The 487,587-nt window shown below is 52.9% G+C and overlaps 1 protein-coding gene and 3 long non-coding RNA genes across 6 annotated transcripts; 3 read left to right on the top strand and 1 right to left on the bottom strand.

Annotated features, from left to right (window-relative positions):
• Nucleotides 1-13,301: 13,301 nt before the first annotated feature.
• LOC144323516 (uncharacterized) lies at nt 13,302-14,721 on the bottom strand. Its single transcript, XR_013388925.1, has 2 exons — nt 14,639-14,721; nt 13,302-14,378 (listed from the first exon to the last, which is right to left on the bottom strand). It is a non-coding gene; the product is annotated as an uncharacterized LOC144323516 (long non-coding RNA).
• A 7-nt stretch (nt 14,722-14,728) lies between these two features.
• On the top strand, nt 14,729-349,200 carry TBC1D22A (TBC1 domain family member 22A). Of its 3 annotated transcripts, XM_077914074.1 has the most exons (13): nt 14,729-14,958; nt 38,290-38,346; nt 39,373-39,713; nt 44,360-44,536; nt 105,559-105,629; nt 117,290-117,418; nt 120,877-120,939; nt 139,710-139,824; nt 191,970-192,079; nt 211,587-211,662; nt 252,705-252,832; nt 313,334-313,429; nt 348,627-349,200. In XM_077914074.1, the coding sequence occupies exons 1-13, from the start codon at nt 14,897-14,899 to the stop codon at nt 348,753-348,755; spliced, it is 1,554 nt and encodes a 517-aa protein (XP_077770200.1). In that variant the 5' UTR covers nt 14,729-14,896; the 3' UTR covers nt 348,756-349,200. The 3 variants fall into 3 exon arrangements, with proteins under 3 accessions (XP_077770200.1, XP_077770203.1, XP_077770201.1); XM_077914077.1 differs by lacking the exon at nt 252,705-252,832; XM_077914075.1 differs by lacking the exon at nt 313,334-313,429.
• A 95,095-nt stretch (nt 349,201-444,295) lies between these two features.
• On the top strand, nt 444,296-454,668 carry LOC144322993 (uncharacterized). Its single transcript, XR_013388548.1, has 3 exons — nt 444,296-444,890; nt 445,041-445,118; nt 454,588-454,668. It is a non-coding gene; the product is annotated as an uncharacterized LOC144322993 (long non-coding RNA).
• An 831-nt stretch (nt 454,669-455,499) lies between these two features.
• LOC144322991 (uncharacterized) lies at nt 455,500-470,366 on the top strand. The gene is made up of 3 exons (XR_013388547.1): nt 455,500-456,864; nt 457,962-458,088; nt 470,002-470,366. It is a non-coding gene; the product is annotated as an uncharacterized LOC144322991 (long non-coding RNA).
• Nucleotides 470,367-487,587: the final 17,221 nt, after the last annotated feature.

Raw genomic sequence — 487,587 nt, 5'->3', positions numbered from 1 at the left:
GGTGGTCCTCACCCTGCCCAGCAAGGCATGGTGGGGTGCGGCCTTGCCCTGTCCCACCCATGGTCAGGAGCCCAGGCCCTGAACCTGCTCCGTGTCTGGGCCTGGCGCAGCCCTAGCCCTAGAGGCCAGCTGGCACCCAGCTGCTGGCACAGGCCCTGGCATAGAGGCTGGCACCGTGTTGCTGCTGCCGTGAGCCACTGTGTCTTTCTGAGCCAGAATTCTAGCCTCTTGGATGCATAGGCAGCTGGTGTGAGGAGAGTCCTGGCTGGGTGCTGAGGGACATCTCCGGGTCCAGGGCTGCTCTGATGGCCAGGTGGGTGACTGTGGGCCATTCCCCTTGCCTTGCTGGGCCCCTCTTCCCTTGAAAGCACAGATGGGGGAATCCCTGGGTGGTTCAGTGGTTTAGCGCCTGCCTTCGGCCCTGGGTGTGATCCTGGAGTCCCGGGATCGAGACCCGCATCAGGCTCCTTGCATGGGGCCTGCATCTCCCTCTGCCTGTGTCTCTGCCTCTCTCTCTCTCTCTCTCTCTCTCTCTCTCTCTCTCTCTGTGTGTGTGTGTCTCTCATGAATAAATGAATAAAATCTTTAGAAAAAAGAAAGCACAGATGGTGCAAGAGATGGTCTCTCAGGGTCTTTCCCGCTGACACTGGGGTCCCGAATGGGCTTCTCTATCCCAAAGCCCCCCTCCCCCCCATTCAAAGAGCAGCATGGGTCTCAGTGGTCAGGGCCCAGGCAGCTGCGCTTCCCTTTGGGCAACTGCTTAGGGCGGTCAGGATGCAGAGAGGTCTTTCCTGCGATTGCTTGGGAGTCAGGGATGCTGGGGCTCAGTCCAGCTCAGCTTTCAAATTATTGCTGGCATCTGGGCCTCAGCTCGCCCTCCTGCAAGGATAGGGGTGCAGGAGAGATCGCCTAGGACACTGCTGGCTCTGATACCTGCAAGGCTCCCGGCCTTCGCCTGCTGTTTTCTCTGCACACCTTGTGACTTCCCTGGAAGCAGTAAGCAAGCAGGAAGGGCAAAGTCTCCAGGTACACAGAGCTTGCTTTGTCTCCTGCTTAAACTCCTACAGAAAAAAAAATTACCTTTTCATTGCCCTGTTCTTCCAATAAGGAGATGGCCTGAAGCCAGTGTGACTGTGAGTCATCGTGTGAATCCAGATCCCCGGGAAGACATGTAAAGGATGCTCCTTTGCCCAGCTGCCACCCCCCGCCCCGCCAGCCCACAGGCTCCGTGTCGGGGCCTGTGGGGCCTGCTGACGGCCAGCGGCCGGGGCAGGAATCCTGCAGGGAAAGTGGGTCTGTGCTGCGTGTTGTAGTTGGGAACTGGGAGGAGTCCGAACTTCAGAAGCACCTCGGGAGGTCCGTGAGATAGAGGTTTACCCCCCTTCACAGATGTGGAAGGTGAGGCCCAGAGAGAGGCTGGCTGTGCCCAGGTCACAGGGAGGTAGGGCCGCCTGACCCCAGCCAGCTTTCTGGCTGCACCCGGCGTCATTCCCAGGTTACAGTGAGTGATGCTGCCACGCCTGTGATGCAGGAGGATGCTCTGGGGAGGAGGGGATGTGGGGCCTGGGCATCCAGCAGGTGCTGCGGGAGGCTGACACTGCCACCCTGGGTGGCTAGCACAAGGGAAGCCCAGACACCGTCCGGCCCCTCTTCCCGATTTCCCCGAAACCTCCAGTCCCTGACCCTCCCCAACCCCTTGTCCCTGTGAGTGTGATGACTCAGGCCCGACTGTCAGCTCCCCGTAGCCCCCGCTGGGCCTCAGGCAGGACGCCAGGCCACCCAGACGCCAGGTGTGGCCGAGGCGGGCAGCCGTGGAGGAGCATCTGGGGTCAGCAGCTGGCAGGAGTGACCGAGGAAACAAGGAAGCCGGCAGGGCAGGGAGGGCGAGGCTGCCGCTTGGCCCGGAGCCCAGGAGCCGCCGCTGCCGCCGCTGGACGTAGGGGCGCAGCTGGGCTCCGACAGCTCCCAGGAGTGACCCCTGGGCCAAGAGCCTGGGAGGACAGCAGTCACCAGTCATGCATCAGCAGCGTCCCGTGGGCTTGGAATGAGAGAAGGTGCCCTTCTGTCTCCTGCCTCCGTCCTCCTGTCCTCTCCCCTCCTCCCCACTCCTGTCCAGCTCCTTCCTTTCTCCCTTGATCTCTCTGAGGACCCGTGAGGCATGAAGGAGCGGATTAGGACCCCATTTTACAGACTCGCAAGGTGAGGTCTGGAGAGGGGCTGGGACTCACCCCAGACACTTTGTCCATCCCCCTTCCCTCCCTGCAGCAGGGATAACACGCCCGGGCCTCAGGCCTCCCCAGGGGGGCTGCTTCTCCCATGCTGGTCGCTGATGTCCATGAGTTGCAGCTGGGGAGCCCGAGCTCTCCCTGGGATCCTGAGTCCGGCTGCAGCCAGTTGCTGCCCAGTGAGGGAGCTGGGACAGAGCTCCAGGAAGGGGTGAAAGGGTTGCAGGCCTGCGGGGCCGGACAGGGTGGCCCTGGCTCTCTGCGACTCCATTTCCTTCTGGTCACTTCTATCTAGTTCACTTGGCGAGCACGTCCTGAATTCCTGACCAGGTGGCCCAGACACAGACAGCTCATGTGTTGCCTACCGGAAACCCCAGTGGCCAGATCCCTGGGGACGGGCTGAGTGCTGTGGGGCGCCCGGGGAGTGTGGCCAGCCCTGCCAGTTGGGAGGGTGCCTGGCATCACAGGCACCTGACCTGGGCTTCCACCTCTGCTGCCCAGCACCTTCTGCACACTGTTTGATGTCAAGGCCTGGGGGACTGGTGGGGGGGTCCCAGTCTTGGGCCCCCTGGGTACCCCGAGCCGGGGGTACAGCGCAGGCTACTGGGGCCAAGAAGACCTGGAGGCTCTGGGCACAGATGTCCCTAGGCCGGGCTTCCTCAGGCTCCTGGAACCCTGTCCGGGCCTCTCATTTCAAGTGTGATGTGTTCCCCTTGACCAGGCACCGCCCCAAGCAAGTCTAACCCAGGCTTCAGTTTTGGCCCCTGCTCCTTCCTGGCCGGAGGGCCGCCCAGGTCTTTGCTCCACCCTGTGCCATCTAGAAATGGCTGGGAATGCGCCTCCCTGCAGAGCCTCGGGGCTCCCCTGCACCCCACCCCCAGGGACTGGGAGGATCCCAGCCGGGAAGGTCCAGGTGGGAGCACGGGGCTGGGCACAGGGCTGACGGTGTGAAGGGACAGGGGCGTGGGCATCAGGAGAGAGCCTGAGGAGCCGAGTGTCCCATCGGAGGTGGACGGGAATCCCGTGGGGGGCCGCCCAGTTGCTGCCCGGCGCTGTCCCCCGACGTCTTGCCCACGCCCTGCCCTGGGACACGCAGTGCTGGGGGGGGGGGGGCTGAAGTGTGACAGAGGTCCCTGGGATGGGGCCATGGGGTCACTTCTCAGCAGCTCTGCCCTGGAGCTTGGTCCCTTGAGCAGGGGCTGCCTTCAGATCCATTACTGGGGAGGCTGACCTCCCCAGAAGGGCTGTCCCTGTCCCCCTGCCGTGTCCCAGGGGATCTGGTGGTGCAGCCACCATCCTCCTTTGGAGGAACCAGCCATCTCTGCGGGTCATCCAGGAAGTAGGAGGATAACCAGGAGGCGCCAGTGCAGCCCCACGGCGCACCTGTGCACCTTGCGGCTTGTTGTTATCGTCACACATCCACATGGGTGGAGGAAGACCCGGTTTCAGAATTTAATTTGTGTTCAGCTCACTGAGCACCTGGGCTGTAAAGAACTAACTTGAGTTCTGTGGAGCACTAGGGTGACCCGTGGCTGGTGCGTCTCCTTGCTCTCTGGTGGCCACAGTCCTTGTCCTTCCGATGGCTTTTCTTCTCTGAGCACCTGAACCCATTGAAGTTTCTGGACTGCAATATTCACCCCAACCTTGGAACCAGGAGGAAACATTTATTAGCCCATGGGATCTGCATCTTAGGGGAAGAAGCATGGGCAGGATGTCAGCTTCTGCAAATGGTACTTTCTGCATTGAAAACTTTGTAACTGGGGGTCCCTGGGTGGCTCAGCGGTTGGGTGCCTGCCTTCGGCCCAGGGCATGATCCTGGAGACCTGGGATCGAGTCCCACGTCAGACTCCCCTCATGGAGCCTGCTTCTCCCTCTGCCTGTGTCTCTGCCTCTCTCTCTCTCTCTCTCTCTCTCTCTCTGTCTCTCATGAATAAATAAATAAAATATTAAAAAAAAGAAAACTTTGTAACTTTAAATTCAATCCATCAAGCCGAGGCTGGGTGCAGACTGTGTTTGGGGAATGGCGAGCCAGACCACACCTTTTTCAGAGAGACACTGAATGAGTGTAGGTGCCACAGGTGGCCGTTCCCATTTGCTGGAGAACCTGGTTTGAGTGGAGCAGGCCCATAGACCAGGCAGGAGGGTGGAGGAGGCATTTTGCATTTTAGAAGAAAGGAGGTGGTGTTTACTTATTGGCAATAAAACACCACATTGAAATAAAGAGCAGTTTATGCCAGAAGTTTTCTAAGTTTATTTTCCATGTTTATCAGTGAAAAAATATTTTGAACACAAATCCCATTATTTGTTTTATGAATTATGTTCATGTACCTCTATCAATTCATATACTAAAGTTAGTAAATTTAATTTTTCTTTTAAGATTTCATTTATTTATTCATAAGACACACACAGAAAGAGGCAGAGACACAGGCAGAGGGAGAAGCAGGCTCCTTGCAGAGAGTCTGACGTGGGACTCGATCCCGGGACTGAGGGGTCACGCCCTGAGCTGAAGGCAGATGCTCAACCACTGAGCCACCCAGGTGCCCCCAGCAAATTTAATTTCTTTCCTTCTTTACCTGGAAGGTAGATAGAAAGGGAAGCTTGGGTCTTCACCCCCCCCCACCCCCAATGCCTCAGCTGCAGCCAGTGGTTTGCGGAGTGAGTCTGACATGCCCAGGCCTCGGAGCCAAACCCGGCTGAGGCTGTCCAGGGTTGGCCTCGTGCTCTCTGACTGGCGGGCTGCCACAGTTCCCGGGGTGGCCACCGCAGGAGTGGTGGACCTCTGTGCAGGTAGGTGACAGCTGGTGCTCCCGAACAAGCAGATCCTGCCTGTTCCCCAGTCTCTCGTCTGCTGCCCCTTCCTCCACACATAGGGGACATGGCCCCCAAGCTTCCCCAGTTCGTATTATGCAGCTTCTTGTGTGGGAATGGAGCCTATTGCTGCCCTGCCACACACCCACTGCTGCAAGATGACTCTGGTCCTGGGGTAGGGTGTCCAGAGGACAATCTAGGGAGATTCCTGCTTGGGGATGAGTCGCCAGGCAGGTGGTCTCCGGGGGTTCCCGCAGCCAGAGTATCCTTTGTGAGCACACGCGGCCTCATGTCTCTCATCCCTGAAGTCTAACAGTGAATCCCACACCATAGTTCATCAGGCAAGGTCTCCCTCTGTAATCTCAGCCTTCCTGCTTTTCTTGATGATTAAAAAATGTTAACTTATTTTATAAGTTAAAAAAAAAGACAAACCATTAGAATTAAGAAGAGATGATCTCACAGGGCGAGGGCTGGATAGAAGGCCAAAATACTCAAGCCCACCAATAGAAAACACATAGGAGGGCAGCCTGGGTAGCTCAGCAGTTTGGAGCCACTTTCGGCCCAGGGTGTGATCCTAGAAACCTGGGATCGAGTCCCACATTGGGCTCCCTGCAGGGAGCCTGCTTCTCCCTCTGCCTGTGTCTCTGCCTCTCTCTCTCTCTCTCTCTGTGTCTCTCATGAATAAATAAATATTTTTTTATAAAAGAAAACACATAGAAAACTCAGCAAGGAATGTCTGAAGAAGCAATAGACCTTTAACCAAAGTTCATAAAAGGAATGACTGGAATCAATCAGAGGAATTTATTGGGATGATGTGGGTCATGTAATTTGTGTGAAAGATAAGCCTTGAAAGATATTTGTATGTAAGTTTCTTTCTTTTTTATTTTGAAAAAAATCTAAAAATTCTAAAACTGAAGGGCTCTGAATTGATAACACTGCCCTGATGTGCATCTCCGGCGGGCTCAAGCTGTGCCAAAGCCTTTCTCCTACCCGGACTCATCCAGCACTTGCTATTGAAATCAGCTGAATTATGTTCTCTTTATCTGGGAGCAGCGTAACTGATGTGATGCCCTCCTACAAATTTTCTTCCAGGTCTGCATGTAAAGCTTTTACTTTTTCTTTTTCTTTTTCTTTTTTTTTTGTAAAGCTTTTTCTAACAAAGTTTGTAACCTGCCTTTTCCACTTAGCCATCCACTTTCCTCATAAAAAGAGAGTGAAGACCAATGCCTTCATTTTCAAAGCCTGTGTCGTGTTACAGCGGTGGTCTCATGCTTCACTTCGGGGTTTCCTTCACAGTCAGACGCTTTTTTATTTTTGTTTCTGTTTTTTAAGATTTTATTTATTTAATCATGAGAGAGACGGAGAAGGAGAGAGAGAGGCAGGGACACAGGCAGAGGGAGAAGCAGGCTCCATGAAGGGAGCCCGATGTGGGACTAAATCCCAGGACCCTGGGATCATGACCTAAGCTGAAGGCAGACGCTCACTCGCTGAGCCACCCAGGTGTCCCACAGTCAGACATTTAGATATCTTCCAGACTTCTACTGTTTGCAGTGATGTTGAGAGCCCTGTGGGCAGGTGACTTGGTTCACTTGCCGGACTGGTTCTTAGGATGATTTCTAGAAGGGCAATGGCAGGGTTGAAGCGCATGTGTGTTCAGGGCTTCGGATGTGTCTTGTCACACAGAGCTGCACAGATGCTATGTGGGTTTTTGCTCCCACCTGCAGCGTGTCCGCCTCCTGCACCACTACCCACACCATCTGTTTTCGTCTTTGCCAGTCTGTCCATAAATGGTGTTTCATTGATTTTTTTATTTGTAAAAGTTGCTAGAAGTCCCATTTTTATTTTTGTTTACCATTTGCCTTGCTTCTTTAATAATATGTCCTGTGATTGATTTCCTCAAACATGTAAAAAATACACTTGATTTTTAAAATTGGACTGTTTCCTATTGCGGTCTTTCTTTTCTTTTCTCTTCTTTTCTTTTCTTTCTTTCTTTCTTTCTTTCTTTCTTTCTTTCTTTCTTTCTTTCTTTCTTTCTTTCTCATTTCTTCATTTCTTTATTTCTTTCTCTTTCTTTCTATTTTGAGTAGACACCACAACCACCATGGAGTCCCATGCAGGGCTTGAACTCACAGCCCTGAGTTGAGATCAAGAGTTTGATGCCCAACCAACTGAGCCACCCTGGCATCCCTTTTACTCCCATATTTTATAATATTTCCATATGTTCACACCATGTTCAGCATCGTACATACATTTTCCCAATTAAAACACGTTGGCAAATAAGTCAATATGTTTAGGTCATCAAATCACATAGTCTGTCAACATGGCTTGTGCCTTGGTGGTACAGCAAACATTGGGGTTCCCTCCCAGCATCCATGCCACCCCTTCCTTGTTGGGTAGCAGCCATAATATTTGGAAGGATGGACTCCCATCACCCCTTTGGTGTGGAGCATGCCAGGGTGGCATATCCTGGCCATAGTGATTGGTTCAGGGGTAGGCATATGGTATAACTGGGCCAACAGAGACATCCCATGACCCTAAAGGGCCATCATCCTGTTGTTCCAACCCTTCTCCAAACTTCATTCACCTCTGGGTTTGTTCAGCTGCATAAATCAAGAACTTTCCTTTACAGCGTAAGCCTGTTTGAGCTGGATTTTCTCTTTCCTGCAACTGCCAACACCCTAACTCCTGCAGACTTTGGTACTAGGAAGTGGGGTTGCTAGGGGCAGACCCTAAACTCCAGAAATGGCCAAATTGAATGAGGGAGGGAACAGGAAGGAGGACCTTATCTCTCATGGGGGAAAATTGGGAACTTTTGCTAGATGTCATGAAATATCATGGTCGGCTGACTAGACCCCTGAAGATCTTTGCACCCTACCCCCCAGAACCTGTGAATGTTACTTCTTACGGCAAAAGGGAGCTTGCAGGCGTGATTAAGTTGAGGGCCCTGAGATGGAGCAGTGGTGCTGGATGATCTGAGCAGGTCCTTGTGAGAAGGGTCTGGGAGGAATCAGCGAGGACAGACAGAGGCCACAAGCCATGGACAGTGGGTGGCCGCCGGGAGCAAGGCAAGAAAGCAGGTCCCCTGGGGGCCTCTAGAACAAACGCATTCCCACTCCTACCTTGAACTTCAGCTCTTTTGTGGACCTGTGTTTGGACTTCTGAGCAGAGAACTGTGTTTTTGTTGTTTCCAGCACTTTGTTGGGGGTCATTTGCCACGCAGCCCTGGGAGACCAGTACACAGATGACCATCTTCTCTTTCCCCAGGGGTGCGGGCTCTGTCTCTGCCAAGGTGACAGCACCCAGGGAGTCAGCGGAGCCCTCACATTGTGTAGGCTGGGTGGCTCACTCAGCAAGCTCCTGAGAGATGTCTCGAGGCATGGAGAGGCTGAAGCTGGCCCATCCAAGCGCAGAGAAGCTCGAAAATACGACTTGGCTAAGAGAGATGCTTTGTGCCCCTCCAGGTGGTGGGAGGTCGAGAAAACCAAGACTTCACTCTGAGCCAAGCTAGTGAGAGCTGAGCAGGCAGGCTGGGGAGTTAGCAGGGGAATCCTGGGGCTGGAGCTGAGGGGACTCCCAGCCCGGCCCGGGCCTGTCGCAGGCACCCCCACCCCCCAAGCATGTCTCTGGCCAAGAGGACGAGCCCTCTTTTTGTGGGTTGCAGCTGAAACCTATGTAGCCGGCAGCGGGGCTCACGTACCGGGCACTGTGCCAGGGGCCCCATAGTGGAGACAGGAGGGCTGACTGGTAGCAGGCCCTAGTGCCAGGGGACAGACATTTCTGGTTTAAATGCTCCGCATTAGTAGGATGTTTGGATCCCAGCCCTTGGAACTGACCCGAGGCAGATTGATGGAGGTTTACGAGGATTTGGGGGTGCCTGCGTTGCTGGGGGTCATGCTGGGGTTTGTTTCCTTTTTCCCTCTTCAAGGCGGGAGTTGTTAGTGCTCAGCGGATAACTCAGTCTGAGGTCACTCGGCCAGGAGAGGCCACCTCTGACCCCAGCAGAGAGAGCAGCACAGCACCCAGATGTCCAGGCCTCACTCAGCATCTGCAGGCTCCCTGTGGGGACAGGCACGCCCTGCGGGCTGAAGGTCAAGGGCAGAGGTGTAGGTGGGGGCGGCAGGCAGGCCGCCGAGGACTCGGCGACCCGAGGGGTGACCGCAGCGCCTGTGGGCTGGACGTGCCCCCCTTCCCTCTGTCAGGGTTCTCATTCTGCTTCCTGTCTCTGCAGCACAGAGGCTGCTGGCGGCCTTCCCCCAGGTGAGGGTGGCCCGGGTGGGGGTGCTGCAGGTGTGCAGAGCTGCGGGCGGGAGGTGGGAGTGGGAGGAGTCAGGCTGGCAGCCTCCCGGGGCCCCTGCCCCGGGCCTCGCCCCGTGGGGCCACCTCCACCAACACGAGGCTTCTCTGGCCAGTCTGCCCTCCTCCCTGAGGCGGCCTGAGCTCGGAGCGGGCCGAGACCTAGTGCTTGGATGGGAAGTGACTTGTCCTCTGACCCGAGGGGAAGTTCTCATGCGTCCAAGCCCGAGCCATTGGTCCCTCCTTGGGTGTCTGACTTAGCTCTGGCTCCTAAGGAAGCCACCTGGGGGCCTGCCCTTCCTGGATAAAACAGAAAACAGAACTTCTGGAGAGGTTTTTTTTTTTTTTTTTTTTTTTTTCATTTTTCCTTCGGCCTCCTTCCCTCCCTGTCTGGCGGGACACTGGCAGGAGCACGTGATGGATGGAGCTACAACACCATCTTGTGACCATGAGGCAGCACGCCTGAGCTTGTTGCCTTTGTCAGGTCTGAGCCTCTGGAGCTGAGGAAACGTCCCCAGGCCGTCTATTGGGTGGTGGGTAATTTCACGTGTCCGGCCAGACCACGGCGTGCCAAGAGTAAACACTGTTCTGGGTGTTTGTGCAATGTGTTTTCGGGTGAAATTTGAATTGAGTTGGTAGACTCAGAAAAGTAAGTGGCCCTCCCCCCAGGGCAGGGGCCTCAGGGGACTCCTGCGACTCCTGCGGGGGAGGAGGAGGGGAAGGAGTGGGACTTTTCTTTGCCTGGCTGCTTGGGCTGGGACTTCTCTCATCTCCCTCTGCCCCCAGACTGGGGTTACGACCACCTGCTCTCCTGCTTCCCAGCTTGCAGGTGCTGGGCTGTAGGGCTTCTCAGCCTCCATAATTGTGTGAGTCAATTCCTTTTTTTTTTTTTGACTTTTATTTATTTATTCCTGAGACCCAGAGAGAGAGGCAGAGACGCAGGCAGGGGGAGAAGCAGGTTCCCTGCGGGGAACCCGATGGGGGACTCGATCCCAGGACCCCAGGATCATGCCCTGGGCTGCAGGCAGTGCTAAACTGCTGAGCCACCCGGGGTCCTGAGGACTCAGGAGGTTTGGGTGGGAATGGATGCCTGGCCAGACCACATGCCCTGGCATCCCCTGTGCGGAGGGTGGTCGCAGGGCATGTGAGTGGAGGCCAGAGGACCCACATTCATGGACAGGTGTCCTGCGAGTGGGTTTCAGGGAGTCTGACCCATCAACAGGAGCCTCTGTGCCACCTTGCATTGGTCCAGGGGACCCATTTACAGCAAAGGCAGCTGCAGGCACCCCTGCTCAGGGCGGCGGCCGTGCGATGGCTGGCTTGTGCGCGGGGCAGACGCTCCACCCAGACCTCCACTCAGGACATCTCTGCAGGCCCGTCGGCCCCTCACTGTTCAACCTCCCCTCCAAGAAGCCGCCTGCATGTAACCATCTGCCTCTTGGGGAATCCGACCTACATCACCTGCAGCCTGCAGAAGACACCTGCTACCCAGCACCCCAGTCTTCTTTTGTCTCCCTGCTGCAGTGGTGACCCGCTCCCTCTACCTGGAACCACTCCTTGCATTTTGTTCCATCTCCCCCCACCCCCCCCACCTTAAACAACAGCCACAGATCTTGATTATCCTGACCCCACCCCCCCAGCCTCCGTGATCACTGCTTGTTCATTGTTGCATCCTTTTCCAAGAGTGTGCTCACAGACACAGCAGTAGGAACTCCATAATCGTCATGTGCTTGCTGGCAAATATTTTATACATGAGAGAAGTCATAAATAATAGAACAGCTGAATACACTCCCTCTGCCATCACAAATAAAGCATCATTATAAAATTGAAGCCCCTGAAGTCCTTACTGATCAGTCCCCACCAATACCCAGAGGAAATCACTCTCCTGAATATAGCATGTAGCAGTTTTTTTACTCTAAAAAAAAAAATTAGGATTAATGGACACGTGGGTGGCTCAGTGGTTGAGCATCTGCTTTCAGCTCAGGGTGTGATCCCGGGATTTGGAATCCAGGATCGAATCCCACAATAGGTTCCCTGCGGGGAGCCTGCTTCTCCCTCTGCCTGTCTCTCATGAATAAATATAAATCTTAAAAAAAATAGGATTAAATAGCATATGCATCCATACTCAAAGTTTTTTTCATTTAATATTGTGAAATTCATTTGTGTTGATATATGTAACTAATTTATTCATTACCACATAGCATCCTATTGGATAGCTATGTATCCTTTATCAATTTTCCTGTAGATGATTGTGTGACCTTCTCCCCACCAGCAGTAGCAGCCTGTTGCAATGAATGTTCTTGTTTTTGCACACGTGAAGAGTTGCTCTAGAACACCAGCAGTGGAATTGCTGGGTTGTCTGATATGTGCATCAACTGCTTGAAATTGCTAGATGGCTGTCAAGGGTTGCTGAATCAATTCATACTCCCACCAGCAGTTAATCCATTCATTCTGCACTGCTCACAAATCCACAGCCTCATCAATGTTGGCATCAACAGATTTTTAAGTTTCTGCCCATCTCTTATGTGTGAAATGGCATGTCCTTGGACTTGATTTCCATTAGCCTAAATTGTAGTGAAAGTAAGCTTCTTGTGTTGGCTGCTCAAAAATTATTTGTTGGGGTGCCTGAGTGGCTCAGTTAAATGTCTGGTTTGTGTTCAGGTCATGATCCTGGGGTCCTGGAATCAAGCCCCGAGTCGGGATCCCAGCTCATTGGGGGAGTCTGCTTTTCCCTCCCCATCCCCCACTTGTGCTCTCTCAAGTGCACATGCTCTCTTTTATTTTTTTAAAGATTTATTTATTGAGAGACACACACAGAGAGATAAAGAGAGAGAGAGAGAGAGAGGCAGAGACACAGGCAGAGGGAGAAGCAGGCTCCATGCACCGGGAGCCCGACGTGGGACTTGATCCTGGGTCTCCAGGATCACGCCCTGGGCCAAAGGCAGGTGCTAAACCGCTGAGCCACTCAGGGATCCCCCACATGCTCTCTTTTAAATAAATAAATTAAAAAAATTATTTGTTGCACAGGGGCACCTGGGCAGTTTAGTCTGTTGAGTGTCTGACTCTTGATTTTGGTTCAGATCTCGGGGTCATGGGATTGAGCCCTGTTGGGTTCTGCACTTAGCGAGGGAGTCTGCTCATCGCTCTCCCCCCCACCTGCCCCCACCCCACATGCTTTCTATCTCAATCTTTAAAAAAATTTTTTTTAATTTTTATTTATTTATGATAGTCACAGAGAGAGAGAGAGAGAGGCAGAGACACAGGCAGAGGGAGAAGCAGGCTCCATGCACCGGGAGCCTGACGTGGGATTCGATCCCGCGTCTCCAGGATCGCGCCCTGGGCCAAAGGCAGGCGCCAAACCACTGCGCCACCCAGGGATCCCTATCTCAATCTTTAAAACAATTATTTGTTGCACAAATGAATGCAAAAGGCCCCACTCATTCATTCTGTTCATTCATGTCCTGTTTGATGCCTGCAGAGATCCCATTTCTAGACTCTATAGCTACCGTATTTTATACACTTGGACTTTTACCAGATGCTCTTTCTTCCACACCGTATCTCTACCACACCCTTTGGCCAAAACCCATTTCTGGAGATTATCTTGGCCTTGTGTTTTGATCATGTTGCTCATGATGCTGCCCTATTATTCCTGTGACTTTGCCCTGGCTGGTCCTCCCATTCCCTCATCTGGAGGCTAATCTGTCCTCTAACCTCATGCATGGGTGAGGCCTTAAAGCTGTGACCTCAACCCAATTCATCCTAAACCCATCATAAACATAGGCTACCAGCAGGCTGACCCCTTGCTCTCCTGTTTCTGTCATTGGCACTACCAACCCTTCGCTCAGCGGGTCCTGAAGCCTTCGTCAATCTTGGTGTCATCTTGCTCCTTCCCCTAGGAGATGAGGCAGGGAAGCATCCTCAAGCTCTAGGGACAACTGATCTAAGCTGCTATAATCTCATCTAGCCAATCAGTACTACTGTCCATTTTCGCTCCGTCAACTGTGCTTCCATCTTCATCCTGCTGTCATCTGATTCTTTTTTTTTTTTAATTTTATTTTATTTTATTTATTTATGATAGTCAGAGAGAGAGAGAGAGAGAGAGGCAGAGACACAGGCAGAGGGAGAAGCAGGCTCCATGCACCAGGAGCCCGACGTGGGATTTGATCCCGGGTCTCCAGGATCGCGCCCTGGGCCAAAGGCAGGCGCCAAACCGCTGCGCCACCCAGGGAGGGATCCCCATCTCACTGATTCTTGCAATGAGCCTGAAGAGCTGCCGAGAACCCCTAAGATCCCCGGTGATGTCTGCCGGGGATCCCGGATGCTGTGAGGCACCAGTCTGAGGCCTCGGGGCTATACCTGGGGAAGAGACCCCTAGGGCCTCCCTGGGCTCCCCTAGGAGACAATCCCAGGAGGCTGCCTGAGGCTGTGTAGGGAAGGAGTCCCCAAGGATCCACCGAAACTTTATCAGCACATCTCTGGAGGTTCCCTGAGCTCATGTAAGGGCAGGATCCGGGACAGTTCATCAGGCTGTGCAGCAAAGGAGCCCTGAAACCCTCCTGAGGCCGTGTCACCTGCGGGTCACCGAGGATCCACGGAGAAGATTCCTGGGGTTTCTATGGTGACACGAGGGGATCCCTGGAGAGTCCCCGTTGGCTTCCCTCCAACAAACATTTACAGAGGCGGAAGACCTAGGGCTGAGCCAGCAGCGTCTCCCAAGCCGCGTGCGGGGTCAGATACAACCCAAACAGGCCAAGGCTCAGGGGGAGCACAAGCAGCTGTGGAAAGGGCGCGAGCTCAGGTCCGGGAGGGGCGGCCCGTGCTGGGCGCGGCTGCACACGCAGCCCCTCGAGCGGCCAGGGCTGCAGCGAGGCCATCGGCAGGTGGGCGGCAGGTGAGAACTGGCCCAGGCGTGTCTCGGGCTCCCAAGGTCACAGCGCACCGCGGGCCTGTCGCCCGCAGAGGTGCCAGCCCCGACGTCCCGGCCCCGGCTCTGCGGCCGACACCGAGGGCAAGCCACCCACGTAACTCGCATGTTCCGGGCGCTACGTTAAACTGGAAAAAAAAAAAAAAAAAAAAAAGGAAACAAAAAAGAAGAAACGTGAAGATAAGTTCAGCGGCGTATTTTTCTGAGCCCGACACACCCCGTTATTTCACCACGTCCCCCGCACAGGCTAATTCCGTCCTCCCCGCCGCCCCCGCTCCCCCGCGGGGTCCCCCCGCCCGCCGCTGGGCCGGGCAGCAGAGCACAGAGCCGGCCTCGGGGCCCGGTGAGCCGCCCTGACACAGGTCCCCGCCCCGCAGGCCGCAGCCACCTCACTTCCTCCTCGCCGTCGTCGCGCCTTAATGCCGTCAGCGCCCGCGCCGTGCGTCAGGAGAGCGCCTGGGCGCAGGCGGGACTTCCGGGCGCGGCAGCACAACTTCCGGAGGGAGGCGGAAGAGCCTCTCGGCTCCAGGCTCCGGCGTCCCGGGACGGCGGACGGGCCCCCCCCGGGGTACAGGAAGGGGCCGCCGAGGCCGACCGTTCGCTCTCGGGGTGTCGGGACCGCGGGTCTGAGGGATGAGGAGGGGCCATGGCCAGCGACGGGGCCAGAAAGCAGTTCTGGAAGCGCAGCAACAGCAAAGTCCCGGGCAGGTGGGTGTGACGGGGAGGCCGGGTCGGGGTCAGGGGTCGGAGGTCAAATGGGCGCGTAGGCCCGCCGGGCAGTGGGGTGGAGTTGGGGGCCTGGGGCAGGGCGACCTGCGCTGTGGGGGCGCCGCTGGCGACCTGAGGGGCGTGGGGGGACCTGGGGGGGTGTCAAGCGCTGGGTCTGCGAGGTGACCGTGGCCGCAGGGAGCATGGGGGGGGAGGGGAAGGGAGGGGGGAGGGGAGGGGAGGGAGAGGGAAGGAGGGAGAAGGGGGAGGGGAGGGAGGGGAGGAGGGGGAGGGGCAGTCAATTGGCCTCCTGCTCTGTCCTGCCCACCTAGGGCTACTTTTGCCTTTATTGAGAATTTGTTCAAGCCGATTCCTGACTCCCTGTGAATCTCTTCGTATCCCACTTTTCTGGCCTCAAAACCAGCTCCTTCCTCCAGGCAGCAGCGGGAGGCAAACTAAGAAAAAAACAAATTAAACAAGAAATGAAGTGCTTGCAACGACAGCTCCGGGGTCCTGGTTGGCGTGTCCCTGAGCCCTGGCCGGGGCCTCGGGAATGTGAAGACAGTAGTGGACCGTGCCTAGGAGATCAGCTGCTGGTGGAAGCAGATTAGAGAGAAACCAGTGTCAGGATTTCTTTCTTTCTTTTTTTAAAGATTTTATTTATTTATTCATGAGAGACACACACACAGAGGCAGAGACACAGGCAGAGGGAGAAGCAGGCTCCATGCAGGGAGCCCGACGCGGGACTCGATCCTGGGACCCCGGGGTCACAGCCTGAGCCACCCAGGTGTCCCAGATTTCAAGATTTTACAACGCGGACTATTCTGTTTGGAAGTTGATGTCTGACGTGCTGATAATTAGGAATTGTGGTATTAAAACCACTCCACGTGGAATCATATCCAAGCACAGCTTATTTGTAAGTGCTGCATAATTAACACCGTCAGTTGAGTGAAAGAATGGCAAACTTTGGAATTCACTGTGTTCGGCCAGAAAGGTTTAATTTTCAGAGTGGTTCCTCACCGCTCAGACATGGTGACTTGGGACAGGATCACCAGAGGCAGCCAGAGGTCCCGTTTTACTCCACAGCGTCGTGTGTGACTGAAGAATAAGAGAGCTTTCATCGCAACCAAAGTCAGGGTCCAAGGTGATGTGAGGATTCCAGAATGGTAGGGAATAGGGGGTCCCAGTGGTTGCAGATGCAGATGCCCCAGAACGTAGACTCCAGGGAAAACTAACCACATGGCAGTGGAACTTTTGTGTGTTGCTTTTAGGTCCTGGTTCTTGCTCAGTCTAAATAAACCCCAACTCTTTTTTTTTTTTTTTTTTTAAACCCCAACTCTTAAGCACCAGCTGAGCTGTAAGAATAGTGGAGCTGCGGTATGTAGTTACGATGGCGAATAAACATTTGGACTGAGGACTGTATCTGTTGGTAATTTGTCCTTGTATTGGGTTCAGTAGCGTCCCCCCCCCCACTCCCCTTCCACCCCAGCACCTGATTCATTTTGTAACCTGTGGATGTGACCTTATTGGGAAATAGCATCTTTGCAGATGTAATCAAGTTAGAATGAGGTTATACTGGAAAGTCATACCTAGGCTCATAGAATGAGCCTTAGTCCAGTGATTGGTATCTTTAGAAGGACAGGGAAATTTAGACACAGGCACAGAGAAGATGGCAGGTGAAGACGGAGACAGAGGTTGTGGCCATGTGTGTGCAAGCCCAGGAATGCCAAGGATTCCAGGCAATCAGTAGAAGCTAGAAGAGGAAGGAGGGATCCTGTGAAGGCCCTGCCAACACTGTGATTTTGGACTTCCGAGCCTGAAGAGCTGCGAGAGGATCAATTTCTCTTGTGTTACGACAGCCCTGGGACGCTACTGTGGTCCTCAGCTTTCCTCTGTGAGGTTCTGTGTCACCAAAGACAGACCTTTGTGGCCCTCTGATTTCAACGCTGCGCGTGTCTTAGGCATTTTTGAGAGCAGCTCCCTTGTCGGAGTTATGGAGTTGGAGTGGAGTCTTGGAGAACTGCCGGAGGCTGTCATTGCAGAGGGCGGGGCACAGAGGTGAGGGCAGGCCCACTAGAAAGGCCTGCCCAGCCCCCTGTGCCCCTCGCCTGCCACGGCCTTGCTCTGGCGATGCTTCTGTTTCGGGCACCAGGAGTTGGCGGAGGTATGCCCTTTTGCCAGTGAGTAGCTCACTGTCATATGTGATCACCTGCCACGTGCTTAGTCCTTACCTGCGCGAGCACTGTGCTGTCAGAGGTCGTGGCCGGATTCCTGCATCTCTGCCAGCCCTTTCAGTGGTTCCCAGGATTGTCTGACTCCTTGAGCGTGGACATTAGCTTAGGGAAATGCAGAGGAGGAAGGATGGATTTAACCACAGACTACTGAACTGTTAAGAGGTTATTATTATTTTTTAAACTTTATTTATTCATGAGAGACAGAGAGAGAGAGGCAGAGACACAGGCAGAGGGAGAAGCAGGCTCCATGCAGGGAGCCAGACGTGGGACTCGATCCTGGATCTCCAGGATCACGCCCTGGGCTGAAGGCAGCTCTAAACCGCTGAGACCCCCGGGCTACCCTAAGGGGTTATTTATATAGCACAGTCTTTCACAATTTTGATAATCATTCTGTCATTGCCCATCAGTAAGACAGTTATAGCTGGTACTCAGGGAGAGTATTTGCCATCATTGATTGGTATCTCCCAAACTTTCTGTTGGCCAGGCACAATTCTTGGTCCCTACAGTGCTGCATCTCGCTAGTGTTTTAGCGTCACAAAGCAATGTGCTGTCTGAGGTCGGCTGTGGTGAAGGCCTTGCTTGTTTCGCCTGAAATGCCCTGTGGAGAAGCACAGTAAGGCACTGCCCAATTCTTGAGCCACATCTCCCATCCCCCCTTGCTTTGAACTTTGCCCTCAGTGGTGCCGATGGGCTTGCAGGTTCCTTGATGTCCATGCTGCGTGATGTCTCTGTCTGCTTCATGCTCAGAGCTGACCACAATGTTCTTAGCCTCCCTTTCCCCCCCCTTTGCTTGGCTTATTTTTTGATTTTCAGAGTTCACCTACTCGTAAAGCCTTGCTTGCAGTTTGGATAGAGTACCATTTTATGCATCAAACTTAGCATTGCTGCTACGTGCTCGTTTTCTCCTCCAGACTGTGAGCTCTGCGAGGGTCGGGAGCCTGTCTTCCTCCCCGTTGCATTGCTAGTGCTGATAAATGGTGATTTATTTAGACTACCTTCCAGATTATCCCAGAGGGAGTAAGTGATTTGGCCAGGGTCTCACCCTACATGAGAGGCAGTCTTGCCAGTGGACCCCCTGACCTCCGCACACCCTGGTCCTTGGGTTGTCTATTTGGCCAGTGCTTTCTTAGAAATTTCTCTTCTGAGTGAGGCAGGATGTGTGATATGTTAGAAGGACGTCTGACTTGGTTCTGTGGTGTTTCAGCCTTTTTTTTCCTATTAATCTCTGTGTGACTTTCACCAGGTCGTGTCACCCTTGGGGCCATCGGTTTCTGCAAGTATAACCTGTGAAGCTGGATTAGACCTAAGTGGCTGGGACCTGCAGGCACATATTTGTTTAGTCAAGTCTGATTCTTTTTATTTTATTTTATTTTATTTTATTTTTTATTTTTATTTTTATTTTTTTTTTCAAGTCTGATTCTTTTTGATGAGCATGAGAGAAGGCCTCTTGGACCAGCTTTGAGAATTTGAAAACTTAATTCACTCAGTAGATATTCGTTTAACCAGCACTCTGTGCCAATCACAGTTCCAGGGGCTAGAGATACACCAGTGAACAAAACACGTCGGAACCAGTGCTATCACAGAGCTTACAGTGGAGCAGGAAGGGCAGAGAATAAAGACCACAGCTAAGTTAAGAGTGTTACCCGTGAGAAGGTGGCAACTGGAATCCTGTTATCAAAATATAAAGCAGAGAATTGGGGTAGACAGTTTGGAGGCACATGGAGTGGAGAGGGTTTCCTGGTGATAAGGTGGCCAGAGCAGCCCTCACAGAGGAGGTAACATTTGAGCAAGATTTGCAGGGGGTGAGCAAACAGGCCCCTTGGGTGGCTGGGAAGACAGTGGTCCAGGCAGAGGGCCAGTGAGCGCAAAGGCCCTGGTCGGGAGGGACGCCAGCGTGCTTGGGCAGAGCAGGAACCCTCGATGATAGTGGCCGAGGGAGGAGGGGGAGAGTCCCAGGCACGAGGTCTGGAAGGCGGTGGAGGCTGGCCTCGTGGTCACAGTGTAAAGATGTGGGTGTTCAGTTTCTTACTGTGACGGGGGAACGCTTTGGAGGGTCTTGGCACAGGGGTGGCTTGAGCCGCCCCTGGCGTGACAGGATCACCTTGGGCTCTGGGTGGATGGTAGGTTGGGGGCTGCGAGTGCAGGGACAGAAGCAGGGAGAGCAGTTAGGCTGTGGCGAACATCCAGGTGAGAGATGATGGTGGCGCCGTAAGAGTCAAGAGAATGGATGGTGGGAATCATGAAAGGTTCGGTCTGACTCTCTGGGGCCGGTTCTTTCTCAGGCCATTGACTCGCTTGGCTCCTGAGGGCGGCTGCTTTCTGCAGTTGTGGGGGCACTCTTGCCACACTTAACTGTAGGTGACAAGATGAAGTCTAGCACGCAGGCACAGGCAGCCTTTCAGTGTGGGTCCAGTGCTTGCTCTTGTAGCATGACTCTGCCAACAGGAGGGTATGCAGGTGACTGGGGCCTGGGAAGGGTGACACCATGAGTGGGATGGCGGCAAGAAGGGCCCAGATTGAAGATGGCGAGGCTGTGGGTGCTCGGGGTAGAGCTGGAGCAGAAGATAGCTCACGGGGTTGTGACTGACAGCTTTCAGCTTCCAGCTGTCACAGCCCGAGGAGTCTCTGAGCCAGTGAGATGTCAGTTCCGTGGTCATCTTAACAGGCTGCCATCACTCATCAGCTGTGGGGAGGGATTGTTGGGACAGTTTATTTGTTCAGAACGTACTTCGTACTTCATGTGCCAGGTGCTGTGCTGCGTGCTGACCCAGGAGATGTGGCTTTCAGGCCACTGGGGTGAGGGAGATACTGTCTGTGTCGAGGGCCACCATCCAGGGCTGTTGGCAGAAGCACAGGACCCTGCATCACTGGAAGGCCGTGCCCTTCTAGAAGAGGTCATGGAGATGGAGGGGGAGCCAGTCCTCTGAGATGCAGAGATGCGGGGATGCGGGGATGTGGGGTGGGCAGCAGAGTGTGCCTGGTAGGGGAGGCGTGGTGCAGGGACACCCATCCTGAGGAGGATACCAGGAGGGGAGCCGTGTGGGAGGAGGGGTGGGAAGCATGCAGGGATTGGAAGTCCATGGAAGAACTGTGAGAAAGCACCGAAGGGTGTGCTGCAGTCCTGTTCATCCTCCTTGAGGAGAGGGTGAGGACGAGAGAGTGCGTGAGCACAGGTTCTCTCCTCGGGCTGCAAGCAGGGCAGGCAACATTCATGGATGGGCTTGCTGTTGGGGGTTGAGGTGATCACCAGGGTCCTGGCCAGAGGATGGGGTGTGGTTGGCAGAATAATGACCCTCAAAGATGTCCACGTCCTTACCCCTGGAACCTGGGAGCAGGTGTCATGGCACAGGAGAGTGAGGGGCGCCGATGGAATGAAGGGTGCAGATCCGCTGACCCTGAGATGGTGCCTTGTCCTGGATGACCTGGTGGGTCCACTGGAATGAAGTGAGTACTTAAGAGTGGTCAGAGTCCACTGGAGACAATCTCTGGTCTGCCGTCGCGGGCTCTGAGAATGGAGGAAGGGGCCGCGAGCCGGAGGGTGTGGTGGCCTCTAGAAGCTGGAGTGGACTTCTGCTGACAGCCAGTAGGAACCTCAGTCCTACAACCACGAGGAACTGAATTCTGCCAACAACTCAAATGAGCAGGAAGTAGTCTCTCCTCAGAGCAACCAGAAATGAATATAGGCCAACACCTAGACTTTAGCCCCGTGAGATCCGCCTCGGACTTTTGACCTCCAGACTTTAAGATTAACGAACGTGTATGTTTTGAGCCACTGTTTGTGGCAGTTTGTTACAGCAGCTACAGAAAAAAACCCTAAGGGGAAAGAGGAAGGCCGGTCGGAGAAATGTGCTGGAAGGATGTTGGCTGGGAAAAGGGTCGTGGGTGGCCCTCCACACCTGCCCCTGCAGAGTCCTGCCCTTGGACGTGGACAGGGTACCTGCATCCATCTTCCTGGGTGGGCTGGCCCCTCACCAGCAACCTCTGCAAAGTGCATTGAATCCCGAAGGACAGGAACAAAGCCAGGAGGACTCTTCCTGCATCTCTGCATCTTGTGCCCTGTTGGGTCCAAGAACCAGGGGAGGCCCTGCCTCTTTTCTCAGAAGCTCTGAGCTGCTGCCCTGACTGGCTCCCTGTTGTGTCTTTAGAAACCTGTTTGTTTCCTTGCTGGTGTTTTTGAAGTGGCTGTTTGGACTGAGTGCCTGTTTACTCTTTTTTTGTGCAAGGAGCCCGGGAGTCTGGTCTGGTGGTGACTTTGTGTCCTGTGGTCTCCATCCGTGAGTGGAGATGGTCTTATTGTGTTGGTCCCTTGGAAGCATCGGTGGGTGGGTTTTGCTCTGTACATTGTTGCTTTTGCTTGTTTGTTCCTTGGTCGTTCTGTTTCACGTTATTAAATGCCTTTTAGTTTGGGAACATTTTGAAAAATAAACTTAATGCTAATCATGTTTTTCCTCTCTTCCGTATGTGTCTAATGTCATAAGTCTAGATCCTTGGGTTAATTTTAAGTGAGGGTAGAAGTGATTAAAAAAAATAAATGCCTGACGATTGTGATTAAAACAAATTCTTTTTTGAAAATGAGAGCGGGAGGAAATATTCTGTTTCCCGAGTGCTGAAGGCATGATCGGAGGTCATGGGTGGGAATATGCCGTGAGAGCCCACATCTGCTTTTCTGCTCCCCAGCCTTTAGCGTGGAGGAGCTCTGCTCGCATGTAGCGTGGAGGACAGCGGCACTGTGACCCTGGGCACGGACACACCTGCCCCTCCCTGTCCTCTCCAGCAGCTCTGTCTTAACCCTGCTTCTCTGCTTCCTCATGCCGCAGACACGCAACATGGCGTCTGGCCTGCAGGCCCTTTAGGGTGCAGCCTGGCCTCGCACATGGGATCCTGCAGACAGGCGGGCGTGGGGGTGCCCCTGGGCCCGACCCTGGGGGCACGGACATTGCCGAGCGCCACTGTGGATGAAGGTCCCAGGGCAGGGTTTTGTGCTACACCCTTGGACGAGGTAGCGTGGCCCTTGTGACCCTGCAGGATAGCAGCTGCTCCTCTCGTGCCGGCTCCTGACACACGGCATGCCATCGCCCTCCCAGCAGCCAGGGGTTTACAGCTGGGGAAGTTGGGCTCCCGTCTAGGTTGCAGAGCTGGTCCCCCGGGAACTGGCTCCCACTGCTGCCCCCTGGGTTCCGCCCTTGCCTGGCTCCCTGGGCCTGGGGGTCTGGGACCTGGTTCCCAGGAACTCAGATTGGCACAGTGCAGGGGTTCTTCAGGAGGAGAGGAGCAGCTTCTTTTAGCTTCACCCCGATGTTCCCTCTGTGGACCAGAGGCAGAGGGGTCGGGAGGCCCAGAGGGAACAGGGCAGCCTGAGTTCTTCCCATTTATGGGGCCGTGGGCTGGGGGGACTTTCATTCTGAATGTCCCCAGTCTTTCTGTTTCCCCATTCTGAAATGCTGTTTCCTCTTCTCGGGGTTAATGTGGAAATTCCAGCCCGGGTGCTGAGGGTCACCGGGGTACCCGTAGCTGTCAGAGTGCAGCCGGTTAGAGCTGCGTGGGCAGCCTGTCTGCAGTGGTGTGAGATCAGGGTTGCAGATGTCGCTGCTGCGGCTTGCACAGCCAGCCGGGGAGCTTGCATGCCGGGCACTGTGGCAGCCCTGCCCGCACGCCTCTCTCTCCACGCGGTTAGGGTAGCGCTGCCAAGCTCGTGTCTGCCCCAGGCCCTTGGCTCCTAGACGAGCCAGCCAGCTTTGAGGCCAGGCACGCCAGTTCAGGGCAGAGCCGTGTGTGTTTCTGGGCTCCCGACAGCGTTAGCTCTCTTCCCCGGGGGCCCCTTCTGGGTGTCCTTGCCTGTCCTGGGGTCTGTCCTCCGAGGGTCTGGAGTTTGCTGGCACCGCGGAGGCGCCGTCCTGTCCCTGGTGGGGCCCCCTGCCCTGGCTGGCGTGCCTGTCACCTGCCGTCTCCCTTCCCACCCAGCCTGCGCCCCTGAGCTTGGCCAGGCTGCTGGTGGCCAGCCCCCCTTGATCCAGTTCTCAAACATGCTGCGTGGCAGCTCTCCACTTGTTCCCGCATATGCCTTGCTCCGGTTTTGAAAGGACCCTTCTTTGAGTCAACATCTGCTAAACTCAAAAACAGAATAAGGCTGCTGGCTCCAAGGCCTGTGCCCAGAGACAAACAGCATTTAACCCTGTCTTCTGGATGGGCTCCTGATCCGTGGCAGGAAGCCCTCAGCAGGGCGACAGGGATTGTCCCAGGGCCTTGGGTGTGCCCTGTGTGGAGCGACAGGGCAGAGGACAGGGTCTCCCAAAGGGGATGGGTCCCTCGGCGCCACCGTGGGCACCTGAGGTGGGGCAGCCCGTTCCCAGGTGCGGATGCACCTACTTCTCTCATTTTCCCTTGAGGCAGTCTACAGGTGCTGAGGCCAGCCAGTTGGTGGGACTCTGCATTGTGCTAGAAGGGGCATCTGGCCATGCGTCTTTCAGAAATTAGGCTGCAGGAGGGAAGTGGGGGATGTTAGGTTTGATCCGGCTGGTAGTGAAATGAAATAGAGAGGCCAGGCAAAGGTGGGTCGAGGCAGGCTTTTATTGGAAGCGCTCTCGGGCAAGGTTCCACAGCCCCACAAGGGAGTGAAGCTGGGCAAGTCTCGGCCGGGGAAGTGGTGCCCAGGGGAGTACATGTGAGTTTTTAAGGGGGTGGGGTAAGGGGTTGTGTCTGTACTGGGGTGATAGGTATTAGGGCATATTACTGGTGGAGTCGGTATGGGGCAAGAACTGCTTATGGCCTTATATGGGGTTTGGGTAAGGGGCGGTTCAGGTTTCCTGCATAGGTCCTGTCTTCCCCAATGACATGTCCTTGGGCGATCTGCTGGTGGCGGGAAAGTTCGAGGTGAGGGTGACAAGATGGAGGGTCCGCGCCACTTTGTTGGTGCCTCCCGATCCCCCTTGATCTCCCCGGCCCAACATTCTGATCCTTTTGTTGTTATAGGGCGTCCGTTCAGATCTGGCTACTTCCTGCTGAGTAAGGGGTGTTGTGGGGTCCCTCGGAAGTGAGCAAGCGGGAGTAGGGGTGTAGGAGGAGTTGGTTGACAGATACTAGAGACATTCTGCAAACTCATTCTTGGATGAATTGAAGAGCGCAAGGGGCCACCATTAATAGTATGCCGATGATTAGGAGTGGACCTAGAAGGGGGAGGAGCCGTGTGGCCAGTGGGGGCTGCCACCATCAGGGTGTCGTTGGGCTGCTGGCGTGGTATTGGGCCTCCAGAGACTCACGAAGTTTGGCGAGGGTGTGGAGATTGGGCTCCAGTGCACCTGTTTCACTGACGTAGTAACAGCATCCTTCGCTGAGAAACGTGCAGGCTCCGCCCTTGTCTGCGGTGAGGAGGCCAGAGGCGCGTGGGTTCTGGAGGGCCGGCCGGGCCACTGAGGTTACCTGGCGTTGCAGGGAGGCCTCGATGGCCACTTGAAGCCTTTCAGGTCCCTGGTGGAATCTACAGAGTAGATTAAGGCCCCGTCCCCAATCCCGTGGCCACCAGGGTGGAGGCCAGGGAGACCCCGATAACTAGTGGGAGAAAGACCGACCACTTGTTTCTGCTTTTCTGAGGGGCTGGCGAGGAGGGCTACTTCTGCCTGACTATAGATCATTAATCGTGGAGCCAGGGAGACCGGCAGACAGATGAGGGAGACAGAGGTACTGAGAGATTTAGAAATGGTGCCGTTGCACCAAAAGAAACCACCGATAGGGGCGTGATGAGACATAACACTTGACAAGGTGATGTTGCAGAGGGGGAAGAGTTAGGGGTGGAATAGCAGAAAGGGAATTGGCGGTTGAGGGGGTCGGTGAGTAAGGGAATGTTACAGGGAGAGGGAGAAGGTCCCGGAGGTGTGGGTGTGGGGTTGATGCAGTTAAATCGTTTGGGGAGGAGAACGGCCACCCTAAGGGGGGCCTTGCCCAAGGCTGCACAGATAAAGCAGTGGGACAAATTAATAGGTTTAAGATCCTGTCAGTGAGTTTCTGAAATTGGAAATTGGGGTCGAGAAGGAAAGAAGGTTTGATCTTTTAACTGGATTTTTACTGGGGGGTGGTGAGTGGGCACAATTAGTTTAGAGGTGTCCCAGACTTGGGGAGATAAGTAAAGGGAGAATGGGGTGGTGGGGAGGATCAGGGGAAATTAAGGGTAAGATGAGGTGAGCAGAGACTGTGGGTGAGGGAGAAAGACGGATGGTGGCCTTGAGTTTGTGTAGGATATCCCGGCCGAGGAGAGGAGCTGGGCGGGAAGGAATGATAAGGAAGGAGTGTGAAAAGGGGAACCCATCCAGGCTGCGAGAGAGGAGCGGGGTGGTCCGTGGAATAGAGGAGGTGCCATCACTTCCCTCCACTGCTACCGGAGAGGGGAAACTGGCCTCTGAGTAGGAAGGCCGAACAGAGTAGGTCGCCCCTGTGTCCAACAGGAAGGATATGGACTTACCCGCTACCAGGGTCTGGGCTCGGGGGTGGGAGGGCTCCGAGTCTGGGCCCCGTCAGTCATTGTCCAATCCGAGTAGTTGGAAGGCTGGGTTTCCTCCATGTGGAGACACCGAGGATCCTCGGAGGCTGGGGCAGGCGGATTTCCAGTGGCCCCTCATTCGACATAGAGGGCATGGCTGCGTTGGCTCCTTGGGATTGGGACATTGACGGGCCCAGCGTCCCTCGGTTCTGCATCTGAAGCAAGCCCCAGGCGGGGCGGTTGGTTCCCCCTGTCTGTGGGCTCCCGGAGCCCGCCGACCGCAGGGCTGCCACCAAGGCTGGGGTCTGAAGTTGTACCTTCAGCTAGAGCCCGGCCTGCCTCTTAAATTCAGCCGCTTCCTCTCAGGTGTTAAAGATGGTAAATGCCATTTTCACCAGGTTGGGAATGGGAATTTGAGGACCCTCCCCGGCTTTCTTTAATTTTTTACAGATACTGGGGGAGGACTGAGAGATAAAATGGGTCGAGTAGCCCAGGCTGGGGAGACAGGGTCCAGGCGGGTGTACTGGGTTAAAGCTTCAGTGAGCCTATTAAAGAAAACTGCAGGGTTTTCATCCGGGTTCTGAACGACTTCTCGGAGTTTGTCATAATTGACGGCCTTGTTGGAGGCCCCCCACGTGCCAGCGATGAGACAGTGGAAGTGCGGTCGTGGCGGTGCTGGCGGCCCTCCTGGCCAGCCTGATAATCCCGTCCGGGACCCACGGCGGGAACTGCCCAAGCACCAACCGGCAGAGCGGCATCCGTTGAGTGGACCTGGCCAGTGTGTTCTCGGGCAGCAGCCTGGATGCGGCCCCTCTCTGCTGTGTAAGGGTGGCGGTCTGGACAACATGCAAATCATGCCAAATCAGGTCATATGCCTGGACCAAATATTGAAATTCCTTGACACAGTTGTCTGGGCTGGGTCAATAGGAGCCCAGTCGTTTCTCGATTTGGGAAAGATCTTGGAGTGAAGATGGGACGTGAACGCGTATAACGCCCTCTGCACCCACCACCTCTTGTAAGGGACAGAGTAGGTCAGGGGAGGAAGAGACCCTGTGAGACCTTGTGTGGGTAGAGATCGGACGAGAGGCAAGAGGTGAAGGTGGTCAGGGATAGGTAAGGGTGTTTGGGATGCAGAGGGAGAGGGAGGGGGGCAGGAGATTTGGGTAGGGAGAAGGAGGGCTAGGGGTTCCCCTGACTGGGGGACAAGTGAGACCCTCAGGAGGTTCTGAGAGGGGGGAAGGAGGATAGGAATCAGAGGCTTTTGTTTTTGGGACAAAAGGGGGTGGCGCCTGTGCCAGAAGGACTTGAGCCGTGGAACATTGGGAACAGAGGGAGGGACAAGAGCGGAGGTTCCAAAAAGCCTGAATGTAAGGGACCTCAGACCGTTTACCCTGGCGTTGACAGAGGTAGTTCAGGTCCGCAAGGATCTGGTAGTGAAGAGTCCCCTTGGGGCCATTGGGACTGGTTGTCTCGGTGGTATTGAGGCCAGGCCACTGTACAATAATGGATAAGACAGCGTTTTCTGAGATCCTGTGAGAACCCCAGAGTTTCGAAGTTGGCCAGTAGACAACCCAAGGGAGTTTTGGGGTCAAATTTGGATTGGGCAGTTCCCACGATTCCCGCTGGGTAACCCAGAGACTGAAAACAGGTGTCCCCGTTTGCAGCTCAGGGTCACGGACAGAAACAGAGGTCACTGTGAGGATGAGGACGTCTCCTGTTCCCAGGGACCAATAGAGAGCCACCCGGTGGCTCAGTGGAGTTGTCCTGGTGCGACCGCGGCTTCAGGCAGGACTACCTGGACAGGGGCACGGAATCGGGGGAACTTACCTGGCCTCTCAAGGCATTGGGTTCAGTTGAGGTCCTGGTGATGAGAGGAGAGAGGCTTCCCACCAGCGTGGGGCCTCGATCTCCCGGGTTTCAGCACCAAATGTCAAGTTTGATATGGTTGGTAGTGAAACAAAATAGGCCAGGCAAAGGTGGGTCGGCCAGGCAAAGGTGGGTTGGCTAGGCAAAGATGGGTTGGCCAGGCAAAGGTGGGTGGAGGCAGGCTTTTAATGAAAGCACTCTTGGGCAAGGTTCCATGGCCCCGCAAGGGAGTGAAGCTGGAGATGTCCCGGGGCCGGGGAAGTGGTGCCCAGGGGAGTACATGTGAACTTTTTAAGGGGAGAGGTAAGGGGTTGTGTCTGTACGGGGTGATAGGTATTAGGGCATATGGTATGGGGCGAGAACTGCTCATGGCCTTATATGGGGTTTGGGTAAGGTGCGGTTCAGGTTTCCTGCATAGGTCCTGTCTCCCCCGATGATGTGTCCTTGGGAGGTCTGCTGGTGGCGGGAAAGTTCCGAGGCGAGGGTGACAAGATGGAGGGTCCGCGCCACTTTGTTGGTGCCTCCTAATCCCCCTTGATCCTGCCGGCCTAACAGGGGAGATGGTTCATCACAGCTTCAAGTATTGGTGATGTTATTTTCTTCCTCCTTGGGCGGGGGGGGGCAGGCACGTAAGGCCACCTCTTGTGATTGGAGGATACATCTGCCTCTGCTGGTGGCAGCTGTCCGGCCAGGAGAGCTGCTAGTGCCCCTGGGCATTCTTGGACACTGGCTGCTGTGGTACGGGTTGGCCTGTGAGGACGTGGTGGCTCTGGGCCCCGTTTTGTTTTCTTGGAATTGTGCTCTCCTCTCGGATTAGTTTTCTGTTCCCAAACCAGTCACTAGAGCCATCTTGGCATTTCATGTCTCAATCAGATCTGGCTGCGTGGACTGGTGTGATTTCCAGTGCTCTGACGGGCTGGGTCAGGCAAGGGCAGTGTAGGAGCTGATGGGAGGGAGGGCTCTCCTTCCATCCAGTTCTGAGAGAACGTGCTCCTGTGGATCCGGATTCCTTTATGGTGAAGATGCTTCGTCATTCAAATATTTGTGTAGCAAAGAAGCGTTAAATGTCTCAAGCATTTATTGGATGCCTTCTGTGTGCACACCAGGCCCTACAGCTGGTGCTGGCCTGGACCCCCGCAGTGAAGCCTGGGGGGCACCCTGCAGTTCCTGGGGTGGCCTGGGCGAGGGGAGGGAGATGCTGGCAGAGGGTGGAGGTGGCCTCAGCCTGGACCTCGAAGGACCGTCAGTTCCTATAGGTACGGACTTGGTTGTGGGGGTGTTCTGCAGACAGGGCCCGGCGCTGGCCTTGGCAGCCAGGTGGCTGGATGAGGGCCCCGCTGAGGGAAAGGTGAACAGGACACAGGAGTGCCGCCAGCAGGGACCTGACCTCAGGGGATGGGTCATCAGATGGGGTGTGCTGGGGGCCAGTGCTGTGCTGGGAGTCAGCGCGCCCCAAGCTGGGGTGGTTGTGTGGGGAGGGGCGGGAGAGGCACAGGGAAGGTTCCAGGTGTTCCCTGTGGCTGACTCTGAGCTGGGGAGTGAAGCTGCCCCCGCCTGGCAGAACCAGAGGCAGCGGGGCGGCTGCTGCAGCTCTGTCTTGGGACACTGGCAGGGGGGAGGGTGTAGCTGTGGGAAAGGCTTCAGGGTTTAGGAGGACGTGGAGACTGGCTGAATGGGGCGGCATGCTTCAGGGAGGAGGTGAGGGTGGCCCTTGGGGTCTTGGGTTGCTGTTCGTGGAGATGAAGTCATAGAAGGAGTTGGTGGCCTGGTCAGGAGAAGAAGGAACCGAGCCCTGATCCAGGGTGGTGGGGGCAGCAGATGGATTCTAGATGGCACCGACGCGGGCCGCCCCAGCAGGCCCAGGAGCTGCTGGTGGAAGAGGCTGGGAGGGTGCAGGAGGCAGGGTCGCCTGTTGGTCTTCCTGCCCGATTGGCATGGTGGTTGTCCCAGGACTGGACGCTGAGAAGTGGGCGTGAGGGGTGGCCCCTGGGGCAAAGCAGACTGTGACGGACCCCTTAGTGCGAGGTGGGGAGTGAGTGGCCGACCTGGCAGCGGCACCCGGGGCAGCCGTCTGAGAAGCTTTTACCTGGAGGCATCGGTCAGTAGCATCAGGATTCCCGTAAAGTGGGAGGAGGCGGGGAGAGGCTGAGGAGCCTCTGCGTGGGCAGCGGGAATGGGGTTGGGGGGGGTGGGGGGGGCGCAGAGAAAGGTAGAAGGGGCTGGACGCATGAGCCTGGAGGCCAGAGGAGGGAGAGGCCTGCGGCAGAGGAGCAGGAGTGGAGCCTGCGGGGTGGTGGGGCTCGGGAGTGGCTGCCCCCGATTTCAGCAGATTTCGGCAGATTCCGAAAGCTTGTCTTTACTTATATTTTGTTTTCTATAATAAAGACTCATGGCTTTCGTTTGGGTTGAGGTCTGTTGACACAACACTGTGTTCAGTGACGTGTGCGTATGATATGACGATCTGATTTGAGGCGTCACACGGCCCGGTTGTTTGTCTTCCGGTGGGAACTGTGAAGATCTGTCCTCTTAGCAGCTTTGCAGTGTGCAGCGCGCTGTTAGCCGCGGTCGCCGTGCTGCCCGTCCCTTCCCAGGACTCGCCGAGGCTGTGCCTCCTGCCCACCTTCCCCACATTGCCTACCCCCCGCCCCACACAACCACCAGTCTGAGTCCACACGTTGCTTTTCTCAGGTGAAGGAAAACCGGATCGTAAACAAGCTCATTTCCAAGACCTATTTCAAGAGATGTCCCCGGAGCAACTTCCCAATTGGCTCAGTAGTTGCCCAAGTGTCCGCTGGGATTTGGGGGCCGCGAGGAGCGGGACGGGGGACCCTGTGGGGGCCCAGATGGCGGAGAGCATGTGGGCCAGGCGAGGTGACACTGTCGGGGGGCTGCTGTGGTTCCCAGCGCCGGGACAGCCTGAGGGACCTCTGACCTGGGGCCGCGGGGCCAGGAGCCGGGCGTGTGGTGGGCAGAGGGACCGTGCAGTTGTTTGCTCGGTGATGGCGTGTCATACATTTTCCTCTGAAGCCCTTTCAAGTTAATTTCCTTGGAAAACTTACTTCTTTTGAATATTTTATAAACCTGGGGAACATCACCATGTGCTAGAATGAACCTAATGGTAAATCAGGCGCTAATTGAGTTCATATTTCAACAAACTGCTGTGGAGCGTGGGGGCCCGGAGGCGGGGGCTCCAGACCCGCCACGAGCCGTGGGCAGCAGTTCGTCCTAGGTGACGGATGTCACAGCGTTCTTCGCTTACCTTTTGATGCTTAGGACATTTCATTTCCGCACGATTCTTTCCGTGGTCTCACGCAGGGCTGCTTCCCCTGCTGCTGTTCTAGCCTTTCACTGAGGGAAACAGAAGGCCAGCCTGGGCCCCGTTCGGTCCCCCTTCCGTCTGTCCATCCGTCTTGTCTCAAAACCAGGGCCTTGGTGTTGGGGCGTCCAAGTCAAACCAGGAAAACCTTTGCTGGAAAGCACATGAGAGAATCACCTTATTGTCAAGCCCGAGCCGGAGGCCTTGCAGCATCACGGCTTCCCTCTGGCCTTGGTCCTCCTGCCCCTGTGCTTACCTGTGTTCTCGTGACCGTCCACCACTGAGGGAGTCTTAGTTTGGGGGGTGGTACCACGTGTGTCATTTTTACTTGAAGCTCCTGAGATGTTTTGTTCTGTGCTGTAGCGTTACAGACTTTTGTTCGGGGCTGCAGAAGTGGACTCGGATCTGTTTAACGGGCTGTCGAGTGACGTTGGTCAGCCGGGTGGTTGATGCGGAAAGGCTTCCTTGCTTAAGCCTTCGACCCCCGAGGCACAGCCGCCTTCCTGGACTCCTGGTCAGGGAGGAGATCCTTCTGCTTCTTCCCCTCTCCCCTCCTTCCCTCTCCATCCATCCATCCATCCATCCCTCTCTCCCTCCCTCCCTTGTCCCTTCCTCTCCATCCCCCTCTCTTTCCCTCCCTCCCCCAATCTCTTTCCCTCTCTTCTTTCTCGAGCTGTCATTTACATATCCTCTATTTCACCCACTTAAAGTATTTTCCGTCTATTCACGGAGTTGGACAGTCATCACCACAGTCAGTTTTAGAACACTTGCCTCACCACCAGGGCGGTGCTCGCCAAGCTCGCAGGCAGTGACTCCCGGTTCCCTCCTCCCCAGCCCCTGGCTGCTGCTCATCTACTTTTTGTTTCTGTAGATTTGCTTATTCTAGACATTTGCTTATTCCTGTGTGTGGAATCACATAGCCTCTGGTCTTTGTGACTGGTTTCTGTCACTGCACGTGGTATTTTCAGGTTTCATCCACAGGGGGGGTGGGGGCATGGATGTCAGCACTTCCTTCCTTGTTGTAACCTGACAATGGGCATAGGTGATGGACCTTGCGACTGCACACTTTGGCTATTATAAGTGACACAGTATATTTTTTTGTGTTGATGTTTGTTTTCATTTCTCTTGGGTGTGGACCCTGGAAGTGGAAATACAGGGTCATGTGGTAAGTATCTGATCTTTGAGGACCTGCCAGCCTGTCTTCCAAAGCAGCTGCACCGTTTTTATATCCCCATCGATAGGATGTAAGATTTGAATTTCTTTCCATTCTCACCAACGCTTGTAATTACCCTTTTAATTTTTACCATCCTTCTGGGTGTGAAGTAGTATCCTATTGTGGGTTTAATTTGCATTTCTCTGATGATGGAAGATTTTGGGCTTGCTTTCTGCAAGGTTTCAGTGTCCAGTGTAACCAGGACAGGGGTGGGCTGGGGGTCCGAGTCAGCAGGTAGTATCCTGGAGGGGCACTCTATTTTCTGGCCCCTTGGGTGGCTGAGCCCTCCTCTGGCAGCCACACAGGGAACATGCATGGTCCTCCATCCAGCATGAGGGATAAGCTGGCACACATACACAGTTTAAGCTGTTGCATTCTTTTCCTGGGCCAGCTTCCCCGCCTCCCCCCACCCCTCCACCCCCATCATTATTCTGAATTTGTTTTCACTGCTATCATGCACTAGGAGTTTTAGCCACTTGTGTATGTATCCGAAATGATAGATAGTGTCATTTTCTAAGCTTTCTTAAATGATGTCATGCTGTGTATATTCAAGGTACCCTTCATTGGTACATTTATAAATTTACCGATCTTGATTCTCGTAGTTCCTTTGTGTTTACTATGGTTAGTATTCTGTTATATGTGTATGTTCCAGTTTGTTTATTCGTTATTCAGTTGATAATGGATATCTAGGGTTTTCTGGAAATTTTTTTTCTTTTTAGTATTAGCGACGTTGCCGAACCTGTCTCCTGTGTCCTTAGGCAAGGGTTTTCCACAGCGTGTACCTAGAAGTGACATTATGTCATGCCTGTCTGCTTTTCGTAAGGAATCACTAGGGTCCTCTTCAAAACAGTGAATTACTGTAGTGTTTTAAAGCAGTACGATTTATTAAAAAGTTTATTGGTTAACATATTTTTTAAAGAACGATTTCATTATGTGGAATGAGGTAGGAATGTTAGTTGATACTTACTCTTTTAAAATGGCTTTAGCCGAAGCTTGTTTTTCTGTTTAGCTATGCAAGACCAGATAAAAGTGCAGTTTTAATAAGATAAAATGAGATGCCTTTTAGTCTAAGCTTGAACTTTGCTGGAACATTTTCTGCTCAATAAACACAAGTAGTGTGCCCATGAAGAATTAATGTGTTTGTGCTGTCCTGGGAGGGAAGGAGCCTGCAGCTTGGGCTAATGCTTCAAGACTTGTAGAAATGACTTGTGTGTGGTGGGCAGAGAGGCCCCACTGCCCGTTGGTCTTGAGCCGTATTTGTGTATTGAGACAGGAGGGCAGGGTGCAAGTGAACAAGGTAGATGGGTAATATTGGTGAGTGCTATCTGTAGGTCCCTTGGCGGTAGTCAAGCTGCTGCCAGTTATGGCTGTCTCATTTCTTCCTTGTTCTTATTCCCACTCTGGGACAAGGAAGCTAAAGCCTAGAGCAATTATACAGGCCCTTTGATTCTTAAAACTGGAAACTTTCTTTTTTTTTTTCCCAAAGATTTTATTCATTCATTCATTCATTCATTCATGAAAGACACACAGAGAAAGAGAGAGAGGCAGAGACACAGGCAGAGGGAGAAGCAGGCTCCATGCAGGGAGCCCAACCTGGGACTCAATCTCGGGTCTCCAGGATCACACCCTGGGCTGAAGGCGGCGCTAAACCGCTGAGCCACCGGGGCTGCCCCAAAACTGGAAACTTTCTTTCAAGGTCAGGGAATCCTCCAAGAGATTTTAGGGATTCAGACTGGTCACAGGGGATGGCTTTCCCATGGTGTCACTGGGAAAGTTCAGAGGCTGGATGGAAATCAGAAGGCTGGTCACACACACACATCGAGGTTGATGCGGCCGTCAGCTGGGACGTAATCTGAAGCTGTTGCCTCTAGTGCTTCCAGGTGAGCTCTCCATGCGGCTAGCTTGGGCTTCTTCAAAGCCTGGTGTCTGGGTTCCAGGAGAGAACCCAAGAGAACTAGGTGGAAGCTGTGCTGCCTTTTAAAAATTTAACATCTTCATTGAGATTCACGTATAATATTTAAATTTAAATATTTAACATTTAAATTCGCATACACCATTCCTTCGTTCACGGGGTGAAAATCAGTGGCATTCATTCTGAGAAATGAATTCAATTCTTTCATTCTCAGAGAGAAGCTCTGTAGTCTCTCGCTGTTATGCTGGCCTCCTATCCTCCCCCCCAAGCAACCACTTGTCTACCTCTGTCTCTATAGATTTCTGTTCTAGACATTTTTGTGTCAATGGGATTGTGTAATAGGTGTTTCTTTATGACCAGCTTCGCACACTTAGTGTGCTGTTTTCAGGGCTCTTCCTCAGAGCATGTGCCAATGCAACACTTTATAGCTGAGTACTGTTCTGGGGAATAATGTTCCACTTTACCGGGTTTTTGTTCTCGTAGAACATTACATATGCCAATTCATTGTTTTGTTTTTATAAGCAAACGTTAAGGTTCTTACGAGTTTGGAGTCCAGTGTGCTTGTCTTTGCCTGCCTGGTACTCCTCATGATGCCTGTCACAAAGCAGGGGCTATCAGATGCCCATTCAATTTTGCTGAAAAATTTTAGAATATAAAAGAACATTTTCTGTAATTAAAATGTGCCACAGGCACAGGAATGTAGGAACTAATGGAAAACTGAAAAAATGCCCCAATATAGAAGAATCTTCTGCATATTGAAGATAATCAGTAGTGAAAAGGGTAGGTTTTTAACAAATAGGCATTGGAGCAGTGGATTATTATTTTTTTTTACAGTTTTATTTTACAGTATGTAGCAAAAATAAAATAAATTCTAGGTGACACAAAACTCAAGGTAGAAAATAAAAGCACAGAAGTGTGGAACAAGAACACTGTTGGATATTTACACCATCTCAGTAAGTCTGCTGAGCTGAATGTTTGTGTGCTCCCAAAACTCGCATGAAGCCTTAACACCCAGAGTGAGGGTGTAAGGAGGGTGGGGTCTTTGGGGGATGAGGAGGTCCTGAGGCTGGAGCCCTGGACCAGGTGGGATTAGGTCCTTTATAAAAGAGGCCCCATAGCGCCTCCCTGCCCTTTCCACTGGGTGAGGACACAGCAAGCAGGTACCAGCTGAGGCCCTTGCCAGAACCTTGGTCTTGGACTTCCAGCCTCTAGAAACGTGAGGAACAAACGCCCTTGTTTATAAGTTGCCCTGTGCGTGGTATTTTTGTTATAGCAGCTGGAACAGACTAAGACAGGTAGGGGTGAGCTTTTTTAAGTAGAGTCCTCAGAGGAGAGCCCTGGGTAAACGCATACAAGTGAGGTTGGCTTAACCACAGAGACCTTTAAGCTTCCATCAGCCAGGAAGACGGATTTGTCACCTGGCACTATTCTGTTCCATTCTGGTTTTCTGTTGCTGCTGTAACAAATCAACACAAACCTATAGGCTGATAGTGCACATTTATCTTCTAGTTCTGGAGGTCACAGGTCGGACATGGGTCTTGCTGGGCTAAAATGAAGGTGTCGGCAGGGCTTTCTGGAGGTCGTAGGAGAAGGCTTTTCCTTAGCCTCTCCAGCTTCTCTGGGCTTCCCACAGTTCTTGGCTCGTGGCCCCCTGTGTCCATCTTCACAGCCAGGAGTGTAGCCTTGACCAGAGCATTCTTCATACCCTCAGAGGGAGGGAGAACTTCTAAGGACTCAGGGTTAGATTGGGCCCACTCGGCTAATCCGGGGTGCTCTCCTAGGGCTTAGATCTTCTGTTGCATCTGCAAAGCCCCCTTTGCCGTGGGAGGTGACACACACACGTTCTGGGATTGGGATATGATGTCTTTAGCCATTATTCTGCCAACCACGCTGCCTGAATGACAGCAGGTTTTTACTAAGCAGTGAGAAGAGGGTGAACACCCCTTAGAAAGATGGGCAGAGGGTCTGAATAGGCAGTTGACAGAAGTAGCACAAGTGCACAAAAATATTGAGAAATTGCTTAACCTCAAAAATAATTGAGACACATGACCAGCATCGAGGCCATTTTTCTCCCATTAAATTAGCAGTGATTTGTGGTCTGTCCACATGGCTGTGGGGCACGTGGACGGACCACCTGTGGCAGTGTGCATCACAAGCCACATTGGTTAAATGAGTTATGGTGTAGTTATGTGGTGGGACCTTCCAGGGAGATGGCACCGGCCACCAGTGAGTTCACTGCTGCTCATTCTATTCTATGACTTTTATTTTAAAATTATTTTTTCTATTATGATTTTTAAAAAACATTTATTTGAGAGAGAGAGAGTGAAAGAGATCACAAGCAGAGGGAGCGGTAGGGGGAGAGGGAAAAGCAGGCTTCCTGCTGAGCAGGGAGGTTTTGTAACCTCCTGCTTGTTGCTCCCAATGCTGGGTTGGATCCCAGGACCCCAGGATGATGACCTGAACCACGACTTAACCCACAGAGCCAGCTAGGCGCCTCCTTTGATTATGACTTTTAAAAACTTTAAACAATTGGAAATAATTAGAGGTTTATAAGGGGCTGCAGAGAAGTGTGTGGCGAAATCTTGTGTGCCTTCTCATTGTTATGTTTTTACTTTTTAATTATTTATTATTATTTATTCATGAGAGAGAGAGAGGCAGAGACACTGGTTGAGGGAGAAGCAGTCTCCCTGTGGGGAGCCCAGTGTGGAATTTGATCCCTGGGATCATGACCTGAGCTGAGCCAAAGGCACTCAACCATTGAACCACCCCAGCACCCCCATTGTTGTTTTTATTTTTTTTAATTTTTTAATTTTTTAAATATTTTATTTATTTATTCATGAGAAACACAGAGAGAGGGAGGCAGAGACACAGGCAGAGGGAGAAGTGGGCTTCATGCAGGAGCCTGACATGGGACTCGATCCCGGGTCTCCAGGATCACGCCCTGGGCTGAAGGTGGTGCTAAACTGCTGAGCCACCTGGGCTACCCCCATTGTTGTTTATAAATTTAATATGTAGCATACTTTTTTTTGTACTTGCCAATACATGTAAATAAATGCATTTAAGTAAGTTGGATGGTAACAATATAGGGAAACCGTCATGATGTGTTACTTAGTGAAAAGTAGGATTTCATTCTATTTTTAAAAATTAAAACATTTCTGGGTGCACGAAAGGCCTCTGTGTCTGCATTAGCGTTAGCCTGCACACCCCTGTCACGAGGTCCCCCAAGCGTTGCACGGGGACCATAACGGGCCGTGTCACCGCTAGTGGCTGAGCCGAACCGAACGCTGCTAGCGGCCTGCTTATCCCGTGTCCTGGGGAGGGGGCGGCTGCAGTGGGCACCCTGCAAGGCCATCCAAGAGCCGAGCTCTTGCTCATCTTCCCGCTGTGCCCGCGTCCTTGGGTGGTTTTATAACCTCCTGCTCATTGCTCCCCGGGGTGTGAAGGCTGAGGAGCCCTGGGCCTCACATCCGTCCGTGTTCCCGGCAGGAAGAACAGGGGAGCCGGGGGAGCCAGGGGAGCCAGGGCCCGAGGGTGTGCCTGCTCGGCTTGGCTCCTCCAGGCAGACAAGGAAGGGTCTGTACTACTTGTGACTGACCTGCCCTGGGTCACGGTCCCCCCTTGCCCCGGGTGGACGTCTCCCGCGGAGGAAAGGGTGTGGCTGGGGTCACTCAGCTGACCACCCCAGCTTTCTGCCGTGGGCTTTATTTTGTTTCCATCTGTCTTCCAAGTTTACTCTGATGAGCAGAAGACTTTATTTTTAATTTTATTTTTTAGAAAATACTTAGAGAAAGCGAGTGCCGTAGTGGCAGGGGAGCGGCAGCAGAGGGAGAAGCGGGGAGCCTGTTGCGGGACTCGATCCCACGACCCCGGGATCACTCCCTGAGCCGAAGGCAGACACAACCACTGAGCCCCCCAGGGGCCCCCAGAAGACTTTTATAATAAAACCATTGTGTCTTAAAAAAAATACATTTAACTTCTTTTTGCGATTCTGCATTTTGTGTTTGGACACAATGGCCCCAGAGGAGAACTCCCAGGCGAGCATGTCAGCATTCATTCTGGGTACTGCCGGTGGCACTCGGTCCAGGGTGGGTGCCCGAGGCCCTGGTGATGCGGTCTGAGGCCCGTTGGCAGGGCGCGCTGAATGCCCCGTTGTGTGTGTGGTGAGGGCTTGTATGGTGCCATTCATCCCTCCCAGACGGGCCCTCGGGACCCGTGGCTGCTGAGGGAGGGTTGCTGGGACCTGGTCCTTCCCTGGGCCGGGGGTGGGCTCATGGGGAGGCCGCAGAGAGGCTAATTGGTTTTCCCTGTCTTTTTAAACAGCATCCAGCACGTGTATGGTGCCCAGCACCCCCCTTTCGACCCACTGCTACATGGCACGTAAGTGGGGTCTGCGCTCGGGCTGCATCACATGTGCTCCTGGGAGCCCCTGGTCCCCTGCCCGCTCCCCGGGAGTCCCGAGGGGAGGAAGGCGGTCTTCCCTCCAGCAGATGTGTTGAGACCCGGCGTGGCTTGTCCTCTGGAGGAGGGTAGACGGGGAAGCCCAGCCCGAAGTGGAGGGGCCCGTGCAGGAGAACACGTAGCTGGCACCCCCTTAGCAGGGGAGGGGGCCTGGCTCCTGTTCACCGTGGTTAACTCGCCCCTTGCCCTCCACTGCCCTCTCTGCCCAGCGGCCTGGGGTTCGCCCTGCCCGTGGGTGCGCTCCTCCACCCGAGGCACATGGGGTGGTGTGTCCCGCAGGAGCACACCGGCAGGTGTTACAGGACACACCATGGGGCTCTTGCTTGAGCTGTGCTGTGTCCAAGTCCATACACCTGAGGCCTGGGTTGTGGGAACGGCCACTCCTGTGGCCTCCACCTGCCTTAGCAGGTTTGCGGGTACCTGCTGACGTGAGGTCTGGGGATTTGGTTTGAAGGCCATGACTGCTGTCCTGGGCTTCCTCCTAAATGGCTTTTGTCACTGAGCAGAGACTGCTCAGTGGGACTCCCCCTCGAGAGCCTCTCCCTCTTGCCACTGAATCCTAGGAGTCCTCCTTGGTGGTTCTTGTTGTTTTTAAAAGATTATTTATATACCTATGAGAGAGAGAACACGAGCACAAGCACAAGCACGAGTGGGGAGGTGGGGTGGAGGGAGAGGGAGAAGCAGGCTCCTGGTTTAGTAAGGAACCTGATACAGGACTTGATTCCAGTACCCTGAGATCATGACCTAGGCCGAAGGCAGATGCTCAACCACTGAGCCCCCCCCAGGTGCCCCAGGAGTCCTCTTTAGGATGCCTCTTTGGGTTGCTCAGTTGAAGCTGAAAGTTTGAATGTACACTTTTCGTCTGGAGGCTTCTTTCTGCCTGGTTTTAGGGTGAGTGCTCTCTAGCCTCCGGGAGGACAAGTCAAGTCTGCCTTTCCTTTGCAGCTTGCTCAAGGCCACGCCCAAGGCACCCAGCACCCCCATGAAGGCCAAGAGAATCAGCACTTTCCAGGAGTTTGAGAGCAACACCAGCGATGCCTGGGATGCCGGTGAGGACGAGGATGGGCTCCTGGCCATGGCGGCAGAGAGCCTGAGCAGCGATGTGGTCATGGAGACGGCCAACCGCGTCCTGCGCAACCACAGCCAGCGGCAGGAGCGCCACAAGCTGCAGGAGGCTCCGGGCCCTGAGCAGAAGCCAAAGCCTGTGGCCGAGCCCCCTTTGGTCCCAAGCGGTGACATCCGGCTGGTGAAGTCCATCAGCGAGAGCCACACATCCTGTCCTGCAGGTGGGCCGGGGGCATGAGGACACACAGTGTGAGAGGGAAAGAGGCTCGAGTCCTTTCTCTGCGGGACATTACAGGGGTTCTGTTCTACATGTGGTGGGAGCTCATGCCCTTGAAAGACTTTGAGGTTGTTACCTGTGTGCCTGCAGGCCTTCCTGAAGCTGTGGACTTTATTTTGTGTTCCCAGCAGAGGACGTGGTGTGTGGCTTTCATGGGCAGGGTGTGAGGGGCCCACAGTGGGCACGAGGCCCCGGGGGACCCTGACTCCCATGGCTGTGTGCCATGGTTGTTCCAGGGGTGACATTTCCAGCTGTGGGGCCAGGCCAGCTGCACATTCAGAGGCTGTACCTCCTTTGGCCGCTTCCCAGGATCCCCCCAGGGATACTACATGTGGGCTCAGGGTCTGTAGGGGAGGGTCTGGGGTTCAGAATTGCCCCATTTGGGTTATAAACTTATATCCCTGTGCCTGGTGCTCAGTGGCCTTCCTGGAGCTCATTACTTTTGCTCCTTTGGTTTTGGGGGGCCTGTGATGTAAAACAACATACTTATTTGAAGAGCCTCTGTGACGGGTCAGGCCCTGCTCTCAGGGCTTGGGACGCCCCAAGGAAGTACCTGCCCTGGAGCACACGTTCTGGCGAGGGAGACAGACGCTGACCTATGCGTGATCAGTAAGGAGGCCTGGAGTGTGCAGGGAGGTGACACGTGCCATGGGTCGCAACAGAGGTGGGACGTGGTCACAGAGCAGGCCAGACCTGGGGTGTAATCTTAAATCAGACTGCCAGGTCACCCTTCTGAGAACGTGACGCATGAGCATCAATGAGGTGAAGGGGTGAGGCATGGGGCTGGTGGCAGAGGGGCCAGCCCTTGCAGCCAGAGGCTCACCGACTCCCTCCCCCAGGGTCTCCGAGGGTCAGGGGGCTTGCCCTGAGGACAGAAGAGGGAGTCTTCTGAAGAGCAGCCTCAGCTTGTCCTCCTGGGACACACGGAGCTGGCGTTTATCCCTCGTCTAGTTTTCAGAAACACTTCCCGGGAGCTGACTAACATTTAGAGCATCACACGTCTCCGTAGGCGAGAACGCTGTGAATTAGCTCCTTCGACCAGTTTTCATATTGGGATCTAAACTATTTTTCTCTAAAATAGGCCCAACTTCAAAGTATTTGAGCTTAAAAATGAAAATCCAGTTAGGGCTCCTGGGAGTGCTCAGGGATCCCTGGGACTGACACAGTGCTCGCCGAGCACCCCGGCCCAGCAGTGCCGTCAACCTGTGTGCCTCTTTAGGCCAGCAGGCGTCCCGAGTTCCTCTGCCCTTCGCTGTGCCCCCACCTCCGGGGCCTGGGTGGAGCCTCTGTCACTCCTGCCATCGGAGCAGTTGCTGGGAGGGCCTCAGCTCCCCTGGAGGTGGGGGCCCGTCCCTGCTGAGTGGGCTGGGTATCCACTCGGGCCGCAGGGCCGCCCTGGCAAGAGTACCACAGGCCCATGGTGTAGGCTCAGCAGAAGGCTCTGTCTCAGTCCTGGAGGCTGTAGCCGCCCCTGACAACGAACAGACCCCTCAGCTTCGCAGCCACTTTAGTAGGAGAAAGCTTATGGGGGAGGCATGGGGGCCATGCTGAGTGGTGGGGCAGGGTTTCAAGTCCAGGGCCCCTGACTCCAGGGCCTGCTGCTAGCCACTGGCCTCGCTGCAGAGAACAGGGCTTCTCCCCAGTCATTTGACCCCCGGGGCACACGAGGTCATGTTTTAGGACCTTTTCGGTGGTTACATCTGGGGTGGGGAGTGTGTGCTCATGGTGTGAAGTGGGCGGGGACCACGGGTGCCTGGCTCCCAGGAACTCTCTAGCCCGACTGCACAGTGCCAAGGGGGAGAGGGCTGCTCTCGAGCCCGAGGTGGCCTCTCAGGGAGCCGACGCCACAGGGGGCTGGCAGTGGTGGGCAGGACTCGTAAGCCTGTGTTCAGTCCCCTTGGTGGCCTGTTAATACTGGGGATGGCTTACTCGGTGTCGCAGCTAAGACGACCGTGTCAGTTCTTGTTCTTGCTGGGCTGGGCCCGGTGCAGACATGTTGGCTGGCAGTCAAGTGGGGAGACCCGGGGACGAGTCTTTCACCTCTGTGAGCGGGTGGGAGCCTTGGAGTGGTGGATAGGACCCAGAAGCACCCGGGGTAGAAGGCCCAGTTTTGTTGAGGAGGGCCAGGGGCATGTCAGGGAGGCTTCAGAGAGGAGGTGAAGTCTGTAGGGTTGCCAGGAGGGTGAGGTTCCGGGCTCAGGAGGTGAGGGCATCCTGGCCGAGGGGAGGTGCCGGTGGGCTGGGCTGGCTGACTGCATGCTTCGTCTGCATGGTTTGCACCTTCTCCGAAGGTGGGGACCATGTCCCATTTTCTTTGTTTCTCTTTGGTTTCCTGTGTCATTACATAAATGTCAGTGAGGAAAAGCGAGCGGTCTTCAGGGCCTGATGACCGTGGGCTCCCCCCTCCTCCACGCCCTGTCCCACCCTCGTCCCTGCAAGGGCCACATGGCCGTGGGCCAGGCCAGGCATCCATTCAGGTGAGGGACCTGTGGGTTCCATTTCCCGTGATTGCTCGAAGGAGCAGCCTTGTGTCATTTGGAAAATCCTGGACACTATGTTTTATGGTCTGGTTGGCACGCTGCTTGCCCTTGCCACTGCCAGCGTTTATGTCGGATGCCTGTCCTTTTACAGTGCGGCTCTGTGGGGAGCCCACGTCACCCCACGCAGAGTCCACAGGGCCTGTCGGCTGCCCTCAGCTGTGGCCTTCAGTGCTGGATTGATGGCGGTTCAAAGTTCAGGGACGGCGCAGCAGGGGGGCCCAGGCTGGCCTTCCCCATGCTGCTTCTTTACTTTTGATCGTCTGATTTTCTTCATCAAGTCTGAGAAGCCTGTGCCTTTGTACCTGAAGTCAGATGTCCTTTGCTTGACTCGGTGCCCCTGGCTGAAGGGCGAAGCCCGCCTTTGGCCGTGGAGGGCTCAGTGGACATGGCCGGGAGAGGACCATCTCCTTGGCTGACTGTGACCGAGCTGGACACTGACGGTGCACGTGAGACCCACTCCAGGGGCCCCGGAGGGGTCGCTGGCTGTCAATCTTCCTGCTTCCTCAGGGGGCAGGTGGGGGCATCACTGTGCTCTGCCCAGGAGGAAGTGGTACTTATGTGTCTGCATAAATGACACCGGTCTCTCTAAGATGGTAGATGAGTAAACCCAGCATGTTTAGTCCTGCGGGAGAACGTGGAACTGTCCCTCCGGTCGATCATCTTTCCTAGAGAATCACGACTCTCGGTGGAGTAGGAGATCCCGAGGGCGGGGAGGGGGGTCTGAGCACCGCCACCCTGGGCTCCCCAAGGCAGGCCCATGGGGAGGTCTGCAGGGAGGGGTCAGCCCTGAGGAGGGCCTGCAGGAGCTCTCTCTTCCACGCCCACTTCGGCAGGCGTTTCTGGAAGCTTAACTGGGCCAGACTCTGCCCGGAGGCCATGGGCCGTCTTGCTTCTCTGTGGCCCAAGGGTTTCTGCGTGAAGCCTTTCGCCTGTTTTCAGGCTCACGAGTCTGCTCTGCCAGCAGGAGAGAGCTGGTGGGAGTCTGGAGGTGGTGGCCAGGAGCCCACATGTTTGCTTCACACTGTTTCTTGTCCCCTTTCCTGGAATTTATTTTTTCCACTGGTTTATTATTTTTTTATTATTTTTATTATTTTTAATTTTTTAAGATTTTATTTATTCATAGAGACACAGAGAGAGAGAGGCAGAGACCCAGGCAGAGGGACAAGCAGGCTCCATGCAGAGAGCCCAACGTGGGACTCGATCCAGGGTCTCCAGGATCACTCCCTGGGCTGCAGGTGGTGCCAAACCGCTGCGCCACCGGGGCTGCCCCTCTCCACTGGTTTAAATTCCAGTTTTGGAAGATGTGGTTGGTCCTGGCAGCTCCTTCTGAGTGACCTGTTGGGCCTCGGGCTCTCTCCTGTGGCTCTTCCCTGTCTTGGGTTGCTGGATTTAGTGCACTGTGTCCCCTCGGCACTGTGTGTCCCTGTCGTAGGGTCGGTGGGCCGTCAGGCGTGGTGGTGGGTGGCACCCTGGGTTGGGGTTAGATGGGCCTGCAGCCCGTGGGCCCCCCCCCCCCAGCTTTCAGTGGGCTCTAGCTTCCTGTGCTTTGTCTTGGTGATGGCCCCTGCCCTGCCTCCTTCCTGGGGCCTGGGGAGATCTGAGGGCTGCAAAGAGTCTTCAGTGCCACCGTGTGTGCCTTGGTGGCTTCCTTCTATGCTCAGGCCCAGGTGACGCCTGCGGGCACGCTCATCCCAGCTCTACATCAACAGACCCTGGGATCGTGTCACCTGGGTCTGCTTTGGGGGCGCCCTGACCGTTGGTGCACCCTGAGATGGTCTTGGGTTTTCTGTGTGTCATCCTGCTTTTGCGTGGGCCCCTACCTACTTTCCTCGGGAATAATTCTGTACCGGGAAGCCAGTGGCTTCATGAGCGCTCACTGATCTCACTCCATGCTGAGTAGCAGTAGTAGGTCTGCACTGCCCAGTGGTGGAGGAAGGGACAACTGTGACACGGTGGCATTCACAGAGGGCAGGTGGGAGCCTTCCAACTGGGAACATGGTTGGGGGGGGTCCAGGAAGCCATCCTCACCGTGTGCTCTCTCTCTCCGCAGAAAGCGCCAGCGACACTGTCCCCCTGCAGCGGTCCCAGTCTCTCCCACACTCGGTGACTGTCGCACTGGGTGGGACGTCTGACCCCAGTGCCCTCAGCAGCTCAGCGTTAAGTGAAAGAGAGGCCTCTCGGCTCGACAAGTTCAAGCAGCTTCTTGCTGGCCCCCATACAGACCTCGGTGAGTCCCCCGCTAGGGGAGGGCACATGTGCCTTGTCCTCTTGGTGCTTCGTGCCCAGGCTCCCATGTGTGGTTTACTTTGTTGGAGCGTGGTCTGTGTTGTGCCAGGAAGTCACGAAGATGGGAGTTGTTTGTCCTCGAAGGTTACTCTAGAGTGTTTTGGTAATGGACTTCCAAAGCAGTTGATCTGGCATTTTTCTGTTCTTTTTTTCTTAACGCCCCTATTGAACTCCTTTGGCTTCTCGGAGCTGTAGGGCCAGCCAGGCTGCCATGCCTGCTCTTCAGAGTGTTCCGGGGGGACAATGCTGGTGACTGGTGTCCTGATCGCTGCTGACTTCACCTTCCTTTGGGGGCTTAGCGTCGGTGTAGCATGTGACAGGCCGTGAGCACCCCGGGGAGCCAGGGCAGGGCTTGGGTGGGCAGGCCAGCAGGAGACGATCCAGCCACCACTCTGCTTCTTGGGGGTCACGATAGCCATGCGGCCGCGCTGCAACCAGGCTCTGAGGTGTGTGCCTGCTGTCAGGTCCACCTGCTGGAGTTCCGCTTGCTTTGTCGTTCTTGCCTCTACACGTCTCCTCTCTGTGGAGCACCGCTCTGCCTCGGGCACCTTGCTGGATGCTGGAGCTCTCCTGAACGTGGGATGTGGCGTGGTCCTGAGCTCCTCGAGGGGCTGGAGCCTGGGTGGCCGGAGGGTGGTGTGCCCGGTGGGCAGTGCCCCACTCGGCCAGCAGGTGGCGCATGAGGCCCGCAGATGAGGCACCCAGCCGGCGGGGAGGCGGAGCCTGCAGAAGCTGAGGGGCGGGCCTGGCGCCTGGGTGCTGCTCCCAATGGTGTGAAGGGGTCCTTCCCCCAAGTTTCTTCCTTTACGTTTCCCTATTGTTGTGCTCATGCCGTGTAACACAGTCACTGGGCACCGGAGGATGTGCCGTAAAGATGTGGCACTCCTTCCCCCAACCCTGCTTGCCCTCCTTTCGTGGTTCTGGGCGTCTTATTCCACAGACAGTTGATGCACAAGACATTTTAAACTTTCTATTTTGATGTAATTTCAAGTTTACAAAAAAGCTGCAAGAACAGAAGTGACTCCTCTATTCACCATTTGTTTGCACTTTGCCCCATTTTCATTGTGCTTGAGCGTGTGCATGTATCCCTGAACCGTGTGAGTCCGTGGAGAGAGTGTGTCCCGGGCTCCTGAGAGTGAGACGCTTGGTCTGCGTGGTCCCAAGATTGTCATCGGTCAGGACATTTCACAGTGATGCGGTGCTCCTCGCTCCTCCTTGCGAGGTCGTCCACACTCACGCTGTGCCAGTCGTCCCAGGAATGTCCACTGGGTGCTTTTCCCGGTGGGTCCTCCCGGTCAGCCTGGAGGGGGTCCCGGCGTGCACAGTGTCTCCGGGCAGGCCAGCTCTTCTGCGACGCCCCTCGCCCCTCTGCGCGGGTTGTCTCGTGTTCCTCCTGATGAGATTTGGGCCTGTCGTTGTGGCAGGGACGTCCCTGTGGCAGGAGCCCACAGGGCTGGTTCGTCTTACTGTTGAAGAGTCCGCTCCAATGGCTGGTGAACACGATGCCCGTCAGTTCCTGCCCTGGGAGGGGCCTCTCTTCCTGTGGCGATTCAGAAGTCGCTTGGGGAGAGACGCTTTGGAGTCTGCACGTTTATATACTTGCTTTCTTTCTCCACACACGGTAATGCTGCTCTGCCCCCCTCTTTATTTTATTTATTTATTTATTTATTTATTTATTTATTTATTTATTTACAGTTTTGTACCTTTATTTGACAATCAGCGATTAGTTCTCATCCACATTAACTTAAGTCTGTAGATTTTTGAAAGTGGTGACAGGTACGTAGATAACCAGCGTGTAGAGCTTGTTTGGTGAATCTTCATCCTCGTTACGTTTTCTGGACAACCGCACACAGATACGGTATGGAACATTCCTTATTCCTTTGGCCCAGACAGCTTTGTTGAGTCTGGTGTCAATGCGCACATCTGGAGTTCCCATCTCCTTCATGGCAAATTTCTGGATCTCTTTGAGTGCCCGAAGGGCACGCTTCTTGAAACCCACTCCATGGATACGTTTGTGAATGTTGATGGTGTATTCTCTGGTCACTACCTCGTTGATGGCAGAACGGCCCTTCTTCTCGCCACCCTTCTTTGTGCTGGGCCCTAGTTGGAAAGGAACTATTTATTTATTTTTAAAGATTTTATTTATTTGAGAGAGAGCGAGTGAGCGAGAGACAGAGAGAGAGAGAGAGAGAGAGCATGAGTGCACAAGCAGGGGGAGCGGCAGGCAGAGGAAGAAGTAGCCTCCCCGCTGAGCAGGGAGCCTCACGTGGGACTCGATCCCAGGACCCTGAGACCATGACCTGAGTCAAAGGCAGACTTAACCCTCTGAGCCACCCAGGCGCCCCATGCCCCCCACTTTAAGCTTCATAGCGTATTTCCCGGGATAGCGCTAGGGAACCACCTGGCCTGTACGTGCCGTGTAGCGCACTGCTCCGTGGTGCCCAGGACTCATTTACTGCCCCTCCTGATGGGCACTTAGCTTATTCCCAGCTTCCTGTCATTATGACAGGCTTGGGAACTGTCCTTCAGACCAGTGATCCCCACCCTGTGTTGGTGACTAGTGGTGGTCATCGAGCATCCTGAAATGTGCGTCGGGGAGAAGAGGAGCTTGCGAACTTGGTGGGTGGAAGTCTCACCCACGACACTGGGAAGTCGGGTGGGTTGGGCATGGAATCGTGGAATCTAGTTGGGGGTTTGAGCTTGTACCGTGGCCACTTGCCTTTCCGGCTGACCAAAACACCTGTACCCCTGAGGCAGGTCCCAGGGTTGCAGGGAGGGCGGAGGTTCTGAGGACGACTGCTGGGAGTCGGGAGTGTGGGTTCAGTGCTCTCAGCCCCGAGACAGAAGCGAGCCTGGTAGTGCTCCTGGGGCCCTTGTTCGCCCACCCAGCGGCGCTAGCTGCACGCAGTGGGCAGACCCAGGGAGGGGTGCGTGTAGATTGCTTAGGACCATGCCCAGCACACGGTAAACACTCAGCAGTGCTAGTTGTCTACCTTCTTCACTTGTGTTGGGCTCCTTACCCTTTACCTGGATTTTCAGAGCCCTGCTGCACATGGTCACCATGTGGTCACCGCCAGTCAGGGCAGTTTGCACAGATCCTCTTGGCTGAGTTAAGTGGTTTCTGACGGTAGGGGGCAGGGAGGTACTTAACGAAGACAGGATACACCGATAGGAATTGCAGTTCCGGGTCGGGAGCTGAGCCCCCATTGGTCTCTCCGTGGGCTTCGTCAGGGGGATAACTTGTGGCAATTCCAGTCCTTCGCACAACAGAGCTTTCAGGACTCGTGGGAAAGAGGCTGTGTGCCGGCAGGAGGGAAGGTTAATACGTAAAAATAAGATTCTTTTGTTGGGTTGGTGGCATTATGAGTGTTTTCTGTCTTCAGCATTCTGTTTAAGTATCAAATCTCACACCAAAAAGCTTTCAAAGTTAAACAATTACTGGATTTGTATTTAGTGGCAGGAGAAAACACAGCCAGTAAATTGCCTGTTTTTATAAGGCATTTAAGATAGCCTTGGAAGACAGTGGAATATATTATCTTCCACATTACATAAAAGACATAAGTGGCAAATATTTGCCAATGTTGGAGAAGCAAATCACTGATGTGAGAAGTGCCCACAGAAATGATTGTACCTGCTGAATGTCATCTCGTCGGCGGAGAGCTGTGTTTCTTTGTTTAGCTTGTGCTCTGTTATGAGCCTGGGGATGAAAGTAGCAAATAGAACTTAACAGCTCATTCTGCTCTTAGCATTGACTCAATATTTACTCGTGCAAAAGGCTGCTGCTTTGAAGCCCAAGAAAATGACACTTGGAGGCGTTCATTTTTACTGCGTGCGTCTGTGCGTGGGAGCAGGATGGGGCCGAGGGCAGAATGTGCCGTCCAGAGGCCCCTTGGAGCCGCCGTGTCTCAGTGCTGGGGCCTCCAGGTCACGGGGGCTCCGAGCCTTCCTCTGCGACCACAGAGGGAGAGAGGCTGGATGCACGGCCTCCTGCCAGCTCCCCCTCCCGAGCACGCAGTCTGGCTGGAGGGCGGAGGGTGTCCCTGTACGTGGAGGTAGGGAGGAGACATGTTTTCTAGGGGGAAGGGCTCAGTGGAGCTGAGTTAGCTGTTCCCTTAGGGCCCGTGGCTAGGGGATGGCCTTGTGGGGCCCAGGTGACAGGAGGAGGCAGTCTGGCCTTGGTGCCAGGCCTGGCTCTGCGCCATCCACGCTCAGCAGGTGACTGGGGAAGTTGGGCCCACCCTGCAGGGTCCTGTGACCGGAAGGTCATCTACGGAAAGCACCCACATGGTCCACTCATTCAGCCAGGCTTCGCCGAGCACTTGCTGTCGGTGTAGGCCCCGGAGAGAAACAGGGAACCAGATCCCCCAGGCCGTGCTCTCCGGGAGCTGACATTCTGGTTGAGACAGGCACGCACACGTACACAGTACTGCATAAACTTCAGAAACTGCGGGAAGGTGCTACATGCACGTGGAGAACAAAACTGCCGAGGTAAAGCCTGGGTGCTGCTGTAGAGGAGCCGTCGGCCAAGACCTTTGGGAATAGGCCTCTGGGATGGAGTTGGAGGTGGGGAGGAGCCTCCCGGGGCGGCCGGTGCTGCAGCAGGCTCCCAGGCTTGGGGACTGGAAGCAGCTGCTGAGCCCCGGCCTGGTGGGGGAGGGTGGGGAGGGGCAGAGGCCAGCAAGCAGGGAGGGGCAGGTCCTGAGCGCTCCAAGGGCCAGAAGGAGCTTGGCATGGCGGCATGACGCCTCTGGAAGGTGCCGGGGAAGCGAAGCTTGGCACAGGACACCCGAAAGTGGTTGCTCCTCTGTGGAAGGAAGAGCCATGGAAGACTTCTGGGCAGGGTGCCTCCAGCGGCCTTGGGCAGCCACTCAGGAGCGCGTAGGCAGAGGGATGGAGGGACAGGGAAGAAATTAGGCTGGTAGCCTGGGGAAGGGGCCCAGGGTGTGGGCTGGGGCTGGGTGACGGTCGCTTTCTCGGGTGCTGCAGGGCAGGCTGGGGGGACCTGGCACCTGGTTGGACGTGGAGCCGGGTAGACTGGGGAGCACAGTGGGAGCCTTGGGGCTGTAAGGAGGGGGCCTCTGGTGCACACAGAGGTGTGTCGTTTCACTGGGGACACAGAATCCAGTGCTTAGGACACAGAGCCGGGGAATCCACAAGGTCCAAGTAATTGCACACTTGCTGTCATCTTGGGCCTTCACTCCGTGCTGGCTGTGGTGCTTTATATGTGTGTGTGTGTGTGTATGTATGTATATATATATATATATATATTTTTTTTTTATTTTTTTTATTTTTTTTAAGATTTTATTTATTCATGAGAGAGGAAGGCAGAGACCCAGGCAGGCGGAGAAGTGGGCTCCACGCAGGGAGCCCAACGTGGGACTCTAGGATCATGTCCTGGGTCAAAGGCGGCGCTAAACCGCTGAGCCACCCAGGGATCCCCAACTTTATGTATGTATTTGTATACGCAGATGGTTCCCGACTTAGGAGGGTCCAACTTCCTGGTTTTTGGCTTTATGACCATATGAAAGTCATACACATTCGCTAGAGATTATGCTTGTTATCTTGAGTGTGGATCTTTTCCTGGGCGGGTGATCCGTGGCCCGCTCCTCTCCTGTGATGCGGGCCTCTGGCCACAGCTTCGGGTCGGCATCGAGATCACAAGGGTCAACAGCCGTGCACTGGCACCTGTGCTTTTCTCACTTTCTGTACGATGTTCAGTAGATTCCACGAGATACTCAGCCCTTTACTGCAGACCAGACTTTGTGTTAGCTGATGCGCGGGCACGTTTAAGGTCGGCTGGGCTAAGCCCTGATGCTTGGTAGGTGAGATCTTTAAACGCCTAAGGCGCGTCCGATTGTGTGCACTGTGTCCCCGAGCCCCACAGCCGGCCCTCTGCTGCGGGAGGGAGTCTGGGCCTGGTTTGCAGCTGAGGAGGTGGAGTGTTAGGTGCAGCAGGCCGGCCCTGTGGCCCCACAGTGAGGGCCACGCCGGCGGGGAGCTGGCCCAGACGCAGGAACACCTGCAGCCCTTTCTGGTTAGTGTGGCTGTGGCCTGCTCCCTGCTCTTTGGGCGCCTAAGGGATGAGGGGCCCTTTTTGTTCTCAAGGGCCTTGTCAGAGTGCCTGGAGCAGAGGCCTTGTCTTGGGCATCGTGGCAGCCTCTGAAGGTGGCATCTGAAGGCGCCTTGGCCTGAGGGCACCCCCTCCCTGGGGTCCTGGAGGTGGGCCGGCTGCGCCCAGCGTCGCCCTCTAGTGTCCAGGTGCAAGCTCTGCCGCCCCAGCTGCATGGTGACCTCCAGGCCCTGGTGGCTGAGTGTGCACCTGCCCTTGTTGGGGGAGGGTGGGGGCTGGAGCGTGGGAGCTCCAGCTAACACCTCTGTCCCTGAAGTCTCCCTGGGGGGCACTCCGAGGGTAATCCCGGGAGCCACTTGGAACTACCTGAGAGCAGAGACCCTGGGGAGAGGAACCCAAGAACCACCTAGCCTTTGTGCTGCATATGCAGCTGCCGCTGTGCTCTCTGCGCGCTCAGTGCTCTGACCACACTAGCCACTCGCTGGTCTCTTCTCCCCCCCCTCCCCTCTTCTTCCCTCCTGCTCTCCCTCTGTCCCCCCCAGCCCCTCCCCTCCTCCTGCTCCTACCACCCCTACCCCCACCTTGGCCTCTGCTCCTGTCTCCTCCTCCCCAGCCCTGCTCCTCTCTCTCACTGTCCCTCCTCTCCCTCCACTTGCTTCCTCTGCCTCCTCCCACTCCTCTCCCCTACTGCCCTCTTCACTCTCTCCTGCTCCTCTGCCTTCTTCCTGTTCTCTCCATCTGCTCAGGTCCCACCCTGTCTCCTGGGCTGGATGCATTTTGACTCCCTGGCTCAGTTGGCCTGTTGCGTCCCCTCTGCATCAGAGGCGTGGACAGTGTGGTTCTTCATCTGTGGCTCCAGTGGGGCTTTTGGGAAGGAACTAGGAGCATAGAGAGGGGGACATCGTGATTGTCCCACTCAGGCTGTCGGGGAGCCTGGGCAGGTGCCTTTGGAAGGCCTGGTTTTACCTCATCTGGGGTTTGAGGAAGAGGTACTGTCAGTGAAACAAGGTTTGCAGAGAGAGCTGCTGAAGGTCTGAGACTGCCCGAGTTGTGAGGCCTGCCTGTGGCTCAGGAGTGGGGACAGACCCAGGTGGCCACACAGGGCTCTGCTGCTGCTGGTCTCGTGGCTCCTGCCTCTTGAGGTCCCAGATGGCCACATGCTAGACTGCGCCTTGCACGAGAAGCCCCCGTATTGCCACTTATGACCCTGTGAACGTGGGGTCCCCGTCCTTCTCCATGACATGGGGCATGGCTGGCTGGCCAGGGCCCGTGAGTCTGGGCTCCTTCCTCGGTGTTCTCCAGGTCTGTCCCTATGCGTACCTTTCACCTGGCCCTCCTGCAGCGCCTCCGTGTTTGATTCTCCCTGTAGCATCTCTCTGTAGTCTGCAGGGACATGGGCAAGGACCTTTGTTCAGGAACATTCCTGAGGGGAGCTTGTTCTTAAGCAGGTCATCTATTTTTACAGGTGGTTTCTGGGTTAAAGGTGTTGCCTGAGTTGAATTCCCAAGGCCTCAGTTTCTCCCCCTGACTCTGCATCCTGCTGCTCACTCCCTCATCTCTGCACACGGTGGCTCCCCCTTCCCATCGCTCTCTCCTGTCTCCGCACGCCCCCCCACCAGCGGTCAGTGCATCTCCTTGGTGTTGTGTGCACAGCCCCTCTGCCCCACGCCCTGCTCCAAGCTACCACCTGTCTCCTGCTGGTGACTGTGGCCTCCTCACCGGGCCCCCTGCAAACCCCAGTGCCCAGGGCTGTGCTGCACATGGTGTCCATGATCCTCTGAAAATAAGATCCAGAGCAGCTACTTTGCAGAGCCATCCGGGGCTCCCACGGCCCTCAGAGGGACGGCCCTAGGCTGCTGGCAGCCTCTGTGCCCGGCAGGACCTGTCTTGTCCCTCTCTGGCCTCCTGTCCCTGCTCCTCCCTTGCTGTGTTGAGTCATTTCCGGAGCACAGCAGCATGGCCATACCCAGGGCCTCTGCACCGCCGTCCTGCCCTGGATTTCTGTGTGACTTACTCCCTCCAGGTCTCTGCACGCATGTCCCCTCACCGTGTGGCTCTCCTGACTGAGCTGCGGGCAGCCGTGCCCACCCCGGAACGCCTCACCTTCTTCATTCCCTCCTCCGCCAGCTTTGTCTTTCTGCAGAGCACCCTTCACCCTCTGCCCACTTGTCCCTTTGCTTGTTCTTGTGGCCCTGTCCCTCTAGGGAGCAGGGCACCGCTGGCTCCTCAGTGCCTGGCACAGGGAGTGTCCCGTAGGAGACACTTGTCCTTGGTGTTGCCGAGCAACTGTCAGACGCTGCTCCCCTTCCTCTGGGCACAGAGTCCTCCGTCTCTGCCTTTGTTTCTTTAAAATCAGTTACGCAGTGAGTGTTCTGCACGTCCAGATGATGGCTCAGCGGCAGTGCTGTGCTTCCTTCCATGGTGGGCAGTGTTCACGCTCTGCGCCCTCTCTGCTCCGTGCCTGGCCACCTCCTGCCGGCCCCCAGCCACCTCCTGCCACCCGGCCCCCACTGCCCCCGGCCACCTCCTGCCACCTGCCTCCCCGGCCACCTCCAGAACCTTTGGCCATGTGGGCCCCGCTCTCACCCCTCTGCTGTGCACACTGCTTCCTCCACCTCGTTTTCCCACCTTGGTGCTTCTGTGAGTGTTGAGTGTTGTTAATACCATGATGTTGGGACTCTGAGAAATGGGAAAGAGGATAAAAACCAACAAACCAAAATTGCCATCGTGTGCACGTGCTGATGTGCCACGATCTGTGTCCTGCCAGCCCTTGGAGCTCTGGCGGGAGGTGCTCTCCGTGTCACGTCACCCGGCCCGTGGCGGCCTCCTGGGCTTGGGACAGGAGCAGGAGGGCCCTGGGGCCACACCGCCCCAGCGCCAGGGTGCCACCAGAACTAGTCCTTTCTGCACGGGTTCACCACTGGCTGCAGTGTTGGAGCGGCTGGTGGGAGCACTCAGCTTGCAGCACACCAAATTGAGTGTGATTCAGTGAAAAGGAGTATTTCCTTGGGTATCTGGAGCAGAGTAAACCCTCAGTTTGATAGGAGACCTTTCAGGGCTCGTCAGGGAACTCTATTGAGTGATGGTTTTCTGCGCGTAATCTTAAAAGCAAATGTTAAAAAAATGTTTGTGAGTCTCCTTTACAGTTTTAAAGTAGCGGTCTTAAAAATCAATCTTTGACGTGTTTGTCTTTTCTCTCCCATACTTTCTTTGGTAGATTGGATGCTGGGTGAGACTGTGGAGCCTCTTTCCTGTGCAAGGGGGAGAGGAGGGAAGCGGGGAGTACGGGGGTGAACTGCTCCTTGCTCTCCGCAGGGCTCTGCGTACTTTCTGCCTCTCACGGGGGGCTAGTTCCGCCCGTCATCCCGCTGGACGGTGAGGCACCTGCCCTTGTCTCCCAGGGTCTTGGGAAGCAGGGCTGGAGGGCATCCCCGGGGGGTGATCCGCATCTCTGGTTCACTGGCTGGCATGGCAGCCTTGTGTTGAGGGGGATCGGGGAGCATTTGTGTTGGCTGCAGGTAACAGAGAATCAGACTCCGGGACTTTGAAAAGAAATAGGGGTTTATTTTTCTCTGCAAGATGCTGCACGTCATCAAGGATCTAAGCTTGTGGCCACAAGATGGTGGTCATCGTCTTGTGTGAGGTGAAGGGCAGTCACCACAGCGTCTGTGTTCTTATCAGCAGAGAGCTTGGCCAGCCTGGGCTGCGGGGATCCCAACCAGTAAGTATCTCAGGTGGGCTCAGCCATCGGCACTTGGTAATTGGGCTTCTGATAGCAGGGAAGGGGGCGGGGTGGATCTTGGGTAAATAGCCACCATGTTTGCTCCTGATATTTGGGGGCATGTGTCACCTCAGTGGATTTCCAGTCCCTTGAGGTCAGGGACTGTCCCTTCTATGCTATTTACTGTGTGCTGGGGTCTAACCCTGGGTCTGACGCAGAGTAAAGGCCTGGAAAATTTGGAATTCCTTGCACCATGTGCGGGATCTGGGTGGGGAGGGAGTGGAAGGGCATACTCTGAAGCTCACAGGAAGACACCGCATTTAGAATGAGCTCTCCTCGGCGTCCGGTCTGTTCCCAGGAACGGAGCTGAGCCTCCGAGGCGCCACAGACAATTGCATGCCAAGGGTCTAGCTCTGGGAACTGCAAAGAAAATGATATTTTTGTTTTAAGATGGTTTATGTTTCTTGGAATCTATCATGAAAGTAAAGGATGACCCCCGATGCTAAGAACTGCTACGTGGAGCCGAGCAGAAAGGCAGGCTCAGGGTGGCTGGAAACACGTTAACTTAGGAAAATGTGATGATGCGCTTTGAGTGTAATGGTGAGCTGCTCCCCTGAGCCCCAAGACAGAGAGGGCACAGAGCCCGGATGGGGGGAGGTGGTGTCTGTGGCAGGTGGGTCCCACCGGGGTCTGGGGTGCGTTGGGGATCGTGGACCTGTGAGCCTTTGCCGAGGGCACGTGTTGTGGACATGTGTCGCACACAGCTCTGGGCTGCAGGTGCTGCTTGGCTCTGAGCGGTTTCCGAGGTGCGGTGGCTTTCTGGGTTTTGGAAGGAAGAGGTACCGCTCTCATGTGGATGTGATAATGCCGTTACCTGCGTCCGTTCCGGCTGCTGTAACAGAAGGCCACAGACTGGGGGTTTCTAGTAACAGGCACCTATTTCTCCTAGTTCTGGAGTCTGAAGTCTAAAGGCCAGGTGCTGGCGGATTCCATGTCTGCAGACCCGCCTCCTGGTTCACCGATGGCTCCTTCTCGCTGTGTCCTCACGTGGCAGGAGGGCGACAGAGCTCCTCGGGGTCTCTTTTATGGGGGCACTGATCCCATTCATGGGGCTCCACCCTCAGGACCTGCTCACCTCCTAAAGGCTCCTCCCAAACACCATCCCACCGGGAGTCAGCGTTTAACACATGAATTTCGGGGGCCACAGGCTTGGTCTGAGGCAGCCGTTTGCTTGACGAGACATGGCACTCCTTGGGCACTGCAGGACGATGGCCTGTTTGTAAAGCTCCTTGCCTTGAAAATACCTCACTGGTTTGGTGTTGACCCTAAGTGACAGATGGAGCTAGTGGCCTCCCCATTATCCTGGTTTTGCAGATGAGGACACAGATGCAGTGAAGGAGAAGGAGGTGCCTGAGGTCAGAGTCAGCAGCACCCACAGTCCTTGGACTGCTCACCCGGCGTCCTTTGTCCTGCACACTGTGTAGCTCCCCACGCGCACCAGGACCCCAGAACTCCCTGTGAGAGATTTGATACAGGATTAAATCATCCGTGGCTGAAGGAAGAAAAGAGGAAGAAGTATCTAATGAGTAGAAATGTAAGGCTTGGGAGATGAAAAATAATCCGGTTTGGCATTACAGCTGGATTTAACACAGGGACGAAGTGAAACTTTAAGTCAGTTAGCAAGAATAAAGAACATGCTGGGCTTTGTGGAGGGAGGGGAGAGAAATCATCTTTATCCTGAATTTATTGTGAAGAGTGACACGTTTTTAGGTAAGGCTTAGGTTTGGTCTTTAGCCAGCTCTTGAGATTAATAAAATGGGAAGCTTTCTGGTAAAATCTGAGACTATGTTCAAATTGGTCCTAAAGGGAAAAAGTTCAACTTTCCTTAAAATGCTTAAAAAAAAAAAACTTATGTCATTTTCTTGGGATAAGTTATTCTAAGAAAATTAGATAAGAGGGATCCCTGGGTGGCGCAGCGGTTTGGTGCCTGCCTTTGGCCCAGGGCGCGATTCTGGAGACCCGGGATCGAGTCCCACGTCAGGCTCCCGGTGCATGCATGGAGCCTGCTTCTCCCTCTGCCTTTGTCTCTGCCTCTCTCTCTGTGTGTGTGACTATCATAAATAAATAAAAAAAAAAGAAAAAAAAAAAAAGAAAATTAGATAATATCTTTTTAAACCCACTTTTAAACCCATGATGTAACCTGTGTATCTATCTGGGGTTCTGGAAGGAAGAGTCCACACGTTACAGAAGGTGAAGAGCTACACGGGCAGCCCGCTGGCCGCCTCTGACCCTCAGCGCCCCAGGGACCATGAGCGAGGGAAATGGGAGCACCCCGCCCCCATGTGGTCCTGGTTGCACTTTGCTATTTATTAGTAGAGTGGCTGCAGTAGGTTTTTTTTTTAATTATTTTATTTTTTTTTAAAGATTTTATTTATCCATTCATAGAGACACAGAGAGAGAGGCAGAGACCCAGGCAGAGGGATAAGCAGGCTCCACACAGGGAGCCCAACGTGGGACTCGATCCCGGGACTCCAGGATCATACCCCAGGCCGCAGGTGGCACTAAACCGCTGCGCCACCAGAGCTGCCCTTTTTTTTTGTTTTTTTATTTTATTTTTTTTAAATTTAAAATTTTTTTTATTTTAAATTTTTTAAATCTTTATTTATTTATAATAGTCACAGAGAGAGAGAGAGGCAGAGACACAGGCAGAGGGAGAAGCAGGCTCCATGCACCAGGAGCCCAACGTGGGACTCGATCCCGGGTCTCCAGGATCGCGCCCTGGGCCAAAGGCAGGCGCCAAACCGCTGCGCCACCCAGGGATCCCGAGTTTTTTTAAAGCTTCTTTAAGCTTTACCCTCTTTTTCTTTCTTAAATATTTTATTTATTTACTAGAGAGAGAGAGAGAGAGAGAAAGGTGGGGGGAGGGAGGGAGGCAGACTCCCCACTGAGCAGGGATCCTGACATGGGGCTTGATCCCAGGCCCCTGAGATCATGACCTGAGCCCAAGGCAGACACTTAACCCACTGAGCCACACAGGCACCCCCCCCCCTTTTTTTTTGAACTTTACTCTCTTCATCTTTAAAATGGGTATAATGAGGGACACCTGGGTGGCTCAGCGGTTGGGCGTCTGCCTTTGGCCCAGGGTGTGATTCTGGAGTCCTGGGATCGAGTCCCACGTCGGGCTCCCTGCATGGAGCCTGCTTCTCCCTCTGCCTGTGTCTCTGCCTCTCTCTCTCTCTGTCTCTCATGAATAAATAAATAAAATTAAAAAAAAATAAAATGGGTATAATGATGCGTCCACATGGCCTTGGAGGCTTGATGAGCTAATCACAAGAAGTGGTTAGTGTAACGCCTGGCCCGCGGTGGGCCTGCCCTCCTGACTTGTGTCATCTTTTCTCTCTCCCTCCTTCCCCCACCTTTTTCTTTCCCACAGAGGCAGTGAGAATAGGGATAGATGCGTTATCCTTTTTTTCCTCCAGTAATATTATGCTGTAAGCCTCTGCTGTGTTGCTACAATCTTCATAACCATCATTTTTAATGGCTGTATAATGTTTTGAAGATGATCTTTACTTAAAATTTTTATTAAAATTGCATATCTGTCTAAATCATTTAATTTGTGCATCTGATCAAAATCTAGGCATTTGATATAAGTATCCAAAATACATAATAAATTTATGCTAACAGAAACATTCCTTGATGTTCTGGAGGAGGAGAGGGGTAAGAATACACAAAGGTTTGTCGCTTAAAGTTTGGGAACTGGTAATATTTATTTTTATTTCTTGTTTACTAGTTTTTTTTTTTAATTGATAAAGCTACATTATGCACTGTTGAAATGGCCAGTGGTCCCTCAGGGCTTATGTGATGACAGCTCAATCTCCTTTCCTTGCAGGCCTGCAGCCCCCTCCTCCTCCTCTGCTCTCAGAAGTGTTCCGTGCGTTCAGGTAGCCGCGCCAGGGTGTGTGTAGACAGGTTCCTCCCCCAGTTCTTTTTTAAAACACAAACAGAAGCGTACTCACTCATCTCCTGTGCTCTTGTTCTCACTTTGGGTGTATCAGGGCTCCTGAGAGCAGATGGTGTTTAGTATATACGCACAGCCATCTTTTTATTCACAAATGTCAGATGGCATAAAGATCATTCCATTTGCAAGGAAAATAGTCTTTTTTTTTTTAAAGATTTTATTTATTTATTTGTGAGACACACACACAGAGAGAGAGAGAGAGAGAGAGAGAGAGAGGCAGGGTCACAGGCAGAGGGAGAAGCAGGCTCCATGCAGGGAGCCTGACGCAGGACTCAATCTCGGGATCAGGCCCTGGGCTGAAGGTGGTGCAGAAGAGCGACCAGAAATTTAGTCATCAGAACTTTTTTTTGTATAACAGCAGTTACAAAATTGGGTTTTTTATTCTTCTATCACCTGACGAGATAGCTCTTACCATGACCCGTGTCCAGGAGTGCCCTGTGGTTAGGTGGTACCCCATTCAGTGTTGAATTACCTCTGGGAAAAAGGGAGACAAAGCCAGCCTGTGACTTTGAGCTCACATGTGGGTACTTGGGGCCACTAAGATGCGCCCGCTTTGTACCTGACATCAGGATCACACCAGAGGCTCAGACCTGTGTGTGAGCAGCACAGGGGGAGGCCGTGGAAACCGTGTGGTCTGGCGGGGTTGGGGGGAGGCTGTTCCTTCCTGGATAGTGGTTGACTGAGTGCCTCGAGAGCTGGCCCCACCAGCTGTATGCCACCCAGAGCCCTGTCAGTGCGGATTCTTGGTGTGTGGAGCTCCTCACAGCTGGCCAAGGTCCTCCCATCTTAGAGCAAGTCCCCTGGAGAGAGAATGGCTGAGTTGGTGTTAAACCCTTGTCTCCGACTCCAGAGCCCGTGCACCTGCAACTCTGTCGAGCTGCCTCTTGTGGGGGCCTTGGTCTTCCTTGGTATAGGGAGCCAGTGTGCTGGGACAATTCGAGAGATAGAATGCTCGCTTGTTTTTCTGCTGTCCGGGGTCCTTGTGGTGCATGTGAAACAACCAGACGAGAGTAGCCTTGGACGAGTCTTCAGGTGGCATCTAGAACGGGAGAGGTAAAGCTAGTGCTCCTCACAGGGCTGCAGGGCTCCTGCTGTGTGTGTGGGGAGCTGCCCGGGGTCTCCTCTGTCCTGCATGCCCCACGTCCTGTGTGGACGGTGCTCTGACGGCGAGGCAGAGGCCTCTCTGTGTTGCGTTGGACCCTCACGGGCTATGATGACGTGATTCATGGTGTGACTGCATGTTTATGGTCTTTCTCCATCCCAGAATATTTCAGTCCTAAGTGATTACTCTGGGAAAGAGGTCTTTTGTGCAGTACTGATAAAACCCTTCATTTTTGTTGTCCTCCCTACAATACCTTGGTTGTTCTAGAGGTTTATGATGTGGAGGAAGAGGAATTCCGAATCAGAAACAGGTGTGGGGATCCCCCTCCCCCCCCAGCACAATTTGTCCTGCCCTTTGTGCACCTGTCACCTTTCCTGATGATGTGAGTGCCTTGGTTGTGATCTTGTCACTTCTTCTTTGAGGCTTACACCCTTTGTCCTTGTATTTTATTCAGGTTAATGCCATTTGTATAAGATTTGGCATGTTGAGTATGCTCAGCAGATACTTGTCGGATGTGGTTCTCATGCCAGTTTGGTGATTTGAACTTGATTTATGTGTGTTCCAGGCAACTGGGCACACCTGGGCTCCTCATTCACTACTCGGCCTTGGGTGGCCTTGGGTGTCTGCCTTCATAGCTGGGCTTCCTGGTGCTTCCTGGTTGGCCTGTGGAGGGGAGAGTTGACTTGAAGGAGGGGAGATTTTTATCCCTTACCTGTTGTCGAGGAGGTGGGGCACGCCTGCTGCCATCCCCAGGCTCCGGTGTGACCTGCAACCAGCCTTGGAGGCTTTTGGCCTCCGGAGAGCGTGTCCATGGTAGGTTGTGTATCAGGGTCTGGCCACTGGGCTGCAGTCCAGGATAGGACTCTGGGTGTAAGCAGGTCAGTGAGCTGACCTCAGGTTCTTGTGGATGGTTGACAGTGGGTGTCCAGATATACAATGAGCTTATTTGGGCCACATGCGGGCACTCGGTGGTCACCGAGGCCACGATGGAAAGGTGCCTGTCACTGGGCTGGAAAGCGGTGATGGGGGGACACACTCTGTGGTCGGGCAGCAGAGGGGCTGTAGGTGAAAGAAAGCAAGGTTCAGTAATCCTGCCATTCATCCATCAGATATTGAGTAGATGGTTGGCAAGTACTGGGTCCCATGTTGGAAGGTGTTGTGTCCTTGACGTGCTGTAGGCTGCTGAGAGCCAGAGTTTGTGGGTGGGTCTTTTCTTGCGGGTGTGATCTCAGCTGCCAGAGATGGGGTGTCCAGGCGGATGGATGAGTGCAGGCATGACGTCGAGGGAGGAGGCATGGAGGTGGAGTCTGAGTGGGGGTGCCTGCGTGTCCACAGAGGCCACATGGCCAGGACTGAAGGAGCTGTGTGCGAGCCCAGCACCTGTCCTTCCTAGAGACAGTGGGGGTGACATCAGTGTTTTGGGGCCAGCCAGGGGTGGCTCGAGGCCAGGCGTGTCCGAGGGAGGCTGTGTTCGGCCTGCTGCCCCGCAGGGTTGGTGGATCTTTGAAGAATGCAATGGTAGGAAAAGCCGGCAGTGCTGGTGGGGCCAGATCCTGGAACAGAGGCAAGTGGCTGTGAGGTAGCCCTGGTGCCATGGAAAGAGTGTGGGTCGTGGTGAGGAGATGCTGGGATCTTGGTTCAAATCCTGCCTCTGCCACCCTCAAACCTTCTAGTTACTCGATCCATCCTTGGCCTCAGTTTCCTTATCAGTAAAAGCAAGGAATCGGATGCAGCAGATATTCTTGGGTAACTGGGAGCCATGGAAAGTGTTTGGGTAGGGGAGTAGACTGATTAGAACCGTGCTTTGGGGAGGTTAATCTGGCTTCTGTTCCTTTGTGATAATTCTGCTGTAGGGCTGCAAGTGACAATGTATGGGTGACACTCTGAGATTCAGCAGCGAGTGAATTAGCCGTGCTTTGAACTGTAGCTGTGTGGAACTCCCCTGTGCCGCTTGCGGGTCTGATGGAAGCTTCGGCTCCCCTGCTCTCCTCCTCCTCCCGCTTTCTCCGGGCACCAGCCCTTTCTTCTCTGCACACCCCGTGGTCACAGCAGGCTCAAATATAATGAGGCTGTTTGGAGCCGGCCTGTAGTGGGGGATCGACATGGGAACATGGGAATGTTCAGGAACCTGGAGGATCACAGATGGCTCCTGTGAAGCTGGCCTTGGAGACACATAGGCTGTGTGGCTCACTTGTGTCTGTCACTTTGCCTCGGATCCTTCTAGGCCACTGTGGCCCGGTGGGCCGGCCCGCCCCTGCCCGGGACCCAGCGTGCCCTGAGCTGCAGGCTCGCTGCCCTTCTGGTGGCCCCGCACCCCGCCTGCCTTTGGACTGGCTCGCTGGGGCCGAAACCGAACAGGGTTTCAGTGAACGTTGGTGGGGAATCGGCAGAAGGCACACCGTGTTTTCACTTTAAAGAGGCAGCCGGGTGACTCAGTACTTTGGAATGCGTTTCTTGATCTTTCCTTCGTTGCAGTACTGTTGTCAAATTTAGGAACTACCATCAGCTTCCATGGAAATGTTTCCTAATCCTTGTAAACATACATTTGCCTGTTTTGACTTACTCTTAGCATCGGGCTTTTTCTTGCTTTGGTTCTTTGTAAGTCATTTTACACTATTTTTGTGGCGCTCACGATGTTGCACGTCCACGGCCCATCCTCCTGGCGTGGGCGCCTGGAGCTGTCGCTCGGGGCCGCGTGGGACCCGTGCTGCCTGTGGCTCCTCTGTTCCTCTCTCGCGCAGCCCGGAGCTCTTTCTGTATGCAGGTCACTGGGTTTCATTTGCTTGTCCCTTTACTTTAATGACCTTCTAGATCAAACTATTAAATACTTCAGTAAAGTACACTCTTTTCTTCCATTTATTCATGGTTATTTCCTCAATAAAATATATATTGAATTAGTAAGACACGAATTTTCTTATGTGTGCAATTCTATCAGAAGTCATTAAAACTTTCTAGATTTGGGCCTTTTGTGCTTGAAAATTCTATCCCCATTACCTAAACCAAATAGTAAAGTATGAAATCTATTTCGCAGAGTCATTTTTTGATCTTTAGTATGTAGCATTTAATTTACTGTTATTTTCAATGAGATTTTAAATTTGCTTTGGCCAGTGTGGCTGATTTTGTGTGTGTGTGTGTGTGTGCAAGAGAGAAAAATCCCATTTTCATTTTAACTTTTTACTGTCTCCTCCATCTTCCTTGGGTGGAAGAACCACCCTTTGATTACTAGAAAAAATTATTTTTGATTATTTTATTCCAGTAAAGTACATAGTGAGTTTCTCCCAGGCCAGGTATATGGAGTCCAGAGGCTCCTGCATCAAGGGGAGACAGATGGGTTGCAGATAATCACTGTGGAGCGTGGGAAGGATTAGGGCTCATACATGTGAATTCTGTGCAATGTCAGGATCTCCCCCTGGGGTTGCGGCTGGGGGGTGGGAGCAGTGGGTCCTCAAGTACCTGGGTAGCTGCAGAGGAGACGTACTGTCTGGCTAGGCCTGTGGGATGAACCACTACCTCGGTGGGCCCGGGAAGGAGGGGCACCTTCCAGGCCAGGACTGAGATCCGAATGCCGAGGAAGTATCTGGGAAGGTGCACGGTGGAGACGCAGAAGGTACTGCAGAGCAAGGCCCAGGGGCCTTGGAGAGGGGAGCCGGTGGGGAGCCAGAGGCTGGGGCTGGTTTCTGGGCCCTTTGCATGTTCGGGCTGCCCCTGGTCCTCTTTCAGCAGGTATTCAAGTAGCATGAACAGAGCCTCCTTCTCTTGTGGAGTTTTAAATGTGTTTATCTTTGATGTTAAATATAATTTAAAATTATAAATGTTCAATGTTTATTTAAAGTTCGGTACTTGCCACGAATAATAGAGAAATAGTAGCATCAGATGTATTAAAAGCCCCCCGTGTGGCAGATGTGACCCTAAGTTCTCTCTGGGCATTTTCCTGACCACTGCTCATGGCCACCCTGTGGGTGGACACTGCTGTTGCCCCGGTTCTGTGGGGGAGGAGCTCGTATCGCCACGTGGGATCTGACAGAGGTGTGTCTGTGTGCGCTGGGGACGGAGCTTCGTGTCTTGCTAGGAGAGCCTGTATGACGTGTGTGTCTTCCTGTTTGTGGACTTGGGACCACAGAGCGCTGCTGACTCTGCACCTCCCTATTTTTCCTTTCTGTAAATGCTGTCTCTTCCCTCCACACCAGTGTTCTTGACACTCGGCTGTGGGATGTCCCTTACGTGTGGCCCGTCCTTCCACTGGCTCATGGGTGGGGTGTTTCTGAGGCCGTTTCCCTATTATTTGGCCATTTCAGATGTTTGCAGTTGGGGTTCTGTTACTTACATCTGTGACTAACCCTGTGGGGGCTTGCCTGAGTCACAGCTCTGAGCGCCTTGTGTGTCTCTGCAGCAGAAGTCCCCGGCCCACTAATGAGCGGTGTCCTAGGTCACCGTGTCGCCCTGCACGGCCTTCTGTTCCTGGATGGTCCCGGGCGGTGTGGCTGGATGACTCTGTGTCCCTCCGTCTGGTCCCTGTCAGTGTGTCTGAATCCTGGGGCCTGGTGCCGTTTGACTCCGAGCCCGCAGCCCCGCCTTCCCTCCGTGTGCTTGGCTCAGGGTGTCCTGCGTGGTCTGTGGGCAGCTTCAACCAGGTTGTAACTCTTCCTAATTCCACCTGTCCACTCCCTCTTTCCCCAGCTCATTCAGCCCTTCGCTCACCAGTGCGCTCACCTTCATGTATTTGGAGGACGCTTCCCAAAGCACTGCTCCCAGCCCATGGGCAGGCCCGGCTAACATGGTAGACGGGCTGGCTTGTGCAGGGAGGCTGGTGACCCCGGGGAGGTGGAGATGGAGGGCGAGGGGAGAGGGGTCCTATGGATGTGGATGGGGGCCACGCTGGGAGAGGCACGGCTGGGCCTGTGGGTGGGTCACAGCTGGACAGCCGGGCCTGCCAGCGCTTGGAGGGGCGGCTCTGCAGCAGTGAGTGGTTGGATTTTGTCTTGAAGCTGGCATCCTTCCCCTTCTCTTGGTTCTTTAAGAATGTCTCCCTTACCTTTAGGGTAAAGTCCAAGTTCTCTGGTTGATCCTTCCTCTCTTGTGCCTCCCAGCTTTCCATGTGCCTCCTCTGTGGTCCTGATCAGGAGCCTGCTGGTTCCGGCTCTCTGTCTATCTCACCCCCCAGGCCGGCTGCCCCTCCTTGGACACTGTCTTCCTGAGGACCCTCTGCCCGGGTCCCACACACCAGTTTGAGAGGGTCCCCAGCCCAGGGCCAAGCTCTCTGCTTTTGGTAAACTGCAGATGGAGCTCTGCTTTGTGTCCTGCTGGTTACTCACCTTCCTGCATCTCAGACTCGCCCCCGCTGTCAAAGCACCAAGCAAAGCTGCTAGCCTCCAGCCTGGTGGGGCGGGGTCTGTGGAGGATTCGGGGGACAGTCCATCCCACGATCACAGCGTCCTCAGCAGGCCTGGATTTTCAGGAGGGCCTGTTGCGTGCTGGGCTTGGTGTGATGGGCAGCCGGCAAGGAGGAGTGCAGTTGGTGCCTGGCCTCAAGGGGCCGGCAGGTGAAGCTGCCGGGGGGCAGGTGGTGGGTGGCCACCGAGGGTCTCCACGGTGGTTCGGCCGGCACTGGCTGCACACGTGTTGAGGCAGAAGATGAGCGTGTCGGGCTGGCTGGCAGAGGACAAGGGGCTTGTCCTTGTAGGACGGATGGTGGCTCAGAGCTGCATCAGCCCGGGCCTGTGCTCCCGCTGCTGCCACCTGGGGAGCTTAAAATACCATAGAGCAGAACCAGGCCCTGGCCTCTCCGCGGGGCAGCGGCCTCAGAGCCCTGGCTCATCACCACTGTTCTGGAGTGAGGGTATCAGGAAAGTCGGTGCCGGGAGTATTCACACTGTACCTGGAACCTTTGTGGCTGGAGCCATGTGGATCCGGGAGGTGGTAAGGCAACACCAAACCTCAGTTACCCACCATGAGGCATCAGCAGACACTGTTGGTCAGGGGTATGGTAGAGGATAGAGACCTTGCAGTCAGGGAAACAAGACATGTCATAATGGGGAGCTACAGAGAGCACTTTCTCACTGCCAAGAGATCGTCACCTGGGTTTAGGTCACCACCTGAATTGGGGTCCCTTCTCCTCCCTCGTGTGGTCGGCGTTTCCGTAGCTCCCTGTGCCTGAGCTCACCTGTGAAAGGTGGGTCCTCTCTGTAAGGTCCAGGGCCCTGCGCTGAGTTCTTGGCACATGTGGGAGGTCGTCCAGCAGGATCCCTGGGTGTCTCCGTGCTGCTTGAGGTGCAGACTGCAGCCGGACAGCGTGGCTTGAATCCTGTTCCCACCACGAGGATTAAGTGAGTTCCCTAACTCGGAGCTCTTAGAACGCTGCCTGGCATGGGGACAGGACTCAGTAGATGTCACCTCTGATAGTTCTTCTTGTCCTCATGGTCACTCTGGCTCTGCGCTCTTGCTTCTCCCTGCATCCTTCATTTCATTTAATCCGCTAACTGCACTTGTGCCCCGAGTACCTGCACGTGCCAGATGCTTTCTGGGAGCTGGGAATGCAGCGGTGACCAGGACCAAGAGGTGCTCCTAAAGCCACCCACGTGCCAGGGAGTGGGCCGTGGTGCTGTGGCTCAGGTGACACAGGCAGGGACGGCAGCACCGCCCGAGGGAAAGATGCCGTGAGCCATGTACATGATGTCACATGTTCTCAAACCCTTATTGACGAGGTGCAGAGGAACAGGTGAAATTCGTTCTAATGATGTATTTTATTTATTGATTTCACATATATATTGTCTTGACACATTACACATTTAACATATAATCAATAGGAAAGCTGTGAATGAGATAACGTACCCTCAGTTTTTGGTGTTGTTTGAAATCTGGGGTGATGGTCACACTGAGAGCACATCTGAGGTGCCCAGTGGCTCCACCCTGATAGCACAGGCTAGAGCGGGTGGAAACGGGGTGCTGCCTGGGTCAGTGGTCAGGGTGTCCCTTCTGATGAAGTGACATGGGAGCTTAGATGGGAAGGTGGCTCACCGCTCACTGGCGGGGTGATTTGGGGGCAGGGCCCTCTAAGGGGCAGGGGCTGCTGGAATGGGCGGCCTTTGAGAGAAGCCCGGGTGGGCAGGCGGGCAGGGGGCTCCTGGAGAGGCGTTTAGGCCGGAGCCCGCAGACCTCCTGGCAGCTGTGCAGAGGCTGCCCGCAGGTTTCACCCCAGGCTTGTCTGCTTTGGGCTCTTCTGTGGAGGTGGGAAGACTCGGGGGGCCTGGTCATGGTCCCTGGAAGGCTTGGCAGTGTAGAGCGGGGAAGGCAGAGGAGGTGGTGGGAAGTGTGGGGCTCCTTTGGGGTAGCTTGTAAGGCTGCGTAGATGAACCTGCTGACGGGCTGGAGGCGATGGGTTGAGGAAGGGCCTTTGGGAGTGGCGGTTGGGTGTGCTGGCACTGGGGCGGGGGACTGTTCACGGAGCTGGGCACCCTGTGGAAAGAAGACAGGGTTTGGTGTGGGGCCTGTGCAGCCTGTGCCCTGCCGCCCCCCCCGCCCCCTCTGTGTGTTGCAGCATGGGGAACACCCTTCTTTGTCTTAAGTTTTCTCCTAAAATAGGCATTTGTGTGTGTGGCAGGCCTCATTGAAGTTTTAGAGTCCCCAAGGAGGTTCATGTAAAAGCCATGTAAATAATCAAATCTCCTACTAAACATCCATGCTCCCCACCCATCTCCCCAACCCTGAGGCCCCCTAATCCCTTGTACCATCGGGATGCTCTTGCCTCGCTGGGGGTCCGATTTTCTGTTCTGTCCCACTCTTGGTGGCTGTGGGCCTGCTTCAGCTCCCTGGGGAGCCTGATTCCTGTGGGCTAATTGTCTAGAGCGAGTCCCCCTGCCCCCGCTGCACCCCAGGCTCTGATGCGGCCCAGGAGGACCAGTGGTGGGCCTTCTATCTGTGTCTTGTCTCTTCTCCAGCAGATGTTAGAAGCAAAACGGAGACGTGGAGACATTTGTTTTCTCCACTGATATGAATTATGTAACACCTCCTTGCTAGAAAAGATTATGAGTTGTTTTAAATAAAAATTGCCCTTACATATTAAACATGTGATATGAAAAAGCATTTTTAAAAGAAAACTTCATCCAGGCTGTGAGACATCAGTGTTCTTTCTTTATTCAGCAATAAGTCACGGGCCTCTTCCTTTGCCTCTCATTCTTTTCTATGCTTAAATATTCGTCCACAAGCAAACCTTTAATAACCACAACAGAGTCCCATCATTTGGATGTACCATGATTTACTGGGCCACCCCCTATTGTTACAGATTTGCTTTTTCCAAGTTTTCCCCACTAAATGTTGCCTTAAATATCCCTGTGCTCACATCTTTGCTCTCATCTCTGGTTATTTTCTTGGGATAATTACTGGATGTAAAATTATTGCTTCAAAAGGATATGCCTATTTTTAAAACTTGATCAAGTTTATTATTTTCACATATTATAGGCCATCTGTGTTTCTGCTGTCAGTCTCCTGAGTGATCTTCCAATGATGGTTTTGGAGAGGGCTTTTCATGTTAGGGTCATCAGCCCTTGGTCGTGCCGGTAGGTGGGACACGGGTAACACATAGCGCCTGGGAACCCTGGGGAGCGTTAGGGGGCATTTATTTCTTATAGTGGTCCTGCGAAGTAGATGTCCCCATGCCCTTTCACAGTTCAGATGGTGAGGTTTTCAGAGTTTTCTTGCTCAGGGTCACACAGCCAGTGCTCGGTGGAGTCAGGATGCTGCCCCCGGCAGTCTGGCTCTGGGACCCGTGCTCTCAACCTCAACACAGATTCTGCTTCAAAGGAAGGATGACGACCCGAGTCATCACAATGCTTTTAGAGAATTGCACAACTTTTCTCGTTTATTCTGTGGTTAACGTTTCTCCATGTTCCTTCTACTTTGTGTTGAAGAAGAGGCAGTAGCAATTTTGTACTGCTTTTTCCCATCTTTTTGGACATCGAGTCTGTGGTTTTGTAAAGGTTCTGGGCCCCACAGACCTGCTTTCAGCTGGTACATTTCGAAGGAGACAGCTGAAGGTCACACCTGTGCACCTGGGCTGGGTGCATCCCTGGTGCCCATCAGCCTTCCTGCCTGGAGCAAGTCCAGCTGTGCTCATCCGGCGTTTTCTTCCTGCAGGTCGCCCTTCTGCACAGGGGCTGGACGGGGGCTGGGGGCACAGCTTGTGGGGTGCTGGGGAGCTGGAGGGAGAGAAATGCTGCATTTCCTTGATTCTAGAGGCTGGGAGCCCATGGCACTGGCCTGTGAAGCCTTCTCATTCATCCTAATGTGCATACCTGTGTTTGAACACTTAAGGTGGTGACCAGTGTCATTTCAGAAGGAAAGAAATAGGATCAGCACCCACGATGATGGACTCGTAGGGAGGTCTCAGCCCAGGCTCCCTTGGTGGGCCTGGTTTCTCTAGCCTGCTGGATGCTAAGTAGATATATTCAAAGACACCAGACCACCCTGAGTCCTAGTCCTTTCTAAGTTGGAGTGTCTGTTCCAAGGAGTTTCCTTAAATCCCTTGATGTGTGAACGAGCCCACTGGGTGGGTCTGCCTGCTTTTCGTCTCCCGTCTGAGTGTTGAGCAGTTTCTAAATCGGGAGGCTTCTGTCTTCAAGGCTCATCCGCTCCCCCTGCTCAGCGACGCGCAGCGCTCCCTGGGTGTGGACTGATCCGGGACGTTTTTATGTGAGAATCGCAGTTAAAGGAGCTTCAAGCTGTTGGTTTCTTACCACCCTGATCTTGTCGAGTTAACGCCAAAGCTGGGTTTATCGAGAGCCTGTGTTGGGCCTGTCGTCTGTAGTCACACATGGCATCCTTAGGGTTACCCTTCCCGATCTGCAGAGAGGCAGCCCCCGCCAGGTGAGCGGGCCACATAGCTGGGAGGAGGGGAGCCGGCGTTTGTCTGATTCCAAGTAGAAGTTGAGGCCCTGGCATCTGGGCTGGCTCCTGGTTCACAGGTAGCGCTCAAATGGTTGTTGAATGAATAAATGAAAACGCAAACCCAGTTTCAGCTTTCCTTTTTTTTTGAAAGACAGATTAGCTCACTGTAAAATCTGTTTTTCTTCCTTTGCCAAAAAGCCGTCAACAGAGACTCTTTCCTCTGTCGTGTTGTAGAGTTGATTGACATGGTTCTTTGTGCCTGGAAAGCAAATTATGTTAAAATGTTCTTCGCGATCTATTTATAAGTTGCACGGTTCAACAGCACTATGTGGTTATAATCTGTGTCCTGAGATGTACTTAACGCATGACCTCTGCTGCCAGGTGAGTGAGGGCTGCTGGCTCCGGCGGCCTGTCCCTGCCTTCTGGGCTGTGGACCTCAGGGAGGCGGAGGGTTGGGTCTTGTTCCTTCTCCCCGGGCGCTCTTCATCGTCTGGCATACACCAGCCTTGTGTCATCACCCAGGGACCAGCTGAGTCCTTGTGTGCTGGGCTCGCATGCAGGCTGTCAGTAGGCTCAGGGGAAAAGGAAGCCATCACTCTGCTTCCTAGTGATGCTGAGGGCTTTTTCACTCCTGCTGCATATTGGACCTCTATGATGTGACTGTCCTGTCCCACATTGCCATCCCCGAGAGACTTCGACCACCCACGACCCCTTTAAAACCTCCTGTTCTTCTTTCTCAGGGAGCCCCACTTGAACATGTGTATCGGGTGTAATTTTGTAAGCGGCAGCCTTCTTAAGTCAGAGAGAGACCTGGCTGCCAACAGAACACTGGAGGCAGCTGGCCCGCCCAGGTGGAGTCACCATCATTTCAGGCCAAAGACACTTGTCAAGCGTGGTCAGCCTATGGTCAGCCCCTGCAGCCTAGTGGTACCTGGGTGGGGGTCAGCGGTCACTGCTTGAAGCATGATGGCATGACTTCCACACGGAGCCCCAGGGCTCCGAGGGAGCTTGGATGAAGTGCCTTGGTCTGCAGGACGGCAGGCCACTTGCTGCTGGGGAATCCGTGAAGCTTCGCCAGGATTTGGCTGTCTTATCTTTATAGTCTTGGATCAGACCATGTGAGCAGAGTTAAAATTGCTCTGCTGTTCTTCCTGCACATTGGGTGGTGGAGTCTTGCTCCCTCCCCCATGCCTCCCCTCTTCCTGGACAACCCCAGTCAGTCCTTAGGCTGGCCGGGCTGTGCTGTAACTTTCACAGCTGAGGCCACTGTGCCTTTTACTAAGGGTGGGGCTGCTCGATGCTCTTTGTGACTCCAACAGTGTGGGTTCTACGACTAGTATTCTGTGTATATTTTCCTTGTTTATTTGTTTTTTATTTTATTTATTTTAATTAATTAACTTTTAAAGACTTCTTTATTCATGAGAGACCGAGGGGTGGGGGCAGAGACACAGGCAGAGGGAAAAGCAAGCTCCCCGCAGGGAGCTGGATGTGGGGCTCAGTCCTGGATCCTGGGATCACACCCTGAGCCAAAGGCAGACACTCAACCACTGAGCCACCCAGGTGTCCCTATTTTATTTTTTAAAATATATTTTATTTACTTATTCATGAAAGACACATAGAGAGAGGCAGAGACACAGGCAGAGGGAGAAGCAGGCTCCCTGTGGGGAGTCGCTGCGGGACTTGATCCCACAACCCCGGGATTATGACCTGAGCTCAAGGAAGACGCTCAACTGCTGAGCCACCCAGGCGTCCCTGTTTGTTTTTTAAAGATTTTATTTTTAAGGGGCAGCCCCGGTGGACCAGCGGTTTAACGCCGTCTTCAGCCCGGGGTGTGATTCTGGAGACCCGGGATCGAGTTCCATGTTTGGTGGTTCCCTGCATGGAGCCTGCTCCTCCCTCTGCCTGTCTCTTTCTCTCTCTCTCTCTCTCTCTCTCTGTCTCTCTCTCTCTGTGTGTGTCTGTCATGAGTAAATAAATAAAATCTTAAAAAAAAAGATTTTATTTTTAAGTAATCTCTACACCCACCATGAGGCTCGAATCCATGATCCCAAGATCAAGAGCTGCACGCTCCGCTGACTGAGCCAGCCAGGTACCTCTTTCCTTGTCTCTCTAAGATAATGTGTGGAGATGAGAGAGAAAGTATCGAAGGAGGAAGCAGGCCAGAAGACTTCCCCATGGCCTGCTGTCATCTTGGTTGTTCATGGCCTAGTTTTAATTACAGTGTTTTCCAAACTCCGCCCTGGTCCCTGTAAAGCCGCTGATCTCCTGTGTGGTCAGGTCCTTGCTGACTCTGGCCTGGATGTTTTGGGAGTCTCACAGCTGGCCTTCCTGTATGGTCCTCCTCCCTCTCTGGTCTGTGCCCACCTGCTTGCCTTGTTATGGGCTGTTTTCTGCCACTCGCTGTACTTCCAGCCACCTAGGTTCGTCTCTGCTGTCTGCATGTGCCCCGCAACACACACATGTGCGCACGCCCAAACCCTAACACTGAGTGCACACGTCCTACCTGCTAGATACTATTCTGAGTGCTTCACATACCTTAACTTATGCTGTGCTCAGAACAACCCGTGTGTTAAGCGCTGGTTATCCCCATTTCGGGTGAGCAGCCCAAGGTGCTGGGGTAAGTGAAGTCCCCACGGTCACGCACTCACCAGGATTCCTGACCGGGATCAGAGCTAGGATGGTCTCCTGGGCTTGTGTTCCCCTTGCCCCCTCCCAGCCTCCTGGCTCCGCTCATGCGGTCGAGGACCTCTGCCTCCCTCCCGTGGCCTGCCTGTGCCCTGTCCAGGTCCCAGACACGGTGGCAGCCCTGGCCCTCCATCCGGGCAGGATCACTGTGCAGTCAGCTCACAGATGGCCTCATGCCTCCCGTGGGCCCGTGCGCTTTCAGACCGCACCGTCCACATGGTGACTAGGTACTTAGTAAGCTCAGGGGACATTTTGAGTTGGTTAAAATATGTGCTTCAGAGTTCACCGTCCTTGCCGGCCTGGCGAGAGCGGGGATCTCATGAAGAACATCCTGTTGCAGCTTCTCCTCCTGAGCTCTGTGACTTTCATGAAGTCACCTTTGCTTTTGCTGCTGATTAGAGACAAAACTCGTACAACTGACTTACTAGCATGGAGAGAATACATCTACTTAACATTGCTGCCAAATTAATACTGCGTCTGGAAGGCCAGGGAAGAGCCAAGTTAAGAGAATCTTCCTGCATAATTTATGAAAGACTGAGTCATAAAATAAGCATTTACAGTGGCCTGTTTGCCCGAGGTAGGGAGCGCTAGTGCGGCTATCATTCACCGCGCTGGGGACTAGGGTGTTTCTGCGCCTCCAAAGGTCTGCTGGCTCTTGTACTCCTCACAGATTTCTGAGGTCATCTGTAGCCTCTCTCTCCGAAATTGGCTCTCTTCCTTTTTGGGGACCAAAGCTTTGAAGTTCAGTATTATGTGCTCAGGTGGAAAGGATTTGAGGAAAACCGAATGTGTCAGTATTTCTAGACAGTGAAGCATTAAAAAAATCCCCTCACAAATGAACAGATTCAGCACCAGCTCCGCTGGGCACCATGAAAGAGTGGGGGGGGTACAGTGAGATGGGTCCCTTCCCGGGGAGCTGCTGGTTGCTGGGAGGACAGGTTGTGTACCTGTCCATATGAGTGCAGCGCCCTGGGTGAGGAAGGGGTCCAGCGGGGAGACGCTGCCACGGCCTGAGTCGGTGTGGGCCAAAGGTGTGGCGGGCGATGACACCAAGACAGGAGCTGGTTGGATGTCAGGCTGGTGGTGGCTCCGGTTCACAAAGATCCTCAGTGTCCAGCTCTAAGTGTCTGCCACACTGCTGCTCACGTGCGACTCCTCATCTGCCCATACTGCCTTCCGGTGCCCCACGAACCCCCAGAGGGAGGTTGGGTAGTCACAGGGCTGCATGCTCTGTGCGGGGTGCCGGGGAGCTGTGGCTCTGCTCCCGGCCCTCTGTGTGTCCTCAGCCCAGGCCCTGGCGCAAAAGTGCCGTTTCCATCTGGGACTGTTGTCATGGCAGAGGGCAGAAGGGAGGGGCTGGCGGAAGCTCCCAGTGCCTCTGAAAGCTTTTGTCTGGGAGCAGTGTGTCCTATCCACTCACATTCCATTGGCCAGAGGGTGGCATGTGGCCAAAGCCAGCCTCACCCTTGAATATATGTTTCTCACCCAGGAATATATAATCCTTCATAGGGAAGTGAGTCCTTGGGAACTGTGAGGCAGCCTACCAGCCAGCCTGTTTATAAATTTTAGGAAGCAGTGTGGAAGGTGGCCTGCGAGGTGAGGCTGGATTCAGAGTGAGTCTAGACGGGGAGTGGCGAGGGTCACGCTGTCCTTGTGGGGTGGTGAAGAAAGAAAAGACTTGAAGAAGTATCGCAGAGGGAGGTGGTGTCACCCGAATGTGGGGACCGATGGGGTAAAGGGCTGCAGGGGAGTGGCACGGTGGTGTTGCTGGGCTTTGGTACTGGGTAGCTGGTCACCGTGTGAGGAGTGAGCTGGTGGTGGATGAGATGACCCAGCCACACCGGCAGGGGTGAGGCAGAGAGGGCTGACAGCCGTGTGTTGATGGGGGGATGGACCCCGACCTTGAGGGTCTGCTGTGTGCGGGACGTTGTACTGGGAGTCCTGCAGGGGGCTCTCGCTTGGTTTCCAGCAAACTCTGCAGACCAGATTCTCTTGGCTATCGTTTTGTTTAATAGTTGAGGGAACGGAGGCTCACAGAGGTCGAAGAACATGCCCCAAGGTCATCCCTCGAGCGAAGCTGAATCTACAGTAAGCTTCGTGCTTGGGGGACAGAGCACACTGCCCCTGCAGCAGGCCACGGTCCTTTTCAAGTCAGACACTCCTTGTGTCCTCTGGTTCAAGATCAGATCTAGTATATAATGAAATTTTGTTTTGTGCAGTTTTTCAAGTGAGTTCACACCCATGGTCTGATTGGAAAAGTAATTAGTATTCATATTAGAGCTTACCAAACAATTCCCTGATATTTGAGCATCGGCAGAGGAAGAAAGCAGCTCTGTGTTGTGATCTTTGATTTATAGCTGCCCGGGCCCAACAGGCTCTGGGCAGAAGGCTATAAATAAAATTAAAATAAATGGAAACAATACACCTATAAATTGTGTTGCAGGAACCTCCAATTGCCTTTTAGAGGAAATCCCCAATAAAATGTTGTTTGGCAATCCATTTGGAAGAGGAGGGGCAGTAGATCATTGTGGCAGAGTCAGTAAAGTGAAGGACAGGCTACGGAGTGAGAATATTTTAAATATGAAAATTAGCTGACCACTGAAACTCGCCATTTGGTGGTAACTGTGTTGGAAAGTCTTGGCTAATCAGTTGAAAGTGCAGGATGTCGAGAGGGAGTCAGTTTTTTTGTCACGCCTTTTTTTTTCAAGTCCACCTCTTGTCTTGTGTCCTGGAGGACAGTGGAGGCCCAGAGAGAGGCTGAGCTGGGCAGCGTCGGGGGGGAAGGCCACGCTGTGGGCTGGGGGCCCGGGGGCTTGAGGGCAGGTGCAGAGGAGGAGCTGCGGCTCTGGGCCCAGAGAAGTCCCTTTTCTCTCTTTGGAAATTTTGCTGTGCTCTGCTTAATGGAGAATCAGAATGGTATAAATCTATGGAAAGGGTAAATTCTTTTTAAGACTAGGTTGTTTGTTTTAATGAAATATTTTAACAAAAGAACTTATTTTAAAAGTTGTCTTTATGCATCATTACATAGTCGTGTAAATAAGTGTTATCAGTGAATTATAACTGTATTGTGAATTTCTAGATACCAGGTGCTGACGAGCTACCAAGCTCGTCACTAGGGGACTGGAAAGCACCTAGCTCACCTGACAGATGTCCTCAGGTGGGCATTTCAATGCTACACTGTCCCTCTGGGTTTCTGCTGGGCTCTCTGGAGAGCGAGGGAGAAGGGGAGAGCGTGGCGGGAGGGCACCTGGCATCTGCCTCCCACTGGGCTGCGTGGTGGGGGTTCTCTTGTTGGGTGAGCAGGAGTGTGAACAGCAGCCTGCCCGCAGAGAAAGGAGCAACACAGGCGGTGTGGGACCCTGTCTGAGTGAGAAGGGGTCCCCGGGGCTGGGCCAGGCTGGAAGATAGAGCATCAGATGTCTGGGGAGGCCGTGATTTGAATCTGACAGGTTCATGGAGAGATACACTTGGGTCAGAGTCACGCGAGGCTCCGTCTCTCCACGTGCTGGCTCATCGGTGTGTAAAGCCCTGTTTTCTGTGTCTTGTACCTCAGCTGCCACTGCTTGTTGCTGGGGGGCATAGGGGTGCTGGGATGTTTGGACCTGATGGTCCCAGCTTGAGCTCTATGGAATGAAGTCAATCAGTTTGGTGCAGTGTAGCTGACACACAGTACCGTGTTGGTTCGGGTGTACTCACACGGATCCGATGCGTCGGTGCATTATGGGATGATCCCAGTCTGGTTGCCATCTACCACCATGCAAAGTTATCATAGCGTTATTGTCTGCGTTCCCTGTGCTGTACTTTATATCCCTGTAACTGCTGGAAGTTTCTGTCAGGCCCATTGTAAGTATCCTTGAGTCGCAGGTGGAGAACTCGCAGTTGGAGCAGCTTGGGGGGCCCTGGGTGCAGTCACAGCAACTGCCAGTCCCTGTGCGCCCCGAGGCCCTTTAAGATGGGCAGGCAGGGGTCGCCTCGGTGGCTCGGCGGTTTAGCGCTGCCTTCAGTCCATGGTCTGATCCTGGAGATTGGGGATCGAGTCCTACGTCGGGCTCCCTGTGTGGAGCCTACTTCTCCCTCTGCCTGTGTCTCTGCCTCTCTCTCTCTCTCTCTCTCTGTGTCTCTCATGAATAAATAAATAAAATCTTAAAAAAAAAAAAAAAAAAGATGGGCAGGCACAGGGAGTGGCCGGCTCCTCCCTCATTCCATTTCACCAAGTCCCATGGGTCTTCATAGGCTGGGCCAGTGCTGCCCGGCCCCAGAGCTGTCTGTCCCTGTCCTTGGGGACTCCCGTGGGAAAGGCGGAGTGTTCAGAGAAGGGAGGAGCAGTTAGGCTGAGGTGAGGTGGTCAGGAGACCGTTTCAAGGAGGTGACAAGTGAGCAGAGGGGTTTGGGCTCCTGTAGGTGGAGACGAGTGGTGTTTCGGAAGCAGCAGTGGCTCTAGAGCCCGTGAGTGGCCTGGTTTCCCTGGAGCCTGGTTTGGGGGACACGGCAAGCAGCAGGCTGACCAGACACAAACCTCCCTCCTTCGGGCAGACTTGGCCCTGCAGCAAGGAGCTGCCGTACGGGGAGTTGGGGCCCAGTCCCCACCACTGCCTCTGCCAGGCGCCTTCAGACTGCACAGCTGTTTTGGCAGTATGTTATCTGAATTGCCTTTAGGTATTCCTGGGGCCCTAGAGACAGGTCCCAATAGGTTATAGTTTGGCCCATCGACATGAAACAAGCACAGACAGATTTGTAAGTTAAAGGTATAGATATTTTCACTGCAACTTTTCAGATTTTTCCTTGATTTAAAGCACGTACCATTGGGGATCCCTGGCTGGCTCAGTGGTTTAGTGCCACCTTTTGCTCAGGGTGTGATCCTGGAGTCCTGGGATCGAGTCCCACGTCGGGCTCCCAGCATGGAGCCTGCTTCTTCCACTGCCTGTGTCTCTGCCTCTCTCTCTCTCTCTCTCTCTCTCTGTCTCTGTCTCTCATGAATAAATAAATAAAATCTTAAAAAAAAAAAAAAGCACGCACCATCAATTTTGCATTCTCTGGCAAAGTTGTGAACAACCTAGAGCTGAAATACCAGGCTTCATTCTTTTGGGTCACTTGAGAGAGAGGACCACTCACATGTGGAATATTATTTGGCTAAAATGCAAATGCGCTGACCAGTCATTGGGTTTGGGCCTCTTTGGAATCCAAGACCAGTAATTTATTTTTAACACTTTATTGTGAAGCATTCAAATGTGAGAGCTTGGAAGACTTGCTGCTGATCACCATGTAAGCCACCATCTGGAGCACGTTCTATCTCTCTCCATCTGTCCATCCATTAATCCATCTTTTAAATGAACGAATTTCAAAGTAAGATGCAGAGATCAGTTTGCCCCTAAATAGTTAAGCATGTGTGCCACTAACTAGGCTGATTGATTTATTTTTGGAGATAAAATTTACATTGTGAAATGCACAAATCTCATGCACAAAAGTCAATGTGATCAGATTGTAGAACTTCACTCTTATAAAGTTCTCTGGGCGCCTTTTTGCAGTGCCCTGACTGTACACAGTGGGCAGTCTTGGTAAGTGAGTGTGGAGAGGAAGACCATGGTGCCCTGAAAGGTTTGTGTGCAGGAAGGCTCTCTGGAGCTGAAGGGCCACATGAATGATTACCTGGGTGAGGTTGCAGGTGAGCTGAGAGGTAACTGGAGGAGAAGGGGATTGAGCGAGGTGGGCAGCACGTGCTGGTGAGAAGGCAGGAGGAGAGTGCAGCATGGGGAGCTGAGTCTGGTCCTCCTTGAGCATCCCTATGGCCTAGTGGGAAATGCATTCAGTCCCACCTCGTCAGTGGGATGACTGGATTTCTAGGGCACCTCCTCCCATCCTTGTTCTGCAACTTTGAGCAAGTTCTTGATGTCTTCAAGCATTCGTGTCCCTACTTGTGAGATGGTCCATGGGGTGCAGGCTGGGCCAGTCCTGCTACTTTCTAGCAGAGTGGGTGGAATAAAATCCTTCACTTCTGTGTGCCTGCCTTAGTGTCCTCACCTGTCAAGTGGGTGTCATGATGATCCCTACTTCCTGGGCTTGTTCTGAGCATCTAGTGCACCATTGCATACGCAGGTTATTAGAGCAACTCCTGCAAAGAGCTGTGCTCGTGTTAGCTGCTATCATTCTTGTGATCATTACATGCATTTTTATAATAATAGTGCTAGCTGCCCTGCAGAGGTAGAGGCGACGATGGGTATGAAGTGACTGGCACAGATGGTGCTCTGTTAGCTGTTCATCCGGGGATGCCACATGATTGAGAGGCTCTCGGCTCTGGTGTAAAGCTGTCTTGCATGCTAACCATGCCCTATTAGTAAGCTACAGAAAGGTACCCCTTGTTATCTGCGCACAAAGGAGCACACAGTGTGGCCATAGCACGTTGTGAGTGAGGCCTTTGCCCCCAATCAGAAGTGATTTGGAGTTGGAGGGGGTCGTTTATTACATGGTTGGCTCCAAGAGACTTCTGGAGAGTTGTCTTAGTGGGACTGTTTGTCATCTGTGCATCTGTTTTGAAGGTAAAGGGATTACTGTTAACAGCTAATGAAGGACCAATGGGGAGTCACCTGGGCAAACTGGGATGTAGGGCAGCCTAGTGCTCTGGGACAAAGAAGGTCAAGCTCCTTTGTGTTTATAGAAGTAAATTGCATCTTGTTGCAAGAAGATTGACCTGTGAGAACAGATGCAGCAGCTTGGTGAGCAGCACCTGACACCACCCTGGGTTCTCAGGACGGCCACCTCCCACATTACTGAGGACAGCTGTTTTCCACCCCTCATGCAGACAGATGTACCTGCAGGCTGTGTTGTGCCCAGCAAGTATTTGGGGGTGCGTCACATGCCACTGGCCAGAGGTTGGTGGGCTGTCCAGTCCTGAAAGGTTGTGCGGTCTCTGCCTGGCTGGCTGTCATTTGTGAGAGCGTAGGGATGAGTGGAGCCAGCCTCACTGCGGTGTGTGCCTGTGAGTATGTGTGGGGACATACTGGGGACGTGCTGGGTTCTGTGCCATTCTCAAAAGGCTGCTCGACGTGCTCGCCAGGAGTGCTGCTGGGGAGGGCCTCCTCCACCCCACTGTTCCAGGCCAGCCGTGGGCAGTGAGTGGGTCCTCTGTTCTCGGTTCCTTCACTTTTCTCCCCTCTTCTGAGAAGCTTATAAGCTCAGTGTGACAACAAAATGCATACTTGTAAGGCCCTTGGGCATCCCTGTTTCTACCTCCAGGCATCATTAAGTGCCACCAGTGCCAGGCATTGTAGCCATAGTCACAGAGATAGTGCATAAGCCTTGTGATCAGGACTGCAGTGGGTCATCAGGTAGGCACTGGGAGGTGAGCCTGGAGGGGGGACAGGGTGGGTGGGGGTACTGGTAGAGCTGGTGGGCACAGACAGTATGCCAGTCCAGTGGAGCCAGAATGGGCCAGGTGGAGGCTGGGCTAGATGGTTCCACCTGGTTCCTGAGGGCCCTGTTGCTAAGTAAGACCTTACCTGGTCACAGGCATGAGGAAGCCTTTGCATCCACTTGTCAGCATTGGAGCAGCCCATGGCTGAGCACAGTGAGTCAGGACTGCAAATCTGAGCCATGTCGAAGGCCCGTAGCCCTAGGTGGCTCCACACTGGGGAGCTGTAGGAGAGCCCTGGCTGGGAATAGCAGGTTCTGGGCTGTCCTGGAGGTGCAGCAACCTTATGTGGCAGAGCGGCTGCTGCAGAGGTAGCTTTGAAGGTTACTTCCCAGAGTCAGACCCTGATTCCCGAGCACTTCTGCTCTGGAGCCCTCTGGAGCCCAGGGGCCCTGCGTTCCTGGCCTGGGATTTCTGCTTCACCTTCAGATGGCTTCCTGGGATCAGGAGGTAGCCAGGTTGGTGAGGTGAGCACACTCTTCAGTTTGTCGAGTGAGGGAGAAAAGAGTGAGATGGTGGGATATACAGAGTTTTAATTAATTATTTTAGGAAAACTCCCCAACTTTCTCACTGCAGCTGCTTAGGTGCCATCTTTCTCTTTGCTTCAGACTTAAGGACGTCTGTGCTCATGCACGGTCGTGTCTGACGTTATTTAGTCTTCTGCATGTATTCTGAGTAAGCCTTTTGTTCCATTGAGAAGATTAAGGGCAGTATTTGGTTGAAAAAATTTTAATGAAGCACCTAACAGAGCTATTATTCATTTTTGAAACAAGTTGCTGTGGTTACCATAGTAATATTAAGCCTTTTATTAAATATTTTTCTCTCCCGTCTGTAGTCACTTTTTGTTAAATGCTGATGGGGGAGCTACAGATCCATGAACCTGACATCTGGAAAGAATTTTCTAGCTCTGTTGAGTTAAATCATTCAAGGAATTTATGTTATAGGAACATAAAGCTTATAAATCTAGTTTATCATATCTATCATTTAATTGTTCATGCAAGCCAGCTCTTCATGTAGCGATTTACAGTAATCTCAGTGAAATAACAGTTTTGTGTCACAAAATGAATAATGCATGCAAAGAGATTGTTGAGCTCCTTAAAATCATTATGCTCAAAATATTAGGCTCTTTTATGTGAAAGTGATAGAATGATGATCATGGACTGGTTGTAGGCTGGGGGCTTCAGAGGCTGTCGTTCTTGAGTGTGCTGGTCGCCAGCTCTTGGGAAGGGGAGTTGGCGATGAAGAATCTCCAGGAGGAGATGCACCTTGCTGCAGTTCATCTGCAGGCAGCAGCCCTCCGGAGAAGGGGCAGAGAGCGGGCAACACGAGCAGGGGCGCTGGGCAGGTGGGTTGGTTTAGAGAAACAGCTATGTTTAAAAGAGAAGATGCTTCTTAGGCCTCCTTCTGCCTTGGACAAGAAATGGGCATCTTGCAAGGCAGGAGCCACGGCGCATGTGTGGACAGCAGAGCGGGCCCAGTGCTCTTCCCCTTCTCAGCAACACGCTGGACTCTGATGTGGCATTGGGGGGGTTTAAGTGGTGAGGCTGACAAACGCTAGCAGCCGTGCTCCTCCAGCCAGGAGGACCAGTGGGCTAGGGCCGTCGTGGGCAGCAGTCCCTCTCGCACGCGTGTTACCCGCGGGGCATGGTGACGTGGCCTCCTTGCCTGCGCCACAGCCCTCGGAGCAGATACACTGCATGAGCTGTGGGGGCCCCGGGGGCGGCTGTGGGGCCTGTGGTGGGGGGGCGGGTTCTGCTCCTCCCGAAATAGGCGCACTTGTCCAAAGTGGGAGCGTGGTCAATCATTGTCAGAAGGTCTGCGCCACCTTTACCTTCTCTCATGCTTTAAAACAATTGTGTTATGAGACATTCAAACATACGCAGAGGTCGGGACAATAGCACAGGACATGTATCTGCCACTTTCCGTGTTCCTGAGATGCTGCCATGGGGCCTCATCTGGCTCCTTTTTCTTTTCCTCTTTCTTTACTGTACTATTTCAAAGCAGGTTCCAGACATCACGGCATTTCACCTCTGTGCTTCAGTATGTGGTCAAAAAAAACCAAAAAAACAAAAAACCCAACAAAAAAACCTCCTGCTCTTTTAAGACAGTAGCGTGGTGGAGACGCCCTGTGGGCAGGTGCGGCCTCCTCAAATTCTGTGTGGGCCCAGGGCTGGGTGGTGCGGATGCCAGCCCGCCTCGGGGGGCCATGAGTCCCATGATATGGGGCTGATTGGGGGTTGGGGGAAGGCTTCACAGTTTGGAGAGCCAGTTCTGTTGTGACCCCTCCCTTATTTTTAGAGACCCTGGCTTGGGTAGGCCTGGCCTGGAGGTGCTTGTTATGTTTTATGGCTCTAGTTTTGATGTTTGTATTTCCAGGTTTGAGGAATGTGGGGGAAGATGTTGTCCCTCTGGGGGACCTGGCAGGCCGTCACGGATTGTGGGCTGCCCTGTGCAGGTCTGAAAATCTGAGTACTCACTGGAGGGGGTGTGCCCGTCTGCACTGTCTACCATGGGCCAGTTCCCGGGTACCGGGATTGGCTTGGTTTATAGTGTCTGTCATGTTCCCCATTCCTGTTGTTTGAAGGTTTCTTTCCGACATTGGGATTCATGAGCGGTGGCATTCTGCTGCTTTGTCTTTTCACGATAAGCTTTTTCTCCTCCTGATCTCCCCTCCCCGTGCCCCGTGCTTACGTGAACATAGGGAAATGCTGTGGTGTGCTGGATTTCTTCTGTTGATCTTAACTCATGCCTGCCAGGTCTGCTGATGGTGTAGTGTTGTCCAGGTAGGACTTTTGAGTCCTTTATCATAAGACATACAGGATGATCCTGTACTAGAGGTGACCAAGCTTGGTGGTGCCCCATGTTTGTAGAGAGGAGCCCCACTCATTTCAAGGAGGGGAGATGGGTTTGAAATGAAAAATGTTTTAGTTCCAAGTGGACATTTATAGATAAAACATTAAAAAATATGTAGAAGGCTGTTCTGATGTCACCTAGGGAAGTAGTCAGAAATGAGCAGTGTCGAGGGGCCTCTCCAGTGAATGCCCATGGGGGGCCTCAAACACCCCCGCAATGCGAGTTCCTTCTGGGTTTCAGTCCCATTGTAGAACAAATGTGATGGGAAACTAGCTGGGAGCGTGAATTTGATCTAAGTTACTTGGAAAAGGGGCTTTGCTGATTAAGAGTGGCTTTGAAACATTTCATTGGCCTTTAGGTCTGTGGCTCTTACACACCTGCCCCCTGGAGCCCCGTGTGGGGAAGGGGCTCAGAAGAGTATTCCAGGGGAACTTAGAGCCCTCCTCCTCCCCTGACCCTTGAGTGCAAATCTCAGGGTAGCAGCCTTCTATTGGCCAGGAGAACAGGAAGGCGGTGGGCTGGGCGCAGGAGGGCAATGAGCGGAGAGCTAGCTGCTGTTGACTCTGGGCCCATAACGTGGTGTGACACTGCCTATGACGAGTCCAGGCAGGGTGTGTGTGCCCGCCGTGCTACCCCGCTGAGCAGTGGGGGCCCTGTCCTGCTTGTGCGGTGGCTGTGGGTCCCAGGGGCACAGCAGGGGGAGGGCCAGCGGTTTGCAGCCTCTGCCTTGGCAGCTCAAAGCCAGCCACACGCCCTGGCACAAGTGGCACGAGTGTTGGCCCTTCCTCAGTAGCCAGGGCTTCCGGCTGGCATGGCTGCAGCTGTGTGATGGGGTTTATGCTGTTGCTGTGTCTTACTTTTTTTATTGCATACTATTTCTGTTTGTTGCAAATAGCCGTAAATATTGTTACAGTTTTGACTGTATCATGATGCGTTTCCCTAAGTTGTCTCACACACACTTGGGTTGCAGGGCGTGGGAGGGGGGTGAGCCGTTTGTGTTTCCTCTGGTGTTTCCCTCTGAGGGTGTTTCAGCCTATGGTACTGGGATCTCTTCACTCCCGTCTACACCAGCAGAACTTCATGACGTGGTTCCTGAACTCTGAAAGCGTTTTGTTGTTGTTCAGGACCTCGTGGGGACCTTACAGTGCACCCCCTCTGCCGCCCCTGCTGGGCAGGTTTCTTAGCCTCTTCTGCAAGGTGAGGGGTGACTCCTTCATAAGGTGGTCGTGAGGATCACACATGAGAGGCAGGGGGGTGGTGTGACTGTTACTCCAACAGTAAGACGTTCTTTCCTCCAGGAGACAAGCTCTGTCTGCAAGTTCTCCCCGTGGGTCTGGCTCTGGCTGCCTCAGTGGAGGCCTCTGCCCACGTGACGAGGAGGGTGCTGCCGTGGCTCCATGGCCCCCTTCTCAGGCAGCATCTGGGCTGTGACAGAGGCCCTCTGCTTGCCTGGCTTTCTCCCCTGGGTCCAGTCCTGTCAGCCTTTGTTTCTTTGGAATTCTGAACTGACCTGTGGGGGCAAGTGGGCCTGTCTCCCCTCTTCTCGTGGCCTGTGGCCTCAGATCCCCTTACCTCCTGGCACGGCCGCCAAGTGCTGTTGGCCCTCTGTCATCTTGGGTAGGGAGCGGCTCTGTCAGGTGCCTGTGCTGGTCTGTGGGGCCGATCCAGATTCGCCTGCCTGCTTCCCGCACCAGCCTTGATGGACGTTTGGGCAGTGGGCAGCAGTGATAACCAGAACCAGGGGCCTTTTGTGATCTCTGCCCCTCTCCCACGGAGACCTCTTCGATTGGTCCTGCGACTTCTGGGCTTCAGCTTCCTCCTGAAAGACTTGCAGAGACAAGAAGGGGTGCTGGATGCAGATGCAGACTGCTCCACACTGTAACTACCATTTGGAACCGTGGCTTTGCTCCCTGGGTGGTTTGTGCTCGCTCTGCCCTGGGTGGCCAGATGGATTGCAGAGCATGCTCTCTTTGTCTTCATTTAAGTTATTCTTGTTAATCATGTGTCCAGCCGTGTGAGTTTGGATGAGCTCAGGTAAGTGACAGTGATGGTGATTCTTGAGCTTGACTGTGGTTGCTCTTTGGGGGATGTCTGGAGAAGTTAGCCAGCCTTGGCACAGCTGCTGCGTCGGGGGGCCGTGGGGCTTCCATCCTGTGCACTCATTCATGAAGCAGCTCCTCTGGCTGCGTGCCTGCTGTGTGGCACGTGTCGTGCTCAGTGTGTGTGTGGGGGTTAGAGCCCCTGACATCTGGAGCTTGTAGTCAGGGGGATAAGAGAAAAGCATCGATGGCGGTGGGTAGGTGTGTCTATGTGTTTGCACCCATGTGTGCGTGTGATGGTGGTGAGGAAAGCCCAGGAGTCTCTTCTCATCATCTTGGGAGGTAGGGCCAAGCAGGAGCTACCACTGTGGTTGCCTTTGGGGAACACTGGTAAGTGTTTTGTGCACTAGCAATGTCATGGACTTGGCGTGTCCGGGCTGGTGTCATTGTGCTGAATGTGTGCACGCGTGTGTATGCATGGGAAACTCATGTGGAAATAAGGTGTGCAGAACCCTTTCAGGGAGGCATCCAAGTTTTGGGAAATAACCATTGTCCCATTCAAACAATATGCGGGTCACACCCCTAGGATGACTGTAATGAAAAATGACGAAAGTGTTGGCAGGGATGTGGAGACGTTGGAACTTCCTACATGACTGGTGGGATTTGAGGTGGTGCAGCCCCTGTGGACAATCTGACAGCTCCTCAAACAGTTGAACTTGGAGCCACCATGTGGCCCAATGGTCCCCTTCAGGAGAATGAAAACATGAATCCACTTAATAACTTGGGCCTGAGTGTTCACAGCGATTATTCATAATAACCCCAAAGTGGAAACAACCCTGAATGTGCATTGTGTGGTGAATGGATAAACAGAACCCAGTCTCTCCACTGAGAAGGAGTAGAGTGTCACTCAGCCACAGAAAGGAATAAAGCACTGACATGTGCCATGACCCAGATGAACCTTGAAAACACTGTGTTTGGTGTGAGGAGCCAGTGACACTGGCCGTGTGGTGTGTGATTCATTGATATGAGGTGTCCAGAACGTCCCTGTGAGACAAGCCTGCTTTGGGGCTTTGGAGGCCCCAGGCTCCTGCTGACCTCAAAGTCTGTTTGCCTGGGCACCAGAGCCCCAGGGCCGCTCCTGTGGGGGGTTCTGCTTCCTTGGCAGCCCTACCTGGCCGTGGGCAAACACTTTGAAGGGGCTTTAGGACCTAGAGCTCAGCAGGTAAACGTCTGTGGAAGGCTGGAGGCTTCGGAGGAGGACTTGCCCATGATGAGCATCCGTTCATGCTTCTGGACCTTGCCTCCCTTCTGCCTTCATCCTCATCCCTGCATCCCTCTTGGTCTTTCATGCTCCACCTGTGCTCCCCGCCCTGGCCCTGGTCACCTTCCAACCTGCTGCAGGGGTGCAGGGATGATGAAGGTGTGCTGTAGGCTCAATTTGTGTCCCCCCAAATTCTCATGTTGAAGCTTAGTTCCCAGGGCGATGGTGTTAGAAGGTGGGGCCCCCAAGAGGTGATTAGGTGGGGCCCCCATGGACCGGAGCAGTACCCCAGAGAGTACCCTGGGCCCACCTGCCACGGGAGGGTGCGGCAAGCAGGCACCGTCCGTGAACCAGGAAGAGCCTCCCCTGATGTTGGGCTCTGGCCTCCAGAACTACAGGCAATACCTGTTGTTTATAAACAACGGTTGCGAATAAGCCACTCGGGCTCTGATAGAGCATCCCGAGCATGGTGGACGGGGTCAGTCCAGGGCGAGGCAGAGTCTTGGCCGTGCTGATGGTGAGGGAGGCACCTGCTGCTGGAATGTGCCCATTGCCTCACTGGGGAAGTGTGGGCAGAAGTTCTGAACACCTGGAAGATGTCAGTTCAGTTGCATCGGGGCTCTTTGTGCCCTGGTCTGGTGACTGTACCTGCGTGGCCGGCTTTGACCTCCGCTAGGACTTTTCCCCTGGCTGACGAGTGTCGGCGGGCCACACGTCATTTGGGGGTTTGGGGTTCAACTTGCAGCTGCTTCCAGGTATGGTCGGAGATACGGAAGCGTTCTCCAAGTGCCCTGTTCCTGAAATCTACATTTTACTCCCCACTTGGCTGAAGCTCACCTGTCTGGAGGTCATCAAAGGTGTGATGTTGGCCCAGCAATGTCTGAGAACTGAATGGGAGCTGAGAAGTGGGTTGGTTCGGTTTCCTGTTCTGTAGCTGGAGGCATGGAGCCTGCAGAGTCCGTGTTTGAGCACATGCGTTTGAGCACTCATGGGGGCCTGCACTTTGCTGCCTAGGCCACAAGGCTCAGCCCTGAGTGGAGTGGAGGCACCTGCTCAGAGTGGCCGGGTGCAGTGCCTGGGCCAGGGCAGTTCTGGAAAGCAAGCACCGTTCTTCTTCCGCCTGTGGGAGGCTTTCACCATCTTTGCTTTGACCTGAAGCATTTTGCAGCCGCGAGCGCTTCTTGCAGTTTTCCTCCCTGGATTTCTTTGACCCCCACCGTCTCTGAGGTTCCCCTGTGACTCCTTTGTCCTTCTCCACCTCCAGCCCCATGTGTTTGCCAGTGTGTACTTGTCAGCCTGTGTCCTGTCATCCTCTCCCGTGATTCGGGGTCCGACATACTCCTGAGCTGTCGTCCACAGCCTGCTGTCTTCTGGAGGTGCCCCTTGTCATATCCTTGGATGTTCTCCATCTATAACGTGTAAAGTGTAGTAGAAAGATCGTGGACTTTGGTTTTGAGTCTGGCAGCTGAGCCTCGTTCCCCCTTTGTAAAACAGGGCCGAGAAGCTGTCCCGTGGAGATGCGTGCCTGGCACAGCCCTGCTCCCTAGCTGCCACCAGTGATGACTGCTCTCCGCCCGCCCCCATTGCTCTGATCTTCCTCCTCTGGACTAGCTGGCCCTCCCCATTGTGGTTTAACGTGGAGCTGTTGCCAGTCTCTTTTATCCAGGGTAAAATTTGGGAGTCATCATCAAACCTTTGTGCTGCTGCCTCTGCATATCTAGTTATGCGGAAGCCTCCCTGTTCTCATTCTTTTTTTTTTCCTGTTCTCATTCTTTTGAAATATTCTTGCGTTCTTTCTTTCCATCTTTCTTCTGTCTTTGATGGGCTTGCCCTGGTTCAGACCTGTATTATCTCTGCTGCTTCAGACCTGTATTATCTCTGCCGCCTTGTCTCCCTTTTTCCTGTGACATATTCCGTGTACTGGCAGGAGGTGCATCAAATTGAAACATGGCTCTCCCTCCACTGGAACAGCTCCCTGCTGCTTCCAGGATGGAGGTGAGACTCCTGGTATTTAATGCCCTTCGTAATCGGACTCCTAATTACTCGTTCATCCTTTTGCTCTCTCCAGACATAGGAGCATATCGATCCTGGGCTGTTGATTGGTAATCTCTGCCGAATACTTAGTAATAGGAACTATTACAACGTATGCCAAAACATGAAATTTTCTGATGATTCTACAGCGATAAAAAGCAACTAGTACAGAAGTTAAGTAATAACACTTAACAGTAGATCACATTCTCTCCTGAAATGTGTCTTGCCTCCCATTTTCATTTTCTTTGATCTTTGTACCCTGGGCAGCCTTCCCATCCTGTGCTACCCAGATGGACTGAGTCAGTGCCCTGTTTATAGGTTGATCACAGGCCTGAGATGTCGGCAGTGTGGGTTTATCCCTGTTGTCGTAGCATAATTATTAATACTTGATTATTATTACTAATTATTATTATGCCCTCTAGTGTGGATTTTAAACAGTATATCGTATGGTCACCCTGCCTCTTTGTAACGAAGAGTATTTCTTTGCTCTGTGCTCCCTTTTTGGCCCTGTGTTTGAATGCATGTATTGTGACAGAGCAGCAGCTCCAGAGACTGACCTAGAGCCCTTATTTCTTGCCCATCTCACTTGGCAGGGGTAGGTTTTTGTATTGTTCGTTAGGTTTTTAGCACCTTGTCTGTGCAGCCATAATGGAAGGAGTTAGTACGGGGATATGTAAGATACAGCTCCTGTCCCTGGGGAACCTGAGGTCAGGGTGCCGACAGACTGGGACCAGATACGGCTCCTGCTGGCATGGATGGAAGTGTGCACCCAGAAGAGTAGGGGGATTCCATCACTTTGGTGTGGTGGAAGTGGCCTGGGGGCAGGCTGGGAGCTAGGGCAGGATCCCTGGAATCAGTTTCATGGATTAGCAGTGACCTGCTGATAGACACCAAGGATGGACTGTGTTCTAGGTGAAAGCACCCTATCGGTACCAGGCGTAGGCCCCAGCACGATGAAGCAGGCCTGACTGCCTTGCAGGCCAGCGGGCGGGGTTCACGATCAGTTCTTGACTGTCCCCAGGTCTTTCTCTCATTGCCATCTGAGCCTTCCTTCTGTGCATTTACATGTGAAATTATATGCAGGGGACTATGGGATTATGTTGGTTTGCCTTTGTAATTACATTGCATACTTATCTAAAATTAATTGAGCTTATCACTGACAAGACTGTCTTCAGCCTTTCTGTGGGGTGTATCCAGCTCCCCTTCTGGTGGATTCCTCAGTCGTGTGGGACGTTTATGAGTATGCCTGCTGACCTTCAGAGCCACAGAGAGAGAGACTGGGCAGAGGGGTCACCTGGGGAGAGCTGGGGGACAGCACAGCTCTCCTGCCTTTTCCTGAAGGTGTTTGGTCTAGGGGCCTTCTGCAGAGTGCTGGGTGCCCAGCCACAGTGAGCAGGTGCAGGAGGGATGGCGAACTGGAGGAGGTCATGATAATCTCAGGGTCCGAACCAAAGGCGTCCATGTGGCCAGAAGCTCTCTCTCTCAGGGGCCTGTGTGTGGCTGCCCTGTTGACATGAAGGCTCTCAGCATCAGAATGACTATCCTTGCTGATCCCAGTCCTGTTACTGACCATGCTTGTAAAGAAAGGGACTGACCTGCTACCAGTGCTATTGTTGGCAAACAGTGCTGACCCAGAAGGGGATGGAGCTAATTCCTGGTGTGTGTGTGTGTGTGTGTGTGTGTGTGTGTGTGTGTGTGTATATGTGTGTATAACATATATTTTAGTGCAGGAATTCTAGGAGGCTGAGGGTGTGTCTTCAGTAGGTCCACTGGAAAGCAGAGAAGCAAACCCCCAGCTTCTAATTTGCTTGAAAGGATTTGGATTTTTTATATGAAACAGCAGTAGCCTTCCCTTTAATGAAATGCCACGCGACACTGGCTGTGGGATCGATGGTATTGAAGGGAGAACGGGTCTTGTGAGTCCTTGCAGAGTGATAGCGAGTGACTGGGTAAGCTTTCTGTCTGGGGGGTGGGCGAGGAGGCTGGTGGATGGGGGGGTGGGGTTCATGGGTGGGGTGGCTGCAGGATGTGCACATGAGTTGCATTTTGCTTCTCTTTGCTGTAGACCTCGAGACATGAGTTGCCCCATAACCATTTTGGGTGTGTTTCTTGATTTCCTGCTAGTGACTGATGGCTGTAACTCTAATTTCATCAGTTCTCTACCATTAGACATTTAGATCATATTTTTTAAAATTTAGAAATAGTGCTGCAGTGACCATCTTGATGCATAAATATTTATTTGCATTTTGGATGATTTCTTTGGGATAGATTCCCAGAAATGAAATGAAATTACTGGCTAAGAGGATGTGGGCATTTTCAGTAGGCTGGGATGTGCCCTGGTGGCATCTCTCCCCCTGGCAGCTAATCATAGAATTGCCTTCAAACCTACTTAGTGAAGGCTAAAGCACGTCCTGAGTTGCTGTGGATGCCTGGAGCCCTCACACACAGGGCTCCGTGGGAATCACTAGTGATTCCCAGGCTAGTGATCCATGACACGCTCTTCTGTGATATGGGCCAGTGGCCACAGCTCCAGGTCAGCCTCACGATCATGAGGGTCAACAAACCATATACTGGCACCTGTGTTGTTCCTCCCTGTTCTGTACAGTGTTCATTAGATTCCACGAGATACTCAGTCCTTTATTGCAGATTAGGCTTTGTGTTAGCTGATTTGATCCTCGTAGCCTCGCGTGAGCATGTGGGCACGTTTAAGGTCAGCTGGGCTAAGCCGTGATGCTCGGTAAGTTAGGTGTATTAAGTGCATTTTCAAACCTAGGATATTTTCCAGTGATGATAGGTTCACTGGGACGTAGCCCCATCCATCATAAGTTGAGTGGAATCACGTAATGTGTGGCCTTTTGAGGATGGCTTCTTTCACTTACTGTAATGTTCTCAAGGTTCATCTGTGTTATAGCAGGTGTCCTTCAGGTTTTTAAAATTAATTTTTTTTTTTTTGTAGAATAATATTCCATTGCCTAGACAAGCTACATTTTATTCATCCTTTCATCGCCTGACGGATGTTAGGAGTATTTTCACGTTTCAGCTGTTACAAGTGCTGCTACCATGAATGTTCCTGTACATATTTCTGGGTGGACGTGTTCTCATTCCTCTTGGGGACACACCTGGAGGGGGACTGCCGGGTCCTGTGCTCAGTTTGCATTGGAGGAGTTCCAGTCTTCTCATATTGTTTATTACAGCCACCTGAGTAGGTGTGGTGTGTGGCATCTTACAATGGTTTTGACTTCCCTGATGGCTAATGATTTTGAGCACCTTTTCTTTCTTTTTTTTTCCTTAAAATTTTATTTAAATTCTAGTTGGCTAACATACAGTGTAATATTGGTTTCTGGAGTAGAATTCAGTGATTCATCACTTACATATAACACTCAGAACTCATCACAAGTGTCCTCCTTCATTCCCATCCCCCATCTAGTCCATCTCCTACCCACCTTCCTCCATCAACTCTGTTTGTTCTCTATCGTTAAAAGTCTTTTATGGTTACTTCCCTCTCTTTTATTTTCCTTTCCCCATGTTCATCTGTTCTCTTTGTTAAATTCCACATATGAGTGAAATCAAATGATAATTGCCTTTCTATGACTTATTTCGCTTCGCATAATATACTCTAGCTCCATCTACATTGTTGCAAATGGCAAGATTTCATTCTTTTTGATGGCTAAATATTATTTTTGTGTGTGTGTGTGTGTATACATACACATACCACATTTTCTTTATCCATTCATCTGTCGATGGACATTGGGCTCTTTACATAGTTTGAGTGTTGATAATGCTGCTATAAACATTGGGGTGCAGGTGCCCCTTGAATCAGCATTTTTGTATCCTTCGGGTAAATACCTAGTAGTGTAATTGTTGGGTTGTAGGGTAGCTCTATTTTTAACTTTCTAGGGAACTTCCGTACTGTTCTCTGGCTCTACCAGTTTGTATTCCCACCAACAGTCCATGAGGATTCCCATTTCTCCACATCCTTACCAATATCTGTTGTTTCTTGTGTTGTTGATTTTAACTATGCTAACCAGGGTGACGTTATATCTCATTGTAGTTTAACTTGTATTTCCTTGATAATGAGTGATACTGAGCATCTTTTCCTTGTTAGCTGTCTGGATGTTTTCTTTGGAAAAATGTCTATTCATGTCTTCTGCCCATCTCTAAACTGGATTCTTTGGTTTTTTTTTTTTTTTTTTTTGAGTGCTGAGTTTGAAAAGTTCTTTATAGATTTTGGGCACTAACTCTTTATCAGATAGGTTTTTGCAAATATCTTCTCTCCCATGCCATAGGATGACTTTTAGTTTGTTGATTGTTTCCTTCCCTGTGCAGAAGCTTTTTATCTTGATGAAATCCCAGTAGTTCATTTTTGCTTTTATTTCTTTTGCCTCCAGTGATTGATTGTCTGCTAAGAAGTTGCTGTAGCCAAAGTCAGAGAGGTTGCTGCTGTGTCTCCTCTAGGAATCTGATGGATTCCTGTCTCACATTTAGGTCTTTCATCTCTTTTGATTTTTTTTTTTTTTTTTTTGTGTGTGTGTATGGAATAAGAAAGTGGTCTGGTTTTATTCTTCTGCATGTGGCTCTCCAGTTTTTCCCACAGCATTTGTTGAAGAGACTTTTCTATTGGATAGTGTTTCCTACTTTGTCCAAGATTAGTTGACATCTAATGGGTCCATTTCTAGGTTTCTTATTCTGTTCAGTTGATCTACATGTCTGTTTTAGGGTCAGTACTATACTGTCTTTATGTTTACAGCTTAAAAATATAGTTTGAAGTGTAGAATCGTGATGCCTTCAGCTTTACTTTTCTTTTTCAGGTGCTTTTGTTATTTGGGATCTTTTGTGGTTCCATACAAATTTTAGTAATGTTTGTTCTAGCTCTGAAAAATGCTGGTGGTGTTTTGATAGAGATTGCATTAAATGTGTAGATTGCTTTGGGTAGAATAGACATTTTAAGAATATTTGTTCTCCTGATCCATGAACATGGAATGTTTTTCCATTTTTTTGTGACCTCTTCAGTTTCTTTCATAACTGTCCTATAGTTTTCAGAGTATAGATCTTTTAACCTCTTTGGTTAGGTTAGTTCCTAACTATCTTATGGTTTTTGGTGCAATTGTAAACAGGATCGATTCCTTGATTTCTCTTTCTGCTGGTTCATTATTGGTACATAGAAACGCAACAGATTTCTACACATTGATTTTATATCTTGAAACTTTGCTGAATTCATGTATCAGTTCTAAGAATTTTTTGGTGTAGTCTTTCAGATTTTCTGCATAGAGTATAATGTCATCTGTGAATAGTGTAAGTTTAACTCCTTCCTTGTCAATATGGATGCCTTTTATTTCTTTTTGTTGTCTAATCGCTGATGCCAGGACTTCTAGTACTCTGTTAAATAGTAATGGTGAAAATGGACATCCCTGTCTGGTTCCTGACCACTGTGGAAAAATCTCAGTTTTTCCCCATTGAGGGTGCTATTAGCTGTGGGTCTTTTGTATATGGCCTTTATGGTGTTGAGGTATGTTCTCTCTACACCTACTTTGTTGAGGATTTTTAACAAGAAAGGATACTGTATTTGGCCAAATGTGGAGCACCTTTTCATATTCACATTAGCTGGTAGTATATATTCTTTAATGAAATATCTATTAAATATTTTGGCCTGTTTTTAATTGGGTTATAGGTCTTTTTGTTGGTATCCAAGACTCTTGACACTGAACATCCATTTCTTCTCGTTGGTTGTCATGAGGATCAGGCTCGAGGTAGGAGACTGCAGGGAAGCTGGCCGTGGGCTAGCAGGCTGTTCTGTGGCAGCCCTGTGCATCTCTGGTTTAGCCCCTCTGGGCCTGAGTCCCGTATTACACATTTGTGGTGAAGCAGTCAGGGGCAAGCACATTATTGGTGTCCTTGTAGGAATGCCTCAAGCCATCCCAGATGCTTCCCCTGCTGATTTGCAGGGAAGAGAAATCTCTTGTGCAGGAGAGCAGTTGATAGTGAGGACATGCTGAGTTGTAGAGTGGATCTGCCTTCAAGGGCAGGCCTGGCTGGGCAGGTGGCCTCGAACTTTGCAGATGGGAGGGCCAAGGAGAAGCAGGACACATACCATAGAGGAGGGGAAAGTTATTTTCCTGGCACTGCTGACAGTGACTTCTGTCTTGGTAGGATTTGTTTTCCCCACTGCAAATAAATTGGGTGTGTTCACTGAGGTAAATTATAAAAATGAGAGAAAGTAAAAGAAACGAAAAGAATTCTAGTTGTTATACATACAGTTACATTAAAACTAGCAAGACCAAGGGCACCATAAGCAAATGACAGGAAAATAAGTGAGATTACCAGAATCCTTTTTGATGTAAATACACACAATACTATTCCTTTCTGGTTCTGACATGACTAATGTCTTCTAGTGAATAAAATGCTTCCTGGAATTGGTTTTGAAATCATGCGAGGGAGGAATCCTGTTTTGCCAAGGGACTGTGCTGGGGCCCCTGTGATGGGAGATGCATTATTTGTCTATTTTATAAATTGTAGGAGTGTCATATGTGGCAGTAAATGGGGGTGCAGAGCATGGTACTGACAGGGAAGGTGGATGTAGGTTTGTGGCTCCTTTGTGGGAGGCGTCGCTGGTCCGAGCAGCTCTGTCTTGTGAAGGGATATTTGAAAGCAAGTAATATGCTTAATTTTTAGAAATGTGTTTTATCTCATTTAAATGAACTTAACTGTTAAGCCTAGTGCAGTTTCTAGAATAAAAAGAGTCTCTGTTTTAGTTTTTCAGTCCTTTTAAAGCATTTCTCTTTGGGGGGTTTTGAAATGTAGCAGCGCAGCTGAGTCTAGAACGCAGCTGGCTTGGCCATGTGTTTTCTCGCTGGTAGCTTGCAGGTCCTTAAGTCTGTGAGCAAAGGAAATGGCAGGAGACCCCAGGGGCCCCTCTCCCTATCTTTTTCAGAGCTCTCAGGATTGCAGGTATACTTTACCTCTTGATGAAAGAAAGTGCCAGAAGGGTACTTTCTAAATGCTGTGCAGATTCTGCAGATTCTTACAGTCGAGCCATAGATGTTACTTTTCTGCTCTGGAAGCACAGGGTTGTGGCCTCTTCTCCTTCCCTCTCTCCCCCGGTTCTTAACCTCCATTTCTGGGATGTTGGCATTCATTGTTCTTTGACTCAGGTTCTCGACTGAGCCTGAGCCGTGAGGACTCCTGGTAAGTTCTCTTTTTTCCCAAGGTCATTAATCTGGGGGGGGGGGGGAGGCAGGGGCTCCTGCCTGGGTGGGGGCTCTTACTGCCTTCTGATCCCCAGGTAGCAGCTCCTCCCCCTTCAGCTGCCACCCAGCTCTTTCTGGGGATCCCGGGCCCTGGTTGGCTACCCCCCATTCTGCTGGGCCTCCCTCCACAGGCGGTGGGTGGGCTCAGCTGTCCCTGCTCTGGGGAGCTCCCCCCTTGGCTCCTTTCCATCCATCTTTCCAAGTTGCCACTTCTCTGTCTGCTGTGTCTCCTCCTTCGTGCCCTTGTCCTTGTTAATGACCTTGTTCCTTTACCACCATGTCGGTGAGGTCTAGGGTGCGGGCAGAGAGAAATCTCTCTGGGTTTTAACTAGGCTTCAGAGTGCCTCTTAAGCAGCGGCTCCCTGGGAATCTTCCAGGACATCTCCCTTCCGAGGGGAGGTCACCTCTGCTTTGATGTCCCATGTCACCTGTGCAGCTTTATCATGCAGTCCCCCTTCATGCTTGCGTTTTTGGCTTCTTTCTCTCTACCCACCCATGGGGCCCCTGGATGGTAGGAATGGGTCTGATTGTACCCTTCAAGGTTCACTCAGCTCCCGGTTGGTGTAAGTGTTGGTCGATGTTCCCTGGGTAAATGAATGTGTATGACAGACTCTAAGTAGGGCCAGTATTTAAGTGGCTTTGGCCCCTGGGGCATCTTACACAAAGTGGGTGCTCGATAAATGTTGGTCAAGTGGACTGATTTATGAGCCTCTCCTGGACTGTGGCTTTTAGGAGCAAGAAATGTGCTTGCTTTGCAGACCCTTTTGCTGGTGAGTGCTCAGCTTTTAGATTAGATTCACATTTAAGCCTAAGTGATTGCAATGTACATGCATTTCTTATTTTTATTCAGTGTTTCTTCCAGATTTTATTGCTATAAAAGATTTTTAAAAATCGGAATTAAAACCGACTAAAAAGAGATGAGTGTTAGGAAAAAATAGCGTAAATTAGGAGTTGATTTTTCTGTTATTCCTGGCTTTTCTGAAAACGGTGCTTACAATTATGAGTTCTTTGCATATACCATTTTGTGACAGATTTCTGGTTCGGTCTCAAATGTGGTATTTTACATCCAATTAGGACGAATGAGTCCCGATTGCTTCATGGTTTGGGTTCACGCAGTGTGCTGAATAATTACATCAGTAAGCATAGCAGAATCATCTTCTTGCATTTGTGGAGTGTGTCACAGCTCACAAATGCTCTCTCATGTATTGTCTCTGTGCCTGGTGAAAATTCTGTGACTCTCTGAGGCTGGTATTTTTAATTTATTCCATGTTTCAGAGGAAGAGATTGGAGCTCAAGAGATTAAGGGGACTGTCTGAAGCCACACACATTCTCGTTGGCTGTGCTGGCCCCTGAACCCAGGTCCATTGAGTCTACAACGAGTATTTGTTCTTCTGTACTTCTCTCCTACCTCCCTGCTTCTTTTGGTCCTGGGGGGTCTGCTATGGGAGTTTTTCAACTGGGAATTATATTGAGAAGTAAAGCCTTAAAGAATAGATGACCATGGAATGATATTGGTGTTTTCATGAAAACATTACACAATTTTAATTTTCAGAAAACATTCATTGTTGGAGAAGGCAGATACGCTCTTTATTTCTCATTCACTTTCTACTTATTAAAGTTTTTCTTGCATTTCTAGTGATTTTACAGCCTGGATTCCAAGAAATACAGGGATGGAAAGCTAAAAGGAAAGCCAAACACAAGCTTTAAACAAGAAGATTCAGGCAGTTGAAATAAAAGGGTGGAAAAAGATATTCCATGCAAGTACTAATCATAAGAAAACTAGTTTGCTTATAATATAAGGAAAAGCAAACATCTAGAAAGAGAGTTTTATTAGAGATAGAGATGTTTCGTAATGATAAAAGATTTAGCTCACTAAAGATGTATCTATCCTAAATGTATGTGTACTTCATAATTCATGAAGCAAAAATTGAGAGCAATAGACAAATTCACTATCACAGGCAGAAATTTTAGTACCTCTCCCTGAGTAGTTGATAGAATAGGTAAATTAAAACATCAGCAAAGATGTGGAAGATACGAATCAATAAAGATGTGAAAGGTATCACTGTCAACCAACTGGATCTTGTTGATTTATCTACCACATGTGGATGACCGAAGAAAGTATATTCTTTTCAGGGACATGTGACACATTCATCGGATAGATCATATGCTTTGCCAAAACAAATCATAATAAATATTGAAGGATTGAAACAACACCAAGTTCATCTGACCAAATGCTTTAATTTAGAAATCAGTCTTGCAATTAGATGCCCAGGAAATTCTTGAATATTTAGAAATTTGTCAGCATACTTAGAAATAACTCATGGATCAAAGAAATCACAAGGAAAATGAGAATCTGTTTTGACTTAAATGATAATGACAAAACATATGAAAATCTGTGTGCTGCTGGTGAAACAGTGCTTTGAAGGAAGTTTATGTCTTTAAATGTGTATCTTAGAAAGGAATAAAGGCTTCAAATCAATGATCAAAGCTTCCACTTTAAGAAGCTAGGAAAAGAGGAGGAAATTAAATGAAACCAAGTAAAGAGAAATAAAACAAGTGTGGAAATTAATAAATTGGAAAATGGATAAATAGGAGGAAGAATCAACAGAATCTGAAGTTAATTTTTTGCGAAGATCAGTAAACACTTCTAGTTAGATTTGATCATTGGAAAAAAAAGAGAAGACACAAATTGCAGTATCAGAAATGAAAAACACCACTACAGACCTAGAGATATTAAGAAGATAATAAGGGCATATTGTGGGATGCTTGGGTGCCTCATTGGTTGAGCGTCTGCCTTCGGTCAGGATGTGACCCCGGGGTCCTGGGATCAAGTCCTGCATCGGGCTCCTTGCATGGAGCCTGCTTCTCCCTCTGCCTGTGTCTCTGCCTCTCTCTGTGTCTCTCATGAATAAATATAATAAAATCATTAAAAAAAAGTAAGGACATATTATTTGCAACTTTATGCCAATAAATTGAAGAACTGACATGAAATGGTCATATTCCTTGAAACATGTGACCTAGTAAAATGGATGCCAAAGAAAGCGAAAACCTTAATATCCCTATGCCAATTAAAAAACTTTATAAGATTGATTTATTTTTTGGATAGAGACAGTGTGTGCATGTGCATAAATCAGAGTAGGGGGAGGGGCAGAGGGAGAGAATCGGAAGCAGATTCCCTGCTGAGTGTGGAGCCAAATGTGGGGCTTGATCTCAGACCCTGAGATCATTACTTGGGTGGAAATCACAAGTCCAAGTGCCCCCTAAAAAACATTTGTAATAAAAAAACCTCCAAGGGCGCCAGGGTAGGTCAGTTGGTCAAGCATCTGATTCCTGATTTTGGCTCAGGTCATGATCTCTGGGTTCTGAGATTGAGCCCTGCATCGGGCTCTGTGCTCAGTGAGGGCTCTGCTTAAGGATTTCTTTCCCTCTCCCTCTGTTCCTGTTCTCTCTCTCTCTCTCAAATATATATATATATATATATTTTTTTTTTTTTAAAGCCTGCACACCAGAAAAATATCAGGGTCAGATGGTTTCCTAGCAAATTCCGTTACATATTTAAAGAAGAAATAATACCAGTTCTTCAAAAGATGTCTCGGGAAAGAAAGGAGGAGAAAACCTCAGCTCATTTTATGCAGGCCCCATAACCGTAATACCAAAACCTTACAAAGACATTGGCAAGGAAAAGAAGCTAGAGACCAATATCCCTGATGAGTATAGATAAAAACAGTTCTTTAAAAATATGTTAGTTGATTTTGGCTTTAACCATGAAAGATTAGCTGCCAAAGGACTTGCTCTCCTGTTTGTAAACAGAAACTTGGATCATGTATGTGAAACAACTGTTTCTAGGCCTTGTGTCACTGGCGGTGCAGAATTGTGGTCCCTGGGAGAAGGGAAATGTGCAAGGTGAACTCATTTACTTCTGTTTACTCTTGAAAGTTGTTTTCAGGCTGCTGCACAGAAAGGGAACAGAAACTGAACCTGGTGAATCTGAGACAGAGCGTATGGAGCACAGTGCTGGAGAGCAGAGTGTTCCACAGAGATAGAGCCCGCATACCTGCAGAGGGTCCCCATTGAGGCCTTGGCAGAGCGCTGGCCTATTCATGAGTGGGTGAAAGATTCTGGAGCAGGGGAAAGCATCCCCAGGAAGCAATAAGTTGAATCATCCCTGGAGCTCACAGAGGCATGGCTGCCGGGTATTGTTGACCATCACCTGCTGTAGGAACTGGGAACTGAAAATTGGCTCTCTCTTGAGTCCCACATCAGGGTAATGTGGGAACTGAATGTGGGCAAAAGCCTGGGTGCTCAGGACCTGAGGACTCTGCAGGGACCCAATGCAGGAGAAGCATGTTCTGAAGAAGATCCAGCACCTACACTCGCTGTGGGAACTGTGTGCCAGAAGCTGGTGAACGAGGCATAGGAGAAGTTGGGGGAGGAGACCCCTTTCTTCTTTAATGTCCCTCCTTCACTCTGGGCTGAGAAAGATGACATCATGCCAGCCAGCCAAGAAGTATTTACAAGACTCAGTTCCATTATCACAGAGGCCGTAAATTGATAACTGGCACATCTGGCATTCAATTAAAAAAAAAAAAAAAATCACAGGCATGCAATGAAACAGGAAATATGACCTAGAATTGGGAGAAAAATCTATCATTAGAAGCAGATCCGATTATGAACAACTCAATAAAGAGATGGGTAAAAGATTTCAAGATAAGTATCATAGAAGGTATAGAAATGGCCAGTAAGCACATGAAAATCTGATTACACTCAATATCATTAGTCATCACAGAATTGCTAATTAAAATTGTAAAGAGATACCTTTGACACTTGCTAGAATGGCTAAAATAAAAGACTAACAGCACTGAATTTTGACCAGGATGTGAGGCACTTGAAGCTTTTATACATTGCTGGTGGGAAGTGTAAAATGATACAACCGTTTTGAAGGACCATGTGGCAGTTGGTAAATACGTATCTGTCATACAACCCAGCAATTCTACTCCTTCAGGTTTGCCTGATAGAAATGAAAACATAGATTCACAAAACATAAGATCATAAGAATGGTCATAGCTGCTTTTCAATCATGAAATCTTGTGAATAACCTAGCTACCTGTGACTGTGTAAGCATATTGTGATGTATTCATAGCTTAGATTAGTATTTCTGCTTGTGAAGAATAAACCACTGTACATGCAACATTATGACTCTGACATATTATGAGCAAAGGAAGCAGAATACAAGCAAGTACAATCTATATGTACTATTTATATGGATTTTAACATCAGGCAGGGATAATCTATGGTGATAGATATCAGAAGGAGTTAACTTGGAGTGAGGGTGAAGAATTACAGAAAAGGGTGATAGAAATGTTCTACATCTTGTTGTGGGGGGGGGGGAGGTGGCTACATTCATTCTTTCACTGCCTACAAATTGTATGTCAGTTAAAAAATATGACGCTCCATCCCTGCCTCTCCCCCAAAAGACACCACATCTAGGAGTAGAGGAAAGAACTGGATGTTCTTTTCTTCAGCATTTACTGCCAGGCTATTGCAAGGCTCTGCCTCAGGATGCAAAGGAACAGAATCATGGCATCCGATCTGCAGGAGCTCATAAGCCACTTCTGGGAGGTGAGATTGATGCTCAGACACAGCACTGTAGAGTGGGCATTTAGGTGAGCTGGCCCCAGGTGTTCTGGCACTCACAGAGGAGGGAATTGGGTGAGGCCTGGAGTTGTCAGGAAGGCTTCATAGATTTGGCAGAGGTTGAGCTGGGCCTGGAAGATTGGGTGGATTTTGAAAAATTGGAGGTAAAGTTGGAGATGCCACAGGAATTTGTAGCTCTGTAGGAACATAATGAGGTACACAACGAAAGGTACTTCTTCCATTGCCCTTGAGCCATTCTCTGGATCCCTCCCCCAAGGCTGACTATGTTTCCAGGTTCCAGTGTACACTTACAGAAATACTCAGTGTGGGACATCTGGGTGGTTTAGTTGGTTGAGCATTTGACCCTTGATTTTGGCTCAAGTCATGATCTCAGGGTCCTGAAATTGAGCCCCAAGTCAAGCTCAGTGGTCAGCATGGAGTCTACTTGTCCCTCTCCCTTTGCTCTGTCCCCTCCCTGCTATCTCTCTGTTATAAATAAAATCTTAAAAAAAAAAAAAAAAGAAATAGTGCATCTGTACTCTCCTTGCTCTTGTTCTGTCTTCACAGACTTATTCCATACCCACCCAGAAAGGCATCCATTCTTTTCCATGGTGGTGTTATAGTCCAATGTGTGGATGTAATGGTGTTTTAATCATCTCTCTATTAATGGACGCTCTGATTGTTTCTAGTTTTTCTTATGACAAGGCTCAAATGAATACCCTATGAATAACCCCTTACAAATGTCCCTGTGGAACAGATTTCTTCAAGTGAAGTTGCCTCTCAAATGTTATATATCTTTACAATTTGACCAACAAAGGGGCACCTGGGTGGCTCAATTGGTTAAGCATCCAATTCTTGGTTTTAACTCAGGTCTTGATCTCAGGGTCATGAGTTCGAGCCCTGCATTAGGCTCCAGGCTGGGTGTGGAGCCTACTTAAAAAAAAAGAAAAAAGAAACAATTTGACCAAGAAAAAGTTTGTTCATATGCACTCAGACCAGACTTGTAAGAGAGTGGCTCTTCACCCACAGTTTCATCAATACTGGGTATTATTCATTTAAAATTTTATTCAATATGTGACAAATTTCTTGTTCTACTGATGTAGTTATTTAATCACCTTTGAGAGTATGTGTGTGTCTATTTTTTGTGCATTTGTTAGCTATTTCTAGTTCCTCTTTGAATTTTCCATTTTTGTATAGGTTGGTCATTCTTTTGTACGTGTTCTTTATGTATTAGTGATGTTAGTCTTTTTGTATTGTATGTTAACACATTTTTCAAGTCTCTCATTTTTTTTTTAAAGATTTTATTATTTGAGAGAGATGGAGAGAGAGAGAGAGAGCGCACAAGTCGGGGTGAGGGGCAGAACGAGAAGGAGAGGGAGAAGCAGACTCCCTGCTGAGTGGGGAGCCAGATGCAGGGCTCAGTCTCAGAACCCAGGGATCATGACCTGAGCCAAAGGCAGATGCTTTACTGACTGAGCCACCCAAGCACCCCATATCCGTCATTTTTTTTTCTTTAACATTATAGTGGTTTTCGCCAGAGTCCTTTCAAACTTTTTATATAATTAGTTTGTTAACCTTATTTATAGTTCTGAGGTTTGTGACTTGCCTGAAGGCCTTTCTCCCATCTGAAAATAACATAATATTCCTCTGTATTTTCTTATAGTATTTTTTATCTTTCCTTTACACATGCATGCATACACACATGCACATACATGTACACATACTCCATTTAGGTCTTTGGAGCTTTAATCATTTGGAAATAGGTTTTCATGGTAAGATACATGGTCTGATTTCCTTTTCTGAAAAATAGGTGCCGTATCGTTTGGACACCATTGGCTGATGGCCCCTTGATTTGAAATGCTGTTGTAATCATAACTATGTGCAGGGTTGATGTGAGCCATTCATCTGTTACATTCATCTTTCTGCATAGTCTCACTGCTAGAACCCTGGGGTCTTAAGTACCGTAGATCTCTTACATATTTGCTTATCTGGTAGTGCAAGTCCTCTCACACTATTCTTTTTGGAAATTTTATTGGCTGTTTTTATGCATTTGCTCTTTCAGGTGAGCTTAGTGTCAACTTATCAGGTTTCAGAACATGCATGGTATATCCCACTGGGATTTTATTGGCTTTACGTTGAACTCAAAGAATTTTTAAGTGGCAGTTGACAGCATTGTAGTGTTGAGGCTAGATCCAGTGGTACATGCTTGCTTACTGCTCTTCTTTCTCGTCGAGCCACCATCACCTCTGCACTGGGCTGCAGAAGCAGCCCATCAAGTGTCTCGTTGGGACCACTGGCCCCTCTGATCCCTTTTCTCACTGAGACCAGGGCTTTGCCTTAGCAGTTCACAGGGCTGAGAATATCCCCCTCCAGCCCCTCTTCCCGCAGATTTCTCCTCATCTGTGGGTCTTTTCTCAGTTATCATTTCCTCAAGAAAACCTTCCCTGCTAGGTAAACATTCTTTCCCCCATTGCATTTCCCAGCCTTACTTCTTCTGAGTCCAGTTGTAATTTTACATTTGCTTTGGGTTCTCTGAGCACAGGGCTGGGTGTGCTGTTCCCTCATGTCATGCCCTCTGCCTGCCCAGCACCCAGCCTGGAGGCGGTGTTCCTGAATACCAGCTCTTGTCAGTGAGCTTGGGGTTTTCCTCTGTGTCTTCATGTCTCTAAGCAAAACCTTCACAGTATTCCTCATATGGTAGTGGCCAATTTTTGTTAAGCTTATGCCTGTAACCTTTTCTGTTTATTTGGCTGCTGGTGGGAGAAGCTCTTGGTTTCGGGATGTTCTTGTATCTTCCTGCTGAACTCAGGCCTCATTGCTGCACCTCCTTGTTGGCTTCCTCCTCAGGCTGGTTGGTGCCGGATAGTGCAGCAGCCCCAGCCTCCTCTCCGACCCTACAGCCTGCAGAGGAGGCATAGAGGGTGTGTCCCCAGAAGATTTCTGAAGAGCAAGGAGGGGCTTTCTTCTCAGCAGCCCCCAGCTAATTTGCTGTCTTCTTTGCAGCTCGGATGGGGTCCCAGGCCCGTTGTGGAGTCCCTCCCAGGTGAGGGCAAGCTTTAGCTCTGCAACAATCAGTCAGTTCCAACTTCAGAGTGGTGGGTTCAGCTTCCCCCCAGGCTGACTCCTCTTGTTACCAGGGCTGCCAGGGTGGGGGTGGGTGGGTTGTCACTTTATACAACCCGGATTCTGCTAGAAAGGTGGAGGGACAAACAGGCCCTGGACATCTATCAGAATGATCCTGTGACTTTCCCATCAATCCAGTTTAACACGTTGATAAAGCTACAAGATTTCCTGGCGCAGAGCCATTCTTCTGTTCCTGGAGTAAACTGTACATACTATTCTTTGAACATCGGGTTGTGTTTTGATCTGTGTGGATTTTGTTTTGGATCTTTTGTCCATATTCATGAGTGAGATTGGTCTGTGTCACATGAAGCCTTTTTACTAATGGAAGTTAATAGAGTGGAGAGATTCTGGGATGTGAAGGTCATTCAGTTCCTGGGCCACTGTGGCTGCGTCACTAAGCTCTCTGAGCCTGCTCCTCATTCACACGGTGGGGACAGCCCTGATGAGCTCAGGCTGCCATGCGGAGCGAATAGTGTCCGTGAAGGTGCCTGGTTAATGCTAAAGCTGGCACACTCAGAACTTCGGACACACACCTCCGGCACCATGTTTGTGAGTTTCCTCCATGAGGAGACAGGTTCGGAAAACACAACGGAGATTTCTCTCGGCTTTCTTCATATAAACCATAATCAGAAAACCAGCCTTGTGCGGGAGGAGAGGCCCTGGGAACATGATGGTAAACATTACATTATTGGTGTTCAGATATTAGGTTCCTGCTTTTCATAATATCCTCAGGGTGCAGGGGAAGATTCGATATTTTCTGAGATTCTGCTGTAAAGCGCAAGTTATTGCCGGTACCATCGCCCAATTATTCTGTACTTATTTTACTTAGACTGTAGTAATTGGAAAAAGATTAGATGTCAGGACTTTGTATTTTGTTGATTATATTACCAAAGTCTCTTTAATCGTTTCTTTTATTCCTAGTATTAATCATGAGCTCCTAGCTGTTAGGAGAAGAGCCTAATGGTGGATTCCTAACTTAAAGGAAAGAAATAATTACTTCAGTTTCAGTGGGATTGACTGAGCGTTGATATACTTGTAAATTGAAATGTGTTCTCTAGCCATTCGGGGCACGTGGCTGAGACATCGGGGAGACACAGAAGGTCCTACGGAATTCAGAGGCCCATCTCCTCACCCCCCAGCCCCTGCTGTGCCCTCTACTGCCCTCGGGAGGCTCTGCACCGGGCTCCTGGCTCCTCTGCTCCTGGCTCCTCTGCTCCTGGCCGGCCCTAGTCCTCTGTGACCTTCCCACCTGTAGGTCTTTGTGAAGGCAGCAGTGACTTGTACTAGTCCACCTTGAAGACCGTGTTGTCCTTGATGTGTATAAGTAACCTGGCTACACCCTTGATCAGTGCTGTGTGAGCACACACTTATCTCCATTAAATAATCTCTTTCAAAAGCAGTCCTGAGCAGAGCTCCTCCTATTCATAGGCAATGAATGGGGAGAGTGAGGCAGGATGCAGGAAAGAAGGGAGCCCTGGGAGGGCGGTGGAGGTGGGGACAGGTGGTGGTGGTGGTGGTGGCAGAGGGAGAGAAATAGTGAGAGGGAACAAGGGAGGGGGTGTGTGGAGGGGAGCCCCCGCTTTGGGCTGCACTGCTTCCTGGAGGGAGGTGTGTGGCACCTCACCTGTCTCAGGGTGGCTCTGGGGACACTTGTCATGCATTTAGCAGAGGTGCACTCTGTATGGCTTAAATGTAGGCAGGTGACAAAGTGGAGGTAACTCCTTGTCTCGTATGTTGTGAACAATCAGTATCAGAAATCTTTATCACTTAGGTTCATTCTGGTTTCACTCCTGGGGCCCCCTCCTGCCAGGAACACTGATGAGATATGTCAAAGCCCCATGGGGAGTCTGCTAACCGTTTGTAAACCCTGTTTTCTTTGTCTTCTTTGTTGCCAACAGAGGAATTACGCAAGTTGAGCTGGTCCGGAATTCCTAAGCCTGTTCGTCCCATCACCTGGAAGCTTCTCTCAGTAAGTCTCTGCGGGCCTGCTCATCAGCTTGGCTTGGCCTGGAGTGTGGCCCGTCAGCCGTGGCCCAGGCAGGCACCCGGTTTTTGCGGCAGTGAGCAGGGCCTTTGCCTGAGCTAAGGTGACATTTTCCATCCTTTGCTTAATTTCAAGCTTGGTTTGACAAGGCTGGCAGAGAATGAGGAGAAGTAATTATTTATGACAGCTGTATTCTTTTTCTCTGATTTTATTATTCTAAAAATCTTTGTAATATTTTCAAACCTGTGATAAAGTATCCAGCATAGACTATTTCAGTGCTTAAGAATCCATCACAGCAAAATATGTTTGACCAATTTCTTTCTTTTTTTTTTAATGTACTTTAGTAGCCATGTTAGGGGGAGAAGTTGGTGCTAAAAGTATCTGTGATTCTGTGATGGAGGCTGCGGTTCTGGGTTCCTCCTCCCTAAACTGCCCACTGCGGAGACTCCTGGAGGGGGTCGGGTGGGCAGGTGGGGCGGCTGTAGCACACTCCCTGGTACTTCCCTCGGGTTGGTATCAGAAGTGAGTTTGGTCCTGCTCAAAACTTTGGGGTAGTTTGTAGACCGTCTTCTCCTTTATCCCTTTTTAAATTATTTTTGTTGCTAAATCAGTAAAGAACTTTAAGTGTTCACTCTAAATTGAGTCTGACTTTCAGTATTTAAAAGACTGTTTCTTACTAATGAGTCTTAATAAATTTGTAGCTTAGTACCTCGTAATCCTAAATGCAGATGCCGTTCTCAACAGTGAATATTTATAGATTAAATATTCTCTTGCAATTAAAATTAGACCTGCTACAATTGCTTATATTTCTGTTTGGTGTCTGTTATTTTAAGCATTTGTATCTACATTTCCAAATGTCCTCTAGGATAGGTTACAAGCTTTTTAGATGGAACCGTAGGACGTTCTGACGTAAATACGTTTAAGACCTTCTAGTGCAGTTTTGTATTTGTTAAGGCTGTGCTGCCTCTGGGTGGAGAGCCCTCCTGAGTTGTTTCACCCTGTTCCTTTCCTTTGGTTCTTGGTCTGTGTCCGTCGTAGCTGAGCTACCCTGTGTGTGCTGCACAGGGCCCGGCTTGGCAGGCATGTGACCTGGGCTTCAGTGGGCAGAGGAGTAGAACGGGGAGGAGGCAGGGGCTCCACTTTGTTGGTTTGAATGGGAAGGAGGGTGTAGGTGGGTAGAGTCTGTAACCAGGAATGTTGGGGATGCGAAGGAAAGATCATCCAGGCTTCTCAGGTACACGTACTTGCGTGACCCGTTAACTGACCACAGGGACTCCTTGCCCAGACACAGAGATGAATGAGGTCCTTGCCCTCCCCATCAGGAGGAACTGGGTCAGGTCATCCTGCTCAGTGGGATGCATGGGGTGCAGGGGAGGGCAGGGCAGCAGCAGAGCAGCGGCGTGCGATGCCGAGGACGGACAGCCCCTTCCCAGGGTTGGCAGGTGCTACAGGTAGGAGGCTGGGGACTGGGAAGGTCAGAGGTGAACTTGGTGGTTCTGGACCCCTTTAGTATAGGAGTGGATTGATAGATGAGTTAAAAAAAAGTGTTGGCATCAGTGAGCAAAGCCTGTCTGTCTAGAGTGGGGGAGAACACTTAGGAGGGGAGGGGTGGTTTCAGGGCAGGGTGCCTACCCCTGTGGATGGCAGGCCAGGCTCCTTGGTGAAGGTGGGATGCTTCTGGAGCATCTTGAAGGGTGTGTCAGTGTCCTCAGGTCGGGGAGATGGGGAGGGTGTATGGCCTGGGGGATGCAACTGGGGTTGGAGGGAGAGCTGGTTCCCCAGGAATGGCAGGTGGACTGCTTGGATTAGGGAGGGGTGGGGAGCCAGGGGTAGCTGGGGACCAGGAGCAGGCCAGCACCTGCAGGAGTTGAGTGAGGTGTGTAGGGGGATGGGGATGGGATGGCTGTTTCTGGAGCAGGAAGGCCGGAGTCTCTTGACAGGTCTCTTGGCTAGTGCCTTTATTCATTTGATCAGTATTTCTTGAGCAATTTTCTGTGTCTCTGGCACTGTGTCTGGTGCTGGGAGATAAGAAGGGAAGTGGATCAAGTCCCTGTCCCTCATGGGGCCTGCAGAAAACAGAGGGGGTCCCTGCCTTCCTTGGTCTCCCCCAGGACAGACTGGGATTTCATCCATTCTCTCAGGAGTCAAGATCCCCAGGGAACTGCTCACCTTGTGTCTCTTCCTGTCCTTTTTTGCTCGTTTCACAGTATCTGTTGAGTGCTTGCTGTGTGCCGGGCTGTGCACGTGAGAGAGATCCCTGCAGAAGTGGTGGTCTCTGGCTGCCGAGCTGCAGGAGCAATTAGGTCGGTATCACAACCAGGGCCTGGCAGGAGGTGGAAGAGTGTGCCTGTTGAAAGGAGGGGGTGCACAGCCAGGACAGAAAACTGGGCAGGGGAGGAGGGGCTAGAGGCTGCAGGAGCGGGGGTGGGTGGGACTCGGCCTGCTGTAGTGGGACACTGGTTGGTTCTTTGGGGCTGGACTCCCCATTCAGGGGACACATGCTCCTCGTTTCTTCACCATGCTCTGGGCTGGAGTAGTAGTCTTACCCCAGCCTTCAGGTGCCCCCAGACAGCCTGGAGAGACAGGCTTGTGCACATTCTGCACGGTGCTCTATGCCCTGGAGGTAAGATGGGCTCTGGGCATCCAGGGGAAGGGAACCACCAGGTTGAGGGGTACTAGTCAAACATGGGCATGGCCGGTGGGGGGTGGGGGAGGGAAAGGAGGTCAGAATTGAGGGGCCATCATCTCCTATCCCCTAAACATTGACCCAGGAGCTGCCTTGTGAGCCTCACCTTGCCTCCTGGTTACTCCCAAGGAGACAGCTGAAGCATGTTTTCTGTAGCGGAAGAGTTGGCGAGCACCGTGAAGGATGCTAATCATTTATTTCTGGCTCAGCGAGTGTTTCCCTTGCATCTGCCCTCGGCCACCAGGCCCTTTGCGAGTGCTGGGTCACAGAGGAGTCTTGGAACCTGGTGGGGAGAAAACCCAGCAGGCATGTCAGGGCCATGGGGGTGTGGAGAAGGGTCCCCCAAGTGAAGGCCACCTCCCTGAATCCCAGGCTTCACATTCCACTCTCCTGGGAAGCTTTTGCAGATCCTGGGGTCTGGGCCCACAGAGCAGATTGGAGCCTTGGGGTGGACTGAGGCATCGGGGTTTGTACCAATTCCAGCCAACGCTAGGCTGAGAAAGGGTGATGGTAGCAAGGACGTGATGGCTTTGGGCTTTGGGCTGCCTCTTGACCTGTGTTTTTTTCATCTTGGGTGCACGTTAGTGGTGCCTGGGAAACTAGGTGTCTGGAGTCCACAGGGATTCTCACATGTGGCCAGGTTGAGTTCCACGTGGGACAGCAGGGCATGCACGGACCAGCCGGGAGACAGGACCCACTGGAAGCAGCATGCCTGGGCTGAGGTGCCTGGGCTTGACCGAGAGGGTAGTGCCCCGGAGGCTCAATGGCATGGGTGAGGCTGACTCCGGCCCTGCCTGTCGCTTCCGGGACCCTGAACCCAGGGACCGAGGAGAATCTGTCATTTGTCCTGTTGAAGAAGACAACTAAAGCTGCACTTGAATATGAATCTACTTCAAGACCTGGCAAACTAATGACTTCTTCCCCCAGTATGTTAACGATTTGTCATTAACGTGATCCTGGTGGTCTGTTGAAGAGCCCTATTCTTAATGGATGAGTAAGAAATGCTCCTTTAATGAAGAAAGATGGGAAACTTGGCTCCTGTCATTTACGGAGGACTAACATATACTCTAGTCTAGGACATATCGTTAAACCACCATTAATGCTGTTTAACATTTAAATTCCATGCAAGCATGGCAGTAATTTTTAAAAAATTAGCACTGTAGAAAATCGTATTTTTGGCCCACTTAGTAATAACTATTTCAGAAACATTGAACAAAAACTAATTAAACATTGAACATTTATGCTACTGAGCAGAATGGTTACAAGTGATAAGTGAGGTGCTGGCGTCACCCTGTCTTCTTGAGGTGTGTCAAGGTAGGTTCGCACGTAAACCCGCGGGAGGGAGCCACTTGATGCGTGTGTCACTGGGACAATTTTATATAAGTATATGCAGGTATTATTGTTTTACATTTATGATTAGTGTTTTTATAGCATGCTAATACGGCAATTAAGTTTTCTGTAGTTCTGTCATTTAAAATTCATTGCATACTTGAATATATTTCGTTTGCATAATTTCCAGTCTGGCTTAATTATCTGAAGGCCCCAACTTGCATATGTGTGTTTTCCTTTAGGAATGGGAGTGTCAGGAGTGTGTTGGGAGGGGGGGAGGCTTTTTATTGCCTGGTTCCCATTATGGCGTGCTGCCTTTTAGAATTTCTCTTTTAAGAAGTGAAGTTAAAATCTGGGAGTAGGGGAATGTGTGAATCCTCGTTCACGGTCAGTAAGAGCCCTTCAGTGGCTTGGGGTGGGATTGATGGACGGCAGTCCATGAGGCTCCCTGGTTGCCCCACTGGGCCGGATCGACGGTGGGCCCCGGGCTGGCACACGGGGCCTCCCTGTTGGCTGCTGCACATGTCCACGCTCCTCACCGCATGTGCTCTGGCCTCGCCGAGGTAGCCTGGACACGCTGCCTGGTGCACTCGATGTAGTTGGGTGACTTTTCTTAGGGCGTCTGCCCTGTTTCTCTTCCCCACCTTGTTCTCCAACACTGGTGCCCACCCCAAACCAGTCCTAACCAAGCCCAGAACCGGATGCTTACCGGTGCTTACTTGTCACGCGGCAGCGCAGACCCCCAGGGCCGTGGCCCTCCTCGGGGTATGGTAGTATCGCTGCACGTCCCGTTGGCACATTCATTGTGCAGCAGGTCTGCGTCGGGTGTCTGTGGTGTGCCCGCAGCACTCTGGGAGAGGAGCAGCTGTGAGCATAGCGTGGGGACGCCCGCCCTGTGGAGCTTGCGGTCCTGGTCCTGGGGTCGCCTAGAGCAGGTGCCTGGGTGGCAGGAGTGCAGGGGCCTGGGGGAGGCGCGCTGCCAGCTGCTGCACCCCTGGAGGAGACGTGCGCCGAGGGCAGCGCGTGTGCCCGTGCCTTGCGCTGCAGGTTGTTGAGTGCCAGCCACGAAGCGCACGAGCCCTGGCACAGGCAGTGGGCAGGCCTGATGCTGCGGGGGCAGACGCTCAGGAGACAGCATGGTGCTGAGGACACTGCCGCAGGCCCTCGAGCACAGACCCGAAGAGCTTGGGGGCCGGCCCCACTGCTGGGGTCAGGCGCTGGCCCCGCTGCCCCGCTGCTCCGCTCCTGCATCTGGCCTGGGGCGGTGTTTGCTGAGCCTGTGTGGAGGCCAGAGCCTCAGGCCCAGGGAGTTTGCAGAGGCCCTGAACCTGAGAGCCAGGGGCCGGCAGCCGTGCGGGGAGGGTGTCCGCCTCTGTGCAGGGGCGTGATAGAAGCCTTGGCAGCTGCTGGAGCTCAGTGCGGGGCTGCGCTCAGCATCTCTACCTCCCGGTGTTGAGCCCAGGGTCTGAGCGTCTAAGGGTCCGATGGCCCAGGACATGCGTGGAGCTCAGGGAACAGTGTGTGTGGTGTAGTGTGGTGTAGTGTGGTGTAGTGTGGTGTGGTGTGTAGATGACTCCACAGGGCAGGGTCATGTTGCCTAAGTGTCTGTGACTTGAGCAGGTGCCTCTGCAGAGGGCGGGGAGGCAGCGGGCCTGAGCTCTGGCTGCAGCGTGCCCTCAGGCCCTGTAACCCTGGGCACCTTAACGAAACTCCTGAGCCTTTTCCTCTTCTGTGAACAGAATGACGTCAGCTTGTCCACAAAGCACGGTTGGAGGTGCTGCTGTCCGTAGCTCATGCCTGGTGAGCAGCCGGCCCTTCACCTACTCAGCCTGTGGCCATAGCCGCGTCAGGACAAGTGTTTTTTTTCTCTGGAGATGTTGGGGTCTGGAGGTAGCAGTAAAGTCAGAGGCACTGGTGGATCCTCCTGGTCCCTGGGTGGGTTGTCTCCGAAGCTGTCACTGTCGTGATGAGACCAGGTCCTCCGTCAGGTGTGACCAGCGCCTGGAGTGGTAGCCCCCCAGCAGGGACAGGGCCGGGTTCCTCACAGGGAGGGCGCCCCGCCCCGTGTTGGGTGCTGCACCGGATATTCCGGGTGGTGCTGGCTGCAGAGGCCTGCTGGTGGATGTGCTTGGGCGGGGGACTCATGGAGACCGCACAGCAGGCGGAAGGCACTCGGACACGTACACTCGGAGGGCTGGTTCTTGTTTTTGTCGCTGTTGTAATTAATGAGAATCGATCTGCCCTTCAGGAGATTAGCAATCTCTCATCTGATCAGAAGATAGAGGCGAATTCCCAGTGGTAGGAGCTCCAACTGGCTGAGCTGTGAGTGTGAGTCAGCTGGACCCTCCAATGCGTGTGTCCCTTTCTCACCTCTTCTGATGAACTGAACACGTGTCAGGGCAGGTGCTCCTCAGGGGGGCCTGTCCTCAGTGCTGGTGACACCCGTGACCCGGGTTGGCCCCTTCCTGGCGGGGATGCTTGGGAATAAGGCATCAGGAGCCTTCACTATATCTAGTTTCTCCTTGAATGAATAGTTGACTTGTGGGGATTTTACGTCAGGAAGGAATCAGTTGTGGCTCACTGCCATGCACCTTAGCATGCTGGACCATGAGAAAGAGAGTCCCAGCCTTCAGAGATAGGGGGAAGGTAGGTATAAATACACGCATGTATGGACACACATGATGGGAGACCTTCAGGATCAGTGTTGAAGAGCCTGGTTGGCAAACTTTCTGGAAAGAACTAGCTAGCAGGGTCTCAGTGGGTCACACGGTGTGCTTTGTGCCTGCTCAGCTGTGCCCAGTGGAACAGAAGCAGCCCCACGCAGTTAGCACACGAGTCGGCATGGCCAAGGTGTAGCCAAGTGTTACTCCCAGCGATGTGTGGCAGGCTGGCGTGTGCTGGGCTAACCACAGCTGGGGTCCAGGCATGGTTTTAAGGTGAAATGCGTGGGCACGGAATGTTGGATAAAGGACATTTTCTTACAAAGGATACGAGAAGGACTAATCATAAAAGATTAATTAAAGACGCTCCATTAAAGTTAGGAACTTGTCTTCATCAAAAGACATCATTAATGGGGAGAAAAGGCAAGGCAAGCGGGGAAGAGGAGATGCTCACAGAGGACTCAGATGCAGATGAGCCGGGGAGAGGGAGGTGACCTCAGGGAAAACGGGGCTACACTTGTACACACATTAGGCACTGGCATGCACTTCTGTGGGAGGGTCATCACTTTGGAAAATTCTGCAGCAGGGCCTGTGAAAGGGAAGCGCGGCCAGGGGTCCTCCTTCTTGGTACATATCTAACAAGATGCGTATATGTGCCACGATGGACAGGAACAGGAGTGTTTATAACAGAGAGCGGGAGCAGCCCAAATGTCAACAGTAGAATGGATTTTGTACATGGGAACAGGCAGCAGTGAAAATCGGCTACTCTTAACATGTTACAGAATTGAATGAATTTTTCAAATGTCATGTTGAGTTTAAGCAGCCAGACAGAAAAGATGATTCCCTTTATACAAAATTCAGAACTAGACAAAATTTACCCCAGTGTTAGCAGTCAGGGACTTAGGTGCAGGGAGGAGGTGAAGGACAGTGATTGGGGGGCTCCTAGGGGGCCTCAACTGGGTCAGTTTGTGATAATATCTCACACTTTATTTATTTATTTATTTATTTATTTATTTATTTATTTATCTCACACTTTTTAGATGAGCGTGTGCACATATATCATATACATTCTGTTTCAATATTTATTAAGAAGCTTAACTGGTATGACCCCAGTTTGTTAAAGCAAATGTATGCGAGAGTGTAATCGATAATAGAATAGATGTTCATAGAAATGCCTCAAGGAAGATAAAGAACAGATGTGCTCATACATCTGGAAAGATGTGGCTGGGTTCAGACCCATCTCATCGTCAAGGCTGGCTGCTCTCTGAACTCAGCGCTCCATCAACTCAGATCTTCACGGTGGATCTGCAGCCCACGGTTCTCCACGTGATCAGGGTGGCTGACACAGCTCCAGTCTCTGCATATTCTCTTTTATTATTATTATTATTGTTAAAATATTTATTATTTGAGAGAGAGAGAGAGAGAGAATGGGTACGTGAGCTGGTGGGAGGGCAGAGGGAGAGGGAGAGAGAGAATCTTAAGGAGGCTCTCTGCTGAGTGCAGAGCCCGACCTGGGGCTCAATCCCAGGACCCTGAGATCATGACCTGAGCCTAAATCAAGAGTCAGACGCCTAACCAACTGAGCCACCCAGGTGCACTTCTGGACATTCTCTTTGATTCACAGGCAGCTGCAAAGAAAAGTGGTGGGCCTGGCTTTTGTGCCAGCATTGGGTCTCCTCTCTACCTCTGAGCCTGTCAGTCCCTGTGGCCAAGGAGATGGCCCATCAAGAACTGTCCTGAAGGAAGGGGATTATGGGTTGAGAACAGGGACACGTGGTTCCCAGAGGATCTTCAAGGCTCCGTTTGAACAAGGGAGCCATAGGTGTTTAGCAGCAAACACAGTGATGCTACTACAGAGGTGGGAGCATTTTATTTTATTTAAGATTTTATTTATTTATTTATTTGAGAGAGAGAGAAGCAGAGGGAGAGGGACAAGCACACTCTGTGCTGAGCATGGAGCCCGATATGGGGTTTGATCCCAGGACCCTGAGATCATGACCTGAGCTGAAATCAAGGATCGGATGCTTAACCAACTGAGCCACCCAGGCGCCCCAGACGCGAGAGCATTTTAAAAGGCAGAAAGTACCATATAGGATATATTTGTTCATCCATTCACATGCTTCATCATACATGGATTCACTTAATAAAAATTTGGCTGCCATGTGGCTGGCCCAGTGAGGGGCTGGCCCCGAGGAAGTCACGTGCCAGGTGCTACTGGGGCTCTGAGTGACCAGCCCCACCTTGGGTGTACTGCAGTTCAAGCCTCCTGATGAAGTACCATGGAAGAGATGCTTGAGCGATGAGCAGGAGGTAGCCAGGTAAAGCTTTAAAACATTAAGGGAAGAAGCAAGGAGAAAATCTTTCTTATATAGAAGAAGCACTAAATGTAAAAGAAAAAGTTTACAAGTTTGGAGATCATAGAAATTTTAAACTTCTGCTCTTTGAGACAAAAAGGCAGACCACAGATTAGGAAAATATAATTGTAATATGTAAATTGTGTCTAGAATACAGAACCTTAAAACTCACTGGAAACACAAACAACCTGATTTAAAAAAAAAAGGGCAAAAAATTTGAACAGACACTTCACCAAAGAAGAGAAGCAGTGGCGGATTGGTACATGGAAAGATGTTCAACGTCATTAATTGGTAAGGACATGCAGTGAAAACTGTTTAATAGAATGGCTAATATTTTTTTTAAAGAATTTTTAAAGAGATCTTTTTATTTATTTTATTTTATTTTTATTTTTTTAAAGATTGTATTTATTTGTTCATGAGAGACACAGAGAGAGGCAGAGACACAGGCAGAGGGAGAAGCAGGCTCCCTGCAGGGAGCCCTGTGTGGGACTTGATCCCATGACCCTGGGATCCTGTCCTGAGCCAAAGGCGGATGCTCAACCACTGAGCCACCCACCAGTCCCTTAAGAGATCTTTTAAAAAGATCTCTTTAAGATCACTTTAAAATCTTTAAAAAAGATTTTATTAGAAATTTTTTTTTGTAAGGGAGTCTTTATTATTTTTCTCCAAATTTTTAAATTCCAGTTAATTAACATATAGTGCAATATTTTAGGAGTAGAATTTCGTGTTTCATCCGTTACATACAATACCTTATAGTGCTCATCATGACAAATGCCCTTCTTCGTGCTCGACACCCATCTAGCCCGCCCCTTCAACCCTCAATTTGTTCTCTATTATTATGAGTCTGTCTCTTTTTAAAATGATTTTATTTATTAGAGAGAGAGAGACGGAGAGCACAAGCAGGGGGAGGGACAGGTAGAGGGAAGGGAGAAGCAGACTTCCCGTTGAGCAGGAAGCCCAACGTGGGGTTCTATCCCAGGACCCTGAGATCTTGACCTGAGCTGAAGGCAGACACTTCACCGACTGAGCCCCCAAGGCACTCCTGTTAAGCATCTCTAATGGTTTGCTTCCCTTTCTCTCTTTGTTTTTTTCTCCTTCCCATGTATTCATCTATTTGGTTTCCTAAATTCCACATGTAAGTGAAATCACATGGTAGTTGTCTAAAGATTTTATTTTATTTTTTAAAGTAATCTTTATACGCAGCATGGGGCTTGAACTTGCAACCCCGAGATCAAGAGTTGTGTGTTCCACTGGCTGAGCCAGCCTTGAAGCCCCAGACTGGCTCATGATTTAAACACGGCCAATACTAAGCATCAGGGAGGGTGTGGAGCATTTGGGATTCTCATACACTGTTAGTTGGAATGTGAAACCATATGCTCACTTTGTAGAAGGTCTGGCAGTTTTGTAGGAGGCTAAACACGCAACTGCACGGTGCCCCAGTAAGTCCCCTCCTAGGTGTTTAACTGGGAGGAATCAAAGTGCATAGCCATAAAAACCTTGTACGAGAATATTTATAACAAGCTTTATTCATAATAGCCCCAAAGTAGCAACAACCCAGATGTTCAGCAACCAGGTCATGACCCGACAAACTGCTACGTCTGAACCATGGGATACTACTCAGTAAGCAAAGGAAGTAACTGCTGGTTCACACTTCAGTCTGCACAGATCACAAAGACAGTAGGCCAAGTAAAAACCACACGTGGGTCCCCAAATGATTCCGTGTGCATGATGTTCTAGGCCAGGCCTCAGTGTGCTCCCTGGTGAGGGGCCCAGCAGCTCCCTGGGCTCTCGAGGTTCAGAGCGTGGAGATGGCCTGCCCTGGGCCCAGGGTGGGTTTGGGGGTGATAGGAGTGCTCTGTGGCTTCACTGGGGGGTGGGTGTAGGTAACAGCTGTGTACCCTTGTCCAGTGTCACGGAACTGTTTACTTAAAAGAGGTATATTTTATGTGTGATATGTCAATAATGTTGATTTAAAAAGTAGAAACAAAAATAAAAAAGCATCCAAAACACCAAGCAGCGTGGCCCTGGAGTCTGGGCTCTTCAAGACCACCTGCACCTGCCCGCCTTTCTGGATTTGAGTTCACTTTATGTCCTGGGGCTGCAGCTGCCATGTGCCCAGCAGTGTTCAGAGAGAGGAGAACATTTGCATAAGTGACTATATGTATGTGGGTGCATGTATATTGTGTGTGTGCGTGTGCATACACGTATGTGCACACACCTCTGTATATGTTGTGTGTATGTGCAAACACACACGTATGTTCTGTTGTCATAAGAGCATGCAGACTTCTGAATTCTTGAGGCACGTGAGGCATTTAGAGTGAGGGCTGATCTCAGCCCTGCTCTGGGAGAGCATGAGGTACCAGCCTGCCGGGGAGCTCCGTTCTGACTCCCAGTGGATGGCCCCAAGGTGTGGCTGGCTCAGCGAAGGCCACGTGTGTCTGAGCACGAGCCCCTGTTTGGTGCCCCAGAGGCCAGCTAGCTGATTTTCTTGATCTCTGTTTCTCTTTCCACAACTCATTGAGGCTCCCCCGTGTCCAGTTTCAGAATGCCATTCCAGACTTGGGGAATCAGCATTGACCATATACACTTTGTGTTTTTGTTCTTTTTCTCCCCCAGGGTTACCTTCCTGCCAATGTGGACCGAAGACCAGCCACTCTCCAGAGAAAACAGAAAGAATATTTTGCTTTTATTGAGCACTATTACGACTCTCGGAATGATGACGTTCACCAGGACACCTACAGACAGGTTGGCTCTCTTCCTTGTTTCATGTTATGTGAAGAACTTTAACTTGGTGATGATAGGTAGGAGGAAGTGTTTTCTCTAGCATGTCCTTAATTGGGTCACACATTAGTGTTTTCTAATAAAAAATGAGAATAAAAATGGTGTGCTTCTAATAGTAGTAGTTTGCTTATCTCTGGTTCTTTCTACAAGAGTGAAAGGGTGTTTTTAATTGGAGTTGCAAAATGGATGCCCATGATCCCTTGCCAGCACCCTGAGACCTGGCTGAGGAGCGGGGGGCGCCTCTTGTCTCAGTGAGCTGCTGTTTGGCCTGCAGGCTCAGGAGCAGGCACTTGGCTAGGTCGATCCGAGGAGAGTCCCTGTGGCCTTTGTGGGCACTGGACCCCCTGCAGCCCTGGGGGACGGGGTTTAGATGGAAGAGAGCTGTGCTGGTTTGTTGGACTTGGGGGCATGCAGTTTGGTCCATAGCAACACGTGTGGCCACTTTATTGTTTCTGCTGTTTAGTTTAATACAAAATGGGTATAATTATGGCTTCTTGAATAGTCCATTGACAGACGGTGTGTATAATGGGGAAAGTACTTAAAATTGATTTACAGTTCACAGTACATTCAGAATTTTCTGTTAGAATAGCTCTTTGAGAGCTTTGTGATTCTGTCTTTGTTATATGTGAGAATTCAGAATGGTTGGTGATGCACACATTCATTCATTGATTTATTGTGCTGCATTTAAACAGAAAGGTAGTTCTCAGCTGGTAGCCCTGCCTTCTGTTTCTGAAATCAACCTCTGACTTTCCTGAGACATGTCAGTACCAAATACTTCCTTTTGGAAATCCCTCTTCTGGGTGAAGGAGCCTTGCTGAATTTTTCTGACTCAGATGTGGGCTAGCCGTGTCTCTGTCATTCTGGTATAGATCTGTTAGAGAGGACTGAAGACAGGCCTTCCCTCTGATTGATAACCAGAGGTCCTTTAAAGTTCATGGATTCTGGGAGAATGTCTTCTTCGTGGATGGGGTGCGGGAGCTTGGGAGGAGGACTGTCCTGCTTTAGAGTGAGGCCCAGGAAAGGGCAGGAACCCGCCTCTGTTGCCTCCTGCGGCGGGGCCCCTCTGCCTCTGGCTCATCCTCAGCCTCGCCTCGGTGGCTCCTAGGGCATGAGAAACTGATTTGAGAGGGATTGCACTTGGATTTGGGTGGGGAAATATCAGCTTACCTGATTTATTTTTCCACCTCACTAATTTTAGGGAATGGGCCAATTTGGTATTGGTTTGACTGTGTTTCTCATGAATTTTCATTCAATGAAAAGACTTCCAGAGGATGACACTAGCATCTATCTATAAGATTTACCAAACTGTATTCTATTATGAATTTCATAAGGGAAAGTTAATTAAAAACGGGTTACATGCATCTTTATTCAGTTACTATGATAGGTAATAAAAAGTCTCCATATTATTACGAATTCCCAGAATGTTTCTACATTAACAGAGCTGAGACAAGCGTAGCCCACGGCAGTTCTGTTGGCCCGCTTGCTTTGCTGCCAGCAGACCCGCCTCCTGGAGGTGCACCCCGTGCTGTCTAGCTGCCACGCTTTCAGACACGCTGCCCTGTCCAGGCAGAGTCTGGTCTGGTGTGGGGCTCGGGCACTCTGGTGTCTCCCTGCTTGCCCACCCTGGGCGGCTGCCCCGCTGTCACACACCACCAGGAGGCCGCAGGAGTGCAGGCCTGCGCTCATGCCCTCATGTCCTCTGGCATCTGCTTAAGTGTCTGGTGGAAGACGTCATGCCCGGAGCACACAGAGTTGGTCTGATGAAAGATTCATCCAGTGTGTCCTCCCTCCTCTGGGAGTTGTGGTCTCCTCTGCATGCTAGTCCTGTACATGGGGAGCAGGCGGCCTAGAGGGGCACACACAGCCGTCTGGGTCAGCCTTGTGCAGCACCCCCTCTCAGGTTGGACCTCATCCTCCCGTTGGCACAGACGATGGCAGGTATTAGTTATGGTGCCTGTTGTCCCATCCACCCAGCAGACACACGACAGGCAGCTCTTCTGTAAGAGGGGACAGATGTGTGCCTGCCAGAGTGTGATGGCAGGGGAGCAGTGTTCTGGGGACAGCCTGGTGCAGGAGGTGAGATCAGGCTGGGGGCCTCTGGCCCCCAGTGTGGACTGTGCGCCCCTCCCTTCCAGCACTGCTGTGCGCAGACCTCCTTCACACACTGGGCCGCAGGCACATCTCCCTCGGTTCCTCCCTGTGTTACTCGCAGGGCTTGGGGCTGATTATTTCCCATGCTGCTCTCCTCCGGCTCCTTCCCTCTCATTCTCCTTCCCACTATCCTTCTCTGCTGCCCACAGTCCGTGCTCCCCGAGTGCTGAGTCCACCGGCCCCCGGCTCCCTCCTGGTTCTCTCGCCAGGCTGGGTGCCGCTCATCCTAGTTTCTGGGTTGTCGCCTGACAGAAGAGCCCCAGGCAGGAGCCCATTAGTGGGGAAGCAGCCCCAACTCCTTGGAATGGTGCGGTTGGCGGGGCTTCTCAGGCTGTGTATCCTCCTGTGCGCTCTTCACCAGTAACCCTTGGAGGGAGGTGGCAGGCACCTTCTAGACAAGGACGCTGGCCCCAGGGCCTTAGTGATGTCACCAAGGCTGTAGTGCTGGTGAGGCAGGGGAAGGACATTGTCCTGGGCTTGTGGACAGTAGGATCCTCGTGGTCATGTGCAGAGACGGGGGAATGAACCTGAATTGTAGACTCCCACTTGGCATTAAGGTGTGCACGTCTTCCTTCAGCCTTCTTGGGCCTTTTCCTGGGTGATGGGGTGGCCAGTGGGGGTGTTCATGTGGGATGTTGGGAGCCAGCCTATGATGCCAGCTCAAGCCCTGAATGCTCTTGCTTGGCCGCGGCTTGAACCTTCGGGGTGTGCGTTCGTCTGCAGCATGGGGACTTCATGATGACTCTCCCATCAGGCGGTGGCCAAGCTGGGCTCAGCCGACACCAGCAGAGGTGTTTAAGTGCTTCCTTTGAGAAGTGCCCTGGATTCCCATGGGCTCTGTGAAGCGGAGAAGAAAGTGGCCTGGGCACCCAGAAGAAGCTGTCACAGCCGAGGACTTGTACACTATCGATGCACCTGAATTGCTTCCCCGTGTCGGAGGCTGGAAATCAATGTTTACTAATTGCTATGGATTATGTTGCTAAATAGCTGAGGGCTGCTCTCTTCCTCATCGCTCGGCAGCAGCTGCTAGGTTGGGAGGTGCCAGGCAAGCCTCCACGCTGGGACTGGGGGAGGCCCACTCAGGTGGAACCTGCCGCCTCCTCTGGAGCCGAACTCAGCGACATAAGGAATTTGTGTTTTCAGCCAGAGCAGGAGCAGGTTAAAGTCCAGAGCGGATTCATCGCTGTTACTAAGTATTGCTGTTTTAATCACATGCTTATGATGACATTTGCCATCTTGTAAAATAATACATCTTTCTCCTGCGTCTCCAGATCCACATCGACATCCCTCGAATGAGTCCAGAAGCATTGATACTTCAGCCCAAAGTGACAGAGGTAAGAGCTGGGATCTGGAAATTCCTGTTGAGGTTGTTTCCCTCTGTTGGAGTGGTGGGTTTCCGCGGGACTAGTGAGATGGTTGGTGCAGTCGGGGTGCTTTACCCACAGCAGGTTTGGGGGTAACTTATTCTTAAAATATTTTGTGTGTCATATGGATGCATATAGAAGGTACAGGTGTGTGTCCTTAGAGCATATGCTTGTGTCCACCCCCACCTGAGGACTGAGAACTCCACTCACATTGGACCCATGGTGCTGGGGCTGCTCACGGTTCTTACCCTGTTCTCGGAGGGCCCCCAGAACCTGACCAGCCTCCTGGCTCTGTGATTCCTCATGCCCTCGGCATGTGTTGTGTGGTGTTGTGGCAAGTTCAGATCAAGGCAGCAGTCGGGCCACATCCTTCCCTGGTACCCTCATCCCTCTGCAGCTTGTGTTTTTCCTCCACTTTATTTTTTAAGCTTCACCTAATCTGTGTGTCCGGTTGTCTAATATCCCCTCGTTTAAATATGGCACATTTTCTGCAGCCTTTCTCCTGTTGTTGGCATTTGGGTCGTGTCTCACATTTTGCAATAAGGACCTTCAGGGACATTCACGCAGGTGCCCACAGACAAAGGTTTCTCCTAGGCACTGCCGAAGGAGTGAAGCGGTTGTGTGGTGGGGTGTGAGCCTGTTGAGCCTACAAGATGGTGTCAGCATGCTCCCACGCGGGCTATGCCTGTGGAGTGTTGGAGTCCTGTGCTCCGTGTCCCCGCCAGTTCCTGTGGTCCCTGGACTTTCCACTTCTTGTCCGTCTGGTGGACTTTCCTGTCATGGCCATCATTTCTCTGGTTACTGGTGGCGATGAGCATCTTTACCTTTATTTATGGGCTCCTGTGTTCCCTCTCCAAGGAGATGCTTGCTTCCATCTTTTGCCCATTTTTCTTTTGGTTTGTTGATCTAATTTTTTATTGGCTGCCAATCTTCATGTGTTAGGGTTTCTAAATCTTTGTCAGTTTGCCTGTCACACGTGTCCTCTTCCATGCTGTGGCCGCTGCTGACTCCCTGCTTGGTGGAGGTTGATACCAGAAGGTCTTCGTTTCAGCGTGGTTGAACTTCTCCTGTCTCTTAAGAACTCTCCTACACATACTTCACGCAGCTCTTCTCCCGTATTCTCTTCTGAAAGTTTTAACCTTTGCCCTCCACCCTGGTGTGTGCCATCCATCTGTCCCTGCCAGCCGCTCACCATGTGAGGGAGGAATCTGGTGAACTTGCCCGTGCAGTGACCTGCTGGTCCGGCCTCATGTCTGCCTAGGCGTCCCTTCTGGCGTTTGTCCTTCTCATGCTCAGACACGTTTCCAGGTTCTCTGTCTTGTCCCTCAGTTCAGGGTGTCTTCCCTCAACACCACAACTGCCAGTGAATTTGGCACCCTGAGTGTCCCTGTGCGGGTGGGGGCCTCAGGCCCGTGCGCTCCCACCTGGTCCTCATGGGCAGACGACCCTGTATTTGTGTTCACTGTCTGCTGGCTTTGTGCTGGGAGCTGCACCGCATCTGGAGACCAGTTTGGGAGGATGGACACATTCATGAAACCCAGTCTCCGTTGTCGCGAACACGTGGGTCCTCCATATCCTAGGCCGTTTGTCGTGCCTTTCAGTGTAGTTTTAAAATGTGCTCCATAAAAAAAAAATATGTCCCTTATTAGATTTATTCTTAGTTATCATATTTTGTTGTTATTGTAAGCAATATCTCTTTAAAATTGAATTTTTTTTTTACTGTTTGAAATACTTGTTTTGCATCTTGAGTGCTCCTGTAAATGCACTTTTAAACTTCACTATGTCTTGTACATTTAGTAAGTTTGTTGAACAAATTTCCTGGATTGTGAAAGCAAAAGCACTTCTAGATTGTAGAACACAAAAGGAGAAAATTAGTTTTCCACAGAAGTAGTCATTTTGAGACACTTCTGTTTGATTGTCTTTTTTAATAGTTGTATTTACTGTATCTGGAAAACAAAGAGATAATATATTGTTAACCTCTTTTTCACTTTTTTTAAAAATAGAAGATAGAGTCAGCCACAGACCTTTGTTTTATTTCTTTTTTATATTTTTCCTGCCACTTGACACATCTTTTGTAGAGCCGAGCTTGCAGGCTCTGAGTTTCAGAGCAGGGATGCAGTCCCTGCCAGTGGGTATTGATTGGTCTGCTTGTGTGTGATGCCCTGGGATCCTGGTCCCATTGGTTTGAGGCGCCTCTTCCCTGCTGGTCTCTCTGCTGAACAAATTCTCACTCTGCTCTCCTGTGCTTCCCTGGGAGCTGCAGACCCTGCCCAGGCCCCCGCTTAGCAGGGCAGCACGTGCTGAGGGGCTGCTGGGCTCCCAGGAAGGACGTGAGGCTCGTGTGGGCTGCCGTGTGACTGAGAGCACCATTTGGGCACAGCTCTGGGTGTGTGGGGTGAGAAGTGACAAGCAGGAGACTCTAGGAAATGTATGGTCTTATGATTGTCAGTAGGTAAACCAGGTTCTAGCTCCTGGTACCGTGGAGGCTCGGCTCAGGGCTCTCTGCAACAGGCAGTACATTGCCTGACCGGGTGGAAGTTTGTCCCTGTCCCAGGCATGAGCTCGCTGGCAGTGAGGCGGTCACTCCTCTCTTCTCGGCTTCCCCATAGTGGCCCCAGTGGACCTGCTCCAGCTCTCGGCATCACACTTGTATTTGACCAGCAGGAAGGAGAAGACACACACAGAAGGATGTGCCCGTCCGTCTCCAGCTGTTTTGTAGAAGTTGCTTGCAGCACTTCGCATATTCCGCAGTTCAGAACTTTGTCGAGTGAAGTGGGAAAATGTAATTCTGATTGTAGTTGGTCTGTGTGCATCCCTGAAGCCTGGGACTTCTGATGACTGCTTGGGAGGAAGGGTTTTAGCATGTCCCCGCGTCTGTCCACATGTTCCTTTATTCATTCAGCAGTGTTGCCCGGTTCTGCTCTGTCTGCTCGTCCCCTTGCTCCCTGTCTCTCCCTCCTGGGGCTTCGTTGAGGTCTAGTGGATTACAATAAAGTTCACCCATTCTCAGCATACAGTTAGGTTAGTTTGATACCTGTGTGTAGGAATGTGACAACCACTTGAATTGTGATGTAGAACATTCCATTACCCTGGGAAGTTCCCTTGCTGTCAGCCTCCCATCCCTACCCTGTGCCCTGTTAACTACTGATCCACTTTCTGTCTTTAGAGTTTTGCTTTTTAAGAATTTCATACTGATGGAATCACACGAATTTCAGACTTTTGGGGCTGGCTTCCCTTGGGGCTCAGACACCCGTCCACATTGTCACGTTGTTGCTAAGTAGGACTCTGCTGTCTGGTGTATACCTCAGTGGGCTTACCCATTCGCCAGTTGAATCCTGGGCTCTTTCCAAGTAAGTGTGGGTCATCACAAAACTGATTCATGTAGAGCTCTAATGAAGGCACCTGTTTACCCCTCTCTGCCGAGTACCTAGGAGTAAGGAGGCTCTACACTAAGTGTATGTTTATATACGTTATGAGGAACCGACAAACTGATTTCCAAAGCAGCTGTTCCAGTCCGCACTCCCGCCAGCAGGGCATGGGGGTTCTTGCTCCACATCCTTGTCAGTACTTGGTATTGCCAGTCTTCTTAATTTTAGCTATTTGTAGTGAGTGTGTGATGGTATCTTACAGAGTTGCAGTTTGCAGTCCCATGATGACTAACGATGGTGAGCTTTACAGATGCTGATTTGCCATGTGTAGATCTTGTTTGATCAAGTGTGTGTTCCATTTTTGCTCACTCTTTAATTGCTTTTGGAACCTTTAGCTTGCTTGTTCCCTGGCTAGCTGAGCCTGAAAATTCTTTTTTTATGGAAGCCCAGCTAGATTTGGAGGCCTCAGGACTTGTTTAACTGCTGATAGGAAGATTTTGAAACGAGTAGGGTGGAGGGAGTAGTAGGGCCTGACGGCCAGTGCCCATCCACTCACAGCCAGAAAGCAGAGGCACAGCTAGAGCCAGTGACCTTTGTCAGGAGGACACCGCCTCCGCCCCTCCCCGAGACCCAATGGACCCCAGGAGTACAGCAGACCTTCTAGCTCCAGTGCCTCAGGCAGCGTGTGACACAGAGTGGCTGCCTGCCAGGCCTTGTCGACTGAACAGCGCACAGGATTCCTCTTTCTCTTACCTGTGACTTCTGAGTGTCTGGTTCCCTTTGGGGCTTTGGGTTTTACCGGGAAGGTGCCGTGTCAGAGGTGCAGTCCTCGACGATGCTCTCCCATTCCGTGCACCCTTTGCTTGTTTCATGGCTCTTCCTCTTGGATTGTGTTGACTTCTTGAGTGTAACGTGACTCACTCTACCTGTTTGCTCCCCGAGAGCAAGCTGGGGCCCTGTCTGTGTCCTGGGTAGGTGCCTAGAGCATCTCCTAGAACCTCATGGGATTTAGGAGAGTTTGTTGAAATTGGTAATTAATATTTTTATCCAACTTCGTTGTTTGAAAGTAAAATTCCTAACTTTTTGGCTCTTTGGCTTTTGATTGTTGTTTTAATCTCCTGTCCATTATTGAACAAACTCGATCTAATACTTTTAAAAATACAAAATCTGACCTGTGGCCCTATGACTACTCTGGTGGGTGCAGTGGGTTTATTAGAAAAACCATATTCAAATATAGCTGTTGGGGCTTTTCTGCTGAGAAAGTCATCATCTACCGAGTGACTTTGCCTCCGTGGTTATTACATTATCTGCCCTCTGGTTATCTGCTCCTTAGAGCAGTTTCACATATTAGGGAAATAAGATGCTTTTTCCAATTAGCCATGCAGAAGTGATGTCTCATTACATTTAAACAGATACAGAGGATAATGAAACATGCAGGCTTTTTAAGCCACATTGTTTATGTGCAGTTTCTAGAATTAGTGTGATGGGTTTTCGGTGGCCTTGAAGGATGGACATTTGCTAGGAGGCAGAGAGCGGCAGAGCACAGGGCACGCTCAGAGTGGGCCCTTGCCCGAGACTCTGCTCTTCCTTTAGACTGATTTTCTCACCAGAGCTTTTGTGCAGAGACGCGTGGGCAGCCTGAACCGCCAGGTCGGCCCCACATGTTCCTGCCATGGCGGCCGGGGCAGCACCCTGTGTTTCCTGCTCTAGCCCATTCAGAGTCTCTGTCCCATTGGACCACCCTTGGAGGGGCAGCGGCCTTCATGCTGTTGTCTTCCACCCCTGCTGCCAGGCAGGGGTCTGTGGGGTCGAATCAGCGAGTCTGTGGATTGTGAACCATCTGCCAGGCTTCTGGCCCTGGCCGAGGGCCTGGCTCTGTCTTGTCAGACTCTGCGAGGGCCGGGCCTGGGCCTCCCGCGGTCCCACAGTGGTGCCTGACAGGTGGCACGGGGCCCGAATGGGTGACACTCCTCCCGTGTCCTTTCGCGTGAGCCATGGCACTGGAGGGTCCTCGCAGCCTGGAGCGTTGGTCGTGCTTGTGTTCCACCTGTCTGCCACTTCTTAGTCTTTGTCTCTTTGTTTGGGCTCATAATCAAACCTGTCCCTCCCCAGAGGTGGGGATGCATTTGTGAGAGCCTAGGAAGCATTTTGATAGATAATCAGTTCACTAAACTCTGCTGGTATGTATTTCTGGGAGTCCCATGCATAGATCTTTCCTTTTCTGTCTCTGTTTTTATGATAAAATATATCAGCGCAGAAGGATTTCTGTACCATAGATGTCCAAATTCAAAGAGACAACTAAAAATGAGTGTACAGATGCCCACTGTTAGCTGAAGAGAGAGCAGAGGCTAGAGTCTGTGAAGGTCCCTCCCCAAACACCTCCCTGTCTCCCAGCAAGTGACCATTCACAAGTGACCGTTCTCTTGTATTTTGGTTGACTATTTTCTTGCTTTTCTGGATCGTTTTACCATGTGTTTATATGGGTAATATGTGTTTTGCTTTTTTTTTTAGTTTTTATTTTTATTTTTTAATGGGATTATTCTAAATCTACTTGTGGTTGCTCTTTATCTCTTTATGTTACAGTGTTTGGCTTTAAGGGTTACACATTGATGGCCTGAGGTGGGAGTTCATTTTTCTGTGCCGTGTAGCATTCCACTGCTTGGTCTGTGTGTTGATCCCTCCAGTCCCATGTCGCTTGAGCTTTCAGGCCGTTTTCTCAGGATGTCTCTGTGCACATTCCTGTGTGAGCCCAGTGTGCGTGTAGAGAGTCTCCTCAGGGCGTGTGTGGGGCTTGGCCCCGGGGCCTGGCGCAGGGTGACACTTGGGTGGTGGTACTGGGGAGCATGCTCAGTGCTGGGATTGTCAGGCTGAGGACCTCCCCCGGCACTGGGTGGGGACATGAAGTGGTGTCCCCTGGGGCTGCTAACTTTCATTTCCTTGAGTGCAGATAAAGTGAAGTATTTCTTCATAGGTTTCTTGGCCATTTGTGTTTCTTGTGAAATGCTTTTGCTCCATATTTCTCTGTTGTGGTTGTTAGTTTCACCTGTTGGTTTAAAGGAGTTCTCTGTTCTGGGTATGTATGGATATTTGCGTCTCCCTTCAAGTGGTGGGTTGCTTTTCGCTCTGTTGGAGAAGAGATCTTCTTCTTTCTTCTTTCTTCTTCTTCATTTAAATCCAGTTTGCCGCCATATAGTAGAACATCCAGCGCTCATCCCATCATGATGTGCCCCTCACTCAGTCACCTCATCCTCCCACCTCCCCTTCCACAACCCTTTGTGTGTTTCCCAGAGTTAGGGGTTGCTCATGGTTTGTCTCCCTCTCTAATTTTTCCCACTCAGTTTCTGTCTTTTCCCTTATAATCCTTTTCACTGTTTCTTATATTCCACATATGAGTGAGACCATATGATGATTGTCCTTCTCCGATGGACTTACTTCACTCAGCATAACACCCTCCATGTCCCTCCACGTCAAAGCAAATGGTGGGTATTTGTCCTTTCTGATGGCTAATATTCCATTGTATATGTAGACCACGTCTTCTGTATCCATTCATCTGTCGAAGGACATCATGGCTCCTTCCACAGTTTGGCTATTGTGGACATTGCTGCTGTGAACATTGGGGTGCAGGTGTCCCGGTGTTTCACTACATCTGTGTCTTTGGGGTAAATACCTAGAAGTGCGATTGCTGGGTCGTAGGGCAGATCTATTTTAACTTCTTGAGGAACCTCCACACAGTTTTCCAGAGTGACTACACCAGTTCACATTCCCACCAACAGTGCAAGAGGGTTCCCCTTTCTCCACATCCTCTCCAGCATTTGTTGTTTCTGATCTTGTTAATTTTCCCCATTCTCACTGGTGTGAGGTGGGGTCTCATTGTGGTTTGGATTTGTATTTGAGAGGAGACCTTAATTTACCCTGGCCAGTTGCACAATCTTCTCCTTTATGATTATGCCTTTTTTCCTATTTTTTTGTTTGCAAGATTTATTTATTTGGTGGGGGGGAGAGAGAGAGACAGAACATGTGTGTGTAGTGGGGGAGGAGCAGAGGGAGAGAAAAACTCAAGCAAACTCTTTGCTAAGTTTGGAGCCCAACACAGGGCTTGATCTCCCCACCCTCTCAGGGCTTGAGCCTAAACTGAGAGTTAGCCACTTAACTGACTGAGCCACCATGGCGCCCTACCTTTTTGCATCTTAAGACATTCTTTTCAATCTCATGATTTCAAAAAAGACTTCATCTTTTTTCCAAGAGTTTTAAAGTTTTGCTTCTTGCATTTAGGGCCATAATCTGTTTGGAATTGACTTCAGGTGTGTGGAGTTTGGTGTGGATTCTGAACATGATCCTCATGTGGGTTAGCGGTTGTGTCCCTACCCATAGGATTCCATACGTGTCTGGGCTCTCATCCATTCCACCGGTTGGTCTGTCTATTTGTCTCCATGCTGGCTTCCTCTTTCTGGTTCCATGGTCTTGCTGTCCTGCAGGCCAGGCTGCCTTTGCCTGGTTCTTGTTTTCAGGCCATTCATATAAGTAAAATTAGCTCGTTAGTATCATAAAAATCCCAGAAATCACATTGAATCTGCCCATTAGTTGGAGAGAATTCACATGTTTGTTTTTGCATTTCTTTAGTTCTCTGGATCTTTTATTTTTAAACAGTTTTCTTTCTTCTCTTGTATTGATAGTTTTTAGAAAGGCTGTTGACTTCTGTGAGTGCATTTTACTAACCTCTTTCATCATTTCTCATATTTTGTGTAGATATGGTTGAGGTTTTAAGGAAGGTAATCATGTTACTTGTGAATAATAGGAGGGTTTTTTTTTTTTTTCGTATTTTAATACTTTTTTTTTTTTTAATTTGCTTTGTTTTGCTGGCTAAGACTTCTTCCACAGCCCTGAGTACAGCAGGGAGGCAGGCATCCCGGTGTCATTTCTGATCATAACAGAGGCCTGTTCATGTTGCGCTCACTCAGGATACTGACTGTTAGCATCATGGATGCTGTCTTCATGTGAGGGGATGGTCCCTTGCTCGTGCTGTTAGAGTCGTAAATGGTTGTTGAGGTTTATCAAGTCGTCTCCCCCATCATCTGATACGAGAATATGGTTTTGCCTTCTTATTCTCTTAATGTGGTGGATTTTATTTGTCAAACTCCTGGTATTAAGGGACTGTGTCTCAAGGAAACTGAGTCGTTGAGGGTGGCTTCTTCCAGGGCCTGGCAGGAGCAGGCCAGTGGCCGTCTCTTGGATGGCACTGCCAGAAGGGAGGTCTGGTTGCTCCTGAATTTGACAAATGCTTCTTTCTGACTGGCCCCTGGATGCTTCACGATGCTTTGACGTGTAGTGTGTCTGTTGGGTTGGATATTTGGTCTGGTAGTAGTGACACTGTGATGTTTGGTTTGAAAGTGTTGGTTCTTTTCCATCCTTCAGTTTTGAGTGTCGTGAGACATCTGTGCCTTTGCTAACCTATCAAACCCTGCCTTGAGCACAGAAATTGGGGCATAAATCGTCTCATTTGCAGGAGGTGAATGGCAAGTAATTCACACACTACACACGGCCTCCTTGCTTACTTGAAGGGAGCTCTACATTATTAATTAGTGTTGTGACAAATCATCAGTGGCCGTCTTGGCTTGCCCAGTGTATGTTCTGTGTGATCAGTGGCCGCTTTTTAATGCACCTTTTGGATTTGTGAGGGGCTCTTCCTTGGCGTCACTGATCAGGTGTTAGAATTCACATGGGGCCAGTGTTCCTTGGGTCACATTGCAAACGCTTGTGCCTTGAAGACTTTTTTCTGGCCACGTTCTCCTGGGTTTCCAGGGTTGTGAGCCCCACTGTCCTCTCGGCAGAATGGTGAATGTTGTTGCTCCTCCAACATAAATGATCTCCATGGTGCTTTGTGTGCTGTGAAGTCGTGTGGCTAGAACATTTTCAGATTTCTGAAATCAGATTTTTCTAAGTCCTCATGAGCACTGCCACATTTTTGTTTTCTTAAAATGCAGAGTGGCTCAGCTCCCGGAGCACCCGTGTGGCTGGCAGGGTTCTGTCCTGGAGGCCCGGGGAGGGTGCGGCAGGTGTGCAGAGTGAAGACGGGGCCCTCTCCAGTCCTTCCCGGGGCCCTTCTGTGCAGGAATGTCTTTTGAGTATTTTAGGAGAAACCTTCCTTGGTGCTCAGGTGTCTGAGGTTTGACAGGAGAACCGAGAATGCCTGTCACGTTTGCATTTTTTCAGCCCTGGTGGTAACAGATAGTAGCAACTGTTTTATTACTGTTGCTGAGTATAAATTGATCTGTTGAAAAGATACTTTGGGAAGAGTTTAAAGTTTGAACTACTTTTAATGAATCCAACTCTAACAAAGACAAGCATATCAGGAAAGTTAACAGAACTTTAATAGCTAATAAGATCCAGTGCATATTCAGCGTGAGAGCCGTTTCAGAGCGTTCCGTGTTTTCTGAATGTACCCACACGCAGGGGGCATCCTGCCTTTATTGTCCTTTGGCAGATGATATCCACGCACACTGACGGCCCTGTATTTAATCTTGAGTTAATGTGCTGTGACAGATCTCTCCCCGCCGTGTCTGCTCCTTCCGCACCGTGTTGCTCCCGCTGGTCGCCCTCTGCAAATGACTGTCTGGTTTCCGCCTTTCCTGCCACGGCTGTTAGTAAAGCACCTGGCAGACAGTTGTGGGGGCTGTGACCCCCTGAAGAGGTGCCTGTGGACGCCCAAGGCCCCAGGGTGGTCTCTGTCCTTGGCACTGTGCCGTCGAAGGGCGGGTGTAGACACGCGTGCACGAAGCAGTAGTGATCCTATCACGTCGAGAAAATCCATGTGCGGTGCCGGCCTTGTTCTGGCCATGCACGGGGTCAGAGCAGACAGTCACGGGGCAGGGTGCTCTGGGGACACTTGACTTTGGAGGGTAACACTGAATTGCTGACGTCCTCCGTGTCACAGTCCTGGGGAGCTTCTGTCTCCTGACCCAGCCCTTCAGAAACCTCGTAGGAAGAACGTCCTGACTCCCGGGCTGGGCAGCCCCGCCTCCCTGGTGCGCCCACCTTGCACCCCGCAGGCAGGCAGCGCAGGCCTAGAGTGTCCTGCTGGGCCTGTGGCGCAGGCAGCGGTGTAGATGCTGGAGGGTGGCTTCCAGCCTCAAGCTCAGCTTCCTTTGGCAGGTGGCAGGAAGCTCCAGCGGCACTGCCCTGTGGCCTCCCTGCCCTGGCCTTGGGGGAAAGGGCTGGGCAGGTGCTGGCACAGGGCCACATACACCCTTAGGCCACTGGCTGGCCGGCTGAGTCTTCTGATTCCTGGCTTGGCCCCTTCTGGCTCTTGACCCTTGATTTTGGTGACCTGCTGGCTCTTCCTGCTTTGCCTTGGGGGACTCCCCACCAGCTCTGGCCTCTGTTACTTTTCTGAGCCCGGGCCCCAAGTAGCTCTGGTGAATAGGGCCTGGTCAGTGACAGGTCTGGCGGTGGCCAGAGCAACCTGTTCTGGTGCCTTCCTTGGTGGGGTGTGTGCAGACGTGCAGGAGGCATATTCCCTTGGGATTGTACTGTTGCTGTGGGCTGATTTTGGTGAGGTGCTTGAGACGTGAGGTCCTTTAGAAGATTCCTCTTGGAATTTGTTTTTAGTTGAGACTGTGTCAGGCGGGCACTGGGCGTGGAGAAGGCAGTAGGGGCAAGTGCTTGCTCCCAGCTTGCCCCCAGGCTGGGTGTCAAGTCAGATGAACTGGTGCCTAACTCGTACCCTCTTAGGGGGCCACATTGTTAGCTTTGAAAACACCTGCTTGGAAAAGGTGATAGGAAAGCCATTAGTGGTGATGTCTCTTAGCAGCCTGAGAGCAGAAGCTTGGAGATGGCTCCGTGCAGCTTTGAGCAATCACCACAGGCATCCGATGCAGGTTAGGAGCCCTGCAGCACGCATCCTACTGTGTTGGGAACGGGATCCCTTTCCCCTTGACTTGTCCTCGGCGATGTCTCATCAGCCGAGTGCTCATTACAATGGCAGTCAAGTGGAAAAATATTTTCGGAGTCACCCTCAGAGGTCCCGTCCTGATGTGCCCACGGTCACGGTGCTTCCCTGGTCTGTGTGGCGAGGATGGGATCTGGGTGGGGGGCGTTGTAGCTCAGGTCTTCATAGACCTTGTTATGAACAGGGGTGAGGGTGCTTGAGACAGGAGCTTTCTGAGGGAGGCAGTGGGCCCCTGGGGCCCCTGGGACAATCTCAGGTGACTTGCAGAGGGAGTGCTGAATGATGCCGAGTGCCTCGCACTCGAACCATGCTAGCTGTTGTGATTTCAAAGAGAAACAAAGCAAACTCAGATGACGTGATTTCAGACGAAAGGTACAGGATAAACACAGTCAGTGAAGAGAAAAAAATGAAGAAAAAGTGGCCCTCCGCCTAACAACTGCATGTGTAATTTCTGATGAAGGCCTTGTCCTGCCAGTCACAGCCTGGCCTGTGGTCCGTCCCTGGGCAGCCTTTAGTAGACGAGGTGGTTACGCTGCCGATAGAGTTAGGTCTGTGCCGGGTGGCCTGCAGCTGCCTGTCTCCTGGGGCCACGGGGCCTCTGTCCTGTTCCAGCCCCTGCCTCCCCCGTAAGGGACCAGGGATGGGAGCGGGGCAGGGGGCACTAGCAACTGGAGCTGAGGGAGCCTCGTCCGTGTGGCCCGGGGCATGAGTGAACCTTGGGGCCCACAGGAGGGCTGCCGGGATGCTCACTGCCCTGCAGTTCCTGCCGGCCCCCTCCACCCCGAGGTGCCCCTCCACGTGACACCCTCCTCAGCTTGCTGGCAGCTCAGGACTCCATCGTCCTCCGTGTTCTGGATTTATGAGCTCCCAGTGTCACCAGGCATTCTCTCTACATGGATATCTTTTCTACATTATTGCAATTAATGGAAAGTTTTTTCCTCTAGGGAGTCTAGACAAGGCTGAACTATCTGTCACCTCATAAAAGATTGGCTTCTGCCCACCACCGTGGGTAGATGGCTGCCGCCGTGTGTTCAAGGGTGGCGTCTGGCTGCGCTCCTGGGCCGAATCGCGCGTGTAGGGCAGGGGCTGCCTGCCAGGGCAGGTGCCCAGGCCTGGGGCCTGTGGGTGCTTTGGCAGGGGCTGGGGCCCCCGTGGCTTCCTGGTGTGCCCCTGGCGTGGCAGGACAGTCTGACAGCACGAAGAGAGGCTGAAGGCCAGTTAGGCCAGTTACTTACCTTCTGTTCCTCCTTTCCTGCCAAAGAGACATAAATCCTGGGTTTTTGTCTTCTAAATTAATGGCTATTGTTGTAGGGGAATAATATGCAAGAAGGTGAGTGGCTCTGGGTGCAGTTCTGTAATGACAGCAAGAACTGAGCTTGCTCTCCCAGAACAGATGTCAGGGTAAAGGGCACATGACCTCAGAGTGACTAGCGGAAGTGATTCAGTTGGCATAGACCTTGGCGTGCGCCCAGAAGTGCAGAAGTGGCTGGGTGCTGCCCTCAGGAGTTGGGACAGATGGGCCCAGGGGGAGACTTCAGGCGGCACGTTCCCAAATAAGATGCTCGGACACTTCTGTGGAAGACGGACTGGTGCTGATGGGGTGGATGTGGGCACTCTGCCTTGCACTCACTTGGCTTATTCTCCCCGTAGCCACACCTTGTGGCCTGGAGGTAGGAGAGTCTTTCGGTGGTGAACATGGACTGTCTGTTATCACGTGAAGAGTGATGGTTCTGACTCAGCCCTGGGGCTCCCGAGCCCTGTGCTGTCCCCCCTGCCCCCCAGCCGAGTCCCGCTCAGCCGTCTGCTCCTCCTGCTTCCTGAAAACCTCCGCGTCAGCCATCACAATGCTGTTTGCCTGTCGCCCCTGTTTGAAGTCCCCGTACCACCCACTCCCCCACTGCTGCCCCTCCGTGGAGTGGATTCTCCTTGACCCTCGATGTGTTTCGCCTCCTCTCTGACAAGTGGGGGCCCCTGAAGTCCCGACTTCTTGACATCTGAGGAGCTGGGTCTGGAACGCCACTCGATGGAGAAACTGATGGGAAGAGCTGGTCAGAATCCTGGGTGTTGTTTGGGATGTCACTGGAATGGGGAGGTCCAGGTGCTCACCCGCGGCATGGGGGACCAGCCCCGAGGTGACAGCCACGAGCTGTGGCTGTGGAGCCGAGAGTAGGGCTGGAGTTGGCTGTTTTGGAGGCTGCTATGGTGGTGAAGACACGAGGGAGCCCCTGCTCTCTGTTGCTGGACCTCCGGGGGGTGATGACCTGCAGGCATGTGTCTCTTTAGCGCAGGGCCAGGGTTTGTAGCCATTGTCACAAACCTCCACGGCTGGCTCTGCTCTTTCGGCACTTTAGCCTGCCTGTCTTGTTAAAAGCCATTTTTGTTTATGTTTGAACCACTTGTCCCTTTATTTACATGTTACTGGGATTAAAGCCTTAAAAGTATAATTTTCAGGTTATCAAGAGAGATCAAGTAGAGTTAAATCTAAATAATTTGAACTAACTGACTGATAGCTTTCCTTAATTAATGGGAAATCTTAATTCTAAAAATGTTCCCAAAGTAATACAGATACAGTTCACTCCTCACATGTGTGAGCATGTGGGTGGCTCATGCTTCTGGAAGCCCCGCATGGTGGCCCTGATGAAGGGGTCAGTAGGTAATTGCTGGGTCGTTGGCTTCTGTGCAGAGGGCGCTTTGCAAGCACGTGAGCTGTCTGTTCGTGACTGAGAAGGCTCAGCTCAGCTGCCTCCTCTTGCCGCCTTGCTCAGCTTTGCTCACCAGTCACCTTTGCCCCTGAGTACTGCCTCAGTTTCCCTAGGTAATGGCCAGTGGAGCCTAGGCTGTCTCAGGACAACTTGTTCTGGACTCTCCACAAGGGAAGCTTTGGGGCTGCGTCGGGGAAGCCCAGGCTGGCAGGTGTCCTCCTGCAGCTTTCTCAGGCCTTCTGTGGAATCACAGGCAGGCTGCCCCAGTTGCCTGCAGGGGTGCAAGTTGCAGGGAGAAGACTCCTGTCCCCTCCACATTCCCTGCTGGGCAGAGCTGGCTCAGTGCCTGGGTTGCCAAGGGAAAACATGCATTCATGCTTGTGAATGGAGTTAGTGTGTGTGTGTGTGTGTGAGAGAGAGAGAGAGAGAGAGAGAGAGAGAGAGGGAGAGAGAGGGAGAGATGCACACACACACATATATACACACAGCCAAGCTCTCTGGAAGTATGGGGCTTAGTTAAAGGGTGGGAGGGCTCCATTGCTGACATTACCACCCCCTAGGGTAGTGAGATGCAAAGTAGGAAAGGAGATTTCTGTGCCCTGAGCTCTGGCTTTTCCTCCAGTGCACACATGCACACATGTGCATCACACATCTGCACACATGCATGCATGCATGTGCTCTACCCACCTGTGCACCCATGCACCGCATACCTCCCCATACACATACCACATATATGTGCACACACATGTGTGCACACCAGACCCCTTGGATGACCAGGTCCTTGCTGGGCCTTGGACAGATGGAAGCCAGTTAGATGCAGTTTGCTCACCAGGAGCTCATTGACTTTGCTATTTCTTACTATATAATTTTAATTTTTTGATGTTCTCTCCTTTTTGATTTACATATGAAAACAATTCTTTTGGGATGCTTGGGTGGCTCAAACAGTTTAGCCTCTGCTTTTGGCTCAGATCATGACCTCGGGGTCCTGGGATCAAGCCCTGCATTAGACTCCCTGCTTGGTGGAGAATCTGCTTCTCCCTCTCCCTCTCCCCTTCCCCACCCTGCTCATGCTCACTCTCAATCTCTCTCAAATAAATAAAATTAAGAAAAAAAAAACCTCTTTTGTAGTAAAGCGTACTGGTGATGGCATTTTGTAAGCCTTATAAGACCCTTGTTAGTCCAGCTACTAGCACGCACACCTGGCTCTGCCGCTCTGGGTAAATTGCTTACCCTTTGTGTGCCTGAGTTACCTGTTTCTGCATAATAACATCACCACAAACCTAGCATTTAAAATGAAAACCATTTATTAATATTTGTTGTCTCACAGTTTCTGTGGGTCAGGAGTCTGGGCATGTCTTCCCTCAGGATCTCCCCAGGTGGCAGTCAGGGGTGGTCTGGGCTGCAGACTTATCTGAGGCTTGCCTGGGGAAGAACTTACTTCCAGACTCACGTGGTTGCTGGTAGGATTTGGTGGCTTGTAGGCTGTAGAGTTGGGGCCTGGGTTTCTTGCTGCTTCTTGTCTGCTTTCAGGTCCTTGACACATGGCCCTTTCCATATGCAGCTCATAGTGTGGTAGCCTGTTTCCTTGATGCCATCAGGGAGAAGATCTCCTGGCAGGATGGGTTGGGAATCTCATGTGACATGATTGTACATATCCCATCCCCTGTGCAAATCAGATTGCAGGGCCTGCCCACATCCAAGGGAAGGGCCCACACCAGGGCGTGTACACCAGGAGGTGGGGCACAGGGCCATCCTGGGGTAGCAGTCATACCTGCCTCAAAGTTTAGGGGAGGATGAGCTTACTGAAGGTGGTAAGGACAGTATTATTTAATAAATGTCAGCAACTGTTGCATGGTCTCATCGGCGTGGTCATTAGTGGTGGCATGGAGCCCACGTCCTGCACGGTGGCATTCTGGGCTGTCCCCAGTGACTCCTCCCTGCCCTCGAGCCACCCTCCATCTCTCCTCTGACCTCAGTGGCCTCTGGAATGTGGTATTTCTGCTCTGTCTCTGCAGACTGTTCCACGGTGGTGCCATGTCCACGTGTTTGTGGGACTGCTGCTTCTCTGTCCCCAGCTCTCCTCAGGCCTGGCTGTTATGTGGCAACCCCAGATGTCTTTGCTCCCTGCTCTACGTCTCTGACCCGGGGGGCGCTGAGGACAGTGCCCCTTGCACAGTGTGGGTGGCTGTTATGGTGCCTTACCCCCTAGCCAGCCTGGGAGCTTCTTGCAGAGCAAGCTGACCCAATCTCTGGGTGCCCTGCTGCCGTGTCTTGAGGATGCTCTGTGCAGGCGACAAGGGCCATGTGAGGAATGGTGGAGGGAGTGGCCTGAGCCCCAACCGGGCGTGCCCTTGGGGCCCTCTGAGCCTCACTCTGTGCAGGGGGTGTTGAGGGCCATGCCAGGAATTGAAGGAGCCAGACTCCACCAGGGAGGCATGGGCCAGAGCAAGGACATTCACCTCTCTTGGCCCTATTGCCTTCCCTGTGTTCTCAGGTTGGGGCCCTGCCCGGTCAGCTGACGGTGGGAATGTGCCTCCAGTGTCAGGCTTTGCTGCTCCTGGCCATGTTATGACTGAGCGTGCGTGCAAGTGAATTCCCCACCTTGCTGGTTATCTTTGCTAGAACTTTCCAGTGTGGGATAGAAATCTGCCAGTGAGTGGTACGCAGAGTTTGGGGGCTTGTTAGTGAGGAGTTGCTTAGTTGACTTTCACGGCTTTGTACCGCTCTCAGTGGTAAATTGTCACAAGTTTGTCCTGCCTGGCACTGTTCCTGTTCATCCTCATGCAGCCTTGTCCTGCTGTCTCTCTGCCTGCCCTGCCAGCTCCAGGCCCCTAGGGAGGTTCCCACCCAGCGGTTCTCCTGCCGGTGCCATGTCTGCGCTGCCTGTGCCCTAGCTGTCCCCACCCTGTCCATGCACAGTTGGGATGCTGTCTCAACCTCCTTGTGCCCATTGGCTGGGTGGGGCCCTGACTGTGGTGTTGCTGCCCGGGGGCTGAGGGGTGCCAGGGTCTGTGAGAGGGGTCCTTTCCCGCACGGACCCCACTTCCCCAGCTGACCTCTGTGCCATTGCACTGACGAGTCGAGCACTGCTTACAGTGTCACCAGGGCGATGGTGCCCAATGTGGCAGCACAGTGTCAACCATGTAGCATTTGCCCAAGAGAAATGTCAGATGGTGGCATGTGTTGAGTGGTTTTGGTCTTTTGCTCTTGTTTGAATATTCTCGCTAGTTCTCGCCAGAAAGCTGTTGCTGTAGACTGAGAAACGTCTGAGTGTCTACGAGTGAACGCATTACTCATCCAGCAGGTACTTGTCAGCTGCCCTGCTGGGATGGGCTCTGTGCCGAGGTGCCCTGCTTAAGTGGTGGTTACTGTGTTGTTTGTTTGGAGCAAGCATAGTGGATGGTGAACTAGGGTGGGTACCAGACGGGGGTCTGGATTCTAGGGCTGGTTGTGCCGCTCCTTGACCATGGGCTCTGTGTTGAGAGACTTCCCCACCTTGTCCCCAGGGCCCCTGCTGTGGAGCGAGGTTGGTGCTGATTTGGGGTTGCAGACCACAAGCTCGGTGGTTTGTGGGAGTGCGGGCAGTGCAGGAAGGGCTTGATGGCCTCAGGTACAAGCACAGCTAGCTCTGCAGGCTTGACTTGTTTGATGATATAATTCATGTTCTGTTTGGGCATTTGCTCATCGAGCTGGCCCCATGTGCCTTCTTAGCATGAGGCCCAGATCAGCAGCGAGAGTCTCTTAAGGAGAGATTGGAGGCTAAGCTATTCCTGGGTCCTCGGCCTGGGTGTGAACGTATGTGATGGGAAGTGCTGGGGTAGGTCCTCTTGGATGGTGATAACTGTGCAGTAGTTAAAGAAAAAAATCTATTGAAAAAAACCAAACCAACACATAGAACACATTTGTGGCTGAGAGAGGTGGGGGTGGTTGTGGGTGAAATGGGTAGAGAGGGTCAAAATAAAAGAAGTCGGGGTGTAATGTACGGTGTGGTAACTGTAGTTAATAATACTGTATTGCATATCTCAGAGTTGCTAAGAGATCTTAAAAGTCCTCATCACAAGAAAAGAACTTTGTAACAGGTGTGAGATTTATATATATTAAAAAACATCATTTTGTAATATATGCCAGCATTGAGTCACTGTTCAAATCTTGTGTACCTGAAACTAATATAATGTCATATGTCAATACTGTATCATTGAAAACAACATGTTTACCATATGAGGGAAATTCAGAGTGTCTTTCTATGCACCCCCTTCCCTGACCGTAGCCTCCTGTCATGTTCCTTCCCTCTCTCCGTTCACCCCTCCATCCAGGTGTACACCTGCCCACTCCTCTGCTCTCCCATCCCTCCATGCGGAGGAAGTACTCACCCATAGGCCAGGTGCTGCTGCACTTCCTGACCGAGTCCTGGGCAGCCATGAGCAGTCTGTGCCCGCGGGGGACTTGGGGGAGCAGAGAGTGTCTTCCGTGGGAGGCAGCTTGAGTGGTCAAGCTGAGCCCGGGGGTCAGTGAGATGCTGCAATGGCTTGTGAATCAGTCAGGAAGTAGGACAATGGGAATTTTATGAAAAAATTAAGTAGCAATTAATACTTATTTATAATTTTACTTTTAGTATTAGAGACAGAAGTATCAATCAATATATGTATTTTGAGTGAAAGAATGCATATGTTTTAAAGTTTTTGATGTGTTTACTTTTGCTTCACCACCTGTTCAATTCTCTTGCAGATTTTTGAAAGGATATTGTTTATATGGGCGATACGTCACCCTGCCAGTGGATATGTTCAGGGGATTAATGACCTTGTCACTCCTTTCTTTGTAGTCTTCATGTGCGAACACATAGGTAAGACCATATCATGATGTTTGTTCTTGCAGACATTAAATGTGAACTTCGGTGGCCTTTGTTGCACCACTGTTGAGAGGCGCCTTTAGGTTTAATGTACTGACAACTAAAAGTAGAGAATAATAGTTTTCTCATTGGTGCCAGCTTTAAAAAATGCCTGTAAATCCACGTGTTTAACTACTGAAGACTTTAAGATGCAGTTTTTATTCTTACTGTCTTCTTTTTAATAATACACGAGGAGCGGTTTTGTTCTGATGGTGTCAGAGCGCTGGCTTTCATCGTGGGGATTTGAATGGATTGGGCCAAGGTGATAGAACGTTTGTCGAATGTTCTGCTTACAAGCTAAAACCTGAACCCTCTTTAATTACATTCTGCAGCAAGTTGTCTCCTTTCTACTTTTGATATACTAGTAGTGGTTCATTTTATGGGGATGTTAATTACATGTAAAATAATTGGTTTAACAGAGATTTAGGTTGGGCTCTGCGGTCTCTTTGAGGACTGTGTATTTTTTCCCATTTATGTTATAGCAGTCAACTGTAATATGACTTTACCTGTTATAAACATATGTTAATTTTTTAAAAAAATTCTGAAAATATAAGTATGGGATCTCTTTTTAATTTATCTGTGACTAAAAAAATGAATAACCAAAGGAGGGATTTGCTGTTTGGTTGTAGCATTTTTATTAAAAACCGATTTTAATTTGTCTTTGTGGGAACCTTCCCGACTTGATATTTCTTTGTTTTTATGAGATTATGTTTCTCACCACTTCAGTTTCCAGCCCGCTTCAGATTCTCATCATTGTTGTAATCTGAGGGAGGAGGTTTGGCCGGTCAGATTATCCTCTGAGGATGAGAACATGCCCATTCAGTGCATTTCATTGCCACCTCTCACACTTTGTTTGCGTTGCTGATTTCATAGGAGGTCTTTCATTGCTAAGCAACTAATGAGGACCACCACTGCTCCCTCCCTAATCGGCTCTTAAGTAGGGGAGAGGCCGATGCCTGAGCCGCTTGCCTGTCTGTTTCTTACTCCTGCGCTTGACAGATAATGAAAATGTTCTTAATGATCCTAGAACAGTAGGACCTGTCAGTAGACTTCGGGGTTGTTAATTGAAAGAAGTTCAGCTGAGATGTGATTAGAGAATTGATATTCCATGTTAAATAGACCATTTAATTAATGTGGTGAGTAAGCTTGTCTTAACTACTTTACCACCAACTCATGTTGTAAGACCCAAGTGATCCTTACCGAGTTTGCCTGAATCATCAGCGAGATGGGGTGAAGGAGCAGGACCATGGTGGTCGTTGTCCACAAGAGAGGAGAACTGCAGGAAGTAGAATTTGTGTTCTACAAGTAGTGTCTTCCATAGAGCTCAGAGAGACTGTCCCTGCCTTGTTGTGATGCCCCCCCGCCATGTGCACACGCACAAGGATGCACACATGCATCGAGAAGGTGGACAGGGTGCTTTGGGGATGTTCATATGAAATGTATCATTTGTTTCTGGTGGTTGGCTGTGTCATTAAGTGGACATATTTTACTTTTCTGCTCTGGTTTTCAGATACAGTTGGTGGACGTGAGATCTTTTAGCTCCTGCCCCCTGGGCTTGAGAGTATTCACTGTGTTGGTCCAAATCTACCTCTCCTTACTTTAGAAAGCCTCATGTCTGTTTAAGTGGCCTGGAGCCCTACCCTCTAGCCTCCTAGGTGGAAGAGTGGACCTTCACGCAGACCTTCGTGTGTGTGCTGGGGTGCTGGTCTTGGGCAGAGGACCGGGTGTGGAGACCATATCAGTTCAAGTCACCCCATGTTGAGCGTGCATCTCCCAGCCCTCTACAGGGCTTGTAGAGATGCAGGTGAGCAAGGCAAGTATGGTTCCTGCCCCTTGGAGCTTGTGGTTACATTACAGCAAGAAGACAGGTTTTAAACAAGTAATGAGGAAGTTTAATGAAAACGGACATTCGTGTTATGTAGAGGTGTATGGGGTGCAGGAAAGCACACCCAGGCTACGGGGTCGGAGGAACCTGGATTCTGTGACGCTCCAGCTGTGCCTTGTGGGATGAGCAGGTGCACCCTGTGGAGAGAGCGGCAGGAGTGCAGTTGAGAAGCTGGAAGAAGTGCTGTGATGCTGGGGACAGTGATGAGGGAGGACAGGGGAGATCTGGTTCTTCTGGGGATGAGAGGAGGAGTCCATGGTCCAGTCCTGACATCATGGGGGCTGCAGATGGTGGGTGGAGTTGTGCGGCTCTGTGTGGCGGCGGCACTGGGGGAACGCGGGCAGGCCAGACTGAGTCCCTGTGGGAACTTTGGGCCAAGTCTCCTGGGTGCAGGAAAGCCTGGGGGTGTGCAGCTGAAGCATGGCCTGCTCAGTTTTTGTCTGGTGACATCTGCCTTGGCTGCAGAGATGGGAGGTGCTCTGGAGAAGCTCACAGGCAGGGGCACACGTGCTGGCAGCCACGGGGCTGAGGGTGTTTCAGTTTGCTGGCTTTTTTCAGCAGAAACCTTAGATGCTTTGCTTATTGAAGATCTTAAAAATACCTTTATTTCCTTCAGAGGGTAAAACTTGGTAATAGGGTTCTGTGGTTTGGATAGCTGAGCACCCTGGGAGGACTTTGGGGTCAGCATTCTGTGCTCACGTGACCCCTCAGGCTCTCGAAAGGCCAGGAGCGCGGGGATTAGCTTGCATGGGCACTCCCTGCCGAAAGCTGCATGTGACTCCGTTCTCAGGGCAAGCCTGTGCTGTGTTGGTTTTCCTTTCTTCTCAGCTGAACTCTGGGAACCAGTCCCCATTAATGAAGAGAATAAGAAGCTCTCGGGTGTGAGATCCCTCTAGGGGCCCGCAGGCTGTGGTGGGCAGAGCTGCCAGGCCTGATCGAGAGCCGGGCTCTTCCCGTGGGGTGTGTGCTGTGGGGCCCCAGCTCCAGGCTCACTGTGTCCCTGCTGGTTCACGAGGGAGGTGGGGAACCTGGCATTGGCTCCAGGGACTGTGACTTCTGAGCAGCAGGGGTGCACATAGCAGCCCCTTCATGCCATGTTGTTTGACTTGAGAAAAAAGGATATGGGAAGGGAACGATGGCTGACATATCTGGGGTGACAAACGGGCTCTGATTTAGAGGACTTAGGCTCATCAAGTAGATTACTTCCTGGAAAGGGGGTGTTCTTTGCAGAGTTGGTTCATTTTTGTAGAGAGGCTGGCCGGGAGCATGATTGGTAGAAGCGACTTGCAGGGTGGAAAGAAATGCTTAGAGAATGCTGGGAAACCAGAAGCAAGGAGAGAGCAGGAGTAGCCTGGCAAGGGAGCGCCGTGCAGCTGGTCCAGTAACCCTGACGGTCTCTCAGGGCCGCCAGTGCAGCACTGGGATGGGTCAGAGATGAATGCCACCTGCTCAGGTCTCCTCGCCGAGTACCTCACACCGCTGAGGAAAAGCAGCTTGGTCCCACTGTCACAGGTCACAGCATCCCCAGCTGCAGGTTTATTAGCACATGAGTATAACGCATGCTGTCACAGGCACTCATGAGACATGTAGGCACCTGTACACACAACAGGTGCCAGCCACAAACTCTCCAAGGAAATGGGGCACAAACTCTTGGCTACCCTTTGAATGGGCCCGTGGTCCTGGAGGTGCCGTCGTCCTCAGGAAGGGTGGTTGGGAAGGAGGTCAGGAGACTTCTTAGGATCTCAGAGGTAGAGTAGCAGCGTGCAGAGCCCGTCCAGATGTGGAGGCTGCTAAATACAGTCATTTAGGGGGAGCTGAGCCTGGGGAATTCCTGTGAGTGGAGTGTTGCAACGGTGGTGTGTAGTATGCTCAGAAGATTCCACCATGGAAGAGTGCCCTGTGCCGGGAAGGTTTAGGAACTTAAGAGGCCGAAGCCTTAGGGATAAGAAGCTTTCAGTGCTAAACACCAGGTTTGCTGAAGTGTCAACATGCCTGGTTAGATCCGAGCCTCGCCTGGGTGCTGGCTCATGCAGATCACATCCTTGACCCAGGGGCGAGGCAGAGTGTGCAGGACTCTCAGCCCGCACACGTGGCAGAGACGTCCCCTCCTCCTGAAACAGGCATGTGCTATGTTCGTGAACTTTACCTTTTGGAAGTTGGAGAAAGCAGCAAGGTAGCTACTACTTTGCACTTAATTCAGGCCCCTGAGGAAGGCGGGTCTAGGCTAAGGCTGGCAGTTTCTGGGTACAGCACGATGATTTGGCATTTGTATCCCCTGCAGAGCGGTCACCACTGTGGTCTACTTAATACCTATCACCACAGACAGTCACAGAATTTTTTTTCTTTGGATGAGAGCTTTCAGGATCTATTCTCATGGCAACTTTCAGATACGGACATCGTGTCATTAACTGTAGTCACCATGCTGCACTTCCCGTCCCTGTGACTTGGTTACTTCCCTAACGGAAGTTTGTGTCCTTGACCCCCTTCACCCATTGAGCCCCCACCCCACCTCAACGTTATTTTAGAGAACCTTTCATCATGGAAGGTTTTCATGTATGAGGCCAGCAGAATGGTGGCTTGATGAAGCTCCCTGGGCCATCCCACCGTGTCGAGGGTCGTCAGCGAGTTCAGGATACTTTCACCATCCTAAAAAGCGATCCTGTGCCTACAGTGGCCCCTGTGCATCTCCTCCTCCGCCAGCCCTGCGCCAGAACCCAGCTGCTTTCTGTCTCCACACGTCGTCTCTTTGGGATGTTTCATGTAAATGCAGTCCATGATGGGGGTCTCTTGAGGCTGGCTTCTCTCACTTCACATGTTCAAGGCACATACAGGTAGCAGGTGTCGGTACTTATGGTCCACTAACCTCCCCTTATGTGGATACAGCACGTTTTATTCATCCACGTACTCACTGATGGACATTTGAGTTCTTTCTACTTTCTGGTTATGATGAATAATGCTGCGGTGGGCCGTGTGTGCAAGGTTTGGTGCACACATGCGTTCCTCTCTCCTAGTGTCTGTGTGCCCAGTGTTTGTGCGGCAGTGGCTGTACTGTTTGACATTCCCGCCAGCGATGTGGGGGCTCCTGTGTGCCCACATCCTTGCCAACACTTACTATAATTTTGTGTTTTTCAAGTGAGGTAGAAGTTATAGCTGTCCCTTCGGCCCCTGAATCCCGTGCGTTGGCTTTGCCTCGTCCCCTTGGCGCTGCCGTGTGGTGTTCCCTCCTCTCTCTGCAGCCCCGTCATCGATCACAGCTCCTTGAGGCGGGGCTGGGGTCTGATGTGCGCATCATGTGCTTGGCACACAGTGGAAGCTCAGCACGCCCTGAATTGAACCAGATCCCTGCAGAGTTTTTGTGTGGGTTGTGCTGTTAGAAAACATGCTTTTCAGTGCGTGAGTAGAAGTACCTGCTCACCATGGGGAAGCTGGAAGCGGAGGCCACATGGCAGAGAGTCAGTCCTTGACCTTGACAGCCCCACCATTGACGAGGGGAACCTGTGTTTATGTCTCTTTGCAGTCACTCGGGGAGGGCTGGGCAAGGGGCTCCCGCATCTCCATCCCTGCACTCACCCTTCCCGCCTGAGGGGTCGTTGCCCAGCTCCAGGGGAGTCTTGCATCTGCCCGCCCCATACCTCCGGGCGGAGTCGCGGTGTCACCTGTTCCAGGGCCTTCCTCCTCCCTGCCTCCCACTACCCACAGCCAGCTTCTTCTCTGGGCTGCTGGCTAGGAAGCAGACTCAGCCCCACGTTCTTCCTTTCCAGGCTAAGGTCAGCACGTGGGTCCCAGCATCTAGGGTCTGCACTGTCTCATCTAGCCTGGAGCCTGAGCTGCGTTTTTCCACCTGTCTTCTGGGTCAAGGGCCCTGACGGTTGCCTGTTGCTAATCGCTGTGGTTGCTGTGCTTGTGTGTGTCCCCAGCAGGCCGGCGCAAGGTGGGGCCAGCCCCGTGTTGGCCCTCCAGGGGACCACCTGTCTGGGTATACTTCCTCTGTCTTTTCTCTGTGCATTGTGATTACTAAGTCGAGGTTATATTATGTATAAGATTCTGTTTTGTGCTTTTCCCCCCATTTAACCTTATATCAGGCTTTCCCCTGTATCATTAAGAAATCTTTGTAAAGATCGTTTTTACCTCCTGCACATAATATTCTGTTGAGATAATGCAGCATAATACATGAAACCCTTCTACTGTTGGATTTTTTTAAAGGCTTTTTCCCTCCAGGCATGGTGTAATTTTAAAGTAAAGACTGTATTTTTCAAGCAGCAACTATCATATTCCTTTTAACAATGTTACATTTGATTTAAAATTAAGAATCATTCCCTCACCTTGCATTGCACAGTTTAATCAGAGGATTATACTTTAAGTATCTTCAGCAGAGTGAACAACAAAGCAGCATCCTTTACCCCCCATCAGCTGTGCTATTAAATTTAGAAACCGTTCCGGTGGAGCACTTCGGATAGACACCTCGGGCTGATTACACGTGGACTGGGCCTGTGGGAAGGGTGGCCGGGGTGGCGAGGGGCGTTTGTCTGTTTGTTCTCATTATCAGAATGTGTAAACTCTGATCAACTTCATTTTGTGAGGAATCCCTGGATGGCTCAGCAGTTTAGAACCTGCCTTTGGCCCAGGGCATGATCCTGGAGTCCCGGGATTGAGTCCCACATCGGGCTCCCTGCATGGAGCCTGCTTCTCCCTCTGCCTGCCTCTCTCTGTTTTTCATGAATAAATAAACAAAATCTTAAAAAAATAAAAAAAAGCAACAACTTCATTTTGTGTGTCATTTTCTCTTAAATTACTCTTGACTGCAAATATGGAAAGGAACTGAAATAGTGTGTTTACTTAAGAAAATTAAGAACGCATATTTTTATGTTCTTGTATGGAAGTCAGAGTCTCAGAAGTATGGATTGATTTTTAGCCCATTGGTTTTGCCCAGAGAAGATGTGCAGCATACGCTTCATGCAGACCCAGGGGCATGGAGCTGTACTTAGTGCACCATTGGCAAAGGAAGTGCATTTCCACAACCAGTCAGGACTCGTGGGGGAAATCATGTGGGGGATTTGTGATTCACCGCACGTGAGCCGTGTGGTCATTCTTTTGCCTGTTTCTGCCCTTGGAGTATAAATCGGGCTTCTGTAACAATGAGAGAAAGAAGAACTGTTGCTGCTGATGAACCAGTTTCAGAAATTGTTGCTTTAACTTTCCTTAGTTGCATTTGAGTCTTGTCTCATCGTGCTTTCTTTTTAACATGTGTCTCCTGAGCAGCGCTACTGCTAGGTGCATCCTCTGCATGGCTTCCTTATGTGTTCAACATGGCCCAGGTAGTGTGGTCCTCCCTTATCTCCAGAGATGTCTGAGAACAGGGAGTTTCCTGTGGAAGCTCTGGTTCCATGGGGGGAACGCAGAGGGCAGGGGTCCCTGGGAATCGGTGTCAGAGCCAGAGAGGGGAGGGCCGTTGAATGTGTGGCCCCTGCAGTGACTGTAAGGTGCCACGTCCTTGCAGAGCTTGTGACTCATATGGAGTCATATTTTCTATTTAAAAACATGCTGATAATCAAAGTAATGGACTTCTTGTTATAAGTTAGAAAACCCAGTAACAGCGTGGGTCCATATCCCAGAAACTGTCACTGAGATGCTTTGTTAATTTCCTTCTGGCCTTTGTGTCAATGTACTTTCTTTACCTGGTAGCAGTTATATTATGCATGCACATTTTACCATTGCTTTTTGCTTAGTATCTAAGCATTTTCCAAATCATTAAACATTTTTTGAAATGTCTTTTTATTTTTATTTATTTATTTTATTTTTTTTAAAAAATATTTTATTTATTTATTCCTAGAGATGCAGAGAGAGAGAGAGAGGCAGAGACACAGGCAGAGGAGAAGCAGGCTCCATGCAGGGAGCCCGATGTGGGACTCATCCCGGGTCTGCAGGATCACGCCCCGGGCTGCAGGCGGCGATAAACTGCTGTACCACCGGGGCTGCCCTGAAATGTCTTTTTTTAAATTTATTTTTATTTTTGTATTTTTAAAAGATTTTATTTATTCATGAGTAACACACACACAGAGAAAGAGAGAGAGAGAGAGGCAGAGACACAGGCAGAGGGAGAAGCAGGTTCCATGCAGGGAGCCTGACGTGGGACTTGATCCTGGGTCCCCAGGATCACACCCTGGGCTGTAGGTGGCGCTAAACCACTGGGCCACCAGGGCTGCCCCCTGAAATGTCTTTTTTTTTTTTTTTTAAATTTTTATTTATTTATGATAGTCACAGAGAGAGAGAGAGAGAGAGAGGCAGAGACACAGGCAGAGGGAGAAGCAGGCTCCATGCACCGGGAGCCTGATGTGGGATTCGATCCTGGGTCTCCAGGATCGCACCCTGGGCCAAAGGCAGGCGCCAAACTGCTGCGCCACCCAGGGATCCCCTGAAATGTCTTTTTAATGGATAGTGACACACAACTTTTGGTAGTGGGTGGGAAACTGGACAGAAGATCAGCAAGCAACTAGAAAGAAGACTAGAGATCTGAATACTAGTTAGAGCTAACAGAGCTAACGGAGTGCTGCACCCAACAGCAATAGGACACATATTCTTCTCACGCACATGCGGGACAGTGTCCAGGGTAGACCATATGCCGGGCCAGAAAGTGAGCCTCAGTACATTGGGAAGGATGGGGGTGATACAGAGTGCTCTCTGACCTCAAGGACATTTCGTTAGGTATCAGTAATAGCAGGAAATGTGAAGAAATTGACAAATATATAGAGAAGAGCAATATGTCAGAGAAGAAATCATAAGGAAAATTAGATGTTACTTTGAGATGAATGAAAATGAAAACATACCAAAACTTATGGGATACAGCTACAGCGGTACTCCAAGAGAATCTGTAGTCGTAAATGACTGTATTGGAAGGAACATCTCAAAACATTGACTTCTTCAATTTTAGAAGCCACAAAAAGAAGAGCAAACTGAAATCAAAACAAACAAGGAAGGAAATAAAGATTAGAACAGAAACCAGTGAAACACAGTATATAAAAACAATAGGGAGAACGAACACAACCAAAGCTGGTGGTTCAGAAACATCAACAATGTAGGCAAGCTGTAGTCTAGCCTGACCTTGAAGAAGAGAATGCTGGCATCACTGAAATCATGAGGGGGTTCAGAAGTAAACAGCATTAGGTGATACTATGAGCAGCTCTCTAAATGATGTAATACAGATAATTGAGATATTCCATCTGTAAACTGACTATGGTGGTTAACTTTGTACCAACCTGACTAGGCTGTGGTGCCTACTCATTTGGTTAAATACTGATGTAGACACTACTGTGAAGGTATATTTTAGATGTGATTAACATTTAAGTTAGTAGTCTTTGAATAAAGCAAATTATCTTGCTTGGTGTGGATAGGCCTTAACCAGTCAGTTGAAGGGCTAAGAGCAAAGGCTGAGATTTCCTGAAGAAGAAGAAATTCTCCTTAAGACACAGAATGTGCCTGAGTTTCCAGCCCGCTGGTCTGTCCTGCAAATGTCAGACATGCCAGTCTCTGTAATTATGTGAGACCTATTCCCTCAAATAAATCTCTCTCTCTCTCTCTCTCTCTCTCTCTGTGTGTGTGTGAGAGAGAGAGAGAGAGACCATGTTTATCAGTGTTAGTATCCGTGTATAAGAGCAATTTATATGAGGCTGAATTGGTAATTCATACCACAAAAGACCAGATGACTTCAGTGGTGAATTCCACCAAATATTTAACAAAGAATTAATACCACCCTTTCACAGACTCTCCAATAGAAGAGAAGGAACACTTTTCAGTTCATTCCCTGAGGCTCATATTATCCTGCTATCACAATGAGACAAAGACAACACACGGGAAGAAAATGACAGACCAGTATGCCTTATAAATATGGATGTAACAGTCCTCAGTAAAACACTGACAAATGGAATGTACCAACATAGTAAAAGGATTATGCATCATGACAGATGGGATTTATCCCAGGAATGCAAGGTTGGTCTAACGTATAAAAACCAATCAGTGTAATACACCTACTAACCGAGTAAGGGACAAAACCCACATAATCATCTCACTTGAGACAGAAAAAGCATTTGACAAAATTTTGCACCTTTTCATGATGAAAACACTCAACATATTAAGAACAGAAGAACTTCCTGATAAAGAGCATCCATGAAAAATGCACAGTTCACACCATAGTTGCTGGGAAAGACAGAGCTGTCTCCCTACAACCAGGGGCAGGATGAGGATCTGCACTTTCTACTTCTCTTCAGCACTGCTTCTAGCCAGGGCAAGTAAGCAAGAAGATGAAGCCAAAGGCAACCAGAATGGAAATGAAGTAAAAACTACCTCTCTTTGCAGATGAGAGATCTTGTGTATAGAAAGTCCACAGGAACCCACTAAAAAACTATGAAAGCTAATAAATGAATTCAGCAAGGTTGTAGTACTAAGATCAAGATATAAAAATCAGTTATAAGGCGCCTGGGTGGCTAAGTCAGTTAAGTGACTCTTGATTTCGGCTAGGTCATGATCTCAGGATCCTTTTTCTCTCTCTCAAATAAATGAAATCTTAAAAAAAAAAAATCAGTTATATGTGTATACACTTGTGATATAAAATCCAAAACGGAAAATATGAAAATAATTTCATTTATATTAACATTCAAATTGAATAAAATAGATATGAACTTGTAAAGAAAAGTATAAGATTTATACTTTGAAAATTGTAAAACATTAAAGATATTAAAGATTTAAGTAAATGGGCAAACATCTCATGTTCATGGATTGGAACACTTTGTAGTGTTAAGATGACAGTCCTTCCCAAATTGATGTAAAGATTCAGTGCAACCCTGTCAAAGCCATTGACTTTTTAGCATAAAATGACAAGTTTATCTTTAACGTCATATGGAAATGTAAGAGACCCAAATTAACCAAAACAATCTTATAAAAGAACCAATTTGTAGGACTCAAACTTACTAATATCAGAACTTACTACAAAACTCAATAATCACGTAAGTGTCATCCTGGCATATGGATAGACATGTAGATTAATGGAAAAGAATTGAGAGTCTAGAAATAAATCTTCAGGTTTATGGTCAGTTGATTTTTGACAAGGATATCAAGACAATTAAATTGGAGAAATGGTGTTTTTCAATAAATAGGGCTGGGACAACTAGGTCTTGATTTGCAAGAAAAAATGAAATTCCATCCCTGCCTCTCGCCATACACAAAAATAAAGTGAATCATAGACCTAAATGGAAGAGCTAATGCTATGAGAAGACATAGGAGTAGATCTTCATGACCTTGGGCCATGCCATGGCTTCTTAGGTATGACCCCAGAAGTGAAGGTGATCAAAGAGGAATGCAGGTAATTTGGACAATATCAAAATTAAAACTTTTGTGCTGTAAATGATAGTCTCAAAGGAAGTGGAAAGACATCTTCAGAATGGGAGAAAATATTAGCAAATTGTATATCTGATAAGAGGCTTAAACCCGTAATAACATAAGGAACTCTTATAACTTAGTAAGAAGACAATCTAATTAAAACGTGAGCAAAGAATTAGGATGGATATTTCTCCAGAGAAGATGTATGAATGGCTAGTAAGTGCATGAAGGAATGGTTGATGTCATTAATCTTTAGGGAATGGAAATCACACCACAGTGAGATACGCCATTTCATACCCACCAGGGTAGCTGGAATCAAAAAGAGGAACAACAGCAAATGTTGGCGAGGATGCAGAGAAATTTGCAGTCTCTTGTGCTGTTGAGGGGAATGTGACACTGGTGTAGCTACTCTGGCAGACAATTGGGCATTTCATCGAAGAGTTAAACACAGTTACTGTGTGAGTGTTTGTAGGAGTGCTGTTCATTACAGCCAACAAAAACTAAAGCCAACCCAGATGTTCATCAGCTGATGTACACGTTAGTGAAGGGCGGTACACCCTGATGGTGCAACATCACCGAGCAAGAGACACTGACATGCTTTAACTCGGGTGAGCCCAAGGACAGCATCTGCACAGTGCAGGATCCCACTGGTATAAAACGTCTGGAACAGGCAAATATATAGAGACAGAGTGCAGATCAGTGGTCGCTTGTGTCTTAGGTACAGAATGGGGGCGATGGGGATTGACTCTTAATGGGCACCTGGTGGAAACTGTCCTAGAATTGGATGTGGTGGTGGTTGTGCAATTTAGTGACTAGACCATAAACCACTTTAAGTGGCTGTGTTGTGTGGTATGTAAGTTGATTCTCAGGAAAGCTCTTTAAAAAGAAAGCAGAGGCCGTATCCTAGTCTGTCTGGGCTGCAGCGACAAAAGAGCAGAGTGGGTCACTGCCAGCAACAGAAACTTAGCTCTCATAGTTGTGGAGGCTGGACGCGTAGGGTCAGAGCGCCAGCCTAGGCTAACGGTTGTGAGTCTTCGCTCCTTGCTGTGTCCTCACGTGGTGGAAGAGCGAGGGAACTCTGTGGGGCCCTTATAAAACACTGACCCCACTCGTGGGTGCTCCTTCCTCATGACCTAAGCACCTCGCAGGGCCCTAGCCCCCAACACCATCATCTCTGGGGGTTGGAATTCAGTGTGTGTATTTTTAGGGGGATGGAGACATTCAGACCGCAGAGGGCCCTTGTTCTAGTGAGAGGAGAAAGCATAGCTTGGTAGTTTTCTGTGGATGAACATCTGTGTGGTTTCAACTTTTTCAGTGTGATTGATAATACACGTGGTATCTGTAAATAAGTTCCTGATTGCATTTGGGATTACTTTCTTGTCGTGCATTGTTAGAAGAGGCGTTTCTGCATCATGGTTGTATCTCTGAGTCTTGATGACGTTTGTGGGGGTATTTACGTGGAAGGTGCTTGAGGGCCCACACCCACCAGCCACCCAAGAGATTGCTCTCACTCTGGCTCTGGTGTGTTCTGAACATTAAGTACTAATGGGTCCTTGATCTGCTAGCTTGAGACAGGCCTTACGTCGTGTCTGTGCACTTACATATGCACTGCCTTCACTGGTAGATACTTCAGTATTTACGCGTGAGCGTGTTCGACATGGGCCAGAGCTCAAAGATGTTAAGTGACTTGGTGAATTAATTGAAGAGCCAGGAGCAATTAATACACTCTACAGTATTGACATTTGAGTTTTCAGCCTGCAAGAATCTTATTTAGTGGGTCTAATTAGGAACTCAGGAAAGACCAGAGTGTGTGTGTGTGCGCGCCTGTGTGCGTGCGTGTGAATGCATGCATGCGTGCTCATGTTGCAGAAGCTCATGTTTGACCGACAGCCCCTTCCAGGTGACTGGGTCCCACTTGGAGGATGGTGGTGGAGGAGTCCGCTGGTGCGGTTTTGCTGGAATGTGGTATCAGCCAGGTTTCTGATTTGCTTGCACGTAGGGGAGATGGTGGTATTCCTGGTGAACAGTGACGTGAGGTCCATACTGGCATTAGGGCCCCTGCCAAGAGAGAACCAGCCCTTTCTTTGGCGTTTGGGCCTGTTTCTGGGACCCTGCTTTACATTATCCCATTCTTGCTCCCCAGTCCGCCTCCCTCCCCAGGCTGACCGCACTTCGCCTTTCCTCCATCACCAGAAGCGACGACTTGGGTGCAGCCGTTTGTGTGTTAGGTGGTGGATCCCGATGCTCCTGCAGCACCAACTCTGGGCTGCGTGTTGTCCATACGCGGTGGTGGGCTAGGTTTGCAAGTCGAGACTGCCCTCAAAGTCTCTCAAGTCCCTCGGACTAGGGGCCTCCAGATCCAGGAGTGAACTGTCTTGTTTCTCCCTGCAGTGACATGATGGCCTCCCCACTGTGCGCACAGCCACCGTGTTGGTTGAGTGGTGTAGGGTCACGGGTTGAGAAGGGGCTCTCCCTCCCTCACCCTCCTGCTGCCACTAATTCCCTCGATCTAAATTTGTGGTTTAATTAACTTCACGGGGTGTCTCTCTCAGTTCCCGCGACAGCTGTCCAGGGCAGGCATTACTGCCTTTAGTGCAGGGACAGGCGGGGGGAGCCCCTGCCTCCCAGCAGCCGGGCTGGCGGCCCCCGGCCCAGCACAGCCTCCCAGGTTTGGGGCAGCCCAGGTCTTGTCAGAGCCAGGAAGGCTCTGGATCACGCGAGTGTTGTGCGAGCCGCTGGCTCTTCCATGGCCTGTCTCCCCCCTTACTGCTGTTCTCGATAGGCTGCCTGAATCCTTCCTCACTGTCGGGCCTGGTCTCAAGCCTCAGGTGCGGGGACTTTATCCTGTTGGTTGGGGCTCTTTGTACAGACTTGTAAAAACCCTTTCTTCAGGGAGCAGGTTCTGCTTCCTTCCCACTGAAACACATTCTCACTTTTTTTTAGGTGAGTTTCTCTTCATTTCCTGTTTTTAAATTGCAATCTGTGCTGAAGTGGTCCTGCCTCTGGCCAAGAAGAAACCAACAGAACTGTCCCCTACTTTTTACCCATGTGATATAAGCCTGTGCACCCTAATATCCAGAAACTTCAGTCATCTAGCCCAGGGCCTTTGGAGACTTTGAAGGGTGACCTCATCCACTTTGCACTAAGCCCAGGATGGGCGCTGAGCCTCGTGCTCGGGGCTGGCGGTGTCACCGGTTGCACTGTGGACCGTGGCGTAGCTCTGTGTCCTCTCCCTCAGGGACAGCTGGCCCCACGCGCTGCACATGGGCCCTGTCTCCTGGGCCTGGGTCAGGAGTCCCTGCGAGCATCGAGGCCTTGCAGGGCCGCGTGGGCTCAGGGGAGGCTTTGCCACTTTCATTTGGAGAACCTTGTCCATCCTCCCATGGACTATAGCTCTCCTTGGATTTTTATATTCTCCTCTGTTAGAGTTGGGGGTTCACAGAATGGTTTTTGTGTGCTGCACATTAGTTAGTGTGGCCTTTGCTTTCCAGCACCCTTGTGTGTTTCCCTTTTATCCTAGGTGATCGTGAAAGTCCCAAGGCCACTTGCAGACCAAGTTATGTTTTATTAATACCGGTTTGCCAAGCCCATTCACGAGTGCATACTTGCACTCAGGCTGTGTGCTGCTTCTTCCTCTCAGAGTGTCACAAGAGTTGTTGGTGAGATGTGACAGCCTTGCCCAGATGGGCACTGTCCTGGGTCCCGTGCAACCCCGGAGGGTGACCAGCACTGGTGAGAGCATCCTGTGCGGTGTGCCGGCCGGGGCAGGCCGTGAAGGGGACAGTCTGTGGACAAGGCCTGAGCTCCACAGGGCGGCCCCTGGACATGACAGACCACCCCCCCCCCCCCACCGGGAGGGGGCGCCATCACCAGTACTCAGTTTGGAGGTGCGCTGTGACCTCTTCCTGGTGATTGCATGTCACATGTTATTTTTATTTTACCCATAAATGTCATTGGAATTTTTTTAATTGATGGCATTTAGTTATGAATCCTTATGGTATGTTCTACGATCTGTTGTTTTCTTTGTATTTCCAGTTCCATGCTACAACTTGGGGAAAAATATCCCTGCTTACAGATTGATTTATTGTGAAGGAATACTTTATTCTGATATTATGAGGTTTCTTTTCTTTTTCTTTTTTTTTTTTTAGAGATTATTTATTTATTCATGAGAGACACACTGAGAGAGGCAGAGACACAGGCAGAGGGAGAAGCAGGCTCCCTGCAGGGAGCCTGATGGGGGACTCGATCCCAGGACTCCAGGATCACACCTTGAGCCAAGGGCAGCTGCTTGACCACTGAGCCACCCAGGCGCCCTGTGAGTTTTCTTTTCTGACTCGTGTGCACCGTGTGTGAGCTTACAGGTGGCCACATGCTCTGAGGCCAGAGTGAGGCTTGATTCATGGGAAGAAGTGTGCCGTCAATGAGCTCACTGCATCAGAGCCATCACCACGGGCCATCCCTGCAGGTCCCATGTCACTGCGGGCACAGGGGGCTCTGCATGGAGATGGGGCTGCCCGAGGCCACCCATCAGGTGCCCCATGTCACCAGGGTTGCCACCCGAAACTCATGCTTTCAGGCAGTTGGCCGCCTGTCAGAGCAAAGCCAGAGGTGGCCGGGTGAGGACTGTGGTTTGACATCGGATTCCATCTGCCCACTTCTTTATGCTGTTACCCTGGGTGGCCCCTCAGGTTCAGGGGCACATGGTGGTTGCTAGTGTGAGGAGTGTCCACAGCGTGGGGGCGGGGGGCTTGCTGAGATATGGTGCATCTGCCCCATGGACTGTTCTTTTGAGGGCGGGCATTCTCCATTTCCAAGCTCTGAGGCTGTGGTTTTAGTGTAGTTTTGTTTTCTCCTTCGTGTTCGGTGTTGTTTTAAGAGGGAACACTGGGAGATGGGTGGTTTGGCGACTGCCACCCTCCTTTGCTTCTCGAATTTGCTCCTTCTGACATTTTTATGTTTTGCTGGAGGCCCGCCAACCACCCATTCCTGTCTTGGAGCTGTTAGCGTCCAGTACCAGGCCTACCACAATGGTGCTCTCTCCAGGGTCATTTCTCCAAAGAAACCAGGGTCAGGCATGATTGTAGTCACAGCGACCCGCTGAGCAGTGGGCAGAGGTCGAGTGGGCGAGAGTTAGTTCCTGGACGTCAGGTAGGCGTGCCTGCCAGATGGGCATGGGAGGTGCAGGTGAGGGGCAGTGTGCCTTCTCTTCTGGGCACCCTGCACGGCCTCCCTGGCCGGACGCTCGCAGGGGTTCAGGAGTCCTCCAGAAACAACTCTGATATGCCGGCAGTGCGAGCACCTCCCCCCAGCCTGGGCCCCGGGTGGCTTTCAGGCCTCCTTTGATGACCTCCATCAACGAGCCAAGGTCTGAGGACCAGCGGACAAGCAGAGCGTGAGACAGGCTCGAGGTAATTATGGATCTTCCTGTCGGATTCTGGACAAGGGCTGTCAGGTAGTCGCTCAGGCTCTGCGATGGATCCCTGAATAAAGAACAGAACGTGCGGAGGGGCCTTGTTCACGGAGCTCTCTCGTGCGTGGACACACAGGCCGATGGAGCAGAAAGTCAGTCCCGAGGGCTTACCGAACTTACCAGAGAATGTCTCACCCACTCAGCTCCTCACTAACTAGGCTCGACTTAGGGACTACTGAAAGTTTTGTCAATGGGGTGCCTGGGTGGCTTGGTGGGTTAAGTTTCTGCCTTTAGCTCAGGTCATGATTCCAGGGTCCTGGGATCGAGCCTTGGGTCAGGCTTCCCACTCAGTGGGGGGGAGTCTGCTTCTCCCTCTGCCCTTCTTCCTGCTGTGTGTGTGCGCATGCTCGCTCACTGTCTCTCTTTCTCTCAAATGAATAAATGAATCTTAAAAAAAACTTTTGTCAGGGATCCCTGGGTGGCGCAGCGGTTTGGCGCCTGCCTTTGGTCCAGGGCACGATACTGGAGACCCGGGATCGATTCCCACGTCGGGCTCCCGGTGCATGGAGCCTGCTTCTCCCTCTGCCTGTGTCTCTGCCTCTCTCTCTCTCTGTGACTATCATAAATAAATAAAAATTAAAAAAAAAATTAAAAAAAAAACTTTTGTCAGATTTATAAGTGTGTGATCATTCTTAAGATTCACAATTATACCTCACAAACATAATCTTAAGTATTTTGAGGGAGGAGAGCAAGTAGTGTTCTCCAGTGGACCCGTGATTGGGGCTGAGACTACAGACATGTTCTTTAGTTTTGAAGAAGGGTATTGACCTCTTGTAGACTCTCAGGGTCCACTTGAACCCTTTCGGTTTTGAGTTTACTCTTTGAACATTTCAGACTATTTGTAAGGCTTGGCATTTGATGACTTTTATTCTATTCTTTAGGGAGAAAATCTTATTTTTGAAAAATAGAGTAAAATCCATTCTTATAGCTATCATATACCTTTTTGTAAATTGAAGATACAGTGTCAGATCTTAATGATCTTAATTTTTTTTGTGTATCTTAAAGTATTTTGCTAGTTTATCATTCTAGGTATTATTTTATCATTTCTAGTGAAATAAACCATCCCTTTTGTATGATCCTTCAGTTTTCTTATTGTGTTTCCCAGACGATTACATTGTCTTTCAAAAATGTGTGAAAGAAGTCTGGAGGCATTTTTGTCATTTTTTTTTAAGCTTTTATTGAACACAGAGCATTTGGAATTTTTTATATTCCACCCATAATGATGAAGAGAAGAATGGCAGAAGATGGCCCTTGCCCACTGTTGGGTGAATTGGAAGTTGGGTGCAGAGAGGTGGAGAACAGCTATCTAGATGTCCTGCTGACGTTCACTGAGGGTGTCTTGGGCGCAGGCATCAGTGAGTGAATGCAAGAATTCTCAGCACGTGAAGGAAAGCTGCTTTCTCGTCCAGTTAGTCATTCAACAGTAAGGACTTCATCACATAATACTTTGTGGCAACTATGAGGACTGTCCTCTCTTGCTAGAAAGATCTGTATTCTCTAATTTTCTATGACTGACGTTTGTGGGTCAAACTTGGATACAGATGACAAAAGCTGAAAGCACTGTGTGCTCAAGAGGTGACTGGAGGGGGTGAAGAGGAAGTCGTATAAATGAAGGAAAGCACTGGCCGATCATTCTAACTGGCATCCATAAATCAAAAAGTGAAAATTCTTTGTGTTTCTACAGCAGAGAAGTTGGCTATCCTCTCTTCAACAGAATTGTAAGCCACAACAGCTGCAAAAGTATTGAATTTTGGGGGTGCCTGGATGGCTCAGTTGGTTGGGTGACTGACTCTTGGTTTTAGCTCAAGTTGTGATCTTGGGATCATGGGACCCAACCCCATGTTGGGCTCCATGCTTAGCAGAGTGTGCTTCGGACTCTCTTCCTCTCCCTCAGTTCCTCTCTCTGTTCCCGGCCCCTCAAATAAATAAATTAATCTTTAAAAAAAAAAAAAAAGTTGAGGGCAGCTCCCGTGGCGCAGTGGTTTAGTGCTGCCTGCAGCCCGGGGTGTGATCCTGGAGACCTGGGATCGAGTCCCACGTCGGGCTCCCTGCATGGAGCCTGCTTCTCCTTCTGCCTGTGTCTCTGCCTCTCTGTCTCTCTATGAATCAATCAATCTTTAAAAGAAAAAAAAGTTGAATTTTAAAAACAGCAAGGAAAACTACAAGTAACAATCAACTGAAACCTTTTGGAGATGAATATGAAATCTAGGAATTTCATTGAATTTGGAAAGTAAAAGAACCAGAAGTCATGACAAGTTAGGACATGTGAGAGAAGGATATGAAACCTGGAACCTAGATTGCATTTCAACAGTGTAAGTACAGGAAGAGCCACAGCCCTGACGAGTGAGCCACACTGCTGGATGTGAGTCCGCAAGTTGTCACCGGTGTTTATGATACGAGTATGGTCTGGCCTCGGTCATGACAGGGGTGATCACTGATTTGCTTGCAAGAGATGTTGCCTATATCCAGCATTTTGTACCTTCACAACCAGAAAAGTATAGGGAAAAAATTGTACTATGCTTAAAATCCTGTTAAAATTTCTAACAAAGTTTTTAAATTTTTTTAAAATCTTCCCTTTTAGTTTTCTAAATTATTTGTAAAATGACTTAAAAATACATAAAAATAAGAAATGTGTATTGGACTCAGGTGACAAACAGTGGCGGTTTTTCTTGATATGCTGTGGGTTGCTGAGGTGTCCCATGAGTAGTCTGCAGGTTGTTCTCTGTGGTGTCTAAGAAACTTCTGGAAATGTGGATTTAGAGTCACTGCAGGTCAGCGTCAGGTAGACTTGAGCGGGTACCTCTACACTGCCTCTGGTGGGGCTCCTGACGGCAGTGAGGACTCCTGGTTCTTGTTTCTAAGACAGTGACTGGCAGGGAGGGCTCGTGTCACCCTCCTGAGCTCGGGGCAGAGCTGGTGACCCTGGTAGCTTTGGAACACCTGGGTAGTTTTGGCCATTGGCTGGAGCCAGGCTCTCTAGATGGGTCACTTGCTCTGTAGGGTTGGGGCATGTGTGTGCTTTGCAGGTAGCCAGCTGATTCTTTAAATTTAAGAATTTGTGTTGTGGTGAGTTAACTTACAAAGCCTGGACCTGGATGGTCGGCCCTTTCTCTTTTTTTCTTCCCACTCACTCCCTGCAAGAAAAATGAGGCCTTGGAATTGCTTCAGCAGGAATACCCACTCCTGGTGTGTCAGGCACTGTGCCCAATGTTCTGGGTGCATTCAGGCTTGAAAAGGATTCCATATTCCAGCCGGGAGCGCCAGGCTCATTCAGTGGAGAAACCTGGTCAAGGTCATAGGCCTTTCAGCAGGTTGGACTGCAGGCCTGTGAGAAGTGAGTGGTGCCAGAGTTCTTTTGTTCTTTCCTTTTTCACTTGGAAATCAGGCTGCTCTGTATGCTGTCCACATTAGCTATCGGTAATAGAGCCATCTTTGGTTTGTTTTAACTTTGTTCTGAGGTGTTTTTTCCCCTCATTCTTCATAAAGACATCTTACTGGCTTCTGAGGGCCCCACACATCCCCACTGCTGTTTGTTCCCTCGGGGAGTTTCAGGGACTCTCTCGTGGGTGATTAGAAATGGCCACTCAGCCCACACTCCTTCGGCTGTTAGCTGTGCCATTCATGTTAGGCGTCTACGTTTTTGCTTCAATAATAAGAATTGAATAGTATTCGAGAAGGATTCAAACTGCATTAATATTTAAGAGCCATTTCGGATCCAGCAAGCGCCCGTGAAACCCTCCTGGATATAATATATACGGCACATGTCAATTAGGAAGAAGGATGGGGTGCGCTTGGCTCCCCGTCCGCGGAGGCTCCTGCGAGCCTGTCTCCTGGAGACTGCGCTCCTCCCGCACGGCCGCCGGCCTCCCAGAGGCGTCCTAGCTGACAAGTCCTGCTTTCTCTTCCTTTGCGGGTCTAAATAGATCTGTGTCCCGAGCAGAAAGGAAAATCAATTTAATTACTTATGAAACTTTTCCTTAAGGGCGATTGAATTATGAGGAAGAAATGAAGTATCTGTCATTGCTCAGTTTATTTCAGGGCTGCACACAAGAGGAACTCGTTTCGTTATGAGGACTGGGTGGCCATTGGTGGAAGTAGACCCAGGGTGCCCACGGAGACACGCTCACCCAGAACCGGGGCTGGAGCCGCGTCGTGCCTCTGGGAGCCGGGGAAGGCGCGCGGGAGTCTGATGCCTGCGGGAGGCCGGGCTTGAACACAAGCCAGGGGACTTCTGGAAGCAGGTGTCAGAGCAAAGGAATTGTGAAGGAGGAGAGAGCTAATTGCAGTTAATGTAATTACGAGGAGAGAGATGTGCTCCGGGGGGAGCTGCCTGCCTCACTTCTGGCGAGAGCTGGCCTCCCTGCCTCCCCGCGGCCCCCGTCCCTGTGCCCGACGGGTGCCGGTGCTGGTGGGCGGCCTGGCATCGGGCCCGGAGCCAGGAGCCAGGGACAGGGCTGCTTTGTGGTTTCTTTTCCCCTGTGACACAACTCTGAACAGAAACTAGCTCGGAGAATGAAGTCGTCTTCCAGCTGAGGCCTTAGATGCTCCTCTGTCAGGGGCGGCAGGATGGAACAGTGGAGTGTGCCGCTGGATGGCCGGACCCGGCTGGGCTGTGGCTGTAGGGGGACAGGAAAGCAGCTCTCCTTGCCCAGGCTGGATATTCTTTCTGGCGGAGCCATCGACGGACCAGTCTGTCCGCCTCCTCTTCTGCTGCCTGCAGGTGCCTGTGGCTGCTCTGAGTGGATAATTCAGTGGCTTGAAGTGAATTCACAGAGATGTGTGACCCTGGCCACTCATTCCAGCACCTTTCCACCTCTCAGACGAAACCCTTGTGCCCGCTCGTGGTCACGCCCCCCAGCCCCTGGCAGTTATTGTCTACTTTCCATCTCTGTGGATTTGTCTATTCTGGACATTTCGTTCAGTGTCTGGAATCGTACAGCATGTGGCCTTTCGTGGGGGACTTCCTTCAGTGAACATAATGTTTCTGAGGTTCCTCTGTGTTGTAGCATGTGTCGGGATGCTGGTCCTTCTCCAGGCTGAAGATTCGTTGTATAGTAGACCACATTTTGTCCACTCATTGACTGGTGGGCATTCAGATGGTTTTCACATTTTTGGCTGTTGTGAGTGATGGGGTCTTGACTGTTTATGTGGACACGTGTGTTTGTTTCTCTTGGGTGTACACCTTGGGGTGCGGTTGTGGGGTCACGTGGTGGCTCTGGGTTTAACTGTTGGAGTTGCTGCGGGACTGGTTTCCAGAGGGGCTGCAGCATCTCACGCTCCCCCGGCTGCACAGGAGGGTTCTGGTCTCCTGCATCCTCACCCTCACGTGGTGCTCACGTGGTGGTGGCTGTCTTTCTATTACCGTCGTGTTAGTGGGTGCACAGCATAGCTTGTATTTGTATTTCCCTGATGGCTAGTGCTGCAGAACAGAGCGCCTTTGCATGTGCTATTTGATGCTGATTGGATTCACTTAAAAATCTTTTAACATCTGACTTCTTTTGCTGGTATTAAAGTCTGTACATTCTATGCTTTATTTGGGTTTAAATAAACTTTTTTCATTCCTTGCTTTTTATTTTATTTTTTAAAGATTTTATTTATTTGAGAGAGAGAGAGAACAAGTTGGGGGAGGAGACAGAGGGAGAAGCAAACTCCCCGCTGCGGCTGAGCAGGGAACCCGATGTGGGGCTTGATCCCAGGACACGGGATCATGACCTGAACTGAAGGCAGATGCCCAACCGACTGAGCCCTTCTCCTCCAGACTCCCTACATACCGTGCTTACTAATCTTACAACCTCCTGGAATTGGTTTTAGATTTTGTGAAATTAAGGTACTTTTTCATCATCTTTTTTTTTTTTTTTAAGGAAAACATATCCTTAGATGGGTGCAAATATTTGATTTATTTTTTGGGTCCCCCAAACTGAAAGTAGAGTTTGATTTTTAAGACAGAAATTTAGGTTTGTGTGAGAATATTTCTGTCACCTTGTGCTGGAGAGAGGCCACAGGACGGCTTGGGAGGGAGAACCACCTGTCCAACTTTATAGCTTCACGTTTCCAGCGGCTGAGCCACCTCAGAATCTGTGGGCTGGTTATGACTTTAGTTTTTAAAGTCCAAATAGAGTCCCTGTGTACTGGTCTCCTTGCAGTTCCAGTCAGTTCCATAGACTTCTGTAAAATCTCTCCTGGTGGTCAGTGTTGCAATACCAAGATGTGTGAGCTGTGGGCTCTGCTCTTAGATAGCTACATTTTGGGTCGATCAGTGGTGATTTATTGTATTCAGTCGTTCAGTTTTTGGGAGGTGCTAGAGAAACAGAGATGGCACCAGTTATGATAGTGGTGGGGGTGGCAGTATCATCACTCAGCGATGTGACCGTTCCACCCTTTTCCTCTATGGGCTCTAGGGGTTCCCTCTGTCAATGCCAATTCTGTACGGATGATGGCCTGACTCTGGCTCTGACTTGTGGGGGGTGGGGGGCAGGTGCTTACTGCCTTCCTGGTGGGCTCTGGGGTCATGTCCTTGTAGAGGAAGGATGGAAACACCAAGGAGATAAATGACTTGTTCACACTTACACCGTTCAGACATCATGAGCTTCCTTTTCCAGAATTTGCTTTTCTGCTGCGTATGACCAAGTACTTGAGAATAATTTGTATCCGGGATCGAAGCAATACCATTGTCCTGTGCAGCTCCAGCTCTGGTTAGAAGGGCAGCATCATAGCTCCCTGCACAGTAATGACCTTGCATTCTCAGTCTCCCCATAGACGTGTGGACACAGCTTCTGAAAACGAGGCAGTGGCATGTGTTTGTTGACTCTCCCAGCCCGCTCTGTTGAGGTTCATGTCCTCTGCCAGACAGGCCAACATCGTTGGGTGCACCGTGGAAGCTGCCCTCTTGGTCCTGCCTATGTGGTGGGCACCTGCTTGGGCCGCCCGTGGACATGCTTTGCCCCACACATGCCCATCCGGGTGTGCAAAGAGCGGACCTGTGGAAGAGAGAGCGGCCAGGACATACTGATGTTTCTCCTACAGGACGGAGGGTGGTCAGTGGCTGCGAGGGGCTGGGGATGTGTCCCCGACACCTGGGGCCTGGGTGTCTCCCTCCCTGTCTATGGTTCAGCCAGGCCTTCGGGTCTCAGAGGCTCCTCTGCCTTCTTGTCTGAAGGGCAGCGTTGGGACGAGGAGCACGTGGGAGCTTTGCAATCAAAACGTGTGCTGGAGAGCAGATGATAGTGTCGGGATGCCAAGGGAAAGGTGCTGCCTCACAATGCTGTCCCGCAGAGCCTTCAGTGGGTGTGCACGAAGGGCCTGCTTGTGGATGGTGAGCTCGTGCCTGCTGCAGTGTAGGATTTCACGGGTGATTTTCGTTTGGGCTGAGGGTGTTTCATTCATGCAGTTCGCGCCTTGCTCGCTTTATCCCCAGGAGCACAGCGGGGAGAACAAGCCCTGGGTCTCATCCTCCAGCCCTGTCTTCACATCAGCATGTATGGCTGGGTCAGGAGGAGCATGTGCGGCGCAGCCCTGAGGCTCTCCTGCAGTGTGATCACTGCCCTGCTCTTAAGTTGGCGTGTGATGTGCCCATGTGGTCTGGGAGAGCCGGGCTGCTCCCTGCTGAGTTGTGTTTGGTGCTGCCCAGGTGTGCGTCCTGTCCTGGGCTCTGCATGGAGCAGTGGCCTTCCCCAGGAGGAGAGAGCCTTCATTGGGGCACTTTGCTTCAGGCCCAAGGTCTCTGGGGACCATGTAGACAATGTGGTGGGAGCCCTGCGAGGTCAAGGACTTGCCAAGTTAGGGGTGCAGCTGAGCGATGGGTCACACTATGGGCCCTTCTGGGTGTCTGTCCAGGGATTGTCTTTCTGTAGGGGGTGCTGAGAAGCACCCAGTTTAAGAGGGGTGTGCCCACCATATCAGCTGGTTGTCCCCAGACCATTCATTCATCCAGGGCCGCCGTGTTGTGTGGATGTGGTCTGTGGACCCTCTTAAGTTCCCCTGGGTTTAGGCGTGTGAGTTTGGTCGATGAATGCTGGCTGAGATTGTGGTCCTCTACATCCTGTAGCTCCCACAGCCACGGTCCTCACTTCAGAAGCTGTGTACAGGCCTGGGGGGCGATGGGGTCTCCGATGGTTCGCTCCTCTGCCCTCACCGTGCAGGTGGGGAAGAAGGGCAGGAGTGGGCACAGTTACCCAGGTTGTCACAGCAGCAGACAGGCAGCCCTCAGGGCCGGGCCTGCACTGCTGCATCTGGGCCACGGCGTCTCTGTTGCAACGATTGAGTGTTAGCGTATTTCAAGGCCTGTGGAAGCCGTGTGTGCTGTTCACCATTTGTCCGCCTGTCTGTCGGTTGTGTTGCATGTCCTGGTTTTCTTTAGATGTTGACTCCACCTCTGGTGGTGCAGTGTCTCCCTTCCCCTGCCCCTCTTGCTCCATGTCTCTACGCATCTACATCTGAGGCACATGGATTTGTCTGTATCAGGCTTAGGGGTGGGCTGGGCCTCCTGCCCAGGGACACAGCCCCCGGTCATGACAGCAGTGTGGCCTCGGCATTCTTAGCCGGTTCAGCCTCTCGGCTCCCTGGTGGTGATTCTGCTGCTGTTCTTCCATTCTGTTGCTCACTTGGGGGACCTGGTGGTTTAGCTCTTTCTTCACGAGACACAGAAAAATTACCAGGGCGTTTAGAGTCCTGCTCTCACCTGATAAACTCGCCCTTTAACGCCGACTGTGAGTAGAGAGGGATGCTCTTTGTACCCTGCCCAGGCGAGGTGCTCAGAGCCAAGGCGTGTTGTCTAGGAAACCTGCCTGGGGAGGCGGCAGGGGCGAGGGGCTGGAGCATCAGCAAGATTGAGAGAGATTGCTGAAGCCATGCAAATGACAATAACGAAGAGCTTATCTTCAAGTAAAACGTTTTAGGTGAAAGAGAACAAGAAATCAAAGCTTTTTCAGCAGAAGAGATTCTCATTATTATTTTAACCCTGGAATTGACGAGGCTGATGCCATCTTTACGTTGCTTCCCGTTGGTTAGTCCCAGGGCAAGACTTGTATAAAGAAGCAGGAGCAGGTTCTCAAGGACTCTGAGAACCGGTACGCGACCATGGCTGCAGGAGGCCCCCCGGGGCCTGCCCCTCACCGAGCTCGGCTCTTGCGGGGCCTGGGGCGGGCCCCTTGCTCCATGTCTGCCTCCTGCCGTGTTGGCTCTGGGGCTGGTGGCCGCTCCCTTTGGGACTCCTTTGATGGCACACCAAGGGCGTCTCTGCTCCATGGCTTGTGTCCTCGAAGGGCTTTTCAGGAAGAAAGGAAGAACAGTCATTTAAACTGAGCCCATCCCTGCCACTTAGAGACCCTGTGAGACAAGTAACTACTTTCTCCACAGAGGAGTTTTGTCTTGCAGACACTGCCGACCAAAGGCATACAGATGGGCTACAGAAGACAGAGCTGGGAGAAGCACGTGACAGGTGTGTTTCCCTCATCTCGAGTCCACCCTGTGTACTGAGCCGACAGACGGACAGTCACAAACGCTACGCTGCCAGATGAGACTGTCTAGATAGAGTGAGCGATTTGCCCATGGTCCACTGCGGGAGCAGGTGGCTGGTGGGGAGCCTGAGCCAGGAGCCGTGACTCTGAAGTTCTCTTACCTGGTCCACCTGTAGCCCTCAGTGGGAGGGAGGGATAGGTCTCCATCATGCATGGCCTCTGGGCGAGAGTCAGTCACTACATCTGATGTTCTGAGCGAGGACAGAGATTCCTAAGTGGTCCGGCCAGCCTGAGGGCCTGTGCAGAGGCTCGGGTGGCCAGAGAAGTGGTTTTCCAGCTGTGGTGGCCCAGATCTTGTGGGATATGTAAGCATTTGGAACAACTTCGGGTTTTGATCTGGAAGAGGGAAGGTTCCAGAGGGTTAATGTAGCTTCACTTGTAATAGAGCATTTGGAGAACAAGCTAAGAGCCAGTTGAAGAGAGAAGCTGGGTGGATTCGGGGAGAGCAGCGAGCTCATTGAGCTCATCCAGGTGTTGGAGCATAGTGGTAGCAACTGGTTGGATTTGACTGGTTTGAAGGTAAACCTGCAAGATTTGCGTAGGTAGATTAAGGTGGGAGAGGCACACGGTGCTGAGCCCCAGGCTTCCCCATACTCATAGGAAGGATGGAATCACCCCTTCCAGAGAAGGCCAACGGGGAGAGGCACTGGCTTTGGAGGGACGTCAGTAGCCCTATCCTGGCTGCGTACCTTGTGTGTCCACCTGAAATGTGTCTTTTAGAGCTGACGTGTGCGTGTGTGAAAGGCACAGAACAACAACCCCCGCTATGCTCAATCGCCTTGCTTCTCTATCTGGTTTATAGCAGAATTTTGATATTTCTGCTCGCTCATGTTCCCTATGAACATCCAGGTTAGGTGTATGTGTGTGTGTGTGTGTGTGTGTGTGAGCAAGCACACATGCATATTTGTGGGCTGAAGTAAGCTAGCAGTGTTCCTGCTCCCATCATTCCTGCGCATAGCCTTGGGCCTGCCTGCCATTTGCTTCCCTGCCGTAGACTGGCCGTCTGCAAAATAGAGACAATGGTTTCAGCTTTTCTTCTCGCTGGGAGGCTAATGATTGAGTATAGTACAGTGCTGTGAAGTCTTTGAAATAAAATCACAAAGTACATGTGCATTATTATTATAGCTCTAATGGTATTTATATTTAAATCATTATTATTGCAATAATAATACACCATTTTGCCAATAAAACACGAAACCACTTCAGAAGAACATTCTAACGTGATAGCATTTTCTGGGGCTGGGCAGCAGTGTCTAATTTGGGGCCTCCACAGTTGGCTTTGTGATTCATGTATTATGTATTTGCAGAGAATAATCAAGGCTCTGCAGCCCTGCCCAGGGCAGGGGGTGTGGGAATATACAGTTGGCGTGATTGTACTAAGAGCAAGGGGATGTCTGCGTTGACACAGTTGTATTTCACTCGGGGTAGGGGCTGTCACCAGCCTTTGATGCTGCTTTTGAACCCGTGGAGCTTGACTCTGTGATAATGTGTCATGAGGGCCGAGCGCCTTTTGTCAGCTGTCCAGTTACAGCGGGGAGGTGGGGTGGGCCAGCGTCTAAGTGGTGACTGATGGGTTTTCTTTCAGATCCATACAAAATTCATAAACCTGATTTATAACCGATGGAATCTGTGCTGCTCGAAGCAGAGGCTGGAGTGCAGAGCTTTATTTAGCAGGAAGCGCTCGAGGGCCCGTGGATGTGTGGGTGAGGAGGCCGGAGGCAGGCTGTCCCCTTCCTCTCCTGTCCCTGGGAATTGTGTTGGGCTTATCAGAGTCAGACCAGTTATTGCATTTAGATGGAACCTCCAAGGAGACAGAGAGGAGAGGACAGACACTAACCATTTAGTGTTAGTTTTGGAAACTGAACCCAGAGCTTGTGGACGGATGTCCAGTGGGGCAGTTGCCAGCAGAGGCTTGGTGAGCGCCCTCTCTCTGACATCACTGGTGACCACCCCTCCTGTGCTCTGCAGCTGTCGTGTCCCCCTGCAGCTTGTCCCTGTGATGGCCACACCTTCCTTGGGGCTTTCTCCTTGGCCAGCTCCAGGAGGCCACCCCCCCGCCCCATCCTGGTTGCCTCAGTTCAGGCTGTCAGTCCCCTCTCCTTCTCCACTTGGGTGGCCTCTTGCATGTTGGGGGCTTCACCACTCCATGTTCTTGGATGTCCAGTGGTGGTTTGAGCAGGTTTAGGGGCCTCCTGAAACTATGCCGGCTATGCCACGTGGGCATGTTTTCCTGGGGAAAGGAGTCACTGTTTCACCGGCCTTGGATGGATGAGGGCTGACCTGTGAGGTGGGGATGTAGTGCTCTTGGCTGTCAGATTTCTTGCCCAGATCTACCCCGAGCTCTGCTCCTGCCTGTCCTCCTGCCTTCTTGGCACCTGCTAGAAGGTGCAGGAACCGCAGCATGCTGTTGGGGCAGATGCCACACGCTGTCCCACACCCTCTGCCTCGTGGGATTCTTTGGCTCGGGCTCCATGCCTCTGCCCTTTGTCCCGAGGTGGAAACGTGAGTGCCCTGCGGCTCTCTTTCTCTTGCTCTTCACACTGTCAGCCTCCGGGTCTTGCCCATCCCACCTCCTCAAAGCCTGTCCTTTCCAGCCCCGCCCATCCTGATCTCCTGGGGGTCAGGATGAGCTCCTCATCTGTTGCTCAGCCTGTGGCCTTGGTCCTCAGCAGAAGCCCCTGGCCTGGGTTTCTGGGACTGGCTTTCATTCTGTCTGACGGGACACATCCTCCCTCTGCTCTCAGCACCCAGGCCTCCCAGGCCTCCAGGGTCCTCCCTGTGGCTGTCACTCTGGCCCCTCCCCAGCTTCCTGGCCTGGCTGTGCCAGTGCTCATTTGCTGGGTGCTCAGGGACTCAGGTGGTGACAGTGCCGGCCCTGGAGTGACACTTGTGGCCAAGCTTCCTCTCCACCCACCCCTCTTCTCCACAGTGGTGGGGTCCTTGGGGTGCTGCCCGAGACTGCAGGTGTCAGAGGCTGGTGTTGCTGTTCAGCCGGGACCTCAGCCCTGGGGGGTGAGGGAAGGTCATGGTGGCAGTCACGCAGCCAGAGGGAGGACCAGATTCAGTGGGCTGGCCCGGCTGCCCCAGAGTTCCTCTCGTGTGCCTTCCTTTAGATTAATTGAGTTCTTTTTACGATTCCGTTTTATCTTCTATGTTGGCTCTTTAGTTACATGTCTTTTTTTATTTTTTAGAGATTGTTCTAGAGTTCACAGTATGCATTTTTAACCTATCACAGCCTACCTTCCAATAATATTTTACTGCTTTACATATGGTGTAAAACCTTATAGCACTGTGCTCCTGCTTCCTGTCTCCTGCCGTGTGTCACATGTATATGTGTGTGTGGTGTTTTATTGTACGTTTGGCTTTTGGGACTTATCTTGTTGTTTTTTACATAGACTTCAAATTTTAGAACAGCCTTGGAGTTCTAGAAGAGTTGTAAAAATGGGATGTGGGTTCCCATCTGCCCTCTGCCCGTTTGCCCTGCTGTTAATGTTGTATGTGAGAATGTTTGCCTCAACGAGGGAATCAATATTTAAACTTATTATGACCTATATTCAGATTTCCTTGGTTTTTACTAATGTGGTTTTTCTGTTCCAGGATCCCATCCAGGAAACGACATGACACTGAATTGTTAGGTCTCCTTAGGCTTCTCTAGACTGTGACAGTTTTTAGATTTTTTTTTTTTTTTTTGGTTTTTAATGACCTTGACAGTTTGAGTATTTGCCAAGTATTGTGTAGAATGTTCCTAAATTTGGGCTTACCTGATGTTTTTCTTGTAATTAGACTAGCATTATGGGTTTTTGGATGGAATGACAAAGAAGCACAGTGCTCTTCTTATCACATCTGGTCGTGGGCACGTGCTGTCAACATGATTTACGCTCTTGGTGCTGACCTTGTGTGCCTGGCTGGGGTACGTCTGTCCAGTTTCTCCATGGAAAAGTCCCTCTTTCTCTCCCCTTTCCCTCCTGTCCCCTCTGAAAGGGAGTCACGGTACACCCGCGCATATGGGGAGGTAAGTCATCCTCCACTTCCTTGAGGTCAGAGTATCTACATAAATCATTTCAAATTCTTCTGCACAAGAGATTTGTCTGTTTCCCAATCTGTTAATTTATTAAGCCATATACATCGGTGTGAACCCATAGCTACTTGTTTTACATTTTGGGGTGCAGTCTGGTATTTCATTATCTGTTTTTTTGCTCACATTATTTCAGGTTTGGCGACTGAGCACTCTTTCCATTGGCGCCTGGGCTCCTGAGACAGCAGCCACTGCTGTGAGTGTGCAGTTGTCCCTCCTTGGGTCCCGGCCCTCTGGTTGGAGAACAGCATCCCAAGCCAAGGTCTGCGCGGCCAGCACACTGGATGTCAGCTCTCTCCCAAGTGAATCCTAAGGACAGACAAACACCTTTCACGTACCCTCATCTTTACTGTTACCTGTCTTCATCTTCTTTGTGTCTTTATGTAGATCTGTGTTTCTCCCTGGTGGCACGTTTTTCTGCCAGAAGAACTTTCTTGAGCATTTTTTGTACTGTAGCTTCTGTTTGTGTAAAGAGGTGTTACCTCCTTTGTGACCAGTGTTCTCACCAGCAGTACCCTGGCTGGATAGTTGGGTTCTTTCCATTCCTTAATGCTGCCATTCCATTGCCCTTTGTCCTGCATAGTTTCTGTGGGAAATCTACCGTGTTACCATTTTTGTTCCACTTGTTAATTTGGTCGAATTCCCTGGAGGTTAACCAGTGCTAATGTTAACATTAGTTGAGTGATTACTTAGGTCAGTTGGTTTATCGTGGCGCTGTATGCACGTATCTTCCCAACCACCTCAAGAGGAGGGTGTTGTTGATGCTAGTAGAGCTTATGGGAAAGAAGCTGAGGGTCGTGGAGATGAACTGGTTTGCCCATGGCCACTTCCATGAGATGCAGAGCCCTGACTGCCCAACTCCAGAGCCCGAATTCTAAGTTCAGACTCTCCAGAAGCTCAAGGAGTGGGTTGAGCTCATCTGAGTGTGCTTAACATGCTGTCTCCTGCTACGACCTATAGAACATTACCGTCTAATAGGTGGGCCTACGCTCTTCCCTTCTCAGCTCACAGACTGTGTGACTTTGCATGTGTCCTGTGGCCTTGTTGGGTTTGCTTTTCCACCTCTGCAATAGGCAAGAGTTGCTGCCTGCTGTTGGCTCTGGGTTAGGATTAAGTAGTGTGGCATATGGCACATCAGCTGCGTAGCACCAGGCACTACAGTCGGCCTGTGGAGGGGCTCTTTGTTGGGTTTTGGTTGGTTTACATTAGTTGAATCAGTGAATTGAAGTTTTGCTCAGAGTAGAAATCACATCAGTTTCCCCTTCATGGCTAAGAGTTACAGCTTATGGTGTACACCCTACTGTCCTGCCTCACATAATAGCCTCTGATTGGCTCCCCCAGCTGGGCTTACCTTTTCTAAGAATGGCCCTGGCAGTGTCATTTCATAACACACTAAGTGGCTCCCTGTAACTTCCTTTTTCTGATACAGAGTGCTACCCCAGAGCCCTGACCACTCGTCCCCCCGACCTTTCTCCTACCTCTTACCTTCTTTCTGCCCGTGGTTCTGAGAACCTGCTTCATAATCATTCCAACCTCTAGGCTTCTGTTCAGCATACTCTTGATTAAAACCCCATTTCCTAGAATCATCTGTATTAAAAAATAACAACAAAACCCCAAAGACCTCATTTAACATAAAGTACTTTATAAACCATAAAGCCCTGGGTAAGCACTTCTTCTTCTTTCTTCTTTTTTCTTTCTTCTTTCTTCTTTCTTTTCTTCTTCCTTCTTCCTTCTTCTTCTTCCTTCTTTCTTCTTTCTTCTTCTTCTTTCTTCCTTCTTCTTTCTTCTTCTTCTTCTTCTTCTTTCTTCTTTCTTCTTCTTCTTCTTCCTTCTTCCTTCTTCCTTCTTCTTTCTTCTTCTTCTTCTTTCTTCTTCTTCTTCTTCTTCTTCTTCTTCTTCTTCTTCTTCTTCTTCTTCTTCTTCTTCTTCTTCCTTCTTCTTCTTCCTTCTTCCTTCTTCTTCCTTCTTCCTTCTTCTTCTTCCTTCTTTTCTTCTTCCTTCTTCTTTTCTTTTTTTATCTGTGCCTATGTACCTGCCTGTTCCGCATGCATTTTTAAGTGCTTTCCCTGAGCACCACACTAGGCCCTGGGCCCTGGTTCTTGGAGAACTCCCAGAACCCCAGTATCTGGGAGCAGGTTACATGGTTATCCTTCACTATGAGAGACACAGTGTGTTTGCTCTGAGGCTGTGAGTCATGGGCAGGGCAGCCAGCCTGAGGAGGACCTCAGAGGAGGAGGGGACAGACATGTGAGGCAGACACAGGGCACATGGTGAGACCTGGCAGTGCAAGGTCTCAGGACCTCGCAGTGAGCATGAAGGGGATCCTGCTGGTGACTGGTGATACTGGCCAGTGGGCTTGGATTTTATTGTGGGATGTCAGGATGTTCCAGAACAGTAATTGTACTCAGGAGAGTCAGGTATTGGATGCATGTAGCTGGTCTATTTAAAAGATCTATTTATTTGAGAGAGAGCATGTGTCTGTGAGCAATGAGGAGGGGCAGAGAGAGAGAAAAAGGGTGGATGTGCACATGAGCAGGGGAGCGGGGAGAGGGAGAGAGAAAGAGAATCCTCAGGCCCTACTGAGTGCAGAGCCCAATGCGGGACTCAGTCCTAGGACCCTGAGGTCATGACCTGAGCCGAAACCAAGTCGGATGCTCAACTGACTGAGCCACCCAGGTGCCCCTGAATGCACAGATCTTAAACTCTTGCTTGTTTATCATTTGAGGCCTGAATCCGTGGACCGCCTTCTCCATGAAACCTTCCTAAACCTTCCTCCTCCAAGCAGGATGGGCTTTCCCCCTTCTCGGAGGCTAGTGTGCTGTATGCCCCCCTCTCCATCCAGCCTGCAGCCAGACATGTCTTGGGCACCCAATAGGTGACTTGGTGCACGCTGTCCCTCCCAGGTCTTTGGAGTTTGTACTTTATCAGGCGAGACCTACGCTAACACAGTTAGCTACATAGCTACTAGATTACAACAGTGATGGGGATTTTACAAAGGAGAAGAAAAGGCTGTGTGAATGTGTTTTAATAGATAGTGGGCCCACCCTCAGTGCTCAGTGAGCACCCCCAGGCTTGCTGAGTCCCATCCCCCCACTGCTGAATGTCACTAACACCAGGCAGGCATGCTTGTTGAAGATGGATGATGTGCCGGTCCCATGCAGCCTGGCGTGTGGCATCTGGGTCATGATTGATGAAGGGAAAATACTGTGGTCAGTAGTTAAGTCTTCCATTTGTTGTAGTCATCTCTCACTTTCAAGACCCTTGAAGAGAAGCTGCTGTCTCTGCACCTGCTGTAGCCCCAGGCTTGAGGTGGAGAGCAGGAGTGTGGGGCACTCAGCCATTGGGTTGGAGGAGGGGACAAGTCACAGCAGCTGACAGGGTTGGGCACTGCTGTCTGCGTTCTGCGGACTAGACAGGAGTGAGATGGGTCATTCACCCTTTAGGGATCTAACAGAAAATAATACTGTGCAGTTTAATACAGCAACTTCTTCACATTTCCTTTTTTGCACAAATTAGAAAAATGTTTCAGAATATTCTATCCAATGGAAATGGAAATGGCCAAACCCCACTGAAGGGTGCATAGATCGTTCTGGAATATCCAAGGCAGGGTTTTGGAGCAGCTTTGGGAGCGAAGGGGTTATACTTGTAGTATTTTATTGAACCACAAAATGTTATTTATAACCCATGTCAGGGGCAATTAAACTGATTGATGATTAAGAAAGTTTAATAGTTGAATAATAAGATGCAGTTCTTGACAGCTATTTTTTCTCGTTTTGGAAGCATATTTTATGAGTCTAATAAGAGTGTGGAGGATGCGCTGTGGAGTGTGTGGTGGTGTAATTATGTGGTGGTGATATCATATTCAGTCTAGTGTTATGTGGTATGTTACTTATAAAAATTAAAATACCAATTATGGTTTTCTGATTTATTATTGAAGTGGTTTGTTAATTTTGACTTATCCCAAGCAGGGTTAATTAGTACGTATTGATATATTTGATTAAAAGTACCCTAATGTTGAATAAGAAAGGTCAAACAAAATAACTTATTCTACAGCCACGCCAGGAGGGTGCCAGGATTCCAGTTATTTTCTGCATTTACGAGAAAGGTTTGCTTGTCCTGGCAGCTCCCTCCACACTCCGTGCCGCCAGGGCTGTGCCCCGTGTGTAAAGCAGCCCGTGCCTCTCTCCTTGTTGCGGGTGTGTGTGGGGTTTTGTGGTGGTATTTGTCTCTAAGAACTACTTATATTTGTGAAAAGCAGACATATAGCTAAAAAATGTTTTTCAGTAAAGTCGGAAACACAATTGACTAATAAACTCAAAATGAAAGTGCAGCTTTGTAAGTAATGAAAATGCAAATTGAACCAGTAATGCAGTTCTATTTTTGTCTATCAAATTAGCAAAGATTAAAAAAGATAATACTCGGTGCTTTTTAGGTGAGGTGAGATTGACACCCTGTAATCTTTCTGTGAAACCTTTCTGGGAAGCACTTCGATGCTTATTAAAAGGCTCGGTGCTTCCTTGTCTTGAGGAAGTAGAAGGAGATGCCCTGAAGGGTGAGGTATGGGGATTCACGGCTCAGTGTTTGATCTAGAAGGAGCTCCAAACCAACCCAGAGGCCCAGGCATCAGGGAAGTTTAAACCAGTTGTGGTTCAGTGATGTCCATGCAGGCTTAAACTTGATTTCATAAGAAATGCTTTTTTTAATATGTGACAAAAGACCAGGGTATAAGTAAAAACAATAGGGCATAAAACTTCCTATGTAGTGTCAATTCTAGTTTATTAAAAAATGTGTGTACATATGAATGTTATGGACTAAATTGTTTCCTTCCCCAAACTCCTCAGGTGGACTTCTAACCCCCGGGAGCCTCCGGATGTGGCTAAATTTGGAAAGAGTGTCTTTGTAGAGCAGGTTAAGATTCAGTGAAGTCATTCGAATGGCCTGAATCCAGTAAAAATTGTCCCTATAACGGGAAGATATTAGGACGCAGATACCACAGGGATGACCATGTGAGGACACCGGGGAGGACAGCCGTCAGCAAGCCCGGGAGGGACCAGCCCTGGCCACCCCTGACCTTGGACCTCTGGGACCGTGTGACAGTCAGTGTTGTGTAAGCCGAGCAGTCTGTGAGCCTTTGTACGGTGATCCTAGCAAACGGATATACTGACGTTTGCCAGGGCGCTCCTGGGCCTGCATGCTGTGTTGATAGATGCTTAGCTTTTCTTTTGCATACTTTTCAGTATTCTCCAAATTATTTACGAGAATCACATATTGTAATAAAAGCATTGTTGGAAAGGTTGCTTCCATGTCCATATGGAGAGCTGGAGTAAGCAGACGGCCGAAGACCCGTTCCTCTGTGGATGTTAGCCTGGTCACCCGGATGCGGAGGGACGTGCCCTGGGGTATACTGGATGGCTCCTCCAGCCCTTAAAGTGGTCTCCAGGGTGTGGCGTCGGGAAAGCAAGCAGAGGCTGATGGCCTTGGACCAGGCAGGTGCTCTGTATGTCGAGGTAGTGGCTGGTGAGCGCAGTCCAGTGGTGTGAGGGAGGGATCTGCGGGGCTTTGGCTGAGGTGTCTCCTCCCCCTGCCTTTCACGTGAGGGCCTAGTGGGAGACCACCGTGTGCCCCTTGAGCTCTGGCTCTCTGGGATCTGAGATTTACACCCTCTCTCTTGCCAGGCCTGGAGCAGGATCCAGCCTGAACCGGGTCCCAGGAGGAGGCCTGTGAGTTAGCTGGGTGGCGATGAAGAGAACCTGAGAGGACAGGGCCGCAGGAATGCGGCCTGGGCGGTGGGGGGCTCCCTCTGACATCCCCAGGGAACCAACACTCTGGAGGCTGGAGTTGCTCCGTGAGAGCTGGCAGCCAGGCTGCAGGGTGGGGCGTGGGAGAGGCTGCGGGGGGAGGGCGGCACTCCCTTTGCCCAGAGACCAGCTTGCCTCCCTCGGGAGAGGGACAGCGGGTGGCCAGCGAGGCCCGGGGAAGCGTCCCTGATGGGTGCCGCGGGTGGGCTCTCTGTACAGGGAGCTCTCTGCCTGCGTGGAGGCAGGACCCCCAGGACCTCCTCGTCTCCCCCGGTTGTGAAAGACTCCCCAGAGGGCACCCCGTGTCCCCTGCATTCTGGGTGGGAGGCAGTGTGGTGACGTGGCAGGGCTGTGACTGCCAGGGCAGGCCAGGAGAGCGGGCCCCAGAGGAAGGGGACAGTTTGGGACGGGAGCCCTGGAGGTGGCGGCTCGGGTCAGCGGGTCCTGACGGCCCAGCCCAAAAGCCTTGCAAGTCCTTCACTTGTCATACATGCCACCCTCCCTCGGTGCTCGTGGTCTCCAGGGGTGGCATTTAAAACCACATCAGGTGTTTCTGGTTCCTCTTGTGCCTGCAAGCTGAGTGCTGGCTGCCCAGTTCCTGGGGCTGTGCGAGCTTGCCAGCCCAGCACGTCCACAGCACCTCCCTGGGCCGGTGGTCCCACTGCTTCCACTGGGGCCAGTGTCTTAACCCTGTTCCCTGTGTGGCTGCTTAGTGCCCGTCCTGATGCTGGGGGAGGGTGTCAAGGGCTGTTGGGGCAGGGTCCCGGCCTTGGGCACCTGGGCGGCACTCATGCCGTCGGAGAGCTGTGGTTTCTGGGCGGTCGGGACGGTTCAGATGCGTTCATTCAGCAGGAATCCTTCTTCTCCCAGCAAGCATGTCCCTGCGGGGCCCCGGGGATGAGCTTCTCCCGTGTCAACGCTGGGCGGCCGGGCACTCTGCCCCTCGCTGGCGGAGCTCTTCCCCCGGGTTCCCGAGGGGACCGTGGACTTCGCGGCTCCCCAGGAGTTTCTCTTCGACCTTGCCTCACCTGTGGACATGCCCAGTCTGAGCGGAGTGAGCACTTCTAGCGACAGGAACGCTCCCTCCCTTTGCCCAGACGGCACTTCTGCTTCGGCTCCTGCGGGCACCTCCTCTGGGGCTGCAGGTTTTCTGAGTGTTGGAGCGCTTTCATGATATCCATGGAGGAAGAATATGGTTTCCTCTGGGTACCACACCGGGGTCCTTCTTTCCATCTGACTGAAGTGTGAAGCTTTTCTTTTAATTAAGTGTGAAATGAGAGAAGTACTGGCTGTGGCTCAGTGAGGCTTCCTGGACGAGCACTTGTCCCCGACTGTCCGCCCCCAACCCCCAGGAGCATTTTTTGTTGCTTCTTGCACCGCGAGGCCTTGGGGTCATGGCTTGTACTTTCCATTTCACATGGTGAAAAGCAAAAAGAGAGTGACCCTGAAACTATGTGAGTGATGAATGGGGCATTTGCTGGAACTCCCCATGTGTCATTTTTGTCACTGCCTCTGTCCGTGATCACCCTGCCAAACGGGAGGAGACAGCTGGATGTGTGTGGGGACGGAGACAAGCTGGGCCAGCGTGCGCTGCTGCAGGGGGCGGGGCGCACAGGAGGGCCTTGCTTGGGCTCAGCCACCTACTGGACATGCACTGCCCTGGAGGGTGGATGTACGCCCGCATAGGCCTCCCTCCCCAGTGGGCCTCCCTCCCTGGTGTGCAAGGAAGGGAAAGGCCCGTCTCTTCACTCCCCTGTCCTTGTGCTCCCTCACACTAGTGCTCACCCCTGGGCTCATTTACCCTTTGCTTCTGCACCTATCAGAGTCCACCAAGGCCCTCCTTGCCCCCACACCCCCCCTTTGAGCATCCTGGCACCAGTCAGTGTGCTCTCGCTTGCACATTTGTTCTTTGGTTTGTATTATAGGTTATTTTATTTTTCGGGCATATTTTGTATTTTATGTTCTTTGGAGTCAGTGTAGACTTGGCTTTTTCAGATTCCTTCCTTCTATTGACCTGTGGTCCGTGTTTGCCTTTTGCTTTCTGTTGGCCCCTGGGTCCTTTGAGCAAACTTACATTATGTCGCCTCTGGCTCTGCCCCGGAGTACTTCTGAACACCTCTGTTTTGTCAACAGGCTCCTTGTGAATTTTTCTGCCCAAACACAGACCAGCTACTCTCAGGGTACCATGGAAGGTGGTGTCAGAGACTAAGATCGGAGTTTCTCTCTAGTGCCTGGGGATGGGGAGTCACACGGTGGCGACTGGCTGCTGGTGACCGAACACAAGGCAGATCAGCGATCTCTGCTGCTACTTGCCCTTGAACCAGTCTAGCCCAGCTAATAGGAGAGCCTTCCCACTTGTTGGCGGCATATATTGCCATGACAAAGATTAGGTGAGGTTCGGTGTTGGACCAGATTTAGAGATCTGTTTTCTCTTGGCATCTTTGTGATACTTACTCAAGGACCCTCCCACTGAGCTGAAGTATGCAGGTGCAGGCACACCCCTGCCCCCCCCCCCCCCCCCCCCCCCCCCGCAGAGAACAGCATGTGATCCTCTCCACCTGAGAAAAGACATTTCCTCAAAACAACAAGAAACCCATGCCTGGGACTTCTAGCATGAGGAGATTCCCAAGAGGTCAGTGGGAAATGAGAAGAAAATGATTAACCACAGGTACAGGCTCTGAGGCTTTGCTGGGAGTCCTCACCCCTTCGTTGCATGGTAAGCAGTGCTAGTTAGCGTTAGCTCATCTGTTACCCACGTAGCTTTTCAGTCCTCATCTCTGAGCTGCCCTTGAATGAACACACATACTTATACTGGGGCGTGAAAGCAGTCTCACTTAGGAAACCAGGTAAGGGCTTCAGAAAACATCAGGCAGCGTGTGAGTGATGCCGACTGTCCTCTGGCTCCCACGTGGCGCCCCATAGCGCTCCCCTGCAGACCCCAGTGTGTTTCCATGCCATCGCACATTGACCTGGCACTTGGCATTGTGAGCTGAACCGCAGAGCTCATGCCCACGTGTCACAAATGCAGCGATTTCCTACGTCAGCGTCAGAAGTTACCAGATTGCCGCGTGGTTTACCACCTGGGGCCTGCGCCATCAGTTGGCATTGTGTAGTCCAGGTACGGACAGGACAGAAGCAGCCCAGAAGCCACGTCTTCAGGTAGTGTGGACGGCTGAGACCGGAAGACTGTTACCCACCCAGCCCCTCAGCCAGTGACCATTTGCCCTGCAGGCCGCTGGGGCCCAGGGCTCCGTCAGTGCTCAGCCCGCGGAGGGGCGGGATAGTGCGGGGAGGCTGTGGATGGGCCGATGTCCCTCAGTGACGGTGGGGGGACAGGTACACGCCCTGCAGAGTTTGCTGGTAGCCGGGGTGAGCGTGTGTGCGTGTGCACCGTGACAGCTTACCCTGGGCTGTTGTCATGGGGGTGGCTGAGTCTCTCGCGTGTTTCCCACCGGTTCCGGAGGCTGCCCCTGGGCCTGGCGGGGGCCAGGGCGACGTGGCCTGTGGCCCGGTTCTGCTCTTAAGGATGCACTTTCCCGTGGGAGCTGGGGATGCCTGAAACCCCGACCCGGGGAGGGCCCACTCCACGCAGGGAGAGCCGCCTCCTCTTTGCTCTCCTCCCACTCTACGTGGCTGCCACTGGGAGCCAATTGAATCGAAGATGGCTTTAAGGGACAGTCGGGGAAACAGTTGTGGAAGAGTCACACTTCACCAGAAAATACAGAAACATGTGGTAAGCCTCATTTTCCTGAACTGTGTGTACCTTCCCAGCTGGCAGAAGCAGAAGAGCCCCCGGGGAGAGAGTGATGGGGCCGGTGGTCCTGGAAGAGGTAGCTGTAGTGTAAATCACAAACCCTCCTTGAAGATATTTCCCCCGTATTTGTCAGGAGCCCTAAAATGTCCTTACTCTTTACCTGCCGATTTCATTTGAGATGCTGATCTTGGGAGCCTGGGTGGCTCACTGGTTGAGCGTCTGCCTTTGGCTCAGGGCATGACCCTGGGGTCCTGGGATCGAGCCCTGCATTGGGCTCCCCGTAGGGAGCCTGCTTCTCCCTCTGTGTCTCTCATGAATAAATACATAAAATCTTTAAAAAAAAAAATGCTAATCTTGAGGAATTGATTCTCAGTGTGGATCAAATCCCTTATGCGTTCAAGACGCTCATGGGGACATTCCTTGTCATAGGAAGTGTTTATATGATTTCAGTAAGCATCCCAGGGTAGGGATGTGGCCAGCTAACTGGGTTGTAACCTCTTCTGTACCATTCTAAAGCATGGCTTCAAGTAGTGCCTATAAAATAGAAAAATCTCATTATAAATGTGAGATTTCCACAGGATACAAATTTATCTTTATGATGCAACTGTATTCCTAGAAAAGCTGAGCAAAAAGCACATGCAGAAAAATTGGAATGTAATTATACTCAGGTATCCTGGTTGTGCTTTAGGTGGCACAATGTGGCAGATTTCTCCTCTTATTTAAAATAGAGTTCCTCAAATTTTCTGTGACTGTGATTTCAAATAGCCAGTGCCTGCTCATCACACTCCAGTGGGATCCGGACGTGCCCTGGTGCCTCTTCTCGGGGACACGTTGCCTCCTCATCCTGTGCCTGCCCTGAGCCCCGCAGTTCCTGAGACCTGGACGCACTCGTGCTTGTGGCCGGGTGTCTGGCCGAGTTTGTTGGCCTGAATGGAACGACCACTGATTCCTCTCCTCTGCCTTCCCCAGTTCCCAGCTCGCTCTCTACTTACTGTTCTGGGAAATAAAAACCTCCCCGGATGAAATGTGCTCTGGTCTCGGGTCCAGCAGGAGGGGCCATGGAACCCATTGTGATGCCAGAGCTTCAGGCCTGGACTGTGGGCGACGGTTGCTGTCATTTGGGGAGGGGCGCCCGCCCCCTCCTGGCTGTCAGCTGTCGATTTTCTGGCAGGTGCAGAGTAGTTGGCTGAGCTGTGGGTTGGAGCCCTGGTTTGTTGCCACCTGTGCAGGAAGGCTGGGCAGCCTGCGACCCGCATTCTTTATCTGAAGGCTTCTAGGACAGGGATGGGGAGTGGACAGCGCTGTTTGCAAATCAGATGTCTGTCACTTTGTTAGAGGTTTATATATTGGAATTTTCCATAGTCCTGCCTTTTGAGTAGCTTCTTGGCATGTGGCGCCTGCACTGGCCTCCTAACTCCAGGTGACCTGTGGCATTTGTAGCAGCCGGGAGCTGGGATGCCTGACCAGCGGGAAGGGAAGGGCCCCCGTGTGTTCTTTTCTGGGGAACAGATTTCTTTTTATTGACAAATCAAAGAGCCACACAGCCAATTCAGTTATTTTGAGCAGGAGTGTGTTTCAGAAAAGGAAAGAGAGCAGTCCCGTTTTGCTTTGACCTTGTGGCAGGGTCCAGACCACGCGTCTGGGTTCTGCTTGTGGTTGCCGCATACCCTGCCTGGGATTATGTTCCATCCAGTTGGGATAGTTACAGCGTAAGCAGTTTTTTAAGCCCTGTTTATGGTTCATTTGCTGGCTGTAACAGAGAGGGAAGAGTGTGCTGAAATGTATTAATTCCTGATTGATGGGCTGTCAGGCCTTGGCCCGGCCTGCTGAAACCTAGCTGCGGGGTTGGTTTGCCAGCCTGGTTCCTGGCAAGGCCCTGCCTGGGGAGTGACCACAGACGGCCTTTCAAAGGGACGTGTTGGAATCCGCGCGGAGGCAATGACCGTAAACCTCATTTTAGTCTTTGTGCATGACACCCAGAAGCGGGGCACCTGGGAATGCCACACCCTCGTCTAGCTGTGAGCTGGATCACAGGAATCCCAACCAGGGTGTGAGATAGCCGGAATATCTGAGCAGAATTTGGGAGTTGATGTGTCTGCGTGATTTATTGAGGACCAGAAATGGACAGTGAAAGCAGCTTAGTCTTCTGTAAATGGCCCCAGCCGGAATTACCTTGTCGGAGCTGTCCGTGAAAGCTGGGTTGTGCATCCGTTAAAGCAGCAAAGTCTTCCAATTAACCAGTACTTGAGGATCCTACATCATCTCAGCAACAAACGAACTTGCAGTATGACTTCCTGTAAATGAATTTCTTGGCTTTTTTGCTGAGCTATTACTAGCAAAGTGTGATGGCATCTTAGGCATACAACCTCCCATTTCACTGTCCAACTGGTGGGGTGCAGGGGCCTCCCACAGGTTCTCATTTGGCATGGGACTCGCCCTGAGGCCCAGCTCCAGGCCAGACCGTGAGCTGTGTGAGGACCAGGCCATATTCTTCTGGGGTCCCACAAGTCCCCATTACACGCCTGGCATACCATCTGGGCTCAGCAGAGCTCTGTGGCTTCTAAAGGGCTCTGGCATCTTCCATCAGGCTGTTTTTCAAACCTATGTATCCTGTCCTTAGCTGAGCTTCTGTGTTTTGGGGTGCCCCTTGTGGTTCAGATGGTCTGGGTCCCATTGCTGGCAGCATGGTGGGTATTTTAAACTCTGACAGTTGACCAGTTTTGTAGGTGAACTGGTATCCCTCATTGTATGTGTTTGTATTTGTTTATAACTGGTGCTTTTGTTGACTATTCTCTGTTTTGAACTTTCTTTTATAAATAACTTTTTTTCAGGTATTTTTCATGGGCTTACTGATGTATTTTTCTCATTGCATATATTTTCTTTGTAGAGTTTTTGATATTAATCCTTGGCCTGTAACATGTTGCAAATGTTTTACTGTTTGCAATCTGTTTTACTTTCTAATTTTTTTCACTTAAAACCATTAGAGATTTGTGTGTGGTGATGTGGACCAGCTTTTCCTTCCATGCTGGGCTTTCTCCTGGTGGTGGTGGTGGGGCACTTTGTGACCTGCACACACTAGCAGAGTCCAGCTATCCCTGGGGTTGTACTGCGGTCAGGCTGTCGTCATTGCCCCGGGTGGAATGTCTGCTGACACGATTGGGTGGCATTTCTGCACGGGGAGCACTCCACATGCACCCCGCGACCCCCTGCTCGAGGTCGTGCACCAAGGTTTCAGGAACGTGCTGTCTTGTATTGGTCAATCTTTCTTTCCATTTGGCTGCATTATTAATGGTTTGAGTGAGGAAGCGTTTTGCTGATTGATTTAAAGACCCATTCATCCTTCGAGGAATTATTTTTGACTTAATTAGGTAAAGGGAGTAAATCAGTTTAATGGATTGATTTATGATCAGTTTGCACGTTCAGATGATCATGACTCACGCAGGCTTACTCAGTATGAGTGCCTGCCGCCTGCCTTCTGGAGAACCAGGGCCTCTGCAGACTCTCCTGCCTGGCAACACAGCTCAGAAGCAAGGTCGTAGACGCACGTCTTGTACTCGTGCCTCGGGAACAAATAACGAGCGGCCTGCACCTTTCAGTGCAGTGCCTACAGAAGGGAGGCTCTCGTCCTGTGCCCTGACAAGAGGTTCCCAGTGCCACTGTGTCTCCAGTGGCCACCACAGGCTCCAGTGCGTGTGTGCCTCGTGAGGGCCCGCAGAGTGACAGAGAGCTCCTGGGGACGCTGGCGAGTGACGTTGGGCTCGCTTCTGCACCCTCTGGTCCTGAGACAAGGCGTCTGTCTCTCTCAGAGGCAAGCTCCGCAGCTGTCAGAGCTTTTCGGGGGGTGAGAGGGTGTCTCACTTTGGAAAAGACTTTTGCCTTTTTAGAGAACTCTGAGCTTTGGAAGGACGGGGTGCAGAGCCTGTTGGTCGTGTCTGATGCTGTTTGCAAGACCGCTTCCTTCAGTTTGGATGAGCTCTTGTTTGTTTGTTTGTTTGTTTATTTATTTATAGATTTTATTTATTTACTCATGACACACACACACGCAGAGAGAGAGAGAGAGAGAGAGAGAGAGAGAGAGAGAGAGAGGCAGAGGTGCAGGCAGAGGGAGAAGCAGGCTCCATGCAGGGAGCCTGACGTGGGACTCGATCCGGGGTCTCCAGGATCAGGCCCTGGACTGAAGGCGGCGCTAAACCGCTGAGCCACCTGGGCTGCCCGCTCCTGTTGATTTAAGCATTGTTTGCATCGTCATCAGTAGAAGCAAGGTAGACTTGATTTATTGTCTTAACGTTTAGCAATAATTTGGCTATTTCTCTTAACTGGAGAGATTGGGATTAAAGTCTTTCCATTCTTCACAGATCATCTTGGCATAATGTTCACCATATTCTCGTTGGAACTGTTTACATAATTGTTTCTCCTTCCTCGACTGTGAACTCTTGCCGGTAGTTCACACGCTCCTGGGCACATGTTCACCGAGTCCCTGCTGTGTGCTGTGCCCTCGCAGACGTGCAGGGATTTGGATAGTGTGGTGGGTGCGGTCCTGCTCTCCAGGAGCTCTTCCTGGGTCACGCAGGGATATGCAGACATGAAGACGCAGTACGCAGATAGGGAGGAAGGCAGCCGCCGACCCTGTCGTGCAGGAGATGCTGCGAGTGGGCAGTGCCATATGTGCTTGTGCGCCACCTCCTGTCCCCTGCAGGGAGTGGCCCAGTGCCTGGCATTTCACGGTGTGGCCCTGTGTGTGCTTTGGCCGGCTTTCCTCATTGGAGGGGCGTCCGTGGCGGGCTTGGACTCTCCCTTGGGCCTCGCTGGTGGGTTTGTGGGCTCTGCTCGGGAACATCTCCACTGCCTCTGGCCTCTTTTCCTTTTCTGGCAGTCTCCAGATGGGATCCCTTCCCTGCTTGTACCCCTGCTGGCAAACACCAGTGTGAGGAGTTACCCTGATACGCACACATCTCCAGGGGCTCCCCCTTCCCTCCAGAAGGAAGTCCAGCTCTGGAGCCTATGCCCAGGGCTGCGGTACCATGGTTCTGCAGAGCTGTCCCCTGCCTAGGTCATGCGGATGACCCGCAGGCTTTCTGGCTTCTGGTTTTGCAGCCTCCCCCCTCCCTTCTCTGTGCTTGCTTCGCCGTCTTCCAAGGCTTAGCCCCCAGGCCTCCCAAGGCCACCTTCTCCAGGGGCGAGGACTCGGCTCCTCCGAACCTGCCATGCCTCCCCCCATCCCTTGTCACACCACTCACTTGCCATGTGGTCAGCTCTTTACGTACATCTTTCTGTAAATAAGTCTGGTCAACAAGTGCTATGAGTAAGGCAGCCAGCCAACGGGGAGTGAGTGAGCCAGGTGAGAACGTGAATGAACGTGTGCAGTGCGGCCTCTTCTCTTGGCTTCATGGTGGCTGCTCCATCTCTGCCTTCCCCGCAGCTGGTTTCTTGCATATGAGAGTACACGTTAATAGAATCCATCAGTATTTCAACCAATAGCATTTCTATTAACAAAAACTCCTACTCACAAGCATTATTACAAAATCAAAGATTCAGTCAAGCCAAAAGAATGTTGTGAAATTAAGATTCTTTCTTTTACAAAAATGACATTATAGAAACAAGGATCATTAAGGAAATAGACTTTCCCTCCCCCCTCTCCCTCAGTCCCACACCGCTGTTGTTGCTCCCCAGGGGCTGCTGGGAGCTCTCTTCGGTGTGGTGTCAGGTAGCAGGGAGCTCCTCCAGAGAGGAACAGCCACACCACCCAGCGCTGGCCCCGGCCTGCAGTTTGCACAAGGCTGGGGACCCCTGATTGGGGGTGCGCTTGGGGTGGAGGTGGACGAGGAGCAGAGTGGTGCTGCTTGTGACAGGAGGTTGGTTCTTGTCGTTTGTGGCCCGCTGCGGGCCAGGAGACGGATAGTTGGATGTGGCCACATTGTGCCATCTTGCCTGGCCTGTATCAAGTGCATCGTCCTTGGTTTGTCCTTGATTTGTGACCATTGTCTGCCGGTGTCCCATCGTCCACTGACCGTTTGTCCGTGTCTGTGTGCTATTGGTTTGCAGCCACGTAACAGAATTGGGAACTCTGACGGTGGTTTAGTTTGTAACCTTGAGTTGGACATTATTTATATTAACATTAAACATTCGTACACTAAACCAACTTGATCATAACCTTAGCTGTTCTTGCTGAGCCATGGAGTTTTGTGAATTTATGGTCTTGGGTGGCAGCACCTCTCTTACCAAAGCGGGACTTTTCCCTCTGCCTTGGAACCCAAATCTATGTAATTAAGTGCTAAAACCTCCATCACCGAAGTGTCAGGGTTTCAAATTTAAAACTCCCAAGTTGGGTAAAGCATAAGATTAGACCATGGAGTGATTCCAGCTAGCTTATGAAGAAGAGAATATTTTTGATTACCAGTTAAGCTCCTAATTACCTGAAGAGGTTTATTGCAGGGTTTGTGTGATGCGGGTGATTAACGCAGTCGTAGCAGCCCTGGCGTGCTCCCCTCCCTAACCTGCGCTGTGCTTGGTGAGGCTGGCATCTGCACTTAGTGGTGATCCCATGGCAGAGGCTGTGTTGAAATTTGAGGTGATTCTCCCTTTCTGATTGCTAAGACGCCCCATTTGGTTTCCTGCAAGGGAGAGCCTGGCCATGTGGCAGGCCTTTTTACTTTCTAGTACACGCTGGTCCTTACAGGATCCTGGCCTGTGCTGGCCTGGCCACTTCCGGGGCCTGTGCAGCCGTTTCGTGGAGGCAGGCAGGTGTCGTCCTGGAGGGGAGCCCCCCCCGCCCCCCAAGGAGCGAGCCCCCAGGAGACCCAGAGCTCCAGAGAGCTTGTGGTGCTGACGGGCTCTTTTGCCCACGATGTGTTTTATGACCTAGGGAGTGTTGTTTCACTTGTGAGGTGGTTCTGTTCTAGCCTTGTAGCAGCTCTCCCTCCTGTCCCTGCTGAGCCGGGGGCCTCTATGCTGCTCTGGCTCAGCGGGACCGAGAGGCTGACCGTTGTCAGCCGGACTTCGCTCGCCGCCGGGCTTGGCTGCTTCCTGGCACGCTACCCTCCTGCAGGCCCCTTGCTCGTCAGCTGGTCGTGCTTACCTCCGTGGGCTGCTTCAGATGCAGCGGGCCCTGGCGCATGGGGACGCGCTCTGCAGACTCGGAAGATGCACACTATCCATTGGTAGTGGCGAGTGCCCTTGCTGTCCGGTGAGCAGCCTCGACGCCACATGGGCTTTGAGCCCATCAGCCTGCCTCTTCCTTCCCCACTGATCCTGCTTGGTTCCTTCCTTACCAGGCCGAATGTCCTCCATTGTTGTATTAGTTTCTTATATTTACCTGTCCTTCTGCTAAGCCCTGATCCACCCACCCACCCACCTACCCCGTGGGTGGACTAGTCACGAATCACTCTGGATGTGCTGATTGTGCAGTGCTGTTCATGCTGTAGGGTGGGGAGTGCTGGCCCCACCATCGAATGCCAGTGGGCCCCCTACCCTAATTGTTCTGACCCCCAAGGGCCCCCGCAAGCTTCTGAGAGCAGTGAGAAGGGCGGTACACCCACCACCCTCAGGAACTTTTTCTCTGGGGTTTTCTGTGGAAAAGTAGACCTTAGTGAAACTATGTCAGCAGCTTAAACAGTGTGTTTTTCCCTATTGCAAAAGTCCTAAGTGTTAAAATTGTGAAAATTTGCATTCTCTTTTTACTCTCTACCCTTCTGCAGGAAGTAAAGGGTGGTATTTACCACTCCCCCACCCCGCTCTTTCCCAGGGGCCCCACGGCCCTGCTTCTGGCATCTTTCTGAGCACTGTTCTCTGCGTGCTTGTGCACACAGGCTGCGAGGGCTGGAGTCTCTGATATAAAAGGTGTCGTTGATAAAGATGGGATTAGTTTTCTTTTTAAACAATATGGCAGGGTAGCATTTTCAAAGAATTTATTTAAATCATCTCCTAAAGCCTTTTTATGATTTGAGAAGGCAAGTGACATATTTTGTAAATTAAATGTCTGTTTTTACACCTTGTGACTTCATGTGCCGTTGTGGCCTGTCTGAGCGGTGGGCTGTGTGTCCCGGGCGGGGCAGTGTCTTGTCTGCCTCCCCAGGTGCCACTGGGCTTAGCCTGTGCATGTGTCGGTCTCCCTGAGCCCTGAAGGGTGGCAGCGTGGGCAGTGTGGGGAGGAGGTCCTGGGTGCAGCTCTCTGACCGGAGTGCAGGTGCAGTGCCGGTGTTTGTGCTGACAGGGTAGAGTGGGACATGGAGTCCAGTCCAGTTTCAGATGAAACAGGTCAGCTTAAGTTCCATCATTTGTAATCCTGTATTTGGTATAAATGCCACCTTCCAGGGTCCATGTACCTTCCCTGTGCTGGCTTCCAGGGCCTGTCCGTCCTGCCTGGCTGGGAGAAGGCCATGTATGGGCCATCCAGGGCCACAGTCCAGGGGGCCCTGTGTGGCACCCACTTCCTTGAGCGGCTGGTGCAGCATCTGTGCAGCCTGGGTCAGTATTAGCCAAGCCCAGATCCTGTGGCCCAGAGGGACCAGGACCCAGGGGCCCCTGCTCCAGCTGCGGCCCCACCTCCGTCTTTGACAGGCTTGTTCTTCCTGTTTTCTTTTTCCCTGGGAATTTACCATTTTCCTGTTTGAATTGCGTTTCTTCTTTTGCACCCTGGGTTTGCCTGGAATCCCTCCCCTGCTGTGGTTTCCCCTCATTCATGTTCTCAGCCAGAGCAGTTTTCTTTGTCTCCGTGGCATTTAGTGTGGCTCATGTTTAGGGGCAGAGTCCTACGTGACGCCGGCTCCGTGACTGCTGGTATGAGGGCTCCTTAGGTCCAAGGCTTCCCTGGTGGCTTCCCTGGTGGTTCCCCTGGAACCCCCCCCCCCCCCTTCAGGCTCCTGCCCCACCTGGTCCCTCCCCTTGCCCCAGGGTTGTGGAGGCAGCATGTCCTGGTTGGGGGCCTGGACCTTTGGAGTTGGTGAGTTATAACCTGTCATGACCATTGGCCATTTTGGGGTCTTGACTCTGAGGACCCCTTCCCACTCCACAGCGTCGAGTCTCCCAGGTTTCATGGCAGATGGTGCAGTAAGTCAGCATCTACCTGAAGGACCTGTGCTGAACATGCTCATGTCGCTCTGGGTTGGCTCCTGGCTGTGTCCCCAGGAACCACTAGAGCCCTGTCTCCTGTGAGGAGCCCCCAGGAGGACCCCCTCCCAGCTGCACCAGCCTCAGGGTGTTCTTTTCTTGGTTCTGACCCTGTGTGGGCCTTCCGGAGTGTTCTGTGCTGCCCTCTACGCCTTCTCCTGTGTCGGCAGTTGTTTTCTCCAAGAGGATGGATATTTATCTCATTCTGACAATAAGGGTCATTCTGATTCTCTCGGCCTTTTTGAAGACAAATTGGCATAGAGATTCTCTGATTTAAATGCCCTTTTTTCAGGACATTGAAGAGTGACAAATGGCCTATGGTGAGGGGTGACACCTGAAAGAGGTTGCCGACCTTTCCTGGGATAAGGCAGTAAGCCAGCTAAACCGACCGAGAAACATTTCCAAGGCCTGCATCCTACGCTTCTTCCCTGGGCAGGGTGGGGGGGACCCCCTGTGAGCTGGGGGCGGGGGCGGTGGCACTGGAGGCCTGGGGAGGCTGGTTCCCTGTTGCCCTGTTGTGACAGCTGAGGAGATATCTCGGTGCTTTGAAGGCCCTGGAAAGAGAAGGCATCCATGGAAAACTCAAGGGGAGTCCTGTGATGGTTGTTGCTGCGGCAGTTCCTCAAGGTGGAAGATCACATCAGGCCGGCTCTAGGGTGGTGGCAGCTGAACCGAGTCTGCCGAAGCCAGAGGAGGTCTCTTATACCTGTGTCCGCCAGCTTGCTCTTCAGCAGGAGGGCATCATGATGGGTGGCCCTTGTGTGCTCACTAGTGAGCCCTGGGAGACCTCGTTTCCTCCTCTGTAGATGGGCAGAGCTGATGCCTCCCGTCTGGGCTGCCTGGACACTTCCAGAGCCAGCATTTTCTGGTAGAGTCATGGTAGGGCTTCATCGGAGGGCATGCTCAGGCCAGACGTGGGCCTCCCGGGACTGCTGAGTTCAGAGGCCAGGAGCCTCGCTGGGCCATGGCTGGGGGGCAGAGTGTGCCTGGCTGTGGGAGGGAGAGCCCACAGCCCACGGGGCAGCTGGGACAGGGTACAGGTCCCAAGTGCGCTCTGCTGAGAGGAGGAGCTCAGAGCCGGCTGGGCCAGACTGGGGACACTCTTCATCCCAGTCCTGTATCAGAGGGTAGGGGCTCTGAGCTTCTGGAGGGTGTCACCTCTGACTCATCTCTGTGCCTAAGGGCCTGGAGTGTAGGGACAGAGCCACCACATGGGGAGCACCTGCTGCGTGTTGTCACATTGCCCCAGCAAGGGGACAGCCCAGTGTCCCAGAGGGGACATGTGATAGGCAGTGTGGCCCATCCATACACTGGAATGTTTTTCTACTACGGAAAGGACCAAAGTGCTGGCACAGGCTGTGCCCTGGTGACCCCGGGAGCACGGTGCCAAGTGAAGGGAGCCAGACATGGAAGGCGCCGTACTGTGCAATCCCGTTATGTGGAATGTCCAGAACGGCCAAATCCACAGAGGCCGAGCACAGAGGGGTGGTTGCCAGGAGCTGGGGAATGGGAGTGCCTGCTGATGTGTTTGCATGGGGTGCTGAGAATGTTCTGGAATTACATGGTGGCGATGGCTGTCCCACTCTGTGAATATACTAAAACCCACTGAATTGTATGCTTTAAAAAGGGGAATTTTATGGCATATGAATGCGTGTCAATAAAATAAACCCCCAAACCAAACCAAACCAAACCACATAAGTGTTGAGTATGTGGGGGAGTGAAGGAATAAGCGGGGATGGATTGACTTTCCCGGCCACAATCCCTATAGGTGTGCTCCCAGGTGCCCCAGGGATGCTCGGTGACAGGCCTGAGAGCAGAGCTGGCTGGGACAGGTCCTCGAAGCTGTACACAGCTGGGCTGGATGCATGTCCAGGGCCAGGCCTGCCTGTGTAGACCTGCGTGACCCAGTTGGAGGGCCTGGCCGGGCTTGGCCTGACTCATCCTGGCCTGTTGTTACCGTTGTGGTCTGTGTCACCAACAGAGTCTGAGTAGAAGGTGGTTCACTGTGGCTCTTGTAGCCACGAGCTCTGGTGTGAGGCGGGTGCCAGAGCATCGCGCCGTCGTGCTGGGGAGTCTCGGCCACAGGCTCTGGGCTGCATGGTGCGCCTTGTTCTGATCCACCACCACCGGCTGCCCTGGGGTCATGTTTCTCTGCACCCCATCTCCAAGGGGTGCCTCGGTGGTGACCGCAGATGTGTGACAAAGGTTAATGAGTGAGGACGTTCGATCAATGGAAAGGAACACCTGGCACCTCATAGCTGCTCAACAAGTGTCAGCAATTATTACTCTTAAAAAAATTATTGTCATTTCTACCCACTTAAAACTTTCCAAATATATTCTTGGCAGAAATGTTTCTTTTCTTTAAGAACATTTTCTTTGCAAAGATGCTGTGCATGTTTGCAAAATAAAACAAAAGTAAATAAAATGAAAAAAATGGAACACACAATTTTTAAAACATTTATGAGTGTTGTGCTGGGTGATAGCAGCTTTTGTAAGGATCTAAAATTAGTTTGTTTAAATGTCTGAGAAGCCATTTCAATTAAGCGTCTGTTCTGCATTTTAAAACTTTTCAGTTCTGTTCCCTTAGTGGGCTTTTTTTATATTCGAGGAAAGAGATTGTTCGGAGCACTGGTGCCTGTTCTGTCTCTTCTTGGGTGTTCGCCTGCAGCGGACAGGTCTTTGCCCAGTGGGGTTTTGGAAACGCCAACCTTGGGAACAAGTTTTTAGAGAAATTATTGTCCAATGAAAATGTGACCCTATTAGAAGCAGAATTCATGAAATTTTATGAAAACACTTTCAGATCTGTGTTAGGAATAAACAGTCTTTTCGGCCCTCTCTTATTGGGATGTGAAATGCCTGAGAAGCAATAATTCATAATATGTTAATTATGTTAATTAATTGGAGAGGACTCAGAATATTAATTATCTGCAACTAATTAGGTATTAAAATTGAGAGCCATTAAGTGATGAGGTGGAAGCCTACGAGTCATCTAGTTAGAGCAAGAAAAATGAGCCCCAGCATGACCTTGCCGGTGGCGCAGGTCTCGGCCCGCCCTGCCCCCGCCCCCGCCCCGTCGTGTTTCCTGTGGGTTAACCGCTTGCTGTCTTTTCCATGCTTCCTGGCACACAGAGGAGGAAGACGTGGATGCTGCCGACATCTCCCGCGTGCCTGCAGAAGTGCTGCGCAACGTCGAGGCCGACACATACTGGTGCATGAGCAAACTGCTGGACGGTATTCAGGTGAGCCCCTGGCGGCCCGGACCCCAGGCAGGCGCCGCTCCATATGGGAAGCCAGTGTTGCGGGGAGCACTGGGCCCGACGTGCAGGCTTGCCTCTGTGGCCGCGTGCTGCCTTCTGAAGCCTCCCTTTCTATACCTGCACTAGTGCCGCCTCCCCGGGGTTGCAGGTGTGAGAAATCCTATGTGCTCGGAGCAGGGTGCAGAGCAGGACTCCGAGGGAGTAGGCTCTCCCCCCCTCTGCAGAGTCTGATCTCCACACATTCTAAGCTCCCCGGCTCTGCTGACCGTGATGCCAGGTGGTACCAGCACCGAATATGGGTTGTTGATAAGCCGTTCCATTGTCCATGCCTGGTGAGCTGTATTCAGGGCAGCCCACCCCTTACGGGGCCTCTGACGTAGGACCTCAGCTCCTAGTCTGTCACCCTGGGCCTATGAGCAGCCGGTCCTACAGAGCCCCTGTGGGCCCCAGGCTGGGAGTCTGATTGCTTGACCCGTAACTGTGCCCAGGCCTGGAGGGAAACACAAGCTGCTGGAGGCCTTGTCCCCATGGCTGGGGCTCTGCTTCACTTGGTATCAGTTGGGACAGATAGTGGAGATTTTTGCAGAAAGGCCGCAGGTCTCCCAGCGCCAGGGGTGACTTTATGGAAGTAGTTTGAACCCTACACAGAGTAGGAACGAGGACTGGAGCCTCTTGCTGTAGCACAAGTGGCCGAGGTAGAAGGAGGTCCTCCAATGGGCTGCGGGCCTTTTTCAGCTCCTTCTGTGCCGACATGCCTTTCTTAGGTGCCGCATGCTGCTGCGGGGAAGAAGAGTGTTGGGCACGTGCCTCTTAGGAGCTTGGGGTGGGACACAGGGTAGACCTGGTGAGGGCAGAAGATATGTGCTCCCGAGAACTTGATTTGGGAGTGCGGTGAGACTTGGTGGAGGGGCGGCCATGGGGGTAGAGTCCCGGAGCAGGGTTTGGTTGACGGAGTTTCCCGAGGGACCTCCGTGGGCTGGCTTTATCCCAAAGGTGGCTGCCCCGGGCTGGAGGCTGTGCTGGGACCCCTCTCGTTGCAAGTGAGGGGGGCACTTCCGCCTCAAGAGACAAGTTGAGGTAGTGCACTTGTCGCCTGTGTTTCCCGTCAGGCTGGCTTTCCTGAGCTGTTGTCACTGTCCTGTTTCTGGCCCTGCTGCCTGGAGGGGCCTCAGCTCAGCTGCTGGGGCCGAGGGGGTCCAAGGAAGGCTTTTACACAGTGTAGACTCCAGATCTGGATCCTGAGGTGTAATTTGAATAAATTAGGCAGAATGATTGTGCTGGAGAGAATGGTGTGGGCTCCCCTTACTTTTGATAACTGAGGAGTGAGAAAGAACAAGTGGAAACCCTTTCTGTAACTGAAGAACACGAACCTTGTTTGCATCTTACAACGAAAAATACGCCTGCTCGATTTTGGCCCAAGCATCGATTGATCATTCCCCTGCACGTTAATGTTTTTGTCTTTCTCCCAAAACTTAAGACTTTTTTCCCCCTCTTTAGAAAAGGGATTGAATCATAATGTGACACATTATAAATTTCAAATGTCACTTCTCTGATCATGAGTGATGGAATTCCTGCAATTTAAATGTACGATTATCCCCCTTCTGTTTGTGAATAAAATCAGCTCTGTGCTGGAAGTGATGCTGGCTTTTCATCTTTCACCTGAGGTTTGCTGTCTGATGGGATGGCTCTTTGACAAGGGCGGTGCTCCTGGTATGCATGTTCACCACCCTGGGCAGGCTGTCGGGGGCCAGGCGGCTCTCGCCTGAGCAGGGTTGAGGGGTGCCAGCCAGATACCAGCATCATTGGGGCTTGGGGAGATCTGTCGTTCTCTGAGACGAGGCGAGCTCCTCCGGGGACGGTTTGGTGTGTGTGGTGCCCCTGCTGCTTTGTTTGGACAAGTGTGAGGGTCTTAAGAGACATAGAAGCAAGAGGAAAGATGGACTGGGTGTCAGTGCCCTGCGGTGCTGGAAGCTTCTGTTGCCACACTCACTGTCTTGCTCCTGGACTCGCCCTGTCCTCTCCACTCTCCTGATGACAGGAGAGCCATCATCCCTGAGCACTTCATCACATCACTGCCCTGGTTGAAAGCCACTGAGAACTATGTTTGGCTTTGTTAAGTGGCGCCTCTCAGCCTGGCCTTCACCAGTTCCCTGCATTTTAGGAAGTTCAGGCCTATCTATTGCGTTTCGCTAAATCCACATGCCAGAGAGACCACAGGGAGTCAGTTGCTGGGCCAGGCCTGTGCAGCGGCTCTCCTCACCAGCTGTGATCCATTGGCAGTCACAGTGGGGCATCGGGAGGCAGTGACAGCTAACATGTACCAAGTGGCTCTTAGCTTCACAGCAGAGCAGACGTCACACCCTGCACATAGAGGGATCCGTGGCCTGGGGTCAGAGTACGTGTTGGGACCCACATTTGAGCCCCAAGGCCTGTGGTTTTCTGCTCTGCTTTGTAATCATGTCCAGCTAAAATCAGTGGAAGTAACTGCTGTTTTGCTGGGTAAGTTCTAGAGGGCAAAAAACCACATCTGCTCATTTTCCTGGAGAGGTTACTACGTTTTCAGCTCACCTTGGAGCCTCAGGCTAAGACTCTGTGTTCTGCATTTGGCCAGCGTGTGGTGAGCACCTGCTGCGTACAGTTGCTGCTCATGGTCACCAACCAGTGTCCCTGCAGAATGTGTATCCTGGTAGCTCAGGGTGCAGGGAGGGGACTGCTAGCACAGGGCAGAATTCTGGAGGTTCTGGGGGTGGGGGACTCTGGTCCCAGGAGGATGAAAGACTAGGCATGAGAAGAAGCTGCTCCCTCCCTGCATATGCCTGGAGGCATTGGGTGATGTTGAGCAAGAATTGTCTAAAATGCATAGCTGGACTGCTTACCTACGGGAGGGGTGTCCTCTAGAAATGAGGAGTGATGACCGCACTAGTGGACACTAGTAAGTTTGAAGGGAATAAGCTGACATAGTAATGTATAACAGTTGAGGTTTTACTGTCCTATCAAGGGGTAAAAAATAGGAAAGCCGGTCCTGCATAGGGAAATCCAGGTGCTACTCAAACAAAAGTATAATGGCTCTCTCATTGAGGCTCTCCAACTTCATGTCTCAGGGCTGCTTTATAGTCTCAGAAAGTCTTGAGGAACTCAAAGAGCTTTTACTCATGTGGGTTAATCCTACCCGTATTTACTGTGTTGGAGACTCAAACGGAGATAATTTAAAAATATTTAGTAATTTATCTTAAAATAACAATGATATGAACTCTTTGTATGCTATTATAAGTAATAAATCTGGTGATAAATTAATATTTTCTGAAACATAGCTATTTAGTGAGAAGAAAGGCACTGTGTTCCTCTGTGGTAAGGCTCTTTAAGGTCCGACTTGATAGAAGACACCCGAATTCTCACCTGTGCTTCTATATTCAGTCTGTGGTGATGTGCTGGTTCTGACTGGAGTGTGTGAAAATAGTCCAGCCCCACACAGGCAGGCCGTTGGGAGAGGGAGAATTTTCATGGTGCTCTCTGATGACTGTGGATATTTTCTTGTTAATCTAGAATGTAGCTTACCCACGTGGTGGTTCCCGGAAGGTCACCTGCAGTGTGACACCTGAAGCCATGCCAGCCAACATTTCGTACTCAGCTTGAAATCCATTGGGCCATCTTGCACGTTGAGCAGGTGTTCTGCTCACCCATGGTCCTTTAATGTCGAATGCTGGCCACTTGGGGAATATTGGATGGTCAAGGTGTGCAGGTCTTCTGGATGCTGACACACTCCGTCCTCTGGTATCTCTTCTGCTAGTGTTACCACCATCTTGGAAGAAAAAGCTGTTTAGCCCAGAGAGTGGGTAAAAGTTCTTCAATATTCAGATTTAGGCTTAAAAGCTCAAATATTCTTATTGGAAACACATAGTGTCAATTGTTTTCCTTGAAATGACAGTCTTTGTTCATTTTTGAGAAAATGTCTGCCAAAGACCCAAGCTTGAATAACCAGTTTGCCGTTAGTCATTTTTTCTAGTAAAAATGATGTTTCTTAAAAAATGTATCTGATTCAGCTCACAGCTCAAACAGTTGAGCAGGGGCTATTTTAGGAAGAATCACTGTTCTCTGGTGCACATCTCAAGTGCTCTCTGTGTTCTTCTCATGTTGCCATGCAGAACATTCAAAAGATGTTTGAGGGTCGGGGTGTGACGCAGTATTAATCATAACATTAGGAACTTCATCAAGGATGTTCTTAAGCAAAATTGTCTTTTATTTACCTTTTTCACTAAGCGTGGGTGGCACTGCCTCGCCTCGGGCCAGCATGTCTACCCTTTACTCATATTTTGTGCCAATAGCTCGGGTGTCAGCATGGTGACAAAGGTAGATTATGTTGCTATTATTAGAAACGTGGTTTTGAATTCTGGGATCCCCAGAAAGGGTGTCCTGGTGGCAGCAGTGGGCTGACCACCCCTGAGAACTGCTGCCTTGGGGGGTGCCCTCCCCACACAGGCCCATGGTTTTCCCATAAAAGAGTCCCCTGAGGATGAGCTGATGCTGGAGAAAGTACGAGACAGAGGAAGCGTGTGCCAGGAGTCAACATCAACTGGCGCTTTGATGAGGAAGGATCTCCCCCAGGGACCTGACCTCCTACAACAGTGATATGAGCAGGACCGAGAAAACATGGAGGTTTCAAACAATGAAGGATACAAAAAGGGTTTAGCAGGAAGAACAAGACTGAAAAAAAAATTCACAGATTTTTAAATAGTGCCCAATAGAACGTCTAGCAACCGAACTCATGGTTGTTGCAATTTAAAATTCATTAGACACAGCAGAAGAAGGAGTTAGTTAAAGTAGAATGAGAGAGTTACTGGGTGGCCAGCACTGAGGGAGGGAATGGATTTGGAAGAGAGGTTAGGGCAGGAGAGAGTGAACACCAGACCCGGGATGGAGCCCTGTGCATGTGGGTGGTGGCCGGGACGTTCCAGCCCCCGTGAAAGAGCCAGCACTTATGTTCACTAAACAAACAAGTCTCGAGGAAGGAGAGTTAAAATATCACACCTGGAGAAACAGGGTGAAGTCGCTAAATAGGGGATGGGAGGTCAGAGAACCTCCCAGTGGCCAGTGATGGACAGATGTGTGGTTTGGGTGGACGGTTCGATGGGAAACAGGCCACAGCAGGAGCAGCAGAGGCTCGATGAGACAGGATGCATTTGGTTCTGGAGAAGGTAACTGTTAGGCCAGATTGGATTTACAAACAGGATCCAGCTGTGTGCTACTTAGAAGACACTCACCGAAAACATAAGATTATAGAACAGCATGAAGGAAGGGGTTGGGAGAAATGCAGCAGATCAACTGAAATAATAGCTAGGCAGCAGCGTGGCTCTTATGCGTTATTAGATGAAATAGAGTTTAAGGCGGAAAGCATTAGTCGGGATAAAGAGTATCATTGCTGAGGTACAAGTGGATAAATGTGCCAGCGAAGACACAATCCCGAATGTCTGCTATGACAACACTGCATGTGCATGTGCTTAAGGGTATCTTGTGAGAGTGTGTGTAGGAGGCAGGCGGGGAGGAGGAGAGACAGAAATTTGGCAGAAGGGCTAGGAGACCACTGTCGATGGCAGATGCTGTTCTAAGTTCTGTGCATTTGTGAACCGTTGCTATGACCTGTGTCCCCGCAACAGGACGGTAAGGTGTTTCCCGCTGTGGGACTGCTAAGTTGCAGAGTTGGGATTCCGACTCATGGGATCTGGCCCCAGCTTTCCTGCCCCTCAGGAATTAGCAGATCAAGCAGACCAGAACTTGTGGGATCAAGTTTGTGCCGCAGACTTGCTAAGGTTGAGCTGCCGGCCCTCCCTGGAACCCCTCGGCCAGCACACAGTATGCACGGGACATCATAGCAACGGCTGCGCCGTGGTTACCACAGGGCCATGCAGACCAGGGTCGGGGGTTGACCCTCCCTCTGGGCCGTGGCTCTGGGATGTGGACTCACCCAGATTCCCTGGGGAGGGGGAGAGTAGGCTGCAGTGCAAGGCTGGCCCCACAGTGAGGACGCCCTACAGTGAGGACGCCCCACAGTTCAGCCCTCCCCAGGTTTCGGGCCTGCTCACACACTTCTGATGGGTGGTATCTTCACACCATGTGTTTGTTTAGGGGACGTTCTTTTTACTGAGGGATATTGGTGCTGGGGGAACGGAGAAGCAGCGGCATTTCCAGGTGAAATAGTCTCGGGGGGGGGGGGGGACTCGGTTTGCCGATGGTGCTCCAGAACTACTGCTGGCTCTGCGAGCATGAAGGGGGTCCATCGGTGTGGCCCTCGGGGATGGCATATTGGGCTAGGGAGGGGCCACCCGTTCCCATACCAGAGCCTCAGCAGGTGCTAGTGGGGCAGGCAGGGAGGGCCAGCGGAGGGGACAGAGCACCGGGCAGACTACAGGCCGCCTCCTCTGTGGTGCTGCCGTGAGTACCCATGTTGGGGCTACATACTGCCTCCCTTGGTTTGCCGGGGGGTGTCTGGGTGTTTTGGGGTTTGCTTGGCTAGGGAGTACCACAGGCAACTAGTGGATGGGGATCAGGGTGCTAAATGTCCAGCAGTGCACGGACAGCCCTGCCCGGGGAAGAGTCTCACCAGTACCTCATTAGGAGGTCTGGCCGGCAGATCTGGGTGGAAGTCGTCCACCGATGTGACCCTGCTAATTATTCTGATCGGATGGTTTTGTCTTGATAAGTGGACGTGGTCATGAGAAAATCCTTTATTTTGTGGTGAAAGGGGCCGCGTGGATCTGCCGGGTGGAGGGTGCAGCAGGAGATTCACACGGCACAGGGATTGGCTGGGGCTGGCTGGGCCCAGACGGGGCAGCCAGTACGGGGTAGGGGGGGGCACTCAGGGTGGAAGCTGTGGCCATGGGCTTAAGTTCTGTGTCTGCTAGGCTTCAGGGGGAGTGTCCTCAGTGCTGGGGAGTTGCTGAAGGGTCCTCCTCTACCAGCTTCCAGTGTGAATGCCTTTTAAAGTTCAGATGTTTAATTTAGGTGAATGTTTCATTTCATTTCCCTCCTCCTGTTTCTCCTCCTTCCCACCCGGGCTCCCTGCCCACTGCCTGAGTTCGCCCTTGGTGTGCCTTGCTCTCTGGGCACATCGGGGGCCCGGCCAGAGATTTAAGTTTTAAAAATAATTTGGGGGGGCTCCAGCGAGGGTGCTTCTGGTATTTGGGATTGGGGACCTGCTGTGGGAGACGTTGGGGTATGGGTCTTCTCTGGAGCCCCCTCTGTACATGGGGGACTGCCCGCCATCGGGATGCAATACCAACACCCATAGGGAAGGTTCTGGACGCGGCCCTGTGCTGGGGGATGCTGCCGGTAGTGCAGTGCGGGAGGCCTTCCAGGCTCTTGGGGGGCTTCTTCCTGGGCTTTCACCCATCTTTTCACGTCACTAGCAGCACCAGCACCAGGGCTGTTGGCCAGCTAGTACTTGCTGAATTACAGCTTCCCTGTTTGCCTCCCCTGCAGTCATACTATTACTCTTGGATTCATTACGTAATAGGACAGCCTCTTTGAGTGGAAGAGAGCCGTTGCCTTTTATAATTAGTCTTCTACGTTTTCTTTCCTTGGGGAAGCATGATTCAGTTCTGAGTACTGGCCAGTGGCCTGAGAGTGACAGGGGTATTGGGGGAAGGGGCTGTGTTATCCTGGAACTTGTCAGAGAGAAGGCTGGGAGTGTGATGGCGTGGTGACTCGCTTAGAGCATGTCTGGACCACTGCCGGCCCTGTCCCCAGAGTAGGGGGCTGCAGGCTGTCCCTCAGATGCAGCCGCTGTGTGTCAGCTGTTGAAGATAAGGCCAGTGAAGAGAGAAGGGACAGACGTATCACGGGAAACCAGAGCGGGTGCGGGGAGCCCTTGGAGAGGTTTACGCTCCAAGAAGGAGAGGGGCCCAGGGCTTGCTTGGACGGTGGCCCGAGATCCTTAGAAATGAGCTTAGACAGCCAGAACCTGGGGCGTCCAGAGGCCTGGGGACATTGTTCTCTCCTAGCTAAGCTCAGCTGGGAAACAGAAGAGGCGAGGGCCTGGTCTGTTGCTTGGAAAGGTGGCTGAGAGGAAGGAAGCTCACTCACTTGGCCCTGATTTGGCTCTGTCCACACATGGAAGGAGCAGCAGAGCCATCGTGGGGAGGGACAGAAAGCCAGGCCTCGTGCCCAGCCCCGTGGATGGAAAAATGAAGAAGGAGGCACCCCGTCCCCGCAGATGTGTTCCTATCTCAAGCACTAGATGAATCATGCTCTGTGTGGGGAAGGATCTTTAGAGATGTGATTTTAGAGACCTCATCGATAAAATTGAGAATTCTTGGCAATATTTTAGAAAGGTTTATTAAACAGATAAGAGTGTGGTGGTTACTGGGCTGCAGCAGAAGATTCATTAAGAATGAGTCATTGAGCAGCAAACAATTTAAAAATGAAAATTAAAAAAATTCAATTCACAATAGCATTGAAAAATGTAAAATCCATGTCGTTGCCGGAATGAATAGTTCATTCCTTTTAATTACCACGTAGTATTTCACTGTGTGAATATATCACAGCCTGTTTATCCGTCCATCTTTCAGCAGAAGCCAAGGCTGTTTCTGGCCTTCGGTTGCTAGGAATAAATTCTGGTGAGTGTTCAGGCACATGTCTTCTTGTTGACGTGAGCTTTGTTTCTCTTGCTCTGTGCCTAGCCTTGCTGGGTCATGCTGGGGGAGTGTAGGTGGTTTTTGTGCAAAACAGCCCAGCATCTCCCCCGGATGGGCCATACTGTTTTACATACCCAGCAGCCACACATGCAAGGTCGGGCTGCACCCTCTCTCACCAGCACTGCCCTCCCTACTTCTCCATGTGTGTTGGGTGGCAGGCTTTTGCTAGGGTGCGTGTGTGTGTGTGTTTGTGTGTGTGTGAGTGTGTAGAGGGTGAGGGGAGCACGAGAATGCTTTCCTCATGTCTGTGGTATGTCACTCCAGTTTTTGAAAACCATATCTTCTCATGAGTGGAAAATTTTAATTTAGATGAAATCTAATTTAGCTAAAAAATCTGACTTAAAATTTAAAACCTTATTTAAGTAAAAGTCTTTCACATACCCATAGGATGCCAGGGCATTCTCCTTTGCTTTTCTTCCAGAAGCTTTATAATTTTTGTTTTGACTTTTAACTTGACTTAATTTTTCTGTGTGGTGTGAGGAAGGCATAGTGGCTCATTTTTAGAATATAGGTATCCTAGTTAACATAGCATCATTTGTTGAAAACAGTTTTTTTCCCCCAGACGTTGCTTTGGCCCCTTCTCTGAAAATCAAATGAGTGTATAAATGTGTGTCTATTTCTGGAAACTCTGTTCTGTTCCATTGATCTGTTAATGCATCTTTATGCCAGTACATACTGTCTTAATTACTGTAGCTTTTCTCAGAGTCCAGTAGAGAAAGTCCTCCAACTTTTTTTAAAAAAATTTTTATTTATTTATGATAGTCACAGAGAGAGAGAGAGAGAGAGAGGCAGAGACACAGGCAGAGGGAGAAGCAGGCTCCATGCACCGGGAGCCCGATGTGGGATTCGATCCCGGGTCTCCAGGATCGCGCCCGGGCCAAAGGCAGGCGCCAAACCGCTGCGCCACCCAGGGATCCCCAACTTTTTTTTTTAAATAAATTGTCACGAGTATTTTTGGTTCCTTACATTTTTATATAAGGTTTATCATTAGCCATTTCCTACCAGAAAAGCCTTAGAAAAAGTAATGGGAGTTGGGGTTTGAATGGGATTATGTTGAATCTATATGTCAATTTCCCCAGAATTAACAGTATTAACAATGCTGAGCTTTCAAATTTAGATATTTTAAAATTTATCCTCACAAACATTTTGTAGTTTTCAGAGTATGAGTTTTGCTCATATGTTGTTACATCTATTTCTAAATAGTTTGGGTTTTTTTGATGCTACTTTAAATGGTACAACTTTGTAAATTTTGTTTTTCAAATTTTACTGTTGGGATATACAAATATAGTTGATTTTGTAAACGGAAACATCTTTTTCCAGCCAGTATTGCTGTATAACAAATTGCTCCCAATTTCCTGACTTAAAGGAACTCTTTTATAATGCTCACAGATTCTTTCAGTCAGGATTTCAGTTAGGACATGGCATGTATTGTTTATCCATGTCTGGAGCCTCAGGTGGGGAGGCCTAAAGGTGGTACAAGTTGATGCCTAGGGGCTGGATTCATCTGAAATGTCACTCATATATGTGTGAGCTTCTGGTTCCTGGACTTGGGAGGGGAGGTGGGGAGCTCTGAGACTAGGACTGCAGAGTGACTGCTATTTCATGGCCTCCCCCTGTGACTCCCTAGCCTCATAGCATGGTGGCCTTAGGATAGTCAGACCTCTTACATCATGGTGCAGGGTTCCCAGTAAGATTTCCAGCAGACAAGATGTAAGGTGCATTTTTCATGACTGAGCCTCTGAAATCACATAGTATCACTTCTGTACTCTTGGTTGAAACAGTTTCAAGTCTTCCCAGATTCAAAGAGAGGGAAATTGGACTCCATCTCTTGATACAGGAGTGGCATGGTCATATAATAAAAGAGCATGTGGGATAGGAGATACTGTGGTGGTCACTTTTGGAAAATGTAATGTGCTTTACCTTTCTGGTGATCTTTCTAAATTCACTCACTAGTTCTAGGAGCTTTTTGGTAGATGCCTTAGGAGTATCTGTGTACACAGTCATGTCATCTACAAATAAAGATAGTCTTACTTCTTTCTATATAATCACATGGCTTTTAGTTCCTTTTCTTGACTTACTGCATTGTCAAGGTCCTCAAGTGATATGAGCAGATATTTTTACCTCCTTCCATATACTGGTGTTGGGGGGGTGGTGTGAATCATTCAGGCTCTCAACATTAAGTATGATGGTAGCTGTTGGCTTCTTGTAGATGCCCTTTTTCAGGGTGGTTGCTGACAGTGAAAATTCCATGGTCGAGGAGTCTATATTTTTAATAAACACCCTGGTTTATTTTGATAGGTCTTTACATTTGAACAATACTGGTATACAATGCCATAAAGAGGTTGAGGATTGAATTCTTAAGGCCTGGTGGAAGAAGACCAGGATGACAGATTATAGTTTGCTTTGTTGATTCTTCTAAAAAAATGATAAGTTGGTGTTTTGTCAAATGCTTTTTCTTCTGTTGAAATGATCATGTGACTTTTCTTACTTATCCTGTTAATGTAGTGAAAGATCTTTATTAACTTTGTTAATTTCTGAGACAAATCCCATTTGCATTTCTGAGACAAATCCCATTTTGTTGTGAAATACTAGATTTTTGTATATCTCTAGATTTTTCACTTCTGTGTTCATAAGGTATATCATGTTCCACTTTCTTTTCTTCTAAAGTCTTTTCTTTTTTAGCACTAGGGAAGTAATAGCCTATAATTTCTGAAAGAGTTTATGTAAAATTCATATTATTTCTTCCTTAAATATTTGATAGAGTTCAACAGTGAAACCATCTTGCCCTGGAACTTTGTGGGAAATTTTTAACCTAAATTCAATTTCTGCTCTAGGTAGGGCTTCAGATCTTCTATTTCTTCTTTTGTCAGTTTTCAAAAAACTTTTTTTAAAACAATTTTATTTATTTATTTGAGAGAGAAAGGGAGAGAGAGCATAAACGAGGGTGGGGCACGGCTGAGCGGGGAACCCAACATCAGACTTGATCCCAGGACCCTGAGATCATGACTATGCTAAGCTAAAGGCAGATGCTTGACTGACTGGGTCACCTAAGTGCCCCTCTTGTCAGTTTTAATACTTTGTGTCATTTAAGGAATTTGGTCATTTTAAACAAGTTGTCTAATTTAATGACATATTGTTTATAATACACCTTAATTCTTTTAATATCTGTAGGAACTATAGTGATGTCTTTACTTTCTAACATTGGTAATTAAATTTACTGACACTTGTTCTGAGATCTGTCATGTGGTCTGTCTTGGTAAATGTCTCATGTGTCCTTGGAAAGAATGTATGTTCTGCTTTGTTGGGGGAGGTTTCCATAAATGTCAGTCAGGTCAGGTTGGTTGATAGTGCTAGTCCAGTCTTTTCTGCTTTTACTGATTTTCTGTCTCCTTTTTCTTTCAGCTACTGAGTGAAGACTTTTCAAATTTCCAATTATAACGGTTGATTTGTCTCTTTTAGTTTTGTCAGGTTTTGCTTCGCATAATTTAAATCTCATTTATTAGATACACACACGTAGGATGAGCTTTTAGGTTTTCTTAATTAATTTATATGTTGATTATTTTAGTTTATTGTTATGAAATCCTCATTATTTCTGCTGTTTTCCCTGTTCTGGAGTCCAGCTCATTGGATATTAATATAGCTGTTCCATCTTCCTTGGGCAGTCTTGATGCATCTTTTTCTCTCCCTTTGCTTCTAATCTGTGAGTGTCTTCTTGTCTAAAGTGCATTTCTTATAGATAGCTTATACTTGGATTTTGCTATATCTTTTTAAGTGTGTTTAGTTGATACACATTCATATGTTTCCAGTATAATTATTTGTATGGCTGGGGCTTAGGCTGCCACATTGCTATTTATTTTCTATTCCTTTTATCTTTTCTTTTCTTTTTTTTTTTTCCTCTTATCTTTTCTTATTTCCTCTTTTTTTCTTATGTTCTTTTGGATGAATTGACTATTTTACAAAATGAATGGACTTCATTTTTTACAGCAGTTTTAGGTATATAGAAATACTAAGCAGAAAATATGATTCCCATGTACCCCCTCACCATGTTCTGATAGACACAGCTTCTGTTATTAACATCTTGCATGAGTGTGGTGCATTTGGTACAACTGATGAGCCAACACTGATCTGTTACTACTAGCCAGAGTCCAGAGTAGAAATTAGGGTTCTGTCTTGGTGTTGCACATTCTCTGGGTTTGAACAAATACATACTGATATGTGTCCACCATTACAGCAGCACAGGGTGATTTTAGGGCCTTAAAAAATCCCCTGTGCTCCATCCATTCATCCTGTCTTCCCCTCAGACCCTTGACAACCTTGGTTTTTCTACTGTCTCCACAATTTGCCAAAATGGAGGTCAGTGGCTGGTAACAGGCATTTAGCATCGTCCCCATTTTTGGAGTGGCTGACAGTGAGAGCGCTGGGTACTGTGTCAGGCTGAGCAGGAGCCTCCATCTCCACCGCTGTCCTGTGCCTGGTGTCACCGTGGAAGGTGAGTGCTGAGAGGGACAGTCCAGGTTCTTTAGGTCTAGCGACTCATTTAACACCCACTAGTGCCTTGTGAAGTGGCCATTTCTGTCTCACTTACAGATGAGAAGACAGGAGAGCAGAGAAATTAAGTTCGAGCTAAGAAAGTGAGGAGTTGGCTTGATATATTGTTACGACCCTCTTCCACCTGAGTGTGGGTCTCTGAGAAACGTGCTGTGGTGCTCTGTCCTTGCCCTTGTCCTTCCCCCTCTTCTCTGAGACTCTAATGAAGACATTGAGGTGTAAGTTTAACCAGTGCCTCTAAGCTTGGAGGGACAGCTAATGTGATAGATGACATAATCAAGATTCAGAATGAGTTCAGCTGCCTGGAATGCCACCCGAGAACCAATCAAGTGAACAAGCTAATAGGAATAAATGAAAAGCCCTATGTTCAAGTTCAAAAACCCAACCACTAATACAGGTCGTTGAAAGCAGTTTGGATGATTTGGGCCACCTGCGTCTTCAGTGAGAGGCTCTCCAGTGAGAGGCTCTCCTTGTCATTCGGCCTAGATCAGGGCATTGGTCTGGCACCTAACACCCCTGCATCCTCTTTGCCCCTCTATTACTCCATGCCTTGTGGCCAGAGCCATCTTCTCAAAATGCAGATCTTATAAGTGTGGTAGCTCCCCATGTCCATGTCAGTAACTTCATTCCATGGTTTTGCTCTGGTCTTACTCTTTGCTCCCAGATGGTCTCCCAGCCTCAGAATGGTCTTCTCCTGCCTTCCCACAGCTTCCTTGTTGCCTTTCCAGCTGTCCTGGCCCTCATTCCCCTCCTGGGAGGTGCCCTGTTCTGGGCTGCTGCCAGGGTGTGTCCTGCACACTGCTCTACTCTTTCTGTGCTTTGCTCAGGCTTCACATCCTCAGCATGACACGTAAATGGTGGGGCTCCCTGTTCTGTTCTGTGATGGCAGGCAGGGCTCCCTAGATCACAGTGATCCCTTCACATGCACTTATGTGGCCTGGGTGATGAACATTTGCTTACCTGGTCTCTGTGAACACAAGGGCCCTGTTTGTTTTTCTCCCCAACTATGTCAGGGTACCCAAAGGCCACCCCAAGGCTCAGTGCCTCCCAGGAATCAGTGTATAGTTGTACTCATGCCCGTGATTCATTCCAGTACAAGCGCACAAAGCAGAACCAGCCACGTGGGGAGGCCCAGAGGAAACCGGGGTAAGCCTTCTCCAGTCCTGTCCTGGTGGAGATGCACAGGACACACTTAATACCCCCAGCGGCTAGTCACGACAGCAGGTGTGAAGTGTCCACCTGGGAGCTCGTTAGACACTCTGTGCCTGGGTTCTATTGAGAGCTCATCACCAGGAATTCCAGGAATCAGCCTGGAATTCCAAAATTCCAGACTCCCAGAAGGAAAGCAGTTCAGCATAAGCTATGCTGTTGGGTGAGGCCCAGTGAACCATTCTTATTTGTTAGGGAATAATGGGACACTCCTGAAATCTTGGGGGTCAGCCATCAGCCAAAAGGAGGGCTGGCCTTGCACCCAAGCCCGTCTGAGGACGGCGGTCCCAGACCTGCTCTTGTAATGCCACCTCTGCCGGGACACCTCATGTCGCCTGGCCATTGGGAAGATGAAGTAAGTGGTTCTCGGGGAGATGAAGGAGAGTGCACGGTCCGACCATTCTGCCCCGAACTAGACGGCTGCGTTACTTGTAGCAGCTGGAGTGACATCTGATAGGTGAATGCTGAGTACTGCTGCGGCAGCAGTTTGCTCTCTGACCTCTGTGCTGCTGGACCTGGGTGGTGGGCCACTTTGTCTGGGGCTGTGCCACATGGCCTGGGGGCACCTGTAAGAGATGGCAGACACAGAAGTCTTTCAGGCTATTGTTTGAGAAAAGAATTTGCTGGGCTGTTCCAGAGGCAAGTCCCCCAGGGCGGAGGGGCGGGCTGCTTGTGATTTGAACACAGGAAAGAAGCCGTGTTCCAGGGATGAGGCGGGGAAGCAGCCCCTCATCGCAGGTGTTAAGAAGGGACTCCTGCTGCTCCCCTGGCTGCACGCTCTAGCAGGTGGGGGCCGTAGGGATGCCAGCTAAGCCCATGGGAATTTAATTTTCAGCTCATCTCTGCAGTGCTCCTTTAGAAAACATTATTCTGCTTTTCTCCTGAAGAGCACAGAAAATGCTCTTTCTTTTTGCCACAGTGTGGGTGGAATGGCCACAGATGTAAGGCAGGCCGCGTCTGTGCTTTGTTTTCTGCGAATACAGACTTTACGTTCTAGAAAACATTCCCAAAAGGTCACTGTATTCCTCAGACTTGTAAGTTTGGTATATTACATTCATTTATTTATTTATTTTTAATTAAAAATTTTTTTAAAGATTTTTAAAATTTATTTCAGAGAGCGAGCACGAGCAGGGGACAGAGGCAGAGAGAGAGAGAGGGAGAGGTAGGCTCACTTCTGATCAGGGAGCCGGATGTGGGGCTCGATCCCAGGACTCCAAAATCATGACCTGTGCTGAAGGCAGATGCTTTACCTACAGCACCCAGGCTCCCCTATGGTATTCTTTTTTAAAGACATAAAATCAGATCTCATAAAGGACGTGAATGTTAAGTGTTTGTGAAGGGAGTGATCTCATTACTGTTAATATTTCTGTAAATATATAGTATCCTAAAAATATATATATATATATATATATAGTATCCTGTGTGTGCCTTTGCCTTCACGGCTTCATGTAGCGGGTGTTTTCTCTGCCAGGTGTGTGTGCAGGTACATTTGTGGACGAGGCACCGGGGATGATGTCCCAGAGGTACATCTGGTGTCCAGGTCTTGAGCAGACAAAACCTGCACGCTCAGGAGGTGGGAGGTGCTACACTGGTGGGGTCTTGCTGGGAAGTAGGCACCCGCCAGGAGGGCTGGCCCGTGTACCACATATCTCCCAGAGGGGCTGTTGCTGGGGCCACAGAATGTTTTTTTCCCTTACATCTTCTCACTCGGTGTTCTGGCTCTGGAATGTCCTTGGTGTGCCCTTCAAAGGCATCCTGGCCACTGTGCAGGGTCACCCACAGCCTGGGCTCCCTGAGCTGGCCGCTGTGCCCTACCTCGCTGGGTGCTGCCCTCTGAGCCCCATCTTGTCACCTGGGTGGGAGCCTGTCTGAAGGCCAGCCAGTCTTCCCTGCCTGGGACCCAAATCCAGAATGCCAAGGCCACAGCCCATCAATCTCTTCTGTTCCTTTCTAAATACAGAGTTTTTTGTTTTAAAAATTTTAAAGGCCCTCAGGTGTTACTCTTTTCTCATTGTTTGGATTTCCAAGAAACCCTATCTTCCCTACCTGGGTTTTGAAGAAATTGAGAAATAAAACAAAATAGTGGCAGATGGACACCGAAGAATAACTTTTATTTCTTCTAAATGAGAATCTTGAAATCCTATCTTGGTGTGAGAGCCAAATAAAGCGGCTGACCGAATCCCAGGATTACTCGGGCTTACCCACCCACCCAGCCAGTGCCGGGGCAGGGCGGGCCCCCTCACGTGCAGCAGAGCCTTCAAGGGGGAGCAGCCTGTCTGGTGGCTTAGCCGGCTCGGAAAAGTGGAAGGAGGGCTGAACCCATCGGCTCTCTGTCCTGCCAGGTTTAGCAATTGATAAGTTGCCTTCTTGCGGTGTGTATTCTGGGGATAGAGAAAGTCCAGGAGTGGTGCCAGCTGAATCCCCTCGGAGAGGGAGAGGAGGACATCCACAGCCCATCAGGATGGGCCAGCTCCAGCCAAGACCCCACACCTTTGTTCATCTGGGACCACCAGGGGAGGGTAATAGAATGCACCCTGATGGCTCTGGAATTTGTTGGAACTGAACATTAGCTACATAATCTGCAAGACCTCTGCCCAGGGCTGTAGAATCAGTCTGCAGTTTATTTCCCATCCTGAATTATATCCAGGGATATTGTTCAACCTGGCTCATCAGAAATTCTGCTGTGAGGTTAAGTGATAGTGTATAAACAAGGCAGTGTACTCCAGATTTGAATATAAATCTCCTCTGTTATCCAATTTCCAGGGAGGAATTAAGTCTCAAAGGCTAAACCCTGGCAAGCTCACATCCAGACCCCAGATTTCTTTGTCCCTGCGAGTACTGATGAGTTTACAGTGTGTCCTCACCGTGTGCTGTTCTGTTGGATGCCCATGCCGTCAGGCCCAGAGCCCCCCAGTCCACGTGAGACGCGATCCCTGACCATCCTCCCTCTGTGGAGCTCAGGGTTAGCGGGACCCCGGGTGGCCACCCGATGGAGAGGCGGTCACGCCAGGCCCCGCGGTGCCACCCCGGGAGCGGCCTTCATGCTAGGCGCAGCTCTGGGACGTGCGCTGGCCGGCACCCCGGGTGGAGCCCAGAGCCTGTCACTCGAAATCCATGTGGGGAGGTCTCCCCGCGAGAGGGCAGATCTGACTCCTGAACATTTCCCACAGACGGGGAAGATGCCCCGTGGGTGATCCTTGTTCTGTCGCTGCTGCCCCAGGCGGAAGTGCCCTGTGGCCCTGGGGGGCCGTGTGTGCGGGTGCGCGGTGACCTTGGGGGGGGGGGCCCACCGTGCGGCAGGGGGGCGGGGGTGGCGAAGGTCCCCGCCTCTGAGCCTGGGCTCCCGCACTGCTCCAGGCCGACCTCGGCCCTGAAACCTCCCCGCAGGTTCTGAGGCAGGTGGCGGTGGGTGCTGCCGGCTTGTCCCCAGGGCCCCCCCGAGGCTGTGCCGCCAGCGGCCTGGGCGCCTCCAGGTGGAGATGTGGGGGGCCGCCCGGGAGCTGTCCCCGCCCCTGCCTCCATGCCCTGCACCCTGCCCAGGTCACCCACACCCCACTGAGGACAGGGGGCTCGCTGCCCTTGGCGGGGCTTGTGTGGCCTGCATGGTGCTGCTCCTGAGGACACACCGTTCCTGCCCGGCACTGGCCGCACTGGACCCCGTGTGAGCGGCTGGGCCGAGGCCTGTGCTCACATGAGTCCAGGATCCGCAGGGATGCTCTGGGGTCTCCGTTGCTCCAGGTTCTCTTCTTGTCCTTTTATATTAGTGGCCGCAGAGGCCCTGGGACAGAACACCCCCGATCTACTGTATTCATTTCCTGCGGCTGCAAACAACACAGATGATTTATTGTCTCGTAGCTTGGGAGGCCCAGCTTCCGACGTGTGCCTAGTTGGGCTAACTCAGGGTGTGGGCGGGAGGCTCCAGGGAGGCCTCCCAAGCTGACCTGGCTCCAGCAGCATCTTTTGGCTCGCGGCCTCTGCCTCTGTGTTTAGTGTTGCTGCAGCAGCTGGAGTCTTTCTCATGTTCGTTTGGACTCTTGTCCCCCATCCCCCTTCTACTTGTGAGGCTCCCGGGTCTGCGGTGAGCCCTCCGCTGGTCCAGATAACTCCTTTTGGTCAGAGGATTGGCACCTTTGCGCCCTTTGGGAGGCTCTGCGCTTCGGCCGTAGGCCTCTCTGGGGCTGTCTCTGCCTTGCATGTGTGTCCCTGCGTGGACGCCTGTGCCTTTGGGGCCCAGGGGCCCTTCTGAAGGTGATGGGAGGCTGGCTTAGTCCCACCCTCATTCCTTGGTGCCCCTGCTTGTCTTGGGCCCTCCAGCACGGTCCCTGACCTGGTTTCCTAGACACCTTAGAGCAGGCCTACAAGGCAGCGTTATTCTCTTGGTGTGGACGACCGGGTGGAGCCAGAGACGTGATGTTGCTTGTGAGGCTGCACAACTCCTGAACAGTAGAGCAGGGCTCCTTTTGTGGGTCTGTTTGACCGAGGACTTGTCCTGCTCAAAGCCTACACTGGTTTACTTTAGTTTATTGACTCCTTCACCTGAGTTCACTGACAGTGGTCACATGTTGACACTTCCCTTGTGGAGCGGCCATGTCGTTGGCCCTGGGACTGAGGGCGTGATGCCAGCACCGTCAGCATCGGGCCTGGTCACTGTTCCGTATCCAGTCTTCTGGCACTGCCGAGTGGCCTGCTGCCCATGCTCTGGCCAGGCAGCAGCTTCCAGCACACTTGTCAATGGGCTGTATGTGCCCACGCCCATTTGTTTGATGTAAATGTAAGTATCTGTATTTACATAAAGAGATGCTCCAGTAAATACTCCCTGAGACAGGTGTGCTCGCCCTCTGACGTCAAGAGGGGCTGGACCTGACCCCAGACCAGATTACGCTGTGCCTAGGCCCTATGATGAGGCCCGATGTGGCATGCATAGATCAGTTGGTGAATTTGTTCTGCTGTGAAGCTGCTCACTTTTGTTCCAACTGCCTATTTCCCTTTGGGAGGGTGTGTTTTGTCTTCTGTGCATATGATATTTGTTGTTATTTTTCCCTTAGGACAACTATACCTTTGCCCAGCCTGGGATTCAGATGAAGGTGAAAATGTTGGAAGAGCTCGTGAGCCGGATTGATGGTAAGTCTGCTTCCTGAGCACCTGTCTCCGCATGGGGTGGGCAGGAGACAGTGGGAGGAGGTGGTAGGAGGTTCCGGACTCAGTCCCTGGCCCTCACCCTGGCAAGATGCTGTCCTCACTCAGCCTGTGGTCCTTGGCTCCCGCAGGGCAGGGCTGTGCGTTCTTCTGAGTAGGCTGCTGGAGCAGGAGCCTCTCCTTTTCTTTTTTTATTAAGGTGACATAATCAGAATTCAGTGCAGGCACTTCGCAGGGAGTAATGAGTGCGGACCAGAAGTGGGCAGCTCTCACTCCTTATTAAGCCCGATGATTGTCATAATCTGGGCGACAGCATGGTTGTTTATGGCTGTCCTTTGGCACTGTGTTCCCTGCCTTTGTGCATCATTTTGTTATCAAGGATGCTGGCATAATTTCTCCATGGAATCCAATTAATTACCAAGTCTGGAAATAACATCTTTAGTATTATAGAAAAATTATAGTGTGTGCTCGGCCGTTTTAGATTATGCTTTCATATTTAAGTGAGGGCTTTGAAATACTTTTTACCTTCATTCTTAAAATAATTTCCCCTATGATGTGCTGACTGTCATATTGCAATAGCAGAGTTTAATTAAATGAAAGTTGAGAGATAATGCCTGCCCATTCCGAGCATATTCTCCTGATAGTTTGTTACATTAATGAACAGAGCATTAACAAAGTGATACCAAGCAGAACCAGGCGTAGATTTGTGGCACCAGCCGGTCAGTAGTGAGGTACAGAGAAGTGAAAGGTTCTTTCATAAAGAGCCTCTTGTGAGCTCAGCAGGTGATTTCACTGAATGTACAGAGAAACTCTAGTTTGCTTGAAATGTAGAGGTGGTGGTGTGTATTCTGGCGCAGCCTCTGTGTCCCTGCACATAACTGTGCTTCTTCCCTTCCTGTGCTGTTAGCAGTAGCAAACTCTTAACAGTTATAAACTCCCCCCAGAAAGGTGCTTGGTTTGGGGAACTATCGAATGATGTTATAAAATGGAGTCATACAAATTATAAACTCCATTTTGTTCCTTGATTGAATCTGATTTTCGACTATGTATCTAATGGTTATTACCTGATTTCCATACGGTGAAGTTTTTCACGGTTCTCCCAATAATACTTAATTTGATTCAGTATATTTAGCTGCTTTCCAACGTGTCTACTCAAAATGCCATTTCCTGCTTGTGTAACTGCGTTGATCTTAACCTCACAGCGAGATCTCTGAGTTTTCCCCACTAGCAGGTTCACAACTGTCCTCAGTCTCAGTTCTTTAAAATCTGATTTGCAGTAGATGTGAATTACACTTCCCGAGCAGGCTCTTCACTTCCTCTCGTGTCCCTTCGAAGGCATATTTTATATTTTCGTGGATGTTAGAAAGTGGTGGTTAGTGCTTGTTTGTTCCAGGGCTGTAGTTTGGGGAAATGCTTGAATTGATTTTCTCTGGTGCTGTGGCTTAGAAAGAAACACATTGCAGATTTGCTGAATGATGGTTTAAAAGAGCAGCAACAATGACCAAAGGAATTCCAACTGAAGCTGTACCTTTTCATAAATCCCATTTTTTTCAGGGCAATTTCTGAGGGAAGGTACTTTTGTCCTGCAGTGTTTTTTTTGTTTTGTTTTGTTTTGTTTTGTTTTGCTTAAAGGATCAGTTTTTCATGGCAGAGAAGCTTCTTTTACATAATAGATAAATCTGTGTAGCTTATTTGTAACTGTTCTCCAAAGGAAATTTTAAATACCCAGGCTTTCCAAAAAGAAGTGCACACAGTGGACAGAGCTTGGGCTCTGGCTGGTGGGTGCCCATGTTACTCAGCAGCCCCTTGGGAGAAGCACCTATAGGCCTCAGCCAGGGGGAGTTCACCCTCCCCCACATTTTATCACTCACCTCTCGGAGAGAGAAATTGTAGACTAGGAACTTTTGTAGGGACTATGAAGATTTTATTAAGGGCAGGATTTGTTAGGAAGAAAAATTGCTCTAAAAAATCCTACTGCATCCTTTTTACATTTTAGGGGAAGGATAGCATTTATTTCAGAGATTTTTGGCACTTTGGTGAAGGCACACACTTTCATGGGCTTGTTGATTAAGAAAGGTGAAGTTAATGAATAAAACTGGAAAATTCACAAATCTGAGAAGATTAGACAACTGCTGAACAACCAATCAAAAGAGACATTAGTAAATACCTTGAGACAAACGAAAATGGGAAAGTGACATACCAAAATTCATTGGATGTGGCAAAAGCCGTTCTAAGAGGGAAGTTCATACAATAAATGCCTATCTCAAGAAATGAGAAACATCCTAAATCAACAATCTAACTTTACATATTGAGGAACTAGAAAAAGAAGAGCAAATGAAGGTCAAAGCTAGTAGAAGGAAGGAGGTAACAGATCGGAGCAGAAATAAATGATGTGGGCACTAAAAAGATATTAGAAAAGATCAGTGAAACAAAGAGCTGGTTCTTTGGAAAGTAAACAGAGTTGACACACCTTCAGGTAGACTTACCAGAAAAGAGAGAAGGGACTCAGATAAATCCGAAATGCAAAAGGAGATGTACAGCTAATAGCACAGAGGTGCAAAGGATCATAAAAAACAACTACGAACAATTATCTGCCAATAAATCAGACAACTTGGTTTGATTAGCCACCAACCAAGACTGAGTCAAGGAGGAAGTAGAAAATCTGAATATTAGACCCTTACTAGCAAGGAGACTGAGTCAGTAATCAGAAGTCTCCCAACAAACAAAAGTCTAGGACCAGACAGTTTCACTGGTGAATTCTACCAAATATTCAAGGAAAGATTGATACTAATCCTTCTCAAACCCTTTCAGAAAACAGAAGAAGGGGGAACTCTTCTGAACACATTATGCAAAGCCAATATTACCCTGATACCAAGACCAGACAAGGATGCCATGCAAAAACAAAATTACAGGCCAGTATCCTTGATGAACATTGGTGCAAAAATCCTCAACAAAATATTATAAAGTTGAATTCAACAATATATTAAAAAGATCACACATTGTGACCAAGGCCAGGGGTGCTAATATAGTTTTCAGATATGACAAAGCAGTCAGTGTGGTCCACCATGTTAACAAAATGAAGGATAAAAGTTATAGGATCATCACAGTAGATGTAGAAAAAGCATTTGGGGCAGCCTGGTGGCTCAGCGGTTTAGTGCCGCCTTTGGCTGGGGGCCTGATCCCAGAGACCCAGGATTGAGTCCCACGTCAGGCTCCCAGCATGGAGCCTGCTCTCCCTCTGCCTGTGTCTCTGCCTCTCTGCCTCTCTGCCTCTCTCCCTCTCTCCCTCTCTCTCTCTCTCTCTCTCTCTGTGTGTTTCTCATGAATAAATAAATAAAATATTAAAAAATAGAAAAAGCATTTGATAAAATTCAACATTCATTTATGATAAAAGCTCTTAACAAAAGGTAAGTCTAGAAGGAATATACCTCAGCACAATAAAGGCCCTGTATGACAAGCCCACAGCTCATAGCTGTGAAAAGCTGAAAGCTTTTCCTTTAAGATCAGGAAAAGACAAGGATGTCTCCTCTCATCACTTTTTTTAAACATAGTATTGAAAATCCTAGTCAGAGCAATTAGGCAAGAAAAAGAAAGGACATCCAAACTGGAAAAGAAGAAGTAAAATTGTCTCTATTTGCGGATGAGATGGTATTATGTTAGAAAACCCCTGACTCCATCGAAAAATCTGTTAGAATTAATAAATGAATTTATTAGTAAAGTTGCAGGACACAAAATCAGTGCAGCAAATCTGTTGTGTTTTTTATTTTTTATTTTTGGAGTTCAATTTGCCAACATATAGCATAACACCCAATGTTCATCCCACCAAGTGCCCCCCTCAGTGCCCATTACCCAGTCACCCCAACCCCCCCCCCCACCTCCCCTTACATTACACCTTGTTCATTTCCCAGAGTTAGGTGTCTCTCATGTTTTGTCACCCTCACTGACATTTTCACTCATTTCCCTTTATTCCCTTTCACTAATTTTTATATTCCCCAAATGAATGAGACCATATAATGTTTGTCCTTTTCTGATTGACTTATTTCACTTAGCATAATACCCTCCAGGTCCCTCCATGTTGAAGCAAATGGTGGGTATTTGTCCTTTCTGATGGCTGAGGAATATTCCATTGTATACATAGACCACATCTTTTTTATCCATTCATCTGTTGATGGACACCGAGGCTCCTTCCACAGTTTGGCTATTGTGGACATTGCTGCTAGAGACATTGGGATGCAGGTGTCACCCCGTTTCACTGCATCTGTATCTTTGGGGTAAATCCCCAGCAGTGCAATTGCTGGGTCGTAGGGCAGGTCTATTTTTAACTCTTTGAGGAACCTCCACGCAGTTTTCCAGAGTGGCTGCACCAGTTCACATTCCCACCAATAGTGCAAGAGGGGTCCCCTTTCTCCGCATCCTCTCCAACAGTTGTGGTTTCCCACCTTGTTAATTTTCCCCATTCTCACTGGTGTGAGGTGGTCTCTCATTGTGTTTTGATTTGTATTTCCCTGATGGCCAGTGATGTGGAGCATTCTCTCATGTGCTTGTTGGCCACGGCTATGTCTTCCTCTGTGAGATTTCTGTTCATGTCTTCTGCCCATTTCATGATTGGATTGTTTGTTTCTTTGCTGTTGAGTTTATTTATTTTTTTTATTTTTTTATTTTATTTTTTTTAATAATTTTACTTTTTAATGCTCTTTTATGCTTTTTTATTTTTTTATTATTATTATTTTTTTAATTTTTTATTGGTGTTCAATTTACTAACATACAGAATAACCCCCAGTGCCTGTCACCCATTCACTCCCACCCCCCGCCCTCCTCCCCTTCTACCACCCCTAGTTCGTTTCCCAGAGTTAGCAGTCTTTACGTTCTGTCTCCCTTTCTGATATTTCCCACACATTTCTTCTCCCTTCCCCTATATTCCCTTTCACTATTATTTATATTCCCCAAATGAATGAGAACATATAATGTTTGTCCTTCTCCGACTGACTTACTTCACTCAGCATAATACCCTCCAGTTCCATCCACGTTGAAGCAAATGGTGGGTATTTGTTATTTCTAATAGCTGAGTAATATTCCATTGTATACATAAACCACATCTTCTTTATCCATTCATCTTTCGTTGGACACCGAGGCTCCTTCCACAGTTTGGCTATCGTGGCCATTGCTGCTATAAACATCGGGGTGCAGGTGTCCCGGCGTTTCACTGCATCTGTATCTTTGGGGTAAATCCCCAATAGTGCAATTGCTGGGTCGTAGGGCAGGTCTATTTTTAACTCTTTGAGGAACCTCCACACAGTTTTCCAGAGTGGCTGCACCAGTTCACATTCCCACCAACAGTGTAGAGGGTTCCCTTTTCTCTGCATCCTCTCCAACATTTGTTGTTTCCTGCCTTGTTAATTTGCCCCATTCTCACCGGTGTGAGGTGGTATCTCATTGTGGTTTTGATTTGTATTTCCCTGATGGCAAGTGATGCAGAGCATTTTCTCATATGCATGTTGGCCATGTCTATGTCTTCCTCTGTGAGATTTCTCTTCATGTCTTTTCCCCATTTCATGATTGGATTGTTTGTTTCTTTGGTGTTGAGTTTAATAAGTTCTTTATAGATCTTGGAAACTAGCCCTTTATCTGATATGTCATTTGCAAATATCTTCTCCCATTCTGTAGGTTGTCTTTGAGTTTTGTTGACTGTATCCTTTGCTGTGCAAAAGCTTCTTATCTTGATGAAGTCCCAATAGTTCATTTTTGCTTTTGTTTCTTTTGCCTTCGTGGATGTATCTTGCAAGAAGTTACTGTGGCCGAGTTCAAAAAGGGTGTTGCCTGTGTTCTCCTCTAGGATTTTGATGGACTCTTGTCTCACATTTAGATCTTTCATCCATTTTGAGTTTATCTTTGTGTATGGTGAAAGAGAGTGGTCTAGTTTCATTCTTCTGCATGTGGATGTCCAATTTTCCCAGCACCATTTATTGAAGAGACTGTCTTTCTTCCAATGGATAGTCTTTCCTCCTTTATCGAATATTAGTTGACCATAAAGTTCAGGGTCCACTTCTGGGTTCTCTATTCTTTTCCACTGATCTATGTGTCTGTTTTTGTGCCAGGACCACACTGTCTTGATTACCACAGCTTTGTAGTACAACCTGAAATCTGGCATTGTGATGCCCCCAGATATGGTTTTCTTTTTTAAAATTCCCCTGGCTATTCGGGGTCTTTTCTGATTCCACACAAATCTTAAAATAATTTGTTCTAACTCTCTGAAGAAAGTCCATGGTATTTTGATAGGGATTGCATTAAACGTGTATATTGCCCTGGGTAACATTGACATTTTCACAATATTAATTCTGCCAATCCATGAGCATGGAATATTTTTCCATCTCTTTGTGTCTTCCTCAATTTCTTTCAGAAGTGTTCTATAGTTTTGAGGGTATAGATCCTTTACCTCTTTGGTTAGGTTTATTCCTAGGTATCTTATGCTTTTGGGTGCAATTGTAAATGGGATTGACTCCTTAATTTCTCTTTCTTCAGTCTCATTGTTAGTGTATAGAAATGCCATTGATTTCTGGGCATTGATTTTGTATCCTGCCACGCTACCGAATTGCTGTATGAGTTCTAGCAATCTTGGGGTGGAGACTTTTGGGTTTTCTATGTAGAGTATCATGTCATCGGCGAAGAGGGAGAGTTTGACCTCTTCTTTGTCAATTTGAATGCCTTTAATGTCTTTTTGTTGTCTGATTGCTGAGGCTAGGACTTCCAGTACCATGTTGAACAGCAGTGGTGAGAGTGGACATCCCTGTCTTGTTCCTGATCTTAGGGGAAAGGCTCCCAGTGCTTCCCCATTGAGAATGATATTTGCTGTGGGCTTTTCATAGATGGCTTTTAAGATGTCGAGGAATGTTCCCTCTATCCCTACACTCTGAAGAGTTTTGATCAGGAATGGATGCTGTATTTTGTCAAATGCTTTCTCTGCATCTAATGAGAGGATCATATGGTTCTTGGTTTTTCTCTTGCTGATATGATGAATCACATTGATTGTTTTACGGGTGTTGAACCAGCCTTGTGTCCCAGGGATAAATCCTACTTGGTCATGGTGAATAATTTTCTTAATGTACTGTTGGATCCTATTGGCTAGTATCTTGTTGAGAATTTTTGCCATCCATGTTCATCAGGGATATTGGTCTGTAATTCTCCTTTTTGGTGGGGTCTTTGTCTGGTTTTGGAATTAAGGTGATGCTGGCCTCATAGAACAAATTTGGAAGTACTCCATCTCTTTCTATCTTTCCAAACAGCTTTAGGAGAATAAGTATGGTTTCTTCTTTAAACGTTTGATAAAATTCCCCTGGGTGCTGTTGAGTTTAATAAGTTCTTTATAGATCTTGGATACTGGCCCTTTATCTGATAGGTCATTTGCAAATATCTTCTCCCATTCTGTAGGTTGTCTTTGAGTTTTGTTGACTGTTTCTTTTGCTGTGCAGAAGCTTCTTATCTTGATGAACTCCCAATAATTCATTTTTGCTTTTGTTTCTCTTGCCTTCATGGATGTATCTTGCAAGAAGTTGCTGTGGCCAAGTTCAAAAAGGGTGTTGCGTGTAGGATTTTGATGGATTCTTGTCTCACATTTAGATCTTTCACCCATTTTGAGGTTTTTTTTTTTTTTTTTTTTTTTTTCCATTTGAGTTTATCTTTGTGTCTGGTGTAAGAGAATGGTCTAGTTTCATTCTTCTGCACGTGGCTGTCCAATGTTCCCAGCACCGTTTATTGAAGAGATTGTCCTTTTTCCAGTGGATAGTCTTTCCTGCTTTGTCAAATACTAGTGGACCATAGAGTTGAGGGTCCACTTCTGGATTCTCTATTCTGTTCCATTGATCTATTTGTCTGTTTTTGTGCCAGTACCACACTGTCTTGATGACCACAGCTTTGTAATACAACCTGAAATCTGGCATTGTGATGCCCCCAGCTCTGGTTTTCTTTATTAAAATTCCCCTGGCTATTCGGGGTCTTTTCTGATTCCACACAAATCTTAAGATGATTTGTTCCAACTCTCTGAAGAAAGTCCATGGTATTTTGATAGGGATTGCATTGAATGTGTAAATTGCCCTGGGTAACATTGACATTTTCATAATATTAATTCTTCCAATCCATGAGCATGGAATATTTTTCCATCTTTTTGTGTCTTCCTGAATTTCTTTCTGAAGTGTTCTGTAGTTTTGAGGGTATAGATCCTTTACCTCTTTGGTTGTTAGGTTTTTTCCTAGGTATCTTATGCTTTTGGGTGCAATTGTAAATGGAATTGACTCCTTAATTTCTCTTTCTTCAGTCTCGTTGTTAGTGTATAGAAATGCCACTGATTTCTGTGCATTGATTTTTGTATCCTCTGTTGTGTTTCTTTACACTAATAATAAATCATCAGAAAGAGAAGTTAAAAAAAATAAGCCCATTTATAATTGCAACAAAAAGAATAAAATACCTAAGAATAAATTTAACTAAGGCGGTGAAAGACCTGTATATTGAGAACTACAAGACATTAATGAAAGAAGTTAAGAAGATACAAATAAAGGGAAAGGTATTTGCTGTTAATAGATAGGAAGAGTTACATTGTTAAAATATCCATGTTATCCACAGTAATCTACAGATTCAGTGCAATCCCTATCAAAATTCTAATGGTGTTTGCCAGAGAAATAGAACAAAGATTTCTAAAATATTTATGGAAGCACAAAAGATCCCAAATAGAGAATGCAATTATGGGAAAGAAGAATAAAGCTGGAGGCATCATGTGTCTCAATTTCAAACTATATTACAAAAGGTATAGTAATTAAAATAGTATGGTATTTGCATAAAATCAGACACATGGATTATTATTTTTTTAATGATTTTTAAAAATTTATTTATTCATGAGAGACACAGAGAAGCAGAGACATAGGCAGAGGGAGAAGCAGGCTCTCTGTGGGGAGCCCGATATGGGACTTGATCCCTGGACCGGGGATCATGCCCTGAGCTGAAGGCAGATGCTCAACTGCTGAGCCACCCAGGCATCTGAAGACACCTAGATTATTGAAATTAGATAGAACCCCACACATATATGGTTAATTAATTTACAACAAACTAGCCAAGGATATACAATGAGGAAAGAATGGTCTCTCCAATAAATGGTTTGAGAAAATTTATACAAAAGAATGAAAACATTATCTTACAGCATACAGAGAATTAACTCAAAATGGATTAAAGACTTGAATGTAAAACCTGAAACATAAAATTTGTACAAGAAAACACAGGCTCATTGACATAGGTACTGGCTATGACTTTTTTTTTTTTTTTTTTTTTTTGCATCTGATGCCAAAAGCAAAAGCAACAAAAACAAGAATAAATGATTGGGATTATAACATACTAGAAAGCTTCTGCACAGCCAAGGAATCCGTGAACAAAATGAAAAGGCAACCTACTAAATGTGAGAAGATGATCATAAATCACATATCTGATAAGGGGCTAATATCCAAAATATATTAAAAAAACTCATATAACTCAATACCAAAAAAAAAAAAATCTGATTAAAAATGGGCAGAAGATCTGAATAGACATTTTTCCAAGGAAAATATCGTCTAGGTCTTTTTTTCCAATGAAGACCTGCAGATGGCTAACAGGCACATGTCTCTATATCATTAATTTTTGGGGAAATGCAAATCAAAATGATAATGAGATAATACATCTTACCTGTTATTAGAATGGCTGTTCTAGAAAAGGGAACCCCTGTGCACTGTGGGTGGGAATGCAAAGTGGTAAGGCCACTAACAGAATGGAGGTTTCTCAAAAAATTAAAAATAGAATCACCATATGATTTAGCAATTTCACTTCAGTGTATTTATCTGAACAAAATGAAAATGCTAATTTGAAAAAAATTCCCACACCTTCATGGTAAGTGCTGCATTATTTACAATAGCCGAGATATGGAAACAGCCTAAGTGCCCATTAATAGGTGAATGGATGATGAAATTTTAGTACACACACACACGCAGGAATGTTCCTCAGCCCTAAGAAAGCAAATCCTCCCGTTGGAGGACTGTTGAGAAATGGATGGACCTTGAGAGCATTATGCTAAGGGAAGTAAGTCAGAGAGAAATAAGCCAGACAAATTCTGCATGATCTCTTGTATGTGCAGTCTTAAAAAAAAACCCAAACACTGAAAAACAAGTTCCTAGATGCAAGGAATGGATTGGTGGTTGCAAGAGGTGGGGGCTATGGGCTGGGGTGGGGGTGGGAGAAATGGGTAAACTTTTTTTAAGAGTTTAAAATTTTTTATTTTTGAAGATTTTATATATTTATTCATGAGAGACATGGAGAGAGAGGCAGAGACATAGGCAGAGGGAGAAGCAGGCTCCCTGCAGGGAGCCTTATGTATAACTGGATCCCAGGACCCTAGGATTATGACCTGAGCTGAAGGCAGATGCTCAACCACAGATCCAGTGAGGCGACCCTAAGGCTGTGGGACTGAGTGGCTGGGACCACTGAGTCACCCAGGAGTCTACCCCCTGCCTTTTCTTTTGTTTTTTAACTTTAAATACATTGATAAAAGTTAAAAGGAGAAAGTTGATATTTTGTATGCATTCCAGAAAGGAATAGCTTAGAAAAGAGCTGAATTACTTTGTAAAGTAAAAATAAAGGAATCCTGGAGCTCCAGTCATTGTGTTGTGAAGAAAAGGATGGAGAGATGGAGAAGGACATGGTCTTGGGGACACAGAAGGAAGCACAGTGAAGAGGTGAGGAGAAAACCCAAAGACAGCATCACTGTCTTATTTTGTCGTGAGGAGGGTTGACTAAAGAATTTCTCAGAAGCATTTCTAAGTGGTTTTCTATTTTGAGTAGTGTTGTACCCCTTCTCTACTACCCTTAAACTCTTAGTGAAGGTGTGTTTGGTAAACAGGAAGGTGCCCTGCATGAGGAGAGACAGGCATGTCTGTAGCAGAGCCAAGCGGAGTGGAAGATGGGCCACAGCCGGAGGCTGTGTGCTGGATGGGTTAATGATGTGTCTCTGGAGAGCTAAGGTGGCTAATGAGAGCCCAGGGGACTCCCCTGTGGTGTGTGGGGCACAAATGGTAGGACTTCTTTCAGAAGGAGAGGTGGAGATCGGAGCCACTTAACTCAGAATGGAGGACAAAGGTGAGAGTAGATGAGTTTCCCTTCCAGTGGTGATGGGCCTGATGATTCCAACCATGCTGCCCACTGTACACACCTTAAAAACTGGAGAAGATTGATTTTAAAGCTAGTAAAAAACAGGGGGATAAAAAGAGTAGAAGGAAGAAATAAGAGAAAGAAAAAGGAAACAAATTTCTCAAAAGCATTGAATTGCCAGCAAGACAATGAAACTCTCTGGCTACATTCTAGGGGAATCATGGGGCTCGGAGAGAGGAACCCAGTACTAAAGGCTGCTGTTGTTCTGAGGGCATCTGCTCATCCAAGAAAAGGAATCCCAACCTGAGTTGTTGTCTTGACAGTCTTCTGGAGTGAATGGGTCTAAGCTACTCAAGACAGAGAATGTGGGAAATGCCCATAACCTTCCTGGGACTGAGCAGAGTGACCATCAGGGAAAAACTGGAATGAAACAGCCCTCATACAGTCTTGTAATCTCAGTTTATGTCACCTGGGAGGACCAGGGTTGTTTGAACCTCAATTATGGTATTTCTCTGGTGGAGCACTCACAGAGCTTTGGAGAAGCCAAGCAAAATCTTTTCTGGAGGAAGTCACCAGAACTGAAATTGTTTCTACAAATATATACATTTTTCAAATTGAATTTTTCAAATAAAATGAAATGATTCACCTACAGTCAAAGTTTATCACCCATTTGAAACTCCTTAAGGAGACCAAATAGAAACAACAGATAATAGAAACTGTTATCTGTAATTCTTAGGCATACACCGTGAAACCATTATCCTTAACTCTGATGAAGAAATAAAACCAGGTAATCCTTAAGATATCTGCACGTAAAGAGGAAACTGTATAATTTCACGGAAGAGGTTTGAAAAAAATGACCAAATAGGATTTCTGGAATTGAAAAATATGTTAGCCAAATTAAGAATGCAGTGGTTAGTTAGACACAGCTAAAGAGAAAATGAGTGACCTGAAAGACCTTGGAAGGAAATAGCCATTATGAAACACAGAGAGTGAGAACATGGAAAACATGTAAGGTAGGAGATCTGGAGGGTGTGGGCAGGAAGCCTGATGGGCATTTGTTTAGAGTCACAGGAGTGAGGGGGGAGAATGAGTGAGAATTTGGAGAGATGATGCTGGAGATGTTTCCCCAAAGTCCCAAAGTGCACCAACTCACAGATTCAAGAGACCTTGGGTTCAGAAGAAAATTAGTAATGGGAAAACTATGCAAGCATGTCCTATGATGTTTATTTACACTACAGACAAAGGCTTAAAGCACCTGAAGGAAAAAATTATTTTCTAAGAAGGGCTATTTGAGAACTGACTTCTCAACAAAAATGTGAGAAAGTGTCTTCAACCTGCTGCAAGAATATAACTCACTTTAGGGTTGACATCCAGCAGGAATGCCTGTCTGGAATGAACTCGGAATTCCATGAGTCTACCTAAATCTGCATTGTTTTGTATTCCCTGTAAGAAACCATGCAAATAAAAACACATACAACCTACTCTTGCAGTGTATGTAGGGGCAGTAATTTTTATGAAACCAAATCCCCTCTAAATAGGCAAATCAACATCTATCCCCAGCCCATGGGAGAGGTGGATTGTCCATGTAAAATGTCTGTGGGGAGAGGAAGAGGGTATATGGGTATCTAAGGAGGAATAGAACCAGATGGAACCATCCCAAGAATTTGAAATCCTGCCAAGAATGGGGAGACTGACAGCAGGTCTGTGGTCTGGAGGATCATAGCACTGGCTCCTCGGAACTGAGAAAGGATTTGGGATTTCCTGGATGAGTGGCCTCTAAGACCTTAGCGGACACCCATTTCTGACAGTTATGTGCTATTGGAGCTAAATTCTTGGGTCACATTTTCTTGGGAGTGTGTGTTCCCTTAGGGACAGGGACTTCTTCCTGTTTTTAATTTTGGCCCTGGAGTAGAGTAAGCAGCTTCCTGAGCAAATGAGTTCCTGCCATGGCAAGTTAGCCTCCAGCGGCACCCTCCCCACCAAGGGACGGGGGTGTTTCCTTGGAGCATCTGGGTGCAAGTGGGATGGCAGACTGGAGGATTGATTCTGGGCACCAGCAGACTTGGGGGCAGGTGCTGTGTGATCCAGGGGAGAGCTGATTGGCAGGGGATGGTGGCCGTGCACTTGGGGGGTAGATCTCAAGCATAAGTTTGGAGACTGTCATTTATTCAAAAAGCAACCTCAGGCTTTTAAATTTTTCTCATACATTTATTTGATTTCTTAATCTGCTACCAGATGCCATTTCTTCTCTCTTGGGGAGAAATAGATCGCCCCCAGTGTTTGGTGTGGCTCACAGTCCTCTAGCCCACCGGGGCTGCCTCTTGAATTCTTGTCCCTTGCACAGTGGTCAGACTCTTTCTGGGAGGGGTTGTGCACAGAGCCAGTGTTCACAGAAATTCACAGCAGCATCACTTGAATTTCCTGAAACCCCCCATCATCACTGTAATTGTGGGGACATGTGACAGGCATCTATGTAAAATAGACAGTCACTGCCTGAAAACCCTCTGCCATCTTTGCCACACACCTCCGATTGTGCTTGCGCACATTAGGAGCAACGGTGGGCCTATAGGCACTGCTGTTGTGCTGGCCCTTGGCACTCCTGTGGAGCCTGGATTATTCTCTGTGTCTGCAGAACTTGGAGGACCCATGAGCACAGGTGTTTGCATGCACAGAGGTATGGGTGTACAGGTGTGCTGTGCAGGTGTGCTGGGTGAGCAGGTGTGTGTGTATTGGTGTGTGGGTGCTCAGGTGGGTTGGTGCACAGGTTTGTGGGTGTGCAGGTGTGCTGGGTGACCAGGTGCGTGGTGCACAGGTGTATGCTGGGTGAGCAGGTGAGTGGCTACATAGGTACGTGCTGGGTGAGCAGGTGTGTGCGCACAGGTGTGCTGGGTGAGCAGGTGTGTGGGTGTGCAGGTGTGCTGGGTGCACAGGTGTGTGGGTGCACAGGTGTGTGTACACAGGTGTGCTGGGTGCACAGGTATGCTGGGTGAGCAGGTGTATGTGCATGCACAGAGGTGTGTGGGTGCACAGGTGTGCTGGAAGAGCAAGTGTATGTGCACATACACAGACAGTACAGGCTGATGATTGGGGATGATTTCGCATTGGCTGCCGTGTTGGATTTCCCAGAGTCCTTTTACCCTAATAGTGCCCAATCACTGCAGGTGCCCCTTTGACCCCCACCCCCAGGACTGGCGGTACCTCCCCTTCTTCTGCTTTTCCTTTCCCTTTAGCTGCAGCTCCTTCCCCTCTGTTGGCCACCATCCATTCTTGCCAGACTCTGGCACACATTGTCATGTCCTCTGCTTCTTCAGGACTGGTTAGATCTGAACTCTCGGGCACAGTGTACAAGCACGTAGCAGGGCACCAGGGTGCATTGAACATATACATTGACCAAACCCCAAATGGCTGAGTGTAAAACTCCATGTGGGGTAGAAGCAGAATGTCACTGCTATGGTCACAGTGGGCTCGCAGGGGCTGTGAGTCTCAGCAGCTTAAACAGCAGGTGTGTCCTTTGTAGCTCTGCTGGGGACTCTGTTCTGTGGGTTCTGTGACGGAAGGAAAGGGATTTAGGGAAATCCTCACTGGCTCATAACACTTCTGACAGAAAGCGGTTCCTAAAACTCTGCTGCCCTTTGTTGGCCAGACCAAGTCACGTGCTGTGGTACAAATCAGAGCAAAGGGAAGGGTCCCCCTGCCTGGGCTCGCGGAGACATGGTGCTTTGGTGGACAGCGCTGAGCGCACTGATCATAGCAGAGAGACGAGGTCACAGGTAAGAGCATGTGCTCTCAGGATTTCTGGTCGTTGTCAGTCTGTTCCCTGCTTGTTGAATGATTTTTGTACGTAAAAATCCTAAGTTCCCACCAATGATTTAGTAATTCACTGCTGTGGTAACAAGCAGAGAGTAACCCACTCAGACTGGGAAGATGTCCCCTCTAAAGCACCTACGGGGGTGTTTGCTCCACATCACACGTGTAACACTTAAGTATCTTGGAAAGAAATGTACATTTTTGCAGTACAGCCAAACAGTACCCCTCATACGTTTATTGCCGTTACGTCTGCTGCATCTGACAGTAGCCTGGAGAGCCCGTGAGCCCCCCATGACCCGGACGTTCAACCTCAGGCCCTCCCAGCAGCCGTATGCAGTCAGAGCCCCTGTGACAGAGCCTGGGCAGCCCCATCGTGGGCTCTCTCGTCACACAACTTTGGGGACTAGGAGGATTTGAAAGGAACACTTGCCACATCTTTTGTTTAAAAACAAAATGAGATCCTCTTTCAGCATTAAAAGGAGTATTTGAAGATGCACAGCCTTAGTAGGTAGATAAATGTGATTATGTCTGTGCTTGTTTTTTTCAGAAAGCTTAAAGTCAGATCGTAAAGCATTGCTTCATAGATTAGCATCCCATGGGGGGTAAAATGGGCACAAGAAGGGCGGCCAGGAGATTGTTCCTAGGGATGGGGCGGCTTCAGGACAGAGACAGGCCTGTCACCCACTCCCCACCCCACCCCTGGTCCCCAAACTGCTTGCTGTCCCCTGGGCCCTGGGTCTGCTTGGCTCTGCTCTAAAGTTGTTCCCAGAGACTATAAACCAGAGAGGCCCTAGTGGTCCAGGAGGAGGTGAGAAACCTGCTCATTAATCAGCCAGGCGGAGCCGAGATTTTCTGTGGATGTTGGCCCAAGGATTTCCGTTTTCGGCATGGAGCCCATCTCCAGGCTCCTTGGCAAGGCCAGAGCCAAGCCCCAGAAGTGTCCGCTGTTGGAGTTCTAATCCAGCCCTCGCCGCCTTTTCTTCAGGGGAGATGGGGATAAATCCTTCTTCCTGCCTAATCTCAGCAGGGCCAGATTTAGCAAGTGAACTTGAGGAGCACCCAGTTAAACTTGAATTTCACATAATAATTTTTAGCGTTAAGTGTGACACATACTGAAATGCAGATTCCACTGGGCCTCTGGCATTTCATCTGGCAGGTCTACACCAGCTGAGCTCAGTGTGGGGCCAGTGCTCCCGGGGTCACAGGTGGTGGTGAAAATCTGCCGACGTGTAATGGGCTCTTTGGAATGTAAGAATATATGTGTACACACGCGCACACTCCACACACTCTCCTCCACCCCACATGTTAGATGGGCTTCCTTCTCTTGGAGTGGTTTGGTTACTGTGTCTGAAGCCAGTTACTTTTCCATTTTCCTTTGGAGCCTAGTGACGCTCATCACACATTCCTCTTGCCCGAGGTGTCAGAGAAGGGGCCGCCTGTGTCCTCCGGGGGAATTCTTGTTCGTGGCCAAGGGCTTCAGTTGAGCTGTCCGCCCGCTGAGCTCCTTTGACTTCATAGTGGAGACGGGGTGGTGGGACTGGTCACCGAGCGAGTTTTCAAGTGAACTCACTCTTCTTCATTAGGTTTGATCAGTCTCTGAATGACTTCCTAATTATGATTCTCTGAAAGGCTGATCTGGGAGCCCTTGACCGCGCTGGTGAATGCATTCACGGGCGTGCAGAGCCTGACTGCCCTGCAGGTGCTTGGGTTTTTCTTTGCAGTGGCTGTGGACAGGACCTTCGGAGATCTGCGCTGTGTGGGTCAGGCTCATGGGCTCGTGATGGCCAGCCCACGGCGGTGCAGGACAGGTGCCTTGCTGACCTGTGCTGGGCAAATGCAGGCAGGCCCAGAGGAGGCTCTTCCTGGCTGCCTTCAGTGGCTTAGTCGGATTCATATCTTCTTCTCTGGTGTGTCGTCCACGTCCGGCTGCGATGTGCTGCTGGGACAGCAGCTGGACCTCTAGGTCCTTCTCAGTTTGAACCAGCCCTCCTCCCCCGCCAGCAGCTCTAGGCTGGCGCACCCTGACTGGTCACTTTCCCTCCAGCAGGACATGGGCTCCCAGCTTCTGCTCTGGTCCTTGTTCTTGTTGTTTTCTTTGCCTGAAAAGCTTTTTACCTCCTGCAGCTTCCTTCCCTGTCACTGCGAGTGCAGACGTGCTCACGGGAGGTAGGGAGAGTTTGCTGCATCCAGGGGAGGGCAGCCAGTGTGGAGTGAGTGGCAGAGGGACTTTGCCTCCAGGGAGCTGATGGTTGGGGAGGTAATCAGCATACGGGGAGCAGGAGATAGTGAAATGCACCCTGGGAAGCGCTTTGTGAATTGTGTGCTCCGTGGCCCTGTGTGCCCACCATGAAGGGGAGTCTACAGGAGGCCCTGCTTTGGGCCCAGAGCCGAGAACATGCTGTTGACGGTCCCAGGAAGATGTCACACTGACCTAGGCCCAGGGCAGGCCCGAAGGTTCTGGGTCCCACAGAGTTTTCTTCCGTGAGGCCTTTAGGTTGTGGTCTGTCACTGAGTACTCCGGAAGTGTGTTGGAGGTGTGCCACCACCAGTCTGCTGTGCACACGGCACTGCTCGGGGCAGGGAACACGTGTCCAGGACTCTCTGCCAGGTGTCTCTGGTGTGATGGCAGGGGGATTGCATACAAATGAGAAGGGGACTAGTCCCGGTGGCAGTGACCAAATGTCACAGAAGGACAGGCATGTTGTATGAGCACGAGGGAGAGGCAGCAGGTCTTTATCTCTCCCCATTCAGACCCAGAGGTGCCCCAGAGGGACCCCAGGCAGATGGCCAGTGGGGCCTGCTTTGGTTCCTCCCCAGGTGGCTCCCTCATAAAGTTGGCCTGAGGACCTGCCCGAGGCCTGAGCCAGGATGGGTCTCCTCACCTCTCCCTTGGATCCACCTCTTGTGGCTGGTCAGTGTGGGGGCTGGGTATATAGCAGACTCCGTGCCCTATTCACCCACCCACTGCCACGTGGAGGACCTCCCCACCTCACCTGGTCGGGAGCTGCAGCAGGAGAGGGCAAGGGTGGGCTGCGGGCTTGGATCTAGAAGGCAGCGTGTCCCCTGCCTGGAGGCGAGCCCTGGCTCTCCGAGTGCTGCATGGCGGGAGGGACAGGCCCCATCCCTGCTGTGAGCATGCGGAAGCCCTTCCTTCTGGGGTGCAGATTTGGGGCTTGAAGAAGAATGAGTAAGCTGCGGCATGTAAACAGGTACAGACCCGAGGGACAGGTTGACCTCCGACTGGAGGGTTAGAAGGACATTAGGTTCCAAAATTTTGGTCCCCAAGTGAGGGGAGGATGCTGACCCATGTGCTGGTTAAAGACAGACCTGTGGGTTAGAGGAGAGAAGACGGGGGAGCCCTGCCCGGCCCCTGAGGAGGAATGCCTGACCACCTCGGCTCTCTTAACCGCTGGTTAGCGCAGTGTGTGCCCTCAGAGGCTGGCTGGCTTGGGTCCTGGCTGCCCCTCATCCCCCATGAGCCCTCGTGTGCCCGGACATGAGGGCCGTGGCAGGCAGCACGTGCCTATGTGCTGGGAGCCTCCTCGTTCGCCATCGGTGCCCCCCACTCTCACCGCCATCTGTGTTCCCGCCTCGCAGGTAGTGAGGGGCGGATGGGCTAACACTTCTTGTGGGGCTGGGGAGTGTGGTCTGGGGGGTCCACTTGGCCACGGTCACCTTGCTGGGTGGCCAAGTGCCCTGTGCGCACTGGCTCCCTGCGCAGCCCCTTGCCTCATCCCCGGGGAGCCCGTTAGCGCAACCACTCTGCCCGAACCCAGGACACCGAGGGTGGCCGTGAGTGTTTTTAAAACTGTGCTCTTCCAGCCCCAGGGAACAAGATGCCAGAGTGCGTTCCCAGGGAACAGCACTCTCCGTGTGCACGGCTTCATCCGCTTGTACGTTTCCCTCTCCTCTGTGTTTTAATTTAGGGTAAATGTGATTTTAATGAAATTTCTCTGAAAGCTGTCTTGACTGCATTGTAAGTTTCAAATTGACTTATTCTTTCAAGATAGAATTCAGTTACATCTAGTAAACTAGATTCAGCTTTATTACCATCCAAGTGAAAATATTTTTATTACTGCTACAAGGTAAGCAGTCGGAGAGCAGAGAATAAATCAGCATCGTGGCTCCAGCCGTGGAGCATTCAGTGTGCGACAGTGAAAAATAACAAGCTCCTGCTCCCCCCTTGTGTCCTCATTAGGCCCTGGGATGGCTGATGTGAACATTTGGAATGATAGCGATATTTCACTGGGGACACATGAACCTGGGGACTGGTGGAGCACGCGTACGGGCAGGGACGTCGGCGGCGTGGAGGCATGGAGCTGCATGGCCAGGTGCAGCGTGCTTGGGTCCCTGGTCTCGGCTCGGGCTTTGTCCCCGCACCTGGTGCCCAGAGCCTTCCCAGTGGGACCATGGTCCTGCGGCTGGGGACAGTGCATGTCGGGCCCCCCCATGCAGAGCCACCCAGGCACCGGGGACGTCAGGGGCTCCTTCAGCCAGGCTGATTTAATGTGCTTGCATGTGGAAACCAGTGTGGATGTTTTGTCGCATTCTGGGGAAGAAGGATGCCTTACCAGGTACAGAAGATCAGAGGAATAGAGGAAGTTGTATGGGCCCGAGGTGATCTGTTAGGAACACGTGCCTGGGTTCTGGGTCGGCCCGTCGCAGACCCGAGGTGGGCGCTGCTGCCCTTGCCAGTAGCAGCCAGAGTCTGGCACCTGCCTGCCGTGTGCCAGGCACGCTGTCGGGTCTTCACCTCAGTGACTGGGTTGACTTTCCACAGCGGTGCTGCAAGGTGTGGTGTATCAGCCTCCCCGCTGTAGGGGCCAGGTCCTCCTCTGGTCTCCCTCTCCCCACAGGCTGGGCGAGCCCCATGTCGCCTCCAGCTCTGCCATCCTGGCTTGTGACTGAACACAGAGAGCCGTCCCCGCTCTCTGCCACGTGGGGGCCCAGCAGTGTCCTGTGGGCTCAGAGTTCTGCCTGTCCCCGCCTGCACCCCAGGATTGCCTCGGGGAGCCGCAGCCTGCAGCTGTGCCATGGTGATGCCCACCCTTGGATCCCTGTCCCCAACCTTCACGTGGTTCCTCTTGGGACACCTGGCCAGCATCCTGTGCGTCCTGGTGCCCCACCTCCCTGTCATTCTGTGAGGACACAGGAGGTCAGAAACTCTAAAGTGCCATCTTTAAATAAAAAGCGGGTCCCTCCTCCTGGTTTGAGCCTGTGCCTGGGTTGTCATCCAGAATTCCTAGTAGCCAGCACGATGCCCAGCATGCAGATTGTGCCCATTCCCCATTGGTGTGTTGGTGGATTGATGGGTAAAGTGTTTACTGTGGTGTCCTCCACACGAGGGCTCCCATGGTATTTAAGGCTTTGAACTGCTTCACTCTGGTCTGAAGATGAAGCTCTCCATTAGAGAGAGCATCAGGGGCAGCGGGTTCAAGCAGTCCCTGAGTGGGTTATCCCAGTCTCTAGGCGTTTATTTACCCTGCTGCTCTCCTCCGTGGCTTCTGTTCTGCCTGAGGCTCTCCAGGCCTCATCCTTCTGCCCTTTAATCCCTGGAAGGGGTGATCTGGTGTGTGGACAGCCTCCATAATTTGTGCCCGCTCGACCCCTACTAACTGCTGTGTAATTGGTAGAAGTGACAGGAAAACACCGGGCGTGCAGTGCTAATGACTGGGTAGGTGTTGACTGCCGCGTGGCTGTCCCCCCAGCTGACTGAGCTGGGCCATTTACACACTGTGACCTGCTGGTCCCTGGGATTTATTGGTTTCTCCCACTAACTGACCATCCCGCTGGCTGCAGGGACAGTGCTTTCTCCTTGGAGGAGCCTCAGTCTGGAGTGACAGTCTTTGGATATACTTCCCACCATTCCCAAAGGAGGTGGCACCTACCAGAGCTCTGAAATACCGAGCTCCACCGTGACACAAGGGAGCTGAGTGCCCCAGTGACTCAGGGGTCCCGGAGCTCCTCAGCCCTGCGGCTGTTGTAGCCTGAGGCTGACACGGTGCTGGACGTCTTCTGCTCTGCTGTTGCCCGCACCAACCAGCCACTACCCTGGAAGCCAGGAACGAGGTCCCAGGGCCCTCCCACTGTCACCTCGGGGCCTTGGGGTCAGGCCCGTAGCCCTTCCTGCCACCTCCCAGGCCAGAGCAATGTGTCAGGAGAGTGGGGCTGTAGCCTTATCACTTGGGGACCTTCCGTGACCCCCTCTGGCTTCCTGCTCTGTCTCTAGGCCTTGCTGCCTCCCTGACCCTCTGTGTTTTCCTCCTAATTTAAGCTTATTTTCAGGTGGTCCCCCCAAATAGGTAGAGAGGGATTTATTTTTTTACAAACAAGCAACATCTCTCCTCCCACATTTGGACTGCGGGATCCCAAGAGGCTGTTGGAGCTACTGGCCTGCGGGTGGAGCCACACCTAAATCCCCTGCAGGACAGAGGGGTCAGCTGAGTTTTTAAGACTTTACTTGATGTGTGTGGATGGGTTTTGACCGCTGAGGACGTTCTGTCCTATATCAGTAGACAGGACAGTAACAGTTGCTCTGGGAGTTCTTTCTTCCAGGCCTGCACTTAGCATGGAGTCATGCGAGACTCTATTTGGAGGATGGAGGGGGGAGGCCCTCTGAGGTCATCTGGCCACCACTGCCCAGCCCACTTTACAGCCTCTGGAGGCTGTTGCTCTCGTGTTGGCCGGGCTACGGCAGGGTGGGCCAGGGAGGCCCCTACAACTGTGCTTTCAGCTCACAGGGCAGCCCTGGCCGGGCGGATGTGCCAGCATCAGGGATGCTGTCTGCCTGTGACTCCCCCAGAACCAGTCGGAGATGCTAGAGCTGGAGCCCCCACACCGTGATTAGCAGTGATTCAGCTGCTCAAGTGGGCAGCGTGTTTACACTGGGAAGTGGTGATGGCCATCTAGTGTGTCATGAAACGCAAGCACGTGAGGCCTTCTGAGCCCGTGATTTAGATGTTTTTCTCCTTAATGATGGTATCTTTGTGACCCTGCATCCTGAGATTGATGATCAGGGTTATTGCCAAACTGAGACTAGTTAATTACATTGTAAGTAGAAACTTCCAAATAAAGTGATTCTCCTTGACCTTAAGAAGAAAAACTGGTCTTGGCTTTGAATGTAGGCCATCAAATCTGGTGTTGAAATGATTCCCCAAAGTCATTTTCTTTCGTGGCTACAGGTTGCTGGAGAATGTGAGTGGTTTTATCTCCCTCACCATCAAGCACCAGCGTCCCTCTTAAAACCAGGACAGAGGCAGCCTTGCAGCTAGACATGTCCATGCCGGGCTGGCTGGAAGGGGACAGTTTATATCAGCGGAGGTCACCTTCCCTGCCAGTAAGCCCTTGGCTCTCATGAAAGACAGTGGAGCACTTCTCGTCTTTACTGTTGGCGGCCTGCCGTGTCCTCCATGCCCCAGCCTCTGGGCCCCGGGTGGGCACCCCTGCATGGCACCATGCTTCCCCATGCTTTGCTCCCTCTCAGCCTCCACCCTGTCACCGCACAGGGGACAGGGCAGGCGGAGGGTGGGCCCGCAGCTCTTCTCTAAGATTAGACCTCCTGCCCTTTGCTGGGTCCCTCCGTCTGACCCCTGCTTTCACATCTGTGCAGGTAAATGTCCTGTGTCCGGGTTCTAGGGCAGGATGGGGAGGGGCAGGGGCATGCAGGCATGGGACCGTCCCGCTGCTTCTTGAAGACTCTGTGGGGAGCCCACCTCTCCAGACGTCCACGGAGCTGCCGTTTCTGGGTTGAAGGCTTGTTGGGTGCAGAATTCCTTCCTGGCTTTATGCCGTGCGGGCGTGGGCTTGAGCTTTTCAGCTCCTCTGGGGAGACACCACTTGTCTGTTTTTGTCTAGTTTCTCAGATTTTTCTTGTCCCTTCTCTTGTACTTGCGTTTTGCCCAGTTCGGTCACTCTGTGAGGCATTGAGGAGGGGAGAGGGCAGGTGCTGGAAATACCTCTGATGGTCTCTTAGCCATCCTGCCCTAGGATGGAGTCCCCGAGGCAGCAGTGCCCATGCTCTCTAGGGACATGGCCTGTGAATGTGCTCGTACAGCTGACCCCAGGTCCAGCCCGGGTGTGTGCCCTCCGAGGGCTCGCTGTGCCCTCAGCTCTTCCTGGCTCCCCAGACTGCTGAGCAGCACACGCTCCATAGGCCCTGTATTCCTATGGCGGTCCTGGTGTCTGCACTTGACCATCAGGGAAGCAGGCTGAGAGCATCGAGTCTGGGTCACAGCGATGGTGGGGAACCCTTTTGTGCTGCCCCGAGGCCAGGGCTTATCGACACCCTGTGCATGCGTGCACATGTGTGTGACCACTCCAGGCTCTGGTTGCTGTGGTGTGAGGTGTCCCCCCCACCTCCCCTCCACGGAGGCTAAGGGTCAGATATGAGGCTAAGGGTGAGAGCCTGTGCAAAGGGTGTGGGCAGCTGGCTCCCCGGGTGCTCAGGACCTGCCCCATGGTCATATGCTGGCACAGAGCATATGAGCCCGTAGGTTCTCCCCCGTAACTTGATGGTGCCACGTCTGCAGGAACACTGGGGATGCAGCAGGTTGTCGTGTGGCCGAGGCGGGACATGGGGTGGGAGCTGCTGTCACACAGTCTGTCCTCTGTACCCAGTGACACCATGTGACTAGACACAGGGCTGAGGGTGCTGAGGGAGCCCAGAGGCGGTTCCCCCACGGCCGGCTCTGAGTGTCCGCCCCCCACGCCTGGCTCTTCATCTGGTCTGCATTTCCAGAACAGTTAATGCTTGGTGTTTCTGTTTCGATGAGTGAATTATAGAGGTGTGAGAATCCAGGGCCCGCCCCCTTATGCACTTGGATGCCTCCCTCCTAATTGCAAGGAAACCCGCGATTCAGCTTGAATCTGTAATTTCCCACTTGATCTTCCTGGAGGTCTTTCTGCTTCTCCCCTGTGTGCAGAAACAGCTTCAGCAGGAGGTGTCTCTTGTCTCACGGCTGCCCTGGTACAGTCATTCCGGTTAAGCAAAGCTTTCTGTGCACTGCCGACGAGGGCCTTTCTGCCATCTGCTTCCTGAGGACGGCAGCCAGAGAGATCTGCTGGGATGGGGAGGTGGCAGCCGGGCAGGACAAGAGGCCTTGTTCCTCAGGGCGGCCTGGCCCCGGAGCACGCCGGGTGTGTGGCTGTAACCCTCGTCTGTGTAGCTGGGTGGCCAGGCCAGCCACTGAGGACTGTCCTCTTCCTCCTCCCATCTTTTTGTGGAGGGCAGCCTCTGCTTACCTGCCCCGCAGGTGCCTGCAGCCCCCTGCCTGGCCTCCCAAGCCTCTGGCGGGCCCTCCACACTTCGGGAGCCCCCAGGTGGACGGAGCAGCGACGGGCCGAGTGAAGGCGCCTGCCACATTCTCCCTGCTTCTGCCCTGCCTGCCTCCCGTGAGCCCACCACCTCCAGGTAGCACTAGGCTTCTCTAGCTCGTTAAAATTGTGTGAGTTGGCGCCCCTGTGCTCTGGTCCCGGGAGCCTCGAGGGGAAGCCCCGGGCACTTGCTGGCCCATCAGCCAGCCTGGTCTGAGCAGCCTGGACTCTGGTGTGGGTGCTGGCATCCTGGCGGCAGATGCCTGCTGTTTAACCACCCAGGTCCCCGACCTCGCTGTGGTCACCCTGTGGCTGGCCAGCTCACACCTGAGGCGCCCTTGGGTGGATGCTTGAGGAAGCTGCCTTCACCATACCTGCCGTTGAGTATTTGGATGTCCTTGCCTTAGTTTACCCATGTGTTCCCTGAGAGAACGGGCGTCACCGTGTGCTTATCCTGAGGGCCAGGCCAGGAGAGGCTGTACCTGCAGAGAGCACCTGTTGCCCAGACTGCAAGTGTCCATGGAAGGTTCCAGAACTCTGTTGCCCCATCCTCTAGATGTCTTCAGGAGCACAGTGCAGCACTGCCCTTGCATTTATGAAGCAGGTACCCCCTGAGCTTGTCCTTTGCCCATTGCCTTGGCTCCATTCAGCTGCACCCTGAGGCCCTCTGATGAGGAGCTGGCTCTGCCCCAGTTACAGCTGGCTCTGTTTCCTGCTCACTGTTTCCTTGCTGGGGAGCCTGGGGCCGAGGCCTCCAGGCGTCAGGCCATAGCTCCATGGTGGCCCTGGGCTGTGCTCAGCAGTGCCGGCCCTGGGTGGGCCTCTGCCTCACTCCTGCCCTGTGTCCCCAGCATTTCTCTTGGACCCCTGCTTCCATATCCCTGCACCTGAGTGAGTGGCAGGCATCCTGAGGCCCAGGCTTCTTCTCAGAGGCAGGGACCTTAAGGACACACAGCAGTGGCAGGCTTTGAGCTGACACTGTCCTCTAGAAAAAACAGACCAGCAAGAACCCTGGGAAATGATTTCAAGAAGGAGGAGGTTTTCTTTTTCTGTTGTTTGTGCTCCAAGAAATGGATGAGGAGCACTTGGGAAGGCTTGTGCCCAGAAAAACAGGGTGGGGTAGGAAGTCACCTCTTGTGCAACGTGGTATGCAGACGCCGTTGCACAGACCCTGTATGCAGACCTGGCATGCAGACCCCCTGACCCTGGCGTGCCGACCCTGGTGTGCAGATCCTGTATGCAGACCTGGCGTGCAGACCCCCCCCCCCCCCCGACCCTGGCGTGCAGACTCTGGCGCGCAGACCCTGTATGTAGACCTGGTATGCAGGCCTGGTATGCAGGCCCCTTGACCCTGGCATGCCAACCCCAGCGTGCAGACCCCCCGACCCCAGCATGCCAACCCTGGTGTGCAGAACCCCTGCCCCTGGTGCACAGACCCTGTATGCAGACCCCAGCATGCAGACCCCCTGACCCTGGTGTGCAGACCCTGGTGTGCAGATCCCCCGACCCCGACGTGCAGACCCTGGTTTGCAGACCCTGTATGCAGACCTGGCGTGCAGACTGGCGTGCAGACCCCCCAACCCTGGCGTGCAGATCCCGGCGTGCAGACTCTGGCGCGCAGACCCCGTATGCAGGCCTGGCATGCAGGCCCCCTGACCCCGGCGTGCCAAGCCCAGCGTGCAAACCCCCCAACCCCAGCATGCCAACCCTGGCATGCAGACCCTCCGACCCCAGCATGCCAACCCCAGCGTGCAGACCCTGTATACAAACCCTGGCATGCAGGCCCGGCGTGCAGACCCCCGACCCTGGCGTGCCAATCCCGGTGTGCAGACCCTGTATGCAGACCTTGGCATGCAGACCTGGTGTGCAGACCTTCCGACCCTGGCGTGCTGACCCCGGCATGATGACCCCGGCATGATGACCCCGGCATGCAGACTCTGGCATGCAGACACTATATGCAGACCAGACCCTAGTGTGCAGACCCCAGTGTGCAGACTCTGGGGTGCCGCTGCATCTCAGCTCAGGGGGTGCTGGGTGCTATGGGTCCTCCTGGGGTACGAAGAGAGTGTGCAGGGTGGGGCCTGGAGGGTGATGGAAGGACAGCAGGGTTTTACTCCTGGATCCTTCAGTATATTTCCCCTAAATAGGAGCCTTCTCTCCTCTCCTCTCCTCTCCTCTCCTCTCCTCTCCTCTCCTCTCCACTCCACTCCACTCCACTATAGCGCTCCCACCAAAGCCAGGAAACTGACCTTGATGGAAGTATTGGCATCTCGCCTGCGGACCCTGTCCAGGTGTCACTGCTCATCCCCAATCCTGTGCTGCCTTCACTTATCTTTTCTCTCCTGGGACAGACTTGGCCTTGCTTTGTGTTTTATGACTTCACTGTTTTTGAAGTGTGTACATTCAGGTTTTATTGTTGTTTTGTTTTCTTGCCAGAATGTCTGTTAATTTGGGCTTATCTGTTGCTTCCTGGTGCTGAGATTCAGATTTTGGCAGGAATCCACAGACCTGTGTCTGTGTCCTCCTCAAGGATCTGCTGGGGACATGCAGAGCAGGCTGCCTTGTTGCTGGTCCACTTTGATTGTGGGCTGAGGAGTGTCTGGCAGGCTTCTGTGCTGCGAGCCAGTACTTTTGTTCGTGTTGAGAAGTGTCCTGTGAGGAGACCCAGATGGAGAGCTGTCCTGCCACGCTCAGGCCTCTCATGCTGCTTTGGGCACCTGCGGGTCACCACGTTGTCGGGGGCAGTCGCTCCTGGGGTTTGTTAACGCACCCACTTTCCTGCATTTGTTGGTCACTTTCCTGCTGGAGGTAAAAGTTTTCCCCTTTCTCCTGTGTATTTGTGTCTGAGCTTGGGGAGTCCTGTGTTTTTCACAAGGTTACAAATCTTTCCTAAAATTAATCATTCTTATGCTCAGTTTCTCAGCTTGGTACAGGAGGTCCTTGTGGGAACGTTCCCCCGAAAAGAAGGGGACAGTGGAGTGGCTCTGGAGTGGGACACCACATTTTGTGTAAGAGCCCCGTGAGCGTGTCTGCAGATCATGGGGGGCGGTCCTGGGGCACCCTGGGTGCTCCCCAAGAGCCTGGACGGACGGGGTCTGTGGTCGGCTTCCTCGGCGTAGCCGCGTCTCCTGAGAGGCAGGTAGGGGTGGGCTGTGGGCACCCCCCTCTGCCCATAGCTGCTTTTCTGGGGCAGGGGGTGTTGGTGCACAGAGAATGAGGCAAGTGACCGTTCACGCTCTGGGTTACAGATAAGAAAGCAAAGGGTAAATTGCATTAAGTTGAGGCAGTTACGGGAAGCGAGCGGTTCTCCATTATCTGGGGTGGGTTTTCAGTGCCAGAAGCAGGAACAGATTCCTTCCATCAGGGAGGGGGAAAGGACCTTCCGTATGATGATGATGGATGATAGACCCTCCCTGGAAACTCATCATTTTAAACTGTGTTCTGGTTATTTTTTAAAAAACGGTATGGAAGCAAAGTGCTTGGTGAACTTTGGTCTGCTTGTTGTACATCCGCTAACGTTCTTTTCACAAGTTCACGGCATGATACCTTGGCAGCCGTGGGGTTGCTCGTAAATACTCAAACAGAACAGAACAGGAGCAGCCCGTGAGGCACTGGCGTATCCAGGCGGAAAATCAGCCCCCGACGCCAGAATCAGACTGTTGTCCACACGTCCCTGCTTCCCACAGACTGCCGGGTGCTGGGCTGGGAGTGGGCAGCAAGCTGTGTCCAGCGCCCTTGCTGGGAGGCTCCGGTGCTGGGCAGGCCTGACGGGGCGCACCCCGGGGGCCTGTGCTGTCTGCTCCCAGGCACAGTGACGAGAGCCGGGCAGGGGCCGCTGTGGCTGGTGGTCCCACCCGTGTGGCTCGTGCAGCTCCCGGCTTCCCTGCCCTGGTATCCTGGCTGCAGTCACAGGCTCCTCCCATCGGTGGAGGAGGGTGGTTTGGGCAAGTGGCCTCATCCCAGGCCAGGCCGGGGAGTGCTGCTCATGTCACCTCCCAGCAGCTGTCACGCCTTGGTTCCAGTTCTGGCCTTCATTCAGTGATCTCCATGAATGTGTGAAGACTCTGGGTCTGCTGTTGTGATGGAAGATTGGGACACGTAGTGAGCGTCCACTTCATGAGGCGCTGAGCACCCTATGAGGTATGGCAGAGATTAGGCCCCGGTCCTAGACGTGCCTGAACTAGGACACAGATGGGTGCAGCTTGGCAGCATGCCTCCGTGTCTCCTGCGTGTGGGCTCTCATGGCCACAGACGGCTCTGGTGGTGGGCTGTGGAGAGGGAGGTGAGAGTCCTGTGGCTCTCGGGCCCCGCTCGCTCCCTTGACTTGTGCACGTGGCACACTCAGGTATGTCTCCTCTGTCCCCTCCCTTCTCCTCCGGGCTGTACCTCTTCCCTGCCAGCAAGACCAGTCTGGGTGCTCTGCTAGTGTCCCAGGCCGAGGCAGAGGGGCCCAGGCGGAGCAGGACTTGTGACAGTCCCGTTGACTGCCCTCATTGGCCTGGTCTGTGCCCTGCTCTCCTGGCACGTCCTTTCTAATGCGGGGAGGGAGCCCTGTGGCTGCGTTAGCCCTCAGAGTGGCTGCCCAGTGAGCTGCGTGCCTGGGCCACGGTCCCTCATCTTCCCCGAGTTCTGGGGGACCCGCTGTTCCTGCAGCCCGATCTTAGACTGAGGGGCCTCTGGTTTGGGCCATGGACTTCACACAATTCAGCAGGTGTCTGCTCCGTATGCAAGGTCCTGGGTGTATGGGAATGAATTAGAGCCCTTTGTTGGGGAGCTCTTATCCAATGAGACAGCAGACTGAGGGGATGACAGTGCAGCCAGCTTCTCTGGTTCGCCCCACGGAGTCAGAGGTGACAGTCGGGGAAGGCTTTGCAGAAGACCGACAGTGGCTCTGAGTCTCGTGTGGGTGTTTGCTGTGGTGACTGAGGGAATGGTGGTGTGAAGTGGCAGGACCATTTTGGGACCTGTGGGTGGTTGTGTGAGCAGCGGGGGCAGTGTGGGGGGCCGTGGGGGAGATGGTGGGGATGGGTGTGCTGGGGCAGGCTGGTGTGGGCCTGGGGTGTAAATGGGGTGGGGTGTGCTGGGACAGGCTGGCCAGGCCTGGAGAGCCGGGGGAGATGGTGAGGACGGGGTGCGCTGGGGCAGGCTGGCAGGGCCTGGGGTGTAGACGGGGTGGGGTGTGCTGGGGCAGGCTGGCAAGGGCCTGGAGACCCCATCTGTGCATTTCCCCCCAGCCCAGTACTCAGAGACATGACATCAGGACGCAGCCATGGTCAGAGAATTTGGGCCCTAGAAATCCTTGTTCCCAGGGAGCCTGTTCCTCGATGTTGAGTGTACCACTGATGTGGGAGGAGAAGGAAGGGGCCTGGTCAGGACCCTGGCACCTTCATGAGAGCTGTTGACAGGTTTTAGGTGGTAGAGAATGTCATTAGGACCTGTCAGGATGTGTGGGAATGCCGGGCGTTGATTGAGTTAATATGACCTGTTACGCTGTCCTCCCAGTATGTGCTCGATTGCGTCCTGTTCCCTTCAAATGTATACTACAGATTATAAACTAGTAATTTTTAAAGTTTTTGAGTGAGACTACATGTACTCTACAATTTTTTTTCTAGGTAAGAGTGCAAGCCAGAATAAAGATGTGCTCATATGTGTGGTTCAGTTTTATTATCTTTATTACGTACTCGTGTCTGTGTCCAAAGGTGTAGAAAGAAATGCCTTCTTTCCCTCAAAAACAAGTCAATTGCCTCAACTAGATTCTGCTCTTTGGTAATGGTTTATGATGAGGAGAATATCAGAGTCCTAGAACTTGATTTGGAAAGATGCTTTTCATCCATCCCATCCATCTTTCTCTTCTTTTTCTTTTCTTTTTAAAGATTTTGTTTATTTATTCATGTGAGATACACAGAGGCATAGATGGAGGGAGAAGCAGGCTCCCTGTGGGGAGCCTGATGAGGGACTCGACCCCAGGACCCCAGGATCACGCCCTGAGCTCAATCACTGAGCTCCCCATGTGTCTCTCCCTTTACTTCTTGATTAGCCTCCTGCAGTTCATTCTGTCTCCCCCGATCCATCTGCTCACCCAGCCTTCAACCATCCATCCATCCATCCATCCATCCATCCATCCCTCATTTGTCTGTCCACCCATCAAGGTATCCATTGATCAGTGCATCTGTCCATCTATCCATGCATCCATCCTTTCCACTTTCATGGAAAACTTATTGTCTTGCCCTTTCAGTCCTGGGTGTTGAAAAAAATCGAAGGAACCCAGTCAATAATGATCTCACAGTTTAATGGGCGAGATGGCTGTGCTGACCATCAAGGCCACGAATGTGCCGTCCATCTTCTCCCGGAAGTCTGCAGGCAGCTCGGTGGGCTCAGCTTCTGGTGGAGGTCAGCAAGGCTTCAGGAGGGCAGTGGTGCTTGCACTGAGTCTCGACCGTGGGCAGGCACAGACCTGCTTGCCAGCCCAGGCGTGGGAATCGCAGGTCGTGGTCTGAACTCAGATGGGTATTTTCGTGCAGTGTTCTCAGTTTTAAAATATGCCATGGTGGAAGGAACACTTCTGGGGAAGCTCCTCATCTTCAACTTCCTTGCAGATTTGGGTCGCGTTAGGGCTCTCTTCTTGCTGATGAGACAACCTGCAAACTGTGTATCTGAGCCATGTGCTTGTTTAGCTCAGAGTTTATTTTTTCTCTGCTTTCTGTCTCATTTGAAAAAGGGCATTGCCTCTTGGTTTGGTGGTGTAGGTCTAGCAGAGCCTTCCTTAGCTCTCCTGGCTCCCGGCCACGGCTGGAGTTCCGGGCAGCCCAGGCCTTTCTCTTCCCCACCCGCTGGAAAGGGGAGCACAGGGGCTGGCGTGTCATAGGCTCACATGGTTTGCTCCTGCCAAAGCAGGTGCTGGGAGTGAACATGCAGGATGGGCCCTCTGGTGACTCCCAGTCTCTCCTGCTGGTATCCACTCTGCTGCTGGGTTTGGGTGAGTCCTTGGCTCCATGGAGATGGGGTGACGGGCTATCTGTCCCGTGATTATATTACAGCATCTGAGACTCCATTTTAGCAGAAGACCTAGAGATTCCGACTATTTCTGGAGCAGGCTGCCATGCCGGAGGAGCTCACGTGGCCAGGACATGGGGGTGGCCTCCAGCTGATGGCCAGCAGAGGGCTGGGGCCCTCGGACATTCACCGGCAGGGGACTGAGTTCTTTCAACACCCTGAATTAACTTGGAGGTGAGCGCTTCTCAGTCCAGCCTCTGGAGGAGAGTGCAGCCTTGACTGCAGCTTTGCAAAGCCCCGAGCGGTGGACCCAGCAAGGTCCTGTCTGGACTCAGAGCCACGGGGGAAATAACAGATTCATGATGGTCATTTGTTATATGGAATCAGAAAATGAATCCAGTGGACGAAGGACAGCTGATGCCCGAGAGCCCCCCTCTTTTCCCCACCTCACTGGGAATGAGAGCCCATCTCCCTCACTCCAGCAGGGCTCTGCTGGCCACCATCACAGGTACAGTTCCTGTTGCACCCCTGTCGGTGGGCTCGGCGAGCCCCGAGAGACCCCCGCCCGCATCCCCGGGGGCTTACTGCTGCCTCAGCTGCAGACCAGGCCAGGCCCACCCCGCCAGCCCATCAGATCTCAGGACTTCAGTTAGGACCCCTCATCAGTGTCCTCACCATGTCCCCATCTAGACGCTTGTATGGGTGTTGGGTGGGATGGAGCCAGAAGCCAGGCCACCTCTGGCTCCCATCCACCTGGTCGGCGTCCAGCCACCTTTTCTGGTTCCTGGGCCGCTGCTGCTGAGCTCGTGCGCATGGCAGGCTGTCCGTGCCTCTGCGCTCTGGGTGCCCGGGGAAGTCGCTCTGTCATCTGCGTTCTTTTCTAATAAATCAGGTTGGTTGTTGCTTCCTGATACGAACACAGGCGTTTGTTGAGAAGCTCATGAGCACATCTGCGAAGTGAGAATGATTTAACGCCTCGTCGCTCCAATTCTGGGTAGCTCTAGAAGAGCTTGTATTTTAGATAATGTTACTGTCAAAAAAATATGCCTTAATACCTCTCTAAAGATGGGAAGATAGTGTGTTGTGGTGTCAGATACACACTGTTTTCTCACATCCTGTCGGGAGCCCTAACCTCACTCCCCGCCTGTGTGCAGGCTGGGTCCCCAGGGTGCGGGTGGCGTCTGTGCCCCAGGGCCCTGGAGGGACTGCACTCGGACCGCTCCCTGACACTGTGCAGTGACCGTGTTAGGCTCTCCTGCTCAGGATCGGTTAGCAGCCTTGTGGGGTGACCCACCTTCACCCGTGCCCTTGTGCAGCATCTAAGAAGAGAGCAGTCCCATGGCATGACCTTGATGTTAAAGGCAGCCTTGGAGCAGTTATTTTGGGAGAATATATTTGCAGTTTAGCCTCTGCCCTGATGTCTTTCTCGATCACAGCCTCAGGGCCATTTGATGGTGGCAGGAGTATTCTGTTTGTACCCCAAGTGGGTATGTAGTTCTGCCGCTCACCCCTCGGAGGTGATGTCACACCCCACAGGTTAAGGGCTGGCTCAGTTCTCCACCAGACTGCCCCACTTCAGACGGCAGCTGTCCCTCCATGGTCCCCAGGCTGCTGGCACTTCTGACCCAGTAGCCATAAATTCAGCAGTTCCCGTGGCTTCCTTAGGTTCAGCAATCGGCTAGAAGGGCTCACAGAGCTCTGGAAAGCATTATGCTGTGATTGTGGTTTTATTGTGAAAGGTACAGATAAGGAAGACCCAGCAAAAGAAGAGAGGCGTAGGATGAGATTGGGTGGGGTCTGGGCATTTGCCACCCCCCCCATGGAGTCAGGCCATGTTGCCCCACCCACCCACCCATCCAAGTGTTCACCACCAGCTGGGAAGGTCTCCCGGGTCTGTGTGTCCAGAGTGTGTTGGCTTTCTTCATGTGGGCGCCATTGGGTCGTGGGGCCCATGTTGGTCTCAGTCTCCAGCTCCTCTCTTCTCCCTGACAGCTGGCAGCCGAGGGTCCCACCTAGTCTCCATCCCGACCCTGCTGAGGGGTGCACTCACCAGAACCTCTCTTGTTAGCATCACAGGGACAGTCTGCCCTGGGGGATGTCTGAGGACTTAGAGCTTCCCTCCCAGGAAGGGGGCAAGGCCAGCCCCCCGAGGGAACCAGGAGGCCCCTCTGACCAGGCACATGGTCCAGAGTCTGCAAAATGGTGCATCTGCAGTGTTTGACGTTACAGAGGTACTTCTCGGAAGCTGGCTTTGTTGGTTCTCACTGACCTTCTGTGTGCTGCTCCTGGCTCGTGAAGCAGGAGGAAGGTGTGGAATGTCCCCCTGTGGGGCCCGCGTGGTGCCCTGGGTTCTTGGCATAGGATGGAGGTGAGGGGTTGGAATTTGTCTCTTTATGCCGTCAGCACATTCCTAAAATGGTGTTAAATTGTCTCAATAAATCTCACTTCCTATTGATTTCCATTACAATTTCCACGGCAAAAAAAATTTTTTTTTGAAGACATTGTAGTGATCGTTATTGAAATGCAACAAGGTTGCATTGATGGTTTCCTGATGAAGCACATGGTGTAGCAATATTGATCAGCTGCCATTGATAGTACACCTACCGTGGGACAGATTGCCCTCACCAAGTCCCCCTTGTGCACCTGTGCTGTGGGGCTGGCCCCGGGAGGCCCTTCCTGGCATCCTCTGTGCCCTCTGGCCACACACAGGGCCGTGGCTCTCCCCTCTTGTTGGCTGCTGCTATGCCAGGAACTTTGCAGAGAGTGTTATGAGGCAGCAGGCTTCTCAGGGGAGGGCCTCAGGGCACTGGGAGCCTCCAAGAACTTTCCAGAAGCAGACCTGGGATTTGAACCCAGGCTCTCCTGATTCTACACCTGAGGTCTTAGCACTCTTCCTTAGGGTCTGGCCCAGGCTCCCCTGCTGCCCAAGGGAGAAGACAGGCCAGCAGCCCAGATTCAGGCCACTGCCTCCTCCCTGCCCCTGGTGTGGGGCTGGCAAGACCGTTTGTCTGCAGGGATTTGTCGGGAGTGTCCTGTGCTTCGAGGGTGGAATCACAGGTGCTGGTTTCTGCTCTGTCTCCTTACTTCCCCTGTGTATCCACCCCCGTCCCCTTCCAGCTCAGACCCTCCATCCCTGTGGGGGCCTCTGTGGGGTCTGTAATGGGGAGCCCTAGGCCTCCCTGTCATGGAGCTGGCTGGGACAGGCCCACTCCTGCCGCTCTCCGACTCGGCCCCTTCCTCCTGGCCGTGCCCCTGTGCCCCCGACACAGCGAGGGTCCTCGGGCCCGTGGATGCATGTGGGCCCTGCCTCCCTATGGGGCCTGCCTTTTCCAGCCGCAGTGTTAACATACACCAGGCTTGCAAACCCTGAGCGTGGGTGGGCCCAGACACAGGGCTTCTCAGCTGCAGAGAGGCCCACGTTCACTGTCAGGTGGCCCTTGTTTTGTTCCTTTTTTATCTCCTTGCCTGATAGAGAATTGAAATCTTCCTTCCAAATCAAAGCCTATTCATACCGTGCCCGGCAGAGGTGTGGTGTATTCATGTCTGTTCTCAGCTTTGTGGAGGGGCTCTGCACGGCGCTCTTTGTCAGGTACCTAAGTGTGAGCACTTACCTTACTCTTTGGGCAAATAAATCTAAGTAGTGTCTGCAGGGCAGACAGTGTGTGTTTTTTTATGCCAAGTCAATGGGATCCTTGTTTTTGTCCTCTTTAGCATAAATCCTGGACACAGTGTGTTTGCATAATGTATTTTTATTTTTAATCAAGAAGACAAGATGTTTCAGCAGAATTTTCAATCTGTAGATCTGCTGTTTAAAGTACTGAGAAAAGTGTCCGGCAAATATTTTGGCGGCCTCTGTGCATGCCAGCATGACGGCCACCTTCTGGGGACACCGTGACGATGGCAGTGCCCTGGCTTGCCATGGAGGGTTTTGTGAAAAAAAAAAAAAAAAAAAAAAAAATCTTTTCAACGTGAAAGATGACAATACTTACATCTGCCCACTCATTCGTACGTACACTCTTATTTCCAGGGAAACAGGAAATTCCAAATTCAGAATTATTGCTAACCAAATTACCTTCATCAGCGAAAGAGCATCTGCTCACAATTACTTATCAAATAGGAAAAATGAAGCTTTTCAGCGTATATGTTTGCAGCCCTGACGTCTATAAATTGAAAGTAATGTGCCGAGTTTAGTCCATTTTTCTACGCGTTCCAGACAGGATGCAGCCCTGCCAGGAGTCCCACCCAACCAGGAGGAGGGTTGGGAGGGCGGGCAGTGGGTCCACTTTGTCACTCTCCACCACTTCCTCCCAGAGAAGCCACCTTGGCAGGAGCGATGCTGTGCTGGTGGTGGGACCGTGGCTCCTGCGGGTCTGAGCCATCGGGGGTGGCTGGGGGCGGGGGCGGCCTCGGGGTGCCTCCTCTCAGCTCATGCCTGGGGCTTAGAGCCCCGCCACAGGGGCAGGGAGGGGACTGGCCTTCTCAGTGCTGCCCAGGGCCTCCGAGGCCCACACCTGGCAGAGAGAAGGCTGGGCGTGCAGGGCTGCTTATTCTGATGAAGCAGATAAATGTGAGACTCGAGGTTGAATTTTCTCTCCTCTCGGCTGCTGAGCTATTGGAGGGCAGGCCGCAGGCCTCATTTGCCTGGTAGTGTCCTCTCCCAGGCAGCCAGGTATGTGGGGGTGGGAGGAGGCTGGTAAATCCTCCCGGGAAGAGCGATAGATGAGGAGCCTTTGCTCTGGAAGGACATTGCCTGTGTCCTTGTGGGATCAGCAGGGCGTCGGGTTTCTGGTCATTCTTGATGTCTCTGCCTCCCCACACGGGCAGTGGGCAGTCGCTGTGCCCTGGAGCTGGTACCCAGAGACACAGGGCAAGGCCGCGCACCCACCTGGCAGTGCAGGCCTCACTTTAGGACACGGGGAGGGGCAGCCCTGAGTCCCGCATCCAGTCCACTGCCGCCTGGCCTGCATCGGGACATTTGACCCAGCCTGCCTCACTGCACAGGCACAGGGTGGGCGTGCCCCCGGGTCAGGGTCCTGCAGGCCTCACCCCTTCAGGAAGGGTGCGGGTCATCACGCTTGGCTAGGATGGGTCCCCCTGGCCAGGCCTAGGACAGGGGCTGCCTCTGTCTGCATCCCAGGGGAGAGGCGGGAACTTGCCTGGTACCCCTGCTCCTGTGACTTCACGTGGAACTCACTGTAGAAGAGAAAGGGTTAATCTTTATGGTTTCTTGGGTCACTTCAGTGGTAGATGTTCCAGAAATATGTGTTTAATTTTTCAAATCTGTGCGCTTGCCAGTTTACATTAGAAAGGTGACTCATGCCTCCCAGGCACGTTTTCAGAGCTGTTTCCCCAGTTTGTAAACTGGTGACCTTGTCCTACACGGGCTGGAAGCGCTACAGCCGCGCGTGGGCCTGCTTGGGGAGGCAGAGGCCGTTCTGTCCTTAAGTCCTGTGGGCAGCTCGTCTCCCAGCTTTCTGTCCTGCCACGTCCTGAGAACCTCCAGTTCTGGCCATCGTCTCCCTCAGCGTGGTGCCCAGCACTGCCTGCACGCCAGGCAATGGAGTCCCCGGCCCGCAGGAGGCCAGGGTCCGGGGGAAGACCCACTGCTGGTACCCCAGGGAGAGCCTGGGTGACGGCCTCCCTCAGTGGCCTGATGCTCCCTCAGCAAATAGCCCGTGGTGTCCCGCGCAGGAGCAGAGGGTGTGGAGCAGTGTGCAGCGGCCCCTGAAAACATAACGTGAATCCACGTCGCTAAACTCAGAGTTAGCGTTTCCTTCCCAACCGTTAACCCCGTGACCGACCCACTGCTGTCTCTGATGGCGTCGGGGTGGTGCCGTGGCCACAAGGATGACTTGACTGGGATAGGTGGGCCGGCCGCTGTGCCTCAGGAGGCCCCGGGTTGCTGACCTGCTGTAGCGCTGGGGCCTGTCCTGCTCTGGTGGACGAGCCGCTGGCATGGCCCAGCTGTCTCTGTAGAGCAGCAGGCCGGGGTGACTGGCGGGGCCAGGAGCCACCAGCGGGGACCAGGAGCTAGTGGGGCCAGGAGCCACCAGTGGGGCCAGAAGCCGCCAGTGAGGGCCAGGAGCCACCAGCGGGGCCAGGAGCCGCCGGCAGGGACCAGGAGCCACCAGCAGGGACCAGGAGCTGGTGGGGCCAGGAGCCACCGGTGGGGCCAGGAGCCACCGGCAGGACCAACCTGTCCCGGGAGCTGCCCATCCTGGGAGCCACCCTGTGTCGGCCTCCCTTCTTCCCGGGCCGTTGTCGGGCGGTGGTCCCGTCTGCCCAGTGTCGACCCTCTTCCTGCTGGTCTTCTCCATGCTGCCAACTGTATACTTTTTCTATGTGAAGGAGGCTTCTTCAGTAAAATCAGAAATTCTCTAAACTGCTGTTTTCTAGGGTTCTCATATTTGAATTTCAGGCTAACTGGAGCGCCTGAGTCCGTGCCCTGGGCGGTGGTGGAGGCTGGCCGTCAGCCGGTGGGGCTTCTGCCCTTGGCAGCAGTCAGGCCTGGATGGAAGGGCCACTCAGGGCCCTTGGAGCTCTCACGAGCTTTGGTTTCAGAGCTGAGGATAATTGCAGGCTAGAAATCATTCTTCAGTTCTTTACAAAGAACACAGTGTCCCGCCGCGTTGCTGAGAACGCTCCTTGGTGTTGACTGCGGGAGCAGAGGCGGAGGGGAGGCTGGGTGGTTGGGGCTGTATCCGTGCCCGGTGTGGTCACAGGGTCCTCCGTGCAGTTGCACGCTCCTGCCCCCCTCCTGCCCTCGCTCAGGCGCCTCGCAGACCCTTGCCAGGCGCCTGGTGTGTGCCGGGGCAGGGGGCACAGAGGTGACTGGCCCCCAGTACCTGCCCCGGGCCGGGCATGCACCCTCAGCCGTGAAGGCCAGGTGCCACGGGAGATGCTTTTCTCCGGGTGTTCGTAGCAGCAAGGAGAGGGACAGGCTGACCGCACGGGCAGCTTCAGAGATCTCCCCCAGTGTTTGGCCGTGAGTGGCGCTGCGCCGGAACGGCCGAGGAGGCCCAGGGGAGGGCCCGGTGGTTGGTTGGGCATTGAAGGGGTGTCGTCAGCCACCTGAGGGAAACTCCCTGTGGGGCGTGTTGGGAGTCTGGGGGCTGAGGACGAGGTGCATTCTGAGGCTTTCCAGTTGTATCTGTGGACCAGTGTTTCTCAAACCGTGGGCCATTGATGGGACCCTCAGGACATCTGGAGAGAAACCCCCTCGTGGCTTTAAGCGCTCCCGAGCTGACGGCTAGGGACACGGGGAGAGGATTGCCCTCTCCTGTCTGGGGGCTCTTGTCCATGAAAAGCTGTGACTCATTTCTGCTGGGGAGGCCCTGCCTAGTGCCACGCCGTTGACTGCTGGCCACTTTATCCTCCGCTCGAGTGAGTGGAAACTTCTCTTTGGTGGTGAAATTAAGTTTTTAAAAAATTAATTGTATTTAATAAAATATAAGCTGATGAGAAGAACATGGTTAAAAAGACCAGTGAGGCACCACCTGTGGGTTGTGCCTGCCCTGTCCTATGCACAGAACTTCTAGAACAGAGACCCCATGTGTGAGGGTAGAGTCCTGGTGTCTGTCCTCTGTCCCCTGGGGTGCCTGCGAAGGTTCCCAGTACATCAGAATCTTCTGGAGACCTGACTGAACACAGACTCAGACCCCCCGCCCCCGAAAGACTGTGATCAGGAAAGTTGAGATGAGCCTCAGAACCTATGTTCTCAGCCCCTGAGATGCGGGTGCTGCGCAGCTTGGTGTGGGGACCACCGAAGTCAGCCCCTGTGGCCCCGCTCGTCAGGCCAGCCCACCCCTGAGCTGGCCTTGTGCTCCCCGGGTCCCAGAGGTCGCTCAGACCTGAACTCCTTGAGGGCCTCCAGCCTGCGCTCACCTGGGCCCTGGGCCCCCAGGGCAGGGGGCCAGGCCCTTGTCTGCGGGCCGAGGACTCAGGATGGAGCTCAGAGGGGCCCAGGATGAAGAGGACTTTCCGTTGAAAGCTTAGGTTCTATCTTAAAAGCCAACGATGACGATTGACTTCATTTCATACTGCATATTTATTTGCTTTACTGTAAGAATGGCTTTGAGATTTCTCAGGGTGACCTGTTCTTACTGCCCTAGTGTGGCCCCATGCGCTTCCCGCTGACGCCAGCCCTGATAGCGCCTGGCTCCCCAGTTCACACGCCATCCCAGCCCCTTGTCCACAGAAATGTTCCGGGGGAGGACAAGTGGGATTGGTAATGCAGAAACGCAGGGGTCTTCCTTCGAACCTGCATGGGCTTGGTCAATGCCCCCTCCCAGCATGTGAATCGCCCCTCCTGGGAGAGGGGCCCCTGCCCTTAGGAGCTGAATACTGGGGTGAGCAAACCCCAGCCGGAGGAGCCTCCCTCTCTGCCTGCTTCCTGGCCTCCGCACCCTGGGCCCAGCCTGCCCTGTGCTGCGCCTGGAGCCCTCGGACCCAGATTTGTCCCGGAAGAGGCAGCATGTAGCCAGGGCCTCTGGGGTCTTCCACAGCCTAGTCCTGCCAGCCCCTCCCTGGCACCTTGCTCCCAGCTGGCTGCAAGGGCTCAACCATCAGCCTGTGCGGTTCTTCTCACCCCTGAGTAGTCACTCACTGTCTTGTTGGGATTGTTCTTCAGGGTGTTGCTGGGTCTGCTGTACTGCGTGGCTCAGCTGTTCCCCCACACCCAGCCCGCATGTGTCCTGCCCCGCCGGCCACACGAGGGTGCCCAGGCGTGTTTGTTGCACAGCCAGGGACAGCAGTGGCTTGGGGTGGGATGTCGTAGCAGAGCCAGTGAAGGAACTGGCTCCACGTGCGAGAACCAGAGCCGTCCAGAACTTTTCTGTGGCCAGCCTCCCCCTCCTGTAGGCAAGAGCTCCTCCCAGCCAAGAACTCATGCTTCAGCCACAGTGCCTGTCTGCAAGGTGCAGAGGGTCTCAGGACAGGGTCCTCCCACCCCTCGTACCCCCACCCCATACTTAGTGCTTAGGAAAGCCTTGTTGCTGCAGTGCTGCAAGTTACCAGGAACACGAGTGAAAACAAACCAGTAAGCAGCAAAACACTAACACTTGTTTATTTGTTAGTTCTAGAACTTTTTTGGGGAGAGCTGGAAAATGTATGAACTTTTTTCAGGGTCACTTCTCAGGGCTGGTTACAGGGGAAGGTAATAAGCCCCAGAGAGAAGGAAAACGTATGCGGAAAAAGTGCTTTTAGCAGCTCTTGGTGGGCCCTGATTGAGGAGTCTGCATGGAGGGTTCCAGTTCCCAGGCAGGACCCGTTTGGCAATATTTGCTTGTCCTGTGAAATCGCACGGGTGCTTCCCAGGCCACTTGGAGCAGATCTTTATGGGGCAGAATGTTGGGAAGTCACAGGGCCACCATGAGCCCCAGAATCTTTGCTCCCTGCAGTGGCACCTCCAGGGTCCACAGACTGTGCAGCTTCATGGAGCTCTGGAGCCTCCCTGCAGAGAGGCCTGGGTGGGGAGCACGAGGTCCAAGCTGCGGAGTTGCTGCTTGTCACAACGGGGTGGGGAGGCATCCTTGGGGTCACATGCACATGACCCGGGAGCCACCCTTGCCGCTGTGACTGTCACGGCACCCCCGCTGCTCACTTTCCCCGAGGAAGAGTCTATCTGCACTCTTCTAATAAGGATGACTTCTCCGGCCCCTTGGGGACGTTGCTTGGGCATCAGGCGGTTGGAGTGGGTGGTTCCAGGGCGGCCCCTGGGGGCTCTCCCTCACAGCCTGGGGGTCTCTGTTTGTCTCATGCAGAGCAAGTTCACCGGCACCTGGACCAGCACGAGGTGAGGTACCTGCAGTTCGCCTTCCGCTGGATGAACAACCTGCTGATGCGGGAAGTGCCCCTCCACTGCACCATCCGCCTGTGGGACACCTACCAGGTGAGCTGCCCGCACCTCGCCCTGCCCCCGCTCGCTGCCTCCTGCCACCGGCCTCTTCCCGCTTGGCGTCTGCTCGGGCACAGGTGGTTGTTCCGAAGTCCTTTTCTGGTGTCCTTGTCCCGAGTAGACAGAACCGTGAGGAAGACCCTCCTGTAATTGTGTTTGTAGCTGTGTTTTGTTCCGATGGTGCCGAGACAGCATCCTTGCCAGGGTCCCGGGGTGCAGTGGGGAGGCTTGTAAGTCGGCTTACGTCTGTGCTGCGGCTGCCACAAACATTCACACTCAGGACTCACACGTTGTCTGTTTTGAGTCACTTATAATAAAGATTTTTTTTTTAAGTCACTGACAGATTCAGTGCGATATGAAATTTTCTCTCCACCAATTTTGGTGAAATTCATTTCTTCAGGAGATTGAGTTTTCTGGAACAAACCACCTTTGTTCCCTCGAGTGTCCCATTGCTATTCTAGCACCTTTTCATTTTGCTGGAGATGTTTGCTGAAGCTGAGGCCGCCCTGCGGGGCTTACACGCCTGCTTTTCATCGTCACTCACAGAGAGCAGGAGCCTCCGTGGGACCTGGAGTGGAGTCCAGGGGAGGCTGGTTCTTGGCTCTGAGAGGCAGGTTTTTACTCCACCGAGCGCTGGCCCCTCATGGGCCCTGGACCAGGAAAGGGGGTGCACAGCAGCTGCCGAGTAGGGAGGCGGGAGGCCCTGTAGAGCGGGTCCTACTTATCCCTCTCCTTCCCTCCATGGAAGGAGCCTTGGTTTGCATCCTGCCGGTGGGATAGGAGTTCCAGCTGATCTCTGGAGCTCCAGCTGTTCCTGGCCCGGCGGCCGCTGCGTCTGACTCTGTGCTTAGCGTCACGGTAGTCTGCTAGAGCAGCACCCCAGAGTTCTGATCCTGCGGGAGGGAGGTCCTTGTGTCCCGCATGGACTCGGGGTGCTTCGTGCTTCTGACGTCCAGTGCTCTGACTTGGCTTTCTGTTTTTGTGGCTTGCTTATTCTGATAATGCTCACTGCAGAAATTTTGACGACTCATGTTGCTTGCATCCAGATCCCCCACTTTGTTTTGCTTCTTTGGGTACTTGGCAGTTACAGAATTTCTGGCCACTGACGTTTGCTGGGACATAAAGCCTTCCCTGGGCTGTTTGGTGAATGTGGCCGTCAGCCTGGTGCTATTAACCGGGTCTCAGTAGCATTGTAGGAAACAGACTTAATATCCCGTGACATGGGAACGCTCTCCATTTGTGATGGGTTCGGCCGTTGAAGACCCTGGCCCCCTCGTTAAATACACAGCTCCTTGTAATGCTGTCCCCATTACAGATAAATTAGGTATGAAGTCAATTGCATCGTGAGGAGCTAGGAAATGGATCTGTGCGTCTGTGGTCCTGCACCACTTCGCTAAAACTCCTAATAGGTATTAAAACTTTTAAGTACAGTTGTGGCATCTTTATTGCATTAATTTTCCTGAAATTAAATTTTGTCATGAATTGACTCATTTGTACCACGGGCTCATTCTTGAACTGACGGTACCCGCTCATAAACCTTTTCATATCTTAAAAATTGGGGGTATTTCTATTTTACAGGCCCAAGTAACCATGAAATTGTATTACATCTTTTGGCAATGAAAATACATAGTAATCAGAGGATGGCATTCGGGTGATTACTCTCCCCTAAAGTGGGGTGTTTACCAGCTGGGCCACGGTAGGTTTAGTAGCTCTTTAACCCCTCATGGGGGCTTGAAGTCCTCTGGGGGCATGTGTCCTCGGAGGGTTTCGAGAGCACCTGCTCCGTCCCAGGCTCCTGACGAGGGAGTGGCGTGGAGATGAATGAGGTGCATCCTCACAGGCATGGAGACGGGCATTTAAGAGCACAAACGATGGAGAAGCAGCCCATGCTTCAGGGAGGTGGCCCCTGCTCCTGGGCATAGTGCGCCCACTGTCAGAGCGGTTCAGCTGTTGCGGGCTGGCCCCTCCCGGAGAGCCTCGGCCATGGGACTTGGCCGCCAGCTCTGCCCTTGGCTCCCCGTCCTTGCACCGCGGAAAGGGTGGGTCCCACCCTTCACCCGGCATGTGGATGCCGATCACCTGGGATGAGAGAGACCCCTGGGCCTGTTTCCTTCACCCCCGGCCTGCGGCTAGGGGTGAGGCCCTCAGGGGCCCTCGGTCAGCCAGGCCATGCTCTGGTTTCATTGCTGTTTCTCCCTGACCCTCCCTTCTCTTCTCCAAGCGAGCCCCTGCATCCATGTCAGTGAGAAGGTGCGCGGGCTTTGCTCTCAGGTGAGCGAGGACAGACCCCATGTTGGCAGGCAGGGGGTCAGGGGCGGGGTTCCCAGCCTGGCAGTGCCCGCGCTGCACTGCCGTGACTGGACAGTGACGTTGTGAGCTCTGAGGAGGCTGGCCCGGGGCTTGCAGTCTCTTGGCCCTGAGGGACCCTGCTGTCCTGTGCTGGTGGCAGATTCGGGGGGCATGGGCAGCCCTGCTGAGGATCCCTTGGGAGGCACGTCCCCACAGTTTCCCCTCTGCCCTCAGCACGGTCCCAGCACGGAGCTGTGACTGGAGTGGCTCCCGGCAGGATGATGGTGGAGGGAGGGTGGTAACATGCCGGCCCTTGGCCTCCAGCTGAGCAGAAGTTCCTTCCTGGGTGCTGTCGTTCACTGATGCTCACGGGCACCTGGACAGAAGGCCCCTGCAGCCCCTCAGCCATGCGAGCGTGTGGGTACTCCCCCGTACGGACCCCCTAAGGGCTCCTCTGAGACCACCCCGAGGTGGGCCCGTGGATGCCTCCCACAGGTTCTTGTGAGAGTCACTTGGAGGGAGCAGGCCTGAGTGGCAGTGTCGTGTGAAAGGGAATGCTCAAGAGCAGGGCTGCCCCGTAAGCACGTGTCCTGCCCGCAATACAGCGGCAGCTGGGTTCGCCATCGCTGTGGACGGAGAGCTGGAGTGTGAGCGGTACCTGACATGACTCTCGTGTTCCAGGGAAAGGTAGGGCATGAAGCAGCGGGGGTCCCTGAGCATGGGGTGTGGCCTGGCTTCGCAGTCACCCCTGCAGGCCGGGTGCTAGACGGTGGGTGGCTCTTGGCCTCCTGTCAGCCTCCTGCTCCCACCTGTGCAGATGCTGCTTTCAGGAACACGTGTCAGGTGCCTGCGTGTACCAGGTGCCATGCTGGGCCTTGGGCAGACATAAGAAGCCCCTCGTGGCACTGATGTCCCAGTGGGACAGATGCAGGAGCGTCCAGAAATGAGCCCTTGGTGAACGCGGCTCACATTACATCGTGATTCTTGCTGTGAAGAGGATAGTGAGGCGCAGGGAGCTGCGTGTGAGGGAGAGTGAGGGGAAGTGGCCCGTGCAGATTGTCCTGCCTGATTGAGGGGAACAGCCTAGATCCCGGAGCTGGCCGGACCTGCAGTCCTCCTGGTGCCGGGGGAGCTGAGGCGGTGACGTCAGCGCAGGCTGTGACCGTGGGAGCCCTTGTGAAGGAGCCAGGGCGTTGGGAGCTGCCCCTCTCCCTGTGGGTTTGGGGACGGCCACTTCGTGCAGGGCTGAGCTGGGACCTGAGTGAAGGGTGGAATGAGTCCTGTGAGCATCCAGGGAGAGGTTTTGGACAGGGAGCAGTGCTTCGGGAGCAAGCTTTGTCACTCCCGGGGACAGGTGACCCCTGATACAGGTACACGAGGTCACGTGGAAATATTTATAGACGTGTGCTTACACGCACGGGTTAGTCTCCACACATGACCTCCCAGTGCTCCAGAGGGAGCGGGGGCCCCTGAGGGAGTGGCAGGCCGCGGGGCTGGGGCAGGACGTGTGCAGGTGGGCCCAGAGCCGCCCACGGGGCCGGGGCACAGGCCATGCTCACACCACCCAGGACAGAGCCATGCTGGGGCCAGAGCTCCAACGAGGCAAATAACTCAGAACGCAGAGTTCGGCGGGGGTCCTGCTGATGGAGGAAGACCCCACAGGTTAGTCTCCCGCCCAGAGGAGTTCCAAATAAAGGACGAAGCGAGCCCGCCCTGGAGGAGCTGGGGCACAACCCCCCCAGCGGGGCCGGGCACACGGACCCCCTTCCAGAGGGCAGTGTGGATGGGGAGCCCGATGGATGGACGCCGCGGCCCCGAGACCGAGGTCACGTGGCAGGGTCAGCCTGGTGCCCAGAGTGGCAGGACGAGGAGAGCGCCCCACCTGCGGCCTTCCTCCCAGACCCGCGGCCCCAGACCGCCCCCCCAGAGGAACATCAGATGCGTCCCCAGTTACGTTCTACAACGTCCTGCCCCGTGCTCCTCAGAACTGTCGGGGTCGTCAGAGCAAAGCTACATCTGAGGACCTGTCCTGACCCGGAGAACCCCAAGAAGACGGGATCACTGGATGTCGTATCCTGGACGGCGCCCTCGGGCGGCAGACAGCCTGAGGCAAATAAGGAGAACTGAGTGAAGTGTGGACACTACTCAGCAGCCGTGCATCAGTATTGGCTCATTGTCCATATTGTCCATGCTTAGCAGCGCCCTCCCCAGGCACGTCCCCCACTTCCTGGGGCTCCCGAGGTCCTGCCCATCTTGCTCCATGTGATGAGAACACCCCCAGGGTCACACCCTCCAAAGGAGGATGAGTCAGGTGCTGCCGTAGCTCACGCCACCACCAACCACCACGGCAGGCAGGTGTTTGCTCGCAGTCTGAGGACAGACGTCTGAGGTCAGGGTGTCTGCACAGTTGATTCCTGGTAGAGCTGTGCCCCTGGCTGGCGGACGGCTGCCCCCTCCCCGGTCCTCACGCGTCCTTTCCCCTGTGTTCACGTGGAGCAGGCGCTGTCTGACGCATCTTCCTCCTCCCATGGGGGCACCAGGTTTATCAGATCAGGGCGCTGCCCTTATGACCCCCTATAATTAGCTATGTGGAGGGCCTATGTCCAGGTACCATCCCACTGGGGTCTGGGCACTTCCCTGGGTTAAACCTTTGGGGTGGAGGGCGAGATCATGGCAGGAAGGGGGCTCAGCCGCACTTCCCAGGGCCCGGCTGGTACATCCTGCTGGTGCCTGGGCATCGAGTGAGGCTGCAGGTCCCCAACCCCACTTGTTCCCATCTTCCTCGAGCTGCTTCAGGCAGGACACCAGCAGGATTTGGCCTCAGCGGCCCCTCCCTCACCATCCTCGCATTTCATGCACATTCTGTGCAGTTGCTTATCTGTGACAAAATGGCACAAATGTGGCCTCTGTTCGTTGTGACCCTGGCAGGCCCAGGACTGTGTTTATGGCTTGGGACCCCACGGGCTCTGCCTTCTGAGGCCCAGGCCTTGCTCCTAGGGCCTCTGCCTGCAGCCGCAGGGTCCAGGGAGGGCACAGAGGTAGATCGTTACCTGCCCTCCCTCCCCGTGTCCCCAGCTGCCTTTATGTCCAGAAGTCTGGGGACAGAAGCTGCCATCGTGTCTGAGCCTGGCTGCTGGACCCCCCCAAGATCACGCAGAGGATGTGCCTCGTGCTCTGCTGACGAGGGCTCCCTGACCAAGATGTGGTCTGGGGTGAGCTGCAGTCACGCACCTGCTATGCTTCTGCTCTGCCTCCTCGTGGGGTGTCCACCAGAGAGGACCGTGCCAGGGAGGAGACTGGCCCACAGGGGTCGCAAATGTGGGTTTCCCCAAGGCCAGAGACTGGGGTGAAGTTTCTGGACTGCGCTTCTTTTGTGCTAAATGGCATTAGAATATCAGCCAGCTCAGGATTGCTGTAGCTGCTCGGGGTCTGCTGTGGTTCCATATGAATTTAGGTTTGTTTTTCTATTTCTGTGAAAAGTGTCATTGGAATTTTGATGGGGATTGCGGTGAGTCTGCAGCTGGCTTTGGGGGTTGTGGGCCTTTCACCCTATTAATTCATCGGGTCCACGAGCACAGGCTGTCTTTCCATCTGTTTCATCCTCAGTTCTGTTCGTCAGTGTTCAGTTTCTAGTGTGCAGTCCTGTCACTTCTGTGGTTGGATTCACTAAGTATTTTATTTTATTCAAGGCACTTGTCCGTGGGGTAGTTCCTGATAGCTCATCATCGGGGTAGAGAAACGCAGCTGATTTTTGTATATTGATGTTCAATGTGCAACTTGACTATTTGTTTATGCCAAGGAAACGAGGTCAGCATCTCGTGAGGCATATGCACCCCCGTGTTCATTGTTCACAATAGCCAGGACACGGGAGTGACGTGTGGGTTTGCAGGCACGTGACAGTGCGAGGGGGCCTGGCTGGGGTGCCAGTGGGGTGGGGTGGGGTGAGGGAGCCCAGTGGGGAGGAAGCCTAGGCATGCACAGAGCCAGTGGGAGGGATTCTGGAGCAAGGCATCCAGTGGAAGGTTCTAGGGTAATGGAAGTGTCCGGTGGGGTAGCCTGTGGGCACAGTGGCTTATTCAACATGGAAAAATGTGACCGAGGAACTGAATTTTTAATTATAATTTATTCAAATTTAAATTGAACAGCCCATTCAGTGAGTGGCTGCCTTACGTGGGGTGCCGCCCTGGGAAGGGGGTGGTGGGGTCAGTAGGTCGGGGTGAGGAGAAGGTGGCTCCACCTGGAAGGCCCGTGGGCCCCGCATAGCAGTGCCTTGGCTGCTGATGGCTGTAGACAGGTTCACTCTGGGTGGGCTGGGCTGACCTGAGCTTGTGTTGAGGTGACCCCCGTTGTCTGAGTGGTGTGGCGGTGAGTGGGGAGGCACACGGGACGGGAAGGGGACGGAGGGCTGGTTACATGGTGGGCAGTCCAGAGCGTTTCCTAGCTCACAGAGATTGCCATTGGTGCAGTGAGGGAAGCTGGCTGGGTGGTGGGGACGTTGCCCCGGGCCAGGGTCCCTTCCACCCCAGGGTCCTGCGAGGCAGATTCGGAAGTGAGTGTGCCGCCGGGCACCTCCTGAAGTGAAGGACACCAATGGCTTTCCCGAGGGAAATGGGAGAGCTGGGTCCTAGGGGACAGTCGCCGCTCCGGCTGGGGTCTGGTACTGGGGGCGTGAGCCGCTGCGGGACCGGGCCCTTGAGCGGGAGTGTGTCCCTGTGAATGCCACCTTCCACCTGCCTTCTCCAGCACCGCCCAGCCCCTGGGCGCGTGGGCTCCCCTCCTCCTTTCTGAGCCAAGGACCGCTCTGGTAAACGAGGGTGGTGCTGATGGGGCCTTGGAGGCTTAACGCTTCCTACAACCCGGGGATTTCGTTTTAAGAAAAAAAAATGTTCTTCTGCCAGGTATTGCAAGATGACTTCATTTGGCTTAAAGCATCTATTAAATTCTTTCCTCGTGTTATCCAAAGGCCACCTGAATTCTAATTAGGATACTTCCACTGTCCATACCCTGAAGAGTGGCTTCAGTCATGCTCTTCAAGAGGCTGGCAGTAAATCACAGGCGATGAACTGCGGAGCTCTTCTTCGGATCTGGTCATCTGCATGCCGTCTGTCTTAGGTCGCGACCTCTAGAGGCAGAGCCACTGCGCATGGGCTCAGGGCAGGCTCTGCTGGTGGGCGAGGTGGGCGGCCCCAGGCCCCTCATGCACACACATCGGGGGAGTGGCATGAGGGCCATCCGTCTCTGGGGTTTGTTGTACCAGTAAAGCGCTGAATAAAGCGCTGGTCTACAGGCAGCCAAATGGAACTGGGTCCTTCCAGAAGGGGATCTGTGTGGACGTGCTGTGCAGGCCCCAGTGACGAAGACACAGTGGCCTCTGCCCCAGCTCACTCTAGGCAGCGTGGCCAGAGCAGCGGCCAGCAGCTGGGACCACGGCTGTGAGTGTCCGTCTCTGTGGCCCTGACTGGAGGCCCTGCAGCGTGCTATAGCGGCAGGGCCCGTGTGGCAATGGGGCTGTGGTCTGTGGAGAGCCGGCACTGCTCAGCCCACCGTGCCACAGAGTCGGAGGGGTGAATGAAGGGAAGCCGGTCTCAGTCGTGCTGTTCTCAAACCCTGGCAGCCGAGGAGCAGCCGTGGGCTTCTGTGGGCTGGCTGTGCCCTTTCTGAGACACGGCTCCAAGTTCCCCAGCACCTGGTGGTGCCCAACGGGGCAGCAGGGTAGGGGGTCAGGGCCCCTCCGTGTGCCCACTGCTGAGAGGGGCTGCCACAGACCCCTGGATGCTCCAAGATGCATCTCCTGATGTTGCTCTGATCGGGAAACAGCCAGGTTTGCTGCTGGGAACACATCCTTATGGCACCTGGTCCTTGTGCACCATTTTCAGTGAAATCTCTCCAGTTTTTTCATTTTTGTGCTACTTGGCCTATGCACTCTTTGCTTTTCTGGGAGAAGGTGCGTCAGAGATCGTGAGAGGTGGGGCCTCGCGGCGCTTCAGAGGATGTGTCCACACCTGTGGGGAAGAGCTTGATTGTTGCACCTTGTGGGGTGCCCCTGGAGTCATTCGGTTCGGGCGTGTTTGCTGAGCGTCTACTCTGGGCCTCGCCCTGCTCTCAGGCCTGGGGACACAGTGATGGACCTCAGAGAGCCCACACCCAGCAGGAGAGCCTGGCCACCAGCTGTGAGACAGTCGCTCATGTACGTCTCTGCTGAGAAAGGGGCACCAGGATGCCTGGTCCCCAGGGTTGTGCAGCCAGTATATAGGGAGGCGTCGTGGGCCCCGGAGTGAGACTGCCTGGTGACGAAGGCTTCCAGCAGAAGGTCTTAGGGCAGGAGTCCTGAGATCCCCGGCCAGGATGGAACGAACAAAGAGTGTGTGGGAGGAAGGCCACCAGGAACGAGGGCAGGTGGGTGCGGATGTGCAGCACACAGGGTGTGGAGGAAGGGCCCAGAGGCTGCTGGCACGCTCCAGGCAGGGGACAGAGTGGTCGTGGGAGCTGGCGAGAAGATGCTGGATTGGCAATAACCGGGCACTGTGTGTGATTGTACCTGATGCCAGGGACGTGTATCTGTGGATGATCTTTATCCATCTGTCCTCCTGTCTGCCCACCGGTCAGTTCTTCTAGTCGTCCACCCTCTGCAGCGTGAACCCTGGTCTGTGTGGGGCACCATGTGGGCCCTGGGTCTCTCGAGATGTCTGAGGCGGCCTTCCTGCTCTGAGGGGTCCACTGCCTGGTGTGGGAGGTGGACACGTGGCAGTTACAGGATGTGCTGTGCCAGAGGTGACGAGGTAGGGCACCCAGGGCACCTCACTCTGCCCAGGGGTGTTGAGGAGGCTTCCCAGGGGACACTTCAGCAGGACCTTGAGCCGAGGACATGCCGGGCCCAGAGCCAGGTGCCAGGAAGTGCTTGCCAGGAAAGGAGCGTGGTTTGGCTTGAAGGGGGAGCAAGTGTGGAGGCTGAAGAGGCAGGTATTCACAGCCTGCTGTGTGGGAGGTGTGGTGGGCGTGGCTGCATCCGGATATTTGGGTGCTGGGCAGATGGAGGCCAATGAACTCTGGGGGCCACGGGCACTGGGTGGCCTGGATGGGGGTGGGAGGGCAGGTTCAGGTCCATGGTCTCGTCCACCAGGCTCAGTGCTCTCAGCAATGTTCCCAGAGGGTGACTTAGCTTCTGTAGGTTTGGGTTTCTGCCTGTACGAGAGCTTGATGCTGGTTCCTGTGGCTGTTCCTCCACCCCGGGATGAGGACCTGATGCTGTGGCTGCTCCTCCACCCCGTGATGAGGGCCTGGTGCTGTGGCTGCTCCTCCACCCCATGGTGAGGGCCTGGTGCTGTGGCTGCTCCTCCACCCCGTGATGAGGGCCTGGTGCTGTGGATGCTCCTCCACCCCCGGGATGAGGGCCTGGTGCTGTGGCTGCTCCTCCACCCCATGGTGAGGGCCTGGTGCTGTGGCTGCTCCACCCCGGGATGAGGGCCTGGTGCTGTGGATGCTCCTCCACCCCCGGGATGAGGGCCTGGTGCTGTGGATGCTCCTCCACCCCGTGATGAGGACCTGGTGCTGTGGCTGCTCCTCCACCCTGTGATGAGGGCCTGGTGCTGTGGCTGCTCCTCCACCCCCGGGATGAGGGCCTGGTGCTGTGGCTGCTCCTCCACCCCGTGATGAGGGCCTGGTGCTGTGGACACTCCTCCACCCCGTGATGAGGGCCTGGTGCTGTGGATGCTCCTCCACCCCTGGGATGAGGGCCTGGTGCTGTGGCTGCTCCTCCACCCCGTGATGAGGGCCTGGTGCTGTGGCTGCTCCTCCACCCCGTGATGAGGACCTGGTGCTGTGGCTGCTCCTCCACCCTGTGATGAGGGCATGGTGCTGTGGCTGCTCCTCCACCCCCGGGTTGAGGGCCTGGTGCTGTGGCTGCTCCTCCACCCCGTGGTGAGGGCCTGGTGCTGTGGCTGCTCCTCCACCCCGTGATGAGGGCCTGGTGCTGTGGCTGCTCCTCCACCCCGTGATGAGGGTCTGGTGCTGTGGCTGCTCCTCCACCCCGGGATGAGGGCCTGGTGCTGTGGCTGCTCCTCCACCCCGTGATGAGGGCCTGGTGCTGTGGCTGCTCCTCCACCCTGGGATGAGGGCCTGGTGCTGTGGCTGCTCCTCCACCCCGGGATGAGGGCCTGGTGCTGTGGACGCTTCTCCACCCCCGGGATGAGGGCCTGGTGCTGTGGCTGCTCCTCCACCCCGTGATGAGGGTCTGGTGCTGTGGCTGCTCCTCCACCCCGGGATGAGGGCCTGGTGCTGTGGCTGCTCCTCCACCCCCGGGATGAGGGCCTGGTGCTGTGGCTGCTCCTCCACCCCAGGATGAGGGCCTGGTGCTGTGGCTGCTCCTCCACCCCAGGATGAGGGTCTGGTGCTGTGGCTGCTCCTCCACCCCAGGATGAGGGCCTGGTGCTATGGCTGCTCCTCCACCCCGTGATGAGGGCCTGGTGCTGTGGATGCTCCTCCACTCCCAGGATGAGGGCCTGGTGCTGTGGATGCTTCTCCACCCCCGGGATGAGGACCTGGTACTGTGGGTGCTCCTCCACCCCGGGATGAGAGCCTGGTGCTGTGGACGCTCCTCCACCCCAGGATGAGGGCCTGGTGCTGTGGCTGGACCTCCAGCAGGCCCACCAGCCCCCCTGCAGGAAGTGCTGAGTTGAGGGTGCTGGGGCCTGGCACACAGTCCTTGTCAGTTGTCCTTGTCAGGCGGGGTTTGGGTGGTGGAGGGGCCCTGTGTGTGAGGCCTAGGGCCGGCTCTGCACTCAGGTGGCGTTCTAGGCAGGTTGTGCCTGCCTTAGTGATTGGTGCCGAATTTAAATCATGCCCAGGGTTGCCCCACGGCTTCCCCTGTGTCCCAGGGGTCCCAGCTCTCAGAGGCTACCTGGGGCCTCTCCGCTGCGCTGTACCTGCAGGAGGTCACTGGCCACCCCTGGGCGTGGAGGAGAGCACCCTCTGAGTGTAGCCCCCATGGGAGCTCTGCCCAGGGAGCCAGGTGACAGTCGTGTGGCGCTCCTGAACCTTCAGGCTGCTGTGGCGCTGGTTCGCAGGCGTTGAAGCTGATGGATTGGGTTAATCTAATAAACTGGAGAAGCAGGTCTCCTTACAACATACTTTTTCATAAGCCCATTAAGATTTGAGGTCGTAAGCTTTTCATGTCTGCCCTCCTACGGGAGCAGGCATAGATCACTGTCAGCTGGGCAAGGATTTAGAAATGAGAATATTCAGCAAGACGGTGCTCACTGCTGATAACTTTGCAGGAAGGAGCTGGGAGAGGGTGTCTCCACTCTTTCAGAGTGCCAATAAAGTCAGTGTCCTGGGGATTTAGAAGTAGTATTTAAAGAAGTATCTGGAATGTCCTTAGTGACTCTAAGACTTTCATTCATATTTCAATCAGGTTGGGTTTTATCAGAGCTCGTTCAGGGTTTGGGCTCTAAGGAGAAGACACCTTTCCGCTGCAGGCCTGGTTTGCTCTAGCACAGTCGGCCAGGTCTAGGGGGCCCAAGTCTGGTCCAGGTGCTTCCTGGGAACGAGGGACTTTCTGGGTGGGGGCTTGGGGCATCTGTCAGCTTCCACGCAGTCGCTGATGTGGGTGGTCATCTCCTGCTTCTGTGTAGGTGAACTTCCAATTTGTCCTTGGAGTGAGAAGAAAAGGTTGCTCGACATTTTAGTCTCTGAATTCTAAACTTGTAACAGGTAAAATCTTTATTTCTGGGACGTTATGTGAGGAGTGATTGTCAGGTGCCCCTGCCCAGCACCAGGCCAGACAGGGCAGCTCCTTGTTGACAGCCACTCGCTCACTGCAGGAAAGCACTATTGCAAAGTGACAGTCACTCCTGGAGCTGGGATGAGGGACCGTTCCTGGTGAGAACTAGCTCACCATGGCTGAGTGCCTGCTAGCGGCTGGGAGAGCCCGGACCTGTGAGTTTGAGAAAGAACCAGGGGCTTTGCGTGATCTCTTGGAAGTCAGCGGTGTGTCCTGTCTGCCATCCTGTCCAGAGCCCCCAGGCCTCACCAGATTCTCTGGCCCCTTAGAGTCTCCAGCTCCTTCGGACCGAGCCCTGTGCTGCTCCATCTTTGCCCAAGGTCTGCATGTCCTGCCACTTCTTTCGGGGACCATGGACCACTGGGTCCTGGCAGGCTGCAGCATTGTTGGGATAGGCCCCTTAGTTCCTGAGTGACTGGTTGGGATGCACATGGGAGGACCAAGAATGCCTGTTGAGTGAATGGGTAACACAGACCAGCAGGGAGGGTGCCCCCACCTCCTGTAAAAGGGGGGGAGGTGTGGCTGGGAGAGACACCTGGAGACACAGGTGTCACCTGTGTCCAAGGGCTGGCCTGGGCCCTGGCATGGGACTTGGTCTTGGTGGCTCTGGAGGAGGAACTGGAATCTGTAAGTAGAAGGGACAGGGCCTAGTAACCAGAACGTCTTCGTCCTGGAGGTGAGGCCGTAACAGGTGTGGGGCCCTGGCGTTGCCCAGGTTTTAGTTCATGAGGAGTCAGAGCCAGAGAGCTATGGCCAGCACCCCGAGCCCTGAGCCGGGATCTGCACATCCCCAGTACAGGGCTGCTGGAGCCCCTGGCTGGGAGTGTGAGGTGAGAAAGCTGGGGGCTTCACGTAAGGTCACACTGTGGGTAATGGCTCGTCACGGTTTTACTGAGCTCTCAGGTGATATATTCATGAATATTTTATCTTCAGTGTGACCTTAAGCAGCCTGTCTAACATCTTTAGGCTTTTGGACAGAAGGTTCAAGAAAACCAGGGGCTGTTAGGGGAAGCCCACGGAAGGGCTGGCTTCACCTGCTTCGTCAAGGAGGGTGTGTATCCTCCTGGGGGGCCGGCCCGAGTAAGGAGTGGGCAGGTGGGGGGCCAGGCCTGCAAGCCCTGGGCAGCGGCGGGGGGTGCTGCTCCATGTGCAGGAGGCCACCCCTGCCCCTGCCCAGTGCACAGCTCCAGGCTCTGCCATGATTGAGAGGGAGTGACTGTGACCCAGTAGGTACCAGTAATACATGTGCAGGGAAATGACCGAAGTGTGTCTTCGTTACCAGTGACGTAAATCGTGGTCCTGCAGGGCTGCCTCCGTCACTTGCCCAGGGCATGTGCTCAGAACACCTCCAGGGGCCCCATGGGCGCTGGGCCACCCAGACCCTCAGCCACTCCTGCGGCCAGGGTCGCAGAGGGTGGAAAGCCCCAGGCCGGGCAGGGACCGAGGTGAGCAGCCACTGGTGTAAGGAGATGCAGTGCCAATGGCTTGGGGCAAATGCTCAGGAGGCCCGTTCGTGGAGCCGGTCATCACATGGCGTTACCGTCTCCCTCAGCGTCGAGGCTCTAGAAGGGTGTGTGGCGAGGGGGCGGTCCCTGCACCGGTCATCAGCTCCACGGTGCCTGGGTGGGTTCCCCTGGCCATGCCGTGCTTCAGCTCCGCCCACCTTTTGGTGCAAACTCTGCAGGTTCCCTTTGCTCACTAACCCCGGGCGGATCTCTGTTCCAAACGCCGGGCTTTGTTGCAGCCTCGTGGCCACGGTGGGGCTGACCCAGCATTGCGGAGACCTGTCTGCTATCCTAGTGGGTTGAGGGCAGAAGGGAGGGCTTGTTCACCTGGCCCTTCTATGAAAGATGAAAGATGGTTGTCAGCCCAGTGGAAGAAAGAGTAAGAAAACTGTGAGAGGGGTCCCAGCTGAGTCTTCCCTGAGCCGTCCTGACAGGAATGGCCCGTCTGGGAGCCATCTCCCTGAGGGTAGGCACAAGGGGAAGCCTGGTTTATTGGTGAGCACTTCCTGAGGTCAGCCGAGACCCAAGCAGCGGTGGCCCTGGGCCAGGACAGACGTCCTCACTATCAGGAGAAGAGGTGGTGGTGCTGGCTCTCTGCTGGCCGTCAGTTACGGCACGGATGAGGGCATGGCCCCTCTGTGCCCCTGGGGTGGGTGTTCCTCAGTGGGACCAGCGAGGGGCCCGGGGCCTGGAATTGTTCTCATGCACATCTGGTTACTCTGCTCTTGCTGAGATGGTGCCTCAGTGGCCATGTCCTCGGTTACAGAGCCCTCCTTACCAGGCAGAGGGTGGAGGGAGAGGACAGGTAGACTTGGCATTGGGGGCATTCGTGATGGGGGCAGAGGCACTGGGATGCCTCCCTCTGCCCCTGCCCCTCCCGGCTTGTGACCCGACTCTCCTGATTCCGGCTCATGGCCTCACAGCATCCTCATGTGCACGGAGATGTGGTGCCCCCACCCACCGCCCCATCTCCTCAACCTAGGAGCACCCTGGATGGGGTGGGATGGGGGCAGCGTATTGCCCCCCAGCATGAGGGGGGCACCTGCTGCTCCTCAGTACAGCAGTTGGCGGTAGGGATGCCCCGTGCTGGGGTGCAGAGAGCTCTGCCGTCAGTGCTGTCCGTGCAGTGGTGACCTTGTCTACGTGTGTTCTGGATTTATGGACTCTTCTTTTGAGGTCCAGCATCCCCAGTAATTGCCTTCCCTTTTGTGTGCCCTGGAAGAAATTCAAAAAGTTAAAGTTAGGCTAAGAATTGCTTTCAGGAGCTTGGCCTGGTGTCTCCCAAGCGTGGGACATATTCTCAAGGTTTCCCGTCCAATTTTCTGTGACCTTTTGTTAATGACCACGAGGAGAGAAGGCAGCCATCTGCCCGGGTCCCTGTAGCGAGCCCTCAGAGCTTGGCTCCGAGGTTCGACTCCCTCCTGGCTCCTTCGGGACCAGGCTTGGTGCCACCAGGACCACGTCCTGGACCGGCCACGGGCTTCCTCTCACCGTGTGAGGACTGAGGTCTCCAGATGTGACCCTCCCAGCTCCTTGGCAGACCTGAAGTGCAGGCCGTGCGTGGGCCAGGCTTGCTGCACGGCAGCGTGGCCTTGGCAGGTGCTGAGGGCAGGGTGAGGTTAGGGTCCCGGCGGCCCCTTAACTGCATGCTTCACAAGTGCCATACTCTCAGTTTCCTGGGAGAGGATGTCATGGAACCTTTAGAGGAGAGGCGAGCCCTCCCCCAGACCGTCTCCAGCCCGGCACGAGTGGCCCCCGTGCGAGAGGGTTAGTCTGCTCCTGTTCCACTTTGTCTACAGTGCCTTAAGCATGATAACCCGGCAGCACATTGCGTGTTTACCCCCTGCGTTCGTCACGCTATCCCATCGTGTTGTTTCACCATCTTTGTGGCCACCTGCTAAGTGGTTGCGTGGTGTCCTGCCCTGTGGCTACGTGACAGTCTGCCTCACGGTGGTGGGCGGGCTTTCTCTGTGATTATCGCTGCGGTGGGATCACGGGGCGCCGAAAGCTGCTTCTGTATCCGTGGTACAGGAGAACAGATTTGCAGGAGTGGCGTTATGGGGTGAAGGGGTACCTCTGTTTCCAAGGTACTGTGTATATATCGGGACCAGCCAGAGTGAGAGGGATATTTTCTTCACCCTTGTCATCACCAAGCATTTTAATTAGCATTGTTTTTCTTGATTCAACTGAGCAATAGATGGTAAGATCTTGATTCTATATTTAATTCTGTGGTTACTGTTAAATTTCTAAAGTTTTGCGCATATTCAGTAGCAGGCTGTGCAACGTTTTAAGATAACCTTTTACTTTGTCCATCCATAGTTTCTCCGAACATTTTTAAGCTGTCGAGGTCGGGTGAGCGTACTGATGGCTGCCGCCAGCGTTAGTCTAGAACCTCAGCTGTGACCTGCAGGCTTCCAGCTGGTGAGCGGTTCCCAGGGAAGGCTGCATTCCTCTCTCTCTGGGTGCTCGTGGTCTTTCCGAAATACACAGTGGCCCTGGGAGACAGTTACTAAGGGTAGGGAGAGATGCATGGGGGTGTGGGGTGGGAAGAGGCTCTGGGGAGGGGCTCAGGATGCAACAAGAAGAGCCGGCTGGTTCGATGGGGTGAAGTGAAGGGTAACCCTTGGAGGCGAGAGGAGGTGAGGGGTGGCGAGGAGGCAAGGACAGCCAGGGCAAGTGTGTGTCCCACCGCAGCCCTCACCTGTGCTGTGGTCAGGTACAAGGTGTGTGGGGAGGCTGGGGTCTGTGCGGAGGCCTCTCCTCCTGCCGGAGCTGTGGCTTGTTGCACAAGAGTCGGGGTGAGGGGAGCAGAGAGGAGCTCCATCTTGGCAGGAAATCCCAGTGATCCTGCTTAACACTAAATCTATAAGCTTGCGTCTTCCAGACTAGAGCAGAGTCCCGTAGAATTATATTTTATCATGGAAGGTGCTAGGTTATTGTGCAATTTGAGATGATTCCATTTTTATATCTTTGTCAGATTTTTCATATTCCCAGATGCACACCTTTGGAAAATATTCTCTTTCAGGCCTTGCAAGCCATCTTGGTTTTAGAGACTGTGGTCCTTAGCTTTCACCACCGTCTGCCTGGACCTCCCGTCAGTGCTGACCGGGCTCAGTGTTCCCCACCCAGAGCCGCCCTCCCTCCAGGTGTGCTTGAGTGGAGCTGGGACCCAGAACATTATGTCCTCTTTTACCTGAGAGGCTCACCTTTCCGTGCAGGTGTGAGGCTCACCTGGCATGTTCGGGTTCTCGTTCCAGGGTCCCGGCGCTGCGCTCAGCTCTGGGGGGCAGATCCTGCGCATCATGATGGAGCTAGCAAGCCCAGCTGGGGAGTCTCTTCTAACATAGGGCTGAAGGCCATGGGGGTGGGGATTTACGCACGTCCTCATCAAGGGAACTGTGGACCTTTAAATTTCTCAGCCAGCTGCGGGCTCTAGGCCTGGACTTTGCCTTCGGTATGGCCGCCGGATCATCCACGTTCTCCCCTCCAGTGCAGCCAGTCCAGTTTAACGGGCGTCAGCCCCTCGTTTGCATATCGACCCCACTCATCTCCGGGACCCTAGTTTCAGTCCCTGTTTTGTGTGGACGTAAAGGGGTGCCGTGACCCCTGGCCTTTATGAGCCCGCACCCTCATCTTCCTCGGGGTGCTGTCTCCTGAAGTTCTGATTTCCCAAATAAGTGCCTGCTGGCTTGAATTTTCTATGACTTCTTAATTGGTCGACCCCCGCCCCCCATGCAGGAGGTGCCTGGTGAGCACAGGGCGGTGACACTAGATGGCCTCTAGCCAACAGAGGAGGTGGTACAGGCGATTTCATGGTCCCTATCCATCCTGCCTTTCTTCCTAACCCCATCCTTCTCTGCTTTGTGTTCGGGGACAAGTGGAGGCGTGTCCTTCCCGACTGTGTTCCAGAATTAGGCTTGTTTCCATGCTGCCGTCCTGGCTGTTGAGGTGTGGCCGCCGCAGGCAGAGCTGTTCTGAGGACCAGCACGCAGCACAGGGCGCTTAGTTCCGTGGCTTTGCTGAGCATGACCTGGAAACACAGGGGGCCAAAGCCCTCCACAGGGCAGCAATGGGCTCTCCTCAGCACCCTCTGGGTCCCCTTGACCTCTGAATGGTGTCTCAGCAGGCCCTGCCACTTGATTATCATGAGCCTTTGCAAGCACGCTCTGAATCTTCATTTAGAGTCTCAAATGCCCTGGGGGAGCCAAATCTGGAGTTAGAGTGGGATGCTTTTAATGTGGTAACTTGTTTTTATGAACATTTATTTCAAGCAGTTTGCATTCATTTTGAATACTTGGGTCCATTAGGTAATATTAAATCGTTTATGAGTCCAGAGGTGAGGCCAGGGATTCCACCGTGCACCTGCTGCCTCGGCGAGGAGTGCCCTCTGTGTGCCCGTGTGACCCATATGCCTCTTAGTGATGCCTTGGTAGAGGATGGGCGTACTGGATGACCATGGGAGGGCCCTGGGACCCTCAAGATTGGGGTGGGAGGGGGTGCAGGAAGGGTTGGCTTGACCCCATTACATTGAGAAGAGTGCCTCACCCCTTGGGAGGTGGCCCTCTCTGCTGGAGGCTATGCCTTCCCTTGGTCAGTGGGTGGGCTGCTGGTGGGTTGGGCCTCCAGAGGGGCCTGGGGGCAGCATCCAGTGCCTTCTCTCTGCCTGCTGGGGACCAGGAGAGCAGAGAGCCATCAAGAGACCCCAGTGCGGGCAGACACCTCTGTGCAAAGGGACGGCTGGAAGGTTGGTTTGGGGTAAATCCATGATGTCGCTCCAAGCTAGTCCCTGGTGGAGGAACACCACGTGCATTCTGCTAAATCAGCTGACTGTGGCATTTGCTGGCGTTTCCTGAGCTGTCCGTGCTCCAGGCACGTGGCTTTTCTTTACATCACCCCTGTGCTTGCCCATGTGCTAGTGCATTTATCTCCCAGGGACCCCCAGATGGAAGGGTGAGCCGAGCCCCACACACCTGGGACACAGGCTCTCGATAGGCGGCAGGTGTTCCTGCGGGGCGGCCGTCCTGCCAAACCGAGGCTCACAGAGGCCCTGACCTGTCCTTGGTTGTCTGGCTCGGGGGTGAGAAGGCTGGTGCATGCACCAAGGCTCCCGGGCGGCGGCATCTGTGCCCAGGAGCTCTGAGCTGTGCCCGGTTCCCAGGCTGCGGGCCTGGCTGCCTGAGCCCCGAGCCTGAGCAGCCTAGGGTGGGCGGGGGGCCTCGGGCAGGAGTGGGGCAGCAACACGCCGCGGAGGCAAGGGGGCCTCGGCGAAGTCTTGCCTTGTCGCGAAGCAACAGGTGCATCTGCAGGGTCTCCCGTGAGGAGAGCTGATGGGCGACGAGAGCCACCTCAGACTCGCCGCCCGATCGCAAGGTGCCTGCGTCCTCCGCGGCCTTGGCCGCGCACCCGGCTCCCCCCGCTGCCCCTCGCCGCGCTGTTTGTGCTCCACAGATCTGCCTTGGGCCTGTGCCCTGGGGGTTCGCTCGCAGCCCCGGCCTGTGCGGCGCCCGCGGGGCTGGGAGGCCTTCCCGGAGGAGGTGGCCGGAGTGCGCCTGTGGCTACTCAGCGTGCACCCCGCTTCTCTGAAGGCCGTGGAATCGGGCCTCTGTCTCCCTCGCTGGCGCGGTAACTGCAAAGCTGTCCTGCCCAGGCTGCCGATGAGCGGCCTCCGTGGGGAGGCTGGCCCGGGTGGCGCGCACAGCGCCCGAGTGTGGGCAGGTCCAGGGCGCTGCTGTGGCCAGGCTTCCTCCCAGTCAGTCCTCACCTCTGGAGGAAGGGGAAACCCGACCCCACGTTGGGCCCCGGCCACTCTTCTCTTCTCCTGGGAGAGGTCTGGGCCAGAGTCCTGAGCCTCGTCCTCCTCATTGTGAACCTCGCCGGGCAGTGGGCCTCCGGGGGTGGTGGCAGGTGAGTGTGGGGCTGTGTGCAGAGTGCGCAGTGGCAGCAGGCGGAGGCTGGGCTGGGTGCGCTCTGCTCTCCTCTTCACCTAGTCCTTTTCTCCGTCTGCACAGCGAGATCCCCGGAGGGGGCAGGGGTGAGGTAGGCCCATGAGCCCTGGCGGCACCGCCTGGGATTGATGCTCAGTGGGTCATCACACCAGCACCCCCCTGGCGGTCACGGTGCTGCCATGGACGGGGAGAGCGATAGATAAAATCGATCCCAACAGTCACTATGGCAATGTTGCTGTTCCTTTCCTTTCTCCAGTAAGATAGTAAGAACTTCAGTCAGGCACTGCTCCTGGGGTATTTTATATTCATTTTATATTTGGCAAAGATCTGTCCTATAAGAACTTGGAACCTGACCTTGTTCTAATGCAGGGGTCATAGTGAGGGGGGCCATGCTGCCCCTGCGCTGGAGGCTCTCATCGCCAGGAGGTATGGGGGTGCAGAGAGAGGCCCCCCTTGCAAAGGAGAGACCAGGGAGAGGGAGCAGGTACGCAGGTGCTGCAGGATGCTGGAGGAGAATTGTCCAGCCAAGTTGGGGGGGCTCTCTTGAAGGAGGCAGCCCTTGGTATAGATGTCCGCCCCGACCCACACTACGTGGTGGGGGCCATCCAGCGGGGGGCCTTGCCATTGAGCTGATGAGAAGGAGGGCACCGTCCAGAGTGACGGGACTCCTGTCATGGGGTGGGGGCTCCCTTTCTTTGTGAGGTGGGCAGGGTTCCCTGGCACAGGGGCTTCTCGCCTTGCTTGCTGGTGCATTCTGTTTCCTTGTGTGCATACGTGACTGTTATCAGATCTGTTGGAGTGGATTGCTCTCGTAGCAGTGGCCTGAGAGAGGCTGCCTGTGGAACACAGGGTCGTGGGGCTGGGGTAGGTGATGGTCTGCACTGCCCACGCCGACAGTGGTGTGGCCTGATCCCTTCCCTCTATGTTCCTGGTGCCCACAGGGCTTGAGCTCACCCTTTAAGGACTCTTTCCTGCTGGGTGCTCTCAGTAGTGGAGAGTGTGGTTAAGTGTAAGCCGGCTTTGAAGGCACAGGGCTGCCTGTGAGCCGACAGTGGACTCCCCGTGGAGCCTGGAGCCGCGTCCTTCAGAATGAGCCCGCCCCCCTTCCTGATGTGGAAGCTGGAAGTAGGAGCATCCGTTTCCTGCCCCGTATTCTCCCTCACCAAGCCCTCTCTCCAAAGCCCACCTCCCATCCAGCCACCACAGTGGTTCCCAGTTGGACGTCTTGCTGCCCTCCTGGCTGTCAGCCACTGGCTCCCAAGGACACCACTCTGGCCTGTCCCCGGGGACAGCAGCCTCAGGGTGTTTCCCTGCTAGCCCGCTTCTTCTCTCATGCCCCTTGCTCCTGGCCTGTGGGCGCCCTGCCCAACCCGGGCTCTTTTGATGGTTTCAGTTCAGTCATTTGAGAGTCTGCAGGGAGTTCCAGCTCAGAGCGTCTGCTTGGTATAGACTCTGTCAGAGGAGGGAGGGGCTTTGGCCCCATGTTCTCCAGCCCCTCCCTCCCAGTTCTGATTCCATCAGCCAGCAGGGAGGGCCATTGGCCTTGTCTCCGGGCACCTGAGCGCCTTCAGGCCAGCACCCTATGTTCCCCTTCCTTTTCTGTCCCAGCTTCTAGAAGGTTCTAGAAGGTTTCCAGGTGCCTCTGCAGGTATAGGGATCCAGGGCAGTTTTGGACACAGATAGACGTGGGTTCACGTCCAGTGCCGGGAGACGTGGGCGGGCACAGTCCCTTACCCGCTGGGTCTGAGCTTCCTTACTTGTTGTGTGGAGATGGGAACACCTGCCCAGGTAGGTGCAGCCATACTTATAAAGGGCAGGTGAGCAGTGAAGACCATGAGCTTTGCAGTCAGGTGGGCCCAGTGGGTGCCCTAGCTCTGCCATCGCTCCCGTGTGGTGCTGGCCTGTTGGGCTGCCCTGAGGGCCATGGAGGACTGCAGGCCTAGAGGCCAGGCCAGGCGAACCTGTCACTGACTCTGAGCTCGTACCCCACCCTCCCTTCTCCTGTCTGCTCATGACTGTGACCACCTAGTCCAGCCAGGCTCCACCCCAGAGCCTCCCTCCTCTTAGCTCCTGCTGCCTCTCCCTCATCCTTGTACTTCCTGCCACCTCTGCCTCCTGGTCCACCTGCTGCCAGAGCGCCACAACATCATATAAAGGTGCTTCAGGGCTGGGACAGCTTCCTTTGTAGAGTGGAGACGAGGCTTGAGGGAGGCCATCCTAGAAGACAGGCCGCGCCCTGGACACAGGGCCACGTGCTCTCCAGCCAGGCTCCCAAAGGGCTGGCCATGGTTGGATTGGTCTCTAGGGCCCCGTGCCCAGAGCAGCGTCTGACACAGGCATGTTACTCTGTCACTGGTGCTTAAATGAGTGGCTTAAAAGAAATCACATGGAAGAACTGATGTGTGGCTGGAGGTGGTGAACGAAGTAGCTTAGGTGGTGGTGCGGCTGGGGCAGGTGGAGGCAGGTCAGAGGGAGGTGGGACCCCTGGGTAGCCTTTCTCCGCCACCTTCCCCACTGCAGCATCATGAGGGAGGGCTGTCACGCCAGAGCTGGGGCAGCGTCAGGCCTGTGCTGGGCATCCACACACCTCCCTCGTGTCCTCCCCTTAAAAGCCGGATGCAGTAGGCCTGGTTAAGGCCATCCTGTAGATGAGAAAACTGAGACTTGGGTTAGTTAGTGCCCTGTCCAGAGCTACCCGGCTGGCAGGGAGCAAAGCCAGGAGGCAGGCCTTCCCTATGAGTACCTGTGCCACCTGAGGTTGCTGCTTCAAGTCCTGACACATGTCCATGAGCCCACCGACCCAGGCGCGCATCTGGTTGATACATGGAACCCGTTCTGCTCAGGAGGAGCAGTGGGTAGAGAGTGTAAGATGCAGGTGAAGAAAGCAGAGAATTTCATGAGTGGATCCCCCCACTCTTACACACTGACTCACACTCAGCTTTTGAGTGTGTGTCTCTTTGCTGTTGAGACTGTTGGCGCTGCGTATGGAACAGATGCTTACGTGAATACCGAGTCTCTAGTGTGTCCTCGCTCCAGCACCTGTAGCAAGCCTGTGCCCCTCACCTGGAGAGCTCTGCTCGCTGCACAGATTGAACAGTAACAGAGGTTGTTCAAGACCCTAAAGAATCTCAGATTTCCTAAAAGGGGTTTATTCCCCTTGCTGCCTGGGTGGGGGAAGCGGATCCCTTTCCCTCTGTCACAAGCTGACGGGAGTGACACGCAGGGGTCGTTCATGCCCGGGCCATGGTGGCACCCTGCACACTCAGGCCAGCATGGTTCCTGGCATTTAGACTTTGCAGCAACAGGAGGGTCCTAATGTTATTGTAAGAGCCATGTTTGATGAGAACCAACTACGTGTGTGCAGTGAGCGTGTGGCTGTTTTGTGTTCTGTTCGTGCTGAGCTCCGAGGAAGCATCTGCTCCCACGTGCCACGCTCCGGGGCCGTCGTGAGCTGCCTGACTTCCAGGGACCTGGGGAGAAATGGCATCTGCATCCCTGAGTGGGAGCCTGGGGGTTTGGGGCTTGTGGGAAAAGGTGCTCACGTGGACAGGACCGTGGCAGTGAGCCTGATTGTTGGGCACATTCTGTGCACTTGTCAGATCTGCTCACCATCAAAACAGAGATGCCAGGGGCCGGTCCCCGAGTTTCCGGCAAGTGCAGCGGGGCTTCCTTAAGCTTTGCCGCTGTTGCCCAAGGTTTCCAACTCTGTTTTCAGGAAAAGTTGCTGATAGCTCGGCAGGCAAATAATTGCCAAATTACATAGCAGGGAAATGCTATCGGGCAGACGATTTAGTTACAAAACGGCTCAGCAGCCTGTGCTTTTTGGCGGCTTTGTGTTGTGAGTCACGCCTCTGTCTTCCTTGGCATGGCAGCGTGTTGCAGATCCCGTGTTCAAGGCCACGTGGAAGGCAGGTTGTGGTCAACACTTTACTGTTCGGGGCCTTGTCTTTGCTCACTTGAAATATATTTGCAGCCCCCAGAGTGACGCTCAGGTCCTTCAGGGTGACTGTCGGGATCTCTGGAGTGTGAGTTCTGGAAGCATGCCTTCGCGTTGGTCTCAGTTTTCTGACCTCCACGTGGGGGCCGCCAGTGGGGGTGGGGTGGGGCACAGCCCTCTGTCCATAAGCACTGTCCTCTCCAAAGGGCCTTAGGGGACGCAACCTTCAGGATGCTCGGGTGCAAGGCCTGTGCGCTAGCTCTCAGCAGTTCCGGGCGAGCGGGGCCTCTCCTCGTCCCCCCATAGCTCCTTCCTCTGTCCTGGGGGGCATGTCCCACTCTGCTCCGTCCCGCCACGCCACCTCCCACCACCCGCACAGGCCTCAGGACAGACTGTCTGCAGGATTTCACTGCGTCTTCTAGAATTTCACACAGACGGAGCTGTTGCGGCAGGTGCTCTGTCTGGCCTCTTTCACTCTTCTAATTATTTTGAGATTTGCCCATAGCTTCACATTATAAATAAGTTGGTGCCTTTTTATTGCTGAGTAATCCTTCACTGTGAAGGAGCCTCTCCTAGAATCAGGTTATTTCCTTCCCGCCCCCAAGGTTAGAAGTGTGAGTGGCACGTGCTGCACCCCTCCCATGGCCGTCACAGTTTGCGGTGCGGTGACAGTGCTTCTCAGCCTTGTGTTGCAGCACCAGCCCAGCGGCCCGGACCTGCCGAGGACAATCGTGGGCCCCCTGCATCATCAAGCCTCCAGAGGTGGGGGGATCCTGGTGCCCCCAGGCCGGAAGCCACTGCTCAGTGGGCCAGCAGGGAGGGGGAGATGAGGGTCCTGGCAGAGTGGCGGCTCACAGGAAGCGCGTTGCCCTGCTTCCTTCAGCTTGACCGGCTGCACCGTGTTCTTTTGCTCTGGGTCCCTGGAGATTCCTGTTGCTTCCAAGATGCAAAACATTGTGACAGGTGGACAGCATGACACTAACGTGGAGGACGGTGCGAAAATGACCGCAGTCTCTTGGCGTCCTTGTGCAATGGGCTAAGGTGGGGAGGGGGGGCTCCTGAGTCCTGACTCCCACCCGGGGCCCTCGGCACCCCGCCGCCCCACCACACAGCGGCCCCATGCCCTGCGGAGCAGCCTATCTGGGTATCGGGGCAGCAGCGGCCCTCACCCTACGTGGGTGAATCCAGATCTGCCGAGGGGCGCCCTGTCCCACACTCCCTGTCCCACACTCTGCCCCTGCACCCGAGTGCCGCCCCCCGGCATCTGGGCTAACCCTGCCAGCTCCTCCATTTACCCCTCTGGCACCCTGGCCTCCCCCACCCCCTGCACCCTGGCCACCCCCCGGCCCCTGCTGTGCTACACGGCATCCTTCCAGGTTTGTGCTGGCTCTGCTGTGCCCCCTGCCCGTCCTGGGGCCCACGCAGCTCCTCCTGTGCCCAAGCAGCTCCTTGGCCACTGCCTGCCTCGCCTGGATGCCTCAGCTTGGGTGGCCCGCAGCTCCCTGTGTCGCTGGCACGCGAGCCGCTGCGAACCCGAGCCTCAGGGCAGAGAGCACGATGCCCGCTCTGCCTGTAGAAGCACAGCGGACCCAGGGCCTGGCAGGGCGGCTCTGCTGGGCGGCCTGACGAGGCTGGAGAGCCGCTCTGACGACGGCCTGCCCACCGACTGGTTCGTGCTGGTGCCGCATGAGGCTCAGCAGGCCTGTGGCACTCAGGCCTCCTCCCAGCACGGTGGCCACACTCAAGCATGAGGTGGAAACCAGCCGGGGAAGGCACTTGCACAAAGGTCACCTTAGGGGAGGGATGGAGACTCTCCTGCCGGAGTGGTGGCAGCTTTGGGAAGAGCAGGTGGCCAGGAAGAGAGCTTCTGGATGGCGGCACCAGGGGCTCCTGTCCGTGGGATCCGCCTGCTTTCTCATCTCTTTCTACTGGGACAGCCCTGGTGCCCATCTCTACGGGCTGCATGGGAGCAGGGACTGTGTGCTGGGTCACGGGTGCTGGGACTCGGTGTGACTTTGCACTTATGCTCCCCTGGGGCAGCGTGGGGGCAGCCTCCTTTGGGTGCTCTGCTCTCTGGCATCGTGGGTCCTGGATGGGCCAGCTGCTGGCCCCCCAGAGGAGGTGGCCCTTCATGTGCCATGGGGGGTGAGGTCCCAGAGCCTCCTGTCTGGGGCCCTGCGGGTGTGTGCACTGGCCCTGCCATCACCAGAGGGAGGGTGCAGGAAGACAGAGCCAGCAGTTTCTCTCAGAACGATTTTTCGGTTGGATTATCAGTGAGATCAAGCAAACTTGAGTTTGCCCCTTTAGTTTATGGGTGTGCCTCATTGTATGTGACCTGTCGGGCTCAGCACCGCCACACCCCTGCTTCACCAGGCATCACTGGCCCTGTGGAACCTGGACAGCCTCTGGTCCCATTGGCTGCGTGGAACAGCCCGTCGAGCCGACCAACGAGTGCTGGGTAACCTGCAGGGGGAGCAGGAACCTGCCTTTCAAGGGGGTCTGTGTGCTCCAGGAGAGCCAGCAAAGCAGCAGCCGCACCAAAAAATACCTAAGTATGCACGAAGTATTGTGAGGTAGCAAGGAAGGATTGCAAGTTCTCATTCTTGAATATTAAAACGCAGGAGCACACACAGATGGAGTGTAATCATTCCATCCCATTGTTGGCGCATCCAGCTGCCCAGGGCTCCGTGGTGATGGGCTTCCTCCAGGGAGGGGGACACTGGAGCTGCAGCCAGGCCTCCCTGTCCTTCCAGTGACCTCAGAGCTGTGCTTTGTTTCTTGGCTGAAGGAGAGGGACTTTGATGGCCGGCAGTTTCTAACCGCTCAGCTTCCCTGTCTCTGTCCCTCACAGGCCACGTGATAAATCCTTGATGTTTCATCACATTGGCTGTTAGAGGCACGCAAAGCAAAGATGCTGACGGGCTTGCCTTCTCCAGGGCTGGGCTCAGATCCTGACTCCTGTGGCTCAGGGTCCTGGGCAGAGTGTGGGCTATGGATTCCTCTCTAGGAGGTGATGCATGCGGTCCAGAGGTGGACTTGTGGTGGCCCTCTTCCCAGGTTTAGGGACTGGACTGATGAGTTACTCTTTCTGACCCTCAGGGTCCTCAGCGGTAAAAGAGCGCTCATCACAGCACCTGCTCGTGGGGCCAGCGACGGTCCCCCTCTGCGCTCTTCACACTGGGGTCTGCGTCTGTCCTCTGGCATCCTAGTGCATCCAGTTGGTGACACCTGTTCTCTCGGCTCTTGGCTGGACCTGCATGTGGAGCCGTTTCTGTCTCCTGCTCTGACAGGTCGGCCTGCTCTGGCTGGCAAGGCCTCTGAAATGCCCTTCGGGGGCTTGGGGAGACGTAGGACAGACTCCTCCATGACCACGGTGCCCTATGGGGATGAAGGGTGCACATGTGCAATCTCCCCCTTACAAGGACACCACCCTCGTCCAGTCTGACGACATCTCAAATACATCTGCAAAGACCTTGTTCCCCACGTTAGGACTTGGCAGTGTCTTTTGGGGGAACATGACCGCCCAGCCGATGGGCTCTCGTGGCGAGTTGCCTGGCCCTCCTCCCCTGGCCGCTGTGCAGTACAGACCAGGGCCCTGCTCATCCCCGGGCAGCTGTGTGGACGGTCTTGTTGCTCTGCGCTGGGCAGCTTTGTCCACGGGAGGCCACTTGTGCTTTAGTAAACACAGGATCAGGAAAATTGAAATCCCTGTTGAATGTCTGTGCAGATTGAGCTATTTGGCTCAATATGGTTAATGTCAGCAAGGATTAAATGGTTCAGTCTGATCCATTTCACCTGATGGCATTTTATTTTAAGTACAGCAATGGTAGTATATTTTTAGAAAAAAAGAAATTCCTCTTTTTATTGCTGTCATTAATGGCTGTGGGGACCAGTCCGGACCTGGGCTTGCCCAGCAGTGGGGCAGAACTGGGCCCCCTTTGTACCGTCACTGTCCCCATAAAGCAGAATCCTGAGAGTGGTGGGCATTCCTAAACTCTGAGATAGTCACCGCAAGGGTCTTTTCTCTTCCTTTATACTCAGGGTCTCTGGCGTGTTGAGGTCATGTCAGGAATGAGCTTCTTTTAATTAAATTCCACAAAGAATAAACGTTAACTCTAGAAGCATCTAATTTCTTTTCTGCAGCCGACAGTGTCTTTTGAAAAGTGTACTGTACACTTTGATATCTGTCATTACAGAGAAACAATTCTAAAGGTTGTATCGATGTTTTCTTAAATGAGAGGAATCTCCGTTATAAATTAGAGTTATTTTTATTTTTTAGTCCACTTTTGATCCTCACTAACATTAGTGAGCGTTAGTCAGAGTCCCCACTCCAGCTTCAGAGTTGTGCCAGCACAGACACGGTTTCCACCTGGGGGACGGCCCTTCTCCGACAGAGCAGGTGAGCTGGGGTCTGCGGGGGCTTCTGTCCACCTGGCTGAGCGCTCGGGAACCTGCTTCCAATGGGATGGTGTGAGCAGTCGGCCTTGTTGAAGGCTGCTTCTCCGTGGGGACCCAGCAAGGTCTTTCAGGGGGAAGGGCTGACCTGATGGAATGGATTCCTCTTGTGTTGGGGCTGAGACAATTAAAAGGTCCTTGTAGCCTCTTTCTCTGTCTCTCAGTCCAGAGGAGCAGAGGGGAGGGAGGAAGAGCTCAGGGCTGCTTGGAGCCCTCCCCACGCCCCTGTCCTTGGGCGCAGGCTTCCCGACTCGCCCTCTGGTTCCCTGGTGCTCAGAGGAGAGCTGGGTTTTAGTGGCTGTCTCATCTTAAGTGTACGTCCTCATTTGGGCACAGAGACTCAGGGACTCCTTCCCACTTTTGGAATCCCACTCGGAGCCTCTTGGCCACTGTCCTGGCCTGGCTGTGAAGTTGGGCTGGTCGGTGGAGGGCTCTGGAGGAGTGCTGGGCCCCACTTTGCACCTGCGGAGTTGCAGAACCTGGCACACATCCCGGGAACCATACCCAGTGGATTACTAGACACGGGGGCCTGGGAAAAGCCGGGAAAGGAGGACCCTGCTTCATGGACCACGTAGTGCTGTTGGTTTTAAGGAAAGGTTTTTATTGAGGACAGTTGGGGAAGGCAATTGACTTCATCAAAAGATTTGTCACTGTGATGTGCCAAGCACGTTTTGGGAACCAAGCCACTGGCATTGAAATAAACCGAGGCAGACGTGTGAAGCACACCGTCACTCTCAAAGTGTTGGTGGTTTTATTGAAAAGAGAAAAGCTCCCCGAGATACAGGCGAGCAACTGCAAGGCCACCTTGCGCTCAGTGCGGGCATGTGTGCTGTTCCTAAATCCTGGGTGGGCAGGCAGCAGCCGGAGGGGGGACTGGGACTCCCGGCCAGCTTGTGGGGGTGCCAGCCCAGCCGCGTCAGGGAGATTGGGCAGGGTGGACCTGCTTCTCCCCAAAGGGTCCCGGCTCACTGTGAAGAGGAAAAGCTCACCCAGGGTGGCCTAGTCCCTTCTGTTCGCACTGCTGTGGAGAGGGGCTGGCTCCAACGGGGCCGCAGAGTGCCGTGCAGCCCCGCGCCTGTGCTCGTGGAAGGCAGAGTGAATGGTCTCCTCTGTCACATGGACTCCTGCACGTTGGCACCCAGAATCTCAGGGGACTGAGCTTGCCTGGGGCACCTGGCTTCTTTGTAGCTCGCCCACCTGGGAAGCTTGCCACGGAGCAGGCGTCTCCTCGGGGAGATGGCCCTGCTCGACCTCAGAGGACACCTGTGTCTCTTTTCTCACTCCCCACTTCCTCACCGGGGTGTCTTGTATGTGGGCAGGTGATCGCAAGGCTTTTTTGAGCTGGAGCAGCACTGTTAATAAAAAGTGGATTCTTGTGGCTCCCCGTTTGTGTCCATGTACCTGGTTTGTCTCGTCTGAACCAGTCATCTTAAAGGACTCGTGCTAACCACTCCATCCCTCTCCTGGTACTTTAGAGGCCACAGAAAACCATTGTACTGTGAATTCTAGCGCCGGCTCTTTCAGGCATTGTCTTTAGATTAATAAATCCTGCCTCTTCCTCTATTCATCCTGTAATGAAGAGGCGACACGGAACTCGGGAGGGAGCAGGGCGTGCATAGACAGGCATTGATACACAAAAGGACGGACGAGCCCCTCTGTCCTTCTGAATGACTTCCCTTTGTGTGAGCACAGTGAGCTCTCAACAGTGGCCGCTCCGCGGGTGGCAGAGCCAGCTGACCCGACGCCAGGTCCTCGGAGGATGGTGGTCCCACACAGGATGGTGGGAGGAGGTTTGCGAGTGTGCTGGGGGATCGGGCCGAGATGCTCGGGCCTGGAGCCAGAGCCCTGGGCAAGAACCACAGCCATTTACTTAATAACTTGAAAGAGACAGGTTATGACCACACATACCTAGCTGTGCTTTCCTCAGCATCTGACCAACTGAGTAGGCCTCTCAGGCTCTTCTGGATCTGCCTACGATCGCAGAGTCACGCCTACCAGTCCTGTCTCTCTGGAGCGTGCTCGGCCATCTGTCCGTCTGCCTAGCCATGTATGGATGACACTTTGAACACCTATTTGAATATTTGGACCAGCCCCAGTGCTACATACTAGATGTTAACAGGCAGATGACAACTGCCCACTGCCTGGAGCCGCCGTCAGCTGAGTGGGAGACAGAGGTTAGTAACAAGTGCCAGGCAGGGATGTCCAGGGAGGGTGGCTTAGCTGTCTGGTACCAGGCAGGCTCTGGTGTCCTGGCATTTTCTCGGCAGTGGGGCACCTCATGGGCTGAAGACTGGGTGCATGCTCCAGCAAGACACCTGCCATGTGACCCCATTGGCCCTGAGCTAGGTGGCCCCGGTGTGTGGCCCGTCACTGGGGAGAGGACCAGCTCCCCGGCGCCTTTCCTTGCCCCCTGCCAGCATCTCTGGGGGTAAAGTGGATGTCCGTTATGGTGGGCAGGCGGTTATGGTGGGCTGGAGATTTCCTGAGGTTATTGATATTAAATTTGAACTCCATTCTGGAAGTCAGTCTCCCAAACTATTAGATAAAAGTATAAAAACTATAATAAAACAAGGAAATGAACCACACTGATGAAGCCCCTCATGTGCCCGTCACCGGCAGGTAAAGTGGATGTCCGTTATGGTGGGCAGGCTCAGCCAGCCTCGTCTGAGCTTCTTCTTTGAAGTCTGTGCAGCAGGCAGCTGGGACACAGGACGTGTGCAGATGAAGGGGCTCTTCCAACGTGTGCCTCCGTGCTGCTGCCTTTCATGTAGGATCTTTCCTGGGCCCGAATAATCCCGAATCATTTCATCAAGTGGAATCTGCAGTGGAGTATTGAAATACTTGTCATATCTCTCACACCCTAGGGCCAGAAACTCCAGTGGTTGCTCTATTCATGGACTCATGTTGCAGTAAAATGTGATAATTGATGAATATCTGTGGGAATGGATATGATTGTGTCCTCTTTAATGAGCTAACAATTTCATGCCGAAATCTCAGCAGTGCTATTGTTTAGAATAAAGGAGACATGCAAATGAGGCCAGGGCTCAGATTGTGGTAGAACAATGCTGGCAGCCTCTTTATTGGACCCATTAATTAATTCCCCATCAGCCAGTTTCCCTGGGAATGAACTGGAAAAATAATTAAAATGATACATGAGGTAAGGAGTTTAGAAATTCAAAAGGTGAAGGCGAGAATTAGTTTAATACATAATTAGACATATTATTTGTGACTGTACATTTTTTTAAACGTGGTTCATTGAAGCAATAGGGTCCTATTTTTAGTCCTGGATAGCTAATAAATACCATTTGGGGCTGTTTTTCAACTCATAAAGGCTCATAAATTTTCTTAATGACATTAAATGCCTAATTATATTGTACATTGTTAAAATAACTACTATTGCAAAATCTAATAATACAACAAAAGTTGCAAAAGCAAGTTTTTAAAGGAGTTAATTTGACTGAATTGCCAAACGAAATTCTGGGTATTTGAACCAAATTGAAAGAGTTTCAGCAAAAACTCTGCAGGTTCACATTATTTTTGTGGTGCATTTGCTCAGAGGGTGAACCTTGAGCCGCAGTTCTCCTGCTGGGGAAAGTGGTCCGGGCGGGAGGCCGCCCCTCTGGAGCGCAGGCTGAGCGCCGAGCTGGTGAATCTAAGGGAGCATCGTTCCCACGGTGATGGCTGGTGTGCATCAGGCTCCCTGGATAGCTGCTGGATTCGGCTTACTGTGGTGCAGACGACGCATTTGAACTCTATAGGCCTGAACTCAGGTTAGCATTGTCCCCCCGGGTTAAATCCTAGTGTGTGGAGGGACCAGAGTTGCCCCAGCTGAACCGGTACTGAACATCTACCTGCCCGCTTATTCTGAGGATGGTCAGTCTGGCGGCTCTGTTTCTGGGAATCGCAGGGGCTGGAGATTTCCTGAGGTTATTGATATTAAATTTGAACTCCATTCTGGAAGTCAGTCTCCCAAACTATTAGATAAAAGTATAAAAACTATAATAAAACAAGGAAATGAACCACACTGATGAAGCCCCTCATGTGCCCGTCACCGTCATAAATACTTAGTGCATGTTGGCATGCGTCGCTGGGCGATAGCTGACCAGGAGCAAGGCTCTGTTTGCCTCTCGGTGCACCTGAGGCTCTGAGGAGATGTTTGTGGATGCAAGGTCTCCCCACCAGGAAGCCCTGGCTGCAGGTCCACGTTTAGAACCCCGGTCTTCCCATGGCCCCTGCGAGGCTGGCACTGTGCGTGTGACCCTCAGCTGCCTGTCTCCCCTCAGTCCCTTTCTGGTGACAATGCAGACCCCCTCTCCCTGCCCCGGTTGCTGGATGCTCGTCGTCTCCCCTAGGCCCACGCCACTCAGAGGTCAGCTGCACCCCATGTTTACACTTTGTGTTTACAGGCAGAACCCCTGGGCTCAGAGACAGAGGGAAACCCTGCCATCTCCATCCAAGCCTTTTAAGTGAAACTGTCCATCCATCACCCCGTGATTTGATCCACCAACCCAGAAACACTTGCTTATGCTTCATGGCTGTGGTTGGTGGAAGCTCTGGGAAAAAGGAAAACAAACAAGCCAGTCCTAGTAAATAAAAGTTATTTCCTCATTTGAATTTCTGAGTCCAGGGAGTCAATATGATGCAAACATCAATCTTTCTGTTCTTGAAGGAGGGGGGGAAGATTTCTCCCTGTGCATCATGCTGGGCTGGGATGAGAAGTGCATGGCGTGCCTGGCTGGGCTCAGTCCTCCTCCCCTGGGACTGCCTGTCTTTTAGTATTGCAATTATGCACAACCCTGTGTTCCCTTGGTCTTTAAGAGTATCGTTGTATAAAACTTTGCATTTCTGGGTGGGTAAGTGTGTTGTGGATATCTAGAGACTCATTTTTCTCTCTCAGCCCTCTGAGTGTGCTCAAGAAAGATGTGCTCGTGGAGGGTCCACAGAGGCAGAGGCCTGGTGGGGAGGCAGTGAGGAGGGAAGGGGGAGCAGCAGGGCCTGGGCTTGGTCTCAGCTTCCCAGCACTAGGCAACTGATGAAAATAAGCCCATTAAGCTTTTTATCACAGTGTTCTTGGCTTTTAGCAGTGCAGCGCCTCGGCCCACATTTGGCGGAAAGTGCCATACCAGGTCGGGTTAGCAGAGTGGCCTTTCATGCAGGCAGAGGCAGGGTTTCCTTTTCTGTGCACGTACAGCACTTTGCTGGACCCTGTTAGCGTGCTGGCTGTGTCATAGCCCCACTGTGTTCATACCTATCGCACATCCTAGGCCAGGAATCTTTGAGGGTAGGGACTGTGACTCAGCTCTGTGTCCCGGGCACCTTGCACAGGACCTGGTGTGCTGGCGTCTGCACATGGGCTACATAGGTGGATGGCGAGGTGTCCTGCTTCCCTGATCTGTTTTACCTGGTGTCCTGTGGGACGCACTTGTAAACACCTGCCAGATGTTGTTTAGGTGGAGGATAATTTGGCCCCATCCTCCAGCCATCATCGTTGGGCCTCTGGCATTGTACATCATGAGTCTGCTTCAACAGACCAAGTTCTGCCCTGGCAGCTGGGGCCAGTGGGGAGCCATCCTCTGTTTGCAGATTCTCACCCCACACTCCTGCATAAAGGACAGACAGCTCCAGGCAGCTTTTTGGTCCTAGGGTCAGATTTGAATGTAAAACTGAGAAGTCCTAAATTTATTAAAGGCTTTCTTTTGGGGTTGGAAATACGCAGTAGATTTTCTATCCCTCTCAATTCTCTCTTAAAATTTAATGCTGCCATAAAAATGATGGATAACAAATTATTCCAGGAAAAAAGATACTGAAAGACTCTTCTAACTGTTCGAGCAGAAGTATAGACTTGGTGCAGAAATATATGTGACCCAGAAAACTCACAAGGAAATAGGAAATCATGTACGTTATGGAAAGCACAACCACATGATGTTGTTCCAGGCTGTAGAAAACAACAATTTTTATTCAAGATATTGAAGGACTGAATCTATTTTGTGCTGTTGGCACCTTTATTAACATAGTAACACCATGCCTTTCTAGAATTCATTATGCAGCCTTCCCTGCTTGGAGCACTGCAGGATTGTAGTAAAGAAGCCAGGAAGTCCAAACCCTGTAATGGATGGCAGAAAGGTCCCATACGATAAGCTGTGTCCATTAGTCATGCAAGTGTTTCTTGGCTCTCTTGGTGCATCTTTCCACAGAGTTCCACCAGGGCGGTTTTTGAACTATCTGGGGCTGTGGTTAAAACCACGGATGGCTGGGCCTAGGTCCCCCTCCCCGCAAAAAGGAAAAGAAACCCAGGGGTGCTAGTGCCATGGAGAACTGACAACCAGACCACAGGCTGTAACAGTAGAGAGGGGAAGAGATGTGAAGAAATCAGACTTAGGCTCTCAAGTCCCACAGCAGCAGGCTGAGGTAGGTTAGTGCAGGCCAGACTGTCCTTTATTCCTTGGTAGGCCTTGGATTGTCATTGTAATAAAACATAATATTAAAAGAAAATGGAGACACCTGGGTGGCTCAGCAGTTGAGGGTCTACCTTCAGCTCAGGTTGTAGTCCTGGGGTCCTGGGATTGAGTCCCCCATCGGGCTCCCCACAGGGAGCCTGCTTCTCCCTCTGCCTGTGTCTCTGCCTCTCTCTGTGTGTCTCTCATAAATAAATAAAACCTTAAAGAAAAGAAAAGAAAATGATTCAGATTTGACATCCTATTGTTTTTACTCCACAGCAGTGGAAGTGATGGTGCGATGGTGCCAGTGCCCCAGTCCCTTGTCCCTTCAACTGGTCACCCAGGCCAGGTCATGGCCTTGGTGGAGACCCTGGTGGCAGCTAGAGGTGATGGCCTGTTTATTCCATTCCCCCCGATGGGTATCACCTCATCTTTTAGGAGAACTTGGGAGAAAGGATGGGCTGTATCAATGACTTCCAGCTAGAAGAGTCACCATGACAACTCAGGAGGTTTTGGAAGCAGGCACTTTGCTTAATTTCAAATCTTAACCCTTCTCAGGCAACTCTGAAATCTTTTGTCCAGAGAGAAATGAAATGTGTCTCTTATTGTTCCTAAGCTACATCCATTCAAGTGAATAATTCACTTTTTTTGTGTGGGTTTAGAGAAACAGATGCACACAATCTATCTAATTTCCTTTCTTTAAGCATTTTAAAGAAAATATTGTTTGGAGTCTCCTTGATAGCCAGCTTCTTGGAAAAGAGGCAGTGCTGCATAAACAGTGCTGCCTGCATTCTGTGGTTCTCTTTGTCCCCTAAGGCACAGAAGCTCCATGCCACCCAGGCAGCTGCCTTGCCCTCCTGCCTAATTGCCTTTGCTGGCACCTCTTTTGTCCATCAGGTAAAGCCCAGACAGCTCAGGCCTACTGTTAGGGATCTTTACCATCCAACCCCATCCTAAACTTCTAGCCCCATTCATCAGGAGACTCATGAGCACAAGGTAGAGCCAGGCCAGCAAGGAAGAGAGCACAGAGGCAAGTAAGATGTGGTCCAGGAGGCTACTCCGCCTGCTAGAAATTAGACTGAACAGAGAGGAACTGTCAAGGGCTAAGTGCTAACCCCAGAGGTGGAGGGGGATTCTCAGATCCCTATGTCATTTCCTGTGTGGGTCAGTGACAGCTTTTTAAAGCATGCTGAGCTTTAAAAATAAATAAATAAATAAATAAATAAATAAATAAAGAAAGAAAGAAAGAAAGAAAGAAAGAAAGCATGCTGAGCTTTGAATATGGCATATTACATAATCCTCAGTATAGCCAAACACTGATAGACTATCAAAACCACAAGAACTTGTGGTCACCAGAAGGCTAAGTAAAAATTGGCAGTGGTGGTTGGAGGGGGCGCTGATGGTCTCTAGGCTTGGCTTTGAACATACACTTGAGACAGGATATAAATATTATACTCCTTACAGGTAGGGAATGCGGAGCTAAGGCACATAGGTCAAGCCAGAGCACTGGAAGGCTATATTCTTGGACAAAGGGTGAACTAGAAAGAAATCCATTTGCTAGCTCTGGGAGACAACTGGACAGACAGACAACCTCTGTCTCAAGCCTGGTCTCTCAGGTCGGGATGGGGCAAGAGATGTTCTTTCCTGTTAACTTTTTACCATTGTTTAGCATTTGAATTTATAAAATCAGTAATTTGGGAACCCACAAACAGAACAATTAACATAAAAAGATAATCAGGACTGTTAATATTACTGAATATCTAGCACAAGTGTAGCCAGAAGTTTTAATTTTTTTTGTCTCAGCAGTTGATGAAATGAATTGACCAAAAATCAGTGAAGATGCAGGAGATGTAAAAATATCATCAAGCAGTTTGCTTGGTCTTGTTAACAATCCAGCAACTAGAGATACCCAGCAGCCCTTCTTGTTGAGTATGCAATGACTAGTAACCAAGACACTTTACCTTCTGGAACATAAAGCAAGTGTGAAAATTTAAAAAGATTGAAATCATACAGAATATGTTATCTAACCGTAATAGAATTAAATTAGAGATCAATGAGAATGATGCCTAAAAAAAATCTCTGAATTTTTGTGAAGTAAGCAGCACACCTCTAAAGAACCCTTGAATCAAAGAAGTCAAAGGGAAATCACAGTATTCTGAACTGAATGAATAATAAATACATAAAATATCTGAATTTGTGGGATACAGTTAAAGCACTGCTGAGAGAGCTAATATACTCCTATAAATGCATACATCGAAAAGAAGAGGTTTAAAATAAATAATTTTAGTTTCCCGCTTCAGAGGAAAAGAAGAATCCCCAAGTAAGCAGAAGGAAGGACAAAAATGAAAAGGACAAAAATCAGTGAAATCGAAAATGGGCAAGCTTTAGCTAAAGAAACAAGCCAAAAGTTGGTTTATTGAAAAGATCCATAGCACTGAAAAAGCTCTAGCTAGGCTAATCAAAAAAAAAAAAAAAAAGGAAAGAAAGAAAGAAAGGAAAGAGACAGCATGAGTTAAGGGAGACATCACTATAGATCCTACAGATATTTAAAATATAATGGAATTATTTAGTTATTAAAGTTATTAACTTTATATCAAGAAGTTAACAACCTAGATGAAATGGAAAAATTCCTTGAAGGATACAAATGATCAAACTTTGCACAAGAAGAAATAAGAAGCCAGAAAAGCCCTGTATCCATTAAGGAAATGGCATTTGTAATTAAGAACTTTCTTACAAAGATGACTACAGGCCCAGATGACCTCTCTGGTGAATGTTCAGACATTTAAGGAAGAAGTGATAACTAAATCTTATACAGATTCTTCAGAGAATAATGGAGGAGTGGACACATCTCAGCTCTTTTTGTTAACATAACTGAGATACCAAAGTGAGACAAGGGCATTATAAGAAAAGAAAATTATAAACCAATATCCTTCACTAATATAGATGCAAAAATGCTTGACAGAACATTAGCAAATTGAATCAAGTAATATATAAAAATTGACAGTACATTGTGACTAAGTGGGATTTATCATAGGCATGCACAGTCAGTTAAACATTCAAAAATCAATCAATGTCATTGATCTCATTAACAATAAAGGAGAAAACCATATGATTGTGTCAAAAGATGCAGAAAAAAACATTTGATGAAATTTAGTACCCACTCATGAAAAGAACTCCCAGTAGACTGGAAATGGAAGGGGGAGCTCTCTCACTGATGAAGGACATCTCTGTGACCCTGTGACCTTACATCATATTTAATGGTGAGGTTGGCAAATACTTTCCCCTTATGTTGAGAACAAGGCAAGAATATTTGCTTTCACCACTTCTGTTCCATATTGTACTTGAAGGCCTGACTAGGAAATCAGGATTGAAAATAAAATAAAATAGTATAACAATTGAAAAGGGAAAAGTTAAACTGTCTTTATTGATTGCATATATAGAGAATACCAAAGAGTTATTAAAACGATGGTAATGAAGATCCTCTCTATGAGCTTAATAGCCAAACATCCACTGAATTTGTATATTTTAGCCTTGAACGGTTGGAAGATGAAATCTGGAGACCAATACCATTTATAATAGCATGAACTCATAAGAATACTCTGGGATAAATTTAGCTGAAAATACTTACCTTTACACTAAAAATCACAAAACATTGCTGAGAGAAATGAAAGAGATATGTGGTAAGATATACCATGTTTACGAATTGAAGGACTCTTGCTATTAAGAATTCTACCAAATTGCTCTTAGGAATTAGTGCAGCCCCCAATCAAATTCCTACCAAGATTTTTTTTGGTAGAAAATATCAAGCTTATTCTGAAATTTATATGGAAATGCAAAGGACCTAAGATAGCAAAACTTAGTAAAAGAAGAACTAAGTTGGGGAATTTAAGCTCTTGACTTCAAGATATACTATAAAACTACAGTAACCAAGACATTGTAGAGAGACAATAAGAATAACAGAACCAAGTAGAGTCCAGAATAATTAAGAGACAGACAGGGAGGACATGTTTATAATACGTATACCTGATGGAGGACTCCTCTCCACGATGTATACAGCTCCTGTAGCTCCATATCACAAAGACAAAAAGCCCAATTTTAAAAATGGACAAAAGGTTCAGACATTTTACAAAAAAAGATGGCAAATGGCCAATGAACACTTGAAAAAGTACTCAACTGGGAAATGCAAATTAAACACAGTGAGGTACCATTATGCCGTAAGCACCAGAATCACTAAAATGAACAGAATGGACAATGTTAAGTGAACATTGACACGCATGTGCAAAGCTCTTATGCAGGGTTGGTGGAAATGCTAAATGATACCATTGCTTTGGAAAACCCACAGTTTCCCATGATACGACCATGCATCTACCCTCTGATTTAACAACTTCATTCCTAGATATTTACACAGAAAAAACGAACATTTACACACACACACACAGGTGCGCACACAAATGCTTGTGCAATAATGTTCATAGCAGGGATCCCTGTGTGGCGCAGCGGTTTAGCGCCTGCCTTTGGCCCAGGGCGCGATCCTGGAGACCCAGGATCAAATCCCACATCAGGCTCCCGGTGCATGGAGCCTGCTTCTCCCTCTGCCTGTGTCTCTGCCTCTCTCTCTCTCACTGTGTGCCTATCATAAATAAATAAAAATTAAAAAAAAAATTAAAAAAAAAATGTTCATAGCAGCTTTATTCACAAGGCCAAACTAGAAACAACTCAAGTATCCTTCGGCAGCAGAATGGATACGCACATGCATACAGTGGAATGCCATTCAATGACCATGTGGCTACATCTTAGAAACATTATGTTAGCCGACAAGAGCAAAATACAAAGAGAACATAATGCATGAGTTCATTTATGTGAAGTTTTAGAACAGACAAAATCAATCAGTAGTGATAAAAGTCGCAACAATAGTTTGCTCTTGCAGCGCAGGGTTCCTGGGGGAAGGGCATGCTCCTTAGGGGTGTCGATCCCACTGGTGAATTCATTTGTCAAAACTCATTAAAGGGTATGATTCGATCTCTGTAGCTTACCTTGTAGAAATTATACGTCAAAAAAGTTAATAAAAATTTTTTAAAAATACTGTCTAAAAATACTTGAAACAGAAGGTGGAACACTGGAGTCCCCCTTTTTCAAATCTGTTTGACTTGATCTTCAACTTTGGAGGCTTCACGAAGCAGTTGGGGCAGAGTGGTGATGAGGCTGCGGGGAGAGCCATCTGGATAAAGCCCTCACAGAGGGCTCTGTGCTCGGGGTCAGCCTGGTGAGCCACTTGTGCCCTGCCCCAGGGGCCTTGAACTGAGCTGCGTGTGTGTGTGTGTGTGTGTTACCTGTTTCAGGGAGGGCTTGGGAACCCTCTGCTTAAGTGTGAAAGATCAGTTAACACGTTTTAGGGAGGAGCACTGCGAACTGCTAAACACTGGTAGGAGTGTAAACTAGTAAAAACCACTTAAAAAATAATTTGGCTTTGCCTGGGAAAGTTGAGGAGGTGCGTTCCCTATGATGCAGGTGTTCCGCTCCTGGGTCCGACATACTCAGAGCTGCGCTGTCCGGCACAATGGCCTCTAGCCACACGTGGCTACTTAAATCCGTGTTTACTGGATTATAGGCATCGAAGCACTCAGCTCCGTGATCGCACCGACCACATGCTCAAGACGCCCCTGTGGCTGGCGGCTGGCAGGTGGACAGTACAGACACAAGACGTTGCAGTGATCCTGTGATTTCATTGCGAGGTGCTGCCGTAGAACAGTGGTTCTCCACGTGTGGCCTTAGGCCTGGCAGCATTGGCGCCACCCGTGAACTTGTTAGAAATGCAGATCTTGGGGCCCGATTCCTCATGACGTACTGAATCAGAAATGCTGGGGAGGGCCCTCCGGGTGATTCTGGAGCATACACAGGTTGAGAGCCACCACTCGAGAAGAACCCTCAAAACACACAAGGATTACATCAGTATGGGTCATAACAGCAGAAAGTGGGCAGAGCCTAAATATCCATTAGCAGAGTATGGACAAGGAAGCTGTGGCGTGGGGAAGGAGGGGTAGTCTACAGGTGATTGACAGCCACAGGAGGCGTTTCAGGGACATAACGTGGAATGAAGAGTACGTCCTTGATTCCTTCATGCCTTTTGGTACACTATTTGAAATGAAGATCCAGAAGGAAGCCAGTGTGGTGCAAAGGTAAAGAGAAATCAAGAAAAATCCAGAGAAATAACCATTTTAGGACAACATTACCTCCAGAGCTCTGGGGTCTCATGGGCAGGACTGGCTTGGCCAGAGCTACCCAAGGAGATGTTTGTTTTCCTCTCCTTAAACCCAAGAGTTCTTGTTTTCTTGACATTCTTTTACTTTCGTAAGTTAAGAAATTGTTTTTGTATTTACTCAATATTTAGTTAAGCATTTTAAAAATAGTTTAGTATCAGAGTGTTTGGTTGGTCATGAATTAAGTTTTCCCGAAAAGCACCAAAACACATTACTTTAAATGCCCACAGATTAGATGGGTATTTATTTCCTTCATGTCCTCTTAAAGCATGTTTGTCAGATTTTGCCAGAAGTTTCCATCTTAGCAGCTATTCTTCCTTTGGGGACGTGGAAGGATTAGAAAGAAAATTTTGAGCATACTGACCCCAATCAGACCCCAGGAAGCAAACTAGGAGTGATAAGATCAAGATGAAGAAAGACCAAGGAAAAGTGTATTACGTTCCTTATAGACCGCCGTTCTGTGGTAGCACACCAGTAGTAAACATCTATGTCCTAAGTCATGGAGGTAAGAAAACGTAAAGCTGTATGATGATTACAGCTGCAATGGAGAACTTTTATTTTCTTAACAACGGATGAATTACCAAAGAGAAAAACAAAGAATCTGAACAATATACTTTTTATGGTTGGAATTAACATTTATTTACCAGGAACTCAGAGATGAGAGAATAGCTAAACTTTGTTTGGAAGAAATCACACCGACGCCCACATGCATGCACACAGATACACGTGCATCCCACATCCACACCCACGGGCACTGAGGAATGCACAGTGCTAACCAAGTGACATTTTTATTTAAACAGTGAAGTTAAAATCATGTGCCCACATTAAAAGTTTTTAGCACATCCGTGTGCACTGGGAGAAACGTGCCTTGACTTAGCAGCGTGTGTCAGACACCTGGCTGTGCCGCCCCATGCCCCTCTGTAGGTCCCATGAAGATTGGAGATACAGGCCGCAGAACTGGTCACTGTCCCTTGCCTGTAGATTAGAAAGGTAGCCCTGTCTGGGGGAAGGTACGTGGGGTCACTCTGCACTGTTTCTTAGAGCTGAATGTGAGACTGCAGTTCTCTTAAAGTAAAAAGCTTAAAAAAAGAAAACCAGCATAGCCCCTCATTCCTGTATATGCAGTGTATATGCAGTTGTGTTTGTGCAGGAGTGACATCCTCTAATGACCACGAAAGGCGAGCCAGAGGCCCGTAATGACCACCCTGTATACGGACAAGAAGGGTGTGCAGATGGCAGTGAGGTAGGAGTGCTCCAGCAGGTCGAGGGCAGGGACCCAGTGCACAGAACGCAGGAGTGTTTGGTGCCCTCGGGCAGCTGACACCTGCTTTGCCCTGGTGACCCTGGAGCCATCCAGATGGCACATCGGAGAAAATAGGAAATGCTGTACCCACAGGCCTGTTAGCTGTAATGCATGCGGGGTGAGGAGGGGTGCAGGTGTTCTCTGTGTGTGCCCCGTTCCCTGGAGGACAGCCTGTGTGTGTGCTGTTTCATCACTGACCTGTCGGTTGGTTGCTTCACACACATACACACGCACATGCATACACGTACCTGTTTCCCTGAATGCACGCACATGCGTTTGCTTCTATTACAAACAGAAGTGTCAACACAAGGCTAAAGCAGAACCAGGGGAGCAGATCTGGGCTCCGAGGGGGCGGGACCCGGTGGAGGGCAGGGAGGCAGCTTGGCCCCCCAGATGCAGCCTGCTTCAGGTCCTCCCTTGCACTGACGTATTGCTTTACATAATTGTGAAACCCAGCTAAACCCAAATAAGAAAGCTGTCCTCAAAAAGCAAGAACAAAATTAAAACTTAAAAAATGAACCTAACTAGATCTCGAGTTGGTGGCTTAATCACATGGAGAAAGATTACTTCAGAGAGGCTTTCAAACAATTTGAATGGGCGGCCCTAGCAGGACGCATCTGAGGAACAAAAAGAATTGAGGAAAACATTTGAAACGCTATTTGGTAATCAGATTGTTAGTAATCATATTAGTGCTGTCCTGAAACTCGTATTTATATACACACGTATTGAAATACATATATTACTCATAAATACATATATTAGGATAGAGCAAGCAAGTAATTATGATAATGTTATGGGAACTAAGATTTTTAACACAAGAGAGAATCAAGCATAGAATCAAAGAAGTAAAAACCCTATAATCTTAAATATGAATGAAGACTCAGTGTGAACCCATGCTTTATTCTTCTCTTTAAAAGAAATAAAATCGTATCTTCTAGACCTCGTCACTGTAAATTACTGGCCCGGCTACGAGCCCGGCGGAAATAAGCACCCCATGGAGTCTCACACCGTTCCCATTAGGAGGAGCCGGGGGCCCCCAGGAAAACCTGACGCCAGGTCTGGGCGAGGAGTGTTCACAATGCGTCTGGAACACGTCGTTGTCAGGAAAGCAGGGGGTCTCAGGAAGAGGAGCCCGGCTTCAAGGGGCTCCTGCTGGCCAGACGTGGGAAGATTGTCGGGAAGAATTAGGATGGCAGAGGCTTGAAGCACATCAAATATGTTAAAGTCTATGAATTGATAATGACCCCTAAGTAAGATTTGAGCAAGGGCTGTGCTTCTCTGGTGATCACACCATTCCTCAGGGCAGGGGTCCCCGGTGCCCCCACGTGGAATGAGGCACATGGTCTAGAGATGACGGGGCTGAATCGCTCCTCCCTCCGTCTTAGGTTCTCGGCGGGAGGCCCAGTGCAAGGCCAGAGCAGCAGGAGGGGGGCACCCAGGTTGATTTAAGCTTTCTGTGGCATGGCTGCTGTCACAAGGAAATGAGGGCTGGAGAAACACTGCGTCCCGAGTGTCTGCACAGTTTGATGAGGGTGGGACGTCCTGGAGGGGTGCCACAGGGCAGAGGGTGGGGGCCCGCTCACCCAGGTCCCCATCCCTTGTCCACAGAGATGCGGATGCTCCTTTCCTCCAGGTGGACGGAGGGGACTGCGCACGTGCATGACTCCAGCCCTGCTTCAGGGGGAGGGTCCGACAGTCCCTGCAGCACCTGCTGTTTATCACACTCCTGCAGCTCAAAATACATGCTCTGCCAGGAGCCCTATCTTGGGGTGACGTGTCCTGAACCCCCTCAGAGACGTGCTCCTGTCGCCGTAAGCAATTACCATTTTCAGATATGATAATGGTCTTGTGCTGAGGCTTCTAGAAATAGCCCTTCTCTAGAAAAGAAACTATTTGTGGGTGAAATGTGATGTCTGGGATTTTCTTTAGATTTTCCCAGCAGCATGTGGGCAGACTGGGGGGTCAGCGGATGAAACAGACTTGGCCACGTGGGATCATGGTGGATCCTGAGGATTGGGGACCTGGGGTTCTTTATTCTGTGCTTTCTACTTTGGGGGATTTTTGAAAAGTCTTATTTTGAAATTTTTAAAAAAATCACATGCATACATTGTGTGTGTGTGTGTGTGTGTGTGAGAGAGAGAGAGAGAGAGAGAGAGAGAGAGAATGAGAGAGAAGGCCTCCACCGGGGAAGGAGTTTGGAGCAGCAAGGCCTGGAGGGTGCGAAGCATCATTCAGAGTCGTCACGGGGCTTGGATAGCTGCACCGACTTCTCAGTGTGCCACGGGGCTTGTATAATTTTCCTTATTTTATCTCATAAATTCTTTTTGCTGTTCTATTTTCTGCTAAATCTGGGGATTCCCTAGAGAATGGCTAGTACGTGAGTGTGGATTCTTTTTGTTCAGATCCATTGCAGAGTGCTGAGAGTCTCGTCTGCAGCCTCATTTACAGAGGGGCAGCTCTAAGTATCAGCCCAGGGTTGGCAGCCTGAGGCCCTTTTAAATGTTTGGTCACAGTGGTGAGCAGGGGTCAGAGGGGCCCGCTGGGAGGCTGTCAGTTGAGCCAATTCCTTGCATCTTGAGCACAGCACTCATCCCCCGCCTTGGTACTCATCATTTTCTGTGTAGCCGCTGTGTGTGGACACACTGGGCTGGCTGCTGGGGATGTCCAGGTGAAGGGACGCTGGGTCCTCCTGCCCAGAAGCTCACAGCTCAGCACAGTGGTTCTTGGACTTGCTCTGCATGACTGTCATCTCAGGAGCTTGTTACAAATGAAGAGTCCCGGGCTTGCCACTGGGAGATCTGCTTCTGCTCCATGCTGAGAACAGCGGCTGGTCCATCTGAGCGTCGTCCGCCCAGCGGTGCCCAGCTCGGAGCTGGCACAGGACCCAGGGGACGTGCGGCCCTGCCACCAGGAGCTCCGTGTCAGCGGTGGTGAGGGTGCGTTGTGGAGGCTGGCCCGGCCCACACCCTGCCTCCGTCTCACCCAAGGTCCTGGGGTGGGGGTCGCGGCCCTAGTTTCGCTCCTCCCATGGGTTTGGGCAGCTGAGTTACTGGGGAATCCCTGTCACAGATACTGAAAACCTAACAGTTGGGACCAGGCGCAGGTCCTTGATTGCTCCATGGTAGGAACAGAGTGAGTCTGTCCCCTGTCCGGGTAGACGGGGTCCTAAGGCCCTCACCCAGATCTGGCAGGTGTCGGCCGGGGTTTCCCCTGCTCTGTCAGCTTGTCCCACGTCGTGTACGACAGGGACATGTCCTGAGGAAGCTGCTGGTCACCAGGGAGGTGGAACCAGAAGTGGCCTCTGGGAAGTGGGCCTGTGGCTTGGCCCATGTGGCACGCTGCCCCCCACAAGCCTAGCCTGGCAGTGCATAGTGGGGTCCTGGCTGTGGACCCCGGGCCCACCCTTGCCAGCCGAGGAGATGGAGGCTGCGTCTTCTTAAGGAAGCAGAAAAGGTGCTCTTGGGCCTTGTCATTCTCTGGCCCGCGGACACTGGTGCTGCTGACTCTGGGGCGACCTGGGCGGTGGTGGCTGGAGGGCTTGGGAGAGCCACAGGTAGGGACAGGCCCCGGGGCCCGCACGGGGTGGGGGGCACGCTGCCACCGGGAGGGAGCCTGACAGGGTGGGCTCCCCATCCCCCGCGTGTCCGGCTGCCCGGGGCGTCAGCGTGCCGGGTGGGGACCCAGTGCTGGTTCCCTCCGCAGAGCCACACTTGCTGGCTCTGACCGTAATGCTCTTTGGGCCAAGTTCTGTCTACAGAGAGGATCGGGGTTTTGAGTTATTAACTGCTGTGATGTCATTTCTTGCTTCAAAGAAAAAATAATCAGGACCCACAGCAGGATATCTTTCCTTTTAATTTGCCAGGAACGTCCTTGACCAAATTTAAAAAATGGTAGAGTTTATCAGGTTGGACAGGGCAGTGAAGATGCCCCTGGAGTGGGGCTCACAGACCAGACAGTGATCCATGGCCTCACAGAATGCCAGGTCATCAGGTGTGCAGTGTTTAAATTTGGGACATGGAGAGGCCGTGGCAAGGGCAGCTGCGGTTGGTGACAGAGTTAATCCCTCTCACAATTTAGCGCTGGCGCCCACAGTCCTTCAGAGCTTGTATAATTCATGAAGTTTTGACAGAGCAGTGTTAAAAGGATGTCTTTGATTCCATCCGTAAAGGAGACAGGACTTTGTGGGCAGCTTGATCCTTGTGATGTGAACTTGTGATGTGTGGGCCCCTTCCTCCTCTGGTGGTGGTGACAGGCGCCCCTGCCTGTCGTGAGACCCTCCAGCATAGTTAAATCAAGGCCGTTGTTGCTTTGACTCTTCACTGGTCTTTGCTGGTGTGCCCGTTGTGCATTTAGGGGTCAGCCCCTCCCTTCATGGCCAGAGGCTGAGGTGGGTTGTAGGCAGCAGGTGTTGAAGACAGGCAGAGAGCTGCCCCAGCCTCTTCCCATTCCAGAGCTCTCTCCAAACACCCCTGGAGATGCTTATCTATGAGCCCTTAGCAGTTTGCAGCTCCTTCGGGAATGTTGATGATTTTGCTTGTTAACCAAAAATTCATACCAGTTGTTTGGCATCTGAAAAGACCTTGGAACAGCAGCCCTGCCCTGAAGGGTGTCTTTTGAAGTTGAAGACAGACTTCGGTCTGGGTGGTCATGAGCTGCGATGGTTGATTTTGTTTGTCAGTCTGGCTGGGCCGCGGTACCCCAGACGTTTGGTCCAGTATTGTTCCAGATGTTTCTGTGGAGGTGTCCTTGGCTGGTGGACCTTGAATAAAGCAGGTCACCCTCCACAATGTGGGTGAGCCCCTGCCCGGTGAGTTATAGGCCTGAATACAACGAAGGCTGTCCTCGAGCCTGAAGGAGTGCTGCCTTCTGCCCGCAGCTGCACCGTTAGCTCTTCTGGGGCCTCTGCTCCATCAGCTTTCGGACTCTCCAGGCCTCTAGAAGCATGTGGGCCAGCTCCTTAAAATCAGCCAATCGATTACCATCTCCTCCATGTGTGTGTACACAGATCCTGTTGGTGCTGTTTCTCTAGAGAACTCTGACTAATAATACATCAACGTAGGAATAAACACTCATTAGGAACTGTAGAAATATTCTGGTACTTTTTACTGTTTTATGGGCTTCCTTTCTTTTTTTTTTTTCTACATAGCTTTAAAATGTTCATTTCAGTTAGGAATTGCGGATACGCTAGAGCAACAGCCCACAACCCAGGACTGGGAGCAGACTGGGAGCCACCCCCCGCCCCCCCTTTCCCAGATCAGCCCTCTGGAGGCTGTGCAGGTCGGCATCCATCTGATGACACACAGAATGAGTTTGATTGGCTGTGACCTTTGTCATTTAACCATTTGGAATGTTCTCTGACGTGGACAGACACATGCCAATAAGTATCTGGTGAAGGATAATAGAGATTGGCATGGAGATAATAGATCAGTCACTTGGAGGCCGGCCGGATGAGCACCAGGCTCATTTATGCCTCAGGATTTGGCTGCATAACGTAGCGTGATCTACAGTTCCATTACTAGCCCATGCCCCAAACCCGGGGATGTGGGTGCGAATTTTAAAATGGCCATGCTCTGCATTCCTGGTAGGTAATTGTGTAGTGCAGTGGCCTGGAGATGAATATTTCAAAGGAAATCATAGCAGAGATTTTGCTTGCACAGCTGAAGCTGGTGCACTTGAATCTGAACAAAGAATGCGAAACAATTCCTGTCATTTGAATGGCCTCAAAAATACATCTACATAAATACGTGTACATAGGAAAATCTCCTGGCACCAGAAGGCTATTCGTTTTTATTTCAGTGCCAAAAATTATAAGGAAGGCTTAATGATGCAATTAAAGGTGAAAAATTGTTCCTTTTATCACAGTTTCTCTGTTATAAAAAGTAAAAGGGAACCTGTTTCTTTGCCTTATTTCCTACATTTTAGAATGTGTGTGTCACGTGTAAGTAATCTGCATTTAGCTAATCGTGCAGTCATTTCAAACCAGCATTCAGTCATCTCATGAGCAAAACCAGGCCTGCTAAGGAACTGGAAATGCCCTTTTAAGAAACTCCATCATGTGAGGGGCATCTGGGTTTATCTCTGGCCTTCAACCAGTACCTGAAGGGGGGTGGGCGGCCCGGCATCACCGCTGTGCTGCGTTGCTCATCCTTTGAGCTTCTTGCACTCATCCGGGTCGCTTTGTGTGAGGGACCTGGCTCTGGGAAGGCCGGAAGGCAGAGCCTCTGAGCGAAGGTCACAGGGAAGACGGGGCAGCGAGGGGCTGCCTCGTGTCTCAGCCTGCGGACCTGGGAGGGGACTCACGGTCAGGATCTGGGGACGGGCTGCATCTGTGGCCACAGAGTCTGGATGGCAGCCGGGGGCTGGGGCCAGATGGAGCCCCTTGCGGGGCTGAGCCACGGAGTCCGTGGGCCCTCCACATAGACCTCTTGGCACCTCTAGAGTTAAGACCATCTCCAGTAGTCCTCGGTCTTTTTCTCTAATTACAGAAAATCTTAAATATGCAGAAAAGTGTAGATAATCTAATGAATGCCTCTGTATCTACTGCCCAGCTTGGTCAAATCTATCATTTTTAAAAATGATTTTTGTTTCAGAACTTTTATATCTTATTTAGAAATCAAATTTAACCTATACCATGGAAACTTCCTCCCTTCCTCTCCAGAAGTAACCACTACGTTGAATTTGGTTTTTATCATTTCTAAGCATTCTTTAGTATTTTTGGTACATGTACATGTATCCATAAATACTACCTAGTATCGTAGTGAGTATCCTGAAACTTTCATAAAAGGCATCGGACATAACAATTCTTTTGCAGTATGCTTGTTTTGTTCTACTTTCTGTTTTAATATTTATTCATGTTGGTGGATGTAGCTGTTGTGTCCTACTTGTTTTCATCCTTTGGAGTTTTCTGTTGTACAAATGTACTATAATTTATCTATTCTTCTGTTGAAAGACATTTGAGTTGCTAGCAAGTTTTTCAATTACAAACTGTGCACAATCCAACATTTTTTAATGCATCTCCTTACACCTGCCTGTAGGAGATGCTTTGTTTAAGAAATTTCTGGATTACAGGGTGTGAACATCGATCGAGATGTTACCAAGTTGCCCTCCAAAGTGGCTACACATCCTCCACCCTATGCAGGATTTTTTTCGGCTCATCATTTCTCCCATACTTTACATTCCTCAAAATTTCTAGTTTTTGCGCAGAAACATGAACTACTGACCTCTCATTTTTCTCATTTTGCTCTGCATGTCCCTAAAAACCAGTGAGCATGAGTCACGCCTGTTTCTACTGACCACTGTTCATATCCTTGACCCATTTTATCCCCCATAGGTAGTTTGTACTTTTCTTATTGATTCTTAGGGAGATACTTAAGTATATACATATTCGGGATGTTAATCATACCAAAGTCATGTATGCACTATGAATATTCTCTGCTAGTCTGTGACTCACTTATTTTCCTTAATTATAAAGCCTTTGTCACATACCAGTTTGAAATTTTTGTGTTGTAAATATATTGATTTAAAGAATTTACGTTTGTAAGGTTTTGCTTTTTTTTTTTTTACATGTTGCTTGTAATCCACTTTGAACTGGCTTTGCGTATGGCATGAGGTAGGAATCTAATGTTTGTTTTTTCCATATATATAGCCAGGTGTCTCAGTTCCATGCAATAGTCCACCCTTTCTTGTTGATCTGTAGCACCCATCCTCTGTAGACCTAACACCCACATCAGCACAGTCATATGTCTGAGCTCTACTCCACTGGCCCATCTGTCCATCCTCTGCCCAGGACACATGGTCTTTATTGGCCTCACAGAGTGCCTCAATATGAGATGTAAATCTTCATCCTATTTTTTCATCTTGGGGTTGTCTTCCTATTCTTGGTCCTTTGCTCTTCAGTGTCAGCTTCAGAATAAGCTTCATCGGTACGAAATGTCCCAAGTTTTTATTAGAGACACATTGAATTTGTACATTAAAATGGAAGGCAATTGACCTCTTTTCAGTATTGAATCTTTTTCCCATTAATTTGGTATAACTCCCATTTAGTTAGGTTTTCCCTTCCGTCTTTCGGAGAATCTGTGTCTTTTCCATAAACGTCTTGCACTTATTTGGTGTGATGCATTCTTGAGTGCTCCCATCCTTCTCCCCAGTGAAAATTCTGCAAGGCGGTGGGCTCCACACTCCCAAGGGCTGCTGCCCGCCCATGGTTTGGGCCTGTCTTAATGTCTTTTCATCATCACCTCTGCCTGGTATATGTGTGGGGATGGGGCGCTGGGTGCTAGGGGTCCCCCGGGAGTGACATAGGTGTCCCTCACTGTGCAGCTTTCTTTTGGAGCAGGTTCTGTGGCATGCTGCCCAGTTTATTAGGTACAGTTTACTGGAGGCAGTAAAGCCTTAGGACCTGGAGATTGTAGCTGTCTGATCCAATTGCAGTGGGCTGGGGGCTCTTTTATGGTCATTTCCAAGTGCAACTGGGCACTTATATGGATTGTCTCTTCCTCAGCTAGAGAGATTTAGGATTTTTAAAATGTTATTAGTTATAGGAACACAGTTTCTCCTTGACCTCCATAATTCCCTGTCCTCAGAATCCTGACTTTATTCTGAGTGAGCATTTTAAGAGACTTGTTTTCCAAAGAAGTAGCGGGCCAGTGTGAAGCCTGTCCAAACACAGCCCTGAGCTCGCTGTTCTGTTGGTACCAGGCTGCATGTACACTGCAGGGCTGGATGGTGCAGGGACTGGACACGTTACCCAGGGCTAGTGCAGCGGAAGCCCGACCTGCTTCACCCCTGCAGGTATATCATGCCTCTTAGATGCCACTCGGTGGTGGCCTGGCGGTCCTGGGGGATTCCTCCCTGTGGCCCATCACCTTATGATAATGGACAGTCCTCACTTGTTGGGGTAAAAATGGTCCCCAGGGAGTCATACAGCTCTGGGTGACATGTCATCTGTGCCAACTGCTGTGTCCTGTGCTCAGGCTAGGACTTCCTGTGAGGACAGGGCGGATGGTTCTGCGAATACCGGGGTGAGCATTTCTCTCACCCCAGGCAGGGAGAAGCCCATGACCACAAGGATGGTCAGGGGCTGGCCCATGACTTGTCGGGTCTGCGTCGAGGGACTAGACCCTGTGCTGGAGGCTTCCTGGAGGTGAACATCTTCAGTCCCTGTTCTCGCAGCGTAGCGCTCCGGGGCAAAGCCCTTGCTTACCCGGCCGGTCACGGGGCAGCGTTGCCAGGGCCCCTGCAGAGGTGGGAGTTCTGCTTTGAGAAACCAGGAGTCCTGCCGCAGACTCTGTGCTGTGCTGTGCAGGGTGTCAAGACAGTAAAACGTGTGCCCTGTCGCTGAGAGCTTCGAAGGCTGCTGGGAGGAAAAGCCACAGGAAGAGAGGCCGGCCGGTCACGGTCCCATGTGAGCTCATTTCCAGATGGGAGGGAAGTGTTGGAGAGGGTGGGAAGGTGTGTGGGGTGTGCAGAAAGAGTGGGGTCAGGTGGTGGAGCGCCTGGTGGCTGGTGGACCATGTGAGCCCGGCGGGAGGGCGCCACCCAGCACCACCCCTGCCAACCGAAACAAGAGCTGATGTCATGAGGGCAGGATGGTTCCCAATGGTGACCCCTGTTGTCAGGGGTGCTGCTCGCAGGCGGCTCACCATCTGCAGTCCTGCATGATGACCTGGGCAAGTTGCTCGAGGTCCCTGTGTGTCTTCCCATCTGTAGGAGGGGAGCCATGAGCTGAGCTCCCAGGCTCTGCCGCGGCAGGCTGGGCCCTGGGCTGGGAGGTGTGGCAGGGCAGGCAGGAGCACGGGCCCCAGAGGAGGTGGGACAGGAGCTGGTGCAGGCTGACATGGCAGTAGAGAGGGGCTGTGACCCCGCAGGTGGCCTGTCCCCACTCACCTAGTTCCCCCAGGGCACCGGGGGGGACACCTTCCCAGCCCCCAGTGGTGTGCTTCCCTGTGGATGGCACCCTGGTCACCTAGCCCCCCACCTGCCACATGCACCAGGGGTGCCGTCAAAGTCACCTCCTCTTCCCTCCAGAGCTCTGTTTCTCCTTTGGAAATGCCTGTCAACCTGGCTGACTTTGCACCAGTCAGGAAGGGCCTGTTTGGCTGTACCAGACCCCGAAGATGGAAGATGGTGGGCGTCCCTTGGTCCCTCCATGCTGAGTGGGGCCGGCGGGGGCCGGGGTGAGCAGTGGGCCACCGCCTCTGAGACCCAGCCTCTTGACGATGCCCCGTGTGGCTGCTGGTACTTACTGTCCGAGTTAAGCTTCATTAAAGCAGAAGCCTTTTTTCTTTTTTTTTTTTTCTTTTTTCCCTTTTTTCCATTATGATATGAATTTTTTTATTTATTAACTTGCTGTTTTACGATAATTTACCAAGTCATCAAAGACAAATAATCCATTTAAGTGACATTGTAAAACCCCGTTTTCCCCTAGTGGTGTGTGCCTTCGGAAGTGTGGCTCATTCAGCATCCTGCTCACCCCCAGGGGTGTCTCGTGGGGCAGTGGCTCACCCGGCCAGCCAGCCTGTGAGTCCCAGCGAGGGCTGGCACCAGGGCAGGCCTAGGGCAGGGCTCAGGCTGACTGAGGCATGCCCTTCAATCAAAGGCCCCTAATCAAATTAAAAGTGTAAACAGGGTTCCTTAGAGAAGTCATCGTTCGGGAACATCCCTAAATACTCCTGGAGACTTTCTTTCCTCAGCCTTTGCAATACTAATCAGCAGTCTTGAGCCGCCAGGGCTGCTTCCCCAAAGGCCTTAGGGCCCTGTTTTCTGCTTGGTCACCTTCAGTCTCTGCAAAGAGAAAGGCACGTGTCTTTACATTTGTTCTCAGAGTCACGCCTGCCCATTTCCCTTGTGCACCCAGGTGAGTAGGCTTGGGTGTGTGTGACTTCAGTCTTTGCTCCTGCTGTGGGGCTTGGGACAGGGCTGGGGAAGGATAGGCGGTCAGGAAAGGAGAGGCTCCCAGGGTGGTGGGAGAAAGGACAGGTGAGCCTCGAGGGTCGCAGCGTGGCAGGCGCCGCAGCAGACAGCTGGCCGGGCTCCTGGGAGGCACAGGAAAGACCTTGAGGGATGAATACTGTTTCTGTGGCTGAGAAACTCAGGAAGTATTAGCTGCGGGGGGAGTGGCAGCGGGGAAAAAAGCGGAGGTGAGGCTAGAAGGGTCTGGCGTTTTAGAGGAGATTGAGAGGGTCTAATGTCAGGTGGGAAGTGGGGGTAGGGCCCCTGATGTCAGAGGATTGTGTCACGTTAAGTAGTTTGGATGTTCTCCTAAAGGCAGTGGACATTTAGGAATAATACCATGATGAGCCAAGAGTCCATGGAGAGGGCATCCTGGTTATAGGGTGCAGGTGGCTGCAGGGACCCAACTGCGAACCGAGAGGTCAGTGCTGTGGGTGTTACAGGCCCCCTTGCAGCGTTTTACCAAGTTGGAAGTGTTAGTTGGCTTCAGTTCTAACACAGAAGTTTTAAATGCTAATAGTCCCTTTGATTTGAAGAAAACCAATAGGGCAGAGCCGCTCATTCTGGCAGCGTGGTGAACTTGGTGTCCCAGAATACACTGAAGGACGCCTGTGTGCTCTTTAGAGACATAAGCACAAAGGAAAGGATACTGTCATTGGTCAGGAATCATAAGAAAATGTAAGTCTAGAGAGAGAAGGGGGGGCAACATCAAAGCAGGTGCCCACCGGGAATCAGCCAATTAATTTTTAGGGTCTATAACTATGTTGGAGCGAGCCACGGGTGGGAGACAAACCCTGGGGACCGTCCAGACACCAAGCGGGTGCTGGTGTTTGCCTTTCTTGGCTTTGGCCCTGGAAGTTAAAGGAAAAGGAATGAAAATGCTTCCCCTTAGAGATGCTACCACAGTCCTGGATTCATATGGGTTTGGAACCCTAATGTACATGACCTACTTATCCTAAAAAATTTCAAGCTGAAAATTTAGTTGAAAGTAGTCTTTGGCTAATAGTGTGCTTAGATTCAGGTAGAAGTAAATACAGTTTTTTCCCCTGAAGAAAATCATGTTTGATGCAAGCTTCAAAGAATTCCAGCAGTTGAAAGTTCCAAGGAACATAAGGTCCAGAGGGGGAATCCCACTAAAGAACAAGGAAGCAGGCCACAGGGAGCAAGAATCCGCAGAGAAAACAAACTACAGAGAGACCTCACGGACTGTAGGGTTATCGGAGATGAGCCAGACAATAAGCTCACTGGGCTTAAGATCAAGGAGAGGAGCATACTAAACACAAGCACAACGGAAAGGAAATGATCACAATTTCTGGGGCAGGTGTGAGAAAAGAGACTGGTTTCAAATTTATTGGATGTGATGCCCAGGAATTGTGATACATCGGAGAGCTGACTAATGAGCTAGAAGAGGGACGCCTAGAAAGTACCTCTCCCAGGAGACAGAACTTTGGCGAAATAGAGACTAGAGAAAAGGCCTCAACTCTACCCAATCCAGGCTCTGAGGAATGAAAGAGAATGCGGAGGGATGAGTGATGATGTCTCCCAGATTGATGGAAGCGCCCTCCTCTGAGAACTCAGGGTGCCCGAGAGATCCCTGGTGGGACAGACAGTGTATGGAAATGACAGAGCACCCAACACCGAGTACCTGCAAGGCAGGTGGAGGAAAAGTTAGGTGTCTTGTGCAGGGAGGACGGCAGATGGAGCGTTAAACAGTGGAGGCCAGAAGATGGTGCCATAACCTCTTTAAAAATGAGAGCCATGGGATCCCTGGGTGGCGCAGCGGTTTGGCGCCTGCCTTTGGCCCAGGGCGCGATCCTGGAGACCCGGGATCGAATCCCACATCGGGCTCCCGGTGCATGGAGCCTGCTTCTCCCTCTGCCTGTGTCTCTGCCTCTCTCTCTCTCTGTGTAACTATCATAAATAAATTAAAAAAAAAAAATAAAAAAAAAATGAGAGCCAATGTGGCCTCGTGTATCCAGCAAAACTACCTTCCAGGAGAGAGAAGGACATAAAGACACTTTTTAGACAGGAATACTGAGAGGGTCTGCTGCCCAAAGACCCTCTCACTGAAGGAGCTGCTAAAGGTTCCATTTCTGATTTCAGAAGAAAGGTCTAGGAAAGGAATCATCAGGAAAAGGTGAAGTTGTGAGTAGCTCTAAGCACTGATGTATGAAACAACGATAAGAAGAGTGTCTGATTAAAAAAAAAAAAAAAGTGTCTGATGAGCACCTGGGTCTCAGTTGGTGAAGCATCTGCCTTTGGCTCAGGTCGTGATCCCAGTTCCTGGGACGAGTCCCGCTTTGGGCTCCCTGCTCAGTGGGGAGGCTGCTTCTCCCTCTGCCTCTGTCACTGCCCCCTGCTCATGCCCCCCCCCCCAAATAAAGAAATAAAAATCTTAAAAAAAAAAAAAGAGAGTATCCGAATTTGTAATGTTAAAAAACAAAGATAGAACTAAGATCTTGGCCAATATTAGCATCTCACTAGGGAACATAAGATCTGTGTGCATCTTTGGTATGCCTGGAATGAAGATACTCCTCACCTCTGTGTTGTTTGGGAAGGTAATAAAGATGATTAATCTTAGACCCTAAGTTAAACATGCATGTTAACATTTATAGAATAACTAAATAATAGAAACAATTCAGTAACTTCCAGAATAGTTAGTGTAGGGCTTTAGGATAAGGGGGAAAAGTAAATCAGGATAAGGGGGAAAAGTAAATCAGTCTAGTTATAAACAAGAAAGGAAAATAATACAAAAAGTGAAATAATTATAAATTTGAAAGTAAAAGAATGAGAATTACTCTGAATATATCAGGAATCACAGTCAGCAGGAACTCAACTCCATAGGGACCATGTCTGGATTTTTAAAAATCCAATATTGTAGTAGTTATAAGAGAAATTTCATGACACAGGAAGAGTACAATTAAAGGATGAAGAAAATGCTCCAGGCAAATTCTATCTCAGCAACTAGCAACAAACAATCAGAAATTAAAGTTTTTAAAGTTACCATTTTTATTTTAAAATTTAACTTAGTATTTTTTAAACTTCAAGTACAATTAACAGTGTTTTTGGTGTTGAGTTGTGTAAGTTCTTTATATAATTTGGATGTTAACCTCTTATCAGATGTGTCATTTGCAAATATCTTCTTCCATTCAGTAGGCTGCCTTTTTGTTTTGTGAATGGTTTCCTTTGCTGTGCAGAAGCTTTTTATTTTGGTGTAGTCTCAATAGTTTAATTTTGCTTTTGTTTCCCTTGCCAGAGGAGACATGTCCAGAAAAAATGTTTTTATGGCTGGTGTCAAAGAGATTACTGCGTATGTTTTTTTCTAGGAATTTTATGGTTTTAGCTGTCACATTGAAGTCTTTAATCAACTTTATTTTTGTTCAAAACACTAGTTTAATTGTGTCAAAATATAAGCTGCTTTGAGAAGATCTAACAAAAGATGCAACCGACTTGTACCCTGAAAACTATAAAACATTGCTGCAAATAATTAAAGAAGACCTAAGTCAGTGGTAAGCTATACCATGTTCATGAGTCAGGGCACTCAATGCTGTTAAGATACGATTCCCCCAAATTGATCTATACATTCAGTGCAACTCCAGTAAAATCCCAGCAAGCTTTTTGGAGAAATTGACAGACTGGCTTTAAAATTTTTATGGACGTGCAAAACACTTAGAATAGACAAATCAACTTTGACAAAGAACAAAACTAGAAGACTAGCACTACCTGGTTGTTAACTCAGCAGAGAAAGGATAGTCTTCAACAAATCCTGGAGCAGTTGGATATCCGTGTGTTTAGAAATGAACTTCAACCGCTACCATACACCATATACAAAATGTATAACATTTTTATAACATTTTTTTTCGTATAACATAATTCAAAATGTATCACAGAACTAAATGTAAAGCTTAAAACTATTTCAGGAGAAAACCTTTACGCCCTTAGGTTAGGTAGAGATTTCTTAGAAATGACACCAAAAGCAATATCCATAAAAGAACAAAGCGATAGATTGAACGTCATCAAACTTTAAAATTCATGCTCTTCAAGAGTCATTGTCAAGAGGATAAAAGATACGTTATAGGCAGAGAGAAGTGTTTGTAAAGCACGTTGCTGATCAAAGACTTGTATTTAGAGTATCCAGAAAGTTGCTCAAATCTCAACAATAGAAACAAACGACCCAGGGAAAAAAGCTGAACAGACACTCCATCAAGAATGTCTGTAAGTACATTCAAGATGTTGAAAATCATTAGTCATTAGAGGAATATAAATATGTAAATTAACACCACAGTGAGATCCTACCACTTGCCCACGAGAGTGGCTAATATTAAAAACACTGACCGTTTCATCTATTGGCCATGGAGTGATAACAGGAACTCCCTCTGCTGCTGGTGGAAATGTCCAGTGGTGCAGTTACCTTGCGGATAGTTGGGCAGGGTCTTCGAAGTTGAAGTACTGCTACCATGTGATGAGCTTTCTGCTCCTCGGTATTTATCCCACAAAAGTAAGGGCATATAACCATACAAAGACTGATACACAGACATTCACAGCAGCTGAATTTGTCGTGGCCCCAAACCCAAAACAACTCCGTGTCTGTCAACAGGCAAGCAGCTCTGGTGAACAAGCACTCACAGGTAGCAATGAAATATTACTGAGCAGTCACAGGCGGTGGCCATGCAGCAACACGGCTGAGTCGCAAAGTAATAATGCTCAGTGAAGGTAGCTGGACAAAAGCACACGTCATAGGTCCTCTCTGTACAGAAGTAGAGGAAGTGTTCCGCAGGTGTAGACATATATCAAAACCTAGGCAATTATATACTTTCAATATGTAAATTTATTGTATGTCAGTTGTATCTCAAAAAGAGCTGCTTAAGATAAACGAACCCAACAAAAGTTGAAAGTAGTTATGGTTATATCATATCCTTGGCCCCCCCTTCCAAAAGTCTTTAAGGCAAAATCATTACTTGAGATAAAGGAGATCATGTATATTCATGATGTTCACTACACCAGGAAGATAAAATAATTTAAAATTTGTATGCATGTAATAACATAGTTTCCAAATATATAAACCAAAGATCGGCAGAACTGTAAGGAGAAATCAAATGCACTGTTGTAATGGGATTTTTTAACACACTTCTCTTGTTAATAGCTCACAAAGAGACAGAGTCTATAAGGATTTATAGGAGATCTGAGCAACACTATTGATTAAATATACCTAATGGACACATATAGGATATTGTATCCAAGGACTCCAGAATATATACTGTTTTAACACACACCTGGTGACAATAGCTGCCATTTGCATACTATTTACTGTGTTCCAGGCATTATCCTACGTACTTTACATTGTTTAATTTACTTAATCTTCGTAATATTTCACAGATGGGGAAACTGAGGCACGAGGAGGCCAGATACTTTGTCTTGATCACATAGCTAATAAGTGGCAGAACCAGGGCTCAAACCTAGGCACTCTCTGGCTCCAGGGTGCGTTTGATCTCTAACTGTGCTACCTAATGGGGCATTTGTGGAAGCTAATTGTCTTCTACTCCAAAAAGTCTAAACAAACAAAAGAATCAGCATCATCTAAATCACATTCTCTTTGTAAAGATTTATTTATTTATTTGAAAGAGAGTGACAGCGCTAGTGAGGGAGCGCACTGGGTTGGTGGGGAGCAGAGGGAGAGAGAGAATCTTAAACAGACTCAGGCTCCATCCCATGACCCTGAGCCCATACCGAGAGTCAGATGCTTAACTGACTGAGCCCCCCAGGCGCCCCCTAAATCACATTCTCTTACCACACAAGACGTGGAGGTCCCCGGCAGGCAGGAGGGCTGAGTGTGGAGTGCTAGGGAGGAGGGAAGGAGAGACACTGGAGCTGGAGTCTGACTTCACTGCATTCCGAGAAGTGCTGACGGTGTAGGCACGACCCTCCCACACAGCCTTACCTAGCAGGGACCCCTGCTTTGCACACTTCAGCCCCGATAATGAAGCCCGCTTTCCCCTAAGTCTTTTGGGTAAATAATAACACAGAGCAGGTTAGAGCACTTGCCCTAATTCACTAGAGTCCTTGCTGTGGGTATTTATGGAACTTCGTCAGATGCTTATCACTGGTGGAGGTGATAAGATCGTTTCCGTTTCATCTGTTCATGGGATGAGTGACATCTGTATACTCAGGTCCTTATGCCTTGTCAACCTTGCGTTCCCAGATAACCTCAATCTGGTCACAGTGTATTATGTTTTTTCATTGCAGTTAGGTCCCGTTCGCTCATCTTTCATTTAGAGCATTTCCACATCCATGTTGTTGAGACTGGCCTCTCGTCCTTTCTTGAACTGCCCCTGTGTCCAGGTTAAGCAGGAAGTCTGTGCCTGCCTCTTTCTCCCTGTTTCCACGCTCAGACTCCTATCAGACTAGGACATCTGCCCCCCTTGGCACACTTGCTTGGCATCCCCTGGAAAACAGCCTGGGCCTGCTGTTTTCCTTGTGGGAATATGTGGATTCCTGATTCAGATTTTAAACTCCTCAGACTTTTTCACAATTTTTGAAAATTTTTATTTTTTTTCTTTTTTAAGATTTTATTTATTTATTCATGAGAGAGAGAGGCAGAGACACAGGCAGAGGGAGAAGCAGGCTCCATGCAGGGAGCCGGATGTGGGACTAGATCCTGAGACTCTAGGATCACACCCTAGGCTGAAGGCAGGCACTAAACCACTGAGCCACCCAGGCATCCCCGAAAATTTTTCTTTCTCTAAGAATTTGTCATCTGAGTTTTCAAACGCGTTCATACTGCCCCAGCTTTCTTTGAATCCCTGCTGCCCTTGTGGCTGGATCCTACTGGAGACTAATACCATATTTATATTTCATTTTCAACACAAGCAAGCATTTGAAGCTGTGGACTTTCTTCTGTGAGCCCTACTGTAGCTGCGTTTTGCAGCTGAATAATCTCTTCACTCTCTGTGAATTCTAAGAATTTTCTGCCTCATTTTATGATTTACTTGTCTGAACCGTAGCTTACTTATTAGCATGTTTTTAAAATCTATAAACATATGTGGTTCATTTTAAATTTGTTTGGGACTTTTTAGCTTTCTTTGGTTACTGATTTGTAACCCAATTCTGTTGTATGAGGATGGGAAAAGCCAGGTTTCAGGAGTTGGTGATATGCGCCTGAACTAAGGCCAGGCATGGGAGGCGGGGGGCCCTGAAGAGGGGGTGAGCTGAACCCCCGGTGGGAAGGGGGCGTTGGCCTGCTGAGGAGCGGTGGGGTAGGAGCAGGTGCATGGAGCCCCCCTACACTACGCCAGCCCACCACTTCCGTTGGCTTCACTTCCCTGGGGGCGCCCTCGGGGGAGCAAGGACCACAGTTTGGCCCCGGCCAGTGACCCGGCCTCTGTGGGCAGGTGTCCACCCCGGGTCGTGGCACAGAAGGTGCGCTCACGGGTCTGCCCTCATTACTGCTGGCTGTCACCCGTGCAGGAGACGCAGAGGAACAGCCTGCTCACATCCTCTTCAATCAGAAGCCTGGATTTATGTTAAGGGGGCAAGAACAAGTCACGCATGCTTGGGCTGTCTGCGCCCTCCTGGGGCTCTGACCGCTGGTGGCCGCGCAGTCCTGCAGGCGTGCTCACGGCCCCTGTGTTCTCTCCTGCAGTCGGAACCCGAGGGCTTCTCTCACTTCCACTTGTACGTCTGCGCTGCTTTCCTGGTGAGATGGAGGAAGGAAATTCTGGAAGAAAAGGATTTCCAGGTAAGTAAATGCCTCCTCAGAAGGGTCTGTGCTTCATTTTCTCCGCTGTCATCCAGGGCTTCCGAGCCCGGGCTGGGAGCCTTATCTCCTGGAACCTCGGCAAACCCAGGAACGCGCAGGCCATGCTCGCCAGGTGTGAGCTGTGCCACCGGGGGTGGCTGCGGGGCTGTGATGCGCCAGGGGAGGTGCTGGCCCATGAGCCGACGGCCAGGGCGCCTGGCCACCTGACAGCTGTGTGACTCAGGTGGGTCGCTTAGCCTTTCTGGGCCACTTGCCTCCACGACTTAGTGGAGAGCCACACTGGCACCCACTCATCAGCTCAGTGCTCGACTGGGGCTCTGTGGGGCGGAGTGCCAGCCTGTCCCGTCCCTACCCCAAGTGGGCCTCCACGTGGTGGCCCGAGAACCAGGGGCGGTGTTGACCCCTCCACTGGGTGCTAGCCACTGTGGCCCCAGGTGCCTGGGGCCTTCTGCCCAGTGACCTGGGAAGCTGAGGCCTCCCAGCTACACTGAAGAGAACACCAGCGTGGGGACCAGGGACCAGGCTCTGCCCCACCTGGCCGGGGGTCACTCTGGCTACTTCATTCTGTGGCTTTTAAGTGAGGGACCCGATGGCCCTGGGTCACAGCAGTCTGCTCAGCCTTGTGGCTCCCTGGCTCCGTATGGGAGGTTTGGGAGGACACTGCTGGCTGAGCCAGACACGGGCCCAGGACAGCTGGCTGTTTATTTGAGGGAGAAGGGCCCAGCTTCCCTGGGGCACCGTGGCTAGCCATGGTGTGACCTTGGCCTGCACATGCCCCTGTGCTTAGGCTGACTCCCCAGGTTCTCCAGGTGAGAGCAGATGACCAGGATCCTCACTGGCTCCCTCCTGGCTCCACCTGGTGTGATGGAACTCGGGGGCGATGGGAGGTTGTGACTGTGGGGTGCTGCACATGAGGCTCCTCACTGCCCCAGAAACCACTCTTGCCCCCCAGCCCTGGGTGGCCCTGAGCCACACGTGCCTGAGGGTGGGCACCTCAGGTCTGCTCGGGGGAGAGACCTTGCATGAGGGGCTTGGCCACTCTGCCCTCTGTGTCTTCCCTCTCCCCAGAGAGGGACAGTGCCCCCAGGACCCTCTTCCCAGGGGGTGACTCAGGTCATGGGAAATGTGCCAGGCACCACGAAGGGGCTGACACAGGGCTGTGATCCCCCCCTGGTCTGGGGGTGCCCGGCCGGCCTTGCCCCTGGCCCTTCTGGGCTGCCCGTCTTCCCACTCCTCACACAGAGCCCACGTGAGGGGACCGTGTGGCAGGTGACCCCAGGCAGCGGCGATCCTGGCGGCTTGGGAGTTGTGATGCCAAGTCCCACTGTTCATTAGCCACCACATTTTACCACTGTTTCTAGAAGCCTGTGTGTTTGCTCTTTGGCTGGAGACAATGCCTGGTGCTGGTCAGAAGATAGGCCTGGGCAGCTGCCTAAAGTGGGTTGCCAGCCTTCCCAGAGTCCTGCTCAGGAGCTTGAGATTAGCGTGGGGAGCAGGGGAGGAGCCGGGGCTTCAGGGGCAGGGGGTTGGATGGCGCGCATGGTACAAACACGGCAGGGTGTTGTGGAGGCCTGAACCAAATGGGAGAGGAAATAGGAGAACAGGAGTGAAACAAAGAGCCCCCGGGGCCCTGGTGAGTGTGGGGGGAAATGGAGGTTGCAATGGTGACATTTTAGGACAGTGAGTGCATCCAGGGCAGATGGCCAGAGTGACCCAGACCAAGAGCCCAAGTCTCCAGCAGAGAACGTTCCAGGGAAAAGGCTAAAAGCCCTCGTTCTCACTCTGTGCCGACCTGTCACTTGCCCCTTGGGAGATGAGCATTGCTGTAAGTCATTTCCATAGGAACAGAATCCTTCCCGAGGACGAAGGCTTCCCAGGAGCTAGGAGACACTTTGGTGTCCACCAGGCCCCCTGCTGCGGGTGCCGGGGAGGGGGTGATGGGCTTTGCCGCCTTGGTTCAGTTCCCTGGAGACTTGCCTAGGCCGGAGGTCTGGTTGTGTCCGCTCTGTGAACGTCCTCAGGACCTCCTGGGGCCGTGGGGGCGCTGGGCCCTGTGGACCGAGGGAGGCCCCTTCTGGAGTGTGCGTTCACTCCTGCCCTGAGCCCTAGTGCCCAGGAGCTTTGTACTGGTCTGGGAGGACCAGCCATCCTGCTCACCCCAACCCTGCAGATGACTCAGTTTCCCTGCCCACCTGCGGGCGCCAGAGCATGGCTCTCCCACTGACTGCCTACGCCCATCTCCGCCAGGCCCAGCTGTCTGAGCCTCAGTGCTCACAGCCCAGATTCTCTCCCCCTTCTGCCTTTTCCTAACGAGGGTTTGTTGGGTCTTTGGATGGAAGGCCCTTCCCTGGGGGTGCACCTGGCAGGCTCTGCCTCTTCCCGGGCCTCTGGGGGGCAGAGTGTTTCCCAGCAAGAGAGCTCCTGGCACAGAGGGTGGGTGAGGGAACCTCTGTGCCTCTGCACCCCGCGTCAGGCACATGTGTCCTATAAGCCATGAAGGACTGGCCCCAGGGCATCCGGTGGCCGGAGACCTGGTGTGGCTCCTGTTGCCAGGGCTCCCACCCTGCTCCAGGGCTGCAGACTTGTCTGTGACGCTTTTCGTGCTCCCTCTGAGGTGCTCCTCTCACTGATGGGAGGTGTGGTAAAGCTTCGGGTGTTGGCTTCGCGGGCATCTTGGGCTGGTTGATACATAGAGCACACGAAATAGTTGAAAGTCAGCCACTCTAAAACTGTATCTGCTTTATCCCCTAAAGTCTAAGCTGCTTCGTTTGGTACCCCAGGATCCTGGGGTCCGAGGGCAGCCCTGAGCAGCCCCCGCCTGCTGGTCCTCCGTCACAGCCAGCCTTCCCTGCCTCTGGGGCCTGGCAAGCCCATCCTGGTGCTTGGCGGAGAGGGTGGCACCCAGCTGGGCTGTTCCTGTCCTGCCAGCCTCCTGGAACTGCGGCCTGGAAGCAGCGTGCACACTGAGGTGCTCTGTGAGACCGGGAAATTCTCCCCATGCAGGAATTGGCATCGTTTTGATTTTGAAGAGAGCGAGTCCCTTAGACACTCAGAAGAGGTGGCAGTGTTGGTGCCTTGTGTTTCAGAGTAAGGAAAGTAAAGAAGTTCTGGGGAGCAGAGTGTGGAATTTCCGGTGGAGCCCTGGGCCTTCCGTGGGATCCTTGGGAGTGCAGAGGTCTGGAAGTGGGAGCCCGAGAGCACAGGGCAGGACCAGCTGGGGCGGCCGTCGCCTGAAGCCCTGCATGCAGAGAGAGGTGCTCAGTGTGAGCTGGCCTGGCTCTGTGCCCCACGTTGTGGCAAGAGCTCCCACCTGCTTCCTAGGTGGCACGAGAAGGCCCTTGGGGTGCTGGCCTGACGCCTGGCACCTTGGTGCCTGTGGGTGGTGGGTGGCTGATTGGGACCAGCAGGACCAGGGGGAATGCAGCACCCATTGGCAGGGCCTCTGCTCTGATACTCCTGGTCCTATGAGACGGCCACTCGGTGGTGCAATGGAGGCCCTTGGAGCCCTCCCTCTGGGCCGGGCCCTGTGCTGTCTGTTCCCAGACTCAGTTTCCCCAATGTGTGTGGGGTGGCTGAGGGTGACAGATGAGCAGAGGGGCTGCTGACAGCTCAGTGCAGGGCTTGGGACGGGGGCCATGGGGCCCGAGCTGGAGCCTGTCACAGCGGCCTAGAGCCTGGCAGGGAACTCAGGAGAGGCCCCTCCCTACCCACCCTATGCTGTACAATCTGCCCTACAACAGGCAGTAAGTCAGTGAAGCTGGTGCTGAGTGTGCGGGGTGGAGGGGAGCTGGGGTGGGGCGCCGAGGGTTGGATGGCCGTTGGGAGACAGCCTGAGAAGCACAGAGCCAGGAGTCCTCCTGGGCTTTCCCAGCACCCAACAGGGGCCCTGTCTGAGGGCCAGGCACTTGGGGAAGAGGACCGGGATGGACTTGGGGCAAGGAGCCAGGAGGGAGAGGTGCGGGAGCAGACTCAGGATGGCAGCCAGGACCTAAGGGCCGTCGACATGCAGGCGAAGGGGCGGCCACAGGCAGGTGGCTCAGAAGGAAGCCGGGCTGGCCGTGTCCCCATCAGGTCGTAGGAGGAGCCATTCAACAAAGTAGAGGGAGTGATGTCAGACGGTGGCCCGAGTGGCGCCTCTGCACTTACACATCGTGGGGCACAAACTTCTGGGAGCGTGCCACAGTGCCCCTTCACGAGGTCTTGGTGTGTGCGCTCTTCCGTCTGTACGTTAAACTTGCATTTAAGACTTTCTAAAAGAGACAGACTCAGATGAAGCAAGCGTAGTAGGAGACGTGGCGGACCTGATCAGGATGAAAGGTTACTGTGAACCCGGGTGCAGAAATCAGGGGTGGCCTGAGAGCTCTGGGCGGAGTTTTAGCTGTTCAAATCGCGAGTTTCTGTGGAACATTAACAAAGTGAATCATCTGACCTCAGCCTACATGTCAAAGTGTGAGAAGCTAGAATAATGTGGGGTGTGTTCGCTGAGCATCATCGTTTACAGCGAGATCCTAACAGAGTTAAAACTGAATAATCAGGCATTTAGAAATTAAGGAGGCTGCTCAGGAAGAAAGTGGTCCTATAAATATAGAATGGCTTTTAAGAACGTGTGGCATGGGTCTCCTGGGGGGCTCAGTTGGTCAAGCATCCGACTCTTGGTTTCAGCTCAGGTCCTGATCACAGGGTCGTGGGATTGAGTCCTGCATCGGGCTCTGCGCTCAATGGGAGTCTGCTGGCGATTCTCTCTCTCCCTCTGCCCCCTGCCCTGCTCATCCTTGTGTGCGTGCTCTCTCTCAAATAACAAATAAATCTTAAAAAAAAAAAAAGAACATGTGGGACATGACCCTTGTTAGGTTTGAACACAGATTCTCAGTCAGCATACTTTTGTTATGTAAAAACATTTAAAAAATACGAATCTTTTAACTCAAGAAGTTAGATATGGAAAAATGAAGTCAACATATGATAAAGGTGGTAAAGGAATTAGTGAGTAAACACAAAAGAAGGGGTCAGAAAATGGACTCATGAGTAAAGAACATCTCACTTAGAAGGTGTTTACAAACGGCAGGGAAGCAGGCCGGCCTTCATGCGGACCCAGCTACACGGGCGGAAACAGGCACCCTCCTGCGTTTTGGGAATGGAGACTGCAGAGATTTAGGGAGAATATAAAGTGCCAGCATTTCCATAAGATGAAATTAAAACAAAACAAACAACAACCTTTAAACAGACCCATAATTTTGGGTTAAGTTCCAATATTTTCAAAAATCTTACTTTTTTTTTTTTTTTAAGATTTTATTTATTCATGAGAGACAGAGAGAGGCAGAAACAGGCAGGGGGAGAAGCAGGCTCCCTGCAGGGACCTGACGTGGGACTTGATCTCGGGTCTCCAGGATCACGCCCTGGGCTGAAGGTGGCGCTAAACCACTGAGCCACCCAGGCTGCCCCCAAAATCTTACTTTTAATACAGTTCTGAGGTCAGAAACCGTCTTTCCAGTGAGTTCTTTCAAACTTTCAAAGAATCCGTCGCCATGTGACCTGTGATGTAGAGAAGAGCAGACTTGCCTGTGTTTCTCAGAGCTGCACCCGCAGGCACTTACTTCACGTCGGCCCATCTCACTCTGGATTATTATTGACTTGAGTCTGTTCCCTGCGTGTCTGTCTGTACACGGAGCTGACCGTGGAAAATGCCGTGCGGTCGGACCAGTCTCAGCCCTGCTCACTGGCCTCCCTCAGCCCTGGCCCAGCTCCTGACCCGGGATGGCATTAATGAATATTAATAAAAACATAGGTTTTTATTAATATGAATGACAGCACCTATAAACATAAAGTTAGAATTTAGTTTCACTTGTGGTAGAAATACAAATATCCTTAATAAAGTACCTGCAGATATAACCCATTAATAAATTAAATAAAAATAGTCCATAAAACAATTTTTCCCCAGGAATTCTGAAGTGGCTTACTATTGATAAATCTGTTTGTGTCGGGGTCCCACTTGTGCAGGGCTTCCCTCGAAGGGCTCACGAGCCTCAGCATATGGTCCTGCTCATGGCTAAGATTTGTCACGACCACAGAGATGCGCAGCTGGGTCCGTGGGGGGATGGTGCCCAGGGGCAGTGTAAGGGAAGCCGCGTGCAAGCTCCTCACACCCTCCCCACAGAGTCTACACAGAGCGGTGCCTCGTCTCTGTCCAGGGAAGCCTTGTAGACACCCAGAGCCCAGGGTTTTACTGGGACAGGTCACCAAGATTCCAGATCCCAAAAGGAAAGCTGGTGTTTACTGCGAACATTGTAGGAACAGTGTCTGCGGGCTGGCGTGGAGCCCCAGCTTTACCCAGTGGGGTTATCTCCAGAGTCATGTTCTAGATGCCAGCCAGGGCTCAACTGTGCAGCCAGGCCCCTTGAGAACCGGGTCTGCTGTGCTAACTCTTCTCACTGCTGACGTGATGTCCTAGTGATAAGCCGGTGGCGTTAAATCACATGACCTCTTAAGAACTATAGTAGCTTTTCCTGCATTTAATAGGAAAAGAACAACTCTACCCTTACTAAAATAGAAATAAAAGAATACTACTTAACTCACTGAAGACGAGCTGTGGTCAGTAGGCAGCAGTATGTGGGTGATGCTGGGGACAGTCCGCTCTCAATCCGGAGCACACTTCGGTTTCTGTGTTAGGATGGATACAGGGTGAGCAAAGTCCCCCTGCTCCTGCCCCATACAGTGCACACATGCGCACACACACATGGTAGGGACAGTAAAAACAGGTTTTCTAGGTGCATGGATTCTTCAGGGATGAGCTAGCACCAGTGCTGGTGTTTGCTGGCAAGGGCCGTGCCCCTTCCTGCTGGGTGGAGAGGAAAGGTGTCTGAGCAGGTGGGGGTGAATCAGAAACCCTTTGCCGACATGAGGAACCCCGAACCCTCGCAAATGAACCAGAACAGATAGAGCTGGGTGCGTGGCCCCTGCTGGCCTGAGACTGGCTCTCAGTGGAGCAGGAATGAGAGAAAGGTGTTCCGGATCCGGGCTCCACTGCCGCTCCTACTACCTTGTCGGAGAACACCTCACATGAAAACATTAATTTACAGTGGCCAGCGAGCATCCCAGGTGCCTAACCCGAGAAAATGCCAGCTCTTTGAGTGACCCATTGTAGACTCCACCTTGCAGCCGTAAACATCTGTGTGTCTCAAACACCAGCAGCAGTTAGCAGCAGGTGGATGCGGGAGAGGCCTCCCAGCATCCAGGTGTAGCCCACGTTGGTAGTGGCAGAGCTGCGGCGAATCCCTGGTGGAGGGAGGTGAGCAGCCAGTCTGCGGAAGACTCGTGCAGCTGTCTGGTGAGCGTGAACGTTTCGGCCAGTCCTGAATCAAGAATTGGAAAGTGAAACAGAAGCTACCTGCTCAATTAGCAGCGCTCTTTAACACCATCGGTTCTTTAACACTGATGAAGCCGGCATGTGCAGGTGTGTTCCCTCCTCCTGTGGGGTGTTGAGCTGTTCGTAACTTACGTCAGAAGCCCTACCTGGACACAGTCACTCCCCTGGTTTAGAATTTTGTGAAAACTGTCCATACCCTGAATATCCAGTGTTAGGAGGACAGTTGTCTAGGTTATAGGACTTGCTGGTTAGAATATTCCATAACTGCCCCAAATTCTGTCTTCAGAGAATAGTTACTGATGTGGGAAATGCTCCCAGCTGATTGCCGTGTGAGGGAAAAGCAAGATCTGGAATTACACACATCTCACGCTCACATATGTACATACGTCTATGTGTGTGGATGTGTGTTTCATCTACATGCATGTGTGGGATGCGCACATGGGCGTGCACAGTGCTCGCACAGCTACATGTGCACACGTATGCACACACACACGTGGTCTCCATATGCAGGCACATACAAGATACACACAAATACACAACCACATATAAATGTGTGTGTGTAGAGTCTACATCTGCGTGCTATGTATGTAACAACATATCTACCGCTGTACACATATGTGAAATATGTGTATTTGTATGCACATTTACATATAAAAATGATCCTGATTTTGTTTGTGTCATATGCACAGAGGAAACACTGAACAGAAGCAAATGACACTGTTAGCATCACTTAGTTTTTAGTCAGTGGAATTATAGATATTTTAATTTTCTTATATGAACTTTTAAAAAATTTTCCACATCCTCTCAGTATGTGGTCAACTTGGCTTTTTCCCTTGGGTTAATTCCCAGGTTGAGGAGGTGAGACCGCTCAGTGAGGTGTCCGGCTGCGAGCCAGTGCTCTGGGACGCTGGCCTCCGTGATCCGGGACCTTCCTTGATGCCGCAGCAGGTGTCCTTCTGTAGTGGGATCCCCTGTGCTCCCACATGTCCCTCTCAGCTCACACACACGCACAACCGTGTCCTGCCCTCTGAGGACCCTCAGTGCCCATAGGCTCCTGTGTGCATTGAGAGGGGGATGAGTTCTTGCTAAAAGGAGAACCGAGGGGAGGAGGTGAAAGGTCAGAAGGTGGCATGAAGAGGAAGGTGCGTGGACTCTGGAGCCACCTCCTCCCCCCCCCCAACAGTGGCACAGGCTGCACACGGGCTGTTGGGACCGTCCCTTCCCTGTGGCCAAGCTGCTGGGGGTTTCTTGAACTGCTCTGTGCAGCCAGCCGGTAGGTTACTCTCAGAATCTGTATTTGTTCATTGGTCAGAGCTTTATGCCCCTTCATCTGTCCCCTTCCGTGGAAGCGGCTCGGATGAGGTCATCTCTAGTAACCGTGCAGGGTCTGCATGCAGGCTGGGCCCAATTCCAGCGCATGACCTCCAAGCCCCGAAGGGTACAGCCCTGCACTCTGCAGGCCTCCCTACAGGCGCCTCTGCACACTTCAGAGATCTGTGGTCAGGAAACAGCTGGGAAAGACATTAAAAGTGTGTATGTGTGTGTGTGTGTGTGTGTGTGTGTGTTGGGGGGGCATCTCCGACTTAAAAAGATGGAAACGCAGCAGCAGCCAGAGCCCGAGCGTCGTGGAGACTGTGCAGGGCCTGTGGGTGGGAGCGTGGGGAGGTGACCTCGCCACCGGCCTGTCCTCCAGCCTCAGACGTGGGTGCCCGTGTGCTCCCCTCTGCCGCAGCTTCGAGAGGTCTCAAAGCAAATGCCTCTTAGCTCAGGCCTTGTCTGTGTGGACTCCGGCCTCTGACGGTCACCTGCGGCTTTTGCATTTCGTGTGGGAGCAGGTGGAGGGAAGCCGCGCTCACTCGCCTGGGAGGGGCTGTCGTGTCCAGTACTCGCGCCCCGGGAGGGCCGTGCAGCGATTACCGCGAGGCCCTAGCCCCTCCAGGAGCCCGAGGAGTGTCCCCTGGGGGCCTGCCTTCTGGGAGGACTGGACAGCACCTCCGCTTAGCTTTGCTATGGGCCGCCCCGGCTCTCCGCTTTGCCCCGAAGCCAGAGGGGTCAGAGTCAGTGCGGATGTTCTGGCTGCCTTTCCTCCCCACGAGGGCCGCCGCCTTCTGCCCAGCGTGCAGCGCGTGGTACAGACGGAAGGAGCGTTTGCCTTCTGACAGGGAGAAACTCGAGCATGGCTCTGCACACCTTCATGTGGCATTCCAGTGTCCCCTCGGACGAGACCATCACTGTCCTGCTGCACTGGTGCACTCACTGCTGACAGCTGGTTCGTTCGCGGGGCAGCGTCCTGCCCAGGCCATCCCAGCAATGGCCCCCTGGGCAGGGTGTCGCGTCTTTGTCAAACCGGACTAGTCTTGCAGGGCCGAGTGCCCTTCGGTGGGTTAATGGTTCTATGTGGTTTGTATTTCATCCAGTGTTCGTTTGAAGCAGCAAATGTCACGAAATGCCAAAGTAAAGATCAATTCTCTCCTTCTTTATCATTTCAAGACATTTTAAAGACAAAATTAGGTCAATTGAAAACTAATCTTTAAGTGGATTATTGTGCCGTCAGGTGCTCCCGCGGGTTGCTGTGTTTAACTGTGGGGTTTGCGTGGCTGTGTACAGAGTGGTGTGGGGTGTGTGTGGCTGGTGCAGTGTGGCCTGGTGTGAGGGTTGTGCTGTTGTGTGGGTTTGCCTAGATTTGTGTGGTGTAGGGTTTGTGTGGCCACATACAGCAGGGTGTGTGGCTGTGTGTAGTGTAGGGTTTGTGTTTGCGTCTGTGCGGGGTTTGTGTGGCCGTGTGTGCTGTGGAGCCATGCCCAGGCAGCCATCCCCACCCAGAAGGGGAGGCAGAACAGCGAAGGGATGGTTTTGAGCATCGGGCCTCAGCTTCCTCGGTAGGGGGAGATGGGAGCACTCCGCCATCTGAGCTCCCTGGTTGCTGGAGAGGTCATGGACATAGGGGGGCTTGGAGCGGCTTTGCACACGCACATGCTTGCATGCACACACACACACTCACACACTCCCAGAATCTCTTACAAAACCAAGCGGGGGAAAGAACTGCTTCTGTTTTGACCTCTGAACACCCGGCCCTTTTCTCATTGCACACAGGGACTTTTGCTTAAATGGTTGTGAGGAAAACTCTCCTTTGCCATCCATGGAATTTGTTTGGATTTCTCTCCACAGGAAGACCCCTTGTGCTTTCACTGTTGCAGAGGAAAGCCCTGTTTGTGTGGCATTTGGCTGTCCCCTGGGGCTGAGCCACACCCTCACCATCGGGAGGGCAGGTGGCACTGCTGGTGTCAGAAAGCTGGCATGCGGTCCTCCACTGGGACGGTCGAGTGATGGGGCCTTGAGGGACGTGCCTGGTGGGTGTTCTCCCCGGGGCAGGTGGGCTTCCCGGCCCTCCCACCCCGTGCTGTGCAGGCTAGACTCGGGTCCTGAGTAAGGGGCTCAGGCCTCCCCTTGCCTGCCCACCCACCTGCCCATCCTGCTGCCTCGCCGTCCACCCCATGGCTCCCCACTCCTCCTTCTGGAGGGAGCCCCGCAGGGGTGGTGGCCAGCTTGGCAAGACTGAGGGAGGGGGAGCTGGGGTCCTGTGCCATCCCGTCCTGTCCCCTGTCGCTGTCGCTGGGTCCTGCCTGCCATCATCCAGCCCCTGACCATGGCCTGCTCACCGTGATCAGAATTCACCAGGTGTTTTTTGAGGGAAATGGGAGTCTGCACAAGACTAGAGAAAATCGATTTTGTCCCATGACTGTCCTCAGACATATCTCTATTTTTATTAAATCATCTCTCTCTGCGGTGAGTTTCGCTTTCCTCGTGGGGATGAGCTGCTGGCACCTGAGCCTGCGAGACCCCGGACCGCTCCCAGCCCCCACCCTGGCTCCTGGAGAGAAAGCATGAGCCCAGCCAGCACGTTCCTCCGCGTTCTGGGCACTTGGGCGGCAGTGGCGGGTGGTTAGCATGAGCCTGACGCCCCACGGTAAGATGGAGTTGACTTTTTAGTTACATGACCCTCCCTGCCGTCAGTGGAGACCCCGAGAGCCCGAGGATTATGGCATCTTGCTCCAGCAATTTCCCTTCATGACATGGAATTTCCATCAATTCAGAGTAATGAGCTCGGCAGAGAGGCTTCTGGAAGGGAGAGGAGACGCGTGGGGTGGGACCGTTCCCGAGTATTCTTGCTCTGAGCACATCCTTTAACGGTGGTTTTTATTAAAGCCATTCATGTGCATGATTTTTACTCTACTTTACTTTTACTTTTATTTTTTATTTTATTTCATTTTAAGTAGGCTCCATGTCCACTGCACAGCCCAACGCAGGGCTTGATCTCACAACCTCCAGATCAACACCTGAGTGAGATCAAGAGTCCAATGCTTAACCAACTGAGCCACCAGGTGCCTCATGTGTTTGTTTTTTAAAGACAGAAAGTTCTAAGAGGCCTTTTACCGAATGCCCTTCTCCCTACCTCCTCCCAGCTCAGAAGGCGGCCACTGTCAGCCTCTTTTAAGTAGTGTGTTTATCTCTGCCAATCTAACTAGCTGTGTCTTGATTTTTTAACTTTAAAGACTTTCTGCAGCAGAAAGACCTGCTTTCCTACCGTCTGCTGCCCGCCCATCCTCATTGGGGCTGTGTAGGTGTCACTCACGTGGAGTCCCTTAACGCACGGCTGTGGCCGCAGCTCCACCCCACGCCCCCTCTGTCAGCCTCCCGGTTAACAGGCATCCTAGTTCCTGTGAGAACCGTTCACTGACTCATCCCAGTAGCTCCCGTGAAGGGCCGTCTCCCGGGAAGTGGGCAGCACTTACCTGCCTGTGTTGAAGATCTTGCTGTGCCCTCGTACCTCCCCATCTGGGGTGCCCCATCAGGCACAGCAGGGCTGCCTCCTGTGCTGGAGGAGGCCAGGGCTTGGCCCTCCCTGTGCAACTGCCCTGCCAGTCACAGCACCTGCTAGAGCCTGGTTGGTGAGGCCTGGGATGCTCCCCACCCCAACCAGGGAGTCCTCAAGGCTGTCAGGTGAGCCACACCACCGCCCTGCAGGCTCGGCAGCAGCCAGCTCTCTCTGGCTCCATGAAGCCCACAGAATATGGCTCTGCCCTAAGGCCTCCCATGATCTGGCCTGGGCGTGTGCAGCCTCCTGGCCTGTGGCTCCTGCTTCACCCACCTGAGTGGCCGTCCTTCCTCTGTGCCTCATCCCATGACTAGGGTCTCAGGCCTCCCTGGGAGGCCTGCCCGACTCCTGGCTGTCCTGGTCGCCTATGGCTCTTGTCCTGCACTCTGTGAGAGGGGTTGCTCCCTTCCTTGACAGCCTAGTCGGGGGCCATCAATGGTCCATCAATGGGCCATCAATGTCGGCCATGGATGGAGGCATGGTGCCGTATGTCAGGTGTGCAGGAGAATATTCGGCATTTGCAGAAATGCCACGTTCCCTAAGTGACACATATTCAGATAACCACATGGTTGTGTTTCAGTTTGAACCAAGCCCTTGACCTCCCTGGGATGGACGCTGAGTTCACCTGGAGATTTGGCCTCGTTCAGGGCCCAGTTTGTTTGTGAGCTTGGGGCTGGGCGGCTGCCACGGTCTCGGGAAGCTGTGTGTACTCTTGGGACGTGAAAAAACTGGGCTCCAGAAAGTGGCGTGAGCACGTGTTGAGGTGCTGTCTGTAGCAGGTAACATCCTGTGCACCGCCCTAACCGTTCGGCCTCGCGATCATGCAGACCTGCTGCCGCTTGAGCCCGGACTGTGGATTAGAATCCGTTTCTTCACGACCCACCCTGGGCGTGCACGGGACTTCTTGGAAACCACAGCCGGTTTCCCCTGAAGCCACTGGCAGCGAAATAATTCCAAAGCAGAATCACAAAAATCCTTCTGTGTTTTTATTTAAAAACTATGTTTGATGTGGATGATGGCTGCACATATGCTTGTGAGGGGTGCGGCCTCTGCAGGTCCTTGGGACAAGTCCTAGGGCAGCTGTCCCAGGGCCCCCAGCCTGCATGTGTGACACCAGGGTCCGGCCACCTAAGTCTAGGTTTTGGTGTCACCACAGGCTGCCTCGGAAGGCCGGGGAGTTCCAGCTGGGCCTGGGTTGGGAGGTGCTGGGCCAGTGCCTGGCTCTGCAGGCGGCTTTCAGGACACTCTGCACGGAGGTGGCGGCTTCCCTGGGCCCCGCCTGGAGGCCCCTCCCCCTGCTGGCAGGAACCCCGAGGGCAGCCAGCCTCCGCGCCCACACCTGTGCCCCCCCCGGGGCCCTCTCCCTGACCAGGCAGCAGCTCTGGCCGGCTGCATGGCACTGGCACCCTGGGCCCGGTCATAAACACTTGGGTCGTCAACCCCCCCGGGAATGTGGGCCGTGTTCCCTCCTCCCCCTTTCACAAAGGAATCTCGTGTCTAGGGGAGCATCTCCCCCACTCCCCCCGGCCTGGGACGCCACCTGTGCCCAGCCCAGCTGTCTCTGCAAAGCCTCCGCCAGAATAGCTGCCTGCAGGTGCGGTGGACTGCGGCCGACCGTGGGTTTGCCAGTGACTCTCTCCCTGCTCGTTCCTGCCTGTGAATCAGTCTTGCCATTAAGGAACAAATTACACCCACCATTCAAATCATTAATTGAAAGGCCCTTATTATCTCATTAATGGTGTTTGATATCTGAGGCAGATAAACTTGGAGCAGCTCATCTGTTCAGTCCCTGAAGAAATGTAATTACTTCTTGGGCCTCATTGAAATGTCTTGCTGTCAGCTGTCACGTGCTCCCTGCTGCAGCCGTGCTCGCGGACCCCAGGAGGATCGGGTGTGGGGGCACCCTAACCCCGGCCAGGTGGGCAGCCCGGGTGCCGTGCATTTGGCCGGCAGTCTCAGGAAGGCATGCCGGCCGCGGTGGGTGGTCTCCCTCGGGATTAGCCCTGGCGGGGTTGTGGAGACAGGCTGGGAAGGGGGACGGGTTGGCCCCAAGGCTGGTGACGCTTGCACGGGGAACGCCTGAGACTTCGTACTTTAACCTGGGGTTAAGGAATCAAGTGGGAGCCGTGTCCCCGAGGCTGTGTCCTCGCTCCAGACCTGGGGTTCGCTGGGTCAGCTGCTGAGCTCTGGACCTTGTGGAAAGAGCCCCTTATGCCCCATGGCGGTTCTGTCCAGTCCCCCTTGTCTCTTCCCACTTAGACACATCCTGCGTTTCCCATGAGACCACCGTGCACCCCTGAGCCTCCCGGGCTCTCTGCTCACTAGGGGCACGTGCACCCAGGGAGGCCGCGGTCTGTGTATCGCCCAGCCTGTGCTCTGCCAGCACCGTCTAGCCTGCGGGGTCTGGCCAGGAAGACCTGTCTGGGGGGCAGCCTGGCATCTGGGACTGGGCCGTGGGAAAGGAAAGAACGGGCGACCTCAAGGTTCTGAGATCCCCACTTCCAGTGGAAGTGAAAGGACCATGAGCTGTGGATGGCAGCTGGGGTCCCACAGGGCTGGCGCTCTGGTCTCCCTTGGCCTCCCCCTGCCCCCTCCAGCTCCACCCCTGCCCCAGTCCCCTCGGCCACACCCTAGGCCCACAGCCATGCCCTAGGTCCCCAGGGCCATACTCAGGTCCTTCATGGGGGAAGGCCCATTTCAGCTGGCTGGGGACCTCTTTGGGTCAGGCTGTAACGTGCCTCCTGGAACCCAGAGCCTTGGGCCACAGGCACAGAAAGCCCAGGGCACCTGGAGGCCTGGGCTGGGCCCTCCCAGCCACCAGCCTGTGTGAGACCACAGGCGTCACTTAGCTTCTCCGTGGGTGACTGGCGCTGGCGAGTTGCTCAGATGGTGTCGGTGAGTGGGAATCCTGCCGGCGTCCTGACAAAGCAACAGCAGATGGCCCATTGGCCCCCTCCCGCCAGACCCCCTGACCTGAGCCCCCACCCCCATCAGGGAGCCCCAAGGGCCCGGTGTCACCACAGGTCACCTGTCAGAGCGGCCTGTGCCCCTGCGGGTCCCGCACAAAGTCCATGCCCAGCCGCGGGGTCCTGGCTCAGGAGGTCCAGCAAAGGGAGACCAAGACAAGCTGGACGGGCTGCCTTGCAACCCACGGCCAGTCCGGAAGGCCCTCTGACTGCACGGGAGGCTCATTCTCTCACCCTAATTAGTTTGAGGTTTTTCAGGGCAAACGGAAAGGATTTCTCAATTCAGTTTTGAGGTGTTTGTTTTTTGTGACAGAGCCCATGAAGACAGGGCATCGATCTTTAATTCCTCACGCTAAGAGGATGTATTTGCTCCTGCCTTACTTGCCACGTCTGATTCTCAGCTGGGCTGGCGGGGGGTGGGTAGTGGGGTCCAGCCGAGACCTAGGGCTCCATGGATGCCTGGCCGGGACCTGGGGCGCTGTGGACGCCCGGCCGGGGCCTGGGACTCCATGGATGCCCAGCCTGGATGGGACCTGGGGCTCTGTGGATGCCTGGCCGGGGCTGGGGTGCCGTGGACGCCCAGCCTGGATGGGACCTGGGGCTCCGTGGACACCCAGCCGGGATCTGGGGTGCCTGGACGCCTGGCCAGGACAGGCTGCTGCTGAGCCCCGGTGCCTGTGGTTGCCATGCTGCCACTCACGGCCCCCGGTGGGACACTTGTCCGCCCCTATCAGGGAGCTGATGTCCCCCACTGTGCCCCCATCTTTCCTTCTGCTCAGTCTGACCTTGGAGCCAGGTGCCTCTGCCCCAGGCTGCACACGCTGTGCCCTAGAGACCCTCCTAGCTGACAGCAGATTGCTTCCTGGCTGGGGCTCGGTGTATCCACCATCAGAGGGTACCAGCCCCCTCTCAGGGGTGCTGTGAATGCAGGGGTCGGGGATGCTCTGCGGCACATCATGGTCACCTAATAGGATTCCTAATCCTCCGTAACCCGGGGGCTCGGGGTCCCCAGACAGAGAGCAGTGAAGAAACCATGCCGGGAGCCTGTCAGGGTCACTCCCAGCCCCTCGCTTACTAAGAAGGAATGGCCCAGAATCCCAGCATAAGAAAGTGGCTGTGAACTGACCCGGCCCACTGCCCGCTGTGAGCTCTGTGTGGTCTGGGTAAGGGCTCCGGCTCCTGTCCCTGGACGTGCTCCCCTCGGGGACGGGCCAGGCAGTGGACGCTGCTTAACCTGCAGCTGGGCACCATCTGTCTGCCTGGCATGCTGTCCTTCTGGGGGGACTCTTCTCCCACTGACCTGATTGGCATATCCTTGAAGAGCCTCCCTGGGGAGCCTTCAGGGTTTTGGGGGGCAGCTCTGTCCTTCAGCTGCCTTGTTTAGCGGAAGCCCAGGACACACACATGGCTGGCTCCGTCTGCCTGTCCCACCTGGTGGCCCTGCCTGGATTTGGGCCCTTTGACGTAGCCAAGGCTGGGTAGGCCCTGGATACACGGGGCTCAGGGCCCGTGAGCTGCCCTGCAGGAGTCCAGTCCAGCTCCTGTGTTCCCTGCCAATGGGGCCACTGCCCTCGCCCTCTGCAGGTAGCGGCAAGGCCCGTACTCTCACAAGGTCCCCGTGGGAGGCTTCGCAGAGAGTGACACCGCCTTTCCCGGGGGTGTCAGGGTGGTGAGCCTGCACCGTGACACCTGCTTCTCTGGCCACTGTGGCCGGCGCCAGCTGCGGTGCGCCCACTGCGAGGCTGCCTCCACCAGGATGCGCATTTGTATTCAGGTGTTGCTGCGGGAGAAGCTCCACTCTCAGTGCCGTGTTTTATGTCTCAAAATAATCCCATTGTAATAAACCTAATTCCTGCCCGAACATGCATACCAGCCTGTGCACCTGTCACAAAGTCAAATAATGTGACATCTCCTATTACATTATCACTCTTGATTAGAATCTCACTCCTAAATACCAGCCTGTGAGTCTGTCTGCACTCCCTGCCACATTAATATCTTTTTATAATCATTATCAGATGACACCTCTGTCACTCTGGAGATGAGTAGCTGGGAGCAGCAATGACACCCCAAATGAAGCCCAGCAATTTGTAACACAGTCTCCTCTCCTTGGGAGCAGTGGACATAATTTTGAGCAGAAACCGAGCTGTATGTATTTAGAAATCAATTGAAAAAATCAAATTGCTCAGGCTCCAAGTGGCACGTGCTGGATTGTCTCTTCTTTTCTACGCTCCGCTTCCCAGTTGGCTGCACTTATTTAAAGATGGATCTCCTCAGTCATGGGGAGTGCTACCCAGTGGGGCGGTTTCGGGGAGTGGGCTGCCTACCAGGGAGCTGCCCCTGCTTGGCAGCCAGCCAGGCCTGGGGGCCGGCGCTCCTGCAGCCCCAGCAGCCCCGGGGAGCGGTGCCGGGGTCTCCATGGCTCTGGTCCAGGCCCGGTGGCGGGCCAGTTGCCGTGTGGCTCTCTGCTCTGGGGTGCCTGGTCAGTGCAGTGAAAACTTGGCCTCCCTGGGGAATATGCCTCCTCCTGCCTGCCCACAGGCAGCCTGAACAGGTGCTGATCTAGCGGGGCCTGGGGTGCAGGCCTGTGGGGTGGGCTTAGGGCCAGCTCTGTCGCTCAGCAGCCCCGGCCTTCATCACACTGCCTTGTTCTAGCTGCCCCGGTCTGCAGAGTGAGAGGCTCCGATGACAGTCGTCCTAGGAGCTGTCCCCTGCTTCCGCTGGCTTCTATGGAGCTCACTGTGCTCTTCACGTGCATAGTTCTAACCCTTGCAGCAGCCCCACCAGAGGGCTGTTGTCCTCATAGCTGGAGTTCAACGGGATTGACCTGGCGAGTGTCACACAGCTGATCCTGACCCCAGGGTAGTCCCGCTTCACACCTGGGCCCTCCCGCCCTCCACCATGGGCTCAGGAAGCCTCTCCCAGCCTCCCCAGTCAGAAGGGGGCCCCAGGATTCTGCAAGAAGTGGGACCAGAGGGGATTTTACCAAATGTGGTTTTCAAGGAACTTAACTTTTCCTTTGTTGCTCGTGTCTAGTGGGGATTTCTTTAAAAAGTGGGATTGTTTGTGGTGTTTTCTGAAGTGGAGGGAGGAAAAAAAATGGGCTGATGCTGTAAAGACGACAGTTTTATGTGTCAGAGTCCAGTTCTTCCCGTGTAGAACTCAGGTGGTAATACTCTGGATGGGACTGGAATGTCTGTTGCACACAATGGTTACTGGCATGTAACGTGTTCATTTTTATGCATTAGTTTTATCAGTAACGGTTCTAACTGAACATAAGCCACGTCGGCTTCCTGTGTGCTAGGCTGTCTGCTAGGCCCCGGGAGTGCGTACCTGAGTCCAGCACAGCTGTGGCCCATTGGTGGCTCACGGAAGGAGCTAGTAGCCTCCAGATTCTGAAGGTGGGAAGAATAGAGCTGTGGGGCCTACCTTCAGGCCTGTCTCAGAAGTTATATGTTCCCACCTGTCCACCACCTGCCACCCACCCATCTGCCTATCTGTCTGTTCACCCACGTCTTCACCCATCCACACCTCCATTTACCCACCCATTCACTCTCCACCCATCATCCTTCTACTCACCTGTCCATCCACTCATCCACCCACCCCTCCACTCATCGACTTATCCATGCACCCACTCATCCATCTGCCCTTCCACCCATCTGCTCGTCCACCCTTTCCTCCATCCATCCACTCATCCATCCACCTTTCCATCCACTCGCACACCTGTCCATCCACTCATCCACCCATCCACCTGGCCCTCTGTCCAACTACCCACCCACCTACCCTTCCACTCATCTTTCACCCACCCACCCATCCCTCCACCCATCCAGAACTCAGCATTTAATTGGACACATGCCCTGCTGCTCTCAGTTGAGCGCTGTAAAGTTTGAGCCCTGTGGGGCCTAGGCTGTCTGAGTCTTTGCTCTCAAGGATCTCAGTGAGGTGCTAAGGCCCATGGAGGAATCCTCTGTAGATGCTGAGGGCGGGTGCCCCGTGGAGATGGTGTGAGGAACCACACAGCTCCCCAGAAGAAAGTGCTGGGGGAACAGAGTCCTCTGACTTAAGCCTTGATCTCCGATCAAGAAAAGGAGGCTCTCTTTTCCTGGAAACTCTTGGCTCTGCGCCCCCCCACCCCCCAGGAGGGACACTGTGCAGGTGGTCACAACCAGGAGTCACCTGTCCCCACCCCCGCCTACCCTCCCCGGCCAGCTTGAGCTGGGCAGTGTCCCCTGTGTCACTGAGGACCTCAGCAGAGCAGATGGGGGGCAGTGAGAATCTACTCTGTAAACACCTCCGTGGATTGATGAAGACCCCCCAGGTCTGAGTACTTGGCAGTGACCCTTTAACATTTCTGAAAAGAACAATGTCCTAATGGCAGACAGCATGCAGCCAGGGTTCCTGACTGCAGGAGGTACGAACCCCGCCGTGCAGGCTAGGTGGTTTTGAACTGCTTTTAGGAGTAAGCTTGCATTTTAAATATTGCCATCAGTGTGCTTGTCCCATAGCTTTAGCAGGATGACACTGAACCCGGGATGGTGGTGACACAGCGCTTACTGTATGGAAAGCAAGGGATTTGAATAACAACGGGGCCCGGTACATGGGGTCCCTTCCTGGCCGTGCTGCCTTCTTGTCCGCTGTCCCCTCAGTATGCTGGACTCTCCGACAGGCGCCCGTGGGCCTAAACAGCCTAGCTGCTGGAACACGAAAGGCCGTGCCAGAGGAACCTGCCCAGGGCAGGAGACCAGGGAGGAAGCATGAGGGCCTGCAGCCTCCTGGATGCATGGGGAGGGCGTCCTTCACTCGGTGCCCTGCTCCACACTCTCCTTCTGGCCTCATGCAAGTCAGGCCTTTGGTGAGAGACTTCCCGAAGGCCCCCGGCCTGCCCCTCATTCCTGGTGGGGCCAGAGGGCCCTGGCCAGTGGTGTCAGGCACTGCGTGCTTGCAGACAGACACAGATCCTTCCCGTACACCCGGGTTAAGGATGTTAGACACCAGAGCTGCCTTTGGCTTCTTCTGTAGGAAGAGCCTGACCCCTGCTCACCTCGCTCACCCCCTTCACCCCCTTCACTCCCTTCACCCCCGCCTCCAGGCTTCCTGAGCTGGGCCTCTCATCTCGGGGCCTTCTAGCTGTCAGAGTGGCGAGCTGGGGCCTGAGGCCTTCAGTGGAGCAGGAGGTGAAGTGGGCTGTGACGGGGCATTTGCATTCCGAAAGCTCCTCTCTCTGAATGTGTCCATTCATCCCAGAAGGTTCTTTGTGTTTGGGCTGGGCCCTCGGGGCGCTTCTCCAGAGGCACGAGGGCCTTTTTCTGACACAGGCTTTGCATAAACACAAAGAAGGAGGGTAGAGGCATCTCCCCTGCACCAGCGCCCACCAGTCCCACCTCCCAGGCCGTACTGAGGGCTCAGGAACTGATGCCAGCCCGGAGCCCCAGAAAGGTTGCCATGGGGACCAGGTGTGGTCTCTGTAGTCTTCCCCGAAGGCATGCTGTTCCAGGAGGAGGAGAAATGTTACACAGCCGCAGCCGAAACTTAAGGGCTGGGCTAGGTAATTAACAAAAGTCTAATTTTCCTATAAATTGTTGATGTTTATGCTGTTGGCCAGGTTTGAAAATATACTAACTAGTTCTGATTTTTTTTTCCTATGTCACCATCTACTTTTACTCCTAAATTTGTATATTTACCTTCACTCTTTCTTAAGTGCGCCCCCCCCCCCACTTCCCCATTGTAACCTTTACGGCTTAACCAGGTTTCCAGGTCAGCCCACGTAATGCCCTCTGAGCCAGAGGCAGGAAGAACTTTCTAGCAGAGGCCCGGGAGCTCTCTGGTCGACTCCTGTGTGGCACCTTTTGTCCAAGAGCCGCGGGTTCCTGTGCGTGGCTGCCGGGACACCCCCGGCCGGTGGGGAGCCGTGGAAAGAGCCGTGCGCCCTGCGTCTCCAGCTCAGACCCTGGCAGTCAAGCCACAGCCATTCGGGTCCGGTTGCTGGGCGGAGGTGATCCAGGCCGCAGCTGAAGTGACGTTAGGGGACTCTGTAAGGTCCGTTCCTGGAGGTGGAGAGCTGGGGCCCGGCCCAGACAAGGCTGCTGCCCTCTGTGTCGGCCCGTCAGCGTGGGCAGCTCACCCCCGGCTGCCTGTCAGAGATGACGCAGCAGATGGCGTGCTGGACGGGACTGCGAGCCCGCTCTGGGACCCTGGCCAGAAGTCCCCACCCCTGCAGCGGCTCCTGCCTTGGGGGCCGCCTGGGAAGGGGCATGGAGGGGCCTCCCCGCAGCCTTCCAGGGGCGCCCACCCCTCAGGCCCTCACTCACCCTCAAATACCACCGACCACCAGTACTCCCAAGAGAGCGGCACCTACCCCCACATCTCCAGGCTGTCCCCAAACTAGACAGATGGGCATCGGCCCGAGATGAGGTTCAGAGGGGCGGGAAAAGCCAACCAGTTCTGAGAGACGAGCATGGAACGAGGTAGAAGCAGGTGACATGGGCAGGTGGGGAGGACGGAGGCGCGGAGGGGCCATGAAGACTGCCGGGCCTGGAAACCCAGGGAGGGCTGGGAAGTCCTAGTGAAACCAGGCCAGCGTCCCCTGCGTTCACCAGAACCAGAAGCGGCCAACCATAAACAGAGATAAAAGTATCTCCCCCATAATAATTACTTTGTTCTTCTAAAAACTTTCTGTGGCTGCTCTTACTTTACAGCGTATTTGTAAGCTTCAAATGAGCACATTTTATTGTTCTCTAATAGGTATTGCCTTCTAGCTGGCACGCAGCCTCTGGAGGTCTAGTCCCAGAGCATGTGTCCCGCGCACACTGCACCCTGGCGCCGTCGTCAGGGCCCGGGGGCTGATAGGTGGTGCACTCAGAGAGGTGGGCGACGTGCGGTCACCGTGTGTCCCATTCAGGCTGCACCTGGCATCCTGGCATCTGCGGCAGACACTCTCTGGTGTTGTCTATTCTTAGCAACTATAATATGGTGGCACGAGGCTGGCCGTGGCACAATTGTGCCCCTCTGCAGGTCATCTGCCACCTGTCCATAACTGGCAGGAGTGGACTGAGCTCCAAACAGAAAGCCTGGCTGGCACGGTAACTCCTCCAGCTCTAACCAGCTCACTGTGCCCGCAAAGGTAGAGCAGCCCCGAGCCAGCGTGGTGAGTGAGACCTGGAGTCTGTGGCCCAGGTGGATAGAAGACCTGGAGGCAGGTCTGAGGCCCGCCCTGGGACCCGAGAGAAGCCCGAGGCCTCTGAGGGGGTGGCATGAAGCCGGGGCCTGGCCAGCGCCCCCACTCTGCCCAGTGGGCTGGCGCCATGGCCCACAGCTTCCTTTGTCCGGGCCATGTTGGAGAAGAGGCTGTCCTGGGGACCCGGCTTGCCAGAGAGCCCTGGGGATGTGCAAAGGCTGCATCCGAAGCCCAAGAACAAAAGCTGGCTCCCATTGCTGGAAACTCTCAGATGCCTAAAGTGAGACACAGACCAAAACTGACCTGAAGTGTCTCCCCACCTTGGACAGTGGTTCCCACAGGAAACACCTCCTGAAGGGAGCGCAGGGCCTGCCACACCACTCCAGCTGCTGAACACCTGCTGCCTAGAGAGGCCCCATCCGTAATGTGGGGACCCCAGCTGCTGCCCACCAAGTCCTAGAATGATCCAACGAGCACGTGCAAGAAGAACCGTGTGATACACCCAGAAAGGAATTAAAATGGGATGAAATCACTTGGTTCCCGTGGGTGCGCCCCTGCTGGCTGCGAGCTGTGAGCAGGTCTCACAGACCTGGCAGGACCGTAGACCTCTGTCTCCGAGTGGGGGGTCTCTCCCAGGGTGCCCGCGCTCCCAGTGAATACTCTTATTCCATGCCTTCCTTGGCGGCCTGACTCGATGTTGCTGCCCTGGCCCAGCCGAGGCTTCCCTGGGCTCTTAGGGACCAAGCAGGCAGGGGGCAGGGAGGGCAGGTGACAGAGCAGGTGAATGGCCAGATGGTTGGACGTCTCACCTGTCTCCAGCCACCAGTGATTAGTGTCTCTTGTCCTGTCACCTGTGGAGGGGGGGAGTGTCATGCAGCACCAGGGCCCCCGCGCAGAGGCTGTGGGACTGCTGATGATAATGGATGTGTCCGGGGGCGTCACACTAACAACACACCTGTGTCCTCATGGGAACAGCCTCCAACTGGCTTCCATGACACGAAGCCTGGAGAGTCTGAGAGCCCGCGAGGGGCATTACAGACCTTACTGCACCTGCTTCATGGCACTGTGGGCAGCTCCACTTACCTCTCTCAGATGCTTTTCAGAAAGTTCTAAAAGTAAGAACTTAACGATAATTAGACTTTAGCAAAATGCCAGAGCATTTATTCCTGTGCTTGGCCACAGTGTTAGTTCTTCAGAAGGAGGGGCTGTGCCGCATACACAGGGCATTCTGTGCAGGTGCCCAAGCCTGCTGCTGCCCGAGGCCTTCTGCAGATGGGCAGGGCTGGGGACAGAACGTTGGGTTGGGGGCTGCCCTGCCGCCTGGGGAGAAGCTTGCATTGGCCGGTTCCTAGGGGGCTCGTTCAGCCATGGGCAGGGGAGGGGTGTAGCCTTGCCTCCGGGGGGGCTCACAGGCATCATGGGAGCCCCCTGCAGACGAGAGCGCTTCCGTGTGCCCAGTGTGGAGTCAAGGAGGGTCCCAAGAGGAATGACCCTGGAGCCGAGAAGCTCTGTGGGCTCAGGACACTCGGCCTTTTGGACATTGATTTTCCTGAGAATTTGATGACTCCCCTGGGAGCTTCCAGGAGTTTGGTGATGCTTGTAATGTGGAGCCTGGGTGATGACAGTCTCTAAGTTCAAGGACATGTGAACCTTTGGCCCTGCCCCTTCCCCACCCACTCTGCTGTGCAGAGCTCCTGACTGACCTCAGAAGAACCCCTTGGGAGGCATCTCCCTGGGGCTGCACACAGCAGACCCCCTACATGTGTCCTGGTCCTGTTTCCATGCTCTGCCTCCTTCCTAGAGGCAGCGAGGGTAGGTCTGTGCTCAAGAGCAGAGAGAAGGGCCACCTCTGGCCCGCTGGGCACTGAGCCCAGGGCTGCTGCCACCCGCACCCACCGGCACCACCCGTCATGCCCTTGGCACAGCATGGACACAGCCATGTGGACCCAGCCCACTACCGACCCTGAGTGGGCACCGTGGCACCTGAGAGAGCGTGGCCTGGTCCTGCTGACTTTGTGGGGAGCTTAGTCTGCTGGCTTTGTCATCTGCTGCCTCTAGCATGACTGTGAAAAGCCACTTTACCTCTCTGTTCTTAGGATTCTCGCCTGTGAAGTGGATATAATATGTTTCTCTGAGCTTGTTAGATTGAGAAAGAGGTGGGGGGCACGGAGCCGGCACCCTGTAAACACCCCAAGATCAGCATCGGCAGAGGTGGCTTCACTGGTGTGTGGTCATCTCCCGGTCCATGAGCGGGACATGGAAGGACTGGAAGGGAGGCATCTAGGCCCCTCTTGGTGATCCTCATGGGTCCCTGTGACCCAGGGCTAGGAACAGGGCCTCCCACTCAGCTGAAGATGGCAGAGGAGCAGCAAGCGGTCACAACAGTTGGGAGCTCTGCCTCCAGGGCTCTGTGAGCTCTGTGAGCTCCTTCTCATAATCCTAAAAGTCGATAAACATCCCAGCAAGTTATTTTATGGATATCCGCAATCCGATTGTAGAATGCATATGGAGCACGAGCCCCAGAACAGCCAACCGCAGTGGGAGGACGGACACTGCCTGTCAGCAAGACCTCACACAAGACTGTGCTGTTGCCAGAAGAAGCATAGACGAATAGATCAGCAGAACAGACGTGAGAGCTCGGAAACAGACCCATGAATATAGTCGCTGATCTTAACAAAGGAGCAGAGACAACACGTCGGAGCAAGGACCGGCTCTTCCGCAAATGGTGCTGGAACACCAGGCATGGCAGCAGAGCAGCGAATCTAGACACAGACCTTATGGTCTTCACGAGAATTGGCTCAAAATGGGTCAGAGAGCTCCATGTAAAATGCAAAACTTTATATAAAACTCCTGAAGTAGATCAAAACCTAGATGGCCTTGGGTTTGGTGGTGACATTTTAGACACAATGCCAAAGGCATATGGTCTGTGAGGGAAATAAATGGATAATGACCTTGTAATTATAATTACATTACAATTAGAAACTTCTCTGTGGAAGGCACCATCAGGAGAGTGAGAAGACAAGCCGCAGACGGGGAGAAAACCATCGCGAACATAGCTGATGAAGGACCCCTGTCCTGTGTATACAAGAACTCTCAAAACTCCAGGAGAAGAAAGCAAACAACCTAATTAAAAATGGGCAAAAGATCTATACAGACACCTTATTGGAGAAGATGTACACGTGGCACAAAAACCATATGACAATGCTCCATGTCCTGTGTCGTCAGGGAGATGCAGGTGGAAACAGTGAGATGCACACCTGCTGGAGTGGCTCACATCTGGAGCACTGACCGAGCCCAGTGGAGGGGAGGACGTGGCGCAGCAGGTGTGCGCATTCGTGGAGGATGGCTTGGTGGCTTCTTCCCAAGGTAGCCGTGCCCTAAACCGTGGGACCCAACTGTTGCTGTCCGTGGTATTTACCCAAAGGAGTGGAAAATTTATGTCCACACGGAAACCTGAAGGTGAATGCTCATTTATAATTTTCCAAACTTGGAGCCCACCAAGATGTCCTTCAGGAGGCGAATGGATAAACAGTGGAGTTTTATTCAGCGCTAGAAAGTAGGGTGCTCCTGAGCCATGAGGAGACACGGAGGAACCATAAATGCGCGTCAGTAAGTGAGAGAGGCTGGTCTGAAGGACACATGCTGGACGATGCCAGCTCTGTGACATCTGGAAGAGACAAACCGTGGAGACGGGAAAAGGACCGGTGGTGGGCAGGGGTGACGAGGAGGGAAGGACCACAGGGGGAGCCCAGAGGGTTCTCAGGGCAGTGAAACTTCCCTGCCTCGTGCTAAGTGATGGCCACGGGTCATTACACATCTGTCCAACCCACAGGATATACGGCGCCCAGAGAGGGCCCTGATGTAGGACCACGGACTCCGGGTGTTGTCATGTGTCAAGGTAGCTTCACCAGTTAGAACAAATGCACCGTCTGGTGGGAGCTGTTGATAGTGGAGGAGGCTGGGGGGGCGAGCAGGTATGTGGGAACTCTACTTTCTGCTCAGTTTTACTGTGTACCCACAAGGGCTCTAAAAGTATTTTTTTTTTAAGTAGGCAAACGTGGCCCAGGATTCACCCAGCACTGTGATCTCTGGTCCGTGAGCATATCCAGGTTCTTCCAGCTTGTCCCGTGGGCATTGGAGCCTTCTCTGTCCAGGTCTGTTGAGGCGCAGGTCTCTTGCCAGGGTTCCCTGTGCCTTGGCCCTCTGTACCTGCTGTATTGGCACCTCCTTGCTTCTGGGCCTGCCCGTCTCTGGGTCCCATATGTATTCAGCAGGCACGAGAGCCAGCCCCATGCTGAGCACTGGGCACACGTGAGCAAGCGGTGGCGCTGACCTCTCCAGGTCCCTAGTCCAGCGCTCCAGCCTCCACCAGCCTCGTGGCCTCTTCTGTCCTAGGTCACGGAATCACCCCCCAAACAGCTTAGCATTCCATGTGCCCTCTGCACAGTCCCTGAACCCACATGGGACCAGGACATAGGAGACCCTTTGGTAGGAGGACTTCTGTGACAGCCAGTGACATCCATCAGGGAATACACGGTCATTTACAGAGCCCCTCCCCTTCCGTCGTCTTGTGTTAGACCTTGCGATGCCCGGTGAGGCAGAAAGCTTGTCCTCTCCAATTTCATGCTGCGGGAAATGGGGCCCAGGATGCAGGACCCCCCCACCAGGGTCACACGGCGTAGAGAGGTGACCCCCCAGGGCTGAGCCAGGACGGGCTTGCCTGGTGCACACTGTGGGTGTTGGGCTCCTCCACGGCCTGTCGGGAGCAGCATGGTCGGCTGGAGGATGCCGGTTTCCTTTACCCAGATGCCTCCTCAGGAGCCAGTTTTGAGGACCTGCAACCTCACGAGGCTATCACTCTGAACCCACTCTCAGCTGCTTTGAGGCCATCCTGTGACGGGTGCTGTGCTCCTGTGGAGCCTCCGGGCTCCCCAGCCTGGCAGGTCAGCAGCCCCCAGCATGCAGCAGGGCACAGCTGGCCTTGGCAGGCCTGAGCCACCACATCTTTCCTCCTGGCCTCCCGGCAGGAGGAAAATCAGTGTGAGAACACACCCCTGAACAGGTTGGGGAATCTAACAGTTTTTATGGTGTGCATCACAAGGAAAATACCATTTCGTTAGCTAGCCTATGAAATCAGCTCTGCCAAAAGTCAGTATCACCACCTGTTGAGACGTAGCCTTTGAAAGAGTGGTGCGTCGTTGTGGAGCGGGCTGGTGCCTGGCTTCTGGCTGCGGCCCTCCTCCCCAGGGGGCGGCGGGGGGAGCCTGTGTCTCGGCTGTGGCCTGGGGCTGGGGGGGTAGCGTGGGCGCCACAGCATAGTTCCCAGTTCAGCTCCGGGTGGGTGGGGGGATGGCGGGGAGAGCAGACCAGCGCGGTGGGGCCACGCTCAGTTTCAGATGCCTTTAGACCCTCCGTGGAGGCCACAGGTGGCAGGTGTGCAGGCAGCCCTCTGACACTTGGTCCTGGAGTTCAGGGTGGGGGGTCATGGCCCCACAGGGCACCCCCGAGGAAGGCTGCAGGGGTGGAGAGGGCCTTGCAGAAAGAAGCGTCACCAAGAGACTGCAAGGGTGCCCAGGCAACCGGAGGGGGGCCTCTAGGAAGTGGGGGGACTGGCTTTGGGAAACCACTGGAGATGGTGGGTGGGACCAGTGTGGGAGCCCTGGAGGGCCTTTGTCGCCTCGGCTGGGGGAGCTGTGCTGGCTGTCTGGACAGCACCCCCAGGGCAGCGGGGCGGGTTCAGCCTGCAGCCCTCTGGCCGGGAGTGGACACTGCCGCTCAGACCCCGGTCCCCCGTGTCCGGCCTGCCAGGCCCACAGCCCGCAGCGGCTCGCACCCTCCCTCCCCGCTCCCCTGCCCTCCCTCCAGAGATTTCTCCCAGGTAGCACTTGCACTGCCTCCAGGCTCCCACCCCTTAGCAAAGGCGCCCTCTCTGCCACTCTGTACATGGGCGTGTGGGGCAGGCGGGCCCCCCTCCTGTATGTGGGCATCCTTCCGACCAGCCCTTCCTGAGGAGGCCTCAGTGGACAGCATCTTGCCATGCCCTGTGACCGGCTGCCCGCCCCGCATCCCATAGAAGATCCCTAGAGGAAGGTCTTCCCGGGAGGAAGCTGACGATCACCAAACCAGGCTTTAAAATACTCCGTGTGCTGACGAGACGTCCCTCGGTGTGTGCAAAGACGTGAAGCAGGAAGGCTGGCCGATTGGGGCCCCCACGCCCCGCTCCTGTTTCCAGGACCCAAAGGTGTTTTTCTGTTTAGCATTCCTCTTTGGGAAAAGAAATAGGAAACTAATTACAAGGACAGGGAGCCTCGCTGAGCCGTCAGAGGCCCTCAGATGACTCCGTCACAGTGTCACCTTCTACTCTCCACCTTCCGAGCGCTGTCACCAGTGGGCTGGCTGGCCTGGCAGCTGGCCGTCTGTCCCAGCCGGCTGTCACCAGCCTTCTATTTTTAGTCTTGGTTTGGTCCAGAACTTGACAAGATTTTCAAACTAATAACTGGAATGTCAAAGAAATCAGCTGTCGTCGGGTGGTCTGGGAGGGAGAACGTGGGCGGGGGAGGGGGGAGCAGCTGCGGAGATAGCCGGACACCCGGGGGCCGCGTCAGGCAGGTGGGAGCTGCCTGGCCACTCCCCGCTCCTGGAGGGCATCGGGGCCAGCAGGCCGCCCTGTGACCCTGAGGACATCACAGCATAGCTGCCGCCCTTGAGGGAGCAGGGAGTCTCCCTTCTTGGGCCGGGTCAGCATCTGCTGGGGACCTCAGGAGTGGACTTGGTGGCTCAGCTGCCATCCCCGGGGGGTGTTCCCTGGACCAGGCAGGCCAGTCGCTGCCTGAGGCGTTCCAACGGGAGCAGACACCAATTCCAGAAAGAATGGCCCAACACATCCCAGCTTCCGAGCTCACCTGCCGTGCCTCCCCGTCCTTCCCCCACCCCAGGGGTCCCGGTGAGGCCCGGCCAGGAGCTCCTGAAATCCCTTACACGTCCCCTCGTGTCTGCACTGCTTGCAGACGCCTCAGACCCAGTGGTGTAATTTAATCTTGGCTACGTTTTTATCTTCCACTTACACATGTACTTACCAAGAACAGGTGTTTTATGTTGAATGTGGATTCAGGCCCCAGCATCTCTTGCACAGGCAGGAATACAGATGACCTGTCCCTCTGCAGACTGTCGGGGGTCATGGCTTGGGGCTGGGACCGTGACCCTTGACCCCTGCCCCGCATGGTCCCTGGAGACTGGCCCAGGGGTACAGATGGCCCACTGGTGAGGAGCTGCCAGGGGCCAGCTACAGTGGCCCGACCAGCACCTCTGCTTACAGAGGGTGCACGTCAGCGCGCAGGAACACACAGGTCCTGTTCCGGCTCCAGCTGGGGCCAGGACGGTGGCCAGGCAGGTGGCCAGGTGTCATGCCACGCATGTGTGCCGTGTCCTCCAACCTCAGCATGGCTCCTGTCGCCTCAGAGGGGTGTCGGTAGTGCCCTGGGGCCCCAGGTGTGGATGAGATGATGGTGAAGCCACGGGCACCTTCCCGCAGTGCCTGCCCGGCACCAGCTCCGCTCTAAGCACTGCCGCCCGCCCTCCCAGCCCCGAGCTGGCCCGTCATGGTCCCCAGCGCACAGGTGAGGGACTCCGCTCACAGGGTTGCTGGCCGCCTGTGCTCTGGCCTCACCCCCCAGGTCCTGGCGCCAGGAGCCCCTGTGCCCCCAGGCTCCTGGGCGGCACCTCGGCCTCGCGCCTGAGCTGTTAGGTTTTCTAGCCAAGCTGCACAAATCGAACGTCAGAATGCGGACGGAAAAGTGAATTAAACCAATTAGCCCTGCTACCTGACTTGTGTGTCAGCGAGTGACTCGTTTCTTCCTTCTCGGTTAAGGGGAGGAAATAATAAGAGTTGGCAAATGGCCCCTTTTAGCCCCGTCATGATTAATTTATTCATCTCTGAGAGTTGGCAATTTGTAAACCCCTGACTAGAGCCGACCTCTGCGCTCTGTGCCACGCGGAGGAGCAGGTGCTGGCGTGTGCTCCGCCCTTCCCGCCACCCCTGGGAGCCTTCCGGGAGGTTCTCTCTGCTGAGGGCCCCGAGGAGGGAGGCGCTGGTGCGCACCGTCTGCCAGCCGGGCACCCAGGTGGGAGGCGGTGTGTGTCCCTCAGAGCAGTGTGATCCCTGCCACGTGGGAAATCTGAAATTTCCTGGAGCTGCGTGGAAGACATCCAGGTGAATTCACTAGTATTTTATTTATCCCAGAAATCCAGAATACTGCCTTTCAGCCTGTAATCCCCATAAAAGCTATGAAGAAGCATTTGTACAGCTTTCGTGCAGACTGACCAGAAGCCTGGGGTGTGCTCTCCGTGACACGTCCCCGCGGGCGCTCAGTGGGGACCGGGCCAGTGGGGGACCCAGCCACGACTCGGCTGAGGCCCACGTGCCATCTGCTTCGTGGTCACTTAGCTGTCCGTCACCTGATACCCACCTCTGCTGATGCTGGCACAGGTGCACCTGCAGGCGGTGCCCCCGGGGGCGGAGCTGCTGGCATCCCCTGCGCGGTGCCCACAGTATGTGACTGTGCCTGGAACACAGTCCCAGCTCGGGGTGCGGTCACGAGCCAGCAGACAGACGGATGCCTGAGGTCAGGAACGTCTGCCCTTCCTGGGTTCTCTGCCGTGCCTTTCTCTCCTGCTCACACCACCGCTGCCGGGTGCTGGCCCCACCACCTCCTCGCTGCCGAAGACCGACCGACGCCCCATCGCTCAGGGGAGGGTCAGACACCTTCACTGGGACAGAGGTGTCCTTGGGCCTGGAGCCCAGAGCCCCATGGCCTGGGCGGGCCGGCGGCCTCCCTCTGCGCACCCCCGGTCGGCCCGCTGCACGGTGAGGGGGGCTGTTGCACAGTTGGGGGAGGCCGCGCGACCTGCAGGGCACCCCGGGGTCAGCCGTGAGATGCCGCTTGGTGACGGACGGTCCTGGCACAGAGACCGATGATGGCTGGGCCTTTACTCCGATGCTCCTCACAGCTCAGGCATGGGCAGACTTCTGGGAGAATTTTGAGTTAAATACGGTTCGTCTAGTATCTGACATTAGAAGTTGAAGATCCGGGCCGAAGAGGCTAAACAGTGTCCCCTCGGGTTTGCCAGCAGCCTCTTGACTGAGCAGCCCCGGCGCCCCTGCAGGGCCTCGGGCGCCCGCTGGGTGGGGGCCCCGTCCCCGCTGCAGGTAGCACCCCGTCCCCCTGTGTGCCCTCATGCCCCCAGGCGGACCGTCCACCAGGAGTTCCGCTCCATATTCAACTTGTCTGCTCATCTCTTGGTTTCCACAACTGATCATTTATTTATCAGAAATGCTGCTCCTGCCGCTGTGACAGTTGCTTTGGCCTGTGACAGTAATTACAACGATCATGACTGAACCTAGTGATGACTGTGTAGTAGTGACTGGGGACGAGCAGCAGCGGGGCCACGTGCCGGCCCCGTCATGGGCTCTTTGCATGTGGTGACAGCTCAGGGATGGAGGGACATGACTGTCCCCATTTACAGATGAGGAAACTGAGGTACAGCGTTAGGAGGCTTGCCCAGGGTCACGTGACCCGTTGAGGCAGGACTGGGATTTGAACTCTAGTGGATTAGCATCACTTAAAAGCGTGCAGACTTTTCGCTGACTTGCCGGGCTGCCAAGCAAACTCCTCATTGACCGCTCCCACGTACTGTGCGTTTGGTTTCAGGGATGCAGGGACGTGCAGACCCATAGATGTCACAGAGGAGACAGAGCAGCTCATGACAGAGGTCCATGGGGCCATGGTGGCAGCGGGGTCCTCTGACAGCTGCGAGGTGGCCACTGGCCCCCCCTCACTGCTGCCCACACTCCCGGGAGCCTCTGTGAGGGGCCAGCGAAAAGACAACTCTGGGGTCGGGTGCAGCAGTGTCTGCGGGGGCAGCTGCTGGAACAGGCAGCCCAGGGCTGTGGGCCTTCCTGCCACAGCCCCCTCCCCAGGGCGTTCAGTGTCACCCTGGCCTGCCTGGGGGCCATGTGAGTCCGCTCGCCTGCTGCCAGGCTGGCGCTGGGGAGCCTCCCTGGGGACGGCCTCCACACGCTCAGGATGGCCCGTCGGTGTCCAGAGCACAGTCCAAGCCGCTTATCATACCGAGAGGCGGGACAGCGTGTCCAGGCCTGTCCCCGGGATGCTGGGCTGCCGCCCTCTGGTTTCCAGAGCTCCCCAGATGAAGGTGACATGTGACAGGACTCAGACCTGCAGACCCCCGGGCGGGCAGTTGGGGCGGGTTCCACTGCTCACCCTGTCAGGATGTGTCGCTGTGGAGCCATGTGGAAAGCCAGGGGTGAGCAGCAGGTGCGGGAATCCGAGCACCTGTGCTGTGGCTGTGTTCACATGGTGGCGTCTCGCAGGCCAGGACCGGAGGAGAGTTACAGGGACCCGACACGTCTGACTTCTCAGGGCGTCAGCATCCTGGGCAAACCTTCCTCCACCTCTCGTGTCTGCTGACGGGGCCGAGCGCTGTAACCCTCCAGGTTTGTGGGACTGGGCTGGCGATGGGGCCCCGGCTCGGCCCTCTGTGCTACCACTGCTCCTCCGCCAGAGGAGGGTCTGTCCCTGGGAGGGCCGGACCCTGTGACGTGATCGGGGACAGCTTCAGAGCAGTGGCCCTTGGCCTGGACCATGTGCTGATGCAAAACCCCTCACGGCTAATCGCTGTCCGCGATTCCCGCCTCGGGGACGTCTCTGCCCAGTGCATAAATAAGACAGGCCTTTTTAAAAAAGAAATCTGTATTTAAGGACGTGTCTGGCTGTGTTCTTTGCCTCCCGTAAAGGTCACCCGGATAGATTTTTCCTTCTTTAGCATTGCAGGCTGCGGAGCGCCGGGCATTTCTATTCCCCCTCCGTCCAGTGAACCTGGGGACTAAATTAGATTCTGAAATTGAGTGTGCAGGGGAGTCGGTGAGCTCCCGTAATGGGAGGGTATTGCTTCTCACCTTGCAAGTAGCGAGGTCATGATAATATGAAGCGAAGTGGATTAAAAATAAAACCAAAGGTATTTATTTACGACCTGCTCAGAATTGGATTGGCGTCCGTGTAAGTTGCATCTAATGGTGAGAGACAGCAGATTGATGTTGATCTGTCCCAGGGGACACTCTGCCAGTGAAATTTACTCTGTGAATTCAATTTAAAGGTCCCCAGAAAGTATCCAAAATGCAAAAGGAAATGGGGCTGAGGGAGGGGAGGAAGCCGCAGCGGTGAGCCGGCGTGGACAACCGTCTGGATGTGCGTCCCGGGTGGGGGCGGGCTGCGCGCAGCGCGTGGACCCGGTGGACCCGAGACGCCGCGGCAGCCCCGGTGGGACCTGGGGCCCATCCTGCAGGTCAGGCGCCTGAGGCTGCCGGGATCTGAGCCTAGACGGGCTGCGCAGCCCGCGGCCTGAGTGCTCACGGTGCCGCTCTGCAGGATGGACGGCGCGGCCCTCCCCGACCTCCAGTAAAGGGGGGGCTCAGAGAGGAGGGGCGCCCGCCCACCTGCCTCGGCACCCCACCTCGTGCCCCCATCCCAGCCTTGTAGGAACAGGGGCCTCAGTGGATGGCGCCTGTGAGTCTCCCCGAGCTGCTCCTTTCAGGGCAGGCAGGGTGGGGCAGCCCGATCTGATCTCCGCCCCCCGCCCCGTCACCTGTCCCCTGCTGGGACCCTCGGAGAGGGGCCAGCCACCCATCAGGCTCACTCAGGTGTGGTTTCTGTGTGGGCTGGTTCTCCAGGACCGGAGCCAACAGGGTTGGCCCACTTCCTGAGGAGTCTGGCCTCAGGCCTTGCCCTGACCTGATGCCCCGTCCCCCACTTCTCCTCCTCTGAGACCCAAGCCCGGGAAGCCATCCGGGGCACACAGCCCTCCCCCCATCCCCCAACTGCTCTGGGTACCAGGGCCTTTGCTCCCCCAAAACCCTCCCTGCCCTTGGGGTGTCACTGGGTGCCCTGGACGAGGACTGTGGTCCATCAGAAGAGCTGATTAGTGTGCAGGGCTGGGTCCTAGCATCACTGTGGTCCTGGTCATGTTTGTCCTTTCCAGCACATTCTTCAGTATTCCTGTCTGTGGTTTCTAAACTGCGAGCTCTTGAGACAGTTCCTGTGTCCTGTGGGGGGTGAGCTCAGTGCCCAGCCCGGCCAGCTGAGACACGGCCCGCTGGGGGGCTGGATGGGCTGCGGGCAGCCGAGGGTCTGCAGCCTGGTCCTCCCTGGAAACACTGAGTATCCAGTGAATGACAGTGACAAGGGCTGCTCCTGTGTCCCCGCCCAGCCAGCTTGTGCCCGCCGGGAGTGCACACACAGCACCCGCAGTGTCCCCGCTTAAGGAGCTGGTGCCGGGAGGGATGTCATAGATGCACAGAAGTCTCTGTGTGAAGTCAGCCTGGGCCCGGTGGGGTGCTGGCACTTTCCTCCTGGGTCCTGCAGGGCCTTGGAGTGAGTGGGAGGCTCGCGGGCCGAGGAGGCACATCGGCAGCCAGGCCCCACCGGACCAGCGCTGGACCTTGGAGCCCGGGGTAGCCAGTCTCGGGAGGCGGGGGGGTCACAGCTGCCCCCAGCATCCCAGCAGCATCGCCGGAAAGTGTGCAGAGCCATGCGAGGCTTCCTCCTGGCTGTGGGGTTGGGGTCTCTCGGGGTCCAGAGGGGAGGGGGCACATGGTGGGATCTGGGAAGCCGCCCAGGCCGCTCTGGCTCACCGCCACCGCTGGCCAGTCCCCAGCGAGGGGAGCCCCGGGGTTGCAGCCCCTGCCCGCTGTGCTCCGCTGCTCTGACTCGGGCTTGTCTCTCTCCCCCTAGGAGCTGTTGCTCTTCCTTCAGAACCTGCCGACAGCCCACTGGGGCGATGAGGACATCAGCCTGCTGCTGGCTGAGGCCTACCGCCTGAAGTTTGCCTTCGCGGATGCCCCCAATCACTACAAGAAATGAGCCGGGGCCAGCGCAGCAGGCCTCACCCCGCCCTAGGGCAGCGCGCCGAATGTCGCCGGTGGCCACAGGCCCATGGTCAAGGAGAGGCCTTGCTGGAGCAGCCCTGCCCTCCCCGGAGCTGGCCAGGACTGGGCGTCAGACGGGGGCCAGGGCCTGGCTGGGGCGGCCTCTGTTTCCTAGGATACCAAAGAGAGCCGGGGAGGGTTTTGGCCCTTTGGGAGCCCGGAGGTGGGTGGGCGTCTCCCTCCCTGTCCCTGGAGCGTCCTTGCCAAATGACCGCCTCTTGGAGCCCCCGCTGCGCTGCAGCCTGAGAGCCAGACCCTCTGGGAGAGGCCTGCTGTCCGGTGCCCGGGGCAGGAGGAGGTGGTCGTCATCTCATACCTGCTTTGAAATGCAAAACTCCTATTCTGTTGAGTGAAAGAGAATAAAACAGACAAAACAGCAAGTGGGATGTTGCCCAACCTGTGATGTCTCTGTCCCCGCAGGGCTCCTCGGAGTTGGCCTTATCCCTGTAGCTGCCCGTCACTCTGGCTTCGGCGCGTGCCTTCTTTCTTGGCCTAGGCTGCCCTGGGTCGGTCGAGCGGCTGCGGAGCTCTGGCTGCAGCGGGCGGGGCGCAGGGTGAGGAGCGGAGCAGGGTCCTGCTCATATCTCTGGCTCTTGAGTGGGAGAACTCGCCGGCCCGTGGGCTCTTCTGCTGGGAGGTGAGGCGCTCGGGGCCCTGCTGCCCTGGGGACAGCCACGCAGGCCTCCGGCCGAGGACATTGGTCTCTGAGTTGGGCCATCAGGGCAGGTGGGCTCAGCTGCTGTCATCAGAGTCCTCAGAGCACTCGTCCGCAGCCTCGCCCCACCGTCCAGATCTCAGGCCGGTTACGGACACAGTTGCTTCCCGCTGTTTGGGGCCAGGGGTGCAGAGAGCCCAAGCGCAGAAGGTCCTGGCCCGGCCTGCCTGGGGCTCTGCGGGGGCCAGATGTGCGTCCCACACACTCCCCACCCACCCCCGTGTGAAGGAGCACCTGCCCCAGGCGTGGGGCTGGCAGGGACGTGCACACTCCATGGCTCCATGGGCCCATTCTGCCCCCCGAGCCTGGACAGACTCCCGGCCCCCTCTGCTGGCAGGCATCTCTTCCTGCTGCGAGCCGCTCCTGGGGCAGCCACACCAGGGCGCGCCGTCCTTGCTCGGCTCGGCGCGAGGACGCGCGGGGAGGCTGCAGATGGGGTGGAAAACGTACACGCGTGTCGTGTGTGTCCTTTGTTTTGTTATAACGATTCTCAGCTCATTACATGTGGCGTGGAAGTCAGCCCAAGGTACCGTGCAAACGTGAGGGGCTCCCACATCCGCGGAGGTATCTGCCTCAGACCAGCCAGCACAGCCCCCAGCCCCGGGGTCGGGGATTCCTCTCCACCCAGCGCCCCGTGGTTCCCCGGCCACTGCTCCTTCTCCATCAAGGGCACCCGGTTCTAGGGCTACCCCCCCGGGCTGTCTGCTGGCAGCCCCATCCTGCTTGGCCGCGTGCCCCCTGCTGTCACAGCTCAGAGCGCTCTGCGTGGCCAGGGTGTTGGGCACACGAAACCTCTGCCTCTTGAGGCAGTTAATTTTTCCGATAGGAGGATCTGCGAAGTTAAACGAGGCTCCACCTGTATTTTCCCGTGTCTGTGAAGCTGGAATTGAACGTTGGCGAGCATCCCAGGAGCCTGGCAGGTGCATCTGAAACGATCGGAGGCTGTTCTGTCTGCATATGATGTGCTGAACCGGGAATAAGGATGCAGCGAACCCCCAGCCTTGGCCCGATTCAAGGACTGTCCTAAGAGAACGGGACTGCCCCGCAACCCAGCGTCTTTGGTCCTCGGGGACCGGGTGACAGCCGAGCGCGGGGCAGTGGCCGAGTCCTGGCCTTTCCATTCAGGCCTGACAGTGGGCACAGCACCCACAGTCTTGCTGAAAGCCCAGGAGTACCTGTTGGGGAGAAGGTGGGCTGGGGCAGTGCAGGGGTCACACTCGGGCTGCACCCTGAACCCTGACTCTGCACGACTCAGGGTCAGACCCAGGCCGGCCCCTTGTTTGACCACCTGCCAGGCCCGGGATGGAAAGGGCCTCCACACCTGGCCACTCCCTGGGCTCCCAGCCTCCCACCCTCATGGGTCATTGAAACAAGGCCCCGTGGGCCCCAGCTCCTCGGGGCTACCTGGATGGCGCCCCACATCTGCACGTCCCCCCATAGTGGGGCTCCCCAGGCCAGCCTGTGGCTCTCTACTCTCTTGTGGGTCGGCTGGTGGGGTGGGGTGGGCAGGAGACCCCAAGGGGGGTGGAGCACGCACCTCTCTTCCCTGTGACTGGCCTTGTTGCTGGCTTGCACTTGCAGGGTGGGGACGCACCTCCCTTCCCTCACTTGGAAATGGGGGGATTGGGTGCCAGGTCAGAGCCTGGGTGACCCGTCGGCAGCCACGGTCTATGGGCACCTGTGGCCTGGCTCTCATCCTCAGGTGCACGTCGGGGTCTTACAGACCCCCAGGGGCTCAAACCCCAGGGCTCCTGAGACAAGCCCCGAGCACCTGTCCCCACAGGGCTCCGTCTGCCAGGCTGCCTGGAGGGGCTCTGCCTGTTGGCACTGCTGCCAGACGGAAAGTGCCAGAGACAAGTTCACAGGGCAGCCAGGCCCCAGCAAGTCAGGGCTTCTGTGCTGCCGTGCCCCATGTATCCCCCTGGAAGGGGACAAACCAACCCCGTCCCGTGTCTGAACGGACCGATCACACCTCTGACACCAGGATGTTGGGGCCACACGAGGCCTTGAGCTCAGGCCTCTCGCTGGACCGCAGCCGGTGTGTGTGCCGTGGAGCCGCTGTTCAGTGAGGCTCAGGACGCAGGCCGCCCCTGCCCCCAGGCCAGGCAGTGGGGGCCTCCCTGAGCCTCCCCGATCCTGTCCCCCAGCTCACCCTGCTCCCTGCCCCCTCCCCTCCCCTAGTGCTGCTCAAGCCCCGGGGCCACGGCTGCTCCGGGGTCTGCCCCCACTTGGCTCCGAGGCTGGCCACCCTCCTCCTCTAGCCTGGTAGACCTGCGAAGGATGGCCAGGGGATGCTCGCAGCCCGTGTGACCTTGCACCAAGGAGCTCACCCGCCAGCCCATTTCGCTGACAATCAGGCTGATGACTTAAAAAAATATGCGTTATCCAAATACTTTCCAGATAATGGATTTAAACATTAAAAATTCCCCAAATGCTCAAAACAGAAATAGACCTCTTTTATAACAGGGAGTGGCAAAAGGCGTTTTGAGCGTGACTCCCGGGACCGGCCCGGAGAAAGGCCGAGGCGCCGTGTGCACCGTGGAGCCCACTGCTCTGTCGGGAGTTGGAGAAGTGGAATCGCAGGGCCGCACGGTGCTTCCCCCCCAGGAGATGATGGCGGACTGTTTGCCGACGCACATTTCCACCTCGTTCCCTGACATCCTCAGCCACGGAATGGCCGTCAGGGCGTCGCATGCCTTCTTCCCCCCACCCCGGCCTCCCTCACGTCTCCCCAGGCAAGGCAGCGTCCGTTTCCTTCCTGCCACGGACAGAAAGAGACCTGCATAGGGCATCTTGTACTAATATCCTAAGTGCTTTCTTATATCATTAAAATTCTTCAAAAACATGATTTTTATGACCACACGATATTCTGTTGTGTGGATTAACACAACTCGTTTATTCCCTTGCCGTACATCAACTTGTTTCCGTTTCTTTCCCGTTGCAAATGATGCTGTGAACACCATCGCTGTTCCTGGACGCTTTTCCATCCTTTCTAGGAGAGGCGTCCCCTGCCTTTCAAAAGTTTGTGTTACCGCAGCACACTTCTACGAAGAACACACACTATCTGTTTTCACGAACTGAAAGAAATCTTAGGATTTTCACTTTAATGAAAAATGGTGTTGAGCGTTGGTTCCACGGCGACCTGGTTTGGACGCAGCGAGCATGGCGTCACCCCACCCGTCCTTCCCCAGGACCCCACTCAGCATCCCGGCACCTGCCGCACAGCTCTGAACCATCTGTGAGCATCAGTACTTTATGTCGCTTTATCTTTTGCATCTATTAGTGAGATGGGTCTGTCCTCAGGGATCAGAAAAGCCTAAGAGGTGATTTTTCCTGGGGTCTGGGAACACTCACACATCTATTCATGTAAATGAATGGCAGTTGCCTCTTTGCTTTAATGCCATTTTGGCTTAGGGAAGGTTTTAGGAATGTTCCACTTCCAGAGACTGGGAGAACCCTGTACTGGGATTCCCCAGTCGTTATTGTGGATCGGGGAAGTTGGCAGGATGACCACAGCCCCCCATCTTCAGTGACCTGAAGCAGGTGGCCACAGGTCCACCCATCTGGCTTACTGGGGAACGTCTTTGTGCAAGTTTAAGAAACCTTTTTTTTTTTTTTTAAGATTTTATTTATTTATTCATGAGAGACACAGAGAGAGAGAGGCAGAGAGAGACACAGGCAGAAGAAGCAGGCCCCATGCAGGGAGCCCAATGTAGGACTCGATCCCGGGACTCCAGGATCGCGCCCTGGGCGGAAGGCAGGCGCTCAACCGCTGAGCCACCCAGGCATCCCTAAGAAACCATTTAAAATTTAAGGGTAACTTTAAAGACTAGGAATAGTGTATAACTTCCAAAACGGGAAAAGAAAGTGAATGAATAAAGCTGATCCAGTCAAGAGAAACCAGGAAAGAGGATGGGGAAAAAAGCAAATAGGAGCAGGGCCCACATAGGTCCAGACAAGCAAGCGATCGTGGTAACTTAAACGCACCTATTTGGAGAGATTCACATTATGCTTTTTAAAACCCCATCAAATCCAATAACATACCATTTACAAGAGATAGACTGACACCAAAATGGCACGAGGTTTGAAATAAAAGGATAAAAAAAGGGAGCACCTGGGTGGCTCAGTGGTTGAGCATCTGCCTTCGGCCCAGGGCGTGATCCCGGGGTCCTGGGATCAAGTCCCACATCAAGCTCCCTGCATGGAGCCTGCTTCTCCCTCTGCCTGTGTCTCTGCCTCTCTCTCTGTGTCTCTCATGAATAAATAAATAAAATATTTAAAAAATATATGGAAGGAACCCTTATAACTCAACAGTTTGAACACACATAACCTGATTAAAATATGTGCCGGTGGCCTTCCTAATAGACGTCTCCCCGAAGGAAGTGGTCAGGTGGCAGGTAAGTATATTAAAAGACGCTGAACCACGTGTCGTCAGGGAAGTGCAGAGTCACACAAGACGCCCCTACGCACCACCCATGAGAATGGCGCACACCCACAGCCTGGCCACACCCGGTGCCGGCGAGGACGGGTAGCAACAGGAACGCCTGTTGGCGGCTGGCGGGCACGCAGAGGGCACGGCCACTCTGGGGAACAGCCCGGTGGTCTCTTCCAAAGCTGCACATACTCTTACCATGTGACCATGTGACCCAGCCACTGCTCCCCTTGGTATTGACCCAAGGGGGTACGACTGTGTGCACACAAAACCCTGCGGATGGATGTTTGTTCGTAATTGGATGCCGCCAAGATGTCCTTCAGTGGGTGAGTAGAGAAGAACTGTGGTCCATGCGGACAGTTATTTAGCGCCAAAAAGAATGAGTTAGGAAGCCAGAAAAAGACACTTCGAGGGGGGACCCTAAATGCTGTGAAATGAAAGAGGCCGGTCTGAGAAGGCCACGTGCTGTGTGATTCTGGCTCTGGGACCTTCTGGAAAAGCAAACCCATGGGGATGCTAACGGGATCAGTGGTTCCCAGGGGCTGGGGCAGGGGTGATGGCGAGCGGGAGGATGTTAGGGCGGGGGCGGGGGGACTCCTCTGTGCGGTTCTGTGATGGTGCATCCAGGGCACCCATCGTCCGGTCCCACCGACGACACCCGAGCCCTAATGGGAACCGTGGACTCGGGGGTGCTGAAGCCGCATCGGTGTCCCCTCTGGCGGGGGGCCGTTGGGTTGGCCGAGGAGGCCGTGCACATGCGGGGGTCACAGATGTGCCCTTTCCAGCGGCCCAGATGGCATTGCCGCACGTGTTGCCTGACGCCAGCGATCAGAAGTGGAGGGCGGGGGATCCCTGGGTGGCGCAGCGGTTTAGCGCCTGCCTTTGGCCCAGGGCGCGATCCTGGAGACCCGGGATTGAATCCCATATCGGGCTCCTGGTGCATGGAGCCTGCTTCTCCCTCTGCCTATGTCTCCGCCTCTCTCTCTCTCTCTCTCTCTCTCTCTCTGTGTGTGTGACTATCATAAATAAAAAAAATAAAAAATAAAATAAAATAAAAAAAAGAAGTGGAGGGCGGCATAGTGCCTGAGGTGGGGGCTTCCGGGCCGGCGGCCCAAGTGGGGGCTGGAGCCCGGGCCGGGCCTCCCCTGGACACGGAGCCACTCCCTACAGTGGCGTCTTTGCCATTTAACCTCCGTGGCCTGGGCGGGGCTCTGGGTCCCTGAGCCCCTGGAAGGCTAGCTGTGGGGGTGTCACCGAGGACGGCCCGGGGTCTGCGCACGTGGGGTCGGGCCGCAGCTCGACCGAGGCCCACACCCAGCAGCCTGGGGAGGCTGAGTCCAGAATGCGGCCACAAGGGAGGGTTACTTGCTGCTTTTGTAGATTTGTTCATCTGTCCTCTGAGGTCCGCAGGCTGAGGTCACGGCCCCCGCCCCGCCCCTGTTTTGGGGCTAATCATGCAGCTTTTACCTACAACCCCTTCGGGCCAGGCTGCCCCATGCTCCTGTTACGCGGTTTCAAACTGGGTTTAGGACCCACGGAGGAGCTTATGGAGGGACCGACGTCAGCCTCAAGTTGTTCTGGTCAACCAGTCGTTCAGCCACCCAAACTGGGGGCAGATTGTGTTTAAAGACCAAATGGGGGATCCCTGGGTGGCGCAGCGGTTTGGCGCCTGCCTTTGGCCCAGGGCGCGATCCTGGAGACCCGGGATCGAATCCCACATCGGGCTCCCTGCATGGAGCCTGCTTCTCCCTCTGCCTGTGTCTCTGCCTCTCTCTCTCTCTGTGTGACTATCATAAATAAATAAATAAATAAATAAATAAATAAATAAATAAATAAATACCAAATGGGGATACTGACAAGAGAATATGGCATCTCCTCGGGTGGAGGCGCCCCCAGAACTGCCGCCAGCAACCAGGAGGCCACGAGCTGGCTCAGGGGGCGGGCACTGGGCGGGAAGAGGGAAGGAGGGGGAGGCAAGAAGGGAGAGGGCGGGCTGAGCAGAGAAGGGAGGTCTCCGTGGGGCCTGCTATAGTCTGGAGGCAGTGGACAAGCACCTCGACTGCACATCCGAGAAGAGGGCCAGGTCAGGGCCTGGGGCTAACGGGGAGGGGGCTGGGGTCAGGGCCTGGGGCTAACGGAGTGGGGGCCGGGGTCAGGGCCTAACAGGGTGGGGGCCATGGTTAGGGCCTAACGGGGTGGGGCCTGGGGTCAGGGCCTGGGGTTAATGGAGTGGGGGCCTGGGTTAGGGCCTAACAGGGAGGGGGCCGGGGTCAGAGCCCAACAGGGTCAGGGCCTGGGGCTAATGGGGGGGAGCTGGCATCAGGGCCTAACGGGGAGGGGGCTGGGGTCAGGGCCTAACAGGGAGGGGGCCACTCAGGGCCTAACGGGGAGGGGGGATGGTCAGGGCCTAATGAGGAGGGGGCTGGGGTCAGGGCCTGGGGCTAATGGGGGGGCTCGGGTCAGGGCCTAACGAGGAGGGGGCCGGTCAGGGCCTTGAACTAATGGGGGGGCTGGGGTCAGGGCCTAATGGGGAGGGGGCCGGTCAGGGCCGGGCACTCACTGGGGGCAGGTCTGGGAGAGCGGCCCCCCGCCGCTGAGGGCCTGAGAACGCTGGTCCGTGTCTCAGGACTCAGAACATGAGTCGAGGCGGCCGCCGTGGAACAGCTGGGGTCCTCCCGGGAAAGCAGAGGTGGGCGGGGAAGGGCGACATTGGTCCTCAGAGACTGTCGCCCGGCGCCCTTGCTCGGCTCCCGCCCCCACCCCGTTTGTTTTCTCCAGAGCCCGGACAGCCACCTCCGTGGCCAAAAGTTCATGAGCTGGGGGTCGCCTCCCCCTGGGGAATCCCTGAGGCCTCCTAGAGAGGCCGAGACACGTGGCTAGTGGGCCCTGGGCTGGCCTGGACCCTGGGTCCACCCCACAGGACTCCGGGGCCCCCGCAGGAGCAAGTGGCACGAGGAGGTGGCCGGCCACGTGCGGGCTGAGGGGGTGGGCCTTCCACTCGGTGAGCATTTGCGGGTCACCTGCTGTGGGGCCCTGATGGCCCCGCGGGCGGGTGTTGGGAGTTCACTCTCGGTGTCCACATCATGGGGCCAGAGGGCAGAAGGGACATTCAGGGTCACCCCAGGATGTGACGATGGTGTCTGAGGCCGGGGAGCCCAGCAGCCTGCGTCTCCCCAGCAGACCCTTGGTCATGGCCGTGGACTCGAGGGACGGGCCGACCGTGTCTCCCAGGTGGCAGGTGGCGGGAAGCGCGTCCCTGCTCCCCACCTGGGCTGTTACTGTCGTAACAACCCTCCGTGACCACTGTCCTCTCGAGGCTGCTGCCTGGGGAGCCAACGGGGGACGGGACCCAGGGGCACCTCCTGACCTGGCTATTAAAAATAATTGGCTGCCCACAATGTGGGGAAAACTGTTCTCCTTCAGTGTGGCCAGGAAACGTGAATTATTCTCTTGTTGCCATAGAAACCAAGATAAGTTCCCCGCATCTTTTAGATATTTAATTTTGTGAGCCCAGTGATGACCCTGTGATCTGTGCAGAGAAGCAGGAGCCTGAGGGAGGCGGGGGTGGGGGACCGGGTCAGGGGGACAGCCGTGTGTGCACGCATATGTGCATGTGCGCGCGTGTTCGTGCGTGCTCGGGGCTGGTGCATCGGAGCCCCTGGCCCTGGGGTGACCGCGGGGCAGGGGCCACAGGCGGCTTGAGTTCTGGGATGGAGGCTGGGCTCCGGGGCCTCCTGGAGTCCTGGGGGGTGGCTGCGGGCCGGGCTGGCGGGGACACTGACTCAGGCCCGGCTCTGCCTCCCTGGGGACACCTGCGGCCAGGTGTGGGCCCCGGCGCCCCCCCGCCCTCCCAGCCTCGCCCCGGCCCTGCGCTCCTCTCCTCCATCCTCTCCACCAGAGAGCGTCCTTCTCCGTCCTGTCTGTCTGCCCCCTGCTGGAAGGTCTCCACGCGGTGGCTCCGTGGGGACAGATGCGGATGGGGTGCGGCACCCAGCACCGGCCCCCGCACTTGCCGTGGGTGATGGGAAAGGGCCCACCACCCGCGCCCCTCCTCCCGGCCCCGACCGGCTTCAGCCTGGGCCTCCCCGAGCCCACACCCCTGGCCCAGGGGCCCTCCTGCCTCCCGTATGTCCGTGTCGGTGTGTCACCGGCCTTGCCCCTCCACGGGCGCCGTGCAGTCGTGAAGGAGCCTGACCGCAGAGGACGAGGGGGGAAGCGCATGTCCCCACGAGCCCGGGGCGGGGGCCGTCTCCCCGGGTCTCCCTGGACGTCACCCCTTCAGCCCCACCGACCCTCCCCCCTGGTTCTGTCTGCTGGCCCAGCGGGAGGTCCCCTGGGGGGGCGCAGCCTCCCCCTCCTTGTCCCCGGGGCCCGGGTGGCGTGGACTAGCTGCCCCTCTAATGCCAGCCCCCTGCCGGGCGTGGCACCCCCGTGTCCTGTAGATGAGGGGGAGCCCGGGAGGTCGGCCGCTGGCCTGCGCTCACCCCTTCCCTCCTCGTGTCATCCCTGCAGCAGCAGGACGGTGGCCACGGGGACTGTGCCCCGGGGTCCAGGGACCTCCTCAAGGTCACACACTCCAGCGCCGGCCGAGAGGTCACCCAGGGCAGGGGCGGGGAGGGCACATGGCCCAAATGTGCACCGAGCCCTGCCAGGGTGTCCGTCCCCGCACCCAGGCTGCAGCCTCCGTCCTGCATGTCACCAGGGCTGCGGAGGGGGGACAGGCCCGGAACCTGCTCCCTGCTGTGACTGAGCGTGGTCAGCGCCGCATCCCGGGAGCCGCGGTGAAGCGTCAGCAGGAGGGAGGGCGCGACCGCATGAGCAGGTGTCCTTGATGTCGTCATTGGGCTATTATGACAAGGTCCACTCGTCAGCTGAAGAGGCGGTCATGTAAGGGGGTGGCCTGGGGGGCTGCGTGGGGGAGCAGGGGCCATCGCGGCCCCCAGTACGCCCAGCGCTCGAGGGAGGGAGGCGTGCAGGGCTGCGGCACCCCCCCCACCCCCTGACCTGGGTCAGGCCTCCCCCCCCATCCCCGCCCCTGCACACCCAGCGCTGACCTGGGCCCCCGGGGTATGTGTGACATGCACCGAGGGGCCTCGGGGACGAGCCTGGAGCCCCAGAACAGCTGTGGGAGCTGCGACCATGGCCAGGACCACCCCCCCGGCCCCCCATCCAGGAGTGGCCCTGCCAGGAGTCCCTGCACATGGGGACTTGTGCTCACACAGGCCCCGTGGCCGGCCCCAGGCCAGAGCCGGCCCCGCATCTCCGGACTCAGGCCCCACGCGCTCCTTCTGCACACCCGTGCCCAGAGGGCCGGGCCCACAGAGGGGAACTTGCTTGGGGTTACGCCGCACGGTCCAGGAGGAGTCTGGGCAGCTGGACGGGGTGCCCAGGGCTCCTCTCGCAGGGCGCAGGGGCAGGCAGGGGAGCACAGGGGCACCTGGTGTACACGAGGGCGTTCTGCTGACTTGTGGGATTATGACAGGGATGGAGCGATGCTGCTCTGACCCCCCGACCCCGAGGTCACTCTTTATAGGACCCTGTGGCTTCGCCCAGGCCCACCTGCTGCAGGAACATCACAGACCGTGACTGTCTGTGGCGGGAAGGCGGGGCCTCCACCTGCCTTCCTGGGGCGGCAGGGGGTGCAGGGGCAGTGGGGCCACAAGGGCAGTGGGGGCACAGGGGCGGCAGGGGTCACGGGCACAGGAGCATGGGGGGCATGAGGGGCACAGGGGGCATAGGGGGCACGGGGCACAGGGGCAGCAGGGGGCAGTGGGGCCAATGAGGATGGCAGGAGGCCATGGGGCGGTGGGGCCATGGGGGGCACGTTGCTGAACAACAGCCCTCAGAGCCAGAGCTCCAGTTCCCCCCGCCGTCTGTCCTGTAGGGCTGGGGTTGTCTCTGCACCCCAGGCTCCCCCTGGCACCCTGGCCCGGGGGACACAAGAGCCTGGCTCTGTGAGTCCAGAGCCCATGGTCGGCCCCGTGCTCCCAGCTGGTGGGCCAGGCCCTGCATCACAGGGGTCGACCCCCGGGGCCCCCACGTGTCCCAGGTCCAGGGCCCAACCCTCCTGGGAGCCACCAGTGGCACCGAGGCTCTGCCCAGGTCAGGCCGTGGCCCGGGTCCGGCAGCAGGACCGAGGTGTGTTTGCTGCGAGCTCCTCCCGCTGCGCCTGCGGCCCGGGGGCCACGCTCCTTGGGGGATCACGCTCCTCGGCCCTGGTCTCCTTTCCCGGAGGGGGCGTCCCAGCCTCGCTGACCCCGGCTGGCGGGTGGGCGGCCCCCGGGACTGAGCCAGGCGCTGGTGTGGAGGCCGTCCCCCATCCCCTGCAGGCCCCCCCCCGCAGCCCCCCCCCCCCCCCCCCCCGCATCAGGGAGGACTGGGCAGGCCTGCGGCTCCCGACCCCGGGGAGGAGGCCCCGTACTGTCAGAGGCCAAGGGCGCCGCGGGCAGGCGTGTGGTGGGTGGCGGCGGCCGCCGGCTCCGAGGGTCCAGCACTCTGGCCCGAGGCCGCGGGCCGCCTCCTAAGCCCCCGGCACGTGTGGTCATTGTCGCCGTCCGGCCCCGGGGCGTGCAGGCCCCCACCTCCCCGCGGGCCCCCACCTCCCCGCGGGCCTGGCTCCCCGCGTGGTGCTGCAGGTGGTAAGATCTCGGTCCTCCTCGGGGCGAGTAATACTCGGCGGCGCACACACCCCGCCGTTTCCTCCCGATCACGCGGCCCTGTATTTGGCTGCCGTGGACATTGCTGCTGTGACCCTCGGGGCGCACGGGTCCCTCTGACTTGTGTCCTGAGGGCAAAGACCCCATCGTGAGATTGCTGGACGGTGGGCGAGTTCCGTGGTACTGTCTGGAGGAGCCTCCGTCCCGAGCTCCGCAGTTTGCACCCCGAGGCCCGCGGGCAGTGCGTCCCGCCCACGCCTGCAGCTCCCCGTGCTGTGGGTTTCAGCCTCCCGCCCTGTGCGACGCGGGGGCCCCTCGTGGTTCCAGCGGCGCCTGGCTCCTCTCCGCGTCTGTCGGCCGCCCCGATGGCCTCCTTGGGGAGATGCCTGTTCACGTCTCCTGCCCATTTTTGGGTTTAGTGCCTTCTCGTGGGGCGCTGACCGCGCGGTGCTACCGGTCTCACTGCAGCCTGCAATCAGACACGTCCTTGGCAAACCTGCCCCCGTCCCGCCGGCCTCCGGCTCTGCCGACTGTCGCCTTCGCCATGTAGACGCTGTGTCTCTCGCTCGGGTCCCAGCCGTTCATGTTGCCTTTTCTTTCCTTCGCCTCCGAGACGTGCCTGGGGAATGTCGCTGTGGCTCACGACAGACCCCTCGCCACCTGGTCTTCCCCCTTCCGTGCTTCGTAGGGTTTCTGGTCTCCCAGCTGCGTCTTTAATCCACTTTGACTTTTCCTGTGTATGAAGAGAGTGGCCGGCTGCCCTGTTCCGCGTGTGGCCGTCCAGCTTTCCAGACCCCTCTGTGGGGGGGACGGTCTTCTCCCCGCTCGATGTTTCCCCTTGCGTGTTTTTACCCCCTTTGTTGTAGGTTAAGTGACCGTGTAAGCGTGGGCTCCTTGCTCGGCTCTCTCTTCTGTTCCACTGATGCTCTTAGGTTAAAAAGAAACAACCAGGGATCCCCGGGTGGCTCAGCGGTGGAGAGTCTGCCTTTGGCCCAGGGTGTGACCCTGGGGTCCCGGGTTCGAGTCCCACATCGGGCTCCCTGCATGGAGCCTGCTTCTCCCTCTGCCTGTGTCTCTGCCTCTCTCTCTCTCTGTCTCTCATGAATAAATAAATAAATCTCTAAAAAAAAAAAGAACTGCGGCAAGAGCCAGTCCGCCCTGGGACTGTGGCTGGAGCGTCACCCCTGGTCCCAGGCCCACGAGGGTCTAGACCCCGTCTCACCTCACATCACCTCCAGGCAGTGGAGCCAAGGCCCGCAGAGGCAGAGGGCCCCGCGGCGACTGCGTGGCGAAGCCCCGGCTGGCTTGGGTCACGCGGCCCCGGGGAGCAGGGGCCTCTGCTGCCAGGCGGGAGGCTCCCAAGGTCTAGAACGGGGTCCCCCTCCCAGCGAAAGCAGAGTTTGAGCCAATACGCCAGTATGAGTGTGTTTATCCCCTTGCACGCAGCACACGCGCAAGCGTATTAGGAAATACTTCTAATGGGATGAGAGACGCCAAGACAAAGATGAAGTCGGAGATGAAGCGACTCTAAAAGCATCTCCATGGGCCGCTAAAGCCCTTTTGCTTTCACTAAAATATTCCGCTTAGACACATCCCCCCAATGAGTGCGATCCGATTGTCCGCGCTCTGCTGTTTTGGGGACTCGGCTGCGAGCTTCGTGCTGCTGCGATTCGAAGGCCTGCTTCTAAGTCTTGTTATTTGCGTCCTTGGCTTTAACGTGCACCGGTGATGAGGAAGCTTCTCGGCAGAGGCCGCGGGACCAGCGGTGCCGGAGCTCTGGGCCGGGCCCCCCAACACCCGACTCCCCTTCGCACTGTTGCCTGTGCTGCAGGGCCGTGGGGGGCCGCAGGGGGGGCCGTGGGGAGCCGCGGGGTGTCTCTGGGCCCCTCCTGGGCCAGGCCGGGCCTCTCGGGGGCCTGCAGGGTCAGCGCGGGGACCGTGGGCGTCTGACTCGGGGAGCAGTGCGGCTCCTGGGTGTGTGCTGCCCCCGGGGACCTGGTAGCTCACCTGCTCCCTGGGCCCCCGCTGCGAGGACCCCACCACTGCCGCTGTGACCTCCGTGCTCTTGAGCTTCTGCCCCTGGCACCCGGGGGCCCTTGGGGGATGCTGCTGGGCTGCTTCCCCGATGCCCCACGACCCTTGTTTCTGGGGGGCCGGCGACACAGCCGAGGGGAGCCACCCAGGGGGCAGAGCGCGGAATCTGGCCGGGGCCGCGGAACCGGGGCCCCTGGGACAGTGCCCGGCAGCAATGGGGCTCATCCGGATCCCCGAGGCTCACTTAGCCCTGAAGGATTTTGACCCCCGACAAGGTTTGGGGCAGCTGCTGGGCAGCGCGGGCGGGGGCGGGAGGCCTTGGGTGGCTCCTCGGTGACCGGACGCCGCTTCCTCCACCCTGGCCCTGGCGCCACTGCCTTGGAGGCCGATCCCCCGCCCCAGGGGGGCCCTCAGGTCACGGCTGCGCTGCCCTGACCTGTGACCCCCAGATGCCGAGACAGGAGCCCTCTCTGCGGGGCTCTTAAGCCACCAAGGTGGGGATGGTTTGTCACCGGCAGGAGGGGACGGCCACTGGGGCCAGGAGCCGGAGCTGCCCGCGGCCAGGCTGCACGCCCACCCACAGCGGCCCATCAGGGTGCCGATGCCTGCACGCCCGTCTTTTTTTTTTTTTTAAAGATTTTATTTATTTATTCCTGAGACCCAGAGAGAGGCAGAGACCCAGGCAGAGGGAGAAGCAGGCTCCATGCAGGGAACCCGACGCGGGACTCGATCCCAGGTCTCCAGGATCACGCCCTGGGCCAGAGGCAGGCACTAAACCGCTGAGCCCCCGGGCGCCCCTCTCCCGTCTTTTCAAGGTGACACAGGTGAGGCCCAGGAAGGCCGGAAGCCTCCACGGTTACGTGGCAGCGAGGCCGGCGTGGGAACCGGGCGCCCGACGCCAGTGCCTTGTCTGAGAGCAGCGCACACGCTGGCCCCGTGCTCCCCTGCCCCGCCCGCGGCCTTCCTTCCTGGCCCCCAGGGTCCCCCCCCCCCCCCGCTGGGAGCACCCGCTGGCCTCCTGAGGCCTCACGAGGGAAACGCTTCCTGAGTCTGCAGCCGCTCGTTCCCTCACCCACCTGTGCCCGGCCTCAGTTTACCCTCTCTAGGTGGGAACGGTAGTGAGGGGGGATCTTCTCCACGGGGCGGCTCTGGAGACAAGAGGGGCTGGCGAGGGCTCACTGGCCGGGGCGCCGCCACAGAGCGGCCTCCACGGGGTCTGAGGGCCGGGCCGCCCTCCCTGTAGAGCCCGGCCCCGAGGGACACGGACACGGACACCGTACGGCCGCGTCACGCAGAACCGGCAGGTTGCCCCCCAAACAAAAGGCCCTGCGGGGCCCGACCCCAGGGCCGTGGGGAGCGCGCAGGCTGCTCCAGGTCGGGCCACTCCGCGTCCGGGTTTCGGAGCCCACGAGTGTAGCAGCTGCTTCCCTTGCTCTGCGAGATTGAAGGTGTTGACCTCGGAGCCTCTCCGCGGCTCCTTGCCCGCCCCGCGCCGGCCGCCCGGGGTCCCCGACGTGCTCCTCATCCAGCCCTCCCGCCGGCCGCTGCCTGCGTTGCTCATCGAGCACGGCGTCCCCCCCACGCAGCCCCCACGGGTTCCGTTCAGGAGGGCCGACGTGGGGACTGCGGGGGACCCGGGGTCGTGGAGGCCAGGCCGTCGGGGGTGCCCGTGATGCCGCAGCTCCGGGGGCACGGCCACGTCCTCCTGCCTGTGCTGGGCCCGTGGAGCCGAGAGGAGTGTCGGGGACACAGGAGAGCGAGTGTGGGAGGGGGGTCCCATCACGCTGCCTGGGGCCTTGGGGTCCGTCTTGCACCGACAACCACCCGGGCGCCACGGCCTTGCCATCCTTGCCTCAGCCCCTTGGTCTGAGCGGGGCTGTCGAGGACCCCTCGGCGACACGTGTCCTGGCAGCGACCCCTTGGCGATGTGTGGGTGTCTGCGATCACTTCGTAGCCGCCAGGGGGAGATGCCCCCGCACATGGAGCCGGGGAGCCTGGCTGATCAGTTCGCTCCGCTGTGACCTCCGTGGCCCCCCCTTGGTTCTCTCTGTTTTCCTGGGTGGGGAGGAGCCCGAGGCGCGGCCTCTCCCTTTCCTCTCCCGGCTCGCTCCTGCCTCATACTCGCTCCTGCCTCACACTCAGTCCCGGCTTCCACGCCTGCTGCCTCGGCTTGGGGTGTGGTCCCGGGGTCCTGGATCGAGTCCCGCGTCGGGGTCTGGGATCGAGTCCCGAGTCGGGGTCCTGGGATCGAGTCCTGCGTCGGGCTCCCCACGCAGCGGAGGGTCTGCTGCTCCCTCTGCTTGGTGCGCGCTCTCTTTGTGTCTCAAAAAAGTAAATAAAATAAAAATACAAAAGAACCTTTGTGAGAGGCTTGAGGCAGGGATTTGCACGTTTCCTGGGGCGTCCGGGCCGCGTGGACCTCACAGCCAGGTTCCGCAGAGAGAAGGACGCAGGCGGGCGGAGGTGAGACGCCGGGAGGGACGGATGCGGGCCGCGCCAGCCTCTGAGCCGGGCCCCGCGTGTCCCGAGCCCCCACCGCCTCTGCTCCTCGGGTCCAACGGGACACTCAGGGTCCCTGCAGAACGCTCACAGGTTTTTTTTTTTTTTTTTTTAAGATTTTATTTATTTGTCAGAGACTGAGCGAGAGAGAGTGGAGAGCGAGAGCACAAGCAGGGGGCGCTGCAGAGGCAGAGGGGGAAGCGGGCTCCCCGCTGAGCAGCGACGCGGGACTCGATCCCAGGCCCCCGGACCACGCCCTGAGCCCAAGGCAGCCGCTCCAGCACGGAGCCCCTGGGCGCCCCGAGGCTCACACCCCCGAGCCTGGGCTGAGTCGCGCTTCTGTTCCGTGCAACCCAGAGAGTCCCGATCGATAAAATATTAAAACGCATATTTCTATCAACTCTAAGAATTCGTCGGTGCCCATAAATTACCGTTTGAGTATGACAAGACATTTGGCGTGATTTTATTGCGATCATTCAGAATTTCAGCTCCAGAATGCTATTAATTTTCTGTCACATTATGTCAATTACTTTAGGAACGTTCCGTCCTGCCTGTTTGGGGAATTATTCTCCGACAACTGCATCAAACCTCATTTTCTCAGTAATTGTTTGGACATAACTGTAAATTTTAATTATCTGTGTGCTCACGATTGTTCCTCCTGCCCAATGCCTTCTTGTCCTTCTGTTTCTTTGGTTCTGCTGAACCGCACCCCACACTGATGTCCCGCCGGGAAGGACAGGCCCTCGCGGCCTCCGAGTCCCTGGGAACCCAGCGTGTTGTCTCTCACGGCGCAGCTGCGTGCTGCCCGGGTGTGGAATTCAGGTTCTGCAGCTCCGGGTGCTCGGAGCCCTGTAGCCGCTGCAGCGGCATCGCTTCCAGAGTTTCCGTCTTGCAGAGGGAATGACCCGCGCCGAGCGGAACTTTCTTCTTTTTGCTGTCAATCTATTATTTTTTATTATTATTATTATTATTGTCATTATTATTATAGCATCATCATCATCATCATCATTATTTTTACTCTGCAAACCTGAGGTCTTGCCGACCCCTCGACTCATGCCTCGCACCAGGACACGTCTTCCCATCGCTCCTCCCCGGACGCCCAGCCCGAGCCCTTCTGATGTCAGAGGAAACGGTCTTCCCTTTGCGCTGTGGTGGCCTCCCCTCCGCGCCCCCCAGGGACCCCCTGGAATGACCGGGCGCCCACACCCCAGCCTCCTTCCTTCCAGGGTCACCGGCCCCCCCTTGGTCCTAACGTGCAGAGAGACTTGCCCGGCTTTGCCTCTCATTCCCCCATGAGGGTCTCAGCCCTGTGACCACCCCCACCGCCCTGCTCCTCTTGAGTTGTACTATTTTAGTAATCATGTTTTTTTTTTTTTTTTAAATTTTCAAAGACCCCTTTTCCGGTCCCCTAATCCCCCATTTAAACAACTGTGGCTAGTTCTTATTTCCCGGACGCGGTACCCTTTTGAGTCTCTCTGTGGATGCTAATTAGAAATTTAAAATTCCCTTCTGTTTCCTGCATTAATCCTGTTTCATCACGGATTAGTCGAGCACAGGGTCATTTTTGAGATGTGATTTAAAGGATTTAACTGCCCCGAGGAACCACTTTTTCTGTAGAGAAGTCTATTTTTGCCCGTGTCTGATGAAGTGGCCTGAAGTGGCCCTGGTGCAGCCACCGCAGCGGGAGAGCAGCGCGGACAGGGGCCGGGGGTGTGGGAGACTCGCTGGACCTGTCGTGGGCCCCCAGCCCCTGCAGGGAGACTCCGTGGGCGCCCCGGGTCACTGGGGTGGGTGGTTGTCTACACCTGCTGTGCATAGGGTGTGCGAGGGGCCACCCCGGCCGCTGTCTCTGTCCCTCGGGGCTTCCTACCCAACCAGGTGCTGGGGCTCTGGGATCCCGGGGGGCCTGCTGGGGAGCCCGTGCCCTCACTTCACCTCATCCATACGCGGTTCAGAGTTTCCTCAGAATGTCTGGTTCTGCTTCCTGGCGCTGCTCTTGACTTCTGTACCTTTTATGTTTTAAAGACTTTATTTATTTTATTCATGAGGGACACACAGAGAGAGACAGAGACAGAGAGACAGAGACGCAGGCAGAGGGAGAAGCAGGCTCCACGCAGGGAGCCCAGGACTCCAGGATCATGCCCTGGGTTGAAGGCGGCGCTAAACCGCTGAGCCCCCTGGGGATCCCCGCCTTCTGTATTTCTTAAATCCTTTATGTGGCATTTGGGGAGAAAAAAGAGCTCAGCCTGTGGGCTCAGACCCTCCATCCTGAGCAGGACGTGTCCTGGAACACTTTTTTTTTTTCACTTAAACAATAGCTCAGTTGGGCACCTGAGTGGCTCAGCGGTGGAGCGTCTGCCTTCAGCTCAGGGTGTGACCCCGGGGTCCTGGGATCGAGTCCTGTGCTGGGCCCCTGCAGGGAGCCTGCTTCTCCCTCTGCCTGCGTCTCTGCCTCTCTTCAGGTCTCTCATGAATAAATAAATAAACTCTTTTAAAAATAGCTTAATTGAGACATATTTTGCACGTCCTGCAACTCCCCCGTCTGCGAGGGTACCAGGCAGTGGTTCCGGTTGTTTTACCGAGTTGTGTCATTGTCGCCACAAATCAGTCTTAGGGCCTTTCCGTGAACGTCTGAGAGTTTTGGGGGATCGGGCGTGTTTACAGCCTGAGGCCCCCGTCGGGGCGCGCAGCCTTCCGCGTCCTTACATATTTTTCCCGGCGGAGTTTATAGTTTCCTCTTCACACAGGTACTGAAGGCTTTTTGTTGCAGCTATTTCTAGGTGTTACATTAAAAAAAAAAAATCCATTGCTCTTTTGAGTGGAATCCTTTCCCCCCATTATAGGTGCTCCCGGTCCCCGCGACCCTGTAGGAACACGATGGATTTTAAAATACTCATTTAGATTCTGAGCCGTCGGCACCGGTGGGTCATTTTTGCTCTTCTGTTAACGTTCCCTCTCCTGGGTCTCCTGGGTGTTAATCTGCGCGTCCTTGGTGACGAGAGGCTGTTCCGGCCCTTTTGGTCCTTACAGCTGTCCGGCCTGCGTCGGCTCTGACGCGTCGTTGGCTAAAACTTCAGGAAACGGCACCACAACCGCGGGCGAGCGGCTGGCCGGGCCGCACCTGCCGTCAGGCCTCAGGCCCTCGAGTGACAGCCGCCGGGCATCTGCGGCGACGCGCAGGCCCCTGCACGGGACTGGGGGCTGCATCCCGACGGGGGTCCTGTCCTGAGATGACGGGACACCAGCCCTTGCAACAGGAGGGTCCCCTCCGGTCCACCGGCCGGGGACTTTGGTCGGCCGTTCTCTCCCTCGAATCTTCGGCCTCCACAGAAGCCCCTGTGACCTCGGGTCTCCAGAGCCCGGGGCACCCCGAGGCCTCCTCTTACTCGGGATGTCCCATGGGGCCGGATAGTGGGGCCGCCTCCACGGTCTTGGGACCCTTTTTCCTTGTCCTGCCCTGCGTCTCCCTGCCAGTTCCTGGGCAGCCCGAGCGTGACCTCTGTGCCGGCTCCCTCCTCCCACCCGGACCCCCATGACCCCCGCCCCCTTCCCAGTCGTCCCCTCTGCTCCCGTCCCACCGATGCCCGTGGCGGCAGGCCCGGCCCTGTGCACGTGGTGGGGGGCCCCGGGGAACCCGCCCCACCCCTCTCTGAGACTCTGTCCCGGGTCTGCCCCTGCCCAGCAGCCCCTCCACCCGGAACCCCAAAGGCTGCCCAAGACCCACGGCGTCCGAGGATTGCTACCCCTGCGGCCCCTCCACCCGCCTGAGCACGGTCCTTCCAGGAAAGTCTCCCCGTGACCCCGTGTTCGCGACCCCACGTTTAGCCCACACCCCGGTCTCCTGCCTCAGCCTCACTCGTGCTGGCCACACCGCGCCCCCCGTCCCAGACACCCCCGTGTTCTGGTGCCAGGACCACCCTGGCCATCAGCCCCTGTGAGGTGGAGGTCGGCCTCCCATCCGCACGTGCACACAGGTGCACACGCCCCTGCAGGCGCCGCACGGGCGTGCCCTCTAACCACGCAGGTGCGCATACCTAGACTCCCTCGAGAGCCACGGGCTTTCCTCCCCCTGGTGCCCCTGGAATGGGGGGACTGTGCCCCCGACAGGACACATTCGGGTCCTGACCCTGGTTCCTGTGAGTGTGACCTCACATGGAAACTGGGTCATTGCAGAAGTGATCAGATCAAGGCGGGGTCGCTCCGGGCAGATTCTGATCTGAAGACTGGTGTCCGGGAAGGCGTGGGGATGTGGGGACGGCGAGCGCCTCAGGGACAGCCGGGCCATGTGGAGGCAGAGACCAGAGCGCCCCCCAGCAGGGCACCCCAACGACTGCAGACAGGGGCGGAGCCTCCCTGGGCCCCCGGGCCTCAGCCTGCACGGTGCCCCCAGGTCCTGGGACTCTGACGGGGGCCCCAGAGCCCCGGGCACCTGCGCCCACTCGCTCCCCACGCCCCCCACCCTCCTGCCGCACCTGCTCAGGTGCCCGGTCGGCGCCCAGGCCTCACACCCTGATGCCCCCTCAGTGCAGCGCCCCCTCGGTGCGCCCCCTCGGTGCAGCGCCGCCTGCTTCGTGTGACAGTGCGCTCCCCGTGGGCCCGGCAGGTGGCAGGCTCACCCTTTGGGCAGGACAGCGACCTGGCTCAGCTCGCAGTGACTGAGCCCGGCCTGTGGCTTCCGTCTCGTCTCTGCCCCCATGGGGTGGTGGCTGCTTAAATGTCTTGACACAAGTCGGGGGCCCTGGTTTTTTTTTTTTTTTTAAGAATTTATTTATTTATTCATGAGTGACACAGAGAGGCAGAGACACAGGCCGAGGGAGAAGCAGGCTCCCTGCGGGGACCCCGAACTGGGACTTGATCCCGGGACCCAGGGTCACGTCCTGGGCCCCAGGCAGACGCTCCACCGCTGAGCCGCCCAGGCGCCCCCGGGGCCCTGTTTTTAAGGGTCTGCTTCTCTGGCCCCAAGGGACGAGCTCCCTGAAAGCATCTAAGCCGAAAACAATTCAGAGGTTTTTCTGTTGTTTAACATTCCCTCGCTGTATTATTCTTCACGGAGACATTCTAGAACTTGTACAATTTATATTTCCTTAGGAAAAACACGCCCATTTTGTGGAGCGTTCAAACTACAGTGACATAAAAGTGGACGTAGCATCCTTATAATTTACGCACTTCTGTTTGTCTTCTTTCCTACTCTTTGCATTATGTTTTCCAGGTGTTTATCAATTTTCTCCTAAAAAAACAAAACCAGCGAAAGTCATCGCATGAATGGACGGGTGCTCCTTCCTGCTCTTCCGACGCAGCGATCCCTCCGGCTCCCGTCCCTGGTCCTTCCCGGGCCGGTCTTGTTTGGTCTCTGATTCCCGTGACGTGGGCGGCCGGCAATTTGCTCACCGTCCTGAGCGAGGCCCCCAAAGGGCGCTGGACTGAACATGCTTTCCACGCGCGGGCACGTCTGTGGTCAAAGTGCTGTTGAGATGCTGACTCAAAGCAGCCCGTTTCACAGAGGAGAAGATTGAGGCTCGGGAGGGTAAGCCATGCTCTCCAGTTGGTTAAGCCGTGAAACTGGAAGCCAGACCTGAGGCACCGGCCCCGGAGTTTGCGCTCTTATCTATCCCCCAAGCCACCTGCTTTCTCACGCCCTTACTGTCGTGCAGGTGACCAATGTTTTCATCTTCGCAAATCCAGTAGGTAAAAACAAAAACAAAAACAAAAACAAAACTCGTCTTTGCTTTTATGTGCATTGTCGTTACTCTGAGTAAGGCTGAGCATTTCTTCAAATGTCTAAGAGACATGTTGTTCCCTTTCTGTGACCTGTTTATTCATTTTGGCTGTTGACCTTCTTATTGGTTGATAGAAACTCTTTACCTGTTAAAGTAACACATTCCTTTTGTGATGTGAAATGCATTTATCTTTCAGGCTTTCACACGTCTTTCAACTTTCTTGATATTGTTTTTGTGGCACATCATTTAAAAACGTTTAAGTCCACAACATTTTCAAGTTTGTGTGTGTGTGTGTGTGTGTGTGTGTGTGCAAATGCACTTGTTTTAACATACTCAGGAAGGCATGGCCATCTTCAGATTTAAATAATCCTCATATTTTCTTCTAGTACATTTATGGTTCCATTTTTTCACATTAAATCTTTGATACATCTGGAAATCATTTTTCTGTAAGATGTAAGGTCGACATTAAACTTTTTTCAGATGCCATTTGCTGTGTGATTCATCTTGTTTTTAAATTAGGGGATTTCCCACCTTTATCATATAGTAAATTCCCATATACTTTTGAGATTTTCTTTATCCCCCTGTTGATCTGTGTTTGGATGCATCTGTACCAGTATTTAAAAATTATTATAATTTTAACATATTTTACTATCTAGTCAGGCTAATGACCCGTTCCTCTTCTTCATGAGAACTTGGCATCAGCTTATCTGGTTTTTCAGAACATTCCATCAATATTCCTCGTGAAGATAATAAACATCTTGTTGTCTGACTTTCCTGCCCCCAAATACGGTTATGTATATATGTATGCTTGTCATCTTTTATGTTCATTTTTATTTTACATTTTTATTTTTTAAAATAGTGCTTATATATTTCTTAGGTTTATTTGTAGGTATTTCAGTTTTTTCATTGTCGCTTCCAGTGAATTTTGTTTAACACCTAAAAGCTACTGATTTCCATATACCAGTTTTATGTCAATACCTTTGATGAATTCTTTCTTTCTTTGTAATTTTTTTCAGTTCATTTTCTTGGTATTTCCAGACATACAATCCTATCATCTGCAGACAGTAATAATTTCATCTCTCCCTAATCTTTGTATACTTTCTTTCTTTCTTTTGTTTAATTGTGTTGGTATCTCCAGGACGATACTCAGTACTAGTGGCAGTAGTAGATATTTTTATCTTGTCTTCAGGGGAGGATGTTTGTAAGTATTTTCCTGCTAAACATAACGTTGACCTTTGAGATGAGATAAATACATTTTTATCACATTTAAGTATCAACCCCATCATTACTGAGAGGTTTTAAAAATAAAATGCGGATGTTGTGTTTTATTAATGCTTTCCAGCGTAAGTAGAGATGATCATATGATTTGTTTCCTGATCTAGTAATATGTTGAATTATATTAATAAATGTCCAAATATTGAAACATGCATGCAGTTCTGGACCGAGATGAATTGTGTTCCTCTCTATTTTCCTTGCATTTCCTAAAGATTTTGCTTTCTGAATGCTATTGCTTTTTGGCTGGTGTGAAGGTATGTGTAGATGCGAGGCCTTCTTTGTGGGTAGCTTCCTTTATCACCATGGGCCGTGTTTCTCCCTTTAATGCTTTTTGTCTTGAAATCAATCTCATCTGATATTAAGGTTTTAAGATTGAGCCCCCTGTTTTATTTTAATTTTTACCCCTTTCTGAATCACTGTGTGTTTCTTATAGGTAGCATAGATACGGGTTTTCTTTTGTAATCTAATCTTAGAATCATTTTGTTTTCTTTTTACGAATGAAAACCATACTCTTTGAGACAGGTGAACAGTGCCATTGCAACCCCTCATCACTGTTTGGTGTGGGCTGACCCCATGGGGCTGACTGCACACCGAGTTTCTAACCAATTTTTTTTAGTCATTTTCTTTTCATGTGTAAGTTTAGCTGATACAAGTATCAATATACAGATATATTAATAAGATAGTTTGATTTTAATTGTCCTGATTTTTTTAGTATATGCCTTCCGTTCAAACCTTATGTGTCTTTTTAGTAACCAGTCCGGTTTTTGTTTCATTTTGTTTTATGTGTCCCTATTACTTTTGATAATTTAAAATGCATGTTTTATTTGAATGGTCATCTTTCTTTTTCATGGAGGTAAAACTTACTTAACATAAAGTTAATCATTAACCATTTTAAAGTGTGTAAGTCAGTGGTGGTTGCAATTTTTAGTTGTGCATTTATAGATTACTCATAATCATCCTCTGTTTAGACCAGCAATTCTCAAGTTTTGGGGCCCCTTTTCACTCTTCAAAACCATGGAAGATCCCAAAGAGCTTTTGTTTGTGTGGTAAATTGTTAGCTATTGTTTCTTACTGTGTTGGAACAAAAACTGAGAAATTTTGAAAATGTGAATTATTTCATTTAAAATCATAGTAAAAAATAAATAAATAAATAAAAATAAAAATAAAAAAATAAAAAAATAAAATCATAGTAGTAAACCCATGACATGTGAACATAAATAACACATTTTAATGAAATATAACATATTTATAAAACAAAACAAAACAAAAACTTAGTTAAGAAGAATGGCCTTGCCGTATGTGTTTGCAAATCTTTTTAATGTTTGACTTAAGAAGACAGGTGGATTCTCATATCTGTTTCTGCGCCCAATCCATTGTAATATACTGTTTGTTTTGAATTTTGAAGAAAACCGGGTTTACCACAGATAGGTAACTGGAAAAAGGAAGAGTATTTTAATACTCTTTTCAGACAGTTGGAGGTATTTTTCTTTAGCAAGTGTTTTTTTTTTTTTTTTTAAGGTTGTCTGCATTTGGAATCAAACCATATCAATGACTTTTTTTGTACTCTGTCACCTTAAATTCTATTCTTTTATTTTGTATTTGGATTGAACCATTTACCTCTTCATGATTTTGTGACACTATGCATCGGTCATTTGGAAAAGGGCCCTGAGTGATGCAGAAATCCCACATGTGGCACATTACACTACACCTTATCAAACATCACATTTGTTAACTAACCAAGCAGATGAAAGTCCCACACACTGAAGACTATAAAACACTGCTGGAAGAAGTTAAAGAAGACACAAATAATTAAAAAGACATCCCATGTTCATGGATGGGAAGACTTAATAGTGTTAAGATGTCAATATTATCCAAAGTGATCTACAGGCTCACAATGGCATTTTTTTTTTCAGAAATAGAAAAACTCATCTTAAAATTCATATGGAACCTAAGAGACCCCCAAATAAACAAAACTAATTTTGAAAAAGAAGAACAAAGTTGGAGGACTCAAACTTCCTATTTTCAAAACATATTATAAAGCTACAATAATCAAAAGAGTGTGGTCCTGGCATAAAGACAGGCAAATAGACCAATGTAATAGAATAGGGAGCCCAGGAATCAGCTCTTGTGTGTATGGTCAAGTGGTCTTCAATAAGGGAGCCAGGACCACTCAATGGGGAAAAGAAAATCTATTTAACAAATGGTTTAGGAAAACTAGATGTCTGCGTGAAAAGAATGAAGCTAGATCCTTATCTCACACCAGACACAAAAATTAACTCTGGAAAGGATTAAAGACCTAAGCATAACACTTAAAACTTCAAAAATCCTAGAAGAAAACATAGGAGAAAAACTTTATGACACTGGACTTGGCAATGGTTTCTTGGATATGACACCAAAAGCACAGTTGAAAGAAGCAAAAAATAGGCAGAGGGAACTATATCAAGCTTAAGAAGCTTTGTGCATCCAAGGACACGAGCAACAGAGTCAAAATGCAACCTATGGAATGGGAGCAAATACTTGCAAATCATGTATCTGAAAAGGGGTTAATATCCAGAATAATAAACAACACCTATAACTCAACAACAACAACAAAAATCAAATAACCCAATTAAAAATGGGCAAAGGACTTGAATAGACATTTCTCCGAAGATGATACACAAAAGCCAACAGGTAGATGAAAAGATGCTCGACATTAATCATCAGAGAAATGCAAAGCAAAACCACAGTGAGTTATCAACTCACACCCATTAGGATGGTGACTAGTTAAAGAAAAAGAACAACAACAGAAAAAAAAAACCCCACAAATTATGGCGAGGAGATAGAGAAATTAAAACCCTGTGTACTTTTGATGGGGTCATAAAATGGTGCCACCTCTATATAGAAAACAGGATGGCAGCTCCTCAAAAAAAAAAAAAAATAGAAAAGAGAACTAGACTATGATCCCGCAACACCACTTCTGGGTGTATTTCCAGAATAACTGAAAGCAGGGATTTGAAGAATGATGCTACACCCATGTCAATAGCAGCAGTATTCACAGTGGCCAAGAGCTGAAAACACCCGGATTTCCACCAGCGGATGGATGGATAAACGAAACGTGGACCGTACGTGCAGTGGACTATTTTCAGCGTGAAGAAGGAAGGAAATGCCGTCACACACATGGGGGGACCTTGAAGACATCATCCGAAGACATCATGTGATGTAAACCAGGCACAAAACCACAAATACCGTGTTTGTCTTCCACTAATATGCAGTCCCTAGCATAGTCAGACTCAGACACAGAAAACAGAGTGGTGGTCCCCAGGGACTCCAGGAGGAGGAGGAATACCTAATGGGTATGGATGTCTCACATTTGCGAGACATAAACGTTCCAGAATCTGTTTCATGACACCGTGAATGTGCTCCTCGCCCCTGAGGTGGACATTTAAAGTTGGTCGAGGTGGTGAATTTTATGTCATTTTTTATGTCATTTTTTTAAACCTCAATACAAATAATCAAACTTGTTATCGTCATCACTGATCTCATCAGAAAAATCACTGCTGAGAAGCAGCTCATCACAGTGCTAGCGACAAGTTCTCTAAAATTCAGATTTTCACATAAAACTCAGATGTTATTGGCAATGGCTGTTTCCTTGAATGATAGGCTTACCCTGTTCACGTCTGGATGAACGAAATATCTGCCGAACACCCGTATCTGGATAACCACCTTTTGTCAATGGTCCTGTTAAGTAAAAATCGCGTTCCACAGAAAAGGAGCTAGTTCAGCTCATAACTCAAATATTGTCTGAACGATTTCCCCGAAGACGAGGGGAGCACTCGGCACGTGACAGAGTTGTTCTCAGCACTTGCCATTTGTTACCTGGAGTCTCAATTGGTTCCTGTCCCCAGACCAGGTGGCTTGTAAGCAGTAGGGATTTCTGGAGGCTGGAGGTCTGAGATCTGGGGGCCACTGCCACGGTGTTCTCTGGTGGGAGCCTCGCTCCTGGCCCACCGCCGGCATCTTCTCGCTGCGCCGTCACACGGTGGGAGGGCTAGGGAGCCCTGTGGGGTCCCTTTCATAAGGGCACTAACCCCATTCACGAGGGCTCCACCCTCATGACCTCAGCGCCCCCAGAGCTCCCAGCTCCTCCCAATGCTATCACTTTGGGGGTAGGATCTCCCCATTTGCAAATCGGGGGACATCAACTATTCAGACTGTAACACACAGAATGTTAAAACGGTGTGTGGTCATCAGAACTTGATAATATTAACGATTTGTGCTGCTTGTCAAGGACATGCTGTTTTTTCTTGTCTTGCCCACAAGCGTGTGGGCAAGGGGTGCCCTGGTGGCTGGTGTGCCTCGGTGGCATGGCTTCCACCGCACCCAGCACTGCACCAGTTCTGCCAGTGCGTCACTGCGAATGTCCCCACAGTGGTCCCGGAGCCAATGACAGGACTCACGAAGGAGGTCTGCAGCCTGAATAGTTCAGTGCACGTGCGCTTGCTGTCAAGACATCACGTCAGTAGGGCGCCTGGACGGCTCCGCGGTTGAGCATCTGCCTTTGGCCCAGGTGTGATCCTGGGTCCTGGGATCGAGTCCTGAGTCGGGCTCCTGCATGGAGCCTGCTTCTCCCTCTGCCTGTGTCTCTGCCTCTCTCTCTCTCTGTCTCTCATGAATAAATAAATAAATTAAAAAAAAAAAGACAGATGTCACCTAAGTGAAGACCTTCGGCGCTGAGCAGTGCTCATAGGGGACGTCTGCACACCAACCGCAAGCCCAGCCATGCCTGTAGGTTCCTCTAGAAGCAGGGCAAAAGGGCCATGCTGCCACCAACTATTAACTCAATATTCATGTTTGTGGTTGGATATTTATAGGATGACTTGCCGATCGTTGGAAGGCGGCTCTGCTGCGATGTCCCTCGCGGACTCTCTCTCGGCCCGGCCTGCCTGCCGTTCTGGGCCAAGTGGCCTCCGGGCCCTGGTGTGGCCACTGCCTCTGCCCGCGTGTGAGCGAGGGCCGCTCTGGAAGGCACGCCAGTGGCTTTAGCATTTCTACTTTGAAAAACTGTTAACAAGCAAATTCTGGCTTCTCAGCCTCTCACGTCTATGCTTAAAGCCCTCCGTTCTTTTTCCTTTAAATGGGATGGTTGGTCTCGAGAGTCTGTAGGCTAACCCACAGGTCCTGCTGCACGAGCCGCGGTGGAGGAAACCGGCATTTATAAGCCCAGAAAATAGCTCTCGTATCTTTGCTTCTTACTGACACTTTCACCCTGTTTCCCCAGAGTGCATTCCTTGCGTCTCTTCACCATTTTCAGTGTTTTCACGCATTGACCGAGCAGATGGGGGCTGAGAATGTGAATCTCCCGGTCTTCCTTATTAAGTCAACAACCCGTCATTAAATATAGGACAAATACTTTATAAATAAGTTTTTAAAAAAGATTTTATTTATTTATTCATGAGAGACATAGAGAGAGAGAGGGAGAAGCAGGTTCCCTGGGGGGAGCCTAATGCAGGACTTGATCCCAGGACCCCGGGATCACGCCCTGGGCCAAAGGCAGACGCTCAACCCCTGAGCCATCCGGGCATCCCTATAAATAAGTTTTGATTCTGAAATAGAATATTATTGGGACACCTGAGTGGCTCAGCGGTTGAGTGTCTGCCTTCAGCCCAGGGTGTGATCCTGGGGTCCTGGGATCGAGTCCCGTGTCGGGCTCCCTGCATGGAGCCTGCTTCTCCCTCTGCCTGGGTCTCTGCCTCTCTCTCTGTGTCTCTCATGAATAAATAAATAAAATCTTTTAAAAAATGAAATAAAATATTATTTTAAAAAGATTTAGTTATTTATTTGAGAGAGAGAGCACATGGGCAGGGGGAGGGGGAGAGGGAGTAGGAGCATCTCAAACAGACTCCTCACAGAATGTGGAGCCTGACTCGGGGCTTGATCCCACAACCAACCCCCTACCCCGAGATCATGACCTGAGCTGAAATCAAGAGTCAGACACTCAACCAAATGAGCCACCCAGGTGCCCTGAAATAGAATATTACTGAATTCTAAGAGAATACGTTTTTGATAAAATTTGGAGAAATCCCCAAGAAATCAAAATAATATTGCAAAACAAACCAACCAAGAGAAACAGATCGGACTTCAGGAAAAAAAGGAGAATCCTTCTGAGAACTGATTGGAGCTGTCCAACAAGAGGCAAGGAGGAGTGAACTGCCCATCGTCAGAGGTAACCAAGCTGGACAACCATAGGCTGGGTACCATGGAGACTCATCCTCCAGGGGGGAACGAGGCTCAGTGACCTGGAAGCTTCCCCAGCCCTGGGGGTCTACTTTCTGGGGCCGCTCTTCACCCCCCAGGCCTCCTCTCCCCCACAGGCTGGAGGCCTTCCTCAAGCTGGGCCCGAGGCCTTCTCCTCCTTGTCCCACTCACCTCTGGGATCTCAGCGTCCTTCTACCTGGTGCCTCCCAAGTGGCTGCAGAAGGAGAGGTCAGGTCTTCACCCCCAGGGACTGAGGCCCAGCCGGGAATGGAAGCAGCTTGTGATGGGGAGGGAGGCCCTCGCCGGCACCACTTCCTGCAGAGGGGGCAGGCTGTGATAACCGCGCCACTGCCCAGCAGCTGCGCCACATGGCGCCATCACTGTGCACAGCCCAGGGCTCGCCTCACGTCTCAACCCTCTCGCTGCCCCGGGAGGTCAGTGCTCCATTGTCTTTGCAGAGCTAAGGCCTAGAGGTTCCCGGGATTGGAGACTTTGCTCCTGACCCCCAGCCGGAGGGGACAAAGCCGGGACTCCACACAGGCCGTCTCTCTCAGGGCCTGCACATTGACCCTCTGTGCATCTAAGCCCAGGCGGAGCTGGAGAACATTCCAGGCCCAGGGAAGACCTCGTGGCAAGTGGCAGAGGGACAAAGGAGGGACAGGCCTGGAGCGCCCGAAGGAGCAGGGGCTGCGAGCCACACCGTGGGGCTGGGAATCCCATCCTGCTGGTTAGTGGCTGTTGATTTGGGGTGAATGACATCTTGTCCCCTGGCGCTCACCGGTGAAATGGAGGCTCAGAGGGTTGCTGTGAGGATGAAATGTTACCAAAAAGGTCAGGACACAGCCCAGGGCTTGGGAGGGCAGGCATGCAGCCCAGGGCCGCCCACCCACCTCCTGCCTTGGAAATGTTTTCCTCTAGAACACGCTCTTCCTTTGCAGGACCTGAGCACCCTGCATATAAGTGACAGCGAACATGGGATTTCTCTTGCTTTAGCGATGAGAAAAATCGCCTTCCTCACTCTGCGTACATTTCCATTCAAAATGCATAGTTGCTATAGCAAAGTTCAGCGACCCAGAACTGGGGGACACGTGCTGGATGTCAGGCTCTCCCAGGACATGATGACAGCCCTGCTGGTGAAGGCCCCACTGGGGGTTGCTTGGAGCCAGGGCCAGAGCTGACCCAAGAGGCTCCACCAGGGGGAAGGGGGGCACTGGGTGAATGAGGAAGTGGGCTCGCAGCTCTGGGGCCACCTTGATCCCTCTTCCCAGCCGCCTCCTGGGACTCTTGGAATTGAGTCTTCCCCGATGTTTCCACTGGCTCCGCAGTGGCCTGAAGACAGTGCATTCAATACTTTTTCTAAAAAGGAAGGAGTCAGAAGATAAAGATTCATTCTTGTCTTTGACCTACAGAGACTTGGAGAATAAAGGATACTATCACCAACATAAAGGCAAGCTCTTGCAGAATTGAAAACAGGATTGAGACTTTCAGAATCAGTAGTTAAGAATGAAAGCCTAACATCACTATATTAATGTGTACAAAACATTTTTAAGGAAAGAAAGAACACAAGAAATAAGCACAAAACCCCAAGCACAAACGAAGATAGAGCAGATCAAGTATATCCATTTGGGTTCTAAATAGCTACACTTAATGTCTTTGCTAGAGAAAAAAACGCTCTCAAATTGGGTTTGAAGACTTTCACCTGCATATCTCCCCACTTACCCACCCAACCACTGATGTGTCCATTCATCAACCCATCTATCCTGGAACCTACCCAAGTACTTACCCATCCATCTATCCCTCCATCCACCCACCCACCTGCTACCCAACCATCCCTCCATCCACCCATCCATCCACTCACCACCCATCTATCCCTCCATCCACCCATCTATCCATCCACCCATCTACCCACCCACCTGCTACTCAACCATCCCTCCATCCACCCATCCACCCACCCATCATCCATCCACCCATGGGTCCCAAAGCAGGTCCTGAAGCAGCACTGTGACCCAGCTCTAGCCCCACTCTACTGTGGCCCAAGGCAGTCATGATGTCCCAGGAACATGAATCCATCCATCTGTGAATGGATCTATCCATCTATCATGCATCATCTATCCAACACCTTCTGAGCATCCCGCTGTGCCGGTGCCCAGGATCCAGAGATGGTTCGACTGTGCTTCTCGCCCTTGATTCTGTCAGCATGCACATGGTGAAGAGCAATCTGGAAACAGACATATTAACAAGATGCAGCTGGTGTGGTGGGGGGGTCCAACATTGGCATGTCTGCAGGGGATGCAGGGGCGCTTCCCAGGAGAGGTGTACTGTGAGCTGGAACTAAAGAGATGACCTTATGCTGGTTTGTAAGCAGAGGCACTGGGGAAGAGAGCCTCCCCATCAGAGGGAACAGAATGCCTACATCCTGTGGGCAGGGGCTGTGGAAGGAACCTGATATGGGCAGGGAATAACCGAAGACAAGGCAGAGAAAGTTGTAGTTGAGGGACAGATCCTAGGGGTCACTTGGTTCCAGGCTGAGTATTTTGAATTTTATCTTGGGGGCATTGGGAGCTCTGAGGTTGTTAAACATGCAGTGACCTGATCATGTTTGTCTTTTATAAATGTTGCTGGGACCGTGGTGGTGGAGGATGGGCTGGAGGAGGCAAGTCTGGAGTTAGGAGGTCGAGAGGAGGGGATTGCCGTGGCCCAGGTGAGAGATGGTGGGGCCTGGGTCATGGCATGGCAGTGACGGTCCCATATCCCCTAGCAAAGCCTATGAACATATGGGTTGGGTGGTTGCTATGGAAACATCAGATATTTCCCTTCCTGCCTGAACAGGGTGGACTTGGAGTAGATGTTGGGCTTTATAGACGTGAAGGTGGACCTGGGCTGCCCTAAATGAATATTGCCAATGAGATGTGTGTTCCCGCCCTCCTCTGAGTGACACTTCACCCAGAGGAGGCCATTGCGTCAGGGATGAGCAGAGATGGAGCAGCCCTTTCTATCCCGAGGGCGGGATGGAAGGCATTGAGTTCATTAAGGCTGCTTAGGTCAATTACAGCAGTAGGATGAGTGACCTCACATAAGTCTGCAATGCAGCTGTCACTTGGCAGCAGAAACGTGTGACCGAGCAAGAGCTGAAGAGACTCTCAATTCCAGTGCAGGAGTGTCCCTTTCAGAGCACTTACTGCAGCCTTGTCTGCTGGGTGGGGGGAATGCTAACAGCAGGAAAGTAATGGTAACATGGTGCTGACGGTGCTGATGGTGGTGATGGTGGTGGCGCTGATGGTGGTGATGGTGGTGATGGTGGTGATGGTGGTGGCGCTGATGGCGCTGATGGTGTTGATGGTGGTGATGGTGCTGATGGTGGTGATGGTGGTGGCGCTGATGGTGGTGATGGTGCTGATGGTGGTGATGGTGGTGGCGCTGATGGTGATGGTGCTGATGGTGGTGATGGTGCTGATGGTGGTGATGGTGGTGGTGCTGATGGCGCTGATGGCGCTGATGGCGGTGATGGTGGTGATGGTGCTGATGGTGGTGATGGTGGTGGTGCTGATGGCGCTGATGGTGTTGATGGTGGTGATGGTGCTGATGGTGGTGATGGTGGTGATGGTGGTGGCGCTGAGGGTGGTGATGGTGCTGATGGTGCTGATGGTGGTGGTGGTGGTGATGGTGGTGGCGCTGATGGCGGTGATGGCGGTGATGGTGGTGATGGTGCTGATGGTGGTGATGGTGGTGGCACTGATGGTGGTGATGGTGGTAGCACTGATGGTGGTGATGGTGCTGATGGTGCTGATGGTGGTGGTGGTGGTGATGGTGGTGGCGCTGATGGCGCTGATGGCGGTGATGGTGGTGATGGTGCTGATGGCGCTGATGGTGGTGATGGTGCTGATGGTGGTGATGGTGGTGGCGCTGAGGGTGGTGATGGTGGCGCTGATGGTGGTGATGGTGGTGGCACTGATGGTGGTGATGGTGCTGATGGTGCTGATGGTGGTGGTGGTGGTGATGGTGGTGGCGCTGATGGCGCTGATGGTGGTGATCGTGGTGATGGTGCTGATGGCGTTGATGGCGCTGATGGTGGTGATGGTGCTGATGGTGGTGATGGTGGTGGCGCTGATGGCAGTGATGGTGGTGATGGTGGTGGTGCTGATGGTGGTGATGGTGGTGGCGCTGAGGGTGGTGATGGTGGTGGCGCTGAGGGTGGTGATGGTGGTGGCGCTGATGGTGGTGATGGTGCTGATGGTGGTGATGGTGGTGGCGCTGATGGCACTAATGGTGGTGATGGTGATGGTGCTGATGGTGGTGATGGTGGTGGTGCTGATGGCGTTGATGGTGTTGATGGTGGTGATGGTGCTGATGGTGGTGATGGTGGCGCTGATGGCGCTGATGGCGTTGATGGTGGTGATGGTGGTGATGGTGGTGATGGTGTTGATGGCGTTGATGGTGGTGATGGTGCTGATGGCGTTGATGGCAGTGATGGTGGTGATGGTGGTGATGGTGGTGATGGTAGTGATGGTGGTGATGATGGTGGTAATGGTGATGGTGATGATTATAGTGGTGATGGTGATGGTGATGGTAGTGATGGTGCTGATGGTGGTGATCGTGATGGTGGCAGGGATGTTGATGGTGGTGAAGATGATGGTGAGGACTACTAACTTTATGTTGTGCCTATTGCTAGTCTCTATTCTAAACACTGTACCTAAATCAACCCCTCTAAGTCCCACAGAAGCCCTGTGAGGAGGCATTCTCATCCCTACTCTACCGGTGGGGAATCCGTGGCACTGGAGAAGTTAACGTGACTTGCCCAATGTTGAGTAGAGCAAGGGTTGGACACCATCAAGCTTTCTTGTGACCCAGTAGTTGATGCAGAAAGCAGGAAACGTTTTGGAAAAAAGTGTTAGCCCTCAGGAGAGGATAGGAAGTGGGCTGGCTCTAAGTGACTGGGACTCCATCTTTGCTGTGTGCCTAGGCTGGAATGGGAGAGGGAGGGGGAGGCAGTGAGGACACAAAGGCTCAGGGGGAGCTGCCCCAAGCCACACACTTCCTGAGTGGTTCCAGGGCAAGAGACGGAGCTCAAGGCTCGATATGAAGAAAAATTCTTGTCCCTGAAGACCTAGGGGTATAGTGAGCACCCAACCTGGGAAGGGGTGTAAGTAGAGCGTAATGGTCGTGGTCTAAGGGACTGGACTTAGGCGACTTCTGTGGCCTCTTTCGACTTTGGGATTCTATTGTCTCCATGACACAGACGGGGAAGCTGAGGCACAGTGAGGCGACTTGTCCATGGATGCAGAGACAGTGGGCAGTGGGTGCCCGGGCTGTTTCCATTCAGCCACCGCTCAGAGCCAGAGCAGGGGACCATGTCTTTCCCAACCCCAACCCCACGTTTCCCTGCGGAGGAACAGCTTTTGGGGGACACCCCTGGGCCTGGCTGGGGAAGAGACTGGTTGTCCTGCAAACTGAACCACCAGGCCGGAGGCGCCTGCCCCACGCCTGTGATCTCAGGGCCCAAGCGGCTCATCAGCAAGGGCAGCCAGGCAGGCCCCAGGGTGGGAAGAGGCACACGGCGTGGGGCCTCGGGGAGACCAGGTGCCGTGCCCGGCCCGGGTTTCTCTCCCGGGGGCAGCGCCGTCATGACGTCAAGGCACAGGCTGTGAGGCTTGCAGAGCATCGGTCGGACCACTAGGCCATGGCTAGGGACATGTCTACACGGCCTGGCTCTGGTCGGGGGTTTCCCCAAGGGCTTCCTGCTCAGGGGAGACCCCCGAGGGCACCACAGGTGGGGGGCTGTGCTCCCTCCGGGGCCCCCCCACCCCAGGGCCTCTGCTCACCCGCCGCACCCCCTGCTGGCCGGGGCCACCCCTCCTGTGTCCGGCTCCTCTGCTCATCTAAACAGCTGCTGCTATTCGTTCTGGGTGATTTCCCTTATTTATTGCCACATTTTCGGGAGGCACATAACTCTGTCTTCCAACCATTTTACTGCAGCCTCTTGAAATTGAAACAATTGATCAGGCCTCGCTCTCCCCCCTTTGTCCCAGCCCCGCCCCCCAGCAGCCCCCCCACCCCTTCTCGTTCAAGCCGCAATTAGATTTTCATCCATTTTCTCTGAAGAAAAAAATTCATTTCCATCTCGGGCCCAGGAGCACCCCCAGAGTCGGGGGGATGTTGCTGGGCGGGGGCCAGAGGAGGGCGGCTGCCTCTGCCCTTCTGGGGTCGGGCGGCCTTGCTGCTGGCACCTGATGGGGGAGCTGCTGAGGTGGGGCCGGGGCACAGCAGGATGCGCAGGTTGTGCACTGGCCTTTAGAGATGAGGTCGGCGAGGTAATGGGCCTGGCAAGTGTCGGGCTCCAGCGTGAAAACTCCCCTGGGTGTCCGAGCGTCAGACAAGGCGCTGACAGGGGGACGGACGCGTCCTTGCCACCAAGATGGTGACAGTCTTGTCCCTGCTCGTCTTCCCTCTGCGGGCTACAAGGACACCAAGGACCAAGCTTACAGTTGAAATTCGAGAACTGCCGTGGGCTGAGCTGCGGCCAACCTCCTAGAGAGGGCCAGGTGCTGCCGGGGACCCCAGCTCCCTCGCAATGAGGATGCTGACTGTTTGCTCAATACCCCAAAGTGGTGGCGCCTCCTCTCGCCCGCCCCAAGGCCCCGTCAGCTGAAGCCCCCCTTGCTGGCGTGTCTATAGGGGAAGCAGCGACGAGGCTGGGGAGCGTCAGCCCTGCCTGGGGCTCTACCAGTGGGGTGGCCGGGGAGACAGGGCCACTGACAAGGGACAGGGGCCCTAAGGAACAGGCTCCCAGCAGGTGAGGATCCCAGCCTGGGTTGTGCCCACCCGCCTGCCTCTGTGTGAGGCCGGGGAAGGAGTCCAGCACCGCGGGGCAGGTGCTGGCTTCCAGGCTCTTCCAGGCTCTTCCAGGCTCTTCTCAAGTGCCCATCCCAGGGGTGCTGGGGGGTGGCACTGGCTCCCGTGGACAGGCAGGAACTGCAGCATCTGACAAGACCAGAGATGCTCCATCCCTTGCCGAACAGAGGCCGGGGGAGGAGCTCCTTGCGGGGACTTGGAGCAGAGGCCACCTGCAGAGCCTGCGCACAGAGAGGCCCTCCCCTTGCTGCCCCCCACTGCGTGCTCCCTACAGCGACCCAGCGCCCCCCTTCCTTCACTGCCCACAGAGGCAACTGCAAAGAGAGGCAGGTTCTGGAGGGTTAGCACAGGGCGCAGGGGTCAGCTGCCTGGCCCCATTTTAGAGCCGGGGAACCCGAAGCCCACAGAGTTTCAGGAATGCACTCGAGGACACGGAACCCGAAGTGCCCAAAGCAGCTCCTCTGGCATGAGGCATGGCCTCGTGTCACCCCCACCCTGCAAGGCCTGGGTGACATGGGAGCAGCTCTTGAGAAATAGCGGAGAACAGCGCTGGCTAGACTTGGGTTCCAGCCACGTGGCGGGCTGTCTGCTCCAAAGGGCCCCTTCTCGGCCATTCCCTGCCCCCCGCCGCCGATCTGACACTCCCACCATAGCTTAGTTCCGGGCCCTGAACTGTGCGGGTGGAAGGATGCCCTGTGCGTTCCCACATGTCACACCCTCTGTGAGATGCACCGTGTGTTTGTGCGAACCTGAGGTCTGCTCCTTTCACTGCGCAGCGTACTCCACTCCGTGCGTGTGTGACCACTTATTCATCTCCCATTGAACACCATTGGGGTTATTTCCAGTTTCTAGCTAATAGCATGACTTCTTCCTTCCGCGGCCATACACGTCCTCTTCGGTACATCCCCAGGCGTGGAATGGCTGGGTTGGTGGTTAATGTACACCTAATTTCCGAATACACTGCCACAAGGTTTTGCAAAGTGGTTTTGCCATTTACGCCTTACCCACCTCAGGGTATGAGAGCGCCTGTGCTTCCACATCACGCATGCATGTCACAGTGGACCTTTCCACTCTTAACCCTTCTGGTGAGTGTGAGATGGTGTCTTGTGGTTTTAATGTTCACTTCCCTGATGACTAATGAGTCTGAGAACTGGGTGTTTCCTAATTGGCCCAGACTATATCCATTTTTGTGAGTTGCCTATTCACATCTTTTGCCCATTTTTAATCAGATTGACTCTTTATTATTGATTTTTGCTTTTCATTTAGTGGTACCTTTGAGTTTTAAATCTTTGTGAAATTACATTTTTTTTTCTTCACGATTACTTCTTTTTGTCCTCTCTAAAAATATCTGCCGACCCCTAAATAGTGAAGATATTTTTTCTTCTAGAAAAAATGTGCTGGTCGGTCAGGTGGGTGCTCCAGGAAGAGGGGGCTGGGCCCTGCTGCCTTTGGGAGCCGCGATCCTGGGAGTGCGATTCCAGCAGCACAAGCCCCGGATATCAGGGCACTGGGGGACATAGCCCATGATCCTGTGGTCCCCATGGGACAGGGGGAGGCAGGGAGGGCACAGGACAGCAAGGACCCTCCTGCTGCTGAGCACCCCCAAGCTGTGCAGGTCAGCACCCTCCACTGCTCCGGGAGCACCTAGACCAGTGTGGACTGGGAGCTGCGGGTAGTTACTGGGGGAGCTGACTCCAGAGCTGGAGAGCTGGCTGCCACCAGTGTTGTTGTTTCTCCTGGTGTCACTCTGTGCCTGGGAAGGAGCGGGACCGCCAGGGAACAGGGCCCTCACGGGGTCAACAGCTCCCACTGAGCTGAAAGGGGTGGGGCATCTTCCCCAGGTGCACACACCTGAGAATCAGCACAGCAGCCCCTCCCCCAGAGGCCAGCTGAGAGGACCAGGGAAGAGCAAGTTCTTGACCGAGCAGCACTGGAAAGCTCTAGGGGAAGTCAAGGGATTTACAGTATATAGAACTAGAGGGTACTCCTCCTAGTTTTTTCTTCCTTTTCTGGTACAACTCGTTTTTATATCAGACTGTAAATTTCCATTTTTTCTCTTTTTCCACTTTAACTACAATATTTTACCACCTCTTCATTTTTAAGATTCTTCCTTTTTGACTTTCATATTTCTACAATTACAGGTCCTAGATATATTTTCCACTTCAAGATTACCTTCAACACAGTCAACTTAATTTTGGGAAATATACAAGATATGTTTTTGTTTGTTTGTTTTGTGTTTTTTGTTTTCTCTGCCTCATTTTGTTCTACAATGGCGGAAGTTAATACCTTCTAAAACATGACTAGCATGCACCCAGAACCAAGGGGTATACTGGCTGGTTTATACTGTGAGATTCCTCATTCCCATTCTGCCCCCCTCTTTTTTAAAAATAAACTTATTTTTTATTGTTGTTCAATTTGCCAACATGTAGAATAACACCCAGTGCTCATCCCATCAAGTGCCCCCCTCAGTGCCCGTCACCCAGTCACCCCCACCCTCCACCCACCTCCCTTTCCATCATCCCTAGTTCGTTTCCCAGAGTTAGGAGTCTCTCATGTTCTGTCTCCCTTTCTGATATTTCCCACTCATCTTTTTCTCCTTTCCCCTTCATTCTCTTTCACTATTTTTTAAATTCCCCAAATGAATGAGACCATATAATGTTTGTCCTTCTCCAATTGACTTATTTCACTCAGCATAATACCCTCCAGTTCCACCCACGTCGAAGCAAATGGTGGGTATTTGTCGTTTCTAATGGCTGAGGAATATTCCATTGTATACATAGACCACATATTCTTTATCCATCATATTTTGATGGACACTGAGGCTCCTTCCACAGTTTGGCTATTGTATACTTTGCTACTATAATCATCAGAGTGCAGGTGTCCCGGCATTTCACAGCATCTGTATCTTTGGGGTAAATCTCCTGCAGTGCAATTGCTGGGTCATAGGGCAGATCTATTTTTAACTCTTTGAGGAACCTCCACACAGTTTTCCAGAGTGGCTGCACCAGTTCACATTCCCACCAACAGTGCAAGAGGGTTCCCCTTTCTCCACATCCTCTCCAACATTTGTGGTTTCCTGCCTTGTTAATTTTCCCCATTCTCACTGGTGTGAGGTGGTGTCTCATTGTGGTGTTGATTTGTATTTCCCTGATGGCCAGTGATGCGGAGCATTCTCTCATGTGCTTGTTGGCCATGTCTATGTCTTCTTCTGTGAGATTTCTGTTCATGTCTTTTGCTCATTTCATGATTGGATTGTTTGTTTCTTTGCTGTTGAGTTTAATAAGTTCTTTATAGATCTTGGATACTAGCCCTTTATCTGATAGGTCATTTGCAAATATTTTCTCCCATTCTGTAGGTTGTCTTTTAGTTTTGTTGACTGTTTCTTTTGCTGTGCAAAAGCTTCTTATCTTGATGAAGTCCCAATAGTTCACTTTTGCTTTTGTTTCTCTTGCCTTAATGGATGTATCTTGCAAGAAGTTACTGTGCTGCCCCCCTCTTTTATCTCATTTATGTTTTTGTGGTCAATGTTGGGGCTTTCTACAAGTATTTCTGGTTTATATACATTTGGGACTGAGCATCTTCTAACACACAGAACTTAATATACTCAGAACCAAGAGGATCACCCTCTAGGACCCCTCAGGTAAACTACATTCTCCCTCCACTACAACTTTGTCATCACCACCATCTCCCAGTCCCCACCCTTTTTTCTTCTCCTTTTTTCTTTTTCGTTTTTTTTTTCCCTCTTCTCCTTTGGGATTCTTGGCCTTTTATTTTCTACTACTTTGTTTTAAAGTTTGTATTTCACTTTAGTGGTCCTTTTGTTTTATTTCATTCTTATCTTTGTTTTCAATTTCTGGTCTCTGACCTCATCAGAATCATCTAGGCTGAAATTTACTTAGGTCATGGTTGATATTCTTGACTTAGCCTGCTCATACAGCCACTCTGCACTGAGCAAACTGACTAGAAAGAAGAACTCACCACAAAAGAGAGAATCAGAAACAGTACTCTATGCCACAGAGTTACAGAATTTAGATTACAATTCGATGTCAGTAAGCCAATTCAGAAGCACAATTATAAAGCTACTGGTGGCTCTGGTAAAAAGCATAAAGGAAACAAGAGACTTCATGACTGCAGAATTTAGATCTAATCAGGCCAAAATTAATAATAAAATAAATGAGATACAATCCAAACTGGAGGTCCCAATGATGAGGGTTAATGAGGTAGAAGAAAGAGTGAGCAACATAGAAGACAAGTTGATGGCAAGGAAGGAAGCTGAGGAAAAAAAGAGAAAAACAATGAAAAGACCATGAGGAAAGGTTAAGGGAAATAAATGATAGCCTCAGAAGGAAAAAATCTACATATAATTGGGATTCCAGAGAGTGCCTAGAGGGCCAGAGGGCCAGAAAACATATTTGAACAAATCATAGCTGAGAACTTCCCTAATTTGGGGAGGGAAACAGGCATTCAGATCCAAGAGATTGAGAGGTTCCCCCCAAAAAATCAATAAAAACCATTCAGCACCTCGACATTTAATAGTGAAACTTGCAAGTTCCAAAGATAAATAGAAAATTGTTAAAGCAGCAAGAGACAAGAGATCCCTACCTTATGTGGGGAGAAATATTAGATGAACACCAGACCTCTCCACAGGGACCTGGCAGGCCAGAAAGGGCTGGCAGGATATATTCAGGGTCCTAAATGAGAAGAACATGCAGCCAAGAACACTCTATCCAGCAAGACTCTCATTCAGAATAGAAGAGATAGAGAACTTCCAAGATAGGCAGAAACTGAAAGAATATGTGACCTCCAAACCAGCTCTGCAAGAAATATTAAGGGGGACTCTGAAAGAAAGAGGAGAGGACGTCCAAAGAAATAATCCATAAAACAGAGACTGAATAGGTGTTATGATGACATTAAATTAATATATTTCAATAGTTACTCTGAACGTGAATAGGCTAAATGATTCCATCAAAAGACGCAGGGTATCAGACTGGATAAAAAAGCAGGACCCATCTATTTGCTGTCTACAAGAGACTCATTTTAGACCTAAGGACACCTCCAGCCTGAAATGAAAGTTGGAGAACCATTTACCATTAAAATGGTCCTCAAAAGAAATCAGGGGTGGCAATTCGCATATCAGATAAGTTAAAGTTTATCCCAAAGACTGTAGTAAGAGATGAAGAAGGACACTATATCATACTTAAAGGGTCTATCCAGAAAGAAGACCTAACAATCACGAATATTTATGTCCCGAAGGTGGGAACTGCCAAGTATATAAATTAATAACCAAAGTCAAGATATACTTAGATAATAATGCACCAATATTGGGAGACTTCATCATAGCACTTTCTGCAAATGACAGATATTCTAAGCACAACATCACCAAAGAAACAAGAGCTTTAAATGATACACTGGACCAGATTATTTCACAGATATTTACACAACTTTACATCCAAACGCAACTGAATACACATTCTTCTCAAGTGCACATGGAACTTTCTCCAGAATAGACCACATACTGGGTCACAAATCAGGTCTCAACTGATACCAAAAGATTGGAATTGTCCCCTGCATATTTTCAGACCATAATTCTTTGAAACTTGAACTCAATCACAAGAAGAAATTTGGAAGAAACTCAAACACGTGGAGGTGAAAGAGCATCCTGCTAAAAGATGAAATGGTCAACCAGGAAATTAGAAAAGAATTAAAAAGATTCATGGAAACTAATGAAAATGAAGATACAACCATTCAAAATCTTTGGGATACAGCAAAAGCAGTCCTAAAGGGGAAATACATCGCAATACAATCATCCCTCAAAAAACTGGAAAAAAATCAAATACACCAGCTAACCTCGCATCTAAAGGAACCAGAGAAAGAACAGCAAATAAAACCTACACCCAGCAGAAGAAGAGAGTTAATAAAGGTTGTAGCAGAACTCAACGAAATCGAGACCAGAAGAACTGTGGAACAAATCAACAAAACCAGGAATTGGTTCTTTGAAAGAATTAATAAGATAGATAAAACATTAGCCAGCCTTATTAAAAAGAGAATAGAAAAATCTCGAATTAATAAAATCACAAATCACATGTGATTATTCACCATGACCAAGTGGGATTTATCCCCAGGATGCAAGGCTGGTTCAACACTCATGAAACAATCAATGTGATAGATCATATCAGCAAGAGAAAAAACAAGAACCATATATGATCCTTTCAATAGATGCAGAGAAAGCATTTGACAAAATACAGCATCCAATCCTGATCAAAACTCTTCAGAGTGTAGGGATAGAGGGAACATTCCTCAGCATCTTAAAAGCCATCTATGAAAAGCCCACAGCAGATATCATTCTCAATGGGGAAACACTGGGAGCCCTTCCCCTAAGATCAGAAAACATGACAGGGATGTCCACTCTCACCACTGCTATTCAACATAGTACTAGAAGTCCTAGCCTCAGCAATCAGACAACAAAAAGAAATAAAAGGCATTCAAGGGCAGCCCGGGTAGCTCAGTGGTTTAGCGTCGCCTTCAGCCCAGGGTGTGATCCTGGAGATCCGGGATTGAGTCCCGCATTGGGCTCCCTGCATGGAGCCTGCTTCTCCCTCTGCCTGTGTCTCTGCCTCTCTCTCTCTCTCTCTCTCTCTGTGTGTGTCTCATGAATGAATAAGTAAAATCGTTTAAAAAAAAGGCATTCAAATTGGCAAAGAAGTCAAACTCTCCCTCTTCGCCGATGACATGATACCGTACAAAGAAAACCCAAAAGACTCCACCCCAAGATTGCTAGAACTCATACAGCAATTCAGCAGTGTGGCAGGAGACAAAATCAATGCCCAGGAATCAGTGGCATTTCTGTACACTAACAATGAGACTGAAGAAAGAAATTAAGGAATCAGCCCCACTTACAATTATACCCAAAAGCACTAGATACTGGAATAAACCTAACCAAAGAGGTAAAGGATATATACCCTCAAAACTACAGAACACTTCTGAAAGAAATTGAGGAAGACAGAGATGGAAAAATATTCCATGCTCTTGGATTGGAAGAATTAATATTGTGAAAATGTCAATGCTACCCAGGGCAATTTACACATTCAATGCAATCCCTATCAAAATACCATGGACTTTCTTCACAGAGTTGGAACAAATAATCTTAAGATTTATGTGGAATCAGAAAAGACCCTGAATAGCCAGGGAAATATTGAAAAAGAAAACCAGAGCGGGGTGCATCACGATGCCAGATTTCAGGTTGTACTACAAAGCTGTGGTCATCAAGACAGTGTGGTACTGGCACAAAAACAGACACATAGATCAATGGAACAGAACAGAGAATCCAGAAATGGACCCTCAACATTATGGTCAACTAATATTTGACAAAGCAGGAAAGACTATCCACTGGAAAAAGGACAGTCCCTTCAATAAATGGCACTGGGAAAATTGGACAGCCTCGTGCAGAAGAATGAAACTAGACCATTCTTTTACACCATACACAGAGATAAAAACAAAAGGGATGGAAGATCTAAATGTGAGACAAGAATCCATCCAAATCCTAGAGGAGAACACAGGCAACACCCTTTTTGAACTTGGCCACAGCAACATCTTGCAAGATACATCCATGAAGGCAAGGGAAACAGAAGCAAAAATAAATTATTGGGACTTAATCAAAATAAAAAGCTTCTGCACAGCAAAAGAAACAGTCAGCAAAACTGAAAGACAACTACAGAATGGGAGAAGATATTTGCAAATGACCTATCAGATAAAGGGCTAGTATCCAAGATCTATAAAGAACTTATTAAACTCAACAGCAAAGAAACAAACAATCCAATCATGAAATGGGCAAATGACATGAACAGAAATCTCATAGAGGAAGACATAGACGTGACCAACAAGCACATGAGAGAATGCTCCGCATCACTGGCCATCAGGGAAATACAAATCAAAACCACAATGAGAGACCACCTCACACCAGTGAGAATGGGGAAAATTAACAAGGCAGGAAACCACAAATGTTGGAGAGGATGTGGAGAAAGGGGAACCCTCTTGCACTGTTGGTGGGAATGTGAACTGGTGCAGCCGCTCTGGAAAACTGTGGAGGTTCCTCAAAGAGTTAAAAATAGACCTGCCCTACGACCCAGCAATTGCACTGCTGGGGATTTACCCCAAAGATACAGATACAGTGAAATGCCAGGACACCTGCACCCCAATGTTTATAGCAGCAATGTCCACAATAGCCAAACTGTGGAAGGAGCCTCGGTGTCCATCGACAGATGTTGGATAAAGAAGCTGTGGTCTATGGATACAATGGAATATTCCTCAGCCATTAGAAAGGACAATACCCATTTGCTTCAACGTGGATGGACCTGGAGGGTATTATGCTGAGTGAAGTCAGTCGGAGAAGGACAAACATTATATGGTCTCATTCATTTGAGGAATCTAAAAAATAGTGAAAGGTAATAAAAGGGAAAGGAGAGAAAATGAGTGGGAAAAATTATAGAGGGAGACAAAACATGAGATACTTATAACTCTGGAAAATGAACAAGGGGTAATCGAAGGGGAGGTGGACCTGGGGGCATGGGGTGACTCGGTGACGGGCACTGAGTGGGGCATTGATGGGATGAGCACTGGGTGTTCTACTATATGTTGGCAAATCGAACTCCAATAAAAAATATACACACACACACACACACAAAAAAAAAAAAAAGAGAAAGAAAAGATTTGCTCTCGTCTCCTGAATTGCTCTTGTACCTCAGCTGAATATATATGTGTGGGTCTATTCTGGACTCTATTCTATTCCATTGATGTATTTGTCTTTGCACTAATACCACACAGTCTTAATTATTGTAGCCTTATGGTAAATCTTGAAATCAGAGAGTGCCCTTCAACTTTATTCTTTTTTTTTTCCCTAAGATTTTCTTGGATATTCTAAGTCCTTTACACTTCCAGTTTATTTTATTTTTAAAAGATTTTATTTATTATTCATGAGAGACACAGAATGAGAGAGAGAGAAGCAGAGACACAGGCAGAGGGAAACGGGCTCCATGCAGGGAGCCTGACGTGGGGCTTGATCCCAGGTATCCAGGATCACGCCCTGGGCTGAAGATGGTGCTAAACCGCTGAGCCACCCACGCTGCCCTCCACTTCCAGTTTAATTTTAGATTTGCTTTGAAATTTCCTTTAAAAATATGCTGAGATTTTATTGGGATTAGGTGAACTCTAGAGACCAGCTTAGGGAGAATTGACATCTTCACAATATTGCATTTTCTAATCTATGAATATGGTATACTTGTTCACGTATTTGAAAAAATTAATTTTCCTCAATATGTTTTATAGTTTATGATGTAAAGGTCTTGCACATCTTTAACTAGATGGGTCCTTAGCCATTGGCTATGTTTTGATCCTGTTATAAATGGTATTTAAAGTTTTCATTTTGCCATTGTTCGTTACTAACATAAAAATAAAAGTTACTTTTGTATACTGGCTTTATATTTTGTGATTTTGATAAGTTTGCTTGTTAATTTTAGTAGTTTTTCTCATAGTTCCCTTAGGATTTCTGTATACACAGTCATATCTGCCCATAAAGACAATTTTACATTTTGCCGTTCAATCTTTCTCCCTTTTGCTTCTTTTCTAGCCTCACCGAACCAGGTAGGACCTCCCCAGTAATGATAAAATGGTGATGTAGTGAAGGAGGATATCTTGCCTTGTTCCTAATCTTAAAGTGTTCAATATTTTTCAGTTTGATTTTAGCTGTAGGGTTTTCGTTTTCTTCTTTTTTGTTGCTGATAGATACTTTCGATTAGATTGAGAAGTTTCTTCCAGTTCATTTTTCTGAGACCTTTCTTTTCAATCATGAGTGGGTATTGAATATTATCAAGTGCATTCTCTGTATTTATTGAGATGATAATGTTTTTTTCTCCTTTATTCTATTGATTTGGTGAATTACACTGAAGTTTTTTTTTTTAAAGATTTTATTTCTTTGTTCATGAGAGATACAGAGAAAGGCAAAGATACAGGCAGAGGGAAAAGCAGGCTCCCTGCGGGGAGCCCAATGCGGGACTCGATTCCAGGACCCTGGGATCACGACCTGTGCCAAACCTCAACCACTGAGCCACCCGAGTGCCCCTACATTAAGTTTTAAATGTTAAACTAACCTTGCACCTTGAATAAATCCCATTTGTTTATTACACACACTCACACGTGCACACACACACACACAGGTTTTGATTTGCTAATACTTTGTTCAAAATTTTTACATCTATGATTTTAAGACATATTGACCTGTCATATTCTATTTTTTAGAAATTTTAAACTTGTTTTATTTAAATTCATTTAGTTAACATAATGTATCATTATTTTCAGATATAGAGTTCAGTAATTCATCAGTTGCATATAACACCCAGTGCTCATTACATCACATGCCCTCCTCAATGCCCATCACCTAGTTACCCCCCCACTTCCCCTCCAGCAACCCTCAGTTTGTTTCCTATGGTTAAGAGTCTCTTATAGTTTGTTCCCTTTCTGATTTCATCTTATTTTATTTTCCCGTCCCTTCTTTTGTGATCCTCTGTTTTGTTTCTTAAATTCCACATATGAGTGAAACAATATCATAATCGTCTTTTTCTGATTGATTTATTTTGCCTAGCATAGTACCTTCCAGTTCCATCCATGTCATTGTAAATAGTAAAATTTCAGCCTTTTTGATGGCTTAGTAACCTTTGACAAAGCAGGAAAGAATATCCAATGGAAAAGGTCTCTTCACCAAATGGTGTTGGGAATATTTTGATTTAATTTTATACCATCTGACAGTCCTGCTTGCTAATTGGAGTATTTATTCCATACACATTTTAAAAAAGATTTTATTTATTTATTCATGACACACACACACACACACACACACAGATAGAGAGAGAGAGAGAGAGAGAGAGAGAGAGGCAGAGACACAGGCAGAGGGAGAAGCAGGTTCCATGCATGGAGCCCGGTGTGGGACTCGATCCCGGGACTCCGGGATCGAACCCTGGGCCGAAGGCAGGCACTAAACTGGTGAGCCACCCAGGGATCCCCTTATTCCATACACATTTAATTAACTTACTGATAAAGTTTGATTTAAGTTTACTTTCTTGCTATTTATTTTCTATTTGTGCTATCTGTTCTCTATTTATAATTTTTCTTGAATTTTAGTGTTTTAAAATATTTCATTGTATGTCTTCTCTTGGCTTGTTAGTACCTCTTTTCTTTGAAGTGGTTGCTCTAGGTTGCTCTATTACAACACAAACCTTTAAATGATCACCATCTACCTTGCATTAATATTATACCACCTCAAACATGATATAAGAACATTACAACTTTATAAATCCCTTTAAACTCTTACACCCTTTGTGCTCTTATAATGTCGTATATTTTATTTCTACATGTTATAAACCCCACAGTGTTCTAATATTTTTGCCTTGAACAGTCCATAATCTTTGTTCATTCATTCTTACCATGTTTTCCTTTAAATTAGTTAACAAAATGATAATAAAAATTTAAGGTTGCTGTGTGTTAATTCCAACATGTGGATCACCTGTGCATCTGCTCCTATTAACTGTTTTATCTCTTCGTTCTTGGTCACATTTTCAACCAAGAGTCCAGCTGCTGGGCTGGCCTCACTGCTGGTTAGTTTTAGTTGATGTCTGATTTCAAATATATTGATATGGGGTCAGTCCCTTTCTTTCTGCAAGGCCCAGGAGACTATATTAATCTCTCTTTGTCCTCAACCCTAAACTCCAATTTCTCTTGCAACTTCCATGGAGGGGCTAATCTCTGGTCCTATCAGGAGTTGAGCTTGTTGGGGAATCAGCTAAAGCTCTGATTAATTTCAGTTCACCTAGAGATTCCACTGTTTTGAGAATAAAGTCAGACACCCTTTCATCCCCAGCAGGACCCTGGACCTTAAACATCATGAATCTTCAAGGTCTCTCTGCTTTCCAACCTCACCCCCATCTGCCCAGTATCAAGCAATAAGGATTATTTTTACCATTGGAGCACTTTCAAATTCCAGTTTGCCCATGAAGCCCATAGTGCTTTAAAAGTTTGGCTGGTTTCTCCTTGAGCTTGAAGTCTCGTTGCCTATGGCAGTTAGAGGCGTGAGGCCCCAGACTTGGTGGCCACCCCACATCAGATGGCAGACATTGGTCTTGGGTCATCTATGAAGGCCTTGTTTTTCTCTGGAATTTGGTTCCTTTAGACTTTTCTTCCATTTATAGCCCTTTGAAGACTTATAGAGCACAGTTTTGTGGTTTATGTGGTATTTTCTTGCTATTATGGCAGAGTAATGGTCATCCTTCCATCATAACTCGAAGCAGAGCTCTGCTGCAGAGGGAGTTTTGGTGCATGGCTGGGAAGTGAGAGGCATCACTAAGGGGAAAAGTAGGAGAAAGAGGACTCTCGAACATTAATGGAGAGTGAGTATGAGGCCAAAGTAAGCTCCATGGGCCTCTGCTCTGGAGAGTCCTTGAGTCCCCAGCAAGGTGTGGGAGCTAAGAGTCTGTTATGGTCTCGGGCCAGAATCAACCACAGGCTTCTGGACAAAGCAAATAAATCCCTCTTGCAGTTTCCTGGATCCCTGAGGACAGCCAGATAGTAACATCAAGGGAATGTGAGCTCACAATGAAGATTTTACCAACACATCATGAAATAAGCTTCCACGAGCAAGAGGTAGCAGAATAGCAAGCAATGGATATGATACCCAAGGATTTTATCAGGATTCTCGTGCAGCATGTTTATGTCCAAAATGCTTAAAGAAATTAAAGCTGGAGTCTGTCAGTGAGAGAATCTGTCACTGATGACCAGGAAGCAGGGAGCTGTGTTCTTCCGTCTGCCTGGTGGCCTCCAAGGGGACCCAGGGAATAAGTCTGCTGTCTTTGGAGCTCGGGAGTGAGCCTTCTAGGGGTGCCAGGGGGCTGGATACTTGTCACGACGAATGTGACCTGGTGGCCATGCTGCCCTCATAGACATGCCAAGGACCAAGGAGGCCTACTGGACCCTGCCTGCTCCCCGGAGAAGATTCCGGGGACATGGCTGTATTATGAATGCCCCCAGCCCCTGCTTCCAAGGTTGGTTCCTTTTACGATGAACTCACATAGCTCGAGACATCCCATCTCTCCGGAGAATCTGGATGCTGCTCTCAAGAGGTCTCCACCCTGAAGATGAGCTGAGTGGCAGTGAAGAAAGAGGGACTGTGCTCTTGGCCGTGCGACAGGTTGGCAGGGACAGCCTTCCAGGTGATATCCCCGCTGGCCAGCCCGGGATCTTGACCGTGACTCATGTGGGCATGGCTAGGCACGCTGGGTCAGTGTGGCCTACAGCAGGTTATGGTGGGGGCCAGCCGGCCAGTGCGGGCATCCTGGGTGCCTGTGCCCTGGGAGTAAGATGTCCGTCCTCGTGGCCATTTCAGTAGGGCTGGGGCCAGGGTGAAGTGAGGCAGGCCAAGGATGCCAGGTTCAAGGAAGTGTGTCTCACAGGGTCACACAGGGTCTGTGCTGTTGCTCCACCTTCCACCTCGTACCCTGGTCACCTCCCTCCCATGACCCTGGACCCGGCCCTGCTCTGGAGGCTCGGCACAGGCGTGCCTCACTGTCGCCTGAGGGGCAGGAGAGGCTGGGGTGAGTTGGGCCCTGCCCCCCCATTCATGCATGGCTCCTGGGGTCCCGAGCCCTCCTGAGTCCACCAGCCCATCTTCCACCTGCGGGTGATGCTGTCCTACTTCCCAGATGTGGGATGTGAGCAGAGCCAGCACCAGGAGGGCCCAGCAAGCGTGAATAGTTTCCTTATGGGATGACCAGAGCCTAAAGGAGGACCTGCCGTGGGGGGCAGGGAACACCCAGCCCATTTCACAGGTCAGGACACTGAGGCCCAGAGAGCTTGACTCTTGACACCTGCTGTCAGTGGAGGATTGGTGACCCTCTCGGCAGATGGGACTGCCAAGAAGGACAATGGTGGATTCAAATCTGACCAGAATCGCTTGAAGTCAGTAGAGATGTGGGCCTGCCCTTCAGGGGGAAACTCAGGATGGAGCCTTGGGCTGGCTTTCAGATCCGTTGAGCCTGACTTTCTTGGGGGAGGCATGAAGGGCCCACCTGAGTCCTGGGAACGTCCTGTTCCCTCGCCGGTGGCTGCCCAAGGCGGGGCTTGGCAGGTGGTGTCCTTGACTATACCCAGTGGGATAGCCTGCATTCTGGGGCCAAAGACAGGCCTCGGGGACCATGCCCACCCTTCGCAGGACCATGTGACGGCATTTATACCAACACGCCATGTTCTCTCACCCCTCTGGCAGCCCTACAAAGTGGGGGCTCAATCTCAGGATGCCGTCCTGAGGAAAGTCTACAAACTGCCACCTGCCACCTGCCACGGGGTGGCAGGCCTCGAACCCGGGTCTCTCTGGCTCCAGGGCTGTCCTGATATCTGTGGCCTGGTCGTCAGCAGAACTGTCCAGAGTTTGATAGGAGGGCAGTGTTCCAGGACGGGAGGTGGGGGGCTCCGAAATGCAGCGTGCTGCAGAGCATCGAGGAAGGGCTCTAGAAGTGCAGATCTTCAAGGGCCGTTTACACTCAGGAGCCCCCAGACTGTGTCCCGAGACCCCCACCCTACTTCCCTCCAGAACCTCAAGCAGGCCCAGTGTGGGAGCTCACTTCTGAGGTGGTCAGACGGGATTGGGGCTCAGGTGTGAACAGGCCTGACCTCGGCCAAACCAGAGTTTCCCCAAACCCAATGCAAGTACTTGTCTTGAAGGTCTGAGGGGCATAGAGGGAGCGATAGAGGTCCCCAAACCTCAGGAAACAGTGTATTTCCCAGCAGCAGGGAAGTCATCGTGGCACGGTGCGTGGGAAACTGGGCTCTACCCTTATCTGGCATCTCGGGTGAGTCCTGTAACTCCATGCACCCCATTCCGCAGCCGACGGACAGAAACACTGCCTCTGTGGGTCTGAACTGGAGGTAAGCTGTCCGGTCCCGGTGTTGTTATTGCCATAATACTAATGATGGCGACACCGCACTACTTTACTATTTTCCGCAGCGATCACAGCTCCTCCTTGTGCGGAGAGCACGGCGGAGCTTGGCTGTACCCACTGTGCAGATGAGAACATGGAGGCGCAGAGGACAGTGTGTAGGGCGGCGGGCGGCCAGCTGGTGGCGAGTCCGGGTCCTGGTGCTGCTTCTCCAGGGAGCATCGTGCCTAACCGGTCCTGGGGCAGCCCGGTCGCCGAGCCCTGAGCCCTCGGGGGCACCGCCAGGTCGAAGGCCGGTCCTGGGACCTGTGAGCCCCGCACACAGAAGAACCCCAAGGGGGGTGCTGGTAGCGTTTGGTCTCCGCTGCCTGTGCCGTCTGGGTGTGCTTGGGCCTGTTGATTGGTTTGGGGGCAGATGCAGGAGCCCCGAGGGCATGGCCCCGGGGGAAGCGGCAGGACAGGAGCCAAGGCAGGGCGGTCAGGATAGGGACGCGCCGCCCGGGCTGTGGTTGGGAGGGAGGCCGGGGCGGGCTGACCAGCCTCCTGCCCGTTGCCATCCCTGGGAGATGGGAAGGGAGCCCAGGGCGCAGGGGAGGCCTAGGAGGAGAGGCCCCGGGGCAGGAGGGCGCTCCCCTCCCTCGGCACCAGCCCGCACATCTGATTTATTGCTGCAGAAACGCATTCCAGGGACGAGCTGTACCAGCCGAGCAGCATCGAGGACGCGGGGACTCGGCCGCCCTGGACTCGCAAACAGCCCGCGCTCTGAATAGAGACCCTTTGTTCAGCGAGGCCGCACCAAGGGGGGCGCTTGGCAGCGGATGCCCACGGAGGCCTGGAACCAAGTGTCCATTCTAAGTGAAGCATTTTAATCGAAAATCTATGCACTCTATTTGAATAAAAATGTGCGTCCGCCCACAACTCAGCCCTCTCCCCAGCGTTCCATGTTAATAGATCATTAATACTCTGTGAATGGGTAATCATCTTCTCGGAAAACAAATGCAAGGGCATAAAAGGAAAATTATGGTTGTTTAAACTCAAAAAAAACATGGTCATCGGGAAGGGAGAGCTGTGCTCACAGAAACAGCCTTCTTGGGTCCCCGGGTTTGGGGGTGGGGAGGTGGGCACAGCGGCCCGGGCAGCGCCTTGGGGTACAGCCCCAGCCTGCGCCCCGGCCCCCACCCCCGGGGCCTGAGGTGCCCTGCCCCCCCCACCCCCTAAGCCCGAGGCGCCCCGCCCCCCCCCAACAGGGCGACCCCAAGACTTGCCCGGATCCAGCTCTTGTGAAAAAGCCTCTGTAAGGCTGGGTGGGGCTCCCCTGTCCGGGCCCCTGAACGCTAAGCTGATGGGACCAGATGATGCGTTTGTTGGCTGGTTCATCGTCCCACAGTCAGGCAAGCTCCAGGCTGGGCAGCAGGTGGCTCTCTTGAGGACGCTACTGCACCTGTGACTTTAGCTTTTAAAATTTTTAAAAAAGATTTTGTTTATTTATTCATGAGAGACACAGAAAGAGGCAGAGTCACAGGCAGAGAGAGAAGCAGGCTCCCAGTGGGGAGCCCGATGCAGGACTCGATCTCAGGACCCCATGATCCTGCCCTGAGCTGAAGGCAGACGCTCAACCCGAGCCCCCCAGGCACCCCGTAGCCGTGACCTTACGAGTGGACACTTTGCATTTGAGGCAGGAGGGACGAGTTTCAAGCTCACTTGCATGTTTCTCACCAGCCTGGTGTTGGTCACCCTAACTCTTCTCTTTAACCAGCAATGCACGTGCCACTCGGTCCAGTCCTGACAGCTCCCTGGGACACCGGGTGTTTGCAGCTCCCCGAGGACATGGCACGGGGAGCAGGAAGCGGGTTCCTGAGGCCTCCTCCCCACCGGCTGGCAGCCTGAGGCTCGCTGCACTGTCGGGGCCTCTGGGCCGTGTGCATGGGCCAGGCCTGAGGGCCGGGCCTGCCTGCTTTGCTCGTGCTGTGTATTAGCACCTAGGGCAGTGCCTGGTGCCCCGTGGGTGCTCAGGGAACACTGCGAATGAATGAATGAATGAGCGAGTGAATGAGACCTTGTCCCCACCCTCTGGACCTACCAGCACAGAGTAGAAGCCACAATACTGTGTGAAGCAGGGGCTGGCGCTCAAAGTCCAAGTCTCAGTCCCTCCCCCTGCCACCCTGGGGTCCTCTGCTCCCCTCTCATCGTCCCCTTCCCTTCCCCTTCCTTCCTCTGCCCTGCCCTCAACTCTCCTGCTTGCTCCCCCGGGATTCGGTGTCTGGCTGTGCACCACGAAGCTCCATGCATGGTCACTGTCCCTCTGTGGATTTGTCCCCAGAGCAAGGCTCCCCAAGGGCTGGTCCCACGTGGCAGGGGGTCGGAACAAGCCCTTTACCAAAGATGGGTGTGGGAAAGGAAGTGGGCAGGGAGGGCTTCCTGGGGGAGGGAGTAGGCCCACGGTGTCCCCGAACATAGGCTGGGACCGCCGGCAGCCTGTCAGGCTGCGCAAGCCTTCTGGGGGCATTGAGCACAGAGTAACTCTGAGCAAGCTGCAGTCGCCCAACATATTTGGATTTATTGGTGGTGAATATTTATGTCGTCTGGATACACAAATTAATGAGGTTCTGGTCCCGGCTGCTGAGGCATCAATTATGGACTCTGGTCCCTTCTTGTCTGAAATAGTGTTTTCTCTCGAAACACATCATCCAAAGCAATCTCTGCAGTGAGGCATCGGAGGTGGATTGGGGCCAGCGGGGCCTCCGCATCCTGCTTCCCGTCCTGTCCCCGGGCTCACGCTCTGGGGAGAGTGATGTTGGCATTGACAGGAGGGAAACTGAGACCCAGGGAGGCACATCAGGGCGGGGAAGAAGGAGCAGGGCCCGGGGTGCCACTGAGTCGCCCCTAGAAGACCAGCCGCCTTCCTTCTGGCCCTGAGCCCACGGGGTGGGGGCCGGAGGTGAGTCCACCTGCGGAAGGGGGGTGGTGAGTCCACCTGCGGAGGTGAGTCCACCTGCGGGGGGGGGGGAGTCGGGGGGGGGGGGGACAGTCACCCGAGCCCACAGTGACTCGGTTTCCCACCTGCAGAAAGGGGAGGTGGCGCTTCCCTCCGGGTTGTGGCGAGGGTCAGGCTAGAGCAGGTGACCGCTTAGAACAGCCTGGGGTGTGGGCAGCGCCAGGTGGCGGCCTCGGTCCCCGGCGGGCGGGGAGGGTCGTGGGGGCTGTGCGTGGGCACCAGTGCCCGGGTCGTGGGCCCGCGGGCCGCCCTCCAAGTGAGATCGCGCCCCGTCCGCAGAGGAGGCCCCGAGGCCCCGAGGCCCCGAGCTGGAAGGCGCTCAGGGCGGAGACCCAAGGAACCCAAACAAGTTTAGAAACCCACCGGGCCGATGGGCCGCGACAGCCGAGAGGCGGCTGCTGTGCTGGGGCCGCAGACCCGAGCCACCCGGAGCAGCCTGAGCGACCCGAGGGACCCGAGTGACCCGGAGCGACCGGAGCGACCCGGAGCGACCTGGATCGACCTGAGCCACCCGGAGCGACCTGAGGGACCTGGACGACCCGGAGCGACGGGGCTCAGGGCCGAGGGGCTTCACAGCCAAGCCCCGGAGGGCCAGATCCGGCTGCGGGAGCCTCTGCCTGGCGTCCCCAAGGAGGCTGTGACGGCGGCCCTCGGGCCGGCCCCCACTCCTCCGAGCTGCGACCCCATTTCCAGAGGCTTCCTCAGGTGCAAGGCCCTCTCCTCGGCCCCCCAGGCCCTCTCAGCAATAGGCGCCTCTCCCTCTGGTGATTTGGGGGAGGAGCCAGCAGGTGAGGGGAGGAGCCTCCATCCGAGGGGAGGAGCGCGGGGGAGGGTTCCTGGGAGGACCCGTCCCCCTGCGCATCGGCGGGGCGGGGGCCTGCGGGCCGCTCCAGGTGCTGGGCTCACCGTGGCCCAGCCTGCCCCGGGCCCCCCTCCCCTGCCCCTTCCCCTGCCCCCACCTCCCGGGCTCCCCGTGGCCCGGCACCCTCCTGGTTTCCCTGCGCACGTCCCGTCCCGTGGGCAGGGCAGGGCCAGGCCCGCTGTCTCCCACCTGGCGCGCTCACTGGGCCGCGTGACCTCCGCCAGGTGCGCGCGGGTCTGCGCCGCGGCTGCCGCTGCCCCGTCTCCAGAAGCTGTGGCCGACGTCCATGCCTTCGAGGCGCAGCCCTTGGGAGCACGCCTGGGGCTCGGGAAGGTCAGACGGGACCCCCGGGCCACGGTCCCCAGGCGGGGCTCTGCGGGCGCCCGGCCCAGGCCCGCCCGGCCCCACCTGCAGGGACTGCCGTGGAGACGCGCGGACGGACACGGACGGAGCCACAGGAAAGGCAGGGCGCGGTGCCGTGGGAACAGGGGGGTGTCGCGTCAGGAGCCCCCGCGAGGAGGGGACACCTTTGACCCGGGTTTTGAAGGCAGGTCCTAGGGTCGGGTGGGGGGGCTTCCACCCGAGGGAGCAGCCTGTGCCAAGGCCCGGGGGCGGGTGGGGGGGGGCGGGGAAGGACCCGGTGCGCTCTGCGGCCGCGGGCCTGGGTCTGGAGGCCGGGCTGAGCTGGACTCCCCTGCAGGGTGGGGGGTGGGGGTGGGGGTGGGGGGTCAGCCAGCCCCGCGGCAGGAAGCCCAGGCAAGGCCCCGGCGCCCCTGCCCGGTGCTCAGCACCCGCGGCACCTGCCGACCCCTGGGGCGCGGGCCTGGCCTCCTCTCCGGTCGCCCCGGGGGTCGTGTGTGATCAGGCCCGGCGCCCACGCGGGGAGACACGCCCACGGCGGCCCGCGGCCGGATGCGTGTGCACCTGCTCCTGAGAACCGCGGGGCACAGAGGGCGGGGACCTGGGGCGGGGGTGTCTGGGAGGAGGGGACCCAGGGCATTGATCACTTGTGGGCTCCCCGTTTTCCTCTTGCTGCTGCCGAGGCCACGGTTGACGTGGCCAGGGCGGCTTTCTGGAAGGTGACCCAGTTCCCGCAGGGGGTGGGTGGGCAAGGAGAAGGGCACCGGGTCCCCTAGGCTCAAGGCAGGCAGGCTGGGGAGGGGACAGCTGAGCAGGGACAGCATGTGGGTGACCCTCGGGGCGTGAGTGCCACCGGGGCTTGGGAGGCCGCTCGGGGGCCACAGGACACACGCCCCAGGGCCACAGGACACATGCCCCGGGCACACCCTCGGTGGCACACGGTTGGACGGGGCAGGTGGGGGACGCATGGTTCCAATGCTTGGAGGCAGCGGGAGAGGCAGCGGGGGGCTTTGCAGCTTCTCCGCCCCACTGGGGGCTGCTGACTCTGGAAGGCAGACCTCCTCCTCCTCCTCCTCCCTGGAGGACAGCGGCCTCCACTTAGACCTCCGCGCTCTGCAGGCTGCTCCCATCCAAGCTCAGCACCCCGCAGAGACCCAGCCTCCACTTGAACCCCGGCTTCCCGGCCACACTGTCACTGCCGCATGGGTGCCTCAGGACTCTGTGTCTGATTCTCCACCAAGACTGTGGCTCCTTGTCGCCTGGCGGCCTGCGCGCCCTCATATCGCGGTCTGAGGCCAGGAGACTCCTGACAGAGTCGAGCCCCGACTCTGTCCCTTGCTAGCTGTGGGGGGGGGGCCCTGATCCTGCCCCCGAGTGTCCTAGCAACAGCCACACGGGGTGGGGGGCCTGCGGGGCTCAGCCAGGGGCCTGGCCGTCCATCTGCCAACACCACGGTGTTACGGCCACCACCTTCTGCTGAACATTAAGACGATCCCTCAGCTGTCCCCAGAGGCCACTGTGGATAGGAATGTCCATGGTCCCCACGCAGCCCCAGAGCGCCTGGCTTCCCCCAGCACCTGTCCCAGACTCGCCATCTTATTTTTTTTTTTAAAGATTCTATTTATTTATTCACAGAGACACACAGAGAGGCAGAGACACAGGCAGACTCCCTGTAGGGAGCCCGATGTGGGACTCGATCCCAGGACCCAAGATCACACCCTGAGCCGAAGGCAGACACCCAACCCCTGAGCCACCCAGGCGTCCCCAGACTTTACATCTTTTAAAACGAAGAGCTCCCACCCCGAGTTGCCTTGAGGTCTGGGCCTGCTGGACGCCGTGTTCTCCCAAGATGCCCGGGCGTCCTGAGCACGCCTGCCTGGTCCCCAGGGCTCCCCGGGGAGGGTGGGTGGCCCAGGAGTCCCCATCACACTCAGCAGCAGCCACGCTCCCTGCCGCGGGCCGCACGTCTTTTCTGGAAGGGCTGGCGGATGTGTTGGCTCTACCGGCAGAGTGTGGAATGGGCCAAATTATCCCAGTTTTATGTCATTTTAACCAGATGCTTCAAAGAGAGAATCCGTTAATTCCGATGATAGTTGGAGCATTTTCATCTCATTTATGGAATCAAAGTAGAGCTTTTGAAGTTTTTCTTCTGTTGCCGCCGAAAGGGCGTTATTTGGGCGAAGCCGGTGTCCTGGTGCACGTGGCGCTGTCCACGAGGCCCAGAAACGACCCACGTCCTCAGAGAAGCTGCCTCATGAACCACCCCACAGAGAAGCTGTCCTTGTAGGGATTTGCAAGTGCTGCGTGTGTGCCCAGAATAACGTGAAATAAACACTTTTTTTTTTTTTTTTTTGAGAGGAAGTTAACATTAAATACGAAAGAACCTGCGGTTTAAATTTTTCTGCATGGAAAAAAAAATGTTTTTCTGCACGGTGGTGATTACTTTCTCTCTCATTTTTCTCATCAATCAGAGAAATGTTGGAGCCCTGGCTCAATTCCTTGGGGACTCCACTCGAGTGTCCTCCGCTGACTCGAAACTTTGTATAAACAGATCCTCTAAATTTCGGGCGCAGTTGTGTAAAATCAGTTGGAAATCTGTAATTGACTCGGTTAGTGGGTGGAAGCTGCCAAACGTCAGTTATTGACTTTTATTTATTTATTTTTTCTCCCTGCAAATTGTAATTATTGGAACCAAAGTTTGCAAGCAGGAAGACATTGAAGCCTATCCCTCCAAAAGCGGAGGGGAGGGGGAATGAGCGTGCTGTCTGGTGGAGCTCAGGACGCCACATCGGGATTTGAAATTCCTGTTTAGACGTGCGAGAAGAGTCTTATTTATTTTTTAAAAGACTTTATTTATTTATTGGAGACACAGAGAGAGAGAGAGGGGCAGAGACACAGGCAGAGGGAGAAGCAGGCTCCATGCAGGGAGCCCGACATGGGACTCGATTCCGGGTCTCCAGGAGCACGCCCTGGGCTAAAGGCGGCCCTAAACCACTGAGCCACCAGGGCTGCCCGAGAAGAGTCTTTCTATTTATTTATTTATTTTTTGTACAGAATTTTTTTTGTAAATTTATTTCTTATTGGAGTTCAATTTGCCAACATATAACATATATACATATTAATATATATAATATGTATAATATATAACATATTAACATATTAACACCCAGTGCTCATCCCATCAAGTGCCCCCCTCAGTGCCCGTCACCCAATCTTTAAATGAAGCTCCTCTGCCTCAAGGCAAGAATTCCTGACGTGGGCGGGGACAGTACCCAGTGGGGTCGGCCTAGAGTACTGCGGCATTTGGTAAAACGTTTATAAAAATCACATACAAGGGTGCCTGGTTGGCTTGGTCAATGGAGCGTATGACTCTCCATTTTAGGGTCCTAAGTTCAAGCCCCACGCTGGCGCATCGAGATTACTTAAAATAAAATAAAAATATTGAAAAAGAGTCAAGGCTAGAGATGATGGATTTGACATATTTTGTCATGAAAAACTATGTTAAAAGAAGTTCCCTGGGAGCACCTGGGGGGCTCAGTGGTTGAGCATCTGCCTTCGGCCCAGGGCGTAACTCCGGGGTCTTGGGATCGAGTCCTGCATCGGGCTCCCTGCAGGGAGCCTGCTTCTCCCTCTGCCTGTGTCTCTGCCTCTCTCTCTCTCTGTCTCTCATGAATAAATAAAATCCTTAAAAAAAAAAAAAAAAAAGAAAAGTTCCCTGAATATGGAGGCAAAACGCAGTGTCTATGACGACGTTTCTGAAATCTTCACACATTTCAGTGCAAAAATATTAGGATTGGAAGTGCTCTCTATTTAACAGAATTTGCTCTGAGCTTACCAGGACCTCCATCCCTGTGGAGGTCATAGCTTCTAAATTAAAAATACCGAGCCCCGAGAAGAGCTGGTTGGCACATTAACAACTTATAAATGCAACGTGAGGACCATTATGTGCAATTTTAGGGAAAACATAAGATAATGTAATCCTTTTGATATACACCCTCCTGACAAATAACCACAGACACACAGTGAAGCCGTACGTACGAGAAGGAGAACGATTACAGCTTGTAAACATTTGGATAATTATATAATTACAGAATTTTGCTTTCATGTTCATAGAGATGTTATATGTTCATTCTTGAAATGTAAGAACAGCTTCTGAATAAAAGTATTTTAGGTCCACCAACATAACTGAACGAATTTACTACTGGTCAATGACCCTATCATTTAAATCACACACGTAGGTGTATGTGTATAACATTGAATACATGTGGATCCATAATTTAAATTTCAGGAGCACCGTGAGGCCGCAGCTGCCAGGCTGTAAGGGAGGTGGGAGCTGCTGAGGAGAGCCGTTTACCTGGACGCCTGGGGGGCTCAGTGGTTGAGTGTCTGCCTTGGGCTCAGGTTGTGATCCCCGGGTCCTGAGACTGAATTCCACACTGGGCTTCCTGCTCAGCGTAGAGTCTGCTTCTCCTTCTTCCTCTGTGTGGACACTCACTCTCTCTTAAGTAAATAAATAAAATGTTTAAAAAAGAAAAAGAAGAAGCCACTTACAGAAGACCACGTGACCACCAAGCAGAGCAATATTTTGTTGCATGTGTGTGTGTGTGTGTGTGTGTGTGTTTTTAAGATTTTATTTAAGAGAGGGGCAGAGTGTGCAAGCAGGGTAAGGGGTAGAGGGAGAGAGAAATCTCCAGCAGATGCCCCATTGAGCGAGGAGCAGCCCTGAGATCACGACCTGAGCCCAAACCAAGAATCAGATGCTCAACTGACCTAGCCGCCCAGGCACCCCTTTGTTGTGTGGTTTTTTTTTTTTTATATTGTAAAATCTTTTAAAATGTATTATTATTTTTTTAAAGATTTATTTATTTATTCATGAGAGACACAGAGTGAGAGTGAGAGGCAGAGACACAGGCAGAGGGGGAAGCAGGCTCCACTCAGGGAGCCTGATGTGGGACTCGATCCTGGGTCTCCAGGATCACGTCCTGGGCTGAAGGCAGGCACAAACCCACTGAGCCACCGGGGCTGCCCTAAAATGTACTATTAATGAAATTTTTGCTAACCCAACTTTACACCTGTTGTAACGACTGCCCGAGTTTGTGGCACTCTGCTGTGTACTCGGCGGCTGTGGCTAACAATACGACATCATGCATAAACATCGAAGAGAGTAGATCTCCTCAGCATTCTTACCAAAACCAAAGGCGAAACAAATCCAAATCAGAATGTACGGCAAACACACGAAAGTACCCTGGGGACACAGAGGAGCCAAGAGGCATGATGGATTTTCCCAGGACCTTGATGGTGGTGATGGCCTTGCAGGCATGTGCGTGTCCACACGGGCCATTTTTATACTAGTGTAGCTAAAGGGCCCCATTCTTTTCTCTACCCTCCCCACACTTCTGTCATCACCCCCCCTTATTTGTTTCCTTTGTTGTTGTTTTTTTTAAATTAAATACTGAGTAACATAAAGATACTTATCAGGTATCTGCAAAGTACGCAGACGAGCCCTGTGCCCTGGCTATAGGTGCAACCTCAGGGGATGCCGTGTTACACTGGCAGCCTTGGGGGCCCCTTGTACCTGTTGCCTGCCTCCCCCTGGAAGCAACTGTGGCCCCGGGGTTGGCAGCTACCATTTTTGTGCTTTGCCTTGAAGCAGTACCACAAGGCTGCGTCTGTCTATAGGAGTCGCTTGGTTCTGCACATTTTGGGCCATATGTACGAGGAGCGAAAGTCCAGTCATGGCATCTGAAGCTGCCCGCCCCGCACTTCCACAGGCCACCCATTCTGTCCTGCCTGCATGGTCCCTCCATTCTCCTTCACCCGAGGGTCCCGCCCGATGACATAATGGCTAACATGTCAGCACAGGATACGCCCCCGGGTGTCACTGTGGCCTTGAGAGTGACCTTGACCCCCCAGATGAGGCCAGCAAAGCCCCAATGCAGAGTGAAGGTGACCTTCCACGTCCTGCTTGACACTGGGATTGTCAGATGCTTGCATTTCTTTTTAGTTTCATTGATGTGAAATGACACCGTCTGGCTGTTTTGACTTAGGGTCTCATGATTTTTTAATGAAACCAAATTTCTTTTCAGATGTCCAGGGCCGTTTTGATAAGTCTTTCTATCTGCCCCTGTCCCCTGCCTCCCCCGAGCCCCAGGGGGCTCCCTGATGTCTAACAAATGTACACCCTGCACTGAGGGACACGTTCTGTCCAGGCTTACCTCTCACTCCCCTCCTCAGCTCAAGTTCCAGAAAGCGGCCTTTCCCTCTTTGTCCCACCAACCCTTCATCTGTGCTGCTTGCTCTCCCAGAAACACCCTTCCCGAGGCTCCTTTCGGGGTCCTCCTCCTCCAGGAAGCCTTCCTTGAGTACTCTCTTGGTTCTTCTCCTCCTGGGTCATCATCTTAGTCTGCCCCGGCCGCTGTAACATGATACCACAGGCTGGGGGTTGGGGGGTTTGAACAGTAGACGTTTATTCCTCACGGTTCTGGAGGCGGAAGTCCTAGACCCGAGTCTGGCTGATTCTGTTTCTGCTGAGAGCTCTCTTCCGGGCTCACAGACGGCCCCCTTCTTGCTGCCTCTTCATATGATGGGGGGGGGGGGCGGTAGCTCTTGCTACAAGGACAGTGACCCTGTCGGATCAGAGCCTCACCCTCACGACCTCCTTTAACAATTACACCCTAGAAGCCCCTCTGCATGTGCGGCCACACGGTGGTTGAGGGGTTCAGTGTGCAGCCCTCAGGGGATGCAGAATGCAGCCCCCGACAGCCAGGTCCGTGTGTTGGGGCAGGCACTCGCCTGGACCCTGGCCTCTGGACCCAGCTTGCTGGGCTGGGCCCTGGGTGCTTCCCAGCGGGTGTGTGGGAGCCATTATTTCCACGTCTGGGTGACTTTGCAGATTTGTCAAGGTGACCCTGAGCCCCTGGGTCACCGCTGGTCCTTTAGGGGCAACCAGCCTCGGTTGTCAGTGTGGCAGATGGGATGGGACCTCGGGTCAGCGACCTCTGGAGCCGGGTGGTGGACCCGCTGAGTCACTGGGATCGCTGCTCCCTGAACTCACCCCGCTGACTCTTGGGTTCTCAACGGCATCCACGGGGGCTGCGTCCATGGGGGCCACGTCCACCTTTGCTCTGTGCATCACCCACACGTCCGGATGCCTCTGGCTTCCCAGCTTGGGCCACCTCGCTAGGCTCCCACGGGGACAGAAACCATGTCCATCTTGTTCACGGTTGTCTTCAGGTGCCCGCCCAGCGCTGAGGACACGGGCTCAAGTAGCAGGTGCTGCGGGGTTAACAGAAGCCCCCTTGACCTTGGCGATGGAGAGCCGAGGAAGATGCGCTTGCCCCGCCCACCTTGACCCGGAGCAGGGACCTCAGGACCTGGCGGGAGCAGAGCACGAGGCGCTGACCTTGCTAGACCTTGAAGGCGCTGGGCCAGGTGATGGGGTCCAGCTGGGATCAGGGAGGTGAGTCATGTCGCAGTGCCCCTGGCGGAAGAGCAGGGGGGCAGTGCGCGCAGGGAGGCCCGCATCCTCCTCCAGCCCCTTCCCTGCCCCGCCAGTTGGCCTGCATCTGACACCTGGTGCCCTTGCAGGCCTGGTGGGAGTTCTGGGGCCGCCAGGTCACTCCCCATACCCACAATCGCCCTCACGTGGCCCTCCAGGGACGGCACACCGCACGCCCAACCCCGGGGGTTCAGGAGAAGAGATGTTTTGTCATGCCCCTTCCGTGCCAGCTCACATCTTGTTGAAAAATTCTAATCGCCTCAGAAGGCTCATTTCCATTTGTGGTGCAAATGGAGCCTGTCCTCCGGGGGACGGATGAGCCCGCAGCGGCGCGGAGCCGAGATGTGTCACTGTCGCCAGCCCTGGCCCTGGCGCGGCATATGGCCTTGCGCGTGGCCAGGCCGTCCTGGGGCGGGGGGGGGGGGCGGGGAGCATGAGCTCTGAGTCCTGCAAAGTGTCCTCCCCTGCTCCCCACCCCAAGGTCGCACCGACATGTGACAAGGACGGAGCCCTGAGGCGTCCGGCCCCCAGCTCAGGCGACACGCACAAAGTCCTGGTGTGCAGGGAGAGGAGCCTGCGGGCGCTACCAGGGTGGCTCAGCCCGCAGGTGTGGGCAGCCCTCTGGGCCGGTGGCTGAGCATCAGGTCACCTGGAGGCCTTCACAGAGATGCAGCTTCCCAGGCCCAACCTCTGAGCCTCAGGTTCCCCTGGTCGTGCGGGCCCAGGGTCTCGGCCTGTCCCACCTCCCCGAGCTCAGGACCCAGCCATCTCCTTGCAAGCTGGTGTCCTCTCCACTGCCGGGCCCTCCCTGCCCCAGGAACGTTAGTTGTCCCTCGCCTGGGTCTCCGTGGCCCCGTATCCCTCCTGTCGGGAGACTTTGTTGTTGGTTGTGCATGAGTGTGTGTCAAGAGCACGGGCATGTCCGGACCCTCTTGCCTAGTCCCCAGAGCCTAACAGGGACTCCTGACCCACAGCGTGTGGGCCCTGCACTCCATCTGAATCCACATTCCGATCCCTGAGTCCAGGTCCAGCCACTTTCTATACCTCAGGGGCTCCATGCTTTCAGCGTCTACACTCCACACTTAGACTCCAGCAGAACTGTTTTGGGATCCCCAATTCTGGAAGCTCGCCTGCGCAGTATTTGTGAGGGGCCTGATGTGGGGTCCCGGGGGGCTGCAGGGTGGCCAGCTGCTCACCCCCACCCCACCCTGTGGAGCCTCCTGTGCCGCAGGTGGCTTGGCCCCATCTCAGCGCTGCAGGCCTGGCCTCTGCCCCAGGTCTCACCCACATGGGCGCAGAGGGATTCCCGGGACTCGATCTGCTCCCAGCCCGGGCTCTGGTGCCAAGCAGGTGCAGGAGTGCTGGTGGGGTCCCCTGAAGAGTCAGCCTGTAAGCAGAGCCTGTGGGGATATGGCCTTGCTGGTCACAGAGGGATGAGAAAAGCTCAAGAGGGCAGGTCCCGGGGCAGAGGTGGTAACATAGGTCCCTGCGTGTTTCCCTGAATGACACACCTGAGTATGGAGGTGGGCGTGTGGCCTGGTGCTTACTCTCAGGCGTGTGGCTGACCTGCTGGTGGTGCTGAGCGGCTGGGCTGTGGGGCCGACTAGTGGGTCGTGGCTGGGCCACACATGTGTTCAAGAAGCACAGTGGATGGTTTCTAAGTAAATCTCACATAGTATGTCTATTTCTTCAGAAGAACTTTTGTTCCAGTGGGGTGTGGGGTGTGTGTGCTGTGTATGGGTGCTTTGTGTGCTGTGTGCATGTGTGTTGTATGCATGTGTGTTCTATGTTCATGTGTGTGCTATGTACATGTGTGCTGTGTGCATGTGTGTGCTGTGGGGACACGTGTGCTGTGTGTGTGCACGTTTGTGCTGTGTATGTGTGTGCTGTGTACGTGTGCTATATGCATATGTGTTGTATGTGTGCATGTTCTGTGTGCATGTGTTGTGTATGTGTGCTGTGTGCATGTGTCTTCTGTGTGCATGTGTGTTGTGTACATGTCCTGTGTACATGTCCGTGCTATGTGCATGCGTGTGCTATGTACGTGTGCTGTGTGCATGTGTGTTGTGTAATGCGCTGTGTGCATGTGTGTGCTGTGTGCATGTGTGTGTTGTGTACGTGTCTGTGCTGTGTATGTGTGTGCTGTGTGCATGTGTGTACTGTGTACGTGTGCTATGTAATGTGTGCTGTATGCATGTGTACATGTGTGTGGTATGTGCATGTGTGTTGTGCACGTGTGTGCTGTGGGGATGTGTATGCTGTGGGGATGTGTATGCTGTGTACATGTGTGTTGTGTTCGGGTCTGTGCTGTGTGTGTGCTGTGTGCATGTGTGTGTTGTGTACATGTATGTGCTATGTGCATGCGTGTGCTGTGTACCTGTGTGTGGTGTGTGCATGTGTGACTGTGGAGATGTGTGTGTTGTGTTCATGTGCTGTGTGCATCTGTGTTATATGCATGTGTGTTCTGTGTGCATGTGTGTGCTGTGTCCATGTGTGCTGAGTGCATGCCTGTGCTGTGTGTGCTGTGTATATGTGTGTGCTGTGTGTGTGTCTGTGCTGTGTATGGGTTTGTGCTGTATACATGTGTGCTTATGTGTGCACCCATGTAGATATACATGTGTGTTATGTATGTGTGTAGTGTATGTATGGTGTGTGTGGTGTGTAGGAACATGTATGTGCATGTGTGTGGTGTGCAGATGTGTATAGACACATGAATGTGTATGTGTGTGTAGATGGGTGCTTATGTGTTTATGCATGTAGATACACATGTGTGGGGTATGTGTGTGTATGGTATGCAGATGTGTTTAGGAACATGTATCTGCATGTGTGTAGATGTGTGTGTATGTATGTGGTGTGCAGAGGTGTGTAGACACATGCATGTGCATGTTTGTGGGGAGGCTGTGACACAACACTGTCTCCTAGTGAAGGCAATGGTGTCAGCCTCTGTTGCGGCCGTGACGCATGACCACAAATGTCCCCTGCGGCCCTCTGGGTCAGGGTCTGCAGGGAGTCGCCCTGGATTGGACCCAGGGTGGCGATGGGGCTTTCTGGAGATCCTGGGCACCTCCCGGCGCTGCCCCGTGAGCAGCTGCCCCCAGGCCGAAGAGGACACCTGCAGCCAGAGGCTCGGACCACCCGGGGTCAGCAGGCCCCCGACCCCTGCAGCCACGGCACAGCCTACTGAGCTTCGGGGCTTTGTCTGTGACACCAGCGACTGCACCTTCCCCTTTCTTGTCTATGTGTCTTTACACCAAGAAGATGGGGCGCCCGGGGGTGCCGTCTGCTGAGCGTCTGACTCCTGGTTTTATGCAGGTCATGATCTCGGGGTCGTGGGATGGAGTCCCGCATCGGACCTCGCCGTCTATGGGACAGTCTTGCTCCCTCTCCCTCTGCCCCTTCCCCCGCTTGCACACACACACACTCTCTCTCTCATTAGTACACTAACTTTTTAAGCTGAGAGGACGCTGTGCTCCTGAGGTTTTAGAGCCCGCCGTGTGAAATGCCTTTCCCGGCACTGCCGAGAGCTCCTGCTCTCCGACGGGGCGCCGCCGGTGGGACTCGGGGCCGGGCGGCGCCCCCCGTCTCCCTGCCCTCAGCACGCGGTGGGCTTCACTAAGTGGCTGTGAAGGCAGCGAGCCGTGGGCCTGAGCAACTCATTTTCACTTCTAATTTAATTATTGATTGATTCTGCCTTCATGGCAAAAGGGTCTCGTGAAGTGCAATTACTTCCTTGTACCCGAGCATTTGGAGTGTCTAATGATCGCCTCCAACACGGGCAGGCATCCATCCTGCTTTTAATTAACCTAATCGGCTAGAGATGAGCCAGGCTGCTCGGGGCCCGGCTGGCTTCAGCCACACCTGGGGGTTGAGAGAGCGCCTGGCGCCCCGAGCACAGGCCGCGGGGATCGGGACTCGGCACGGCCCTCAGGAGCCACGATCACATCCTGGCGTCGAGACCCCAAGCGGACAGGCCAGCTGCGTAGTCCCGTCTCCATCCTCATCCCTTTGGAGATCAAGCCTGCCGTTGCCCTCACACGTGAGTGGTTCTCACGGGGTGCCCACGGCCTGGCCCCCACTGCCGACGTGCAGGCCGGGGAACCCGGTGTGAGGCATGAAGAGTCAGGGCTGACGGCACAAAGGGGCCGGGTTGGGAGCGAGCGCAGGCTTGGGGACAGAGGGGAACATCTCGCTTTGCTGTCCAGCCAGCAGCCACCCCTCCCCACGAGGAACGTTCTCAACCTGCTTGGCCTCAGCATCTTCACCTGTAACACGGGTCACAATGCAGGCCTTGGACTCCCCAGCTCAAACCCTGGGCCACGTTTCAGATCTTTTCCTCTGGGTTTTGGAAGGTGGTTTGCAGCAGGCATTACACCCCCCACCCCTCCCCAATCCAATTTGTCGTTTTAGGAGCAAAACTCAACCACTTGGGGGTCCACAAAGGTGCTGAGCGACCTGGGACTACGGTTGAGATTTTCTTGCCGAACTGAATTATGGAAAACCTGTTGGCGTTTTGAGCTCTTTGGGTGTTGGAATTTAGGGGTTCCCCTTGGATCACCCCCCGATTATCCTGGATCACCCACGTGGGCCCAATGTGATCACAAGGACCCTCACTTAGAAGGAGGCAGGAGGGTCAGAGTCATAAGGAGACGTGAACCATGGAGACAGAGGTCAAAGTTACGTGGGGTCTCAAGCCACGGAGCGTGGGTGACCCCAGGAGCTTGATGAGGCAAGGACATGGCCTTCCCTGGGCCTCCAGAAGGAACGTGGCCCTGCCACCCACCTCGGACTCCGGCCCCGGAGCCCTAGGGTGAGAAATCCATGTGTTAGCCTGTTGGTTTGTTGGAGGCTGATGAAGGGAGGTCCAGCGGGAGCAGGTCCAGGGGAGCCGGGGCAGGGGTGGGGGCGGAGGGGGTGGCCGGACAATCCAAGTCCATGAGCCAGTCGCTCGCTGCCCCAGCCTGCGTTCTCTCCTGTGATGGGGACGATGACTCGGGCCGCGGCAAGGACGAGCGGACGTGAATGTCACAGGCACTTCCGTCTCCTGGTAGCTGGCAGGGCCAAGGACCAGGTCCCGCTCGGCTGGGGCCTGAAGGGCCAGCCTGCCCTCTGCTGGTGTTCCAGCACCTTCCGCCGTGGCCGGGCTTCAGGCCTGCTCTCTCTCTGTCCTGGAGGGAGGCCCAGCCCCTGCTCCACGCGGGGCTCCTGCTCTGTTCAGTCCTCAGGAGGGGCGCCGGTGAGCCTCGCCTGCTCCACGGGGTGGGTCCCCCATGACTCGGTGGGGCCGTAGTGGGGCGGGGAGGCCCCCTACCCTGGTCCTGCCCCCTCTGCCTGCAGCCCCCCCTCGTGCCCAGAAGGCCTGCCGTCCAGCCCGCTGTGCTGTCTGCCCGGTTCCATTAGGGCTTTTCCTTCCTTCTGGAGCTGCAGCCCCTGGACCCAGCCTGGTTCGTCACCGTGGTTGTCAGCCGTCCTTGTCCCATTCTCCTGGGCGTCTGTCCTCCTGGGCGTCTGTCCTCCTGGGCTTGTCAGCTGCTGGGTGACCCGGCTCAGCCACCATAGCTCAGGCTCCCACCTCCTGTCCGCGCGGCGGATGAATGAGCTACTCCTGGGCTCACCGGTCCCTCCTTTTCAGATCCCCCTGATGCCCGAGGCTGGACGAGGAGCCCCCGCACCACAGCCCCGCAGCACGCAGCGCGCGCCTGGAGGGTCTTCGGGGCTTCGGTCAGCGTGAGGCGGGCCCGCGTGCAGTCGGTGCGCTGGGTGCACCTGTTGGTGAGTCTCGGCTTCCTCGACCGGCCAGAGCATGGCCGTGGCCCGAACTGGCCCTCGAGGTGCCGCCTCTCTAGCGGCCCAAGCACAGGCGTCTGGTTGTAAAAAAGCTCCATTTTGAGATATTTCCACTGGCTAAAGATTTTAGATAAAATTAATCTGCCAAAAAAAAAATCTGCCAACTCCCAGTCTGAGTGACTGTCGAGGCCTAAAGGATGCGTGTGATTGACGCGGCAGGTGGCAGCGCTGCGTTGGCCGGGAGTGGACGGCTGTCCCGCGGTCCCCGCGCGGCCATCTGGAAACCCCGCCCCCAGGCCGCCGCGACAGCCCCGGGCCAGCGAAGTGCTGGCCTCCGTCCCCCGGGTTTCCAGGCCTCAGGGGGAGCTCTCCCCGCGTCCCCGAGCCCGCGGCGCCCTCTGCCCGCCCGCACCAGCCCCCAGCGCCCACGACGCTGCAGGAGCCCGGCCTGGTCCCGTCCACCTTTCTCCCCCCGACTGTTTCTCTGTGTCTTTAAAGTTAGCACAGTTTGGGATTCGATTTCGAGGTGCCGCCCAGGGATGCGCAAAACGAGCAAATTTCAGCATCCTGCCCCCCCCCCCCCCGTTTTATGATTTTCAAGCCAAACTTAAAAAGGGAAGGCTAGCTTTAGTTGTCCTCACAAGGTCATCTGAGGAGCGTCACCTCTGGGAGAGCATCGGGCATGCCAGGACGTCAGACGACAGGGAGGAAAGCGGGTGGAGATGGGTCTGGGACAGCAGGATCCGCTCCCCTGAGCTGGGCCCTGGCTGAAAGGGCTCAGCCACCTGGGCCTCAGTTTCCCCCTCTGTCCAGGGCAGTGCCGAGCAAGAAGCTCAAGGCCCTTCCTGCCCTACCTCCTGTGGTTTGTGGCCCCTGGAAGGAACGGTCGGCCCACGGGGTTCCCCTGTGTTGTAAGTGGGCTGCAGGGCTGTCCAGGGACATACCGACCCCCGGACACAGGACGTGAGCGGTGAGTGCTGGCGGGTCTTGTCGCCCCGAGTCCCGCTCCCGCCCTGTGGGCCTGCAGGGGCTGAGCCTTAGAAGGCCCCCACGGGCCTGAGCCGACCCGGCTGAGGGGTTTCCGTCGTGCGTTTGCATCCAGACTGACCCCAGTGGAGGACTCAATGCCTGAGGGCCTCCTCCCTGCTAGCTGGGGGCATCCCCCCAGCTGGAGGCCCATCTTTTGGTGCCAAGGGCATCATTTGTGAGGTGCATGGACGTGTGTTGGACCAATGGGTCCCGGTCCCCTCTAAGCACAGGATCATCAGGAAGCTTGACAGGAACTAGTCCCTGCCGCTGTGGAGTCACAGCTTCTGCATCAAAATGCCTGCATTTGGGCCTGGCCATCAGAACCGTCCACGTCCTCTGTGAGGCCTGGACCCACCACGTGCTGGCCCAGCTCATCGTGTCCATCACGGGGGCACTGGTTGTGCCGAGTTAGCGGAGAAATTGCCTCTCTGACGCCAGTCCTGGCAGCAGGGACGTGGAGGTGGCCGGCCGACCCTGGGGCACCCGGCAGTGGCCCGGGGGGGACAGGTAAGCCCTCTGACCGGCTGTGGTACACGGCGCTGTGGCCACCGCAGAGCAGAGGCGGAAGGCAGACACCTGGGGAGCAGCAGAGATGCCTCCACCACGGCTCCACGTGGCCCGCCCTCGTCCTCCCTCTGAGACTCAGGCCACCTCTGTACACGTGGAGGGTGAGCTCCACGTACGCCGGGCTGTCCCCTCCACCGCAGCACAGCAGACTCCCTTCCTCGGGGACCCGTGCATGTGGGGTCTGGAGGCTCAGGCGCGGCCGTCCCCAGGCCACTTCCCCCTGTAGTAGGATGAGCAGGAGACCCAGTTCTGGCCCGTCAGAGCCCACAGCGATTGGCCCAAGAAGACCCCACAACTTCAGGCCGGCCAATCAGAGTCCGCCCTGGGGCCTCCTGGAATAATCAGAAAAAGGGCACTTAAACAGATGTAAGTGTTCTCACCATTTATTGAGCACCTACTGTGCGCCGGGCACAGGGCTAGGTGTTTACCTAGGTGGTTTGGGAGCCTTATGGGTACTGTACCTGGTCGGTAGGTGTCCGCAGGCGAGAGAGTGAGGCTTGGGGAGCCTTAGTGACCGTCCAGAGGTCACCCAACGTTGTTCTGCGATCCAAGCCTGCCTGCCTCCACGGGGCTTCTAGAGCCGCTTGGCCACCAACGCTGTGCACCAGGGTGACAGCAGGTGACCAGACGGCGAGGTCAGCGGTACCCGTAGATTCCAAATAAACGTCTCAGGGGCTGCGTTGGGAATTGTAAGAAGCCCTCAAGGCCGTTTCTGGGTGTCCATCTTAAGAGGAGCCCTGGAGGTGCGCGGGGACGGGGCGTGCTCATCGCGGGCAGCCCGTGAGCGGGACTCAGACCTCACCTCGTGTCCCCTAACGAGCTCGCGGTGAAGCACATCACGCAGCCAGAGGCGCCCACAGCGGGTCTGTAATAAGGCGGGGAAACGCCTGGCATATTAAGTGAGAAAACCAACAAGGTAAAAGAGAATGTCTGGAGGCCAATCTCAACCACACAAAATTACAGATCGAAAGATAGACACGTCTCTCTCTCTCTGTCTCTCTCTTTCTTTTTTAAAGCACCGAACAATGCCAGCCTTTCGGCCGAGGTTCTGTCTCCGCGGTGAGCTGCTAGCCTTGCTTTTTTATCCTCAGATTCCTCATTTTCCACAATGGGCAAGTCTCGTGCTCAGCGTTAGTATGAAGGGAAGCGTGTTATTAAAAATTCTGGTATGGGAAATGTCAACAGGATTTTCATTCCCGACTGAGCGGAGCGTGTTCAGAGCCCCCTCCCCTCCCGCCCCTGCCAGGGCCAGACTAACCGTAAGGACAGTTTGCATCGGAGCCGGGCTTCCGGTTCACACCTTGCTTTCCTACGTTTGACCTTGTCTGGGAAAACAGATGACCTCTGCATGGCACACAGGGTGAATTTTTTTTTCTCAACTCAGTTTTAATTTTATTTTGTTTGCTACTTCCGAACGTATCACACATGAAAAAGGATGCACGGGGGGCACCTGGGTGGCTCAGCGGTGGAGCATCTGCCTTCGGCCCAGGACGCGACCCCAGGGTCCTGGGATCGAGGCCCCATCGGTCTCCCTGCAGGGAGCCTGCTTCTCCCTCTGTCTCTGCCTCTCTCTCTCTCTCTGTGTCTCTCCTGAATAAATAAATATCTTTAAAAAAGAGAAAAAGAAAAATAATGCATAAAATATAAATACAGTTTAGAGAAAAATAATTCAAGAAACACCTACACACCCACCCCGTGGATGAGAAATGGAATGTTCCGGGCCTGGGAGCCTCCGTGTGCCCCTTCCAAATTCGATCTCCCTCCCTCCCTCCCTGCCTCACCCCAGCCCACCCCTAACATTTGTGGGGCTCAGAGCGATAATAGAAACACAGCCCCACATACCATATGTCAAAATATTTATAAATTATAAATCAAGTTAACGAACTGTTAAATAAAAAATGTTCCAGCCTCCTGCCTTGACAAATATACCTTCATATTAACAAAATTGAAAAAATGTATAAAATTATGGGTTATATTTTGCTAACTGAAAGCTGGCAAAATATCAAAGAGAAGTGCATTTAATTATTATCGCATATGCCTGGGTGTTCTGTTGATGGGCCAATAATGCTTGGATGAGTAATAAAACAAAAACATGCATAATTTTTAAATTATCGTATGTTTATTCTATAAAATTTATTTTCTCGCCTTCATTTCAGCAATATCACTCATTATGTTGTTATAATTAAGATTTTCACGTAATTTGCATCGTATTGACAGTCGTGACAAATTGGACACCCTTTCTTGAGTTATTGTAGTTTTTAGATAGTTTCTAAAAACTAATTTCAATTTGGAGAAACTTTGATCTGCCAAGGCCCTAGCAGGTGGGGTTGTCCATACATTTTTAAATTACATTTTATTTTTTTTAGAGTGGAGGGAGGGGCCGGGGGAGAGGGAGAGAGAGAATCCGGAGCAGATGCCCCACTGATCGCGGAGCCCGATGTGGGGCGCGGTCTCACGACCCTGAGATCACGACCAGAGCTGAAACCAAGAGTCAGATGCTCCACCGACTGAGCCCCCCGGGCGCCCCTTCAATATATATTCTTAAAGGAATACACCGATTTGGAAATTTAACCAGATTTCTGTGAAATTTGGCTTGTAACGTGTCATCGCTGTGATGGGGTTCCGTGCATTACCACCCACACGAGGGCAACCCTCTGGCAGGAGACGGTCCCCATCACGCGTCACAGAGGACGGACCCCACATGCGTGTCATGGCAGATTCTCCGGTGACGGTGAGTGCGGGTGAGTGAAGGTCAGTGAAGGTCACCCGCGGCCCGGCGTGGAGGGAGAACGGCGTCCCGGCTGCAGCACTGGGCCCGCTGGGCGCCGGCTGCGGGCGGGCGGGAGTGAAGGTGGTGCCCAGGGACTCTCTAGTGGGTGGCTTGGGGGATGTCTAGGGAGCCCCAGGGTCCAGAGGACGAGGCCCACGGCTTGGAGGCAGGAGCCCAACGTGTCGACCCTTCCCGAGTGCTGCCGGAGGTTCCGGAGGGTCCGCTGTGCACGCTGACGACCCGCAGGCCTGCGTGGCATGATGTGTGAGCACGGGCATTGGTGCCCTGGAGAGGTCGAGCCAGCAGCCTCCGGTCTCATTCTCTCCTCCAGCTCCCCGAGGGTTTAGCCAGTCCCTCCTGGGGAGGGGGTGGTGGCGAGGTCTGTCCGGGGTGCCCAGGGCTCCCCGCATTCACGGCGTCCGGAGGCGCTGTGGGGCGGCCCGGTGTTTTGGAGCTCTGCAGGGAGGGTGATGGGTCTGGAAGGGAAGCACGGCTCCTCCGTAGGCGGCCAAGCCCAGCACGGATTGCCACTCTGGCCACTGTCACCGCGGTGTCTGTCCTCGCGTCCCTGGACGGTGTGACGGCAGCGAGCTCCTTGGTGCTGCCCACCCTAGCACGTCTGTCCCTTGGGTCGCGCCGTTCCAGCCTGGACTGTCCCCCCCCACGCTCCCCTCCCCCTCCTTTCATGCCCCTCCTGGGTGGGGGGTCTCTGCGTTGACCCCCGTGCCTCCCCTTCCCCTCCCCTGTTATGCTTTAGTTCTGGGGACACCATCTCCTGGGAACGGCGCAAGGAGCCTACAGTGTTGAGACCTTGTGCATCCGCAGATGTCATTATTTCGCACTCTCGCTTGGCTGCCATCCTCCCGGGTAAAGCATCCTGGTTGGGAATGATTTCTCCTGAGGATCTGGACGCTTCGCTAGCGACCGGATTTCAGGCTTCTGTGGAGGCATGTGAACCCGTTTTGTTATCTGATTCTTTGGATGTGACCTGCTGCTTCCCCTTTCTGGAAGTTTCGGCTACTTCTCAGGGCTGTGTGTTGCGGCAGGCCCGCTCTCATCTGTTGCACGCAGCGCTGGCGGCCGTGGCAATTTGTCAACGATTTTCCTTCCTGGGAAATTTTCAGGCATCCTTTTTTTTTGTTTTTTTAATTTTCATCCATCTTAAATGATACCCTCCCCTCAAATTTCTTCAGAACTCCTGATTTTGTTTCTTGGATGTCACGTTGTCTCTAAGGATACAAAGGGCACCGTCCAGAAATCTCTTCTTCCCGAGCAGTCCGGGCCGGCTCCCTGCAGGCATTTCCCAAGTTCGGCTCCAGCGTTCTGTGTTCTGTGCTGGAGGCACTGTCTGCTGATCCTTGGCCCTCAGCTCGGAATTAGGAAGGGGGCGTCTAGGAGCGTCGGGGAGCTGGGAGTGTCGGGGGTGGGGGGCTGCTCTGCTCTGGGCCAGTCTGGGTGGGCTGTGTTCCAGGGTGCGTCCCCCGCGGCGCTGTCAGGTGCCCCGGAGTGGCTCTTCCAGGCTCCTTTCCCAAGGGCGCAGGGCTGATTGCCAGCCCCTTGGGCAGCGTGGGAATTTCTGCGTTAAAATCTTGTGTTCACGGGCAGCCCGGGTGGCTCAGCGGTTTAGCACCCCTTCAGTCCAGGGCGTGATCCTGGAGACCCGGGATCGAGTCCCACATCAGGCTCCCTGCATGGAGCCTGCTTCTCCCTCTGCCTGTGTCTCTGCCTCTCTCTGTGTCTCTCATGAATAAATAAATAAAATCTTTAAAAAAAATCTCGTGTTCGCGCCCCAACCCTCCACCCCCTACCCTGAGCTGGCACTAAAATCAAACTCCAAGCCCTGTCCACTCCGCAGGAAGCTCAGTCCAGAATCCGTCTGTTTTCCTTCATGGGGGGTAGGCCTCCAACCCCCAGCCGGGGTGGGCGTGCAGGTGTGCGGAGCTGGGGGCATCAGGCCTTGGCTGCCCTTCGTACCGTTACTGCCGAGTCCTCTGCCTGTGTCACCCTGCTTCTCATCTCGGGTTCCAGGGGTGCCTGTTTCCCTCGGTCCCAGCTGGGAGTGTCCTGGGTCTGCATTTTCGGCTGCAGGTTTGGAATCGGCCTTTCCAGGGGCAGCTACGCCGCTCACCTGCCGCAGCCCCTTCTGTGGCCTCCAGCCGTTGGCTGTGGCGCCTCCTTTCCCGTTCTCCTCTGACCTTAAGACTTTGCTGATGTTCTGGTGGAGTGTGGGAGGGAGACAAGTGCTTCCCCGCTCTTCTGAACACCCGCTGCCCCAAGTCCCCTTGTTCTCACTGAGAGCACTGGCAAAGGAGGAGGCAGGTCCAGAGCTTCGGTGGCCGGCCTCCCCGTGAAGCACAGACAGCCATGGGGGCTCAGCGCAGGGCGGTGCCCCGTCCACGTCACTCGGTCCTCATATCTGTTGAAGCCACTGCCGCTCATGCCTTCATTTAAAAGTATTCGGATGTATTCCGGAACATTCAAGGCATACCCCAGCCCACAGTGGTGGGTCCGAGCAGGAGTCCAGACCCTACAGGGTGGTCATGGTCCAGGTCTGCGGTCTCCAGACTGTTGGGTGTCTCGCCAGCTCCTTAACCTCATCATATGCCTCGGTTTCCCCTCTGCCCACTGGGTCAGGATGGCTTCTGTCTCATAGGAGATGTGACACGCTAGACCACTTAGAACAGCCTGTGCTCACTCCTGGGGCTGGCAGGTGCTCGGCAAGGATGAAATGCTAGGAAGGCTGTTGACCCACGGTGCATGCCGCACGGAGCCCCACATGACGCAGAACCACGAGGGAGCTCCCTGACCCTGAACAACCGGCCAGCTGCCCAATTCTTCCAAATACCAACTAAATACAAGAACGTATTCCCCTTTTTGCCCTGGCCGCCAGGAAGCTCAGTTCTAGATCTTGGCTCTTGGCCACCTCTAAGTGAGTTGGAGTTTCTACAGGTTTTTGACATTTTCAAAGGGCTGCATGAAGTTTGCTCCCTGTGACACTGGGCCTCAGGCCATTCTTGGAACCAAGGTCCTTCTCACACAGAAACGAGCTCTATGCACGCCTGTCTCACACAGAAATGAGCAAATACCTCGCGATCATCCAAATGTGAGTGTTTTGCCGACACGGCGGGATGTGCGGGTGGCTCTGGTCCAGCCCGAGCGGAGCCCACAGGCGGTGGAGGGTTATGGCCTCGCTCACAGCCCCGGCCTCGCCTGCGTTTTATCTGCGTCTAAATCAACTTTAGAAGGATCTGAACTACCAGGAGGAAAGAAAAGGCTTAAAAAAGACAAAGTGTATTACAGGAAAGCCGTGATTTCTCGGGCTATTTGTCACTTCAAGTGTAATACATTAACAGAGTGCTGTAATAAGAGGAGCTACTAAAAAATGATTTATTGATACTTTAGACCTGTTAAAACAGGTTAATGTCAATACAATTAGCTCCTGGATCAAGGCAATCCCCTGCAGAGGGAAAGTTGATAAAACAGCAGCAAAGGACTCTCCATCACGGGCCGGGGAGGGGCGGGAGGCCTCCACGGCTCCTTCCCACCAGCCGCCCCCGGCCCCTCTGCGGTCCCCACGGGCCGGTGCCTGAGACGTCGGGGGGCAGCGCGGACAAACGGTCAGTTTATCTGGAAGGCGCGGCGGCTCTGCTATTTCATGGCTGGGTGACTCCTGAGCAACTTGGGAGAATGTGGAGCAGTTGCGACGCCAACGCAGGGAAGCGGGAGGAGGGGAGGTGGGCAGGTCGCTGGGAGGCTGCTCCGCAAAGGAGCGGCGCTCAGGAGGCCGGCGCTGGGGGGGACGGGTCAGGGCCCGGCTCAGGCGGGGCCCGACCTCCAGAGCCCGGCTTCTCCTTGGCTGGGTGGTGTGGCCCTGAGCGGCTGTGAGCGCAGGGCAGGTGGGCACTGGCGCGGGGTGGCCCTCGGTGGCCTCTGGCTCGTCATCGGGGTCTCACCGCCACTGTGAGTGTTGGGACCACCTCCCTGTCGCATTCCCCATCCTCCGAGGTGTGTAAATGGTGGCTTGTAGGGACCTAGGTGGCGCTTTGGGAAGTGTGGGGAATGTCGGCCAGTTTGCAGGCAGGGCAGTAATTCACTTAGGGCAGGGGAGTGAGTCATTAGGAACAATAGAACTTCCTGGACCCTAAATCAGGGTCCATATGGAGCTGTGACTCATCTGTTCTGGGACCGTGTGGTGGCCCCTACACGGATGTGAAAGGATTCCTTCACAGTTTTTGTCATTGAAGGCATTTTGGGGTCTCAGCAGCCTGACCCCAGAGCCCACACCCCTGCGCACCGCGCCACCGGCCTCCTGGGATCCCCGCTACATTCCAGATGGAGAGTGTGAACGCCGCTAAACCTGTCGGCCCCAGAGGCGACTCTGGCCAAGGTCTCTCAGTCCCTTGGGGCGTCTGTTCCAAAAGGGCTTATGAGGCTGCGTCTCTAGGCATCCGTCCTGCACGCGCCCCTAGGGTCCCGAGCCCGACAATCACGTGCACAGGACGTGGACAGTCCTGGGCTGGGCAGGGGGTGGCCCGCTCCTGCCTCCCCCGACGGATGTCCCCACCATGGAGGTGGGTGGGGCTCCGGAGTCTGGCGCTGCCCCCTGTGAGGGTCGGGTCCAGGCGAGGGGTGCCAGGTGGTTGCAGCTGGAATTCGGTTCTGGAGTGGGCAGCGGCGGGTGGGCAGATCTGGCCTAGCCCTGCCCTCCTGGTCTGGGGCAGGCACTGCATGCAGGGATGCTGTAGTCAGACTCAGAGGTGCTGGAGGGGCCGGGGTGGGGGCCAGCCCGGTGTCTGAACCAGCCCCGCACCTGCAGAGGGATGAGGGCTCAGGGCTGGGAGGCCACTTCCCTGGGGTGTCCAGCAAGGCAGGCTCACGGGTGAGCTCCTCACTCCAGGCCAGGGCCAGACCCTGCTTCCTGAGCATGACCTGTGGCCCCTGGGAAGCTGTGGTGCGTACACAGTGGAGTTTCCCTCCTCCTGTTGGAAAATGAGCATCAGGGAAGTGTGGGTGTTTGTCTTCACTGTACGATTTCCTGGGCCTTGGACTCCATCAGACAGGTGTAAGTTGGATGCGGATAGACTACCCACAATAATCCCATCGCACCCACCTGCTGCCCCATTCTGGGCTCACCTGTGGAATCCAGGGAACCCGTGGGGTCCCTTCTAGGGCCAGCCATGCAGGAGTGGTCGCACCTGCTTGGAAGAAGAGGAGATGAGGCCCAGAGAGGAGGAAGGGCTGCCCGAGGCAAGGCAGAGGCGGGGTGGGATCCGGCCAGACCCCCTTCCTGCTACACTGCAACATCCTGGGGCAGAATGAGGTTGCGGCCCGGGGGCCGGCCCACAGAGTCCGGCACGTTAGCCCCGGGATGTATGTGGTGGGTCCGGTAATGGTCCCTAAAGGCGTCGGTGCCCTAATTCCTAGAATCTAGGAATATGTCGCCTTATGTGGCCAACGGGACTTCTTTACGTGGCTAAGTCAAAGGTCTTGAGATGACGAGATGAGTCAGGGGTATCTGGTGGGTCCCGTGTCATCACAAGAGTCCTCATAAGTGAAAGAGGGAGGCAGGTTTCAGGGTCCAGGGGACGTGACATGTGAAAGACAACCAACGGTCACTGCTGACTTTGAAGCCCGAGAAGGAGCCAGAGGCCAAGCAGCACGGGCTGAGGGCGGCAGGAAGCCGGCCTGTCCCCTGGCGCCGTGGGGGAGGCAGCCCTGCCCTCCGTCCACGTCAGCCCCGTGGGACCCACTCAGAGTTCTGACCCAGAACTGCAAGAAACTGATGCAGGACGGTGAGCGAGTAGATGAGTGCCCAGGCCCTCCTCCGAACAGTGTTGGGGACAAGGACAGGACAATGCGGCGTCTGTGCTCCCAAGGATGGATGATCCGTTAGAGACCAGACGTGAAACCTGAAGCCTGGCCAGCCTGGGCGCTGGGCTTGGGGTCTTCTGCGGTTGGAGCCGTGGGGTCCCGGGATCCTGATCGAGGACGCCCGGGTGGAGGGCAAGCCGGGGGAGGGCTGGGGGTGTGCAGTGGTGTGGTGGGGGCCCCCGAACCTGGGGGCAGGATGCTTTGGATGCTTTGGCTCTGCTTCCTGGGCGATTGGGGGTGAAGACCAGCGGACAGATGGAAGAAAAACTCAGAGAGAGGGTGAACGGCTCTATGGGGGGTACCGAGGAGAGGGCTGAGGGCTCCACAGCAATCCCCAGTCCCCATCACAGAATGCCTGACACCCTAGGATGCTGACCTTCCCTCTGCCCAGGTGGGGGGCTGAGGCCCCCCAGCTGGTGAGGCAGGAGTGGTCACTGGAGCCCAGGCCCCCGAGTCCCAGGGGGTGGGTCCCTGCGTCAGGCTGCCGTTCTCAGCCCCTGCATCAACCATCAGGTAGAATGCACGGGGCCCCCAGCGTAGGGTAAAGGGGGACGTGTGGAGGCCTGTGGCAGCTCACTCTCGCCCCAAGCCCCCAGGCTGCAGCTCCGTCCACAGATGGCTTCCTCTCGTCTCCGGCCCACCTGCCACCTTGGCTTCCCCGCTGCCGAGCACAGCACTTTCTCACGGCCTTGCCTCTGCTCCTCAGAGCCAAGGTCTCGGGGCGAGGGTCCCCCTGGGCCAGCCTGGGCTGCTGCCCAACCATGTGTGCTGCCCACATTGCGTGTAGGTGCAGGGACGAGTGAGCACCCTGGTCCAGTCGGGGCGGCTTGGGGACATATGTAAGTGCCCCGAGAGGGACCCCTCACTGGAGTCACTCACTGTGGAGTCCCTGTGACCAGAAGCACACCTGGCAGGAGGCCGGAGCCAGCAGGGGCTTTCATATAACGAATGCCTGCATGAACGAATGAATGAATGCATGAATGAATGAGCAGATACCACGTCACTCTGGAAGGGATCCAGCCTCACTGGGGTCCCGTCCACCCCTGGGGGAGGGCACGAATCCCCCCCAGGGCCCCCTTGGTTAGAAGTTCTAGAAACTTCCCCTCTTCCTCTTGCTGGGTGGGCTGCGGTGGGGCCAGGGGGGCGGCAAGGAAGGCCACATCCCCAAGTTCCTGGGTGGATGAGGTGTGGGGCCGGGAGCCGTGGGGCCGGGAGCCGTGGCCCTGTGTCCGGCGCAGCCCCAACGTGGCCCTGCCCCCTCCCCTCTGTCAGGTGGGAGCTTGCCCTGCGGTGAGAACCCAGGATGGACGTACAGACAAAAGTGGCCCCGGGTCCCCTGAGATGCCGCCGCCCCGACGGAAAAGACCCCCCTGCTTTTTCCTCTGTTGGAGGCCAGGCACGTGGGTCCAAATTCTTCTCCTGGATGTCACACGTCACGGGCCTCTCCCAGCTGAGGCTCCTGATGCTTCCCGGCCCCGAGGTACCCCCCGCGGCCACAGCCACGGCCCCCATCCCCTGGGACCACCGCTGTCCTCCCAGCAGAGCCCGGGCCTGGCTCCGGGCCCTGCACACCCTACGCACCAGCATCTAGCTTCTCATATTAGGGAGCTCTGCGTGGCGGGGGGAGGGTCCTTGGCTCTGGGTGTTGAATCCTGTGATCCCGCCAGTCCCCGTGGGGTGGAATGGGGGTCCCCCTGCTTTGGGGGCCTTCTGAAAGGAATGCTGGTCTCTGGCACCTGGAGGGATGGGCAGCTGGACCCTCTGCACCCCCCCCATCCTGGAAGGCTCACCCACCGTGGGCCACCTGGCAGGTGGGAAGCAGCTGGTTCTCTCCTGGGTGGAGCCCCTCTGCCCTCCGGGACCAGCGCGGGGCCCTGACCACACCCTGCAGGGCTTCACCCCTTGCCCTCACCGGACCCTCGACCAGGGCCAAGTCTGGCCCGTCTGTGCGGCCCTGGGGTGATCCTGCGTCCCGCTCAAGGGGCATGGTCGGCACTGGTGCGGAGTGGACAGAGGATAAGCAGAGGAATCCATCTGTTCATCACCCCGTACGGATCGAGCAGCTGCTGGGCTGACCCTCTGCTTGGATAAATGGGGTGGCCAGGCTGAGGCCCCCAGTGACCCAAGCAAACCCTGGGCGGTTGAGGTGTGTACCCTGCGCTGGGCAGTCCCTGTGGGGCTGTGTTTGTAGTCAGGGGCATTGCCCAGCTCTTCACAACACGCTTTAGGGCGCACGGGGTCCCAGCTGTGTGCTCACGGCCGCGGACCAGAGGCCTGGTCGGTCCTGGTGGGCAGGGGCCGCTGGGCTCCCGGGGGGCGGGGGGGCGGGTAAGGCCAGTTTCCTCTCCTCTGTCTCTGTGTCTCCTTTGTTTTCCAGCTCCTCAGGAGGAGGATGCACCAACAGGGCTTGTTTCGTGACCCCCCCTCCCCGGCCCCCATCCCTGTTTTCCAGAGTCTGTGTCTAACTGACCCAAGCTGGTCGTCAGCAGGGGCACTGAGACCCCCCAGTATTTCTGAGATGCTGCCCCGGGTTTGGGTAGTTACTGCTCTGGAAGCACCTGTTCATTTTATCAACGACGATGATGCGGTGCTAACGTTAGGGTCCAGGGAGCCACAGAAACACACAACAGAGCTGAGCCCACGCCCCGCCTTATTTCAGGACGTTTCTCCTGAGAAGACGGCAGCTGCAGACCCTGGCGGGACTCAGTTTATCCTTGGCACCGGGGTGTTGAGAGGTGTCGGAGACTGGGGTGGGCTGTCGGAGGGCCGGGCCTCACCTGGGCCCTGTGGCCTCGTCTGTTTCTGCAGCCCCCCCCTCCCCAGGGCTCACAGCAGGTCTGGTGGCACTTTGGGGACGGTTGGTGGGTGGAGGAGGGGAGAGGAGCGGTGGACCCTGTGTGCACTTGCCGTGGGCGTGTGACAGACGAGGGGCTTGTCTCGGGCGTCAGAAGGTGCCCTGTGAATAGTCGTGGGAGCGTCTGTCTCCACGGGCGCAGGGCAGCTCCCCCCTCAGAGGACGACGTCTGCTGGAGAAGATGCTGACGTTCTCTGGGATCTTTGGTCTTTCCAGACCCAGGGCCTCCACCCGGACTGGGGAGAGGTGTCAGGCCTGCCCCAGACGGTCTAAGGGCGGTGACTGCTACTAGCCCTGGCCGGGGGTGCACTGACCCGGGGATGCTCACGAGGGGGCAAGTCAACCTGGATGGACCCTGGATGTTGAGCTTGGCTCAGCACAGCGCGTGGTTCATGTGACTTCAGGGCCTGTGTCGCTGTGTCGGACGCCTGCTCGTGTCCCGCCTGGGACGTGCAAGGACAGCAGCCCCGGGTCTCCCTGGGCCCTGACGGCCTCGCCACCTGGGCCCCGACGGCCTCGCCACCTCGCCGTCCGTGTGGTCCGTGTGCCGGTCCCGCACTTGACCACACGGACGGCCTCCGAGGACTCCTGGTGGATCACACAAGGATACGTGTGAACGCACGCACGGTGCGGTGTGTGGCCCGGAGCCATGCTCTGCACACACGTGTTGGCTTTGGCTGTGACCCTGCATGCTTCTGTTCCTCTGTGTTTGAGGTCACGCGGAGTAAATGGTTTTGAAGCTTGCTATTTTTTTTTTCTCAAACAGAAGATGGAGGTTGACTGCCCGTGTCCCTGCCACCTCGGCTGGGCTCCCCTGTGGCCCTGGAACGGGGCAGACCTTGCCTGGACGGGCAGAGGGGCCATCGCAGACAGTCCTGTGCTGGAGGGTAACCCAGCTCCTGACCTCGGGGCCCAGATGAGCAGAGCCTCCAGGAACAGGAAGTTGGGCCCTGAGGGAGGAGGGTGGGGGGCTGGGCCCGGCCTCCTGGCGCAGGGACTGTGCTGTGCGTGGTGCGCACTTGGCGAACCGGCTGACCGGGAAGACTGTCTGGCGAGCATCTGTGCTGGGTCTTGGGATCCTGGGACGACTTCGGCAGGGACCCAGGAGACTGTAGAGATGGTCCCTGGACCAGGGGTGACCTGGCCACAGGTGCGGGTGCAGAGCCAGGGGGCCAAGGCACAGGCACTGTTAGGAGACCGGGTCAGCAGCCCTGCGGGCGGGGAGGGGGGAGGCTGGGGGAGGCTGGGGGAGGGCCGGAAGCCTGGGGTCTGTCCCCGTCCGGGGAGGTCCGGGGCTGCAGAGGGGAAGGACCGGGTGCCACCTGCAGACGTGCCCTTGTGTGTGGAGTGGAGCTATTTCAGCTTAAGTGCCCTCCACTACTTGGAATGTGGATTTAGCTCTGGAGAACTCATCTGAAATAGATATTTCTCTCCGCTGCTGGAGGGATTTATTGGCAAAACTAGCCATCTATTAACATTATCTGGGGACTCTGCACTGGTGAGAATAGATCCTATAAATCTCAGTTGTATAAAGACCCAGGAGCTAGGAGGCTTTAGTGGACGGCGATAGAAAAGTCCAATGAGTTCAGACCTGTTTATTTTACTTAGAGGGAAAGAACATTCTGTACCCAGCCAGGCAGGAAATGGGTTTTGGGGACGGCCACTTAGCCTAGCTGTTGGCCCTGAAACGGTGGGAGTCATCGCTATCTGCAATTAGAGCGGGCGGCTCAAAGGACTGTATTTTGTAGCCAGTGATGGAAGCTTCTGGAAAAGGCGTGAAGACTTGAAACTTCAGGCGGGTGGCCGGCGGTGGGGCCTGTCGGGAAGGAAGGTGGCAGCGGCCGGCTGTGCGTCGAGGCCCCGGGCCCCCGGGGGTGGCTGGGGTGAGCAGGAGCCCGGAGATGGGCCCATCAGGTCCTCCCGGCTGGCACTTGGCGTCTGGAGCATTTGGGAGCAAGCGTGGAGGAAGATGGGCTTGGTCCTTGGGTTCATTTCCTGCTGAGTCTCCGATGCCTGGCACCAGGCTGGGGGTCATCTCGGGGCAGGTGGGGGGCCTGGGAGGCCACCAAGTGGCCCTGACGGCCAGCGCCCTCGTCCCCCAGTCTCAGGTCACTGGGACCAGCCCTCAGCAGGTCTGTGGGCACGAGGCCGCACACGCCCAGCACCGGCCCCGGGGGGCTCGAGCAGTGTGCACAGACGGGGTGGGGACAGGGGGGAGGGCCAGCAGGGGGAGGAGTCAGCCCCCCCCCCGACGTCGGGCACCAGGCTGGGTCCCCGGGCCTGCGACACATGCCTGCAATCCGGTCGCCACTGTGGACGTGTGTGGCGGGGAGCACCCATCCCGTCGCCTGGGTCGCTGGGGCCGCGGGGGACCCTGGTGCCGCTCCCGCCGCTGAGTCCTGGGAGGTCAGGGCTCGGCTCCCGAGACCCCTGCGCAGACCCGGCCTCAGGCGGTGGGGTCACGTCGACGGGACAGGCCGGGTGCCTCCGGTGGCAGCTGGGGGTACCGTCCTTCACGACTGTGCAGAGGGCTCCTGCTGCCCGCCTGGGGGGTGCGAGAGCGCCTGTGCCCCCCCCACCGGGCCTCCTCCTTGCTCATCGGATGCAGGCACGAGGCGTCCATGAGACCCACGGCGCTCGCTGGGCCGGCTTGGAGGCTGCGAGGCCTGGGTCAGGCCTCATTTCTCCGGCCTCAGTTTCCCGGGCCAGGAGCCAGGGCTGGACCTGCAGACACCGACTCTCCGGGGCTGCTCTTGGCTGCCGTGCCCCGCAGCTCTGGGCGCCCCCGCCCCCCGGTCTCTGAGGGATGGACCTGCCCTTTCCTGGGAGAGAGGGGACGCAGAGAGAGGCAGTGATAATTAATATTGATGCGGCTTCAGATGTGAAAAGTTAGAATTAAATAGGAAACAAAAGGAGGGGGTCACACATAACCAATTAAACAGCGACTTCTCCCCGCCCCTTGCCCACTTTGGGGGCGGAACGGACCTCCTCTGGCTCTGCCAGTTAATCCCCCCTCGCCTCCCTTGGCTGGGGAGCCAGCGCCTTCTGCAAAAATTGCAGGGAAAGGCGTCATCAGCGGTCACAGACACTCAGAACGTCCCCCTTCCGTCGTGCAAATGCCAGGGATGGGGAGGCCCAATCCAGCGTGGGCTGGGCTGGGGCCGGGGTGGCCCTGGGCGGGAGGCGGGGTGTGGGTGCAGGAACTCAGGGAGGCGGCCGAGAGATGAGGGAGAGGGCGTTAGGAAGGAGGGAAAGTGTCAGTGAGGATGACGGAACATGAGAGGCACCTAACTCTGGGAAACAAACAAGGGGTAGTGGAAGGGGAGTTGGGCAGGGGGATGGGGTGACTGGGTGACAGGCACTGAGGGGGGCACTTGGCGGGATGAGCCCTGGGTGTTATGCTAAATGTTGGCAAATTGAACTCCAATTAAAAAAAAAAAAAGGAACGAAGCCCAGTGGTCCCGGGCTAATCACCTTGCAAAGAGGGGGAGAGGTTGCGTCCGTGCCGCCCCCAAAACGCTCGGGTGCTGAGTGAAGCAGGCGGCCCCTGGGGCCGCTCGATGGGGCTGAGCGGGTGGGGGGACGGGCCCCCAAATCTGCCCAAATCCAGCGCTTTGGCTGAAAGGCCGGCATCGGATACTCATCCCGTTGGGTCCCAAGTGTAGACAGTGGGTTTGTGGGGCGCCTGGAGGGCAAGCGGGGATAGGGCCCCGTCTCTGGGCCTGTCTTGTATATGCACAACCCACCTCTGGTGACAACACTGTGAGGGAGGTCCCCATATCGTGTCCATGTTAGAGATGGGGACACCGAGGCGCAGAGGGCTTGGTGATGGCCGTGGGTCACCAGCAGCTCAGCGGCAGAGGCGGCGACCTCCCAAGGTCAAGGTCACCTGTGCGCAGCCCGCTGGGGGCCGCCTGGGCAGAGGGCCGTCAGGCAAGGTGGCTCCTGAGGGCGGAGCAGGGGGGTGTCGGGAGCAGGAGGGCCGGGAGGGGTGCATCCTAGCCTGAGAAAGCGTGTGTGAGGGGCACAGGGCCCGGTCGGGAAGGGCCCAGTGTCTGCGTGGGAGGCAGGGCCTCACCTGGGGCCCCAGGAGCCCGGGGTGGCATCACGGGCAGCCGTGTGCTTCGGGAAGGTCTCCCCGTGTCCCCGAGGAGCAGTAGTGGGTGAGGTCGGCCTGGGCCGGGGACCCCCAGCTCAGTACAGCCTGTGGCCTTGGGATGGCCCGGGGGGTGCAGGGGGGGTCAGTGACTGAGTGGAGGCCTGCGGGGCCCCCCGAGGCCGGCCCGAGAGCACCAACACATCACCTCGGCTGGATTTTTTTGGCCAAAGTGAATCACGGCGCCCGCCCGTTTGCAAGGGGAAGGACACAGCCCCCGCCTTCGGGGAGCAGTTGCGACACTGGGCTGGTGATGCTGGCAGGACGTCCTCCTGGAGCCCAGAGGGCGGACGACGGGGATGGGCTCGGTCCGGGAAGGCTTCTTGGAGGAGGTGGGACCCTCCCGTCTCTAAGCAAGAGTATGTTTTATAAAGTTCACTTCTTGGCTGAAATTCAGGGCTCATTTAAAAAAAAATGCTTTTGGGAAACATGGCAGAAGGCAAGCGGCCTCAGAGCTCAGACGAGTTTAGGAGCGGGCCAACTGCAAGTTCATAATTAAAGGGATTTGACAAGAATCAAGGAAGACTGGTTTCCACCGGAGGTTTGGGGAGTTAATTGCTGGTTCGCACTCTGCCGCGGTGGTGGAAGCGGAGAGGCCTGGGAATTTGCTGCGAAGAGGCCGTGGAACGCGTGTGCCGATACTGATTCCGTCAACGGGGTCCGTGCCCAGGGTGACACGGCCCGAGAGACGATGGGAGGGGCTCCACCACCTTACTTTCCACGAGGCCTTGCAGTGTGGCCGCGGGACCCAGGGCTCGAGGAGGGGTCCCCCAGGCCCTCGGGCCCTTGGCCTCCCCTCTGGGACAGAGCGGGGGGCACCGAGGGGCTGTCGGTCCAGAGGCATCGGGGTCCTGGGTTCGCACAAGGCTCTTTGCCTCTGCACCCTTGCTCTGCCCTTGGAGGAGGGGCCGAGCGCTGGGACTTGGCCTCGGGGGCGGCCGGGCTCCCCCTGGGCTCTCGAGGCCACCCTCCCGCCCCCAGACCTCACCCGCCTGCACCTCCTCCAGCCTTGGGCGCCTGCCCGTGCTGGTTCTGCTGCCTGGAACACTCTGGAACATTCTTCCTGCCGTCTCCCGCCTCCTCCACCCCGGGAGCGGCAGGCCGGTGACCTGGCGTGCACTCGTGTGCGTGGACCCGCTCTGGGCTCGTGGCCCTGTCGCCGGGGGCCTGCAGGGACAGCCCCGGACCCAGCCTGCATGGAGGGGCCCAGCCTGGTTGACCCAAGTGCGGGTCACCCGCGACCCAGGCGTGTGAGCGTTGGTGCCTCCGGCGAGCAGGGGCCGGGTTTCAGAGCTGTTTGTTGTGCAGCCAGAGCTGACCCGGGCACCTGGCCCCATTACTCTGTGACATGATGTTCTCGTCCCCCGGGAAGCCTCCCGTCACCCCCAGGGCTGGGCTGGGCGTCTTCTGCTCTGCTCATCAGCCTGGCCTGCGTCACGCTGCACTGTCACCGTTTTCCGCCGCGTCCACGTCCAGCTGACCTGTAGGCTCAGCGAGGGCGAGGCCAGCCTGCCCTCCCCGTGTGTGTGTGTGTGTGTGTGTGTGTGTGTGTGTGCACGCGCCTCCCTGGTCTCGACCAGCTCACACCTTCCTGCCCGCAGGGCCTGAGCCCGGAGGCACCGAACCTCTTACCTGCCGGGTCTGACGTCACTCCGCCTTCCCTGGGCTGTGAGCAGGGGCGATCATTCACCCTCCGTGACCCGTGGGTGCTCACGTGGGGGGGGGACAGCGGTGCCAGGCAGCGGGCGGGAGGCTGCGCACACCAGGCCTCACCAGGGCCCAGAACGCAGGAGCTTCCTGACACACGACGCGACCCCCGCGCCTCCAACTGAGCAAACCCGCCTGCTCCGTGCACCGTCCGAGCCTCACGTCCCTCATCCGCGAAGCGTGGGAGCAACAGTCACCGCCACCTGGGTGCGGAGGGTGCAGTGGGTCGCCTGCTCCCAGGGACGGAGGCCTGCATCTCTGCACCTCCCCTGTGGTCAGCTACGTCTCCCGGCTGATGCTTGCCTGCGACTGGGTGGCCTGCCCTGGCTTCTGCCATGGCCTCCACCCTGACCTCTGCCCTGGCCTCCACCCCAGCTGCTGCCCCGGCCTCTGCCGCGGCCTCTGCCCTGACCTCCACCGTGGCCTCCGCCCTGGCCTCCACCCTGACCTCCGCCCTGACATCTGCCCTGGCCTCCAGCCTGGCCTTCACCCTGACCTCCCTTATGGCCTCCACCAGACCTCCGCCATGACCTCTGCCCTCACCTCCGCCCTGTCCTCCACCCTGCCCTCCGCCCTGGCCTCTGCCCTGGCCTCCACCATGACCTCTACCCTGACCTCTACCCTGTCCTCCATCCTGACCTCCGCCCTGACCTCCACCCTGCTCTCTGTCCTGGCCTCTGCCCTGGCCTCCACCCTGGCCTCTGCCTTGGCCTCCACCATGAACTCCGCCCTGACCTCCACCCTGACCTTCGCCCTGACCTCTGCCCTGTCCTCCCTCATGGCCTCCACCCAGACCTCTGCTATGACCTCCGCCCTGCCCTCCACCCTGGCCTCTGCCCTGCCCTCCGCCCTGGCCTCCACTATGACCTCTACCCTGTCCTCCATCCTGACCTCCACCCTGACCTTCGCCCTGACCTCTACCCTGCTCTCCGCCCTGGCCTCTGCCCTGGCCTCTGCCCTGGCCTCCACCCTGGCCTCTGCCCTGGCCTCCACCATGAACTCCGCCCTGACCTTCACCCTGATCTTCACCCTGGCCTCTGCCTTAGCCTCTGCCCTGACCTCCGCCCTGGCCCCTGCTGGCCCGGGTGCTGACACGTGGGGCAGAGGCTCTCTGGACCCCCACTAGTGTGAGGATGAGGGTCACCATGTCCTGGCAGGCCCTGCCCAGCCCTGGTCTCTGGGAGGCTTAGATGCCCTTGGCAGGGAGTCCTAGGACAGTCTGCAGGGTCCTAGGCTGCAGGCACCATGCGGACGGCCGTGGCAGGGTCGCCCCTCTCCCCTGGTCAGGGCCTCACGTCCTTCACCTGCGGACCTGCCAAACCGCCCCAGGCCAGCCTCAAGGGGGAGGCGGTGGGTCACCCTGGCCTCTTCCCAGGGGTCCTCTGCTTTCTCTGCCTGGCCCCGAGCCCTGGAGGACGAGGCTGGGGGTCAGCGCTGCTGCCTTGGGCCTGCGCCTTCACGCTGCCTGGGTGCTTCTTATCCAGGCCCCCGTGCAAAGGGGGTGACAGCCTGCGTCCCGTTACTCAGCCCTCTGTGCCTCGGCCACTCATCTGCGAAATGGGAGCATGAAGGCCCCTCCTCTGGGTGGCGCTGGAGGAAGTGAACTCCCCTGTTCAACGAGCTGAGAAGCGCGCTGAGCCGAGGGGGTGGTGTGCGCTGTCATCAGGCTGTCATACGGGCATCCTGCGTCTGCGGCACACGGCGGCGTGCACACACCCTTCACTTGGGGCCGGCTGGTCCCACGGACCTGGGAATACGTCACGGCATGTTGCACAGACTAGATCCTACTAATTTCTTAAAATATACGTGCTCATTATCGGACACTTGGAAAACCCAGAGGGTGGCCCAAGGAGAAGGATCATTGGGTTTCCAGCCCTCAGCGCAGGGCCGACACGGTGCGTGGTGCGCGCTCCTGTGTTGGAAACTTGATTGCAGACAATCGGAGGCTACATCTTTCACTTTGTAGCATCTTCTAAACTTTTCTCCTGCCCCGGTCCTCATCTGCAACCCCGCTTTGGTGGCTGTGGCAACTCGTACCCGGCGGCTGTGCCGTCTCACTCCTGCAGACATTGCTGGCACCAAGATCTTTTTGGTCTGTATATTTTTTTTAAAGATTTTATTTATTTATTCATGAAAGACACAGAGAGAGAGAGAGAGAGAGAGAGAGAGAGAGAGAGAGGCAGAGACACAGGCAGAGGGAGAAGCAGGCTCCATGCAGGAGCCTAATGTGGGACTCGATCCCGGGTCTCCAGGATCACACCCTGGGCCGAAGGCGGCACTAAACCACTGAGCTACCAGAGCTGCCCTTTTTGGTCTGTTTTTACGCAAATCCTTGAGAGTCTCTCCGGTAAGTTCTTAGGTGTGGATATGCTGGAGAGAGGATACACATTTGAAAGGACACATCACTCAATTGGCCTCCAACAAGCCGTGGTGGGGTTGAGGGCACCCGTCCCGCCCCCCTGCCAGCAGTGGGCAGGAGCGCTGACCCGCAGGGGCGTTACCACAGCGATCCCGTGGGCTCCTCGCAGCCCTTCTGAGCTGGGCCTGGTCACACCGCCTGTGACATTGATAGATGCTGTCCTATGTCCTCCCCAAGGCGGGGCCCCTGTGCTGTGACTGCCTCTGGCCCCCGAGCACCCAGCGCCCAGCTCTGTCCCTTGCACGGGGAGGCATCGGTCACACATGGGTGCCGAGCTGGCTCAGGGTCACGTTTCCTCCAGCAAAGCCCAGGCCTGGCCTCTCCTCTCGCAGGTGAGGGGATGCCAGCTTGGGAGTCAGCACAGAGCTCAGCCGGCCCTTGGGAGCTCTGGGCTCGGTTGGACTTTAATTAAACAAGAAACACCTCCACTGTAGTGGATCATACAGTTGCTATTTTTAATATTTTCCATAAAAATTAACCCCACGGTTACCAGGCTGATGGCTGGGTGGGCACCGAGCCTGGATCGGGCCCCGTCTTTGCTGTGTGACTTCGGGCACGTGGTTTGATCTCTCTCTGCGCCTCCATTTCTTCGTCGGAAGAGTAGGGGTCATAATCGTGCCCTGGAACTCACTATTTGTTGTGAGATGAAATAAGAATCTAGCAGGTTCATAAGTCAGAGTAAAAGCCCCACAAATAGTGGATGTTGCTGTTTCCGCTGTTGGGCGGGACATCTGGGAACCGTCTGCCCAGAGAAGCAGGTGCCTGTCAGTAGGGTCCCCTAGGCCCCGATGGAGGGATGAGGGGAATCCAGCAGGGGCCCCTCACCTCTCACAGCTTTCTTACCTCAGAGGGCCGAGTCGGGGCTGGTGCAGGGGCCCCAGGGGTCTGTCCTGGAGGGCTCCCTTGAGGATGAGGAGCTGGCCTTCCCACAGCTCTGTCCACGGACAGTCTTCTCCTAGTCACATAAAGGAGGCAGGTGAGACCCCGTGGAGCCCTGTGTGCCAGGCTGGCACGGTGCAAGGGGCTCCACACCTAAAACCTCCCTTCATCCTTACTGTAACCCTGAAAAAGGGACTGATCTGTGGGTCCATTCCGCATGCGAGCAAGCTGAGGCCATCGAGATACATAAGATGTCATGATTATGAGCGTTAGGGGCTGTGTTGTGTCCCTCAAATCCGTAATTGGAGTTCAATGCCCAATGCCTCAGAGTGTGACCAGAGGTAATTAAGATCAGAGGTAATTAAGATAAATGGGGCCATTGGGGTGGGTTCCCGATGTGACCAGTGTCCTTATAAGGGGAGGGGATTAGGACGGAGGTGGGCAGAGGGACGGCTGTGTGAGGACACGAGGAGAGGGTGGCTGTCTACATGTCAGGGGAGGCCTCTGGAGAAGCCAGCCCTGCCCACGCCGGGTGTCCGACTCCAGCCCCAGGACGGGGAGAGAATAAACATCGGATGTTTAAGCAGCCCCAGCTGTGATATTTGTTACGCAGCCCGAGCTGACTCATGCAATGATGTTTGCCTCAAAGAGTTGAGCCACAGCCGGAGGCCAGGGCTGGGAAGGGCTGAGCTCATCCATTCAGCCAGAAGCTCCTTCCTTTGTGCAGCCTGTGAGGCACGGGGTGGTGGGAGGGCACCCTGGTAACCCACTGGTGACCTGGCCGTGGACTGGAGTCCCACCTGTGAAGTGAGGGGTGGACGTTCTGGGGCCCCTGCGGCCCTCCGAGGGCCTCTGTGCTTCCAAAGGCACCTGGGCCGTTGACCAGGCTGAGGCACCTGTCGGGTGCTCCCCAGGTGGCTGTGGCCGCGATGAGGAGCAGTTAATGACAACCCACCAGAAGCCTGAGGCCTGGCGCCCGGGGCTGGCGCGGGGCTGCAGGGTTGCTGGCTCACCCTTACCGCTCGCGCAGCCCCGCTCGGCTGCTGTTAATTAGGCCTGGGCTGCTTTCATGCTGTCTGTGGAGAAACACATTTCTGCGACACGCTGCCGGTTCTCGGGCCCGGCCTGGTGGATTCTGGATTCCGGTTAGTGCTCGGTGGTCATGCGTTACTGCCCGGAGGACACCAACCCCGGCCTGTCGTCTTCTGGGACCCTGGGCCTGGCTTTGTTTGTTGTTTTCTTTTTGTTGTTGTTGTTTTGTTTTTTAATTGGAGTTCAATTTGCCAACATATAGCATAACACTCAGTGCTCATCCCATCAAGTGCTGGGCCTGGCTTTGATTTGAGTTACTGACACCAAAAGTATCACGCGGGGCTGGGATGAGAGGGTGCTGAGTGCAGGGCCCTCACTTCATGGGACGGAAACCGGCCCGGAGAGGCTTGAAGGGATTTTCACAGTCCCCCAGGAAGCCACAGCTAGGTAGAGCCAGTGGCTGGTCCTAGGGCCCGGCCACCCCCAGCTGGGTTTAGGGCCACAGTGCTGGCCGGGTGCCAGGAAGGCCCAGGTCACAGCCCGAGTCCGGGGGCTCGGCCGGTCGGGGCCAAGTGGAGAGCATTTGGGCGGCAGGAGGGGCCTGGTAGCTGCGAGGCTGCCCTGATCTGTGACGTGTCCCCTCTGCCATCTTGCTGAGACGCTGCTGCCATGGCGGGTCCTCCTAACTTCCTGTCCTGGAGCCCCGGTGCTCAGGCATTGTGGGGAAGCACCGGGTCCTTCCAGCCAGGCGGCTGCAGACGCGGGTGTGCCTCCTTCACCTGCCCCCTCTCCTGCTGGCTGGCCGTGGAGGACCCCAGGGTCCCTAGGCAGGGACAGCCAGGGACAGAATCGGCGAGGCCGGGGAAGCCTGCCAGGTGGGAAGCTGGGAAGCAAACAAGTGTCCATGACAGGAAGCCGTGAAATGTGGGCTCCCTGGTGACGGCACGGCCTGTCCGAGCTGGTGTGTGGGGTCTGACCTACAGCTGTGGGCCTCGCCGTGGGAGGAGGGCCCAGGGGGCCACGCACCTGGGAGCAAGGCCAAGAAGGAGCTCGGGGTGACAGGCAGCGGCCTGGGTTCCACAGGGTGCCAGAGAGTGTTTGTTTGTTTTTTTTTAATATTTTATTTATCCATGAGAGACACAGAGAGAGGCAGAGACACAGGCAGAGGGAGAAGCAGGCTCCCTGCAGGGAGCCTGATGCGGGACTCGATCCCAGGACCTCGGTGTCACGACCTGAGCCAAAGGCAGATGCTCAACCGCTGAGCCCCCCGGGCGTCCTGGGAGTATTGATCTTTACCGAAGGGCCGACGACTGGTTAGTGGAACCAGAGCCACGTGAGGGCCGGAGCAGGGCTTGGGAAGGACCAGGCAGAGTCACCCCTGGGTGAGCTTGGCTCAGGGGTGTGACAGGTGGTGAGCATCTCAGCTGGGTCCCCTCCTGAGGGGTGTGGAGGGCGGATGTGAAAGCACCTGCTACCTAGACTCGTTTGGATTTGACAAGACAACAGAGACAGGCGCCTGCCCCTCTCGGCGGGAGGGGGGAGAACCCTTGTCCGCCTCACAGAGGTATCTGTGCTGCTGGGGGAGAGGCCACTGTCCCTCAGGGCTCTTGACCCCGCTCCAGCCACGGCCAGCCCCGCAGAGCCCGGGCCACGCGGCGGGGAGCTCCAGGGCCCCTGCCGGACCACATGCACCCCCGGGGCACCTGCTGGCCTGACCCAGGGCTCTGGTTAGGACAGCTGCCTTTGGGACTGCACCGGCCCCGCTAGCGTCCCCTGGCCACCAGCGCCGGGCGCACTCCGGGCACCATGGTGGGGGAATCAGTGAGGACGGGCAAGGATGTGTAGCCGTGAGCCACAGCCTGCAACCAGGGGGAAGGTTTGTCTGTCACTCACCACATGGCCCCTGAGGGGAGGGAGGCAGGGCCCGTAATCAAGGGGCCCCAGGCCCAGTGAGCTGCTTCCGCACCAGCTGGGCGGGGGCTTGTGTTGTGCTGGAAGACACACACGCACAGCACACACCACACACACATGCACAAGCTGCTCACATACCACATACGCAATGTACACAACACACGCATGCCACCCATGGCCTCCTGCACATGCACCGCACACACCTGTGCATAGCATACAACGTACACATGATGCACCCATAACCCCACTCACATTTCCCTGACCTGCCCTGGTCACATGGCCTAGGTTTGCAGGGGTGGGCCGTGCCCTACGTGCCCCTCGCCGCACCCCCCGCCCTGCCATGGAATGAGCCGAAATGTTGGCTGGGGAGCGGAGATAACTCCGCGAGCTGGATGAGGATGTCTCCATTGCCCGTGGGAGCCACGCTGCCGCGAGCTGGGTGCTTCCCGGAGACCCTGCCTGGGCTGGGGGCTCCCGGAGGAGAGGGGTCCTTCCCTCTGGCAGCAGGCCTCAGGTGTCACCCCAGGCACCCCGAGCAGCGAGGTGTGCGGGGTGTGAGCGAGCCTGGCGCCGGTGGCCGGACCCAGCCTCCGGGTGGTGAGCAGAGCCCCAGCTCGAGGGCTGGACCGCCTGGGGACCCCGTCACCAGGGGGCTGCTCTGGCCAGTGGCCTGTGTGCCCTCCGCTTGCAAAGTGGTCTCAGACAGACCGAGTGGTCATCTGGGGCCAGGATTAGCCTGCTCGACGTTGACAAAATGCTCTTTTGTTATTTGTCCCATTTTACAGCTGAGGGAACTGCATGGGGCTTGGGAGCCCGGGTGATCGAGGACGGTCTGCAGCCGGAGTGGGGACCACGCCCGGGGTCTGTGTGTCCAGAGCCGCCTCTCTGGTCCCCGGCTGGTGACTAGACAGGGTTCAGAGCCCCGCTCTCGGCCCGGCGGACACAGAACATGCATTTGCGCACTGAGCTGGGGCAAACCTCAGGCGATCCGGGGCCGCACACGTGGGGTTTGGGGAACATGTCCACATGTTCTCATATTATATAATTTTCAGAAAAAAATGCAAAGTAGCAGGGAAGGTATTGAATATTGAATTTATGTAAAACTTTGAAATAAAACCCTTTCAAAAATTTAGCATCAGGGATGCCCGGGTGGCTCAGCGGTTGAGCATCTGCCTTCGGCTCAGGGTGTGACCCCGGGGTCCCGAGATCGAGTCCCGTGTCGGGGCGGGGAAGCTTTCTGCTTCTCCCTCGGCCTGTGTCTCTGCCTCTCTCTCTGGGTCTCTCATGAATAAATGGATAAAATCTTAAAAAAGAAAAAATGAGAATCAGAGGCTGAGCCGCACAACCTCCTTGCGGTCAGGGTCATATCTGGGGGGCTTGGGCAGCTCCGGGGTGGGCGTCCCCAGGCTCCTGGTAGCCCCAGTCCCCACCGCTGGGACCCCAGCCAGTGGCTGCGCATGTGGCCCAAGGTTGCCAAAGGCGGCTCGGCGGAGAGTCCCCTCCTGCCACCAGCCAGCGCCCCACCCCTCAGCTGAACCCCCCGTCGGGTGCACCTGCGTCAACTCGAACCACACGTTGTCTTCCTTCGTTGACAAATACAATGTTGGAATGTGTGTGTGTGTGTGTGTGTGTGTGTGTGTGTGTGTGTATGATAATGCAAATGGATTTTGAATCTAATTGAACTCTTTATATCAAATATTTCAAAATAACGACAATATCCTCTTCGGCCCCCACAGCTGCTGCCCTGCCAGCCCCATCATTCTTCTTTAGGATTCGGATTACAACCCCCACCGCATATGGCGGGTGAGCCCTTTCTGGCTACACTTCTCCGACGTCGACGCTTTGGCTCTGAACCCATGAGCCTCATCATTAAACGTCGCCGTATTTTCACGCAGTTCCTGCGATTTTCAAACAAGTGTGTTTCCGTGCTCAGCATGTCCGTGAAGTCAGCTGTTTCTGGAGCCCATGACTCTGCCTCCGATCAGTCTGCCAAGTGAGGATTCTGACCGTCGGGGTGGAAACTCGGGACCCCATCCCTCCCGCCGTCCCCTGGGAAGGAGCCGTGTGGGGCTCTGATCCCACCGCTTCCCAGGAAACCAAGAACAGCCGGTAGTGACCAAATCCCTCAATTTCATCGTTTCAGATCTACCGGCAGGTTTTGCATGGAAGGTCCTGAATTCCGGGGTTCCCAGAACGGGCTCCTGCCAGGCACATCCTCTTGGTGAGATGTGGATGTTTCCACGATGTTCTCGAAAAGACCTCTTGGAGAAACTCATTGCCCAGTTGGGTCCCTTTCTTTCCCCCCCACACACGATGCCCCTTTTATCAGCACGTGTCCCCCCCATTCAGGGATTGGCCTCTGGGGATTCAAGTGAGAGCTCCAGCCCCTTGCTTGGACTCTGCGAGCAGCATGGGTGTTAGGGATCTCAGCATCCCACAGTTTCACCATGGGGAGCCATCAGCACCTGAGCAGACAGGGGTGTGTGTGTGTGTGTGGGGGGGCTGGTTGACCAGATCTCCCGGGGAAGGAACCAGACAGGAAATCCCAGCTATCGGCCTCCTGTCCTGGATCCTTGTTCTGTTGGATGAGCTGCCCGGGCACTTGAGCCCACCCCACCTGGGCACAGACTTCCCCACACCGTCTTGTTCCCTCCAGGGTCACCTCCAGCACCCCCCCGCCCTTCATTCCCAGCCTCTGTCCTCCCAGGAGATAACCATCCCCCTGATCTTCATGTCTACTCTTGCCTTATTCTATAACCTTCCATCCTCAGAGAGGGAGGTGGTTATCTTCAAGTAATACAGTTGAGTTCTACATTTCCTCGATATTTATGCAAACAAAATGAGAGAGTATGCAGTTTTGTGTTTGACTTTCTTGACCCAACATTACATCTTCAAGATTAATCCATAGTGTTGGGTGCAGCTGTGCCACATCATTCTCAGTGCTGGGTACCAGGATTCATTCATCTGCTTTGCTGTTGAAGCATATCTGGGCGCTGGTGCCTTGGTGCACGTTTTTTTTCTGTGGCGCACATGCCTCGGAGTGAAGTGTCTGGTCATGGAGCATGTGCGTCTTACAATTTCCTAGAAAATTCTGTCCCTTGCCCATTGCTTCAGGGCAAACGGCATCGAGGGAGAGTCTCCCTGGCTGCGTGTTCTCACCGGTCCCTGCCATTCTAGCTCCGTTGGGGGGTTTGCAGAGATTGCTCGTTGGGTTTTATTCATTTATTTTTTAAAGATTTTATTTATTTGCTCATGAGAGACATAGAGAGAGAGAGGCAGAGACACAGACAGAGGGAGAAGCAGGCTCCATGCAGGGAGCCCGACGTGGGGCTTGATCCCAGGTCCCCAGGACCATGCCCTGGACCGAGTTTGGCGCTAACCTGCTGAGCCACCCGGGCTGCCCACTCGTTGGGTTTTCAATGTACATTTCCCTCATGACCCACGGCCGGTTGAGGACGTGCTTCTGCGATGTGCTCGTTCAGGTGTCCGGCCTGGTTCTGTTTCTGGATTCATAGTCTTTGGAATTGATGTATTTCAGATACAAGAACTTTGTCTGTGAATGTGTGCCGTAAATGCTTTCTGCCTCTACTTCTCTTGCCTTTTCATGATTTTACTACTGTTTTTGAGTGAACAGAAATACTTCAATTTTCAATTTTTTTTGAAATACTTAATTTTTATGTGGCCAAGTCTGTCCAACTTTTCCTTGATGGTTATTGCATTTTGAATCCTGTTCAAAAATCTCCCCCCATCTGAAGATTGTGAAGATGTTTTCCTACCTTGTCTTTTAAAAGCTTTGTTATGTGTTTGGGGTTCGCACTTGGACCTCCATCTGCCTGGAATCGATGTTTGCGTATCATGAGTGGCAGAGGGGTCAACTTTCTCCCCATCACTGCTCTCCAGAACCATCTTTGCTCTAAATCAAGTGTCCACATACCTGTGGCCTGTTTCTGGCTTGATGATGGGAGCTTTATGATTATGTCTTGGTGGGGGCGCCTGAGTGGCTTAGTTGGTCAATTGTCTGCCTTCAGCTCAGGTCAAGATCCCAGGGTCTTGGGATTGAGCCCCACAGTGGGGGGCTCCCTGCTCAGCGGGGAGTCTGCTTCTCCCTCTGCCTCTGCCCCTCCCCCTGTTCATGCTCTCATGCTCACTCTCAAAATAAAATAAAATCTTAAAAAAATAAGTAAATCTTGGTGTCAGGTAGCGCAAATGAGCTCAAGTGTTGCTCGTTTGTCAACAATGTCTTGGCTTTTCTTGATCTGTGAATCTCCATAGAAGTTTTAGGACCGAACCAACAAGCCCAAGTTCCCCAGAAATTCTTTTTTTGGGGGGAGTGGGTTTGACTGGTGTGATATAGGCTCTCTCTGTGGGCAGCATTAACATGCCTATAATCTTGTGTCCTCCAATCAATGCAAATTCTAGTTTCTCCATTTTTAAGAGCTTCTTTAAAATGTCTCAATAAATGTTTTACAGTTTCCTTAAGACCTTTTACATCTTTGTTAGATTTACTTCTTCATATTTTTAGATGCTGTTGTAAATTTTTTTCCTGAGCTTTTCTTATTGAGGTATAATTTATGTACAATAAATTACACAGAATGTATAGCTCAGTGAATTTTGACGTACGCATACACTCAAGTAAGATCTCAATCAGCAAAGTTCCCTGGTGCCTCTTTCCGGGCAATGTCGTATCCCTCTTGCCGAGGCAACCACCATTTGGATTTCTGTCACTGTAGATTAGATTAGCCTGTTTTAGAACTCTGTGTAAATGGAATTAGACAATATTTACCCTTTGGTGTCAGGCTTCTTTCACTCAACATAAAGTTTTTAGGCTTGCTGCTTTGTGTATCAGTAGCTTGCTCCTTTTTTTTTTTTTTTTTATTACAGAATGGGATTTCATTAGATGACTGTACCAATTTACGGTATATCATATTTACACCAAAATTTATCATCCACCTAGTGATGGTTATTCGGGTTGCTTTTAGCCCTTGGCAGTTATGAACAAAGCTGCTATAAACTTTCTGGTAAAAGTCTTTGTGTGGACTTTCATTTTCCTGGGTAAATAGCTAGCAGAGGAATGTGTGGTTCATAGGATGGAGATATGTTTAACTTTATAAGAAAATATAAAAGATTTTTCGAAGCAGTTGTACCCTCACCAGTCAATGTTTGAGAATCCCCCTCAATCCACATCCACACAATATTTGTTGTCTGCCATGTGCATTTTAGCCTTTCTGAGGGGGGATGTCCTATTCATTATCATTTTAATGTGCATTTCCCTGTAGACTAAGGATGTTGAGCATCTTTTCATATGCTTATTGGCCATGCATATATCTTCTTTAGTCAGGTGTCTGGTCAAGTCTCCTACTCACCTTGAAAGCGGCTTTATTAAATAATAAAACACAATTGCTTTAAATGTAGAGTTTGATGAATTTTGGCAAATGTACACATGAGTGTCACCATCACCCCAATCAAGATACAGAATATTTCCATTGCCCTGAACCACATCTTGCCTATTTTCAGCCAACTCCCACCCTCCCCCCTGGTCCTAGGCAGCCACTGATCTTTGCATCACTAGAGATTACTGGAATTTTATATGAATGAAATCCTACCATAGATACTCTTCTCTGGGTTCTTCTATCCAGTATGGTCATTTCAGTTTCACTGCATTCTTGAGTATCAGGCTTGTATGTTGTATGTTCATTTTTGTGAGGGTTTTTTTTTTTTTTTGTGTGTGTGTGGTTTTGTGGTGTTTGTAGTATCCCACTGTGTGTTTATATCACAATTTGTTTACCCATTCACCTGTTGATGGTCATTTGGGTTGTAATCAGTGTCTGGCTTTTACAAATAAAGCCGTTATGAATATTTATGTACAAGTCTTAGCAAATATTTTCCTTTATCTTAGGCAAATAATAGGAGTAAAACAGGAGTGTTAGGGCAAGATTAAGATATTAAGATGTTTCAGCATGATTGTAACATTTTATGCTGTATCACCAGCATTGTGTGAAAGTCCTGGTTACTCCACATTCTCCTAATTTGGTCATATTTTGACCATTGCAGAGGGTGTATAGTGGTATTTGATTGTGCTTTTAATTTGCATTTATATGACGACTAGTAATATTAAGCATCTGTTCATGTTCTCATTGACTATTTTTTTACCTTCTTTTATGAAGGATCTTTTCAAATCTTTGCCCCATTTTTACTTGTCTTCTTACATTGAGTTGTAGGAGTTCCTTACATGTTCTGGATGTCAGTTCTTTGTTAAGATATATGGTTACAAATATCATCTTATAGTCTGTAGCTTGCTTTTTCATTTTCCCTGTGATGTTTTTGAAGAATAGAAGTTTTGAATTTTATGAAGTCCAATTTATCAACATCTCCTTTGATGTTTGTGTATTTTATGTCACATCCAAGAAATGTTTGCTATCTCAAGTTTGCTAAGATATTTTTCTCAAACTTTTATAGCTTAGTACTAACATGTAACTCTATGATTCATTTCATTTAATGATATCAGATATGAGTCTGTACCTATTAGTGAAAATATATTGCTTCTTTTTTTCTAATTCAAGTGCTTCTTATTTCTACTTCATGCCTCATGGCTCCAGCTAAGATCTTTAGCTGGGCAGAAATGACGAAAGGAATCACCCTTGTCTTATTCTTAATCTTAGGGGGAAAGGATTTGGTCTCTCATTACTAAATATTATGTTAGCTGTAGCTTTTGGTAGGTGCTTTTTATTATTTTAAAGAAGTTCCTTTTTGTTCTTAGTTTGTGGAGGATTATTAACACAGATGGATATTAAATTGTGTGTTACATGCTTTTCCTATGACCTACTGGGAAGAGCATATAGTTTTTCTCCTATATTCCGTTAGTGAATTGTTTCGATTTTTTGAATACTACAACAACCTTGCATTACTGTAATCCACAAACTTTTACTTGATTTGCTAAGATTTTGTTAAAGTTCTTTGTGAGTATGTAATGGGAAATATTGGTAGGTTGTTTTCTTTTCTTGTAATATTTTTATCAGGTTTTAGTAATTGGTAATGCTGGCTTTAGGAAATGAATTGAGAAAGATTCCCTCTCTCTTTATTTTCTGAAAGTAATGGTGTAGAATTGGTTGTAAAGTTTCCTAATGTGTAATACTCTTCATGAGTGAAGCCACTTGGGCCTGGAGTTATTTTTGTGGGCACATAGATTTTTGTGAATTTAATTTCTTCAGTAATTATAGGGCTATTCAAGTTTTCCATTTCTTTTTTTTTTTTTTTTTAAATTTATTTATGATAGTCACAGAGAGAGAGAGAGAGAGGCAGAGACACAGGCAGAGGGAGAAGCAGGCTCCATGCATCGGGAGCCCGACGTGGGATTCGATCCCGGGTCTCCAGGATCGCGCCCTGGGCCAAAGGCAGGCGCCAAACCGCTGCGCCACCCAGGGATCCCCTCCATTTCTTTTTGAGTCAGTTTTGGTAATTTGAGTCTTTCAAGAAATCTATTTCATCCAAGTAATTGAATTTATTGGCTTACAATATTTTCATAATATTTTCATACTGTCCTTTTAATGATCATAAGATCTATAGTGATGTCACATCTTTCATTCCTGAAGGTAAATCCATCTTCTGGCTTATAATCTTCATCAGCCATACCAGATGTTTATCAACTTAGTTCATTATTGCTAAGAACTAGATTTTGACTACATTGATTTTTCTCTGTTTCTCTTTTTTTCTACTTTATTTCTGTTATTAACTTTATATTTTCCTTCCTTCTAGTAACTTTACTTCTTACACTCTTTCTTTAGCTTCCTAAAGTGAAAAATAGGAAAGTTAATTTTAAACCTTTCTAATTATCTTTTTAAAAATATTTTATTTTTTAAAAAATTCAATTAATTAACATACAGTTATTATGTATTATTATTATTAGTTTCAGAGGTAGAGTTTAGTGATTCATCAGTTGTATATAACACCCAGTGCTCATTACATATTGTGCCCTCCTTAATGCCCATCACCCAGTTACCCCATCCCCTATCCTCCTCCCACAGCAAACTTCAGTTTGTTTCCTATGATTAAGAGTAAACCTTTCTAATTCTCTAATGCAAACATTTAAAGCTTTTAATTTCCCTCTATATACTGCATTAGCTACATCCCACACATTTTGATAATGTCCTTTTTATTTTCACTCATCATAAATTATTTTCTAGTTTCCTTTGGGATTTCTTCCTTGATCCGTGGATTATTTGGATGTATGTCATTTAATTTTCAAATGTTTGGGGATTTAAAGATATTTAAAAATATCTTTTTCTGTTATTGATTTCTAATTTGTTTTTGTAAAATTTCTGTTTTGCTATTATTTCAATTATTTTTTTGTAATTTCAGATTTCCCTTTTAATGTTTGTTTTAAACTGTCCTATAACATGTATAACCTCTTAGTACTAGAGGAATATAGAAAATTATGAAGCTCAGCTTGTGAATAAGGCCTGGCAAACCACAATGTAGATTTGTTCATTGAATACATTTTATCATTGCTGTTTTACAAATATTTTATTTTTATCTTTTTAATATCAACCTTAAAGCGACAGAAAGTCACTTTAAAAAAATTTATATGTATTTTTTTATTGGAGTTTGATTTGCCAACATATAGTAGAACACCCAGTGCTCATCCTGCCAAGTGCCCCTTCAGTGCCCATCACCCAGCGCCCCCCGTCCCCCCACCCACTTCCCCTTCCATTACCCCTTCCCAGAGTTAGGAGTCTCTCATAGTTTGCCTCCTCTCTGATATTTCCCACTCATTTTCCCTTCTTTCCCTTATAATCCCTTTCACTATTTCTTATACTCCCCGTATGAGTGAGACCATATAGTGTTTGTCCTTCTCCAACTGACTTACTTCACTCAGCATAATACCCTCCAGGTCCATCCACGTTGAAGCAAAGGTGGGTATTTGTCCTTTGCTGAGGTGGCTGAGGAATATTCCATTGAATACATAGACAGCATCTTCTTTATCCATTCATCTTTCGATGGACACCGAGGCTCCTTCCACAGTTTGGCTATTGTGGACATTGCTGCTAGAAACATCGGGGGGCAGGTGTCCCGGCATTTCACCGCATCTGTATCTTTGGGGTAAATCCCCAGCAGCGCAGTTGCTGGGTCGTAGGGCAGATCTATTTTTAACTCTTTGAGGAACCCCCACACAGTTTTCCAGAGTGGCTGCACCAGTTCACATTCCCACCAACAGTGCAGGAGGGTTCCCCTTTCTCCACATTCTCTCCAACATTGGTTGTTTCCTGCCTTGTTGATTTTCCCCATTCTCACTGGTGTGAGGTGGGATCTCATTGTGGTGTTGATTTGTATTTCCCTGATGGCAAGGGATGCGGAACATTTTCTCACGTGCCTGTTGGCAATGTGTATTTCTAGAAAACCACAGATTGCCAAAACTGGAACAGGAAGAAATAGAAAACCTGAAGAGGTCAATTCTTTTAAACATATGGAGACTTATTTTTCAGTCCAGTCTCTGGTATACTTGGTAAATGTGTTATGTGTAGTTGAATAGAATGTATATTCTGTCGTCCGTGAGTGGAGTGTTCTGCAAGTGCCAACTGGGTCCAGCTGGTTGATAACATTGTTTAAGTCTTGGACAACCTTGCTGATAGTCTGTCTTTGTGTTCTGTTACTTTCTTGGAGAAGAGTCTCTAAAATTCCAGTTATGATGTGGTTTGTCCACTTCTCCTTTCAGTTCTGTCAGCTTTTGATTTATGTCTTTAGAAGGACTGTTATTAGGTACATTCACATTTTGGGTCATTATGCACTCTTAAGGAATCCGTTCATTCATTACTATGAAACATCTCCGTTTGTTGCTGGTAACACCCATCTTTCTTATGCTTAGCGGTATGCGTGGCATATATTTCCCATCCTTTACTTTTAACCTTTTTTCTGTGTCTTTATTTATTTATTTACTTTTCTGTGTCTTTATATTTAAATAAGTTGTTACAGGCAGAATATTGTTGATTTTTACTTATTCATCCAGAGCAAAAATTACTTGAGCTATATTGTGCATGTAATTGGCTTCAACCCCCTCACCTTCCTATTGGTTTTTACTTGTCCCACTGGTCCTTTCTTCTTTTCTATTCTTTTCCTGCCTTCTTTTGATCAATTTATTTTGCATTGATTCCATTTTATGTGCATTATATGCAGTGTAAGGAACTTAGAGCGATGTGCTTCATTGTGTGTTTTCCTTCTGTCCTTTTTAATAGTTTTCCTGCATATTTTACAGTCTCCAAATATGTGTTTTTCCTTTAAACAGTCCATTTTATTAATTTCTAAAAAAAAAAAAACAATTAGGGAAAAAGATTTTACCCTTACCACATATTTACCATTTCCACTGCTCTTCATTCCTTTGTGTGGATCCACATCTCCACCTGATATCATTACTTCACCTGAAGAAGTTTATGTAAGTTTTTAAAATTTTAAGTGTAGGTCTGCTGTGCACAGATAAAGAAGAGCAGGAGGTGGCGATTGGCTATCCCACCCAGTATTTATTTTATTAGCCCCATGTAAACCAAAACTATATTATTCCTTGATCTGTTCTGGTTTTGTAGTCTGACCCACACACTTGAATATTTGCTCCTAGAGGGCTGGGACTTCATTTTCCCTGCTCACCCTACTGCCTAGGATAGTGTGAGCCTCAGAGCAGGTGTTCCATAATTACTTGTGGAATAAATAAGCAAAAGGTTTACTGGGAGACTGAGGAGATCTGGGCAAAGGGAAGAAAATGTTCCAGAAGTAACCAACAGGCAGGGAGCCAGGGGGTTCAGGCAGGATGAAGAGTCAGCCTGGGCTGAGCTAAGGCGGCTCAGGGTGAAGCTGTGAGCCAGGGATTGGAAGCCTCGCCATAATTTGGGACTGAATGGATCACTGAGGCCAGAGATGGGCCAGAAAATTGATGATCATTACAGAAAAGCTGAGCTATTTTCTTTGATATCGAGTCAAAGTGCAGAATTCTTCGGTTTCATCGCCATAGAGAAGAGGTGGAGAAAACTCTGGTGTGGAAAATATCATTCAAAATTAATAATCATGATAAAAATCCCCTCGATGAAGTGCTCGGCCTGTGCCATCCCCACGGGGAACCAGAATGGAGCTTAGACTCCACGGAGAATGGGATTTGCAGATTTGTGACAACACTGGTGGGTGAGCGAGAGGCTTAAAAATGGAGATTATCAAGTCAAAGCTCAGATGGTTTTGGTGCTGACCTGCTGCGAATGGCACAATAGGGAAGTATTTAGTCAACTTGGGGAAGCGCTTGCTTTTTTTTTTCTTTTAAGGTTTTATTTATTTATTTGAGAGAGAGAGAGAGAGAGACAGAGAGCTTGAGCAGAGGGGAGGGGCAGAGGGAGAGAGAGAGGCTGACTCCCTACTGAGCACAGAGCCTAATGTGGGACTAGATTCCAGGACCCCTAGAAGCTCTTCCTATGCTAACATGAACATCTATTTCTGTAATTTCTAGAAGTTGGTATTCCGCCTACATCATGAGGGGCTCAGCACCCACCTCAGAGCCCTTCTCATGGGAGGGAATCCTGACTCTCCTGGCTCCCAGCTTGCTGAGGGGCAAAGCAGATCCACATGGTTTCAGGCGTGTGTCACTTGTGGCTCAAAGGGACATTTTTTGAATTAATTTTTCCTATGCACTTTAGTTAATCAAATAAATATTTTTTTTGCAGCAGTTATAATGTCAGCAGAGCTGGTTTTAAGCACTGTGGAGAGGATGATGGGGCTTTGGCTCAAATGCCAGCCCCTTCCCTTTCAAACGACATGACCTCGGGCAAGTTTCTCAATCTCACTTTGCCTCAATTCCCTCACCTATGAAATGGGATGAGATGAGCTCCTTCAGATGTGCTGTGGGGATTAAATGAGTTGTACAGGTGAAGCTCTTAGGACAGTGGCTGGTGCATGGTAAATATTATAAGTATTACGTATCTTTTTTGAGAAATAATTTGTGTCCTCAAGGAAGCAACGAGGTTCCAGCCAGAGGGCATGATTCAGGACCAGGACCTCATCCATCCTTCCTGATACCACTGCTACTCGCCTTCAAAGCACCCACATCACCCACTTTCTTCTCCACAGAATCCTGAGTCTGCTGGGGTGGGAATGTGTCTGGCGGGAGAACAGTGATACCTCTACTGTCTGTCATGTTCTGCGGCCCAGGCCACGGGACCAAGTTCTCTCTGATGAGATGTAGGGAGAAGTCACTGGCTGGGGCTTTCAGGAGGCTCTTCTAAGGGAAGGCAGACTCAGCTGGCGGGTGGATAGCTTTTACCCACTGCTTTCCCCTTCTTCCCATCCTAAGAGCAGATGCCATACAGGAGGAGGAGCAGCCACCTTGTGACCAGTGGACAAGCACCTGCCAGGTGTTGGGGTCCCCCGGGCTGCCCTTGCAGAGCGGCACGGACTGAGTGGCCTAGAAGAGCACACACTTGCCCGGCAGGCCCGAGGCTGATGTCCCTCCCTGTGCCCAGGCCTCCCTCTGGGCCTGGACACCCGCAGTCCTGGTGCGGACGGGCAGCTGCCAGCGTCCATGGCTCTCCATCTAAGGAAGGAGACTAGATGGGATGCCCATGTCCTCTGCTTTCTTCCAGGCTGACAGGACTTTGTCAACCGAGGTGCAGGCTCCCAGGTGAGGATCCCTGGCTGTGTGACTCTCACTCCAGAGCCTTGTGTGTCCTTGTGGGGCCTCCGGCCTATGAGGTTTGTGCTTTGAGGTGACAGCTTGTCCTGGTTTGCTTGCAATGGTCCTGGGGTGTGTGCTCCGGACCTGTCTTCCGCAGGCTCTCCCTGGGGCTTCTTACACGGTTGGGGCACAGACGTCCCTGAGGACGTTTCCGTCGGCCATCTGCTGAGGGTCCTCTTGGGGGCGGCTGTGCCTGAGACCTCAGCAGGTGACATAGAGCCTGGCTCCGGGAAGGGCACCGAGAGCGCTGTTTGTAGAGGGGCTGCTATGAGCTAACCCCCCAGTTCCCAAATGGGGAGGGTGTGTGGGGGCTGCTGGGGTGCTCGCAAACGAGCCTGTGAGGTGTGTGTGTGTGTGTGTGTGTGTGCACGCCTGTGATGTGTATGTGTGTGGTATAGGTGTGTCTGTGTGTGTACATCTGTGTGGTATGTGCGTGTGTGTGCATGTGTATCTATGGTGTGTGTGATGTTTATGTGAATGTCTGGTGTGGGGGGTGTGTGTGTGTATTTGGTGTGGGTATGTGTATGTGTTGTGTGTGTGTGATTGTGTGCTATGTGTGATGTATATGATACCTGGTGCGGTGTGTATGTGTGTGTATGTGTTGTATGTGTCGTGTGTGTGTGATGTGTGTTGTGTATGTGGTGTATGTGATGTATATATGAGTGTGTGTGTGTGTGTGTGTGTGTGTGTGTGTGTGTGAGGAGATATGAGCTCACCGGGGAGCATGGTCGGAGCTGGAGGGTGGGGTCCAGGGGCCCAGCTGAGGGGTTGGTGTGTGCCCAGGGAACTTGCCCAGCACGGCTCCCCCGTCTTCCTGCTCTGACACGTCTGCCTTGGTTTCCCCTCCCTCCCGTTCCCACAGGCCGGGGGGCTGGGCTGATACCTGTCAGGATGGACTCCCAGGAGCACGGCTGTCCCTGGCGTGGGGGGTGCAACCCCTGACTCGGGCTTCTCGGGCCCATGGGGACGGGCCACCCTGGGCCTCAGGCAGGCATTTGTGTGACCCCAGAGCTCAGGGCTTGCAGACCTCTGTTCCATTCCTAAACCTCAATGTTGAAAGTCTCTCCCCTCCGCGGAGCTAAATAAACCCTGACGTGGCTCCTCTCGTGGGCTAATCCATGTTAAAGCCATCAGAAACGATTTATTGATTGGTTGAAGAGTGAAATCCCAGAAGGAAGATACGATCACCTTTTCCCAGCAAATCTCGAAATCAGTCTGATAATGAAAACTTTTTCAAGGCAGGACTTGAAAATAAGAATTTCAAACTAAGGTAAACTGCTTTATACCACCCAGGGTCTGAGGAAGAAAATTGTTGGATGATTACAAATCTCCAGCAGTGACAGTCGTCAGCCTGCACCTGTACGCCCCCGGCTTGGTCCAGGGCCTGCAGGTGCCGCTCGGATCCAGGTCGGGCAGGCCAAGCAGCAGCTTGGGCAGGTGGGGGCCTGCGTGGTGACTGCCGGGACCTCCCTGCAGAGTCCTGGGGCCCAGGAGGTAGTGAAATTTTGAGGGCCTGCATGTGAGCTGGGCAGGGTGCACTGTGGGTAATGAAACCAGGGGGTGGTGCTCAGGGAGGCAGCCCAGGCCTGGGGAGGGGTCCTGGGGGCTTGGTGTCTCAGTACATACAGTGACCGTGAGCCCCAGGTGACCGAGCCCCTGACAGTCATTAGGGCCAGTGCCCGTTGGCTCCTCATGAGTCTCCCCAGAGGAAGGACACGGAGGGAGGGGCCTGGGGCTGCACAGGGGGGCCCAGGATCCACAGCACTGAGGCCATGATCAAAGGAAGCCCTTGAAGTTCATACGGGCAGAGAGGACCCTTTCTGAGAGATGGCAGGAGGAGCATGAGGGAGGACCACTCCATGGGGTCGGGAGGGCGGGGGGGCAAGGGGCAGCAGGGCCAGGTGTGTAACAGGTCCTGCAGAGGGAGCCCAGAGCACGGCCCGTGGATGTGACAACAGAGGCCTGTTCTGAGGTTGGAGTGAGTCCTGGGGAAGCGGCTGATGGCTGGGGTTAGGATGCTGCATCTGTGGGGGGGGTCCCCATGGAGCCAGGACCAATGGGAGATGCCTGTGTGTAGCTGCACACACATCTACACGCACACAGGTGCACATGCATATATACACCCACACATATACATACACACATCCACAAATACCTACACTCACGGAGAGTCTAGGCTGATTTTAGGGAACTGGCTCATGTGACTGTGGGGGCACGTCCGTAGCCCTCGGGGCGGCCTGCACGCCCAGGGAGGAGTTCACCTGCCGTCTCGGGGCTGCAGGCGGCGGGCAGGTGTGGAGACCCCTCCTCCTCCTCGGAGGACCTCAGCCTGTTTCGTCTTAACACCTTCCACCTGTTTCCTTGAAGCCAGCTTATGGCAAGCGCTAATGACACCTGTAATACCTGCATCATACCTTCGCGGACACACCTGGGCCGGTGTTCGACCAACGCCTCAGCCTGGCCGCGTAGACGTGTACAGCGAGCCTTCCCGACGGTGAGTGCGAGGCTGGCTGGGAGGGGAGGGGTCGCGTGTGACCATGTCTGTGGGTTAAGGGGCAGAGCTGAGGGGTGGGGGCTGTGGCGGAGAAGGGGGGGCCGGGCAGGCCTGTGGAGGCCAGGGAGGGGGCCCTGGCAGTGAGCAATGACGCCGTGCTCCCAGGACAGGGGCTGGGGCAGCAGCACGGGGAGAGCGTGGGCCCGGATGGCCTCTGGAGGCAGGAGGTCAGGCCGTGAGGGAAGGGCAGGGGGAGGGGGCACCCATGGGCTTGGGGAGCAGGTTGGAGGCCCGGGGATGGGGGAGCCAACCCCGCCTCCTCAGAGCCGGCCAGTGCCTCCTCCCGGGTCTCCCCAGACTCTGGCTCCCAGGAGGTTGTGAGTGGGCCGTGCTCCTCCGCAGGCGCCCCGGGGCGGCCTGTTTGTAGCAGGTGATGACAGTCCTCGGCTCCGGGCCCTGGAGCACCGTCTGCTGCATCCTCGGATGCGCCTCGTCTAGCCAGCTCCCTGTCCGTCCTGTTTTCCGCGGTCATAAGGCTGCGGGGACGCCCCCCAATATCGATCTTGATGCACTTGTCCGATTCCTCCCTTAAATTGAACCCCAGACACGTGTGAACGGGACTGGAGGTTTCCTGAGGGATCGGGGAGGGGGGGGGGACTCTGACGTGTTCGGTGGCGTCCCTGCCGGGGACCCAGGAACCCTCACGTCCCGGCCCGTCCCTCACGCTCGGCTCTGAAGCTTGGGAGCACAGCGCCGGCCACGCAGGTGTGGCGTGTGTGATCGACGACGGGAACCCCGGGCAGGGCTCACTTGCATGGCTGGTTGGAGCATAAAGTTCGGGCTCGGGTGTGCACGGGGGTCCCTGTCTCCCCTCAGCCACGGTCTGGATCTTGGGGTCCGTCTGGCTCTACGGCTTCATCTGACTCCCAGGGGGTGGGCGACTGGGGGGCCTGATGCTTCGGTGTGTTGAGGGGGCGGGGGCCTCGACCAGCCCTAAGGTGCCACAGCCAGGGCCTGCATGCAAACGGGGAGACGGCGGATGGCCCCTCGGCTTGCTCATCCTCCACCCAGAGGGAAGGGGCAGGAGAGGCACAGCCAAAGACGAAACGAGGGTGATCGTGATGCCACCCAGTCATGAAGCCACTGGAGTCTGTTGGCTCCCATAGCCTCAGGCTGCACCCTGCACCTCAACACTGAGTGCAGGCCTCCGTGGGCGGCCCTGTGGGCTGGGCGCAGCTGGGACGGTCTCTGGGCCTCGATGGGGCTCCCTGGGGCACTCATGGTCAGCCTCAGGTCAGCCGGGTGGCTGTGCCGCTGGGCCTGGCACTGTCACACCTGTCCTGGCACAGCTCCAGGTGCAGGCTGGTGCAGGCCGGAGCAAGCCCAGACCCAGGGTGAGGGGTGCAGAAACCGGAGGGAGGCCGCACCCCATGGTGAAGGAGCCTGGGTGCCGGGAGGGAGATGTGCGCCGGGTTTGAGGACCAGCTGCCTCACAGCCCGGCCTGGGCCTCGGAGTTCGAGCAGCTGGACGGCCGCTCGCTCTTCGCCGTGGGTGGCAGAGGCTCAGGGCACGCGGTGGCTGGTGGCTGCTAGACGGTGGCCTTGTTCCCACCACTTGCTTGCGTGATCTCTGGCTTCCACGGGACACGGAAGGCTGTGCCGCGCTAGTCGGTGGGTCCCCCGGTTCTGGAGCGCCCGGTCTCCACGAGCTCCACTGGAAGCTTCCTTCCCATCCTCGATTCTGTTCTAAAATAAATCAGAATCACTTAGGAGCCACCCTGGAAGCCTCGCCAGCCTGCCGGGACCCAGGCCCCCGGAGCAAGGCTCTTCAATCAATTTGGAAAATGCTCCCATGTGATACGGATGGACATGCTAGGGGACTAGAAGCCCCCGCCAAACCGCTACCTGGAGTCGGATGGAACGTGAGATTACTCTGAGAAAGGCAGTCAGCAGGCACCCGCTTGCCCTGTTTTGGATGTACCCTGGGGGACGGGGGGCGGCATGGTACGGTGCCCCCAGTGGGCTGTGGCTCGGCTGGGTCGGCCACTTGAGGTTCTGACGCTTTGGCTGGTGACTTCAACTGGCCCGACCTTGGTTTCTGCAGGGCTGACAACGGCCACGCTCCCTCGCCAGGCAGGGGGGCCGGAGGCACCCTCCATCACAGGTGGCGGGGAGAAGGGATGGGTGAAAGGCAGCCAGCCGCAGGCACCTGCTTTCTGGAAAAGGTCTGATATTTGGGGAGTTGCCAGGGCCCTTGGCCGGCTCTCGCAGAGGGTGGGGGCTGGCCTCGGGCTCACGTACCTCATTTTACTGCAGAGACACGAGCATTTTTGGTCTCCTGCCTTATTTCACTTAACAGTGCCAGCATTTCTCACGTTGCCAGGGCTCGTAAGATGGAAACACGTAGTTAGGGACGGTGAGACTATACTCATTGGTGATTTTTTTTTTTCTGAATATTGATTTTGGTTTTCATTGTTGTTAGAGAGGAGGTTACAGTTATCAGTAGGGACACCCCCCCGTCCTCCGCCCCCTCCCCAGGTTTGGGTTACGATTGGCTTCTTGTCCAATTTCCACAAGTGGAATGAGGGCCCCCATGGCTCTTGACTTTATGTCCCAGTTATATTCTAAGCCCGTGCCCGTTTGTCCTGTCACCGGTAACGTATGACCGCATCGATGTTCTTGAACTCTCGCCAGGATCAGGGCTCATGTCTCAGTGTCTTTCAAAGTGGAATATGAGACACCACCACGTGATTCTTTCTCAGAGCGTGGTGGTTTCCTGGTGTGTCACCTTGGCCAGGTGACCTACACTTCCCAGAAGCCCCTGCCCCGCGCTTTCGGGTCGGAGCTGCCCCGGGGGCTCTTCGGTGAGCCGCGAGGAGACCTGGACAGCAGCCGCGGTGGCTCCCACACGCTGTCGCTTAGAGGCTGGCCCGTGTCAGGCCTCACGTTGCACCTGTTCCCGGGGCCGCCTCCGCCCTCTGACCCCCGAGGCTGGTGTGTGTTCGTGTCCACAACCAAGGGCCCAGCTTGCCCACTTGCCCAGCTTGCCAGAACGCCCACGCCGCCACGATCGGAGGCATCCAGACCCACGCGGGCTCCACCCCTCCTCTGGAGCCCCCCCGCCAGCCGCCCTCCCACTGCCCGTCCCAAGGCGTGAGCACCCACGGCCGTCTGAGCTCAGGTCCCCGCAGCGAATCTACCTTCCCGGCTGTGGGCCCCTCCTCGTCCCTGTCCCTGCCCCGTATCCGCGGGTCTGCTGCTCCGAGTGAACCTTGGCTGATACAACTTATTATCTGTGATGAGGCAATTGGCGGAGATGTGCCGGTGCAGACTGTGTGGGGTGACCCTTCCGACCGGCCAGTCCCCAGGTCCCTCCAGGTAGAACTATGTCGCCGCTTCTCATGAGTCTTGGAAAGTTAATCGTGCCCAAGCGAGTGTATTTATACGTGGTTATTTTAAATTTTTACACAACGGTATGCTTTTGGCACAGAGGGTAGCACATCGCACGCCCTGTTTGGCTTTGTTCGCCTGCCAGTACGTCTTGGAGGTGGAGCTGCCCCCTTGCTCTCAGCAGGCGCCCGGTGCTCCATCACGTGGATGCGACGTATCGGATTGTCCCCTCCGTCCGTTAACGGGCTTTCGCCGTATCTCCCATCTTGACATTGCAACACCGCCATGAAGAGTCCTTGTCATTTCGCACAAGCCCTAAAACACCTGCTGGATAAATTCCTGGCAGTGCAACTGCTGGTCAAAGGGTCAATCCCACGGGTGCTCTGACTCGGGCGGGGGCGGGGTGGGCAGTTGCCGATGAGCACACTCTTCTGGATTATCTGCTGCTTTCTCTTCTGTGTCCCTCTGCGTGGCAGGGGGAGGAGCCCGCAACCTGCTTCGCCCAAGTCCTTCTCCCAACCTGCTTCTTGCTCAGTGTCTGCCCATGAGGGCCGCTGGTGTGGGGGTCAGAGGCCCAGCAGGAGACATCCACGTGTGTCGGGCGTGTGAGATGTGAGCGTCTGCAGAGGCTGGGGCAGTTTCCTGCAGATGCCGTGGGCACCGTTCGGGTCTGCAGTGGTGGCTCCCTGCAGCGTCGAGTTCCCGGATTCCGGAACACTCTAGAAGTTTCCGTGACCTCCGGGCCTCATGATGGTTCATAAGCCTGTAATTGCCTGCAGTAAATCCCCTCTTGACTGAAGTACCTGGAGTGTATCCACCTTCCATACGTGTGCCCACAGCTCCAGGCTCTGCACCATGGTGCGTGCCCACATCCAGTCACAATCTGGAGATGGGATCTCACTGTAGATGTGATTTCAGAAGTGTGTGTGCATGTGTAAGGCTGAACCTTCTTTACGCGCTTGCGCCGTTTGTATTCCTGGTTCTGCAAACCGGGTTCATATCCATGGATTATCTGCTAGTCTTCATGTTGATCGAAGGAACCCTCTCTTTGTAAAGAAATGGGACTGTCTGTGGCATAGATCGCAAACCCTTCCTCAGGCTTGCAGTCTGTCTTTCAAGTTAGCTTATCTGTATTTTTCTCGAAGACTAAAATAATGTTTTATGTAGTCAAACTTGTTTTCTTCTACGGATTTTGGGTTTTGCGCTACACCTGTCGCAGCCGAGGCAGTGGGCTCCTCACAAGCTCTCCGCGTGCTTCCCTACATGTTTCCAACTCCTTTTCCTTTTTTTTTCCTTTTAAGATTTTATTTATTTATTCATGAGAGGCACAGAGGGAGAGAGGCAGAGGCACAGGCAGGGGGAGAAGCAGGCTCCACGCAGGAGCCCGACGTGGGACTGGATCCCAGGACCCTGGGGTCACGCCCTGAGCCGAAGGTAGATGTTCAACCACTGAGCCACCCAGGGGTCCCTTTCCGACTCCTTTAAAACCTGCTGGCTGTGTTCATTATATTCTTGAGCTTCTGTGTTCTGACTAATTTTTCCACCTTGAACTGTCATGGACCAGGAGATACGCGTGACGATTTCCCACCCTCGCACCCCGGCTTCTTCAGGTCCTCTCCAAGCTCCCAACTTCACGTTGTGATGCATTAATATCCACAACTGACACACATCCTTGTGTGTGGCGGCCTTTCTCGTATGGCGCTTTTCCGTTTGGTGTAACACCTTTTGTCCCCAAATAAACAGTGTCTGGTATTGATTGCTGTCCCTGCATTTTTTTTAAAGTGCGTTTCTGTTGTATGTTTGTATTTTTAACCCATCTCTGTGGCTTGGTCATTGAATGATCTTCGGAATCAGCCCGTGGCTGGATCCTTCCGGTTTCACCCCGTGGGGACGTGCAAGTATGTTGGAGGCTTGTTACTGTTTTACTTTCCACTTTTGAATGTGCCTCAAGGACATCTTTCTCTATAGATTCTCTGTGTCCTTTCCTCTGTTTTGTCTGTTTATTTTTATTATTTGGAAAGAACTGGAAGTTTGTTTTGCTGCTGTCTTATACCCCTGACTTTGTATGTTCTACTCAATTCTTTACTGAGCCCACACGATGGATGAGTATAGAGCAAGTACATCTCAGCTTCCTCTGCTCTTGATTTTATTTTTTTTAAAGGATTTTATTTATTTATTCATAAGAGACACACAGAAAGAGGCAGAGACACAGGCAGAGGGAGAAGCAGGCTCCATGCACGGAGCCCAATGTGGGTCGATCCCAGGACCCCGGGGTCAAGCCCTGAGCCGAAGGCAGATGCTCAACTGCTGAAGTACCTAGGGTTCCCTAATTTTATTTTATTTTATTTTTTTACAGAATCTCAGTATTCATCTTTATATTTTTACATGTACATCTGGCAATCGACCTACCAGATGTAAATATATTTTGTCGCTGGTGGAGACAGATGAGGACATCTGTTCTGACACCACTTCTTGACCCTCCTTGTCTTTTTCCTCCCGGTCTCTGACAGGTAAAATCCTCAAGTGTTCTCGTAGTTCACATTTATGTTTTCTTTGGTAACTAAAACACATATTTGTTTTTATCTTCCCCTTATTGTTAAATGCATTAGCACACCCGCCACCCGATCTCCCGCGACACTTTCTCCATCTGTCTCTCTGTCGGCCAAGGCTGTGTTCTGACGGTTTCACCAGGATGGGCTCATTTTGGAGATGTTCCTCTAGATGTTGGATTTTCAAAACGTATTTGCCTTTCATCTTCGTATTTGAAAGACAGATTGGCTGTGAGACTCCGGGGTTGCCGCCTCCTCGATGAGGACCTTGTAGGCATTAATCCCTGGAGCCCAGCATCCAGCGTCGTCATGGTAACATCAAGGAGGCCGGTCTAACGGTTTTCCCCTCTTCCGTGACTTGAGTTTTTTTCCCCTCTCCTTGGATGCCAAAAGAATTCTCCGTTTATCTTTAAAATCCGGCAATTTTACCACCATCTTTTGCCAATTTTACCCCCACCCCGAGACACGCACTTTCAATTTGCAGACACGAGTCCCATTTACTGGTGAAAATGGCTCGTGGGTGATTTTACGTGATTTCTTCTGTTGGGTGACTCCTGTTGTCTTCTGCAGAGACACCTGCTCCGCCCGTGCTGGGTGTCCCACGGCTGTGCTCGCCCCCTCCTCACACTCCTGCCACCCCCCCCCCCCCGTGGGCTTCTGCTGCATTGGCTTGCTCCCCACAGCCCCGGTGCTCCTTTCTGTCACCGTGGCTGTCGTCCTCACTGGGTGTCTGTCCACCTGCTCTGGGCTTGCGTCTCAGGCCCGTTGCTTTCCTCCTGTTGTTTCCTGAGCTTTGCTGGGTTTCATTCCGTTTCTGTGTCTTCTCTTGATGGGTTCATCTCTGCTCTGTGTTCTTATTTATAGAACAGAGTCCTCTGTTAAACATTGCATTTTCCTTTTATTTATTTTTTTAAAGATTTTATTTATTTATTCATGAGAGACACAGAGAGAGAGAGGCAGAGACACAGGCAGAGGGAGAAGCAGGCTCCATGTAGGGAGCCCGACGTGGAACTCAATCCCAGGACCCCAGGATCACGCCCTGAGCCAAGGCAGGTGCTCAACTGCTGAGCCCCCCAGGGGTCCCCTAAACATTTCATTTTCCTTGGTCCTGGTGAAGCATCTGGTGTGTGCTGCTTATGCTCCTTTGGCTCTTCCCGGCGTCACCTCTCTGGAGTCCACCTCTGTAAGAAGCCGCTTCCTTTAGACGTCGATCCTGGACGGAAGCCCCACTCGGTCCCAGCTTCCTGAGTCTGGACACCTGCTTTCCCACGGAAGCTTCTGTCACATGTCTACGTCCCCTTCCCCTTATGTGAAACTGTGAGCTGAGCATCCACTGTGGTTTGGCTTCCCCCACCCCAGACACCTGCTCCCTTGGAGGACAATCCCTCTTGGCCTCTTTCCGGGCGTCCTGTGACCTCTAGTGCAAACCCAGCCCTTCCTCACACGCAGGTCAGGCCTGCAGGTGCAGTTCTGTTTCTTATTTTGCTTTGTTCTTCTGTTAACGCCTATGAGGACGAGGAGGGCCAGGGAGGGGGGGATTCCACTGTCTCTCCCCTGCCATTTAAAAACTGCTTTCATTGTTATTTAAATTTGCATTGTGTGGTTTCTCAGTGACAATGAATATTGGAAATGTATTCTAAGTCAGGAGTTTTTGCAGCATCCAGGATAAGACTGAGTGCGGCTGCTGCAGGGATTGGCCGTCCTCCCGTCTGCAGTTCACGAAACTCTCGGCTCCCCCACCAGGAACCAGGATTTGTGGTTCTCCTGGGACTATGTAAGCACTTACGACCATAAATAGGGCTCATCTGCTCTGGCCTTTATAAAGCCGGCCGTGAAAGGGTTTGTCACAGTGACCAAAGCACACTTGAGCAAATTAAACACGGTTTTCTAGCAGCAACTTGACATAACTCAAAGCGCGATGAGCTCAGCAGCGCTCGGAGCACTGTGGCGGGCCTTCCTCACCAGGGAGATGGGGCGCCAGGGTCAGCTCCACACCTCGGTCCTGCTCCCCGTGGCCCCTCCTGACTCTGAAGCCCACGCGGGGCCTTGCCGCCCGCCCCGCCGAGCGCTGGCCCCTGGGTGGGCCGTGTCCGCCTTCTGGTAGCCGCCACGGGGTCTTGGTGCTACTTGTGAGAATTCACAGCTCCCCTGGGGTCCCAGGTTCACACTTCGGCCCGGGTGCCTCAGCTGCTCTCCCGTCTTACCAATGCCCGGTTCCTGTGCCGTCGAGGGTGAGCCTCGGCCCGCCGCCCGCCCCGCGGATGGATGACCGGCCGCAGGGTGGGAGCTGCCTCCTGAGGTGTTCCCTGCACCCCGGGGTCCCCAACGCCCTAGGCCGAGGGCCCCGGGCTCACAATTGATGGCATTCCCCAGTCACCGATGGCTGTGCCACGTGTGGGCTTCCAACCACTGCCCTAGACGCTCTGGGGCAGACCTGAGTGTGTGCTCTCGCCCTCCACCCCTCCCGCAGGAGCCTAGACTCCCTTTCCTCAGGAGTCCCAGAGCGTGGGGGTCTCTGTCCTGCAGGATGTCTTTGGGACTCTGGAGCATCCCTGTGCCCAGCGTGGACTCTGGGACGTGGCTGTGCTAGATGCTGGAGGCAGGCCTGAGGGGCACAGCCCTGTCTGTGCGGGGTCCCTCCTCGGGGAGCTCACGGTCATGCGGGCACACAGGTCCCCTGGTTCCAGGACACCACGCTGGTTACCTGTGGCCTTGCCGGGGCTCTGAGTCTCAGGCCGAGGACGGCTGGGGGTGGCTCAGGCTCGCTGGAGAGTGGGTGGGTACCAGGAGTGGGGGAGGGATGCCCACCTCTGAGAGGGTGTGCAGGAAGGCCTGGGAGGGCCGGGGGGGGGGGTTGGGGTGCGGGACGGAGGAGGGGCGTTGACAGTGCTCCTGCTTAGCTGAATGGGGGGATGTGCTTGCCGGATTCCTTCATGTTCCTCCCAGCCCCAATGCCCTGCTTTGGGGGGAGAGACAAGTGGGGCAGAATCGGGCACTCAGCATCCTCTAGATGCTCTCAAGCAGGACCATGATGGCGGGGCGCCCAGAGGATCCCGCTAACCACTGCGGCCAGGCCTGATGGGCCCTCCGCACGACCCCCTCCTCCCACCCTGCCAGTGGCCCCACCTGCGACGGCCCCTCCCTCCACTTTCCAGCCTGGCTCCCCGCCGGCCACCTCAGGTAGGCCAACCAGGACCCAGGCACCTGGACTCTGGTGCTGGGGCCTCAGCTGACCCCTCGTGGTTGTGCCCAGCTCACGCGTCCTCAGGGTCTGGGTGTCCTCGTCTGTAGGACGCTGCACCCGGACCAGATGTCCCCCCTTGTGCGCTCACCCCTGACCTTTGTGCTACAGAAAAGAGCCAGAGAAGAGACCTTGCCTGTGGCCTGGCCCCGGTGCTGGCTGAGTGCTGGTGCCCTCCCAGGGAACAGGTGCCACCACGTGATTATGACCGAGGTCGGGCAGCCTTCCCGCTGCAGCCCTATGCTCAGAGTCCCACGTAAGCTCCTTCCAGCCGGTGGGTCCCTTTGAGTCCCAAATAATTTATCCTTGGGTTTCGCCACAGGGGGAGGCAGGCGCTGCAGCCTGTCTTGTCCCTCCCCCTCCCTTCACCTGCTGGAATGCAGGAGGTAGAGCTTGCAGGGCTCGGGAAACCACATTGCTGCCTCCGCCACAGAGGGAGGAAATCCAGCCTTAGGAATCGGAAATTCCTCCTTCAAGCAGAAGAATATTCCAGGCCAAAGGCACAGTGTGTGCACAGCTCCATGGCTGGAAACAGTAGGGTGGGATTAGGCACTGAACGGTGGTCTGAAAGGTCTGTTGCAAGCAGAAAGGGGGAGCGCGGGGCCGCTAAGGCTGGCGAGGTGGACTGTGCAGGGCTGGCTGCCAGGGGGAGGTTTGTGTGTTTACCCCGGGGCCCCAGTGGGCTTCTCACAGGTTCTAGGAGGAAAGTCCCGGGATGGGGTTTGTGTGCCTCCAAAAGACCTGCCTAGAGGGGGTCTGTGCAGGTCCCAGCGGGGGCTGAGCCCAGGAGAGGAGGGGGGGACAGGGCTAGGCCTCAGTGGCCCTCTGGGGGGGGCATGCCTCGGCTCCAGGGGTGCATGTCGTACAATCGAGTGCCTGATGGTGATGTGTACGTGCAGAGCACAGTGACATCGTGTAGAGTAAGACCCGCAGACCCCCATCCGCCCTCAGAACTTAGGCGCCCCTTTGCTGAGAAATTCATGAAATCGCTGGATATCTAGAGACACATTTTTAACTTAAGATCATAGGAGGCCGGACTGTCCTTCTGCAATCACCAGGCTCACTGGGGAAACTGAGTCACAAGGGGGCAAGGGGCATGCCCAGAGCCACGCAGGGAGCTGTGACAGGCAGGTGTGAGTGGCCCCTTCCCAGTGTCCCAGCATCCCAGCCTGCCAGGTGTGTGCTGGCCCGTGTGGCGTGGGGCTGGCGGTGACCCCCTGCCCTATGGGGCCATGTGGTGACACAGAGAGGCTTGGCTGGAGGAAGGAGGAGATGCTCACCCAGCTCTCAGCCAATCACCAGGTCTTCCCCCAAAGGGTTCCTACTGGGCCTGGAGCCCCGAGGGGGTGAGGGGTCAGGACCTCTGCCACCAGTGCCCGTGGGGGGCTTGGGGAGCTCGGGGTGGACGGGGCGTCCCAGGGCCAGCTGGTCATGTCAAGGGCTGCAGGGCAGTGACGGGGACGTGGGGCAGGGAGCGCTGGTGTTCCGGAGCTGCCCTCACAAAGGACCACAAACCAGACGGCTTCAAATAGCAGGATTTTCTCTCTACCCCGTCTGGAGCCTGAGGTCTGATGCCAGGTGGGCAGGGCTGCGCTCATCCCAGGCTCCGGGGGAGGCTCCTCCCTGCCTCTCCCTTCTCCTGGTTGGCTCCCAGGCTGGTGGCCACGTCCCTCCCCTCTCTGGCCTTGTCTTCACCGGCTCCTCCCTGGGTGTGTGTCCCTCCTCTGGGGACACCAGTGTGCGGAATTTGGGCCCACTTGATCCAGGATGATCTCATCCCAAGATCCTTACCTTACTTGCAGCTAGAAAACCCTATTCCCAAATACAATAACATTCTGAGCTTCTGGGTGGACATGAATTTGGGGGCATCATAGTCAACCCACCCCAGGACCCCCTTGCCTGTGAGCTCTGCTGCGAACAACACAAGTGTCCCCATTGCCCCTGGGGTGCCCATGCCCAGGGCCCATCACCCTGTCTGCACACCCATTCGTCTCCGGGCCTCCAGCCCCATGCAGGCTCCTCGCAGCGGCCGTGGAGGACTGGCTGGGCCTCCATCGGTGTGAAATCACTGGCGGGGAGGGGAGCACTGTTTGGGCAGGTGGGACCAGTGCCTGTGCTCCCCATGGGGGTGGACCTGCCCCTCTGTGCTTGCCCCCCGCGTTGGCCCCAAATGCCTCCCTTGCCCCGCATCCCAGCCAGAGTCAGGTGCGTGAGCTGCTTGGAAGATGCCCTTCCTTAGGCCTCACGTTTTGGAAATGTCTCTTCTCTGTCTCCGTGCGTCCGCGGGGCGCCCCTGCATCCCACAGCCTCAGCTTGGGCCAGCTCCGCCGGGACGGCCAGCCTCACCTTCCCTCCCAGCGGCCTCCAAGCCCTGCACTCCTGGGTGGGCAGGAGGGTTCGGGGGTGGTGTCTCGTGGCCGGACGCCCAGGAAGCCAGCCCCTGCGGCAGCGCCCGGCACAGAGGAGGGGATGAGAGAGCCACCCGGTGCGGCCTCGGCCCCACTCAGCCCGTAAATCCCAGTGCTCTCCTCCCACGGAGGCCGGCGGGGCCTCCTTCCATCACCCCCTTCCCTGACAGGGGCGCCCGGGCAGCATCCTCTCCTCCACCGCACAGTAGTTAAATCCTCCCCAAATGTTACTTGCAAAATGATGAAAAACTCTAGAGAAGGGTCTTGGGGAGCATAGGCCGCAGCCTTGCCATTATCTTTGATGATAAATCTTTCTTTCTGATAGCAAACAATGTCTGCAGTATTTCATAATTGGCGAGATGGAGAGCGCCTATTTTCCAAGATGTTCAGGAATAACTCAGTTTTAAAGACCACGTCCTAACAACCCGAATGGGCCGATTATTCCAGGGGAATCCGCTGAGAATCGTTGCCACGCGAGGTAGGAAAATGTGCCTGAATTATTGCCGGAACTTTGCTAAGAGATTCACGGTTTCCATTGCCAGGAGAGACGTTAATGCCCATTTATTAAAAATGTTTTTGAGGTTTTACTTCCAATAGAAGGATTTGTTTTATTTAAGTATGTCCTCTGAAGCGGTTGCAGTGGCAGGACCATCCGTCTGCCCGTCCCCTGACTCAGCAGCGCTGGGCGGCTGTGTGCGGGTGAGGAGGGGGGGCCCCCGTGGGAGGGGAGGGGATCCAGCGGGGGGCGGGGGTGGGTGGCAGCGGGAGGCAGGCTCAAAGTGGGTCAGCAGAGGATGTGGATGACAGGAGGCACCTGTCACCAAGCGCTTGTTGTCTGTGGGGCAAATGCTGGGTGCATCTGTGATGGGCCTGGAGGGTCACGATTTTCAGATTCCTGTTCATGCAACAGGAATATGAGACCTCAAGGGGCCTCCAGAGCCATCAAGCGTTCTCCTGCTTCGATGGGCTCTCGAGAGACCAGCAGGTCAAGAGGCTCCCCACGGGGGCACGCAAGCTGGTGCTGTGTCCACGCTGTATGCCCAGGCCTGGAGCAGGGCCCGGGTTTGGGGGCGTCGGCCGGAACAGCCTGTGCTGGGCGCTCTCCCTGCTGAGCCCTGAGGGGTCCCTGCTGGGCAGCCCCGCCCCAGTCCAGGCCTCCCGTCCCTGTCCCTCTGCATCCTCTTCCACCCCTGGCAGACCAGATGACCCTTTCCGGGGATGTTGGGGGGTGGCCCGAGTGCAGAGCTCCCCGGGCGTCATAGCCGACACAGCGGCACAGCTCCTCCCAGAGGTGGCGGGTGGCCCAGACTGAGAAGCCACCACTCCGGGGACGCCCACAGAGCTGCCCGACGGGGAGGTGCATCTGGGTCACGGCAGGAAGGTGCATTCGTGCCCCGTGGACGGGGAGGGGGTTTGAAACGACAGACCTCGAGTCCCTCCCTCTGAAATCCCGGGGTCAGCAGGGCCGAGCTCCCTCTGAGGCTCTGGGATGGCCCCTTCCGGCCTCTGCTGCCTGCCGGTGGCCCCGGCTCCTGGGCTGTGGCTGCAGCACCAGCCCCCCCATGTCGTCACGGGCCTCTCCCCAAGTCCGTGTCTTCTTTTCTGTTTCTTCTGAGAATACTTGCAGTTGGATTCAGGGCTCCACCTGGACGTCCAGGACTTCATTACATCTGCAAACTCCCGTTTCCCAACTAGGGTCACATGTACAGGTTCTGGACACTTCCTTTCAGGGGCTGCCATTCAGCCCAACTCAGATGGGTGCTTGGGAAAGTGGGTGCTTGGTGAGGCTGAGAGTGCTCTTCAGGCTCCGGACACCGAGGCTCGCGGCTCACGGAAGCAGGGTCAGGTCCCCTCTGAGTCTGTTGGAGCCAAGTCCTCAGACCTAGGAGTGGGGAGTCACGATTCTGGGATGAGCCTTTGTCCAGGGCAGGGGGGCATGTGGAGTATTTGGGACAGGGCAAAGGAGGGGGCAGGGCTCGGAGGGCGCGGACCTGGACATGGGGTCTTGCCCCACCTCCGCCGTGCACATGCCGCAACGCCTTTAGTGTCCCGAGCCTGTCTGCTTGTCTGCAACCTGGGAAGCGGTGTAGCTACGCCCTGCACTTGTGAGGATTTGATGGGATCCAAGCCCAAAGTGGCCAGGCGCCAACATGCAGCAGGTGTGCACCGTGGCATCTGGTGTGTGCACACGCATTGGCACAGCAGATGGACACAGATATGCAGCAGGTGCACACACTGACGCATCGATAGGCAGTAGCAGGTGCACACACATAGTAGGTGCACACACATTGGTTTTAGAGATGCCCACCCTGACACAGCAGGTGCACGCACAGACACACCAGTGTGCAGCAGGTGCACACAGGCACACAGTAGGTGCACAAAGACACACCAGTGCACACCAGGTGGACACACACAATAGCTGAACATGAATACGTAGGAGGTGTGCACAGACACACAACAGGTGTACACACACCAGGTGTATACACAGCAGGTGCACAGAGACACACAACAGGTGTATACCCAGCAGGTGCACACAGACACACAACAGGTGTACACACAGCAGGTGCACACAGACACACAACAGGTGTATACCCAGCAGGTGCACACAGACATACAACAGGTGTACACACAGCAGGTGTACACAGACACACAGCAGGTGCACACAGCGACACAACAGGTGCACACAAAGACACAGCTGCACACAGTGACACACCAATGCACAGGAGGTGCACACACTAGTGCACAGCAGGTACACACACAACATGTGTGGGGTGCACGGGGTTGTGCTCCCTTCCCCTTCATCAGGTCCCCGCTGCCCACCTCACGGGTCCGTCAGGGCATGTTTCCGCTGCCACATGGTCACCTCCAGCAGGGTGAGCACCTCGACTTGGCTGGTTTCTGTATCCCGGTGACCTCCAGCTGCTGGCAGCAAGGCCAGGGTGGGGGGCCTGGATGCCGCTGAGTAAAGGGGCACAGGTGGGGCTCCCGGGCACAGGGGTGGTGGCCAGGATACTAGCAGGTGAGCCATGTGAGGAGGCTGCCAGCAGAGTAAAGGGTACAGGTGAGGTGTCCGGCTCTCGGGAGGCGATTCCAGGGAGACTCTGGGAGGGTCGGTGGCTGCTGTGGGGTGACGCATGGGACTGGGGCATCAGGTGGGGCCTGATCCACACAGAACTGAACCCAGAAGCCCCGTGAGGCCGTTTTCCTGATTCCGTCCTCCTGGTTTTGCAGGGTAGGCAGGGGTGTGATCCTCGTGCTGTCGAGAAGGGACCCAGGATGCAACTCCCAGCGGCGTGGGGTGTCCTCCATCGGGCGGGGACCTGGCCACCCCCTCCTGTAGGGGCCACGGTGACCAGGGGCTGGACAGGCATCCTCCCCTACCGTGGGCCATGCTTCCAAAGGCCGGCCCCGCCTACTAGCAGCGCAGTACCCCGGAACTTGCTAGAAATGCAGATGCTCAGGCACCCCGACCCCCTGAACCCGGTGCTCTGAGCTTGGGCCTGGATCTGCTCCCGGTTGTCCGGGGGATGCCGATGCGCACTGGAGTCGGAGGACCCCGGCCTCAGCTGCCTGTCTCTGCTGGTGTCCCAGGGTCCCCCACCAAGCCTGCTGAGCCAAGGGGTCCCCCAGCTTCGCGCCCGGCCTGGCCGAGGCCCAGAAGCACCGTGGTGACCAACAGCTTCATCTCAAAGAGCCGTTCTCTCCCTGTCCAAGCCGAGAGGGTCCACAGGTGGTCTCCAGACAACCGGAGCTTCGCCCTTCACGCCGAATGTGATGCTGGGAAGGAGGTTGGGGGCCGGGGAGAAGCCGTGTTCGAAAATATTCCGGGGAGAAAAAGGGCAGGTAAGTGTGTTCATCGTCGGCCAACGTTCATTGCGCCCTGGCCCCGAGAGGCTCACGCGCTCTCAGTGGATCCACGGGCATCCCTACCCTTGAGAGCCCACGTCACGGTACACCCTGCCCTCAGGCCTGCCGACACTGCCTGCACCTCTGGAGCGCCTTTCCCTGGTGAAGCATCCTGCAGAGCAGAGCACCTTCAGGTACAGCTTGCTCAGGCATGGCCACCGCTCCACTTCACACTGTAGGCCAGCTGTAGCCCCATGAGCCGCCCTCCCCCTGCAAACAGGCTTTGACAAAGGGTTTTAACAAAATCTCCAAAAAAAAAAAAAAAAAAAACAAAAAAACAAAAAAAACTCAAAGCAGTTTCTAAACCCCAACAAGATTCCTCCAAACTCTGTACCTCTGTTTTTTTTTTTTTTTCGAAAAACCAAACTATTGGGCCATATTTGACCTGGACGTCTATGGCACAGCGTCCTACTGGAAATAAGTAGGCTGTGCTCTTGACGGGGACCAGTGGTGTCGGTTCATCGGGATCCTGTCGTCTACGGGACGCTGTGGATGGTCCTGGGAGCCGTGGCTGGGATCAGAAGGAGAGATGTGTCGAAGTCCCGAGCTTGGTTCCACAGACACTGCGCGTGCTCGGAAAGACACGTCCTCCCTCCTGCTCTTCACCTCCTTCCCGTGGACGGTGAGGGTGAGACTCTTCCCGGGGTCCAGCGGGTCCTCAGGGCAGACGTGACCGCGGGCTGGCCCGGGGGCTTCGTGCACCATTCCCCGTGCGTGTCCCTGTGGCGCGATGTCCCGAGGGTAGCCCTCCTGGCATTTGCTCACTTAGTCACCGAAACCACATGACACCCCTCCAGGCACTCAGGGAGGGTCCCCTGCCAGTTCATGGAGAGCCCCGAGGCTTGAGGAACGTTCATCACCTGTCCCTGTGCTGCATGGGCTCCTCAGGAACTAGCACGTCGGAGGTGTGACTGCCCCGGGAACCAGGGGTGGGTGGCGTGTGCTCAAGATCCAGACCTGAGGGGACCGCCTGCTGCCTGCTCCCCACATACCAGGCTCCGGGTTGCTGTTTGCCCACGCACATGGGGCCACTTGGAGCTGGACGGGGTCCAAAGCCAGGGCATGAAATAAGGAAATATTTGTTCCAGAAACTCATGATGTCAGGTTTTATTGTAAGTACATCTGGTGCGTGACAGGCCGATAAATCTCGCCCGTGTTAAGATTCTCTGTGCTCGGAGCCCGCACCCTTGACTGCTTGTCATCCTGCATCCGTGAGGCTCTGTCATCGAGTCAGCGCCGACCCCACAGGAACCCTTGGGCCTGCGAGCTGCCCGTCCCACCGTCCCCTCATCCCCTGGCTGCACAGCGGTGAGGCTGCTTTGAGTAAAATGGCACTAAGGTGGGTTGTTTCTGAGCTCCTGTCCCTGCATCACCTGCAGCCGGGTTCCCAGCCCCTTGGTGGCCCCAGGGCCGGGGTCCATGTGAAACACAGAGGGTGACTGCCATCCAGGCTGCAGCCCACGGGCTGGAGCTCAGGATACCATGGTCACCTGTAACTCAGAGTTTCCAGGGAACCGAGGGGATCCTTGGCCTGTGACACGTCAGCCTCCACGAGCATGGCTGACCCACGGGTGCGGCGAACGCCCACTGTGTCCCCACCATGTGTCCTGCAGCTGGGCCCGCTTCTGCTCCAGGGAGCCCGTGGCTTTGCTGGGGGGCACCTGGGGTCGGCCTGGGGCCATCGAATGCTGGGTGAGCGGGGTCTGGAGGCCGGTGGACCCCACGGGAGTCCCTCTCATGAGGAGCACGGAGCATGCGGGGTCTGCAGCCTCGGGATGAAACAGCGGCCGCTTGTTGCCCAGAAATTGGTGATTCTGTTTCCAAGATCTGGAGCTGACTCTGCAGCTTCTGCTTTGAGGACCTTGCAGGAGAAAAAAGTGAAGAACCCTGAACACCCTTGCAGATCTGAGCCCAACCAATTAGGACGGAGGATGCCGGACGGGGAGGGTCTGGCCACGGGTGGCAAGGGCTCGTGCGTGAGCGGCTGGGTCGGCGGCCCCGCTCCGTCTGCGTGTCCACTCTGTGTGGTGTCTGGGGTGGGGTGGTGGCCTCCTCCCCCTCGGTCCCTTTGTCATTGCAGTTTGCCTCAGAGCAAAGGACAGGCTGACGGGAGTGGAAAAAAAGATTGAAGAATTTGAATCATCTGGACTAGGGGTTGGCAAATCTGTCTGGCTGGTGATTTTGTAAATAAAGTTTTATCGGAACACAGCCACGGCCATTAGTTTAGGCATTTACAGGAAAAGCTGGCCAAGCCCTAATCTAGAGGAGTAGGAGAAAATGCGCTCCGCATCTATATATTCACCAGCGAGATTTGAAGCATATTGGCATTTTGAGACATTGGCTGCAGATACTTTGTTTTTGAAAGATTAAAAATCACATTTTCGCTCAAAGCCCCTTTCTCTCCCTCTTTCTGAGGAAGCAGCCCCCACACTGGGTTTGGTGGACGTTATTCTTATTCTTTTACTCTATTTGTGCATAAACAATATCCAGTATTGTTTGTGTGCTTGAAATTCCCTATGAGTGGAATCTCCGTGTTTTATTTTTATTTTTTTCAAAATCTACCCAGGAGCCCATTGATCTTGACTGGCTGCGTAGCACCGATGGGGGCTTGTCCCTCCATTCCTGCTCTCGGGGGTGGGGGTTGGCTGCTGTGGACACAGCTGCCCTGCGCTGTGCCAGGGCCGAGACACGCCAGGGCCAGCATGCCATCCCTGGCCACCCCGCTCTGGGGCTGAAGAGGGAAAGCGCAGCATCGGGTCGCTCAGGAGCTGTCCCAGGCCTCGACCCCTGTTCTTTGCAGCCGCCATCTGGTCCCTCCACACCCTCAACAACCCACGGTGTGGTCGGACGGGCCGTCTGCCATGCTGCTGGGATGTTGTGCTGGGTACGTGCGCTTCCCTGCCGGTAGCCTCTGTGCGCATCCCGTCACCTTTAGGGATGTGACGGCTACTTTTCAGGTATCGGCCTGATGAGGCTATGGGAACCAGGTACTTAATCAAACCCCGGCCTGGGGGTTGCTGTGATGGTATCCCATAGATGTGGTTGATGCCTACAGTAGGCAGACGTTAAGTAAAGGTGTGGGTGGGCCACACCCAATCAGTTGAAGGACTCGTAAAGCTGTTGCTGAGATTTCCCAGAAAAGAAGAAACTGCCCTACGATCACAACGACAAACTCCTGCCTCTGTTTCCAGCCCACTGGCGTGGCCAGGGGATGTCAGACCAGCCAGCCCCCGTAACTGTGTGAGCTGATTCCTTAAAACAAACACTGAGTATCTATCTCCTGATTGGTTCTGCTTCCCCGCAGAACTCAAATTCCCGTTTTCTTTTCGGTGGCATGCCCGTGGTGCCTTTATATGTTCCAAGTACTGACGCCTGCTCCGGTATGTTGGCTGGAATCACCTCCCCTCCGGGCGCCGGCTTCCCTGTGTGCTGTCTCTCTGATGAACACAATTCCCTGCCTTCCTAGTTCGTGGGTTTGTGTGTGGGGGTGTGTGCGCACCTGCGTGTGAGTGTTAAGAAATCTCCCGTGCTCCCATATTTTCTTTACGAATTTTCAGAACTTTCTTTCTACCACGTAGATCTTTTTTGTTTTTTTTTTTTTTTTAATCCACTAGAAGTGGGGCTGAGTGTGTCGGGTGAGGTGGGGCCGTGCTGGGTGCAGGCCCTGCCGGGTGTTGCCAAGCGCTCACTGCATGTTGGTCAGGGGCTCACGGAGCGGAGACCGCAAGCCTGGGGTTTCTGGTCACTATTCTGCGGTCTATGCACAACGCAGCCCGGGGGGTTGGTGTTGTGAGCAAATGCCACCCAGGAGACGATACTAGACTCTGGAATGTGGCTTCTTAAAGGAGCTTTTCTTTGACCACATAAAGTATTTATGGTGGAGTTTTGATGTAACGTGACTGGAGATCCCGGGGGCCTTTACGAGGACGTTGACACCGAGGCAGCTCTCAGGCCCCGAACACCGCAGTGCAACCCGCCACCATCCCCGCGGGCCCCTGCGAGTCCCCACCATAAGCCGGCGTCCTGAGGGTCGTGCTCACACACACATCCCAGCCGCACTCATCGGCTGGATTGGCTGCGAATACGTAATTCGAACTTGCAGAAACGGCGTATTGCTGCTGCAAAATATTTTAGCCAGGCCTCCAGCCTCGTGCGCTGCAGGGCTACATCAGGGTTCAAATTTTATTTTCTGTACATGAACACTCATCGCAGCGACATTTGCAGAATAATTCATTTGTTCCCTACCGGTTCGCGCTTTGCCTTGCTGTGTGCTTGGCTCATATCGATTGGATGGATGTTGGGCATCGGAGCTGGAAAACGGTAGAAATAGTTTCAAGCCTAAGGTCCTGCGGTCTCCCTCTGGAGGTTTGCAGATCTCTGGCTGGAAGCAGGGGCGCTCAGGAGCAGTTCCTCGCACTCCCCACTCAGAGACTGAGCTTTGGAGCTGAGCCCTGGTCCCTGGGGGGCTGGAGGGCTGAGGGGTTGGGGGGGTTCAGCTCTTTCCTTACTCCCAGGTATGGGGGTGGGAGGGGGCCCCCCACCTACTGATCATCATGTCACTCTGTGAGTATCAGCTTTTTGGGTCTGTTTCTGTGAGTCCTGCTTCACAGGCTCATTCTTCTGTTCCTGTGCTAGTATCTGCCCCCGTGACTGCTCTCTGCCCTTTGGGGCGACGCATCCCATTCCCCTGTTCTGTACTTCCGTGTTTTCTTAGCCAGTTCTGAGCTTGCTTGTCCAGATGAGTTCTAGGGCGAGCTTCTCAGGTTCCACGAAGCACGCTGTTGAGGTTGGACTGGAATTACGATACACGTATGCATTGTCTTTGCAGAAATGACACCGTCTTTTTTATTTTTTATTTTTTAGGATTTTATTTATTTATTTGTGAGAGACACACAGAGAGAGGCTGAGACACAGGCAGAGGGAGAAGCAGGCTCCTTGCGGGGAGCCTGATGCAGGGCCCGATCCCAGGACCCCGGGGCTCACACCCTGAGCTGAAGGCAAGATGCTCAACCGCTGAGCCACACAGGCACCCCATATGTTTTCTTTGTTTAAAAAAATTTAACAGACTTTATTTTTTGGAACAGTTTTAGCCTTCCAGAAAAATTGAGCAGATAGTACAGAGAGTTTCTACAGACTTCTCCTCCATTCTTCCTGTTTTTGTTATCTTGCATTAGGGGGATACATTTGTCACACCTGGTGAACCATTATCAATACATTACTGTTATCCAAAGTCCACGGTTGGCACAAAGGTTCACTCTATATTGTCATCCCATGGGGTTCAACCAATGTACAATGTCCTGTGTCCACTGTTACAGAATTCCGATCACTTCGCCTGCCCTAAAAATCCCCTGAGCTTCACCTATTCCTAACCCCTGGTGACCACTGATTTCTTTTTTTTTAATTGATTGTCTGTATAGTTTTGCCTTTCACAGAATATCCTATAGTGGGAATTATGCAGCATGCGGCCTTCTCAGATTGGTTTCTTTCTTATCTTGCTTAGTTAATACTTCCAGTACAATGTTAATAAGAGGGGTGAGAGGGAGCAAACTCACCCGGTTCCTGATCTTAGGGGTGAACACCTAGGTTTTCAACATGATATACGGGACCAGATGTAAGTTTTTTGTCGACGTTCTTTATCAAGTTGAGAAAATTCTCTTCTAGTCTTAGTGTGCTGAGAGGTTCCATCATCAACGATGTGTCGGATTTTGTCAAAAGCATTTTCCGTACCTATGGTATAACCACGTGATCTTTCTCCTTTAACCTGTTGATGTGATGATGTACATTAATTGAATGTATATTTGGAATCAGCCCTACTTGATGCAGGCATATATTTATTTTTGCACATTGTTGGATTCAATTTGCTACTGTTTTTTAAATTATATATATATACTTTTATTAGAGTTCAATTTGCCAATATCTAGCATATCACCCAGTGCTCATCCCATCAAGTGCCCCCCTCAGTGCCCGTCACCCAGTCACCCTCACCCCCTGCCCACCTCCCCTTTGACTACCCCTTGTTCCTTTCCCAGAGTTAGGAGTCTTCCATGTTCTGTCTCCCTTACTGATATTTCCCACTCATTTTCTCTCTTTTCCCCTTTATTCCCTTTCACTATTTTTTATATTCCCAAATGAATGAGACCATATAATGTTTGTCCTTCTCCGATTGACTTACTTCACTCAGCATAATACCCTCCAGTTCCATCTACATTGAAGCAGATGGTGGGTATTTGTCCTTTCTGATGGCTGAGTAACATTCCATTGTATACATAGACCACAGCTTCTGTATCCATTCATCTGTCGATGGACACTGAGGCTCCTTCTACAGTTTGGCTATTGTGGACGTTGCTGCTAGAGACATCGGGGTGCAGGTGTCCCGGCGTTTCACTGCATCTGTATCTTTGGGGTAAATCCCCAGCAGTGCAGTTGCTGGGTCAGAGCAGATCTATTTTTAACTCTTTGAGGAACCCCCACACAGTTTTCCAGAGTGGCTGCACCAGTTCACACTCCCACCAACAGTGCAGGAGGGTTTCCCCTGTGTTCTCCTCTAGGATTTTGATGGATTCTTGTCTCACATTTAGACATTTCATCCATTTTGAGTTTATCTTTAGGTCTGGTGTAAAAGAATGTTTTGATGAGGATTTTCGCCTCTTTGTTCATAATGAATGTTGGTCTGTGGGTTTCCATTCTCGTAACACCTTTATCTGGTTTTAGCATTAGTGCAACGGTAGCCTCATGAAACGACATAGGAAATTGTCCTTGTGCTTCTATTTCCTGGAAGAAGTTGGAGAGGAATGGTATTGGTGATATATTTGGTAGAATTCGCCAGTGTGACCATGTGGGCCTGGTGCTTTTTTTTTGGGATGTTTTAAATTTTTGATTCAACTGATTTAATGGATTTAGATTCAGATGGCATGCTTTCCCTCATGTGAGTTTTGGCTGCTGTTTTCTTTCAAGGAATTGGTCCATTTCATCTAATTATCAAATTTGTGGTCATAGAGTTATTCATAATCTTTACTATCCTTTTGTGTCCATGAAATCAAGAGTGATGACTCCTCTTCCATCACTGATGTTAATAAGTTGTGTCTTCTCTTTTTCATCTTGTTGGCCTGGATAACATTTTATGAGTTTTGATCTTTTTGAAGAAGGAACTTTTTGATTTCATTGACTTTTCCTATGAATATCCTATTTCTAATGTCATCAATATCTACTCCAAATTTTATTTTTTTAATTTTCTTTTCCTTGCTTTAGGTTTATATTGCTCTTCATTCTTTAGCTTCCTTAGGTGGAAGCTTAGCTTATTGATTTTAGATTTTTCTTCTTCTTTAATACATGCATTCAATGCTATAAATTTCCTTCTAGGCCATGCTTTCATTATATCCCACCTGGTTTGATAAGTTGTTATTTTCTTTTTTTTTAATAAATTAATTTTTTATAGGTGTTCAATTTACCAACATACAGAATAACACCCAGTGCTCATCCCATCAAGTGTCCCCCTCAGTGCCCGTCACCCACTCACCCCCACCCCCCGCCCTCCTCCCCTTCCACCACCCCTAGTTCGTTTCCCAGAGTTAGGAGTCTTTATGTTCTGTCTCCCTTTCTGATATTTCCCACACATTTCTTCTCCCTTCCCTTATATTCCCTTTCACTATTATTTATATTCCCCAAATGAATGAGAACATACACTGTCCTTCTCCGATTGACTTACTTCACTCAGCATAATACCCTCCAGTTCCATCCATGTTGAAGCAAATGGTGGGTATTTGTCATTTCTGATGGCTGAGTAATAGTCCATTGTATACATAAACCACATCTTCTTTATCCATTCATCTTTTGATGGACACCGAGGCTCCTTCCACAGTTTGGCTATTGTGGACATTGCTGCTAGAAACATCGGGGTGCAGGTGTCCCGGCATTTCATTGCATCTGTATCTTTGGGGTAAATCCCCAACAGTGCAATTGCCGGGTCATAGGGCAGGTCTATTTTTAACTCTTTGAGGAACCTCCACACAGTTTTCCAGAGGGGCTGCACCAGTTCACATTCCCACCAACAGTGCAGGAGGGTTCCCCTTTCTCCACATCTTCTCCAACAGTTGTGGTTTCCTGCCTTGTTAATTTTCCCCATTCTCACTGGTGTGAGGTGGTCTCTCGTTGTGGTTTTGATTTGTATTTCCCTGATGGCCAGTGATGTGGAGCATTCTCTCATGTGCTTGTTGGCCACGGCTATGTCTTCCTCTGTGAGATTTCTGTTCATGTCTTTTGCTCATTTCATGATTGGATTGTTTATTTCTTTGCTGTTGGGTTTAATAAGTTCTTTATAGATCCTGGATACTAGCCCTTTATCTGATATGTCATTTGCAAATATCTTCTCCCATTCTGTAGGTTGTCTTTTAGTTTTGTTGACTGTTTCTTCTGTTGTGCAGAAGCTTTTTATCTTGATGAAGTCCCAATAATTCATTTTTGCTTCTGTTTCCCTTGCCTTCATGGATGTATCTTGCAAGAAGTTGCTGTGGCCAAGTTCAAAGAGGGTGTTGCCTGTGTTCTCCTCTAGGATTTTGATGGAATCTTGTCTCACATTTAGATCTTTCATCCATTTTGAGTTTATCTTTGTGTATGGTGAAAGAGAGTGGTCTAGTTTCATTCTTCTGCATGTGGATGTCCAATTTTCCCAGCACCATTTATTGAAGAGACTGTCTTTCTTCCAATGGATAGTCTTTCCTCCTCTATTGAATATTAGTTGACCATAAAGTTCAGGGTCCACTTCTGGGTTCTCTATTCTATTCCATTGATCTATGTGTCTGTTTTTGTGCCAGTACCACACTGTCTTGATGACCACAGCTTTGTAGTACAACCTGAAATCTGGCATTGTGATGCCCCCAGATATGGTTTTCTTTTTTAAAATTCCCCTGGCTATTCGGGGTCTTTTCTGATTCCACACAAATCTTAAAATAATTTGTTCTAACTCTCTGAAGAAAGTCCATGGTATTTTAATAGGGATTGCATTAAACGTGTAAATTGCCCTGGGTAACATTGACATTTTCACAATATTAATTCTGCCAATCCATGAGCATGGAATATTTTTCCATCTCTTTGTGTCTTCCTCAATTTCTTTCAGAAGTGTTCTATAGTTTTGAGGGTATAGATCCTTTACCTCTTTGGTGAGGTTTATTCCTAGGTATCTTATGCTTTTGGGTGCAATTGTAAATGGGATTGACTCCTTAATTTCTCTTTCTTCAGTCTCATTGTTAGTGTATAGAAATGCCATTGATTTCTGGGCATTGATTTTGTATCCTGCCACGCTACCAAATTGCTGTATGAGTTCTAGCAATCTTGGGGTGGAGGCTTTTGGGTTTTCTATGTATAGTATCATGTCATCGGCGAAGAGGGCGAGTTTGACTTCTTCTTTGCCAATTTGAATGCCTTTAATGTCTTTTTGTTGTCTGATTGCTGAGGCTAGGACTACCAGTACTATGTTGAATAGCAGTGGTGAGAGTGGACATCCCTGTCTTGTTCCTGATCTTAGGGGAAAGGCTCCCAGTGCTTCCCCATTGAGAATGATATTTGCTGAGCTTTTCGTAGATGGCTTTTAAGATGTCGAGGAAAGTTCCCTCTATCCCTACACTCTGAAGAGTTTTGATCAGGAATGGATGCTGTATTTTGTCAAATGCTTTCTCTGCATCTAATGAGAAGATCATATGGTTCTTGGTTTTTCTCTTGCTGATATGATGAATCACATTGATTGTTTTACGAGTGTTGAACCAGCCTTGTGTCCCGGGGATAAATCCCACTTGGTCATGGTGAATAATTTCCTAATGTACTGTTGGATCTTATTGGCTAGTATCTTGTTGAGAATTTTTACATCCATGTTCATCAGGGATATTGGTCTGTAATTCTCCTTTTTGGTGGAGTCTTTGTCTGGTTTTGGAATTAAGGTGATGCTGGCCTCATAGAACGAATTTGGAAGTACTCCATCTCTTTCTATCTTTCCAAACAGCTTTAGTAGAATAGGTATGGTTTCTTCTTTAAACATTTGATAGAATTCCCCTGGGAAGCCATCTGGCCCTGGACTCTTGTGTCTTGGGAGGTTTTTGATGACTGCTTCAATTTCCTCCCTGGTTATTGGCCTGTTTAGGTTTTCTATTTCTTCCTGTTCCAGTTTTGGTAGTTTGTGGCTTTCCAGGAATGCGTCCATTTCTTCTAGATTGCCTAATTTATTGGCAAATAGCTGTTCATAATATGTTTTTAAAATCGTTTGTATTTCCTTAGTGTTGGTAGTGATCTCTCCTTTCTCATTCATGATTTTATTAATTTGAGTCTTCTCGCTCTTCTTTTTAATAAGGCTGGCTAATTGTTTAACTATCTTCTCAATTCTTTCAAAGAACCAACTCCTGGTTCTGTTGATCTGTTCCACAGTTCTTCTGGTCTCGATTTCGTTGAGTTCTGCTCGAATTTTAATTAACTCTCTTCTTCTGTTGGGCGTGGGTCCATCTGCTGTTTTTTCTCTAGCTCCTTTATGTGTAAGGTTAGTTTTTGTATTTGAGTTCTTTCCAGTTTTTGAATGGATGCTTGTATTGCGATGTATTTCCCCCTTAGGACTGCTTTTGCTGCATCCCAAAGATTTTCAACGGTTGTATCTTCATTCTCATTAGTTTCCATGAATCTTTTTAATTCTTCCTTAATTTCTTGGTTGACCCTTTCATCTTTTAGCAGGATGGTCCTTAACCTCCACGTGTTTGAGGTCCTTCCAAACTTCTTGTTGTGATTTAGTTCTAATTTCAAGGCATTATGGTCTGAGAATATGCAGGGGACGATCCCAATCTTTTGGTATCGGTTCAGACCCAATTTGTGACCCAGTATGTGGTCTATTCTGGAGAAAGTTCCATGTGCACTTGAGAAGAATGTGTATTCAGTTGAGTTTGGATGTAAAGTTCTGTAGATATCTGTGAAATCCATCTGGTCCAGTGTATCATTTAAAGCTCTCGTTTCCTTGGAGATGTTGTGCTTAGAAGACCTATTGAGGGTAGAAAGAGCTACATTGAAGTCACCAAGTATAAGTGTATTATTATCTAAGTATTTCTTCACTTTGGTTATTAATTGATTTAAATATTTGGCAGCTCCCACGTTCGGGGCATATATATTTAGGATTGTTAAGTCATCTTGTTGGATAGATCCTTTAAGTATGAGATAGTGTCCCTCTTCATCTCTCACTACAGTCTTCGGGGTAAATTTTAGTTTATGGCTACCCCTGCTTTCTTTTGAGGACCATTTGAATGGTAAATGGTTCTCCAGCCTTTTATTTTCAGGTTGTAGGTGTCCTTCTGTCTAAAATGAGTCTTCTGTAGACAGCAAATAGATGGGTCCTCCTTTTTTATCCAGTCTGAAACCCTGCGCCTTTTGATGGGGTCATTAAGCCTGTTCACATTCAGAGTTACTATTGACAGATATGAGTTTAGTGTCATCATGATATCTATTCAGTCCTTGTTTTTGTGGATTGTTCCACTGAACTTCTTCTTAAAGGGGAATTTTAAGAGTCCCCCTTAAAATTTCTTGCAGAGCTGGTTTGGAGGTCACATATTCTTTCAGTTCCTGCCTGTCTTGGAAGCTCTTTATCTCTCCTTCCATTTTGAATGAGAGCCTTGCTGGATAAAGAATTCTTGGTTGCATGTTCTTCTCATTTAGGACCCTGAATATATCCTGCCAGCCCTTTCTGGCCTGCCAGGTCTCTGTGGAGAGGTCTGCTGTTACCCTAATATTCCTCCCCATAAAAGTCAGGGATTTCTTGTCTCTTGCTGCTTTAAGGATCTTCTCTTTATCTTTGGAATTTGCAAGCTTCACTATTAAATGTCGAGGTGTTGAACGGTTTTTATTGATTTTAGGGGAGGATCTCTCTATTTCCTGGATCTGAATGCCTGTTTCCCTTCCCAGATTAGGAAAGTTTTCAGCTAGGATTTGTTCAAATACATATTCTGGCCCTCTGTCCTTTTCGGCGCCCTTGGGAATCCCAATTAAACGTAGGTTTTTCTTCCTTAGGCTGTCGTTTATTTCCCTTAATCTGTCTTCATGGTCTTTTAATTGTCTGTGTCTTTTTTCCTCAGTTTCCCTCTCTGCCATCAACTTGTCTTCTATGTCACTCACTCGTTCTTCCACCTCATTAACCCTCATCATTAGGACTTCTAGTTTGGATTGCATCTCATTCAATTGATTTTTAATTTCTGCCTGATTGGATCTAAATTCTGCAGTCATGAAGTCTCTTCAGTCCTTTATGCTTTTTTCTAGAGCCACCAGTAGCTGTATAATAGTGCTTCTGAATTGGCTTTCTGACATTGAATTGTAATCCAGATTTTGTAACTCTGTGGGAGAGAGGACTGTTTCTGATTCCTTCTTTTGGGGTGAGGTTTTCCTTCTAGTCATTTTGCTCAGTGCAGAGTGGCCAAAAACAAGTTGTATTGGGAAAAGGAGAAAAAGAGAGAGAGAGAAGGAAAGAAAAGAGAAAAAGAAAAAAGAAAAAAGGAAGAAAAAAAGGAAAAAAGAGAAGAAAAAGAGAAAGAAAAAGAAAGAAAGGTGAAAAAAAGGGTGGGGGAAGCAATCAGAAATCAAAAAGAAAAAAAAAAAAGCACGGGGGAGTATCTTCTGATTCTGTATACTCTAAGTCCCTTGACTTCCCCTGGAACTTGTCCGTCTAGCTGGTCTTCTGGGGGAGGGGCCTGTTGTGCTGATTTTCAGGTGTTAGCAGTTGGGGGAGCTGCTGTGCCCCCTGCCTGGTGCAGGGCTCAGTGGGGGTTGTTTACCCTGTGAGGCCCCAGGAGGAACAACCCCAGTGGTGGGGCCAGCTCTGGAGCCCTGGAGTCAGCCCCCGCAGTCACCACGGAGGTCTCCGTCTGCAGGGCCTGGAGGCTCCGGGGCGGGGCCGCTGATCTGCTCAGCTGGGGCAGGAGCGTCCTCACTGTCCTGGGCCCTCCCAGCCTCTGCCTGTCTCGGGGGGAGGCCGGATCCTGGGCTGTGTCCCCGCGCCCTGTGCTCCGGGGCCTGCGCTGTTGGATTCGCGCTCCCGCCCCGCAGCCCCCTCCGCGGAGCCTCTTCCTCTGCCGGAACCGCCTTTAGGGAGCTCGGCGCACTCTCCTGGGCGAGCAGGTGTCTGTTAGTGTCCCAGGGAGCCCGAGGGCATCCTCGCCCTCCTGGGTCCTGCTCCACCTCCCTGCGAGCCCCTTTCCCCCCGGAAGGTCGGTGCAGCTCCTGCTTCTCCGGGTCGGGGCTCTCCTGTCCTGGGGACACTCGCCCCGGCCTCAGCCCGGCTCCTCGCAGGGGCCCCTCCCCCTTGGAGGCCTTTGTTTCTTTATTTCTTTTTCCCCGTCTTCCTACCTTGATAGAAGCGCGAACTCTTCTCACTGCAGCATTCCAGCTGTTTTCTCTTTACATCTCAGGCCGAATTCGTAGATTTTCAGGATGATTTGAAGGTTATCAGGTGGGGACAGGTGACTTGGGGACCCTACTCTCCTGCCATCTTGCCCCTCTGTTATTTTCATTTAGTTCAGAATATTTTAAAATTTCTCCTGAGACTTCTATGAAGAAGATAGCCCAGGTATTACAAAAAAATGTTATTTAATCTCCAGATATTTTGAGATTTTTAAGCTGTCTGTTATTGGCTTCTGATTTGATTGCATGATGGTCTGTGAGCATATTTTGTATGATTTCCATTCTTTTAAATTCTGTAAGGTGTGTTTCATGGCCCTGCACGGGATCTGTCTTGGCGAATGCTTCTTGGGAGATTGAACGGAATGTGTATTCTGTTGTTGTTGGGTGACCTATTCTATAAATATCAGTAGGATCCAGTTGATTGACAGAGCTGTTCAGTTCAACCATATCCTTACTGATTGCCCGCTGGATCAGTCCATCACTTGGTGGAGACGTGTTCAAGTCTCTAACTACAACAGTGGGTTTGTCTGTTGTATCAGGTCTCTCAGTTTTTACTTTATATATTTTGGAACTTTGTTGTTAGATGCATACATGT

This window comes from Canis aureus, chromosome 11 (assembly GCF_053574225.1).
Source record: "Canis aureus isolate CA01 chromosome 11, VMU_Caureus_v.1.0, whole genome shotgun sequence".
Lineage (NCBI taxonomy): Eukaryota > Metazoa > Chordata > Mammalia > Carnivora > Canidae > Canis > Canis aureus.
The sequence above is the reverse complement of the archived record's forward strand: the minus strand, read 5'-3'. Positions and strand labels throughout refer to the sequence as shown.

Bases quoted from the DNA above. Each gene is read 5' to 3' on its own strand.
- TBC1D22A (XM_077914074.1), top strand. From the start codon at position 14,897: ATGGCCAGCGACGGGGCCAGAAAGCAGTTCTGGAAGCGCAGCAACAGC. The intron at 120,940-139,709 runs GTAAGAGCTGGG...ATTCTCTTGCAG, and splicing joins TTCAGCCCAAAGTGACAGAG to ATTTTTGAAAGGATATTGTT. The intron at 211,663-252,704 runs GTAAGTCTGCTT...TGTCTCATGCAG, and splicing joins GCTCGTGAGCCGGATTGATG to AGCAAGTTCACCGGCACCTG.